Here is a 576,716-nt window from a genome sequence, read left to right as displayed (position 1 = left end):
TCAAGTTACTTCCTGAGATTTGCAAATCACTTTCTACAAACTTACAAAACTTTCTACGAGTTTTTAAATATCTTGGTAATGTGACAACAGCGACAGAACCTTGAGCGCGCACAGAAAAAAATCTGCACATGTATTTTTGATTCACAGCGGAGTATTCATAGTCGTAAATGTTTTAGTAATAATTCTGAAATGTGCTTGCATATCTTATTGAATATATTCAAATGTCTAGTTACACGTTTGGGACCATAGTTAAATATTTCACACATCATGGTACAAGTTTACGAAATTAAATGACACATTTCCAAATTGTCCTTACAACCACGAATCTCAATGTGTGACCACAAAATTCAAAATTACGTGGTTCTGTCATCCTTATTATCCCATAATCATGTAGGCTATACCCGCACTGTATCTGCGAGTTCGAGCTGTTGGCTATGTACCAAGACCAGAGTGGACATATTTGCTATATATAACGCAACATTTTAAGTCCCAAACCATCAGTTGAGCTGAAAATGCGATGTAAACCCTTTTAACTAGTATTTATTATTTGGTACACGGGAAATTAACTGCAACAGTTATTTTTATGTGCAAGCACAGCCATTTACCTGCAACAAGCAATTTGATGAAAACACGCCACTGGGTACAAACTGGTTGAATCAACGTTGTCTCAACGTAATTTGTCAACGTATTCTGAGGGGGAATCCTTGTGGAAAATAGATTGGATTTGAAAAAAGTAATCAACATAAACTGTTGTTTTGAGGGTGAAAGTTCAACCACAGGATTATGTCATCATGGTAACCAATTTTTACATAAACAAACCTTGTATAAAATATGTTGAGTTTGTATGTTTGAAACAACATGAGATTTTCAACGTTATATCCACTATCAGAAAAAGAAGAAGTTTGTGCAGCATCTCATACTGGAGAGTTTTGATCTACAGCTATCCCTTTGGTCTCCCATCCAGGATTTTAGCCAAGCCAACCACTTAGCTTTGATATTTGTCATTGAATATTACACATGTGCTATCCTGAGAATAATTATTGAGCGATCTCTACTGAAAAACTAAATATATTCACTATTGCTATTGAAGTCATTGCAAATGACAAATAATCTACAACTTAATAATCAATATGTTGGATTCACATCTCCTTCTCAACCAAAGATCTATGTTAAAGAATAGGACTAGATCAAATCAAACTTTATTTAAAGTCCATTTAAAGTTTGATTTGATTTAGTCCTATTCTTTAACAATATTATATTTTATATTTGTTTGAGATGAAGACATGAATCAAACATATCAATTATTAATTTGTAGACAAACTGGATATTCAATTGTGTTTGGTTGTAAATGCAACCAAATATCAACACTTGAAGGAGATGTATCTTCTGATTGGATAGTTCCATCTGTGCCACTGACTTAGTCTGGCTTTAATTCCAGTTTGTCTGCAAATTAATAATTGACATGTTGGATTCATGTCTCATTAATCTAGGTTAAAGAATAGGACAAAATCAAATCAAACTTGAAATGCACCTTAAATAAAGTTTGATCTGATTTTAGTACGTCACTAAAGTGACATGGACACATTTTGATTGGACTGTATTTGTCTTCTAATGTAATCACAGAAAGCGTGTATGTTCAAGATAGCATGCAAATGTCACCACTCTGTGGAGATCTTTACATTTGCTATAATAATCTGCGTTGAATCTTCAACAGCATTGTTCACTTACACTATGTATTTTTAATGTAATCACAAATGCATTAGGTTGTGTTAATAGATGAAGCACAGATATTGTAAGTTGTTGTATAAATACGCAATAGGCCCTATCTGATACAAAGTATTCCATGAATGTTGTTGTGCTTTTAAATGGTTGAAAGCGTAGTGATAACACATTGAGAATTCAACAAACTTCTGGCTGTCTTTTTGAATGGGTGAATAAAGGTTGAAGTCTCATTGATCAACATCTCAACCCAATATAATCCAAATATCCACGTTGAAATGACATGGTGTGCGCAATGGGACATCTCTGGTAGGAAAATGCGCATATTGTTTTTATGCGGATTTTAGAATATGAAAATCGCATGAAAATCGCATGAAAATCTGTCACATATTGGATGGAGACCTAGCTGGTGATTGCAATGGGTTTAGGCGAGGTAGCCAGAGAATGTGCATGGATTTTCATTAAAGGCTGGCCTGGTACAACTTGATCAACGTGTTCCGCTCCCTTGGTGTCAACTTTTACGCATTCAAATTGTCAGAGGGAATATGATGTTGCAAGCAATGGAATACTAAGGAGAGCTCCTGTGTCCAATGACATCTTAAAGAGTAGAATACCTTTTGAATATTAACTACTTTGATGTTCTGGGCAACCAATGGACCCTCGGAAAAGGCCGGGCATGCTAATGTCAAATTGACAGCTGCGGAATTGGAATCCAGCAACAGCATTGAGCCAGCAGGAGGAATGGGTTCGGTTCTGGCTACAATGTTGCGCAGCTGTAACCTAACGCTTGCTGTGGCTACTTCGAATATCATGAATATCAAAGACTGAAGTAACTTTGAAATTAAAGAATATATACAGAACATTTAGCCGTACTTGGATACTAAATAGGAAGGAACGGCTGAAAAACGATCGAAGAAGAGTCAAAGAGCAAGGAGAACGATGTACGGAGCGTTTTCTTTCCCAATGACAGCGGAGCGCAGACGGAATAAGGAGCGCCTTGAGGCGAGTTTGGCCGGTATATGTGAGTTGGAGCTACTGAAACAGAGCCAGGAATGCCTAGTGCTCAGCGCCCTCTCCATCCGGGACTCTGTCCCTGGACGCCCGGCATGGGGCAACCTCCAGCCGACCCGGCCTTCTCCCGACACAGCCAACCGTGCGCTGGAGGACTTGAGTTATAGGCGCCAGCCGGTAAGACTTTCGTATTTTACTTAAAATTGCATATTAAATCGATAAGAAAACATTTTCGTATCGATCTAATTCATAGTTTCTTGTTGGACATTTTAAAAATTAATTTGCTATTAGTGCGTGGTTATGCTTTTCGTGCTATTTTAATGAAATTGGCTCATAGCCTAGTGTATCTGTGCTGAATAACAGTACCATCACAAATGTTGACCCGACACCCACATAGAGTGTGCTCAGAGCGCGCGAGACCATTTAAGGCAAACTTGGTGTATTCTACGCTTGTGTTTTTTCATTCCATTGTCTATTAACGCTGTTTCGAAAAATATGTTCACCTGGCTATATTTTCGATATCAAGTCTTGTTTTGAAAAGGTCGGACCGTGCCCACCATCATACTGTAGCATCGACCCTGAAGGTTGTTCATAGTTTCGGGGATAATCTTAGTGTCCACCATTGGTTGGGACACCTGTCAATTATTTATCTAGCCTACTCGGTAATAATCCTATAATGAACTCTAGTATCTCCATATGTTTTATTGTGTTTTACAATTCGTATTTATCTTTCTGATTATTATTTATTTAGGCCTATTGCAGGTTATCTCCTGGCTGCTTTTTTAAGAGACATTGGCCGAATTCTATGAATTACCTCGGCTTAATTAGGTATGCCTAAAACACATGTTAAAATATTTTTAGAAGTTACGATATTTGTGCAGTCAATGCGCAGGCAGTTGTTCATTGACCAAGTAATGTTGCCCGGCTACCCAGACTCCTTGCTCTGGAAATACACTGCCATGCCCATGGATATTAGTTTATTCTCAGCAATAAGTCTTGATCTGACTACCTTCCCTACCCTTCACCAAATGAGAACACATTCGGGGCCATCTGATTGGTCCAGAAACCGATGGGTTGGGCCAGAGCCAGAATACATGTAGGCCATTTGAAAATGATCCTTGCTATCAAGGATCCTTGGGACATCCCTACCCCATTGAAGTTGAAATGTAAAATGGTATGGGTTAAGGTTTCGAGTTTGGTTCTCTGTGGCTCAGTTGGTAGAGCATTGCACATACAACTCCAGGATCGTAGGTTTCGCGACCCACTGAGGCCATCAATATGGAAAATGTATACATTCATGACTGTTAATCGTTTTGGCTAATAGTGTCAGCTAAATAGCATATATTATAGGTAAGGGTTATAGTTAAGGTCAGGGTGAGGGTAGGGGTTAATGTTAGGGTTTAGGGAATAAATCTTTCGACTCATTTAGTTCATTTGTGTCAGTAATGCCCAGAGCACACAGGACCCCCTACCGGCCAACGATGAACTGAAAACTCGAAAAACCGAAAGAGTGTACAAGCCTCTCGCTCACATGTCCTTCACCATAGGGGGCTTATTGGAGCCGTCATTTGTGATGAAGACTTGTAAACGTGGGCTTTAATAAACTATTTACATTTGATTGCTAGTCATACAACAAACATACTTTTTTTTAGACATTTGAAACAAGGTCTGGTTGTGGCCGCAACCGGTCTAGATGTTGAACGACTCTTGGCGGAGTGCATCGCTTGTCTGCCGTGAGGGTGATGAGCACAATATTGTCCGTGGACTTCAGCCACCCAAATGGTTCGTTCTCGAGTTCCAGTTTGTTGAGCAGAGGCCGTCTATGTTTTGCTTCTACAAAGCTGTGTCTATAATAACATTCAATATTCAATTCATTGCATTCATTCTTGCACCACGCGATCAACTCTCAAGTCTGTTTCTTCTGTCTGCTGCTGGCAGCATGATCTATTTTCCCATCGTGAAATGAACAACTTAAATGAAACGGGTCACTCAGAAAAACAAATCATGACTCTCGAATCAGTAAAAAGAGTAGTTAAAAAAGAACAGATCGTTCATGAACTGCACATCAATTACATCACAAACGACTTCAATGGATTGCAGTCTCAGACTAAAGTATGTTGCAAATGACAGAGCAGGGGAAGAATGTGCTGTGAGTTGTCAGGCTACAAGTGCTGTACTTGATGAAAGTGTTGCTATCGACCTCATCATGGTCTTGGGTGGTCTCCATAAAGCATGGATTACAATAGCATTGGTAAACAAACAAGACAGGACATATTTTCTCCATTGATTAAATTGGTGATATGGGCATAACCTGGACATGGCTTAGAAAATCTGCCACGGGCTGCTAAAATAAGAACCATAAATATATATATATTTATATATATATATATATATTTACCCCCTTTTTCTCCCCAACTTCGTGGTATCCAATTGTTAGTAGCTACTATCTTGTCTCATCGCTACAACTCCCGTACGGGCTCGGGAGAGACAAAGGTCGAAAGTCATGCGCCCTCCGAGACACAACCCAACCAAGCCGCCGCACTGCTCCTTAACACAGCGCGCATCCAACCAGGAAGCCAGCCACACCAATGTGTCGGAGGAAACACCGTGCACCTGGCGACATTGGTTAGCATGCACTGCGTCCAGCCCTCCACAGGAGTCACTGGTGCACGATATCCCTACCGGCCAAACCCTCCCTAACCCGGACGACGCTAGGCCAATTGTGCATCGCCCCACGGACCTCCTTGTCGCGCCGGTTAGGGTGCAGCTAGCGCTGCAGTGCCCTTAAATTAACCACTGCGCCACCCGGGAGGCCCCTGAACCATATATTTTATGTTAAATACAATTTACTTGCCCCGGCAATGAACTATCTCGCTGCCTATAAATAGCATCTTAAAAATTGCCTCCAGCATCAAGCGAGAAATTGTATGTGAATGTAATCTAAATGGTTTCCTTGCCTTTTAGCTTTCCATCTAATATAGACTGAAAAACGACACGCATGACTTGCACACAACCCCTATATAGAGGTCACTTTAAATCTCTGTCTCTTTCTCAGTTGCTTCGGGCCACTGTGTGAAGAATAGCCACAGATTAACTGGAATATTGATAGGCTATTGCTCTTGTGTTGTTCATTTTGCATCATTCGGTGCCCCGGGTGGTCGAGGTTTGCGCGCTTTAGACCATTCCATTGGTCCACATAGTGAATCATGCAAAACAAACTCGCTCAATGATCACCTTGTGGGCAATTTGGTTAGGCGCTAATGCTTGAAATATTTTTGAAGGATTGTCTTTGTGGGTTTTAAACAATAAATTCTTCAAAATGTTCATTATGTGGACTATCCAGTATGACTATCTGATGATTTTATATGACTATTTCTACATAAAAGAAAGATATTGGGCCATGCCGTTTCGGGGCCCAGATTAAGCCTAATCCTAAAAAGCATGTTCACCGGAGATTCTCAATTTTAAGTCATTTTTGTCCAATGCTTAATCAGCGCAGCACAAGTTATTCCTGGCCCACAATATATGCACCAAGCAAAATATCGGCAATCACTATTTCTCCAAATGCTTTCCTACATGTTACAAATCCATCATTGGGAGCAGATCTCCAATGGAGGAGCTATTCATTAAGTTACGTATAGGTCAATCAATAGGGAATAAGGATTTTGCCATTTGACCTCCTCCCCACCCAAAGGGCTGTGCATCCCAAATGGCACCTTATTCGCTATATAGTGCACTAATTATGACCAGAACATATGGGGTTCTTGTCAAGAGTAGAATGTAAGGCATAGGGTGTTATTTGGGACACATCCTCGCTGACCCATTGCAGATAGCCTGCTCTTAGACCAGATCTCACATCTATCTGATTCATAACCAAAGTGCTTGATTCTCCTTCTGTAGTGTGATAAAGATAAGGCAATAACCAGGGCCAGGTGTAAGGGACTGCTGTGTGTTTGTTTGTGTGACTGTGTGTGTGGGCATGTGTCTGTGTGTGTCACAGGAGAAAGTTGAGTGTGTGTGAGGAAGATGCTGTCATGTGGTTAAGGTTGGAGGTGTGTGTGTGTGCGTGCCATGTGCGTATGAGTTTGTGTGTGTGTGTGAGTGTGTATTTGTGCGTGAGCAGACCCTCCAGGTTTATTCCTGAGGCAGTGGTGCTGACAGCCATCTTAAAACAGACAACAGCTGGGAAATCACATATGGTCCCCATTTCAGAGGAGAAGTGTGTGTTTGTGTGTGTGCTTAAAAGAGAAACCGGATGAATGTGTTTGTGTGTGTATATGGAGGGGGGATTGGAGGACAGATTGTGTGTATTGTATTTGTGATATCTAATCAGTGCTGCTATGTGATATCAATGTATGTGTGGGAATGTTATTCAAATAATATGGTTGTGTGTGTGTGTGGGCGCACGCGTGTGTGTGAATGTGCATGTGTTTGTCCTCCCATTAGCAGGCTGTACTGTAAGCCCCCCCACGGAGCCTCTTGCAGCTGTGTGGCCATGTGTCACCGGAGCTTCTCATATTGTGACACTCACACTCTACTCTAATGTTTAATGTGTGTGTGTGTGGGTGGGTGTGTGTGTTTGCGTAGCCTGTGTGTGTTGTGTGTTTCATGCCTAGCTGTGTTGGGTAAACATTGTGGAGTGTCAGGCGAGTGTGTGTACAGAATCAAAGCAGTAGAGCGAGAGAGAGAGAGAGAGAGAGAGAGAGAGAGAGAAGGGGGGTTGTTGTCACTTCTCTCTTGTTGTGGGGTCTCTAGACACACTCTGGGGTGAAGTTTCCCCTAGGTACACATCTAGGATCAGATTCCCCTCCCCAATCCTAAACATAACCATTGGTGTCTATGGACAACTTCACCCTACTCCCTCTACACATAGTTCCAGGGATGAGGGGAATGGGTAGAAGCACCAAACCACTGACGTAGGGTCAGATCTTTTTCCATTCCCCTAATGGTTTGTATAAGGGAGTAATCTGATCCCAGATCTATGGCTAATGACAACCTTGACCTCGAACCCTCCACCATCTCCAACCTCCTGAAAAGAACCCCCATGTCGGCTTGAGGTGAAAATACGTGCAACACAATTATGGATCTCCTCTATCACCACCACCACCACCCCCCAGCTCCACGGAGGCCGACTACCAACCTCAGTACCCAGCTTCAGGGCTCCCTGCTAGGCTTCGCTGAGCAGCAGGCTGCCTTCCCTCCCTGCTGGGAGTTGGAGGATAAAGCAGGGGCATAATTAGCCGTACTCAGTGCTGAGAGAAGCTGTTAGCGGTTGTTAGCAGTGAGCCGCGATGCAGGCTGTTAATAATTGATGGGAACAAAAGGTTTAATTGCACAGGAATCCTGCCTGAAGAGAGACATAAGTGGAAGCCGGGATGAGGAGTGTGTGTGGACTCGAATGGATTATGCTTGTGGGTGTATTGTAGCTGGGTAGAAAGGGATAGGAAGTTGTAATGTATTGTAGTGCTGGTGTTTGTCTGTTAGGGTGAGTGTTTTTGGGGGTAGTGTGAAAGGGAGAAAAAAGGATAGGAGAGGGCTGAATAATTGATTAAGGGAGATGGAGATGCTTGTGGAGATTGATTTAGTGTTGCTCTAAGGGGATTGCTGTGTGACTTGCCTTCAATCTCTCTCACTCAGTCGCTCCTCCGAACTCTCTCTTTCTCTCCTTCTTTCTCTCAATTCAATTTCAATTTAAGGGGCTTTATTGGCATGGGAAACATATCTCCTTTTTTCTCTCCTGTCCTTTTCCCCTCATTTTCTTTTTCTCTTTTTCTCTCCCTCTCTATCCCACTTATGGAGAAGGCATCTTACTTTGTTGCCGTGACAACGCTAGAGGTGTTACGTCATTGGGTTTACCTAACAAGCTTAAGGCTGTGTCCCAAATGGCATCCTATTCCCTTTATAGTGCACTACTTTTGACCAGGGCCTATGGGGAATATGGTGCCATTTGGGATGCACAGTTAGAGTTGATTTTACTTTGGGTGCTTCCAGCAGGCCCTCTGGGGGCCCCCGTCATCAGCAAACACAAACACACCACTGTGATTTGACCTGTCAGAGGGCCCTGCACAAAGACAGCGTGGCCTCCCGCGTACTCACACACACTACACTGCTCCACACCGCACCACACCACAGCACACTGCACAGTGTGGGGGCTTCTGTTTGAGCTGGATGGTTTTGTGCCCTCCAGTGTGGTCTGTATGCACGTGCGTGTGATTGAGCGAGAGTGTGTGAATGCGGGTGTGTGCACACTATTGAACAACTCACAAAGCAAAAAAGTCTATACAGTTAAGCACAATGTGACTTCATTCAGCTGCACCACTCTGGAAACTCTGTGTGCACGCCCCCAATGGTACCATATTCCCTATATAGTCCACTCCTTTTGACCAGGGCCCATAGTAACCCAGCAATATAATACTTTATTAAAGGATAAACCCACTCCAAAACGATATTTTGGTATTTTGTTCATTAATCCACACACTGTTGATACAATCCCAAAATGTTTTGATTGTCAGCAGTCAAGTTTTCAAGATATTTTACATTCAAGAAGCAATGTGAAGCAACTTGCCAAATCATCAAGATGATGCCGAACTAGAGGAAATATGGGAAGGTCCGAGGCCCTCAGGAGAGGTACTAGGAGTTAGGCTAGACTCCCAGAACTTGCAGGAAGAATGCATCTAGGTTTAATCACTTTTTAAAGATGCCTTGAATCATTTAGACTAGTGAGATGAAATGTGTGGGAGGTAGGGGAGGGGGAGAGAAAGATGCTTTACTGTAACTCAAGGCAATTGCTGTTTATTAATATGTTTTAGATTATGAGCCTTTTCAGCGTTAATAATGATGGTATTGGGAAACAAAGGTTCTAACGCTGAATTTAGCTTTAAGATTATTTTGGGAAACCGGTCCCAAAGCTACTTACAGGCGCAATTAGGGTTAAGTGCTTTGCTCAAGGGCACAGTGACTGATTTTTCACACAGTCAGCTAAGGGATTTGAACCAGTGACTTTTCAGTTTTAAACTAACGCTCTTAACCGCAAGACTACCACAGCCTTGTGCGTGTGGGGTGCGTGCGTGCGAGAATTACCTGAGTTAATGTCATGCATGCGCTGGATAAAAGGACCTGTGTGTGGGTTTAGGAGCAACTCATGTGAGACCGCATCGGTTCAATAGGCACTTGCTTCCTTTATACACACATACACCTCACAGCCTCTGTGTGTAATCCCTAAGATCAAACCTCTGTAAACCTTACACAGGTCAAACTACAAAGGCTCTGGTCCTACGTATGTCCTCGGATTAACACTCCAAGTGCACCAGTCAACTCCACGTACAATCCATTTAGTTCACATGGAGAATAGGGAAGTGTTCCCCTGCTCTAGCAGGCTTTTGTTCCAGCCCAGAACTATCTGTCGTAGTACTAAATCAAATCAAATTGTACTTGTCACATGTGCCAAATTCTTTCCTACATGTTACAAATCCATCATTGGGTGCCCTCTTCACGACTGTCATGGTGTGCTTGGACCGTGTTAGTTTGTTGGTGATGTGGAACTTGAAGCTCTCAAGCTGCTCCACTGCAGCCCCATCGATGAGAATGGGGGTGTGCTCCGTCCTCTATTTCCTGTAGTCCACAATCATCTCCTTTGACTTGATCACGTTGAGGGAGAGTTGTTCCTTCTATGCAGGTGGGAAAGGGCAGTGTGGAGTGCAATAGAGACTTCATCATCTGTGGATCTGTTGGGGCGGTATGCAAATTGGAGTGGGTCTAGGGTTTCTGGGATGATCGTGTTGATGTGAGCCATGACCAGCCTTTCAAAGCACTTCATGGCTACAAACATGAGTGCTACGGGTCGGTAGTCATTTAGGCAGGTTACCTTAGTGTTCTTGGTCACAGGGACTATGATGGTCTGCTTAAAACATGCTTGTATTATAGACTCGGACAGAGAGAGGTTGAAATTGTCAGTGAAGGCACTTGCTAGTTGGCCAGCGCATGCTCTCAGTACACGTCCTGGTAATCCGTCTGGCCCTGCAGCCTTGTGAATGTTGACCTGTCTAAAGGTCTTACTCACATCGGCTGCGGAGAGTGTGATCACACAGTCTTCCGGTACAGCTGGTGCTCTTATACCATGTTTCAGTGTTATTTGCCTCGAAGCTAGCATAGAAGTAGTTTAGCTCATCCGGTAGGCTTGTGTCACTGGGCAGCTCTCGGCTGTGCTTCCCTTTGTAGTCTGTAATGGTTTGCAGGCCCTGCCACATCCGACGAGCGTCAGAGCCGGTGTAGTACTTTAAAAAACATTTTTATTTCACCTTTATTTAACCAGGTAGGCAAGTTGAGAACAAGTTCTCATTTACAATTGCGACCTGGCCAAGATAAAGCAAAGCAGTTCGACACATACAACGACACAGAGTTACACATGGAGTAAAACAAACATACAGTCAATAATACAGTATAAACAAGTCTATATACGATGTGAGCAAATGAGGTGAGATAAGGGAGGTAAAGGCAAAAAAAGGACATGGTGGCAAAGTAAATACAATATAGCAAGTAAAACACTGGAATGGTAGATTTTCAGTGGAAGAATGTGCAAAGTAGAAATAAAAATAATGGGGTGCAAAGGAGCAAAATAAATAAATGAATAAAATATATACAGTAGGGAAAGAGGTAGTTGTTTGGGCTAAATTATAGGTGGGCTATGTACAGGTGCAGTAATCTGTGGGCTGCTCTGACAGTTGGTGCTTAAAGCTAGTGAGGGAGATAAGTGTTTCCAGTTTCAGAGATTTTTGTAGTTCGTTGCAGTCATTGGCTGCAGAGATCTGGAAGGAGAGGCGGCCAAAGAAAGATTTGGTTTTGGGGGTGACCAGAGAGATATACCTGCTGGAGCGCGTGCTACAGGTGGGTGATGCTATGGTGACTAGCAAGCTGAGATAAGGGGGGACTTTACCTAGCAGGGCCTTGTAGATGACATGGAGCCAGTGGGTTTGGCGACAAGTATGAAGCGAGGGCCAGCCAACGAGAGCGTACAGGTCGCAATGGTGGGTAGTATATGGGGCTTTGGTGACAAAACGGATTGCACTGTGATAGACTGCATCCAATTTGTTGAGTAGGGTATTGGAGGCTATTTTGTAAATGACATCGCCGAAGTCGAGGATTGGTAGGATGGTCAGTTTTACAAGGGTATGTTTGGCAGCATGAGTGAAGGATGCTTTGTTGCGAAATAGGAAGCCAATTCTCGATTTAACTTTGGATTGGAGATGTTTGATGTGGATCTGGAAGGAGAGGTTACAGTCTAACCAGACACCTAGGTATTTGTAGTTGTCCTCGTATTCTAAGTCAGAGCCATCCAGAGTAGTGATGTTGGACAGGCGGGCAGGTGCAGGCAGCGATCGGTTGAAGAGCATGAATTTAGTTTTACTTGTATTTAAGAGCAATTGGAGGCCACGGAAGCAGAGTTGTATTGCATTGAAGCTTGCCTGGAGGGTTGTTAACACAGTGTCCAAAGTACGACTCGATCTAAGTCCTGTATTGATGCTTTGCCTGTTTGATGGTTCGTCGGAGGGCATAGCGGGATTTCTTAGAAGCTTCCGGGCTAGAGACCCTCTCCTTGAAAGTGGCCGCTCTAGCCTTTAGCTAATTTTTTGATTGTAAGCAGGAATTAGGATGGAATTATGGTCAGATTTGCCAAAAGGAGGGCAAGTGAGAGCTTTGTATGCATCTCTGTGTGTTGAGTATAGGTGGTTCAGAGTTATTTACCCTCTGGTTGCACATTTAACATGTTGATAGAAATTAGGTCAAATTGATTTAAGTTTCCCTGCATTTAAGTCCCCGGCTACTCGGAGCACCACCTGTGGGTGAGCGTTTTCTTTTTTTGCTTATGGCGGAATACAGCTCATTCAATACTTTCTTGGTGCCAGCCTCTGACTGTGATGGTATGTAAACAGCTACAAAGAATATAGATGAGAACTCTCTCGATAGGTAATGTGGTCTGCAGCTTATCACGAGAAACTCAGGCGAGCAATGGCTCGAAACTTCCTTAGATATCGTGCACCACCTGTTGTTTACAAAAATACATATACCGCCTCCCCTTGTCTTACCAGAAGCCACTGTTCTATCCTGCCAGTACATCGTATAACCAGCCAGCTGTATGTTGATATTGTCGTCGTTCAGCCACGACTCTGTGAAGCATAAGATGTTACAGTTTTTAATGTCCCGTTGGTAGTTTAATCTTCCCAATACCTCATCCATTTTATTGTCCAAAGATTGCATGTTTGCTAGCAGAATTGAGTAGTGTGGGGGTTTATTTGATCGTTGCCTCCTACTCCTCAGAAGGCAGCCCGCCCTCCAGCCTCTCTTTCTCCGCCGCCTCTTCACGCAAATAACTTGAGTCGGGGCCTGTTCCCGAGGGAGTTGTATGTCCTCCGCCTCGGTCTCGTCGAAGTCGTGAAAAAAGAAAAAGGATTCCGCTAGTCTGTGGTGAGTAATCAAAGCCCTCATGTCCAGAAGTTATTATCGGTTATAAGTGACGGTAGTTGCAAAATTATGCACAAAAATAGTACAAAGTTAAGTTACAAACAACGCAGATAAACAAACAAAAAAACACAATCGGTTGGGGGCACGTAAAACATCTGCCTTCTGCTCCGGCGTCATTATTACCCTGATAACCCTCAAATTAGTTAGTGTTCATCAATCACCCTCTCTAACTCTTGTGTTCATCAATCACCCACTCTAACATCTTTACCCTCCCACTTATTTTCCCTCCTCCTCCTCGTCCTCCTCCACTTCAGCAGTTAGAGTTCCTCTGAGCACAAAACCTGACTCAGTCTTACCAGAGAGAGAAATGGTGGAGGGGGTAGTGAGAGACTGACATCCCAGGGTGGTATGTTTACATCCCTTGTCCCCCCCCCTCTTCCCTGAGGTTGTTGGACCACCCCTGCCCCTGACTGGAGTGGCGGGGCCTGCTCCTTGTCCGATGAATCGCTGCACTGTGGAACCCTGGAGGGGAGAGAGGAAGGGGGAAAGGACAGGCCACTAGGGTTATAGGAAGGGGGTGTTTAGCTGGATGGATCAGCATGCCTGTGTTTTCACCCCACAGCTCAAACAGGGATGCCCAGTTCATTCTCAGCTGCACTGTGGAAACCTTCCCCACTCCATCAGATGTTTGGCTCCCCTGGCGAGTCTAACACCTGTGTGTGTGTGTCGTGTGTGTTGGGATGTAAAATGTGTTTGCATTTGACATGTACAATGTGTGCAGGTGTGTGTTGTCAGTGTCAGCTTGTATGCCCACATACACCTGACATCGGCATAATTACCCCTCTCTTTCTCCTCTGTGTAAAATACGGCACATTATTTCTGCCATATTACCCAGAAGGCTTTTCTGCCTTCTCAGCTGGTGGAACCATGCCGATGTTATGAGCCAGCAGTGTGTGTGTGTGTGTGTGTGTGTGTGTGTGTGTGTGTGTGTGTGTGTGTGTGTGTGTGTGTGTGTGTGTGTGTGTGTGTGTGTGTGTGTGTGTGTGTGTGTGTGTGTGTGTGTGTGTGTGTGTGTGTGTGTGTGATTCAGCAGTGATTAAAACCTTGATCCCACTATCTCCTCTCGGACATTCCTAGAAAAAGTAAGTCATCTCCCAATGCTGAATTTGTATTTTTATCCCTCACCTGAACCAACAAGATGTGTATAAGCTGTTTTTCAGAACAATCCTAATGGTTGAAAAGCGATATATTAGCTGATTAGAACAAGTTAAGTGCTAGAAATCAGCTCTTTACTGTTCAATGTGTATATGGAAACTTTTAGATTTGGTCTCAGATCATGGTAAGCATGTAAGGTTGGAAAAATCAGCTTACTCTGTACACATATAGGGTTGAGTTGTGTCCCTCATTTGCCCTCTCTCACTCTGTCTACCCCCTCTCTCTTTTTCTCTCTTGCTTCCCTGCTGTGAGAATTTCGGTAAATGGACTCTCGATTGGTTGATTGATTATGCAATTTATTTATTGATTGAGTAAGAGATGCTCAAGGTTTGCCCCCTACAATGCTTCACTAAGAGATTTGAGACTGGTTGTCTTGTATTTTACTCCCCCCTCTCTCCCTTTCCCTCTTCTCTCTCTCTCTGGTTCTCCTTCTGTCTGTAATATATTCGGTACTGCTGTGCCGCTCAGGGGGGAAGGCTGAGGCCTGTTGTTTTGACAGTTTTAACCTCCTCCAAAGCCGATGCTGTTTCCATCCTTCACCAACCATTTGTTTGAGATATTTGGCAGAGGCTTTGTGTGTGTGTGTGTGCCCGTGTGTGTGTGCATGCGCAACCGTGTATGTATATCCTTGTATCTCAGTGTACATCTGCCTGTGGGGGGAATGACGTGTTACTATTCCACTGTTTTGTTCATTAAAAAATATATTGTCACATAGGTGCAGGGAAATGTTGTTTTACAGGGTCAGCCATAGTAGTACAGCACCCCTGGAGCAAATTATGGTTAGGTGCCTTGCTCAAGGGCCCATCAACAGATCTTTTCACCTGTAACGTCGTTCTTCGTTTGTCGAAAGATAGTCGGACCGAAATGCAGCGCGGTTGTTACTCATGTTCTTTAATGAATGAAATGACGATACGTGAAACCTATTACAGCCTATCTGGTGAACACTACACAGAGACAGGAACAATCACCCACGAAATACAAAGCGAAACTCAGGCTACCTAAATACGGTTCCCAATCAGAGACAACGAGAATCACCTGACTCTGATTGAGAACCGCCTCAGGCAGCCAAGCCTATACAACACCCCTAATCAGCCGCGATCCCAAATACTACAAACCCCAATACGAAAATACAATAACATAAACCCATGTCACACCCTGGCCTGACCAAATAATATAACGAAAACACAAAATACAATGACCAAGGCGTGACATCACCTTGTCGGCTCGGGTATTCAAACCAGCTACCTTTCGGTTACTGGCCCAACACTCTATCCGCTAGGCTACCTGCCGCGTGTTGTAATAGCAGTCATCAAATGTGAAGGTTGTTTGCGATCTGGCATTGTCTCTGGCTTTGTTTCTGACCCTGGGATATGAGACCGTGTGTGTGTGTGTGTGTGTGTGTGTGTGTGTGTGTGTGTGTGTGTGTGTGTGTGTGTGTGTGTGTGTGTGTGTGTGTGTGTGTGTGTGTGTGTGTGTGTGTGTGTGTGTGTGTGTGTGTGTGTGTGTGTGTGTGTGTGTGTGTGTGTGTGTGTGTGTGTGTGTGTGTGTGTGTGTGTGTGTAGAACATCCAAATACAGTCTCTAACCCTGATTCTATTTCTCTCTTTGTGTTCCAGAACAGTCTACAGTGTAGTCCTTGGGGTCTGATGGCATCTCTGGAGCAGCAGGTTGGAGAGATGAGGGTTAATACAGCAGATAACGCAGTGGAGCCTCCGACTGACGTGGTGGACAATCGGCCCCGCTCAGGTAACATAACACTACACAAATTGGACCCTTGAGTATGGTTGCAAAATTCCCAGGTTTTCCAGATATCACGGTTTCAAGATTCCTGGGACAGGGAATAAGCAGGAAATCTGGGAATCCTCCAACTGGGATTTCTGGAAAAACTGTGATGGTAAAGTTACCAGAATTTTGCAAACTTTTCCGTAAGCCATTTGTTCAATCTATCATCTTTCTGCTAAACAAAACCTAGCCATTGTCGGTAGTATGACAGAAAGTGTAAATTATGTGATCTACTATGTGTAACGGGGGTGGTTGTGTGATGAGGATCCTTACCCAAGACGAGAATACTTGTGTTAGCTCCTATAAGCTAAACTACAGGACTGTTTTGATAACACAGACTGGAACATGTTCCAGGATTCTTCCGATTGCATTGAGGAGTATACCACATCAGTCACTGGCTTTAAGTGCATCAATAAGTGCATTGAGAACGTTGTCCACAGTGTCTGTACGTACGTACCCAAACCAGAAGCCATGGATTACAGGCAACATTCACACTGAGCTGAAGGGCAGAGTGTTAGAGCCGATTTGGACATATTTGTATAAAAGACCGAACATATGGAGCTCCATGTATATTTGTGTAAATATATTAAATATGAATGTAAATGATGAAATATTAGGTACGTACCTTTATGATTTATATTTACCTGATTGAGATATATTCATTTGTTGTTAGTGTAACTTAGTTTTTGGCCCCCCTCTTGCCTATTCGTTGTATTGTGGTAAGTGTGTTAGGATAAAGGCAGGTAGTTGGGCCTTCGGGAGAGAGAGTCCTTGCTAGATGCGGGAGCGGTATAGTTTTTTGACCATACAGACATACAGACATACAAACAGGTCATAATATGTATTTTCCATATAAAATATTCTATGCTTTAAGTTGATTGAAGAATCATTTATTTGTTAGATATAAGAAGAATAAACATTTTTGTTGTACCATATCCCTGGATGTCATTGAATGTTTGGCCGTTTGGAAACCTTGACTGTGGACTGTATGCGTACCAAACAACCCCGCTTCAGGCTTGGGCAGTGGCTATGGTAAAGAGGAAAGGAAGCCACTACAATCAAGTCAAAAAACTCAGCAAGGATTACTATCGGAAGGAAATCTCCGGTTCTGACACACGCTGGATATTGTTCTATTTGTAATTGCATCTGGATCGTAAGGACAGCTCGCTTGGAAGGATTTGAACTCCTAGAATTCGCCAGCCGTGAGTAACCACTGCGAATGAATGAGCTGCCCTGTTCAATGCGGTCATTTGATCATGCATATTATGGAAGCGCAAATGTGCTTTTAATTGGAATGTTTGATAAACTTGGGAATGGAATTCAAAACACAGCGTTGTGAAAACAATTAAGAAGTTTAAGTTTGGGAAACACTGAGATCCTACGCACAATGTAGCCTAATCTTATGTCTAATATTTGGCCTAACGTGGAAATGCAATGCATCAACGCAACAAATTGCAATCTAAGGATCTAAAGATACTGCGTGTTTAAACTTCATTAAAGGGGCAACTTATAATGGGATGAAATGTTTAAAACGCATCTAAAATGCCGAACTTGCACATGTTCAATTCAAATGGGTCAATATGCTGAAATGGAGGACTGTGTTTTAAAGCATTAAAGGAGGTCTAAAGGGGCATTACGTTTAACAATCAAAAACCAACAACTGTGTCATTGTAAATTGAGTGAACTAAAAGTGAATGATGGAGGATGAAATCCCAAATAAGACTCCACTGGAGAGGGCAGAGGAGCATCTAAATTCACTCTATGCAGCCCGGAGAGGCAAACTTGGAGTATGTACACGCAAAATGAATGAAATAAAAGCCCTTCTTGTTGATGGAGGAAACATTGAAACTGTGGATGAGAGTCTTGAAGCATTCCATGCTGTTCTCAATGACTTTAAGAATGTTCATAATTCTGTGCTAGTGCTGGTCACAGAGGAGGAACACGAACAGGAGAACATTAACTATTATCAACCAAGAATGAGAACTTATGAACATTTCCTGAAAGAGGTGGAAATATGGAAAAAAGCTGAAATCGAGCCACAAACGCTCATTGAACCACACGACAGCATTTCCAATGTGTCAAAAACATCAAGTAAAACGAAGTCTTCTAAAACTGCTTCCTCGGTGTCCTCTGCACGCCTAAAAGCTGAGGCAGAACGAGCAGCTCTACTAGCTCGCCAAGCATCATTACAGGACAAGCATGCATTGGAACTGGAGAAAGCTCAACTGGAACAACAGAAAGCTCAACTGAATGTTAGGATGTAAAAAATGGCACTGGAAACGGACATAGCAGCCTATAATGCCAAACTGAAGGTTCTGGAGAGTGTTGAGTCAACTTCTCAATCCCATTCTGTGGCAGCCCATTTTCTAAGCCAAGAAGATGGAATGAACTCTTATTTTGAGAACCAGGAACCCGAGGTCTATAAGGAACCTGAACCATCACCTGTTGCATTTGCTGCATTAGGTGCAGTTCCAAAGACCCCACTACAAAGAGTTTTACAACAACCGACCACAAAGCCATCAAAACCTATTCAGAAAACAGGTATAAACCCACACCCATCAGCATCCAAAATCAAGGTCTACCAATCAACACAGAATCAACACTGTGGGTATCAGCCATAATACCAGCCATGATAACCTCTCTACAGTCATGCAAAGGCAGAATGAAATTGCTGACCTCCTTGTACTACAGCACAAACAGGCCACACTCCCTGTTAGGGAGATACCTATGTTTGACGGTGATCCTCTAAACTTTAGGCCATTTATGCGTGCATTTGAGCATGGAATAGAAGATAAGACAAGCAGTCACCAGGATAGGCTCTATTGCCTGGAACAGTACACCTCTGGTCAGCCCAAGGATCTGGTCCGTAGTTGTCTGCATATGGAAGCCAGAAGAGGCTATGCAGAGGCTAAGAGGTTGTTAAAGGAACACTTTGGCAATGAAATCAAAGTCACCACTACTTACATGGAAAAAGCTTGGAACTGGATAAACATCAAACCGGATGATGGAAGGGGACTGGGTGGCTATGCACTCTATCTTAGAGGATGCTGTAAGGCTATGCAAGACCTACAGAACATGGAAGAGCTTAATCTTCCCTCCAACATAAAGTTGATCATGTCAAAACTTCCCTACAAACTAAGGGAAAAATGGAGGTCTACGGCATGTGATATTTTAGAGAGAAGCCACCTGAGGGCCCAGTTCAGTGACCTTGTGACGTTCATGGAAAAACAGGCCAAAATACTGCAGGATCCGTTGTACGGAGATATCCAAGATCCCCTGACCAACAAAAAGTTTTTTAAAACCAAAACAGAAGCTGACCTTAAACAGCAGTTCAAATCCAAGAGTAGGGGAAGCAGCTTTGCCACTGCAGTAGATGTAGTGGCAGATTGTGACTCTGAAAAACCTCTAAAAGAACAAACATTCAAAGTCAAGAAACCAGGCGCCTACCCTTCTGATGCTCCCAGTATCTCATGTGTATTTTGCGCTGGTGAGCATTTCCTGGTCGACTGCCAACAGGTGAAGGCACAGCCACACGAAGCCAAGGTTGAGTTTCTGAGATCAAAAGGCCTTTGTTTTGGCTGTTTGATGAGAGGACACTTAAGCAAATAATGTAAAAGAAGGATGACCTGTCAGAAATGTCAAAGAAAGCACCCCACTATCCTGCACATTGAAGGAAGAGAGAGATTTAGATCTCTGAAGGCAGATACGAGGGGTGTAGCAGTAAAGCGGGAGGAGACTGTCAGCAGTGCTCTTGTTTCACTGGAAGCTGGTGAAGATACCGGGGCCGGTACAGATTGTGCACTTGTGATTGTGCCAGTTCAAGTAAAGATGGCAAATGGAAGCAAGTCTACGTTAACCTATGCATTTCTCGATTCTGGTAGCTCAGCAACATTTTGTACGGAGAGACTCATGAGGCAGTTGCAAGCTAAAGGCAGTGAGACTGAAATTCTGCTACGCACTATGGGGCAGGAGAGTCCTACCCAAGAGCTTTGAGATAACTGGATTAGAGATTGGCAATGTGGAAGGTGACACATTTCTTGCATTACCAAAGGTCTACACCAAAAATAAGATCCCAGTGACAAGAGAGAACATTCCCACTCAGAAGGATCTCAAAAGTTGGCCATACCTGAAAGAAGTTCAGTTGAAGGAAATTGACGCCGACGTCGAACTCCTGATTGGCGTAAATGCTCCAAAGGCAATGGAACCCTGGAAAATCATAAATAGTCAAGGCAATGGAGCGTATGCAGTGAAAACTGTCTTTGGATGGGTGAAGAACAGTCCTCTTAACAATTGTACCATGGCAGAAGAATCTGGGCATCCTACGGTGATGGCCAATCGTATCTCAATTGCCGACCTGGGGGTTCTTCTTCTAAATCAGTACAACCATGACTTCCCTGAGAGCGGGTATGAAGAGAAAAGTGAGATGTCAGCTGAGGATCGTAGGTTTATGGAGATCGTATCAAGTTCCATAACCCTCAAAGACCATCACTACTACTTACCGTTGCCCTTTCTCAAAACAGATGTAGTCTTGCCAAACAATCGTGACATGGCAAAGCAGCGGGCTCTAAATATTATCAGGAAATTCAAGAAGGACAAAGGTTACGCTGCAGAGTACAAAGGCTTCATGGAAGAGATGATAACAAAAGGTTACGCCAAGAAGGTACCACAAGAACAGCTCCTCAGAGAGAAAGGCAAGGTATGGTACATACCACACCATGGCGTTCACCATAAGCGCAAAGGAACGATACGAGTAGTGTTTGACTGTTCATCATCGTATAAAGGTATATCTCTTAACAGTGAACTCCTTCAAGGCCCTGACCTGGCAAACACGCTTATAGGAGTCTTGCTAAGATTTCGGCAAGAGCACATTGCCATGATGGCAGACATCGAAGGAATGTTCCATCAAGTACGTGTCCATGAAGATTACTTAGACTTCCTGCGATTCCTATGGTCGCCGGATGGTGATACTAACAAAAGATTGGAGGAGTACAGAATGACGGTACATCTTTTTGGTGCTATATCCTCTCCAAGTTGTGCAAACTTTGCACTGCGAAAGACTGCAGAAGACAACTGTGAGAGGTACGATGAAGAGGTAATTCAAACAGTCAAGTCCAACTTCTATGTTGATGACTGCCTCAAGTCAGTGGCCACAGAAGAACAAGCCATAGCTCTCCCGAAAAACCTCAGGGATGTGTGCTCTCGGGGTGGGTTCAAATTGACCAAGTGGGTCAGCAACAGCCGCACTGTGCTGGCTTCTATCCCCGATGAACACAAAGCCAAGCAGATAAAAGAACTGGACCTGGACAGAGAAAAGCTGCCTGTTGAAAGAGCACTTGGAATCCGATGGAACATTGAAAGTGATGCATTTACCTTCTGAGTCACTGTCAAGAACAGACCCCTTACAAGAAGAGGTATTCTCTCAACTGTCAGCTCTATTTATGATCCATTAGGTTTCATCGCCCCATTTGTATTAAAGGCAAAGCAAATTCTTCAAGTGCTTTGCAAGCTAAAGTGTGGATGGGACGAAGTCATCCCTGAAGAACACTCTATTTCATGGCAGAGATGGCTCTCAGAGCTGGACCAGCTCTCCAGATTCCAGATAGACAGGTGTCTGATGCCTGAGAACTTTGGTCAGGTCAAGACGGCACAGCTGCATCACTTCGGTGATGCAAGTGAACAAGGTTATGGCACGGCAAGTTACCTTAGGTTCACAAACTGTATGGAAAAGGTTCACATTGCATTCATACTGGGGAAATCCAGGGTGACTCCACTCAAGCAGATGACAATCCCCAGACTGGAACTTGCTGCAGCAACATTGGCAGTGCGAGTGGACAGGATGTTAAAGTTGGAGCTCCAGATTGAACTTGAGGAGTCAACTTTTTGGACGGACAGCCAGTCTGTGCTAAAATACATCCGCAATGATACCAAGAGATTCCATACCTTTGTGGCTAATAGGGTTGCTATGATCCGTGACCTATCGAAAGCAAAACAGTGGAGGTATTTGAACTCAAAACACAACCCAGTCGATGATGCCTCAAGGATTACATGTTGAAATGTTCCTGAACTCAAAGAGATGGCGCAAAGGACCAGAATTCCTGGAGAAACCAGAAACTCAATAGCCGAAAGTCCCCGAGGAGCTTGGCTCCATCCCTCCGGATGATCCAGAGGTGAGAAAAGACGTAATCATAAACCATACAAGTGTGGAAGAAAAGAGTCCAACCAGCAAACTGATTGAGTACTATTCAACATGGAACAGCTTGAAGAAAGCAGTTGCCTGGATGCTGAAACTGAAGAAACGTCTTCTACAGTTAAGCCAGAAAAGGAAAATTATCTCTCAAACTGATACAAGATCAGATCAGAGTCTGACAAACTCACTGAAGGAACAAATTGACAAGTTCAAACTGACGTTTGGAAAAGAAAGTCTGTCTGTGGATGACCTAGATGAAGCAGAAAAGGTCATCATTCGATTTGAACAACGGCAGCACTTTTAAACAAGAAATTGCACTAGTTGTGAAAGGAAAACAATGTGCCAAGAGAAGTGGCTCAATCTGTAAGCTTGATCCAATTATTGACAATGGCATTCTGAGAGTAGGAGGAAGGTTAAGCAAAGCTGCTATGCCTACGGAACTAAAGAATCCTATGATCCTGCCAAAAGACTCCTACATCTCTAGACTGATCTTACTCCACATCCATGAGCAGGTTGGCCACTCTGGGAGAGGTCACATGCTTTCTCGACTTCGCCAGTGATATTGGATACCCTGTGCCAACTCTTTAACAAGGAAGATCCTTAAGAGCTGTGTCTTTTGCAGGCGGATGCAAGCTAGAGCTGGAGAACAGAAGATGGCCGACCTTCCACAAGATCGGGTGTCACCTGATTTTCCGCCTTTCAACCATGTGGGTATAGATTACCTCAGCCCCATAGAGGTGAAGCGAGGCTGCGTTCATGTGAAGCATTACGGTGTGATCTTTACTGGCCTTGTGAGTCGAGCTGTCCATCTAGAAGTTGCTAGTTATCTGGATACTGATTCCTGCATCAATGCCCTGCGCAGGTTCATCTGTCGAAGGGGCCCAGTAACAAGTATCAGAACAGACGATGGCACCAACTTTGTTGGAACACACAGAGAGCTAGGAGAAGCTATGAAAGAGCTGGATCACAACAAGATTCAAAATGAATTACTGAAGAAAGGAGTGACATGGTCATTCAACCCTCCCTCTGGAGCCCACCATGGGGGGTATGGGAGAGGTTGATCCGACTGGTGAAAAAGATCCTCTATTCAGTCCTTAAAGAGCAAGTACTGGATGATGAGGCTTTGCAGACAGCCTTGTGTGAAGTTGAGGCGATTATGAACGACAGACCAATCACTACTGTAACAAATGACCCTAATGATCTAGAACCCCTGACTCCGAACCATCTGCTTCATCTGAAAGCTAAGCCAGTCCTGTCACCAGGACTATTCCAGAGAAGCGACCTATACTCACGAAGGAGATGGAAGCAAGTACAATATATCACTGACCTCTTCTGGAAGAGATGGATCAGGGAGTATCTTCCACTTATGCAGGAGCGGAACAAGTGGAACAAAACTAAGAGAAACTTCAGTCCTGGTGACCTCGTGGTCATCGTCGATGACACCGCCCCAAGGAACTCTTGGCTAATGGGGCGTGTGGTGGAGGCTTTGCCAGGGGCCAAAGGTCTTGTCCGGAGCGTCATGGTTAAGACGAAGACCAATATCTTACAGAGACCTATCAATAAACTCTGTCTGCTCCTTGAGGCGATCGGAGTGACACACACACACACACACACACACAGTGCTCCATCTTAGAATCACGTGCACCTCTGATTCGTTGATGTCGTACTCTTACATTCGTTGATGTCGTACTCTTACATTCTTTGATGTCATACATTTTTGGACGTCAAACTCTTGACATTTTTCAAAGTTGAACACCTTTACACTTCAACTCAGACTGAGATCTATGGACTATTTTCCTATATAGCACCTTGTATATTTGTATATAGCTATGAACTGTAATAGTGCTCTGGTATAGAATGTTTTGTGTATTGGCTCTACGTTTACATTTACATTTCATTTACATTTAAGTCATTTAGCAGACGCTCTTATCCAGAGCGACTTACAAATTGGTGCATTCACCTTATGACATCCAGTGGAACAGTCACTTTACAATAGTGCATCTAAATCTTAAGGGGGGATGAGAGGGATTACTTATCCTATCCTAGGTATTCCTTAAAGAGGTGGGGTTTCAGGTGTCTCCGGAAGGTGGTGATTGACTCCGCTGTCCTGGCGTCGTGAGGAAGTTTGTTCCACCATTGGGGGGCCAGGGCAGCGAACAGTCTTGACTGGACTGAGCGGGAGCTGTACTTCCTCAGTGGTAGGGAGGCGAGCAGGCCAGAGGTGGATGAACGCAGTGCCCTTGTTTGGGTGTAGGGCCTGATCAGAGCCTGGAGGTACTGAGGTGCCGTTCCCCTCACAGCTCCGTAGGCAAGCACCATGGTCTTGTAGCGGATGCGAGCTTCAACTGGAAGCCAGTGGAGAGAACGGAGGAGCGGGGTGACGTGAGAGAACTTGGGAAGGTTGAACACCAGACGGGCTGCGGCGTTCTGGATGAGTTGAAGGGTTTAATGGCACAGGCAGGGAGCCCAGCCAACAGCGAGTTGCAGTAATCCAGACGGGAGATGACAAGTGCCTGGATTAGGACCTGCGCCGCTTCCTGTGTGAGGCAGGGTCGTACTCTGCGGATGTTGTAGAGCATGAACCTACAGGAACGGGCCACCGCCTTGATGTTGGTTGAGAACGACAGGGTGTTGTCCAGGATCACGCCAAGGTTCTTGGCGCTCTGGGATGAGGACACAATGGAGTTGTCAACCGTGATGGCGAGATCATGGAACGGGCAGTCCTTCCCCGGGAGGAAGAGCAGCTCCGTCTTGCCGAGGTTCAGCTTGAGGTGGTGATCCGTCATCCACACTGATATGTCTGCCAGACATGCAGAGATGCGATTCGCCACCTGGTCATCAGAAGGGGGAAAGGAGAAGATTAATTGTGTGTCGTCTGCATAGCAATGATAAGAGAGACCATGTGAGGTTATGACAGAGCCAAGTGACTTGGTGTATAGCGAGAATAGGAGAGGGCCAAGAACAGAGCCCTGGGGGACACCAGTGGTGAGAGCGCGTGGTGAGGAGACAGATTCTCGCCACGCCACCTGGTAGGAGCGACCTGTCAGGTAGGACGCAATCCAAGCGTGGGCCGCGCCGGAGATGCCCAACTCGGAGAGGGTGGAGAGGAGGATCTGATGGTTCACAGTATCGAAGGCAGCCGATAGATCTAGAAGGATGAGAGCAGAGGAGAGAGAGTTAGCTTTAGCAGTGCGGAGCGCCTCCGTGATACAGAGGAGAGCAGTCTCAGTTGAATGACTAGTCTTGAAACCTGACTGATTTGGATCAAGAAGGTCATTCAGAGAGAGATAGCGGGAGAGCTGGCCAAGGACGGCACGTTCAAGAGTTTTGGAGAGAAAAGAAAGAAGGGATACTGGTCTGTAATTGTTGACATCGGAGGGATCGAGTGTAGGTTTTTCAGAAGGGGTGCAACTCTCGCTCTCTTGAAGACGGAAGGGACGTAGCCAGCGGTCAGGGATGAGTTGATGAGCGAGGTGAGGTAAGGGAGAAGGTCTCCGGAAATGGTCTGGAGAAGAGGGGAGGGATAGGGTCAAGCGGGCAGGTTGTTGGGCGGCCGGCCGTCACAAGACGCGAGATTTCATCTGGAGAGAGAGGGGAGAAAGAGGTCAGAGCACAGGGTAGGGCAGTGTGAGCAGAACCAGCGGTGTCGTTTGACTTAGCAAACGAGGATCGGATGTCGTCGACCTTCTTTTCAAAATGGTTGACGAAGTCATCTGCAGAGAGGGAGGAGGGGGGAGGGGAGGAGGATTCAGGAGGGAGGAGAAGGTGGCAAAGAGCTTCCTAGGGTTAGAGGCAGATGCTTGGAATTTAGCGTGGTAGAAAGTGGCTTTAGCAGCAGAGACAGAGGAGGAAAATGTAGAGAGGAGGGAATGAAAGGATGCCAGGTCCGCAGGGAGGCGAGTTTTCCTCCATTTCCGCTCGGCTGCCCGGAGCCCTGTTCTGTGAGCTCGCAATGAGTCATCGAGCCACGGAGCGGGAGGGGAGGACCGAGCTGGCCTGGAGGATAGGGGACATAGAGAGTCAAGGGATGCAGAGAGGGAGGAGAGGAGGGTTGAGGAGGCAGAATCATGAGATAGGTGGGAGAAGGTTTGAGCGGAGGGAAGAGATGATAGGATGGAAGAGGAGAGAGTAGCGGGGGAGAGAGAGCGAAGGTTGGGACGGCGCGATACCATCCGAGTAGGGGCAGTGTGGGAGGTGTTGGATGAGAGCGAGAGGGAAAAGGATACAAGGTAGTGGTCGGAGACTTGGAGGGGAGTTGCAATGAGGTTAGTGGAAGAACAGCATCTAGTAAAGATGAGGTCGAGCGTATTGCCTGCCTTGTGAGTAGGGGGGGAAGGTGAGAGGGTGAGGTCAAAAGAGGAGAGGAGTAGAAAGAAGGAGGCAGAGAGGAAAGAGTCAAAGGTAGACGTGGGGAGGTTAAAGTCGCCCAGAACTGTGAGAGGTGAGCCGTCCTCAGGAAAAGAGCTTATCAAGGCATCAAGCTCATTGATGAACTCTCCGAGGGAACCTGGAGGGCGATAAATGATAAGGATGTTAAGCTTGAAAGGGCTAGTAACTGTGACAGCATGGAATTCAAAGGAGGCGATAGACAGATGGGTAAGGGGAGAAAGAGAGAATGACCACTTGGGAGAGATGAGGATCCCGGTGCCACCACCCCGCTGACCAGAAGCTCTCGGGGTGTGCGAGAACACGTGGGCGGACGAAGAGAGAGCAGTAGGAGTAGCAGTGTTGTCTGTGGTGATCCATGTTTCCGTCAGTGCCAAGAAGTCGAGGGACTGGAGGGAGGCATAGGCTGAGATGAACTCTGCCTTGTTGACCGCAGATTGGCAGTTCCAGAGGCTACCGGAGACCTGGAACTCCACGTGGGTCGTGCGCGCTGGGACCACCAGAGTGGGGTGGCCGCGGCCACGCGGTGTGGAGCGTTTGTATGGTCTGTGCAGAGAGGAGAGAACAGGGATAAACAGACACATAGTTGACAGGCTACAGAAGAGGCTACGCTAATGCAAAGGAGATTGGAATGACAAGTGGACTACACGTCTCGAATGTTCAGAAAGTTAAGCTACGTAGCAAGAATCTTATTGACTAAAATGATTAAAATGATACAGTACTGCTGAAGTAGGCCAGCTGGCAGTGGGTGCGTTGTTGACACTACACTAATCAAGTCGTTCCGTTGAGTGTAATAGTTTCTGCAGTGTTGCTATTCGGGGGCTAGCTGGCTAGCAAGCAGTGTTGTTTACGTTACGTTGCGTTAAAAGAACGACAATAGCTGGCTAGCGAACCTATAAAATCGCTCTAGACTACACAATTATCTTTGATACAAAGACGGCTATGTAGCTAGCTATGTAGCTAGCTACGATCAAACAAATCAAACCGTTGTACTGTAATGAAATGAAGTGAAAATGTGATACTACCTGTGAATGCGACCGGGTTGTTGAGTTCTATTCAGAAGACGTTGGCTAGCGTTGGCTAGCTAGCAGAGTCTCCTACCTTAAGGACGACAAATAGCTGGCTAGCTAACCTCGGTAAATTAAGATAATCACTCTAAGACTACACACTCTACACACACTACACACTCTAAACCTAAACAACACAATTATCTTGGATACGATGATACGAAGACAGCAAAGACAGCTATGTAGCTAGCTAACACTACACTAATCAAGTCGTTCAGTTGAGTGTAATAGTTTCTCCAGTGCAGCTAATCAGTGGACGTTAGCTAGCTGGCTAGTGAAGACTACGTTAGGACGGCGAAATACGATAATTACGCAATTATCTTTGATATCTTTGATACAAAGACGGCTATGTAGCTAGCTGAGAAGAAATTGCTAAGATTAGACAAATCAAATCGTTGTGCTATAATGAAATATAATGAAAAAGTTATACTACCCGCGGGAGCGAAGTGCAGATGCGACCACTCGCTCCAACCGGAAGTTGGAGCGAGTGTAAAGGGAGTAAAGTAATTGTTGTGCATTCAGTGCTGTCAACAATTAGGGGCCGGTATGTTAGAGCCGATTTGGACATATTTATATAAAAGACCGAACATATGGAGCTCCATGTATATTTGTGTAAATATATTAAATATGAATGTAAATGATGAAATATTAGGTGCGTACCTTTATGATTTATATTTACCTGATTGAGATATATTCATTTGTTGTTAGTGTAACTTAGTTTTTGCCCCCCCCTCTTGCCTATTCATTGTATTGTGGTAAGTGTGTTAGGATAAAGGCAGGAAATTGGGCCTTCGGGAGAGAGAGTCCTTGCTAGATGCGGGAGCGGTATAGTTTTTTGACCATACAGACATACAGACATACAGACAGGTCATAATATGTATTTTCCATATAAAGTATTCTATGCTTTAAGTTGATTGAAGAATCATTTATTTGTTAGATATAAGAAGAATAAACATTTTTGTTGCACCATATCCCTGGATGTCATTGAATGTTTGGCCGTTTGGAAACCTTGACTGTGGACTGTATGCGTACCAAACAACCCCGCTTCAGGCTTGGGCAGTGGCTATGGTAAAGACGAAAGGAAGCCACTACACAGAGCTTCCACTTTCAAGGTGCGGGACTCTAACCTGGAAGCTTACAAGAAATCCTACCATGCCCTGCGACGAACCATCAAACAGGCAAAGCGTCAATATAGGGCTGAGATTGAATCATACTACACCGGCTCCAACGCTCGTCTTATGTGGCAGGGCTTGCAAACTACTACAGACTACAAAGGGAAGCACAGCCGGGAGCTGCCCAGTGACACGAGCCTACCAGACGAGCTAAATGAATTCTATGCACACTTCGAGGCAAGCAACACTGAGGCATGCATGAGAGCATCAGCTGTTCCAGACGACTGTGTGATCACGCTCTCCGTAGCCGACGTGAGTAAGACCTTTAAACAGGTCAACATACACAAGGCTGGGGGGCCAGATGGATTACCAGGACGTGTGTTCCGGGCATGTGCTGACCAACTAGCAGGTGTCTTCACTGATATTTTCAACATGTCCCTGATTGAGTTTGTAATACCTACATGTAACAAGCAGACCACCATAGTCCCTCTGCCCAATAACACAAAGGCAACCTGCCTAAATGACTACAGACCCGTAGCACTCACATCTGTAGCCATGAAGTGCTTTGAAAGGATGGTAATGACTCACATCAACACCATTATCCCAGAAACCCTAGACCCACTCCAATTTGCATACCGCCCAAACAGATCCACAGATTATGCCATCTCTACTGCACTCCACACTGCCGTTTCCCACCTGGACAAAAGGAACACTTATGTGAGAATGCTATTCATTGACTACAGCTCAGCGTTCAACACCATAGTACCCTCAAAGCTCATCACTAAGCTAAGGATCCTGGGACTAAACACCTCCCTCTGCAACTGGATCTTGGACATCCTGACAGGCCGCCCCCAGGTGGTAAGGGTAGGTAGCAACACATCTGCCACGCTGATCCTCAACACTGGAGCTCCCCATGGGTGCATGCTCAGTCCCATCCTGTACTCCCTGTTCACCCATGACTGCATGGCCAGGCACGACTCCAACGCCATCATTAACTTTGCAGATGACACAACAGGGGTAGGCCTGATCACTGACAATGATGAGACAGCCTATAGGGAGGAGGTCAGAGACCTAGCCGGGAGGTGCCAGGAAACTACACTGGACAACAGGAAAAGGAGGACCGAGTATGCACCCATTCTCATCGACGAGGCTGTAGTGGAGTAGGTTGAGAGCATTAAGTTCCTTGGTGTCCACATCACCAACAAACTAGAATGGTCCAAACACACCAAGACAGTCGTGAAGAGGGCACGACAAAGCCTATTCCCCTTCAGGAAACTAAAAAGATTTGTCATGGGTCCTGAGATCATCAAAAGGTTTTAGAGCTGCAACATCGAGAGCATCCTGACTGGTTGCATCACTGTCTGGTACGGCAATTGCTCGGCCTCCGACCGCAAGGCACTACAGAGGGTAGTGCGTACGGCCCAGTACATCACTGGGGCTAAGCCGCCTTCCATCCAGGAACTCTACACCAGGCGGTTTCAGAGGAAGGCCCTAAAAATTGTCAAAGACCCCAGTCATAGACTTTTCTCTCTACTACCGCATGGCAAGCGGTACCGGAGTGCCAAGTCTAGGACAAAAAGGCTTCTCAACAGTTTTTACCCCCAAGCCATAAGACTCCTGAACAGGTATCAAATGGCTACCCGGACTATCTGCATTGTGTGCCCCCCTAACCCCCCCTAACCCCTCTTTACACTGCTGCTACTCTCTGTTTATCATATATACACAGTCACTTTAACTATACATTCATGTACATATGTACATACTTCCTCAATTGGCCCGACCACCCAGTGCTCCGCACATTGGCTAACCGGGCTATCTGCACCATCTGATGCTGAGGCAGAGAGAGAGATTACCAAGGCCCATTTAGTTTCTCTCCTCGGCTCAGAGGCTGACATCATTATATGAGGTGGTTTGGTAGCCTGGCAGCAACAAAAGCAGGCAGACACGTCTGCTCTATTTTAGAATGGTAACTTAAATTACCCCACAGTGGGCCTATTACTGCTCCATATAGCTTTCTCACCCCTATCTCACCTCTAACTCACCTCACTCTTACTGTATAGTACTGTATATTTCACAATAGGTCGGTGTCGTTTAAGATGAGAGAGGACGATAATAATTTTTCTGACCATGGCCTTATTTCTATTACAGCATATTGGTTGACTGTCATTCATATTCCATTCACCCAGCTCAATGTAACATTGATTGGTTTTAGCTACTACATGAAACTCAAATTTTCCATTTACCCATCCTGTGGGTACTACAGCCTAGCCTATGAATGACATGTTGCAACTTAGGTGCACAGGTAGCGAGAAATTTGAGTAATCAAGGTGACAGACAGTGAGTGACACATTCAATACCGCCTTGCACACTCTTGCCTGCATCTAGCTGATCTAGGGTGTGATAATTCGTCAAAAGTTTCAAACTAGAGTTTCTATTGGAAAAATGCAGGTATGTTTATCCCCGTTTCGTTCTGTTTGCTTCCGTGTAAGAAGGTTTTTCAACAGAATTGGCGGTATGAATACACCCATGATCAAACGCAAACACAATTCACTGTCACAGTGGCCACATACAAACATCATGATCACTTTGATCATTGTAGCTATAATCTTTCTCGCATTTATGCGCTTCCCTCCTCTCATCTTTTCCCTGGCTTGGACTTCAGTGCACAACACATCAGCTGTCTGTAACCAGGCGAAAAAACCTTTCCAAGCCAAACCTTCATATCATAGCCGCTAACTGCTACACAGCCTACATCATTATCACCATTATTAGCTAAAGTCATAGTCAACATAGCTACTCGTAGTAAACCCGCTACAGTCATGCAGTACAGTCAGTAAGCAGTGTTAGCAGTTACATGGGTGAGCCGCGGGTGGCAATAAATTAATAAAACCAAAAGCTTACCTTGACTTGGAAGAGTTCCAGTGTTGGATAGCCATAGCGATCTAGCTAGCATCCCTCTCTGTTTGAGACGGGTGTTTGAGTAGGCTAAACTAGCTAGCTGTTTTCGCTAGTGAAGTGAAAGTGAAAAAAATACAACAAAATATCTCTCTCCCTCTCTCTTTTGAAGAAATTCATTTGTTCAAAACTGTTCAACTATTGTCTTTCTCTCTCTTTGAGTCAGCTATTCACCACATTTTATGCACTGCGGTGCTAGCTAATGGTAGCTTATGCTTTCAGCACTAGATTCATTCTCTTATCCTTTGATTGGGTGTACATCATAATCAGTTCATGCTGCAAGAGCTCTGATAGGTTGGAGGGCGTCCTCTGGAAGTTGTCATAATTACTGTGTAAGTCTATGGAAGGGCGTGAGAACTATGAGCCTCCTAGGTTTTGTATTGAAGTCAATGTAGCCAGAGGATGACGGAAACTAGCTGTCCTCCGGCTACACCATGGTGCTACCCTACAGAATGCTGCTGAAGGCTACTGTAGACCTTCATTGCAAAACAATGTGTTTCAATCTATTATTTGGTGATGTGAGTGTATTTAGTATAGTTTTATCTATAAAGGATAACTTTTTAAATGTTTCACTATTTTTATTTTTATGAAATTCACTGAGGACGATGGTTCTCCCCTTCCTCCTCTGAGAAGCATCCACTGATATTGAGGGACTGTCTAGGGCTGCGCTGCTTGTGTTCTTTGTGAGTCAAAGCAGGAAACAGTTCCAAAGCCCACATTAAGTTGATAAATGCATTCAGTTTTCCGAGGGAGCATTTTTGCTGAGAGTTTAAAATGACTTGGCTTGAAGAGCTGTAAGCCGTCCAACAAAAATTTACTTTCAGCCGAAGATGCCAGCAGTATAAAATCCACGGCTAATATTGGGTCAATTACCTCAAAGAATGCACAGCCAGCTGGCGATTTTGAAGATTGAGGATGGCACATTGAAAAACACTTTGAGAAGCCTTGAGAGTTTAAAAAAGGAAACATTGAGAGGCATCAAATGCCTTGAGGAATGCGTAAATGACTAACCTGCCGTTCACTTTCAACATGGAAAAACATTGGGATACAAGGCCGCAGTATATCTGCTAACAGTCCTGTCTTCATAACGGAATGTTCGTCAGCTACAGTCACACACAAATAAATGCTGTGTGAGTCTTTTGAGTGGGGTTAATCTTTTGATCCAGACCTGACTACCAGCTCAACTTTCTGTTGTCGTTATTTTCGGGACCCACATTTTTATCTTGAGAAAGACAATAATAAACAAAAAAGGAAAAGCTCACTAAAAAGATTACAATTCAATCTATAGAGAGGCCAATATAAGAGGGACCCACCCGCCTACAGCTGACAAAGTTTCAAAAGTGGTAGATACAAATGAAAATGGCAGATTCTTTCTTTTCAAATCAGTGTTCCGGTTCATAAGAAAAGTAAACAATACAATGTATGCATACCCAATAACTGTAGAAACAACCATCCACAGGAACTACAGACTGTTGCACTTGCATATCAGTACTCCCAAATCGTCATTTGGCTGAGGCGTGACTGTTATTGGCCCTGTGTGGCTCAGTTGGTAAGAGCATGGAGGTAGCAAAGTTAAGGTTGTGTTGGTTAATTTCCCGCAGGGACCACATACACATACGAAAAATGTATGCATTCACTGTACTGTAAGTCGCTTCAGATAAAAACATCTGTTAAATTGTATGCATGTGTTTGCAGGATTCTATGAGCTGAGTGAGCACCTGTCCCCTATGGGTCTGTCTGATTCCTCTGGGTTTGGAGAGCCCTCCCCCAGCACTGCCCGAGCCATCCGCATGGTTTACGCCAACGACAGGCCCAAATCAGCCGGTAAGTGACGACACACGCAGACACACACACACACACACACACACACACACACACACACACACACACACACACACACACACACACACACACACACACACACACACACACACACACACACACACACACACACACACACACACACACACACACACACACACACACACCAGTGGGGGCTGCTGAGGGGAGGACGGCTCATAATAATGGCTGGAATGGAGCAAATGGAATAGCATCAAACACATGTTTGATATCGTTGATACTGTTCCGCGTCTGCCATTACCACGAGCCCGTCCTCCCCAATTAAGGTGGCACCAACCTCCTGTGACAAACACACCATGCAAATGCAGTACAATCAATATAGCCTACAGGCATACCTAAGCGAAGAATTCAATGGATTTTATTTGTGTTTTTTATTCAGTTTCAATAACGTCACAGTTGCTCAGCAAATGCATTTACCCAGATATAGAGCAATATCCATTTATATTCTTGGGAATCTGTTTGATTAGGTCAGACCGCATAGTTACTAAATGTATATTAGTCCACATAGACAGTGCAAGATGGCAACAATGATGCCAAGCTGGCACTAAGTCCCCCACAGAGCAGCGGCCAGCAGAAGCACATTAGAGCCAGACGCCATCAGACTCAATCAGTGCTCTCAAATAGCCCAGACTATAACGAGTTCTGGACGCGCGGCAAAACAAACACAAACCCATTTCTTTGGGTTGCATTAAAGCGAAGGACCTATACTAATGGATTCTCTTCTACTTGAGTTCTCCTCCGTAATTGGCTTCTAGCTATTAGATTAGGAAGATGTGCTCTTAAAGGTACACATGTTTAAGTTGTATAGTATTGCATTGTACTTTTATTTTCTGGACAATGCACTTCAATATCAAAGTTTGGCAGATGTTTTGTCAAGAAACCAGGCATGGGATGTGGACATATCTGTATCTTGGCATGAGACTACTTTTGAGGTCTGAACAAACTTTAGTTTTGGAGTGTAATGTCCATTTAAAATCAGTGGCCCACATGGCATCCTATTTCCAATATAGTACATTAAACAGGGAATAGGGAACTATTTGGGACACAATGTTTTGTGTAAGGGACATCTTGTGCCCAGTGACATAGATAAATGAGGGGACTGGTTGTGCTGGTGGAGGGGTGAAAGGAGAGTCTGCTTGTTCTGGCTTTGATGTGTAATTGCATCAGTGGACTGTCCTGCCGTGATTATGTAGAGGCCTTGATTATAGTCATGGGATTTAGACATGGCTGCCGTGTGCATACTCAGTCGGAGAGAGAAAACAGAAAGAGAAAAAGACCCACTGTACCATGTTAGAGACACACGCACACACGCACGCACACACACACACAATGCCAGACATAAATCAGGATACAGGAGACAGTAATATGTTAAAGTGCAGGTTAGTTGGTCTGGCCTTGACTGTGGCTAGCTGATGTTACTTAAAGGAATGCTTCCCAGTGGGAAACAGGCAGACCAGCTTAGGGAAGACAGAGGTTGTGTCCCAAAATGGCACCCAATACCCTTTTATAGTGCATTACTTTAGTTTGACATAGAGTTGAGTAGAGCCCCGGTGTCCTACCTCAAATCAAAATCAAAATCAAATTTATTTGTATAGCCCTTCGTACATCAGCTGATATCCCAAAGTACTGTACAGAAACCCAGCCTAAAACCCCAAACAGCAAGCAATGCAGGTGTAGAAGCACGGTGGCTAGGAAAAACTCCCTAGAAAGGCCAAAACCTAGGAAGAAACCTAGAGAGGAACCAGGCTATGTGGGGTGGCCAGTCCTCTTCTGGCTGTGCCGGGTGGAGATTATAACAGAACATGGCCAAGATGTTCAAATGTTCATAAATGACCAGCATGGTCGAATAATAATAAGGCAGAACAGTTGAAACTGGAGAAGCAGCATGGCCAGGTGGACTGGGGACAGCAAGGAGTCATCATGTCAGGTAGTCCTGGGGCATTGTCCTAGGGCTCAGGTCCTCCAAGAGAGAGAAAGAAAGAGAGAAGGAGAGAATTAGAGAACGCACACTTAGATTCACACAGGACACCGAATAGGACAGGAGAAGTACTTCAGATATAACAAACTGACCCTAGCCCCCCCGACACAAACTACTGCAGCATAAATACTGGAGGCTGAGACAGGAGGGGTCAGGAGACACTGTGGCCCCATCCGAGGACACCCCCGGACAGGGCCAAACAGGAAGGATATAACCCCACCCACTTTGCCAAAGCACAGCCCCCACACCACTAGAGGGATATCTTCAACCACCAACTTACCATCCTGAGACAATGCTGAGTATAGCCCACAAAGACCTCCGCCACGGCACAACCCAAGGGGGGGGGGGGGGGGGGGGGGGGGGGGTGCCAACCCAGACAGGATGACCACAACAGTGAATCAACCGACTCAGGTGACGCACCCCTTCCAGGGACGGCATGAGAGAGCCCCAGTAAGCCAGTGACTCAGCCCCTGTAATAGGGTTAGAGGCAGAGAATCCCAGTGGAAAGAGGGGAACCAGCCAGGCAGGGACAGCAAGGTCGGTTCATTACTCCAGAGCCTTTACGTTCACCTTCCCACTCCTGGGAAGAAACCTCAGCTGTTTATTCTGTCTGTGTGTAAGGATGATTCAACACTGTGTCTGCGCTGCTACACGCTCTGTTGAAAGTAGTGCACTCATTAAGTTATAATGCCCTAGAAGCCGTGGTTTGGAGGATATATTAGCACAGGTGTTGTTAGACCCGGGATGAAGTCGAGGGCATTTTATACAACAGTACACCAACATATTAAAATAATGATTGACATATTTTCATTAAAATTTTTATTTTTATTAATTTATTCATGGTATTTTCTTCCTTCCATGAAACCAACACAATTTAGGGTTGCTACCCAAGGCGGCTGGTCATTTTGGTTCAATTGGCATTGCTGCCAGCCAAGCCATCTGGTTGTTCATTCTATTGGCATTGTTGCCAGCCAAGCCGACTGCTCATTAGTTCTATGCGTTCAATGCCAAGCTAGCCTAGGCCCTAGCTATCTAAGCTAAATGGCTGTAGCAGATATTTAAAAAATACTTTCATTTGAAGAAAAAAAAAAACTTTCATTTGAACTGATTTTACTCAATGAAACAATACCTTCACGTTGTTATCCCCGCAGCTGAGCGAGCTAGCTAGTTAATGTATGTTACTATGACAACCAGACCAACTTGTTGTTTTTCTTGTCCGTACACTTCCTATGATGAGGTGGAAATCAAAATGTTAACAATGTTGCAAAGGTCAGAGAGGCAGTCAGCAAGTTTTGTGCGCATTTCCGCTGTTGAAAAACAAATGTTAGGCTTAAGGAAATGGGAAATAATGTCCAGATGCTTTTATTATTATTTTTTTACAGTGGATGAGCTCATAGGACAGTAGATTCTCATCATTTCCCCCCCACCAACATTAACCAACATTAAGGCTATTGTCTATATGTGTATTTCACCAATCAACTGCATTACAGTTACAAACGACTTTGACTACCAACACCAATTTATGTATGCTAGCTATGCTACCAGCTTATTCGAACAGGAGTTAGCATAGCAGTCACTTCTTCTAAACCTGAAAAGGTTATTCTAAACGTTAGGCAGCGAAAACAGCCAAATATTATATCCAAATCGGACTTGAGTTACCACATTGTGGACCTGCTACGATACATCAATCATGACTGATATCCATATTTGTTGAATGTGCGCCAATCCAGTGTCCTTCTTCTATACCCCACAGGTCTGCGTTCCATCGGCCTCTTTACCGCATCTATAGGGTGCCTTTTAGAACACAGCCTGTATTCCGTCTGTAGCCGTTGGCCACAATAAGCAGTGTCCGGTGTTCCTGTAGCTGTGTGTATTGTACTCACAGCTAGGGCTACGTCCATGGTCCGTGGTGTATGTTTGCTCATTCACATTAGTGGGTTTATTTACCTACTTCCCACGACCTACACCGTTTAAAATAAAAAGGTTCCAAAAAGGTAATTCAGCAGTCCACATTGGAGAACCCTTTTTTGGTTCCAGGTAGAACCCTTTTTGGTTCTAGGGAGATCACAATTGACCGGTTGGTGACGACTATGAGGACACTCGAAGAACCCTTTTAGGTTCTAGATAGCACCTTCTTTCTCCGAAGAGTGTACATTGAATTGAATTAAATACATTTTCTTAATCCCACGTGGGGAAATTGGATTTGTCACCAGCAAGACACATACAGCAACAACATACACATGCATACATTGGATACACATGGATGCACTGATGGCTGGTGAAACAAGCACAACCCTTGACATCCTTGTATAATTGTATTAGTCCCTTGGCTTAGCCAGCACCCGTGTTTTACAAATAGTGACAAATTTGGTCAAATTCATCTGGGATAAGGGTTAAGTCTCAGTTGTGGTTAGAAACATTTGTTTACCTGCAGGGTTACAATAACATTTTAAGGGGTTTAGGTGGATCAGGTGACACAACTGTTTTTTTTTTACAGATGCTCTCGTTCCTTTCCATAGTGCGCCAACAACCATTGATTGTGCGTTTTTGACAGTGATTACAAAATCACGCTTTAGCCTATGTCTGTGGGGTTCTCTCTATTGCTGTGTCACAATCCAAAATCTTTTTGTGTCTGATTATAACCGTGTTACTGGTTCTGTTTTCCAGGGGAATTCTTCGGGGCCAATCGGGACAGACAGCCAGAATCTGGGTCCCGCCCCACAGTCCCCCGCTCGTTCTCAGCCCCCTACCCCACCCTGGAGGGCATCGCCGAAGGGGCTAGTGAAGGGGAGGGGGAAGATGAGGCCTGGCCCTTGGACACCAGCAAGGGATCTGGAGGAGTGCTGGAGCTGGGGGGAGATACGGTGGAGGGGGAGCCCACGGAGGAGGACTACCGCCAGGCCCAGCGTGTGGAGACCTACATCCTGGGTTTGATCCAGCGCCGTGCCCTGCCCCTCCGGCCCTGTAAGCCCCGCACCAGCCTGGGTCTGCACGAGGCCCGCACCGCCATCACCGTGGCCCGCCAAAGCAGCGTTTGCCGCAAGGAACCCGATCCTCGGCCAGCCACTGACTCCATCCCTGACCACCACCCCCACTCCAATCCCCACCACGCCACTGCTGCGGTTTCCCCCAGCAGTTACGAGCATCCCCCCTCCATCCTGGGCCTGCCGCAGCCTGGACCAGGAGCCTTTTGCAGTCATGGCCCTGGTCCCTGAGGACCCCCCTCACCACCACCACCAGCACCCCCACCCCCACTACCCCCAATCCAGGCAGACCCCCCCTGGCCAACACCTGCTCTGCCTCCCTGGACTACCCCTGCGGCGAAGCTCCATCCCAGGAACCTAGCAGCAGTGAGCCCGACTCACCCCAGCAATTCCACAATGGCTACCCGGCCCTGCCCCCATTGCGCTTGCCTCCTCCGCCAGACGAGCAGTTGGTCAACGCCCAGTATATCCCTGCCCAACCATTCCGGGCCACCACCACCAGGGCCTCTGCACACTCCCACAAGGGGCCCAAACCCAGCCGGGGCACCTATTATCCAGAGAGAGGCTCCCAACAGCAGCTGGCCCCACAGCAGCTGCAGCAGACCAAGTCTAGAACCGCTGCCAAGAAGTGTCGCTTCAGTGAAGAGAGGGAGAGGGAAAGGGAGAAGGAGAGAGAGAAAGAAAGAGACAGGGAGAGAGAGAGGGACAGGGAGCGAGAGATGGAGCGGCCGGGAGGCTCCAAGAAGCCAGGAAGACGGGCCTGCAGGTCCCAGTCAGAGAACAGTCTCAATGGGCAGAGGGGGGTCCCTGAACGCAAGTATAACACGGTGGAGAGAGACGGGGGAGGGTCAGGGAGCAGCCGCGGGAGCCAGTCCAAGGGGAAGAGGCCCCAGCCGGGCAGCGCCGGCTACCGCCGCTGGCGCTCCACCCTGGATCTCAGCCAGGATGAAGCTGAGCAGCCTCCACAGCCAACCCCAATGCCCCTAGCCGACCATGGCTCCAGGCGCATCCGCAAACCCAGGCCCCCACCTTACACCTATGTCAACCCCCTGCCCCATCATCATCCCCACCACCCCCATCTGGAGTACCTGGACCGGGATCGTACGTACCTGTGTCGGCCCGAGGAGGGCTACACGCACCCGGGGCAGGGTGAGTCTGAGTCGAGTCTGAGTGAAGCCGACACGCCAGCTTCCAGCTCGCTGTCCAGCGATTCAGACGAGAGCGGCGGTCTGGTGTGGCCCCAGCAGCTGCCCCCTCAGCTCTCCTCCCCCACGTTGCCCTCTGCCCCAGCTGGGGCCCCCCTGCAGCCCAAAGCCTTCGTCAAGATCAAGGCCTCACATGCGCTTAAAAAGAAGATCCTGCGCTTCCGCACGGGCTCCCTCAAAATCATGACCACCGTTTAGAGCGCTACTCTGCACCAGTGTGGAGAATCAGCAGTGGGGATTAAGACACTTTAGTGACTCTCGCTATACATGGTTTCCTTTGAGGAGTAGCACTGTCGTTTTTGGAGAACAGCGGATATATAAGACAGCAAACACAACTCAATGCACTGCCTAACTGTACATGCATACATAGATTCTTTAGCTTTCAGTGCAGCCTACACAGGCCTCAGATCTGCCAACAACTCTCCTGAACACAGAGCTGAGCCTGAGCTCTAAACTCTGATCTCTGATCAGTGCAGCTTTTTGCTGTTGCCTGAGCCCAGCCATTTGAGGTCTGAGATAATATGATTTGTGGCTTGATTTGGTGCTTGTGGTCATTTGAGTGACTGAAGTGGACACAAAACTGGGATCCAGAGATTAAGCACCCCCATCCCCCCCCTTCTAAAAAGACCTTGCACCCTTTCCAAAAAAAGCTTTCCCTCCCGACTAACAGAGAGTACTGTGAACATGATATGAGCCCTGTGATGTGACCTGTGTCTCAGCATCAACGTGTCTGTAGCCTAGGTTGCATTCCAAGCTGACTACATGGCAGACATTGCATTGCATCAACCAATGGATACATGCCATGTCATCAACTGCGTAACGCAGTCAGGCATCAGATTGCTAAATCATAACATATGGTTAGCTGATATGTTACACACCTACAGTATCCAGGTGTTGTGAGATCAGGCACATGTCTGCAATGTAGCCTGGAAAGTGGCCCTCCTCTGCACATGCTCACCTGTGTGGTGTGGCGGACACACTCCTGTATTTATGAATGTAGTCTGTAAATAAAATGAGCTGGGACCATGGAACCTTTAGGGTCCACAGCGGTCTTGTCTCTCGACCATCCGCAGTCAATGTGTGTTTTATTACATTTACATTTACATTTTACCAACTGTTTCCATGTCATTTCAACCCCAAAAAATCTATGTGATGACATTGATTCAACGTGGAAAACTGATTGGAATTGCAAAAAGTAATCAACTTAAGGGCATTTAAACTTTTAACCTAAATCCAATGGCATGTGAAATTTTTTGTTGAATTCACGTTAGTTGAAAACTCAACTAGACGTTGAACTGATGTCAGGTCAAGTTGGTAGTCATTTAGCAGACACTCTTATCCAGAGCGATTTCTAATTAGTGCATTCATCTTAAGATACCTAGGGGGTGGGAGGTGCCATGGGATTTATTTAAAGACCAACTTTTTTTCTGTAGTAAAAGTGTAAATGCCCGTGGTAAATTTGGTTTGACTTTGGATATCCCTATGGGGCTAGTTAGGGAGCATTAGTAAATTACACAATGTATATGGGACAATATGTAAAAATTTCAATAACTCCAAATTTCAATGACTTAAAAATGTCAAACCTGTATAAATGTATATACAAATATTGAAAGCAGTTAATGAGAAAACGAATAGTTGTGCAACATGAACATATTGTCTCATTTACATTGTAAATGTGAGCTGGGTTTAGACCGTCGTGAGACAGGTTAGTTTTACCCTACTGATGATGTGTTGTTGCAATAGTAATAGTGTGTAATTTATTGAAGGCCCCTAACTAGCCCCGGAGATAGGCTATCCAAAGTCAAACCAATGTTGCTATGGTCGCACCAGCTGGCTGAAGCTAATTGCTGAAATAATTTGGTTAACTCTTCCCATCTGCAAACACACACATGGGTCATCCACATCAAACCACATCCCAATACAAACTCATGTTTGAGTTCAATCATTGCCACTAGCGTTTCTTGATTAACCAATCTAAAATGATGCCAAATCAGGAACTGCAGTCATCCTTTAAGATACACTAAAGAGGCACGGTTTTGAATGTTTTTGGAAGATGGGCAGCGACTCCTCTGTTCTGACATTAAGGGGAAGCTTGTTCCATAATGATGATGACCAATGTTGAATGCTACTGTCTGTGGGGTTATTCATATTTTTGTGCAAGCACAGAGAAGAGATTTTATTAGGCGAAGAGAGAGAGAGAGAGAGACAGTGTTGGTATATATGCCTCTCTAGCTTGTTAAAGCTGTGGTGCATAGTTAGTGTTATATCTTGATTTGCCCCAAGGTCTACCGCACAAAAGACATGGGCAATCACAGAAAGTTGTGACACAGCCTAGGAAAGAACCAGGGTCTGTAGTGACGCCTCTAGCACTGCACTGCCTTAGACCCCTGCACCACTCGGGAGGCCAGATGCAAGGAATCAAAGAAAAACTTTTGAGGAAGAGCCATGCTGACCGATTTGAGGGGAAGAAACGAGAACCAAGATGTACATCCATCGTTTATTTTTTATTTTATTTAACATTTTATTTAACTAGGCAAGTCAGTTAAGAACAAATTCTTATTTACAATGAACCAAGATGAACATCCATTTCAGAGCCGGGATAAAGCTACGATGGGATGAAAGACAAGCTTGCCATAATGGCTACCGATAACATGATGAATGATAATAGAGATACATGATACACATTTAACTTCTGACAATTGAAACCATGTGGCACTTCCCTCTGACATTGTAGCCAGTCCAGTTCCTCTATCTCAAATGGCATCCTATTCCCTACATAGTGTTCTACATTTGACCACAGCCATTTGGACTCTTGTCAAAAGTATTGCTTAAGGTCAATCTCCTCAATAGGTTGCCATTTGGAAAGGAAACAGTATCTTCTGTGCTGGGTGGTACCAATGGAGCCAACCACGCTAATAACCTTTCACTTGAGTAGGTGGAAGAACACACACAGCTCAGGGAACACACACATTTAGCAATAAAAAGTGGGTGATGTAAGTGTTAAGTGAAAGAAAAGGGGGAGGTGGAGGGGAGTAAGGAGGTAAGCGAATGGGTAAAGGGAGCGACAGAGGGAGAAAGGAGGGAAAGCAGGGTAGATGGAGTTGGAAAGGCAGAGGGAGAGCAGTAGAGAGAGGAGGGGAGGAATTGGTTTCTGGGTAGAGATGGTATCTTGTTTTTGTTGTTGTCATGCAGGTCTCGCCTGCTGTGTCACCAATGCGGCTGCAGGCTGCAAGGCACTGGACAGGAATTCACTTGAATATAAACACTTAATCAATTTCTCCCCCCGGAGAACTAACAAGATAATTATCCCCATATGTGGCGGAGTAACATCCTACACACACAGGCATACACACACGTGCACTGGCATACACGTTACACTCACTAACATGCACTACCATAGGCACACACACACGTATTGAAGTCAATGTACACAGAGGAGGACGGATGCTAGCTGTCCTCCGGCAACACCATGGAGCAAACCCTACAGAGTGCTGTTGAGGCTACTGTAGACCTTCATTGCAAAGCAGTGCATTTGAATCTATTATTTGGTGACATGAATATATTTAGTATTGTTTTATCTAAAAATGATTTTTTTTAAAAATGTTTTACTTTTTTATATGACATTCACTGAGGATAAGCCTCCACTGAATTATACACACACACACTTGCTCTGACACACTCATGTCCCCTCACATGCAGACAGTCACACACACACACACACACACACACACACACACACACACACACACACACACACACACACACACACACACACACACACACACACACACACACACACACACACACACACACACACACACACACACACACACACACACACACACACACACACACATGTCTTGGTGCAGCTGTAGAACAGACCACTATTGAGTGAATTAACAGTAGGGCGTGTGTGTGAGGCTGGGGGAAGAGAAGAGGACAAGGAGATTTCTGGGATATGGCTGGGTTCTGCAATCTTGTCTGACATTATGACACCGTTGTAGTTGTGTTGGAGAAAAGAGAGGGAAGGAGAGGAATGAAAGACTGAAGAAAAGAAGATGAGAAATTGAGAGAAACTAGCTGAAACTACTCAGCCCCTCACGCTAAGCAGTCCTGCAGAAAGGAAAGAGGGGGAGAGATTGAGGGACGGAGAGAGAGATTGAGAGAGAGGGAACTCAAGCAAAAGAAAGAAGCCTCTGTCGCCTGTTCTCCCTCTCTTCACTAGTTCAATAATTTGCTCTCATGCATTCCCCCACCCACCCACCACTCCTCTCTCCCTCCCTCTCCCTCTCTCCATCCCTTCATCTGGATATGGTTAGAGAGGCATGCTCCCTTCAGGGCCAGGAACCTGGGGTATTTCCTGAGAGCAAGCAGGGAGAGACAGAAGAGGAAGGGGGCAGTCAGCCAGAACTGGGCCCGAGGAGGAAACCAAAACCCAGAAAGAGAAACAGAGGGTGGAAGGGAGGGGGAAAAGAAAGGAGAGTCAAACTCAACTGAATGGAGGCCCGGCCGAGGCCACATCTGGCTTTGATTTGAAAGGGAGAGAGAGAGGAAGGGGGGGGGGGTGATGGTGTATACAACGTGAAGGAGGAGAGGATAGAGGAGAAGACTTTATTTCTGGCACTTGTTTGGTTCTAGAGTGATTGACCTATTTTTTTCCTCTTTCTCTCTCGTTTTTTATTGCTTTCTTTATCTCTTTGCGCTCTGACTTTAATGAGTTGGTCGAGGTCTCAGGAGACAAAGCAGAAGCAGCAGCAGTCTGAGCAGCCTTTTGCTCATTTTCTCATTTTTACTCTGTCTGTGTGCTTCTTCTGTCTCTCCTATCTCTGCTCTGTCCCACTCCTACTCCCTCTACATACTGTACATGCGCACGCACGCACACACGCACACACACACACACACACACACACACACACACACACACACACACACACACACACACACACACACACACACACACACACACACACACACACACACACACACACACACACACACACACACACACACACACACACACACACACACACCTCTACACATACTTAGACACACACGAGTGCAATCATACCCACAAATTGAAACACATACTCAAACACACTCAAACCTCATACTTCATGTCTGCCATTTCCATATCATACCCTACATAGAGAGGTCTCACACACGGGAAGTAGGTGTGCTGTCGGGCTGCAGTTATGCATACCACAGTCTGGTAGCCCAGCCAACAATGTTGCAGGGGCAAAGAGGGGAGGAGGAGGGTAGTGAGGGTATGAAGGAGGAGAGGGGGGTGAAAGTGGCTTGTTTGGTGGGGAGGGGGCAAGGTTGGTTGTGGATGGACTTGGATAACTCAACCCCCCCATCTCCCATGACAGACATCTCCCCCCAGGGTTCAGCCTATAGCTGGCCCCCAAACCCTCTTCCCTCCAGTCCAGGCGGTAGGAAAGACAGACAGAAACACAGCAGACCAGCACAGCAGACATAGAAAGCAGAAATACAGAGGCGCACGTGCGTCTGACACGTAACAGCCGCTGTGACGCCATGCCAACTTTGGGTTATGTGTGTGTGCACGTGTGTCTATAAACACAGCGCCAGTATGCATGGAGAATAGACACAAATCAATGTACATCTAACACTTCACACTTACTTCTCCTGGCATGTTCAGTGCAGGAACTTCGGCTCTAATATACACTGTCTGGAACAGTTGATCTCTCCACTTGGTTTTCAATGGAGCCTCACTTCTTCCTGCTGTTCTCTTTCTTATTTCTCCCTCTCTCTGTCTTTTATCTTTTATTTATTTATCTTTCTTGCTCTCACGCTCTCTCTCTTTGTCACGCCTTGATCTGTTTCACCTGTCCATGTGATTGTCTCCACCCCCCTCCAGGTGTCGCCCATCTTCCCCATTATCCCCTGTGTATTTATACCGGTGTTCTCTGTTTGTCTGTTGCCAGTTCGTCTTGTTTGTCAAGTCAACCAGCGTTTTTGTTTCAGCTCCTGCTTTTCCCGTCTCTCTTTTTTCGACTTCCTGGTTTTGACCCTTGCCTGTCCTGACCCTGAGCCCGCCCGCCTGACCACTCTGCCTGCCCCTGATCCTGCCTGCCGTCCTGTACCTTTGCCCCACCTCTGGATTACCAACCTCTGCCTGACCTGACCCTGAGCCTCCCTGCCGTCCTGTACCTTTCCCCTTGTTGCTGTTAGAAAAATTGTTACTTCGAAATGGTCTGCATCTGGGTCTTACCTTTATCCTGATAGTACGAACTGGCCATGACTGACCTAGCAGACCCGGGCCCGCTGCGCAACGCCATCTCCTCCCAAAGAGTCATTATCGGGAGGCACGAGGAACTGCTTTGTGTCCTCACGGAGGGGGTCCAAACGTTGGCTGAACGCCATGACCGGGCATTGGACAGTTTGCTGGAGCAATTCCGTGGGATGTCTGGGAGGAAGCCTATCCCCCCCTTCCCCCTCTGAACGCTTCAATGGAGAGTCAAACATTTGTTGGACATTTCTTGCAGTGGGCCTTCATTTTCGAGCTTCAGCCCTCCTCCTTCCCCTCAGATCACTTCAAGATAGCCTATCTCATCACGCTGATGTCCAGGAGGGCTCTCACCTGGGCTACTGCTGTATGGGAACAGCAGCTGGCCATATGCGTTAGTCTGGAGGGGTTTGTGAGATAGGTGAAGAAGGTTTTTTATGCCCCGTTCTCCAGGAGAGAAGCTGCCCAGAAGCTAATCCAGCTTCGGCAGGACTCTTGCAATGTGGCCGACTATGCAGTGGATTTCCGCACATTGGCAGCGGAGAGGACTTGGAAACAGGAAGCACGGATCTCGATTCCCTCATCGCTTTGACCATCCGAATCGATGGGGGACTATGGGAACAACGGAGGGAGAGGAAATTCGACTTCGCTCGCACGTCCTAGTCATCCCGGAAGTCCCCAAAGATCCCTTTGCCGAGAGAATCCGAGGCTTCCCAACCTTCCCAGAGAGTCGCCGAAGACGTCTGAGTCACCGCTTCCTGAGCCTATGCAACTAGACTATCGCCAGCGGAACAGCAGGGTGGCAGGTAGCGTAGTGGTTAGGGCGTTGGGCCAGTATCAAAAGGTTGATAGGTTGAATCCCTGGGCTGACAAGGTGAAAATCTGTCATTCCCTCATTGTAAATAACAATTTGTTCTTAACTAACTTGTCAGGTTAAGTTTAAAAAAAATACAGGATCAACACAAAGAGTTATCTGTATTGTGGCCTCTTGTCCTTTAAAGAGATCAGGCTCACTAGTAGGAGCGAGTACTCTGGTGTCAGGGAATCATAGCGAGACTATTCAAGTGTCCTCAGATTCCCGTGGTATTGGGATTCTCCTGGTTCCAGCTGCACAATCCCCTCATCAACTGGTCTACTGGTGCCATCATGGGCTGGAGTCCATTCTGCCACGCCCAGCGTCTGAAGTCAGCGCAACCTGCCCCAGGACGTCTTTCTGGGAGCTCGGAAGGTGCCCGGACCTCTCCGCCATTCCCAGGGAGTACCAGGACCTTGTGGACTGCGTAATTTACCTTCTCCCTAGCACCACTCTGCCTGGGGACGACTGTACTCGATATCAGAACTGGAGATCTTTTCAACAGCAGCAACAGTTAGTCAGACACCTCGGTAGCTTGATAGACAAATAGCTGAACCAATAAAAATCTTTAGACGCTTTAGTGTATATTAGCCACTGTGTTTTAAACCCACTTCTATCGTCTAGTTAGTTACCCGATTTAATTTCATATTTACGGTGTAGTTATTAGTCAGCTAGCGGGCTGGATAAGTTAGCATTAGCCTAGCTAGCTAACATCTCCGACCATGCGGCCACTAAGCTACTCCCCTGCTAAAGAAGAGCAGAATGTCACAGTAAAACAAGAAGTAGAGGGTGAGGCTGTTGCCGTGAAAGTAGAAGAGGAAGACGTTTCAGTGAAAGAAGAGGAAGACGTGTTCAGAGTGCAAAAGGAGGAGGACAGCACTTTGAGATATCAGCTGATGTACGAAGGGCTATATAAATAAATTTGATTTGATTTGATTTGATGTTACAGTAAAAGAAGAGGAAGGGAAAGAGGAGAATGCAGTTTTTGGAGTGGAGAAGGAAGGGGAGATTACTGTCACATTGAAAGATGAAGAGATGGAGGTAGGAGATCTGATTAACACCAGCAAGTACCGCCTTAAATTTGTTTTTAGTTTTGGATATTCGCAGTTGGCTGGTCAATACCTCTTCAACGGAGGGCCCTGGGAGGATGACTGATGTCTAGAATCAGACGACGTAGAGAGCAAGCTACCCCTTGTTTTCTTCGTTCCGTTTCCAAAAAGTGACTTAACATATATATTTGAGAATTGCTGGGGAGCACTGCATCTAGTGATTTTCGTGTAGTGATGTTTTACTACACACCGTGCCCACCAATAGTGCCATGTGAGATTTGGGTTGGCTACACCAAAGATTATGGATATAATAACAAGATGTCTCTCTGCCATAACAAGGGGAGTTGATGTCCACAAAGCGGCACTGCGGGTTGTCAAGCTCCTCCTATCCTGTCTTTGGATTGGTGGATTCATCTTTTTATTGTAATCTATTGTTTATATTCTATGAGGGTTCTTGTGGTCAACCGCCTGTATTCAATGGAGAGAGATGCTAAGCTACTAGCATGAATATGCATATCGATCTGGAGACAACTCATATAGTGTTTTAATCAAAGTTGTCGGTATGTCACGTGTCCACATAACAACTTAAGCATTACGAAACTTCTGTTGGTTCAAGTAATCTTCAAGTAGCAAATAAGACATTCATTTTGTTGTTGACCAAATTCAACACTTTCCAAATTAAATTGATAATTGTTTCCACTTGGATACAACCTACTGTAGCCTACTGGCATGACCTAGAGAGATACAACCTACTGTAACCTACTGGCATTACCTAGAGAGATACAACCTACTGTAGTCTACTGGCATGACCTAGAGAGATACAACCTACTGGCATGACCTAGAGAGTTACAACCTACTGTAAGCCTACTGGCATGACCTAGAGAGATACAACCTACTGTACAAACTCCCTCACGACGCCAGGACAGCGGAGTCAATCACCACCTTCCGGAGACACCTGAAACCCCACCTCTTTAAGGAATACCTAGGATAGGATAAAGTAATCCTTCTCACCCCCCCCCCCTTAAAAGATTTAGATGCACTATTGTAAAGTGGCTGTTCCACTGGATGTCATAAGGTGAATGCACCAATTTGTAAGTCGCTCTGGATAAGAGCGTCTGCTAAATGACTTAAATGTAAAATGTAAATGTGAGATATTTTTGTGGAGAAGAAGAACAAGACCCTGCACCCATGCATCGACAACCGGGGACTAAATTATATAAACACGGTCCACCATGTTTTCCAAGCTGGATCTACGGAACGCCTACCACCTAGTGCGTATACAGCAGGGGGATGAGGGGAAGACTGCCTTCAACATGGCCAGCGGCCACTACGAGAATTTGGTCATGCCATTTGGCATTACCAACGCCCCTGCCGTGTCCCAGGCACTGATTAATTATGTTCTCCGCAACATGTTGACCCGTGCCGTCATCAATCATCAATCTACGTTGATGACATCTTTGTCTTCTCCCACTCCCCTCAAGAACATGTGCTCCACATCCGACAGGTTCTTCAACGCTTCCTGGAAACCAGCTGTTTGTTAAGGCAGAGAAGTGCAAGTTCCATTGATCCACCATCTCCTTTCTGGGGTACATCATCTCCACTGGGAGTGTCCAGATGGATCCCGGGAAGGTGTGAGCGGTGGTGGATTGGCCCCAGTCTTCGTCCAGGGTGCAGCTGCAATGTTTCCTGGGGTTTGCCAACTTCTATCACCTCTTCATGTGGGGTTACAGCATCCTTGCTTCCTACCTGTCAGCACTCACCTCCCCAAGGTTCCATTCACGTGGTCCCTTGCTGTGGACCGGGTGTTCTGGGACCTCAAACACCGCCTCACCACTGCTCCCATCTTGGTTTATCCTGACCCTTCCCATCAGTTCATGGTGGAGGCCGATGCATCTAATATAGGAGTGGGGCGGTCCTGTCCCAGCGTTCTGCCCTGGACCTGAAGCTACATTCCTGTGCCTTCTTCTCCCATTGCCTCAAAGCCACAGAGAGAAACTATGATGTGGGAAATCGTGAGCTCCTCTCAGTTAAGATGGTGTTGGAGGATTGGAGGCACTGGCTGGAAGGGGCGGAATACCCGTTCATTGTATAGACCGACCACAAAAATCTGGAGTATCTCTGCACCGCCAAATGCCTCAACTCCAGGCAAGCTAGATGGGTCCTGCTGTTCACACAGTTCAACTTCTCCCTCTCATATCGGCCAGAATCCAAGAATGTTAAGCCAGATGCACTGTCTCGCCATTATAGCCCCACCGCTGTTACCCTGGAGCCCGAGACCATCCTTCCCACCTTGTGCGTGGCCACGGCACTCAGCTGGTGTATAGGGAAACAGGTCCGGGAGGCAAAGCGGTCCCAGCTGAACCCCAGGGGGGGGTCCTGATAACTGGATGTTCATGCCTGACTCCTATAGAATGGCCAGCCACCCGGGCTCCCGCCGGACCCTGGCTTTTGTCCGACGACTGTTTTGGTGGCCCACCATGGTCTCTGACGTCTCCACATTCATCACCGCTTTCAAAGTGTCTGCACAAAACAAGACTCCTCGACAAGATCCGGCTGGTCTCCTCCAACCTCTGCCTGTCCCTTACCGTCCCTGGTCCCGCATCTCCCTGGACTTTGTCATGTGTCTTCCCCCATCTGATGGCATCACCGTCATCCTGACTATGGTGGATCGCTTTTCCAAGGCCGCCCATTTCATTCCTCTCCCCAAACTACCCTCTGCCAAGGAGACGGCCCAGCTCATGGTGCAGCACGTCTTCCGGATCCATGGACTGCCGGTCAACATGGTCTCTGAGCGGGGCTCTCAGCTCTCGTCTCAGTTCTGGAAGGCGTTCTGCAACCTAATTGGGTCGTCAGCCAGCCTGTCCTCCGGATTCCACCCCCAGTCCAACAGCCAGTTGGAGAGAGCCAACCAGAATCTGGAGACTACTCTTCGCAGCCTAGTCTCCGCCAATCCAACCACGTGGAGTCAGGAACTGGTGTGGGTTGAGTACACCCACAACACCCTTCCTTGCTCTGCCACAGGTCTCTCGTCCTTCGAGTGTTCCTTAGGATATCAGCCTCTGTTCTTCACCAAACAAGAGGAGGAAGTCAGCAATCCCTCTGCCCAGATGTTCATCCGCCGCTGTCACTGTACCTGGAAGAGAGCCCGGGCCACTCTGTTGAAGACCACATCCAGGTATTGGCGACAAGTGGATCACCACCGGACCCCTGCTCCGCGCTATTGGCTCGGGCAGAGGGTATGCTCTCCACCCGGGACCTGCCTCTCCAGTTGGAGTCACATAAACTTCCCCCGTTTCATTGGCCGTTCCCCATCTCTAGAGTCATTAGCCCCCCTGCTGTTCATCTTCTGTTACCCAGTACCCTCTGTATTTACCCTACTTTCCATGTGTCTAGGATTAAGCCCTTGTCTCACAGCCCTTTGTCTTCTGTTTCCAGACCCCTCCTCCCCGTGTCATCGATGGCCATCCGGCGTACATGGTGAGACGCGTTTTACTAAGAAAAGGCTGTATGCTTTTTATTTAAGTAATATGTGTTCAGGAAGTGTAAATGTGTCTAATAAGCTATAAGTTTGTTAATGAATATTTATTTTTTGTGTTTTTAAGTTATCATTTCAGTTTTACTTGGTGTTATCACTGTTACACACAGTACCACGGGATAGGGGTTTCTAGTACCTGGTTGACTGGGAGGGTTATGGCCTGGAGGAGAGATGCTGGGCCCCTGCTAAAGACATCCTAAATGAATGGTTTAGTAATAGGACATTTTTTATAATTTCATAATTATTAGGCTGACACAGTACCTTTAGCTATACAGAATATCTCACCACCCTGTGTTTCCTTCTCCTCCCCTCTCTCCGTCATTCCTTTCTCAAGCACACAGAGTAATGGGCTGTTAGCAGTTTAATGAAGTATGTTTCGTTGTGAAAACACTTTACTATCTATGTTCCCAAACAGATTTCACTTGGTTTCCCAAATGAAGTCCTGGGAAGCTGCTGGAAAAGGGTTGGCGAGCCCATGACATACAGTTTGGGCGAAATACCACCTGTTCTGTGGAGAGAGGCATGCAGCTCCTCAAACAGTGGTTGATGCATGGAATAAAATAACCGAACTAGCCTACTACCCAAAATGAGTGAAAAACTAACTGGCCTCGAATTACTATTGGAGTGCATACTAATGACTTGTGTTTTTTCCTACTCTGTTTCTAACCATTGTGATAATGGGCCATTCTAAACAAATTGTACATATTAGTAAAGACAAGATTAAATTGAGAATAGTATGATATGATCAGTAGAAGAGATCTTTTGATTTCTTTTGAATTTCTTTGGACTTCTAAGGCATTCTTAGGTTTGTCGTCCAAAAATGTTGACTCAAGTTTGCCAAAAAGCACCTGGATGATCATCAATACTTCTGGAAGAATGTTCTATGGACAGATGAGTCCCATTATGCCTGGCGAAAACCAAACACTGCTTTCCACAGTAAAAACCTCATACCAGCAGTCAAGCATGGTGGGGGTAGTGTGATGATTTGGGGATGCTTTATTGCTTCAGTACCTGGACAACTTGCCTTAATAGAAGGCACCATGAATTCTGCTTTGTATCAGAGAATTCTACAGGAGAATGTCAGGCCATCCATCTGTGAGCTGAAGCTGAAGCGCAGCTGGGTCATGCAGCAAGACAATGATCCAAAACACACAATCAATTCTACATGAAAATGGCTTAAAAGCAACAAGGGTAACGTTTTGGAATAGCCTTGTAAAAGTCCAGAACTAATCCCAATTGAGGTGTTGTGGCAGGACTTGAAACGAGCAGTTCATGCTTGAAAACCCACAAATGTTGCTGAGCTAAAGCAGTTCTGTATGGAAGAGTGGGCCAAAATTCCTCCACAGTGCAGTTAGAGACTGATCAACAACTACAGGAAGCATTTTGTTGCAGTCATTGCAGCTAAAGCTGGCACAACCAGTTATTGAGTGTAAGGGGGCAATTACTTTTTCACACAGGGACATTGGGTGTTGCATAACTTTGTTTATGAAATAAATTAAATAAGTATATAATTGTTGTGTTATTTGTTCACTGAGGTGCCCATTATCTAATAATCGAATCTAATGATTTTGGTTGATAACATTCAGTATTGAAAAATATGCAGCAGTATAGAAATTACAAAGGGGGCAATACTTTTTCACAGCACTGTAGATGTTCCAAAGGCACGCCTCAGCAGCTTGTATGCAGCTTGTATGCAGCTTGTATGCTGCTTGTATGCTGCTTGTATGCAGCTTGTATGCTGCTTGTATGCAGCTTGTATACAGCTTGTATGCTGCTTGTATGCAGCTTGTATGCTGCTTGTATGCTGCTTGTATGCAGCTTGTATGCTGCTTGTATGCTGCCTCATCTCATCCAAGATGGCGTAGCAGTCAGACGTCTTGTCGTGTCGTGTCCCTTGTATATATCGTTTTTTTACATATTTTTCTTCGCATATCTTTTAAAACATTTTGCTATACCTCAACATCTAAATACTCTCCTGCAACCCGTCTCACCCAATGTAGCGTGGATCTGCTTTTCTTTCTAAAGTATTTATATTTACTTCGGATCCGGAACCCCTCAACTGAAGCTAGCCAGCTAACTACCAGCTATCAGTCAGCAAACCATTGCTAGCGGTCATCAGCTAACCGGTCATCAGCTAACCTTTAGCTCTGAAAGCTCTCGCCAGTTCGAACAACGCGACTCTAACCAGAGCATAACGGACCTATTATTTTTTATCCCCAGATTCCCACTGCAAACGGAACATTTTCAGCTGGATAGCTAACTAGCTAACCGCAACCCCGGATGATTACTCCTGGCTAGCGTTTCCATCCACTTAGCTTGAAGCTAGCCCGGCCAGAGCTCCTGTGCTACCACCGAAGCATACTCCTGGGCTACAATATCCAGACCCACGACCGGTCTATCGATGTTACCGCATGAAGAGGCATAAACAGACTCACCCCATCGCGACGTCCCCCAAAGGCTAACTTTCTAGCCCTTGCTATCTGCTTGCTTGCTAATTCGGCCTGCTAACTGATAGTTTGTTTAGCCCCGGTCCGATGACTGCTAGCTTGTTTAGCCCCAGCCTACTAACTGCTAGCTTGTTAGCACATGCTTGCTAACTGTCTGAATTGCCTGTATCCGCTACGAAGCCGCAGTAAAACGACCACCCCTCATCACTGTCAAACGCTCCCTAAAACATTTCTGTGAGCAGGCCTTTCCAATCGACCTGGCCCGGGTATCCTGGTAGGACATTGACCTCATTCCGTCAGTTGAGGATGCCTGGTCATTCTTTAAAAGTAACTTCCTCACCATTTTAGATAAGCATGCTCCGTTCAGAAAATGCAGAACTAAGAACAGATATAGCCCTTGGTTCACTCCAGACCTGACTGCCTTCGACCAGCGCAAAAACATCCTGTGGCGGACTGCAATAGCATCGAATAGTCCCCGTGATATGCAACTGTTCAGGGAAGTCAGGAACCAATACACGCAGTCAGTCAGGAAAGCTAAGGCCAGCTTCTTCAGGCAGAAATGTGCATCCTGTAGCTCCAACTCCAAAAAGTTCTGGGGCACTGTGAAGTCCATGGAGAACAAGAGCACCTCCTCCCAGCTGCCCACTGCACTGAGGCTAGGTAACACGGTCACCACCGATAAATCCATGATTATCGAAAACTTCAACAAGCATTTCTCAACGGCGGACCATGCCTTCCGCCTGGCTACTCCAACCTCGGCTAACAGCCCCCCCGCAGCTACTCGCCCAAGCCTCTCCAGGTTCTCCTTTACCCAAATCCAGATAGCAGAGGTTCTGAAAGAGCTGCAAAACCTGTACCCGTACAAATCAGCTGGGCTTGACAATCTGGACCCTCTATTTCTGAAACTATCCGCCGCCATTGTCGCAACCCCTATTACCAGCCTGTTCAAGCTCTCTTTCATATCGTCTGAGATCCCCAAGGATTGGAAAGCTGCCGCAGTCATCCCCCTCTTCAAAGGGGGAGACACCCTGGACTCAAACTGTTACAGACCTATATTCATCCTGCCCTGCCTATCTAAGGTCTTCGAAAGCCAAGTCAACAAACAGGTCACTGACCATCTCGAATCCCACCGTACCTTCTCCGCTGTTCAATCTGGTTTCCGAGCCGGTCACGGGTGCACCTCAGCCACGCTCAAGGTACTAAACGATATCATAACCGCCATCGATAAAAGACAGTACTGTGCAGCCATCTTCATCGACCTTGCCAATGCTTTCGACTCTGTCAATCACCATATTCTTATCGGCAGACTCAGTAGCCTCGGTTTTTCTGATGACTGCCGTGCCTGGTTCACCAACTACTTTGCAGACAGAGTTCAGTGCGTCAAATCGGAGGGCATGCTGTCCGGTCCTCTGGCAGTCCCTATGGGGGTGCCACAGGGTTCAATTCTCTGGCCGACTCTTTTCTCTGTATATATCAATGATGTTGCTCTTGCTGCGGGCGATTCCCTGATCCACCTCTACGCAGACGACACCATTCTATATACTTCCGGCCCGTCCTTGGACACTGTGCTATCTAACCTCCAAACGAGCTTCAATGCCATACAACACTCCTTCCGTGGCCTCCAACTGCTCTTAAACGCTAGTAAAACCAAATGCATGCTTTTCAACCGTTCGCTGCCTGCACCCGCACGCCTGACTAGCATCACCACCCTGGATGGTTCCGACCTTGAATATGTGGCCCTCGGCTGGCCCTCGCTACATATTCGTCGCCAGACCCACTGGCTCCAGGTCATCTACAAGTCCATGCTAGGTAAAGCTCCGCCTTATCTCAGTTCACTGGTCACGATGGCAACACCCACCCGTAGCACGCACTCCAGCAGGTGTATCTCACTGATCATCCCTAAAGCCAACACCTCATTTGGCCGCCTTTCGTTCCAGTTCTCTGCTGTCTGTGACTGGAACTAATTGCAAAAATCGCTGAAGTTGGAGACTTTTATCTCCCTCACCAACTTCAAACATCTGCTATCTGAGCAGCTAACCGATTGCTGCAGCTGAACATAGTCTATCGGTAAATAGCCCACCCATTTTTACCTACCTCATCCCCATAATGTTTTTATTTATTTACTTCTCTGCTCTTTTGCACACCAATATCTCTACCTGTACATGACCATCTGATCATTTATCACTCCAGTGTTAATCTGCAAAATTGTAATTATTCGCCTACCTCCTCATGCCTTTTGCACACAATGTATATAGACTCTCTTTTTTTCTACTGTGTTATTGACTTGTTAATCCATGTGTAACTCTGTGTTGTCTGTTCACACTGCTATGCTTTATCTTGGCCAGGTCACAGTTGCAAATGAGAACTTGTTCTCAACTAGCCTACCTGGTTAAATAAAGGTGAAAGAAAATGCTGCTTGTATGCTGCTTGTATGCTGCTTGTATGCTGTTTGTATGCTGTTTGTATGCTGCTTGTATGCTGCTTGTATGCTGCTTGTATGCTGCTTGTATGCAGTTTGTATGCTGCTAGTATGCTGTTTGTATGCTGTTTGTATGCTGTTTGTATGCTGCTTGTATGCAGCTTGTATGCATGGAGGCCAGGAGTTACTAAACATTTTATCTTAATTAACGGTCAGCTACCGTGAGACCGGCAGGCTTTTGCATGACAATAACCAGCTGACGAAATGTAATTGACTGCGACAGCCCCATGTCATGTGATATCTGGATTTCTGTCAGTAGTACAGCATGTTCCAACAACTGAGGGGGTTTTGTCTGACAACTGACAGATTGGTCTGTTGGTAACAATGTAGTTGTTCCTTCAAGGTCCAAGTTTCAAGATTATTTGACACTTAGTTCCATCATGAATATGAAATGTCACGTTTGTTTTGACATGAAGCCCGCTAATTAGGCTTAATATACAAGAGAAGAGTTGTGTTGCTACTCTTTGTACATGTCAATGACCACTCTAAGTAAACGTAAGAGTAAAGAGTTGTGTTGCTACTCTTTGTACATGTCAATGACCACTCTAAGTAAACGTAAGAGTAAAGAGTTGCGTTGCTACTCTTGCCTTCTTAAAATGTCAGTTATGCGATTCTACTCCTTTTTGTGCCTCTCAGCAAAGTTGTTTTGTTTCAGATATAAACATCTGGGAGGTCTATACTCAATAATATCTAGGAGATGCTTGAACCTTTGTGGTGCTTTCGTTGTTTAAACTGTAAGCCCGCTGCCTACAACACCTGCCTTCTGAATAATGAACTCGGATGCAGTTTAATACCACACACTCAAAGGCAGCTCTATCCCAAAGGCAGCTCTATCCCATTGCAGGGCGGAGTAGAGAAGACCAGCAGTTATGCTGCCCCCGGGAAGTCTGATGGTGTAACTGCACCCTCGCAGCCTTTGTAAACTTGATCTGCCGTCTCCTTGCCTTTTATGACCCCTTTTTTTCCACCCCTCACAAAAACCAATAGCCAGGGCCATGTTTCAGTACTGAAGGCATCAATCACCATAGCAAGCTGAGGTTAACCAATGCAATGATCATGCAAAGTAGCCTATGACAATTGGGAATTCTAACAGTACAATGTTGTTTACACCAATTAGTAAGTTGTAGACAAGCCCACTGCACTTGACTTCAATTTTTCTGAGAAAGCATTCGCAGGTAAACGGTGTGGACGTCGTTCAAGCATAAATTTCCTTCAAAAGTCATGCGCTTGTCGACAATGCGTCTTTGACTGAATCCCGGGCCTATGTCTTGGTTTAAGCCCTACTCTTTTCCTTATGATTTCTATCAACACATATATGCGACAACCTCCCGATAAGCTGGAATTTGACACTTTGAGGATGAGTAGCATGGGACACACACTTCCTCCTCCAACTGATGAGCTCTAACATCCTCATCAGTATAGAGCTCCAGGCTCTGGTAAACATCTGCCTGTGTGTGTTAATTGTGTACTTCCTCTAGACTAAGCAGTCAGTACAATGCTGCGATAGAAATGTAGAGGTTGGCAGGTAAACATTCCCCTGTGATACTACTGGGATATATATTTGAGGGATCTAATATGTCGATAGTGTTACTGACACAGGCACCTCTTAAGTTGTTGTTGAGGTACATATCTTTGTTATTAGATCGTTTTTATACTTTTGTTCTTACATTTCCCATTCTATTGTTCATTTCTGATTTCCTATCTTATTGCGTATGATATTCGCTGAAAAACTAATGGGAATAACGAGATGAAAAAGCATGTGTCCGGAATAAGATTCTCCTCAGATAGTCTTGAGCTAGTTTACTTTCACTGAGGTCAGTGGGATGCAGGGTTGGGGTCGGTTCCATTTCAATCCATGTCAATTCAGGAAGTAAACTCATATTCAGATTTTTTCTAATTAAATCTCATAGAGAAGCAATTGGAATTAGAAGATCTGATTACTTCCTGAATTGACAGGGAATTGACCCCAACCCTTGTGGGAGGTTTGGGGAAAAAAAACTGAACCAGCTAACCAGCTCTATTAGGTCAAATGGCTTTGAGGTAACATGTCATAGTCATGCTGAAGAAAGCTTTAACCAAAACATCAAAAAGCTTTTTCCCGCCTGCTGCTGGCTACTGCATGTAGTAAATATATCAAATCAGGTAAGGAAGGTATTGGATTCAACTTTGTGTGTGACTTTCTAACCCTGAACTACTCTTTTTTTCTCTCCAAGTAACATGTCTTTATTTCCTCAGTCATTCTCCATATGACAGCGACATGACATGAGAAACACCGGAGATGGTGTAATAAAGATCCAGATGTCATCCAAATACGCCACGATCTGGATGGGATAAAGCGACACAGTTAGAAATGCTGTGTTTTCTTGAGTTTCGGAGCTCTTGTCTCACAAAGGGAAAGACTGTGCCAGACCAGTATTCAATTAAGTGTTCTTTATTCATACTGTGGATGGAATATTAAACATCAATGCAGAGTAATTTGCGATTGCTCACACTCATACCGTTTGATGGTGCCTGGCCTGCAAAATATTCAAAAACCCTTCAAGGAATTTCCACCCAATGAGAAAGACATAGGAGCACATCTATGGTGCCACAATTACAAGATAACATTTTGTGATTAATCAAAATGATGAGGTGAATATTAATGAGCTACTTTATTCATTTGTTTTCCTTTCTGTGCCACATCCTTATGTGAATGTCCGAAGTAATGGCATGTGCTCACAAAAAAACATACTTATAGTAAGCTATCAAAAGAGTATAGTAGGTCAAAATATGACTACGTAAAATCAATCAATAATTGCTCCAAACAAGTGGTTTCTACGTTTTACCTTCACAGTCCAGCGTTTTGCGTCTCAATAAAATCCTAACACGTGTCTCCCATATTATCACCAGGGAGATGCAGGGGCAACTGTGACAAAAATCTGTTTGCACAAACTGAAATACAACCAATTTGATAAAAGTGTTACACAACTGTTGCGGAGACAGCACAATGGTCGTATGAACATTTGTGTGCAGACAAACTCCTTTGGACCACAAAAATAGCAATTGTATCACATCCATACCACAGCCATTGTGTAAAATACTTTGTACCTCACACTTTAGTGTTCGTATGGAGCCTATTTGTTTTAGGTAGCGAATAACGCTGTGACCTGCTTGTTCCATGACGGCAATAGAGAACACCATTGCTACAGTAACAGTCATAACAACAGCTTTGCTGGGTAGACGCCAGAGTCGCAAGCTGCTGGTTTGTAAATCTATGTTGATTAGTCTTTAACTGAACAATAGTATTTGCCGCGGGGAGAGGTGTGGGTCAGATTGGAAAATATTCACCCTGAACAGCCTATTGCACTCTGTATTAGTATCTCTCAGACCTAGGATGTGTCTCAAATGGCACCCTATTCCCTATATAGCGCATTCCTTTTGACCGGGACCCATAGGGCTCTGGATACTATATAGGGAACAGGATGCCATTCCAACCCCAGCCACTTGCTTGTTTCCATATTGTCACATAGCAACAGAGCTGTTTCTTGAATACAGTCTGAAAACTACGGGTATGTACACATTCTTTCTAGTTTCCCAAAAGGGAGAGGAACTACCGTTTCGATAATATATGGCATTTTAAATCTTTATTTTAACAGTAAACAATTATTAAACACATTAAATGATAAGAACACATTCCAGTCATCTTGAAACATGTCATTTTTGGTTACATATCAGAGAGGTAAAAATCCACAGGGTGTGTGTCCAGAGAGAGTTCTGATGATGATGATGTCAGAAAGAGTTCTGTAGATAGGTCACTTTTTGTGCTCTGCTCCTATTGGCTCATCTCCTCAGGCTTGGGTGGGGCAGTCTCGTGGATTGTCGAGTGGGGAGGAGTCAAACGGGCGACACTGAGGGATTGAGCTGCAATGGAACTCTTTCTTCTTCTGCGAGAGAGAGAGAGAGAGGTGCTTTGAGGGCAAGCATCCACACTAGCACTTGTGCTGATCTGAAATAATTGGATAGGTTCTAGCAATAATTATGGTGGTAGCTCAACCTGCCGTTGTGCTTACACCAACAGTATCTGGTCCTCTCAGATTAACACATGTGCCTATGCCTTGCGGCTTTCCCTCATTGGGCCTTCATCACTCTTAGTTTTAGCTCTGGTTCTTACCCCTGCGGCACCACTATATCCTCTTGGTTGTCCCCACTGATGCAGCTCTCTGTCTGGGAGCTCTGCTTGTTGTAGGGGTCCTCCTTCTCCTCGTCTGCTCCCTGGGAGCAGAGCAGCTCCCTGATCTCGCTTGCCTCGTCAGTCTGCACCACGATGGAGGGCAGCCGCCCCCTGCAGTGAATAGGATCCTCTGCAAAAGACTCCGACGCTATGGCCATCGGAGTCAGGGGGCAAGGGAAGATCTGGGGCAGAGAGGGTGTGAGAGGGGTGGCAGGGAGAAGAGGCAGGGGGGAGAGATAGGGGGGAGAGATAGGATGAGGGAAAGAGGAGGGAGAGAGCAGGCAGGAAGGGAGGGGAAAGAAAGAAAGAAAGAGAGCAGTATTTATACAGGTACTTTAAGTCAATTTAAAAAACAAATTCTTTTTACAGGGACAACCTGTCCAGAGGCGAAGATAGCAGCAATATAGAACAACACAAAAACGTCACCTGAACATATACATACAGTATACATAAAGCAGAAGTGATGACCTTGGTACACTCTAAAAATTAGGGGTTCATTAAGGGTTCTTCTAAGATCCTCAAAGTTCTTTGAAGAACCTTACGGTTTTTGGCACTGAAAATGACCCCCAAAAGGTCCTTTCAAGAACACCACAGGAGGTGGGGTTCATCGAGGAACCTCCTTAGTTGGTGGGGGTTCTTGCAGAAACCTAACTGCCCAACTGAAACATTTGGATTTGAAATTGAAAGGACAACAGGTGAAGGCACAACTGAAAAATGTAAAGATCTCAATTTAGGGTAAGGCTTGTCTAATATAATTTGGCTTGTATAATCTAAATTGATATTCTTTTAGGATGATACCATCTATCTTTTAATATTTATGCACATTTTTCCTAAACATAGACTGGACACAATTCAATGGATATCAGTCAACAAAGAGGTAAGAATTTGTACTGTAGGCTATAAGAATATGTTGAAGGCTGTATTGGGTGCAGATGACTGAACTGCTCACTTTTGTGTCTGTGTCTGCAGATATACATACAAGGAGGCATGCAAAGGTATGTCAATTGGTATTGGTATGTTACGCAGACCGCATTTACCTTCCTCCTTCCTTACCTCTTCAATGGATATCTCAATTGCCTCTACATTATGGACAAAGTACAGTGCTGTATTTTTTTGTGAAGAATCAACAACAAGTGGGACACAATCATGAAGTGGAACGACATTTATTGGATATTTCAAACTTTTTAACAAATCAAAAACTGAAAAATTGGGCGTGCAAAATTATTCAGCCCCTTTACTTTCAGTGCAGCAAACTCTCCAGAAGTTCAGTGAGGATCTCTGAATGATCCAATGTTGACCTAAATGACTAATGATGATAAATACAATCCACCTGTGTGTAATCAAGTCTCCGTATAAATGCACCTGCACTGTGATAGTCTCAGAGGTCCGTTAAAAGCGCAAAGAGCATCATGAAGAACAAGGAACACACCAGGCAGGTCCGAGATACTGTTGTGAAGAAGTTTAAAGCCAGATTTGGATACAAGCTTTAAACATCCCAAGGAGCGCTGTGCAAGCAATAATATTGAAATGGAAGGAGTATCAGACCACTGCAAATCTACCAAGACCTGGCCGTCCCTCTAAACTTTCAGCTCATACAAGGAGAAGACTGATCAGAGATGCAGCCAAGAGGCCCATGATCACTCTGGATGAACTGCAGATATCTACAGCTGAGGTGGGAGACTCTGTCCATAGGACAACAATCAGTCGTATATTGCACAGATCTGGCCTTTATGGAAGAGTGGCAAGAAGAAAGCCATTTCTTAAAGATGTCCATAAAAAGTGTTGTTTAAAGTTTGCCACAAGCCACCTCCAGACACACCAAACATGTGGAAGAAGGTGCTCTGGTCAATGAAACCAAAATTGAACTTTTTGGCAACAATGCAACACATTATGTTTGGCGTAAAAGCAACACAGCTCATCACCCTGAACACCCCATCCCCACTGTCAAACATGGTGGTGGCAGCATCATGGTTTGGGCCTGCTTTTCTTCAGCAGGGACAGGGAAGATGGTTAAAATTGATGGGAAGATGGATGGAGCCAAATACAGGACCATTCTGGAAGAAAACCTAATGGAGTCTGCAAAAGACCTGAGACTGGGATGGAGATTTGTCTTCCATTAAGACAATGGTCCAAAACATAAAGCAAAATCTACAATGGAATGGTTCAAAAATAAACATATCCAGGTGTTAGAATGGCCAAGTCAAAGTCCAGACCTGAATCCAATCGAGAATCTGTGGAAAGAACTGAAAACGGCTGTTCACAAATGCTCTCCATCCAACCTCACTGAGCTCGAGCTGTTTTGCAAGGAGGAATGGGAAAAAATGTCAGTCTCTCGATGTGCAAAACTGATAGAGACATACCCCAAGCGACTTACAGCTGGAATCGCAGCAAAAGGTGGCGCTACAAAGTATTAACTTAAGGGGGCTGAATAACTTTAGGTGAAAATGGTTCTTGGTAGAACCCTATCCATCTGCAAAGAACCCTTTTAAGTAAGTAAGTGTGTGTGTGTGTGTGTGTGTGTGTGTGTGTGTGTGTGTGTGTGTGTGTGTGTGTGTGTGTGTGTGTGTGTGTGTGTGTGTGTGTGTGTGTGTGTGTGTGTGTGTGTGTGTGTGTGTGTGTGTGTGTGTGTGTGTGTGTGTGTGTGTGTGTGTGTGTGTGTGTGTGTGCATTCATGCTTGTGTATCAGAGTAAGAAAATATTGCATAGAATTGCATGTGTGTGCGAGTGTACGTGAGTACCTGGTAGACTCTGCTCCCTCTCCTCTGATTTGGATCTGCTGAATCCCCTGGGGCAGTCACCACATTCACACTGGTGAAACACGGTAGAGCAAGATACATCCATATAGTGCACAGATATCATTTAACATGCTTACAAGTATACTGTACATACACACAGGAAAATACAGAAGTTGGGAGTCCATTTCATTGTGCTTGTTGACAACGTGCCTTTGATTGATTTTGTAATGGGAACAGCTAACATGTAGCCTTTGATCGCGTGAATATACATCAACAATTTGAATTGGCTCATGCTTAAACTTAACCTTGAATTTAAACTTTTCCTAATGTGCGCAAGTAGGCCTCTGACTGTTCAATCGGACAATATGTACAGTACCTTCAGAAATGATTCATACCCCTTGACTTATTCTACATTTTGTTGTGTTACAGCCTGAATTTCAAATAGATTAAATAGAGATGTTGTGTCACTGGCCTACACACAATACCCCATCATGTCAAAGTGTAATTGTGTTTTTAGAAATGTTTGCAAGTGAACTAAAAAAGAAAAGCTGAAATGTCTTGAGTCAATAAGTGTTCAACCCCTTTATTATGGCAAGCCTGTATAATGTGCGATAATGTTGAACATGATTTTTGAATGACTACCTCATCTCTGTACCCCACACATTCAATTATCTGTAAGGTCCCTCAGTCGAGCAGTGAATTTCAAACACAGATTCATGCACAAAGACCAAGGAGGTTTTACAATGCCTTGCATTGAAGGATACCTATTGGTAGATGGGGGGGAAAAAAGTAGACATTGAATATCCCTTTGAGCTTGATGAAGTTATTATCATACTTTGGATGGTGTTTCAATACACCCAGTCACTACAAAGATGCAGGCGTCCTTCCTAACTTAGTTGCCGGAGAGGAAGGACACCGCTCAGGGATTTCACCATGAGGCCAATGGTGACTTTAAAATGGTTACAGATAGGGCCTCCCAGGTGGCGCAGTGGTTAAGGGCGCTGTACTGCAGCGCTAGCCGTGCCATCAGAGTCCCTGGGTTCGCGCCCAGGCTCTGTCGTAACTGGCTGTGATCGGGACGTCCTAACTTTTTCATTATATTTCATTATAGCACAACGATTTGATTTGTCTAATCTTAGCCATTTCTTCTCAGCTAGCTACATAGCCGTCTTTGTATCAAAGATAATTGCGTAATTATCGTATTTCGCCGTCCTAACGTAGTCTTCACTAGCCAGCTAGCTAACGTCCACTGATTAGCTGCACTGGAGAAACTATTACACTCAACTGAACGACTTGATTAGTGTAGTGTTAGCTAGCTACATAGCTGTCTTTGCTGTCTTCGTATCTTCGTATCCAAGATAATTGTGTTGTTTAGGTTTAGAGTGTGTAGTCTTAGAGTGATTATCTTAATTTACCGAGGTTAGCTAGCCAGCTATTTGTCGTCCTTAACGTAGGAGACTCTGCTAGCTAGCAAACAGTTAGCCAACGTCTACCGAATAGACTCACAACCCGGTCGCATTCACAGGTAGTATCACATTTTCATTTCATTACAGTACAACGGTTTGATTTGTTTGATCGTAGCTAGCTACATAGCTAGCTACATAGCCGTCTTTGTATCAAATAACTGTGTAGTCTAGAGCGATTTTCTAGGTTAGCTAGCCAGCTATTGTCGTTCTTTTAACGTAACGTAAACAACACTACTAGCTAGCCAGCTAGCCCCCGAATAGCAGCACTGCAGAAACTATTACACTCAACGGAACGACTTGATTAGTGTAGTGTCAACAACGCACCCACTGCCAGCTAGCCTACTTCAGCAGTACTGTATCATTTTAATCATTTTAGTCAATAAGATTCTTGCTACGTAGCTTAACTTTCTGAACATTCGAGACGTGTAGTCCACTTGTCATTCCAATCTCCTTTGCATTAGCGTAGCCTCTTCTGTAGCCTGTCAACTATGTGTCTGTTTATCCCTGTTCTCTCCTCTCTGCACAGACCATACAAACGCTCCACACCGCGTGGCCGCGGCCACCCTAATCTGGTGGTCCCAGCGCGCACGACCCACGTGGAGTTCCAGGTCTCCGGTAGCCTCTGGAACTGCCAATCTGCGGTCAACAAGGCAGAGTTCATCTCAGCCTATGCCTCCCTCCAGTCCCTCGACTTCTTGGCACTGACGGAAACATGGATCACCACAGACAACACTGCTACTCCTACTGCTCTCTCTTCGTCCGCCCACGTGTTCTCGCACACCCCGAGAGCTTCTGGTCAGCGGGGTGGTGGCACCGGGATCCTCTTCTCTCCCAAGTGGTCATTCTCTCTTTCTCCCCTTACCCATCTGTCTATCGCCTCCTTTGAATTCCATGCTGTCACAGTTACCAGCCCTTTCAAGCTTAACATCCTTATCATTTATCGCCCTCCAGGTTCCCTCGGAGAGTTCATCAATGAGCTTGATGCCTTGATAAGCTCCTTTCCTGAGGACGGCTCACCTCTCACAGTTCTGGGCGACTTTAACCTCCCCACGTCTACCTTTGACTCATTCCTCTCTGCCTCCTTCTTTCCACTCCTCTCCTCTTTTGACCTCACCCTCTCACCTTCCCCCCTACTCACAAGGCAGGCAATACGCTCGACCTCATCTTTACTAGATGCTGTTCTTCCACTAACCTCATTGCAACTCCCCTCCAAGTCTCCGACCACTACCTTGTATCCTTTTCCCTCTCGCTCTCATCCAACACCTCCCACACTGCCCCTACTCGGATGGTATCGCGCCGTCCCAACCTTCGCTCTCTCTCCCCCGCTACTCTCTCCTCTTCCATCCTATCATCTCTTCCCTCCGCTCAAACCTTCTCCAACCTATCTCCTGATTCTGCCTCCTCAACCCTCCTCTCCTCCCTCTCTGCGTCCTTTGACTCTCTATGTCCCCTATCCTCCAGGCCGGCTCGGTCCTCCCCTCCCGCTCCGTGGCTCGATGACTCATTGCGAGCTCACAGAACAGGACTCCGGGCAGCCGAGCGGAAATGGAGGAAAACTCGCCTCCCTGCGGACCTGGCATCCTTTCACTCCCTCCTCTCTACATTTTCCTCCTCTGTCTCTGCTGCTAAAGCCACTTTCTACCACGCTAAATTCCAAGCATCTGCCTCTAACCCTAGGAAGCTCTTTGCCACCTTCTCCTCCCTCCTGAATCCTCCTCCCCCTCCCCCCCTCCTCCCTCTTTGCAGATGACTTTGTCAACCATTTTGAAAAGAAGGTTGACGACATCCGATCCTCGTTTGCTAAGTCAAACGACACCGCTGGTTCTGCTCACACTGCCCTACCCTGTGCTCTGACCTCTTTCTCCCCTCTCTCTCCAGATGAAATCTCGCGTCTTGTGACGGCCGGCCGCCCAACAACCTGCCCGCTTGACCCTATCCCCTCCTCTCTTCTCCAGACCATTTCCGGAGACCTTCTCCCTTACCTCACCTCGCTCATCAACTCATCCCTGACCGCTGGCTACGTCCCTTCCGTCTTCAAGAGAGCGAGAGTTGCACCCCTTCTGAAAAAACCTACACTCGATCCCTCCGATGTCAACAATTACAGACCAGTATCCCTTCTTTCTTTTCTCTCCAAAACTCTTGAACGTGCCGTCCTTGGCCAGCTCTCCCGCTATCTCTCTCTGAATGACCTTCTTGATCCAAATCAGTCAGGTTTCAAGATTATGTCATTCAACTGAGACTGCTCTCCTCTGTATCACGGAGGTGCTCCGCACTGCTAAAGCTAACTCTCTCTCCTCTGCTCTCATCCTTCTAGATCTATCGGCTGCCTTCGATACTGTGAACCATCAGATCCTCCTCTCCACCCTCTCCGAGTTGGGCATCTCCGGCGCGGCCCACGCTTGGATTGCGTCCTACCTGACAGGTCGCTCCTACCAGGTGGCGTGGCGAGAATCTGTCTCCTCACCACGCGCTCTCACCACTGGTGTCCCCCAGGGCTCTGTTCTAGGCCCTCTCCTATTCTCGCTATACACCAAGTCACTTGGCTCTGTCATAACCTCACATGGTCTCTCCTATCATTGCTATGCAGACGACACACAACTAATCTTCTCCTTTCCCCCTTCTGATGACCAGGTGGCGAATCGCATCTCTGCATGTCTGACAGACATATCAGTGTGGATGACGGATCACCACCTCAAGCTGAACCTCGGCAAGACGGAGCTGCTCTTCCTCCCGGGGAAGGACTGCCCGTTCCATGATCTCTCCATCACGGTTGACAACTCCATTGTGTCCTCCTCCCAGAGCGCTAAGAACCTTGGCGTGATCCTGGACAACACCCTGTCGTTCTCAACCAACATCAAGGTGGTGGCCCGTTCCTGTAGGTTCATGCTCTACAACATCCGCAGAGTACGACCCTGCCTCACACAGGAAGCGGCGCAGGTCCTAATCCAGGCACTTGTCATCTCCCGTCTGGATTACTGCAACTCGCTGTTGGCTGGGCTCCCTGCCTGTGCCATTAAACCCCTTCAACTCATCCAGAACGCCGCAGCCCGTCTGATGTTCAACCTTCCCAAGTTCTCTCACGTCACCCCGCTCCTCCGTTCTCTCCACTGGCTTCCAGTTGAAGCTCGCATCCGCTATAAGACCATGGTGCTTGCCTACGGAGCTGTGAGGGGAACGGCACCTCAGTACCTCCAGGCTCTGATCAGGCCCTACACCCAAACAAGGGCACTGCGTTCATCCACCTCTGGCCTGCTCGCCTCCCTACCACTGAGGAAGTACAGCTCCCGCTCAGCCCAGTCAAAACTGTTCGCTGCTCTGGCCCCCCAATGGTGGAACAAACTCCCTCACGACGCCAGGACAGCGGAGTCAATCACCACCTTCCGGAGACACCTGAAACCCCACCTCTTTAAGGAATACCTAGGATAGGATAAGTAATCCCTCTCACCCCCCCCTTTAAGATTTAGATGCACTATTGTAAAGTGACTGTTCCACTGGATGTCATAAGGTGAATGAACCTATTTGTAAGTCGCTCTGGATAAGAGCGTCTGCTAAATGACTTAAATGTAAATGTAAATGTAATTCACGTGTGTTTATGATTAGTCCCATAGGCCCTGTACAACTGATGTACAACACATTTGTCACAACTGATATGTTTGTGAAGCTACAGAATTGTTCAGCACAAAAATGTATACATAATTATTTTATGCTGTCTCCGCAACCCTGTAGTCATTTTTGTACAGAAAGGCTCTCCATTGTATCACAACCGTTATGCCAAATTTGTTGTACATTATTAAATGTCTATGGGGCCACATAGCCTAGGGACTACAGACAAAAAGTCACTGGGACTGAAATGTGTGTCTGATAGCACAGTCTCTATTGAACAGGCTACATAGATTAAATGAAATAAGACACAGCACCTCAGTCTATTCTTATACAGACACTCCACTGCACTGATAAGCAACATGTTAATCATGGCAAGCCAGATTATAGCCAGAAGTCAGAGGGAACAGGTGAGAGTCAAGCTGAAGTGTTGACAGACACTCCAATGGCAGCTCAGCTCAGCTCTGCAGTTGCCGGCGGCGATCTGGGATTGGTACATACATTTTTTGTGCTTTTAAATATAACATTGATTCTTGGAGAATGAATCTTAGTACGACATGTCTTTTACTCCATTGTTTGTAAAAATGTATTCTAAACAAATAATCGCTTCAAAACATGGATAAAACTATCATGTAGATGTCATGGACTGTCAGAGCATCTAGAGCACTGTCTATGAGTTTGAGAGTGGTTACATTTCCCAGCCCCATCCCTCAACTATACAAAAATAACTAGTGGGGCGGCCGGTTTCACAGACTGTAGCTTTAATGAGAGGGAGGAAGTCTCTCCTTCTCCTCGTTAGCTAATCCTCCACAGTAAGACCTTAACGAGGTAACGGGCTTGCACACCCAGTACCTGCTCACCCCTCAGAGGGATAGAGGAAGTGAAGGGCAGGAGGGGAGGGAGGGAGGGAGGGGGAGGGGACAGGCAAGGAAAGGGGGGTGAGGCAGAAATGGACAGAAAACAAGGACACGAAGTCTAACAACACAGATGCTGTTTACATTGTCAGTGCTAATCTGAGGATGGGTTCAATGGGGGGCGATTTCTTTTCCAGCGACGGTCGACCGACCGCTATCCTGGACACCAGAAATAGGGACCCTAGGTTAGGGTCAATTTTATTTTCGATTGATTATCAGGCCTGAGGAACCAAGCAAACATCTATTTGAATTGATCTGCATGTCCAGCCCTTTTAGCATCACCACGAAGTGTTTTACCATTTGCTTTTCAGAACAACCAGAGCTACAAGTAGAATTCAAAACCATTTGACATAAACAGTAGCATTCATGAGCTTTATTGACAAAATGAATGTAAATAACAAGAAATAGGCCAGCCAAGCAAAAACCTGATATGAATTTATGAAAATACTGTACAGAAATTCCACTCCCCAATCCTGACCTTATCCTAACCTTAACCATTAGTGGGGAAAATGCTAAGCTGACCCAAAATCATCGCCTAAGGGCAACTTCACCTTACTTCGGCTCTTACCTGTGGGGAGGGGGTAACCGGCTGGCGGGAGTGCAGCTCATTTCCAATGGAGAGTCCTGGCAATGGTTGTACTGAGACCAAGTCAATCAGAACGTCACCCAAATACCGAACCCAAGTCTGATGCTCTTTTCCGTTTTATTTATGCCTTTTCTCCTGTTCAGTTCTTTTACTTATCCCTCTCTCTTTGGACCTCGATCCCTCTCTCTTCTCTGTCTCTCATAGACTGACACACGCACACAGTATGTGCATACACCCTCATGCACGCACACAATCCCAAACCAGCTTTACCGACTGGCCGGCTTAACGTCAGCTTCAATTAAAAAAGAGCCAGTTACATCATGGCGACTGTATGGTTGCACGGGGTTGGACACATAGAGACCACGGGGCAAATGGCCACCGCAGACAGACAGTCCAGGGTAGTATTTATTAGTGCACAACATAGCAAAATGTTTTTGCAAATGAAAATTAAAACGTGTTTCCTATTGAACAAGTTCAGGTAGTCCCTCCCTGTTTCAGCTTGTTTCCCTCTGTTTTGGGTACTAGTGAATACGACCCAGCTAATTAAACTCTCTCCTTATATTTTACATCATACGATTGACACAGGGTCTCCCCAAGCTAACTGTGTTTGAAATGGCACTCTATTCCCTTTATAGTGCACTAATATCCACTGAGTGTACAAAACAGCTCTTTCTATGACATACTGTAGACTGACCAGGTGAATCCAGGTAAAAGCTATGATCCCTTATTGATGTCACCTGTTATTAAATTCACTTCAATCAGTGTAGATGAAGAGGAGACAGGTTCAAGAAATATTTTCGAGCCTTGAGACAATTAAGACATTGTGTATGTGTGTGTCATCTAGAGGGTGAATGGGCAAGACAAAATATTTTGGTGCCTTTGAACGGGGTATGACAGTAAGTGCCAGGTGCACCTGTTTGAGTGTGTCAAGAACTGCAGTGCTGCTGGGTTTTTCACGCTCAACAGTTTCCCGTGTGGATCAACAATGGTCCACCACTCAAAGCACATACAACTTGACACAATTGTGGGACGCTTTTGAGAACTTGTAGTCCATGCCCCGACAAGTTTAGGCTGTTTTGAGGGCAAAAGGGGGTGTTCCTAATGTTTTATATACTCAGTATGTATATACATTTCTTAATTTCTTTCTTTTTACTTTGTTGATTATGTGCGTATTGTTTTTTATTGCTAGGTATTATTACTGCATTGTTGGAGCTAGACACACAAGCATTTCGCTGCACCTGAGATAAAATCTGCAAATCTGTGTACGCAACAAATAAACTTTGATTTCATTTAGATTTGATTTCATTTAGAGTTTCTCAGCCCAATACAGCTCAATTCATGGGTCATTCTTACTTTTGGCCACATGGGGGCACTAGTACATGTGACTGAATTGTCACACTTGTTGCAATGTACAGTTGTGGCCAAAAGTTTTGAGAATGACACAAATATTAATTTTCACAAAGTCTGCTGCCTCAGTTTGTATGATAGCAATTTGCATATACTCCAGAATGTTATGAAGAGTGATCAGATGAATTTCAATTAATTGCAAAGTCCCTCTTTACCATGCAAATGAACTGAATCCCCAAAAAACATTTCCACTGCATTTCAGCCCTGCCACAAAAGAACCAGCTGACATCATGTCAGTGATTATCTCGTTAACACAGGTGTGAGTGTTGACGAGGACAAGGCTGGAGATCATGCTGATTGAGTTCGAACAGACTGGAAGCTTCTAAAGGAGGGTGGTGCTTGGAATCATTGTTCTTCCTCTGTCAAACACGGTTACCTGCAAGGAAACACGTGCCGTCATCATTGCTTTGCACAAAACAGGCTTCACAGGCAAGGACATTGCTGCAATTAAGATTGCACCTAAATCAATCATTTATCGGATCATCAAGAACATCAAGAACTTTCCAGCATGATGGAGCACCTTGCCACAAGGCAAAAGTGATTACTAAGTGGCTCGGGAAACAAAACATCAACATTTTTGGTCCATGGTCAGGAAACTCCCCAGACCTTAATCCCATTGAGAACTTGTGGTCAATCCTCAAGAGACAGGTGGGCAAACAAAAACCCACAAATTCTGACAAACTCCAAGCATTGATTATGCAGGAATGGGCTGCCATCAGTCAGGATGTGGCCCAGACGTTAATTGACAGCATGCCAGGGCAGATTGCAGAGGTCTTGAAAAAGAAGGGTCAACACTGCAAATATTGACTCTTTGCATCAACTTTTGTCATTAAAAGTCTTTGACACTTATGAAATGCTTGTAATTCTACTTCACTATTCCATAGTAACATCTGACTAAAATATCTAAAGACACTGAAGCAGCAAACTTTGTGGAAATTAATATTTGTTTCATTCTCAAAACTTTGTAACATGACTATAGAGGTTAGAGAGGTTAGGAGGTTGCAGGTTTGAATCCCAGGACTGACAAGATTTCAAAATCTGACCAGATTTCAGGTGCCAATTAGTACCTATGTGTCCTTGAGCAAGACATTGAACACCAAACCCACCCCAGGGGCATTGCACTGCACAGCTAACTGTGTACTACTCCCAGCCTGCCATGTGTGTACAGTATGTTTGTGATTGGTGCTGTGTCAGCCAAATGTCACGTTTCTGTTGTACTGGACATGAAGATATATTCTATTTTATTCTAAATATCTATTCTCTTTTCTTATGTTTTCTTCTATTCTGTGTGTGGGGGGGCTCTATAGTGACTGAACAGCACTGCTGTCTCCTGTTATACATTAGACATAGACACAATGTTTCACAGTTTGTGCTTGATAATGGATGCATCGTAAATGACACCCTATTCCCTTTATATAGTCATATAGAGTGCACCCTGGTTAAAAGGAGTGAACAATGTAGGGAATAGAGTGCCACTTGGGACACCTCCAATAACTCATCGGCTCTACCGTCCCAGCTACATACTGTACTGTGGCAACCAAGGCTGGGCTCAATTCCATTTTAATTCAACTATCCCAGGTGGTAAAGTGACAAAGTGACATTTTGTCAGCTGAAAACATTGGGATTAGAATTGGAATTTCAGTTTACTTTCTGAGATCACTGAATTGAAATGGAAATGCTAAAACTGACCGTAGATCAGAATTGGGTCTGACCAGGGTGAAGCTAGCTGCCCAGCCTTCTGTGCTGTGCCCTGGCGTGTCCCAGAGTGCCACTTCCTTAGGAAAACATTCCACTTACACTGTCTGCACCACACTACCATGTTGTTATGCTGTGGCCCCCATACACAAACACAGACACTCACATGGACACCACACACACATTCCCTAAGTCTAAGAAATGCTATGCACACATCAGTGGAGGCTACTGAGGGGAACCACATAATACAAACACGCTGTGCACACACCGACATGCTAGATGTGCACCAGCAAAAGACACAAATGTACGTAGACATAGGAACGTACGTAGGCACACGTGTGCTCTACATGCACACACGCCTAAGTGCATGAGCAAATACGGATGTACATCAGGGCAAACGCACATAGACAAGAAACACACTGTCATATGTGTGCACAACATGCCGGCTTGCACCCACACAAGCTCCACACTGTCACAAACACAATTCAAACACACATATCAATATGGTGTTGAATTGAAACATACATCTGTATAAATCACGCGTTCGGTAGAATTTGCTGTGAAAACAATGAAATATTGCAATAAAATGGAGAACAAGTTCAAGGCAATGAGAGGCCGATTTGAGGCAAGGGAGGGAGCGGTGGTGCATCAACAGAAGAAGAGAGGAAGGGGGCAGTTCAGTGGAGAAGTCAAAACAGAAAGGTTGTGAGGAGAGAGAGAGAGAGAGAGAGAGAGAGAGAGAGAGAGAGAGAGAGAGAGAGAGAGAGAGAGAGAGAGAGAGAGAGAGAGAGAGAGAGAGAGAGAGAGAGAGAGGAAAGAGGGAGCAAAGCTTACAGGCACACATTGAGCGACAGACAGCGGGGAAGAAGAGACGGACAGACAGACAAAGAGAATAAACGTATGGACAGACGGAGAGTGGAGGATTCTCAGAACAAGTGAGCCTGACAAGAAAAGTGGACAACCACTGTGCCCCTGAAAAGAGTGAGTGAAGGAGGGAGAGAAAAAGGGAGCGAGGAGGGCTGTGCAGACAGAAGATGAGCGAGAGGTGAGATGGAGGGATCTGCAAAAGTTGAGGGACCAAAATAGCTCATGGACCGTGGACAGTTTTGTAACAGTCGTGTGAGAATTGTGGAGACAATAAAGCATGTACTGTACCTGCAGTACAGAGTAGTGTAGGTTTTGGTTTGGCCACATACAGTTCTAGAACATGGAGCTACAATTCTGTGAAAGAGGTGAACGATTTTGAACTTTGAAGTTTTGGGAGGCAAGTACTGACGAATGAGAAGGATGAGAGAAAGACAGATAGACTGAAAGAGAAAAATTAAGAAGTGGTAGAAGTGAGACAAAAACAGAAACCAAGAGAGGGGGCCAAAGGGTAAGAGAGAGAGAGAGACACACACACACACACACACACACACACTGTACAGCGTGACGAACGAACAGATGAGAGTGGAGTAGCGAGTGGAACAGAGGAAAGAGAGAGGGATCAAGAGAGAGAGAAAGAGGGAGGGAGAAAGAGAGTGACAGACAGGGAGTAAGAGAGAAAAGGACGGGGCACTGTAAACTACAGGAAGCCACCGTGTCAAACAAACAGGGGACTAGAAGACCTCCAGTCCAGAACCAGCCACCAGCCTCCAGTCTCCATTGACTTCAGGGAGTCGCAACGCCTGCTGGACAGCATGTCGGCGAGCCCTGGGCCTCGTGACTCAGACCTACTGCTGTTGGAACTCCAGGCCCCAGGGCCGGTGGGACTGCAGACACTGTTGGACCTGCTAGTGGGGGTGTACCAAGAGTTCCGCTTCTCACCCCTTGCCAGGGAGAAGTACGTTGCGGGCTTCCTGCAGTGGGGTCAGTCCCTTACTTCCAAAGCCTTAACTTAACACTGTGTGTGTGTGTGTGTGTGTGTGTGTGTGTGTGTGTGTGTGTGTGTGTGTGTGTGTGTGTGTGTGTGTGTGTGTGTGTGTGTGTGTGTGTGTGTGTGTGTGTGTGTGTGTGTGTGTGTGTGTGTGTGTGTGTGTGTGTGTGTGCAGATGTAACCTTACATGTGTACTTACTGATTTAAAACCTGCCTGTGTTTCAATTTGCTTACATGTATGCCGGGTGGGCCGAGTTTGCCCTTTTGGGATTATCCATAGGTTCTATTGCCCCGGGGTAAACTAAATTAAGCACAAAGTATTTGAAAGAAAACGATTACACTCCCCTGCGTATTTATTTGTAGAGTGAAGCTAAAACTTTTTATTTAATACTCTATCATTTTGGATTTGAGATCAAATGTTTTATATGAGGTGACAGTACAGAATGTCAATTTTATTTGAGGGTATTATACATATGTGTTTTACTGTTTAAAAATGAAAGGACTTTATGTATTTAGTCGCCCCATTAGAAGGTGTTATAAGAGCCATGGACAAATTGACTTATAGTGTATTAAATGAAGTCAAAAGTTTAGTATTTGGTCTCATATTGCTAGCACGCAACGAGTCACTTTTATTGTAAATAAGAATATAATATTTCTGAAAATGTCTACATTAAATTGGATGCTACCTACCATCACTCTGGATAATCATGAATGAATGGTGAATGTACAAAGATCATACCCCTCAAAAAATGTGCATGTTTTGGAGACATGATCTTTGTGTATCTGAAACCTTTTGTGGGATATGGTTTCATCTTGACATTAGACTACTTTAGAAGTCTGGAAACATTGGACAAACTTTGATTAGAAAGTGTAAAGTCCCTAAAATGGACAGCATTATGACTAGTTCTATGTTTATAGAAGCAGTCAACCCTTGGTTGTGGTGAGTGCATGTGATGTGTTCCCCAGAGTAGCATACTGAGTCATGTTGTGTTCTACTAAGGGCAGGAGAATAAAGTGTCCTTACAGTGTAAAGACAGCAGTGAAAACACAAGGTCATGTAAGCCAACACCCCTCTGTTAACCTTCTTCCAGCCCTCGTGAGCCCCCATGATATTTCAGCTGGTGTCAGCCTGTTAAACCCACCAGCAGTCGCAAACACGCACACGCACACACACACTTTACAGCAGGAAATCACAGGACTATTTGCTGATTGTCCCCCACCCCCCGGCTACTAAAACTGAGTACTGTTTTATTGGGAACATTGGCATCACTGTTGGACATAGAGTATGTGAAAAGAACTCCTCACATCTTCACACTTTTCTTTTCAACCTTACATCGTTTATCCTCCAATTCTGAAATGATTCATTGACTACAAAATCTGTCTCCGGATTTCAACCCTGTTGAAAACCTATGGTTTGAATTGAAGAAGGCCGTCCATAAGACCGGACGAAGGATATCAAGGATCTGGAAAGATTCTTTATGGAGGAATTGTCTAAGATCCCTCCCAATGTGTACTCCAATCTCATAAAACATTTTAGAAAAAGGCTCAGTGCCGTTATCCCTTCAAGGTGAGGTATTGAAAGATATTGAAAACAGAGGTGGCAATAATTTTGACCCTTAAGTTTTAGCTATATTTTTTATTACAAAATCTCTTTATTTCTTAAATTGTATTAGTACATAATAATATGTTCAAATTGTTTTGGGGCACACAATACAGCTCAGTATTTGTATTATTTATTTATAGTATTTTTTTTGGACCAGACTGTATATTCCATGATATTTCAATCAAAAAGATGTGTATACATGTATGCTGTAACATATATGGTGAATGGTTCCACATGTCCCAGTATATACTGTACAATGCAGTGGCGGTGAGTGCCGTTTAAGATGAGGGAGGAAGATTTTTTCCTCTGGCCTTATTTCTATTACAGCATATTGGATGAAACTCATTCATGTTCCATTCACCCAGTTCAATGTAACATCGATAGGTTTTGGCTACTACATGATACTGACATTTTCCCTATACCCATCATGATGTGGCTACAACCTAGCCTAGGTTGAGGTGGCTACAACCTAGCCTGGGTTGAGGTGGCTACAACCTAGCCTAGGTTGAGGTGGCTACAACCTAGCCTGGGTTGAGGTGGCTACAACCTAGCCTAGGTTGAGGTGGCTACAACCTAGCCTGGGTTGAGGTGGCTACAACCTAGCCTAGGTTGAGGTGGCTACAACCTAACCTAGGTTGAGGTGGCTACAACCTAGCATGGGTTGAGGTGGCTACAACCTAGCCTAGGTTGAGGTGGCTACAACCTAGCCTGGGTTGAGGTGGCTACAACCTAGCCTAGGTTGAGGTGGCTACAACCTAGCCTGGGTTGAGGAGGCTACAACCTAGCCTGGGTTGAGGTGGCTACAACCTAGCCTAGGGTTGAGGTGGCTACAACCTAGCCTGGGTTGAGCTGGCTACAACCTAGCCTAGGGTTGAGGTGGCTACAACCTAGCCTGGGTTGAGGTGGCTACAACCTAGCCTAGGTTGAGGTGGCTACAACCTAGCCTAAGTTAAGGTGGCTACAACCTAGCCTAGGTTGAGCTGGCTACAACCTAGCCTAGGTTGAGGTGGCTACAACCTAGCCTGGGTTGAGGTGGCTACAACCTAGCCTAGGTTGAGGTGGCTACAACCTAGCCTAGGTTGAGGTGTCTATAACCTAGCCTAGGTTGAGGTGGGTACAACCTAGCCATAAGGGTGTTTCAGTAGGCTAAACTAGCTTGCTGCATTTGCTAGCTAAGTAAGTGATACTGAAAGTCCAAAATAATGCAGAAATCTCTGTATCATTTTTTCTCTAGCTTCTCCTTTTTTGGGGGGGGGGAGAAATTAATTTGTTAAAAGCTGTTCAACAATTGTCTTTCTCTCTCTTTGAGTCAACTACTCACTACATTTTATGTGCTGCAGTGTTAGCTAGCTATAGCTTATGCTGTCAGTACTAGATTAATTCTCTGATACTTTGATTGGTGGACAACATGTCAGTTCATGCTGCATGAGCTCTGATAGGCTGGAGGAAGTCCTCTGGAAGTTGTCATAATTACTGTTTAAGTCTATGGAAGGGGGCGAGAACCATGAGCCTCCTAGATTTTATATTGAAGTCAATGTACCCAGATGAGGATGGAGGCTCGCTGTCCTCCGGCTACACCATGGAGTGCTGTTGAGGCTACTCTAGACCTTCTTTGCGAAATAGTGTTTTAATTATTTTTTTGGTGTCAATTGATTATATTTAGTATAGTTTTATCTAAAAAAGGATTTTAAAAATTATGACATTCACTGAGGAGGATCACCAATCCACATCTTGTCAGATCTGTGCTCAAACTTACTTTCTCCTGTACTCGTTTGAATAAACTCTTTGTGTACAGTATTTCAAAATGCTTCGTAAATATGTGATGCGACTGAGTGAGTGTGTGTGTGCACAAAACGTTGTGCACGTGCGTGTGCATGCAATCGCTCGTGTCCTCCTGCTTCTGTGTTTGTGCAATTTAGTCCAGTGGCCGAGGGATATCATATGTCACAGAGATGGAGGTTCCTATTTTGGTCTTAGCATGTGTCCAGTCTTGCTCGGGGATGAGTGTACTGTAGAGTGTCAGATGTGGAACGTTGACCAGTTCATGGGATTAGTGTAGGCTGAGTGGGTTAGACCTCAGTTAATCTTTGCTTAACACAGTCAGCAAGGCAGAGAGTCAGGCAGAGAGTCAATGAGACCCTGGTTGGTTGTGGGGATATGAAATCCCCAAAAGTCCCCACAAATATAGTAAATCAAGGAAAATTCTCCCTCGTGTGGACATTTCCCATATCCCTCAGAGGATAAAGGCTATTTTAAATTTAGGGGTTAGGTTTAGGTTTAGGGTTACAATTGGGGTTATAGTTAGAATTAGGGTTCGGGTAAGGGGTTAGGTTCAGGGTTACGATTTAGGAGTTAGGTTTAGGGTTATGATTTAAGGTTAGGGTTATAGTTAGGGTGAGGGTTAGGTTTAGGGGTTAGGATTAGGATTTTGAATGGAAATACATTTTAAATCCCTATGAGGTTAGATTAACATAACATGTGTGTGTCAGTCTGTCTGTCTGCCTTTCTTTCTTTGTTTCTCTCACTGTGCATCTTTCTGTCTGGATCTGTGTGTATGCCCCCCCCCCTCTCTCTCTGTCTCTCTCTCCCTCGTTCGCACTCTCTCTCTCTCTCTCTCTCTCTGTCTCTCTCTCTCGCTCGCTCGCTTTCTCTCTCTTTCTCTCTCTCTCTCTCATTCTCTTTCTCTCTTTCTGGCAGGGTTCTGGTCTGGTCTGGTCACTCCCTACATGGCATTCATAACAGAATGAGTTTTCGATGGGGACATGGCCAAAGTCAACATGCACAGGAACAGGCTGTGGCTCAATCACCCTCCTTTTCAGCTTTCAGACTTTTTGGACCTGAAAAACGTCGTTTACAACAAGTGCCGGTCGTGTTGGCATGTACCTCAGGTGGACTAGAGCGATGCGTGTCTCAATATGGGTTTTGTGTCTTATTAATGACTTATTATTGGGTTTTCCTTCTTTTGAAGTTTCAATGTAGACACAGCATGCAACAAGGGGGTAAACATGTACCATCATTGCTCCTGCTTTGAGAATGCAATCTCATAGTTGCCGACAAGTGTATTACATGAATCATGTAACACTATATCTCTTGGAATGACTGTGTCAGCAGCTACAGAGGAGCTATATGAGTTTTCAACTTGGGATAGTTCCTTATCCTCTTCATGATATTAGTATTTTGCATCATTATTTTGGGTTATTATGTTATCTCTCAACAAATCAGGGTCTGTGTTTTATGGTGCCAAATAGAGGAGGGGTTGCGTAGATGCTGTGTAGATGCTGTAAAAAGTCACCTGACTTACCCATATGTCGCTCAGCCTTATCAAGGCAGCTCCTCCACATATTTTAAGTTATTAAGAATCTTTCTTTCCAAAAAATGTACACAAAAACATAGCAACAGGACTCCCACCCCTCCTCCCTCACGCTCTAATTTTTCTCTCACTTTCTCTCTCTGTCTCTCTTTCTCTTTTTCTGTCTCCCTTTCTCTCTCGCACTCTCACTTTCTCTCTCTGTCTCTCTTTCTCTCTCTCTCTCTCTCTTTCTCTCTTTCTCTCGCTTTGTCCCTCTCTTTTCGGCTCCCTGTCTCACTAATTTTTTCCTGTCTCTGTCCATCTCCCTGGAGGAAAGACATGTATATTTACAGATGTAGGATCTTTGAGCCAGTTTGCTACAGCAGAAATGTAATTCTGCAGCAGGAAATGTGAATTATTATGTGTATTATAATTCATGTACTTTTTTTCCAGGGGTTGATACATTTTCATTTAGGGCAAATAAAGTCTGAAATGTTGAAGTGGAAATTACTAACTTTTAGAAGCCTTTTTAAATATTGAATACACTACAAGTTAGCAGGAAAATGCTCATCAACAAGTGATACAATTAAGATCCTACATCTGTGTGAGACAGTTGGATGGCTTGGCACAATTTCACCAGGTAAACAACACAGACCGGAAGAGGAGAGGAAAGAATCTCATCCCACTCCATACCATACTTTCCATCAGGGCCCTGTTCTCTGTCAACGTGTGTGTGTGTGTGTGTGTGTGTGTGTGTGTGTGTGTGTGTGTGTGTGTGTGTGTGTGTGTGTGTGTGTGTGTGTGTGTGTGTGTGTGTGTGTGTGTGTGTGTGTGTGTGTGTGTGTGTGTGTGTGTGTGTGTGTGTGTGTGTGTGTGTGTGTGTGTGTGTGTGTGTGTGTGTGTGTCTAGGGTTTGTTTATCTGGTGTGTGTACCCTGTGATAATCTAATTTTAAGTAAGCTACTATGAGAAGCCAAATGAAACATTTTATTATATAAAAATGTTTCATTATTTTTTGTTTTATAATGTTTTGTCTCAAAGATTCTGGTAGTTTATATGCTAAAATGTTGTTGTTGTTGCTAAAACGACATCAAAACCTCAGGCAAGGCGGCAGGATATTCACGCCATCCTTTTCATCCATTCAAATCATTGACGCGTGCGGCCATTCCTGACTCCAATCAATGTTAATGGATAGAGTCAGCATAGGCGGGTCTCCTTTGCCTAGCTTGAAGTAGCTTTGTTCGTTGCATTGAGACAATTTCATATCTATTTGCACATGGGTATTGCCTGAACATGTTGTGTGGGAAATCTGGGGTAAGCTCTTTACATGTTGGCGTGTCTACATAATGTGCCACTCGCATCTGTTGAACAGAACGAAGGTGAAGCTAGCTAACCAGCTAGCAAAAACTACCTGACAAATGGACACTATACTGCACCTCAAACAATTTTCCAAGTTGGAAATATCGAACGCGCCATTTCGAGGGTTTGAAGAGTGGAACATCAACTATAATGAAAGATAAGACTAGACAGCGGCAGCATACACGAGCTCTACAAGACGTGACTTTATTCATGACAGGCAATCACCGTCTCCCTCACTGCTAGCTGTCGGGCAGTCGAACAGTGAGAACTGGATTGTCCACTCTGAAATGTCATTACCAATTAATACTATTTACCCGGACTTTTACACATCTTGGACATTTACTTTGGCTTTGTGGATGTAATGGAAATGGGGCTTCTCCTGCCACTATAAATGTGGGCCAGAGCCTTGGCTTCTACAAGATGGATATGGCTAGTGGGAAGATTCTGCTTCCCGACCAGTTGGATGCCCTAATGGATGGAGCTGCCTACATGTGTGCAGTATGGGAGAACTGTGCGACCAGCTACTGTGTGTGTGTGTGTGTGTGTGTGTGTGTGTGTGTGTGTGTGTGTGTGTGTGTGTGTGTGTGTGTGTGTGTGTGTGTGTGTGTGTGTGTGTGTGTGTGTGTGTGTGTGTGTGTGTGTGTGTGTGTGTGTGTGTGTGTGTGTGTGTGTGTGTGTGTGGTGGTGGGGTGGTGTGTGTGTAACTTTTTGTGTCAGTGTGTAAATGGAACCAAAGGAGGCCTTGGACATGTCTCCCAAACGAGCATAGGCCTGCTGTGTGCATGCAGAATAAAATGATAGCAGAGCCATGTCCGTTACTTCTACAATGCCATCATCGAGAGGTTCACCCTGAATGACAGATGAATGGAATCCATTTGCAAGTAAAGGTAGGCCTAAATGGATTTTCCTAGGCTACTGTTGAATGAACATGGGAATAGACAACATCCCTTTGATGCGTTTGATTTATCAAGCTCGAATTTCATTTTGATGAGTCACTTTTGCAACGTTTTGAACTGTTAATTGTAGATATGGACATTCGTTTGAACCTTATTTATTATGTACAGTATGTGTGTATAATAACATTTTACATAATAATATTATTGTGTGTGCGGTGCATTGACGGAATTGTAAATCCATTGTGAATGGAGTTTGCTTTGCCACCTATTTGGATGAAATGTGTCCATGTATTGGTCTTTTAGTGCCAACTATTGGTTGTAACTTTGGATGCTACATCGGTCTACAGCTGAGCTGAGTTGAGCAGTGTGTCATTTTGTTGGATGATATGAAATATGCAACCATCAGAGACGATTGCTTGAGTATCTTTGCTAAATTGGTATTTACATTGGTTGGGAATTGTTTGTCAATTTGTATGGTTGTATGGTTAACTTGGGCTTCATCAAGGTTTATTGTGAGTAAATCTGGCTTTGATAATAGCCAGTTCCTACCCAGCCCCGACCTCACCGTGTGTGTGTGTGTGTGTGTGTGTGTGTGTGTGTGTGTGTGTGTGTGTGTGTGTGTGTGTGTGTGTGTGTGTGTGTGTGTGTGTGTGTGTGTGTGTGTGTGTGTGTGTGTGTGTGTGTGTGTGTGTGTGGAGGAGGATACAGCTGATCAGGATGGGTGGAAATCGAGAAGGATGATTTCTGACCTCACATCCCCTCCTGTGGCATTACAGTCATCATCTCTTTAAACCAAGCATGTCCTGCTGACAGGGACACATTCTCTGACACTCCAGAGTGAAGTTTCCCATAGGAACAGATCTAAGATCAGCTTCCTCTCCGCCAATCTTAACCTGAACCATTATTGCAGAAAATGCTAAACTGACCCAAGATCAGCCTCCAGGGTATACTTCACCCATAGCCATTCTCTGAGAGGTAGTTAGAGGCTAGTGGGTTCCTACACTGTGATTGATGAGCTTGCCTGGCACAATGGAACATTTGCAAACACAGCACATCTGACACTCCATGCTGGCTAAATCAAATGCTGGTGGGTTCAGGATGTTGGAACCCCTATGGGCTGTTAGTAAGGTTAGAAACTCTATCATTGACCACATTTACATGCACACCAATATCCTGTTATCATATCCCGTTTACAATAACCCGAATAAGATGCCTGAGATACGTTGATCTTAGAGGGGATACTGTGGCATGTAAACATCTGATCCCGTTTACTGTTGTTTTTCGCGATATGCGTAGGCTCAGTTTCGCATAGCAATCAATGTAAACTGTTGTGTTGAGGGTGGAATTTCAACCACAAGATGATGTCACCATTATAATGAATTCTCAACATATAAAAACCTTGTAAAAATATGTTTTAGTTGTACCTCTGAAACAATGTCAGATCTTCAACACTATATCCACTATCAGAAGATTTTTTTTTTAAAACAATAGGCTGGGCAGCACCTCCTGGGGCAGGGAACAATAACCAGCATTCAGGGCTAGAACCACTCAGTTTATAATTGCAAATATTTTGTAGACCACAAATTGACTGCAAGAAGCCCAAACAGATATAATGTTTGACTTTAACGTAATCATTTCAAACCTTGCTTACATTTGTATACTATCACGTGTCTCTCTATTATGCGTGGGAATACTTGGGAACAGACTTCTTAAATTAAAATCACTTGGAGCTTATTTGGAGCTCATAAATTAGAATAATTATAATAACAAAAAAATTATTACAAAAATGTTTTTGTTCAGAAAACTTGGGGTGCCAAATAAAACCACCCGCGGGCCGCCATGCTGAATAGAAATGGCGCACATAGAACATATCTACCACTTCTTAGACTTGCTTACAATGTGAGTAACAGATCTATAACTCCCATGTGAATTTGGTCAGGTCGCCCAAAAAAGATACGCTGCAGCTTTAATAAGTAAACATTAGTCACTGTTGCTATAATTTTTCTCCCTAAAGGGTAGGTTTAACAGATACAAATTAAATGTAACCATGCTTTATAAGTCATATATCATAAATTTGACTATTTAGGCCTATATATATACATATATACAGACCATTTCCGGAGACCTTCTCCCTTACCTCACCTCGCTCATCAACTTATCCCTGACCGCTGGCTACGTCCCTTCCGTCTTCAAGAGAGCGAGAGTTGCACCCCTTCTAAAAACCTACACTCGATCCCTCCGATGTCAATAACTACAGACCAGTATCCCTTCTTTCTTTTCTCTCCAAAACTCTTGAACGTGCCGTCCTTGGTCAGCTCTCCCGCTATCTCTCTCAGAATGACCTTCTTGATCCAAATCAGTCAGGTTTCAAGACTAGTCATTCAACTGAGACTGCTCTTCTCTGTATCACGGAGGCGCTCCGCACCGCTAAAGCTAACTCTCTCTCCTCTGCTCTCATCCTTCTAGACCTATCGGCTGCCTTCGATACTGTGAACCATCAGATCCTCCTCTCCACCCTCTCCGAGTTGGGCATCTCCGGCGCGGCCCACGCTTGGATTGCGTCCTACCTGACAGGTCGCTCCTACCAGGTGGCGTGGCGAGAATCTGTCTCCTCACCACGCGCTCTCACCACTGGTGTCCCCCAGGGCTCTGTTCTAGGCCCTCTCCTATTCTCGCTATACACCAAGTCACTTGGCTCTGTCATAACCTCACATGGTCTCTCCTATCATTGCTATGCAGACGACACACAATTAATCTTCTCCTTTCCCCCTTCTGATGACCAGGTGGTGAATCGCATCTCTGCATGTCTGGCAGACATATCAGTGTGGATGACGGATCACCACCTCAAGCTGAACTTCGGCAAGACGGGGTGCTCTTCCTCCCGGGGAAGGACTGCCCGTTCCATGATCTCGCCATCACGGTTGACAACTCCATTGTGTCCTCCTCCCAGAGCGCTAAGAACCTTGGCGTGATCCTGGACAACACCCTGTCGTTCTCAACTAACATCAAGGTGGTGGCCCGTTCCTGTAGGTTCATGCTCTACAACATCCGCACGAGTACGACCCTGCCTCACACAGGAAGCGGCACAGGTCCTAATCCAGGCACTTGTCATCTCCCGTCTGGATTACTGCAACTCGCTGTTGGCTGGGCTCCCTGCCTGTGCCATTAAACCCCTACAACTCATCCAGAACGCCGCAGCCCGTCTAGTGTTCAACCTTCCCAAGTTCTCTCACGTCACCCCGCTCCTCCGCTCTCTCCACTGGCTTCCAGTTGAAGCTCGCATCCGCTACAAGACCATGGTGCTTGCCTACGGAGCTGTGAGGGGAACGGCACCTCAGTACCTCCAGGCTCTGATCAGGCCCTACACCCAAATAAGGGCACTGCGTTCATCCACCTCTGGCCTGCTCGCCTCCCTACCACTGAGGAAGTACACTTCCCGCTCAGCCCAGTCAAAACTGTTCGCTGCTCTGGCTCCCCAATGGTGGAACAAACTCCCTCACGACGCCAGGACAGCGGAGTCAATCACCACCTTCCGGAGACACCTGAAACCCCACCTCTTTAAGGAATACCTAGGATAGGATAAAGTAATCCTTCTCACCCCCCCCCTTAAAATATTTAGATGCACTATTGTAAAGTGGCTGTTCCACTGGATGTCATAAGGTGAATGCACCAATTTGTAAGTCGCTCTGGATAAGAGCGTCTGCTAAATGACTTAAATGTAATGTAAAATGTAAATATATATTTAGGCCTCATCAACAGCTATTGTTTCAATTCAAGCCAACACTACTAACACTACTGACTAAAATAGGCCTATGGTTTTAAGCGTTGGTTAATTTAAAATGTAATCTTCAAGTTAATCATTAATATGTTGGATTCACATCTCCTTATCAACAAAAAAAATCTAAGTAAAAAATAGAACTACATCAAATCAAACTTGAAATAAAATAACATTTTATTAACAGGTATTCATTCACCTTATACAGTGAAATGCTTACAGGGGTACTGGTACAGAGTCAATGTGTGGGGGCACTGGAGTCTAGGTAATTGAGGTAATATATACATGTAGGTAGAGTTATTAAAGTGACTATGCATAGATAATAACACAGAGTAGCAGCAGCATAGAATAGGGGAGGGGGGGGCAATACAAATAGTCTGGGTAGCCATTTGATTAGATGTTCAGGAGTCTTATGGCTTGAGGGTAGAAGCTGTTTAGAAGAATCATGGACCTAGACTTGGCGCTCCGGTACCGCTTGCTGTGCGGTAGCAGAGAGAACAGTTTATGACTAGGGTGACTGGAGTCTTTGACAATTTAAGGGCTTCCTCTGACTCCGCCTGGTATAGAGGTCCTGGATGGCAGGAAGCTTGGCCCCGGTGATGTACTGGTGCAGCTGTAAAACCTTTCGTGGATTGAGGACCCATGTCAAATCTTTTTGGTCTCCTGAGGGTGAATAGGTTTTGTCGTGCCCTCTTCATGACTGTCTTGGTGTGCTTGGACCTGTCTTGGTGTGCTTTGTTGGTGATGTGGACGCCAAAGAACTTGAAGCTCTCAACCTGCTCCACTACAGCCCCGTCGATGAGAATGTAGTCCACAATCATCTCCTTTGTCTTGATCACGTTGAGGGAGAGGTTGTTGTCCTTGTACCACACGGCCAGGTGACTGACCTACTCCCTATAGGCTGTCTCATCGCTGTTGGTGATCAGGCCTAACACTGTTGTGTCATCGACAAACTTAATGATGGTGTTGGAGTCATGCCTGGCCGTGCAGTCATAGGTGAACAGGGAGTACAGGAGGGGACTGAGCAGGCACCCTTAAGGGGCCCCTGTGTTAAGGATCAGCATGGCGGATGTGTTGTTGCCTACCCTTACTACCTGGGGGTGGCCCATCAGGAAGTCCAGGATCCAGTTGCAGAGGGAGGTGTTTAGTCCCACGTCCTTAGCTTAGTGATGAGCTTTGTGCGCTCTATGGTGTTGAACGCTGAGCTGTAGTCAATGGACAGCATTCTCACATAGGTGTTCCTTTTGTCCAGGTGGGAAAGGGCAGTGTGGAATGCGATTGAGATTGTGTCATCTGTGGATCTGTTGTGAAGGTATGCAAATTTGGGGTGGGTCTAGGGTTTCCGGGATGATGATGTTGATGTGAGCCATGACCAGCCTTTCAAATCACTTCATGGCTACCGACGTGGGTGCTATGGGGCGGTAGTCATTGGGGCGGTAGTCATTTAGGCACGTTACCTTCATTTTCTTGGGCACAGAGACTATGGTGTTCTGCTTAAAACATGTAGGTATTACAGACTCGTTCAGGGAGAGGTTGAAAATGGCAGTGAAGACACTTGCCAGTTGGTCCACGCAGGCTCTGAGTACACGTCCTGGTAATCTGTATGGCCCTGCGGCCTTGTGAATGTTGACCTGTTTAATGGTCTTGCTCACATCGGCTACAGAGAGTGTGATCATACAGTCGTCCCAAACAGTTGGTGCTCTCACGCATACTTCAGTGTTGTTTGACTAGAAGCGAGCATAAAAGGAATATAGCTTGTCTGGTAGGCTCGTGTCACTGCGCAGCTCACGGCTGGGTTTCCCTTCGTAGGCCATATTAGTTTGCAAGCCCTGTCACATCCGATGAGCGGGATGTGGGATTCAATCGTAGTGCTTTTGTGGGGTATTGTCTGTAAATTGTTGAGATTTTTAGAATAAGGCTGTAACATCACAAAACTCAAGAGGTCTGAATACTTTCCTAAGGCACTGTATAGGGAATAGGGGGCCATTTGGGATCCAATCAAGGAAGTAACAGGACTCTGCAGGATTATGTTGTTTCCACAAGAATCTCTCTCTCTCTCTCTCTCTCTCTCTCGAAAGGGTTTACAATGTTGCCCTGGTCTTGCACGCATTCCTCCCCACACAAGAAGGCATGGGAGGAAAAAAAGGAAAAATGATGGGGCTGAAAAACCTGCCTTAAAAAAGTATTAAATGGTGGTGGCTATTCTTAGACACACTCTTAGACTATTTCAGAACACCAGTGTCTTAAAGGGGAAGTGGGGGCTTGTTACCGTCATAAGTGCAAACATTTTTCGGATGGTGGCCCCAGCAAGAATTAAACCCACAATTCTGGCATTGCACGCTCCATGCACTACCAACTAAGTCACAGAAATACACGTGCATGTGTTTGTATGAAAGGTAAAAGGAAATGGACGATTCTTCTCAGCATGCCCGGGGGCCTTCTTGTTAACAGTGTGTGTGTCAGGCTTGCTTTTAAAGGACATGTGATGTATAAAACATTTTCTCCGTACAAAACACCATCAACAAAAAAATGCTGGCCCTGATTAGCATGACATTTTTTCCCCCAACACCCTCTTTCCTCTCTTGTCCAATAACAACTCTCTATCCTCTAATCACAGTGGAGCCCCTGGTGAGGCAGGTGAAGAAGACACGCATCAAGAGGGATGACTTCCACATCTTGAAGGTGATTGGTCGAGGGACCTTCAGTGAGGTGAGAGGACACCGCACAAGGTCACGGTGCACATTGGACAATTGAATCTTGTCTCCGTTGTGACATGTTTGTGGCGCCGTATTTATAGGTGGCTGTGGCAAGGATGCGTAGCACACAGCAAGTGTACGCCCTGAAGATTATGAATAAGTGGGACATGCTGAAGCGAGGAGAGGTAAACATAAACACACATACACAGGAACTTTTCAGTACACTGTATTCTCACTATTCACGTAACGGACACGTTTTGTGTCAGCACTGACTTCCTCCCTTTGTTGCTTCTGGCTTCTACTGTAAAACAGCATGTGACGTCATCCTTCTTTCTGTGTTGCGTCTGTGTGTGTCTGTGTGTATGTCCTGTAGACAGCTTGTTACCAAGAGGAGAGAGAGGTTCTGCTGAAGGGCGATCGACGCTGGATCACTGAGCTGCACTACGCCTTCCAGGATGACAATTACTTGGTGGGTATCAGTAACAAGCACTCAGTTACGAGGGTCACGTCAGTGGCAGATTCTTGGGAAAACCCTGTGGACTTTGACTGAAGCTACACGGTCTTTTCAGTGTAAATGTAGCTGCCCTCAGTTTCTTTCCCTCTTTCCCTCCCTCTATCTCTCCCCTTGCACAATATCTCTCTCTCTCTCCCTCTCAGTACCTGGTGATGGACTACTACGTGGGTGGTGACCTGTTGACCCTGCTCAGTAAGTTTGGCGACCGTATCCCTGAGGACATGGCGCAGTTCTACCTGGCTGAGATGGTCATGGCCATTGACTCCATCCACAGGATGGGCTATGTGCACAGGTTAGTTAGAGACACCCGAAAAGACGACACCATTCAGCAAATAATTTGTGGTGTTCCTAGAATGCCCCCCCCCTAAAGTTCTGAAAAAAGTCATGTTTCTGGAAGGAATGTTCGAAAGAACACTCAGAAAACAGGGAACATACTGCGAGTTGGTATTCATGTCATAACAAGGAATTCCTCTTGACCACGCCCACAAATTGGGGAAAACAATCATTATTTCGCAAAACTCCCACGTAGGGAAACCCTGTGGCTTCAGGGTATTCAGTGTGTAAGAGTGGGAAATTGTGGGGACCCGGTTTTCAAGTAGGCTAGACGTAGCTATGTGTGTGGAAAACATTTTACACAAGAAAATGGTGTTTGAAAAAGGTTACATTTTTGATTGTAGGACAATGGGGTAAACAAGGCAACCACAGGTTGTTTTCCCCACAGGTGGGCGTCGCCGCACGTCTATTTAAAACAGACTGGGACAATTGTACCTTACTTTAGAACACCTACAAGGGAAGTTCAGAGAACATTGTTGACTATAGAATGGATGAATATATCAGCATACAATAACTTGAAACACAATTTGTTTTGAGTGTGGACGGTGGTTTGTTTTTGGTCCATGCACCTCAAATGAGTGCAGGATTCCAAGAACCATTGCAACATTAGTTATGCAATCCCATATAAATGGCCTGGGAACGGGAAGACCTTGAAAGCATATAGACAGATTGGCATCTTTTACTCCCTTCTGCAGGGACATCAAACCTGACAACATCCTGCTGACGGCAAAGGGCCACATCAGGCTGGGGGACTTTGGTTCCTGTCTGAGGGTCCAGGAGGATGGCATGGTGAGAGGCCCCAAAGGGCTGCAAAACACTCACAATTCACTCCACTGTTAACAATATTGCTGTGCAAAAATTACATACTGGGTATCGAACCTGGGTCTACTGTCACAACCCACTGGGCACACCACATCATTTCAATGTGGATAATTGGGCATTTCCTTGAGACGTTGATTCATGATATTACAACCTATATTCACCCACTCAAAAAGACAACTAATAGTTTTTTGAATTTCTAATGCGTTATCACTATGCTTTCAACCATCTAAAAGCACAACCTAATTCCAATGGAAAAACAATGTCACATTTTTGGTGTAGTTGTCACCTACATGTTTACCACTGCGCTTTTACCTATTTGAAAGCACAGCAACGTTCAAATGGAAATACGATGTCAAATTGTTTATTTATACAACAGATTGTGTTGTCACTGTGCTTCATTTAATAGCAGAACCAAAATGACCTGGATTGCAGTTGAGATTACATTAAAAGTACACGATCAATGCCAGCGATCAATGCCGTTTGAGATTCTGTGCAGATTATTACAGCAATTGTGAAGATCTCTACAGACCTGCAACGACCTATGCATGCTATGTAGAACATGCACGCTTCATATGATTACATAAGAAGACAAGTATAGTTACAGTAACCTCAAAATCTGGCCATGGATGTGTTAAATAACATGGTGTTGTGGTATAGATACAGATAATGTGCCTATCGGCATCTTGTCTGTTGGTTAAAGGGGTTACCTTGGCAAACATGTCAGAGCGGTCATACCTTCCTGTGTGGTGTCTCATATACAACAGGATTTTCCTCCCCATATTGACTGATACCTGATCCTGTGCAGAATACACAGGGTTTCTCCCTCCCCATATTGACTGATACCTGATCCTGGTGCAGAATACACAGGGTTTCTCCCTCCCCATATTGACTGATACCTGATCCTGGTGCAGAATACACAGGGTTTCTCCCTCCCCATATTGACTGATACATATTGACTGATACCTGATCCTGGTGCAGAATACACAGGGTTTCTCCCTCCCCATATTGACTGATACCTGATCCTGGTGCAGAATACACAGGGTTTCTCCCTCCCCATATTGACTGATACCTGATCCTGGTGCAGAATACACAGGGTTTCTCCCTCCCCATATTGACTGATACCTGATCCTGGTGCAGAATACACAGGGTTTCTCCCTCCCCATATTGACTGATACCATTCAATTCAATCATTTCAAAAATAAGAATACAAGTAAAAGTTGTGTCTAGTCAGTGCCAGGTCTCTCTCCATTTTGAGACATCAGTATCAAGCCCGTCTGTCAGCCTGGACGTCTTGCGAGTATCCATTTGTTGGCTCCATAAATGTGTCTGTGAACACATACACATATAGTCACTTTTCTATATTACCAATTACAGTTAGGATTGGTAACGTCTGACACACAAACAGGTATTATGTTGAAGTTTGAACAGGTCAGATAAAACTTTTATGGTTTCCCAATCAAACGGCCAAAGCTAGCATCTGGAAAAAAGCATCTACGGTCCTCTCCATCTGTAGAAATAGTTTGAGTAGAGGCAGAGTTCATCAGTGACACAGCCCGGCGCTTGAGCCCGGCACTTGAGGGCACCAGGCTCTCCTATCATCCATTACGCAAACCTGACTTCCCTCATTACGCGCATCAGTGATATTGGACTCACCTGGGCTCACTCATCACCTGTTATTACCTCCCCTATATTTGTCAGTTCCCCTGCTCTGTTCCCCGCTTCTGCATTGATTGTTTTTGTCTTTGTTTTCTTTTATGCTGACGCTGTTCCTGTCTCGTTCCCTGCCCGTTATATATTAAAAGTCTCGTTCCCTGCCCGTTATATATCAAAAGTCTCGTTCCATGCCCGTTATATATCAAAAGTCTCGTTCCCTGCCCGTTATATATTAAAAGTCTCGTTCCCTGCCCGTTATATATCAAAAGTCTCGTTCCCTGCCCGTTATATATCAAAAGTCTCGTTCCCTGCCCGTTATATATCAAAAGTCTCGTTCCCTGCCCGTTATATATTAAAAGTCTCGTTCCCTGCCAGTTATATATCAAAAGTCTCGTTCCCTGCCCGTTATATATCAAAAGTCTCGTTCCCTGCCCGTTATATATCAAGTCTCGTTCCCTGCCCGTTATATATCAAAAGTCTCGTTCCCTGCCCGTTATATATCAAAAGTCTCGTTCCCTGCCCGTTATATATCAAAAGTCTCGTTCCCTGCCCGTTATATATTAAAAGTCTCGTTCCCTGCCCGTTATATATTAAAAGTCTCGTTCCCTGCCCGTTATATATTAAAAGTCTCGTTCCCTGCCCGTTATATATTAAAAGTCTCGTTCCCTGCCCGTTATATATTAAAAGTCTCGTTCCCTGCCCGTTATATATTAAAAGTCTCGTTCCCTGCCCGTTATATATTAAAAGTCTCGTTCCCTGCCCGTTATATATTAAAAGTCTCGTTCCCTGCCCGTTATATATCAAAAGTCTCGTTCCCTGCCCGTTATATATCAAAAGTCTCGTTCCATGCCCGTTATATATCAAAAGTCTCGTTCCATGCCCGTTATATATCAAAAGTCTCGTTCCCTGCCCGTTATATATCAAAAGTCTCGTTCCATGCCCGTTATATATCAAAAGTCTCGTTCCCTGCCCGTTATATATCAAAAGTCTCGTTCCCTGCCCGTTATATATCAAAAGTCTCGTTCCCTGCCCGTTATATATCAAAAGTCTCGTTCCTGCCCGTTATATATCAAAAGTCTCGTTCCCTGCCCGTTATATATCAAAAGTCTCGTTCCCTGCCCGTTATATATCAAAAGTCTCGTTCCCTGCCCGTTATATATCAAAAGTCTCGTTCCCTGCCCGTTATATATCAAAAGTCTCGTTCCCTGCCCGTTATATATCAAAAGTCTCGTTCCCTGCCCGTTATATATCAAAAGTCTCGTTCCCTGCCCGTTATATATCAAAAGTCTCGTTCCTGCCCGTTATATATCAAAAGTCTCGTTCCCTGCCCGTTATATATCAAAAGTCTCGTTCCCTGCCCGTTATATATCAAAAGTCTCGTTCCCTGCCCGTTATATATCAAAAGTCTCGTTCCCTGCCCGTTATATATCAAAAGTCTCGTTCCCTGCCCGTTATATATCAAAAGTCTCGTTCCCTGCCCGTTATATATCAAAAGTCTCGTTCCCTGCCCGTTATATATCAAAAGTCTCGTTCCCTGCCCGTTATATATCAAAAGTCTCGTTCCCTGCCCGTTATATATCAAAAGTCTCGTTCCCTGCCCGTTATATATCAAAAGTCTCGTTCCCTGCCCGTTATATATCAAAAGTCTCGTTCCATGCCCGTTATATATCAAAAGTCTCGTTCCCTGCCCGTTATATATCAAAAGTCTCGTTCCCTGCCCGTTATATATCAAAAGTCTCGTTCCCTGCCCGTTATATATCAAAAGTCTCGTTCCCTGCCCGTTATATATTAAAAGTCTCGTTCCCTGCCCGTTATATATTAAAAGTCTCGTTCCCTGCCCGTTATATATTAAAAGTCTCGTTCCCTGCCCGTTATATATTAAAAGTCTCGTTCCATGCCCGTTTTATATATTAAGTCTCGTTCCCTGCCCGTTATATATTAAGTAATAATAATAATAATAATATATGCCATTTAGCAGACGCTTTTATCCAAAGCGACTTACAGTCATGTGTGCATACATTCTACGTATGGGTGGTCCCGGGGATCGAACCCACTACCCTGGCGTTACAAGCGCCATGCTCTACCAACTGAGCTACACAGTCTCGTTCCATGCCCATACACAGTCTCGTTCCATGCCCGTTATATATTAAAGGTTTGACTCCCCGTACCTGCTTCGTCTCTCCAGTGTCAACTCATATGCTGGAAAGGATGTTGCAAATACTGGACATTTCTGCTGTACTGTGTTATTAGTAATCACCTTTAGTCCCACATTGTGAAAGTGCCTGGTCTTTCTCCATTCAGAGATGTCAGTATCAAGCCTGTCTGTTGGTCAGGACTCCATCACATCATCTTGCAAGTCTCCAAGTACTGGCTGATAGATGCATCTATGAACATTACATTTACATTTACATTTAAGTCATTTAGCAGACGCTCTTATCCAGAGCGACTTACAAATTGGACATACACACAGTCACTGTTCTATTACCAATGGCAGTCAGGATAGGTGAAATCTGACAAACATATGCTATGTTGAAGTTTGAACAGGTCAGTCTAAACAAACCTAATTCTGTTCTCACCATCGATCACCTTTAGTGAGCAGGCAGGAGGTGAGGCTGGAGGTAAGGTCTTTGCTAGTGCCCCATTAATGGGCATGGCAGCTCAGATCAGCTCCTGGCCCCTCATTATTTTAATTTAACAAAAACGTAACATTTAACTAGGCAAATTCTTATTTACAATGATGGCCTACACCTGCCAAACCCAAACGACGCTGGGCCAATTGTACGCAGCCCTTATGGGACTCCCAAATCACAGCCGGTTGTGATACAGCCTGGAATCAAACCAGTGTATCTGTAGTGACACCTCAAGCACTGAGATGCAGTGCCTTAGACCGCTGCGCCACTCGGGAGCCCGAGATTAAAGATACTGCTCGGTCACACAAACACACGCACAAAGCACTGATTGGATTATCAACGGTGGTTATGATTCAAATGGTGGAACCAACCTGATTGCTGAGCTCCCTTTCTATTTCACCTCAGATATCATTTGAAATAGAATGGTAAACGTAGCAATCGGGCTGGTTCACCAGGCTGAGTCATGAAGGTGAATTGGGACAAATCTCGGAACGATTTTGACCTTTGACCAAGTCAAATGTCACCAACCTGATTCAAGTGTCTGCCCTGCTTACAGCGAGGGCATGTCTGCACGATGCTGAGGGTCCCTTGCTGATCTTCTCTATGTTGCATGTTCGGCTGCAAAATTGACATCTCTCAAACAACTGCAGCAGGCATTCTTCATAAACAATTGACTTTCTCATCTTATGAGGTGGTGTTGACTGAGAGGTCCTGTGACAGGGGGATACAATAGACAGCCAAGTGGTAAATTGCATGGTACTATAAAGAAAGGACAATGCTTTTTGATAACACTTCACAACCAAAATGATTCTACCCACTATACATTTCACATCAGGGGACCCAGACCATCCTTGATTCAGCTCAAAAATAGATGTCTATAATTGGTTCAGATTTGGTCTGGTCTGGGACATCTATGTTCACAGGTTTGGACAGGACAGTACAGCTCAGTAGAGTAGAGCACAGTAGAGTACTCTGATTAGGTATAGAAGTAGGCCTAGGCTTCCTGGCCTGCGCATAGATGTAGAACTATAAATGTGCCCATTTGGGGATCTGATACAATTTCTGATTGTCTTGACTCATCATCACTGTGTTTTTTAATATATTATTTCACCTTTATTTAACCAGGTAGGCCAGTTGAGAACAAGTTCTCATTTACAACTGCGACCTGGCCAAGATAAAGCAAAGCAGTGCGACAACAACACAGGAGTAACACAAACAAACGTACAGTCAATAACACAATAGAAAAAATCTTCTCAAAGTCGTTTTCTATTCGCCTCAAACAGCAAGTAAACAACGTCTGTTTCTACATCCATTGAGAATGAAAATAGTTTGCCTACTAGCTTTCTCCCTTTCGATAACCACTCAGCATGTAATGCTCTGCTCTGGTGGAAACACCATAAAATAGGCCTACCTGATTACTTCTTATACCTTGCACAAATATCCTACAGCTGTCTCTGTCTGTCTGGAGCTCACTGGTGCAGGACACTGAGGGCCCAGAATATTTTATACAATGTTGCAAGTTTGCTGGCACGGTCAGGCTGGACCAAGTTCATAGTTGATATAATGTTTTAAGTTCCTTGCAGACTGGCCATGCGTAGCCAGTGTGATTCATAGGATATTTATTTTTCATCTGGATATTTTCGACCTGCAGGCTGCAATGTTTTTATTTGTTGGTTAATGAAGGCTATTTTTAAATATTGGCAATGGCAATAGAAGTTACTTTTAGATGTGTCACTTTCATTTAGGTAGCGTTTTGTTTCACCACATTACATTGATTTTGAGATATGAAGACTTTATTAGAAATAAAAATGAAACTGTTCCACAAACATGTGCATATGAAAATCATAACTGGCATGCAGATCAGTAGAAATGGTATGATAACTTGGCACTCCAAATGGAAAAGCTTGCTCACAGCTGGTGTAGTCTATTACCGGCAACTTTTAGGAGCCTAATGGCGGAATCTGCGAAACTGGGAGGAGGTGGGTTGGAACAGGTTTTTTTTCTTCTGGATAGGCTATATTAATCACTGTCTCCCTCTTTAGTCATTTTTAATATCAGTGCTTAAAGCATCAGACAAGTTCAGTAGCCTACATATAGTTGATTTTATTCAAACATAGGGTGTTTATATTATAGAAAAATACACATTTAAAAATGTCAACCAATCATTGGTCGAAAGAACAGATGACTCTCGGTTGACCAAGATTTTTTGGGGGTCATTCAGCAGCTCTTATCCAGAGTGACTTACACTCAGTGCATTCAACTAAGGTAGATAAACAACAACATATCACAGTCAAAGCAAGAAAACAAAAAGCATCTGTAACCATTACTTAGAATGTTATTGTAGCTGAAGTGGTCTGTTGGTTTATTCTGTATGTTGGAGTACTTTGAACATCATCACTGCACCGGGGCCTCCCACTCCTCTGTTCTGTGAGGGGAGTAGTACATAGCGTTGTACGAGATCTTCAGTTTCTTGCATGGAATAGCCTTCATTTCTCAAAACAAGAATAAATTGACAAGTTCAGAAGAAATGTCTTTTTTTCTGGCCATTTTGAGCCTGAAATCAAATGCTGATGCTCCAGATACTCAACTCGTCTAAAGAAGGCCAGTTTTATTGCTTCTTTTATTTAGGACAACAGTTTCAGCTGTGCTAACATAATTGTAAAAAGGGTTTTCTAATAATCAATTAGCCTTTTAAAATTCTAAACTTGGATTAGCTAACACAACGTGCCATTGGAACACAGGAGTGATGGTTGCTGATAATGGGCCTCTGTACGCCTATGTAGATATTCCAGCTACAAAAGTCATTTACAACATTAACAATGTCTACACTGTATTTCTGAAAAATTGTATGTTATTTTAATGGACCAAAAATGTACTTTTCTTTCAAAAGAAAGACATTTCTAAGTGACCCCAAAACATTTATATATATATATATATATATTTTTTTTTTTTTTTACAATTAAACAATCATGAAAATATGACACAGATAATGCCTTGTTATTCCTTCCACCTACACAAAACACAATGCTACATGGGGACACATTGTGCAAAACACTTCCCTCCCCATCACAGGAACACACCCCTCCCTCCCCTCTACCGGTATTAGCTTCCCTGACTAACAAAAAACAACAAACAGAATGACCTTCACATTCCATGCTAGAAAATAAATTATTCAACACAAAAACAAATAATAATAATACATTAATGAGGAAAGTAGTAATGAGGCAGGTAAGGTGACGTCTCTAGAAACTGCTGAAAGTCCCCCCAGACATCAGTAAATTCAAAGGGTTTATTACGTAAATTGTATGTTATTTTTTCAGATGGAATATAGGAAGATAGTTCTTTTAGCCACATCTGCTTGCTTGGCGGAGTGTCACTCTTCCATATAATAGCTGTGCATTTATTGGCTGCAGTGACTGCCAATTTAATGAATCTGGTTTGGCTACAAATATTAACTTGTAGAACACAATCATCTCCAAGAAGAATAAGGGAAGGATCTAGTGGTACCGTCATATTAGTGACCTGTGATAAGATCTGAATAATGTCTTTTCAATAATTGCTTAGTTCAGGGAAGGACAAAAACATCTGCATAATTATTCCCACTGCCGTTTTACACTTTGGGAAAAATGGTGAATATTTAGAATGAATCTTATACAGTCCCTCTATAAAGTAGACCCTATGTAAAATATTGAATTGCATCAACTTGTGACTTGTGTTAAATAAAAGATGATGAGCATCTAAAGAGAGCTTTCCCCATTTCTCATCTTCAAAAATGAGACCATGGTCATCATGCCACTTCATGCAAGCATTGAGGTTCATCGTTCCCCAACAGAGTTTGAAGACCAGAGTACATCTTGGAAATGAAACCCTTTACCCCTTTCCTTTCCAGCCACAGTTTATCAGTTTTAGGTTTACTCATGGGCTGAATCTTACCTCCCTGCTGAGTGGCAATGTAATGCCTAACCTGTAGGTACTTGAAGAAATGCGTTTGAGGTAACTGAAAATGAGATGCCAGTTGTTGAAAGGATAGTAGTTCACCTTCTCTGTAGAGATTGACAAATGGTTTAATTCCTTTGTTGAACCAAGAAAATGTAATACCATCTCTCAGGGCTTTGGGTAAGATGGTGACCCCTAACTTTTTTATGGTAGTGTATTTTCAACGTCAGGAAAAGACGTCTTCTAAACGTTCATTCAGCACCTGAAGTGTACTTGATGTCGACGTCTGAAAAATAACTTCTAAAAGACATATTTCTAACGTAATTTTTGGTACTACTTGTATCTGCTTGGCTGGTTAATGAACCTACTAGTTAATTTTTTAAATAAAACTTTTCACATAACCGTTGTTGATGAAGCCGTCTGTGCCATCAATGCAGTAACTCTGGTCAAGCTAATTCTTTGCTTTACATTGTACACTGACTGTAGCTCCAGATTGGATTAGATTCAGGCCGATGACACCGTTACGGTTCATTTTGTTGCTCCTAGTTCCCTGTATTTGTCATACATGAGTTAGCTACCACTATACAGTAGCTGCATCCATTATTTAGGTTTGCCCTAGACAATACAGAATACTTTAATGAGCTACAAAGTAACTTTCAAATCCGACTTGTAAGCTAACGTTAGCTAGCCTGTAGCTAGCTAGCCTGCCACACTAGCATTACCCAGTATAGATACTTTTTAGCTTGTGTTGCCTACCACTTCACGGTTGAGCCGTTGTTGCTCCTAGACGTTTCCACTTCACAATAACAGCACTTACAGTTGATCGGGGCAGCAAGGTTTATCTATTTGGACATAATTCTGTGGTTGAAATTCCATCCTCAAATATTTTTTTTTCAAATCAAATATATTTTCCACATGGAATCTACGTCACAGTACGTTAACAAAACACATTGAGATAATGTTTATTCAACCAGTTTGTGCCCAGTGGGAAGGCTGTGTTAGCCCTATGAACTAAAGCCAAGGCTCAGGGAGCTAAAGCAAGTCTTTAGGGCTCAGGTAGGGTTACTTACTCACTAAACCACGTCGGTGACACAAAGGTGTACTCCTCTGTGTGTTATAGTGTGACAGTGTGTGACTTCTGTTGCTACTAATGAGTTAGAACTACTACTTTCTGTGAGGGAAGTTTTCTCTCTTCTATAAGGTGAACGTATTGCATCCCAAGGATAGAATCCTACTTTTGTCAATGCATTTGTGTGTGTTGACATGTCACTGTGCATTTGCAGGTGCACTCGTCCTTGGCAGTAGGCACACCCGACTACCTGTCCCCAGAGATCCTGCGTGCGGTGGAGGGAGGGGGAGGCTATGGCCCTGAGTGTGACTGGTGGGCCCTGGGGGTCTGTGCCTACGAGATGCTGCAGGGGACCACGCCCTTCTACGCAGAGTCCATCTCGGAGACCTATGTCAAGATCATGAACTTCCAGGTATGATGGCGACTGAGAGAAGGTCACTTCACACATTGAACAGGAGAACATGTTGAAGAGTCATCAGAAAATGTACATATGTATCTGTACATATCGGTGCCAAGAGTGGTGGGAAATCAGAGGAGGGAGAGATGTTTAAAAATAGCTAATATTCAATAGGGCTCAATCCCAAATCGACCCCTAAGCCCTACACTCTATGCACTTGTGGAGATCTTAGATCATTTGATTAGTATAAGCAATATTGTGAAACTTCCACCTAGCTTCCACTTATCAGAGGACAAGGTAGATCTATTACGATATTGCTTACACCTGTCAATCCAATCAGGTGCGTAGAGGTCGATTTGGGATTTGGCCATAGTAATCTTTGTAACCATCTTCTTATACATCTGCAAAGACTGCAAAAATGTATATATTGAGCTCAAACCTAAAGAATTGTGAAGAAGAGCTGCAAGCTTGAATTACAGTATAAGGAACTAACCATTATGTCCCTCCAGGAGCACTTTGAGTTCCCACAGTCTGGCCCCGAGGTTTCAAACATGGCCCGTTCCCTCATCATGGGGCTGATCTGTGAGAGGGAGAATCGTATGGGGGCTGGGGGCTCTGGGGACTTCAGGGGCCATCCTTTCTTCTGTGGACTAGATTGGGGCTCCCTGCATGAACTTCCAGCACCCTTCGAACCTGAAGTCTCCAACGCCACTGACACCTCCAACTTTGATGTGTTGGACGACTGCCTCAGTGAAATGGTATTAATCCGAAAAGCCAGTATACAATCTATATACAATCCATTCAAACGTAAAGGGGCCTAATATAGAGCAACTTCCATAGAGTTACGTAAGACATTTTTTTCCAAGTAGACTAAAACAAAAAGTAATAATAAAAACATAACACAATAAGAATAACGAGGCTATATACAACTAAGGCACCGGTACCTAGTCAATGTGAGCGGGTACAGGTTAGTTGAGGTAATTTGTAAACAGCGAGTAGCAGCAGTGTACAAAAGGTCAATGTAAATTGTCCAGTGGCAATTTTATTAATTGTTCAGCAGTCTTAAGGCTTGGGGGTAGAAGCTGTTGAGGAGCCTCTTGGTCCTAGACTTGGCGCTCCTGTATAGCTTGCTGTGCAGTAGCAGAGAAAACAGTCTACAACGTGGGTGACTGGAATCGCTGACAATTTTATGGACTTGCCTCTGACACCGCCTATTATCTAGGTCCTGGATGGAAGGAAGCTTGGCCCAAATGATGTACTGGGCTGTTCGCACTACCCTCTATAGCGCCTTACTGTCAGATGCCGAGCAGTTGCCATACAAGGGGTGATGCAACCGGTCAGAATGCTCTCGATGGTGCAGCTGTAAAACCTTTTGTGGATCTGGGGACCCATGCCAAATCTTTTCAGTCTCCTGAGGGGGAAAAGGTTTTGTCGTGCCTTCTTCATGGCTGTCTTTGTATGTTTGGACGATGATAGTTCATTGGTGGGAAGGAACTTGAAGCTCTCAATCCGCTCCACTACAGCCCCGCCGATGTTAATGGCGGCCTGTTCGGCCCGCCTTTTCCTGTAGTCCATGATCATCTCCTTAGTCTTCTCCACATTGAGGGAGAGGATGTTGTCCTGGCACCACACTTCCAGTTCTCTGACCTCGTCCTTGTAGTCGTCTCATCGTTGTCGGTGATCAGGCCTAACACTGTTGTGTCGTCAGCAAACTTAATGATGGTGTTGGAGTCGTGTTTGGCCATCCAGTCGTGAGGAGCAGGGAGTACATGAGGGGACTAAATGCATACCAGAGGAGCCCCATTGTTAAGGATCAGCGTGACAGACGTGTTGTTGCCTACTCTTACCACCTGGGGGTGTCCCGTCAGGAAGTCCAAGATCCAGTTGCAGAGGGAGGTGTTTAGTCCCAGAGTCCTTAGCTTAGTGATGAACTTTGTGGGCACTCTGGTATTGAACGCTGAGCGTAGTCAATGAACAGCATTCTCACATAGGTGTTCCTTTTGTTCAGGTGAGAAAGGGCAGTGTGGAGTGCAATTAAGATTGCATCATCTGTGTATCTGTTTGGGCGGTACGCAAATTGGAGTGGGTCTAGGGTGTCCGGGAGGATACTGTGGTGCCTTTCAAAGCATTTAGGCAGGTTACCTTTGCTTCCTTGGGCACAGAGACTGTGGTGGTCTGCTTGAAAGAGGTAGGTATTACAGACTTGGTCAGGGAGAGGTTGAAAATGTCAGTGAAGACACTTGCCAGTTCTTCTGCGCATGCTTTGAGTACACGTCCTGGTAATCTGTCTGGCCCAGCGGCTTTGTGAATGTTGACCGGTTTAAAGGGTTTGTTCAAATCGGTTACTAATAGCGTTACCACACAGTCATCCAGAACAACTGGTACTCTCATGCATGCTTCAGTGTTGCTTGCCTAGAAGCAAGCATAAAAGGCATTTAGCACGTCTGGTAGGCTTACGTCACTGGGCAGCTCGCGTCTGGGTTTCCCTTTGTAGTCCGTAATAGTTTTCAAGCCCTGCAACATCTGTTGAGCGTCAAAGCCGGTGTAGTAGGATTCAATCTTAGTCCTATATTGACGCCTTTCTTGTTTGGTGGTTTATCTGCGGGCATAGCGGCATTTCTTATAAGCATCCGGATTAGTATCCCACTCCTTGAATGTGGCAGCTCTAGCCTTTCGCTTGATGCAGATGTTGCCTGTAATCCATGGCTTCTGGTTGGGATATGTATGTACAGTCAGTGTGGGGACGACGTCGTCGATGCACTTATTGATGAAGCCGATGACTGAGGTGGTGTACTCCTCTATGCCATTTGATGAATCCCAGAACATATTCTAGTCTGTGCTAGCAAAACAGCCCTGTAGTGTAGCATCTGTGTCATCTGACCACTTCCACATTGAGCGAGTCACAGATACTTCCTGCTTTAGATTTTGCTCATAAGCAAGAGTCAAGAGGATAGAATTATGGTCAGATTTGCCAAATAGAGGGCGGGGGAGCTTTGTACGCGTCTCTGTGTGTGGAGTAAAGGTGGTCTAGGATTTGTTTTCCTCTGCTTGCACATATGACATGCTAGTAAAATTTAGTAAAACTCATTTAAGTTTGCTGCATTACAGTCCCCGGCCACTAAGAGCGCCGCACCTGGGTGAGCATTTTCTTCTTTGATTATGGCCTTATAGAGTTGGTTTAGAGTTGGTTTAGTGCCAGCTACGTTCTGTGGTGGTAAATAGACAGCCAGGAATAATATAGATGAGAAATCTCTTGGTAGATAGTGTGGTCTGGCTCCAATATGACATGGCTCCAGAAGCAAGCCTAAGAAGGGACCTTAGACAACGTATAATGTTAATTCCATGCCAGCATAGGTGGAAAATATTTGACATGATTTTTACATTTGTATCACAAAGCTGTCATCAAGGCAAAGTGTGACTACTTTGAAGAATCTCCCATATAAAATATATTTTGATTTGTTTAACACTTTTTTTGGTTACTACATGATTCCATGTGTTATTTCATATTTGTGATGTCTTCACTATTATTCTACAATGTAGAAAATAGTAAAAATAAAGAAAAACCCTAGAATGAGTAGGTGTGCCCAAACTTTTGCCTGGTACTGTACATAGGAATAGACATTATACAGTAGGTCATTAACCAATCACAGCACTCCTTTAGAATTTCACATTCAGCTAAACATTCAGCTATTTGAATCAGCTGTGTAATGCTAAGGCAAAAACCAAAATATACACCCGGGGAGGAAGGTGGGGGGGGCAGGACTGAATTTGATCACACTATAAAGAGTGTAATGACACCAAGATAATGTCTGTATCATGTAGTTTACGGATCATAACGTCTTACAGGAGGTGTGTATACGCCTTAAAAGTGCCTTAAATGGTTTGTGATACAAATGTATAAGAGCATGTCAAACATCCTTCCCCCCAATGAAGTTTCTATGTGAGAATTGCCATAACAATCTGAGATGCCAAGAATATTATCCGTCTGCGCTGGCATGGAATTGACCATACCTGACATGCATATAAAGCACACTAGATGTAATGCTGTCTTTTGTCCTGCAGGAAACACTGAGTGACGTGATGGACAGGGCCCCTATCGGTGTTCACCTGGCTTTCGTTGGCTACTCCTACACAGCTACAAGGTCACATTCATATCATATACTGTCTCAGTATAAACGGCCCTCAAATTAATGGGGTATCATACAAAACTGTGTCAAAACAGTTTTGTTTGTTTCCACCAATTTCTCAATCTCTTACAGACAGACAGGTGCCTTGGACCGCAGTTGTGACATCATGATGGAGATTGACCACCAGCGGCATCAAGGGTTGCCAAGCCTCAATTTCCAGGACAAGCTGGTAGGTTGACTATCCACACTAGAGACTAGCTGAGATGAGTTGTAATAGTCAAAACTAAACTAAATACTAACCACTAGCTAGGCTAGTTAAGTCAATTTGAGTGGTCTCATGTAGCCAATACAGAATCGCTAGCTAGTTAGCTGTAGCTCTGTTACACATGTAGATGTCAGTTTGTTTATTCAGGAATACTAACTGTTATAGTTAACCTCATCTCAAGTGTGCCAGTCAGTTGTGACTAAATGCTTAGTGCTTCTTGAGCTAGCTGCATCTTGAATGTCTGATGTGTTCTGTGGCATGCATCAGAGTTAGGCATGTAAGAGATATTAACGGCTACGTTCTTTTCGGGGAACTGATATGTTTACCTTTACCATGTCGTGTATTTCTGACACTGAGTGGGGTGGTGTGGGCTTTCAGAGTCAGATGTGGCAGCTCAGAGATGCTCTGACATCAACTGACAGCCTGCCTGCCCTTCTTGAGCTCCCCCTAGCCTTGGAGCAGGGTACTGCAGAGTCCACTCACACCACGATAGAGGAGGACGAGGAGGAGACAGACCAGAATTCAGGACTTGATGAGGACCTGCACAGGTTAGATGAACCCTGAGTGCAGACAGACAGACAGACAGACAGACAGACAGACAGACAGACAGACAGACAGACAGACAGACAGACAGACAGACAGACAGACAGACAGACAGACAGACAGACAGACAGACAGACAGACAGACAGACAGACAGACAGACAGACAGACAGACAGACAGACAGACAGACAGACAGACAGACAGACAGACAGACAGACAGACAGACACGTTGATAAGGGGCATTTATTGCAGTATTGCTCTACTGCTAAAAATGGGCCTCCCTCATCTAGGTAATGTACATGTATGTTATAGAGGTATCCATAATGTCATGATGTAATTTGATATTTAGGTAAATATTCATAGCCAATACCAGAGCTGACCGTATCCACATATCTCTATAGACGGCTACATGAGGCAGAGAAGAGGAATGGAGATCTGGAGAAAGAGATGGAGAGTCTAAGGGTGGAGATCGGGGGCCTGAAGTCCTCCAAGGAGACAGGCAAGAGACCCAGCACTCATCCCTCCTCATCTCTTCTTTAAAAAAAAAATACCTGAATCATTGCCTGTTCTATCATCCTTCCTTGGGTTTCTGTTCCATCCATTTAACAGATCATTTTGAACTGTGGCCTCTCTCGTCAAGTTCAGTAAGATAAGGTCTGGCTTGTGTTTAAGGCACACAACTGAAAAAGTTTTAAATCGTTTTGCAACGGAAACTAAAATGAACATTTATTTTCCAACTAGTCCCCCCCTTTTTCAGTAAGTTCTCTTACATTTGATGTGTACAGCATTAACTCCTCCTATAGAACATCTATTGGATATAGCATCTCTTCACAAGCAGCAGTGTCAAATATCAAGACAAATGTGAGATGGTTTGGAATTCCAGACCATATGAGCCACATACTGTGAAAAAAGAGTGTTGCATCGCAGGAGCAGCATCTGCTTATGTTGGAACCTTTGGCCAGAACAAAACGATAAATATCCCCTCTAAAAATAGGTCTGGTATGCAGTCATTGACCCTCCCTGACAATAAATCAATACAGCATTGTGAGCTTTTATAAAGAAGCAGTGTTAGGGGGTCTTCCTCCTCTCCGGGGAAGGTTTCTAATGGATGGATGGCTGGTGGGGCAGACCTTTGGTGGGGCAGGTGTTCAATGTGGAAAAAGCCCCCCCCCCCCCCCCACACACACACACACACACACGAAGAGGTGACATAATTCCATTCATAAAAAATAGTTTTCTTCTGCTCCTGTAGCCAAGTTCTCCAATATTTTTAACCCATCACATATTGTAGGCTAAGCAAGCTAGAACCACCACAGTAGCTCTCGAAAACTAGCTCTCGAAAACTCTAGGTGGTATTCTGCCTTCTCCTTACAGTTTTCAGCAATTAGCTTCGCCCAAGACTGCCTCGTGTGAACTACAATCCCAACGCTGTATAGAAACGTCAAATAATAATCACTTGCGATGTGGCTTTCGAAACATATGGCCCTTATCTTTCATCAGCATGAAATAATCCTGCAAATAAAACAGAGGTGTTCAAAGTGTAGTATCTGGGATCGACATCTGTTTATATTAGTTACTGTGCTGTTACTAAGCAGTAATGTATTACGGCAGTGTTACGTTACTACACCTAATAGGAAATGCACATGCACACTATTTTGCCGGGAACTGTAGAGCACGAGTGGTTTTGACTAAACGAAAACTAACTGTACTCCCGTCTCCTGCCTGGCCATTTCTCCACAACACACATATTACAGTGGTGACGAGGTGATTGAACTTATTAAACGGACATTGCTTGAAGGGATGAATGTTGCGTGAGTAATGAATGTTGCGTGAGTAATGAAACTCAAAATAATTATGTAATTTGTCAGTTATTTTTTTATTTTCTTTCGCCAGTGGAAAAGGCTAAGCACTGCTAGCAGGTTCTCCCACTTAAAAAGATGAGAGGCCTGTAATTTTCATCATAGGTACAGTTCAACTATGACAGACAAAATGAGAAAAAAAAATCCAGAAAATCACATTGTAGGATTTTTTTATGAATTTATTTGCAAATTATGGTGGAAAATAAGTATTTGGTCAATAACAAAAGATTATATCAATACTTTGTTATATACCCTTTGTTGGCAATGACAGAGGTCAAACATTTTCTGTAAGTCTTCACAAGGTTTTCACACACTGTTGCTGGTATTTTGGCCCATTCCTCCACCAAACTTTACAGTTGGCACTATGCATTGGGGCAGGTAGCGTTTTCCTGGCATCCACCAAACCCAGATTCGTCCGTCGGACTGCCAGATGAAGCATGATTCATCACTCCAGAGAACGCATTTCCACTGCTCCAGAATCTAATGGCGGCAAGCTTTTAACCACTCCAGCCTACGCTGGGCATTACGCATTGTGATCTTAGACTTGTGTGCCACTCGGCCATTGAAACCCAATTTCATGAAGCTCCTGACGAAAGGTTATTGTGTTTTCAGAGACAGTTTGGAACTGGGTAGTGAGTGCTGCAACCAAGGACAGACAATTTTATGCGCAACGCGCTTCAGCACCCGGCTGCCCTGTTCTGTGAGCTTGTGTGACCTACCACTTCGCGGCTGAGCCATTGTTGCTCCTAAACGTTTCCACATCACAACAACAGCACTTACAGCCCGATCAATCAATATTTATAAGGAGCCATATGTCGGTGTTCGTAGGGTGAAACTAAACCAGCATTTCCGCACTAGGAATTAAGTCAAAAGTGTGACAGCAACTTCCTCTGCAGGGGCCCTTTAAGGTTTTCAAGAAATATGTACGGTACCTTTTTAAGGTTTTCAAGAAATACTGGCAATCCCTCTCACCCTTTCCAATCCCTTCATTTTCATCACTGTCTCTCTCTCCCGCTCACTTTCACACACCGATTCACTCACGCAATCACTCCTGCTGAAATGGTTATTGTTGTCTTTTTCACATGGATGGCAAAGTCAGCTGGCTCATCAGCCGTGCTCCCACCCAAAACAGTCACCTGCAGCAGTGGCGCTACATAGTCCTTTGCCGCCATGTCCAGTAGGCAAACGTTGTGGAATGTTGCAGATAGAAATGTCATGAATAGAGCTGACACGATACAGCTAATCCCCAATTCTGGGTGACAGACAACCATATCTGTTCTATAACGTTCCTGTAACGTTTCATCATCCTGAACAGGCCCCTGCTGTCTTGCGCTGTTCTAATATACCTCTCTCTTCTCCAATCACAGAACCGCGTGTCTGCCCGTCGTCTCTTTCTCTGCCTGCCCACTGTCTGGACAATGTAAGCCTTACTTACGCTGTCACTCTTTCTCTCTCTCTCTCTCTCTCTCTCTCTCTCTCTCTCTCTCTCTCTCTCTCTCTCACTCTCTCTCTCTCTCTCTCTCTCTCTCCCCTCTGAGATTATCAAAGGCTTTATGAGGGCATACAAAACACATGTTTGGCTCTCTGCTCTGTCAGTTTGGAAACGTCTTGTTTTATCAAGTAATATTAGCCTTGTTTTCCGGTATATACAGAGAATGTGTGTACATTTTCATGAGGATATAGAGGTAAAGTAAAGAGAAGAAAACAAGCTCTTTCCTCCCTCACAATCGACACCAACCCCTATTTATGCTCCTGCAATGTATCCCACTTTATTTGGATGGTCCTCTATAGATGGTTGATACAATTTTCTGGTCTGTAACCCTTTGATGGTGTTCGGGGTAGGGTGAGATTGGATAAATGTGGCCTGTAAACCATCTGTAGGGTACTATCCAAATAAAATGTTACAAATGCAGTCTTATTTGCGCGCGTCACAGCACAGCATGCCACACTCGCCTGGGGAAAAATATTTTGCTGCATTCAATTGAATTTACCAATGCCACGTGTCTTCATCATCCCCAGGGAAATAACCATTTATTTTGTGTCTGCTTTCCTTTCACGGATTTTGTCCCAGACGAGTGCGGCATGCTGTGCTGTGCTGTGCTGTGACTCGCACACAAAAAAAGGCTGCATCTATACCACGGCCTGCAATCCTGTTCAGTGGCTGACTGTGAGTGTGTTTCAGGGAAAAAGATCACCCCCTGCCTGTCACTACCCGCTGGTGATCCCTCTCCACCGCCACCTGCTGCTCTTCCACAGGGTAGGAAATGGCAACATCTACATGGGGACTAGAAACAATGCTTCCATCCTAAATTATACCCTATTCCCTATTTAGTGTGCTACTTTTGACCAGGACCAATAGGGGTCTGGTCAAATGTAGTGCACTATATAGGAAATAGGGTGCCATTTGGGACACACCTGGTGTAAATCTTTAGAGTGATATATGCTTGATGAAAAAATGACTTATTTTCTCTTGTTTCCTCTTCATGTTCTCTATCCCTCCCTTACTGACTGCATCTTTCCTTCTCTGCGCTCACTTGCACTCTCTCCCCATCCTTACCACAATGTCTCCACCTTTCTCTCTCCCTCTCTTCTCCCTTGCCCTTATGTTTCTCCCCTTGTATGCCTCCCTCTCTCCCTCTCCTTTCCCTCTCTCGCCTCCTCTCTCTTCATCTCATTGTCTCTCTCAGGTGCGCTGGCCACAGGAGAGGACTGAGTCCTACCTGTTAGTGTGTGCGGAGGGGGGAGAGCCCCAAGCCTGGGACAGACACTGCTGTGCTGAAATCTCCTGAACTCCCCCCACCCCCACCCTCACTATAGTTGGGAATGACAGACTTCTCTATTCCACCGAGGAGTCCTATTACAGTATCTTGGAATGAGAGAGTTTTGAGTATGGTGGGTGGGTGGGTGCTAAAGACAATGCTACTCATGGCACTGAGCAGAGTACTGGGGCATAAATAAGCTGAGAGCAATGGGGACAGCAGAACTGGAAACTTGCAGGAAGTTGGACAGACACGGGAAAGCTAATGACTGTCACTAGAAGGAATGAGGAGATGTAAATAATCAAATGAAGGACATCTCCTAAACTACCAATGGGACAGAGTGAACACTGAAAACAAAGAAGACACCATAGAAAAAAGACATTGCTGGTTTGAGTGACAGCCAGGGGGGCCAATCAGCATCCTCCTCCATAAGCCAACACTCTCCAGCCCACCTGGACATTGATGCATTTTACCCAATATTAGTGGCATGACTTATTAACAGCACCATCTAATGGTTATTTACTGTTTGAGTTCTCCATTGTACTTTGTATCTATGCTTCTAAGAGTGGATTGTGTTGAGTCGTCTGAGAGATATTTGTTGCACTAGACTAGAGGCTCTGATTTAAAGGCATTTTAGATAAGCCTGTTTGGAGTACATAAATCACCAGTACAGTACAATATTGAGCGAGCGCTGACTGAAGGTTAAGGATAGAGTAACCTTGTCCCCAGGCTATTGGGAACAGCGCATATAAGCCTGGGATATCAACGAGACTTAAACATCACGAGACTTCCGGGAATGCTTGCGAAATAGACCAAACAGACCAGGCCGGGGGTTGGTGTTTGAGAAGAAAATGATTCCTTAGTTGTTCATTTTCTCAAAATCTAAAGGCACAACCTAGATTTGAGCCAATGTCTTAAGTAGTTGAACATGTTACTAATCCAACCTTGTGAAATTGACAACTTATATTGAAGGGGTGGCTTTGATTTGACAGCCTGCACATGCAGTTCGGCCCGAGACGACCGTTAGATCTGGGCTGCGGTCCAAACACTTAAAAGACATACCCTCGTCCACTTGCCCTCGTCTTAAGCCCTTGGGGAAATCCCCGTCACCATCTTGGAGGGTGGTCCAAATGTTTAGCCAAGCAAGGGAAATTTGCAACATAAGCCCGCCAGCTCTCGTTTTAAGTCGGCTTTGCGAGTGTACAATTATGCTCACTCCAGGGCCTGAAACTCCCCATAATTCAATTTGCGACAATTTATACACCCGCTAAGAAAAGTCAGCGAAAACTTAAACAACATCAATGGAGAAGTCAACATAAAAGTGGAAGTAAAAACGAATGCAAATAAGTTAGAAATTGTGCTATTAATGCACTTTTGGAAATTGTAGAAATAAAACATTCTCCTTCAGAAGTTCCAGCTAGACAGGCTAACGTTAGTTAGGTCATTCATTTGCTAGCTAATATACAGTAGGCGTATATTAATAATGAATATTTAATATACACTACCGTTGAAAAGTTTGCCGTCACTTGGAAATGTCCTTGTTTTTGAAAGAAAAGCAAAAAAAAATTGTCCATTAAAACATCAAATTGTTCAGAAATACAGTGTAGACATTGTTAATGTTGTAAATGACTTGTTGCTGGAAACGACAGATTTTTTATGGAATATCTACATAGGCGTACAGAGGCCCATTATCAGCAACCATCACTCCTGTGTTCCAATGGCACGTTGTGTTAGATAATCCCAGTTTGTCATTTTAAAAGTCGAATTGATCATTAGAAAACCCTTTTGCAATTATGTTAGCATAGCTGAAAACGGTTCTGATTAAAGAAGCAATACAATGTCTAACCAGAATAGAAAGAGGAGTGGGAGGCCCCGGTGCACAACTGAGCAAGAGGACAAGTACAATAGTGTCTAGTTTGAAAAACAGACGCCTCACAAGTGCTCAACTGGTAGCTTCATTAAATAGTACCTGCAAAACACCAGTCTCAACGTCAACAGTGAAGAGGAGACTCTGGGATGCTGACCTTCTAGGCAGAGTTCCTCTGTCCAGTGTCTGATCTTTTTCCCATCTTAATATTTTCTTTTTATTGGCCAGTCTGAGATATGGCTTTTTCTTTGCAACTCTTCCTTTTGGGTGGAAGTGTCTGGGAACGAGATTAAGGATAGAGAGATCTGAGGCATGTGTGTCTGTTAACGTTTTCTGGCGTTGTAAAGTTAGAATTAGGTCTGGTTCAGGGTGTTACATGCAGCTTGCTGACAGTGAGCCTTCCTACAAACAGGAAGGCTAAGCGCCATAATGACCTTGACCAGAGATAGGTTACACTATAGATGATGTGCACTAAGGATATATGTTGGAGAGCTATGGGACATAAGTCCAGTATAGCCAAGTAACCAACACAAGGCTATTGGTTTGAATCCCAAACTATGTGTCCTGTGCTAGCTATTATGCTGTCAACATGCTTTTGTATATACTCCTTGCTGTTTGGTAAGACATTTTAAATCATATAGGCTTAAAATGTTCCTATGGACATTGAGGCATGTAAGAGAATTATACTGGATTTTGAGATAAACTGTATAGAGTACCACAGTATGAGTCATAATACCCACAAAACCTAGCCGTCAAATAGGGAAATGGTTCAAATCGTTTTTTCCACCATTCATTTTTCACGTAGGGGATTTTAGAAACACTTATTATAAGGGCTGTGTTTTGTGCAGGCTTACCCTGGCGTGATGTTTTGGTAGATGTGTAAATCTCTCTAGGACAAAGTGACTTAAATCAATATATTTACCTGTTTGACCTCTAGGGTTATGGGTATCATGACACCTTCATCGTGGGGCTGTATACTACAATATATGCACTGTGTACTGTAGGTTGCAAGGCCTTTTGTATTTGAGCAATACTTGAGATGTGCATGAGGAAGAGCACGATTGTCACTCACTGGGTACTATAAAATGTCATACATTTGTGACTTCATTTTGTTTAAAAGAGGTGGTATTATACATGGAGTATACAAAAGATTAAGAACACCTGCACTTTCCATGACAGACTGACCAGGTGAATCCAGGTGAAGGCTATGATCCCTTATTGATGTAACTTGTTAAATCCACTTCAATCTGTGTAGATGAAGGGGAGGAGACAGGTTAAAGAAGGATTTTTAAACCTTGAGACAATTGACACATAGATTGTGTATGTGTGCCACTCGGAGGGTGAATGGGCAAGACAAAGCATTTAAGTGCTTTTGAACGGGGTATGGTAGTAGGTGCCAAGCGTACCGATTTATGTCAAGAACTGAAACGCTGCTGGGTTTTTCATGCTCAACAGTTTGCTGTGTGTTTCAAGAATGGTCCACCACCCAAAGGACATCCAGCAAACTTGACACAACTGTGGGAAGTATTGGACTCAACATGGGCCAGCGTCCCTGTGGACCGCTTTCGACATGTTGAAGAGTCCATGCCGCAAGGCGGGGTGCAACTCAGTATTAGGAAGGTGTTCCTAATGTTTGGTATACTCAGTTTATATATATATATTGTATTACTGAGATGCCTTAATGTTTAATTGCACATATTTAATAATATTTTGGAAACCATAGGAATTATACTAATAAAATCTTTATTATGGATCTATCTCGATTGGCTCATGAATGAAGTACGACATAGCCTATAGTGCCCCTATGTGGTCGAAAATTATGAAACGCATCGTCAAACATGCATATTTTTAAGGGAATAATTACTTTTTGCTGTGACAACTATAATACATGACCTAAAGTATGTGCAAAAGCACCCCTTCAAATTAGTGGATTCAGCTATTTCCGCCACACCCGTTGCTGACAGATGTATAAAACCAAGCACACAGGCATGCAATCTCCATAGACAAACATTGGCAGGAGAATGGCCTTACTGAAGAGCTCAATGACTTTCAATGATGCCACCTTTCCAACAAGTCAGTTTGTAAAAATGTATGCCTTAGTATAGCCTCCCCGGTCAACTGTGAGTGCTGTTATTGGGGAGTGGAAACCTCTAGAAGCAACAACGGCTCACCCAAAAAGTGGTAGGCCACACAAGCTCACAGAATGGGAACGCAGAGTGCTGAAGCACGTAGTGAGTAAGAATTGTCTGTCCTTGGTTGCAACACTCTCTACTGAGTTCCAAACTGCCTCTGGAAGAGCAGTTTGGCTACGTGGCTCTGAGACCACCATCCATGGGGATGCACAACCCGAACATGCACCTCCCCATAATAACCAACCAATGCGCCTCCAGTATGCGTCCTTGATTCATTTGAATGTGTTGACAGTTGAAAAAATTGCTTCAGCTTTACTGAGAATTTGAAAAGTAGGAAAGTCAATTGTACAATATTCTAGAACACTGCTAGTCGGCCCGCCTTTTCCTGTAGTCCACGATTAGCTCCTTAGTCTTGCTCACATTGAGGAACAGGTTGTTGTCCTGGCACCACACCTCCAGTTCTCTGACCTCCTCCCTAGAGGCCGTCTCATCATCATTGTCGGTGATCAGGCCTACCACTACTGTGTCGTCAGCAAACTTAATGATGTTGTTGGAGTCGTGTTTGGCCACGTAGTCATGGGTGAACCGGGAATACAGGAGGGGACAAAGTACCCACCCCTGGGGGGCCCCAAGGTTAAGGATTAGCCTGGCAGACATGTTACTGCCTACTCTTACCACCTGGGGGCGGCCCGTCAGGAAGTCCAGGATCCAGTTGCAGAGGGAGGTGTTTAGTCCCAGAGTCCTTAGCTTAGTGATGAACTTCGTGGGCACTATGGTGTTGAACGTTGAGCTGTAGTCAATGAACAGCATTCTCACATAGGTGTTCCTTTTGTTCAGGTGAAAAAAGGCAGTGTGGAGTGTGATTGAGATTGCGTCATCTGTGGATCTGTTGGGGCGGTATGCGAATTGGAGTGGGTCTAGGGTGTCCGGGAGGATGCTGTTGATGTGAGCCATGTAGGTATTACAGACTCAGTCAGGGAGAGGTTGAAAATGTCATTGAAGACACTTGACAGTTGGTCCGTGCATGTTTTGAGTACACGTCCTGGTAATACGTCTGGCCCAGCAGCTTTGTGAATGTTGACCTGTTTAAAGGTGCTGTTCAGATCGGCTACCGAGAGCATTATCACACGGTCATCCAGAACAGCTGGTGCTCTTGTGCATACGTCAGTGTTGGTTGCATCGAAGCGAGCATGAAAGGCATTTAGCTCGTCTGGTAGGCTCGCGTCACTTGGCAGCTCGCATCTGGGTTTCCAGTTGTAGTCCGTAATAGTTTTCAAGCCCTGCCACATCCAACGAGCATCAGAGCAGTGTGGTAGGATTCAGTCTGAATCCTGTATTGACGCTTTGCTTGTTTGATGGTTCGTCTGAGGGCATAGTGAGATTTCTTATAAGCGTCCGGATCAGTCTCCGGCTCCTTGAAAGTGGTAGCTCTAGCCTTTAGCTCGATGCGATGAAGCCGAGGACTGAGGTGGTGTATTCCTCAATGCCATTGGATGAATCCTGGAACATATTCCAGCCACGTCTCGGTGAAACACCCTGTCGGTGAAACGCCATGTTGTAAATCAAGGGAGAAGATTCAGTTCTGCGCTCTCAAGATTCAGCAAAGGAATGGTCTTTGTTTCAACAGAAGTTTTTTCTTTGAAACTAACACTGTAACTGTGCTCCTGGCAACAATTTAATTACACTATTTTGTCCACGTTTACTGACACCAGCAATATTCAACGGGTGTTGAGCGTTCATAAATTCATCATTTATTCTGCGCTCTGGCACGCTCAGATAAGAGTACTCTGAAACAGTTGTTGCAGTGAAATGGATACTTGCATAGTGGAGTCTTTTGTTAAGTTTTACTACGCAATACAGTTTTAAAGCTGTGTTAGATAGGATTACCTACACATACTGACCAGCTCAAATAGACAGAAGCATCAATATGGCAAACCAATCCAAACTCGCCTGTTGGCATGTCCAGCCCACTTTTTATCTCAGCCAATCATGGCGAGCGGGAAGGTTGCTGTATTTTTCTGTGGCTAAACCGACTAGGCTCGTAATTTAACCATTTTATTCATATTTACAGATGGCATACAAGTTTGTTGTTAGGGCACAGGAAAATTCACATGTTCGAGAAGGCATTTCTGACAGAAAAGGCATTAATATATATTAAGTTTACGTTCAAACAGCTCTCCTGTGAAGTAGTGGCCTGTGACATATGCCCAGTTTCCTGAAGCATTACGAACATTACATGTACCTGAGCAGAATCAAGACGTACTCATCGACTATATCACCTTTAACGTGGGCTACCACAAGGAGCACCAAGACTTTCCCAGCATGAAATGTAGGATAATCTGACTGATTTTGTAGGATGTAGTTGATGTAGGATATGAACTGGCCTGGGTTCAAATACTTAATATACTTTTTGGGACTTTTCTATTGGTTTATTAAGCCAGGCAAGCTCAAACAAGCACATATAAAGTATTTGAAAGTGATTCCCCAAGTATTAAAACCCAGCTCTGGACGTGAATGATGGTGACGTACAATGTGGGTGATATAGGAGGTGAACTCATGTAGGATATCACTGGTGATATGTAGCCACAGTTGCTTTCTGTTGGCTAATGTGCACGCAATATCACTAAGGCCAGGAGTTTTTCTTGGCCATTTAGGTCAGGACAAACTCCTTGCCACAATGATAGGTGTTTCATATCAGTCACATTGCATGCAACGCTAAACCTTGATGGTATTCCAAGTGGAAAATTGTGAAAGATGAGTGATGTGGCCCCCACCTGTCCATTTAATCTTATTTATTATGATCTAAAAGGCAAAACTGATCACAGATCAGAACTCCTACGTTTTTAAGAGCATGCGTTGGCCAGCTGGCAAGTGTCTTCAGTGACAATTTAAACTTCTCCCTGACAGTCTGTATTACCTACATGTTTCAAGCCGACCACCATAGTCACTGTGTCCAAGAATACCAAGGTAACCTTTCTAAATGACTATCGACCCATAACACTTACACGAAATGCTTTGAAAGGCTGGTCATTGCTTACATCAACACCATCATCCCAGACACCCTGGACCCACTCTAATTTGCATACCGCCCCAACAGATCCACAGAATCAGTGGTCACTTTAATAATGTATACATAGTGCTTTACTCATTTCATATGTATGTACTGTATACTATTCGACTGTATTTTTGTCAATGCCACTCCGACATTGCTAGTCCTAATATTCATATATCTCTTAATTCCATTATTTTACTTTTAGATATATATGTAATGTTGTAGATATTACTGCACTGTTGGAGCTAGGAACACAAGCATTTCGCTACACCCGCAATAACATCTGCAAAAAATGTGATTTGATTTGACATGATGCAATCTCTATTGCACTCTACAATGCCCTTTCCCACCTGGACAAAATAAACACCTACGTGAGAATGCTATTCATTGACTACAGCTCAGCATTCAACACCATAGTGCCATCAACTCATCACTGAGATAAGTTCCCTGGGACTGAACACCTCCCCCTGCAACTGGATCTTGGACTTTCTGAAGGGCCACCCTTCGGAAGGGTAGGCAACAACCCATCTGGCCCCTCAGGGGAGCGTGCTAAGTCCCCTCCTGGACTCCCTATTCACCCACGACCGCGTGGCCACGCACGACTCCAACACCATCACTAAGTTTGCAGACGACCCGTCTATGAGACAGCCTATATGGAGAAGGTCAGAGACCTGACAGTGTGGTGCCAGGCCAACAACCTCATCGTTAGTAAGATAAAGGAACTGATCGGGGACTACAGGAAACGGAGGGCTGAGCATGCCCCCATTCACGTTGACGGGGCTGTAGTGGATCGGGTCGAGAACTTCCAAGTTCCTCTGTGTCCACATCACTAAGGATTTATCATGGTCCAAACACACCAACACAGTTGTGAAGCGGGCATGACAATGCCTCTCCCCCCTCAGGAGGCTGAAAAGATTTGGCATGGGCCCCCAGATCCTCAAAAAGTTCTAGGGCTGCATCATCGAGAGTATCTTGACTGGCTGCATCACCTCTTGGTATGGCAACTGCTTGGCATCCAACCGCAAGGCGCTACAGAGGGTAGTGCGTACGGTCCAGTACATCACTGGGGCCGAACTCCTTGCCATCCAGGACCTCTATACCAGGCTGTGTCAGAGGAAGGCCCGTGTGTCAAATGTCAAATGTGTCAAAAACTCCAGCCATTCAAGCCACAGACTGTTCTCTCTGCTACAGCACAGCAATCAGTACCAGTGCTTCAAGTCTGGAGCCAACAAGGCCCTGAACAGCTTCTAACCCCAAGCCACAAGACTGCTAAATAGCTAATCAAATGACTACCTGCATGTTTTTTTATTGAACCTTTATTTAAGTAGGCAAGTCAGTTAAGAACAAATTCATATTTACAATGATGGCCTACCCCGGGCGACGCTGGGCCAATTGTGCACCGCCCTATGGGACTCCCAGTCCCGGCCAGATGTCATGCAGCCTGGATTCAAACCAGGGACTGTAGTGACGCCTCTTGCACTGAGATGCAGTACGTTAGACCGCTGCGTCACTCTGGAGCATTGACCTGTTTTTTCCACTCACTGCCTTTTTTTGCACATACGCTGCTGCTACTATGTATTATCTATCCTGTTGCCTAGTCACTTTACCCCTACCTATATTACAGTACATAACTAACTCAATTGCCTCGTACCACTGCACATCGCCTCAGTACTAGTACTCACTGTATATAGCCATGTTATTTAACTGTGATTAATGTTTGTTATACACTGTGTATTATCTCTCTCATATATATATATATATATAGTACCAGTCAAAGTTTGGACACATACTCATTCAAGGGTTTTTCTTTATTTTTACTAGAATAATAGGGAAGACATCAAACTATGAAATAACTCATATGGAATAATGTAGTAACCAAAAAAGTGATAAACAAATCTCGGGAGAGACAACTCGGGAGAGACGAAGGTCGAAAGCCATACGTCCTCCGAAACACAACCCAATCAAGCCACACTGCTTCTTAACACAGCGCGCATCCAACCCGGAAACCAGCCACACCAATGTGTCGGAGGAAACACCGTGCACCTGGCGACCTGGTTGGCGCGCACTGCTCCCTGCCCGCCACAGGAGTCGCTGGTGCGTGATGAGACGAGGATATCCCTATGCGGCCAAACCCTCCCTAACCCGGACGATGCTAGGTCAATTGTGCGTCTCCCCTCGGACCTCCCGGTCGCAGCCAGCTGCGACAGAGCCTGGGCGCGAACCCAGAGTCTCTGGTAGCACAGCTACCAGTGCCCTAGACCACTGCGAAATCCGGGAGGCACACATATACATATTTAGCAGATGATATTGCGGGTGTAGTGGATGTCATTGCGGGTGTAGCGAAATGCTTGTGACGCATTTAGCCTTGGTGCTAGACTTTATCTACTTTGTGACAAGGTAACAAAGGAATTGGCTAAGGTAGAAACAAGTAAAGTTGCCTGTAGACGCTCATCTAAATGTTGCATCTTCCCCACTAATGGTTAAGGGTTGGGAATGGGAAGCTGATCCTATATCTGTACCTAGGTGAAACTTCACTCCGGAGTATTAATCAACCCATATTATACCCAGCCGTAGTATAAATAAAAAATGGTCTGGGTTTGTGTTGAGAGAGCATGTTGTTGGCGCCCTCATGTGCCTGGTGGCGGTAGTAGCGGCGCAGGGCTTGGCTGCCCGGGTGGCACTGGCACATGTGGAGGAAGTACTCGTCGGGCTCGTTGGATGTGTAGCCGCAGTCCTCGCACACGAAGATCTTGGAGCGACGCTGGCGGTAGGCATACTGCTGGAAAACGCCATGGATCTTCCTCAGGTGGGATTCGAGGGAGCAGCGCTGGGTGAAGGCCTTGTCACACAGCTCACAGCGGTACGGACGGATACCTGGCGGGAGGGGAGCGAGGGTGAGGAGGGTGTGTGCGGGGGCAGGTGCTCATAATAAACTCACCCCTGTTTGAACATGTTTTATTTCATAATGCATATCTTGAAATTCATAACATTCCAAATGCCTCTGTTGCAAACATTTTTTACATTTTCTTCCATGGGCAGGCTGGGTCATTCCTGTTATGCGGTGCCTTTTCTGTCCCCAGGAAATAACACCTCTTATTTAGATTAAAATGTTTCGTTCCAAAGGGCTTAAAATATCAAGTTTAGGTGTCTTTTACCATAAAAAACAAAGATATGACTCTCAAAAGGGGATTTTATGCATTTTGACCATTTTGTTTTCAGTGGATGTAGGTGTTTTTGCCATGTCCCTGCATGCTATGTATCCACTTCTACGATATTTTTAAGTCATAAAATATTCAACATATGTATTCATTATTTTATATAGTCCTACTTTTTAAAATATCTGTCATCCATTTTTCACGATTACTGTATTTATTGTTACTGTATTTAATATTTTGTGTCCCTGATTTCTACTCATTCCAGGGTTTTTCTTTGTTTGTACTACTTCCTATTTCCTCCTAAAAGTGATAAACAAATCAGAATATGTTTTAGATTTGAGATTCTTCAAAGTAACAACCCTTTGCCTTGATGACAGCTTTGAAGATAGCCCTATTTGGTAAAGGACCAAGTCCATATTATGGCAAGAACAGCTCAAATAAGCAAAGAGAAACGACAGTCCATCATTACGTTAAGTCAAGGTCAATTACGTTAAGTCAAGTCAGTCATGGTTTTTCAAGTGTAGTCGCAAAAACCATCAAGCGCTATGATGAAACTAGCTCTCGTGAGGACCGCCACAGGAAAGAAAGACCCAGGGTTATCTATGCTGCAGAGGGTAACTTCATTAGAGTTACCGATTTCAAATATAAATTATAAACTGGGTGGTTCGAGCCCTGAATGCTGATTTGCTGACAGCTGTGGTATATCAGACCGTATACCACGTGTATGACATTTATTTTTACTGCTCTAATTAAATTGGAAAACCAGTTTATAATAGCAATAAGGCCCCTCAGGGTGTCACGTTCTGACCTTTATTTCCTTTGTTTTGTCGTTATTTAGTATGGTCAGGGCATGAGTAGGGGTGGGCAGTCTGTTTGTTTTTCTATGATTTTGGGATTTCTATGCTTCGGCCAAGTATGGTTCTCAATCAGAGGCAGGTGTCATTAGTTGTCTCTGAGAATCATACTTAGGTAGCCTGGATTTCACTGTTTGTTTGTGGGTGATTGTCTATGTTAGTTGCTTGTCAGCACAGTTCTTATGATAGCATCACGGTTGTTATTTGTTTTTGTACAGTTTACTTCGTGTTTTTCGTCATCTATTAAATGATGGATTCACACCACGCTGCGCTTTGATCCGCTTCTTACGACGATCGTGACACAGGGTTTGTGATACATGGCCAATATACCACACCACCTCGGGCCTTATTGCTTAAATATATGTTGAGTTGTTTAACACTTTTTTGGTTCCTACATTGATTCATATGTGATTCCATTTTGATGTCTTCACTATTATTCTGCAATGTAGAAAATAGTAAAAATAAAGAAAAACCTTGGAATGAGTGTGTCCAAACTTTTGACTGGTACTGTATATAAAATAAATATATTAAAAATGGTTACATGCATTTTGTTAGGGAATGGCACCATGACTCCAGAAATGCAGCAGAATTACCGATCATGCCGTGATACAGACCCAGAAAGAAGACAAAAGTACCTTGAGAAAAAGAGACCGAGATGACAGAGAGACAGGGAGATGGAAAAAGAAGAGGGTAGTGGATGTCAGTGAGAGAGAGAAGCGTGTTCTAAGGGAACAATGGAGAGAGACGAAGAAAAGGCCAGAGCAACAGGTAGGGCATCTTTTACCCCTCCCCCCACACCTCCCCCACTTCCTGAACATGACCCAATGTCAGGGCTCTCAAGGTTAGAGCAAGCTTGCTGCTGGGCACTTTAATGCTTTACTATTCAGGATATACTTGAGTTGTGTTCACAAAAGTTCCTTATATTTATGCTCTATTCTATATTACTAAACCAAGCCCATGCTATTATTATGTTTTTTCTGTGTTTTTTTTTATTGGTTTGCTGATTGATTCATTGAATAACTGATTGATTAACTGATTGGTCGATTGATTACAATACTAATAGTGCTTACTGTGTTTTAGGCAAAGACATCAAGGTCAAAGAAAGACCAACAATACAAAGACAGAGATCAAGAAACATCAAGCCACCTTGGAAAAAGAGAAAGAGAAAAGGAAAATGTAAAAATAAAAGATTCCAACGCATTGGAAGTTCCAAATCTCCTCGCTCAAAAGTGAATGCCATACTGAGACATCCCGTCCATCCAACCATTAGAAGAACCTTTCTGTCTACTTGGAGGTACATAAAAGACACTTTGGAAACCATTGAGCTACAACTGGAGCATAGGGACTTGCAGTATGTGAAGGGGAGTGAAGAAAAGGTGAGAGAAGGGTGGAGCGGGTAGAGTTTGGGAAGGGAGTGAAGTGGAGGAGAGGCAAGGAGGTGAGAGGAAATAAGGGGAGGGGGTGGCACTTTTTAAAGTTTCACGTATCCTTATACTGTATGTATGACATTTTATAAATGCTGTTTAAAACTTTTTTGAATAACCATTTTAGTAAGCTTGAACCGTGAGCCCAGAATTGTTAGGAGCAAAATGAGTTGGGCTGTTTATCATAAAATGCCTGATTAGTGTAACTAATCTTGAACTAATAGTGAATTTCAAATACAATCCAATTGTTTTAGATCTAGCTATGTTGTTCTAATGCAATACTTGTTTTAATAATCCGTTTTTATATGCTTGTTTAACACTTTTTTGGTTACTACATTATTCCATATGTGTTATTTCATAGTGTATGTCTTCACTATTATTCTACAATGTAGAAAATAGTGCAAATAAAGAAACCCTGGAATGAGTGTGTCCAAACGTCTCTTTCTTTCCACTTTACCTACAGTCCCAGTCAATCTCTCTCGCTCTCTATTTCTCTCTTGCTTCTCCTTCATTTTGGAAGAAATGAATTTGCTCGAAACTGTTCAACTATTGTCTTTCTCTCTCTATGAGTCATCTACTCACAATATTTTATGTACTGCAGTGCTAGCTAGCTGTAGCTAATCCTTTCAGTGCTAGATTCATTATATGGTCCTTTGATTGGGTGGACAACATGTCAGTTCATGCTGCAAGAGCTCTGACAGGTTGGAGGACATCTTCCGGAAGTTGTCATAATTACTGTGTAAGTCTATGGAAGTGGGGGACAACCATGAGCCTCCTAGGTTTTGTATTTAAGTCAATGCATCCAGAGGAGGATGGAAGCAAGCTGTCCTCCAGGTGCTACCCTGTCAAGGCTTCTGTAGACCTTCTTTGCAAAATAGTGTGTGTGTTTTAATCCATTTTTGGGTGACGTGAATATATTTGGTATAGTTCTAAATGTTTTCACATTTAAAAGCCTCCACTAGTGTGTGTGTGTACAGTGCTGTGAAAAACATATTTACCCCTTCCTGATTTAAAAAAATATATATTTATTTTTTGCACGTCACACTTAAATGTTTCAGAGCATCAAATAAATGTGAATATTAAACAAAGATAACCCAAGTAAACACAAAATGCATTTAAGTGATGATTTTATTTATTAAGGGAAAAAAGCTATCCGGACCTTCATGGCCCTATGTGAAAAAGTACTTGCCCCCGAAACCTAATAACTGGTTGTGCCACCCTCAGCAGTAAAAACTGCAATCAAGCGTTTGCGATAACTAGCAGTGAGTCTTTCACATCGCTGTGGAGGAATTTTGGCCCCCTCTTCTTTGCAGAATTTTTTTAATTCAGCCACATTGGAGGGTTTTCGAGCATGAACCACCTTTTTAAGGTCACGCCATAGCATCTCAATCAGATTCAAATCCGGACTTTGGCTAGGCCACTCCAAAACCTTCATTTTGTTTTCTTCAAGCCATTCGGAGGTGGACTTGCGTTTTGGATCATTGTCCTGCTCTAGAACCTACGTGCGCTTCAACTTGAGGTCACGAACTGATGGCCGGACATTCTCCTTCAAGATTTTTTGGTAGCGAGCAAAATCCATGGTTCCATAAATCACAGCAAGTCATCCAGATCCTGAAGCAGCAAAGCAGCCCCAGACCATCACACTACCACCACCATATTTGACTGTTGGTATGATGTTCTTTTTTAAAATGCTGTGTTACTTTTACACCAGATGTAACGGGACGCACACCTTCCAAAAAGTTTTGTCTCACCAGTCCACAGAATATTTTCCCAGAAGTCTTGGGGATCATCAAGATGTTTTTTGGAAAAAGTGAGACGAGCCTTTATTTTCTTTTTGGTCAGCAGTGGTTTTTGCGTTGAAAACTTTGCCCAGTCTCTTTCTTATGGTTTTGTCATGAACACTGACCTTAACTGAGGCAAGTGAGGCCTGCAGTTCTTTAGATGTTGTTGTGGGTTCTTTTGTGACCTCTTGGATGAGTCGTCGCTTGGGGTAGTTTTGGTAGGCCGGCCACTCCTGGGAAGGTTCACCACTGTTCCAAATTTTCTCCATTTGTGGATAATGTCTCTCACCGTGGTTTGCTGGAGTCCCAAAGCTTTAGAAATGGCTTTGTAACCCTTTCCAGAATGATAGATGTCAATTACTTTGTTTCTCATCTGTTCCTGAATTTCTTTAGATCGTGGCATGATGTCTTGCTTTTTAAGATCTTTTGGCCTACTTCACTTTGTCAGACAGGTTCTATTTAAGTGATTTCTTGATTCAACAGGTCTGGCAGTAATCAGGCCTGGGTGTGGCTAGTGAAATTGAACTCAGCTTTTCAAACAATGTTATTAACCACAGTAAATTCATGATTTAACAAGGTGGGGTAATTACTTTGTCACATAGGGCCATGAAGGTTTGGATAGCATTATTCCCTTAATAAATAAATTGATCACTTAAAAACTGCATTTTGTGTTTACTTGGGTTATCTTTGTGTAATATTACAATTTGTTTGATGATCTGAAACATTTAAATGTGACAAATGTGCAAAAGAATAAGAAGTATTGCATGCCTCACCTGTGTGTGTCTGTGAGTATTGCATGCCTCACCTGTGTGTCTGTGTCTGTGAGTATTACATGCCTCACCTGTGTGTGTCTGTGTCTGTGAGTATTGCATGTCACACCGGTGTGCGTCTGTGTCTGTGAGTATTGCATGCCTCACCTGTGTGAGTGCGCATGTGCCTCTTTAGGTCAAAGGTGTCGTGGAAGCCCTTGCCACAGCAGTGGCAGGGGTGTCTCTTCACCATGCTGTGGCACTTGAGGTGGCGCGTCAACATGCACTGCAGGGGGAACACCTTGTCACATTCAGAACACATGAAGTCACCCGAGCTGGGGGGGACACGTGGCCGGGGCTGAGAGAGAAGAAAGGGACTTGGAAGTTATGACACAGACACTGCCTCCGACACTGCTTCAATGTACCGTAGGGGACCTTGGACACATTCACTCAAGCATGATAACTCTAAAACTCTTCACATACATAAGTTGTAAGTTGCGTACTCTCCTTTTACAGTATATCACACAGAAAGAAATCATATTTCTAATCAACAGGTAACTTCCAAAATAAAGGAAATAACCAACATAAAGCGTAGATACTGACTGGTTTTCTGTTTCACACCCCTACCTTGGTGACCAACAGATGCATATCTGTATTCCCAGTCATGTGAAATCCATAGTTTTGGGCCTAATGAATTGATTTCAATTGACTGACGTCCTTATATGAACTACAACTAAGCCTAAAACATCTGATTCTTGATGGTTGCAAAGTCAGCTACAGGTTCCACTATAGTTCTAAACTCTGCCAGGCATGCCACTTGAATCACCCATCTCTTTGCATAGCCCAGCCACAACATGCATTTTTGTTAATCGATCCATAAACAATTTCATGAATATCTCTGGATGATTTTGAAATAAAGTAGGCTAATGCAATTGAACGGCCAAAACGATTGCTTTTTGAACCTCCCAAAGCCATTCAATTATAATAAAACATTTGAAGCAATAGCCTACACGCGTGTGGTCAAACATTTAAGCATCATTTCGCACTGCTTTGAGACAAGCGTGGGGTCTCTTGATGAATCAATATTTGTCCGATGTTTCTTTTCACTGAATCTCCATTTCGATATTGGTTAGGCTACAATTAGGCAGTAGTGTAAACTACTTTAGTAAAAAATACTTTAAAGTACTACTTAACCTTTTCACCCGTGAGTTCCAAATATCTCTAACCGTCGCCCTGCGTGAGTTTCTTCATGCATGTGATGTCAGAATGCTCTCACTGCTCCAAAATGTGATTGTTACGCAACAGGAGAGTTACCAGCGCTGCCCTTAAAACAAGGCACGCTGCCTGCTAAATATCTGTAGGCTGTTTCAACATTTACATTTACATTACATTACATTTAAGTCATTTAGCAGACGCTCTTATCCAGAGCGACTTACAAATTGGTGCATTCACCTTATGACATCCAGTGGAACAGCCACTTTACAATAGTGCATCTACATATTTTAAGGGGGGGGTGAGAAAGATTACTTTATCCTATCCTAGGTATTCCTTAAAGAGGTGGGGTTTCAGGTGTCTCCGGAAGGTGGTGATTGATTCCGCTGTCCTGGCGTCGTGAGGGAGTTTGTTCCACCATTGGGGAGCCAGAGCAGCGAACAGTTTTGACTGGGCTGAGCGGGAACTGTACTTCCTCAGTGGTAGGGAGGCGAGCAGGCCAGAGGTGGATGAACGCAGTGCCCTTATTTGGGTGTAGGGCCTGATCAGAGCCTGGAGGTACTGAGGTGCCGTTCCCCTCACAGCTCCGTAGGCAAGCACCATGGTCTTGTAGCGGATGCGAGCTTCAACTGGAAGCCAGTGGAGAGAGTGGAGGAGCGGGGTGACGTGAGAGAACTTGGGAAGGTTGAACACCAGACGGGCTGCGGCGTTCTGGATGAGTTGTAGGGGTTTAATGGCACAGGCAGGGAGCCCAGCCAACAGCGAGTTGCAGTAATCCAGACGGGAGATGACAAGTGCCTGGATTAGGACCTGTGCCGCTTCCTGTGTGAGGCAGGGTCGTACTCTGCGGATGTTGTAGAGCATGAACCTACAGGAACGGGCCACCGCCTTGATGTTAGTTGAGAACGACAGGGTGTTGTCCAGGATCACGCCAAGGTTCTTAGCGCTCTGGGAGGAGGACACAATGGAGTTGTCAACCGTGATGGCGAGATCATGGAACGGGCAGTCCTTCCCCGGGAGGAAGAGCAGCTCCGTCTTGCCGAAGTTCAGCTTGAGGTGGTGATCCGTCATCCACACTGATATGTCTGCCAGACATGCAGAGATGCGATTCGCCACCTGGTCATCAGAAGGGGGAAAGGAGAAGATTAATTGTGTGTCGTCTGCATAGCAATGATAGGAGAGACCATGTGAGGTTATGACAGAGCCAAGTGACTTGGTGTATAGCGAGAATAGGAGAGGGCCTAGAACAGAGCCCTGGGGGACACCAGTGGTGAGAGCGCATGGTGAGGAGACAGATTCTCGCCACGCCACCTGGTAGGAGCGACCTGTCAGGTAGGACGCAATCCAAGCGTGGGCCACGCCGGAGATGCCCAACTCGGAGAGGGTGGAGAGGAGGATCTGATGGTTCACAGTATCGAAGGCAGCCGATAGGTCTAGAAGGATGAGAGCAGAGGAGAGAGAGTTAGCTTTAGCGGTGCGGAGCGCCTCCGTGATACAGAGAAGAGCAGTCTCAGTTGAATGACTAGTCTTGAAACCTGACTGATTTGGATCAAGAAGGTCATTCTGAGAGAGATAGCGGGAGAGCTGACCAAGGACGGCACGTTCAAGAGTTTTGGAGAGAAAAGAAAGAAGGGATACTGGTCTGTAGTTGTTGACATCGGAGGGATCGAGTGTAGGTTTTTTCAGAAGGGGTGCAACTCTCGCTCTCTTGAAGACGGAAGGGAAGTAGCCAGCGGTCAGGGATAAGTTGATGAGCGAGGTGAGGTAAGGGAGAAGGTCTCCGGAAATGGTCTGGAGAAGAGAGGAGGGGATAGGGTCAAGCGGGCAGGTTGTTGGGCGGCCGGCCGTCACAAGACGCGAGATTTCATCTGGAGAGAGAGGGGAGAAAGAGGTCAGAGCACAGGGTAGGGCACTGTGAGCAGAACCAGCGGTGTCGTTTGACTTAGCAAACGAGGATCGGATGTCGTCGACCTTCTTTTCAAAATGGTTGACGAAGTCATCTGCAGAGAGGGAGGAGGGGGGGGGAGGAGGAGGATTCAGGAGGGAGGAGAAGGTGGCAAAGAGCTTCCTAGGGTTAGAGGCAGATGCTTGGAATTTAGAGTGGTAGAAAGTGGCTTTAGCAGCAGAGACAGAGGAGGAAAATGTAGAGAGGAGGGAGTGAAAGGATGCCAGGTCCGCAGGGAGGCGAGTTTTCCTCCATTTCCGCTCGGCTGCCCGGAGCCCTGTTCTGTGAGCTCGCAATGAGTCGTCAAGCCACGGAGCGGGAGGGGAGGACCGAGCCGGCCTGGAAGATAGGGGACATAGAGAGTCAAAGGATGCAGAAAGGGAGGAGAGGAGGGTTGAGGAGGCAGAATCAGGAGATAGGTTGGAGAAGGTTTGAGCAGAGGGAAGAGATGATAGGATGGAAGAGGAGAGAGTAGCGGGGGAGAGAGAGCGAAGGTTGGGACGGCGCGATACCATCCGAGTAGGGGCAGTGTGGGAAGTGTTGGATGAGAGCGAGAGGGAAAAGGATACAAGGTAGTGGTCGGAGACTTGGAGGGGAGTTGCAATGAGGTTAGTGGAAAAACAGCATCTAGTAAAGATGAGGTCGAGCGTATTGCCTGCCTTGTGAGTAGGGGGGAAGGTGAGAGGGTGAGGTCAAAAGAGGAGAGGAGTGGAAAGAAGGAGGCAGAGAGGAATGAGTCAAAGGTAGACGTGGGAGGTTAAAGTCGCCCAGAACTGTGAGAGGTGAGCCATCCTCAGGAAAGGAGCTTATCAAGGCATCAAGCTCATTGATGAACTCTCCGAGGGGACCTGGAGGGCGATAAATGATAAGGATGTTAAGCTTGAAAGGGCTGGTAACTGTGACAGCATGAAATTCAAAGGAGGCGATAGACAGATGGGTAAGGGGAGAAAGAGAGAATGACCACTTGGGAGAGATAAGGATCCCGATGCCACCACCCCGCTGACCAGAAGCTCTCGGGGTGTGCGAGAACACGTGGGCGGACGAAGAGAGAGCAGTAGGAGTAGAGCAGTGTTATCTGTGGTGATCCATGTTTCAACTTGGTAATATCCCCCCATGATATCGTCCGTCATTTTTCCACCCCCCATGGACTTGAAAACCCCCCACAAATGAAATGACCCCCCCAAACACCCCCTAAAATGGTTTCATCCCTATTTAGATTTTGCGCTACGGTTAGGCTAGGCAGTAGGCTTGTAGTATTTGGTGTGATAATCTGTGAAGTGAAAACATTTTATTTGCTTTGTGATTTGTCAAAAATGGTAAACAACTTGTCAAGTCATGTGCACTGGTCCTTGTATACACTGTAACAAGTACATCGACCATTTTTAATATGCTGAAAAGTTATAGTGAATTGCATTCTGGGATTAGGAAGTTTTCGCCAAGTCAACATGGCTGCCATCATAAAGATTTTAGCTGCTGTTTTCTAAACAACATTACATTAGTCTCTTGCGCTAACCAGAGATGTGGTACATTGTAAACTAGTCTAGCTGTTAGGTCGCAAACTTATGTTTAGTTCTTTGTCAGCGAAACCTGTTGTTTAGACTGGTTCATGGAATGAGTTGGCCAGAGGATGTGTTCGGTGTGATGCTTGAATGATGAAGTTCGCATTTATCTTTTAAGATGTTCTGTTCCAAATGTATAAAAAAAATATAAAAAACGGCAATATCACATTTACATAACTATTCAGACCCTTTACTCAGCACTTTGTTGAAGCACCTTTGGCAGTGATTACAGCGTAGAGTTTTCTTGAGTATGACACTACAAGCTTGGCACACCTGTATTTGGGGAGTTCCTCCCATTCTTCTCTGCAGATCCTCTCAAGCTCTGTCAGATTCGATGGGGAGCATCACTGCACATCTATCTTTAGGTCTCTCCAGAGATGTTCAATCGGGTTCAAGTCTGGGCTCAGGCTGGGTCACTCAAGGACATTTAGAGAGTTGTCCCAAAACCACTCCTGAGTTGTCTTGGCTGTTGTGCTTAGGGTCGATGTCCTGTTGGAAGGTGAACCTTCGCCCCCCATCTGAGGTCCTGAGTGCTCTGGAGGTTTTCATCAAGGATCTCTCTATACTTTGATCTGTTCATCTTTGCCTCAATCCTGACTAGTCTCCCAGTCCCTGCTGCTGAAAATCATCCCCACAGTACGATGCTGCCACCACCATGTTTCAACATAGGGATGGTGCCAGGTTTCATTGATGTCCTTCTGAAAGGTTCGCCCATCTCCACACAGGAATTCTGGAGCTCTGTCAGAGTGACCATCGGGTTCTTGGTCACCTCCTTGACCAAGGTCCTTTTCCCTCGATTTCTCAGTTTGGCCGGGCGCCCAGCTCTTGGTAGTTCCAAACTTCTTCCATTTAAGAATGATGGAGGCCATTATGTTCTTGGGGACCTTCAATGCTGCAGACATTTTTGGTACCCTTCGCCAGATCTGTGCCTCAACACAATCCTTTCTCGGAGCTCTACGGACAATTCCTTCAACATCATGACTTGGTTTTTGCTCTGACATGCACTGTCAACTGTGGGACCTTATATAGACAGCCTTTCCAATTTATGTGCAATCAATTGAATTTGCCACAGGTGGACTCCAATCAGGTAGTAGAAACATCTCAAGGATGATCATTGGAAACAGGATGTACCTGAGCTCAATTTCGAGTCTCATAGCAAAGGGTCTGAATACTTATGTAAATAAAGTATTTCTGTAGTTTCTTTTAAAGCCTGTTTTCACTTTGTCATGTGGGGTATTGTGTGTAGTAGATTGATTTTAAAAAACACATCTATTTAATCAATTTTAAAATAAGGCTGTAACTAACAAAATGTGGAAAAAGTCAAGGGGTCTGAATACTTTCCAAAGGCACTGTGTATATATCTGTTTCTCACCGATACCTTAGGGGAGTGGATCAGAAAACCAGTCAGTATCTAGTATGACCACCATTTGCCTCATGCAGCACGACACATTTTGTTCTCATAGAGTTGATCAGGCTGTTGATTGTGGCCTGTGAAATGTTGACGCACTCCTCTTCAATGGGTTCTATATGGACCCCAAAAGGGTTCTATCTGAAACCCCAAAATGATATCCTATGGGGACAGCCGAGGAACCCTTCTTTAACCCTTTTTTCCAAAGAGTGTATCATTGTTGATTTGGCATTCCAAAACTCTCTACCTATGTACGGTAACCATACAACTGTGGTTTTACAGCAATTTTTTGGTAAGATTGTATTTTTCAAACAATGTAAACATACACAGACAAAATATAGCGTACAGACGCACACAAACATCAACGACATATCACCTGCCCAGACCCACATGCTCCCACTGTCTCCATCTCCAGCGTCTGCAAGCCTCGATGTCACATGACCTCAAACTGAGCCACTCTGCCATTCTATGTTGCCCACACCCTTTCAATATTCAAATATAATGCATTTGATTCTTGCACCATCCCAATGATGGAGGATCACTTGATTTCCAGTTTTCAAGTAAACGTTTAACAGACATATCATGCATAGCTCTTAAACGTTTACCTTGGCTCGGGAGACCAGAGCCAGTGCAGCAGGGTGATAAAAATGATTCTGGCCCATGGTCCGAGAGAGGAGATTAGACCAACCATGGCCCCTGCCTGGCCCTAACCCTGGTTCTTCCCCTGGTACTGGTCCTTGTCCACTTATTGGCCCTGCCTCATGTGTTGAAGTCAAGGAGGGGGTATCTGGCTCTGACAGAGCCACAGGTTTGGGTTGGTCAAGGCAGTTGAATGTTGCAGACTGTACCTCAGCATTCTCACTCACTGAAGAGGTAGGGAGACAGACTCAGAACATGCACAGACATATTATTCATGAGAAATAACCAGCATATGAGGCAACGTCAGTATCAAACTGCCTGTGAGGCCATTCTATAATATTCTATCCTCTGATTAAACAAACCTGTAACTTTCCTAAAAAATACAAGACTACAATTCAAACTAAATAAAATACAAATCATCTTACTTATAAATATGAATTGATCAAAGTGATATTGAAATAAATACATTGTAATAAATATAGTAATTATAGAGCAAAACAATTCACACACACTGTTTGCCTCAACACGGCAGTATCTATTTTCTCTTTCTCCCTTTTTTTGTTGTTGCATTTTTACTATTTTCTCAGATACTGCTATTTACAAAATAATAAGAATACTGGTCTTCTTGAACAATATGAATAAACATAAACATATCCAGAACTGACCTGGTCTGTTGTCCTCTTTCCAGTCTGTCTGAACTGGGTCTCTCCACCTCCATCCTCCACAGGCCCCCTGTTTCTTCTTTTTCTTATACAATAGGAATGACCGTGGCATCCCCTCTCTCTCTCTTTATTTTTCTCTCTCTCGTCTCTGTATGAATCTTCAACTTTCTGATCCTGAGTCTACTGTTAAACGCTCCTGCATCCCACCACTTTTGGTTTTGTGTTCAGCTACAGGACCTGGTATCACCTTACACCCCCCCACCCCCACACACACCTGCCCTTAGTCCTTCCATCACCACCCTTCCTATACCTTCCAACCAATGTCCGTTGTCCAGGTAGCTCAAGAAAATCACAATGCTCATTTCCATAGCACTCATTGCGATGGTAGGAGCGGGGAGGAGAGGGACGTTTTTTTACTGGTGCGCACCTGCGTTGACTGTGCGCCTGAGCCTCTTTTAACTGGTCCCGCAATTGTTTTTACATCCCAGGGAGCGAGAATCTAGCTTACACATTCAAGCCATGCAAATGTGGGCCGGCAGTGCGTGGACAGAGGGCATGGTCGGAGTAAGAGGAGCATGCATAGAATAGCCACAGCCTGAACTGTTAGGAAAATCTGCCTTTTCTTTTCCACCCTGCTTGAATTGTCTGGCAGATTTAGGTCGCTCAAAAAACAAAGACAATGATCATTCAAATGCAATAGAAAGGGTTAATTAGTCTACTGTATGCCCTCCCGTTGACTGCTTGGTTTAGAGAAACGGATAACACTTGTTTGCTTTACATCCCCACTCATGTCTGTTGATTTCTTGAGTGATTCTGCTTTTGGAAACAGACAGTAGAATGTGGCATGTGAACGCACTGAGATTTCTCCATTCAAACCACCTCCATTCAAACTCCCATAACTTTTCCAATGACACCCAAAAGTACTCAGTACTCGTAACACTCGTTACGCGCCTATCAATATAAGGCTTTGTCAACCCTACTGCCTCTTAACTGGCGGACACACTAAACACAAATACTATTAAGGTATCTTTACTTTTACTCAAGTTTGACAATTAAGTAATTTTTCCACAACTGGTCCTTCACTCCTAGAAAAAAAGTTTCCAAAAGGGTTCTTCGGCTGTCCTCATAGGAGAACCCTTTTGGGACCCATGTGGAAGGGGTTCGACATGGACCCCTAAATTGTTCTACTTGGAACCAAACGGGTTCTACCTTGAACCAAAAAGGGTTATTCAAAGGGTTCTCCTATGGGTAATGCCGAAAAAGATAACACCTTTTTTTTTTTACATAAGAGTGTATAGGACAGACACACACAGAGAGAGAGAGAGAGAGAGAGAGAGAGAGAGAGAGAGAGAGAGAGAGAGAGAGAGAGAGAGAGAGAGAGAGAGAGAGAGAGAGAGACAGAGAGACAGAGACAGAGACAGAGACAGAGACAGAGACAGAGACAGAGAGAGAGAGAGAGAGAGAGAGAGAGAGAGAGAGAGAGAGAGAGAGAGAGAGAGAGAGAGACAGAGACAGAGACAGAGAGAGAGAGAGAGAGAGAGAGAGAGAGACAGAGAGAGAGACAGAGAGAGACAGAGAGAGAGAGAGAGAGAGAGAGAGAGAGAGAGAGAGAGAGAGAGAGAGAGAGAGACAGAGAGAGAGACAGAGAGAGAGACAGAGACAGAGACAGAGAGAGAGAGAGAGAGACAGAGAGACAGAGAGAGAGAGAGAGAGAGAGAGAGAGAGAGAGAGAGAGAGAGAGAGAGAGAGAGAGAGACTCATGGCTCATTTCACTGGATTCTGAATGGCAAATACAGCTGCAGCAGCAAGACATGAACAACATGCAAATGCCATAGAGGTCAACAGAAGAACATCCCAACACAACAGCAAGAGAATATTTACATAGCTAAGAATGGTTTTCAATTGTCCTCAGGAAACTGTCAGCATGGATGGTACTAAAGAAAAAGTGTAAGCCTCAGAGGTTATTGCTATAAGGTAAAAGCTAAAAAGGGGAATCATGGGCAAGGGGGTAGGATGTTGTTGTTGTTTTTTTTGCCCTTCGTTGTAATGTGCATACAATTTATGAATAATACATAATAATAATACATCATAATAATATTTAAATCACACACAAAATAACAAAAAGTTATCAATTCATTTCAATAGCTGAGTCTCCCTCCCTATTCTTCAGACTTACTGAAGGGGAGAATCTATTGAAAGTATTGTAGCGAAAGGGAAGTGAACCCAAGTCACTGGCATGAAAGGCAAACACCCTACACATCCCACCAATAGGGTTAAAACACTTACTGGGAAGTGTAGCTCATAGAGCTAGTATGGCTACAGTATGTTGTTTGAAACGTTCACATAATGGTCGTAGAGTTTATGTTTGTGTGTCACGTTCTGACCATAGTTCTTATGTGTTTTCCTTGTTTTAGTGTTGGTCAGGACGTGAGCTGGGTGGGCATTCTATGTTGTGTGTCTAGTTTGTCTATTTCTATGTTTGGCCTGATATGGTTCTCAATCAGAGGCAGGTGTTAGTCATTGTCTCTGATTGGGAACCATATTTAGGTAGCCTGTTTTGTGTTGGGTTTTGTGGGTGGTTGTTTCCTGTCTTTGTGTTTGCTGCACAAGATAGGACTGTTTCGGTTTTGCCACATTTTGTATTTGTGTTCATGTTTAGTTTTCTGATTAAAAAACATGAACTCTAACGACGCTGCATTTTGGTCCTCCTCTCCTTTGACGGAAGAAAGCCGCTACATTGTGTGAAAATATGTAGTTCTATATAATGGAATATTCGTTTGTCTGTTGAATGAAGAGAGTCAGACCGAAATGCAGCGTGTAGGTTACTCATGACTTTTAATGAAAGTATCGTGGTACATGAAATAACTGAATAAATGAAAACAACAAACGAAACGTGAAACTAATTACAGCCTATCTGGTGACTACTACACAGAGACAGGTACAAACACCCACAAAATACAACGCGAAAGTCAGGCTGTCTAAATACGGTTCTCAATCAGAGACAACGACAAGCACCTGACTCTGATTGAGGATCGCCCCAGGCAGCCAAGCCTAACTAGACACACCCCTAATCAGCCGCAATCCCAAATAATACAAACCCCAACACGAAATACAACATATAAACCCATGTCACACCCTGGCCTACCCAAACATATACCAAAAACACAAAATACAATGACCAAGGTGTGACAGAGACAGGTTTGACAGACATCCCACTGGGCACAGATGTCATTTCAAGGTCTAATTTTGATTTGTCAACTAATGTGAATTCAAAGTGAAATGAACAAAAATGGAACCGTGTCATTGGATTAAGGTTAAATGTTTTGTGGATAAAAGGAATTCATGAATCGTCTTTACGTTGATGACTTCTTTCAAATCCAATCAGTTTTCCATGTTGATTTAACATGATCGGAAGGATTAACATAGATTTATTTTGATGAAATTACTTAGAAACAACGTTGATTTATCCAGTGTATGGGAATGGCTTCCTCATTTGGACAACCAGGATACTGTTGACTGTACTGTGCCCTAATGTCCTCCGGAACTGCCCTGTAACTGTATGCAAATGTATGCTGCAGCATGGAAATCAGAGAGAGAGGGAGAGAGAGAGAAATTATAAAATATACAGACAACAAATTCTAATTGGCTATACTAAAACTCTTTAACATCATCCTTAGCTCTGGCATATTCCCCAATATTTGGAACCAAGGACTGATCACCCCAATCCACAAAAGTGGAGACAAATTTGACCCCAATAAATACAGTGGAATATGCGTCAACAGTAATCTTGGGAAAATCCTCTGCACTATCGTACAACAGACCATGTATTCACCCTGCACACCCTAATTGACAACCAAACAAACCAAAACAAAGGCAAAGTCTTCTCATGCTTTGTTGATTTCAAAAAAGCCTTCGACTCAATTTGGCATGAGGGTCTGCTATACACATTGATGGAAAGTGGTGTTGGGGGTAAAACATACGACATTATGAAATCCATGTACAGAAACAAGTGTGCGGTTAAAATTGGCAAAAAACACACACATTTCTTCACACAGGGTCGTGGGGTGAGACAGGGATGCAGCTTAAGCCCCACCCTCTTCAACATATACATCAACGAATTGGCGCGGGCACTAGAAAAGTCTGCAGCACCCGGCCTCACCCTACTATAATCTGAAGTCAAATGTCTACTGTTTGCTGAGGATCTGGTGCTTCTGTCACCAACCAAGGAGGGCCTACAGCAGCACCTAGATCTTCTGCACAGATTCTGTCAGACCTGGGCAGTAAATCTCAGTAAGATCAAAATAATGGTGTTCCAAAAAAGGTCCAGTCGCCAGGACCACAAATACAAATTCCATCTAGACACTGTTGCCCTAGAGCACACAAAAAACTATACATACCTTGGCCTAAACATCAGTGCCACAGGTAACTGATCATTTATCACTCCAGTGTTAATCTGCAAAATTGAAATTATTCGCCTACCTCCTCATGCCTTTTGCTCACAATGTATATAGACTCTTTTTTTCATTTTTCTCTACTGTGTTATTGACTTGTGAATTGTTTACTCCATGTGTAACTCTGTGTTGTCTGTTCACACTGCTATGCTTTATCTTGGCCAGGTCGCAGTTGTAAATGAGAACTTGTTCTCAACTAGCCTACCTGGTTCAATAAAGGTGAAATAAAAAAAATAAAAACTTCCACAAAGCTGTGAACGATCTGAAAGACAAGGGAAGAAGGGCATTCTATGCTAACAAAAAGAACATACAATTCAACATACCAATTAGGATCTGGCTAAAAATACTTGAATCAGTCATAGAGCCCATTGCCCTTTATGGTTGTGAGGTCTGGGGTCTGCTCACCAAGACTTCACAAAATGGGACAAACACCAAATTGAGACTCTGCTTGCAGAATTCTGCAAAAATATCCTTTGTGTACAACGTAGAACACCAAATAATGCATTCAGAGCAGAATTAGACCAATACCCACTAATTATCAAAATCCAGAAAAGAGACGTTAAATTCTACAACCACCTAAATGGAAGCGATTCCCAAACCTTCCATAACAAAGCCATCACCTACAGAGAGATGAACCTGGAGAAAAGTCCCCTAAGCAAGCTGGTCATGGGGCTCTGTACACAAACACAAACACACCCCACAAAGCCCCAGGACAGCAGCACAATTAGACCAAACCAAATCATTTGAAAGTAAAAAGATAACTACTTGACACATTGGAAAGAATTAACAAAAAAACAGAGCAAACTAGAATGCTATTAAACAGAGAGAGTACACAGTGGCAGAATACCTGACCACTGTGACTGACCCAAACTTAAGGAAAGCTTTGACTATGTACAGACTTAGTGAGCATAGCCTTGCTATTGAGAAAGGCTGCCGTAGACAGACATGGCTCTCAAGAGTCATGGCTCAGTTTACAATTGGCTCATTCATCCCCCTCCTCTCCCCTGTAACTATTCCCCAGGTCTTTGCTGTAAATGAGAACGTGTTCTCAGTCAATTTACCTGGTAAAATAAAGGATAAATAAATAAATAAGAGAAGACAGGCTATGTTCTCACTGCCTACAAAATTGAAGTGGGAACTGAGCTGCACTTCCTAACCTCCTGCCCAATGTATGACCAGATACATATTTCCCTCAGATTACACAGATCCACAAATAATTCGAAACAAATCCAATTTCATCCCATATCTACTGGGTGAAATTCCACAGTGTGCCATCACAACAGCAAGATTTGTGACCTGTTGCCACAAGAAAAGGGCAACCAGGGAAGAACAAACACCATTGTAAATACAACCCATATTTATGCTTATTTACCCTTGTGTACTTTAACAATTTGTACATTGTTACAAAACTATATATATATAAAAAGATAACTACTTATATATATATAATATGACATTTGCAATGTCTTTATTGTTTTGAAACTTCTGTATGTGTAATGTTTACCGTTCATTTGTATTGTTTATTTCACTTTTGCATATTACCTACCTCACTTGCTTTGGCAATGTTAACACATGTTTCCCATGCCAATAAAGCCCCTTGATTTGATTTGAATTGAGAGACTGGCTGGAAGATGGAATTCCAAGTGGTTTACAGTGAATCTCCAGTTCCATTGCTGGGAAGGAGGGATATTTCCTAATTCAATTATTAATAATCTGACCACTCCCCTGAATTAGCTAACAATTCAAACAAGGCATGAAATGCTTCCCAATCTTCTTGGGAACCACTATGTCTGATTATATCCTGAACCCGAACCTTCCCGTCATCCGAAGGCACACGTTCAGCCCATCCAGAAGCATAGAAGCAGGACACGACCCCCCCCCCCCCCACCTTGGGAAAAATATGATGTGTCCCCCCAAATATATCACTGTAAACATAACTATGTAATTTCAATAATATGAATAATACGCAATGAAAGCACTTGTGCTGATTATAGACACTCACAATGGTTTAATCCACTGCCAGTTCCTTATCTGGTAGGTAACAGAGGGTTCGTATCTACTGTCCGAAAGGCACTCAATGTACGTAACTGACGTGAGGTTAATCCAGTCAATCGCGCCATAGCAATGTTTTTATTTTTTATTTTTTATGTTGGCAGGGTTCACACACTAGCTGAATTTGCAGAGCTAGTGCGCAAACTAAAGCAAACATTAACTATCAAGCTAGCTAGTACCTAAGTAAAAAGACGGACATCAGAGTATTTTTCTGTACACCAAAACGCAAAGTAAGAACTCTAGTAGCCTAATATCTCAAAGACTAGCTAATAAAATTTTCATTAGAAAGAAGAGAAATGCTAATGCTCACAATGATGTCATTAGGCAGAGCAGGCAACAGGTGGCACACAGACAGCAGAGCTGGGGACAGATGGGCAGGGACAGACTGGCAGAGACAGGGAGTCTCAGGTAAGATTGTTGAGCCTTTGACAACATTATGAAAGGTTCTCAATTTTTTTAACTTGTAAAATGGGGACATAATTGGAAAATGCCATGGATACCCCACTCTCAACTTAAACTGGTGACTAAACTAAGATTTGTTTAAGGCAATGGTATTGCTGTTGTGATGTATTGTGTAGTTTTGGGTACTGGTAGTTAGGAGTATGGCAAACACCTTATTTCTTTTCTAGGAGACAGACTGTGAGCCAGGTGTCACCGTTGTTGCCAGCAGCACCAGTATAGGGGACAGTGTCACAGCCACGGCAGGACCAGGTGTCAACCTTGTTGCCAGCAGCACCAGTATAGGGGACAGTGGCACAGCCACGGCAGGACCAGGTGTCAACCTTGTTGCCAGCAGCACCAGTATAGGGGACAGTGGCACAGCCACGGCAGGACCAGGTGTCAACATTTTTGCCATCAGCACCAGTATAGGGGACAGTGGCACAGCCACGGCAGGACCAGGTGTCAACCTTTTTGCCAGCAGCACCAGTATAGGGGACAGTGGCACAGCATTGTCCAGTTACCTCAGTGATGGCACAAAACCATATCAGTCACACCCACTATTTATAGAACGTTTCAAGAGAAATGGTTTCACGATTTCCCCTGGCTACATGATAATTGTGTTTTCACTGTAGCCAAGGGTTTTCAAGCCAGCCATCTTTTGGCCAAAGTGCAGATACTGCCTTCATTAGTGCAGGATTTAGGAACTGTAGAAAAGCCATTGTAAAATTCACAGCACATCAAAAGTGCCAAACCCACCGCCACTTTGTAACTGTAACAGCACACCAGCTAAATCCAATCAGTGCCCAGTTATCCAGCGTGTGGGGTAAACAGCAGGGGGACACAAGGTGTTGCTTGATGAAAATTGTTAGTTCGGTGCGGCATGTAGTAAGACAGGGACAAGCCTTTAGAGGCCACACGGATGACAGTGAGAATTTATACCTGCTTTTGAAACTTAGGGCAGAAGAGGATGATCCCATTTTACTGAAGTGGTTAACAGAGCGTATCACAATGTACACAGGCCCCAAAGCACAGAAAGAAATTCTGAACATCATGGCCAATACAGTCATTCGAGGCATTGCAGCTGAGATTAGGTCTCTTCCGATTGTACACTTTTCATTAATTGTTGATGGTACTCAAGATGTCTCTGGTGCTGAACAGGAGAGTGTCTGCCTGTGTTATGTTGACCATGACCTTGTCCCTCACGAGGAGTTTATTGGGCTATACAGGGTGTCGGAGACAACAGGCGAGGGCATTGCGAAAGTGGCAACTGATGTATTGTTGAGGCTCAATTTGCCCATGTCTGGCTTACGTGGGCAGAGTTACGATGGTGCCTCAAACATGGCAGGAAAATACACAGGTGCACAGGCAATTGTGAGGAGGCAGCAGCCATTAGCCCTCTATGTCCATTGTGGAGCACACTGTGTAAATCTGATTACACAGGCTGCCTGCTCAGCCTCCCCACTGATCCGGGATTCCCTTTCCTGGGTCCATCAGTTAGGTATCCTCTATATCCAGTCAGGAAAGTTTAAGAGCAGGTTTGAATTAATTGCCACGTCCAAAGACACAAATCTGACCACCCTGAAACCCCCATGTCCAACAGTTGGACTGTACGGGATTCTGCTATTAGAGCTGGATTAGGGCAGTATGAGAGGGTACTAAGCAGCCTAGAGGAGATGGAAAGAACTGCATCCAAAACAGCTTCAAATGCAAGTAGCTTATTTGAGCACTTCAGAAAAGGCAAGACTGTGTTGGGCCTCACACTTGCCTCTGCTGTTCTTGGAGAGCTTGAATGTCTAAACATTTCACTGCAGAAGAAAACTCAGACTGTCTCTGGTATGCAGGCTGCAGTCGACTGTGTGCGGCCATCTCTCAGGGGCAAGACAAATGACGAAAGCTACCTTGCACTGTATGAGAAAGCAACAACACTGATTGACTCCATTGAGACGCACTCAAGACGATTTGCTGGCAATGCAGTGGATCAATATAGGGCAGAATTTTGGATGGTGTGGAGGTTCAGTTTGGCGACCGTTTTGACCAGGACAGTCTAAACGTCCTGCAAAAGTTGTAAAGAGCGCTTCTCACGGGGGAGTTGGATGAGTCTCTAGATCGGTACCCAGAACTGAACATAGATTCTCCTTCAGTGCAGCTCCCGCTCTTTCACAACAAATACCCCTGTAGCAGCAGTGGAGAGGCAGCAGAGGTCCTCAGGAGGCTTCCAGTGGAGGTGCGGGGGTTGACCAAGTTGAGGTGCTGATCAGAATTTTGTTTGTGGTGCCAGTGTCTTCATGTGAGGCTGAGAGGAGTTTCAGTTCACTCCGCAGGTTAAAGACTTGGCTACGGGCCAGCATGGGCCAAGAGAGACTGAACGGTGTAGTTGTCTGTAATGTACATAAAGACAGGCTGGACAGTCTCAAGAGGGACAATATCTGCCAGCAATTTGTTGGATCCATTGAAACCCGCAAACATATGTCGGTTCTTTTGTTCAGTAGTGTGTATAGCGGTGGTTCTCAACCTCCACCCCGTCTATATTATATGTAAACTTACTGGAAACCTTGTGGTACTGACTACATTCATTGCACTTTTTTATTTCACGGACCCCTTGCAATTAGACCATGGGCCCCTGTGTGAGAACCCCTGGTGTAATTGATATTTGTTTTTTTGTTTAGTACATGACAGTACACTTACAAATGATTTATTTCATGTTATTTTATTTAAAATTACATACTTTGTGTGACATGCTTGTCCATAGCTGCTGTTTGAAGAGTTGAGACACTGACTGAAGGATATTTTGTTTGATTTATTTGGGTTTTTCATTGAAATAGTTATTAGAACTAGAACTGTACTAGAACTAGAACTGTACTTATTTTGAGCTTTTTGTTCTTGTAAAGCTATTGCCGAAGACTCAGGCCAGTGGCACATATTTAATGACTATGTAAATGTATCAGAAAAAGTTCAATGAAAAGGTCAATTCAATACGGAGACCAACTTTGTGATGGTTCTCAATGGAGATGATTTTAGATGTGATCACAACATGTTCATTGTATTTATGAAAACTACACCCATACAGTGTACAGTACCATTGCCACCTACTGGCCTTTCTTGATATTGCTGGTTGTAAGTACAAATACCTGCATACAGACTGGACTGGTAAGGAGCACTGCTATCACTATTATTATTATTATTATTATGATTTAAACATTTGAACAAGTTGGGAAACCCTTCAGTTAACTACTGTACCTATCAATTATCCAGCTGTAGGAATTATGGTTCCTCAATATACATTTAACATATTACAACGTAGGCTATGTGTTACAGCACTACATTTGGTGTCCCCCTCAGGAATTGCTCGAGAAAATGTAATGTAATTGGTTGATATCAGATTTTTGCCCCTGTCCAGAAGAAGCAGCCATTCGTCTTTGCTCCCCGATGCCCTCACAAACACTTCAGTCAGATCCTCGACGTCCAAGCACATGCACCTGCTTCACTCTCGGACTACAACAAAGCATTTCCAGTCCCTTTTCTCTGCTCGGCTGATCCACGTAGCTAGCCACCGTAACGTTAGTCAGCGAGCTAGCTCAAGTGAAGTTTTGACTTCTGACACCAATGTACTGATCTCGATAGATCATTAATAAAAGAATGTCCATGACAGTGGATTATGTTCATGAATCAAATGGTTTATTATACAACTCGAACAGGCTACTACTGTATGGCCGTAGTCTACTCCAAATAAATCGTTATACACAAATAACAGACCACCTTCTCTGAGAGCTCACTGATCCAGGATGTAAGAGAGAGAACAATGTCAGCATGGAAATATGACAGAACCTGTGCTCAGCCCCCCTGTCCAGCCCACCTCTGTTCCACCAACCACAACAATGCCTGGCACCAAAACATTCCAGGGAATTCCTTTGATTGTCAGACAACAGGTGGACTGGCTTGCTGGACCCCGCAAAATACTACCTGGTAAACGTGCCGCGATAACCACACAACAACAGCACGTCAGAACACAGGCACACATAACTGTTCAAGCGGTTACTACAATATGTTTGGTAAAGTAATAAAGGCGGCGAAATCTTTTTTGGGGGGACAATACTTAATTATTCAGAATTTGCCCTCTTGCTAGATTGATGAATACAGCCATAGTGAAATAGTGTAAATGTGGTGTGGGCCAGGCGCTTCACTAATTATTTAAGTGAAAGGGATTAGAAACTGAAAAAGATAGGTGGTGTGTGTGTGTGTGTGTGTGTGTGTGTGTGTGTGTGTGTGTGTGTGTGTGTGTGTGTGTGTGTGTGTGTGTGTGTGTGTGTGTGTGTGTGTGTGTGTGTGTGTGTGTGTGTGTGTGTGTGTGTGTGTGTGTGTGTGTGTGTGTGTGAACGCTGTTTGAAAAGACATGCTAAAGAATGATCTTCCTATGTTGTCAACTTTGTGTCTGTAGAAGTGTCGAGGAAGGTGTTTTTTTGTTATAGAAGTTCCCAATACTTCTTATATGTTATTTTTCGGTTAACCATGATCAGTCATACCAATTATCACAAGATGAGTAGTCACAATGCTAACCATAGGGCAAGAAACGACTGCAAAATAAGTTATGCTAGACATCCAGGCTGTATCACATCCGGCCGTGATTGGGAGTCCCATAGGGTGGCGCACAATTGGCCCAGCGTCGTCCGGGTTTGGCCAGGGTAGGCCGTCATTGTAAATAAGAATTTGTTCTTAACGGACTTGCCTAGTAAAATAAAGGTTAGATTTTTTTTTTAAACATTAAAAAAAATATTGTTCCTGTTTTGAGATCACGACAAAACCTACATTGATATTTATATCTCAATCAATGACTGAAAAATATTCGGAAAACATTTATGAATGAGCTCTAACGGTATGTAGTGTAGTTTACGTTCCTTGTCAGTAGATGGCACTGCATTTTGTCCATTGTTAGAACTGCTTAGGAGCCCTTTTGTTAACCCGGAAGTAGTTGGGATTTTTCGGTTTCCACGAGATAACACAGCCACAAAATTGCATTATTGTAAACATTCATGGAACAAACATTTGCTTTTTATTCTTAATTGAAAGTTAGGGTTAGGCTTAAGGTTAGCAGTGTGGTTACAGTTAGGTTTAAGTTTAGGGTTAAAACTAAATTTGAAGAAGATAAATTAAATCGATTTGGTCCTGCCGTACATACCTACACGTACGCTACGGTCACAAGACGCAGGCCTCCTTACTGTCCCTAGAAGTTCTAAGCAAACAGCTGGAGGCAGGGCTTTCTCCTATAGAGCTCCATTTTTATGGAATGGTCTGCCTATCCATGTGAGAGATCCGGACTCGGTCTCAACCTTTAAGTCTTTATTGAAGACTCATCTCTTTAGTGGGTCCTATGACTGAGTTTAGTCTGGCCCAGGAGTGTGCAGGTGGAATGGAAAGGTACTGGAGCAACGGACCGCCCTTGCTGTCTCTGCCTGGCCGGTCCCCTCTCTCCACTGGGATTCTCTGCCTCTAACCCTATTATAGGGGCTGAGTCACTGGCTTACTGGTGCTCTTCCATGACGTCCCTAGGAGGGGTGCGTCACTTGAGTGGGTTGAGTCACTCACGTGATCTTCCTGTCCGGGTTGACGCCCCTTGGGTTGTGCCGTGGCGGAGATCTTTGTGGGCTATACTCGGCCTTGTCTCAGGATGGTAAGTTGGTGGTTGAAGATATACCTCTAGTGGTGTGGGGGCTGTGCTTTGGTAAAGTGGGTGGGATTATATTCTGCCTGTTTGGCCCTGTCCGGGGGTATTGTCGGATGGGGCCACAGTGTCTCCCGACCCCTCCTGTCTCAGCCTCCAGTATTTATGCTGCAGTAGTTTGTGTCGGGGGGGTGTTAGTCTGTTATATCTGGAGTATTTCTCCTGTCTTATCCGGTGTCCTGTGTGAATTTAAGTTTGCTCTCTCTAATTATCTCTTTCTTTCTCTCTTTCTCTTTCTTTCTCTCTCTCGGGGGACCTGAGCACTCGGACCATGCCTCAGGACTACCTGGCCTGATGACTCCTTGTTGTCCCCAGTCCACCTGGCTGTGCTGCTGCTCCAGTTTCAACTGTCCTGCATGCGGCTATGGAACCCTGACCTGTTCACCAGACGTGCTACCTGTCCCAGACCTGCTGTTTTCAACTCTCTAGAGACAGCAGGAGCGGTAGAGAGACTCTGAATGATTGGCTATGAAAAGCCAACTGACATTTACTCCTGAGGTGCAGACCTGTTGCACCCTTAACAACCACTCTGATTATTATTATTTGACCCTGCTGGTCATCTATGAACATTTGAAGATCTTGGCCATGTTCTGTTATAATCTCCACCCGGCACAGCTAAAAGAGGACTGGCCACCCCTCATAGCCTGGTTCCTTTCTAGGTTTCTTCCTAGGTTCTGGCCTATCCAGGGAGTTTTTCCTAGCTATGGTCCTTCTACACCTGCATTGCTTGCTGTTTGAGGTTTTAGGCTGGGTTTCTGTGCAGAACTTTGTGGCATCAACTGATGTAAGAAGGGCTTTATAAATACATTTGATTGATTGATTGATTGATTGGTAAATTGTAGAAATAGAGGGGCTGACTGCAGCCTGACCTAAGAAAATGACGGAAGCGGATGTTCTGTTTGAATCTGATGGCATTGGAGTGTCGAGTGAAGATGAGTGAGAAGAACTGATTACAGTGGAGCATGCAAAAATAAATAAGATAAGTAAAGTGGTACAGGAATCTAGTAAATCCAAGCCTAGTTCTGATTCTTTTTTTGGTCAGAGTAAGGGATTTGCCAGCTACCTAATAAGCGATGTTGTTATCTCGGAGATCTATAAAATTGAGAATGCGTTTGATTAGAATAATGAGAAGTGGGCTTTTTTTGTGTATCTATGGAACAGAAGGAGCATGCTCTGGCCCTCAAGAAGATGTTGGATTGGAATGTGTCGTGTGTGGATCTTCGAAGCAAGGCGCCTATCAAGGGTGTTATCTCTGGGGTGGTGCTAGAAGTAAATACAAAGGATATATGTGAAGAATTGTATCAACTGGTTGGTGCACACCCACTGACCCACATGGTGGATGGAGTGAGGAAGCCCACTCCATCCATTCTATTGTTTTCGATAAATAGCCTCTCCCTTTTGACATGTTTTGGGGGTTTTATGAGCTACCCTGTGATCGCCTTCGTGCCCAAACCCATGCAGTGTGATGAATGTAAATAATTTGGTCATGTGTCAAGTGTATGTAGACGGGAAGGGTATTGTATGCCAGCTGAGCCTAAATGCTGCAATTGTGGCAGTGAACATGCACGTGCCAAGAGTAAGGGCTGTCCAGCATGTCTCCTATGCAGAGGCAGTTAGAAGAGTGGAATAAATAATGGTAGTAGGAGTAAAGACACCAGATAATATTGTGTGTCAGAGGGAACCTGATATGTTGCATGTTAAGAAGGTGGACTTTAACATGTATTGCATTGGTTATCAACTGCACATCACAAACAGAGAGGACATCTGAGAAAATAGGCCTCATTGTGAGTGTGGCTGAGCGTTTTGGGGTTTCTTACAGCAAAGGCATTACAAGGAATCCTGTCGATGAGTACTCCGTCCTCACAGGCGCCTGAGGCTGTTTAGGGATGGGATTGAATTGTGACTGAAGGACTGGGATGTTATTATTTTATACATTTGTTGTATTTTGGATGTGTAGTATCTGGGATGTACATCTGTTTATATTAGTTACTGTGCTGTTACTAAGCAGTAATGTATTACGGCAGTGTTACATTACTACACCTAATAGGAAATGCACATGCGCACTGGGGTGCCGGGAACTGTAGAGCACGAGGGGTTTTGACGAAATGAAAACTAACTGTACTCCCGTCTCCTGCCTGGTCATTTCTACACAACACAAATATTACAGTGGCGACGAGGTGATTAAACTACATAAACGGACATTGCTTGATGGGAAGAATGTTGCGTGAGTAATGAAACTCAAAATAATTATGTAATTCGTCAGTTTTTTTCTTTTTTTCTTTCGCCAGTATAGAAGGCTAACCACTGCTCGCACTGCTAGTACAGTATTCAGGAGCTGCCAAGTAGCAAGACTGTTGGAGTCCAGAATAGCGACACTGCCCTCTGGTGGTTAAATAAATAAAAATGTCATTGAACCCATTGAAATTAGGCGATCTCAGTGGAGAAATATTGACAAGGGAAAAAAAGGAAGAAGGAACGTAACACGGTGTGTACATTAATACAAATGAGTGCAGTGAATGAGGTAATTGCAGAAACTTCTGAAGTGAAGAATTAGATGAAAATTCAGAATATTAAGGAATACAAGGAAACTGAACAATTAACTGTGAAAATGGCAACCATTGGTCGAGTCCCAGAGTTTGAGGCTACAAAAGAGGATTTTGATTCCTATTTGGAGCGTTTTGAGCATTGGCTGGCTGCAAATGAAATCAAAGATGAAAAGAGGGCAGACGTATGTCTCAGTGTTTTAGGTCCAACTGAGTATGGATTGCTGAAAGGTCTCATTGAACCAATGAAAGCAGTGGAGTTGAACTATGCAGAACTGACTGAAACTCTTTCAAGGTATTTCAAGCCTAAGCCAATTCTCATTGCAGAACGTTTCAGATTTTACCAACGTCACCAGAGTCAAGGGGAAACCGTGGCTGACTACATCCTTGCTTTGAAAAGGCTGGCAAGTACATGTGAGTTTGCACGATTTCATGATGATGCTCTCCGAGACAAGTTTGTATGTGGTCTCACAGGTGAAGCATATCACAGAAGGCTCCTGTCAGAGAAGGACCTGACCTTTAAGAAAGCCTGTGATATAGCACTTGGACTCGAGCTTGCCCACAGGGATACTATTGAGCTATCGGGACATGCAGAACATCAGAAAGGTGTTCACAAGGTCAGTGATGCACGTGGTGAAAAAAACTCACAAAAGTCACACTTTTCTCAGTCCCGTCCTCAAGGTTACACAAAAACAAAGCAGCCCGCATCTCAAAGGTCTAAGCCAAGTTGCTACAGATGTGGGGGAGATAATCATCAGCACAGTGAATGTCGATTCCAAAAGGAAAAGTGACACAATTGTGGAAAGGTTGGACATTTACAGAGAGTGTGTAAAGCCTCGAAACGCACGGCAAGAGCGCACAAAGTGTCAGACGCAGCACAAGATGAGGAAGGTACAACTGAAACAGTATTGGAACTGTTCACAATGTACACGGCTCAACAACTAAAAGATGGAATCTATCTCAACATGGAGTTAGTGGGAAAACCAGTAAAAATGCAGCTGGACACCGGAGCGTCTGTATCCCTGGTTCCAGAGAGACTATACAAAGACAAAGTGCCCTCTTCAGCCCGCGTCCATCCGCCTTTCTTCATACACTGGTGACACTATTCCTGTGTGAGGGCAGATCCAGGTACCAGTCCGGTATGAAGGGAAGGAGTGGACGCTGCCGCTTGGCATTGTTAAAGGAGAAAAATCAGCCTTGCGAGGCAGAAACTGGCTACAAAAGGTCAAGTTGAACTGGGGAGAAATCTTCAGTCTCAGAAATGATAAACCAGTGAGTCAGGCTACACATGCTGGAGAAGCACAAATAACTTTTCAAAGATGACTACGGTGAAATACAAGACTTCACAGCAAAAGTCAGAGTGCAAGAAGGAACCAAGCCTATCTTTCACAAACCACGTCCGGTTCCCTATGCTCCTAAGGAAGCAGTAGAGAAGGAACTGGAACGCCTACAGAAGAATAACATAATCATGAAAGTAGTGAGGAGTGACTGGGCCGCTCCGATTGTTGTAGTCCCAAAGAAAGACAAGACCGTCAGAATGTGTGGTGACTAAAAGTTCACAGTAAATCGCTGCATACTACCAGAGGAATATCCACTACCAAACGCTGAAGATCTGTTTGCCACTAGCTGGTGGGAAGGTTTTCAGTAAGCTGGACCTGGCATTCGCTTATCAGCAACTGAAGCTGGATCCAGAGTCAGAACAGTATATGACCATCAATACACACAAGGGGCTATTCAGATTCAATTGCTTGGCCTATGGAATCTCGACAGCTCCAGCGATATTCCAACACACAATGGATCAGATCTTAGACGGTATAGACCATGTTGTGTGCTTCATGGACGACATCCCTCCTGAGTCACCATAGCAACAGCAGCCACTACCTCAAAAGTCACTTTCTTAAAATACAATTTGTAATTAAAACATTTTTGCTGAGGAGATCATAGTTGCGTAATTTTACATCCAGCTAAGGTGTTTGGTGACGTATTTCTCAAGTAAAAAAATCTGAATTAAAATCTAGTCAGTGCACTTCATACAGCCTATCTAGTCGGGAAAGTCTGGCTGCAAGCTCAGGACTGATTTCTAAAAACAATAACATGTCTACAAATTCATCTTCAAGCTGTCAAATTATTATAAATAAAGCACAAGCTACATGCTGTTTCAGGGCCCAAAATCACTTTCTAGCTAAGTCCCAACTCTGTTTTTGTCAATGAAGTAGCTAGACAAGTGCGCTCTGAAAATCTCAAATACATTTTGGTTTTAAGGCCTCCTTGCTCACACACGCCTTTTTTCAGTTCTGCCCACAAATTGTCTATAGGATTGAGTTCATGGCTTTGTTATGGCCACTCCAATACCTTGACTTTGTTGTCCTTAAGCCATTTTGACACAACTTTGGAAGTATGCTTGGGGTCATTGTCCATTTGGAAGACCCATTTGCGACCAAGCTTTAACATCCTGACTGATGTCTTGAGATGTTGCGTCAATATATCCACATCATTTTAATTCCTGATGAAGCCATCTATTTTGTGAAGTTCACCAGTCTTCCCTGCAGCAAAGCACCCCCACAACATGAAGCCTTCCCCTTTTTCCTTCAAACATAACGATGGTCATTATGGACAAACAATTCTATTTTTCTTTCATCAGACCAGAGGACATTTCTCCAAAAAGTATGAACTTTGTCCCGATGTGCAGTTGCAAACCATAGTCTGGCTTTTTCAAGGTGGTTTTGGAGCAGTGGCTTCTTCCTTGCTGAGCGGCCTTTCAGGTTATGTCGATATAGGACTCGTTTTACTGTGGATATAGATACTTTTGTACCAGGTTCCTCCAGCATCTTCAGAAGGTCCTTTGATGTTGTTCTGGGATTGATTTGCACTTTTCGCAAATACGTTCATCTGTTGGAGACAACTCTTTCCTGAGCAGTATGACGTCTGCATGGTCCCATGGTGTTTTATACTTGCATACTATTTTTGTACAGGTGAACGTGGTGCCTTCAGGGTTTGGACATTGCTCCCAAGGATGAACCAGACTTGTGGAGGTCTACAATTTTTTTCGGTCTTGGCTGATTTCTTATGATTCTCCCATAATGTCAAGCAAAGAGGCACTGTGTTTGAAGGTAGGCCTTGAAATACATACACAGGTACACCTCCAATTGACTCAAATGATGTCAAGTAGCCTATCAGAAGCTTCTATAGACATGACTTAATTTTCTGGAATTTTCCAAGCTGTTTAAAGGCACAGTCAATTTAGTGTATGTAAACTTCTGACCCATTGGTGATAGTGAATTATAAATTAAATAATCTGTCTGTAAACAATTGTTGTCCTAGCCGACTTGCCAAAACTATAGTTTGTTAAAATCTCTTGGGGATCGGATCCCGCTAGCGGGATCAAAATCGACGACATCCGGTGAAGTTGGGGCGCGCCAAATTCAAATGATAAAATTGTAATATTAAACATTCATGAACATACAAGTGTCTTACATCATTTAAAAACTTAATGTCTTGTTAATCTGACTTTGTTGTCCTTAAGCCTGAGGACAGCGCCCCACATCAAAATACTTTTTCAACCAGTACCGGCTTTACCAAACTCACAAATAGCGATAAAATAAATCACTTACATTAGAAGATCTTCCTCTGTTTGCAATCCCAAGGGTCCCAGCTACACAATTAAAGTTCGATAAAGTCCTTCTTTATATCCAAAAATCTGTTTAGTTGGTGCCATTGATTTCAGTAATCCACTCCTTCAACCTGCATACAAAGGAATCCAAAAAGCTATTGGTAAACTTCGTCCAAACAAGTCAAACAATGTTTCTAATCAATCCTCAGGTACTCTAATATGTAAATAAACAATAATATTTCAGAAGAACGGTGTTCAATAGAAAAGGAAAATAACAAAGAGCGCATCCTCGTTCACGCGTGCCAAAAGTCTACATTTCCTGATGAGAACACCTTGGATAAACTACTACTTGTTCGTTTTCAAGAAACAAGCCTGAAACCCTGTCTAAAGATGTTGACATCTAGTGTAAACCATAGGAACTGCAATCTGGAAGCAATTTTTTAAAAATATATCCCATAGGCTAGCATTGAAACGGCCTGTGAATGGATTTACCTCTAGTTTTTGCCTGCCGTATTATACTCACAGACATTATTTTAACAGTTTTATAAATTTCAGAGTGTTTTCTATCCAATTCTACCAATCATATGCATATCATAGCTTTTGGGCCTGAGTAACAGGCAGTTTACTTTGGGTACGTCAGTCATACGGAAAGTCAGGATACTGCCCCCTAGCCTAAAGAAGTTTAACAAGGAATTTGTGGAGTGGTTGAAAAACGAGTTTTAATGACTCCAACCTAAATGTATGTAAACTTCCGACTTCAACTGTAGGTATTCCAGGTGGGATAGAACTGTGTGCAGTGCGATGGTGATTGCATCGTCTGTGGATCTATTGGGGCGGTATGCAAACTGAAGTGGGTCTAGGGTGTCAGGTAAAGTAGAGGTGATATGATCCTTAACATGCCTCTCAAAACTTCTGCGGGAACGGGGGCTGGGATTTTAAAAATTATAATTAAATAAGATATAAATATAGGACAAAACACGCATCACGACGAGAGACAACACAACACTATATAAAGAAAGACCTAAGACAACAACATAGCAAGGCAGCAACACATGACAACACAGCATGGTAGCAACACAACATGGTAGCAGCACAAAACATGGTACAAACATTATTGGGCACAGACAACAGTACAAAGGGCAATAGGTAGACCTTAGCACGGGTTCTTCCTGTTTGAGTTTCTGCCTATATTAAGGGAGGAGCAAAATGGAGTTGTGATCTGATTTGCCGAAGGGAGGGTGGAGGGCCTTGTAGGCATCCTGGAAGGGGGAGTGTAGCAGTGGTTGAGCGATTTCCAGCACAAGTACAGTCAGTGTGTTGATAGAACTTCGCTAGCCTTTTCCTCAAACTTGCTTTGCTAAAGTCCCCAACTACAATAAATGCGGCCTCAGGATATGTGGTTTCCAGTCTGCACAAAGTCCAGTGTAGTTCCTTGAGGGCCGTCGTGGTATCGGCTTGAGGGGGAATATTCACACCTGTGACCATAACCGAAGAGAATTCTCTTTGGAGATAATACGTTCGGCATTTGATTATGAGGTATTCTAGGTCGGGAGAATGAAAGGACTTGAGTTCCTGTATGTTATTACAATCACACCATGAGTAGTTAATCATGAAACATACACCACCGTCTTTCTACTTCCCGGAGAGTTCTTTCTTCTTGTCTGTATGATGTACTGAGAACCCAGCTGCATGTATGGATGGGGAAAGTATATCCGGAGAGAGCCGTGATGGTCTCACCAGTAGGCCTATGGTCTCACGAGTCTTCTCAAGGACACCCTGTGGATAGGCCAAATACTCCCATGAGTCCTAGTACCTCTTGCTGGGAACCACTGGGCTACAGCACTCCTACTGTATGTACAGAATGATATTTCAATGCCCTCTAGTGGTAGGCTCCTCTGCATGATTTCACTGAGGATGTTGGGTTTCCTACTATTGTTAGGCTTGGTGAGCAGTGCAGCAAAAGGTTGTTTTGAAAATGTCTCATATCCACGTATTACTCATAGCTACATGTTAAGTGATTTTAGTCAACCTAAAATCACTTGACCATCAACTTCAAGGTCACTGACTCCATTAGGTATGTCAAGTAATATTACATTTACAACTTATCTTTTACACTGTCAATATATTGCCCAATCATTGGGTGAATGTAATTTATTTCCCATTTTTGAAGCACCCATGCATACAATACAATTTCTCAGTAAACAGGAAGTAGAACAATGACGTGAAGGTGTCCGGGGAAGGATGTGAAAGCCTCAAATGTCAAAACTGGAACCATTGTTGTTACAATAGATTTGACACTGTTGCAGAGCATAGTCATAGGCAGTTACTAGAACAATCTCATTCATGGCTACACAGTCTTCCGTCTCTTTTGCCCATATGTGACTCCAGGCTTGGAAATTGTATTTTGATTTGATTTTGGGCCAGAAAGTGTGAAATGTTCACTTCCCAATCGGAAAATGCTTAGGCCTACATGATAGATACAGGAAGGGAATGTCTTCATGGAACGGTTTTCATCTGTGCAAAGTACACACTGCATTTATGGAAAGCATATGCATGTAAAGTTGTGTAACATTCAATGCAAGTCAGATCTACATGGGAAATAGTAAGATTAACACAATGCATATCTTCAATTATTGTAAAGTATTCATGCTTGCAGAATGTCAAGGGAATTGAATATCCTCCCTAACATTGCAATTGTAAATGAGAACTTGTTCTCAACTTGCCTACCTGGTTAAATAAAGGTGAAATAAATCAAATAAAAAATACATTGCACACCAATATGCATGTGTCGATTGAAATGCAAGGCACATTTTCACATAATACATGTACGAGTTAATACATGACTGATACTGCTACATACATGGTGAATAAAGCTATAGACTGGAACCGAAAATAAACTACTGTCCATTAGCATGCTTACGTTACTATACTGTACTACTGTAGCCTGCATCACATGCACACGATTTTACAATTATACAGACGTGTAGAAAAGGCCCATGGAGTTGGTGGAATACTCCTTTAATTCATTGCCATTTACTCAGCTGGGCCAGGGGCGCTTTAATTAGGTCAGGTGGAAATGTCCTACAGATCTCAACTCCATAAAAGGAGGAAATTGCCATCGCCTGATCTCGCTGCTTTCTCTTCCCTAAATCCATCTGATCCAGAAGTTCTGTGCGTCCATGAATCCACGTAAGTCCACCGACTCTTACCTTTCATCTGAATGATCTGTGGTGATCGGGAGAGTGGGCCATTCAGTTATTGTTTATAGTTATCACCGCGGAGCGCGGCTTGGAGCGCACGCTTCAAACATATTGTGTAATGTGAATTGTCAATGATCACGGCCCTACAGATCCTCATAGGCCAATTACACAATCTATATGGTTCATGTGTATTGAAATTAATTATATGTACACATGAAGACTATTGAAAGCGTGAAATGAGAAACGTCATTGTTTGCTAACTGATTGACTTTGATCATGGGGATTATAGATTGTATAACCATTCACTGTTTGTATTCTTTCATGATTTATGATAAATAGTTATGAGCCTAAATGACTCTCGGATGATTACTATTGACATCTTCATGAACTGGACTGTTGAATTCCTTAACTTATGTTAATAATCACTGTTATGATTTGATCTTTGATTATGAATTTGATTGTATACATGTTATTTGTTTCCTTTGTGATGCAGCACAGACTACTCAGTAAATATACCACTTTATGGTTAAAGGAATTCCTGCCTCAGTCTCATACATTCCTCTGTCACCTGACACGTGACCACCTGTTCACCTTCACTGTCAGTCATCCTACCTGTCCAGCAACCCACACAGATTCCAATAATCTTTCAGACGTGTTATACCATACAACAAAGCACATATTTAAGTGGTAGTATTCATTAAAATAGCTACGATTGTACAAATATTATTGAAAATACAGACACATGGTGGCTGATTCTACCGGTAGCTAACGATTTCAAAACCAATGCTAGTATGTGCATCAATGGTAAACATTATTATACTGTGTGATCTCTGGTGTCTTTTGATTTTACCTTTTTTTAACTAGGCAAGTCACTTAACACACAACACTCAACTCAACAAATTGGATGCAGTCTATCACAGTGTCGTCCGTTTTGTCACCAAAGCCCCATATATTACCCAACACTGCGACCTGTACAATTTCGTTGGCTGGCCCTCGCTTCATACTTGTCTCCAAACCCACTGGCTCCAGGTCATCTACAATTCTCTACTTGGTAAAGCCCTGCCTTATCTCAGCTCACTGGTCACCATAGCAGCACCCACCCGTAGCACGTGCTCCAGCAGCTTTATCTCACTGGTCACCCCCAAAGCCAATTCTTCCTTTGGCCGCCTCTCCTTCCAGTTCTCTGCTACCAATGACTGGAACGAACTGCACAAATCACTAAAGCTGGAGACTCTTACCTCCCTCACTAGCTTTAAGCACCAGCTGTCAGAGGAGCCCACAGATCACTGTACCTGTACATAGCCCATCTGTAGCCCAGCCAATCTACCTCATCCCCATACTATATTTATTTATTTATCTTGCTCCTTTGCACCCCAGTATTTCTATTTGCACATTCATCTTCTGCACATCTACCATTTCAGTGTTTAATTGCTATATTGTAAATACTTCGCCACCATGGCCTATTTATTGCCTTTACCTCCCTTTATCCTACCTCATTTGCACATGCTGTTTATAGACTTTTCTACTGTATTATTGATTGTATGTTTGTTTATTCCATGTGTAACTCTGTGTTGTTTGTGTCGAACTGCTTTGCTTTATCTTGGCCAGGTCGCAGTTGCAAATGAGACCTTGTTCTCAACTAGCCTACCTGATTAAATAAAGGTGAAATAGAATACATTTAAACTCAAGAACACATTATTATTTACAATGACGGCCTACCAAAAGGCCTCCTGCGGGGACGGGTGCTGGGATTAAAAATAAAGGACAAAACACAAATCACGACAAGAGCGACACCACTACATAAAGAGACCAAAGACAGCAACATAGCATGGCAGCAGCACATGACAACACAGCATGGGAGCAACACAACATGACAACAACATGGTAGTGGCACAAAACATGGTACAAACATTATTGTGCACAGACAACAGCCCAAAGGGCAAGAATGGAGAGACAACAATACATCAAGTGAAGCAGCCATGATTGAGCCTTTGAATGAAGAGATGGAGATAAAACTGTCCAGTTTGAGTGTTTTTTGCAGCTCATTCCAGTCTCTAGCTGCAGCGAACTGAAAAAAAGGAGCGACCCAGGGATGTGTGTGCTTTGAGGACCTTTAACAGCATGTGACTGACAGAACGGGTGGAGGATGAGGGCCGCAGTAGGTATCTCAGATAGGGGGGAGTGAGGCCTAAGAGGGTTTTATAAATAAGCATCAACCAGTGGGTCATGCGATGGGTATACAGAGATGACCAGATTACAGAGGAGTATAGAGGGCAGTGATATGTCCTATAAGGAGCATTGGTGCCAAATCTTATGGCCGAATGGTAAAGATCATGTAGCCACTCGAGAGCAACCTTATCTGCCGATCTATAAATTACGCGTCTGTAATCTAGCATGGTTAGGAGGGTCATCTGAATCACGGTTAATTTGGCAGCTGGGGTGAAAGAGGAGCGATTACAATAGAGGAAACCAACTCTATATTTAACCTTAGCCTGCAGGTTTGATATGTGTTGAGAGAAGGACAGTGTACTGTCTAGCCATACTCCCAAGTACATGTATGAGGTGACTACCTCAAGCTCTAAACCCTCAGAGGTAGTAATCACATCGGAGGGGCATTCTTCTTACCAAACCACATGACATTTGTTTTGGAAGTGTTCAGAACAAGGTTTAAGGGCAAAGAAAGCTTGTTGGACACTAAGTAAGCTTTGTTGTAGTGCGTTTAACACAAAATCCAGAGAGGGGCCAGCTGAGTATAAGACTGTAATATCTGCGTATAAATGGATGAGAGAGCTTTCCTACTGCCTGAGCAATGTTGTTGATGTTGATGTAAATTGAGAAGAGCGTGGGGCCTAGGATCGAGCCTTGGGGTACTCCCTTGGTGACAGCCAGTGGCTGAGACAGTAGATGTTCTGACTTTATACCATGCAGTCTTTGAGAGAAGTTGTTAGCAAACAAGTCCAAAGACCCCTCAGAGACACCAATACTCCTTTGCTGACCCATAAGAATGGTATGGTCTACCGTATCAAAAGCTTTGGCCAAGTCAATAAAAATATCAGCACAACATTGCTTAGAATCAAGGGCATTGGTACATCATTTAGGACGCTTAAGGTTGCAGTGAGACATCCGTAACTTGAGCGGAAACCAGATTGCATACCAGAGAGAATACTATAGACAGTTGATAAATAGGACAAAATTGTAACGGCTGTTGGATGAAGGAGAATAAGGTGAGGACCAATGCGCAGTGTGGTACGTGTTCATCTTTTTAATATAGTAAACTGAACACTGAATAACAAAGAAACAACCCGGAACAGTTCTGTCTGGTGTTGACACACAAAGACTGAATACAACCACCCACAAAACACAATTGAAAACAGGCTACCTAAATATGGTTATCAATCGGGGACAACGATTGACAGCTGCCTCTGATTGAGAACCATACCAGGCCAAACACAGAAATAGAAAATCATGGAAAACCATACTAAAACAAAAGACCATACTAAAACAAAAGACAAAACAAAGGAACTAAAGTCCGAACGTGACAAAAATAGGAATTGGCCCATAACAGTTGGGATCAGCTTGATCTCCCCCTTTAAATTTGGGGCGGCAGGTAGACTAGTGGTTAGAGGCCAGTAACTGTAAGGTTGGGCCAGTAACTGAAAGGTTGCTGGATTGAATCCCCGAGCTAATAAGGTAAAAATCTGTTTGTTTTGCCCCTGAACAAGGCAGTTAACCCACTGTTCCATGATAGGTCGTCATTGTAAATAAGAATTTGTTCTTTACTGAATTGTCTAGTTAAATAAAGGTTAAATAAAATAAAAAATAAAGGACGCACCGTGGCTGCCTTCCAAGCAATGGGAAGCTCCCCAGAGAGACAGGTTAAAAAGGTCAGAGATAAGCTTGGCGGTGATAGAGACAGCAACCTTAAAGAAGAAAGGAGGAATCCTGACTTAATGAAGTGGTGATTAAAGAGCTCAGTCATGTGCTCCTTGTCAGTAACTACCACATCATCAACATTAAGGGACATGAGCAGATGTGAGGAGGAGGGTTTATTCTCCAGGTCTTTATCCATTTTCCAGAACTTCTTGGGATTGGACCCACAGAGAGAGAACTGCTCCTTAAAGTAACTAACTTTGGTCTTCCGGATAGCCTGAGTGCACTTATTTCTCATTTACATAAACGAGAGCAGTCAGCCTGAGTATCCGTGTGCCGAGCCTTTCGCCAAATGGAATTCTTGAGGTGGAGTAACTCTGGCAGATCAACGGTTGACCCAGGGGCTGAACCTGTCTTTAATTATAATTTCTTTATGGGGGCGTGTTTGTTAACAATACCACAGAAAATATTTAAAAAGAAGGTCCGAGTGACTTCGACAGAGGGGATAAAGCTGATTCTATACCAATTTACAGAGGCCAGGTCATGAAGGAAATCTTGCTCATTCAAGTTTTTTTAGCAAGCATCTATGACAATCAGGACAGGTCATTTCACTGAGCAGCCATTACGAACACAGACTGTAAAACAGTCGTCACTAAGGTCATTACAGAAAACACCAGACTGATACCACTCAGAATTATTTGTGAGAATAACGTCAAGGAGAGTAGCCTTTTCTGGGTGTTTATTAGTCATACCTTGTGGGATTGGTAATAATCTGAAAGATTTAGGGAGTCCCATTGCTTTAGGACTTGGTCTGGTAGTTTAAGCATGTCCCAGTTTAGGTCACCTACCAGGACATATTCAGGCTTAGTGTGAGGGCCCAGGAGAGGGATTGGGCATTTAGGAGACAGGCTGGTGCTGATGATGGACGACAACCCCCAGTAACAGTCAACAAAGAGTTATTTGAAAGTCTAATGCTTAAAACCAGAAAATCTAGTTGTTTGGGGAGAGACTTGGTGGAGACAACCGAGCACCGAATGTGTTCTTTGGTAAAGATTGCCACTCCACCACCTTTAGAAGATCTGTCTTGCTGAAAAATGTTATAACCAGAAAGGTTAACATCAGTGTTCAACAGTGCGTTTGTGCTGGAAGCGAGTGAAAGCTCGGGAGAGAGGGGGGAGTGTGTCGAGGGTACCTGTACTAGACAGAGGAGATAGGCCAGGGCAGACGGTGAACAGATCACCAGGTAGAATCCAAGCAGCAGTGCAACAGGCAACGGGAGTAACACCCACTTGAGAGAAGCTCTTTTTTTCGGGAGGCAGATTTCTTGTAGAAAATCTCAGCTAGCTAGCAAACATAGCTAGCAAGTCTCTGTCCACTGTTTTTTTCCACATGGAAAAGGAGGTCGTTATCTAGCTATATCTCTTCGGTTTTTGCGAATGGTCCTTTGCGATGTCCAAAAAAAGTTGTCTGTGGCTGTTGTATTTTGGAGACTGCGAGGAGGATATCTGTTATGCAGGTGAATGAGGACCCAAAAGCGACTTAACAGAAACAGAGTTTATTCCAGTCTTAACAGAAAACGACTAATCCTGAATTCTTTCACAGGTAATGTCCAAACAGGAATAACAGAAATCCTCTAGTCTGTAGAGGGGAACAACAGGAGAAGCGGCCACAGACTGCAGGTCGCTTCGGGTAGGCGCAGGCCCTAGCTGATAGAGACACCTGCTCACTCGCAGCATCTGATGAAGGCAAAAACACGACGGAACAAGAACACAGCACAGCAAACATCAAACAAGGATCCGACAGGGACAGAAGCGGAAACAGAGGGATAAATAGGGACTCTAATCAGAGGGCAAAATAGGGGACAGGTGTGAAAGAGTAAACGAGGTAGTTAGGAGAATGAGGAACAGCTGGGAGCAGGAACGGAACGAGAGAGAGAGAGAGAGAGAGAGAGAGAGAGAGAGAGAGAGAGAGAGAGAGAGAGAGAGAGAGAGAGAGAGAGAGAGAGAGAGAGAGAGAGAGAGAGAGAGAGAGAGAGAGAGAGAGAGAGAGAGAGAGAGAGAGAGAGAGAGAGAGAGAGAGAGAGAGAGAGAGAGAGAGAGAGAGAGAGAATAAGACCAGCAGGGGAAACGAATAGAAGAGAAAGCACAGGGACAAGACATGACAATCTATGACAAAACATGACAATATCTTCTGATGTGATCAAAGCAACAATATTGTTTCTAATTGGGGTAATTTACAATTGAATTGAGTCCTGGCTGTATATCAGTTAAAAATATAGATGAATCCAGGAGGTACTGTATTTTAATGACCTCTGCACCAATGGAGGGGGCTTCAAAGGCCTCTGCATTAGGGTGGGGGACGCTGTGAAACTCTCCTGCCATTGTTGGGTTCAAGGGCTTTGACACCTCTCACTTCACACCTCAGTGCTAACTGATCTGATCTGATCTGTTCTGTCATATGATCATAAGGTAGTGACACCAGGGGTCGCACAGTATAATAATGTTTACAATTCACTTTTCCATTCTAACAACTTCACACATGTAGCAATAACGTTACAATCGATTACATGCAAGCTTATAATAGATACTTACTCTGTAACTCTCTCTCCGTGTGACGTAAACAATGATCCGATGTGGGGAAAGTGTCTTGGTCGCTGTTTTTATTTTTATTTTATTCGAGTTGGGTAAGTCAAAGGGTGAATACGATTGGACCACACGTCAAACTGCCGATGGTGGTTGGATACAGTTAGTTGAGACTGTCTCGCATTCCCATTGGTGGCTTTTAGTGGATTTTCGCTAGTTGCGCCTGGCTAGCTGAGACTGGCTGGACATAGGATTGGCTTACAATGTTGTCAGTCATGTCACTTAGTTGAGACAATTGAGACAGAGAAGAATACGCTCCAGAGGCAGAGGGCACAAAATAAAGCAGGAAAAGTGTGCAGTAAGAGCATTTGTCCACAAACCACTACAATGCAGAAACTGTGAAGGACTTGGCCTTGTTGCAAATGTTAAAGAAAATCTTAGCCAGGGTGTCGATGGAGATAGAGATTGAATACTTCAAGAGAATCCAAGATGTGGTTGGTGCCCGTTGCCTAAACCGCATGGTGAATGGAGAAAAGGAAGAACGTTGAAGATCGGCATAAAGAAGCTCAGTTGCAACTGTGGTGGGGATCATGATCCAGAGTTCTTGGAGTGCCCTGTAAGGGTGAAGGAGGTCAAGGTTGCAAAAGTAAGGGCGGTTCATAAGCTCCTACGTGGAGGCAATCAAAATAATTATAAAAGCAAGTGACGCTAGTGTTGATGTTATGGTAGTGGCAACACCCCAGCCATCAGTGAATGTTTGTCAGGCAAGAGGTCTGGACACGCTTAGTGTGGAAAAAGGTGGATTTTGTGGCATTTATTGTGGCGCTGTTATTAATTGTACTGCTAAGCTGCTGCAGAAAAGTTTCTGGGTCTGAAAGAATTCATGGCGATGGAAGAAGTGCCACCATCCGAGGCTCCTGAGCCTGTGTAGGGATCAGATTTAACTTCTTGCGTTGAGCCATCCCGGATCCGGGATCGTGAATACAGCCTCAAACTCATTACCATAACGCAACGTTAACTATTCATGAAAATCGCAAATGAAATGAAATTAATCTATTTGCTCTCAAGCTTAGCCTTTTGTTAACAACACTGTCCTCTCAGATTTTCAAAATATGCTTCTCAACCATTGCAAAACAAGCATTTGTGTAACAGTATTGATAGCTAACATAGCATTTAGCGTTAGCATTCAGCAGGCAACATTTTCACAAAAACCAGAAAAGCATTCAAATAAAATCATTTACCTTTGAAGAACTTCAGATGTTTTCAATGAGGAGACTCTCAGATAGCAAACGTTCAGTTTTTCCTGAAAGATTATTTGTTTAGGACAAATTGCTCCGTTTTCTGCGTCACGTTTAGCTACGAAAAAAAACCTGTATCCAGGATTGTGTAAATCTATCCGCAAGCTCATTAGCATAACACAACGTTAACTATTCATGAAAATCGCAAATGAAATGAAATTAATCTATTTGCTCTCAAGCTTAGCCTTTTGTTAACAACACTGTCATCTCAGATTTTCAAAATATGCTTTTGAACCATAGCTAAACAAGCATTTGTGTAACAGTATTGATAGCCTAGCATAGGATTATACCTCTATTTCAGCATGCAACATTTTCCACAAAAACCAGAAAAGAATTCAAATAAAATCATTTACCTTTGAAGAACTTCAGATGTTTTCAATGAGGAGACTCTGTTAGATAGCAAATGTTCCGTTTTTACAAAAAATATTATTTGTGTCGAATAATCGCTCCGTTTTGTTCATCACGTTTGGGTAAGGAAAAAATATATATATATATTAAGTCATTAAAACGCATTTTTTTCCTAATTAACTCCATAATATCGACAGAATCATGGCAAACCGATGTTTAGAATCAATCCTCAAGGTGTTTTTCACATATCTATCGACGATAAAATCCATCGTGGCAGTTGACTTTCTCTTCTGAAGAAATGGAACGCGCATGGACCTACAGATTACGCAATAATTTCGACACAGGACACCGGGCGGGACACCAGGTAAATGTAGTCTCTTATGGTCAATCTTCCAATGATATGCCTACAAACACGTCACAATGCTGCAGACACCTTGGGGAAACGACAGAAAGCGCAGGCTCATTCCTGGCGCATTCACAGCCATATAAGGAGACATTGGAACACAGCGCCTTCAGAATCTGGGGCATTTCCTGTATGAAACTTCATCTTGGTTTCGCCTGTAGCATTAGTTCTGGGGCACTCACAGATAATATCTTTGCAGTTTTAGAGACGTCAGAGTTTTGTATTTCCAAGGATGTCAATTCCATGCATAGTCGAGCATCTTTTCGTGACAAAATATTGCGCTTAAAACGGACACGTCTTTTTATCCAATAATGACATAGCGCCCCCATAGGTTGAAGAGGTTAACTTTGTGATTTTAAAATAAGTAGTGTAGTATAAGGTAGTATACATTTTACTACCCCATAGAGAAGGTTGCAGCAATACACCTTATGCGTTGTAGTCTGCCAATAAACCTTTAAAGAAATAGTCTGCATAATGAATACGTCCCAGTAGTCGGGTCGTCACTAGTTACCACATCCACAAAGTCAGAATTCTAGCTACATTTCACCTAAATTCATATATAAAAAATGTATTCTTAAAATCTTATTTTAAACCTTACCTTAATCGCCCTGCTAACCTTATGCTTAAGCCTTAACCCTTCTCCTACAATTTCCGCTATTTTTTACAATATAACCAATTTTTCCTTTTGTAGATGTGGTAACTAGTGGAAACTCAGTTGTCGAGTAGAGCGGTGTGGACAGAGGAGGGATGGTGATGGGGATTTAAAAAGCTTGCCCCACTACCCCATTCAGTCTTCAATAGACCCCCACAGTGGACATGTTATAATACCCATAAAATCTAGCAGTCAAACACACAAATACCTCCAATCATTTTTTTCACCATTCATTTTTCACATTTTAGAACCACTTCAAACAAGGTCTGTCTTTCATGTAGGCTTTCCCTGCCATGAGGTTTTGATTTCTGTTTAAATCTCTCTCGGACAAGGTGATTTCTATTAATATATTGGCTCTATTTATTACTCTGATTAGAAAATACTAATTAGCATCAAGGTAGACACATCATCTCTAGATGACAACTTTCAGGGCAAACTATTTTCACCCATTTCATCCGGTGGGCGAAGCTATAAGTCACGGTGGGCATGGGGTTCAAAGTGCAAGGACTGTCCAATGAAAGTCCACGTTCAACCAATAACTCTCTGTCTGCCACAGAATTCATAGATGAGGACTTTATTCATAGCTTCTTTACCGACATCACTATGGTGGGTTTATACTTTATATAGCTTACAATTGCACCTTCATATTAGTGCATCATTTTGCTTTATTTGAACTAACGATAGCTAGCTATCAAGTGGCTGGACCAGTTTTCCCAAAAGTGAACAATGTGTAATGACAAATTTTGCTTGCTAGCCAACCAACAACGTCAATGCCGCTATCAAGCCAATCTACTAAGTGTACCTGAGTGAAATGTATGAAACTGATCATGATGACTAAATTTCATCTAATTTCACTGTGATTGGTTAGTCAACATGCAATAATACCTTTGTTGTGTTTAAATGAACAAGATCAGAACTGAGCCGGGTATAGGGTAAATTGTGCCATGGGACAGGGTAAATTAAGCCACCTACTAATGTCTTTACTAAATGAAGTATTACCACTACCATTTTAAAACCTTGTCTACCAGTCAAAGATTTGGACACGCCTACTCAAAGATTTGGACACGCCTACTCAAAGATTTGGACACGCCTACTCATTCAAGGTTTTCTTAATTCTTTACTATTTTCTACAATTGTAGAATAATAGTGAAGACATAAAAACTATAAAATAACACATATAAAATCATGTAGTAACTAAAAAATGTGAAACAAATCTGTGCCACCAGAGACTCTGGATTCGAGCCCAGGCTTGGTCGAAGCCGGCCGTCACCGGGGGGTCCATGGGGTGATGCACAATTGGCCTAGCGTCCTCCGGGTAGGGAGGGTTTGGCCGGTAGGGATACCCTTGTCTCATCGTGCACCAGTGACACCTGTGGCGGGCCGGTCACAGTGCACACTGACCGGGTTGCTAGGTGCACAGTGTTTCCTCCGACACGTTGGTGCGGCTGGCGTCCGGGTTGGATGCGCGCTGTGTCAAAGAAGCAGTGCGGCTTGGTTGGGTTGTGTTTCGGAGGGTGCATGGCTCTCGACCTTTGTCTCTCTTGTACGAGAGTTGTAGAGATGAGACAAGATAGTAACTACTAACAATTGGATACCATGAAAAAGAGGATAAAAACAATATCTTAGATTCTTCAAAGTAGCCACTGCTTTGCACACTCTTAGCATTCTCTCAACCAAATTCACTGGGAATGCTTTTCCAACAGTCTTGAAGGAGTTCATGAAGGCCTGATTCATGCAAGTCTGAAGAGTTGTGTTGATTTCTGTTACTTGAACTCTGTGAAGCATTTATTAGGGCTGCAATTTCTGAGGTTGGTAACTCTAATGAACTTATTCTCTGCAGCAGAGGTAACTCTGGGTCTTTCTGTCCTGTGGCGGTCCTCATGAGAGCCAGTTTCATCACAGCGCTTGATGGTTTTTGCTACTGCACTTGAAGCAACTTTAAAAGTTCTTCAAATGTTCCGGATTGACTGACCTTCATGTCTTAACCTGTAGTGACACCCCATCCCGTGAACGGGACCGTTGTCATCATCTGACACTAATTAGCATAGCGCAACAGACATAAATCTCCCTAGTAAATATTCCTATTCATGAAAATCACGTGAAATATATTGGACCACTGCTTAGGCTTTTGTTAATCACCCTGTCATTTCAGATTTTCAAGATATGCTTTACAGCCAACGCTAGATAAGCATTTCTGTAAGTTTATCATAGCCTAGCATAGCATTATGTCTTGATAGCAGCAGGCAACCTTGTCACGGAAATCAGAAAAGCAATCAAATTAAATCGTTTACCTTTGATGAACTTCGGATGTTTTCACTCACGAGACTCCCAGGTAGACAGCCAAAGTTCATTTTTTCCCAAAATAGTATTTATGTAGGCGAAATAGCTCCGTTTGTTCTTCACGTTTGGCTGAGAAATCGCCCGGAAATTGTGGTCACCACAACACCGAAAAATATTCCAAATTAGCTCCATAATATACAGAAACATGACAAACGTTGTTTAGAATCTTTTTATAATATCTATTCGATAATATATCCGTTGGGACAATTCGTTTTTCACTAGGACCGATTGGAGTAATGGCTACCTCTGTATTTTATGCGAGAATCTCTCTCGGAGCCACCATGTGACAACTTACGCAATGTGGCCACCAACGGCTATTCTTCAACAGAAATGCGTAGAACTACGTCACAATGCTGTAGACACCTTGGGGAATACGTAGAAAGTGTAAGCTCGTTGATGGTACATTCACAGCCGAATAGGGAGTCATTGGAACGCAGCGCTTTCAAAACCTGGGGCACTTCCGGATTGGATTTTTCTCAGGCTTTCGCCTGCAACATCAGTTGTTATACTCACGGACGATATATTTACAGTTTTGGAAATGTTAGAGTGTTTTCTATCCAAAGCTGTCAATTATATACATATTATAGCATCTTTTCCTATAGCATCTTTTCCTGACAAAATATCCTGTTTAAAACATTTTTTTTCCAAAAATGAAAATGCTGCCCCCTAACACCAAGATGTTTTAAAGTGATGATGAACTGTCATTTCTCTTTGCTTATTTGAGCCCTTCTTGCCATAATATGAACTTGGTATTTTACCAGGTTGGGCTATCTTTTGTATACCACCCCTACCTTGTCACAGCAGAAGTGATTGGCTCAAATGCATTAAGAAGGAAAGAAATTCCACAAATGAACTTTTAATTGAAATGCATTCCAGGTGACTACCTCATGAAGCTGGTTGAGAGAATGCCAAGAGTGTGCAAAGCTATCATCAAGGCAAAGGGTGGCTACTTTGAAGAATCTCAAATATAACATTTATTTTGATTTGTTTAACATCTTTTTGGTTACTGCATGATATGTGTTATTTCATAGTTTTAATGTCTTCACTATTATTATACGTTGTAGAAAATAGTAAAAATAAAGAACAACCCTTGAATGAGTCCAAACTTTTACTGGTACTGTATTCATGAATTCAGTTACTGTCCCATCATATTCCCCCATTAATTTAGAATGTTTGGTTATGAAAATGTTTATAATTCATTAAATATAATATACATTCATATCATTCTCACTCCAAGTGGAAATGTTGTTTGGAGAACTCACCAGTAGTGGTGCATGGGTAAAATCATTGGGGAAGCCAAGCCCCCACCTAACACCAAGCCATTTTACAGCCTATGTGTTGTGATAATTACATTGTTTGCTCTATAACCTGTTGATTCATATGCCTTGTGACCATGACATATAGTCCTAAAGGCCGAGATAATAAGAAGACACAGTGGCTCCTAACCAATTGTGCTATTTTGTGTGTAACTTATTTTTGTACATAATGTTTCTGACACAGTCTCTTATGACCGAAAAGTGCTTCTGGATATCAGAAAAGCATTTACTCACCTCGAAATGGACAAATATTTTTTCTTTAACGAGTCGGACGCAAAGGATTTACTGCTAATACTGGACCAGGCCCAAATCCCCGACATTCTCATGAAGAATAGACGCCAATACAAGGGACGCAGGTCCAGGTGCCTTTGTTGGTGAGTGGGTGAGTGGGTAACCCGTCTCTTACGTTTCACCGGGCTGTGGCTGAACGATAGTGGTGGAAAAAGCACATAACTGTTATACATGAGTAAAAGTAAAAATACCTTAATAGAAAATGACTCAAGTAAAAGTGAAAGTGACCCAGTAGAATCCTACTTGAGTAAAAGTTTTTAAAAGTATTTCATTTTTCATTTTGTATATTTAAGTATCAAAAGTAAATGTAATTGCTAAAATTGACTTAAGTATTAAATGTATTAATCATTTCAAATTCCTTACATTAATTCAAATCAAATTGTATTTGTCACATGCACCGAATACAACAGGTGTAGACCTTAGAGTGAAATGCTTACTTACAAGCCCTTAACCGACAATACAGTTTTAAGAAAATACCTAAAAAAGTAAGAGATAAAAGTAACAAATAATTAAAGAGCAGCAGTAATATAACAATAGGTGAGGCTATATACAGGGTGTACCGGTACAGAGTCAATTTGCGGGGGCAGCGGTGTCATGGTAATTGAGGTAATATGTATATATAGGTAGAGATATTAAAGTGACTACGCATAGATAATAACAGAGAGTAGCAGCAGTGTAGAAGGGGGGGGGGCAATGCAAATAGTCTGGGTAGCCATTTGATTAGATTAAGCAAACCAGACGGCATGATTTCTTGTTTTTTAAATTTACGGATAGCCAGGGGGCACACTCCAACACTCAGACAATTTACAAATGAAGTATTTGTGTTTTGTGAGTCCACCAGATCAGAGACAGTAGGGATGATCTGGGATGGTATATTGATAAGTGCGGGAATTGGACCATTTTCCTGTCCTGCTAAGCATAAAACAGTACTTTTGGGTGTCAGGGAAAACGTATGGAATAAAAAGTACATTCTTTTCTTTAGGAATGGAGTGTAGTAAAAGTAAAAGTTGTCCAAAAATATAAATAGTAAAGTACAAATACCCAAAAAATTGTTGAAGTAGTAGGCCTGCTTTAAAGTATATTTGAAGATGTAGAATGTGTCCCATATTCCTGGTTTTCACCCAGGCAGCCTGGGTTCGACTCCTGGTATGGGAACAAGTGTTTTGAGCTCCGGAGTGGCGCAGCGGTCAAAGGCACTGCATCTCAGTGCAAGTGGCGACACCACAGTATCTCGTTCGAATCCAGGCTGAATCACATCCAGTCGTAATTGGGAGTCCCATAGTTCAGCGCACAATTGACCCAGCGTCGTCTGTGTTTGGCCGGGGTAGGCAGTCGTTGTAAATACGATTTTTTCATAACTTACTTTAAAAAATCATATATTTCATAAGTACTTTACACCACTGCCTGCAAATCACTGACGTCTTGATTTCGTCCGAGTTCCCCATTATCTTGAAAGCACCAACAATTATATTCAACCTCCTCCTCCCTTGAACCAGGAAATTGTCGTGGTGTGCCGGTGTCTATTTCGCCTATTTGTGCAGTCATAGGGTGGCTAGATTGATATATGTGTGTATCACATTTTTACCATCGTTATATCGTATGTCTTCTATTTTCTACTCCGGCTACTCATCCAAAACCAAATATCTAGCTTGGGAGAGAGGATTTGCAGTCCCGCCAAACAATGAGGTAAATTAAGTCCGTGGAAAATCTGTTTTGTCTAATTGCTTGTTTTTGTTTCAATATGCTACGTTACAATGTCGCGCTTTAAACATTGGTGTTAATTGTCCTGATTCTTTATTTAAATTGGAACAGGGGTAGATTAACGTTTGTCAGTTTTTTTTCTCTCGAAATAACGAAATTCACGACAAAGAGCCTACGAAAATGATTTATGGTTGGGCTATGCACTTGTGTGTAAAATAGTGCGAATGTAGACTACCGGTGTTTTTTATAGCTGTCGATAAAACATGGCCATACTCAATGGATTTACCATATTCAGATGACTAGTTTTTGAATGTAGACATGGAATATAATTTCGTTTATATATAAGTAGATTTCTCCGAACCTTTTTTATAATTTGGTTTATTCTACTGGCTAGGATAGAACTGCTCTGCTGTTCAGAATTCAAATACACTACAATTGCCAAAACCCGATTGTTCAGACTATTTATAGACCTAATAGAGTAGTGTAGCAATATTGGCAAATTTAGAGGTTTCGAGTAAACATTTTCCAACACCAATTAGTTACAGTAGACCCATGCAGTTTTGTTTTAATTGCAAAATAGTGGCCTACATTCCCTCTTCCAGGCTAGGTATGGGCCAAAATAAATCTTTTAAATTTAAAGCTTTTTAATTCTGATTAAAAATAACTGAAGTTCTTGACACTGAGAAGGTATTAGGACACATGGGGGTACTTGGCCTATCCACAAGGGGTACCTGAGAAGACTTCAGGGATACTCTGGGCAGAGCAAAATTCAGTTAGTGGTACAGTAACTGAAAAAGGTTGGGAACCATTTATGTAGCAAAAACACAATATAACGGTGTAGTAGGCCTACTGCAGGTTAGGTGTAATTGCTTTTCTTATTTTTTATTTGTTTCATTTATTTAACCTTTATTTAACTAGGCGAGTCAGTTAAGAACAAATTCTTATTTATAATGACTGCCTACCAAAAGGGACAGGGGCTGGGATAAAAAAAAAAATATATATATATGTATATGTATATATATATACATACACTACCGATCAAAAGTTTTTAAAACACTTACTCATTCAAGGGTTTTTCTTTTTACTATTATTCTACATTGTAGAATAATAGTGAAGACATAAACAATGAAATAACACATATGGAATCATGTAGTAACCAAAAAAGTTTAAAAACAAATCCAAATATGTTTTATATTCTTCAAATAGCCACGCTTTGCCTTGATGACAGCTTTGCACACTCTTGGCATTCTCTCAACCGGCTTCACCTGGAATGCTTTTCCAACAGTCTTGAAGGAGTTCCCACATATGCTGAGTACTTGTTGGCTGCTTTTCCTTCACTCTGCGGTCCAACTCATCCCAAACCATCTCAATTGGGTTGAGGTCAGGGGATTGTGGAGAATAGGTCATCTGATGCAGCACTCAATCACTGTCCTTCTTGGTTAAATAGACCTTACACAGCCTGGAGGTGCGTTGGGTCATTGTCCTGTTGAAAAACAAATGATAGTCCCACTAAGCCCAAACCAGATGGGATGGCGTATTGCTGCAGAATGCTGTGGTAGTGATGATGGTTAAGTGTACCTTGAATTCTAAATAAATCACTGACAGTGTTACCAGCAAAGCACCATCACACCACTCCCTCCATGCTTCATGTTGGGAACCACACATGAGGAGATCATCTGTTAACCTACTCTGTATCTCAAAGTCATGGCGGTTGGAAACAAACATATCAAATTCGGACTAATTTATTTTTGTTTTTCCTCTAACTTACTCTGAACCTCTATGGTACAGTTTTTATTGCTATGTATCTGTACTGTTAATATGGACTCTTGACCTAAATTGCTTTTGTTTTATAGATGAGTACTGAATTGCATGGCCTCTAAAGGCACATTTAAGTGTCCCATACAATAAGGGGATCTGCTGTACCTATGTTATGTCGGAAAAAGTCAGTTATACATTTTTCTGTCCTAGTTAAGAACAAGTTATCATCTAGTAGGCTTTGATTACATTTCCAATATCCTCGCCCATGTGGAAATTATGTAAAAGTACTATAAACTCAGCAAAAAAAAGAACAATCCTCTCACTGTCAACTGCGTTTATTATCAGCAAACTTAACATGTGTAAATATGTGTATGAACATAACAAGATTCAACAACTGAGACATAAACTGAGCAAATTCCACAGACCTGTAACTAACAGAAATTGAATAATGTGGCCCTGAACAAAGGGGGGGTCAAAATCAAAAGTAACAGTCAGGTGCATTAAGTACTGCAGTGCATCTCCTCCTCTTGGACTGCACCAGATTTGCCCATTCTTGCTGTGAGATGTTACCTCACTCTTCAACCAAGGCACCTGCAAGTTCCCGGACATTTCTGGGAGGAATAGCCCAAGCCCTCACCATCCGATCTAACAGGTCCCTGACGTGCTCAATGGGAATGAGATGTGGGCTCTTCGGTGGCCATGGCAGAATACAGAACGAGCAGTATGGCTGGTGGCATTGTCATGCTGGAGGGTCATGTCAGGATGAGCCTGCAGGAAGGGTACCACATGAGAGAGGAGGACGTCTTCCCTGTAACGCACAGTGTTGAGATTGCCTGCAATGACAACAAGCTCAGTCCGATGATGCTGTGACACACCGGCCCAGACCATGACGGACCCTCCAACTCCAAATCGATCCCGCTCCAGAGTACAGGCCTCGGTATAACACTCATTCCTTTGAAGATAAATGCAAATCCGACCATCACCCCTGGTGAGTCAAAACCGTGACTCGTCAGTGAAGAGCACTTTTTGCCAGTCCTTTCTTGTCCAGCGACGGTGGGTTTGTGCCCATAGGTGACATATGTTGCCGGTGATGTGGACCTGCCTTACAACAGGCCTACAAGCCCTCAGTCCAGCCTATTGCGGACAGTCTGAGCACTGATGGAGGGATTGTGTGTTCCTGGTGTAACTCGGGCAGTTGTTGTTTGCATCCTGTACCTGTCCCGCAGGTGTGATGTTCGGATGTACCGATCCTGTGCAGGTGTTGTTACACGTGGTCTGCCACTGCGAGGATGATCAGCTGTCCATCCTGTCTCCCGCGGTCTTAGGCGTCTCACAGTACGGACATTGCAATTTATTGCCCTGGCCACATCTGCAGTCCTCATGCCTCCTTGCAGCATGCCTAAAGCACGTTCACACAGATGAGCAGGGCATCTTTCTTTTGGTGTTTTCAGTAGGAAGGCCTCTTTAATGTCCTAAGTTTTCATAACTGTGACCTTAATTGCCGACCGTCTGTAAGCTGTTAGTGTCTTAATGACAGTTCCACAGGTGCGTCTTCATTAATTGTTTATGGTTCATTGAACAAGCATGGGAAACAGTGTTTAAACCCATTACAATGAAGATCTGTGAAGTTATTTTACAAATTATCTTTGAAAGACAGGGTCCTGCAAAGGGGAAGTTTTTTTTTATTTTTTAGTTTATATATGCCAATTATGTGATGGTCCTACCGCATTCTGTCCCCTATCACAACTTTTGGTGCCAGAGAGAATGACATAAGAAAGTAATGAAGACTAGCTTGATTAAGCATCTAAAATTGTTCAATGAGTTTCCTTGAAACAATAGATATTATATTCCTTCTCTTTCAACCAGGTAAGTCTGATCATCTTTTCCTAATTATCTGCTAAGCCATTATAATTATAACTGGCTATACTTATTACACCAATTACCATAATGAGACACAAGTTTAAATTATATTTATCATAATATGTTTGTAAAGGTAACATGATTGAGTGTCTATTGGTACTAAGTAAACCTCCAATTGGTCCCCACTATTCCACCCACTAAAACCCCTCCCCATCCCGATTTGGGTTGCCATCCCAATGACTGGCAGACCCCCGGATCCCAAGGCCCCTGAGACACTGGGACCCATCCTTCGAAAAGAGCACACAATGACACCCGCAGAACAACCACCAAAAGCATTTTCATCAACCTCACCTCGATTTGTGTTATTTATATACATTTATTAGAGGTCGACCGATTTAATCGGAATGGCCGATTTTAATTAGGGACGATTTCAAGTTTTCATAACAATCGGAAATCGGTATTTTTGGACACCGATTTGGCCAATAAAAAAAATAATAATAATAATATTACACCATTATTTAATCTTTATTTAATTAGGCAGGTCAGTTAAGAACACATTCTTATTTTCAATGACGGCCTAGGAATGGTGGGTTAACTGCCTCGTTCAGGGGCAGAACGACAGATTTTTACCTTGTCAGCTCGGGGATTCAATCTTGCAACCTTACAGTTAACTTGTCCAATGCTCTAACCACCTGCCTCACGAGGAGCCTGCCTGTTAATTGAATGCAGTAAGCCAAGGTAAGTTGCTAGCTAGCATTAAACTTATCTTATCAAAAACAATCAATCAATCATAATCACTAGTTAACTACACATGGTTGAAGATATTACTAGCTTATCTAGCGTGTCCTGCGTTGCATATAATCGATGCGGTGCGTATATGCGAAAAAGGACTGTCGTTGCTCCGATCTGTACCTAACCATAAACATCAACGCCTTTCTTAAAATCAATACACAGAAGTATACATTTTTCAAATGCATATTTAGCTAAAAGAAATCCAGGTTAGCAGGCAATATTAACCAGGTGAAATTGTCTTTTCTCTTGCGTTCATTGGTATATGCAACAGTTTGGGCCACCTAATTTGCCAGAATGTTACATCATTATGACATATCATTGAAGGTTGTGCAATGTAACAGGAATATTTAGACTTATTGATGCCACCCGAATGGTTCCGTATTTCAATGAAAGAATAAACGTCTTGTTTTCGAGATGATAGTTTCCAGATTCAACCATGTTAATGGCTCGTATTTCTGTGTGTTATTATGTTATAATTAAGTCCATGATTTGATAGAGCAGTCTGACTGAGCGATGGTGGGCACCAGCAGGCTCGTAAGCATTCATTCAAACAGCACTTTAGTGCGTTTTGCCGGCAGTCCTTCGCAATGCTTCAAGCATTGAGCTGTTTATGACTTCAAGCCTATCAACTCCCGAGATTAGGCTGGTGTGAAATGGCTAGCTATTTAGCATGGTGCGTGCTAATAGCGTTTCAAACGTCACTCGCTCTGAGACTTGGAGTGTTTGTTCCCCTTGCTCTGCATGGGTAATGCTGCTTCGAGGGTGGCTGGTGTCGATGTGTTCCTTGTTCGAGCCCAGGTAGGGACGAGGAGAGGGACGGAAGCTATACTGTTACACTGGCAATACAAAAGTGCCTATAAGAACATCCAATAGTCAAAGGTATATGAAATACAAATGGTATAGAGCGAAATAGTCCTATAATAACTACAACCTAAAACTTCTTAAGTGGGAATATTGAAGACTCATGTTAAAAAGAACCACCAGCTTTCATATGTTCTCATGTTCTGAGCAAGGAACGTAAACGTTAGGTTTCTTACATGGCACATATTGCACTTTTACTTTCTTCTTCAACACTTTCTTTTTGCATTAATTTATACCAAATTGAATGTTTCATTATTTAACTTATTATATTAAGTTAAAATAAGTGTTCATTCACTATTGTTGGAATTGTCATTATTACAAAAACATTTTTTTTAAATCAGCCGATTTTTAATTGGTATCGGCTGTTTTTGGTCTTCCAATTATTGGTATCGGTGTTGAAAAATCATAATCGGTCAACCTCTAATATTTATATCTTAATGAGCAATTTAATATTTGTAGTAATGTAGGCAGTTTATGCAAAGGATTGTTACCTCTTACCAATATTGCCATTACAAAAATTACATTTTGGCAAGCAATTATTATTTTAGAAAACAATTGCGATTCATCCTACATTGTTCCTAACATGATTTACTCCCTCGCAGCAGTTGTGGGACACACACACACACACACACACACACACACACACACACACACACACACACACACACACACACACACACACACACACACACACACACACACACACACACACACACACACACACACACTCAACCCCTATACACTCAGATGCTCAACAGTTGCACCATTCCAGAGCCCAACTCAAGAAAGGTCTTGATTCACGAATGCATATACAGTTGCAGCTGTATGAGAAGGCCTGCAAAAATGGGCAGAAATGGGGAGATTTGATTAACCATTGGGTGATTAACTTCCCCTGAATCACCCACACATGGTCCCCGTTGTAACCATATTCCCAAGCATCTCTGTGCAGTCAAACCTTTGATGATTTTGTGCCACCGAGGCCACAATAATATGCCCCCTCTCTGGATGTCGAAGCCAGCACTGCCACTTCCTAGGTGCCGGAATCTTCACCGGCTAGGTACAAGATTGTCAAGGTTCTCATTAGCAGCTTTGAGAATTTCCTGGTATATTATGCTCTCCCATGTAGGACCAACCCTGCCAGGCAGGTTCAGAATCTTGAGGGGGCGGTGCTGCTCTAGAAGGTCTCTGACTGCATTTTGGCTGCGTACAGGCACCTTACCGCAGGCCCATAAAACAGATGGGGACTTCTCTTTAGTGTTTGGGTTGTTCAGGTGGGTGTCTAGGGTATAGGGTTGTGGACCGTTCCATCAAGATAGGACCATAAATTGTATGTATAATTCATTATAAAATGTATATCCCTCATCAGCACAAAATTGAAAGCTCTTTCACAACCCCTGCTCACAGACACACATTGGTTCTGGGATATGCAACCATTACCTTTCTCACTTAACGCCACACTTTCCCAAACACCAAAAGCACACACCACACCTTCCATCACAATACATCCACACATACCAACATAATGTGCCTTCTATGTCTTCTGTCTGCTATGTTTTTATCTCCACAATGTTGAATTAGCACCTTCTTGTGTTCCAATTAGTTATATTTGAAGATAGATAGAAAAGCTATAGTATTTGTGTGTTTCATTATTTGCCTCCTCTATGAGAACTTTGTAATTTTTAGAATAGCGATGGAGTAGTCTTTGTGTCTCTGAACATTGGTTATCAATATACAGTTTATCGACTACGAGAGCTACGCGTTTCCCTTTCGATCTATTTTCCTTGAAGATTGGATACAGAACTTTGCGCCGTTCTTCAATTTCCATTGGGAACTAATCATTCTTGCCTGTTTTTGTGCCAGCCTTTTGCAAGTCTTTTCCCCGGGCTTTTAACCATTATTTCATCATTAAAGCAAGCAAATTTGGCAACGATTGGGCGTTCATACCTCTGCCCTCTCTGTCCGAAACGGTGTACACGTTCAAAGTTGGATTTTTAACGACAGCTTTGCGTGGGATCTGAAGCACTGTGATACCAGATTCTCTCTCATGGACCTAGTCTCTGTATGTCAAGTAAGTCTTCTCTCAGAACGGTGTTCTCCTTTTTTAAGTTAATTAACTTCGGTTTCAATCTTATTGGCTGTCAATTTGAACTTGTTTGTCTTTCTCCAATGTCGCAGCTTTTTCGTCACTCATCTCGAGGCCTTCAACTCTTTTTTTTTTTTTTATCTTTACTGACTAGTTAAAGTATGCCCAGTTTGTCATTTATTGATTTTAACAGATCGGTTTAGACCTTTATCATTCCCGGTGGTGAAAATATTAAATTGTGTCTGTAGAAGAGTCACGTTTTCGTTTTTGAGATTGGTTCCCCTGTTTTACTCTCCATCATGCTTGGGTGTTGCTTGTTTTTTAAATATTTGTTGCTAAATTTCTCTGTTTTGTGGTGTTTTCCAGATTGAAGGTAATTACACACCAGTTTGAAGTGCTAATATTTAGTCTAACTTACCGACATTGAATATTATGTTTTTATCTTGAGGTGATCTACACTGCTGTGTTCCGTCCTCCATCTTGGTTGTACTTTTTTTTAAATCTTCAAAGCAATCTAGTTTTTCAAAAGTATCTGTAATTTGATTACAATATTTTTTCTGGTAAGGGATTAGTTTGTTTTTTTTGTAATGGATTACATGTACTCCCCAGCCCTGGACAACTAAAATAAATATCCCAGACGAGACTGAAGAATAGGACAAATAGGCTGCATTTAGACAGGCAGCCCATGTCAGATTTTTTTTCTTTCTCAGTAATTGAACATTCTGCCAGTAAATGAAACTCAACTGATGGAGTTGTCAATTGATAAAATGGTGAATGGATGATAACATCATGATCAACTCTGTCTGAGAAGTGGGTATCCTCGCATAGGGACTGTTTCCTGGACACAGATTAAGCCTAGTTCTGGGGGGGACTTAAAAGGAAAAAAAGTACAAAGGGGAAACAGAGGTTGAGAGACTTATGACTTGAAACGATCACTTTACCGTTTTTAGTAAAGGCTTCATAAACTGAAGTAGCTGTATGTGTGGAGAACAGACAGATGGGGAAGGATTAGGAATGTGAGGCTGATTGTGAGAGATGTCAACACATTAACGTTACTTATAGCTGTCTTTCAGTATGTGGCTGTCAAAGAGCGGTGACCGTGTCTAGTTGTCTTTCAGTATGTGACTGTCAAAGAGCGGTGACCGTGTCTAGTTGTCTTTCAGTATGTGACGGTGGTTATTAAGCATTAGTTGTCACTCATGCCTCCTCAGGACTGGTGTCTCTCTCATACACACCAGCAGTACTACAGACAGACAGTCACTAATACCACTATACAGTATCATGGACACACATTTACATTGACATTTTAGTCATTTAGCAGACGCTCTAATCAAGGTACTCTTTGAAGAGGCAGGTTTTCAGATGTTTTTCGTGATCTATTAAGGGACTCAGCTGTCACACACCCGACCGCAAGGGGACATTTTTATTTACACCCATGTTTCCTGTAGCCACTAGCAAGGGCATGATGGTGTGAGGCGCTTGCATTCACACAAAGTCTATTTCTAAATTTTGCCTTTGTTCTTTGCTTCTGCTTATTTTGATGTCTTCACTTTGTGTGTGTCTGTGCGATTGCGCCGTGTTAGCCACTGACCTGTAGGGCAAGACTATCACAAATAGCTCTCGTCTGTATCAGGGTTCATTAGCTCTGAGAGCCACCTGCAGCCGACAGGTCTTGGTCGCCTTCCCCTGCTCAGACATCAACCAATGATTGCGTGTCATGTCAATTGCGTGTGTTTTTTTGTTTTTATAGCGATAGTCTTTAAACTGGTAGCTAGCAAGGTGAACTAGCAACTGTATTACTCGCTATACATTTATAGTTGTATACAGAAAGAATGTCTTGGTTGAAGGTGGGAGTTTTTTTAATTACGCTCTGCATGTATTTGTGTCTGTTTTCAAAGTGAGTGAGAGTCTGTGGCTGGAACACTGTCACCCAGGTCACATTCATAGTTGACTATAGGAGTTGGCTATGCAGCACAAACCGTTCAGGGACCTGTCTAGAGTGAGTCAGGGTGTGAGTCAGCTAATTCGATGCCTTTTCTGGTTAATTTTTCTGGGGTGAGCCTCAATAATTTCAAGTGGATTCATTTCCTCGTCTCCTCTCCGTCAGCACTGAAAGTATTGGAGAGACGTAAACGCAATATGATGGATGCCCTACCAGGGTCAACTTGTTAATTAGGGTACGCAACGGAATACATTTTAAAACGTCTTGCAGCAGATAACTAAAATGAGTCCATTCTCTTCCGTTTCAGTGCATAACAAACTCAAACTAGGTATTTCTAATCCAGCTTTCTGAAATGCAAACGAAAGGAAGGAAATCATGAAAGGAAACCTTCAGATTAATGAAACACACCCCTGGGAACCTCTACAAAGGGTCATGTCCATGTAAAAAGACCCATGAGCACCAACATGAAGTTTACAGGGTCATATCAAATTTTGTGTACTTTTTTTGTTTGTTTTGACTGCGTTGACTGAGAACACATTCTCATTTACAGCAACAACCTGGGGAATAGTTACAGGGAAGAGGGAAGAGGAAAGAGCCAATTGGAAGCTGGGGATGATTCTGTGGCCATGATGGTCAGACTGGGAATTTAGCCAGGACACCTGGGTTAACACTCCTACTCTTACAATAAGTGCCATTGGATCTTTAGTGGCCACAGAGCATCAGGACACCCATTTAACGTCCCATCCAAAAGATGGAACCCTACACAGGGCAATGGGATATTATTATTATTTTTTAGATCAGAGGAAAGAGTGCCTCCTACACCACTTCCAGCAGCATCTGGTCTCCCATCTAGGGACCAACCAGGACCAACCCTGCTTAGCTTCAGAGGAAAGCCAGTCGTGGGATCCAGAGTGGTATGCTGCTGGAGTCTATAACATACTTTGGACTGGGACCAAATGTTTTGTGGCAAAGTAACATTTTCTTAAATTAAAGTTAAATTAACTGTCCTTTTACTGTGCACACACAGAGGGAGTCTGTGAACTGCAGTGAGAGAACACAGTCCGGGGGCACTATGGGTTCTGTAAACAAACTCAACCCCAGATAAGGCTCAACTCCTAGAAACAAAGAGGGAGAGGGAGAGAGAGCGAAAAGTTGGGAGAGGTGAGAGTGAAAGGAGAGAGGGGGAGGTGTGAACATTTTGAAATGGAGGAGGAAACTGACTGTGGGAGTGGAAACAATGATAACACCTAAGAACTGAGAGCGACTGAGGTGAGCAGGTTGCTGTGAAACAATGTAGAGATGTAGACGGATGTGGGGAGTGGTGACAGAAAGAGAGCGGGTGCATAAAGCAATTGAAAGTGATAGCAAGTAACAGATGGAGGGAATGTTCTAGAGTAAGAGTTGGTGAAGAAAGGGAAAATGGGGTGAGTAGAGGCAGACACACACATAGGCAGATCTGAGCATCAAATACTGCTTCTAGTCTTCAACCCTTGTATATCAGTTGCATACGTCACCTTGTTGTTTTTCATGAAGCCTTTTAGGGAAAAGGGTGACTTTGAAACAGTTATGCTGTCATGATTTATTTTTGTTAAAGAACATGGCAGAATTTGGGTTTGTCATGATTTGTTTTTGATCTCTGAACTCACCAAAATGCTTGTCAGATAAAGTAGATTAGTAGACGACAGAAAGGCTCTCCTAATTGAGGTGGATTTAAATGCACACAAGATTAAATCCCAAAATCTCGGGATAACACCTCTTATGTGTGTGCCTGTTTGCATGCTTTTTATGTGTGTGATTTGGGGCGTATGTCCATGTGTGTGTGTGTCCGTGCGAAGCGTGCATGTTACGCCTACACCCGTGTGTGTAAACTTGCACTCAGTTAGCCATATTAGGCAGCAGTTTGTGAGAGCAGGAAGTGGTCAGGGCTCAGATGCCCCGGGTAAGGAACTCGGAGAATGTTTCACTTGTCACACCACCGACACCGCAGAGGATGCGGAAGCGTCTGAGACTTACCGTCTCAAGTGTTACCTGGCAACGCCGCATGCGACACCTTTGAATCAAATCAAGGTTTATTGGTTGCGTACACAAATTTGCCGATATCGCAGGTGCAGCGAAAATGCTCCAACAGTGCAATAATATTGTGTCAAGGCACAGATCTGGGGAAGGGTACCAAAACATTTCTGCAGCATTGAAGTTCCCCAAGAAGACAGTGGCCTCCATCATTCTTAAATGGAAGAAGTTTGGAACTACCAAGACTTTTCTTACAGCTGGCCGCCCGGCCAAACTGCGCAATCGGGGGAGAAGACCCATGGTCAGAGAGGTGACCAAGAACCCAATGGTCACTCTGATGGAGCTCCAGAGTTCCTCTCTGGAGATGGGAGAAACTTCCAGAAGGACGTCCATCTCTGCAGCACTCCACCAATCAGGCCTTTATGGTAGAGTGGCCAGACGGAAACCACTCTTCAGTACAAGGCACATGACAGCCCACTTGGAGTTTGCCACTTGGAAACTCCACGTTTCCAAACTCCACTTGGAGTTTGCCTGGCACTATCCCTACGGTGAAGCATGGTGGTGGCAGCATCATGCTGTGGGGATGTTTTTCAGCAGAAGGCCTGGGATACAAGTCAGGATCGAGGGAAAGATGAACGGAGCGACCTACACTGAGATCCTTGATGAAAACCTGCTCCAGAGCGCTCAGGACCTCAGACTGGGGCGAAGATTCACCTTCCAACAGAACAACAACCCTAAGCACACAGCCAAGACAACGCAGGAATGGCTTCGGGACAAGTCCTTGAGTGGCCAAGCCAGAGCCCGGATTTGAACCCAATCTAACATCTGGAGAGACCTGAAAATAACTGCAGCGACGCTCCCCATCCAACCTGGCAGAGCTTGAAAGGATCTGCAGAGAGAGAAATGGGAAACTCACCAAATACTGGTGTGCCAAGCTTGTAGTCTCACCCAAGAATACTCAAGGCTCCAATCTCTGCAAAAGTGCTTCAACAAAGTACTGAGTAAAAGCTCTGAATACTTATGTAAATGTGATATTTCCGTTTTATTTGTAATGCATGTTTCAACATTTTCAAAAACATTGTTTTTGCTTTGTCATTATTGGGTATTGTGTGTAGATATAGTTGAAGTAACATTTCTTGTTAACTAACTATAGTTTTGGCAAGTCGGTTAGGACATCTACTTTGTGCATGACTCAAGTCATTTTTCCAACAATTGTTTACAGACTGATTAAGTCACTATCACAAAATTCCAGAAAATGTGATGGCTTTAGAAGCTTCTGATAGGCTAATTGACATAATTTGAGTCAATTGGAGGTTTACCAGTGGATGTATTTCAAGGTTTACCTTCAAACTCAGTGCCTCTCAAAAGAAATCAGACCTCAGAAAAAAAATTGTAGACCTCCACAAGTCTGGTTCATCCTTGGGAGAAGTTTCCAAACGCCTGAAAGTACCACATTCATCTGTACAAACAATAGTACGCAAGTATAAACACCTTGTGTAGCTGCTGGAGGAAACGGGTACAAAAGTATCTATTTCCACAGTAAAACAAGTTCACAAGCTTCCCAACAATTTAAAGGCAATGCTACCAAATACTAATTGAGTGTATGTAAATTTCTGACCCACTGGGAATGTGATGAAAGAAATAAAAGCTGAAAAAATAATTATTTCTACTATTATTCTGACATTTCACAATCTTAAAATAAAGTGGTGATCCTAACTGACTTAAGACAAGGAATTTGTACTAGGATTAAATGTCAGGAATTGTGAAACGGAGTTGTATTTGGCTAAGGTGTATGTAAACTTCAACTGTAGATGAGGGAAAAATAAAATGTAATCAATTTTAGAATAAGGCTGTAATGTAACAAAATTTGGGGAAAGTCAAATTGTCTGAATACTTTGTGGAAAACAGGGCTGGGCTAGGAGTGTAAACATATTTTCCTTCTGGGATATCTTTGTACAGTTGAACTGACTGGCTTGAACAATTTTAGACTGACTGATCTGAGGGGTCTGAATACTTTCCAAATGTGTTGCCGTGAAAAAGTATTTGCCTTTTGGATTTCTCTATTTTTGCAAATGTTTGATACGGGAAGTTATCAGATCTTGAACCAAACACTAATGTTTGATAAAAGGAACCTGAGTTTGCAAATAACAGAAAAAATGATGCTTTTATTGATAGAATTACCAAAGTTACACAACACCCAATTCCCCCTGTGTGAAAAAGTAATTGCACACATACTCTCAAAATGATTGTGCCACCTTTTAGCTGCAAGGACTGCAACCAAATGCTTCATGTAGTTGATTTATAAGTCCCTCACATCACTGTGGAGGAATGTTGGCCCACTCTTGCACGCAGAACTGCTTTAACTCAGCGACATTTGTGGGCTTTCAAGCATGAAAACTGCATAATTCAAGTCCTGCTACAACATCTCAATTGGGATTAGGTCTGGACTTTGACTGAACCATTTCAAAACGTCACATTTGTTACCTTTTAGACATTTTCATGTAGAATTGATTGTGTGTTTTTGGATTATTGTCTTGCTGCATGACCCAGCTGTGCTTCAGCTCACAGACGGATGGCCTGACATTGTCCTGTAGAATTCTCTGATACAGAGCAGAATTCATGGTTCCTTCTATTAAGGCAAGTCATCCAGGTCTTGAGGCAGCAAAGCATCCCCAAACCATCACACTACCACCACCATGCTTGTCCGTTTGGTATGAGATTTTTTTACTGTGAAATGCAGTGTTTGGATATTTTCCCCAAACGATTTCCGAGGGAGTGCGGTGTTGAGCTGTTAACAAAGTGATCATTTGAGAGGTCCTTCTATATGCTTTAATTTAGTTGCAACTTTAGTTGTGATACAAACCTTAGGGTTCTGAGGCTGCATGATGCAACTCGAATGATGATTTGAAAAAAAAGTTGCATGTAAGGCATGAGCTCTGATCGGTTTCTTGTGCAGGCTGCACACACTTCATCAGTGTCTCATTCACAATTTGACAAGCACGTGATAATATTTTCAGAATATTCTCAATTGAATCTGATCTTTACATATAGCCTAAGATAATACAGTTTGTGTGGAATTATCTTTCAGTCTGCACTCATAGTGAATGGAGGTTACCTGCAGTTACATTTTTAATATGCCAGGAAGGCTGCACCAGTTGTAAAGCAGAATGTGGTTAATTGTAAGAATATACAAATATAGCAGAACTAGAAAGCTGGGATCCTCTTTTAAATAGTGGCCAGTCAACTCTGTTTTCGATTGAGCAATGACTCGGCTAATAAGAACAAGTTTCACTCTGTAGGCTATGGGCTCTCGTACCCTGTTTCAGGGGCCCTAGGCCTGTAGATTGCGCTTAGAATTAACCGGCCACTAGTTTTATTAAGAACCTTATCAAAACATTGGGCTAGGCTCCACGATGCATGTGACCGAGTGGGGGGGGGGGGGGTTATACAGGGGATGGGGGTAAATACCTGTCATTCGGAAGCACTTGAATAGAGCATGGATGATTTATTTTCCTGCGGTTCATTTTCATGCCAGCCAGGCCATCTACTCCGGTTGTAACAGGAAGCAATGTGCTTAATTTGAAGAAAGTAGAGAATTAAATATAGTAGGCCTAGCCTGGGGAACATGGGGAACCAGCTATGAGGAGCCGGCTCTCGCTGCACAGCAGGTGGTCCTATTCCGCCTGAATGCCAGGACTCTCATGAAGTGTTTGATTTGATTTTTGATTCCATTTGTGTTGCTGTCAGAGTGATTCGAGGGACAATAGATCACTGAGTACATTAGCGACTGGCCGTTAGCAAGTACTACTAATGACCATCAGTGGCATCAGAGTGCAGTTTTGGAGAGGCCTAGTTACGGTGACTCAGCGGTCACGTTGAATTTGACTGCGGCCATGACTGGTGACTGTCGATGTAATAGACCTAGTGGTGTCCCGTTTGACTTGAGCTCATCCCACTCAACTAATTTCACTCAACTTCAGTTATTTGGGTAACGTGTTACTGCTGGTCACATTTATTTGTTATAGAAAAAAAGTGTGCTAAAAAGGCAGAAGTGACCATATCTCTGTTTTTAAAATGATTGCATTGTGTAATGCATATCTCTTTTAGCCATCTCGAATTTCCTCATCTCTGTGCCATAAAACAATGTGAACAACAAAGCAATGTCCACAGTTGTGCATTTCACTCCTCATGGGGTAATGGGGACTATCTTGTTAGTGTTAATTCAATCATCTCAAACAGGGAATTAACTCTCCTCATCTGCCTCCTCATCTCTTTTGAACTTCCCGGGCCCTCTTTCTTCCCCTTCTCACTCTCCCTGTTTCTCTCTCAACTCCCTCCCTCTCTCTTGCTTTCTCAGTGAGTCCAGTATCTGCCAGGTGCGAGCCACGGTCATGCAGTATGATGATGGTAACAAGCGCTGGGTGCCGGCGGGTGAGGGGGGCCAGGCCTTCAGCAGGGTCCAGATCTACCACAATCCCGTAGCCAACACATTCCGAGTGGTGGGACGCAAGATGCAGGGTGACCAGCAGGTAACTAGTGTACACACACACACCATGAACAGAGAAATTCCTAAGATGCACTGTCTAATAATAGACAGAGCAAAATATAAACACATGTATTGTTGGTCTCATTTTTCATGAGCTGAAATAAAGTATTCCAGAAATGTACGCATACGCACAAAAAACACATTTCTTTAAAATGTTGTGCACAAATTTGTTTACATCCCTGTTAGTGAGCATTTCTCCTTTGCCAAGATAATCCATCCACCTGATAGGTATGGCATATCAATAAGCTCATTAAACAGCATGATCATTACACAGGTGCACCGAGTGCTGGGGACTAAAAAAGGCCACTCAAAAATGTGCAGTTTTGTCACACAACACAATGCCACAGATGACTCATGTTTTGAGGGAGCGTGCAATTGGCATGCTGACTGCAGGAATGTCCACCAGAGATGTTGCCAGAAGATTTAATGTTAATTTCTCTTCCATAAGCTACCTCAAACATCGTTTTAGAGAATTTGGCAGTACATCCAACCGGCCTCACAATCGCAGACCACGTTTAACCACGCTGCAACAACTACGGTGTCTCATCAAGATCAGTCACGACCCGACCAATATGTTGGCTAATGAAGATCAAACGCATTTTACAATTCACGTCACAGAAAGGGGTACATTGCCATATCATATCAAATGGAAAAATGCAACTGATATCGATATGGACATTCCATATTGGTGACCACCACTAATACAGAAGTTTGGACACACCTACTCATTCCAGAGTTTCTTTATTTTGACTATTTTCTACATTGATTTATTCACTATTATTCTACAAACTATGAAATAACACATATGGAGTCATTTAGTAACCCATAAAGTGTTAAACAAATCCAAATATATTTTTCAAAGCAGCCCCCCTAGCCTTGATGACAGCTTTGCACACGCTTGACATTCTCTCAACCAGCTTCAGCTGGAATGATTTTCCAACAGTCTTGAAGGAGTTCCCACATATGCTGGGCACTTGTTGACTGCTTTTCGTTCACTCTGCGGTCCAACTCATCGTGAAACTTCTCAATTTGGTTAAGGTCGGGGGATTGTAGAGACCAGGTCATCTGATGCAGCGCTCCATCACTCTCCTTCTTGGTCAAATAGCCCTTACACAGTCTGGAGGTGTTTTAGGTCATTGTCCTCTTGGAAAAACAAATGATAGTCCAACTAAGTGCAAACCAGATGGGATGGCATATCGCTGCAGAATGCTGTGGTAGCAATGCTGGTTAAATATGCCTTGAATTCTAACTAAATCACTGGCCATGTCACCAGCAAAGCACCATCACACCACCTCCTCCATGCTTCACGGTGGGAACCACACATGCGAAAATAACCTTGTCACCTTCTCTGTGTCTCACTAAGACATGGCAGTTGGAACCCCCAAAAAATCTCAAATTTGGACTCATCAGACCAAAGGACAGATTTCCACTGGTCTAATGTCCATTGCTCGTGTTTCGTGAACCAAGCAAGTCTCTTCTTATTATTGGTGTCCTTTAGTATTGGGTTTTTATTGGTGTCCATTTATTTTGGCTGCAATTTCTTATCCTCTGCAGAAGAGGTAAATCTGGGTCTTCCTTTCCTGTAGCGGTCCTCATGAGTGCCAGTTTCATCATATTTCATCTTGAAATTTTCCGCATTGACTGACCTTCATGTTTTAGAGTAATGATGGACTGTCGTTTCTCTTTGCTTATTTGAGCTGTTCTTGCCATAATATGGACTTGGTCTTTCACCAAATAAGGCTGTCTTCAGTATACCACCCCTACCTTGTCACAAGACAACTGATTGGCTCAAACTCATTAAGGAAAATAATTCCACAAATTAACTTTTAACAAGGAACACCTGTTAATTGAAATGCATTCCAGGTGACTACCTCATGAAGCTGGTTGAGAGAATGCCAAAAGTGTGCAAAGATGTCAAGGCAAAGGGTCTGTACTTTGAAGAATCTCAAATATAAAATATATTTTGATTTGTTTAACACTTTTTGTGTTGCTACATGATTCCATATGTGTTATTTCATAGGTTGATGTCTTCACTATTATTCTAACTCTTGAATGAGTAGGTTTGTCCAAACCTTTCACTGGTACTATATACCGTGCCTTTGAAAAGTATTCAGACCCCTTGACTATCAGAAATAACTTATTTATATAAGTAACCTTCATTATGGGTTATTGTGTTTAGATTGATGAGGGACAACAATTTGGAAGATATCAAGGGGTAGGAATACTTTCCGAAGGCACTGTATATTGTGTAGAGAACGATGCTGGGCTAGGAGGGTAAACATTTTGGTTTGAACAATTTTAGACTGACTCCTCTGTAAATCTTGTGAGAGTTAGTACGGGCGTGCTATAACACCATATGGGAACCAGTCCCCTGTGCGTTTCCTTGCTATCACACTCTGAGATTGTGGGTTAGGCTTTGTCCTTTTTCTGTTGCTGCAGAATGTCAACATGCAGCCAGCAACCTCTGCTCATCAAGATTAGTCTCATTAGTATTGTTGGGGCTTTATGTGTCAGCTGTCTTCCTCTTTCTTTCAGTGTTCCCTATCTCACTTCTGTTTACTGTCTGCCACTACCTCTGCTCTCGAGCTAATTCCTTCCTCTCACACTAGGGTAGTGGAAGACCCACACTAGCACTAGAGAGCCCTAACAAAGCCTAGCCTACAGTGTTGGAAAAAGAACTCCATTGTCATAGTTGAGTAAAAGTAAAGATGCTTTAATAGGGAAAATGTATTATTACAAATGTACATATTGTCTTTAGAAATGTAAGAGGAATTAAAGTTGTCAGAAATATACATTGTAAATTACAGATACCCCAAAAAACGACTTAAGTAGTACTTCCAAATGATTTTTTAAAATTCATTACTTTACACCACTGCTAACCTAAAGGCTACTTTAGTTAAACTTATCCTAGCGTAGCATCTTTTTCAAAATATCTGTTGCTTTGGAAAGGCAATGGAGGGTCCACACTAGTAGCACAAGACTTCGCCTTGCCTAACATAGTAGCTCAGTTTCACTAAAGGCTCTTGTTTTTTTTTTATGCACCTTTCACTGGTTCCACAGAGAGGGGATTTATACACGTATTGCACCCACATGTATAATCTGATAAATAGCAATAGATGAACATAAAGGGATGTGAGGGGAACGATCTTGAAATTCAAAGACTATAAAGACCAATCTAGGTTACACACACACACATTCTCACAGTGAACGCATACTGTCATTCCACTTGTAGTTTCTCATTGCCTTTTGACTTCCTGCTTGACACTCCTAGGTGGTGATCAACTGTCCAATCGACAAGAGGCTGAAGTACAACCAGGCTACACCCAACTTCCACCAGTGGCGGGAAGCCCGGCAGGTGTGGGGGCTGAACTTCGGCAGCAAGGAGGAAGCCGTTCTCTTCGCCAACGGCATGATGCATGCCCTGGAGGTGCTGAGTGCACTCACTGACTCAGGTAGGATCTATAATATAGGATCAAATATTGAAGAAGAAAAAAACATTTTGCAAAAGAAATTGTACTTTTTGTCCTAGTTCCTTTTTTGTCTTTTGTTTCTCGCTGCAATCACGGATTGGATTGGATTTCTTAAAGATTTAATCTGCAGTAGGTGAAACAGCGCCATTGTCTGCCCCACCGCTTTTGTCGATGGTAAAACAAATTGCAGTATATATTCTGCTGTTCTATAGCGCATGCAATGATGTCAGAGAAGAGGAACAAAAGTTGATGTTTGCAATAACTTCTTTATAATATCGCAAATGGACTTGGCAGTTTCACCATTAAGGATTCCAGCTTTAATCTATCTAATGGTGTTAGTTATTGCCAGAAGGAGAAGGGAAGGATGCATTTTGTAAATTATTTTAACAGGACTGCTAAAATACTCACTCACTCAGTTTCTCTCCTCAGGCTACTCCTCTCTTCCTGTCCAGAATGGACCCTCCCCAGAGGAGCTGGAGCAACAGAGGAGGTACCATTCACATGATTTTAGTTGGGGGGGGGGGGTTTACTAAGACTGGTGAAAGGGAACTTGGCTATTGCCTATCTGACTGTTGTTTAGTAGATAGTTAGTGTATTTTAAGTATAAGTCTCTATACTTATTTAAGTTTTGCTAGGGTAAATGAAGTTCACAACGTTTTTACTCTCACAATGCTCAGTATAGATAGACTGTTCTAAAACGCTGCCCTCTAGAATTCCAGCAACAAGTACAGAATATTGGACTAGACTGTAGACTGAATCCATCCCAATCAGTTCACATGCCTACAATTCTGAGCATTACAGATAGGAGAGTAATGAACCGAATAAACATCCCTTCAGAAAGTATTCCTACCCTTGACTTAATCCACATTTTGTTGTTACACCCTGAATTCAAAATGGATTAAATAAATAAAAAAATGCACGCATCTACACACAGTACCCCATAATGACATGAAAACATGCTTTTAGAAATGTTTGCTAATTTTTTCAATTATAATTATTTTACACAGGAGTGATTGTTGCTGATAATGGGCCTCTGTACGCCTATGTAGATATTCCACTAAAAATATTCAGTTTCCAGCTACAATAGTCATTTACAACATTAGCAATGTCTACACTGTATTTCTGATCAATTTGATGTCATTCTAATGGACAAGGAATGGGCTTTTCTTTCAAAAACAAGGACATTTCTAAGTGACCCCAAACTTTTTGAAAGGTAGTGTACATATGAGATGAGTAAAGCAGTATGTATACATCAGTAAAGTGACTGTTGTTCCATTATTAAAGTGGCCAGTGATTTCATGTCTATGTACACAGGGCAGCAGCCTCTAAGGTGCAGGGTGGAGTAGCTGGGGGTAGCCGACTAGTAATGGCTATTTAACAGTCTGATGGTTGTGTGATAGAAGCTGTTTTTCAGTCTCGGTCCCGGCTTTGATGCACCTGTACTGACCTCGCCTTTCGGATGATAGGGGGGTGAACAGGCTGGGGCTCAGGTGGTTGATGTCCTTGACATCGGATGCTGTAGGTGTCCTGGAGGGAAGGCAGTGTGCCTCCGGTGATGTTGGGCAGACCGCACCACCCTCGGGTTAGCCCTGCGGTAGCAGGGGGTGCAGTTGCCGTACCAAGCGGTGATGGGGCGGCAGGTAGCCTAGTGATAAGAGCGTTGGACTAGTAACCGAAAGGTTGCAAGATCGGATCCCCGAGCTGACATGGTGGACATCTATCGTTCTTCCCCTGAACAAGGCAGTTAACCCACTGTTCCTAGGCCCTCATTGAAAGTAAGGATTTGTTGTTAGTTGACATGCCAAGTTAAGTAAAGGTAAAAACATTTTTTTAAATACAGCCCAACAGGATGTTCTTAATTGTGCATCTCAAATCAAATCGAATCCAATTTATTTGTCACATACACATGGTTAGCAGATGTTAATGTGAGTGTAGCGAAATGCTTGTGCTTCTAGTTCCGACAATGCCGTAATAACCAACAAGTAATCTAACTAACAATTCCAAAACTACTGTCTTATAGTGTAAGGGGATAAAGAATATGTACATAAAGATATATGAATGAATGAATGATGGTACAGTGCAGCATAGGCAAGATACAGTAGATGGTATCGAGTACAGTATATACATATGGGATGAGTATGTAAACAAAGTGGCATAGTTAAAGTGGCTAGTGATACATGTATTACATAAGGATGCAGTAGATGATATAGAGTACAGTATATACGTATGCATATGAGATGAATAATGTAGGGTATGTAAACATTATATTAGGTAGCATTGTTTAAAGTGGCTAGTGATATATTTTACATCATTTCCCATCAATTCCCATTATTAAAGTGGCTGGAGTTGAGTCAGTGTCAGTGTGTTGGCAGCAGCCACTCAATATTAGTGGTGGCTGTTTAACAGTCTGATGGCCTTGAGATAGAAGCTGTTTTTCAGTCTCTCGGTCCCAGCTTTGATGCACCTGTACTGACCTCGCCTTCTGGATGATAGCGGGGTGAACAGGCAGTGGTTCTCGGGTGGTTGTTGTCCTTGATGATCTTTATGGCCTTCCTGTAACATCGGGTGGTGTAGGTGTCCTGGATGGCAGGTAGTTTGCCCCCGGTGATGCGTTGTGCAGACCTCACTACCCTCTGGAGAGCCTTACGGTTGTGGGCGGAGCAGTTGCCGTACCAGGCGGTGATACAGCCCGCCAGGATGCTCTTGATTGAGCATCTGTAGAAGTTTGTGAGTGCTTTTGGTGACAAGCCAAATTTCTTCAGCCTCCTGAGGTTGAAGAGGCGCTGCTGCGCCTCCTTCACGATGCTGTCTGTGTGAGTGGACCAATTCAGTTTGTCTGTGATGTGTATGCCGAGGAACTTAAAACTTACTACCCTCTCCACTACTGTTCCATCGATGGGTGAACAGGGAGTACAGGAGAGGGCTCAGAACGCACCCTTGTGGGGCCCCAGTGTTGAGGATCAGCGGGGTGGAGATGTTGTTGCCTACCCTCACCACCTGGGGGCAGCCCGTCAGGAAGTCCAGTACCCAGTTGCACAAGGCGGGGTCGAGACCCATTGTTAGTAATCAGGCCTACCGCTGTTGTGTTGTCTGCAATCTTGATGATTTGAGTTGGAGGAATGCATGGCCACGCTGTCATGGGTGAACAGGGAGTACAGGAGAGGGCTGAGCATGCACCCTTGTGGGGCCCCTGTGTTGAGGATCAGTGAAGTGGAGGTGTTGTTTCCTACCTTCATCATTTGAGGGCTTCCTGTCAGGAAGTCCAGGACCCAGTTGCACAGGACGGGTTTCAGACCCAGGGCCCCGAACTTAATAATGAGTTTGGAGGGTACTATGGTGTTGAAGGCTGAGCTATAGTCAATGAACAGAATTCTGACGTAGATATTTCTTGTTCAGATGGGGTAGGTCAATGCGATGGCGATTTCATCGTCTGTGGATCTATTATGACTAAGCAAATTGAAGTGGGTCTAGGGTGTCAGGTAAGGTGGAAGTGATATAATCCTTAACTAGCCTCTCGAAGCACTGTATGATGACAGAAGTGAGTGCTATGGGGCAATAGTCATTTAGTTAAGTTACCTTTGTTCCTGTACCCAAGAAAGAAATGGTGGTCATCTTGAAGCAAGTGGGGACAGCAGGCTGGGATAGGGAGAGATTGAATATGTCTGTAAACACTCCAGCCAGCTGGTCTGTACATGCTCTAAGGACGCGGCTAGGGATGCCGTCTGGGCCAGCAGCCACGCGAGGGTTAACACGCTTAAATGTCTTACTCGCGTCGGCCATGGAGAATGAGAGCCCACAGTCCTTGGGAGCAGGCCTCGTCGGTGGCACCGTGTTATCCTCAAAACTGGCAAAGGTGTTTAGCTTGTCTGGACTTCGGTGTCCGTGACGTGGCTGGTTTTCTCTTTCTCATCTGTGATTGTCTGTAGACCTTGCCACATGTCTGAGCTGTTGAATTGCGACTCATATTTACTTCTTACATCTATTTACATTTGGTTCCACAGGGGATTACACTTTATGTAGTCACTGAAGGGATGGTGTTAGAGCTATTAACATAAAGAAGATGTATTGAAATGAGAAATGTGTTCGAAACATGTCTGTATATTGGCATCTAAATGGTATTTTTAACAAAGCCATTACAGGACAAGCGAGGTAGGAAAACACAGGCAAACCGGCGTTAACCAATATAAGAGACTCTGACAATATTCCAGCTGAAAGCTAGCCATTCAAGAGACATAGCAATAGACTTGAGAATCCTCCTCACTGCAAGGAACCAGAAGAGAACTGCTTAACCTATGACATGAGCCAGCCAGGTATAGCTGACCATTTGAGATGACGCTGTGTCCACCATTTGAGGTGTCCTCTACCTTGAATATACAGGTTTACTGGGGAGTGTCGCCTGGTCATTGATAATGGGATAGACCAGACTGGTATAAACTGGTGTCTGAACAAACATGTTCGGTGTCACTAAAACCTAATACAGACGCTAACACAATCAGGTCCTGTGTGGCTCAGTTGGTAGAGCATGGGCGCTTGCAACACCAGGGTAGGGGGTTAAATTCCTGCTGATGCCATCCAAATGAAAATTAATGCATGCGCTACTGTTAGTCACTTTGGAATAAAGTGTTTGCTAAATAACATATTATTCTAATCTACTATACTGTATACACACTAATCTACAGTAACACACTCTAACCTACAATAGACTGATCTCACATTGTGTCTCACCTTTTGTGTGTCCCTGTGTTTATACTTGTTTGTGAACATGATTTTATAAAGAACTCTGTCTCCCCCCTCGCAGACTGGAGCTGCAGAGGCAGGAGCAGCAGGAGAGAGAGCGGCTGGAGAACGAGAGACCGGCCGCACCCATCCCCCCTGCAGCCCCGCCTGCTCCTCCCTCTGCCCCCGGTGGCCCCCCAGCTCCCCCAGGACCGCCTCCACCCCCAGGCCCCCCACCCCCACCTGGCCCCCCACCCCCACCTGGCCCCCCACCACCCCCTGGACCCGGGGCCCCACCTGCCCCACCTCAGTCTGGTGGAGGGGGGGGGGAGGGGGCGATGGAGGAGGTCTTGGAGGGCCCGGGGGACTAGCTGCAGCCCTAGCAGGAACCAAACTACGCAAATCGACCAAGGTTAGACCAGTGTCATGGCCATTTTCCAGGTTACGTTTATTTAAGAGGGTTACAGGTTACATTTATTTAAGATTATACCAACTTTGCACAACTCTTAGGGCAACATATATCTATTGTTTTTGTCTAAATCTAGCTACAATTGTTTGGGAATCATTGATGGACAACAATATTCAAGAAAAATAAGACTGTACTGGACCACTCAAGAACACTCCATCCATTCTGGTGTGACGGACGCATTAAAATGTGTGTAATTGTCCCACTGAAAAATACAAATCTGTCCCACGTTTAGGTATTCAGAAGTCTTGAGGCAGGTTTTCCTGTCACTTTTTACCTGGGCTTTCATTCTTTCATATTTTTGATCCTGACATGCATTACTCCCCAGTCCCTGCCTGTGACAAGCATACCCATAACACGATGCTGCCACCACAATACTCGGCAATACAGAGTTTCACTCGTGTTGTATTGCATTTGACCCAAACCTCTAGTTTTTAACTCGGGTCAAAATAAATATGAAAGGAGCAAAGTCCAGGTAAAAAGGTTTGAGGAAAACCTGTCATAGTCTTCTGAAACCTAATCCAGCGATAGTTTCATATTTCAGTGGGACAATTACACAAAGACAAAGACATACTTGAACGGCTTTCCAAGAGGTGTTGAGTGTTCATGAATGGTTTACTCTCAGTCCTGAATTAAATCTGCTTGAAAATCAGTTATATCAGATTCCCAACCAAATTTGCTGAGTAATTTTGACAAAAACGGTTGGAGGAATCTTAGTTGTAATGGCTTCAAACAAGTATTAACTTGGGTGTGAAGACAAACAATCAATACATTTTCCTTTCTTATCGTTTATTAATTTGGAAACCATTTGTGAGGTGTCTGTATTTCTGATCAATTTTATGTTACATCTTCCAAGCTTTGGAGACCAGGAATACTTATTTCCTAAATAGCCGTTCAAGTTTTTCTTAATCACTAATCCAGAATAGTTCCTGTTTTCGATACAACATTGTTGTATACTCAGTGAGTTGGACACCTTTCAAATGCTTCATTCCTTCCTCCCTTTCTTGAGGTAATCACTGGTCTGTAAGTGAGTGGAGATAGGTGAAGGCATGGTTTCCATCTTTCACAAATCTGTGTGTCACATCAGTGATTTCCTTAAAGAAGGAAGGGAAAAATTAATCTTGAAGGAGCCTGTTTATCTCTGTAGGAGGATGGTGGTGCGGCAGCACCCCCTCCATCGGGGGAGGTGGTGGTGGTGGTGGGGGAGGAAATCTGATGGGGGAGATGAGTGCCATCCTGGCCCGACGGTGAGCCACTGCCTTAGTCTTTGTTACACACTCTTCCAGCCCCACGTGTGTGTGTGTGTGTGTGTGTGTGTGTGTGTGTGTGTGTGTGTGTGTGTGTGTGTGTGTGTGTGTGTGTGTGTGTGTGTGTGTGTGTGTGTGTGTGTGTGTGTGTGTGTGTGTGTGTGTGTGTGTGTGTGTGTGTGTGTGTGTGCTTACGATCATATGGCTTTGCGTGTGTAAGATTGCAGAGGCTAAGCTGTTCTCTTCATTGTCTTTTTGTACAGGAAGAAAATGTCAGATAATCCAGGCGCAAAGAAGGATGTGCCCAGCAATGTAGGTCTATTGTAAATCATTTCATAATAAATCTGTGTGTGTGTGTGTGTGTGTGTGTGTGTGTGTGTGTGTAAGCTGCAAGTCAAGTCACACTGTGCTAAAGAGATGAACCAATGCAATTTTATGCTTTTAGGAAGACTCCTCAAAGTCCTCAGGCCAAGGTGGTGAGTAGATCCGCTGAAGTCTTCATTCACTCTTTCTGTATTTGAGTGGGCGTGCACATGGAGGCTATTCCAGAAAGCATATGTTTTCAAGAAATATTCATTAGGCACCACCAAATGAACAAAAACACACTGAAATGGGGAGGGACTAGCTGAACTTGTCCAACAAGAAACAGCTCCCATGTGCATACCCATTTTTGTTTTCTGTTGCAATTTTTTCTTTTTTTCTGCGGTGTGCACTAATGAATACAACTCAGATCTCTTGTCTCATGTGAATGTTCTCCTCTCCTTTGTCTGATTTGAGCTGTGAAGCATTTGTTGGCCTTTTATGGACTAAAATATCATATATATTCTTTGTTTCATAATTCTCATGATTTCCTTTTGCCGTGACAGACAGCCTCAGGAGACCATGGGAGAAATCAGCCACCATTCCAAGGTACGGAACTCCCTGGTCAGTTGAATTAACACCACCACACTCTCGTACCTGTGGTGCAGGAAATCACAGCCCAGTTCACCTCCCTCCCTGTTTATTACTTTTCTACAATTGTTTTTATGTTTACTATGGGAGGACAAAACTAGACGGGCACAAATTCAATCTTTTTCTATCTCACCTCTGTAAAGAAAGCGTGTTTTGTGTTTTGAGAGAATCATGCATGTCTCAAACAGGACTAACTCAACCACCAAGACCCAGCTGCAGGAGAGCAGCCCCACCTCCACCACCCCTGCTCTTCCTCCTGCCCCCCCTTCTCCATCCTCTGCCCCATTGCCCAGGTACACCCTATTTGCCCCACCCTACCCTTATCCCTAGACCCTAATGCTGGCGCTCCATGTCTGTCTGCAGCTTCTCCGCAGCTACTCCACTGGTGTAGGGTGAAGTTGCCCCTAGACGCTGGTCTTGGGTCAGTTTTGCATTTCCCCAACTAATGGTTGAAGTTAGGATTGGGGAGAGGAAGTTGATATTAGATCTGTACCAAGGGGAAACTTCACCCTGGAGTGTCCCTCTAGGGAACTACCAATAGCCCTGTGTGCTACGTGTGGCCTCTTGTGCCAAGGGATTAAGCAACACAATGCTTTGAACATTTTAGTTTTTGCCCTAGCACTAACACATCTGATTCTATTCAAAGGCTTGATGATGATGATGATTGATTGAATCCAGTATGTATTTTAGTGCAAGGGCAAAATCTAAAATATGCACCTCTCCAGGACCAGGATTGAGAAACACTCTGCTTTAGGTCCTAGCAATCCTCAAGGCCTGGTCATGTATTTGGTACTCTTTGTTTTTGTCTTTTTCCATCTTGTTAAGATTTTAAAAAGGGTCACAAAAATAGCGCAAGAGATGGTTTCAGTCAACAGTGTCTTTTGCCATGGCTTTGCACTGTAAGTGCCTTTACAATGACCTCTGACTAAGCATGTTTGTCCTGCTCCTGCTAATGACAAGGCCCAGCCCAGAAACAACCCTCTATACACCTTAGACCAGGGGTCGGCAACAGGCCCGCAAGTTATTTATTTTGCCCCCTCCCAAACACACACACACAAAAAATATGTTTTTAATTTAAAAATTATATGTATTGTTTTTGGTATAAAAAATAAAATCCCCAAAAATCACAGAGTTTTATTTAGAAAATCTGTTCCCAAGTATTCCCACAATTACTAAAAGAGATGTGATTGTGTCTCAATGTAATCAAGGTATGAAATTGTTATTTTCAAATACAATCTCTTTTTGGGCTTGGTTGTGGTGAATTTGTAATGTACACATTATAATTATTTTCCGGCTCCCAAAGATTTGCCCAACAAAAATCTAGTTGCCTACACCTGCCCTAGGCATTGGTGTCGATTTGAAGGGATTGGATAAGCAATATGGTAAATTTAAAAATCCACTCAACCTATCAGAGGGTAAGGTAGGGCAACTACCATATTGTTTATAATTCTTTCATATCAACATCAAGTGCCAAGAGGTTAGGGTCTGTTTCTGGAATGGGGCTTCTCTCAAGTCAAACAATTGTCTCACCCCCTCAGATTTAGAAACAAAATTGAGTAACTCAAGATCAGTGGCTATGATAAGTTAAATCTGGTGTACTAGTACATAGTTGGAAAAAAACTATTGTAAGTAATGTAGCCAAAGTCGCACCACACTGACGATTTGAAAATACTTCAGTTTCTATGTCTGTACAACACCAGCAGAGGGGTGTTATCCACTCCTCATTGGTCTGCTATGGCTGTTACCACAGTGACAAGATGGCTGGATAGCAGCCGTGGCAGCCTTTATATAACTAGGCAAGTCGGTTAAGAACAAATTCTTATTTACTGCCTACACCGGCCAAACCTGAACGACGCTGGGCCAATTGTGCACCGCCCCATAGGACTGCCAATCACGGCCGGATGTGATACAGCCTTGACTCGAACTAAGGTGTGACGCCCCTAGAACTGAGATGCAGTGCCTTAGACCACCGCGCCACTCGGGAGCGTAACAGACCGCCACTTTTGGCCAAACCGAGCTTCCATATCCTCGGTCTTTGTTGTTGACCTCCCGCTCTCTGCCCATCTTGTCCCACGATTCAATTCCCCCCCCCAATTCTCTACCTGTTTCTCTCTCATCTCTCTCCTCCTCCCATCGCTCTCACTCCCTTCTCGCCCCTCTCTCTTGCTCTCTCGCTCTCCTTCTCCCATCGCTCTCACTCCCTTCTCGCCCCTCTCTCTTGCTCTCTCTCGCTCTCCTTCTCCCATCGCTCTCACTCCCTTCTCGCCCCTCTCTCCTTCTCGCTTCCCTCTCCTCCTCCCATCGCTCTCACTCCCTTCTCGTCCCTCTCTCTTGCTCTCTTTCTCTCCTCTCTCGCTCTCGCTTCCCTCTCCTCCTCCCATCGCTCTCGCTTCCCTCTCCTCCTCCCATCGCTCTCGCTTCCCTCTCCTCCTCCCATCGCTCTCGCTTCCCTCTCCTCCTCCCATCGCTCTCGCTTCCCTCTCCTCCTCCCATCGCTCTCTCCTCCTCCCATCGCTTCCCTCCTCCCATCCTCCCATCGCTCTCGCTTCCTCTCCTCCTCCCATCGCTCTCGCTTCCCTCTCCTCCTCCCATCGCTCTCGCTTCCCTCTCCTCCTCCCATCGCTCTCTCTCCCTTCGTGCCCCTCTCTTTCTCTCTCTCTCTTGCTCTCTTTCCCTCTCGCTCCTCTCTCTCGTTCCTCTCTGTCTATATCTGTTTCTAACAGGATGAAGGCAGTGAACAACACCACGGCCAGCACAGGCAGTGAAGGCACAGAGATGGAGAGAATCAAACAGGTAAGCTCCACCTCTGACCTGTTAATGTTGTGTTTAAAGGATTACTGTCATGTAGACTAGACATAACAGGAGGCCATTGCTCCTCGACTAATGGTGGATAAAGACAATCTATTGGCATCATTCTCAGATAATACTATTTTGATTTGTGTGTTTAGGACATCCTTGAGGAAGTGAGAAAAGAGCTCCATAAAGTGAAAGATGAAATTATCGGGGGTGAGTTCCTGATTTGGCCCATCCCATTCAAGGAGCACTCCCTAGCTTTTTCTTTTTTTTTTGTTACTAACAGTACAGTCAATAAGAATCACAATACATTTTTGCTCCAGCCACTGCAGTATATTTATATACCTTTTACACACATTATTTATTTGGTTTAATATTATTTTCTCAATTGTCATTATTGCAAATCGTATCTCAGAATAAGTCATACTGATATATATGATTTGTAATGATGACAATTGAGAAAAAAAATATTAATCCATGAGGTATTTAAAATAAATAATTTGTAGGTTCGGACAATGTGAGGATTTTTGGAGCCTCTCTCTTTCTCGCTAATTCCCCCTCCTTTCTCTTTCAGCATTTATCCAGGAGCTGCAGAGGAGAGACCCAGTATAGTCTCTCAACATGTATCCACTGGTACTTGGACAGAAGATGGTGGGGAGGGGTGGATGGATCATGGTGGGGAGGGGTGGATGGATCATACATTTCCTGCACTGTTCAGGCTGCTCTCCCTCAGTGTTCTACTCACCACATACCTAGACGTTTAGGATTGTACCAATCGGCACTCTTCCGAAATTCTGTTTGCCGTTATTTTTCTCGTTTCAAGAGCTTTGCTGTGCCTCTCTTGCTCCGCCATCACTGCCTACCTTACTCTATTCTACTCACCTCCCAAGTCAACTCCCATATCTTACCTGTGTCCATTTCTGGCCTTACTTTTCACTAGAGAAAACAATTCAGGGAATATCATCGGTCACACCATCGAAACGCAGTACATTTCCAACAGTTGCACATTTAAAAGTCAACCTAACTTTGGTCGCTGCAGCAGAAGTACATTTTTTTGTATATTTTTGTAATGAACTGCAGTAGTTGACCACAGGGGGGCACTGTGAATCAGGATAATCGCACATGAAGCCTATCTCTGTAGTTTCTGTACAACCCAGGAGCAGTCAGGGAACTACAAATCCCAGCTCGCAACAGTAAGGGAGTTCTCCTGGTTAAATTTCTGTCTGTCTGTCTGTCAGCTATTAAAAGTAAGGTGCTGATCTTGGGTCAGTTTTGCATTTTCCCAACTAATGGTTAAGTTAGGATTAGAGGCGGGGAACCTGTTCCTTGATCTCTACCAAGGGGAAACTTCACCCCAGAGCCACTTTATACTGGTTGTCCTCTGAGCTCTGGCTACACCTCACATCAACTGTTTTTTTTTTCTTCACCTCAGTGATTAGCGGAAGCATATCAGCTAGGACCGTCTGCACCGGGTCCTATTCCAGTTACCATGCCCACTTTTCCATGTAGCACAGACAACCCCAGCAGACCACCTATAGATGACAAAAGGGCCCAATCCCAAAACAACCCCTAGCCCCTGCAACCTCTGCCTCTCTAGTGGAGATGTGAGAAGATTGGTGTAAGCAATATGGAAAAATGTAATTCAGCCAATCGGTGCAAGTTGGAGCTATTACCATATTACTTACGACAGTCTCATCCATTCAGATCTCCACAAGTACATAGGGCTAGGGGTCGATATGGGATATGATGACAGTTTGCCACCTGGACACAGAAACATAATTATTAGAATGGGCATTGTCCTCTAAAAGCAATGAACAATTGTTGATTGGATGTTAGATGAACAATTGTATCTATTTAAAGAATGACTAAATATTTTCTATGCACTTTAATGCCTGACATTTCCTATCTCCCTGTGAAGCACATCCAATAAGTAGCCAACCATATCCATTTCCCAATGACATGGAGACCTATGCCTGTTCTGTCCATTCTATTTCTACGCTGCCTACTCTTCTAGTCGCCACATAAGAAAAGAGTGGAGCAGGTTGGGGACTGTACCTGGTATGATTCTGCTGCAGTTCAGGCAACTGCAACGTATCACTGTGCAGTCCAGGGACTTGTACTTGACTGTGTAGGATCTTCTAAAGATACAGTGCCTTCAGAAAGTATTCACACCCCCTTGACTTTTTCCACATTTTGTTGTGTTACAGACTGAATTTCAAATGGATAAAATGTAGATATGTCACTGATCCACATACAATATCCCATAATGTAAAAAGTGGAATTTTGCTTTTAGAATTTTTCTTTACAAATTAATACAAAATGAAAAACGAAAATGTCTTGAGTCAATAAGTATTCAACCACTTATGTCAAGCTAAATAAGTTCAGGAGAAAAACATTTGCTTATCAAGTCATGTAAGTTGCATAGACTCACTCTGTGCAATAATAGTGTTTAACGTGATTTTTGAATGACAGATCTCTGCGCAGCGGTCTAAGACACTGCATCTCAGTGCAAGAGGTGTCACTACAGTCCCTGGTTCGAATCCAGGCTGTATCACATCCGGCCGTGATTGGGAGTCCCATATAGCAGGGCACAATTGGCCCAGCGTCATCCAGGTGATGGCCGGTGTAGGTCGTCATTGTAAATAAGAATTTGTTCTAAACAGACTTGCCTAGTTTAAATAAAGGTTAAATATGCTGCCACAGCCGCTATCCAGCCATTGTGTCACTGTGGTAACAGCCATAGCACCACAGAAAGTTGCAGACCAATGTAACTAACTTGCCAAGTTAAATAAAGGTAAAATAAACATACAATTATCTGTAAGGTCCTTCAGTTGAGTAGTGAATTTCAAGCACAGATTCAACCACAAAAACGGAGGTTTTCCAATGCCTCACAAAGAAGGGTACCTATTGGTAGATGGTATAATAAAATATACCATTGAGCATGGTGAAGTTATTAATTACACTTTGGATAGTGTACCCAGTCACTACAAAAAGACAGGCATCCTTCCTAACTCAGTTGGCGGAGAGGAAGAAAACCACTCAGAGATTTCACCATGAGGCCAATGGTGATTTTAAATGACGGTTATGGGAGGGGAACTGAGGATGGATCAATGACTGTGTTACTCCACAATATTAACCTAAATGACAGAGTGAAAAGAAGGAAGCCTGTACAGAATAAATGTTCCAAAACATACATCCTGTTTGCAGTGAGGCACTCAAATAATAATGCAAAGAAATTAACTTTTAGTCTTGAATACAAGGTGTTATGTTTGGGGCAAATCCAACATCACTGAGTACCACTCTTCATATGTCCGAGAATGGTTTTGGCTGCATCATGTTATGGGTATGCTTGTATCGGTAAAGACTAGTTTTTTTAGGATAAAAATCAACTTAATCCAGCTAGGTACAGGCAATCTGGTTCAGTTTGCTTTCCAACAGACACTGGGAGACAAATTCACCTTCCAGCAGGACAATTACCTAAAACACAAAATGTGAAGAAAAAAAGTTACGGGTTGTGAATACTTTGAAGGTACTGTACTTAATAATACTTCGGTGGCAGCTAACATGAGACGCCAATCTTAGCTAATGCAACTCTGCCTCGTCACCTGAACGCACTTACAATCGTATAGATTTGTTATTAAGCAAAAAAATAATAGTACTTAAATTGCATATGGTTTTCTATTTCCATTGGAAATACTGTGGTAATGACAATGGAACATATTATGGATGTATTTTTTTGATATATTGTAATTGTTATGTTGGATTTATTAAGGGTGATTTTCTATTGGAAAGAATGATATTTACACTGAAATTTGTGAATGCCTTTTTGTTTGGAGTTGCCTTTCTGGTCAAATACAGCTCTTGTATTAAACTATTGTCTGTCTCATCTATTGTTTTGGGTGGGTGGAGAGACTAGGGATGCATTTAACAGTTTTCATAGTGGCAGTGATATTTACTTGAATGCCCACCATTTATATACCGCAGGATTATGCAGTGTTTTGTGTGAGTGTATGCATCACCTAGTAGAGGGCTAGTGATTTCTGTTCAATGGTCTGATGGCCTGGTAATAGGAGCAGTTTTTTTAGTCTCTCTGTCTTAGCTCTGATGCACCTGGACGGTAGCTGAGTGAACAGTCTGTGGCTCGGGTAGCTGAGTGAACAGTCTGTGACTCGGGTAGCTGAGGTCCTTAATGATCTTCTTGGCCTTCCTTTGACACTGGATGCTGTAATGTCCTGGAGCGCAGGCAACGTGCCCCCGGTGATTTGTTGGGGTGCCCGCACCACCCTCTGGAGAGCCGTGCGGTTGAGGGCGGAGCAGTTGCTGTACCAGGCAGTGACGCAGCCCAACAGAATGCTCTCAATGGTGCATCTGTAGAAGTGTGCGAGGGTCTTAGAGGCCATGCCAAATTTCTTCAGCCGCCTGAGGTTGAAGAGGCACTGTTGTGCCTTCTTCACCACAATGTTGATGTGGCGAGACTATGTCTGTGGCGGTCATTACATTTTGTCAGCCGGTTGTCATGCGAAAGACTGCCGGTGTTGCGGTAATTGGCCATTCATTAACATAAAGGCGTTTACCATCGCCAGGCCTCCATGCACACCACCCCCTGATGCGCGCCTTTGGAACATCTACATTTAAAAAGTTGAACAATCAATTTATTATACACCATCACAATGAATACCATTTTTGGCCATTCTAGGGAGTTTTTCCTAGCCAACGTGCTTCAACACCTGCATCGCTTGCTGTTTGTAGTTTTAGGCTGGGTTCCTGTACAGCACTTTGAGATATCAGCTGATGTACGAAGGGCTATATAAATACATTTGATTTGAATACATTATTCATTTTAGGTAGGTCTAAAGAAACATTTTTGATATGAAGAAAATGTTTTTCAGAAGAGCAGAATATGAGTTGGCCTACTGTATGTTATCTGGCTATGCCCCATGCTGTAGGCTTGTTCATTTAGCAGGGAAGTGCCATTATTTTATATGATTGTATAGTAAGAAGAATATCATTGCACTTGACTGAATGAAATAGATAGGATATTTTGCCCATCCCCACGCAAGTGTGCGAAGAAAGTGGTTATGTTGAGCGTAAAAGTGATCATTTGAAACAGGTCCTATATGCTAGATCGAGTTATTTAGCAACTTTAGCTGTGACTGATATACGCGGTTCTCTCATCAGCTGATCATATTTTCACTATTCTAAATGTAATCTTGTCTTTACCAATATGTAACATTTGTTTAGGTTTAGAATGGTACATTGTCAAATGGGCAGGGACATGGAGGAAAAAAACATCTATATGCAAGTTCTTCAGGCTACTCCGGTTATTTCACTCCATGCAACAACCACTGTTTGAGGAGCATGCAGCCTCGCTGTGTGACAGGTGATGATCCGTCCAAACTCTGTATTTCCTCCAACCCAGTGCCTGCACTTACCCAGTGCTTAGTTCTTTAGTCTAAGATGTGTGCGGAGGGGGATGCTAAACTGACCTATGGAATTATTTTAAGATATTACGGATCATTTGAGCTATTTGTTTTAGAATTTTAGAACCCCTTTATGTATAACAAAAGAATACTACTAAAGGCCATAGAAACGCACACAGAAAATAAATCATAACAAACAAGGTTTTGAAGTGTTTGCCCTAAATTTAGGAGATATTACAATTTTTAAAAAACATGCAGTACCAGTCAAAAGTCTGGACACACCGACTCATTCCAGGGTTTTTATTGAATGAGTAGGTGTCCAAACTTTTGACTGGTACTGTGTATATATACACTGTGCTAGAATCATAGTAAAGACATCAAAACTATGACAGAGTTCCTCTGTCCAGTGTCTGTGTTCTTTTGCCCATCATCTTTTCTTTTTTATTGGCCAGTCTGAGATATGGCTTTTTCTTTGCAACTCTGCCTAGAAGGCCAGCATCCCGGAGTCGCCTCTTCAATGTTGACGTTGAGACTGGTGTATTGGGGGTACTATTTAATGAAGCTGCCAGTTGCGGACTTGTGAGGCATCTGCTTCTGAAACTAGACACTAGTTTGGGGTCACATTTCTAAGTGACCCCAAACTTTTGAATGGTAGTGTATAAAGTCGTGGCCAAAAGTTTATAGAATGACACAAATATTAATTTCCACAAAGTTTGCTGCTTCAGTGTCTTTAGATATTTTTGTCAGATGTTACTATGGAATACTCAAGTATAATTACAAGCATTTCAAAAGTGTCAAAGGTTTTTATTGACAATTATATGAAGTTGATGCAAAGAGTCAATATTTGCAGTGTTGATCCTTCTTTTTCAAGACCTCTGCAATCTGCCCTGGCATGCTGTCAATTAACTTCTGACTAACTTCTGACTGATGGCAGCCCATTCTTGCATAATCAATGCTTGGAGCTTGTCAGAATTTGTGGGGTTTTGTTTGTCCACCTGCCTCTTGAGGATTGACCACAAGTTCTCAATGGGATTAAGGTCTGGGGCGTTTCCTAGCCATGGACCCAAAATATCAATGTTTTGTTCCCCGAGCCACTTAGTTATCACTTTTGCCTTATGGCAAGGTGCTCCATCATGCTGGAAACGGCACTGTTCGTCACCAAACTGTTCCTGGATGGTTGGGAGAAGTTGCTCTCGGAGGATGTGTTGGTACCATTCTTTATTCATGGCTGTGTTCTTAGGCCAAATTGTGAGTGAGCCCCACTCCCTTGGCTGAGAAGGAACCCCACACATGAATGATCTCAGGATGCTTTAATGTTGGCATGACACAGGACTGATGGTAACGCTCACCTTGTCTTCTCCGGACAAGCTTTTTTCTGGATGCCCCAAACAATCGGAAATGGGATTCATCAGAGAAAATGACTTTACCCCAGTCCTCAGCAGTCCAATCCCTGTACCTTTTGCAGAATAGCAGTCTGTCTCTGATGTTTTTCCTGGAGAGAAGTGGCTTCTTTGCTTCCCTTCTTGACACCGGGCCATCCTCAAAAAGTCCTCGCCTGTGTGTGTAGATGAACTCACACCTGCCTGCTGCCATTCCTGAGAAAGCTCTGTACTGGTGGTGCCCCGATCCCGCAGCTGAATCAACTTTAGGAGAAGGTCCTGGTGCTTTCTGGACTTTCTTGGGCGCACTAAAGCCTTCTTCACAACAGTTGAACCGCTCTCCTTGCAGTTCTTGATGATCCGATAAATGGTTGATTTAGGTGAAATCTTACTGGCAGCAATATCCTTGCCTGTGAAGCCCTTTTTGTGCAAAGCAATGATGATGGCACGTGTTTCCTTGCAGGTAACCATGGTTGACAGAGGAAGGACAATGATTCCAAGCACCACCCTCCTTTTGAAGCTTCCAGTCTTTTATTTGAACTCAATCAGCATGACAGAGTGATCTCCAGCCTTGTCCTTGTCAACACTCACATCTGTGTTAACGAGAGAATCACCGACATGATGTCAGCTGGTCCCTTTGTGGCAAAGCTGAAATGCAGTGGAAATGTTTTGGGGGGATTCAGTTCATTTGCATGGCAAAGAGGGACTTTGCAATTCATCTGATCTTCATAACATTCTGGAGTATATGCAAATTGCCATCATACAAAGGCAGCAGACTTTGAAAATTAATATTTGTGTCATTCTCAAAACTTTTGGCCACGACTTAATACAGTAGAAGGCTGGTCCAGTTGGATAAATTAAAGAGCGAGTTCACCCAAATTCCAAAATGACAATGGTTTCCTTAACCTGTAACAGTCTATGGACAAGGTATGATGGCATTACACAACTAATGAGCCACCCATATTCAAGATAGATTGTTCCTTTGTTAGTGAATGTAATGGACCCCAAACTGTATCAGAAAGCAGGCAAAACTAAGTTGGTTGCAGCTAAACTCAGCAAAAAAAGAAACGTCCCTTTTTCAGGACCCTGTCTTACAAAGATATTTCATAAAAATCCAAATAACTTCACAAATCTTCATTGTAGTGGGTTTAAACACTGTTTATCATGCTTGTTCAATGAAACATAAACAATTAATGAACATGCACCTGTGGAACAGTCATTAAGATACTAACAGCTTACAGATGGTAGGCAATTAAAACCACCGTTATGAAAACTTAGGACACTAAAGAGGCCTTTTCTACTGACTTTGAAAAACACCAAAAGCAACATGCCCAGGGTCCCTGCTCATCTGCGTGAACGTGCCTTACGCATGCTGCAAGGAGGCAGATATGGCAATAAATTGCAATGTCAGTACGAAGACAGGACGGACAGCCGATCGTCCTCGCAGTGGCAGACCACGTAACAACACCTGCACAGGATCGGTACATCCGAACATCAACTGCCCGAGTTACACCAGGAACGCACAATCCCTCCATCAGTGCTCAGACTGTCCGCAATAGGCTGAGGGAGGCAGGACTGAGGGCTTGTAGGCCTGATGTCAGGCAGGTCCTCACCAGACATCACCGGCAACAATGTCGCCTATGGGCACAAACCCACCGTCACTGGACCAGACAGGACTGGCAAAAAGTGCTATTTTCTTGGTCGGATTTGCCTTTATTGTCGAAGGAATGAGCGTTACACTGAGGTCTGTACTCTGGAGCGGGATCGATTTGGAGGTGGATAATCTGTCATGGTCTGGGGTGGAGTGTCACAGCATCATCCATCTGAGCTTGTCATTGCAGGCGATCTCAAACTCTGTGTTACAGGTGAGACATCCTCCTCCTTAATGTGGTACCCTTCCTGCAGCCTCGCATGACATGACATGATAATTGCCACCAGCCATACTGCTTGTTCTGTGCGTGATTTCCTGCAAGACAGGAACGTCAGTGTTCTGCCATGGTCAGTGAAGAGCCCGGATCTCAATCTTATTGAGCACGTCTGGGACCTGTTGGATTGGAGGGTGAGGGCTAGGGCCATTCCCCCCCAGAAATGTCTGGGAACTTCCAGGTGCCTTGGGGGAAGAGTGGGGTAACATCTCACAGTGAGAACTGGCAAATCTGGTGCAGTTCATGAGGAGGAGATGCACTGCAGTACTTAACGCAGCTGGTGGCCACACCAGATACTGACTGTTACTTTTGAGTTTGACCCCCACTTTGTTTAGGGACACATTATTCAATTTCTGTTAGTCACATGTCTGTGGAACGTGTTCAGTTTATGGCTCAGTTGTTGAATCTTATGTTCATACAAATATTTACACATGTTAAGTTTGCTGAAAATAAAATAGTTGACAGTGAGAGAACGTTTATTTTACATAACTTGTTTATCTATCTTAACCAATGTTGTACCTGGTCTGATATTGTTGTACCTGTCCTTTTAGGAATAGATTCAATCCGGACCGTGGAAAATCTCCGTTCAGGGTTGGGTAGGTTACTTTCTAAATGTAATCAGTTACAGTTACTAGATACCTGTCCAAATTTTTAACCAGTAAAATAACTTTTGGATTACCCAAATTTAGTAACGTAATCTGATTACATTCAGTTATTTTTCGATTATTTTCCCTTTAAGAGGTAAAATACAAAAATATATGTTACCAATTGTACAACATCTATTGCAGGATAAATCAATGTTAAAGTTTAAATTTCTGGCTATATATATAGATGTAAAGTTTTACTTTATGGGTTGGTTATGTAAGCTTCTTCTAACCTATTGCTTTCTACTATGTTAAATTATCTTTACATTAATATATATAGTTTATACATTACAAAATAGATAGACTTAAAAGGGGCAATCTGTAGTTGCTATCAAAAGTGTGCGAGTTTGAGCATGTGTCCATTAGGCCTATGGATGAAAAACATTTTTTTTTTATCTTCATGAATTAGATTGAGCAATAAAAGCCCCACTTTTATTCAGTAGGCTGGGATACACACTATGCAGATGTTGCAAGAGCGCATTTTTCACTAGCTTTCCACTGGTTTCAAAAACGATGAAGAAAATGTTATCAATCTACAAGCAATATCCCATAATGACAAAGCAAAAACAGGTTTTAATTTTAATGAATTAATTCATTGGAAAGGAACACACCTGTCTATATAAGGTCCCACAGTTGACAGTGCATGACAGAGCAAAAACCAAGACATGAGGTCGAAGGACTTGTCCGATACAGGATTGTGTCGAGGCGCAGATCTGGGGAAGGGTATCAAAAAATGTCTACAGCTTTGAAGAGCCCCAAGAACACAGTGGCCTCCATCATTCTTAAATGGAAGAAGTTAGCAACCACCAAAACTCTTCCAAGAGCTGGCCGCCCGACCAAACGGAGCAATCGGGGAGAAAAGCCTTGATCAGGGATGTGACCAAGAACTCGATGGTCACTCTGACAGAGCTCCAGAGTTCATCTGTGGGTATGGGAGAACCTTCCAGAAGGACAACCATCTCTGCAGCACTCCACCAATCAGGTCTATATGGTAGAGTGGCCAGAAGGAAGCCACTCCTAAATAAAAGGCACCTGACAGCCCGCTTGGAGTTTGCCAAAAGGCACCAAGAGGACTCAGACCATGAGAAACAAGATTCTCTGGTCTGATGAAACCAAGATTGAACTCCTTGGCCTGAATGCCAAGTGTCACGTCTGGAGGCAACCTGGCACCATCCCCACGGTGAGACATGGTCAAAGCATCATGCTTTGGGGATGTTTTTCAGCAGCAGGTAATGGGAGACCAGTCAGGATCGAGGGAATGATGAACGGAGCAAAGTACAGAGATATCCTTGATGAAAACTTGCTCCAGAGCGATCAGGACCTCAGACTGGGGCGAAGGTTCACCTTGGACCAGTCTCTGAATGTCCTTGAGTTGCCCAGCCAGAACCCGGACTTAAACCCAATCTGTAACAATTGTCTACTTCTTCAGACGAGGAATAGGAAAGATCGGACCAAAATGCAGCGAGGTACATGTCCATGCTACATTTATTACAACTGAACACTGAATACAAAATAACAAAAGTGAAACAACGAAAATCGAAACAGTCCTGCAAGGTTACACAACACAAAACAGGAAACAACTACCCACAAAACCCATGTGGGCAAGAGCTACCCAAGTATGGTTCTCAGAGACAACGATAGACAGCTGCCTCTGATTGGGAACCATACCAGGCCAAACACAGAAATACAAAACATATAACAAAACTGAATGCTCACGCCCTGACCAAACCAAAAGAGAGACCTAAAAAATGAACTAAGGTCAGGACGTGACACAATCAAACATCTCTGAAGAGACCTGAAAATAGCTGTGCAGCGACGCTCCCCATCCAACCTGACAGAGCTTGAGGGGGTCTGCAGAGAAGAATGGGAGAAACTCCCCAAATACAGGAGTGCCAACGGTGCTTAAACAAAGTACTGAGCAAAGGGTCTGAATACTTATGTAAATGTGATATTTCCATTTTTTATTTGTAAATCATTTGCAAAATGTACTAAAAACCTGTTTTTTCTTTGTCATTATGGGGTATTGTGTGCAGATTGATGAGGGGAAAAAAACGATTTTAATCCATTTTAAAATAAGGCTGTGAAGTAACAAAATGTGGAAAAGTAAAGGGGTCTGAATTCTTTCCGAATGCATTGTAGGTATTACAGACTGGGTCAGGGAGAGGTTGAAAATGTTGGTTAATACATCTGGTAATCCATCTGGCCCTGTGGGCTTGTGAATGTTAACCTGTTTAAAGGTATTACACACATCGGCTACGGAGAGAGTGATCACACAGTCGTCTGGAACAGCTGGTGCTCTCATGTGCATAGTTCAGTGTTGCTTGCATAAAAGCGTGCATAGCTCGTGGGTGGGTTCCCTTTGTAATCTGTGATAGTTTGCAAGCCCTGCCACATCCGACGAGCATCAGAGCCAGTGTAGCGTCCAGATTACGGATTCGATATTGGGCCTGTATTGACGCTTTGCCTGTTTGATGGTTCGTCGGAGGGTGTGACGGGATTTCTTATAAGCGTCTGGATTAGTGTCTCGCTTCTTGAAAGTGGCAGCTCTAGCCATTAGCTCATTGCAGATATTGCCTGTAATCCATGGCTTCTGGTTTGGATATGTACGTATGGTCACTGTGGGGACAACGGCAGCGATGCACTTACCAACGAAGCAGGAGACTGATGTGGTAAACTCCTCAATGCCATCGGATGAATCCCAGAACATATTCCATTCTTTGTTACCAAAACAGTCCTGTATTGAGTGCGTCCCTAGAACTTTCTGTTTGAGTTTTTGCATGTAAGCAAGAGTTATGGTCAGATTTGCCAAATAGAGGATGAGGGAAAGCTTTTTATGTGTCTCTGTGTGTGGAGTAACGGTGATGTAGACTTTTCTTTCCCTCTGGTGGCACATGTGAGATGCTGGTGGAAATGAGGTAAAACAGGTTTCAGTTTTCTTGCATTAAAGTCAATGCCAGGAGCACCGCCTCTGGGTGAGCATTTTGTTTTTGCTTATGACCCCATGCATCTCGTTGAGAGTGGTCTTAGTGCCAGCATCAGTTTGTGATGGTAAATAGACAGTTACTAAAAATATAGATAAACTCTCTTGGTAAATAGTGCGGTCTACAGTTTCTCATGAGGTATTCTTGCTCGGGCGAGCAGAACTTCGAGTCTTCCTTAATTTTAGAGATTAAGCAAACAGTTGTTGTTAACAAAGAGACACACACTCGCTTCTGAGCTTTCCCGACGCAGCCGTTCTGTCCTGTATAGATTTGTATTTACCATGTCCTTGTTCAGCCTCGACTCTGAGAAACAGGATATTACAGGTCTTCAGATCAAGTTCATACAGTAGTCTTGAAGGGAGCTCATCCAGTTTATTCTTCAGCACATTCACCAATAGATTGGAGGGTAGAGGCATTTATTCACTCTCCGACGTAGTCTGGTCAGTTATCCTGCACACCGGCCTCTATAGCGCCGTCTCCTCCTCCGAGTGTCGGGGATTTAGGCCTGGTCCGACTCATTCTTATTCTGATGTCCAGAAGCTCTTTTCGGTCAAACATTATTTTCAAAAAAGTTAAGTGAAGTTAAGCCCCCCAAAAATACACAAAATAGTAAAATTGGTCAGGTGCCCATAAAACGTCCATCATTTCCTCTGGTCGCCATCCTATTATAAATCTTAGTAAAATAGCCAGTGGTGAATAGTCAAGGTCATATACAACCAAAATAAACTTTATTTCAATTCACAAGATAGAATGAATGCGTTAGCTTGGACACTGGCCATTGGACGTGACGCTACGCAAGCTCTACACGGGCAGTGAAGCAGCTTTCACGGATTTCAATGGGAGCATTTCCACAATGGCTGATGGCAATAACGGACGTCCCATGGCTATAGTGTAGCAGGGCCGTTAGGGGCATATTCTCATTTCACTGCGCACCACATCATCTGGTTCTGCACTACAAGTGTGTGCGTATCTCCAAAGTCACCCCAGTCCGTGCCATTGAGCAATCAGTATCTTCATAGGTGGTGATTATTGCAATGTGATACCTTAATATTCCGCAAATTATAACAGTATAAAACACATTAAATAATGTAAGGACCATTGTTGAACATTGAACTTGTGGACCTTAATACAGTATCAAACTCATGAGAAGCCTGAAAGTTGGTGGAGAAAATATGCTTTAAAACCGTGTAATTTCTGAACTATGCCACATAGGTGTTTACACAGGCAGCCCAATTCTGATAATTTCTCACTTATTGGTCTGAAAAAGAGCTGCTGTGATTGGTGGAAAAGGACTTGGGACTCTAAGGTTCGATCTGCAAAAATATGAGTCTGTGATAATTGGCTTCAATGTTACGAACCCTAAGTGGTTTGAATGGTGTCAGCAATTTACATAGTATTCTTTTGAATTTAAAATTAATTGTGCTATATAGGTAGATAATTGAACAGAACAAGGCTGTCAATAATTTTGACAAAAATGCAGATAGAACCTTATTTCCCAAGTTCTTGAGTAGTTTTCCATTTGCCCAACATCACCAAATATACATTGCACTGTCAAACAAGATACCATTTTCAAATAAAATGTTTAATCAAAGTTATACATCTTTATAATAAATATTTTCTGTGCTGTTGTGCCCTCTCAAAGCATCTCAACAATGAATGAAAGAATCCGCAAAATAAACAAAGTTGAAATTCTTATTCAAATTTAAAATGTCCAACAAATCTGGATTCACAACATAATAAAATGAATACAAAATAACAATGTAAAAATAGCAGGAGTATGATGAACTGTGTCCAAGGGCCATGTGAGTGCATAGATGCCAGTCACACAAAATGTCAACTATTGATGTGAGGTGAGCGTCAGAGGACACAAAGTGCTAGCTGTTGGGTGGAGAAAAGCAAAAGAAGCTGATATTATTTCCTTCCCCTCCTTTGTTGGTGTGGCAATGACTTGTATCTGCCATCTTCTAAAATTCATTTGAAATTCCACGCAGTCGAGGTGAACACATGCCCATGTTTATTTAATTTCCTTAACATTTTCTTAAAAATAAAAATCATTAAATATACAAACAGTAACATTTTTTAGGCCAAAAATGTTTTTTTGAACTTTGTGGTGTACATTCAGGAACATTCATATTGAAAGTGAAAAAAATAATAAACAATAAACAAAAAAATCATATTAATTGGCTAGAATTAGGAACAATATAAATTGCCATTACAATTGATCATAAGTTACAAAGTATTTTGTTTCTAGCAGTCCAATCTCCCTGCCAAAGTGGTGTGTTCTCATAATTTCTCCTTTGACGGGATCCAAATGTAGGGTCCTGAATGCTCCTCTACCACCATTTTGCAGTGGTTATACATTTCCTCTAAGGTGTCCCCTTGAACAAGGGCTGCAAAACATAGGGAGACATTCAGTACAGACAGACCTAGAAATGATTTTCTTACAGAATAAAATTGCTCATTGTCCACTGAGAAGGACATTATTTTTTAGTAATGTACATACTGTTCGGGAGAACAATACATCGCACCCATATAACATATTGTGGTGACATTTACTACCACAGGTTAGGTTGAAATAGTCAATTCAAAAGACAAACATTCTGCTGACGCTTAAAAAAAAATCCTAAATGTAGTTTATCAAATGTACTAGTGGCTTAGTTCCAATTGTTCCTTGTCATACAGCAAATAAGGGTGTTATTTGTCACCATAAAAGTTGAATAAAGGGCATTATCCAGGCAGGGTTGTAATGCTCGTTCACATGCGCAGAATTACAGTATGGATCTGCTTTATAATTTGGGGCGTACAGTATGCAATGTTCCCACTAATTGTAGGATCTCGATGTGCACCAAAATTGTGTGAAATCTATAGAAGGTTAAGAAATGAGGCCTCATAACTGTAAACATCGGCACGGGTGGCACTGAAATCGACACGACTACAACTCTTTTGTCTAAAAAGAGCAACAACGTTCATCTTTAACTCATGGATACTGTACCTGTGAAAAACTCGGCAAACTCCTGCTCCAGTTTCATGGCCCGGTCAAATGTCTTCCTGGCCTGCTCTTCCGTTAGCCTCTTATTCATCTCCCTGGGGACAGATGTTTGTTGTGAGGCATCAGACTCCATGGGGAGGTTTCCCAGACACAGATTAAGCCTAGTCCTGGACTATAAAGCAAGCTCAATGGAGAATCTCCATTGAAAGTGCCTTTTAGTCCAGGAATAGGTTTAGGGCTGGATTTAATCCGTAGTGCTGAAGAGCTGCGCTACAGGGCGATATCAATTTAAAGGCAATGTTCGGTCATTAGCAGAGACTGCATCCATTCTAATCGCTTGTATATGTCGGCTAAATCGGAAATGACCTTATTTAAATCGCTGATCTTCAGCCCTTAATCTGTGTCTGGGAAACCGGAACCATAAATTCTACTGTCTGCAGCTGTTGTATTTGTCAATTCAACTCCCATGTTCACTTAATTGCCTGATTTGCCCCCTGCCCACTTAAAATACATTCTGCACTCACTTGATGTCAGCGCCTTCTACTGTATTGCATATCCGTTAAACACATTTGCTATGTAATAATATGTTCATGAGTTGGGAGATGAGAACTCACATTAATGAATCGATGGATCTGGGCTTTATAAAGATGGCAATGGGATAGAGTTGTGCTACTTGTAGTCGTTTAATGGCATTCCCCGACACATCAAGTATGCAGTGTTTACCCTGCTGAAAGAAGAAAGAAACAGTTTATGTACAGTGCCTTCAGAAAGTATTCATTCCCCTTGACTTATTCCACATGTTGTTGGGTTACATAAAAGCGAAAACATGTTTTTAGAAAATGCTGCAATATATTTTGCAATATTTCTCATTTAAATAAGTATTCACACCCCTGAGTCGATACATGTTAGAGTCACCTCTGGCAGTGATGCTGTGTCTTTCTGGGTAAGTCTCTAAGCGCTTTGCACACCTGGATTATAACATATTTGAACATTATTCTCATTTTAATTCTTCAAGCTCTGTCAAGTTGGTTGCTGATCATTGCTAGACAGCTATTTTCATGTCTTGCCATTGATTATCAAGCCAATTTAAGTCAAAACTGTAACTAGGCAAACTCAGGAACATTTAATGTTGTCTTGGTAAGCAACTCCAGTGTATATTTGGCCTTGTGCTTTAGGTTACTGTCCTGCTGAAAAGTGAATTTGTCTCCCAATGTCTGTTGGAAAGCAGACTGAACCAGGTTTTCCTCTAGGATTTTGCCTGTGCTTAGCTCTATTCTGTTTCTTTTAACAAAAAAATACTTTCTTGTCGATGACATGCATACCCATAACATGATGCAGCCACCACTATGCTTGAAAATATGAAGAGTGGTACTCAGTGATGTGTTTAATTGGATTTGCCCCAATCATAATGCTTTGTATTCAGGACATTGCTTTTCCACATTTTTGGCAGTGTTACTTTAGTGCCTTATTGTAAACAGGATGCATATTTTGGAATATTTGTATTCTGTACAGGCTCTCTTCTTTTCACTCTATCACTTAGGTTAGTATTGTGAAGTAACTACAATGTTGATGATCCATCCTCATTTTTCTCCAATCACAGCCATTCAACTCTAACAGTTTTAAAGTCATCATGAAATCCCTGAGCAGTTTCCTTCCTCTCCGGCAACTGAGTTAGGAAGGAAACCTGTATCTTTGCAGTGACTGGGTGTATTGATATACCATCCAAAGTGTAATTTATAGCTTCACCATGCTCAAAGGGATATTCAATGTCTGCTTTAAAAAAAAGTTTTACATTTACATTACATTTACATTACATTTAAGTCATTTAGCAGACGCTCTTATCCAGAGCAACTTACAAATTGGTGCATTCACCTTATGACATCCAGTGGAACAGTCACTTTACAATAGTGCATCTAAATCTTAAAGGGGGGGGGAATACTTATCCTATCCTAGGTATTCCTTAAAGAGGTGGGGTTTCAGGTGTCTCCGGAAGGAGACCAATAGGAGGAGACCATCTACCAATAGGTGCCCTTTTGTGCGAGGCATTGGAAAACCTCCATGGTCTTTGTGGTTACATAGTGTGTGATGAGGTAGTCATTCAAAAATTATGTTAACACTATTATTGCACACAGACTGAGTCCATGCAACTTGTTAAGCACATTTTTACTCCTGAACTTATTTAGGCTTGCCATAACAAAGGGGTTGAAACTTATTGACTCAAAACAATTCTGCTTTTCATTTTTTATTAATTTGTAAAAATGTTTAAAAACACAATTCCACTTTGACATTATGGGGTATTATGTGTAGGCCAGTGACACAAAATCTCTTACTCAGGCTGTAACAACAAATCACAAGGCACTGTACATGATCATTGAATTCACATGATGTTCTTGATTCAGTGAAATTACTGTTTCTGACAAAGAATCTGGTAATACTTTACTAGAAGGGGTAAACAGTACAAACTGTATAAAGGGATAATTATGCTTGAAGACAAATAACAGACTTTAAAAAATAAAACATCTTTGTGTGGTTGCAACATACAGGAAACTACATTTTGTATTTCTCAGCCAATTAAAATCGTTGACGTAGTTGCACGTGATTAAAGGCGACATGTTAGCTATACTAATTACATAACCTGCAACATTTAGCCATATGCTAACCTTAACAGGTGGCTGTGATTATATCCTGTTCAAATTCATGATTATATCCGGTTCCTAACAGCCAATTAAAATCGTCAACATAGTTGGACGTGATCCAACACTTGTTCATGGAAGTGTCCTTAACAGAAGTCTAACGGTTCTGATAATTAAAGCAACTACATCAAATGTAGTTGACTGACTGGTAAAATATCTCTCTGTGTAGTGCCTTGCTCCACGTAATTGTCAGATTTTGGCATGGGTTAGAATTTCACGAGTCCCCCCCCCATTTTTAAATGTAGAATACCATTTACTGTGTTAGTGTGTTGAGAAGGGGACAGTGTTGAAAAGTAGTGAACTACATGTATTTCAACTATTAATATAATTACATTTTGCAGTAGCTTTGTGGTAGTTGAACTAAATTAAAATCTTGGTAGTTCAGAAGTTAATAACTTTTTCCCCATGTAGTGGTGTAGCTAACTACTTGAACGCCACACAGTGGTGTAAAGTAATTAAGTAAAAAATACTTTAAATTACTACACAAGTATTTTTTGTGGGGTATCTATACCTCACTATTTACATTTTTTGACAACTTTTACTTCACTACATTTCTTAGGAAAATAATGTACTTTTTTTACCCCATACATACAAAAGTACTCATTACATTTTGAATGCTTAGCAGGACAGGAAAATGGTCCAATTAATTCACTTATCTTTGGTCATCCCTTCTGCCTCTGATCTGCCGGACTTATTAATAAACACACATGCTTCGTTTGTAATGATGTCCGAGTGTTGGAGTGTGCCCCTGGCTATCCATAAATTAACCCCCCAAAAAATGGTGCAGTCTGGTTTGCTTAATATAAGGAATTAGAAATTATTTATACTTTTTTTACTTTTGATACTTAAGTATATTTAAAACCAAATATTTTTTATTCAATTTTACTGGGTGACTTTCACTTGAGTCATTTTCAATTAAGGTACTGAATCTTTACTTTTACACAAGTATGACAAATTTTACCACCACTGACTACACACAATTATTGCAAAAAAAAAAAAAAAAAAAAAAATATATATATATATATATATATATATATATAGGTGAAGTAGGCAAGAATGTCCTTTTTCAGAAATAGACCTGACTAATTATCACATGAAACATATTGTGTGTTTAATGGGCCAAAATTACACATTCTGTTAACATCTGACTCGAGTAATATGTTCTTGCAATTTGTAACAAAATACTATAAAATAAATACAAATACTAAGCTATATTATATGCTCAAAGAAATTGGAAAATTATATTTGTTTATACTAATACAATTGCTCAGAGAAAGAGATTTTGTTTAAAAAGTCATACAAATCTACGCACACCATTGGGCCAAAGAGCGCTAATTTCCAGGTTGTGTGACCACAGCACTACCTGGAATTCACTAAATGGCATTGACACTTGGATCGGAACCGGTGCTATGGTCATATGACACGAAATTAGAGGTCTTTGACCATGCACACCAGCGGTGGGTTCGGCCTTCAAAATAACAATGCGTATGCAGGAAATACCTCGTCCCTACTGTAAAATATGGTGGTGGATCTTTGATGTTATAGGGCTATTTTGCTTCCACTGGTCCTGGGGACTTTACCAAGTGGCAGGATATTTTAGCCAAAAACCTGGTTGCCTTTGCCAGGCTGAAACTAGCCCTCAAGAGGATCTTCCAGCAAGACATTAACCCCAAGGCCACATCAAAATCCACAAATAAATTGTTAATTGACCACAACATTTAAATTATCCACCCTTGAACCCCATTTAAAACCTGTGATTTGAATTGAAAAGGGCAGTCTAAGCAAAGGATATCAAGGATCTGGAAATAATCTGAATGGATGAATGGTCTATGATCCCTCCCAATGTGTTGTCCAATCGCTTTATCTGAGCAATTGTGTTAGTATAAAATAATACAACCTTTTTAAAGTATTTATTTTAGTCTTTTTTGCTCATCTTTATCAAGGGTACCAATAATTATGGACCCCACTGTTTGCGTTATTTGACTCGAGGATGAGCATTACAAAGTGTAATAGAGTACGGGTTTGGCTGTCATTGTAAATAAGAAAAAATAAAGGTTAAATAAAATAAAAATGCATTACAGGTTGCACTCTCATTGTCATCCATCAGATGGCAGTATTACAGTAATTTTAAATGTGTTTATAGCGAGTCCAGACACAATCCCACACTTAGCCTACTCCATGTAAAAGATTCCAAATCAACAGTCTTAAATGTATGAAGACACTTGGCTGTATCTGTATCAGATGGAGAATGACTTCCATTTGACAAAGTCATCCAACTCTCCGATTGGCCTTTTCTGTACTATAGGAACTCCGATCAACAATATAGCCTACATTCATTCACATCAGATTGTGTCCTATAACCTACCGCTATAACCTATTACTGCATATGGGACTTTGTATGATACACTTCAATTCACTTCGACAATGTGCAAGATAGGCTATAGGCCTACAGAAATAGAAATGAATCACTCCTGGAACCCTCTCGTGAAATCCATGAATTCAACGTAAAAATGCAAACCTACACATAGGCTACTGCCACATACATAATCGTTGCTACTATAGTATAGGATATATTACATAGACGTGTAGGCCTATGTACAACGTTTTATATGCATTATTATATTCATCCACTTTGTCCCATATATGTGGACGAGCAGTGGACAGTGTTTCCCTTAACAAAAATGCTTGAAGGGAGGGGGGCTCGAACTCACGGTTAATGAACACTGTTGTTACGAGTAACTCGCTTTAGTGGTGTTTGCCACGAGGAAAGCAATGATGGTTATCGTACCTGACAGCTATTTGACAAGTCCATGAGGCTCTTTGACTTTTTTTTTTTTACAGTGTACGATAAAACTTGTGTACAGAACTCCTTCATATTTTCTCTGTAAAAGTACATGGGTGGATGTGAAACGGATAAGCAAAAAAGTGGGACTTTGTTATCTACCAAGTCAAGGATGCAATGATCATGCAATGTTGTCACTCTACACTTGAGACAGACCAAGTGAAGGGGAACAAAAGTAAACCTTGGCTGCATTCCAAACACATAAAAAGACACCCTCTCCCCTCAGCCCTCAATTTTAGGGAACACTTCTTTTGACGTATCATGGCGTATGATGCGGGTGGAATAAATTCATTTGAAATGGATCGCCCTTGCCCGGAAATATGACACTTTCGTTCATCCAACGGTTGTGTTCCCAGTTATCATGGAACCACCGCTAGCTGTTGTGTGTGGTTTATAAGCGCTACAGTCAATTGTGATAGCATGTCATATCTTGGCTGGAAGACGAAGCATCTGCAGACATTGAAGCTAGCCATCCGATGATATCAGGTAAATCGAACATTACAATGTGTGATGTCAGGGAAAGTTGTATGAGCTAGCTAACGTTTCCAAAAGCTAACCAAACAAAAACATCATGACTTTTACGATCCGTGTTTGGGGCGTCATGTACATTAGTACCACAATTTCTAACTTATTTACATTTGTTTTTACTTACACTTGAATGTTGACTTCTCCATATTGATGTTGGTTTTAAGTATTGGCAGACTTTTCTTAGAGGATGTACAATCATCGCGATTTGAATGATGTGGAGTGTCAGGCCCCAGAGTGAACAAAATTGTACACTCGCAAACTTGATCACAAACACGGGCCGAGGGAATTACGTTGTCAACTTCCCTTGCTTGGCTAATCGTTTGAACCGATAGCAAAGATGGCCACGGGGATTCCCCCAAGGACATAAGGCGAGGGTAAGTGGAGGAGGGTGTGTCTTGCAGGTGTTTGAAGTTTAAATATACCTCTCCTCTCGGGTGTCCAAGTTGACCTATTTCAAGAAATGCTATTGGTTTGTGTATAAAAAGTTAAGGATCTTTGATAAGCGGATGCAGAATTTGTTACAGGAAACAATCACTCCCACCTGGTTAGGTTAGCATAGGACTAAATGTGTGAGGTTATATAATGGGAAGTGCATACACATAGTCAACATTGGGTTTGTGTACTGCTGTCTGTCACCATTCATTTTCTGCCTGTGGAATATATATATATATATAAATCTCAATTGCAACAACATTGACACTTACCCTCTCAGCCACATATTTGACTGACTGAACACTGGTTCCGTATAGATTGTCGTTGTATTGGCCCGCCTCAATGAACTTGTGCTCTTGGATGTCCTGCTCCATCTGCTCTCTGGACATTACAAAATGGTAGTCCCGCCCATCGACCTCGTAGTCCCTCCTTGATCGAGTGGTATCTTTGGTACAAGAGAAGGAGGCAAAGAGGTAAAAGAGAGTGCAATGTAAAAGGAGGAAATTGTTTAACTGAATGTGCAAATTATTGAAGGGGGAGTTAGAGGGGGCAGTGTTTAGAGTGATTGGTTTAACAACATAAGTGTAATTGTGTCCTTGAAACAAATTCAATATGATTCTAGATAAACGTCAAGGACATATTTAATCCCAAATTATAGGGAGATGTGTCTTAAAATCAGACGACATCTACAGCCGTCCATTGGATGACATTTATTTTAAATACATTGTCATTTAGCAGATGCTCTTATCCAGAGCGACTTACCGGAGCAATTGGGGTTGAGTGCTTTGCTTAAGGGAACATCGACAGATAATTCTCCGAGTCGAAACCGCGACCTTTCAAATGTTTTATTTGTATCAAACGTTATCTATTTGTTAGTGTTACGGATACCAGTATCCTGTGTGTGTGTGTGTGTGTATCCTGTGTTCTTTTCTCTCCTTCTCCCCTCACAGGTGAAAATCATCACTCCCCAATCAGTCACCAATCATCAATCAGAAGACACACCTCCTCCTGTTTCCTACCCTATGACAGGTCCTTTCCCTTGGTTTAAAAACCCTGTCAGTTGTTTGCTCTAGAGCTCAATCTCTCTGTAAATGCCATGTCTGTAGGTCTCTGTGTTTCACTCTCTCTTTGTGTATTAACTTCTCTTGTTTGAGCACCTCCATAGCACTTTGTCCTCACCTGTGAGTATTGTTTTGGTTATGGTGTTTGTTTGTTTGCTGGTGGGAAAGGGGAAACCAAGACAAGTCGCCCATGGGCATACACTACCCGTAGGTAGACTTTGTTAAATACACTAGGCCCACTGTATTTTTGGTTAGTTAGTTAGCTGTTGTTAAAGTAGGTTAGTCTAGCTTAGGGGTGTTTTTGAATACGTATTGTTTCTTTCCTTGGATCCAGCTCAGCCCCTTTGCCTGCTCCCCCCCTCCCCCCATTACCGTGTGTTTTCAAATAAACCTTGAGTTTGACGGTAGATTTAGGTTGTCGTGGTTATTTCGTTCACACTTTTACTTTGTCACTATTATAATTTGCCTGAGTTATGTTACGGGTCTCATTACCATCCCCCCTAGACTGTTGGGCCAAAAGGGATTCGTAACAGTTAGAAAAAGACAAACTTTTTCCAACCACTTTGAAATCAAGGTCTTTCAACAATCAGGGGAAAAAAGGTTGTTCGCAAGACAACATTTAAAGATAGAGTCCTTAATTGAAACAATAAAGCGGTCCCCCGCCTCGGTTTTGGTAGAAAGCTGAGGGATGGGCCTGGAGAAATGTAACCCCTCTCAAATTCACAGACAGAGCTAAGGATGCAAGGACTGACCATCCATTATATAAAAAATATTGTTTTAAGGCTATATACGATTTGTTTAAACATTGCAGTGAAATAAGCTTATATTAAGGGGTTCTGATGTGGTACGACAGGTGAACTAAGCATATGAGCCATTTATAAAGTTATATTCTTCAACAATCAATGAGTATTGATATTTAGTTTTCAGTCCACAAATGGCTGTAGCAACTAAAGATTCTAGCCTTAATGTCATTTGTTAGTATGGTCCCACTTTACAATAAGTGACTGATACATTTTTATTTACAATATAGTTACAAAAGGCAGGCACAGTGGGATCACAGTGCAGATACACAAACAACTGCCTGTTTGTGTGTGTAAACAAACTAATTCATTGTTCACTGTTATAACATGATCGTTTTGAACCGATTATAACTAGTACACCTAAGCGGAAATCTGGAGGGTGTAGGGTTTTCAGTGTGATAGAATGTAAACCCAGTGTAAGTGTTATGATACTCTAAGGGCTCGATTCAATCTGTTTGGCTGAAGTTCAGTGCAATAACACAGTTGAAATTTAAATTAAAGGCATTGTCCGCGCTTTCGCAGAGACTACATTCACGATAAACGCTGCAGATGTCAGCTCAATTGGAAATTACTTTACACTTGAAATTGCCCTGGAGCACTGAACTTCTGCGATAGGGATAGAAATCAGGCCCTGTATGTGTTTTTTGTTCAATCTGAATTTTTGGTATATGTGTTAATGTAAATGTGTATAATAGGGAAATCTATAGATTCTCTATCGCATTGGTTAAAAAAAATTCGGTTTTTCCGGGGAATATATAGATTTACCAGTGAGAACAGAAATCTACACATTCCCCACGGTGAATCTATAGATCTCCTGGTAACTGTGCATAGAGGCATTTTTGTATCTTTACATTTCAATACCTCTACAAACACATTTTGAATCAAATACTTACAACAGAGTGGAACCTATTCTACTACCTTTCACTACATTGACTTTACCAACAACTTTGTTATACTACATATATTCTGTATACCAGCAACGACATGGCTTACTTACCTCGATGCCCTGAACTGTTAGCTGCTTTATTTGGTTTTAAAGATAGAAAGATAAGTAAATGAAAACAAACAAAATGAAAACAAAAAATATGACATCAAGTACACAGTGATGGGAAATATACAATAGTATTTAATACTCATTTAGTTTAGTCCAATTTTGATAGTCCCAAAAATGCAAGTTTTCATGATCACCTTCATTACATGACTTTGTCTCCTGATTCTCAAAATCAAATAGGAGCAAAAAAGTTCCAAAACTTTTCTCCGGGCCTACTATTAAGACAACCATGAGGCGTGTATGTGAAAAATAATTGGATTGTGAGACCACATTCGTTTTGTACAGACAAGAAATGTGTGAAAAATGATTTGAGTAAAATGCTCCTTTAAGCCAGAAACACTACTGTCCACAAACCTCTGAACTTAGTAGTATAGCCTCACTATCTTTCATACTGGTCTACAACAGTCATAAAGCTTTTAAACAAAAAATTACCAAAACACACAATCCTGTTGTCCGTAAATCTATATCCAAATCTATATACAAAAATAGTTTGTTTCAAGAAAAACCTAACCATGGATTTCAGTGTCTCCTGGCCCATAGACTACATTCAGTGTGAGGAACCATTTAACATCAAGTTCTAAAACCCTGAACGTCCCTTTAATGGTTCAATTAAATTGCACATGTGAATAGAAGGGAATAATAAGATCCTACATTATTATTGTCGTCAAGAAATCATCTCTGGATAATTTAACCAAGTATGTAATATACAAAACAAAGAACCCCAAAAAACATGTAAGGGGAAAAAATGAAATGCCTTTTGATGACAAATTAGGAAAAATAATGAATCAAACACTATAATGACATAACAAATGAAAGAGATGGATATACCCACTACCACAATGGTGTATTGGCAGCACAGTGGAATTTATAAGGGCAATGGTGTTATATATTGTTTATAGGGGGAGCTAATCACAAGGGCACATGATCACACAATTCATTTGTGATGCAGCAACAAACACCCTAAGACGGCGTGGAAGACTGACTCCTGGGTCCGTATGTATCAAGCATCTCGGCGTAGGAGTTCTGCTCTAGGATCAGGTCCTCTCTGTCCATGAAACATTATCCATTTTGATATAAGTGGCAAAACTGATCCTAAAATCAGCGCTCCTACTCCGAGATGCTTGATACCCAAGGCCCCTGGTTTCCTTGCGAATGTACAGGTACTTACGCGGCACGCAGGAGCCAAATTTGTCCGGGTATTCTGATATCAGGTCGTCGTTGATTCTGTCCTTCATCGGTCCAAGGATTATGACGGGTCTGGTGTAATTAACTGAAAGATCAAATGGTGTCGATTGACTAATTTACAGACGTTTGAGGCTATAACTCTCCCCCTAGCGTTACTCTCTGCAGTAATTTTGGGCATGCAATTCTACTACAATAGCCACTTACCCATTGTCAAGCTATACCCGAGCAAGACAATGCATGCTAGTGCCAGAACGGGCTTGATGTCTCGACTCAACAAGTGATTACTTCCTGTAAATAACTAGTATGGAAGAACTTGTTGAATCTTGCTTGAGTCTTCCTGCAGGAGTTAACAGGAAGTCATCAATTGTTTTATATCTGGATTTTAAAACCTTGTGGCACTAGTACACATTGGCTTGCATGGATATAGCCTGACAATGTGTAAGTGGCTAATGTTTCACTGACTGAAAAAGTGCTGAGGCATTAGCAAGGAGCGCTTTGATGAAAGATTGGAGTACTCACTCTCATGTCGAATGACAGGCTCATAAGAGAGAATCATGTCCTCTTGACTCCCTGGTGACATGAAACAATAAGAAAACGGTTACTAAAATAGCTACTATGAAACAGAAAACGGTTACTAAAACAAACATGACATACACGTTCATGCTTATTCTCATGATCAAGTGTCTCACGACAGGAGAAATGTCAATCTGGATGAGTAAAGAAGTGATTAGACACTTGCAATGAAAAGACTCTTGGTGTAAATTGTGACTTCGCCACACTACAAATAGGGATTGAGAGAGTTTATAATGCTTTCGAAGTGAATTGTGACTGTTGCCAAGGGAGTTCAACTCCTCTGCTGCACTATGCAAACAGGCTTTTCAAGTATACATTTTACAACAAACAAACAAACTCGGAGGTTCTTTTCTCTCGTCTGAAATTACGACCAGTGGATGTGTTTTGATTTACAGCTTTGGCCCCAAATGAGTGTACTGAGTGGATAATCAAACTACAGCTGGTAGGGACTGCCATATGGACCTCAAAAGGAACCCTTGACCACGGGTCAAGTTATGACTATGGTGATATATTGGTCGCTTCATTGCATTACTTGTCCATACACTTAAATAATATGACATCAAATCAGTTTCTTTTGTCAATATAGGCCTAATTTAATTTAGGTCACGACTATAGCTCTCAGGAGGATGATCACATTGTGCGCTTGTTTCAAAACCTATAAAAAAAAACTCTTTGCCACGATTGATTTAACCTTCTACTATTACACACCCAAGTGCCCTGCTTCACTTTGAAGGCTTCAGCATAACACCTAGAAAACCTATATGAACTGTTATCTGGCAACTCACAGTTGTATTTAATTGGTGCTTCTCGGAGATGGCAAGTTAAGTTATTTAGTTAGTATGCGCAAAACACAGCCACATCAAACCCCCCCCCCCCCCCATACTAGCCATAGTTCTGCTGTAATTATAAAGTGTCAATCTACTTCACATAATTTTTGCTTTTTTATTTAATTCATATGAAACTCAAGACAGTACCAACATGATTTTGTTCTGCATCTATTTGTACTCTGATCCCGGGATATGGACTCAACATAACATCAATAATACTATATAAGAGAAAGCAAACGTTAAAGCAAATGGGTGGGTGTCCATCATTGTCGCAGTAAAATAAAATGTTGTGACAGAAAAAGAAATGGGAGACAAGAACACCTTTCTTTTTCATGGGATTCAACAATGTGTCAAACTCATTCCATGGAGAAACATTCAAAATGGACTATAAGTGAGATAATTAAAAAGCACAAATATACATAGCATTGACAGTAAGAACCCCTTAGCATGCCAGCCTAAAAAGAGCTGATCCCATTCAGATGATCTGTGTATATCCAAACAGACAACACCTGTCTGTTATAGAAAGAGACAGAGATTTACTATAAACAGAATAGCTGCATTCAAAAAAAGTACATTTATTTCCAGACTTAAACACTCCGTTTCCGTCTTTCTTTTTTTGTGGCATGCAAACAATCTTAATGTTAGGAGGTGACAGAAATCAAGACAATCAGGTCCCAAAGTGAGTCGTGATACTACAGCATGCAAACAGGCTATCAATAAGAGTTAATAAGGTAGCCAAAAACAAAGACGGGGGGAAACGAGCCCAAACTCAAAAGGGAAATGTTTTTGGGGGGGATGGGAATTTTGTTTGACTGAACAGACGGGACCATTCCTAAACCAACTTACTCAGCGTCTTTGTCCCATACCCGTCATCACCTATTCCTGGGATGTCCTACATGGCCGTCCCAAGAGCGCAAAGACAAGGAGAGAAGGCAAGGAAAGCCGGAAAGGAGGAAGGAAGATGGTAAGTGGCATTAAAGAGGTGAAACGGTGAAATCCTGAAAGGCAAGATTGGTTAGTCCAGCTCAGATCATCGGTCTCAGTTCAGACACTGTGCAGACACCAGACGACCAGCCTAAACCGGTCCTAACTAGCTCAGCACCAGTACAGTTTCAGTTCTCTTATATCACCCCTTTCAGTAATCCTCACATGCTGTAATTAAAAATACATTATTTATTTATTTTTTAGGTCATACATGATAGATGAGCCCTGGGGGGAAGTTGAGGAACCACTGGTGACTGCTCAGTGCTTGACACAGGCAGATCCTGACTTGAGCTCCCAGATGCCATCACTCCACCAGAGCCAAAAGAGAGAGAGAAAAAAGGAGGGAGACCGGCGCACGTTTCGACAGCGCACCTATGTATCACCTATATGTACCTGTGTCAGTGTTTGTACCTGTATGTGTGAGCATGTTCGAGCCTACAGTACTTACGTTCGGAATCACTGCCATCCTGCTCACCCAGCTCGTTCTTGTAGAATGGGAACTTTCGTGTAAAGATGATGTTCTTTTTACGCTTGTCATTGAATGACTGTGGAGGAAAGAAAGCATGGGGTGGGGCAAACAGGGAGCTCTAATTGTTGCCACATTCATGCTGACAAACCAACTAGCTGCAATATGTGGGACATGAAGAATTGATGGCGTGGTCACCAGAAATGTTACACATGACGGACTGTACTGACGCTACACTAGCGGATTCATCCCTCAAAGCAGGGTTGAACTATAATAGCCTAATCATTTTGAATGTTGCTGATTTTGCAAAGAAAATATTCAATGAATGAATCAAGACATTTGACAAAACTCTCATTTTGTTTTACAAATTCGAATTGCAACAACAAAGATGCGGTTTGACAAAGACACCGTCAAAATGACTCAGTTTGTGATGGAGAAGAATTACACAGCAACATCTGCCATCAGTTACTTCATGTGCCATAATTGCACCCGAAACATTCTGAAAACACTTGAGAATGAAACCAAAACTAAAACAGAACAGGTGTTGAAAAGGAAACACACATAATTGCCGATATGTGGTATGCCATGCAGCAAACACGTTACCAGGATCATGCTATGAAATAAGGAACATGGCTGAGACACAAATGACTGTCCAACAATCATGCAGGTTCGAACTTCGGGAGGTGGAGGGATGAGATCCCATGCCATGGCGGTTGGGAGTTCTAGGAGCTAAAATGTGAGTAGCGCTGTTTGAGAAGCTTGGAGGAGACTGAAGGAATAGCAGTTGTCGTGTTTATCTGCGGCAGACACTCATTTGCAGACATGTACTTCGTGAACCCATTCTAAAAGGTATATTCTTTGAACCAGCAGTGACCACCGCAACTGGCTCAATAGCAACCTCAAACTGCATGTGTTTGATACATTTGGCTCTAACTGTCAGCTGAAATAAGTGTGTCCAATGGGTGGATTACAGTGTGCATAAAAGTTGAGAATTGTATCAAGTAGTGCGAGTAGTAAGCTGTATCATGTATCACAGTGGTTGTGATTCTTACACAGGGGTATCAGAAGGTTTGACATACTGGCATATTTGTTAACGTAGGTAACATCTGTGACAGACTAAGTATCGTGGTCATTTTCAATTGAGAAGGATACAGCAACGCTACTACTGCAATGTGTACATATATTACACACGTAGGGCTCTGGTCAAAAGTAGTGCGGTTATATATGGAATATGATGTCTTTTGGGATGCATACTTAGTGTCCTATTGCTATTAATCACAGCTGTAAAGGACATGCTGTAAACGATGCATACAGTCCTTCCCACACCTTCAGGGATTTAAACCTGATCAGTTATGCAAGTCACTGACTGTAAAATTATTCTTGTATTGACACAACTGCTTGAAAAATCCTGCTTCTTAGCCCATTCGTGCTGAAAGTTTGGCCCAGAGCCACATCAAAATACAGGGACCATTTCATGTTTCAAAAGTCTGCTTTACAAGAAACACATTCAGAGCTAGTTATGACATTGCCATGGATACTTGCCCAGCAGACAAGCTTATTCAGATGAAAAGGGTTCTGGGTAGACCCTAAGGCCATACAAATGTAATAAAATATTAAACATATCTTCTTTTTGAGGCATGCAAGCAAATAAAATAAATACAAAAGTGGACCTTCTTGTTCAAATACTATATTGACCTTAGTTCAACACCTAGTGACCAAATCAAGAGATTGTTGCCTCTTTGGGAGGCTAAAAGAGGCATACTTCAGCCATAAGAGGATGTTGTATCTCCTTACTGGAAGCTTGAGGACATTATTTTTTGCAATTTGTCAATAAAACTTTTACATTATTTTTTTTTTAAATAAAGAAGAGGGGCATCTGTTAAACATTTAAATGCATTTGTATCGCCTAACCCTCCAAAACCTATTGGAGCCCTTTTAAATAAGAGTGCAGCAAATACAAACAAAAATCTTCTCTTTACTTGTAACATAGGTAGGCAAAAACATTGATGAACATGGCTGAATGTCCTGCTGTTATGTCCAACATTGAATAAGAGTATAACGTATGGTAATTTGGCTTCTGCTTTTGCAGAGGCTGGGAGTTTCATGAAATTAAAAGAATATCCTCTAATGCTTCATTAAAACAAATCTAATTATCTAATGTGCAATGTTTATTTAGGGTCAGGGCTGTGAGGGAAAGCTGTCAGGGAGAGGGGACAGCCAGTAGAGATGTGTTGATGTCTTTTCCACTCAGGCAGAGAGACCTTAGGCTAATACTAGAGATGGCCATAAATGACTATCACAACCTCTCCTAATGTGAGGGTATTCTAATTAATTTCACATTAATTCAGATAAAAACTACGTTTAGAGGCTACTTTTTCTACTTAAATGAATTTATTTGATATACAGTATGTGGGTTTACAAGCGTTTCCAAGATGTAAAACGTCTTCAAAAGTTAAGTTGACTTGCCAGTCCTTAGTATAAGATCTTAGCACTTACCCCTTTTGAATCCATTCCAGGTTTGGCATTGAACTTCACTGTCTTTAGACGTGCTCGTTCTTTCCTCTCAACCCTGCCGGTGCAAGGAAAGACACACAAAAGAAGAAAAAAAGAAGTCATATTAGAGTGGATTTTCCATTTCTCCAATGCTCTCTCTGCTGCAATCGATTTGCTTGTCATTTTGTGGGGCTTCACACAGTCAACAATACGCCGTGTCACTGTTCGTCTTGCCAGGGAACATTTTCAAACAGCTCTTTCTTGTCGGGGCAAAGTATTGCTGCAGAGTCAATTAAACATTCTTTAAATTAAAATCGCACTCAGCGAATGGCTTTGCTATGTTTAGCAATTTTGTGGGACAGTACATACGGTAGCTAACGTTGGCTCTCGCAATTCCGTCGTTTGCTGAATGCCGTTTCGTGAAAAGTCCTTGCTGCTTTTGCAACTGAGAAAGCAACTCTGTCGATGCTCTTGCCTTCTGCTCAGAATACATATTCCTAATATTTCTCTGCATGCTTCGTCTGGAAGTGTCGGGACAAGTTGTAGTCTTTCAAGACTGCGACGCTTTCCACACTAAGCACACAGCTTTCCCTGATGCCTCAAATAAGGAGAGCATTTCGCTACACCTTGCACGAACATCTACTAATCACGTGCATGTGACAAATAAGATTTGAGAAGTAGTTCGATGTCCACCCTTGCTGGAACACCCTACATTCATTGTCTCCTTTCCTTTTCTTTTAAAAATTCATTTTTGCGCAATTTCTAGCTAGCTACTAATTGTAACTGTGAAGTGTGTCAGCCACTGTCTGTCCTCGTGTAGTTGTTATTTATACGTGCATTCAAAATAAATGTCCCACAGCGGTGGTAGTTAAACCATTACACAAAGGCGAGTATTCGTTGGGCTTTTCATTTGAATTAGAACGTATACGTTTTTACAAACTTTACTATCGCAAATTCTTCATGTGATTTGAGCATGATTCTGCGGGCCGTACTAAATCAGGTCACGGGCCGCATACGGCCCCCAGGTCGGCCTTTACCCAGGCCTGAACCAGCCAGTCACTTTTGCTGATGTGTGTGTGTCTGGTAGCGGGATCTATCCTACTATTTTCCTTTCGGTTGGGTTAATACCTGCCAGTCACCTGAACAAAAAGCTTTCTTTTGTTGAGTTTGAGTTTATATTTTTGTTCAGTATAGCTTGTGTAGAATGAAGTATTTATTGCAGTAAAATGATACACCCAATGTTATTTTTGTTGGGGAACATGTTTTTATTATAGCATCTCTCAAGCAAATGTGCGAACAGGTAGGGACGTAAAAAGTCCCCCCGGATCAGAAGCTAGCCTTTTGGTCAACCACGTTACGGTTTTGTTTAGCACATCCAACACTCACCTCCTCTTGCTGGGGATGACCCCCATCTCCTCGCTGTCCCCATCGGGGGTCACCCTTCGGGCCTGCCACCATTCATCGTCTGAGGCATTGATGACGTGGAGGATGTCCCCGTATCTAAAGCTGAGGCCTTGGCTAGGGAGGCCACTGTCTTTGGCCTTCTCATAGTCAAACTGTGCTCTGTGATGGTAACAGAAGGAGACATACTATTATATAATTATTAAGGTAAATGCTATCTATTTGGGATGACAGTCCAAAAGAGACCCACCTGACGTAAAGGGAGCGTTTCTGATTGGTTCGGAGGGATCCGGACCCAGAGCTCATGCTGTGGTTCATCATCTGTTCCCGCAGATCATGGATTTTGGCCTCGAAGCGCCCGTACTCTGCAAGGGAAAGACAACACCCAGGAGTACAATAACGTTCCGTTTTACACTCAATGTATACTGCCCTACACTGCAATGGAAAGAAGGGGGGAATCTGTTCAGAACAGTAACCTAGGTTGGCCCTGGTCAAAAGTAGTGCACTGTGTAGGGAATAGGGTGCCATTTGAGATGCATCCCTAAAGGATTGTTGTGACGTTTAGTGTAAAAACAAAGATATATATTTGTTTAAATGCTTACATTTCAATGGACAGAACCAATGTTTTCAACTGATTTATATTGATTGATGTATGTACAGTATTACTGTATACAAATATCACTGATATTGGCATGTATTTTTATGCATTTTTTGTTGTTGTAATGGCTGATTTTGTTTCCCCGATATATATTTGTGTCCAAAAGTTTTAAAACATTTTTTTTTGTTTCTTTAATGTAATAAGTTGAATGAAGATGTCAATATGCTTATCATAATTTTTTAATAATATTATATATCATATATCATAATATTTAAATGATTTGGTCAATATTAACGATCCTTGACTGTTGCTTAGAAAGTGCATTCCCAGTGATTTGCCTTGTCGAATTTGTCTCGTTTCAAAATACTAGGTTGCAAAGGCTGGTCATGAAGGTGGCTGTGGGACAGGACAGAGAACAGGTTCGATAATGGCAGTCCTATTGGCTCAGGGGGTAGAAATCCCCTACGTACAGATGAAGGATCAACTTATCCTCCCCCAATCCTAGCCATAGTGGAAAAAATGTCAAACTGACCCAAGATCAGCGTCTTGGGAAACTTCACCTTACACTGTCCTATTGAGTGAATTCTCTGTTTACAGATCTGAGAGTCTGCAAACTCCCCCTCCCTCCACCATACCCTACGCAAGGTAACATTCTCGACATACTGTGCAGAAAGCAGTCAATGTTAGAGACAGTGTCTGAAGGGCACATGCAGTACAGAAAGCTCAGATAGTCCTTTAAAATGTTGCTCTCAGGATAGTCGAAGCCCCATGCTTCTTCGCATCCAAACCAAACATCCACAAAAACCTAAAATCTTATTTAAATCAAATTTGATGTCACATGCTTCATAAAACAGGTGTAGACTAAGAGTGAAATGCTTACTTATGGGCCCCTTTTCAACAATGCAGAAAGAAAAATATAGAAATGCTCAGAAAAGCAGTAATGATATCTTCCAAGAAGAAATGGCAAACTGTGTTTCCATTGAACTCCATGCCACTTTGCTCCATCAATTTGAAAGTTGTCATGACACCACCTCGATATAAAGTTTGGGGATGATATATATATAAAAAACTTTGAAGTCAGCGGTTTAATTACATTTTGACCACAATATGCTAACATAATGCTAATACTATCTCATGAAACCTACTGTGATGACATTTGGGAGAAAGGTTCAAAGCCCCCGACCAGACCAAAAAAATAAATAATAATAATAATAAAAAATAATAATCACAAGGTCTCTGAAAGGGATTGTGTAGCTTTGAAGTTACTTAAATTATTTGGATGTGAGTCAGCGGTTGGTGACCGTGGCCAGGTAAACCAGCTCAAAAAGTATATATTTTTTTCCATAGACCGATTTGATTGTGAGGAAACTGAATGTGTAATTAAATGTGAGATAATATAGTGCTTGAACTATCCTTGTAATAAAACGCTGCTGCAGAAGTCGTATCTGAAGCCCTGGGCAGCCATTCAGCTAATGAGGCAGAAAGACTCACTTCAGCCTAAAGCCCACAACATACCTCGGTATAGCAGTCAGCTAAAGCAGGACTGAGAACGCATGACCCAGTCAATCAGACTAACGTTTGGACGGAGAGAGTTCATTATTCCGATTGGACAAAAAACATCTGGAACAGTTTACATCAGTAAGGTTCCATACAAAATACACGGACACAAACACAACAAGTCATCCAAAGAGGGAATCCGCGAGTCTTAAAGCCAATTTCTTCCCAGACACATGTAAAGTGCTTCCCCCTGAGAATGCAGTTTTGGGGAGAATAAGAACAGATTTGCCCAGGCTGTGCCTTCAATGAGAGAGATGAGGATGCGCATTACAACCAGCAGAAAGACCGTTCTCAGCGTTGACAAATTCTGGCATTGCAATACTGAGATGCAGAGAGAGAGAAAGAAAAAGAGAGAAAGATATTCAGTGATCTAACGAGATGTGAGGTCCTAAAACAGGTCTTGTAATGTGTCCGAGGAAAATCATGTCATCTGAAGAAAAGCCTTTTGAGTGTCGAAAGAGCCATTCCTTAATCTTTGTTTCGTTTGACAAAGATGTCAGGTCTACCGTTTTAATTTGAGATTTGTCTAATCTTGTTTTGCCCCACTTATAATATATAATAATAATTATGCCATATAGCATATCCTTTTCTCCAAAGCAACTTACATGCATATGTTTTAACTATGGGTGGTCCCAGGAATCAAAACCACCACCCTGGCAATAAAAGCACCATGCTCTACCAACTGAGCTACTAAGAAGCATAATGAAAAACAGTCGCATCTGCAAACCTGAGCAGTAATGCAGCTACAGTGCATTCGGAAAGCATTCAGACCCCTTATTATAAAATTGATTAAATTGTTTCCCCCCCTCCTCATCAATCTACACATAATACCTCATAATGACAAAGCAAAAACAAGTGTTTTTATTTTTATATTTTCAAATTTATTTAAAAAATTTTTAAATACAATATATACTTAAGTATTCAGACCCTCTACTCAGTACTTAGTTGAAGCACCTGTGGCAGCGATTACATCCTCGAGTCTTCTTGGGTGAGACGCAACAAGCTTGGCACACCTGTATTTGGGGAGTTTCTCCCATTTTTCTCTGCTGGTCTTCTCAAACTCTGTCAGGTTGGATGGGGAGTCTCGCAGCACAGCTATTTTCAGGTCTCTCCAGAGATGTTCAATTGGGTTCAAGTCCGGGCTCTGGTTGGGCCACTCAAGGACAGACTTGTCCTGAAGCCACTCCTGCGTTGTCTTTGTGTGTGCTTAGGATTGATGTCCTGTTGGAGAGTGAACCTCAACAACCTCAAGTTGTAGAAACATCTCAAGGATGATCAATGGAAACAGGATGCACCGGAGCTCAATTTCGAGTCTCATAGCAAAGGTCTGAATACTTAAGTAAATCTTTTTTACATTTTATTATACATTTGCTAAAATTTTGAAAAACCTGCTTTCACTTTGTCATTATGGGTTATTGTGTGTAGATCGATGAGGAAAATATAAATTTAATCAATTTCAGAATAAGGTTGTTATCTAACAAAATGTGGAAAAAGGGAAGGGGTTTGAATACTTCCCGAGTGCACTGTATTGGTTTCCTTACCCTTACCCATGCTTTCAGTGGTGTGCAGTTTCATAGCAACATTTCTGTAATTCTTTAACATTTTTTCCATGGCTTATGACATGTCTGTATGCTATTCACAATGCAAGTGAATATCCGTGATTTTCTATTTTCTATTGTGTTTTATGGGTAAATCATATTGTTACAACTTTATTGAGCTACACAATCAATTTTAGACACTTTGGGATAATTTGGACATGAAACTTAGCAATCAGAAAAATATATTTTTAAATAGTGTATTAACATATATTTTTTGATAGGAAACATTAATAGTATGTGCTACCTAAAAAAGAAATCCTCTCTGCATGTACTTGAATGTGTCATGAACCATGATTACTTTTTCTCTGTTACCAATATACTAAGTTTTTGCACCAATGCAATGTTGGTCTGTAATTTTTAGAAGGAATAAAACCAAACACAAAAAAGTATAAATAAATGAAGAATTGAACAGACAATTAAATGTTGGCCTTAAATGTATTTTCTTTTTTTCTCTCTCTCCGAACAAAGGTTTAGTACATCTGGTCATTATCAAGCACAATTTAGGAAGAAGAGTGACATATTTTGGTGGTAAGAAAATTCAGAAAGGAAACTGCATTCAGTGAGAAAAGGATGTGTGGATGGATGGAATAGGATGTGTGAATGGATGGAATAGGATGTGTTGATGGATGGAATAGGATGTGTTGATGGATGGAATAGGATGTGTTGATGGATGGAATAGGATGTGTGGATGGATGGAATAGGATGTGTGGATGGATGGAATAGGATGTGTGGATGGATGGAATAGGATGTGTTGATGGATGGAATAGGATGTGTGGATGGATGGAATAGGATGTGTGGATGGATGGAATGGATGTGTGGATGGATGGAATAGGATGTGTGGATGGAATAGGATGGATGGATGGAATAGGATGTGTGGATGGATGGAATAGGATGTGTTGATGGATGGAATAGGATGTGTGGATGGATGGAATAGGATGTGTGGATGGAATAGATGGATGGATGAATAGGATGTGTTGATGGATGGAATAGGATGTGTGGATGGATGGACTAGGATGTGTGGATGGATGGAATAGGATGTGTTGATGGATGGAATAGGATGTGTGGATGGATGGAAATAGGATGTGGATGGATGGTGGATGGATGGAATAGGATGTGTGGATGGATGGAATAGGATGTGTGGATGGATGTGTGATGAATAGGATGTGTTGATGGATGGAATAGGATGTGTGGATGGATGGAATAGGATGTGTGGATAGATGGAATAGGATGTGTGGATGGATGGAATAGGATGTGTGGATGGATGGAATAGGATGTGTTGATGGATGGAATAGGATGTGTGGATGGATGGAATAGGATGTGTGGATGGATGGAATAGGATGTGTTGATGGATGGAATAGGATGTGTGGATGGATTGAATAGGATGTGTTGATGGATGATGTGAGATCATGTCTTATACCAGGATAAAAAGCACAGTGGGCATTGGTTTAGGGCTCTGAGCTGGGGTATAGTAGCAAGACCTGAAAGACAGGCTGTGACTGAATTCTTGTCTCTATATTTACGACAGTTGATGCATTACAAAGAAACTAAGGAACACACAACTTTTGTTTTTATACAATATATTACATATTTTTTCTAACTATCTGCATTTAAAATAATCGTTTGATCTCTAAATCCCCAAAACATGTCATGACAACTCAACACATCATTACTGGGACAAGCCAATTTGCCTGCTCTAAACATTGCAAAGTTTGGCAGTATAAAGAACTTTATATATGATGTTTTATTATTTATAAACAGCTCAACATAAACAAAATAATACAAAAAAACATGTATGATGTGAAACTATATGTCGTGTTTTTCATCGTTGCAAAGGCAAGGCACACAAATGCCACGCAAATTCAAAAATGACCCAGGACATAATATAAGAATTCAGTCACAGCCATATAGGAAGGGGGTGAATGGAAATGAGGTATGCATCTGTGCATGCAGAGTGAAATACGTAATACAGTGTTCACCGCAGGCTGTGGAAGGGTAACGTGGTGGTGTGGAAGGAAGGATTCAAATGTTGTAAAGTGTGGATTGGGATTTGAGGTTCTGTTTACACTTCCATATCCAGCGATTCATCTTGCATCTTGATTTATTAGTTAGGCGGTTCTGAATTATCAAAAGCGGTATTTCAACTTTCAGTTAAATCTTCACTAAGTTTTGAGGTTTGATACACTGCCAAAAACTCTCAAATAGACATGCAATTACTCAGCAACAATTTATTTTATGGCACTGTACTGGTATTTCCTTTACATTTCCTGCAGTGAAGGTGACCTGCCATAATATGGAAGCAAGAGCAATTGCAAAGCTTGATGATTGTATTCAAGCAGTTATGTACCAACATCACAATATAGGCTAAAATGAAAGGATTGCTGTCAAATACTCCCACGTTTCTTCTTTGACCTGCTATTGCCAAAATCCTATGGAAAACAGAACTGACAGCTTTTAATTTGATTGTCATCAATTATATTGGCAGACAGTTCAGTGTGCTAGTGAAGGCAACAAGTACTTATCCGATAATACATTTCTATGAGCAAATGTGAGTTTGTATTGTTATTCACAATTACTTCAGGGGTGGGAAATATTTTTGTTGAGGGCCACATCAGGATTTAGAATTTCTCTATGATTTTAGACATTCAGGTGTAGACTGAAGTCGTTTATCCAAAATAATAATTGTATCATATTCGGGATACTGGATACTGCCCACCCCGATCTGCAGTATGTGTACTGTATGTGTTGGTGTGTGTGGGTGTGTAGGAGAGGGGGTGAGGTAAGATCTTGCAAGATGGGAAGATGAGGGACAAAAAGGGGGAGGAGGGGCTGTCTGATACAAGGAATAAGCCTGTGAATGAGCAGGGGTAAGTGGACTGCCCGTGACTGGCCACACTCCAGTAATCCTCCCCCCCAAGCCCCCCGTGAGGAACGTCCATGTTCAGAGCTGCCACTGGGGCCAGATTGCTCAACTTTGACCCTGGGCGCTGATCACATGGCACAAACCTGGTGCTGGCGAAGGGGCCCGGCTTGGGGAGCACAAAGCAAGTTCTGACGGGTGAGAAAAGAGAGCAGTCGTCAGTTTGGGGAGTGATCGTCAGCAGGGAGTCCTGTGTGCCAGTCTGTTTTATGGTCAAATCTCAACCACATGATTCAAGCAGGCACTCACATCCCCAGTGTCAAAACAGTCTCAAACTTCATACCCTTTACTGTTTCTGAGGACAACCTTCAGACAAACCAATTCAGAACATAACAATCTTCCCAGAATGCACCTTTACACAGTGATTCTGAAAGTCCAGGCCCATGACTCACTGTTACTGCAGTCATCCCCTGAAGTATCGCCAAATGCAATTGCTGACTTTAATCCAATATGGCATGTCTTGGCACACCAATCAAAGCAACCCAGTGTGAAATTATGTCAATATTTGTACACAGGATGTGGTCATCCTAGGGCAGTGATCATTCACTTCTTCTGAGCCAATTGCAACATTAAAAACAGTGCTGTATGAATGAGGGTTGGGTAGTGAAACATTTTTTATTTGATTTCACTGGACTCGCAGTGCCTGCATCTGAAGGTCAGTCTCTCAGCGAATGGAGGGAGAGAGCAACAGAGCGTCCACCTCTCACCACCCAGGTAGCTGAATTTGCACATTCAGACTAATGACATTTTTCAAAATGGGACCACTTCGCCTGCCCGGTGTACAAGGAAAGTTAATCAAGTATAAGTAGCCTTGCACTAGCCTTGGCTTGTGTGAGATGGAACGGCTCAGAGGAGTAGGTTTCTGTTTCTGTTGCTTGAGGCAGCTTGATGTACAAGTACACCACTGGGCAGGACGTTAGTCTATCGCAGGGCCTTACCCAGAATCTATCTCCTTAATGCGGAGTGCCAAGCTGAGATGCATTGGGTCTAATTTTACCAGTATTTGGTATGACTCGGCCTGGGATCGAACTTCCAACCTTCCAATCTCAGAGCGGGAACAAGGCCACTGAGTTGATCTTGTTAATCAAGTGTACCTATCGCTAATAGCGTGAAAGGAATTTAATAAACGGGAGTGCACTGCTTTATCGTTGGCTATTCAACAGAAAAGTTTGCTGATCGACTAGGAATGCCTTAAGATTGACCAGTCGATTTGCAATTGACGGGATGGCGACCACTGTTCTAGAGTGTGTGTTGTCATGTGCCTTTCGCCTTGATCATGAAGCTCAGTGATTGACCGTCACAGCTGATACTCACCCTCGGGACGGTACTGGGCAATGATGGTGACCGTTTGGCCCGCCCCCTTTAGTGCTGCAGCCGCTTGCTCGTGGGTGGCCCCGCGTAGGTCGATGCCATTAACCTGCATTGACAAAGACACATTGATCTGTACATACATTTTCCACTTTGTACAACTGCAAACAAAAAATAACAAGTCAAACAGGTCCCTCCCTCCTTCCCTCTCAACCCATTAATCTCAACCCCTGTGTGTGTGTGCCTGTGTGCTTACTATTCAATGCCTGTCTGACAGTGTGACGTGAAGAGACTGGGAAGTGGGAGGGAAAGTGAGAGACTGAGGGAAAGACTACGTGCCTGAGAGTACATGCCTGAGAGAAAGAGGGAACAAGTTATTCTTAGACATGTAAACCAGGCCAGAGCTGAAATGCACCTTAACTGCCTACTCTGATCAAGTTGCCAAGGCAGGGGCGTCAGAAAGGCTATTGTAGGGTATGTCTCAAGTTTTGAGGGAGCGTTCAATTGGCATGCTGACTGCAGGAATGTCCACCAGAGCTTTTGCCAGAGTTTCATTTTCATTTCTCTATTATACTACTACTACTTCATTTTTGAGAATTTGTCAGTACGTCCAACCGGCCTCACAACCGTAGGCCAGTGCATTGCGTCATGTGGGTGAGCAGTTTGCTGATGTCAACGTTGTGAACAGAGTGCCCCAGGGTGGCAGTGGGGTTATGATATGGGCAGGTATAAGCTACAGACAATGAACACAATTGCATTTTATTGATGACAATTTGAATGCACGGCGATGCCGTGACGAGATCCTGAAGCCCATTGTCGTGCCATTCATCCGTCACCATCACCTCATGTTTCAGCATGATAATGCACAGCCCCATGTCGCAAGCACCTGTACACAATTACTGGAAGCTGAAAATGTCCCAGTTCTTCCATGGCCTGCATACTCACCAGACATGTCACCCATTGAGCACGTTCGGGATGCTCTGGATCGATGTGTACGACATTGTGTTCCAGTTCCCGCCAATATCCAGACACTTCGCACAGCCATTGAAGAGGAGTGGGACAACATTCCACAGGCCACAATCAACAGCCTGATTAACTCTATGCGAAGGAGATGTGTCAAACTGCACGAGGCAAATAGTGGTCACATTGTCTGATACACGCCCTTTTTTTAAGGTATCGGTGACCAACAGATACATATCTGTCTTCTCAGTCACGTTAAATCCATAGATTAGGGGTTTAATGAATTGATATAAATTGACTGCTTTCCTTATTTGAGGTGTAACAGTAAAATCTTTGAAATTGTTGCATGTTGCATTTATATTTTTGTTCAGTATAAATGTATTTGAGTGTTTACCAGCTTTTGTAACTCGAGTCAGATAATTATCTGTACAAAAAAAGTGAATCTGATATTACTTGTGGACTATAAAAAAATACTCGCTTTACGTATATCTTCCAGTTTCTTGAAATACCTTGCAAATGAAACCTATTTCGTACTGGTCCCCCGTGGGAATCGAACCCACAACCATAGCATTGCAAGCACCATGCTCTACCAACTGAGCCACATCATCACCAACCACGTTATGTCTCAATGTACTCAATTACCGTATTGTGTCTTGTTTTTCTTCATGGTGATGGTAAGTCTACAGGTACAAACCAAGATGACCAGCCTATGTACAATACAGTAATGTACCTTTACATTAAGAGGTTTGTAAGAATGGCAAATTAATACTGCACAAAAAGTGGTTGTTTCCGTGTTATTTGACCAAGAAAAATATAAAATATGATGTGGATGTTTTATGTCTTTGCCCATAACTCTGCACCATGTGATGTAAAGTGGACAGGTTAAGGACAGGTTTTGTTCTATCTGGATTCTATTCGAATGACATCACAGAGAAAGGGACAGGGCAACACTGTTACAATTCCAACTATTGATTCTTGCAAGAGCAAAGCTGAGATGGTGAATTCCTTTTTTCCTTTTTTTTATACTAGTAAAGGCCCAGTACACTGCATTTGTGAAAAAATATCTATTTCAAAAAAGGGTGTCAAGAACTGCAACGTTTTTCAAAACATTAGGAACACCTTCCTAAAATTTAGTTGCAACCCCTTTTGCCCTCAGAACAGCCTCAATTTGTCAGGGCAGAGAATCTACAAGGTATTGAAAGTGTTTCCACAGGGATGCTGGCACATGTTGACTCCAATGTTTCCCACAGTTGTGTCAAGTTGGCTGGATATCATTTGGGTGTTGGACCATTCTTGATACACAAAGGAAACTGTTGAGTGTGAAAAACCCAGCAGCGTTGCAGTTCTTGACACACTCAAACTAGTGCGCCTGGCACCTATAACCAAACCCCGTTCAAATGTAATTATCTTTAGTCCTGCCCATTCACCCTCTGAATGGCACACATAAGCCATGTCGCAATTGTCTCAAGGCTGAACAATCCTTCTTCAACCTGTCTCCTCCCCTTCATCTACACTGATTTGAAGTGGATTTAACAAGTGACATCAATAAGGGATCATAGCTTTCAACTGGATTCACCTGGTCAGTTAGTCATGAAAAGAACAGATGTTCCTAATGTTTTGTACAATCAGTGAAAATAATCCAAAAATAGTGAAATTATCAAGGTAAAATAAATAAATAATGATGTTCTTTTTTTATACGTATGAGTAATGAGACAAACATTGGAATAGTTGATCAACATGTTGTTCATTTATAGCCTCAAAGGCTCCAGACATACGATGCCAGCATGTGTTTGCACCCACATATACTATACTGTACGTTTGTCCATAAAGTGCCTTCGGAAAGTATTCAGACTCTGACGTTTTCTACATTTTGTTACGTTATTATTCTAAAATGGATTAAATACAACATTTTCCTCATCAATCTACACACAATTGGCCATTTTTGCACATGTGCACAATCAACAAGTAGGCTATACGTTAATGACAGTAGGCCAAAAAGGTGTTAGAAGAGTTTAACGTTCGATTACAAGCATTCGATTTTGCAATGGCATAGGCCTACATTATTTGGGATTTGTGTACCCATGAGAACTGTTTTCACGGTGAAACATAATGAAGTGTTACGTCAGCATAGTTACACTTTCAGTGCCTCTTCCGAGATCTCCAAGATCCATGATTCATTGCATTCTTGGGCACAGGGACTATAGCGGTTTGCTTAAAAACATCTACAGTACATTTGACTTTCCACATTTTGTTATGTTACATACAGCCTTATTCGAAAATGAATTAAATCATTTTTTCCCACATCAATATTCAAGCACTGTCCGCTAACGACAAAGCGAAAACATTTTTACATTTTTGTTGGTGCAAATGTATTAAAAATAAAAAAGATACCTTACTTATATAAGTATTCAGACCCTTTGCTATGAGACTCGAAATTGAGCTCCGGTCTATCCTGTTTCGATTGATCATCCTTGAGATGTTTCAACAACTTGGAGTCCACCTGTGGTAAATTCAATTGATTGGACAGTTGACAGTGGATGTCAGAGCAAAAACCAAGCCATGAGGTCGAAGGAATTGTCCGTAGAGCTCCGAGACAGGATTGAAGGTCCCCAAGAACACAGTGGCCTCCATCATTCTTAAATGGAAGAAGTTTGGAACCACCAAGACTCTTCCAAGAGCTTGCCACCCGGCCAAACGGAGAAATTGAGGGAGCCTTGGTCAGGGAGGTAACCAAGAACCTGATGGTCATTGTGACACAGCTCTAGAGTTCCTCAGTGGATATGGTAGAACCTTCCAGAAGGACAACCATCTCTGCAGCACTTCACCAACCAGGCCTTTATGGTAGAGTGGCCAGACGGAAGCCTCTTCTCAGTTAAAGACACATGACAGCCCCCTTGGAGTTTGCCAAAAGACACCTAAAGGACTCTCAGACCATGAGAAACAAGATTATCTGGTCTGATAAAAGCAAGATTTAACTCTTTGGCCTGAATGCCAAGCGTCATGTCTGGAGGAAACCTGGCACCATCCCTATGGTGAAGCATGTTGGTGGCAGCATCATGCTGTGGGGATGTTTTTTCAGCAGCAGGGACTGGGAGACTAGTCAGGACTGAAGGAAAGCTGAACAGTGCAAAATACAGAGAGCCTTGATGAGAACCTGCTCCAAAGCGCTCAGGACCTCAGACTGAGACGAAGGTTCACCTTCCAATAGTACAATGACCCCAAGCACACAGCCAAGACAACGCAGGAGTGGCTTAGGGACCAGATCAAACATCTCTGGAGAGACCTGAAAATAGCCGTGCTGCGACACTCATCCACCCTGACAGAGCTTGAGAGGATCAGCAGAGAAGAATGGGAGAAACTCCCCAAACAAAGGTGTGCAAAGCTTGTAGCATCATATCCAAGAAGACTCAAAAATGTAATCGCTGCCAAAGGTGCTTCAACAAAGTACTGAGTAAAGCATCTGAATACTTATGTAAATGTAATATTTCAGTTTTTCGAATTTGCAAAAATGTCTAAAAACCTGTTTTGGTTTGTCATTATAGGGTATTGTGTGTAGATTGATGAGGGGGAAAAAAACTATTTAATAACATTTATAATAAGGTTGTAACGTAACAAAATGTGGAAAAAGTCAAGGGTTCTGAATACTTTCCGAATGCACCGTAAGTGTGTCAACAACAGTACTTCCGGCGCCGACAGAGATGGCCGCCTCGCTTCGCGTTCCTAGGAAACTATGCAGTATTTTACTTGCCAATGTCCAGTCTCTTGACAGCAAGGTTGATGAAATCCGAGCAAGGGTAGCATTCCAGAGGGACATCAGAGACTGTAACGTTCTTTGCTTCACGGAAACATGGCTCACTCAAGAGACGCTAACGGAATCGGTGCAGCCAGCTGGTTTCTTCACACATTTCGCCGACAGAAACAAACATCTTTCTGGTAAGAAGAGGGGCGGGGGCATATGCCTTATGATTAATGAGACGTGGTGTGGCCACAACAACATTCAGGAACTCAAGTCCTTCTGTTCACCTGACTTAGAATTCCTCACAATCAAATGTTGTCTGCATTATCTACCAAGGGAATTCTCTTCGATTATAATCACAGCCATATATATTCCCCCCCCAAGCAGACACATCGATGGCCCTAAACAAACTTTATTAGACTCTTTGCAAACTGGACACCACACATCCTGAGGATGCATTCATTGTAGCTGGGGATTTTAACAAGGCTAATCTGAAAACAAGACTCCCTAAATTGTATCAGCATATCGATTGCGCAACCAGGGCTGGTAAAACCTTGGATCATTGCTATTCTAACTTCCGCGAGCATATAAGGCCCTCCCCCGCCCTCCTTTCGGAAAAGCTGACCACGACTCCATTTTGTTGCTTCCTGCCTACAGACAGAAACTAAAACAAGAAGCTCCCACGCTCAGGTCTATTCAACGCTGGTCCGACCAATCTGATTCCACGTTTCAAGACTGCTTCGATCACGTGGATTGGGATATGTTCCGCATTGCGTCCAAAAACAACATTGACGAATACGCTGACATTGACGAATACGCTGACTCGATCGAACCGCTTCCGGCGCCGACTGAGATGGCCGCCTCGCTTCGCGTTCCTAGGAAACTATGCAGTTTTTTGTTTTTTTACGTGTTATTTCTTACATTAGTACCCCAGGTCATCTTAGGTTTCATTACATACAGTCGAGAAGAACTACTGAATATAAGATCAGCGTCAACTCACCATCAGTACGACCAAGAATATGTTTTCCGCGACGCGGATCCTGTGTTCTGCCTTACAAACAGGACAACGGAATGGATCGCATGCAGCGACCCAAGGAAACGACTCCGAAAAAGAGGGAAACGCGGCGGTGTTCTGGTCAGACTCCGAAAAAGGGCACATCGCGCACCACTTCCCAGTATTCTTCTTGCCAATGTCCAGTCTCTCGACAACAAGGTTGATGAAATCCGAGCAAGGGTGGCATTCCAGAGGGACATCAGAGACTGCAACGTTCTTTGCTTTACGGAGACATGGCTTACTGGGAAAACGCTATCCAGGGCGGTGCAGCCAACGGGTTTCTCCACGCATCGCGCCGACAGAAACAAACATCTCTCTGGTAAGAAGAGTGGCGGGGGCGTATGCCTCATGACTAACGGGACATGGTGTGATGAAGGAAACATACAGGAACTCAAATCCTTCTGTTCACCTGATTTAGAATTCCTCACAATCAAATGTAGACCGCATTATCTTCCAAGAGAATTCTCTTCGATTATAATCACAGCCGTATATATCCCCCCCCAAGCAGACACATCGATGGCTCTGAACGAACTTTATTTAACTCTTTGCAAACTGGAAAACATTTATCCGGAGGCTGCATTCATTGTAGCTGGGGATTTTAACAAATCAAATTTTATCAGCATATCGATTGCGCAACCAGGGGTGGTAAAACCTTGGATCATTGTTACTCTAACTTCCGCGACGCATATAAGGCCCTGCCCCGCCCCCCTTTCGGAAAAGCTGACCACGACTCCATTTTGCTGATCCCTGCCTACAGGCAGAAATTAAAACAAGAGGCTCCCACGCTGAGGTCTGTCCAACGCTGGTCAGACCAAGCTGACTCCACACTCCAAGACTGCTTCCATCACGTGGACTGGGATATGTTTCGTATTGCGTCAGATGGGAATATTGACGAATACGCTGATTCGGTGTGCGAGTTCATTAGAACGTGCGTCGAAGATGTCGTTCCCATAGCAACGATAAAAACATTCCCTAACCAGAAACCGTGGATTGATGGCAGCATTCGCGTGAAACTGAAAGCGCGAACCACTGCTTTTAATCAGGGCAAGGTGTCTGGCAACATGACTGAATACAAACAGTGCAGCTATTCCCTCCGTAAGGCTATCAAACAAGCTAAGCGTCAGTACAGAGACAAAGTGGAATCTCAATTCAATGGCTCAGACACAAGAGGCATGTGGCAGGGTCTACAGTCAATCACGGACTACAAGATGAAATCCAGCCCAGTCACGGACCAGGATGTCTTGCTCCCAGGCAGACTAAATAACTTTTTTGCCCGCTTTGAGGACAATACAGTGCCACTGACACGGCCTGCAACGGAAACATGCGGTCTCTCCTTCACTGCAGCCGAGGTGAGTAAGACATTTAAACGTGTTAACCCTCGCAAGGCTGCAGGCCCAGACGGCATCCCCAGCCGCGCCCTCAGAGCATGCGCAGACCAGCTGGCCGGTGTGTTTACGGACATATTCAATCAATCCCTATACCAGTCTGCTGTTCCCACATGCTTCAAGAGGGCCACCATTGTTCCTGTTCCCAAGAAAGCTAAGGTAACTGAGCTAAACGACTACCGCCCGTAGCACTCACTTCCGTCATCATGAAGTGCTTTGAGAGACTAGTCAAGGACCATATCACCTCCACCCTACCTGACACCCTAGACCCACTCCAATTTGCTTACCGCCCAAATAGGTCCACAGACGATGCAATCTCAACCACACTGCACACTGCCCTAACCCACCTGGACAAGAGGAATACCTATGTGAGAATGCTGTTCATCGACTACAGCTCGGCATTCAACACCATAGTACCCTCCAAGCTCGTCATCAAGCTCGAGACCCTGGGTCTCGACCCCGCCCTGTGCAACTGGGTACTGGACTTCCTGACGGGCCGCCCCCAGGTGGTGAGGGTAGGCAACAACATCTCCTCCCCGCTGATCCTCAACACGGGGCCCCACAAGGGTGCGTTCTGAGCCCTCTCCTGTACTCCCTGTTCACCCACGACTGCGTGGCCACGCACGCCTCCAACTCAATCATCAAGTTTGCGGACGACACAACAGTGGTAGGCTTGATTACCAACAACGACGAGACGGCCTACAGGGAGGAGGTGAGGGCCCTCGGAGTGTGGTGTCAGGAAAATAACCTCACACTCAACGTCAACAAAACTAAGGAGATGATTGTGGACTTCAGGAAACAGCAGAGGGAACACCCCCTATCCACATCGATGGAACAGTAGTGGAGAGGGTAGCTAGTTTTAAGTTCCTCGGCATACACATCACAGACAAACTGAATTGGTCCACTCACACTGACGGCGTCGTGAAGAAGGCGCAGCAGCGCCTATTCAACCTCAGGAGGCTGAAGAAATTCGGCTTGTCACCAAAAGCACTCACAAACTTCTACAGATGCACAATCGAGAGCATCCTGGCTGGCTGTATCACCGCCTGGTACGGCAACTGCTCCGCCCTCAACCGTAAGGCTCTCCAGAGGGTAGTGAGGACTGCACAACGCATCACTGGGGGCAAACTACCTGCCCTCCAGGACACCTACACCACCCGTTGTTACAGGAAGGCCATAAAGATCATCAAGGACATCAACCACCCGAACCACTGCCTGTTCACCCCGCTATCATCCAGAAGGCGAGGTCAGTACAGGTGCATCAAAGCTGGGACCGAGAGACTGAAAAACAGCTTCTATCTCAAGGCCATCAGACTGTTAAACAGCCACCACTAACACTGAGTGGCTGCTGCCAACACACTGTCATTGACACTGACCCAACTCCAGCCATTTTAATAATGGGAATTGATGGGAAATGATGTAAATATATCACTAGCCACTTTAAACAATGCTACCTTATGCTAAATGACTTAAATGTAAATGTAATGTAATAATGTTACTTACCCTACATTATTCATCTCATATGCATATGTATATACTGTACTCTACATCATCGACTGCATCCTTATGTAACACATGTATCACTAGCCACTTTAACTATGCCACTTTGTTTACTTTGTCTACACACTCATCTCATATGTATATACTGTACTCGATACCATCTACTGTATGCTGCTCTGTACCATCACTCATTCATATATCCTTATGTACATGTTCCTTATCCCCTTACACTGTGTATAAGACAGTAGTTTTGGAATTGTTAGTTAGATTACTTGTTGGTTATCACTGCATTGTCGGAACTAGAAGCACAAGCATTTCGCTACACTCGCATTAACATCTGCTAACCATGTGTATGTGACAAATAAAATTTGATTTGATTTGATTTGTTCATTAGAAAGTGCATTGATGATGTCGTTCCCATAGCAACGATTAAAACATTCCCAAACCAGAAACTGTGGATTGATGGCAGCATTCGCGTGAAACTGAGAGCCGAACCACTGCTTTTAACCAGAGAAATGTGACCGGAAACATGACCGAATACAAACAGTGTAGCTATTCCCTCCGCAAGGCAATCAAACAAGCTTAGCCTCAGTATAGAGACAAAGTAGAGTCACAATTCAACGGCTCAGACACAAGAGGTATGTGGTAGGATCTACAGTCAATCACGGATTACAAAAATAAAACCAGCCCTGTCACGGACCAGGATGTCTTGCTCCCAGGCAGACTAAATCACTTTTCTACCCGCTTTGAGGACAATACAGTGCCACTGACACGACCCGCAACCAAAACCTGCAGACTCTCCTTCACTGCAGCCCATGTGAGGAAAACATTTAAACGTGTTAACCTTTTGTAACTAGGGGGCAGTATTTTCATTTTTGGAACGGGATATATTGTCACGACAAGATGCTCGACTATGCATATAATTGACAGCTTTGGATAGAAAACACTCTAACGTTTCCAAAACTGCAAAGATATTGTCTGTGAGTGCAACAAAACTGATGTTACAGGCGAAACCCAGATAAAAATCCAATCAGGAAGTGCCCCATATTTTGAAAGCACTGCATGCCAATGACTCCTTATATGGCTGTGAATGGGCTACGAATGAGATTACGTTTTCTACGTATTCCCCAAGGTGTCTACAGCATTGTGACGTCTTTTTGCGCATTTATGTTGAAGAATAGCCGTAAGGGACCACATTGAGCGAGTGGTCACATGATGGCTCCTGCAGAAAATCTTGCGTAAAGTACTGGGGTAGCCATTATTCCAATCGCTTCTAATGAGAAACCAATTGTCCCGACGGATATATTATTGAATAGATATGTGAAAAACACCTTGAGGATTGATTCTAAACAACGTTTGCCATGTTTCTGTCGATATTATGAAGCTAATTTTGAAAACAGTTTGGCGTTGTAGTGACCATTTTCCGGCCGATTTCTCAGCCAAACGTGAAGAACAAACGGGAGCTATTTCGCCTACAAAAATGATCTTTTTGGAAAAAAGGAACATTTGCTATCTAACTGGGAGTCTCCTGAGTGAAAACATCCGAAGTTCTTCAAAGGTAAATTATTTAATTTGATTGCTTTTCTTATTTTCGTGAAAATGTTGCCTGCTGTTAGCAGGGCATAATGCTATGCTAGGCTATGATAAACTTACACAAATGCTTGTCTAGCGTTGGCTGTAAAGCATATTTTGAAAATCTGAGATGACAGTGTGATTAACAAAAGGCTAAGCTGTATCTCAATATATTTCATTTGTGATTTACATGAATAGGAACATTTTTCTAGGGATATTTATGTCCGCTGCGTTATGCTAATTAGTTTGAGGCGATGATTACGCTCCCGCATGCGGGATGGGTAGTATCAAGCAAGGCTGCAGGCCCAGACGGCATCCCCAGCCACGTCCTCAGAGCATGCACAGACCAGCTGGCTGGTGTGTTTACGGACATAATCAATCAATCCTTATCCCAGTCTGCTGTTCCCACATGCTTCAAGAGGGCCTGTTCCCAAGAAAGCTAAGGTAACTGAGCTAAACGACTACCGTCCCGTTGCACTCACTTCCGTCATCATGAAGTACTTTGAGAGACTAGTCAAGGACCATATCACCTCCCCCCTACCTGACACCCTAGACCCACTCCAATTTGCTTACCGCCCAAATAGGTCCACAGACGATGCAATCTCAACCACACTGGACACTGCCCTAACCCATCTGGACAAGAGGAATACCTATGTGAGAATGCTGTTCATCAACTACAGCTCAGCATTTAACACCATAGTACCCTCCAAACTCGTCATAAAGCTCGAGACCCTGGGTCTCGACCCCGCCCTGTGCAACTGGGTACTGGACTTCCTGACGGGTCGCCCCCAGGTGGTGAGGGTAGGTAACAACATCTCCACCCCGCTGATCCTCAACACTGGGGCCCCACAAGGGTGCGTTCTGAGCCCTCTCCTGTACTCCCTGTTCACCCATGACTGCGTGGCCATGCACGCCTCCAACTCAATCATCAAGTTTGCGGACAACACTACAGTGGTAGGCTTGATTACCAACAACGATGAGACGGCCTACAGGGAGGAGTTGAGGGCCCTCGGAGTGTGGTGTCAGGAAAATAACCTCACACTCAACGTCAACAAAACAAAGGAGATGATTGTGGACTTCAGGAAACAGCACCTCCGTACATTTTAAGTTCCTCTGCGTACACATCACGGACAAACTGAATTGGTCCACCCACACAGACAGCGTCATGAAGAAGGCGTAGAAGCGCCTCTTCAACCTCAGGAGGCTGAAGAAATTTGGCTCGTCACCAAAAGCACTCACAAACTTCTACAGATGCACAATCGAGAGCATCCTGTTGGGCTGTATCACCTCCTGGTACGGCAACTGCTCTGCACACACCCGTAATGCTCTCCAGAGGGTAATGAGGTCTGCACAACGCATCACCGGCGGCAAACTACCTGCCCTCCATGACACCTACACCACCCGATGTCACAGGAAGGCCATAAAGATCATCAAGGACAACAACCACCTGAGCCACTGCCTGTTCACCCTGCTATCATCCAGAAGGCGAGGTCAGTACAGGTGCATCAAAGCAGGGACCGAGAGACTGAAAAACATCTTCTATCTCAAGGCCATCAGACTATTAAAACAGCCACCACTAACATTGAGTGGCTGCTGCCAACACACCGACTCAACTCCAGCCACTTTAATAATGGGAATGGATGGAAATTGATGTAAAATATATCACTAGCCACTTTAAAGAATGCTACTTAATATAATGTTTATATACCCTACATTACTCATCTCATATGTATATGTATATACTGTACCCTATATCATCTACTGCATCTACTCTTTATGTAATACATGTATCACTCGCCACTTTAAAATATGCCACTTTGTTTACATACCCTACATTACTCATCTCATATGTATATACTGTACTTGATACCATCTACTGCATCTTGCCTATGCCGTTCTGTACCATCACTCATTCATATATCTTTATGTACATATTCTTTATCCCTTTACACTTGTGTGTATAAGGTAGTCGTTTTGGAATTGTATTGTAACTGTTTAACTATAACTGTTTCTCAGGACATTCTTGAAAATGGGACATCTCAGGAGTATAATCTTGTTCTCAAACCTTGTAGTACACTGCCAATTACAGTACATGTGCATATCTGTGTGTGTGTGTATATATGTAGAAACATTATCAGTATAAATATCATTATGTGCGTCTGTGGGGGTAAACTCACCGACAGGATCTGGTCTCCCCTCCGCAGCTCTCCGCTTAGGTCGGCGGGCCCTCCCGCCAGGATGAAGGAGACAAAGATGCCCTCTCCATCCTCCCCGCCCACGATGTTGAATCCCAGGCCTGTGGAGCCCTTGTGGAGGACCATCCTCCTGGGATCCCTGTACAAACAGGTCAGATAGTACATCAGCTCAGCATCCGAGTCCGAGGGGCTTAGCATCTTGACTGTCCGTCCGGCAGAGAAGAAAGAGAATCACACACACAAGCAGATAGAAGCGGGGGCACGTAGAGCGCGCCTAGGCACAGTACAGAGATGGCAGAGGCCCAAAGGAGCATTGTGCTCTACTTAAATCATTGTCCCATTTCTGACTGGTTTCCTGGAGACGAGGAGCCTGCACATGAGCGTGAGGTCACAAGTGTGCATGTATGCACGCACACACGCAGGCACACACACATAGCCATGTATGAAGACCGAGAGCTAGCATCTGCCACCAGCTCCCACTGGGCTAAAGTCAAATAGCAATCAGGACATTGAGGACACCTTCCTCAAGGACTCTTTGGAGAGATGAGACTTATTTTCCCTGTAGTGCCACCAATCTACTCTGAAGGGAGCGCTGTCACTGTCAAACCAATAAAATGATATAGTTAATAATGTATGTAAAGTAAGGCTAGAAGGTTCGGAGTCCCTTGCCATGTGTCTTTTTGAGTTGCTTGAGAACAGTAGGAGACTATGTCTAAAGACAGATGAAGTCTGGAAATCATGTTATAGGGATCGATAGCAATGAGTCTCAGAGTGAGAGCACTGATCTAGGACAAGGTCCCATGTAATCTTATGCATTGTGCTCTAATGGTTCAAACGGATCCTATATCAGCACTCCTATGCTGAGATGCTTGATACTGTACATATACATTGTCACTGACCTGGTTGCAAAGTGCTGCGCTGTGGGTTGTAAGATCCCACTTCGACAGACTGTTGTGACAGGCCTAACACTTGTTACATAACAATAGATTGCCATCTACTGGGGGGTTAAAGGAACACTTCACAGATTTAAAACATCATTCAGCACCATACCACACTATGTGTGAAAATGTCACCTTTGAATATGAAGTAAAAAAAATCTGTGAAATACTGCTTTAAAGTAATTGGGTAAAGCAGTGATAAAAACATTTAAGGTGTGTCTCAAACCATTTGTGAAATAAGGTTAGGGTACGACATTGTCCGAGCATAGTGATTAGTAAGTTTTCCTATAATACAAGGGGAGAGAAGTATGCTATTCTACTGATATCCATTGGCAAGTTCACACAAGAGTATTCTCCCACCTGCTAGCACGGAAGTGTTTTGAAATCTTTTGATGTCTCCTCGATTACGTTTGACCATTTTCAAAAGCAGGCGAGGAGAGTACGGAGGAGAGGACGCAAGTAGTCGAGCAAAACCAATTGATTCTCTCATTGCCTACCACAAATCTGAACTGTGAATAGAGCAGATACATTCTAATCTGGACCATTTTCATTCTTTCAATCTAATTAGGGCTGGCATGATAATTGGATAATCGATTAAGGATGAAGATAGTCATGAAATTCAAATAACCGTCAAAAACGCAAAAAAAAACACATATATATATATATATATATATATATATATATATATATATATATATATACAGTGGGGAGAACAAGTATTTGATACACTGCCGATTTTGCCGATTTTCCTACTTAAAGCACGTAGAGGTCTGTCATTTTTATCATAGGTACACTTCAACTGTGAGAGACGGAATCTAAAACAAAAATTCTGAAAATCACATTGTATGATTTTTAAGTAATTAATTTGCATTTTATTGCATGACATAAGTATTTGATCACCTACCAACCAGTAAAAATTCCAGCTCTCACAGACCTGTTAGTTTTTCTTTAAGAAGCCCTCCTGTTCTCCACTCATTACCTGTATTAACTGCAACTGTTTGAACTCGTTACCTGTATAAAAGACACCTGTCCACACACTCAATCAAACAGACTCCAACCTCTCCACAATGGCCAAGATCAGAGAGCTGTGTAAGGACATCAGAAATAAAATTGTAGACCTGCATAAGGCTGGGATGGGCTACAGGACAGTAGGCAAGCAGCTTGGTGAGAAGGCAACAACTGTTGGCGCAATTATTAGAAAATGAAAGAAGTTCAAGATGACGGTCAATCACCCTCGGTCTGGGGCTCCATGCAAGATCTCACCTCGTGGGGCATCAATGATCATGAGGAAGGTGAGGGATCAGCCCAGAACTACACGGCAGGACCTGGTCAATGACCTGAAGAGAGCTGGGACCACAGTCTCAAAGAAAACCATTAGTAACACACTACGCCATCATGGATTAAAATCCTGCAGCGCACGCAAGGTCCCCCTGCTCAAGCCAGCGCATATCCAGGCCCGTCTGAAGTTTGCCAATGACCATCTGGATGATCCAGAGGAGGAATGGGAGAAGGTCATGTGGTCTGATGAGACAAAAATAGAGCTTTTTGGTCTAAACTCCACTCGCCATGTTTGGTGGAAGAAGAAGAATGAGTCCAACCCCAAGAACACCATCCCAACCGTGAAGCATGGAGGTGGAAACATTATTCTTTGGGGATGCTTTTCTGCAAAGGGGACAGGACGACTGCAACGTATTGAGGGGAGGATGGATGGGGCCATGTATCGTGAGATCTTTGCCAACAACCTCCTTCCCTCAGTAAGAGCATTGAAGATGGGTTGTGGCTGGGTCTTCCAGCATGACAATGACCCGAAACACACAGCCAGGGCAACTAAGGAGTGGCTCCGTAAGAAGCATCTTAACGTCCTGGAGTGGCCTAGCCAGTCTCCAGACCTGAACCCAATAGAAAATATTTGGAGGGAGCTGAAAGTCATATTGCCCAGCGACAGCCCCGAAACCTGAAGGATCTGGAGAATGTCTGTATGGAGGAGTGGGACAAAATCCCTGCTGCAGTGTGTGCAAACAAAGGTTTCTGTACCAAATATTAAGTTCTGCTTTTCTGATGTATCAAATACTTATGTCATGCAATAAAATGCAAATGAATTACTTAAAATTCATACAATGTGATTTTCTGGATTTCTGTTTTAGATTCCGTCTCTCACAGTTGAAGTGTAACTATGATAAAAATGACAGACCTCTACATGCTTTGTAAGTTGAAAACCTGCAAAATTGGCAGTGTATCAAATACTTGTTCTCCCTACTGTATATATCATTATTTTTAGTTTAAAATTGTATTTATTTCAAAAAATGTCCTTCATCTTTATGTCAGAAACTTTACCCAAAAGCAGAAAAGTAAAAGTAAGCCTGATTTACATCCCACAAGGAGGAGGAGAGGAGACAAAAGTAGAGCCAGTTTTAGAATGTTGTGTCATGGAATAATCAGCTGACTGAAAAAGGGAAATCCAGGCATTCAAAAAGATGACGTGCGACTGAGTCGGTTTCTGTGGTAACGTGATGGAACTGTGTTGCTCCTTGCTGTAGCCAACTCAAACGATTAGAACGGCGACCGCTGTCATTTGGCTGGCAAATAACCTTGACCGTCACAGCCCTACCTCTAATCGGGGACTGCAGTACCAGCAGTAATCCGGACCCTCAGGCTCGGATTTGGAAACCCCTGCAATAGCGCATCTATAAAACAAAATACAGCACGTAAAGTAAAAGAACAAAGCGCGGTCTCCGCCACTTGTTTTGGTATACAGCTGAGGGCAGGACCAACCTGCATGGCGTATCCTGTGTCTGCATGGCGTATCCTGCCAGCACCCAACAGTGTAACACTAGATGGCAACCAAACTCCAGATGGCATCTGAATGTCCTTAATGTAGTACAAAAGCTTGAACTGAACTTGAAATGCAGCCATGTATTTGAAATCTTCTTAATGTAGCTAATAATATTGATTGGGATGTAATTATATCCATGGAAATGGGGATATATACATGTTCTGTGCTTAGACCAGCTTTGAGAATACGCTGAGTGGGAAAAACATTAATAACTAATATTAGGTTACATGGACTCTCCACGATGTTGAAAGCTTTCCACAAGGTTGCTGGCCCATGTTGATTCCAATCTTTCGCACAAGTTGGTTGGATATCCTTTTGGTGGTGGACCATTCTTGATACACACGGAAAATTGTTGACCGTGGAAAACCCTGGCAGCATTGCAGTTCTTGACACAAACCGGTGCGCCTGGCATCTACTACGCTACCCTGTTCAAAGGCACTTAAATATTTTGTATTTTCCCTTCACCCTCTGAATGGCACATGTACACAATCCATGTCTCTTAAATATCCTCCTTTAACCTTAACGTGTAGACGCACCCTTTTAAAAGGCGATTGAGATGCATTCAAATCAGAGATTGTCATTGGACAATTTCAGGTAGTCCTTCCTTTTTTCGGCTGTTTTCTTCCCATTTGGTTTCTAGTGAACACGACTCTGATTACATTATGCTTCTGTGAGAATACACATGGTACTTAAGCCAGGGTTGTTAATAAATCATTTGAGTGGGCCCTTGCCCTCCCAGTGTCCCCAAAGGCCCCCCTGTGACAACAACACAGACAGCTGAAAGACATTGATATGGAGAGAGGAACGGTCAGGTAGCTGGAAGCCCACCAGAGGCCATTCTAGGCTAGGACACGGGGAGGTGGCCCACAGTCAAAATGCTAATGCTAACATGGTTCTGTAAAATCTATTCAGCACACCAGCAATAGCTAATTTTGTGTTTGCGGCACCAAGGCAACCACAGGCATCTCACCGTAATCATGTGGGCGAATGAGAAAACAGAAAATTCGTTGTGAATTCCACCTCTCTCTGGGTAAGCTCAGACAACCAATTCCGCCTATGCATTAAGCATGCTCCATGAAATGCCTCTCTCTTCTTGCCTCATTATTTCATGTCACCTTTCGTTAGGCTCTCCCAGAATCTTTGTACTCATGCATCCCTTTGATATTTAAGTGTTAAAATCTGAAAATGTCGTAAGGAGAATGCTATGAAAGTGAGAAGCAAACCGCCATTTTGGATAGACTGCTGGGTAGGTTACAGAGCATATCTACTGCATATGTGCTTTGCTTCAACATTTCATATGTCCAGAAAACGTTTATATTCAACCTTCCTGCAAAAGTTAACGAATGTTAATTGGTCTGATATTCTGTATAACCTTTGTGCAACAAGTGAAAATAGAAATACGGACAGATATATAACTCAACTTACAGCAATCGCATAATGAGTGTGCACAACACAGTTTAGAAATTGAAATATTGCTATTGACTGTGGGTGGGCTTCCTCTATCAGCATCCACCCACAGCCACTCAATTTCTGTGAGCGAGAGTGCGAGAGAGCGAGAAATGGAAATACAACCCATGTTTATTTATTTTCCCTTTTGTACTTCTACTATTTGCATATTGTTATAAACACTGTAAACAGCCATAATATAGCGTTTGAAGTGTCTCTATTTTTTAGAAACTTTTGTGAGTGTAACGTTTACTGTTAATTTCTGATTGGTTATTTCACCTTTGTGTATTATGTATTTCACTTGCTTTGGCAATACAATACATTTCCCATGCCAATAATTCCCATTGAATTGAGAGAGTGAGAGCCACAGTCAGTAAGCATTAGGTAGTAATCAGTTATATTGTGGAGCAAGCTAGCACAAGGCATGAGGGGTTCAACTAGAATTTCGTTTTTTTATGTGGAGGTCCAAGAATCTGTTCAATGGTAATTTCAATTCTTCATATTTACACATTGTTTCTTGAAGAATATAACAAATTATGACCACGAGTGCCTTCCTGCTCTGCATAAGTGTGACTACTTTATACTGCAAAGCGATGTCAACGCTGGTCAAAACAACGCTGCGTGATTTCCATTCGAGTTGTTATAGCAAAAACAACACTGTACACAAAACATGACCATGTCCAGATGCTCTAAGTACTTGTGTTTTCTCACTCAACTTACTCAATTTACAGCAGAATGAGTGACGAAAACAAAATCCTTTGAGAAATGCTTGGGAACTGCACACACCCTTGCATTCTAGAGTAGGTTTTAAAGAGACAGTTTGATTATTCTCTGCTCCCTCTGAGAAGTCGCCTCACAATACCACAGCGTTCTTAGGTTGGAACTGGATTACGGGAATGGAAGAGGCAGTGCACTCGGCTCACAACAGAGGGAATGCAAATTGAAACGGAGATGAGGCAATCCGAAACGCAGCGTGCGTCGCAAACGCGCACCTTCTTTCCTACATAGGGTATTACTTTTGACCAGCGCCCTATAGGCCCTTGTCAAAAGTAGTGCACTGTATAGGGAATAGGGTGCGATTTGGGACTTAACCACTGGAAACACACTGCCTTCTAGTTAATTAGGGTCCAGACAAAGAAGTATTCATGCCTACCAATGAGTAATTAGACAAAACGTTCCCCTTTAACAAAATAAATTATTAAATACTAATATGGTCTAATATTCTAAGTCTTTGTAAAAGGAGACGGTAGCTAAGTTCCTTATTAAAACATAAAAATATCTCATAAAAACATTATTATTAAGGTCAAATGGACTAATAAATTCTGGGCTCCGGGGTGAAGTTTCCCCTAGTTAGAGATCTAGAATCAGGTTCCCTTCCCCTAACCCAAACTATATCTATTAGTGAGGAAAATGCTAAACTGACCCAAGGTCAGCATCTAAGGGCAGCTTCACCCTACAGTACATCGATACATTATGTCAGCTACACTTGAGCAATCAATAAAGGCTTATTGAATGCCACATTCAATGGCTCTCTAATGCATCTCAGTAACCAGTGTTTGACATGTCAGACACATCAAGCATAGGGAAAGTCATCGAAATGTATTCCATTTCAGTCGGCACATCCAGAGCGAATCTATGAAGATCATTCCATCCATATTTGTCATTTCAGGCCAAAAGCATTTGTGTGGTATGATACAAATGGCACAGACTGAAACCAAGTGAAGCAATATCCTGACAAATAGTTGAAAAAAAAACAATCACCCGATTTATAAAATCATATCTTTGTTTTATCCACATAACCAGACAGTGGTAAAGTCCTGCGGTAGTGTGCTTCAACTGGAAGACTCTCCAACAACAAATAAAACAGCAGACTACTCCATTTGAATTTAAACCATTGTCAAATAACTACATTGATTGTCTTCATAATTGTCAGCGCAGTTTGAAAGGTCCCTTGTAAGTTTGATTTTGCCCTAATACAAAACAAACCCTCCTCCACCTGTCCTTTGTGAAACTTCCCAGCATTGCTGCCACATGCACACAACACCATTTCCTTCATCCTGATCGAACAAGCTCTGCAATGACCTGCATAGTTAACAGCAGGCCAATTCATTCAAATATGAAAGTAGTCAAGGGACTCCACGTAATGATGCTGGAAGGCAGGGTTTGCCAAGTGCCCAGTCTCATGGCTGGTGCTGACCCACTCGCCAGAGCAACTTTGTCTGCCTTTCCTCTGTTAAGGAGCAACACGGCATCCCAAATGTAGCATCAGACTTAAATGATCACTTGACTCAAAAACATATATTTTTTTGTATTTTGTTCATTAATCCACTGTTGATATGGTCTCACAAATGTATTCTCGTCAGCAGTTACGTTTTTAAAACTTTCAGTAAAAAGCTACAAATGATGATGATGATGATAAATGCATTATATGATGCAAAACACATCACACTTGTTTACTAAAAGTGCTCTCTCTTAACTTTATTGCTGTGATGCACCATTTTTGGAGACCGTATCAACAGTGGACTAATGAACAAAATACTAAAGACGTTTTTTTGTTGTTGTTGAGCAAAGTGATCCTTTTAAATGCCTTATAATGTTCAACAGTTGAACTGATCTGGTCCGACTAGCACTTTAACACCTTCATGCCTTATTCATGGTTACCATCACACCCCAGCTCTGTTGATTGTATGCCCAGATACGTTGCTCATGCAGAAATGATAAACAAGCGGAAATAATAAATAAGCCCCGCACAAACGAGATAAAGATGGCAAAGTGCTGTTACTAGGAAAAAGAGCAAACAATCAATGAAAGACAAACTATTGTATGCTTACCACTAACGGAATCTTGATCGTTATCATATAAAATAGCACCTCAATACTTATTTTTCAATTGATGCAAAAAGAGTCTACTGCTGTTCTTGTTGATGTAATATCTATATTATTTTTTGTATTATTATTATTTGTATAATAACTCCCACGGAGGCCAATTAGGAACTACTTTAGTATTCATAACATAATGCAGATCATTGACATTCTAAACAAACAAGCAGAACTTAACGAAGGTGGAGGCCATCCTGATCCAGAAGGGAAATAGTGCTTGAGGGTTCAACTACAATGTGTTCAGGGAGAGCTAAGAAAGAGATATATTGTCAAGCAGTCTGAGATTTTGTGTATCTAATATATATGACCAGTGAAATCACATCTGGCCCCTTAACGTTGCGATCACACCGACCACCGGCTTCACAAAAAGTGTAAAAGCATCCGGTGCGTTAAGTGCGCTTGATTGTGTTTGAGTGTGTCTGAGTAGCTGCTATAGGCTTCAACATACCACTTTTAAAACCACATTTACCGAATACCCTGACGCTTTTAGAGAAAGCGGGGGGGGGGTCCAAATGTGTTTGCGAAAGATAAGGCCAGCAGGTTTGGACTAGATCAGACCCCCTGGAGTGAGAGGGAGCCAAAGGGAGGAGAGGCATGCAGGTTAAGAAGAGCGATACCCTCTGGAAACGAGTGAGAAAGTGAGGATAGGAAGAGAGTAGGGGGCATGGATAGAGAGGTAGGAGAGGCATGCAAGGCTTAGAAGAGTGAGATTCTTTTGGGAACGAGTGAGTGTGTGTGAGGATATTAAGAGAGTAGCGGGCATGGATAGACAGGTAGAAGAGGCATGCAAGGCTTAGAAGAGTGAGATCCTTTGGGAACGAGTGTGTGAGTGTGAGGATATGAAGAGAGTAGGGGGCATGGATAGACAGGTAGAAGAGGCATGCAAGGCTTAGAAGAGTGAGATCCTTTGGGAACGAGTGAGTGTGTGTGAGGATATGAAGAGAGTAAGGGGCATGCCATGCCGTGCAATGCAATGCAAAGCTATGCCATGCAGCGGGTAGAATACCTGGTGATCTCGGAGTCAGGGAGCAGGCCTAAGTGATAGTGAGGGAAGGGTATGGAGTGGAGGAGGCTTTTGTCACACTCCATGGGGGAATAGCAGCGGGGAGAAGGTGTTTTGTCACACAGTTTGTTCACAGTGCTGTAAACTGGCTCAGGAGGCCTGGGGGTAGGAGAATAGAGCAGAGAGAGTGGTTAGTACAGAGAGTAGGAGGAGACAGAGACAGAACAGAACAGAGGGACAGAGATAAACAGAACAGAATAAACAAATAACACCTATGTTATGGGAGTGGAAAAGGAAGAATTAAACCTTGGTTTATAAAGCATTTACATGTGCACTCAGGCTTTTGTTGTTTTACATGCAAAGCACCTACTGTTACATGTCTTTTTTATTTTTAGAATTTGGATTCCACAAAAATATCAGCACTCAATCACCCCCCTCCATGCTGTCGGCACAGAGAGCCCTCCTGCAGACTTCCACTTCACTAGTTTCAAGTTTAAACTTCACCACACGCCAAGCTAACATTACCGCTCCAGTGAGGTTTCCATCGCTTTATCTTTGACTATAAGCAAAAAAAGGTCAAACTTGTTTTTTAGTATGAAACAAAGTGATTTGCACCATGTACGTACCAGTAAAGGAAAGCCTACTACCATCAGTATGGGGTGGTAGCCGGTGACAACATATGCGGGAACTAAAATCTATATTCATTACTGAACAATCTGAAAATCTTTAAGCTTAATCAATTAATTAATTTTTATCAGCAATTTTGTCAATGTGCATTCCGAGTATGCACATCACTAAAGTGGCCTTGTGGTTAGTGTCCGCCCTGAGATTGGAAGGTTGGGAGTTCGATCCCCGGCCGAGTCATACCAAAGACAAAAAAATGGGACCCAAAGCATCTCTGCTTGGCACTCAGCATTAAGGATATAGGTTGAGGGAAAGGCCCTGCAATAGACTAGCGTCCTGTTCAGGGGGTATACCTATACATAAAGCTGCTACAGGAACAGGAGATGGGTGCAGGAGCCTATGAGCCACTCCGGCTCGCACAAGGCTACTTACTTACATCACTAAAACCCGCTCAGGGCAAAAAGAGGCCGCTTTGAAAGGAAACTGATATGAGAACTGTAACAGGGATCCATATTCAGACAGCACACATAAATTACTTTTTTTAAATATATCTGAGCTTAGGAAACTGAGCAAAACATAAATAATGCCTCTTAATGCTATAATCCCTATTTTTTAACTCAAATTAAATCACACTGACAGATTACAGTGAAGTTTATTGGTCATTTTTGCACTTTGCACAATTCTTTTGCACACGTATATGTATGTTACCCACTGCACACTCTGTCTTGCATTAGAGGATAAAATGAGGACAAAGATGTGTCACAGATGGAATGGGAGGACAAACATGAGGGTCAAACATGAGGGTCAGCGGTCATTTTGAAATGTCTCACCTCAACTGGAAGTGCTGCGAATCAAACCTGTGACCCTCTCCGTCATCTATTGAGGCATTTCTGATTGGGGAAGAGATGAGACCAACAAAGGAAGTGCAATAACAGAGTCAGAATCAGGGTGGCAATACGAAGGAAAACTGCAAAAAGGATCAGAATAGACATGGTTTTATTCATTAGAATTACGAATACTAATAGCTTTATATCTACAATATACTTTGTATGCATTCAGCACAAAAGCCAAACGAAGACAGAGCATGCATATGTGTTCTTTGTCTTTGACACAACAAACAGTTGGACGCATGCTACAGAGGATGACACAAAGTGTTTGATCAGGGAGAAATGTTTGATAATCAAATATATTCCTTCCAATAGAGACTACAAACGGGACCACCATAATGCATTTCTAAAATGACAAAGTCCTCATTGCCAAAGGTTCATTATTGATATGGTTCAATTACCCAACCTTGGGACAGACTAGGTTTGTTCCCACACTCGGGACTCGCTACATAGCTAGCTACATAGCCGTCTTTGTATCAAAGATAATTGTGTAGTCTAGAGCGATTTTCTAGGTTAGCTAGCCAGCTATTGTCGTTCTTTTAACGCAACGTAACTTAATCAACACTGCTAGCTAGCCAGCTAGCCCCCGAATAGCAGCACTGTCGAAACTATTACACTCGACGGAACGACTTGATTAGTGTAGTGTCAACAACGCACCCACTGCCAGCTAGCCTACTTCAGCAGTACTGTATCATTTTAATCATTTTAGTCAATAAGATTCTTGCTACGTAAGCTTAACTTTCTGAACATTCGAGACGTGTAGTCCACTTGTCATTCCAATCTCCTTTGCATTAGCGTAGCCTCATCTGTAGCCTGTCAACTATGTGTCTGTCTATCCCTGTTCTCTCCTCTCTGCACAGACCATACAAACGCTCCACACCGCGTGGCCGCGGCCACCCTAATCTGGTGGTCTCAGCGCGCACGACCCACGTGGAGTTCCAGGTCTCCGGTAGCCTCTGGAACTGCCGATCTGCGGCCAACAAGGCAGAGTTCATCTCAGCCTATGCCTCCCTCCAGTCCCTCGACTTCTTGGCACTGACGGAAACATGGATCACCACAGACAACACTGCTACTCCTACTGCTCTCTCTTCGTCCGCCCACGTGTTCTCGCACACCCCGAGAGTTTCTGGTCAGCGGGGTGGTGGCACCGGGATCCTCATCTCTCCCAAGTGGTCATTCTCTCTTTCTCCCCTTACCCATCTGTCTATCGCCTCCTTTGAATTCCATGCTGTCACAGTTACCAGCCCTTTCAAGCTTAACATCCTTATCATTTATCGCCCTCCAGGTCCCCTCGGAGAGTTCATCAATGAGCTTGATGCCTTGATAAGCTCCTTTCCTGAGGACGGCTCACCTCTCACAGTTCTGGGCGACTTTAACCTCCCCACGTCTACCTTTGACTCATTCCTCTCTGCCTCCTCCTTTCCACTCCTCTCCTCTTTTGACCTCACCCTGTCACCTTCCCCCCCTACTCACAAGGCAGGCAATACGCTCGACCTCATCTTTACTAGATGCTGTTCTTCCACTAACCTCATTGCAACTCCCCTCCAAGTCTCCGACCACTACCTTGTATCCTTTTCCCTCTCGCTCTCATCCAACACCTCCCACACTGCCCCTACTCGGATGGTATCGCGCCGTCCCAAACTTCGCTCTCTCTCCCCCGCTACTCTCTCCTCTTCCATCCTATCATCTCTTCCCTCTGCTCAAACCTTCTCCAACCTATCTCCTGATTCTGCCTCCTCAACCCTCCTCTCCTCCCTTTCTGCATCCTTTGACTCTCTATGTCCCCTATCCTCCAGGCCGGCTCGGTCCTCCCCTCCCGCTCCGTGGCTCGACAACTCATTGCGAGCTCACAGAACAGGGCTCCGGGCAGCCGAGCGGAAATGTAGGAAAACTCGCCTCCCTGCGGACCTGGCATCCTTTCACTCCCTCCTCTCTACATTTTCCTCCTCTGTCTCTGCTGCTAAAGCCACTTTCTACCACTCTAAATTCCAAGCATCTGCCTCTAACCCTAGGAAGCTCTTTGCCACCTTCTCCTCCCTCCTGAATCCTCCTCCCCCTCACCCCCCTCCTCCCTCTCTGCAGATGACTTCGTCAACCATTTTGAAAAGAAGGTCGACGACATCCGATCCTCGTTTGCTAAGTCAAACGACACCGCTGGTTCTGCTCACACTGCCCTACCCTGTGCTCTGACCTCTTTCTCCCCTCTCTCTCCAGATGAAATCTCGCGTCTTGTGACGGCCGGCCGCCCAACAACCTGCCCGCTTGACCCTATCCCCTCCTCTCTTCTCCAGACCATTTGCGGAGACCTTCTCCCTTACCTCACCTCGCTCATCAACTCATCCCTGACCGCTGGCTACGTCCCTTCCATCTTCAAGAGAGCGAGAGTTGCACCCCTTCTGAAAAAACCTACACTCGATCCCTCCGATGTCAACAACTACAGACCAGTATCCCTTCTTTATTTTCTCTCCAAAACTCTTGAACGTGCCGTCCTTGGCCAGCTTTCCCACTATCTCTCTCTGAATGACCTTCTTGATCCAAATCAGTCAGGTTTCAAGACCAGTCATTCAACTGAGACTGCTCTTCTCTGTATCACGGAGGCGCTCCGCACTGCTAAAGCTAACTCTCTCTCCTCTGCTCTCATCCTTCTAGACCTATCGGCTGCCTTCGATACTGTGAACCATCAGATCCTCCTCTCCACCCTCTCCGAGTTGGGCATCTCCGGCGCGGCCCACGCTTGGATTGCGTCCTACCTGACAGGTCGCTCCTACCAGGTGGCGTGGCGAGAATCTGTCTCCTCACCACGCGCTCTCACCACTGGTGTCCCCCAGGGCTCTGTTCTAGGCCCTCTCCTATTCTCGCTATACACCAAGTCACTTGGCTCTGTCATAACCTCACATGGTCTCTCCTATCATTGCTATGCAGACGACACACAATTAATCTTCTCCTTTCCCCCTTCTGATGACCAGGTGGCGAATCGCATCTCTGCATGTCTGGCAGACATATCAGTGTGGATGACGGATCACCACCTCAAGCTGAACCTTGGCAAGACGGAGCTGCTCTTCCTCCCGGGGAAGGACTGCCCGTTCCATGATCTCGCCATCACGGTTGACAACTCCATTGTGTCCTCCTCCCAGAGCGCTAAGAACCTTGGCGTGATCCTGGACAACACCCTGTCGTTCTCAACTAACATCAAGGCGGTGGCCCGTTCCTGTAGGTTCATGCTCTACAACATCCGCAGAGTACGACCCTGCCTCACACAGGAAGCGGAGCAGGTCCTAATCCAGGCACTTGTCATCTCCCGTCTGGATTACTGCAACTCGCTGTTGGCTGGGCTCCCTGCCTGTGCCATTAAACCCCTACAACTCATCCAGAACGCCGCAGCCCGACTGGTGTTCAACCTTCCCAAGTTCTCTCACGTCACCCCACTCCTCCGCTCTCTCCACTGGCTTCCAGTTGAAGCTCGCATCCGCTACAAGACCATGGTGCTTGCCTACGGAGCTGTGAGGGGAACGGCACCTCAGTACCTCCAGGCTCTGATCAGGCCCTACACCCAAACAAGGGCACTGCGTTCATCCACCTCTGGCCTGCTCGCCTCCCTACCACTGAGGAAGTACAGTTCCCGCTCAGCCCAGTCAAAACTGTTCGCTGCTCTGGCCCCCCAATGGCGGAACAAACTCCCTCACGACGCCAGGACAGCGGAGTCAATCACCACCTTCCGGAGACACCTGAAACCCCACCTCTTTAAGGAATACCTAGGATAGGATAAGTAATCCTTCTCACCCCCCTTTAAGATTTAGATGCACTATTGTAAAGTGACTGTTCCACTGGATGCCATAAGGTGAATGCACCAATTTGTAAGTCGCTCTGGATAAGAGCGAAACTAAATCCATGCTCTTCAACCGATCGCTACCTGCACCTACCCGCCTGTCCAACATCACTACTCTGGACGGCTCTGACTTAGAATACGTGGACAACTACAAATACTTAGGTGTCTGGTTAGACTGTAAACTCTCCTTCCAGACCCATATCAAACATCTCCTATCCAAAGTTAAATCTAGAATTGGCTTCCTATTTCGCAACAAAGCATCCTTCACTCATGCTGCCAAACATACCCTTGTAAAACTGACCATCCTACCAATCCTCGACTTTGGCGATGTCATTTACAAAATAGCCTCCAATACCCTACTCAACAAATTGGATGCAGTCTATCACAGTGCAATCCGTTTTGTCACCAAAGCCCCATATACTACCCACCATTGCGACCTGTACGCTCTCGTTGGCTGGCCCTCGCTTCATACTCGTCGCCAAACCCACTGGCTCCATGTCATCTACAAGACCCTGCTAGGTAAAGTCCCCCCTTATCTCAGCTCGCTGGTCACCATAGCATCTCCCACCTGTAACACACGCTCCAGCAGGTATATCTCTCTGGTTACCCCCAAAACCAATTCTGTCTTTGGCCGCCTCTCCTTCCAGTTCTCTGCTGCCAGTGACTGGAACGAACTGCAAAAATCTCTGAAACTGGAAACACTTATCTCCCTCACTAGCTTTAAGCACCAACTGTCAGAGCATCTTACAGATTACTGCACCTGTACATAGTCCACCTATAATTTAGCCCAAACAAACTACCTCTTTCCCAATTGTATTTAATTTATTTATTTATTTTGCTCCTTTGCACCCCATTATTTTTATGTCTACTTTGCACATTCTTCCATTGCAAAACTACCATTCCAGTGTTTTACTTGCTATATTGTATTTACTTTGCCACCATGGCCTTTTTTGCCTTTACCTCCCTTCTCACCTCATTTGCTCACATTGTATATAGACTTGTTTATACTGTATTATTGACTGTATGTTTGTTTTACTCCATGTGTAACTCTGTGTCGTTGTATCTGTCGAACTGCTTTGCTTTATCTTGGCCAGGTCGCAATTCTAAATGAGAACTTGTTCTCAACTTGCCTACCTGGTTAAATAAAGGTGAAATAAATAAATTAAATAAAGAGCGTCTGCTAAATGACTTAAATGTAAATGTAAATGTGGTAGGCCATCATTGTAAATAAGAATGTTCTTAACCGATTTGTCTAGTTAAATAAAGGTAAAATATTATTATTTTTTAAAAGCACCTTAAGTTGAAATAATGAACGATTTGTGCGCAGTATTTGTCCATTATGTGAGCATTTATATAATGGACAAATGTGTGTGCCGTTTATATTTTCTAATACACTTTATGTGCAGTACAATTAAGAAAGTTGTTGTGGAGTGTACAGACGTGCACGTATCATTCACAGTGTATAAGTGTGAACGTGTGTGATGCTCCATTGGTTGCAGGGCTGCATTAGCCATTCTTTTTGCTCCTGCCGATGAAACCAGTGTGGTTGGATATAAGCCATGTCCTGCTCAGTGGCCCACTTTCTATCTCTCCCCGTACTACGCTCCCTCACCACCCCACCCCCCTACTACCCCCACTTCGTGTCGCATGGCCCAGGCTCGTGATGCCTCTACTTGGCCACAGCTCTGAGTATGCCGCAGTACAGCACAGACCCAGATCTCACTCTCCTCCTGCTGCTACGCTCCTGCACTCTCTAAGCTCACTTCTCTGAGTCTAATTGATGAAATACGATCCGATCACAGCTCCCAGCTAGCTTCTTCTTGTATAATTCCTATCAAGACACTCAAGACACAATGAAGGGTGCCTTGATGGGAAAAGTAAGCCCCACTATAAACATTTTTTTTACATTTTCCATTTAGCGAATGGTGGCCATAATCCCCTTTTTTTTCAGTCCATAGACTACCCCTCTTATTAAAGAGCACCTTTATACCAAGTCTCCACAGCCTTATGGTTTTTACCCATTCAAGTGCAGCAGCTCATTGTTTTTAATTGCCTCATGTGTCATGAGTTCATATCCCCGAGCTGACAAGGTACAAATCTGTCGTTCTGCCCCTGAACAGGCAGTTAACCCACTGTTCCTAGGCCGTCATTGAAAATAAGAATTTGTTCTTAACTGACTTGCCTAGTTAAATAAAGCTTTAAAAAAATAGTAAGGTGCCTTAAAGTCACAGTTAAACTGACTACGACCACTCTTCAGCTGCTTCTGTAGCCAGCTTTAGTGAAATATTGAAATCAAACATCAACTTAAATGTCTAATGTATCACAGACCCATACATTTGAGGCCCATTCACCGTTTTTGTAGGCCACAAGTAGATTGCATGTTGTGCTTTACATTAACAAACTTTGATTTCAAGTATTGTTTGTCTAATCTAATTTAAACAGAGCAGAGATAGTGACACTGTCACGATCGTCTGAATGAATAGACCAAGGCGCAGCGTACTTAGAGTCCCACATGTTTAATAAATATGAAACTCACCAAAAACAATACAGGAGAAAATGAAACGTGACGTTCTGGGCTGCTCACAAGCAGCTACACAAAAACAAGATCCCACAAAAACCCAGTGGGAAAAGGCTGCCTAAATATGATCCCCAATCAGAGACAACTGCTGCATCTGATTGGGAACCATACCAGGCCAACATAGAAATGAAAAAACTAGACTACCCACCCATGTCACATCCTGACCTAACCAAAATAGAGAATAAAAAGGATCTCTAGGGTCAGGGAGTGACAGACACTGACTGTAGATGCAGTTGAGATCCGCTATCCCATGGCTGAGCCTGGTCTTGCGGGAATCTCCGCAGCCTGCAGCAAATACAGTAAGCTCCAAAAGTATTGGGACAAATGTTCTTGTTGCTTTGGCTCTGTATTCCACGTCTTTAGATTTCGAAATGATACAATGACTATGAGGTTAAACCCAGAGACCACCAAAGAAAACCATTATTTCCAATACAAACTGAAGAGATTAAATCAGAAGATCATACAAATGATTGTAAAATGAAATAGAAGAAAGAAAAAAGAAAAAATATATATATATTAATGTGTATATATATATATATATATATATATATATATATATATATATATATATATATATATATATATATATATATATATATATATATATATCCTTATGCTTTCATTGAAGGCCCAGAAGGCCCTCACACTTCCCCACAGCATATACAGTAAGTTAATTTGTTCCAATACTTTTAGTCCCTTAAAATGGGAGGGACTATGAAAAAAACTGGTGTAATTTCTAAATGGTTCACCTGATACGGATGAAATTACCCTCAATTTAAAGTTGACAGTCTGCACTTTAACATCATAGCAATTGTACTATTTCAAATGCAAAGTGCTGTAGTACAGAGCCAAAACATTTGTTACTGTCCTAATACTTTTGGAGCTCTCTGTATACACCACCCCAGCATGGCTATGAATCACAGCCCCAATGCTATTCTACATCTCCCTCTCTGTCTCCCCACTCATTTCATGCTATTCCTGTCTGAATAGATAGTCTGCCCTGAGGGGTGCTTTCTCCTGCTGGGGGCTCATTTAATTACGGCTGCATCCCACATCCCAAATGGCACCCTATTCCCGGGCTCTGGTCAAAAGTAGTGCCCTATGTAAGGAATAAGGTGCCATTTGGGACGCAGCCTACATTTGTTGAGCCGTGTCACAGTATCAAAGCCAGCCAAGCATGCTGTCAGCTGCAGAGGCACACAGACTGGCAGCCATTCAGGGCCAAACGCGTGCTCAGTTTCTGTCAGCTACACATCTCCCCAATTGGTCTGACAGAAACACAGAAGGATTTGGCAGACAGCAGGCGTGACCTGTCGTTACTATTTGCAGTGACTGAATCAGCAAGTCCTTGTGCGTCTACCTTACAGAGCGCCTACCTGGGCATTGGGGACAAACTTATAATAATAATAATAATACATCCCATTTAGCCAACGAGGCAATTTAGAGATTTATACTGCGATAACTTTGTCTGTGAGGTGTAAATGGACTTATTTGGATATTTTATAACACCTTTGTACAGTATGTGATGGTTAGTGCTGAGCTATTTTATCGAATTGTAGGCAGTGGTGGAAAAGGACTCAATGAAAGATACCTTAATAGAAAATGACTCAAGTAAAAGTGCAAGTCACCCAGTAAAATACTACCTGAGTAAAAGTTTTAAAAAATTGGTGTTACATATTCTTAAGTATAAAAAGTGAATGTAATTGCTAAAATATATCAAAAGTAAAAGTACGAATAATAAAACATTCCTTATATTAAGCAATTTTCTTGTTTTAGTTTTATTTACGGATAGCCAGGGTCACACTTCAACACACAGAAATCATTTAAAAACAAAGCATTTGTGTTTAGTGAGTCCGCCAGATGAGAGGCAGTAAGGATGACCAGGGATGTTCTCTTGATAAGTGTGCGACTTGGACCATTTTCTGTCCTGCTAAGCATTCAAAATGTAATGAGTACTTTTGGGTGTCAGGGAAAATGTATGGAGTAAAAAGTGCATAATTTTCTTTAGGAATGTAGTGAAGTAAAACATGTTAAAAATTTAAATGGTAAAGTACAGATACCCCCAAAAAATACTTAAGTTGTACTTTAATGTATTTTATTTTTCATTTTATTAAACAACTAATTGACAACTATTTCATTGCGCACATTACACAGTTTCTCTAGGTAAATTAGATCAAGCCCAAACTGTGCAATGTAGTAAGGAGTTGCAGTTTCCAACAGGCCAAAATTCTACATAACGCAGAAAGTGGTAATTGACTACAAAGACCACAATCCATTGCGCATCTACTTGTCCAGTCTGTGTGTTTTTTTCACCTGCTACATTAGGCTGATACAGAGAAGGTGACAGAAGAATGTGTGATTGAGTGGGAGAGAGCAGTTACTTTGCGAGATATCTCTACCTGAAAATTCATGATCTAAGTGATTGATAGCTGGTATTCAACAGGCATAAAAGTATGCCTTATTTACTCCGAAGAACTACTAAAATAGAGATTTTGTAATAAAATAAAACAAATACAATACACAACTGAAAAATGTTTTTAAAGTAAAGTAATGTGAATAAATGATGGTTGATAAGTGATAAGCACTACCATTCACTTTCATTGTTTTATTCTGTGTTCCAGCATTCAAACCACATAATGCATAGTGCTTTTAACGTAAAATAAATAAACCGAAATTGAAAACCGTGATTATTTTTTAAATGATCGAACTAAAACAAAACTAATTTCAAAAAGCACTAATCACTCACAACTAGTGATGGCACTACACGTGTCAGCAATGGAGGTTATCAAAATTGTTGTTGAATTAATTTCGCATTAATTTACAGATTCTGGTAATGCTATATTTCCCATGAACCTGTCAACAATTTTGGTGTTTAAAAAAGGTGTTCAAAACTCTGAACAAAAGATGACTTCATACACAAACAAAAAAAGTGGAGAAAAGCACTGCATTAGGCCCTTTATAGTACCAAGATCAATGAATCCCCAAGGGAGAGATCTCAAACATGAACCAAAACTGAAAATTGTGATTTCTTAATATGTTTTTAAATCTTAATTTCATCTAAGACAAAAACTATTTGGATGTTCCATATAGCTGAATTCTAGCTTGAATATATACTTATTCATGCTACTATACTAGAACTACTTTACATGTATAATGTTATTGTCAAATCTCATGGATCTTATGGAGTGGGCCAAAGGGTACCAGTCTGATTTCAGTCACTGATAAAGTTAGATTGCAGTGGATCAGGGAGGAGTGAGGAATGTGGGCCGAGGTCACGTCAGACGAAGTGACAAGGAGCAGTTATATTACACACTGTTGGATTCTGGGTTAAACTTTGAACGTTGCTACACTAGAGACACGATCGATCAGAAGTAATACTATAGTGTCTGAGGGGTGGTAGAGAATGGAGGTCACATCAGAAGTGAATGGTTATCTGTAGGAGACAGATGGTTTTGGAATGTGCTGGGTGGACGGGAGGAAGTCACAGGAGCGCTGTAAGTGAAACGGGTGGAGTGCTTTGGATTAGACATCAAGGGGGTTGAGGTCAGGTCAGGTCACCTGAAGGGAGACAGAACGGTTTAATACTGTATCACTTCGTCTTCCTGTCGAACAATAAGATGTAAGGAGAGAAGGAGGAGTGTCTAAAGTGGAGTATATATATATATGTATATACTCGTGGTGGTGGGAACATGTCTTTATCTGAATACAGCTGTGTTCTCTAGTGTCCGTGCGTTATTTACTCTGAAAATTAGAACCTAACAACACACACCGCCTGAGTTCCTGCCTAGCAACAGAGATGTATTGGCCGTCTAGATGTGGAAGGAGGACACGCCGACTAATAGAAGGGTATAAATACTTGTGCTGGTGGGAACATGTCTTTGTCTTTTCAGCTGTTTGACCCAGTGGGTGAATAAACTTGGTTTGAGCTTTGACTAGTCTGTTCGAAGCACAAAATGGCAAAGTTGGGTTTAAGCTTGCAAGAAGGCAGCCATTTCCAATGTTTAGCTAGTAAATTTGACTTCAATTAAAACTAACCCTGTAAATTCAGGAATTAAACTGAAATACCTATTCAATCATTTAAAAAAGGCTTAATTCAAATCACTTCCTGAATTGACTGACTTCAATTTTAATTGACCCCAACCCTGTTAACTATCAGGGCCACCCTCTGAATTAAAGAGCCACTGAACATGCTGATTGACACGTGGGTTTATCTGTTGCTCATTAGAAAAAATAGATTTCAGTCTTGGAGGTGTTTCTCCTGACCTATTCTTCACGTTTGGATAGTGTTTGCCCCCCATGAGACACTGTAGTTCCCACGCCCCAAGAAGTCTCGACCATTGTTACCCTCCCTTCCAGGATGGCTACAAGACACTCCCCCACCCTCCCTTCAACAAATCAGATCACAACTCTGCTCTGCATTCTGCTCCTCGCAGAAACTCAAATAGGAAGTACCCGTGCTAAGGTCTATTCAACGCTGATCTGACCAATCAGAATCCATGCTTCAAGATTGTTTTGATCACGTGGACAAGGAAATGCTCCGGGTAGCCTCTGAGAATGGCATTGACGTATACACGGACAGTAACTGAGTTCTGTGACTATACACGGACAGTGACTGAGACTGTGACTATTAAAACCTACCCAAACCAAAAAACGTGGATAGATGGCAGCATTCGCACAAAACTGAAAGTGTGAACCACCACATTTAACCACGGCAAAGTGACTGGGAATATGGTCAATACAAACAGTATAATTATTTATTCCATCTGTAAGGCAATCAAACAGGCAAAAGTTCAGTACAGAAACAGAGTGGAGTAGCAATTTAACGGCTCAGACATGAGAAGCATGTGGCAGGGTCTATAGACAATCCCGGATTGCAAAGGAAAAACCAGAAACGTCGTAGACACCGACGTCTTGCTCCCGGACAAGCTAAACACCTTCTTCGCCCACTTTGAGGATAACAGTGCCACCGACGTGGTCCGCTCCCAAGGACCGTTCTCTGTGGCCGACATGAGTAAGACATTTAAGCTTGTTAACCCTCGCAAGGCTACCGGTCAAGACAGTATCCCTAGCCGCGTCCTCAGAGCATGCGCAGACCAGCTGGCTGGAGTGTTTACGGACATATTCAATCTCTCCCTATCCCAGTCTCCACTTGCTTCAAGATGTCCAGCATTGTTCCTGTATTTAAATTATTTGGCACTCTAGTACTGATCTATTATGCATTCTGTTTCAGTTACGGAACACATCAAGACAAATTCGATTGATGTGGTCGGATACATTTGAATAAAGTGGCTTGCAGTTGGTCTTAGTTTCTCTTGTCGTGATGATCGTCTAGACTTTCTTGTCTTGGAAAGCTGATTACAGGTTTGAAACATCTCTTCTCCACATGGTCGGCTAAGTCATTTCTTGTTGCTCTGAATTTGCCTGGACATTGAGCCAATCAACTCGCAGCCCATGTAGGATATTGCTTGGAGTAACACGTATGCCATGTGTCAGAGTAAATGCAAATTCACTATATCAAACACTCTACTTCTCTCCTTTAGTAGAAGCTTTATTGGAAACTCCATCACCCCCCCCCACGTCGTAACAGCACTTGTCCTTCCACTCTGGGAGTTATAGAATATAGACAGTGGTTCAGTGCTACGACAAACTCCTCTTGAAGGGAGGCTCCTTCCTTTGGAAAGGGAGCGCCGGTTTAATGTGGATGTTAAGTGTGTGAGTGTGTGAGTGTGTGAGTGAGTGAGTGAGTGAGTGAGTGAGTGAGTGAGTGAGTGAGTGAGTGAGTGAGTGAGTGAGACAGAGATTTTCAGGTTAAGCACCCACTCAGAAAAATCAACTGCCTTGCAGAAAACATCTCACTGAAAAAACCCAGAATGAAAACCATCTGCAACCACTACTGATGTAAAACCACAGAAGGGATAGACCAACTTCCAAAATTAAAATAACTAGATCAAAGAATAAACCATTTTGTGAAACCCTGAAATAGCTAGTTTGTTGTCTTACGCTGAATTGATTGTTCAGAGCCGCGATAGTCTGGTCCATGAATTACATACATATAAGATTAAAGGACGAAGCGGAAAAACTACAAAGGTCGTAAAGGTACAAAACCTGACTATGCCATCCTTCAGTATATCTTCACATGCATCTCAAATATACCGCCAGATCAAACATAGTGCTTCAACACAACACAGTTGAAAGAATGGACTTGAGTGGAGGACAGAATTGGACCAAAACAGCTGGGTCAAAGGAATTAGGAAGGGAGGTGCAGGAGGGGGGGGGGCTTGTAATCCTCAAAGCAATCAATTCCATCAACTTGTAACGTCGTCTAGAAATGCTTTTGAGTTTCAATACAAAACGGGGTGGATTGAAGTGACGAGACTCTACTTGTAATACTACTGGCGTCTAGTAGGAAGGGATGTAATTACCGTAAGAAGGAAAAACCATCCAACCTGTTTATGTCCTCTTCCCCGAGTAGTTGGTTTGGGAGGGGGGAGTACCTTCCGGGGGAGATGGGCATGGGGGAAAGACTGCACTTGTATTCCAGAGTGCCGTTGTTTCCCACGGAAGAGATATGATTTTCCATTGCTGGAGAGAAAGCTTGAAAGAAACAAAAAGGGTGTACACAACACTTCAGACTTCAGCTTTCTGACATTAATAACCTATCAATCAATAAAATGAATGTCGTTTCGAGGCCCACACACTAATGCTTTGGAATTTAAGTTTACATGGCAAGGGAGAAAGGTAAGTACTACGTAGCAAACACAATGCACTCTAAAACAATCCCAACTCACATAACGTTCTTGTGAAGCCTCTGTATCTAAACTCAGGGATAGTGAACAAGCATACCGCATCAGTGTGAATGAAACATATTTGTTTGCGAAGTGAAAGAAGACTGTCCAGGTCTACAACAGCAGAGGTTGCTCACATCATTTGTAACTCAAATGCTGCCCTGTTGTACACAACTCGGACGACAGACTAAAGTTACGTCTCTGTAAGGCGGTTTCACAGACACAGACTAAGCCTAGTGCTGGACTAAGAACTTTTATTGAAGAACCTCCATTGAGCATGCATTTTAGTCCAGGTCTAAACGTCATCTGTGTCTGGGAAACTGGCCAAACGGGTGGGTAGAGGGGTGAAAAAGAGGTGACAAACTCACAGTGCGTGATATCAGGTGGCCCATAGGGATCTGATAAGTAAACACTGGTGGGCTTGCCCACCTTCAGGTAGACAACGTCAGACGTGTTCTTCAGTATGGCTACTGCCTCCTCGTGGGAGACCTCTTCCAGAGTGTAGTTGTTCACCTGTGTGCATGGAGAAAATCTCAGGCATAACGTAAGAAAGTTAAAGGGTGACTGCACTTCCCGATTTGGCCTCCTTTTAAGATTTGGTTCATTAAATCATCCACTTTTACAAAGTAATTCACTTAAAAAGGCCCAAATACATTAAATACCCTATCCATAACAGATTTAAATAGAACTTGAATCAAACAAATGAACACAATCTTATCCAATCCAACAGGGTGCTATTTTTATTGGACCAATATTAGTCCTGGCAGCTACTGTTTATTTGATCTGTACTGTGCTTGAGAGAGATTTCGGCCATGACTGAATTCAAAAGTGAGTTTGTTTTTGGGTGTGGTTTGATGTGAGAGTCCCTTGTGTCTGTTCGCAGGTGGGAAGATTTACCTAAATTATTTAGCCAATTAGCTACATCCGGCTGGTGTGCAACCCTGGCAAAGTTGTATACACTTTCGATAGACAATCTCAGGGACTAGTTAGGGACCGTCAATAAATTGCAGAGTGTAAATGGGACAATATTTTCATGTTGCATATCTTTTAGTTATCTCATTAAAGGCTTTCAATATTTGTAAATTCATATCTACAATTTATAGTTGGTTTGAAGTTAAGTCATTGAAATGTGGAGCTATTGACCTTTTAAAATATTGTCATATGTACATTGTAGTCAATCTATGTAGTCAATTATTTTTGTGACTCACAGCGATGCCACATAAGCCATTCTCAAAGCGAGAAGTTGCTTTTAAGGGGCAGTCGCTCTTTAAACCTTACGTTCCACTCCTTTAATGCCAGACTGACATGGTGCTGCCAAGTGCAGCCTGCCAAATGTAGATTATGATAGCCCAGGATCCTCCAGAGCTGGAGGCAGCAGGAAGGTAGCTAGTTGAATTTAACTGTGTTTAAGCAACTCACTTGCTACAACACTATAACAACACTACACAACAGATTTCTGTTGGCTTTTACCTCGTACACATCAAAAAGGTTTCATGAAGACAGGAACAATTTTACAAAACATTTTGAATTTATTTGAATAAATAGATAGATACAACAACAGGTTAAAATCAGACGAAGAGCTAACAGGCTAAAACTAGGATTAAAAGAAAAAAAAACAGGTAAAAGCATAACATCTAGAAAACATGCTCTCCTCTATCCTTGCTTCCAACTAAAAATACATTTATGCTTGATCCATAAATGCGTTCCAAAAGGTCCGTACGGAGGGTGTGATCCAATTGCGGAGGCCAAATCAAGCTTTATACTGCATCGCTGTGCACTTCCCAAATTGCGTAACAATGCAGAGTGCTCCGTATGGCTACGTATATCTCTTCATTGACATGATTGTTTGACGGTAGGTGGGGGCGGTACGTCCCCTATAAACATAAACTCACTTCCTTGACAACAGCTCTGCCGGGCGCTAGATGTAAGAATGCCCTGACTTAGAAAGATGCTGCATCGCAGTAAATGCTGTACGGCGAATGCAGACGCCGGGATGAGCATAAATCGTCTTTAACACGGCCACTCTCCTATTCACCTTAGTACACCTGAATGTAATCAACTCAAATTGGTGAGAAGGGCCTACAATTAAACTATCAGCCAGTCCTGAATTAACATACATATTCTTCACACATTCAATTGGCACACTTAACTATGGCAGGATATGCTATTACTGAAAACAGGGCCCTTTAACAAATAAACATTTACACATTCATACACACAATGGGCAATATATGGGTCTCTGTTTATACACTAAATTAGTGTGTGACTGTAAAATAATTATACCGCATAACCTTCATAACACATATATTTAACATCCTTCATAAGGAGTTTTCAAAATAAAAGTCCCATTGAATAGATTTATTTACAACATAAATCTATATTTTACTGTCACAGTACCCAACCTTCTTACACACTACTCACTATTTCGTTGCACAATGGATAAATAAAGCTACATTTTATTTTCAAAACTCCTTATGAATGATGTTTAATAAATGTGTTATGAAGATTGTTACGCAGTATAACACTTTGACAGTACAGTATGGTCCACCTATGGGGGATGAGGACAGGGCAAGGTATGGGTAGTGAAGCTGCAGTAACTTACCATAAGCAGCCTGTCTCCAACCTGCAAGCGCTGGTCCTTCTGTGCTGCACCGCCATCTATGATCTTAGTTACATAGATGCTGTTGTCCCCCGGGATGTGCTGGTTGCCCACCCCTCCTGCGATGCTAAAGCCCAGCCCTGAGGAGAAATAGATGTGGGGTGGAGGTTAAAAAAAAGGTATTGTGGCCTAGTGTGGTCTAGAAGTCTGGGCTGCGGCCTCTGGATCACAAGCACAAGCCACTTACACTCAGTAACAGTTTATTAGGTACAACACCACATTCACGAAAATGGATTGCTCCTACAGACAGTGAGTCACATGGCCGTGGCTTGTTAAATAAAGCAGGCAGACAGGCATTCAGATACTGTTCGACTGAACGTTGGAATGGGCAACACGAGGGACCTAAGCAACTTCGAATGCTGTATGGTCGTCGGTACCAGGCGCAACAGATCCCTCCTGGGCTTTTCATGACGACAGTGTCTAGTGTTTACCGAGAATGGTGTGGCAAACAAAAACATCCAGTCAGCGGTAGGACTGTGGGCGAAAACAGCTCGTTGATGAGGTCCAAGGAGAATGGCAAGAATCGTGCAAGCTACCAGGCGGACCAGAAACGGCATCTCAGAACGGCATCTCCAACACTGGACAATGACATCGAGTTCAGTTTACTTGAGTGGCCTGCCCAGTTCCCAGACCTCAACCCAATAGAGCATCTTTGAGATGAGATGGAACGGGCTGTTCACAGCATGAATATACTGCCGCCCAATCTGCAGCAACTGCATGATGCCATCACGTCAGCATGGACCAACATCCATGTGGAATGTATCCGACACAGATTTCAGACCGTTCTGGAGGCAAAGAGGGGTCCGACCTGGTACTAGATGGGTGTACCTAATAAACTGTCCAGTGAGTGTATATTAGTACACTTCACAGACACCTGAAGCACTGGAAAATAGACTTGAAGGATAGAAAGATCATTCAGCAAAGAGAGCCTTGTGTTTTTGCTGCTTCACGGATATGCTGCTTCTGCGGCAAGTATAGCATGTTTCATTGATTACAGTGGGTTTGTCTCAACTCCGGCCAACTGACATGTGAAAAACACATGGGACGCTTATAGTCAGGGTAAGAAAATAGCAGCATCAATTATAGACCACACAATGTCGCTTTCCAAATCTCCTCTCCTCCCTCATTAATCTCCCAATCTGGGGTATTCACTAGGAGACAAAAGTGCTCAAAATGGGGAGGGACTAACCTGAACTTAAGATTCCACATTTTTTGTTGGAAAACGTTTTCATTTGCAAAACGCTTTGCCACAGTGTGCCCTAATGAATACACCCATGGATTCACTGCAGCTTTTCCCCAGTGATGACTCATCTCTTTGATATAAATAATGCATCAAAGTTATTTCTTAGTGTGGGGGCTGGGGGGGTGGTACAACCCCCCACTGATAAAATACTAAATAAAACAAAGGATACTGGATGTGCATGGTTATCCGGTTTACCCTTAAAAATCACTGATACTTACTGAGCAAAAGAGAAAGAAATGAAGACAAGGCGAAAGGAAGTGAGTTGTAGATACAGACAGAGGGATATATTGAGAAAGTAATGATGATGATGGGGGGGATTGAGACATGGAGAGATGAAAATTGAGACAGAGAGAGATGAAAATTGAGACAGAGAGAGATGAAAATTGAGACAGAGAGAGATGAAAATTGAGAAAAGAGAGAGACGAAAATTGAGACGGAAAGGGAAAGGGAATGGGAAGTTGTCCAACATGGTGTAATGTAAAAACCTTTCACATTTTACCTGAGGGTTCAATCCCCAAAATATGAGATAGATAGAAAGATGAGAGGGAGTGTAAAACAACCTTTTGGTCCTTTGATGAGTTTGATCTCAATGACAGTTTCCAGCATGGGTCTCCTCCGGCGAACGTAGAGGCTGACGATGGAGCCGGCCACCTTCAGTGCCTCCACAGCCTTACTGTGGGACACCTCGGACACGTCGGCATCATTCACCCGCAGGATGCAGTCATTCACTCTGCAAGGGAAAAAAGAGGATGGGAACATGAGCCTTAACCTGGATAGTATTTGTGCGTGCATGTACGTGTACGTGTGGCAGGGGGAGTAGAAGGCCCCTGCTGCAGTGTGACCCTTTAACCCCTTCAGGAGCCCCACAAACATCCATGCCCCCACGTTCAAGAACAGAACTCTCCTGAGGCGCATTGTAAGGGACCAGCTGGGACCCCATGCACACACACACTCAAGCAGAGCGAGAGATTCTGCCTATTTACACACATAAAAGCTGTGTTTCTATGCTTGTGCTCAGCATGATGCCTTGGTCTGCAGTGAGTTCTGTTCATTTGTTGTACACTATATACATTTACAGCACAACGTCCAAAGTTGAATGGATACTGCAAATTGGCCAGTGTTGATTTATCAGAGTTATATTTCTAGTGTTGATTGAGGTTGAGTCAGTGGTGTCAAATATCCCAAATTGTTGGTGTTAATAACCAGAGCTATTGTTTTACACTGTGGAGAGCCCATCATTAACGTATTTTCCAGCATGCTCTACTGCAGGTAGCTTTTTTAGGATTGTTTTTAGTCTGTGTTTTTGCATGTTCATTGATTGATTGATTAAACTTGTGCTACACAAAGATAAATAACATATAGTTTTCTTAACTAATCCGATCAGTTAGTTAGATGTATTGCACCTTTACTGAAATGGTTGTTCCAGGTTAAATGGTTAAGGTAGTCTCCTTTACCCATTTCCATTATCCTGACAGTCATTCTGAATATCGGTTACAGGTGAAGAGTGTCTGCTAAATGACTTAAATGTAAATGTAATAAAAACTACAACTGCTTGATATCCTAACTCTGTCTGGATTCCAATAGGAATTACACATCACGTTGCAAGCCCTCATAATGTGACTTGCATGAGGAGTTTCCTTACACCGAGTTAAGTTCAAACTAGGCCATCAAAGTAAAGCCTTATGATATATGTAATGGAAATTGTCATAGTTTAATTTGAATACTTTTAATGATAATTCCACAACCATGTCTGGGTTACTAAAAAATACATGGTAACTCTACAAATCACTCAAAAAGAAAAGGCACCCTGGGAAATATACAAATTAGTCATTACACCATATACCATTTCATTATATTTCACTCCACTGTAAAATTAAATACTAATTAGTTCACTCCAATGTAGAGTGAAATGCCTATGAGTTAACTCTAGTAGTGTATAGTGTAATGCCTATTAGTTCACACTTTTGAAAGTGTGAAATTCATTCTGTTGAGTGTGGATGCATATACACCAGATTATGTGAGCGGAGTTGAGCAGTTAGAAATCCCACTCATCACTCAAATCCCACGCAATGTCCTTTCCTACCACTCTGACATTAAACATTCCACGCTCACAAAAAAATTAACTGCAGCTCCAAATTCGCTGTGTTCCAATGGCATGTTGTGTTAGCCAATCCAAGTTTAGAATTTTAAAAGGCTAATTGATCATTAGAAAACCCTTTTGCAGCAGCTGAAAACTGTTGTTCTGATTAAAGAAGCAATAGACTAGTTGAGCATCTGGAGCACCAGCATTTGTGGGATTGATTACAGGCTCAAAATGGCCAGAAACAAATACATTTCTTCTGAAACTCGTCAGTCTATTCTTGTTCTGAGAAATTAAGGCTATTCCATGCGAGAAATTGCCAAGAAACTGAAGGACAAAACACACATCACGACAAGAGAGACGACACTGCATAAAGAGAGACCTAAGACAACAACATAGTAAGGCGGCAAATTAGGCATGCTCCGCTCCGATACTCTGATATACCGTAAAAGTGTTCAAATTAACACTACAATGAGTTTAACACTTCTGATTTAGCTGGGTTGGTCTGATTTATGATTTACAGCTGGGTTGTATTCATTAGCGCACACCAAAACGTTTACACCATAAAAAGGGATTTTATGCTGAACTTAAAATATCATTGTCACTTTCATCGCCAAATCAACTGAAATCAACTCCATATGTGTTTTGATGATACTTCAAGGTGATTTGTCCATTAAAAAAGAGAGTGATTGCATCTACCACTTCCATTGATTGTTAGCTGGATGTGGCTAGTCACTCAATCAGTCTTGTTTATTTTAAAAAGCCCATTTTACATTAGCAGTTGTCACTAAGTGCTTTACAGATACCCAGCCTAAACCCCCGAAGAGAAAGCAATGCAATGCAGAAGCTAGCTGAAAAGTGGCTGTTTAAAGAAAACCAAACCTACTTTCAGGGTGAGGAACCATCTAACATCAAGTTGTAAAATCCTGAACTTCCCCTTTAATTTACCCTGTCATCCTACTAACTATGTGGTACTCTAAGCATCCCAAAAGCCCTGTGTTATGTAGAGTGCTCCCAGAGCAAAGCCTTAGAGTATTTCCTATTTACATTCAGCTAAAACGCAAGAGCAAGAAGATGCTTAGAATAAGTAATGTTAAGCTACAATCCCCCAGACGGTGAAGTGAATAAGTAACCACAAGAGGAGTGTGCCTAACTATAATACTTAAACGATGTCAAAACCCATCATGTCTTCTAGAGTAGGCCTTTTCCACTAATCTCTGTGCACATCTTAAAAACATAGCTCAGTTGGTAGAGCATGGCGCTTGTAACGCCAGGGTAGTGGGTTCGATCCCCGGGACCACCCATACGTAGAATGTATGCACACATGACTGTAAGTCGCTTTGGATAAAAGCGTCTGCTAAATGGCATATATTATATTATTATTATTATAATAATAAATTGTATTATGCAAATGAGAAAGTATGTGGAATTCTGGGAAAATATGCTCCTGCAAGAGAATCTCTAAATGTATTTTAAACGTAGAGTCAGTGGTGGACTTAACATCTAAGTGTGTGAAGGTAAACAGAAATTGTATATTTATGTTGGATGTAATTTTGGTTATATTGCTTAATTAACTCAGGAACCACACGTGTGGAAGCACCTGCTTTCAATATACTTTGTATCCCTCATTTACTGACTTTATTTTGCCAGTTACCTGTAGTCTGCTGTATGTAGTACCACATGTGAGATTTATATAGAGGTGTTTCGGGGTAGTTTCTGGAATGAATGCAATCCCATGGAGAGTTACCGTTGAACAAAGACAATGCGAACAGAGATCTCTGTAACAAATTGTCAAAGAACAGCCCTCGAAGTAAGATAACATTTCGGGAAAAATCTGAAAACAACCTTTCCAGCTTTTCTGTTATAGGATAAAGCCTTCAAAACATGGCACAAATATACTTAGATCCAATGATAGATGAGAGTCCTCGAGCCATCCATTCTGACAGCATTTATACCAGAGCATTTTGCCAACTCAATGTCTTCAGTGAAGATTTCAGTTGTAAAAGGGCTCGATCTATAGCACTCACCTTAACCTGCCATCCTCTGCTGCCGCGCCACCAGAGATGATCTTGGTGATGAAGATCCCTGGGTCATCGCCGACATGGGGGTTATCTGTCCCTCCAGCTATGCTGAAGCCCAACCCCGAGTTCCCCTGTAGAGCATGAGGAACAATGAATAATACATCTCGCAGTAATGTTACACTTCTATTCCTTATAAATGCTAACCTGTAAACTATCCTAAATTACATCCAACATAAAAAATACAATATCTGTTCAGCTTCGTGGGTCACACACTTAAAATGTTAAGTTCATAACTAACTCTACGTTTAAAAATTCCTTCGACAATTTAGCGATTGTCTTGCAGGAGCATGTTTTCCCAGAATTCAACAAACTATCTAATTTGCATAATACATTTCGTACGGATTAATTCGTATGGAATAATTTTCAAGTTTGTGCTTGACCGCAATGGAGTCCCCAGAAAATGACTTCATAACTATAATACAGAGGCGAAAGCAGAATTCTCAAAGACAATGTTTCTGTGTACAACAACAAAGCTCTATCATTTTTATGACCATATCCCCCTCGACGCGTTTACAAAATGAATGTGGATGCTTTGATTCAATTGCTAGTTGATGGGAGTAGGGTCTACGGTTGCAAAATTCCGGGAACTTTCAAGAAATTCACAGTTTCTTCCCAAATCCCAGTTGGCCGGAATTCGGTGGGAATAAGCAGGAAACCAAGATTAACCAGGATTTCTGGAAAATCAAGGAATTTATTGAAAGTTCATGGAATTCTGCAACCCTAGTAGGGGCATCTCTTGACTAAACATTCACCCTGTAGGCTGAGCTGACGGACACAGCTCAACCAGGCTGCGATGGAAGTAATGATAGCTAGCTCACTCAAGTGCACACATAATCAAAGCCCATTGGCTAGATAGGGCAATGGAAGTGGAGTGCATAGATAAAGGGTCCTGTGAGGTGAAGCCTGAATACACAGATGCAGAGTCAGCATGAGCCACTCTAAAGCCACCCTGTTTATTTCTGCTCTTGCCTGTCAAAGGGTGAGCTGTGCAGTGAAGCACCAAATGCTTCAGCCTCCGCTGTTGGATGAATTATCACTTCCTTTGGCTGAACGGACCTTTTCCTATTGTAGTTTATTGTTTCAGGTCACAAGGATCCTTTTTTTCTAGCTGTCAAAATGTAATTCAGCAGCCAAGCTAAGCCTCTTATTGGCCACTGAGCCTTGGGGATGTTAGCCCTGGCTTTTGTCATGCAAATGCTATGTCCCAATTAAGGGCTGGCCTGCTCAAAATACCCGCAGGACTTGGATGTTTGTGCTACTCTAGCTTGTCTGGCTAAGATCAATTAGCTTTAGTGGAAAGTAAAACGGGTTCCGGTTTAAGTTTGTCAAAGGCACAGTAACCCCAGGCTTTCCTCTTCATGCATCAATTTGAAATAAAAATGGTGACGCAATCACAGTTTGTTATTCTGTTATTCAGTTTGTGGAGTCATCTAGCTTCTCCAGCAGCTTCAAAATAGTATCAGTTAGCTTCTTGTTTTTCTATTCCTCCCGTAACAGGTGTATGGGGTCAATATCATTTGAAACATATTGGCCTATTAACTTATCCTGCCTGTCACATTCAACGATTACACTTCCTAGTTTATGAAGCCCTTTATGGGACATGTCTGAGATGAGCATGAGACAGGATATGGCATCCCTCGTTCAATTTAAATGACTGTAATGTCCTCTCCCAGTAATTTTAAATAGAGTATTTTCTGATCGTGTGTTTATCAACTCACCCGCTCTAGCGTGATTTCTTCAAACTCATATTCAATTTCTGTCCCGTTCACCTGTGGGAAAACAAAATCTAAAATCAATTATGTATACCCAGTACATTACTTAGTTTCCTATTTACAGACGTGTGAGCATAGTCAGGGTTGGGTAGTTTCTAAATGTAATCTGTTAGTTGCTCGTTACCTGTCCAAAATGTATCAGTAACGTATCTTTGGGATTACCCAAACTCAGTAATGTAATTTGATTGATTTTAGTTACTTTTAGATTACTTTGATCTTAAGAGGTATTACGAAAATAAATATTCCCAATTGATGGACATCTATAGCAGGATAAATCAATGTTAGAGTTTGCATAGCTGGCCATAAATGGATGTTGCATTTGACTTTATGGGTTATGTGGGCTTCTTCTAACCCATTGCTTTCTACTTCAAATAAAATTAAAATACAATTTGGCTATATCTTTACAAAACTAAGTCTGTCAGATCTCCAGTTATTCCCATTAATTGAATACCCCTTGGTCTTCAAGAATATGAATGCCACCTGCTGTATTATAAGCCTAATGGACACTTTGATATCTAGATCATTTGCAGCTGTTTAAGAGTTTTAAAAGTGTATGAGTTTGAGCATGTGTCCGTTAGTACTATGGACAATATTTTTGTATCCACGCAAATTCGATTGAGAAATAAAACCACCACTCATGGTCTTTTTAAAATGAAACTCGTTTTTGACAGTATGTGGAGCACAATCCCACAGAGGAGTTGAGAAGGGACGAATTCCCTCAAAATGTATTCCATACGCTGGGATCCACACTATGCACTGGCTGTGTCCACAGGTCGAAAATCAATGATTTACAGGCAGTTCAAAACTTCTTCAATTCAACCATTATTGGGTTAAAATACACCAGCCTGGTCTCTAGACTAGACGTAACATAGTAAACGGAAATCCGGGAGACTCAAATTAGTATAATAAGTTACGTTGGGTACGGTTGCATAAGACAGAAGGTTACTTGCGGTTGTTTTGGGGTGATGGATGGGTGGGTGGGTGTTAAACTTAACCTGAATCTCCAACCCAACCCCTAGCCTAGTTAACGTTAGCCACCTAGCTAGCGTTAGCCAACTAGCCACATTAGTGGCACATTTAACGTTAGTAAATTGTAATTCGTAACATATAATACGAAATGGATGATGGACATCCACAAATTAACACATACCATACCAAAAGTAACATATCATACTAATTTGAGTATCCAGGGTTTTAGTTTACTATGTTACATCTACCCCTATTTAGATATCAATAATACGTGATCCATATCGCCCGTAGGCTACACCACTGCTGTCGTCCTTACCTCCAAGCGTATATTCAAATTGAATGTATAATCTTTGGATGCCGACAGCAGTCGCACCATTGGAAGACATAGCTATAGCCTACAAAAGCCTATTCCTGCATTTGGTGTGTCATCATAGTGGTCTCTGATTTGTGGTCAGACTCTCTCGGGTGGAACAAACTTAAACTCATGCCTTTTTTCAATGCTGATTTGAATGTCATTGAGAGAAAAAAATCTGCATAATCTTTCTGAATTTCTGATCACTATAAGTGATCATTTATAATCTGATTACAATCTTTTTGCTGGTAATTTAACGGATTACAGTCACAGTTTTTTTGTAATCAGTTACATGTAGCTTGTTACTCCCTAACCTTTGTCATGGTAGTCTTGTATTAGTGTCTTCCATTCCTTTATAATAATAATCACCCCCAACGTCTGTCTGGAACATAGGATATGAGGCTTACAAGACAATTCTTCTGACGAGCTGGTCTCTGCATCACTGATTATTTGGACAAATCGATTTCACAGGGACTATTCAAGTTTTAAGTTGATCCCGAACATACTGTATCTGCTTTCTTCAGCAGTGTAAATATGTAAAAACATCATGTAACAATTTACATAACACATGAACATACCCATAGGACTTGATTCATTTCTAGATCATAGGTCAATCTTATCCTGTCTTGTCCTAGAAAATTAAAGTCCAAGAATTTGCTCAAAGTCCAAGCCACAACATCAACTTCAATTTCCCCAAATCAAATTTCAAGTCAAGTTTTATTTGTCACATGTGCCGAATACAACACCTTACCGTGGAATGTTTACTTACAAGCCCTTAACAAACAATGCAGTTCAAGGTGAAGCTGTATACATTTTTGAGGATCTGGGGCCCCATGCCGAATCTTTTCAGTTTCCTGAAGAGGAAAAGGTGTTGTCGTGGCCTCTTCATGATTGTCTTGGTGTGTTTGGAACATGATAGTTTGTTAGTGATGTGGACACCAAGGAACTTGAAACTCTCGACCCACTCCACTAAAGCCCCGTTGATGTTAATGGGGGCCTGTTCGGCACACCTTTTCCTGTAGTCCACGATCAGCTCCTTTGTCTTGTACACGTTGAGGGAGAAGTTGTTGTCCTGGCATCTCTGAACTCCTCCCTATAGGCTGTCTCATCGTTGTTGGTGATCAGGCCAACCACTGTTGTGTCATTAGCAAACTTAATGATCGTGTTGGAGTTGTGCTTTGCCACGCAGTTGTGGGTGAACAAGAAGTACAGGAGGGGACTAAGCACGCACCCCTGTGTGACCCCATGTTGAGGATTAGCGTGGCAGATGTGTTATTGCCTACCCTTACCACCTGGGGGCAGCCCGTCAGGAAGTCCAGGATCCAGTTGCAGAGGGAGGTGTTTAGTCCCAGGGTCCTTAGCTTAGTGATGAGCTTTGTGGGCATTATGATGTTGAATGCTGAGCTGAAGTCAATGAACAGCATTCTAACATAGGTGTTTCTATTGTCCAGGTGGGAAAGGGCAGTGTGGAGTGTGATTGAATCATTTGTGGATCTGCTGGAGCGGTATGCGAATTGGAGTGGGTCTAGGGTTTTGGGATGATGGTGTTGATGTGAGCCATGACCAGCCTTTCAAAGCCCTTCATGGCTACCAGCATAAGTGCTACGAGTCGGTAGTCATTTAGGAATGTTACTTTAGCATTCTTGGGCATAGGGACTATGGTGGTCTATTTGAAACATGTAGGTATTACAGACTCGGTCAAGGAGAGGTTGAAAATGTCAGTGAAGACACTTGCCAGTTGGTCAGCGCATGCTGGTAATCCGTCTGGCCCTGCGGCCTTGTGAATGTTGACCCGTTAAAATGTCTTACTCACATCGGCTACGGAGGGAGTGACCACACAGTCGTCCAGAACAGCTGGTGCTCTCATGCATGCTTCAGTGTTGCTTGCCTTGAAGCGAGCATAGAAGTCATTTAGCTCATATGGTAGGCTTGTGTCACTGGGCAGCTCGCGGATGGGCTTCCGTAATCTGTAATAGTTTGCAAGTCCTGCCACATCCGATGAGCATCAGAGGAGCTGTAATATGATTCAATCTTAGTCCTGTACTGACCCTTGGCTTGTTTGATGGTTCGTCAGAGGGCATAGTGGGATTTCTTAAAAGCGTCCGGATTAGTGTCCAGCTCCTTGAAAGGGGCAGCTCTAGCCTTTAGCTCAGTGCGAATGTTGCCTGTTATCTATGGCTTCTTTTTATGTATTTTATTTTACCTTTATTTAACCAGGTAGGCAAGTTGAGAACAAGTTCTCATTTACAATTGCGACCTGGCCAAGATAAAGCAAAGCAGTTCGACACAGACAATAACACAGAGTTACACATGGAGTAAAACAAATATATAGTCAATAATACAGTAGAAAAATAAGTCTATATACAATGTGAGCAAATGAGGTGAGAAGGGAGGTAAAGGCAAAAAAAAGGCCATGGTGGCGAAGTAAATACAATATAGCAAGTAAAACACTGGAATGGTAGATTTGCAGTGGAAGAATGTGCAAAGTAGAGAATAGAAATAATGGGGTGCAAAGGAGCAAAATAAATACAGTAGGGGGAGAGGTAGTTGTTTGGGCTAAATTATAGATGGGCTATGTACAGGTGCAGTAATCAGTAATATTCTAGTTGGAATACTTTATTTTCACCCTAACTCTTACTCATTAATTTAGCATCTCACTCCAAATTGTGTCCAAATGGCTTTTTGAAGGACTTTTTGAGTCCCAGTGCCAACAAATAAAAACCATCAATAATAAATATCTGTTAAGAGAAATGTTCTGATGCCAAACCAAAATGCTGGCTTTTGGGCTGTACAAATCAGTGGTCCTGTGTAGGTGTTTTATTTATAACAACTATCAATAATTCACAATAGTGGCCTTATTTGTTTTTACCCATACACTGTATGTTGTGTTCCAGATAAATATTTAAGAATATAACGTTCAGCCATTGACAACCAGTGCTGAAAAGTCTTACCTGTAAATGCTACTTAAAGTGGGTATAGGGTTGCATGAAGTTGCATCTTGCACTCAAATCAATCCACATGGAAATATATGCCGTTCGTACTTAAACATAATAAAATCAATTGCCGAAAATTGAAAAAGGAACTCACGTAAGGTACAGACTCCAGAGTATCCGTGTTGACAATTATTGGGGCGGGACTCGCCTGAAAAAGAGAGAAAAGGGGGGAGAGAAAGATAAGAAAAAGCAAGAGAAGCCTGGACCCACCAGTGTCCTACTTTCTATAAATGGATCCAAAGGACAGCTTCTGGATCATGTGGTGACTTCACCCTGTATCATGAAGAATTCCAGAGCCTTCCTCTAGACGCTAGTGCCGTCGGAATGTATTCAGACCCCTTGAGTTTTTCCAAATGTTGTTACGTTACAGTTAAAATTGTACCCCCATTTTCTCCTCAATTTTGTTATTACGAACTTGTCTCATCGCTCCAATTCCCCAACGGGCTCAGAAGAGGCGTCCCCCGAAACATGACCCCCCCCCCAAACCGCGCTTCTTAACACCTGCTCGCTTAACCCGTAAGCCAGCCGCACCAAAGTGTCGGAGAATACACCGTTCAATTGACGACCCATGTCAGCCTGCAGGCACCCGGCCTGCCACAAGTAGTCGCTAGACCACGATGAGCCAAGTCAAGCCCCCCGGCCAAACCCTTACCTAACCCGGATGACGCTGGGCCAATTGTGCGCCGCCCTATGGGACTCCCGGGCAAGGACAGGCTGGGATCGAACTCCAAGCTGTAGTGAAGCCGCAACACTGCGATGTCGTGCCTTAGAACGCTGCGCAACTCTGGAGGCCGATTACAGCCTTATTCTAAAATGGATTTAATATATCGTTTTTTTTTACAAATCTACGCACAATACCCCATAATAACAAAATGAAAACAGGTTTTAGAAATGTTTGCAAATGTATTAAAATTAACAAACATAAATACCTTATTTACATACAGTGCCTTGCGAAAGTATTCGGCCCCCTTGAACATTGCGACCTTTTGCCACATTTCAGGCTTCAATCATAAAGATATAAAAGCCAAGAGGCCCATGATCACTCTGGATGAACTGCAGAGATCTACAGCTGAGGTGGGACACTCTGTCCATAGGACAACAATCAGTCGTATATTGCACAAATCTGGCCTTTATGGAAGAGTGGCAAGAAGAAGCCATTTCTTAAAGATATCCATAAAAAGTGTCGTTTAAAGTTTGCCACAAGCCACCTGGGAGACACACCAAACATGTGGAAGAAGGTGCTCTGGTCAGATGAAACCAAAATGTAACTTTTTGGCAACAATGCAAAACGTTATGTTTGGCGTAAAAGCAACAGAGCTCATCACCCTGAACACACCATCCCCACTGTCAAACATGGTGGTGGCAGCATCATGGTTTGGGCCTGCTTTTCTTCAGCAGGGACAGGGAAGATGGTTCAAATTGATGGGAAGATGGATGGAGCCAAATACAGGACCATTCTGGAAGAAAACCTGATGGAGTCTGCAAAAGACCTGAGACTGGGATGGAGATTTGTCTTCCAACAAGACAATGATCCAAAACATAAAGCAAAATCTACAATGGAATGGTTCAAAAATAAACATATCCAGGTGTTAGAATGGCCAAGTCAAAGTCCAGACCTGAATCCAATCGAGAATCTGTGGAAAGAACTGAAAACTGCTGTTCACAAATGCTCTCCATCCAACCTCACTGAGCTCGAGCTGTTTTGCAAGGAGGAATGGGAAAAAAATTCAGTCTCTCGATGTGCAAAACTGATAGAGACATACCCCAAGCAACTTACAGCTGTAATCGCAGCAAAAGGTGGCGCTACAAAGTATTAACTTAAGGGGGCTGAATAATTTTGCACGCCCAATTTTTCAGTTTTTGATTTGTTAAAAAAGTTTGAAATATCCAATAAATGTCGTTCCACTTCATGATTGTGTCCCACTTGTTGTTGATTCTTTACAAAAAAATACAGTTTTATATCTTTATGATTGAAGCCTGAAATGTGGCAAAAGGTCGCAAAGTTCAAGGGGGCCGAATACTTTCGCAAGGCACTGTAAGTATTCAGACCCTATACTATGAGACTCGAACTTGAGCTCAGGTGCATCCTGTTTCCATTAATCATCAATCAGATATTTCTACAACTTGATTGGAGTACACTTGTGGTAAATTTAATTGATTGGACATGATTTGGAAAGGCACACACCTGTTTATATAAAGGTCCCACAGTTGACAGTGCATGCCAGAGCAACACTGTGCCTTTCCAAATCACTCCAATCAAGTTGTAGAAATAGCTCAAAGATGATCAATGGAAACAGGACAAATCTTAGCTCAATTTCAAGTCTCAAAGCAAAGGGTCAGAATAGTTATGTAAACAAGGTATCTGTTTTTTATTTGTAATAAATTTGCAAAAAAAATCTAAAAACCTGTTTTTGCTTTGTCATTATGGGGATGAATGCTTGTAGATGAATGAGGAAAGCTTTTATTGAATTAATTTTAGTGAAGTGAAGGGGTCTGAATACTTTCTGAATGCACTGTATTTGCAGGTGTTTGACAGCCAGATACTTCTAAGCAATAAGATGACTCCACATTATCTTCCAATAGCCTTTCTGGTGCTCACTCTTACAGAATGCCCTGAAAGGGAAAGGCTGGCTCAGGCAAGTGATTCCAGTGTCTTTCAGCCTTTTCTACTAAACCTTTCGATGTTTCCATCAAACAAAGCTCCTTCATATTTTTTACAAATTGTTTGGAGCAGGTAGACTGATGTGTGTGTGTATGTTTGAGGCAGAATGGTGTTTGTTGGTAAATCAATATCTCTGATTGAGACACTTTCTGCTTACAATGCACTGCTGCTAATTGACTGCATAGATTCTCAACCACATAATCTCTCTCAATCAGGGAGAGGAAGGACGAGAGAGAGAGAGCATGTGTGTATGTGTGCATGCACGTGTGCAAAGAGAAAGGGAGAGGGGAAGATTGATTTGAGTGCATTTAAATGAGCAGCACTCAAAGAAATCAATTGAGGGGCTATTCAGGATTATGATTATTATTCAAAGGCAGTTTATATTTAACCCGCAGAAAATGAATGTAAACCTTTATGCCTTACCAGGAATACTAGACTCAATGTATGTTGTTAATTAGTTCACTGTTAATACAATCCCCCCCAAAATTGTGCAAGTCAGTCAAGCATTCACTGCAGACAACGAACTTATGATGCAGAATGCCTCATATGATGCAAAACACATGCATCATCGTAAGAGTTTTTGCTTTGTACTGCAAGTGCTCCATGTTGTAAACTTGAATGCTGACAATTTTTGGGGACTCCATAAAACCACACTGGTCTAGTTTACACTATGTGTAAGGGAGGAGTGAGGAGCTAGATTTTCCCCATGCAATATTCATCGTAATGACACACACACACACACACACACACACACACACACACACACGCACGCACACACACACACACTAGCTTGGTACTCAGCATGTGTGCAAGTATAAGTCATGTGCACACAGCTGAATACATGCAGTACATACCGGGTACAGACACTGTACTATTGCGTGACTGCATTTCCAACCAATTTTTGTCTTCCTCTCTTGACAATGGTGCATACTGACATCAGTTCTTTCAGAGAAGCATATTAAGTCTGAGGCCCTATCTAAATTTCCTGTGATTCCTTGCATCTCCTCACCTCCTCGTCAACCGTATTGGAGGATATGATCCAAAGTCCCTCCCTCCAATGTGTTTTGAGAAGGACACAAGGAGAGATGATGCGAGGAACAGAGGACAGACAAATTCAAAAAGAGCCTGAACCTGCAAGAAAGGGGACTGATCGGGATTCACTGTGGGGAGCCTGGTCTGATCTACATCTGGGGTTAATTAGGTGTTAATAACTACAATACACAGAGCATTGTTAATTACAAGTCTAATACCACGTCCCAAATGGCACCCTATTCCCTTTAAAGTGCACATATTATGAACAGGTTCCATCCGGGTCTATTTAAAAGTACTGCACTACATAGAGAATAGGGTACAATTTGTATTGCATAAGAACCCTTTTAGCTATCGGAATTCCACCTCAAATGTATAAAACATGCAATAACTTGGCAATGTCACCAAGCTACTGTCTGTGGATTACTGACGATTAGTTGGGGATGAAATGTGAAAATGTTTCTGCTGAAGATGGCTGCATCCCAAATGGCTCCCATAGGGCTCTGGTCAAAAGTTGTGCACTATATGGAATATGGTGCCATTTGGGATGCAGGCAACTTCTTATATTTGACTGCACAATGTAGCAGAATATATCAACAACTATTTCAACCACTTATGCTGCCAATGATTTAGCCTTTCACTCCTCGGCAAATAACGTACATGAACATTTACAATGCCTTCAGAAAGTACTCATACCTCTTGTAACACACATTTTGTTGTGTTACAGCATGAATTCCAAATGGCTTAAATTCTCACTCATCCACACACAATACCCCATAATGACAAAGTGAAAACACGTTTTTAGAAATGGGAGCGCATTTATTGTAAAAGAAAAACAGAAATATCTCATTTACATAAGTATTCACACCCCTGAGTCAATACTTTGTAGAAGCACCTTTGGCAGCAATTACAGTTCTGTCTTTCTGGGTAAGTCTCTAAGAGCTTTCCACAGCTGGATTGTGTAAATGTTCCATTATTCTATTCAAAGTTCTTCATGCTCCGTCAAGTTGGTTGTTGATCATTGCTAGACAACCATTTTCAGGTCTTGCCATAGATTTTCATGTCGATTTAAGTCAAAACTGTAACTCGACCACTCAATAACATTCACCGTCTTCTTGATAAGCAACTCCAGTGTAGATTTGGCCTTGTGCTTTAGGTTATTGTCATGCTAAAAGGTGAATTAATCTCCCAGTGTCTGGTGGAAAGCAGACTGAACCAGGTTTTCCTCTAGCATTTTGCCTGTGCTTAGCTCCATTCTGTTAATTTTTTTATCCTGAAAACTCCCCAGTCCTTAATAATTATACCCATAACATGATGCAGCCACCACTATGCTGATACATATGGAGAGTGGTACTCAGTAATGTGTTGTATTGGATTTGCCCCAAACATAGCGCATTGTATTCAGGACAAAAAGTGAATTGGTTTGTCACATTTCTTGCAGTATTACTTTAGAACCTTGTTGCAAACAGGATGCATGTTTTGGAATATTTTTTATTCTGTAAAGGCTTCCTTCTATTCTCTCTGTCAATTTAGGTTAGTATTGTGGAGTAACTACAATGTTGTTGATCCATCCTCAGTTTTCTCCTATCACAGCCATTGAACTCTGTAACTGTTTTACAGTCAGCATTGGCCTGGTGAAATCCCTAAGAGGTTTCCTTCCTCTCCAGCAACTGAGTTAGGAAGGACACCAATATCTTTGTAGCGAATGGGTGCATTGATACCCCATCCAAAGTGTAATTAATAACCACCATACTCAAAGGGATATTAAATGTCAGCTTTCTTTATTTGTACCCGTCTACCAATAAGTTCCCTTCTTTGCGAAGCATTAGAAAACCTCCCTGGTCTTTGTGGTTGAATCTGTGTTTGAAATTCACTGCTGGACTAAGGGACCTTACAGATAATTGTATGTGTGGGGTATAGAGATGAGGTAGTCATTCAAAAATCATGTTAAACACTATTACTCCTGAACTTATTTAGGCCATAACAAAGTTGTTCAACACTTATTGACTCAAGAAATGTCAGCTTTTCATTTTTAATTAATTTGTCAAAAATTCAGAAGACATAATTCCACGTTGACATTAGGCCAGTGACAAAATAAATCAAAATGGTATCTATTTTACATTTAGGCTGTAACACAACAAGATGTGTAAAAAGCCAAGTGATGTGAATACTTTCTGAAGGCACTGTAGCACCACTGGTGCTGATCAAAACATAACAAAGGGGAAACTTTTATCCTGTCAGACACATCTTAAGCTGTTACTTTAGTATGGGATGTTGAGAACCCTGTACTCCAATTTCTCAGTGCAGCCATCGTGCTCTAGTTCATTTTGCTCAATAATTTAAGGGCGAATCTATGTGTAGTGCACCATGCGTAGAAATAACACATCTATCATTTACAAGAATTTGTTCACATGTAAAAACAGTCAACAACAAAAGCAGATCAAGAGAAGGAGAACAAGAGAGAGATTATTAAGAGTGGGGGAAACATCAAGGTTGCGGCAAAGGAAAGAAAGTTGCGGTCGGTCTTGGAGAATGGTTTAAATGATGGTGGGAGGTAGATGAGGGGGAGAGAAAGGTAGTCCCAAATCAATGTAGTCCCTCCTGGATTTGACTTTTTTTCATGTTTTATTTAACTAAAGTCAGTTAAGAACGAATTCTTATTTACTATGACGGCCTAGGAGCAGAACGACAAATGTTTACCGTGTCAGCTTGGGGATTCGATCTAGCAACCTTTAGGTTACTGGCCCAACGCTCTATCCACTAGGCTACCTGCTGCCCCCCTGGATAGGGGTAAGCCCATCAGAAGACAAGGTGAAATAAGTACTATGTTGCTTACACCTATCCAATCCCTTCAGGAGTGCCCGGGGAGGAGAGTCTACCCAGCAAACAGGGAACCTTCCCAGAACATTAGCTAAGATTCCCAAGTTCTAGTTAGGGTTTTCTTACATTAGGATGGTAAACATCCCCAAAACATTCAAATAATGTTTTTGATGATTTTTTGTTGTTGTAGAAACTGATTTTAATGAAATATCCTTAGAATGTTCTTCTAACGTTCACAAACAATTTGTGCACAAAATGTGTAACAACCACCACAGAACATTCTCATTAGGTTTCCAGGTAAAGTAATAACACAATTTAACAGTAATGTTTTTAGGACACTGCCGCAACAAAATGTTGCCAAAATACAGCACACAAAAAGCCAAAATACAGCACACAAAAAGCCAAAATACAGCACACAAAAAGCCAAAATACAGCACACAAAGTTGTAGACACATTTACAACATAAAACACAAAGCACTACAGTTTAAAAAAAGACATACATTTACACATTGAACAGCAAGATGATTTGGGAACGTGTGGCGCCACTAGGGTTCAAAACATTGACAGGCCCCCCCACTTAATTTTCCATCATAGTGTTTAGGCTAGCTTTCAACTAATTTAAAGGGACAAGCCTGTGTCATTTCAGGACCTTTTGAAGCGCATTCCAACCAGAGAACTGGAAAGCTTTTTTCCCTAGCTTTGAACCGGCCTCAACAAAACACAATCATGTGAGCGGAGGCAATAGTTTTAATTGGAGCTGTCTCAATATGGCCTTGTAAATAAAAACGTACCACTGATTTAATCTCCGATGAACTAAGGAAGGCCAACCCACTCTCGGGTACAGTGATGTGTGAGCGCTTTGGAGTTAGTAACAACCCTCAGCGACCCAAACCTCAATCCCTGTACACAGGCATTTTCCCCACTGCACTAAAAACTGATATGGTGAATCCCCTTCTGGAGAAAAGTAATCTAGAATCTTCAGCTCTTAGCAATTTTCGGGCCAATCTCCAACCTATTCTTAAACAAAATTCTGGAGAAATTGGTTTTCAAACAGCTAAATAATTTAAGTGCCAACTGTATTTCTGTATTCCAATCTGGTTTTCGGGCCCACCACAGCAGAGACAGCTGGTGGTAAATTATCTTAGAGCCAACACAGATGCCAAATAGCATCCCAGAGTCGCCTCTTCACTGTTTATGTTGAGACTGGTGATTTGTGGGTACTATTTAATGAAGCTGCCAGTTGAGGACTTGTGAGGCATCTGTTTCTCAAACTAGATACTCTAATGTACTTGTCCTCTTGCTCAGTTGTTGCCCCGGGGCCTCCCACTCCTCTTTCTATTCTGGTTAGAGCCAGTTTGCGCTGTTCTGTGAAGGGAGTAGTACACGACGTTGTTCGAGATCTTCAGTTTCTTGGAAATTTCTCACATGGAATAGCCTCCATGTCTCAGAACAAGAATAGACTGACGAGTTTCAGTAGAAAGTCTTTGTTTCAAGCCATTTTGAGCCTGTAATCAAACCCACAAATGCTGATGCTCCAGATACTCAACTAGTCTAAAGGCCAGTTTCATTGCTTCTTTAATCAGCACTACAGTTTTAAGCTGTGCTAACAATTGCAAATGGGTTTTCTAATGATCAATTAGTCTTTTAAAATGATAAACTTGGATTAGCTAACACAATGTGCCATTGGAACACAGCAGTGATGGTTGCTGATAATGGGCCTCTGTACACCTATGTAGATATTCCATAAAAAATGCAGTTTCCAGCTACAATTTCCTTTACAACATAAACAATGTTTACATTGTATTTCTGATCAATTTGAGGTTATTTTAATGGATTAATTTTTTTAAATTTTCTTTCAAAAACAAGGACATTTCTAAGTGACCCCACTACTTTTGAACAGTAGTGTATGTACAATAAATGTCTAATACATTGTGATGTGATTGCAAATATTTGCCATAATGTCTTTCTACATGGATTGTTGTTACATTAAAGAAACATTAATGGGCTGTTCAACATGTAATTTTGTCATTCTGGGAGCATAGGAATAACATAGGAAGAAGAACTGGACAGATCTCGTGTCATATCTCCACAATGTTCCCACAACCTACAGAAATATTTTCGGAACTTTTAAATAACGTAAAATAGTGTGTTCTGGGAACGTTCTTACAACATCAGGTGTATGTTTTTTTCCAACCTAATAGAAACATTGTAATTATCAGCACAACTGGACAGGTTTGTGTTTTGGGAACAAACCGTATCTCGTCATATCACCACAAAGTTACTCCAACCTGAAGAAATGTGTCATAAAAAATATGGATGTCCCCACAATTTTCCCACCAGACTGTACCCACAACCTAATGAAATATTCTGGGTACCTTTCGAAAACTGACAGAATGTGTTCTGGAACGTTCCTGCAATGTCAGGCGAATGCTTTAAACATTGTATAATCATCAGCACAGCGAGACAGTTTTTGTGCTATGAGAACATTTGCCCGTAACCTAAGAAATGTTCTGGGAGCTTTCACAGAATCCATTTTTAGTTTGCTGGGTAGGGGGTGATTTGGGATTCAGGGGTAGAGAGAGGAGTAGAGATGAAATGAGAGTGGAGCACAGTAAAAGAGGAGAGGACGATATAGCAAATGAGACAGAAGTGATACAGAGAAAAAAAGGTCCCATTTGGGATGCAACTATTCTCTGTTCAGCCCCATGTATCAACGGGAAACTCTAGTGAAACCAGAGTGCTGCATTGCCTCATTGAAATCCTGTAGCCCTGTTGATGGATGTTCCAACATTATTTGCTCTTGGCACACATCCCCATGGCAATTTCAGTCGTGCTACGGTTGCACAAACATTATTCATCGGACCAATAAGCATGCATTGCATAACGGTTTAAAGCAAACCTTTACTAGACGTCACACATGATCCCATTGTAATTGCCAAGATTGGTTATGTATTTGGAATTGGGAAGTCATATTTTTTGATTATGGTCTGAATTTTTATGTTATGGCATAGTGCCTTATCTGTCAATGACAGATAGACAACCAAACAACCCAAAAACTGACTGTCAGATCTGACACTGTTTAAGGACAGATTTTTCCCATAGGCAACTCCAGCATTGACACTTTACTATACTGAACAAAAACATAAACACAACATGTAAAGTGTTGGTCCCATGTTTCATGAGCCAAAATCAAAGATCCCAGAAAAGTTCAATTTGCACAAAAATATCTCAAATTGAGCGTACATTTTCTTTTATTTATGTCAATGTCGCCAACAAAACAAAGAATGAGGGCACGACCGTGAAGCTTACTAGGGCTATAGTGCCACTAACAAAGTCAACTAACCACAAAATACAAAGGAAAAAAGGCTGCCTAAGTATGATTCCCAATCAGAGACAACGATAGACAGCTGTCCCTGATTGAGAACTATACCCGGCCAAACCATAAAAACAGAAAACATAGAAATAAAGAAGCTAGTATGCCCACCCTAGTCACACCCTGGCCTACCCAAAAAAGAGAATAAAAGCTTCTCTATGGCCAAGGCGTGACACTGTTAGTGAGCATTTCTCCTTTGCCAAGGCAATCCATCCACCTGACAGGTGTGGCATATCAATAAGCTCATTAAACAGCATGATCATTAAACAGGTGTACCTTGTGTTGGGGACAATAAAAGGCTACTCTGTAAAATGTGGAGTTTTATCACACAACACAATGCTACAGATGTCTCAAGTTTTGAGGGAGCGTGCAATTTGCATGCTGACTGCAAGAATGTCCAACAGAGCTGTTGCCAAATAATTCTATGTTAATTTCTCTACCATAAGCCGCCTCCAACGTCATTTTAGAGAATTTGGCAATATGCCCAAATGGCCACACCACCGCAGATCATTAGTAACCATGCCAGCCCAGGACCTCCACATCCAGCTTCTTCACCTGTGGGATCTTCTGAAACCAGCCACCCGGACAGCTGATGAAACTGAGTAGTATGAAAATAACAAGATTACAACAACTGAGACATAAACTGAACAAGTTCCACAGACATGTGACTAACAGAAATGGAATAATGTGTCCCTGAACGAAGGGGGGTTAAAATCAAAAGCAACAGTCAGTATCTGGTGTGGCCACCAGCTGCATTAAATACTGCAGTGCATCTCCTCCTCATGGACTGCACCAGATTTGCCAGTTCTTGCTGTGTGATATTACCCCACACTTCCACCAAGGCACCTGCAAGTTCCTGGACATATCTGGGGGGAATGGTCCTAGCCCTCACCCTCCAATCTAACAGGTCCCAGACGTGCTCAATGGGATTGAGATCCGGGCTCCATGCAGGCCATGACAGAACACTGACATTCCTCTCTTGCAGGAAATCACACACAGAACAAGCAGTATGGCTGGTGGCATTGTCATGCTGGAGGGTCATGTCAGGATGAGCCTGCAGGAAGGGTATCACATGAGGGAGGAGGATGTCTTCCCTGTAACGCACAGCGTTGAGATTGCCTGCAATGACAACAAGCTCAGTCCGTTGATGCTGTGACACACCGCCCCAGGCCATGACGGACCCTCCACCTCCAAACGATCCAGCTCCAGAGTACAGGCCTCGTTGTAACACTCATTCCTTCAACGATAAACCTTGACTCTTCAGAGAAGAGCACTTTTTGCCAGTGCTGTCTGGTCCAGCGACGGTGGGTTTGTGCCCATGTTGCCCGGTGATGTCTGGTGAGGACCTGCCTTACAACAGGCCTACAAGCCCTCAGTCCAGCCTCTCTCAGCCTATTGCGGACAGTCTGAGCACTGATGGAGGGATTGTGTGTTCCTGGTGTAACTCGGGCAGTTGTTGTTGCCATCCTGTACCTGTCCCGCAGGTGTGATGTCCAGATGTACCGATCCTGTTCAGGTGTGGTTACACATGGTCTGCCACTGCGAGGACAATCAGCTGTCAGTCCTGTCTCCCTGTAGCGCTGTCTTCGGCATCTCACAGTACGGACATTGCAATTTATTGCCCTGGCCACATCTGCAGTCCTCATGCCTCCTTGCAGCATGCCTAAGGCACGTTCATGCAGATGAGCAGGGACCCCGGGCATCTTTCTTTTGGTGTTTTTCAGAGTCAGTAGAAAGGCCTCTTGTGTCCTAAGTTTTCATAACTGTGACCTTAATTGCCTACCGTCTGTAAGCTTTTAGTGTCTTAATGACCGTTCCACAGGTGCATGTTCATTAATTGTTTAGGGTTCATTGAACAAGCATGGGAAGATCTGTGAAGCTATTTGCATTTTTACGAATTATCTTTGAAAGACAGGATCCTGAAAAGGGGACATTTCTTTTTTTGCTGAGTACAGCTATTCACTTTAACATCACCAAGCTAATGGACTGGGAGGAGAAAGCATTGCTACATTCACATATTATGCAAGAGTGCATCTTTTGAACAGCGCATCCTCAACTCACACATCATTTTAGATGTGACGCCTACTGGGTATCTGCCTGCTCTGGGGTGAAGTTTCCTCTAGGTACAGATCTAGGATCAGCTTCCCCTCCCCAAACTCTAGCCATTAGTGGGGAGAAACTAAACTGAACCAAGCTCAAGGTCAGCGACTTCACCCATCTATCTGCCTACAGCTTGTGTCACTCTCTGAGGCAAATCTCACAGAAGTCTCGTTTTTAGAAAACACAGTAAAACAGAGTAATGATTCAGATGAATGTCTGAATTAAAATGCATCCTAGCTGCATTTAGTTTAGGCTTTGTCCTCTTGTTAAGACAATGCCTGTTGGCATATTGGCATAGCTACTTAATATTGTAAAGTTCTCCAGCTCTATGCAGCTCCCAGCCGTCAACAAAGAACCCTGAAGATTACACACGAAAGCTATAATCCAAATTCAGCACCTCGGCTTTAGCCCGTGAGTGGGTTTGCTGAGACGGCAACTCATTCCCTCCCATACGGCGCCAAGTGGAACACAAACTCTTACACACATACGCGCGCGCGCACACACACACACACACACACACACACACACACACACACACACACACACACACACACACACACACACACACACACACACACACACACACACACACACACACACACACACACACACACACACACACACACACACACACACACACACACTAACCTAACCCTTGGTCCTATACAGCTATATAACAAAATCCCTTCTCAATCCTGTTACCCTAATGGTCCCCTTAGAGCTGCTCTGATCTGGACCAAAATGCATGAATGGTTGGTTACCTGGTAGTGGTCCTGCCAGCTCTGACTCTGCGGACAGCCGCATTCGGACCACAGGTCACAGCTGCCTCCTTTGGCGCGGACCACAGAGCGTCCTGGGCTTCTCCAAGAGCTTTCAGAGTGGGTAGCCATAAGACGGCCCCTCTGCCGGGGCAGAGTAGCACCCCCCGAGGCTGAGCCATAGTGGTATCCCTGGGGCGGTTGCTGCTGCCATCCACAATAGCACGGCACCTCTCCACAACCCCTTCGGTCCATCTCCACAAAGCAGCTCTGCTGTTTGTTCAGGTAGGCAGCAGTTATCCTGCCCCGTGCAATCCCTTGCTCCCTCTCTCTTTAAGGTTTCTTGTCTTCCGTGCTCTGTGAACAAGGGAGGTGATGCTCGACTCCTCTAACGATAAATTAACAAACGACACTGTTAAGTTGGCAGTGTGTGCGTGTGTGTGTTTCCCTGCTCTGAGAGAGAGTGCGTGTGCATGTGTGTGAGTGAGTGGTGACAGAGAGCCTATACTTCTGTTAGAGACCAGGCATGATAGGAAACTGAGAGGCAACAACAGCAGCAGCAGCCAAGCAGCAGCTGTGTGTGTGAGAGAGATATAGAAAGAGAGAGATAAGGGGTGGTCAGGGGCAGAGAGAGAAGGTGGAAGAATAACAAAGAGCAGAGATGAAACAGAGAGAGAGAGAGAGAGAGAGAGAGAGAGAGAGAGAGAGAGAGAGAGAGAGAGAGAGAGAGAGAGAGAGAGAGAGAGAGAGAGAGAGAGAGAGAGAGAGAGAGAGAAAAGCTGAATTAGAGAGAGAGAGAGAAAAGCTGAATTAGAGAGAGAAAAAGAGAGAGAGACAAGCAGAGATGAGCAAAGAGAAGGGGCTGGCCAGGATCTTTTGCGTTGCTGGCCATGGGCTGGCTGGTAGCTCTTTGTCAATAGATGACTCAACCTGCAGCACAACATGAGGGCATCCACGAATCCAGGCAGAAGCAATCTATGCTCCGCACAGCTGGGAATTTGAGACCAGAGCCTGCACTACAAATTGGTTCAGGTGGAGACAGCCTCTCTGTTTTCAATTACAGATGCTTCGGTCTTTCTCGCCACTTGAGTTTCTAACTGGGTTTGATAACATTCTTACCTCTAAACCGCCTCCACCAAGAAACACATGGACCGAATCAAACCCAGATTGAATCATTGTCACTTGTAGTTTTAATGATACATATTTCTCTGTGTATAACTGTAATTCATACGGTAGACAGCATTTGAAAATCCTACAATGCCATGCAATCTCATAAAATGGTAATAAAGAAAAATGTGTTCTTGTCATTGTGGAGATTGAAATGCGTCTCAGCACAAGGCATGTGGCCTATTAATCAATGACCAACCACAATACACACTCCATGATTGATAGAATTTAAGTAGGTGGCCAAATGATTCATGCATTGGCAAGAATAAGGTCACTGGCACTTTCTTATTCAATGAAATGTCTGTTTTTTAGTCCAGCGTCAGATTTAATCACAAGTGAAGGGCTTAGATGGAGTAATTGATGCTAAACCGCTCAGGCTAAAATATCCAGCTGCTTTTCGATAAGATTAATGCCTCACACTGACATCTACTACTGCACAACTGTTGAAAACCAGCCGACCACAAAAACCCTACTAGAAATTTCACAACAGATTAAAGATAGACTCCGCGATATGATGTAGATACAGAAAATAAACACATTGTGGGTCAATTTCCACAACAGCTAAGAGCATTGAAGTATGAGGCTCAACTTCCCAACTGTTTTGGTGCCCTGGCTACAACGCTGAAACAGAGTGACCCGAACCTGAGCACATCCACAGATACTGTGTGTGACTGTGATAGCAAAGTCATGCGAGACACATTTAGTATGATATGTTATGTTTCGTATGGAATGTATTAATTTGTGGCTGTCCATCACCCAATTCGTATTACATGTTACGAATTTGCAAACGTACAATATGTTACGAATGAGTAAAACGTACAATACGTTACGGTTTCCTTTTGTCCAGGTTTGAGATTGCGTCATCTGTGGCGCTGTTGGGGTGGTATGCGAAATGGAGTGGGTCTAGGGTTTCCGGCATGATGGTGTTGATGTGAGCCATGACCAGCCTTTCAAAGCATTTCATGGCTACCGACGTGAGTGCTATGGGCTGTAATCATTTAGGCAGGTTACCATCACTTTCTTGGGCAAAGGGACTATGGTGGTCTGTTTGAAACAGACTGGCTTCTGGCTTCTGGTTGGGATATGTACGTATGGCCACTGTGGGGACAACACCGTTGATGCACTTCTTGATGAAGCTGGTGACTGAGGTGGTACAGTATACTCCTCAATGCCATTGGATGAATCACAGAACATATTCCAGTCTGTAATACCAAAACTGTAGCGTAGCAACCGCGTCATCTGACCACTTCCATATTGAGCGAGTCACTGTACCTCCTGCTTTAGTTTTAGCTTGTAAGCAGGAATCAGGAAGATATAATTATGGGCTAACATGCTAAGTAGTTACAAAGTAGTTAAAAGTAATAATTAGTTGAACAGTTGCTAATCAGCTAAAATGCTGAAGTTGTCCCTGATGAGATTTTGAACTTACAACCTATACGCCCGACCGACCTCCCTGCTTTTGTTTTTGCCTTAAGTAACCATACCAACATATCATACTAATTTCTAGGGTTCCGGATTTACATTTACTATGTTGGTCTAGTCTATGAGACCAGGCTGTAATCAGACCCGGTGTCATTGGTGACATGCTTCTTTCCAGGCAGCCTTTGAGGCTCCGGAAATCCTAACCTTGCCCATTAGTAGTGAAAATGCTAACCTGACCCAAGATCAGTGTCTAAAGGCCACTTCACCATACTATTTGAGAGATAAGCACTACAATGAAGTACCCAGAGCCTACAGAATACTTGATAACAACACAGGACAGAAATACTTCCCCATGACAGAGGATACTCTGAATCCTGGATTTCATTGAGAGGTATCAGATATTCTGTTTCTACATTGATAGGATATTACGGATATCAGTATAACATACTGGTCTCAGACTACAATTATAAGGCAATCAAAGTGGCCAAGATTAGGTTTGGTGAATTACATGAACTACAGAGATGCCTTGATGGTATAACACTTCCATGGACCACCACATAATGAATGCATTTATAGTGTCTTCCCAATACAGGTCACCTACCACTCAACATACATGCATGCACATACACACACTTACTCACGCATGCATGCATGCACATACACACACTTACTCATGCATACATGCATGCACATACACACACTTACTCACGCATGCACATACACACACTTACTCACGCATGCATGCATGCACATACACACACTTACTCACGCATGCATGCATGCACATACACACACACTCACGCATGCATGCATGCACATACACACACTTACTCACGCATGCATGCATGCACATACACACACTTACTCACGCATACATGCATGCACATACACACACTCACGCATACATGCATGCACATACACACACTTACTCACGCATGCATGCATGCACATACACACACTTACTCACGCATACATGCATGCACACACACACGCACACATTTTTGCAGACCAACTCTAATCTCAATCTGCTGTTTACACTACTAATCCTTTGCACTCCGGATCTATGTCAGCTCGATTTCATCAGATATCCAGGGGCCTCCCACCAGTGACCTCTCCACCTTCTCTTGAAATGTAAACTCGTTCACTATTTCCCACAAATCTAAAATCCTTGGGCTGGTGGGAGATTTCACCATATTTCTTATACCAATCATTTACTTTCAAATCAGTGAAGGGATGTGAACAAGTGCACATTTATGAAGTAGTGATAAATAGGACATAGGACATTTTATATGTGCAAGACAAATTTACCTCTCAAGGGCAAAAAAAGTTCTGTCTAACTATAGATTTAGAAATAAAACTGAATGGACACATAATGGACCTTATCCACAAAGCAGCCGTTATGTTCTGAATCTAGGCTTGAAGGGTAAGAAGAAAAAGTGCTCCAGAAAATAGTGCAGAAATGTTCCTCATGTTCAACCTTTAATTCTGTTATGAAACTGTTATCTACCATATTACACTTTTTTTTCTTATGCTGAACAGTCCCAGCAATGTCAAGAAAACGTGACTTCACAATGTGACACATGGCAATGCCAAGGGTGAAAAAGTCAGCTTCCATAGCTGAGAAGCTTCTTTGGTTGCAGTTGACCATTAAAGATGTGGGAGTTACATCATTTCTGCAGGCATTGGTGTCGGTCTCTGCTAGTTCAATGTTTGTGGGGGCTTAATTACATTGCGGAAGGCATCCTCTCCCACTCTGAGGCTGACAGGAGTGTGAATGGATACTGACTGTGTCTGACAGCATCAGTACTGGGGAAGATCCTGTGGGGTTGACAGAAACGCAAGTCTCAAAACCGGGCCAGAGCTCAGCAATGCCCCCTGCAGGCCTTGTGGAGAATTTGTTTCACAGAGTAGAGTCACTGTTTTGGCAAGCCAACTTGTTGTGTGAAGAGTGACTAGGAGTGGGGTTAAGTTGCTCCTAGACAATGATCTTGGATCAGTTTCACATTCTCCCCATTAATGGTTAAGGCCCGGATTGGGGGAAGGGGATGCTGGTGCTCGATACACTACATGACCAAAGCATGTGGACACCTGCTCGTCGAACATCTCATTCCAAAATCATAGAATGAGATGTTTGACAGCCTCCACTTTTCTGGGAAGACTTTCCAGTAGATGCCACACAAACATTAGTGAGGTTGGGCACTGATGTTGGGCGATTAGGCCTGACTCGCAGTTGTCATTCCAATTCATCTCAAAGGTGTTCGATGTGGTTGAGGTCAGGGCTCTGTGCAGGCCAGTCACCTATCTTGACAATTTCTGTATGGACCTAGCTTTTGTGCATGAGGGCATTGTCATGTACAGAATTGTCTAGAATGCCTAGTATGCTAGTATGCTGTAGAGATAAGACTTCCTTTCACTTGAACCAAGAGGCCTAGCCCGAACCACGAAAAACAGCCCCAGACCATTATTCCTTCTCCACCAAACTTTACAGTTGCCACTATGCATTTGGCAGGTAGCGTTCTCCTGGCATCCGCCAAACCCAGATGCATCACTCCAGAGAACGCTTTTCCACTGCTCCAGAGTCCAATGTCGGCAAGGTTTACACCACTCCAGCAGACTCTTGGCATTGTGCATGGTGATCTTAGGCTTGTGTGTGGCTGCTCGGCCATGGAAACCCATTTCATCAAGCTCCCGACAAACAGTTATTGTGCTGACGTTGCTTCCAGTGGCAGTTCGGAACCCGGTAGTGAGTGTTGCAACCGAGAACATATATATATATTTGTTTTTATATGCTACACGCTTCAGCACTCGGCCGTTCTGTGAGCTTGTGTGGCCTATCACTTCGCGGATGAGCCATTATTGCTCCTAGAAGTGTCCACTTCACAATAACAGCACTTACAGTTGACCGGGGAAGCTCTAGCAGGGAATACATTTGACGAACGGACTTGTTGGAAAGGTGGCATCCTATGACAATGCCACGTTGAAAATCACTGAGCTCTTCAGTAAGGTCATTCTACTGCCAATGTTTGTCTATGGAGATTGCATGAATGTGTGCTTGATTCTATACACCTGTCAACAACAGGTGTGGCTGAAATAGCCAAATCCACTCATTTGAAGGGGTTTCCACAAACTTCTGTATATATAGTTTAAGTACCTAGGGAAAAGTTGGGATCAATTGACTAAGCTACATTGAGGTTCCTGTCTAGACTCCTAGAGTGCTTCAAAATGTAAGCCTGTCAGACCTGTCACTGTTCCATTAATGGCACAATCTATCATTTCCCACAGCCTGACTCTCAACTTTGTTTTGGAAGGTCTAAACTGAAGGATGGGGCTGGGGCGATGTAAACACTTATTCATAGATAGAGCTATGGATGCAATGATTGATAGTCTATGAGATTGGCACAATAGTTTTGAAGCTATACATAGTTTGTGAAAGACAAAAAAAAAAAAAAAAACATTGGACTAATACAGCCAGAATTTTGGGGTTGTCACAAGACTGTTCCCACATTTCACTTGTTGACTCATTGATCAGTAGCTGGTGTTGAATTATTTACAGATGATGCAATTGTATTTGACTTGCACAGTAGAGTCTACCCAATCGCCGTTGACATTATTAATGGAATTCCATTTAGAATAAAGATGAACAAAGGAGATGATAAAACAAGAAACAAAAGGTTTCAAAAGGTCTTCCATACAGCTTTCACCTCTCAGGTCCTTTTTATCACATGTAGGGCTGTTATGATGACCGCCACAATAGCAGTCATGAGTCATGACCGCTGTAAAATTCCACGTGACTGTTGAATCATGGTAACGAGGCTTCTCCAAAATTGCACCCTGATGTCGCCGATGGTCATTAGTAGCCTACCAAACTTGTTAATGGACAGTCGCTAATGGCCTGGTACTCAGCGCTCTATTGTCCCACTAATCATTCTGACATCAATGCAAATGCCATCGAAAAATCAAATGCCCTGGCATTCAGAGTTTGCGCTAATAGGATCACCAGCGAGAGCTAATATAAAGCAGAGTTTTGATGACCTCTATTAAAAAGAGAGACCCCCCCATCAGCTTTATATAGGCTAGGCCTACTATATTTATTTCTCAACTTACCTAATATTAAGCACATTGCTTCACGGAACTGGAGTAGCCAACCTGGTTGGCATGAAAAGGAACAGGAAACACGTCCTGTTTACTCCATGTGTAACTCTGTGTTGTTGTCTGTTCACACTGCTATGCTTTATCTTGGCCAGGTCGCAGTTGTAAATGAGAACTTGTTCTCAACTAGCCTACCTGGTTAAATACATGTCTAAAGACCCGATTACATTGAGAAGTGCTTGTCAAATTGTGAATGAGAGACTGATGAAGTGTGTGCATGCAGCCTGTGCAAGAAACAAAGCAGTGCCCTGCATTTCATGCAACTTATTTTCAACATCATCATTAGTTGCATCATGCAGCCTCAGAATGTAGGCCTATTAGATATCAAAACATACAGCCTAATGTTTGTATCACAACTAAAGTGTACAAATAACTCTAAATGAAGCATATAGGAGGACCTGTTTCAAAGGATCACTTTGTTAACCACTCAACACAGAATAGCCCTATGAAATATTCTGGGAAAAATATCCTTTCTATTTATTTCAGCTCTGTTCAATGGTATTCTTCTTACTATAAAATAATGTCACGGAATTTATAAGCAAATCTTGTCTGCTAAATGAACTAGTGTAGCCCACGGCCATTTGGCATAGTCAGATCAGGGCCGAACATAAAGACAACTCAGAATATGCTATTCTGTTCTTCTGAAATAGGCTACATTTTCTTCATATCATGTTTCTTTAGACCTGCCTACAATAAATAATGGATTTATTGTGCTGGTGTAGGCTATGGATGTATTAGACTTTAAAAAGTAAAATGTTCCAAAGGTCCACATCAGTGGCTTGTAGGCTTGTAGAGGCTCGTAGAGATGCTAAATGTGTTTATGTTAATTAGCGGTCAACTAGTCTACCACATGACAGTTTTCGTCTTGACAAAATTTCATGAGCACCACAGCCCTAATCGTTTTCCATTAGATCATGCGTTTCATTTATTAATTTATATAAATGTGCAAATTCATCTTGGACAGTATCATCCTGTTGAATATCTGGCGACTCACTCCACCCTTCCTTGGGTACTTTAGTACGTTTTTCCTTATACCATGCAGTAAAAGGCAATTATGAGCAGATCCCTAGTTCCATCTGCCTCAATGCCACTCCTTTCAAAAATAATTTGACCCCCTCTACAGTCACCCAGGTGTAAGAGCCTGTCAAATACTGACAGGTCATTTACTGAGGCCGTTCCATTCTGTTGAACAGTGCTGGGCCACTCGAACTGCAGTCACACGGAAGCAGAGCCTTGTCCTTAAGCCTCTGGACAAAGGGAGCATGTTAAGAGAAAGAAATTGAGATTAGATCTGAACAACTAAATGGCTGAATCTTTCTCTGCATTCCCTTCAAAGAGTATAATGTTCACAATAGATGCACAGAAGGAAACAGATATCGAGCTTAAGGTAGTATGATATCTGAGAAATTATATAAAAAAAAAAATCTTTGGCAGTACACTAAGCTTTAGTATGACACAGGGGACCCAGCGGCAGTCTGGCAGATCAAGCATGTCTTTATAGACCTATTGCTGCTATTTCTGTTAAGCAGAGCGTTGAGGGAGAAAGACACTTGTACTTCATTAGATGTCCACATGGAGGCACTGGTAGCTCAGTTTTTATGTTTTATAGACAAGTGATCACATTGAGTACTCCAGTTTAGAACCATCTTAAAGGGGCAATCCGCAATTAACAAAGGCCACTCCCCTGCCACTGTTTCGGTAAAAATTTGAGTGATGGGGTTGCAGAAAAGTAACCATTCTCAAATCAGAGCTATGGATACAAGGACCGACCACAAACGATATCCATATTATAGTTTTAACCATGTTTTGAGGCTATACAGTGTTTGTTTACATTTACTCTGTTTATAAACATTGGAGTAAAGCTCATATTTTAGGTTCTGATGAGGTATGACAGTTGAACTAAGCGCATGAGGCATTTATAAGTTATATTCTTCAAGAATCAGTGTGTATATATAATCAATTGAAAAGTTTTTAAAAAGAAGGTAGCAATCACAGATCTCCCCTTTAAAATGCTGCTATTTTCTCAATATGACTTTCGAGGTGAACAAAGTAAACGACACTTCCTATAGAGCTGAGAAAAATACAAATGTACTGCTGGGGATGGTAGAAGGACACAGCAACAGGACCTTTTGTGTGCATGATGATTAACTCTGAGATATCTGAATAGCTTGACCACATGTGAAGTAAATGGAGTGGAAATGTCATCCCAATCACAACCCTCTGCACACCAATACAACACAAGTAGTACTGTCAACACTTCTGCATTTCCTGGGTCCGTGATGACAGTACTCAGAGAGGGTGGCATCACTGTACAATGGCAGCTGCTACTAGTTTACACAAAGCTGACTAACTATCGATTCCACACATGAATGCACATACATAAAACCTCACACTTTCCCGAACAGGATACAAAGAGGGCAGTGGAGAATAATCATTCATTGAACCACACACGCATGCACACTCACATGCACACGCGCATGCACACTCGCATGCACACAGCGCCACTTAGCCAATTTAATGCAGCAAAAGCAGCCATTCCAGCTCCATTCCAGCTCTACGATTTGAAAGACCTTTCAGGGAGATATCAGAAGCTGTTGCAGAGGGTATACATAAAGAGCTACATGCAAAATGAAAAGCTGATGATTATTTAATGGCGGAAGGCAAGGGTGAGGTGCTGAGATATTCTAGATTATTCTACCGAGATGTGGCTGCGACTGATTAGAGACTTACCAGCGGGAGATACAGAGGAGGATGCTGACGCGGACCCCATAGTGGGTTTTCTTTTTCAAATTTTGGTTTAACTTTATTTAAAGGTCTAATATAGATTATCAGCTTAGTGCATATATTCCTGATGCAAAGATACAGTTTGGTCATGGCTAAGGTTGCAAAATCTTGGCAACTTTCCCAAAATTCTCTGGTTTTACAGAATTCCATGCTTGGAGGATTCTGGATTTCCTGCTTATTCCCTGTTAATTCCAGGAATCTTCCAACCAGGATTTGTGGAAAACCAGGGAATTTTGAGAATGTTAACAGAATTTTGTAACCCTAGCCATACCCACACATACAGTATATTTGCATCAGGCATATATGCACTAAACTGATAGTCACGGCATATAAGCGATATATCAACTGAATTATCAATATTGAATCTGGGGAGCGGTAGGTTGCCTGGCTAAAGCAACAGAATCTGGCTGAAACCAGAGGTCTCAAACCCCCAGGTGGAAAACAGTTTGGGATAACCAGTCAGAGCGACCCTAAAAAACACAGTTAACAAGGGACTCAATGAGAGTAAATAAAAACAGAATATCCTGACCAATGTGTGTTAACAGCTCGTGGTCTTTCAGCAACATGCAATGGCAACTAGCAGCTGCAGACACTGCCAGCAGAACTGTCATCAAGGCACCCGGGTAACCTTTTACCTGTCTGTGACATGCCATCCTTCCCAATGGGCAAAAACTGCTTGAATCAACGTGGAAAACGGATTGGATTTCAAAACATAAAGCCAGCTTTTTACCCAACTTTGAACCTAAATCCAATGACATGGTGAAATGTTTAGTTGATTTTTACATGTAATTCATGTTAGTTGACAGGGTTTAGCCGGCCATTTTCCTCTGTCACTTGCGAGATAATCATGTTTCTGTTATAATGTATGGTGTCCATAGAAGAACAGTTGCGCTGAGACTGAGGGTGTCCTAAAATGGACACTGTAGGCATGTGACAAGCAACCCATGCAACACACACAAATGCAGAAACTAATTAAGTGGAACATTGTATAAGGTTTTCCATTTTTTTACCGTTTGTAGCATGTGCTGCCAGTTGTCTAAAATATTTGAAATATCCACTTCATAAACATATTGACACATGTCAATGTCCTGTTAAATGGAGCAGCATGCTTCATTCCACCAAATATAAGACAAAAAAAAGCAAAAGAAAATGTTTTTTTTTCAAGCAGAATGAACAGTATTTCTTTAGCATGACCATGACGCAAATATTCTGCTCTACAATACTGCTGTCTCAAGGCCAGATACCCAAACCTTTCGTTGAATAATGAAACATGCTCGATAGGTCAATACAACAAAGAAAAGGGCACCGCTCCCTCTGAAAGGCCATAATAACACTGCTGTGACTGCATCCGATGTTGCACTATACGCAATGAGAGGAAAACTCCATTAGAAGGTCAAAGTGCACACTATCAATTAACCAAAATAAATAAATAAAGTATAAAAGTATAAAGTAATCCTTCTCACCCCCCCCCCCCCTTAAAAGATTTAGATGCACTATTGTAAAGTGGCTGTTCCACTGGATGTCATAAGGTGAATGCACCAATTTGTAAGTCGCTCTGGATAAGAGCGTCTGCTAAATGACTTAAATGTAAATGTAAACCAACGTACATTATGAGTTTGTAGGCAAAAAAATGTTTGTTGTTAAACTAACTGGTCACTGTGTCTCTCTACTGTACATTCCTCATTCATAAATATCACCTCATCAATTGTATTTACAGACACCATTTGCCTAGATGCACATCCATACATTGAGACATTTCTGCTTGTCATTTAATTTGGAAATACCAAGGGATATTATCACCACAAGCCATTTTCACCTCTATAAGTAATTTGGGTGATAAGTGGCCTGCTCTGTACATACTGAGCTCCGGTGTGATATTTCCCCTGGGAACCGATCTATGATCAGCTTCCGCTCACCCTATCATTACCTATACCATGAATGGGGAAAATGCTAAACTGACCCAAGATCTATGTCTACAGGCTTCTTCACCCTACTCAATATCCTGAAGGCTGACCTGAAGGTAGCTGACACTGCTGCGATGTCTCTTCAGTAGCCTCTCGGTCAGGGTCTGCTTCCACTTGCAGATGGTTACCAGCGAAGGCCACTTAAGGTCGGGCGTGCGGCAGGTCCTCAACAAATCTATAGACAGACGCTTCTGCAGGAGCCGGGGCCGCAGGCCGTCCATAGGAGGAGGCAGTAAGATAGGAACGCTGCACCTGTGGGTGTCTCCAAGGGGCACATTGTTCACCACCATATAGCTCATCTCGCCTCACTGGTTGTTCCACTTCCAACAGGCAATCCACGTTTACCAGAAAATAAAAATCAGCACACTGGTATGCTGCTCCCAAAGTGTTAAATTAAAAAATGAGGGTCTTCGTACAAACAAGTATTTCACCAAGTGCAATTCAGTATATACGTTTTGCTTCCTTGTTCCCACAACTCACGTTTACCAACCACACCACCTCTTCCGAAATCACAATAAGAAGAGGGGGAGCTGAAATCCCACACCTTAGGTCCTTCCTGGGAGGGAAACAACTTGGTCCGTGCTCCCCAGCTCGCCAGGATCTCTACTAATCTGTCAATCAAATGGAAAACCTCCTTATGGATGGCTGATAAAAGACAACATTCACTGCATCTTTATGAGCACTCATCTCACTTTGAAAGACAGTGTCTTTCCTTCCATCAGCTTTCCAACAGCACGTAGAGCAGAGAGGGAATCAGTGCAGGTCAGAGGGGTTGGCTAAGCTTCGCTAGGTGATCCTGCCTCTCTCTCTTGTACCCTGGCATTGGGTGGGCCTATACTGGGATCTTTGCATTCTGGACAGTTGGGCAAAACAGGGCAGGGAAAGCTGCCTGGACACAACTCTTGTGACACATACTCAATATATCTGATTGGGTGAGAGCAGCACACAGGCCACAGAAGTGGATCTGATTGGATTAGTCAAGGGAGGAGCTGAACGGGCCAATGATGTATGTCACAGATAAACATAATTAATGCCAGAGGGAGGCCAAACTAGATTAGAGGCGATCAATGGAGCATGAGAGAGGAGGAGCGCTCCACTCATACCACACACACACACACACACACACATAAAGTTCTCAACACAACACAGCTGCTAACAAGTAAAAACACAACAAAAGGGTAAAACAACAAAGCCTGCCTGGACCGCCAGAAGGCAAATCAAATCTAATTGGAAATTCTTAGAATAGACTGCCATTAACCTTTTCCCTCCATGTGATTGGTGAAATCAGAGGAACCAAGCATACCAGACCCATGGTGCTCTGGTCAAAAGTAGTGCATTAAATAGGGAATAGGGTGCCATTTGGGATGCAGCTGAAATCACTGAGGCTGAGAAAAAATGAGATGAGCAGTAGGAAGCAACTTCATTAATGTGCCCATAATTTCCTTCTGTTCCTCCTGTTCCAAAATGCACACTTGTGTTCTGCATTATCCCGTTCATTCAAGGCTGATCTTCCAAGAACACCTGAGAGAGCATACAGTCTCGTATGAGAGATTGCAGAGTGCTTAAAATCCGCTATATTTTTTCATGTAACTCGACGTGACCTCTAACCTAAACAGTACACTGCCTCCTCACACAGCATGCGTCAACAAAGCTAGCTTTCATGCTAGCTAGCTACATCTGTTCCCATTGTAGCCAATGTAGCAGCATGAGCAACTAGTGCTAGCAATCCAGTGAACAACTATCCCAGAATGGAAATATTTAACTTGAATAACAAGTAAACAACATAATCGATTTTCTCAGTCCCTGTTAGTGTTAGTGAATTAAGCTGACACCAACTCATGGCAAATTGCTTGGTCTGCTGCTACATGGTCATGGATGATTAACAGGCAAGCTTTCATGCACCTTGTGTATTGATACCTAATATTGATAGGCGATATGATGCAATACAATTAGAAGGCCACGATCACTTCATCCTAATGTAAGCTAAATGCATTGGAAACAACACAAACACTGACATATTACAAAGGTGGACATGTTCAATGTAATTATATGCATGCATATCAAACAGGAATATATATATATATATCTATATATTACATTAAATGAATACACCATTGTAATATTTTTAATTAATGCCTTTCTCTCTCCTTGCAGGGGATTAGACAGATGAACTGCAGCCCCCAGATGCCCAAGCCTCAAAACCAGCACAGTGGGGAGATAATACCGTGGGGAGAAAGACAATACAGCATAAAGTCAATAGCTAGAATGAACATTCAACATTCAGAAGCTTGTCCAATACACAAGGGCACATTTTGTCATGACAGCCGCAGGTTTTTATACACAGGACAGGAGTTTACAGGTTTTTGTTCCATCTCTTCACTTACACCTCATTCAACTAATTGTGGTCTAAATTGAAAACCATTAATATTTGAACATGGTGTTTGTGCTGGGCAGGAATCAAAACTGGGTTTTGTACCCTGGGGTAGAAATCACCCACGTCTGTATTTAAGAATGAGCTTAATATGTTACAATGAGCCGACCGTTCTGCGTGATTGAGAATAACGTGTGGATCTACTTCTAACGGTGATGTTGCACACTATTGACTAAACTCCTGGGATAATGTGATTTTACTGGTGGACGGGAGGTTCCCAAGTTCTTTAAATCTGTCTGGGAGATGGTGGGATGTGGTCCAACCTGAGGAGGACAGAGCAGAAACATACGGCTAAGGGGGGAGAAATTAACATTTCTGCTCAAATTTCAGTGCTGGTTCAAGTTGCTGAGAACCACGACAACCTTTGTTGATGTGCAATGGTTTTGTAAACAGTTTTAAATATTCATAGCCTTGAATTTTTTCAGTTAAGAACAAATTCTTATTTTCACTGACGGCCTAGGAACAGTGGGTCAACTGCCTTGTTCAGGGGCAGAACGACAGATTTGTACCTTGTCAGCTCGGGGATTCGATCTTACAACCTTTCGGGTTACAAATCCAATGCTCTAACCACTAGGCTACGATTTACTTTAAATTGATCATTGTATTTTTCAAAACATTTTCTTTATATGCAATGGTGAAACAAGGGGGGAAGGGAAAAAGTGACAAGAAGAAAGTTCGCAAACACTAAGGGAAATAGACACTGCATGCATGTATTGACTGATAATGTAAGCATGCACAAAATAACTTGGCTGGCTGGCAAGCCTAGATTGAACAGAACACAGCTAGCTGCATTTCCTACGTTTTAAATCAGATGCTAACATGTTTTGTCCTGACAAGTCAATGCCATGGACTGAAGTGAACGCACCAGTTACCCCTGTCTGTGAAAACAAATAGGAAAGAACTATTTGCTACATTTGTCATTAGCTGACTAGCAAGGTCACCAATTCAGGATTTTAAAGAACAACCAATTGAGATTTCTGATTTTACAATTAGTTTGTTTAACTGTTCATCCCTAAACAGCTGATAACCAGGACGAGATCGCCTGCTAGCTAGCCATCGGATCCAACGAGCTAACGGCCGGTGTTCACTAGCATGCGGTAAATTGCCGCATGTCACTTCGGCCGCTCAGAGTTGCTTGCTGGTGGGTGTGCTGGCAGCATACAACAGCAGTTTGGTTGTGCATCAACAATTCAGCATAGCAAGTTTGTATAAAGGTCTGGTTATCAAACGGTAAATCCATTTTCCATTTCATGAATTTTTTTCACAGGTAAATAGTAATATGCTCTAAACTGCTCTGGTGACAAACAAACTTTGCTGCCTTGTTTCCATTCGTCCACAAGGCTGGGAGAACCTATTCAAGTAGGTAAATATATTTAGAAAATGTTTTTTTTAAACGATGAATCATTAGCTATAGTTAGCTAACGCACTTTTGTACATCGCGCTGTAATGTACAATTGACATTATTTTAGCGCCCAAGAAAGCGCAATACTTCCAGGTCAACTGTAATATGATAACCATTGTAAAGCACAATTTCTCCCCTTTCCGGCAAAATCAATGACGTGGGGACACCCGATCTGTCCAACTTATCACCTCTAAAATGTCAATAAAAAACCATAAAGAGTTTATATAATGTGTCATTATACACCTATTTGAAGGTTTGTGTCGAATTTGAATCGGGTTTTTAGGGCAGCGCTAAAGTTATCATCAGAATTAAACAGCGGATGTCGTGGCTTTTGAGAGTCATGACGGCTTGCAGTGATGACGCAAAAAATGAATGCATTCAGTTGTACAATTGACTAGGTATCCCCCCTTACCCTGTCCCTGTCCCTTTCTTGTTTTTAATCTGCGAGAGAAGTGCTACACCTGGTGACACGTCACAATATAACGTACAGCGTCAGAGGGGTCCGTTTTTTAAACTTTTCTTCAATACTATCGGGCCATTACCATGTCAATCAACACGTGAATAGAAATGTAGTTCACACCCCAGATTTTGATGCCAACACAGTCACTACAGTCCCATTCGTTTTCATTGCAGTTTGAATGCAGTGGTTGCGCAAATCTGTACAGAATGGGGTTAGTCAACAGTAACTAGCTACAGTGCAAGCTGACTAAAATGAGCTGCTAACGTAGCTAGCAAGCTATCTGGCCAACTTCACATACTGTATAGCTAGCTAGCTAACTCAATTAAATATCACCAGCTACCTAACTTCATATTAGCTACAGTAGCTATCTTGATGTATTTATCATTGTAAAAAAACAAACTCCAAATGTATTTGTAGGTAGCTAGCTAGCTAACAGCCATGGAGGAGGGTGAAAGGATAGCAGCTCCAGCTGTCAAAGGGAGCGCGAATGCCATTCTGGATAGGGCAGATGCTTTTGTGCAGTTCCAGTCCCTAGAAGTGAGGACAGAGATAATAGTAACATAATATTCCGTGCTGTCTAATTTGAGTATAATGAAGTCTGTTTCTTGTGATGTTTTCTGTCCTTGGTTACAGAAAGCAATGAAAGCCTGTCTGCAAATGAAGAGCAGTGGTTGTCAAACCTGGCCCCGGGGACTCAAAGGGGTGCATATTTTTGTGTTTACCTTGGCACTACACAAATGATCAACTCATCATCCAGCTTCAAGTGGTATTTATGTATTCATTTGTGATGCTATCCTTGATATGATCCTGCTGTTGTCACATGCTACACATGCACATGTGTGTGCACATGCATTTATCTATCAGATGTTATCATTATTTGTTATAAGAGATATTATACTTTAATAATCCACAGTGACCTGGTGACCTAAAAGTGTAATACATGACATTATCTTCCATATTTCTACCTTCCAACTGGAGATTCCTTCAAAACGATTGTCTACAATTGGGTGACCATTGCCATCTGGGACTGCCTCGTGGGGGAATTTGGGCGTGTGGAGGCTACCTGTGTACCTGCATAACTTCATGAGGATGGACACAAGGACCAGGAGGGGATCTGCAGCTCGCCGCAGAGTGCCAGAGGAGAGGTCTGCTGCTCTGCAGGATGTTGCCAGGATGAGGGCTAACAACACAACACGGGAAGCAATCCGTGTGCGGGAGATCTTCACCTCCTACTTCTTTCGAAGAGGGTGCTCTTCCCTGGCAACACCATAGACTACAGCATGCACAACCAAAGAGTCATTCACATTGCAATAAGAGTATTTTTCCATTTACTTTGCCACTGTATGTCAACTGAAGTTATTCAATTCCCAGTTTCTCTCCCTTTGATTTCTACTTCTCAGGTGAGGGTGCTGTTCAGGTAAGGGTGATGTCTATACAAAAACAAAATAGGCTATATTGAACAATTAGGCACCCTATAACCCACATCTACACACTCGTATCAATCTGATTGATGGATTGTGTTTTGCAGTAAGCAAGCTCAAATGTATAACTGTGGCTCCTTCCAACTTCAAAGAATAGACAAGAGGACCAATCATGGAGAATAGTAAGACACTTCATTATTTCTATTTATATAACTATGCTATATTGTTTGTCATGTGTCTGTGCATGTTTTTCACCTGGACACCAGGTGAGGCCACACACACCGATTCCTGATGATTATGATGACTGACAGTGTAAGCATGATTAAGCCGTGTTTTTTTCACACTTTTATCTCTCTCTCCATCTGTCTCTGGTCTGCAGGTATGTTTTGATGTGAGAGAGAACGCCAACCCCCAGTCGTCATCGCCAAATCACCCGCTCTTAAGATAAACTTCGGGCCAACTGGGGGCCCAAGGCTGGTTAGGAGACACTGCTAGAGACAATATTATGCAATTGTGATGACCTGAGAGAATATGAAGTTTAGTAGCACTGTAATTCATGAATCATATGTTGTCTTCCCTGCTCCTCTGTTCTTACCTCTTTCCCTTTCTGTCTTACACTCTTTGTCACACCTCCCCACCACTTGTTTCCTCTATTTTTACAAGGCACACCAGATATGCATTTGAAAAACAAATGTATTTATAATATAATATTACAATTATAATATTTATAATGCATGTATTATGTATTTATAACACTTGGATAATGAACTTTCAATAAAGTGTTTCACATTCTCTACTGGTTGAAATTCTCCAAGTCATTAAGGTCATGTTTTGCAGAGGGGTCAAATACTTATTTCCCTCATTAAAATGCAAATCAATTTATAACATTTTTGACATGCGTTTTTCTATGTTGTTATTCTGTCTCACTGTTCAAATAAACCTACCATTCAAATTATAGACTGATCATGTCTTTGTCAGTGGACAAATGTACAAAATCAGCAGGGGATCAAATACTTTTTTCCCCTCACTGTATATACTACTTGCATACAAGGCACAATAAAGTTATATTATATTCTACTGAATCCAAAGGCTTCATTGATGCCATTCAGACTGTTTTGAAGTCGAAAAAAACGGCTATAATAGCTGAGGTTCATAGCTAGGTTAATAGCTAACTAGCTAATATTGACATGTAACAGTCATTTTCTGCAATTTCCTGGGGATTAATGATTAACTGGTGAACCAATTAAAACCCCTGTTCTGAACTAACATTTATACCAAATATTTTAGGGTCCATACACAGATCGGCTACATAGCTAGTTACACATCCATAGGCATACAGGTATTTTTATACTCCACTACGTAATAAGCAAGAAAATAGTTAGTTAGCTGCGTTACTTCAGCTGCACTGTATGGCAAATATCAGCAAGGTAAGCTTACAAAACTGTACGTTCAATTTGCAGTAGATGCTTTAGCGAGCTCGATACTTTACATCCACTGTTTCACATTACGACAGCCTGGATTGCTGTTTTTCTTAGGAGTGCCTAAAACATTAAACAACACAAACTATAATGTAATCCTCATGTCATTAACGCCCATAAAAATAGCTAGCTCGCTGGCTGATGTTAGCTCGTCAGCTAGCTTTATAAATAGCGATTTTCATACATTTACTTTATGACCAAAAAAAGGCATACATGTTTTTCTCTTTATTAACTAACATATTCCTCTCAAATGTACGTTGTTTTGGATGATTCATTCTGGTGTTATAATTACTTACATGCAGTGCTTTGTAAAAGTATTCATCCCCCTTGGCGTTTTCCTATTTTGATTCATTAAAATCTGTCATTTCTATTTGGATTTCATGTAATGGACACAACCAAAAAAATTGGTGAAGTGAAATGAAAAAAATAACTTGTATCAACAAAAAAAATATAAATTAAAAATGGAAAAGTGGTGAGTGCATTTGTATTCACCCCCTTTGCTATGAAGCCCCTAAAAAAGATATGGTGCAACCAATTACCTTCAGAAGTCACATAATTAGTTCAATAAGTCCACCTGTGTGCAATCTAAGTGCCACATGATCAGACACATGAGCTCAGTATATATACACCTGTTCTGAATTGTCCCAGAGTTTGCAACACCACTAAGCAAGGGGCACCACCAAGCAAGCTGTCACACCTTGGTCTTAGTATTTTGTGTTTTCTTTATTTATTTGGTCAGGCCAGGGTGTGACATGGGTTTATTTTGTGGTGTGTTTTTGTATTGGGGTTTTAGTAGGTATTGGGATTGTGGCTGAGTATGGTTGTCTAGGAAAGTCTATGGTTGCCTGAGGTGGTTCTTAATCAGAGGCAGGTGATTATCGTTGTCTCTGATTGGGAACCATATTTAGGCAGCCATATTCTTTGAGTGTTTTGTGGGTGATTGTTCCTGTCTTTGTGTTTGCACCAGATAGGGCCGTTTCGGTTTTCACATTTCATTATTTTGTAGTTTCTTCATGTATAGTTTTTTCCTTCATTAAAATATCATGAATCATCATCACGCTGCATTTTGGTCCGCTTCTCCTTCTACAGACGAACGCCGTTACACAAGCGGCACCATGAAGACCAAGGAGTTTTCCAAACACATCAGGGAGAAGTACAGATCAGGGTTGGTTTACAAAAAAATAACAGAATCTTTGAACATCCCACAGAGCACATTCAAATCCATTATTAAGATATGGAAAGAATGATGGCACCACAACAAACCTGCCAAGAGGGGACCGCCCACCAAAACTCACGGACCAGGCAAGGAGGGCATTAATCAAAGCTCCACAGCGGAGATTGGAGTATCTGTCCATAGGACCACTTTAAGCCATACACTGGGCTGGGCTGGGCTTTACAGAAGAGTGGCCAGAAAAAAGCCATTGATTAAAGAAAAAAAATAAGCAAACACATTTGGTGTTTGCCAAAAGGCATGTGGTAGAACATATAGAAGAAGGTACTCTGGTCAGATGACTAAAATTGAGCTTCTTGGCCATCAAGGAAAGCTCAATGTCTGGCGCAAACCCAACACCTCTCATCACCCCGAGAGCACCATGTTTTTCATAGGCAGGCACTGGGATTCTGGTCAGAATTGAAGGAATGATGGATGGTGCTAAATACAGGGAAATTCTTGAGGGAAACCTGTTTCAGTCTTCCAGAGATTTGAGACTGGGACGGAGGTTCACCTTCCAGCAGGACAATGACCCTAAGCATACTGCTAAAGCAACACTTGAGTGGTTTAAAGGGAAACATTTACATGTCTTGGATTGGCCTAGTCAAAGCCCAGACCTCAATCCAATTGAGAATCTTTGGTATGACTTAAATATTGCTGTACACAAGCAGAACCCATCCAACTTGAAGGAGCTGGAGCAGTTTTGCCTTGAAGAATGGACAAAAACCTTAGTGGGTAGATATGCCTTCAAGTTAAACTGTTAACTTCAGGTTAAACTGTTGTGAAGAAGGCTTTAGTGCGCCCAAGAAAGTCCAGCAAGCACCAGGACTGTTTCCTAAAGTTGATTCAGCAGCGGGATTGGGGCATCACCAGTACAGAGCTTGCTCAGGAATGGCAGCAGGCAGGTGTGAGTGCATCTGAACGCACAGTGACGCAAAGACTTTTGGAGGATGGCCTGGTGTCAACTAACACAGAACAAGGACATCAGGACAATCACCCACAACACAACCAAAGAATATGGCTGCCTAAATATGGTTCCCAATCAGAGACAACGATAAACACCTGACTCTGATTGAGAACCACTCCAGACAGCCATAGACTCTGCTAGACCACCCCACTAGCTACAATCCCACTATATACCAAAACCCCAAGACAAAACACACCACAATACAAAAACCCCATGCCACACCCTGGCCTGACCCAATACATAAAGATAAACACAAAATACTTCGACCAGGGCGTGACATTCTTCCAACCATCCAGGAACAGTTTGGTGACGAACAATGCCTTTTCCAGCATGATGGAGCACCTTGGCAAAAGTGATAACTTAGTGGCTTGGGGAACAAAACATCGATATTTTGGGTCCATGGCCAGGAAACTCCCCAGACCTTAAGAACTTGAACCATTGAGAACCATTGAAAACTTGTGGTCAATCCTCAAGAGGCGGGTGGACAAACAAAAACCCACAAATTCTGACAAACTCCAAGCTTTGATTATGCAAGAATGGGCTGCCATCAGTCAGGATGTGGCCCAGAAGTTAAATTGACAGCATGCCAGGGCAGATTGCAGAGGTCTTGAAAAAGAAGGATCAACATTGCAAATATTGACTCTTTGCATCAACTTCATGTAATTGTCGATAAAAGCCTTTGACACTTATGAAGTGCTTGTAATTATACTTCAGTATTCGAGTAACGTCTGACAAAAATATCTAAAGACACTGAAGCAACAAACTTTGTGGAAATTAATATTTGTGTCATTCTCAAAACTTCCGGCCACGACTGTACTTTGGAACATATTCATTGTCTCTCTTTTATTATCGCTAAGTCCCTCTCCCAAATTCTTTCTCCACTCCCATCCCTCACACTCAATTCCCTCAATCTAGATTTCACCTCATTATTCAAACATGCTCTTTCTCTCCCTCTCATGTCTGGGTATTTGTTGATGTTTTTTATTGATATGTCCCTTTATCGCTGTGGGCTGAGAGAAGCGTGTAGCTCGGAGATTCAGACGAGAGTTCTGATTGTCTGGAAGCTGCCATGCTCTCTCCCTCTCCGCCTCATTGTGGTGGGAGGATTATCAGACTCTGGCCCGGCACCGATAACACAGCCCCCCACATCTACCAACAACCCTGCCCACATCTGAGCACAGTGCAGCAGAGAGTAAGGGTGAGGATGAGAACCTCAGCATGCTTGGAATACAGAGCAGAGGAGGCTGGCGGGTGGAGATATTGGAGGGCGGGCTCATTATAATGGCTGAAATAGAATAAATGGCACGGTGTCAAACACATGGAAACCATGTCTTTGATACGAGTTCATCCATTACAATGAGCCTGTTCTCCTATATCTCCCAGCCATATATATAGATATAGATATAGATATAGAGAGAGAGAGAAAAATGAAAATTGAGACAGAAAGGGAAAGGGATGTTGTCTAATATGATGTAATGCCATAACTTTCTTAAAGCCCCCATGCAGTCTTTGTAATTGTATTTTTTTAATCATCATTGTATGTCTAATAAATCACTGTGTGTTTATTTAATGAAAATAACTCCAAAATATATGTTTAATCATTTATTTCTCTGAACTTCCTTTGGCCTTTGACATGCTCAGTCTGATTGTGTCGGAGTTATGAAACAGATTTGAAGAGATTTACATTCACAGCCCTGATTGGCTGAAAGGATGGTATAGAGCCCACCCCCTTACCCAGATGAACAGTCATTGGTCAGATCGCATTGTGATGTCATGATGTTGACACTAAGTTCCATCCCACCTGAACAGGCAGAAATTCCATGCATTTTTTTCAACCAACTTACACAAAAAGAGCATTATCATAATGTGTTATTTCGACCTCAGTTTGAAAATATCATAAAGAAACAGGTAAATCACATTTTTAACTGCACTGCCCCTTAAAAAAACTTTGCTTTGAGCTTTTTCATAAATTAATGTCTGAAAAACAACAGCACAATTACAGCCGCAATCACCATTCAGGCTCAATTCGGAATATAATGGAACCTAATCATATGGCCAACAACAGAGAGAGCTCTTGTGGTGTTCGAGTGGGCTCCGCTAATAAACAAAGTGATCTCGATGAGATGTTCAAAGCATTGCACCGCCCAGACGTATCCACATCAGTGCCAGCTGCCTCGGCAGAGGTGGGCCAATGAAACAAAAATTACATTCAGTAACAGTCTGAATGAACCAAATAAGGGCTCTGCAGTAGCTTTCTCTTTCCCTTAAGTAGCTTTCTGATGCCTCTTATGCCCATGTTGTTCTACCATTCGGCAGCTGTCTGCTAAATTGATCCTCGCAAAGCCCTTTGAAATAAAGAAAAGTTTGCAGAGCACAGCTGTGGAGACGTTTGATAATGTGGCCTTTGGAGGGACCGCCTGCCAGCCTGCCTTTTGAAGTGGAGAGTGCAGATAGCCCCTGATGGCTGCTGAAGGTAGGAGCCACCTTCCTCTTCCCATATAAATGTAAACAGACATGTTAACAAGTACTGCAGTGTGGCCTAGGCTTGGTGTAGGGCCGTACCCTCAGACAGATATATCTACACGGTCAGCATGAGTTTGAATCTGGCCTACTGCTCTTTGACACAACATCTCACTATCTTTCCCACGTATTATCTTCTAGAATTTCAAGAAAATCTTTAAAGAACTTACAATATTTTTTAAAGAGTTAACAGTGCCTGTGTCTCCCTACGTTGATGTAATAGCAATGCCTTGTTCGACAGCTGACAGTGAACAGTAATTCAAATCGTAATTGTCTCTATTAAGGCCATAATACCCATAATCAAAGCCCTTCATATTTTTATTTTAACAGACGCTCTTATACAGAGCAACTAGGGTCAAGTGCCTTGCTCATGGGCATATTAACATATTTCCCCCTACTCAACTCGGGGGATTCGAACCAGCAACCTTTTGATTACTGGTCCAATGCTCTTAACCGCTGGGCTACCTGCCACCCCAAAAATGACATCAGTTTGAAGTACTGTACAAACAAACCATTGAGCAGACCAATTCTCTGGACACTTAGCAGATTTCTTGGTATTCACTGTGCATGTCAAGAAGAATACGCCCCAAACACAGAATAGAATAAAATAGCTGATGTTATGCGCATCTACAAATGCATTTGGATCTTACGGACAGTTCATGAGCTATGAAAACACAACCAACCAATATATCATCCAGTGACAAGATTAAACCATTTCCCCTTGTTTTGACTTTGGACTTGCTCATTATGCTGTGCTCTATCCATTATAGTTAAAACTCAAATTACTGCTACGGAAGATACCCAGTGGTCTCAGTGCACAGTATCAACTATTAGGCTTATCTGTAACACCCATTTTCCTCACTCTCCAAGCCTGGGTTAATCTGTGTTAATCTCCAGGAACCCTTGAGATTCAAATCCTAACAGTAGAGCAAGGATAATAATGTTTGTTATACAGCCAATTTACACAATAGCATTACCGCTAATGCCAAGGACCAATTCAGTGTAAATCAGCTTATGGGACTGAACAGTGCTTACAGCTGCTTTCATTAAAACGATATAACTGCTCGTTTAAGTTGCCATGCCTAGGCATAAAGGTCAAAAGCCAACGGAGATATCATTAAATATTGATTGGTGCCAGGCAATCAGAAATGCAGTTTTGTCTAGTACTTTGTCTCTAGTTGGGTGCTCTTTCTCTTTGGTATGCTGGCAGTCTTCCAGGGTCCTGAATCTATTGGCTCTCTGGCCTCACCTTGCTGGTACCTGTCAGGTAATAATTAATAATGCGGGTGTATGCTAATAAGATTGGTGACCAGGCCGGCAAGGCTTTTTATAAACTGACAACATGTCTCCTAAATGGGCCACACTCTGATGGAGAGATGAGGTCCCACGGGAATAGTTTGGCATTTGTCATTTCAGCCCGGGTGGCAGGTAGAAGGATTTCGCTGTCAAGAGGTGCCTAAAATCATGACGCCCCACAACTACTTCACCCGTCTCTCCCTCTCCAGGTTCACCATCTGGCAGTCCGACAAAAGTTTGGTGGAGGAGGAATAATGGTCTGGGACTGTTTTTCATGGTTCGGCCTTGGCCTCTTAGTTCCAGAGAAGGGAAATCGTAGCGCTACAGCATACAATGACATTCTATACAATTTTGTGCTTCTAACTTTGTGGCAAAAGTTTGGGGAAGGCCTTTTCCTGTTTCAGCATGACAATGCCCCCGTGCACAAAGCGAGGTCCATACAAAAATGGTTTGCCAAGATTGGTGTGTAAGGACTTGACTGGCCTGCACAGAGCCCTGACCTCTAACCCATCAAACACTTTTGGGATGAATTGGAATGCCAATTGCGAACAAGGCCTCATCAGCAAAGTGGGAGGCAAACTCTATATTAATAACCATGATTTTAGAATGAGATGTTCGATGAGCAGGCCTCCAAATACTTTTGGTCATGTATCTTTTCAATAACCAAAAATATAGTATTAGAAGCTGGTGTACTAAGCCCGAAAGTAAAAGACACAAAAACAAAACTTATGCACGAGAAAATAGAGCACATTGAACAGATTTACCACTTCTTAGACTTGCTTCAATGAGAATGACAGATCGATAATTCACATTTCTATGTAAATTTGGTCAGGTCGCCCAAAAATGTACACATTGCAGATTTAATTTTAAAAGCAATTGTCATTCTGCTAACAGATTTATGGTGGCGTATGTGGCATAGGTTTTCATTAAATGTTGAGCTCTAAAAGTCACATACAGTATGAAACCCTTTAGGCATTATGATAAACCATTCAAGTTAAGTGTCACCGCACATTCTAGTGTAAGTAGTACTCTTTCGTGCTATTGAGCTGCCACACTAAGTGATGTTACAGAGAACTGTACAAGAGCAATTTAAGTTTGTATGGTTTCAAGTATCTAAAAGTCAATATTAAAGTCTTTCTGGGACAGTTCATGCTCTCCTTCAATTGGAGGCATTGTCTGAGCCTCTCCAAAGTACATCAAAGGAAATGATTTACTTTGGCGCTAATGCCTTTCTTAAAGACTGTACAACCACATCGGAGCACAGGGAAATTAAGATTTCGAGACTTGTTTAAATAGCAAAGCTAAAGCTGAAATAGGCTCATGATGCAATGGGGATCTATTGAGACTAACCAGTGGGCAAAACCCCATTCTGTTAGAAATAGAGAATGGCTCCAGGGACACCATGGAGTAAAGTTCAATTAGTTGATTCCTTTCAAATGTCGACTTTGATGCACTACATGACCAAAAGTTTGTGGACGCCGAATATCAGCTCGCCGAATATCTCATTCCAAAATCATGGGCATTAATATAAAGTTGGTCCCCACTTTGCTGCTATAACAGCCTCCACTTTGGGAAGGCGTTCCACTTGATGTTGGAACATTGCTGCGGGGACTTGCTTCCATTCAGCCACAAGAACATTAGTGAGGTCGGGCACTGATTTTGGGCAATTAGGCGTGGCTCGCAGTCGGCCATTCAATTCATCCCAAAGGTGTTTGATTGGGTTGAGGTCAGGGCTCAATGCAGGCCAGCCAAGTTCTTCTCCACCGTTCTCGATAAACCATTTCTGTATGGACCTGTGCACAGGGGCATTGTCATGCTGAAACAAGAAAGGGACTTCCCTAAACTTTTGCCACAAAGTTGGAAGCACAGAATTGTCTTGAATGTCATTGTATGCTGTAGCGTTAAGATGTTCCTTCACTGGAACTAAGGGGTCTGGCCCAAACCGTGGAAAACAGCCCCAGTCCATTATTCCTCCTCCACCAAACTTTAGAGTTGGCACTATACACTCGGGCTTTCTTCTGGCATCCGTCAAACCCAGATTAGTCCGTCGGACTGCCAGATGGTGACTTACCGGTGCATATATAGTCTCGCTATTGTTATTTTATAGCTGCTCATTAATTAGTTGTTACTTTTATCTCTTATTCTTATACATATTTTTTACTTATTTTTTAAACTGCATTGATGGTTAGGGGCTCGTAAGTTAGGATTTCAACTGTTGTATTTGGCACATGTGACTAATAAAATGTGATTTGAAGCGTGATTCATCACTCCAGAGAATGCGTTTCCACTGCTACAGAGTCCAACGGCGGCGAGCTTTGGACTCGCCACTTGGTATTGCGCATGGTGATCTTAGGCTTGTGTGCGACAGCTCGGCCAAACAGTTCTTGTGCTGACGTTGCTTCCAGAGGCAGTTTGGAACTCGGTAGTGATTGTTGCAACCGAGGACAGACGATTTTTATGTGCTACGCGGTCCAGAAATCAGCGGTTCCATTCTGTGAGCTTGTGTGGCCTACCACTTCGCGGCTTAGCCGTTGTTGTTCCTAGAGATTTCCACTTCACAATATCATCACTTACAGTTGACTGGGGCAGTTCTAGCAGGGCAGAAATTTTACATACTGATTTGTTGGAAAGGTGGCATCCTATGGTGGTGCCACATTGAAAGTCACTGAACTCTTTAGTAAGGCCATTCTACTGTAAGGCCTTTCTAATGTTTGTCTATGGAGCTTGCATGGCTGTGTGCCTGATTTTGTACACCTTTCAACACACGGTGTGGCTGAAATAGCCGAACCCACTAATATGGAGGGATGTTCACATACTTTTGTATATATAGTGGATGTGATGAAAAAACACAGCTTTTTTAAACATAATTTTTGACCTGAAAATACTTGTTTACCCAACTCCGATAGAAAGCCACATTGTAGTGTTCTTATATGGATGGACAAGTCTATATATTTAAGATACAGAGCATTCAGAAAGTTTTCTGACCCATTTACAATTTTCAAAATGTTGTTACTTTACAGCCTTATTCTAAAATAGATACAATTATTTTTTTCTCTCATCAAATCTACACCCAATACCCCATAATGACAAAGTGAAAACCGCTTTTTTGAAAATGTTGCAAATTCATAAAAAATGAAAAACAGAAATACCTTATTTACATAAGTATTCAGACCCTTTGCTATGAGACTCGAAATTCAGCTCAGGTACATCCTGTTTCTATTGATCATCCTTGAGATGTTTCTACAACTTGACTGGAGTCCATCTGTGGTAAATTCAATTGATTGGACATAATTTGGAAAGGCACACACCTACCAATACAAGGTCCTACAGTTGACAGTGCATGTCAGAGCAAAAACCAAGCCGGAGGTCCAAGGAATTGACCGTAGATCTCCGAGACAGGATTGTGTCAAGGCACAGATCTGGGGAATCTGATCTGGGGAATGGTACCAAAAATGACTGCAGCATTGAAAGTCCCCAAGAACACAGTGGCATCCATGATTATTAAATGGAAGACGTTTGGAACCGCCGCCAGGTCAAACTGAGCAATCAGAGGAGAAGGGCCCTGGTCAAGGAGGTGACCAAGAACCCGATGGTCACTCTGACAGAGCTCCAGAGAGCTCCAGAGTTACTCTGTGGATATCGGAGAACCTTCCCGAAGGACAACCATCTCTGCAGCACTCCACCAATCAGGCCTTTATGGTAGAGTGGCCAGACGGAAGCCACACCTCAGTAAAAGGCACATGACAGCCCACTTGGAGTTTGCCAAAAGGCATCTAAAGACTCTCAGACCATGAGAAACAAGATTCTCTGGAATGATGTAACCAAGATTGAAATCTTTGGCCTGAATGCCAAGCGTAACGTCTGGAGGAAACCTGGCACCATCCCTACGGGGAAGCATGGTGGTGGCAGCATCATGCTATGGAGATGTTTTTCAGGGACAGGGACTGGGAGAGTAGTCAGGATCGAGCGTAAAATGAATGGAGCAAAGTACAGATAGATCCTTGATGAAAACCTGCCCCAGAGTGCTCAGGACCTCAGAATGGAGGGGAAGGTTCACCTTCCAACAGGACAACAACCCTAAGCACACGGCAAAGGCAACGCTGAAGTGGCTTCGGGACAATCTCTGAATGTCCTTGAGAGGCCCAGCCAGAGCCTGGACTTGTACCCAATCAAACATCTCTAGAGAGACCTGAATATAGCTGTGCAGCAACGCTCCCCATCCAATCTGACAGAGCTTGAGAGGATCTGCAGAGAGAATGGGAGAAAGTCCCCAAATACAGATGTGCCAAGCTTGTAGTGCCATACCCAAGAAGACTCAAAAATGTATAAAACTTGTTTTTGCTTTGTCATGATGGGGTGTAGATGTGTGTAGATTGTAATGTAACAATGTGGAAATAGTTAAAGGGTCTGAATACTTTCCGAATGCTCTGTAAACGAAAAACACAAAAAGCTGTCTTGACAAATGCTGTCTAAGAGTCCATCTGAACAATGGCTAAAATGATATGCCAGCTTTGCAATTAACTTCATCAGTCACAGACACTGAATATCCTGCTGTACCTCACACAAAAGACAGTCTTCACTCTGTAATAACAGCATCAGTAGCCAGATAAGTGAAAGCCTAATTGGCTACATTTCTGTCACATCTCCACTGTGCAATACAAATCATAAACCAAACTCAAAATTGTATGCAATACGGCATTCTGTATTGAATAAATCGAACAATCAGAGCAACTCATTGGTCAATGCAATAGTTTATTAATAGATACAAAATCTGAATTAAGAGATGCAGGACACAGCAGGAGGGTCAATCAACAAAGGAAAACCAAATCTAATACATTCATCACTTCTTGATGATGACAAATCCTTATGTGAGAGAGTCCAGTAATTCTTTCTTTTTCCACCCCCTATTTCCCATTTAGGGGAATATTATGAGGAGTACACCTATGGGACTCCTAATGACCTGTGTAGCTCAGTTGGTAGAGCATGGTGTCTGCAACGCCATGGATTGTGGGTTTGATTCGTGCAAGATTCCATACGAAATACTGTATGAATGCCAGCATGACTGTAAGTCACTTGGTATAAAAGTGTCTGCTAAATAGCATATATTATGTACACACACCAGCTCACGTTTAGAATGAAAACGGTCTATTCCTTCCCGTATCCAATTAAGGAAATCAATTGTGAAGGGATATTACAAATCCTGTGCAAGGAATGAAAATCCTGCACTATGCACTCCTGTAATACATCTAAAAACTTTTGGCTTTGACAGATGGCAGTATCTCTTCCACTACACTACTGACTCAGTGTGCAGCCCAAATGGCACCCAATTATTCCCTATTTAGTACACTATATAGGGAATAGGTTGCCATTTAGGATTCAGCCCCAGACTGCTGTAAATACAAAATGGAGGCCTTGCAGAAAATCACAAAGGAAGGCAATGTCCTAAAATGAATATAGTTTTTTTGTTGTTGGCAGAAGTCCGACTGATCAAATCCTTTTCCAGAAACGTAGCTAAAAAGTTATTGCAACGTGATAAACCTGATGGAGGAAATGAGAAAGAAAAGTGAGTAAGACATTCAACAGTGTGAGATTATAATGACGTTACGATGGTCTCGTCTGAGAAGCCCGACAACACGGGGCAAGTGTTTGGGATGACAAGATGGTGTGGTATGCCCTTTGTTAATAATATTTGGAATAATATCACATACTCCTGGATAGTAAGAACAACAATGTGTCTGGCCGCCTGCTAATCAATAAATTCCTAGTCATCAGAGGGTTTGAGTTGTTTTAATTCATGTTAAAGTCCAGGAGATTTGTGTGTATTGTTGTGAAATTGTTAGATCTTACTTAGATAGTACTGCACTGTTGGAGCTAGAAGCACAAGCATTTCGCAACACCCGCAATAACATCTGCTAAACACGTGTATGTGACCAATAATTAAACAACGGCAAAAATAATGAGGAACAGCAATTGACTCTTGATGGGGACATTATTTCAGATTTTTCAAATTGAGGTTATGGCAAGGAGCACTTCTGACATAACCTTCTGTTTGTGTTTGGCAAATAAACTTCATTACACAAGTGATGCTTTTCCCAAAAATCATTCAGGAGTGAGTGACTTGATATCAATGGATCTTTATCATGAACTAACACCATAACAACGGAGAAACACGATGTCCAAGTGCCTCGTCAAAATGATGACCTTAGCTAGGCAAAATTATGACTACCGTAATTGCTAAATCATCTAGGGTTAAGTTCAGGTGAAACCCCGACGGCTATATCTTAAACCCAGACTGATCTTAAGGGAAAAGTAAGCTCCCGAAGACCACACTCTGCAACCGGGACAAAACCTTAAACATGCAACGTTCCACTCTACAAGCAGGTTGTTATGCCCAACCTTCCCCATCAACCAACCTCAGACAACCTTCTGGTGGACGATTCACCAGGTCCCGACTGTAAGTATAACCCAATTGGACACAGTCAAATAATGTAGTCGAAAGGCTTGCAACCTGGCTGGCTGGAGCTTTTTCCAAAATACCTTATTGATCAAACTTGAGAACCACACTGAAAGTGTGTAGGCTGGAGAATAAAAGATGAAATATTTAAGTGTGTCAACTGTAAATCAAGGTCTCTCTCTTCCGACTTTGCTTGTTGATAATGCTTCTTCACTACATCAATGTTCAAATTATTCAATAGAAAACAAAGTAGCCACTAAAGAACCTAAACCCCGAAAGGAATATTACACAAAGAGCAGCCCTTTTCCAGACTTCATGTCAGGGCTGCTTAGCAAACACGAGCACAACTCTATTTCTTCAAGTGGAAAATACATATTTTATATAATTCAAAAGTGTGAAAATTAAATGGGCTATTCCTGCTACGATTATGCATATGAGTATATCTGGCAGCAGTGGCTGCTCTGGTAATCGAATAACAAAACCAGTCCGCTTTCAATTTGATTTTATCGCACCGCTGCTTGGATTTGTTCTTGTGTTTCAGGTAAAATCACTATTTAATCCAGGTGGAATATCAAGGATTTAGAGAATTGGCTTGTCGGCCTAATTTGACACATATAAGAAGAAAGGTTACTTTAGTTTAGAGGATTTTTGTTCTGGCTTTATATTCAATTTACCTTTCAAAAGTTACATTTGTTTAGATAACAAACCCAAAACTAGACTATAAATTCAAATAGACTTAGCCAGTACTTTCACTGAAGCTCATGATGCTCAAAACATATTTTCTTCAAGAAACAATGGGTATATTTCAAATAATCATTGAACAGTTTCCCAAATCCCAGACAGTAGTTTAGGGTAAAGAGCTTAGGAGAAAGAAAACCTGAAAAGTATATTCCCCCCCCAATAACTCTGTGGTTTATTCTGTACAAGAGCTGACACAGAGGACCAATTAGTTGCTTCCCAACTGTGCTGAGGCCCACTCTCTTCTCCACTCTCCCTGTTGCTCATTCACGCTCAGCTTCACAAGCACCATATTCCCTCAGCTACAACCACAACTTATTCAGTTACAGGGCCGCAATACACTCCCACGCACACGCATGAGTGTGTGGCTGCGGACCTGTGTGCCAATGCCAATGTTCATTTGGCTGTGTTTAAGAGTGCTTGTACAATGCAATAAATGGGGTGAAGGTTATGGCCAAGTCATTTTGCCCATAACATACTGTAAAGTTAATGGTGAGTACAGTGACCTGGTTGGTAAACCATTCATTTCAAAATATCACACACTAAAACAACTACTTTCTTACTGACAACAAGCTAAAAAATAATAATAATATGTATTTTTATTTCATCTTCACTTAACCAGGTGGGCCAGTTGAAAACAAGTTCTCATTCACAACCGCGACCTGGCCAAGATAAAGCAAAGCAGTGCGACAAAAACAACAACACAGAGTTACACATAAACAAATGTACAGTCAATAACACAATTGAACAATGTATGTACAGTGTGTGTAAATGTAGAAGAGTAGGGAGGTAAGGCAATAAATATGCCATGGAAGCAAAACAATTACAATTTAGCATTAAAACTGGAGTGATAGATGTGAAGATGATGTGCAAGTAGAGACACTGGGGTGCAAACGAGCAAGAGGATAAATAACAATATGGGGATGAGGAAGTTGGGTGTGCTATTTACAGATTGGCTGTGTACAGGTACAGTGATCGGTAAGCTGCTCTGACAACTGATGCTTAAAGTTAGAGAGGGAGATATAAGACTCCAGCTTCAGTGATTTTTGCCATTTTTGCAAATAACATAAGATACAAAAAATGATGCTACTAAAACTTTTCTTGTCAGATTTGGTCGGCAGCCAGCGCTTCCATTCCAACACAAAATTCTAAACTAAAAACCTCAAGACTTCCAATAGTCGAGTCAACAAGACTAAAATTGGCAGGTTGGTCCTGCGAGACTACCTTGTCACTGACTCCTCTAGTCTCCAATCTGGATCAATACGTCCCAGCCTAGATTCTCCACATCCCCATTGCAAATCAGCTCTATTGTTGCTAGACATCATGGTGTTTAAGTGAACAAATCCACATCACAATATAAGCCACAGAGGACAACACATTTTTTGGTTTACTGTACAGCTTGCTTAGATTCCACCACCAGAGGCTTGTGCAGCATAAAGGGGCTTGGGAGTGAGTGACTTAGCCCTAGAGCAGAAACATGTTAAAAGCCAATTGAAAAGAGCTCCAAAAAAATATTTTAAAAATTTCCTCAATAACCCCTATTTAAGTTTCAACATGTTCTGGTTTATAGAATTTAGGGTCTAACCTATTCAACGATATTAAAGCCCAGGGTTGAAATTCAGAATTTCCAGGATAAAAACAACAGGTGGAAACTCTAGTGATCTAAAACTCATAGAAATCTGTAAAAGCATAAAAGCAAACCGTTAATCAAATACTATCAAAAATAGACTACTTACTTTCTACTTCACGCAAGTCACATTAATCACACACTATCCCAGGTGCAGGTACAGGTGCAGGTACATAACGCATACAATCCCAAACACTCATACGGTGTCCATATTAGGACAACCTCGATCTCAGCAATATCGGTAGGACTTCATACAGGACCAAAACACACTTTCCTATCTGTTAAACAGCATCTACTGGCAATGTACTGTAAGCAACTGCCCCTGGACTAATCTAAAGCGATGCTGATTTATCTTAAGACTCTGTTTGGGGAGGAAATCTGCTAGTGCAACTGACACACTGTCAAACTTGTATCGGGGACTTCAGAGATGTTTGAGGAGAAATGTAACCGGGGGACAGCTGATAAGAGGACAGTGTGCAGTTAATGAGAAAGCTACAGCATGCTTTAAGGTCTCTTACACTCGCTCTCAAATGAGGTAGAACAGATGCTTTTACGGAACAGATTGCATAGCCCACAAAACTGAGCCTTTCAAAATGATAATCAAGAAAGCTGCTTCTTACATCCAGATGGACACTTTCACTTTGTATTCTTCTTAAACTATGCCACTATTTGTTGACCAAAATAAATCAGAAAACATCTCACACCTACCGTCTCTTTCTGCATTTTGGCTTTCCTCGCATTCTGTACAAGTCTTCTCCCTAGCTTCTTAGCATAGAAAATCGAGGCAAACATACTCAGAGAAAATAAATAAAGCAAATGTTTTGTTTGCACAGCCGTTTATGTGCCTGAGAGATTATTCCTTGTCAGTATATTCCACAGCAAGAGAGAGCAGGAGAGGGAATGATGAGAGTGGGAAAGCAGAAATGGGACTCTTTCGCTCGCTTACCCTCTCTGCATCTCAGCACAGCAGAGGCAGGTCTCTCTCTCTCTCACCCATACACACACTCACGGTGAAAGAGAGAGAGAGAGAAGTGGGGGGGACCGTCTGCAGGTCTATTTACATATCACAGACAGAAGGGACGGACAGAGAGCATGTATTAGCATCCTTAACACCAATCTAGCCCCGAAAACTGCCTATCTAGATCCCTAGCACCCAGGGGAGGTTTGATATCACCCAGCCCAGTGCTGTACATCATCCTGGGGCCAGCCTGCGTCTCTGTCTCTCCCCCCCTCCGCCTTAGGCAGGAGGGTTGAGAGTGGAAGGGGGAAAGCTGCTGCTAAATCAATGGTGCCTTCCAGCTTGGCAGGTTTTACACACACACTTTCACACACCGCCATGGTGAGGAGGACCCTATGGGGAACACACAGAGTCTGTTTCCATGAGTCACACTAGTGCAATGCAACGTGGGTACTAAACCTGTAATTTTCATGACAAAGAAAACAACCCAATTACTCACTACCTCGGATGGGGGTACTACTGCAAAACCTAATTTTTCAAAATGTTATTTAACCTTTTTTTTTTATACAGGTTTTTCCTGATTGAGATTCAATCTATTTTTCAGAAAACGAATATGTATCGTTTTTGTGTACATGTACCAGTCCCTTAAACAATAAAATGCATATGAAATATAATAAATGGATACTCCAATATTTCCCTGCTCATTTTCTTTTCTCTGCTCATTATAAGCTATTTTCATTCTATTTACTTCTATTACTCATTTTTAGAGTGATTCAATCAGTACTTATGTGCGAACAAGGACCATCACTACAAGTCCTTCTTGGAATTCCCGACCACAAGATATTGTATGTGTGACATTCACATCTTTTAAATTTAAGAACCTTTTTCCTCTTCATCCATCTAACGTTAATCTATCAACGTATTCTGCCATATTAAGGTACAATAACTCAATGTTTTTTTGGTCTTTTCACTTTTTGCCATTCACTTTGTTTAACATGATGTACACTACAGTCCGACTCTAATGCAATCAGCCTTAGAACTACAAAATAAAGTGCATTTTACAGTTCGCATCATTGGGCAAAAATATCTTTGGATTCCCTCATAATTGTATTACACACTCTCCTTTCATCAGCTATCAAATGTTAAGCTCGTGATCATGTTCTGAATAGATATGTGGTTGTCTCCCCTACCTTGGTCGAATGCACTGACTAAGTGGCTCTGGAGAACAGCGGCTGCTGACCCAAATGTAAAATGTAATTCATTAAAAGCCTTAAGCATTACCCCCCATCTTATCGGATGGAAAATATGATGGCAGCAGTGAAGGATGTGCTTCATTAATGTAGTGTCGGCTCATGTCACACCTCACGGAGGGCTTATTAACACAACCACACCGTGCCTCGTTTTCACCCCCAATCAATAGCCCGACACACACATCAAACCGCTGGACCCCAGAGGAATACCATCCGCAGCTGAGGGAGGTTTAGACCTGATAACCCTCGAAACAGCGCCTGAACGTTACAATCACTTTAAGAGCACATTGTGAGCTGTAAAGAGTTCTCAGGGTCTTCAGTATTAAAGCAGACAACAAGATTTGTCTGGAAATTATAAGAACTAAGTATAGTAAAAAATACTATTGAATAGCTCAGTTTTGTTGTGACGATTTTAAGTGTCATTGCTTTGTGACAAAAACCAACACTCCTGCAGTTTACAGTGATGACAATGGATTTTTCTAGGTTAAATATATCACCTCAAAATGTCTGCCTAGTCCACACTATGAGATGCCATAATGTTGTAGCCCATTTAAAAACATTTGTCATCTGCTGGTTATCTGCTGGTGTGTTTTGCATATATTCATGTCCAAACCGTGAGAGGGAATTCCTGTTTTAGATTATGAGGGATATCTTGTCTGTAATAGACTAAATGGAGCTGCACGTGGAGGGAACAGAAGAAGAGGACTAAGGTGTTTTGGCACAACCACAGTGCAATTGCGTCCCAGAGGCAATCTATTCCCTATATATCCAGGCTGTATCCCAACCGGCCGTGATTAGTATTCCCGTAGGGCGGCCCAGCGTCATCCGGGTTTGACCAGGGTAGGCAGTCATTGTAAATAAGAATTTGTTCTTAACTGACTTGCCTAGTAAATTTTTATTTTTTTAAAGAAAATAAAATCAAGGGTTTTTCATTATTTTCTGTGGTAGCTCATAGGGCCATAGGGCTATGGTCAAAAGAAGTGCACTATGTAGGAAATGGGGTGCTATTTGGGAGACACTACAACTGCATCATGACTGTTAGTATAATGCCTTCAGAAAGTATTCACAAACCTTTTGTTAAGGCAAGCCTAAATAACTTAATTTGTAAAAATGTGCTTAACAAGTCACATAATAAGTTGCATGGTTTCACTCCGTGTGCAATAATAGTTAACATTATTTTTAAATAACCCATCTCGGTACCCCACACATATAATTATCAGTAAGGTTCCTAAGTCAAGCAGTGAATTTCAAGCACAGATACAACCACAAAGACCAGGAAGGTTTTCCTATGCCTCACAAAGAAGGGCACCTCTTGGTAGATGGGTAAAACAAAAGCAAACATCCCTTTGCGCATGGTGCAGTTATTATTTGTATGCTTCAGATGGTGTTTCAATACAGTCAGTCACTACAAAGATACAGGCTTCCTTCCTAACTCACTTGCCAGAGAGGAAGGAAACCGCTCAGGGATTTCACTGTGAGGTTACAGTGTTTAATGGCAGTGATAGGAGAAAACTGTGGATGGATCGATAACATTGTAGTTACTCCACAATACTAACCTAAATGACAGGGCGAACAGAAGGAAGCCTGAGCAGAATAAAATATTCCAAAACATGCATTCTGTTTGCAATAATGCACTAAAGTAATACTGCAAAAAATGTGCCTAAGAAATTAGCTTTTTTTCCTAAATACAAATCGTTATGTTTGGGGCAAATCCAGCATCACATCACTCTTCATATTTTGAAGAATGGTGGTGGCTGCATCATGTTATGGGTATGCTTGTGCTTATGGGTATGCTTGGAGTTTTTTTTTGCTAAAATGAAACATAATAGAGTTAAGCACCAGTAAAATCCAAGAGGAAAAACTGGTTTAGCCTAAAACAAGGCCAATTATTCACTGGAGTTGCTTACCAAGACGACATTGTATGTTCCTGAGTGCCCTATTTACCGTTTTAACTTAAATCAGCTTGAAAATCTATGGCAAGACTTAAAAATGGCTGTCTAGCAATGATCAATAACCAACTTGAAAGAGCTGGACAATTTTTTAAGAATAATTGGCAAATATTGTCCAATCCAAGTGTACAAAGCTCTTACAGACTTACCCAGAAAGACTCACAGCTGTAATCACTGTCAAAGGTAATTCTTACATGTATTTACTCAGGGGGTTGAGTACTTATCTAATCAAGATATATTAGTATTTTATTTTCCATTAATAAAAATAAAAATGTAATCTTCCACTGTGTATTTTGTGTAGATCATTGACAGAAAAAAATGACAAATCAATTTTAATCCCACTTTGTAACACAACACAATATGGAATAAATCAAGGAGTGTGTACGTCGCTCTGGATAAGAGCGTCTGCTAAATGACTTAAATGTAAATGTAAATGAATACTTTCTGAAGGCAGATCAGCCAAACTTCAATGATTGTTTTTGTTCATTATAGATAAGAGTGGGTCCAAGGGAATAACTTGCATTTGTAAATTCAGCAAATTAGGATTATGCAATAATAAGAATAGTTCGTATTAATGAACTTGTATAGCAATAATCAGATAAAGGCAAAATATGTCTGAACATCAGGAGGTGAACCGAAACCACATAATGCATGAGCGATGTCACACATTTACCACTGCAGGTACACATTTTTATGACACTATTTATCACTGAAAAAAAAATATTCAGCATTTCACCAACTGTATTCATGCTCATTCATATGCCATCATTCCCACTGCACTCTCATAACTGTGCTTTGCTTCTGTTACTTAAAAGTGGTCTATCATGCCTTTCATTTGTTGATTTCAATCTACCCGCCAAGGTAAACATTTCAATGTCCATATGAGTGATTGGGGGATTTTCAAACAGTGCTTTCAGACTTGACTCCGATTTTTCGGCTGGAGAGAGTTAATACTTGATTTAGAATTTGTATGTCTGGTTACATGCACTTAGTCAGGTTGCAGTTAGTCCTGAAAGGCTCACGACATAGGACTGCCGCTTTCTGAATATAGTTTCAACTCCCTTCATCTTGCATATGCCAGTGTGCATTTCAAACACACTTCTGAAAGTGCTATCCGGAAATCCACCATTGCCAATTGATTGAATATCAGCTTTAGATGCTGGTGAGGTTAAGAATGGCAGCAATGAAAAATACTTTCTGTAAATAATCTCCAAAAACAATTGCCTATTGCCTGCCGGAAAATATTAAACTTCGCATTCATGAAATCATTAATACAAAAGTGAACAACATGGCATTTTTTGGTGCTTATCTACTGGACTAATGCTACCTTTCAGTGGTGTAAAGTACTTAAGTAGTTTTGGGGGGTTTATGTACTTTACGTAACTACTGATATTTTAGTTTAGTTTTCTGCCCCTCCCAAAAGATAGAATTTGTAGATAATTGGCCCTCTTTCTGGGACTCACCCACAAACAGGACCAAGCCTGACCTCCTGAGGAGTGACAGCCTCCATCCTAGCTGGAAGGGTGATCTCATCTTATCTACCAACATAGACAGGGCTCTAACTCCTCTAGCTCCACAATGAAATAGGGTGCAGGCCAGGCAGCAGGCTGTTGGCCAGCCTGCCAGCATAGTGGAGTCTGCCACTAGCAGTGTCAGTGTAGTCAGCTCAGCTATCACCATTGAGACCGTGTCTGTGCCTCGACCGAGGTTGGGCAAAACTAAACATGGCGGTGTTTGCCTTAGCAATCTCACTAGGATAAAGACCTCCATTCCTGTCATTATTGAAATAGATCATGATACCTCACATCTCAAAATAGGGCTACTTAATGTTAGATCCCTTACTTCAAAGGTAATTATAGTCAATGAACTAATCACTGATCATAATCTTGATGTGATTGGCCTGACTGAAACATGGCTTAAGCCTGATTAATTTACTGTGTTAAATGAGGCCTCACCTCCTGGCTACACTAGTGACCATATCCCCCGTGCATCCCGCAAAGGCGGAAGTGTTGCTAACATTTACGATAGCAAATTTCAATTTACAAAAGAAAAATTATGTTTTCGTCTTTTGAGCTTCTAGTCATGAAATCTATGCAGCCTACTCAATCCCTTTTTATAGCTACCGTTTGCAGGCCTCCTGGGCCATATACAGCGTTCCTCATTGAGTTCCCTGAATTCCTATCGGACCTTGTAGTCATAGCAGATAATATTCTAATCTTTGGTGACTTTAATATTCACATGGAAAAGTCCACAGACCCACTCCAAAAGGCTTTCGGAGCCATCATCGACTCAGTGGGTTTTGTCCAACATGTCTCTGGACCCACTCACTGTCACAGTCATACTCTGGACCTAGTTTTGTCCCATGGAATAAATGTTGTGGATCTTAATGTTTTTCCTCATAATCCTGGACTATCGGACCACCATTTTATTACGTTTGCAATTGCAACAAATAATCTGCTCAGACCCCAACCAAGGAATATCAAAAGTCGTGCTATAAATTCACAGACAACACAAAGATTCCTTGATGTCCTTCCAGATTCCCTATGTCTACCCAAGGACGCCAGAGAACAAAAATCAGTTAACCACCTAACTGAGGAACTCAATTTAACCTTGCGCAATACCCTAGATGCAGTTGCACCCCTAAAAACGAAAAACATTTATCATAAGAAACTAGCTCCCTGGTACACAGAAAATACCCGAGCTCTGAAGCAAGCTTCCAGAAAATTGGAACGGAAATGGCGCCACACCAAACTGGAAGTCTTCCGACTAGCTTGGAAAGACAGTACCGTGCAGTACCGAAGAGCCCTTACTGCTGCTCGATCATCCTATTTTTCTAACTTAATTGAGGAAAATAAGAACAATCCAAAATTCCTTTTTGATACTGTCGCAAAGCTAACTAAAAAGCAGCATTCCCCAAGAGAGGATGGCTTTCACTTTAGCAGTGATAAATTCATGAACTTCTTTGAGGAAAAGATCATGATTTATTTTTAATTTTACCTTTATTTAACTAGGCAAGTCAGTTAAGAACAAATTCTTATTTTCAATGATGGCCTAGGAACAGTGGGTTAACTGCCTGTTCAGGGGCAGAACGACAGATTTGTACCTTGTCAGCTCGGGGGATTGAACTTGCAACCTTTCGGTTACTAGTCCAATGCTCTAACCACTAACTACCCTTTAAATCGGACTCCTCTTTAAATCTGCGTATTCCTTCAAAGCTCAGTTGTCCTGAGTCTGCACAACTCTGCCAGGACCTAGGATCAAGAGAGAAGCTCAAGTGTTTTAGTACTATATCTCTTGACACAATGATGAAAATAATCATGGCCTCTAAACCTTCAAGCTGCAAACTTGACCCTATTCCAACTAAACTACTGAAAGAGCTGCTTCCTGTGCTTGGCCCTCCTATGTTGAACATAATAAATGGCTCTCTATCCACCGGATGTGTACCAAACTCACTGAAAGTGGCAGTAATAAAGCCTCTCTTGAAAAATCCAAACCTTGACCCAGAAAATATAAAAAACTATTGGCCTATATCGAATCTTCCATTCCTCTAAAAACATTTTGAGAAGGTTGTTGCGCAGCAACTCACTAACTTCCTGAAGACAAACAATGTACACAAAATGCTTCAGTCTGGTTTTAGAACCCATCATAGCACTGAGACTGCATTTGTGAAGGTGGTAAATGACCTTTTAATGGCATCAGACGAAGGCTCTGCATCTGTCCTCATGCTCCTAGACCTTAGTGCTGCTTTTGATACCATCGATCACCACATTCTTTTGGAGAGATTGGAAACCCAAATTGGTCTACACGGACAAGTTCTGGCCTGGTTTAGATCTTATCTGTCGGAAAGATATCAGTTTGTCTCTGTGAATGGTTTGTCCTCTGACAAATCAACTGTAAATTTCGGTGTTCCTCAAGGTTCTGTTTTAGGACCACTATTGTTTTCACTATATATTTTACCTGGGGATGGGGATTGGGGATGTCATTTGAAAACATAATGTTAACTTTCCCTGCTATGCGGATGACACACAGCTGTACATTTCAATGAAACATGGTGAAGCCCCAAAACTGCCCTCGCTAGAAGCATGTGTTTCAGACATAAGGAAGTCGATGGCTTCAAACTTTCTACTTTTAAACTCGGACAAAACAGAGATGCTTAGACTAGAACCAAAACATTTGATCATATTACTCCAGTGCTAGCCTCCCTACACTGGCTTCCTGTCAAAGCAAGGGCTGATTTCAAGGTTTTACTGCTAACCTACAAAGCATTACATGGGCTTGCTCCTACCGATCTCTCTGATTTGGTCCTGCCGTACATACCTACACGAACGCTACGGTCACAAGACGCAGGCCTCCTAATTGTCCCTAGAATTTCTAAACAAACAGCTGGAGGCAGGGCTTCCTCCTATAGAGCTCAATTTTTATGGAACGGTCTGCCTACCCATGTCAGAGACGCAAACTCGGTCTCAACCTTTAAGTCTTTACTGAAGACTCATCTCTTCAGTGGGTCATATGATTGAGTGTAGTCTGGCCCAGGAGTGGGAAGGTGAACGGAAAGGCTCTGGAGCAACGAACCACCGTTGTTGTCTCTGCCTGGCCGGTTCCCCCCCGGGATTCTCTGCCTCTAACCCTATTACAGGGGCTGAGTCACTGGCTTACTGGGGCTCTCTCATACCGTCCCTGTGAGGGGTGCGTCACCTGAGTGGGTTGAGTCACTGATGTGATCATCCTGTCTGGGTTGGCGCCACCCCTTGGGTTGTGCCGTGGCGGAGATCTTTGCGGGCTATACTCAGTCTTGTCTCAGGATGGTAAGTTGGTGGTTGAAGATATCCCTCTAGTGGTGTGGGGGCTGTGCTTTGGCGAAGTGGGTGGGGTTATATCCTTCCTGTTTGGCCCTGTCCGGGGGTGTCCTCGGATGGGGCCACAGTGTCTCCTGACCCCTCCTGTCTCAGCCTCCAGTATTTATGCTGCAGTAGTTTATGTGTCGGGGGGCTAGGGTCAGTTTGTTATATCTGGAGTACTTCTCCTGTCCTATTCGGTGTCCTGTGTGAATTTAAGTGTGCTCCCTCTAATTCTCTTTCTTTCTCTCTCGGAGGACCTGAGCCCTAGGACCATGCCTCAGGACTACCTGACATGATGACTCCTTGCTGTCCCCAGTCCACCTGGCCGGGCTGCTGCTCCAGTTTCTGCCTTATTATTGGACCATGCTGGTCATTTATGAACATTTGAACATCTTGGCCATGTTCTGTTATAATCTCCACCCGGCACAGCCAGAAGAGGACTGGCCACCCCACATAGCCTGGTTCCTCTCTAGGTTTCTTCCTAGGTTTTGGCCTTTCTAGGGAGTTTTTCCTAGCCACCGTGCTTCTACACATGCATTGCGTGCTGTTTGGGGTTTTAGGCTGGGTTTCTGTACAGCACTTTGAGATATCAGCTGATGTACGAAGGGCTATATAAATACATTTGATTTGATATTTTCTACAACTTTTACTACATTCCTGAAGAAAATAGTGTACTTTTTACTCAATACATTTTCCCTGACATCCAAAAGTACTCGTTACATTTTGAATGCTTAGCAGTGCAGAAAAATTGTCCAATTCATGCACATCTCAAAAGAACATCTCTGGTCATCGCTACTGCCTCTGATCTGGCAGACTCAATAACACAAATGCTTCAATTGCAAATTATTACTGAGTGTTGGAGTGTGCCCTTGGCTATCCGTAAATAAATAACAATAAAAGAAATGGTGCCTGGTTTTCTTAATATAAGGAATGTGAAATGATTTATACTTTTTTGACACTTAAGTATATTTTAGCAATTACATTTACTTTTGATACTTATGTATATGTAAGAAAATAATAATAATAACTTTTACGCAAGTAGTATTTTACTGGGTGACTTTCACTTTTACTTGAGTAATTTTCCATTAAGGTATCTTTACTTTTGCTCAAGCATGACAATTGGGTACTTTTTCCACCATTGCTGCATTTGGTCAAATTTTTACAATGGCTACCACGGGCTAAAAGTCCCAGTCGGTGACTATAGCATGACAGTGAAAGTTTGAATCGTTACTTGTCATACAGGGTTGGATACAATGCCGTCTGCCATCTGGAGGGTCTGCCCTGGTCATGCCCGGGTTCTGTCTGGAGGACGTGCAGGTAAACAGTAAACAGCTCCAGAGGGGTCTGGGAGGGGGATGGGGCACTCAACATGGAGGACACAATGCGTCTTGTCATGCCACCCTTGGCCTTACCAAGAGGTTACCCTCCACATTTGCATAATCTGAAACACCCACTACTCTCCCGCCGTCCTTTAGTGCATTGTTCCCCTTTGACTGGATCTTAACTTGGGAGAATAAACTGGTAATATAATAATACAGTATGATAATAACTATAAAATAATGATAATATCTACACAACACACGGGCAAGACATGACACCTACACTACCGTTCAAAAGTTTGGGGTCACTTAGAGATGCCCTTGTTTTTGAAAGAAAAGCACATTTTTTTGTCCATTAAAATAACATCAAATTGATCAGAATTACAGTGTAGACATTGTTAATGTTGTAAATGGCTATTGTAGCTGGAAAGGGCAGATTTTGTTATGGAATATCTACATAGGTGTACAGCGGCCCATTATCAGCTACCATCACTCCTGTGTTCCAATGGCACGTTGTGTTAGCTAATCCAAAACACCAGTCTCAACGTCAACAGTGAAGAGGCGACTCCGGGATGCTGGTCTTCTAGGCAGAGTTGTAAAGAAAAAGCCATATCTCAGACTGGCCAATAAAAAGAAAAGATTAAGATGGGCAAAATAACACAGACAGAGGAACACTGCCCAGTAGGCCAGCATCCCGGAGTCGCCTCTGCACTGTGTTTTGCGGGTACTATTTAATGAAGCTGCCAGTTGAGGACCTGTGAGGCATCTGTTTCTCAAACTAGACACTGTCATGTACTTGTCCTCTTGCTCAGTTGTGCACCGGGGCCTCCCACTCCTATTTCTATTCTGGTTAGAGCCCGTCTGTACTGTTCTGTGAAGGGAGTAGTACACAGCGTTGTACGAGATCTTCAATTTCTTGGCAATTTCTCGCATGGAATAGCCTTCATTTCTCAGGACAAGAATAGACTGACGAGTTTCAGGAGAAAGTATTTTGTTTCTGGCCATTTTGAGTTTGTAATTGAACCCACAAATGCTGATGCTCCAGATACTCAACTTGTCTGAAGGAGGCCAGTTTTACTGCTTCTTTAACCAGAACAGCAGTTTCAGCTGTGCTAACATAATTGCTAAAGGGTTTTCTAACGATCAATTAGACTTTTAAAATTATAAATATGGATTAGCTAACACAACGTGCCATTGGAACACAGGAGTGATGGTTGCTGATAATGGGCCTCTGTATGCCTATGTAGATATTCCATTTAAAAAACAGCCATTTCCAGCTAGAATAGTCATTTACAACATTAACAATGTCTACACTGTATTTCTGATCAATTAGATGTAATTTTAATGGAAACAAAATGTGCTTTTCTTTCAAAAACAAGGACATTTCTAAGTAACCCCAAACTTTTGAATGATAGTGTATATGCTTATGTTTGGAACAGGTGTTTACCCTGACCAGGAAAAACTCTGGGCCTGAATTCGGAAAGAATTCAGACCTCTTGACTTTATCCACATTTTGTTATGTTACAGCCTTATTCTAAAATGGATTAAATTATCATTTTTCCTCATCGATCTACACACAATACCCCATAATGAAAAAGCAAAAACATATTTTCCGAAGAAAAGAAAGTGTATACAAAAATTAAAAACAGAAATACCTTATTTACATAAGTATTCAGACCCTTTGCTATGAGACTCGAAATTGAGCTCAGGTGTACCCTGTTTCAATTGATCATCCCACATCACGTCCTGTAAACTGCAATATCCACGCAGAGGGACCTAGGCAATAATCCTTTGCTAACGGATTGATTGTATCTATTTCCTACCCAGAGCAGAATCAACTATCTACAAATGATTGTGGATGAACAAGAACTTAGTTATAAATGTGATGTTTCATGTGTTATGTCCGACTGAGAGCGAAGTGACTATTACGCGATGATAGATTCAAATCGCAGCTGTTGTTACAGCACCTACATCATTCTCAGACAAACAATGGCCCTGTTTTGTGCTTTACCGCTTATAAGCTATGCTTTTTGAAATACATTTACATTTACATTTAAGTCATTTAGCAGACGCTCTTATCCAGAGCGACTTACAAATTGGATATAAATAAATAAGGCATGCATTTTCTGGGTGAAGCCTGTGTGTTATCTTTAATCGACATGTTGGTTAATGCTCCTGAATTGAAAACACATGTCTTGACCAACATTTGATCCACAGGGAATCTGTCAAAGATAATGCATACTGTACATAATACACAAAAATGCATTTAATCTTATAGTCTGTGTGATTCCCACCTGTAGTCACTACTTAGCTACGTTCTCCTGGGTCAGATCTTTAAAACAAGCCCTTGAGAATGCATCAACTCACAGATTTGACCCTTCTACACCAAAAAAGAAGCAGAGGACACCAATACAGGCACACGACTCATCAGAATGCTATGCCGTTAAATGCCTGTTGATGATGGCAAGATAGGCCATGATACTGTATCAGATAGTGTAGATAATTGGATAACATAGAATGCACATCAGTTAACATTGGACCCATTATTTTCAGTCATACCACATTAATGCTATTTCAGGTGATTCTTTTTTTGTTTAAGTAACATTTTAGCGGTTACACTGTTTCAACTTCGAAGGTAAACAGTTTACCTAATATTGTTTTGTTGTCTGAGGACAATCTGCAGGTTTTAATTGGCATAAATCATGTGCATATTGAGAGATCTTTACCAGGAAGTCCTAATATATCTGGTTAGTGTATTGTTTTCGTCCCTTCCTATAGAAATCATAATCCCAACAGTCAGATTTGGTATCTAGATTTGAAAGGTTGAAGTTGTCAGCATTGCAGTGATATACAGTGCCTTCAGAAAGTATTCACACCCCTTGACTTATTCCACATGTTGTGCTACAACCTGAATTTAAAATGGATTCAATTGAGATTTTGTATCACTGGCCTATACTTATTGAATTTTAAACACAGTTTCAACCACATGCACAGGTCAAATCCTAGAGGAAAACCTGGTTCAGTTTGCTTTCCAACGGATACCGGGAGACAAATTCACCTTTCAGCAGGACAATAACCTTAAACGCAAGGCCAAATATTCACTGGAATTGCTTACAAGATAACATTGAATGTTCATCAGTGGCCTAGTTACAGTTTTGACTTAAATCGTCTTGAAAACTTCAGAGTTTTAAGATTTAAAAAAAATAATAATGCAAATATTGTACAATCCAGGTATACAAAGCTCTTACAGACTTACCCAGAAAGACACTAATTGCTGCCAAATGTGATTTGAATGTGTGTTGACTCAGGGGCGGGAATACCTTTGTAGATTAGATATTTCTGTATTTTGTTTACAATACATTTCCAGCAATTTCTAAAAACATGTTCTCACTTGTCATTGTGGGGTATTGTGTGCAGATTGGGTGAGATTTAAAAAAATATATTATTAATTTAGAATTCAGGCTGTAACAACTAAATGTGGAATAAGTCAAGGGGTATGAATAATTTCTGAAGGTACTGTATAACATGTCTAACAAGACTCTATTATAAAACCATATTGAAACAAATTGAATCTTACACAGATTTTGGGATTCTTTTGGGTACCTGGTTGAGGGGTACTTTTGCGTTGTTTTGGGTTGTTTGGGGGTGATTAGTAGGACCCAAAATGAATCTTACCGTGACTTGCTTTTGTAGGCCAGCAGTGACAGCAGAATCCATAATAATCCATAGTTTACTTTTAGTAGTCAGCATGATTTAGCATCGTCCACAACAATTTATGTAATCCATGATGCTGAAGGGAAGACGGGTCGTTATGTCTGACATGGAGTGAATGGAATGGTATCAAACACATGGAAACCACGTATTTGATGTGTTCAATACCATTCCATTTAATCATCTCCAGCCATTACTATGAGCCTGTCCTCCACAATTAAGGTGCCACCAGTGATGTAATCTAATATCCCAATGTTAGGTAAGATAACTACAGGCTGTAACTTCATTAACAAAAAATACGTAGATTGGATGAACCGTGCCTTTTAACCTTTCGCTGCAGTGAGCTAAATCAGGGTAAAACAGTGTTTCTTTGTAGTCTGAAACAAATCTACAAATGTCAAAGTATATACTGTACCTCACACAATTTTAAGTTTGCAACCCAATATTACACTTTATATACATCACAGAAGACTGAAATATAAAAAGAAACATTTGACATAGAAACACCAGATTTCTGGCTGTTTTTTAAATGTTTATTCATGTTTTAATTATGAAAAATATGAATAACATTCCACCCATGAGGCCACTAGTCATTTGACTGCAGGAAAGGGTTACAGACAGTGGTAAAGCTTGGGTGTACGTACACGTGTTACATGACGCAGTTGCAGAGAGATGGGTTCACAGAGGTAACGTCCCTGGAGTGATCAACTAATACTTGTGTGTAATAGATATCCTGTTCAAGCTGTTACTCATACTCAGAAGTAGCTTGGTCTCTCTTAAACTAGAGATTAGATGTACCAGCAGAGTGAGGCACATTACACAACAGGTCAACCTGCATCCTCTCAAGCCAACCTGCATCCGCAAGCACAAGACAGATGAAGATTACCTTATGTCCAATTGTACACAAGATCCACTGGAAATTCGACATCCAGCACACGCACACACAGACAGACGCAAGTCTGGATTTAAAAGAGGGCGAGAAACTCCATTCTACCAACCCATGAGGAGGTAAAAACTCACACCAGGCTTGCCCTACGGCAACAACAACTGTCTGAACCCCTGCACACAGACAAAATAAACAACAATCATAAATAAGCGTATACTCACTCCATGGTTCACACACTGAGGCTGTCAAAATTGCAGGGCTGCCTATTGATTGAAGTGAAAAAAATATAGACCCGGCTGATGACCTTGACTTGTTGGTAGGGGGCACACAAACAAACACACACACACACATATCAGCGCCTGCCTTTAGTAGAGTAAAGGGGAAGGGCATAAATAAATACACAATTGACATATGATTAAATAGAATTACTGTAAAAGTACATGAATAAAAAGCTCATCAAAACACTTTTGTCTGCTTTTCGAGTGCCTTATTAACTGGAGAAAAAAACAGGTAGGAACCTAGAAAGTATTTGAAATATGAATTAAATATTATTTGAAGATTTACATGGGTAAATTAATTTTTCTTCCCTTACAAAGTTATGGACATTGGACTTCTAGTTGAATAATCAAGTACAAGGGAGGAGCGAAACCCAGCACTCAAGGAATACAGTTTGACATCCCTGCTCTAAAGCCTCATTTGGGACTCTTTGTAGCTCTCAGCTGTACGTACAGTTGTAACGGCTCTCGTGGGTTGAAGAAGGAGACCAAGGTGCAGCGTGGAAGGCGTTCATGATTTTTAATTAACTGAACACCGCAACAAAATAACAACGTAGAAAAAAACGAAAGAGCACATTTCTGTCAGACAACCAAAACAGCTAAACAGAAAATAACCCTCCACAAAACCCAAAATCACAACTTACAGTGGGGAGAACTTGATAGTATTTGTATTTGATACACTGCAGATTTTGCAGGTTTTCCTACTTACAAAGCATGTAGAGGTCTGTAATTTTTTATCATAGGTACACTTCAACTGTGAGAGACGGAATCTAAAACAAAAATCCAGAAAATCACATTGTATGATGAGAATAAATAAGGATCTCTAAGGTCAGGATGTGACAACAGTTGAAGTCAGAAGTTTACATACACCTTAGCCAAATATATTTAAACTCAGTTTTTCACAATTCCTGACATTTAATCCTAGTAAAAATGTCCTGTCTTAGGTCAGTGAAGATCCACACTTTATTTTAAGAATGTGAAATCTCAGAATAATAGTAGAGAGAATGATTCATTTAAACTTTTATCACATTCCCAGTGGGTCAGAAGTTTACATACACTCAATTAGTATTTAGTAGCATTGCCTTACAATTGTTTAACTTCGGTCAAACGTTTTGGGTAGCCTTCCACAAGCTTCCCACAATAAGTTGGGTCAATTTTGGCCCATTCCTCCTGACAGAGCGGGTTTAACTGAGTCAGGTTTCTCGGCCTCCTTGCTCGCACACACTTTTTCAGTTCTGCCCACACATTTTCTATTAGATTGAGGTCAGGGCTTTGTGATGGCCACTCCAATACCTTGACTTTGTTGTCCTTAAGCCATTTTGCCACAACTTTGGAAGTATGCTTGGGTTCATTGTCCATTCTGAGCGGTCTAAGGCACAGCGGTCTAAGGCACTGCATCGCAATGCAAGGGGCATCACTACAGTCCCTGGTTCGAATCCAGGCTGTATCACATCCGGCCGTGATTGGGAGTCCCATTCGGGTTTGGGTTTGGCCGGGGTAGGCTGTCATTGTAAATAAGAATTTGTTCTTAACTGACTTGCCTTGTTAAATAAGGGTTTTTCTTTATTTGCTGTGGTAGCCATGCTGGTTAAGTGTTCAATTCTAAATAAATCACCAGCACAGCACCCCTACACCACCTCCTCAATGCTTCATGGTGGGAACTACACATGCGGAGATCATCTGTTCACCTACTCTGCGTCTCACAAAGACACGGCGGTGGGACTCAGACATATTTTCACTGGTCTAATGTCCATGGCTCGTGTTTCTTGGCCAAAGCAAGTCTCTTCTTCTTATTGGTGTCCTTTAGTAGTGGTTTCTTTGCAGCAATTCGACCATGAAGGCCTGATTCACGCAGTCTCCCCTGAACAGTTGATGTTGAGATGTGTCTGCTATTTGAACTCTGTGAAGCATTTATTTGGGCTGCAATTTCTGAGGCGCTTGATGGTTTTTGCGACTGCACTTGAAGAAACTTTCAAAGATCTTGAAATGTTCCGGATTGACTGACCTTCATGTCTTAAAGTAATGATGGACTGTCGTTTCCCTTTGATTATTTGAGCTGTTCTTGCCATAATATGAACTTGGTCTTTTACCAAATAGGGCTATCTTCTGTATACCACCCTTACCTTGATACAACAGAACTGATCAATGCATTAAGAAGGAAATCAATTCCACAAATGTACTTTGAACACACCTGTTAATTGAAATGGATTCCAGGTGACTATCTCATGAAGCTGGTTGAGAGAATGCCGAGTGTATGCAAAGCTGTCATCAAGGCAAAGGTTGGCTACTTTGAAGAATCTCAAATATAAAACATATTTTGATTTGTTTAACACTTTTTTGGTTACTACATGATTTCATAAGTGTTATTTCATAGTTATTCCACAATGTACAAAATGTTAAAAATATAGAAAAACCCTGGAATGAGTAGGTGTTCTAAAACTTTTGCCTAGTACTGTACTATGTGTGAATAAGGTATTTCTGTATTGTGTGTAAATGGCTTTGTTTAAATTTAATCCATTTTAGAATAAGGTTGTAACGTAGCAATATTTGATAAAAGTCAAGGGGTCTGAATACTTTCCGTTTCCACCAATGGATTTCCATCAGAGGCAAACCAAAAAGTATTTTGAGTGAGTACTGGTAAAGCACAGAAAATTGACCACTTACAGGAGTGCTCCCCATCGCTACCGAGGCCAAGTACTTACCATCTAATAGCAAATCAATTTTGGCATATCCCTTCTTGTGTAAGGGCTTCAGACTGGGAGAGAAATTCTCAAATTCTCCAGTACCCTAGCACACAGTGGATGTTTCTGGGTGAAATCTACTTTGAAGGGGATGGAAAAGCAAGGGGGCATTAAATGAGAGGTCAGGGTTGCTTACTGTGGTGCTGATCTGCCAGTGTTGTACCACAGTTTTGCGAGCCCATTTCCTGCAATTCTACACATTTCACCATTGGTCAGCGAGAAAAATATGCAGCTTAAAAGCTAATCTTTTGCTATAATTATTGCCGTTTTAAAGCTAATTTCCTGTAATGCTAAACATTTTGCCTAAACAGTGCCTCTGTGGTGGAGAGCAAAAAACACCCATCGGGGTAGGGGCAATCCAAAACAATTTGCAGTCCCACTGTCATTGAATCATGCAGTCAATGCACACCTGCATGTATCCATCAACTGCCGGAAACTATTATAAAACCAAAAATACAGACTAAAGTACAACACAACTATTCATGCCAGGGATAATTATGATTTTGGAGTACCTTGTCTCCTCTATGGTCGTCCTCTGACATTCATTACATAAAACGGAGCCATTGATGGCGCTGGATGAATTCTCCAATTATACAGGTGTTTCCCGGGAGATAATGTCATTCTAGCGCTCAGAGACGCAAGTGCAAATCAGGAGACAGAAGAGCCTCCAGATAATAAGGCAGATTGATAAGAGCATCCTGGGCAAAATGGCTTACGATGGCGAGATGACATTTTTCCGTTCCCGCTTCCTAACCTGTGGTACAGAGCGAGGAGGCTAAACAGTTCTGTTCCAAATGGCACCATATTCCCTTTAAAGAGCACTACATTTTACCTATGGGCTCTGGTCAAAAGTACTGCAATATATAGGGAATAGGGTGCAAATTGGAATGCAACCAGTGAATCTTCAAAACTGTCAATCATACACAAAAGGCATACTCAGTAATCATCATCAGGAACTTCTGATTTAGCGATAACTACGTCCCCAAAGCTGTGCTTGCACAGTTCACCTCAAGAGGACTTTTTGGGGGGGGTTGATTAAGAATACTTTACTTTTCTACAGCAATGACCTTATCCATCCATCTGGGAAAATGCTACAGTATATAAAGGCCCTCCCTGTAGGCATAGAAGCAATAGCTCATGTTCAATGTGGCCACAGATACATTAGTGACAGACTGGTAACAAAGCCAGAGATAGAGGGAACCTCAGATCTGATTATCAAAATACTCTGGCTTGGTTCCAACTGTTACTAAGCAACTGCTGTCCAATGACATCTATTGTTTACAGTCTGATACTGGAGCATCGACAGATTTACAGGTATGAAGAGATTGTATTTAATTTCCACATCAATACAATCACAGTGCATCCCTACCGGAAATATACATGTTTAAAAAGTGTTGGAAATACAATAATTACACAATAATACATTTAATTTAAACACAAATGTAATTGTAACATGTTAAAATAACAGGCTAAAGCTTCTCAGCAAAATGTGCTTATCACTAATATCACTATTTGATTAATTGAACAGTAGCAGCTTACGTTTTCAGTTTTGTAATTATTATACAAAGTGACATGATGTTGAATCTGTGTAGAGGGATTAGAGAATGCTTCCAAGAGGTCTCCTGAGTGCTGCATTAGCAATACACTTGCCAAACTCGCTCACTCAAAATATTTATTTAGATTTGAAGACATTAGTGAGCTTCTGCCATTTCTGACACCGTCTTCTTGAGTCAACAAGTCTGGATGAGACAAATGTTCTCTCTTTCAGGCCTGACAGAGAACACATAATGCTTGGGCTTGCTTGATTGAGACAGATGCTACTTTGATAACAAATCTGTTGGCAAAAAGGAGTAGACAAACACATTTCAAAGAATCTCTATCGGATGATACCAACGAAGTCAGACATCACCCCCCCCACACACACACACACACACACACACACACACACACACACACACACACACACACACACACGCACACACACACACACACACTCTTATTAAAGCAACTAAAAGAAGGACTTGGGTGAAGGTGACCTTGAGAGCATATGGTGTTTAGAGAGATTTACTCTTAGAAAAAAAAGTCTCATAGAAGAAGCGTTTTTGGTTCCAACTAGAAAAGGTTCTGCATGGAACCCAAAACAATTCAACCTGGAATCAAAAAAAGGGGTTTTCAAAGGGGGACAGCCGAAGATCCCTTTTAGGTCCTAGATTGAAACTTGTGTAGTTACAGTGAATCATTTACTACTTCAAATGCTAACTTAAATGAATTTACAATATATCATATCTGCCATGAAACATACCGTATATTGATCATGCCTCTTCCACACATCACTCCAAATATGTTAATAGAGGGTTAAAGCTAATAAATAGGTCATACTTGCATGTACAGTGCCTTCAGAACATATTCACACCACTTGACTTGTTCCACATTTGTTGTTACAGCCTGAATATGAAATTGATTCAATTGAGATTTTGTGTCACTGGCGTGAACAATACCCCATAATGTCAACGTGGATTTATCTCTGTGAACATGGTGAAGATATTAAATACTTTGGATGGTGTATCAATACACCTCGTCACTACAAAGATACAGGTGTCCTTTATAACTCAGTTGCCGAAAAGGAAGGAAACCCTCAGGGATTTCACCATGAGGCCAATGGTGACTTTAAAACAGTGAAAATGGCTGTGATAGGAGAAAACTGAGAATATAGCAACAACATTGTAGTTACTCCACAATACTAACCTAAATGACAGAGTGAAAAGAAGGAAGCCTGTACAGAATGAAAATATTCAAAAACATACATCCTGTTTGCAATAAGGCCCTAACTTACACTACATGGCCAAAAGTATGTGGGCACCCTTTCAAATGAGTGGATTCAGCTATTTCAGACACACCTGCTGGTGACAGGTGTATACAATTGAGCACACAGCCATGCAATCTTCAGAGACAAACATTGGCAGTAGAATGGCCCATACTGAAGAGCTCAGTGACTTTCAACATGGCACCATCATAGGATGCCTTCTTTCCAACGAGTCAGTTCACCCTAATTTCTGCTCTGCTAGAGCTGCCCGGTCAACTTTAAATGCTGTTATTGTGAAGTGGAAACGTCTAGGAGCAATAACGGCTAAGCTGCGAAGTGGTAGGCACAGAGCCCTGACCTCATCCCCATCGAACACCTTTGGGATGAATTGGAACGCCGACTGCGAACCAGGCCTAATCGCCCAACATCAGTGCCCAACCTCACTTATGCTCTTGTGGCTGAATGGATCAAGTCCCCGCAGCAATGTTCCAACATCTAGTGGAAAACCTTCCCAGAGGAGTGGAAGCTATTATAGCAGCTAAGGGGAGACCAACTCCATATTAATGCCCATGATTTTGGAATGAGATGTTCGACAAGATAGAACTGCCAAATGGGGAGGAGTTGCAATCTACTCCAGAGATAGCCTGCAAAGTTCTGTCATTCTTTCCAGGTCTACGCCCAAACAGTTCAAGCTTCTAATTTTAAAAATGAATCTCCAGAAATAAGTCTCTCACTGTTTCCGGCAGTTATAGACCCCCCTCAGCTCCCTGCTGTGCCCTGGACACCCATCTTCAGAGTTCGTTCTGTTAGGTGACTTAAACTGGGATATGCTTAACACCCCGGCAGTCCTACAATCTAAGCTAGATGCCCTCAATCTCACACAAATCATCAAGGAACCCACCAGGTACAACCCTAAATCTGTAAACATGGGCACCCTCATAGATATTATCCTGACCAACTTGCCCTCCAAATACACCTCTGCTGTTTTCAATCAGGATTTTAGTGATCACTGCTTCATCGCCTGCATCCGCTATGGGTTCACGGTCAAACGACCACCCCTCATCACTGTCAAACGCTCCCTAAAACACTTCTGCAAGCAGGCCTTTCTAATCGACCTGGCCCGGGTATCCTGGAAGGATATTGACCTCATCCCGTCAATCGAGGATGCCTGGTTGTTCTTTAAAAGTAATTTCCTCACCATCTTAAATAAGCATGCCCCTTTCAAAAAAAATGTAGAACTAAGAACAGATATAGCCCTTGGATCGACCAGCACAAAAATATCCTGTGGCGGACTGCACTAGCATCGAATAGACCCCGCGATATGCATCTTTTCAGGGAAGTCAGGAACCAATACACGCAGTCAGCCAGGAAAGCAAAGGCTAGGCTTTTGAAACAGAAATTTGCATCCTGTAGTTCTCACGCCAAAAAGTTTTGGGACACTGTAAAGTCCATGGAGAATAAGAGCACCTCCTCCCAGCTGCCCACTGCGCTGAGGCTAGGTAACACTGTCAACACCGATAAATGTAAATAAATATTTCTCTACGGCTGGCCATGCTTTCCTCCTGGCTACCCCAACCAACAGCTCCGCACCCCCTGCAGCTACTTGCCCAAGCCTCCCCAACTTCTCCTTCACCCAAATCCAGATAGCAGATGTTCTGAAAGAGCTGCAAAACCTGGACCCATACAAATCAGCTAGGCTAGACAATCTGGACCCTATCTTTCTAAAATGATCTGCTGCCATTGTTGCAACCCCTATTTACCAGTCTGTTCAACCTCTCTCATATCGTCCGAGATCCCTAAAGATTGGAAAGCTGCCGCGGTCATTCCCCTCTTCAAAGGGGGTGACACTATAGACCCAAACTGTTATATACCTATATCCATCCTGCCCTGCCTTTCTAAAGTCATTGAAACAAAGTTAATAAACAGATCACTGACCATTTCGAATCCCACTGTAACCTTCTTCCCTGTGCAATACGGTTTTCGAGCTGGTCACGGGTGCACCTCAGCCACGCTCAAGGTACTAAACGATATCATAACCGCCATTGATAAAAGACAGTACTGTGCAGCCGTCTTCATCGACCTGGCCAAGGCTTTCGACTCTGTCAATCACCATATTCTTATCGGCAAACTCAACAGCCTTGGCTTCTCAAATGACTGCCTCGCCTGGTTCACCAACTACTTCTCAGACAGAGTTCAGTGTGTCAAATCGGAGGGCCTGTTGTCCGGACCTCTGACAGTCTCTAAGGGGGCCGACTCTTTTCTCTGTATATATCAACGATGTCGCTCTTGCTGTGGGTGATTCCCTGATACATTACATTTACATTTAAGTCATTTAGCAGACGCTCTTATCCAGAGCGACTTACAGATTGGTGCATTCACCTTATGACATCCAGTAGAACAGTCACTTTACAATAGTGCATCTAAATCTTAAAGGGGGGGGGGGGGGTGAGAATTACTTATCCTATCCTAGGTATTCCTTAAAGAGGTGGGGTTTCAGGTGTCTCCGGAAGGTGGTGATTGACTCCGCTGTCCTGGCGTCGTGAGGGAGTTTGTTCCACCATTGGGGGGCCAGAGCAGCGAACAGTTTTGACTGGGCTGAGCGGGAACTGTACTTCCTCAGTGGTAGGGAGGCGAGCAGGCCAGAGGTGGATGAACGCAGTGTCCTTGTTTGGGTGTAGGGCCTGATCAGAGCCTGGAGGTACTGAGGTGCCGTTCCCCTCACAGCTCCGTAGGCAAGCACCATGGTCTCTACGCAGACGACCATTCTGTATACATCTGGCTCTTCTTTGGACACTGTGTTAACTAAACTCCAAACGAGCTTCAATGCCATACAGCACTCCTTCCGTGGCCTCCAACTGCTCTTAAACGCTAGTAAAACCAAATGCATGCTTTTCAACCATTCGCTGCCCGCACCCGCCCACCCGACTAACATCACTACTTTGGACGGCTCCGACTTAGAATATGTGGACAACTACAAATACCTAGGTGTCTGGCTAGACTGTAAACTCTCCTTCCAGACTCATATCAAACATCTCCAATCCAAAAACAAATCTAGAATCGGCTTTCTATTTCGCAACCTCCTTCACTCACGCCAACCAACTTACCCTAGTGAAACTGATTATCCTACCGATCCTTGACTTCGGCGATGTCATTTACAAAATAGCTTCCAATACTCTACTCAGCAAACTGGATGCAGTCTATCACAGTGCCATCCGTTTTGTCACCAAAGCACCTTGTACCACCCACCAGTGCGACCTGTATGCTCTAGTCGGCTGGCCCTCGCTACATATTCGTCGCCAAATCCACTGGCTCCAGGTCATCTATAAGTCTATGCTAGGTAAAGCTCTGCCTTATCTCAGCTCACTGGTCACGATAACAACACCCACCCACGAGCTCCAGCAGGTATATCTCGCTGGTCGTCCCCAAAGCCAACACCTGCTTTGGCCGCCTTTCCTTCCAGTTCTCTGCTGCCAATGACTGGAACGAATTGCAAAAATCGCTGAAGCTGGAGACTTTCCCTCACTAACTTTAAACATCAACTATCTGAGTAGCTAACCGATCGCTGCAGCTGTACATAGCATATCTGTAAATAGCCCACCCAATACACCTACCTCATCCCCATACTGTTTTTATAACACTTTTCTGCTCTTTTGCACACCAGTATTTCTACTTGAACATCACCATTTGCTCATCTATCACTCCAGTGTGAATTTGCTAAATTGTAATTACTACACTACTACGGCCTATTTATTGCCTTACCTCCTCACGCCATTTTGCACACACTGTATATAGACTTTCTTTTTTTCTCTATTGTGTTATTAACAGTACGCTTGTTTATTCCATGTGTAACTCTGTGTTGTTGTTTGTGTTGCACTGCTTTGCTTTATCTTGGCCAGGTCGCAGCTGTAAAGGAGAAGTTGTTCTCAACTGCCCTACCTGGTTAAATAAAGGTGAAATAAAAATAATAATTTTAAAAAGCTGGTGTCCACATACTTTTGGTCAGATAGTGTAAAAATGCAAAAATAGTGGCAAAGAAATTAACTTTATGTCCAAAATATAAAGTGTTATGTTTGGGGCATATCCAACGCAATACATCGCTGAGTACCACTCTTCGTATTTTCAAGCATGGTTGGTGGTGGCTGCATCATGTTCTTAGTATGCTTGTCATCGGCAAGGACTATGGAGTTTTTAAGGATAAAAATAAACGGAATAGAACTAAGCACAGGCATAATCCTAGAGGAAAACCTGGTTCATTTTGCTTTCCAACAGACACAGACAAATGTACCTTTAAACAGGACAAAAACCTAAAACATAAGGCCAAATATACACTGTAGTTGCTTACCAAGACGACATTGAATGTTCCTGTGTGGCCTAGTTACAGTTTTGACATAAATCAGATTGAAAATCTATGGCAAGACTTGAAAATGTCTGTCTAGCAATGATCAACAATCAACTTGACAAAGCTTGAAGAATTTATATAATAATAAAGTGCAAATATTGTACAATCCATGTGTGTAAAGCTCTTAGAGACTTACCTAGAAAGACTCACAGCTGTAATCACTGACAAAGGTGATTCTAACATTGACTCAGGGCTGTGAATACCTATGTAAATGAGATACAGTATTTCTGTGTTTCATTTTCATTAAATTTGCTAATATTTCTAAAAACATGTTTTCACTTTGTCATTATGGGATATTGTGTGTAGATGTGTGATTAAAAAAAACGTATATTTAATCCATTTTGAATTCAGGCTGTAACACAACAAAATGTGGAATAGGTCAAGGGCTATGAATCCTTTCTGAAGGCACTGTAAATACTGTCTGTTTTCTGATTTAGCGCATATGAGCGTTGGAATTTGAGCATTGTGAGTACTTGTTATAAGAGCAATAAAACATTGACATTTCATATTAAATGTGATTTGTACACAAAGCAATTGTTGCTAAACCTCGCATAAAAATGTTTTAGACCACTCAATTATTTTCAAATCCTTCAAATTGTGTATCCTGCCACATACAGGTACAACATTAAGGAAAATACATGGTCGTCATTGGCACACATCTCAAGGGGAAACCATTGGTGCATCTATTTTTACTGTGGCAAGACGTGGAAACCAAAACACCTCTCCCCTCCCTTCAGGTTGTTTACTGTATGTGTCCTGAATGCACATGTGCCCTTGGCTTGTGTCCCAAATGACACCCTTTCCCCCAGATAGTGCACTACTTTTGACCAGAGCCCTATGATACCTGGTCAAAAGTAGTGCACTGTATAGGGAATAGGGTGCCATTTTGAGACATATCCTGGGTATGTTCACCATGACGTTTAAGACCCTTTCAAAAGACTCTGAATATATTAATGAGTTTATTTCCAAATACCCCACTCAGCCAATTCATTAAGCCTTCACTTCAATGATAAGAACTATGGTTGTATTTAAACCAATCTGAGGAGAAAAGAATGAGCATGCTAATGAAAAAATGAAAAGTCCTCCATTAGGGTTTGCAATGACTAATAGCAGCCTCGATATCTACTTGATGCTGTTAACCCTTGCTGACGGTAATACTTCAGAGGACCTTCTGTGGTACAATGTAAAACACTTGTGGTACTGTATGGCTCAAACGATAGAGCATGGCATTTGTACCACCAGGTTTGTGGGTTCGATTCCCGGGGCCACCCATGTGTAAAATGTATATACGCATGACGGTAAGTCGCTTTGGATAAAAGGTTCTGCTAAATGTGATACATTACTTGTGCATTGTGTTACGGTATGCTGGCATTAAGTATATGGAATGTTTCTTTATACAGTTCAAAAACACTATGCTCTGAGGTGCACAGTTTCAGCTGTGCTAACATAATTGTAAAAGGGTTTTCTAATGATCAATTAGCCTTTTAAAATGATAAACTTGGATTAGTTAACACAACGTGCCATTGGAACACAGGAGTGATGGTTGTTGATAATGGGCCTCTGTACACCTATATAGATATTCCATACAAAAATCTGACGTTTCCAGCTACAATAGTGATTTACAACATTAACAATGTCTACACTGTATTTCTGATCAATTGTATGTTATTTTAATGGACAGAAAATGTGCTTTTATTTCAAAAACAAGGACCTTTCTAAGTAACCCCAAACTTTTGAACGAGTGTAGTTTTTTTTTAGAAACTCAATCTCAATTTATAGAATACATAAGGTGCAATTTCGAAATTTGTTTGTGCATAAGCAGTCACTCAATTTGTCCATTTTTAGATTGGTAAGTCAGTATAGCGGCCAGCTATCTAAACGTGTAGGAAGCATTGCTGAATTACCAACCGGGATGGGGCATTGATCATCAGTTACCATATTAAAAACTGCACACATTTGCCTCCACCCTATGGCAACGTGTAGAATTGCTGGAAATTAGCTGTATAACTGCACATTTTTCTCTCTGCCCCACGGCAAAATTAGTAGAATTGCATGAAATGAGTAAAATAAATTGCTAAATATTGTTGCCAAACACTTGATCTACGCCGATTTCAGTGGTTTTAACAAGCGACATCAATAAGGGCTCATAGCTTTCACATGGTCAGACTGTGTCACAGAAAGAGCAGGTGTTCCTAATGTTTTGTACACTCAGTGTATATTCCTCTACCTATCCATCTCCCCCTCTCATTTATGACTTTCTATCTAAATAAAGAGAATTGACTCATAACTGTGGTCTAATAGCCAATCAGAGAAACCGCATGAGCCAATCAAGGCCTCCCATCCTGGGGATAACAAGTCTGTGGAGTAATTATGACAACAGGGAGTCAAAGATGGAGACCCAATCGGAGTGTGTTTCTTCCCCTGGAGGATCCACACACGTGCAAGAGCCTGCTACCTACCTACCAACCATTGACAGACACACACAGCAAGAGCCTGCTCTCTGAATTGGACTGATTACTCTGACAAACATCTGTCACCTACTGTGTCTGGGCATTCATTAAACCAACTTATTACTCTCAAAGTTCACACTGCTTGATTGACAGAGGGCTAATCGCTGCTGTAAGATTCATGCATTTTTACATGCAGATACCACGGAAAAAAGACTGAACAGTAGGTCGATAACGTGTCGGCATGAATCGATGAAGACATATTTTCCAAATCAGTCCATCCCGTACTAACGCCTTGCTCAGACAAACTCTTACACCCCTCTCTCTCCCTAGCCTAATGTCTCTGTCGTCGGCCGCTATAATCACCTTTGACAATCGTTGAGCAATTAAGCTGTGGTAGCATTTTATTTTGTAGTGCCCGACACTTTGAAAGTACCATTGAAAAACCATATTACTTAATTGCTGTTTTTTACTCAGTCATTTCATGTAATTAACGCACTAAATCGGTGTAATCCACATTTTTGTTTATCTAACCATCAAACACTTTGTTGATGGGGACAAATGATAGATTTTCATTTCATAATAGCCTTTTGATCATTCCTGTGACAATATCCCACTTTCCACACTGAGATGGACGTGCCAAATATGTCTTGAGCGTTTGCGAAAAACAAAGCATAAAAGACACTGAGGGGATATGCACCGAGTCATATTCATTAGTGTTAAGAAAAAAGGCCTAGAATTGTAGTACGCACAACAAACAATGATTGTTACTTTGCAACACTGATCAACCAAACTGAATGTCATATATGAATGACTGGCGGCACAAAAATATTCCTCTATACAATATTCCTCGAAATATTCCTATGAATGACTGGCGGCACATGGTATTCCTCAGGTAATTTATGGCGTTCAACCGCACAGCAATCCAGTGGAATCGCACAGAAATATGATCATTTAATCCAATTCTGCATGTTACCTTTCAAGTACAAAGAAAACATTTGAAAAGTGCCAAGTGAACTCCATGTGTGGCTCATCAACATTTGGGCACAGAAATGGAAACTGACCCCAAAAGCACAGGAAAGAAATAAAACAAAAAAACAAACTTTCAACAGCGATAAAAGGGGGAAAAAACTTGCCAGGTAGTTTGCTGCAGTCGGGTATGTAAGATCAAAACGGGTAACCAGTGCAGGCTGCAGGGTAAGATGTGAAAGACAACATCACTCGTAAGTCAGGAAGACAAAAGAGAGACGATTAATACATAAAGATAGAGAGCTGCAGGCTATTCTGGTACTTACAGTATACTGTCATACCTAGTCATACCCAGTCATACTGCATGCACCACAGAGGGCGAGAGAGAGAGAGAGAGAGAGAGAGAGAGAGAGAGAGAGAGAGAGAGAGAGAGAGAGAGAGAGAGAGAGAGAAAGAGAGAGAAAGAGAGAGAAAGAGAGAGCGAGGGCGAGGGCGAGAGAGAGAGAGAGCATGGCGCTTGTAGCGCCAGGGTAGTGGGTTCGATCCCCGGGACCACCCATACGTAGAATGTATGCACACATGACTGTAAGTCGCTTTGGATAAAAGCGTCTGCTAAATGGCATATATTTTTACATATATTTATATATTAGAGCGAGAGAGAGAGAGAGCGAGAGAGAGAGCGAGAGAGAGAGAGAGCGAGAGAGAGAGCGAGGGCGAGAGAGCGAGAGGGCGAGAGAGAGAGGGCGAGAGAGAGAGGGCGAGAGAGAGAGGGCGAGAGAGAGAGGGCGAGAGAGAGAGGGCGAGAGAGAGGGCGAGAGAGAGAGAGAGAGAGAGAGAGAGAGAGAGAGAGAGAGAGAGAGAGAGAGAGAGAAAAAAGAGGATGCAGGACAACAATGTTAGGTTTGAATGAGGATGAGAGGAAGTGATAGAGTCTTACTTCCTGCATATGAGCCAATAAGGAAGAGCCAAAAGGAAGCACCCTTTGGGGCCAGATATAGCCATGTCTAAAGTCTGCAAGTGTTTCATTCCCTTAATATTGTAACTGTTCCTAAGGGAATAGAAGACTGACAACAGATACAAACTTCTGGTTAACAAAATGCTCAGTAGACATTGCCTTCTGTTGCTATAGCACCAGTAGTGGTTGTCCTAATTTTAATTTGTATGTTGGTTTACAAAGTTATAATTTCCCAAAGAACACACAATAGAGTAATCCTAGACAACAACCCTAAACACCACCCAAATCAAGCTAGTGAGTTTTGTGCACTGCTAAAAGCTACTACTGTAAATCGTTGTAGCAACTTATCTTTCCTTGTCGGTGTCTGCAAAAATTGTATGATATTACCTGAATCAAAATTTGCTCAAAAAACACGGAGGTTTTCGTTCACAGCCTGTCAAAAAGATTCCATGCGGCTGTCATAGCAGCTACAGGGACGCTTGCGTTACAATGTTGTGTCGAATCCCAGACCTGCTGTGTCCATTAATATGTCGTTGCCATGTTTTGAGATCATTGGGCAGCATAAGACGGGCAGCATAAGACGGGCAGCATAAGACGGGCAGCATAAGACGGGCAGCATTTGCTGTCAGTATAGCTGTTAAGCTGTTATTATCCTGTTCTCACAAGGACACTGGGATGTCACATGTCGTTTTCAATAAAATAGATATAACTTTGCAAAAACATTGGTCAAATAACACCGCAGATTTCCAGCAACCCTAAGTTACGAAACTTGAATCGAATCCAGACTAAAATATTGAGTTTCTTTGTGAGCGTTGACTGCAACTGTTGAGGCAAAGGTATACACATACACACAGAGAACACAACAGTATGTGTGATTTCCCTTCCATCCCTCTCAGTTATGTGTCACAGTTTGGAAATTTGTGCCCCATGGGCCCTAGTCAAAAGTAGTACACAAAATTCACAGTGCACAAAGCATTAAGAACACGTTTCTAACATTGAGTTTTGCTTTGACTCCAATGGTTCCCACAGTTGTGTCAAGTCGACTGGATGTCCTTTGGTTGGTGGACCATTCTCGATACTCATGGGAAACTGTTGAACGTGAAAAATCCAGCAGAGTTGCAGTTCTTGACACAAACCGGTGCACCTGGCACTTACTACCACACCCCGTTCAAAGGCACTTAAATATGTTGTCTTTCCCATTCACCCTCTGAATGGTACACATACACAATCCTGCATCTCAGTGCTTGAGGCGCCACTGCAGACACCCTGGTCTGAATCCAGGCTGTATCACAACCGGCCTTGATTGGGAGTCCCATAGGACGGCGCAGAATTGGCACAGCATCGTCCGGGTTTGGCCGGTGTAGGCCGTCAATGTAAATAAGAATTTGTTCTTAACTGATTTGCCTAATTAAATGCAAAATGTAAATAACGTCTCAAGGCTCATCGACACTGATTGGAGTGGATTTAACAAGTTATGTCAATAAAGGATCATAGTGTTAGAATATTCTAAGATAAATACACAACGCAGGCGACTAAAGGTCAAGAGGGAATTTACGATCAATGGAAATAGTTGTTTTTCAGTTCAACATCTGTTTAGAATCCATGTTTGGGGTTCTCGTTGGAGCAAGTGGTCGACTGTGTTGGAGGCTCCTAACACCATCATACAACGTGGCACACCATGTAATCCAGCTACTCTGATGCTTCCTCCAGACACCACGTTACTTGAACACGACTGAGTTGGTTTCGGATCAGCTCTCTGATGGGTTTACTAAAGAGGCATCCGTTGGAAAACCCTGAGTTTATCTCATGAAACAGGTGGTTCAAGCATTGTGGAGGGGGGTGTGAGGAAGGCCGGCTGGGCAGTTACTACAATGGACAATGTGATAGTGACAGGCACGTTACCTGCAGGAACATCAGTACAGGTGGTGGAATTGGAGGCTTTGACAGAAGCATGCAAACAGGCTGAAGGAAAAACATCTAATATCTCCACAGACTCAAGGTATACTTTCGGCGTTAACCATGATTTTGAAAAAAATATGGAACAACAGAAGATTCATGACATCACTGGGAGCTCCTGTGAAGAATGGACCAGAGGTGATGGCTCCACTGAATGCTCTCCAGTTGCAATTTTGAAAATGAAAGCACATGGAAAAAAACCTTTACAGACGAGAGGAAAAGGTAATGACCTGGCTGACAGAGCTGCCAAGGCGGCTGCCAAGAGAAAACCTCTGTCACCTAAACTGATTAGGAAATACACTGTGGATACATTGCAACACAATAGACATGCAAAGCGATGCATCAAAAGATGAAGTGTGGGAACGGATGGCTGCAGGATGCAAACACATAAGGAAACCACAGGGTTGAGTCCGTTTGAGGTCGTCACAGGTCGACCCATTCACTACCAGGCCCGTTAGCTTTGACAAAGGCGACGTACACATTATGAGTGACACAATGTTTAACTATTGCATACAACTTGCTAATGCAGTAGGGGAAGCAGACAGATAAGTAAACTCCCGACGGGGGACATGCCAGGACGGGACATGCCAGGACAGGACATGCCAGGACATGCCAGGACGGAACATGCCAGGACGGGACATGCCAGGACAGGACATGCCAGGACAGGACATGCCAGGACAGTGGGTGATGGTAAAAATAAAATTAAATTAAAACTTAACACAAAGGAAGGTCCTTAAAGGAAGGTCCTTATCAAGTTTTGTTCATAACGAGGTCAGCGGTAAAAGTCCAGGGCAAATCACGATTGATACATGTTACTCATTGCAAAGTTGTCAGTTTAGTGTAGCCTGGAGAATAAAGAACTGATTGATTAGCAGTCGGGGGCCAATCTCAGGTGAAGAAGCATAGTAAGATGATCAGAACCTGATAAGCTTCTATGTTGTATACCGCAGTCGTCATATTAGGGATATCTAGATGAAATGTCCACTTTTTCCTGAAAATCGGGACATGCTTACATAGGGAAATCTAAGTGAAATATAAATTTATCTTCAAACCAGGACATGTTACTTTCACTTCTTGTTTCCTTCGTTACAGGTTATGAGAATCTACCGTCTGAAACTGCAGCAATATCCCCTGACCCAAGGTGAAATTATACAATGATACCTGAAATGATACAAGATCACTGGTAAGGTGTTCAATAGAGACGTCCTTATCAACCAGTGGAACGGAAGAACAATTCCTCACTACCAGCAGGCTGTCAGAACATACTCTCTAATAGCTATTTATGTGGGACTGATACCGGTGTGGAACAGCTGGTCACTTTTAAAGGACTCAGTGAATGATTACCTTGACAATAGGATGATTGAATATTATTGTTTTGAAGATGATCATTTTTTGGGTGAGTTTCATCCCAATACTGGATGAGGTAGGAATCGTAAGGGTCATCATCATCACACCGTCAATCTATTTCTTACTGCAACGGGAAATAAAATATACTCTTTGTGTTTTATAGAAATGCAAGGTGTTTACTGTGAATTATTTTATGATTACAGCTAATATTTTTTTCATACTGTCTATGTTTTCTAAAAATACAGTTTAAGTATATTTATTTTTTAAATGGTCTAGGGGGGAGTGTAAGAATATTGTAAGATAAATACACAACGCAGAGGACTAAAGGTCAAGAGGGAATTTACGATCAATGGAAATAGTTGTTTTTCAGTTCAACATCTGTATAGAATCTGTGTATGGGGTTCCAGTCCAGGACTACATGTGGCAAGATCTCATTGGTCCAAATTGTCTATACGTTGAGCCTGAAACGGGATACTTGGTATTTAGCCATTGGCCCAGTTTTACTGCAAGGAATTCTAATTGGTCAACCACAGGCTAGGCTTGGGTATTAACTACACCCCGTCTCTTTGTTCTGTGATGAAACATTGAGAACAGGGAAGAATAAACATCTACCATCTACTTTCTAGCATAACAACTATGATTTGTTCTCTTTGAATAAATATATTTTTCTCCCCCTGATTTGTTTGGGGTCTGTGTTATTGAAGATTAACATCAACTGCTAACAATAGATTTCACCTGGATTCACCTGGTCTGCCTATTTCATGGAAATAGCAGGTGTTCTTAATGTTTTGTACACTCAGTGTAGGTAATAGGGTGCCATTTCGGACGAAGCCACAGAGTTGATCTGTTGCCTTATCTCTTAACAATCCAACCCAAAGAAGGTTAATAAATGTCAGGGTGCTGCCAACTCTCATCAGATATTTCTTCATCTGAATTGGGGAAAGAGATGGGAAAAGCGAATACTAAAAAGTATTTCACAGTGAAATAATTCAATGTATGTGATACTATCCCACACAATCTCCAAATAATATTGAGGCATTTAAGCCCACAAAAGATTATATTACATCAGATACACAGGGTTCAAAAGTGCAGGCCTTAACAAGGAAAGTTACTATCTATCAGTCAGGCAAGTCTTCAATCACATAGTGTATACTACAGGCCGATGTGCTATTCAACGTCACCAAAGTACAGCACATTTAAGTTGAGTTTACAGGAAAAAGTATTTCTTTTTTTGGTACTATTTTATGGTAGGGGAGAGTTGGGTTAGTTGAACAGAAGGGGTAAGTTGAGCCACCCTTGTTTGTTGGAAACCATACACAAAATATATCATTTGGCCACATATTTAGGAAGAGGTCATCATTTCATGGAGTCTGTGAAGGAAGAAACCACATGGGAAAAAAAAGTGATAAGCAAGTTAGGTCCAAAAACAGATTTCCAACAAGTCTAATGAATGTATTGCGTTAGAGGTTTGATGATGCTTGTATCTAAACCAAATTCGATCATTTCAAGATTGTTCTATAGATCAGTTGAGTTCTCTATACAATTCCATTTAAGGTCCTAAACCTAACATGAAAGTGCATCCTTGTAGCTGTGTGGGCTAATATAGTCAAAATGGTTGCCTTTGGGTAAGTTGTGCCAATGGCTTCATGCAAGGCATTATCGCTGGGATACAAGGTAACAACAGGGCCTGGCCTATATAATTGTGTATTTCTTTATTAAGTACTAAGTGTTTGTTAGGTGTGTTAAAAGATGCTTAAAATTATTGAAAAATATATTTCAAAAATGATTGTGATTGTTTTGAATTGTGTTTGGGAAATAAATATTAACATGGTTTAAAAAAAGTTAGAGGTCATATTTAATTCAGAACAGAAATGTGTAGGAAGGCTAACTTACCCTGTCCTGTGGCTCAACTTATCCCAGAGAACCCTTTCTTTTGGACAAGATATGTTTTCAAAACTGTAATGTTAACATGAATTATGATTATTTCCAGCGATACACAGCATCCTGAAATATATGCAGATATACTGTAGTATCTTTGTTAGGAAGAATACTATATTTCCCTTGACAGAATGATGCTGAATGTAATAAATGGCTCAACTTACTCCACTCTCCCCTACCGTAATCTAGATAACTAAGTATAAATGTGAATCATATTAGTGGAATATGAATATTAGTTCTGAGCTGTTTTACCTTTGTTTCATTATTTTGTTAAACGAACAAGATTAGACTATTGCTAGAATCGGCCAATGAGAGTTTCCTATAAAAAAACATTTCATTATTCAATCACACTTTAAATGAACTACAATGAAATTACAGACAAATCCAAATATCTTGTCACTCAGCAATATAGCCCCTGCGATAGACTAACGTCCTGTCCAGGGGGTGTAACTTGTACATCAAGCTGCCTCATGCTACAGAAACAGGACATAGGTTTCTGCCCTATGGGCCGTTCTGGCTCAGACACGGCTGCCTACTTACAACAATCAAATTAGTCTGTGAATGCTGTCTTGTACTAATCAGTGTTGGTTACTATGTACACATTCTCCATTGATTCCAATTCTAGTCCCACATTGCCCCCAGCTGGCTTGTATTGTGTTCTGAGCTCAGGGGTGAAGTTTCCCCTAGGTACACATCAAGAATCAGCTTCTCCTCCCCCAATCCTAACCTTAACCACTAGGGGGGGGGAATTATAAATCGGACCCAAGACCAGCGTAGGGGAAACTTCACCCTGCAGTGTGTACTGAGCAACAATTGTTGTTTTAATTATGCTTATTTAAAACTGAACACTCAGCACCACCTGGTGTTCATTTACTTTATTACAGTCAGGAAACTGAATTCAAATGGTTGAGTAAAATCCAAGACAGTTGGCGTGCAAAGTATTCTCCTTGGTTGAGTGCCATAGCAACAACCCTATCAATTACTTTATTACATGAATCAATGAATGTGCAAATCCTGTTCCATGAAGTCAGACATTTATTCCCCTTCTTTTACATATAAGCAATGTTCTCCTGTATTTATGCTTATAAATGTTAAATACCTTTTTAAGTGCATTAACAAGAGCCTTATTTGGTATTAAATTCCTTAAAAAATGATTTCAATCATTAGCTTTCTCTAGAAAAGTTTCTCAAATAGTCAAATGCATCCAACACAGATATGAAACAGCCCGTGTCGCATTTAAGTAAAAACAGATTGCTTTCCATCCCGATCAGGACTTTTAGGCAGTGACCACATGGGCATGTAAGGGACAGATCGAAATTTACTGGGGGGAGGGGCTGGTCCAACTCTAGGTGTAATAAATAAAAATGCACTCCCTCGCCAAAGTAAAACATATTTTCACATGACCCTCCCCTTGCACTGTAAAATAAATTGAACACCCTCCCCCCCATATGATGAACTCAAAATAATAATAACAACTGGAGCGACCTTGTTTATAAACGTGGATACCGATTTTGCCACTTCAGCATGCTTTTTGTGGCACTGTCGATGCCACGGAGGGGTACGGGCCAGAATGTTGAGGGTTCACCGACCACCACAGACGCGCTCACTCTCCCTGCCTGTTTCACTACACTACAATCAGAGCCGGCTGCAGACAATGATCAGCTAGGGTAAAATCAGATTTTCTAATTATGTAAAACATATGCAAACTAATTTTCCACCAACAGGTGCTAATGCACCACACACACAACCAATAAACTAAGCATTTCCTGACTCCGGGCAGCTCAATATCACGGTTTGTGTTTTCAACACCACAATAAATAAACTAAGTCAATCTTGACAAACAGATAATGCATCCCTCTCTACCTTAGGCTTACCCAGTATCGAAGACTATCCGAATGTTATTCAACTTTTTGGTGTTTTGTAACAGATGTCTCTTTCCATTCATCAATTGGCCGCTGCACAATTTGGATTGAATGATTGATTGATTTGATTTGTCAGGTAAACAAATACAAAAATACTGTAAGTGACCAGGACTGCACAATAAAGTCAGAGCCTTGCCAGTCTTTAGGGTGTCTGTAGCTCGGTTTCAATCCAATTGGCAACATATTTTCATGTGAATATTCCCTCAACCTTCATAAAAACAATATGCATTTCAGAGTGTCAGTTAGGAACATGTGGCGCTGGACAACATGACAGGGAAGATTTTAATTTACCGGACATTAGAAATGTAACGGACATCTATTCGCATTCAGATTCAACCTGGTGCAGCCAGTACCATCAATAAACGAGGGATGTAGGCCAAATGAGACACATTTACATGTCCTTAAAAACAGTCCATTCCTTGTGTTTCAATGTGTGGCTTCTTTCCTAAAACAAGAATTGTCCACCTCACGGTTCAGCTATCAGAGATTTGAGCACTATCTGTATCTATAGGCAAAGGCCTATAGGCTTTGGTGTCCACTGTATGGTATTAATATTGAAATTAATAAACACACACACAGCCTTCAGAAAGTAATCAGAACCCTTGACTTTTTCCACATTTTGCTACGTTAAAGCCTTATTCTAAAATTGATTAAATAAAACATCTTCCCCAGCATTCTACGCACAAAATGGCATAATGATAAATCCAGGACAGGTTTTTTAAATTTTTTATTTACATAAGTATTCAGACCCTTTGCTGTAAGACTCCAAATTGAGCTCAGGTGCATCCTGTTTCCATTGATCATGTTTCTACAACTTGATTGGAGTCCACCTGTGGTAAATTCAATTAATTGGACATGATTTGGAAAACCACACACCTGTCTATATAAGGTCCCACAGTTGACAGTGCATGTCAGAGCAAAAACCAAGCCATGAGGTCGAAGGAATTGTCAGTAGAGCTCGACACAGGATTGTGTCAAGGCACAGATTTGGGAAAGGGTACCAAAACATTTCTGCATCATTAAATGGAAGATGTTTGGAACCACCAATTTCTCTTCCTAGAGTTGGCCACCCGGCCAAACTGAGCAATCGGGGGAGAAAGGCCTTTGTCAGGGAGGTGATCAAGAACCCGATGATTACTCTGACAGAGCTCTAGCGTTCCTCTGAGGAGATGGGAGAACCTTCCAGAAGGACAACCATCTCTGCAGCACTCCACCAATCAGGCCTTTATGGTAGATTGACCAGACGGAAGCCACTCCTCAGTAAAAGGGACATGACACCCGCTCTGAGTTTGACAGAAGGCACCTAAAGTCTTTCAAACCATGAGAAACAAGATTCTCTAGTCTGATGAAACCAAGATGGAACTCTTTGGCCTGAATGCCAAGTGTCACGTCTGAAGGAAACCTGGCACCATCAATAAGGTGAAGCATGGTGGTGGCAGCATCACAATGTGGGGATGTTTTTCAGCAGCAGGGACTGCAAAACAAGTCAGGATCGAAGCAAAGTACAGAGAGATACTTGATGAAAACCTGCTCAGGACCTCAGACTGGGGCGAAGGTCACCTTCCGACAGGACAACGACCCTAAGCACATAGCAAAGACAACGCAAGAATGGCTTCGGGAAAATACTTTGAATGTCCCTGAGTGGCCCAGCCAGACCCCGGACTTGAACCCGATCGAACATCTCTCGAGAGACCTGAAAAACGCTGTGCAGCAATCCTCCCCATCCAAACTGACAGATTTTGAGAGTATCTGCAGAGAAGAATGGCATTATGGCGCCGGAGGGGATGGCTGCCGTCTTATCGGCTCTTAACCAACCATGCTATTTTGTTAGTTTTTTCGCGTTGGTAACCTGTTTGTCCATAATGTTGCTGCTACGTTCTCTTATGACCGAAAAGAGCTTCTGGACATCAGTACTGCGATTACTCAACTCAGATTAGACGAAGAGTTTTTCTTCAATGAGTCAGACGAGAGGGATATACTACAGACACCCGACCAGGCCCGGATCCCCATGATTCGCTGGGAAAGGAAACGTAGGTTTCGTGGAAAAAGATCAGGGTGCCTTATGAGGATCAGGCGACGAGTGGCCAATATGCCTTTAACTTCAGTCCTGATAGCTAACGTTCAATCGCTGGAAAATAAATGAGACAAACTGAAAGCACGTACATCCTATCGACGGGACATTAAAAACTGTAATATCTTATGTTTCACAGAGTCATGGCTGAGCGACGACATTAAGAACATACAGCTGGCGGGTTATACACTCTATCGGCTGGATAGAACAGCAGCCTCTGGTAAGACACAGGTGGGGGCCTATGCATATTTGTAAACAATAGCTGGTGCACGATATCTAAAGAAGTCTCCCGAGTATCTCATGATAAACTGTAGACCACATTATCTACCAAGAGAGTTTATCTGTATTTTTCGTAGCTGTCTACATACCACCACAGACCGATGCTGGCAGAAAAACAACACTCAATGAGCTGTGTACCGCCATAAGAAAACAGGAAAACGCTCATCCAGATGTGGCGGTCCTAGTGGCCGGGGACATGAATGCAGCATGTTAAATGTGCAACCAGAGGGGGAAAAAAATTCTAGACCACCTTTACTCCACACACAGAGACGTGTACAAAGCTCTCCCTCACCCTCCATTTGGTGAATCTGACCATAATTCTATCCTCCTGATTCCTGCTTACAAGCAAAAATTAAAGCAGGAAAATCCATAAAATCTATAATAAAGTGGTTAGATGAAGCAGATGGTAAACTACAGGACTGTCTTGTGAGTACAGACTGGAACATGTTCCGGGATTCTTCCGATGGCATTGAGGAGTTCACTACATCAGCCACTGGCTTTATCAATAAGTGCCTTGAGGACGTCGTCCCCACAGTGACATCACGTACATACCCCAACCAGAAGCAATGGATCACAGGCAACATTCGCACTGAGCTAAAGGGTAGAGCTGCCACTTTCAAGGAGCAGGACTCTACACCGGAAGCTTAAAAGAAATCCCACTATGCCCTCGGACGAACCATCAAACAGGCAAACAGTCATTACAGGACTAAGATCGGATCATACTACACCGGCTCTGACGCTCATCAGATGTGGCAGGGCTTGCAAACTATTACAGACTACAAAGGGAAGCACAGCCGAGAGCTGCCCAGTGACACTAGCCTACTAGATGAGCTAAATAACTTCTATGCTTGCTTCAAGGCAAGTAACACTGAAACATGCATGGGAGCATCAGCTGTTCGGGACAACTGTGTGATCACGCTCTCCGTAGCAAAATGTGAGTAAGACCTTTAAACAGGCCGCAAGTCCAGAAGGATTACCAGAATGTGTACTGGCATGCGCTGACCAACTGACAAGTGTATTCACTGACATTTTCAACCTCTCCCTGTCTGAGTATGTAATAACAACATGCTTCAAGCAGACCACCATAGTCCCTGTGCTCAAGAACACTAAGGTAAACAGCCTAAATTACTACCGACACGTGGCACTCACGTCTGTAGCCATGAAATGCTTTGAAAGGCTGGTCATGGCTCACATCAACACCATTATCCAAGAAACCCTAGACCCACTCAAATTTGGCATCCCCATCACCAACAAACTAACATGGTCCAAGCACACCAAGACAGCTGTGAAGAGGGCATGACAAAACCTACTCCCCCTCAGGAGAGTGAAAAGATTTGGCATGGGTCCTCAGATTCTCAAAATGTTTTACAACTACACCATCGAGAGCATCCTGACGGGTTGCATCACTGCCTGGTATGGCAACTGCTCATCCTCCGATCGCAAGGCACTACAGAGGGAAATGCGTACGTCCCAGTACATCACCGGAGCCAAGCTTCCTGCCATCCAGGACCTCTATACCAAGCGGTGTCAGAGGAAGGCACTAAAAATTGTCAAAGACTCCAGCCACCCTAGTCATAGACTGTTCTATCTGCTCTGCTAACGCACGGCAAGCGGTATCGCAGCACCAAGTCTAGGTCCATAATGCTTCTAAACAGCTTCTTCCCCCAACCCATACGACTCCGGAACAGCAAATCAACTACTCCGGACTATTTGCATGTAAGAGAAGCTTAGGCCTAACCGAGAGATATGCCGATGGCATGCTACGACACCGGAATGCATTTCTTTATGTCAGATGGCTACTGCATCTGCTATACAGATAGACGTACAGAAGGTGTGTAATTCGTAAAAAAATGTTACCAAATATTTTGTATAAAGATAAGCATTACATTGTTAGATTATAGGAGTAACTCTGGTAGGCCTGAAAATGTCACCTCAAGTTCAACTGTTGGAGTCTGTTGGAGCGCCGGGGGCACTGCCTTCATATCAAAGGCCTGCAGTAGCTAAAGCTTAATAATAGCCACACCATACAAAACCTTCACAAACATTTCAAAAATGTATTAGGGTAATATCAAAAGTGTGTCAAGCCATTGTTTATAGGGAAAATGCAAGCAGAAGTGCAAATGTAAACCAGGGGGAAAAACGCACTACCCTCCCCTGTGCCCCTCCAAAATAACACAGAAAGTTTGACAACCCTCCCACATTTTGGACCACCCCTCCCCAGTACATTTTGATCTGTCCCTAATGGACAATTATTTAAAGGATCTCTTACTGGACAAGTTCAGGTAGTCCCTCCCTGTTTGTCAATTTTCCTACATTTGGTGCCTAATAAAATGACCACGGCGATGTTCTTGTGTTAGCTGTAGGGTACTGCACTTATGAGAGACTTATTGAAGACTCAGGGTAGGAATCACAATGGCTTTTGAATGACTCAAGAGATTAATAGAAGGAATGGCTAAGAGGAATGAGAGAAAGAGATGGTAAGAAATAAACAGAAAGAAACAGAAAGAACAAGAGAGAAAAGAAAGGAAACTTGAGGAGACAAAAGAAAGAGAGAGAGAGAGAGAGAGAGAGAGAGAGAGAGAGAGAGAGAGAGAGAGAGAGAGAGAGAGAGAGAGAGAGAGAGAGAGAGAGAGAGAGAGAGAGAGGGAGAGATAGGGAGAGAGATAGGGAGGAACATGGAGTCCACCATGTTGGCAGTCATGCATGGTGTGGTTTGGCGAGATCTCGCCAATGAGAAAAACACTGGTTGAAAATATGTAACTTTTGCAGTTGAAATTATGCATTTTCAGACAGTTTTGCTCACTGGATTGAGGGGTGCAGGAGAGGACGTTTGCTAACCTTGAGCGGGGAGATATGGGAGTGGGACACGTAGCCATGCACATTCTCAATCTCTGAGAGGTTCTTCTCCGACACGTGCACCAACTCAGGGGCGCGCACCTCGTTGGTCAGCCGCGGGAACCCGTGCTCAGGCGGAGAGTCTTCATCTTCATAACGATACTGCTTTAGAACGGAGGTAGAAGTGAAGGAGAAAAGGAGCACAGTGGAAAAGGGAAAAGAAACAGTAAAAAGTCAATCAGAACGACAACAATAATAGACAGACATATATTGAAGTTCCACTTTGTGAACCATGCTGTTTGTAGACACATGTTACAGAGTAACATAATACATTGACTAGGCTACACGTGTAGCCCAATTCTGTGGCCTAATGAAGTGAATGAGGAATCTTCTGTGATGGTTCATGTTACCCATATGATTTATACAGCACTTCACCACTACTAAACTCCCATTGGGGGCCTAGGGATAGAAGGGGAAGGGAGGTCTGAATCTATGACAGCGTATTTAAGTGTGAACATGTGGGCCCTACCAGATGATGTCAGAATGCAAAATGATGGGTGAACTGAAACATGGTAGCCTTGTTGAAATTGGAATGTAAAGTGAGAAAGTTGCACTTCTTTTCATAGGGCCTTTTTTGTGAAATAACTAGCGCTGGGATTCAATCAAAGCCGTGTTGTGGACAAATACATTTAAATACAATTTCACTCACCCTCGCGGATATGGCATTCACGGTAAAGCTGCAGGTGAGCTGCAGGCTCAAGCAATAATTACCTTTCAAATTCAAGTGCAGTGCGCTTGTCGACAACTCTCCTTGGATTCAATTCTGGCATAGGTGAACATTGCTACATTTAGTAGCAACAATACAAGAGACAATGGCGCTGCAATGGATAGCAGCTGTTTTACTGGCTCTTGTGATTTTGTGTGTTTTTTTTTGTACGTAATGTTTCCGCCATCTTTTCCTATGACCGAAAAGCGCTTCCGAACATCAGAACAGAACAGTGACCTCAATTTGGATTCTACTTTTCTACCAACAGGTCAGTAGCGGAGGACATACTTCTCACTCTGGACTAGGCCCTAATCCCGAGACTTGGAAAAGAAAGCGGCTGCGTATGAGGGGCCAACATGTGGGCACCCTGACAAAATTACGTTGGCTAGTACATAAACCATTTCTACCCTCTGTTCTATTGGTGAACGTACAATCTCTGGAGAACAAACTGGACTAGCTCCGTTCAAGACTATCCTATCAATGGGACCTGAAGAAATGTAATATCCTATGTTTCTCGAAGTCATGGCTGAAGAAGGACATAGATAATATACAGTGCCCTTGGAAAGTATTCAGACCCCTTGACTTATTCCACATTTTGTTAGTTTACAGACTTATAACATTAATTAAATTGTTTTTTCCTTTATCAATCTACAAACAATACCCTTTGACGACAAAGCAAAGGTATTTTTGCCAATTTATTACAAATAAAAAATGGAAATATCACAATTACAAAAATATTCAGACCCTTTACTCAGTACTTTGTTGAAGTACCTTTGGCAGCTACTACAGCCGTGAGTCTTCTTGGGTATGATGCTACAAGCTTGGCACACCTGTATTTGGGGAGTTTCTCAAATTCTTCTCTGCAGATCCTCTCAAGCTCTGTCAGGTAGGACGGGGAACATTGCTACACAGCTATTTTCAGGTCTCTCCAGAGATGTTCAATCTGGCTCATTTATTTATTTTTCTTGGCTGTGTGCTTAGGGCCATTGTCCTGTTGGAAGGTGAACCTTTGCCCCAGAGGTCCTGAGCATTCTGGAGCAGGTTTTCATTAAGGATCTCTTTGTACTTTGCTCATCTTTGCCTCGATCCTGACTAGTCTCACAGTCCCTGCCCTCTGAAAAGCATCCACATAGCATGATGCTGCCACCACCATGTTTCACCGTAGGGATGGTGCCAGGTTTCCTCCAGACTTCACACTTGGCATTCAGGCCAAAGAGTTCAGTCATGGTTCAACCTTTACTGAGGAGTGGCTTCTGTCTGGCCAATCTACCATAAAGGCCTGATTGGTGGAGTGCTGCAGAGATGGTTGTCCTTCTGGACAGTTCTCCCATCTCCACAGAGGAACTCTGGAGCTCTGTCAGAGTGACCATCGGGTTATTGGTTACCTTCCTGACCAAGGCCCTTCTCCCAGATTTCTCAGTTTGGCCAGGCGTCCAGCTCTAGGAAGTCTTGGTGGTTCTAACCCTCTTCCATTTAAGAATGAAGGAGGCCACTGTGTTCTTGTGGACCTTCAATGCTGCAGAAATGTTTTGGTACCCTTTCCCAGATCTGTGCCTCGACACAATCCTGTCTCGGAACTATGGACAATTCCTTTGACCTCATGGCTTGGTTTTTTCACTGACATACACTGTCAATGTGGAACCTTATGTAGACAGGTGTGTGTCTTTCCAAATCATGTCCAATCACTTGCATTTGCCACAGGTGGACTCCAATCAAGTTGTAGAAACATCAAGGATGATCAATAGAAAAAGGATGCACCTCAGCTCAATTTCTTGTCTCACAGCAAAGGGTCTGAATACTTATGTAAATAAGGTATTTCAGTTTTTATATATATACATTTGCAAACATTTCTAAAAAACCTTTTTTTTCTCGCTTTGTCATTATGGGGTATTGTGTTTTTTAAAATGTAATACATTTTATAATAAGGCTGTAAAGTAACAAAATGTGGAAAAAGTCAAGGGGTCTGAATACTTTCCAAAGGCACAGTATATCTAGCTGTTTTTTCTATGCATTAGCAGGACAGAATGGTAGCGGTGGGTAAGCTCTAAGGGGGAGGTGTGTGTCTCTTTGTTAACAACAGCTGATGCGCAATTTCTAATGTTAAGGAAGTCTCGAGGTTTGACTGAGTTAGAATACCTCATGATAAGCTGTAGACCATACTATTTACCAAGATAGTTTTCATCTATATTTTTTAGCTGTCTATTTACCACCACAAACCGAAAAATTAGCAAACCAAAAAATGCTCATCCAGATGCAGCGCTCCTAGTGGCCAGTGATTTTAATGCAGGGAAACTGACATCCATTTTACCTCATTTCTACCAGCATGTAACATTTAGAACTTGAGGTGAACAAACTCTAGATGACCTTTACTCCAAACACAAAAAAACACATAAAGCTCTCCCTCGACCTCCATTTGGCAAATCTGAACTCTATCATCCTAATTCCTGTTTACAAGCAAAAACTCAAATAGGAAGTACCAGTGACGTGCTCAATACAGAAGTGGTCAGATGAAGTGGATGCTAAGCTACAGGACTGTTTCGCTAACACAGACTGGAATATGTTCCGGGATTCATCTGATGGCATTGAGGAGTTTACCACATCAGTCTCCTGCTTCATTAATAAGTGCATCTACAATGTCGTCCCCACAGTGACCATACATACATATCCCAACTAGAAGCCATGGATTACAGGCAAAATCTGTACCGAACTAAAGGCTAGAGCTGCTGCTTTCAAGGAGCGGGACACCAATCCAGACGATTATAAGAAATCCAGCTACATCCTCTGACGAACCATCAAACAGGCAAATCATCAATACAGGGCTTAGATCGAATCCTACCACACCAGCTTGGACACTTGTCGGATGAGGCAGGGTTTGAAAACTATCATGGATTACAAAGGGAAACCCAGACGCTGAGCTGCCCAGTGATGTAAGTTTACCAGACATGCTAAATAGCTTCTATGTTCACTTCGAGGCAAGCAACACTGAACCATGCATGAGAGCACCAGCTATTCCGGACGACTCTATGATCACGTTCTCCATAGCCGATGTAAGACCTTTAAACAGGTTAACATTCACAAGGCCGCAGGGCCAGAAGGATTGCCAGGTAGCGTACTTAGAGCATGCGCTGACCAGCTGACGAGTGTCTTCACTGTCATTTTCAACCGCTCTTTGGCCCAGTCTGTAATAACTACATGTTTCAGACCACCATAGCCCTTTGCCCAAGAACACGAAGGTAATGTTTCTAACTATTGACCTGTAGCACTCACATCTGTAGCCATGAAATGCTTTGAAAGCCTGGTCATGGCTCACATCAAAAGCATCATCCCAGACACCCTGGACCCATTCCAATTCGCATACCGCCTCAACAGATCCAAAGAGGACACAATCTCAATCGCACTCCACACCGCCCTTTCTCACCTGGACAAAAGGAACACCTATGTGAGAATGCTGTTCTTTGACTACAACTCAGCTTTCAACACAATAGTGCCTTCCATGCTCATCACAAACTAAAGGTCCCTGGGAATAAACACCTCTCCACAGCTGGATCCTGGACTTCCAGATGGGCCATCCCACAGGTGGTGAGGGAATTAAACAACACATCCGCTATGCTGACCCTCAACAAAGGGCCCCTCAGGGTTGCGTGTCTAGTCCCCTCTTGTACGCCCTGTTCACCCATGACTGCAAGACTCAAACAACATCATTACATTTTCAGATGACACGGCGGTGGTAGGCCTGATCACAGACGACGATGAGACAGCCTATAAAGAGGTCAGAGAACTGGCAGTGTTGTACCACGACAACAACCTCTCCCTCAACGTCAGCAAGACAAAGAAGCTGATCGTGAACTACAGAAAACGGAGGGCCGAGCACACCCCCATTCACATCAACGAGGCTGTAGTGGAGCGGTTCGAGAGCTTCAAGTTTCTTGAAAACTGCTAAATAGTTAGTTAAATACTTCACCAATAGCTACCCAAACTATCTGCATGGACCCTTTTTTGACTCATCAGATACACTGCTGCTACTGTTAATTATCTGTCTCTTTATTCCTACTTATATGTACATATCTACCTCAATTTCCCCGTACCCCTGCACATCGACTAGGCACTCGTACCCTGTGTATATAGCCAAGTTATCGTTACTCATTGTGTATTTATTATTACGTGCTTTATTTTCTACAATTTCTCTATTTTCTTTCCCTCTGCATTGTTGGGAAGGGCCCGTAAGCATATTAATGTTATCTAAACCTGCTCTTAATTTTTTTACTTCACCTTTATTTAACCATGTAGGCCAGTTGAGAACAAGTTCTCATTTCCATCTGCGACCTGGCCAAGATCAAGCAAAGCAGTGTGACACAGACAACAACACAGAGTTACACATGGAATAAACAATAAAACAAGCCAATAACACAATAAACAAGTAAATGACACAGTAGAAAAAAATATATACAGTGTGTGCAAAAGGCATGAGGAGGTAGGCAATAAATAGGCCATAGGAGCGAATAATTACAATTTAGCAGAAAATACACTAAAATTAAATTACTGAAGCAGTGTCTTGTTTAACTGATCCTTTGAACTTGCCTTGGGATACAGTGGATACCATATATTTCTTGTCGCAGAAGTAGGCAATGCTTCAGATTACCTTTCTGAACGTCTTCCTTCCTGCCTTCACAGAAGTCATATCATGGCAAACAAATTCAGTTGATTTCTCGCATGAGGTGTTTGACAAATGACTTTTGCTTTTTGGATGTAACATTTTCTATATTCATACCTAGAGAAAGACAAGGCAAAGCTGTCTATTATAAGCCTGCTAAGATAACTCATCACTATATGCCCACATAACCCTAAAATGTTAAAACATATATATGCCCACAAAACAAATCAAATAAATACCTATATTTCCATCAAGCTAATCCTGTGTGTCCCTTAACCTATTTTATCCATGATAGAGTGAAAGGGGGCAATACCCCCAAGGCCTAAGTGCCTTATGATAGTGCCTTATGATATGAAAGCAGTGAAGTCCTCTCTGTGTACAGCACAAGAGTGGAAAGCGGGCATGAGAGTGGCATGGATGGGCAGTGCCCTGCCCGAAGCATGAGCAGAAGGATGGCATGAAGATGGGGCTCGGGGGACAGTGTAAAGTCCCCTCTCTCACCCAGGGAGCGTTCATCAAGTTGGGGTTCATGCATGCCGGGGGCTGGCCAGTGTGTGGGGACCCCTGCACCGCAGCCGGCCTGTTCTGTGGACAAGAGAGAGCAATCCAGCTTTGACCACAAGGGGGAAACCAAGAGAAGAGCAAAAGTCAAAATGTTCAGGGTAAAGTTTCTCATATGGGTACATATCTAAGATCAGCTTACCCTCCCTAAATCCTAACTGTGTGGTTAGGGGAGGGATGCAAAAAAAAGGCCTTAGATCAGAGTCTGGGAAACTTCATCCTGCTCAAAAGTAAACACTCATCCAAAAGCTCCAGTCGCCCGGGAAGAAGCTCGCCACACGCAAACACGCGTGTGAAACTCAAGACAAACACACCAGCCAGTGTAGCTGTGATAGGAACACATGGACAGGGTGACGAATGCCACCATGCTCTCCAACAATTAGACCCACCACACACACACAGTTTGGGCGGACGGTAATGGCTGGAAAATGACGGGTCAAAAGAACAAACATGATAATCAAGTTCCCATGTACCGCAGCAACATTGAATGGATACACTCAGATTCCATCCCAAATTACATTCTATTCCTTATACTTATACTACTATTAACCAGTGCCCATAATGCTCTGGTCAAAAGCAGTGCTCTATGGAGGGAATATGGTGTCATTTGGGATGTAACCGAAATAAGCAATTCACAACATTCAGCAGGCTCAGCATACAAAAATCCCAGTTCGTGATGAACCAAAACAATAGATGAGATATCTGCGACTGAGGGAACAGCATTATAAGTGGATCATGTCAGCTGCAATGCACCAGCAATCTTTGATAAGGGCCTCAAGGCAGGAAAATGGAAACTGAAGGCAACATTTTTAAGAGTTGAGGGAGAAGCCTATGTATAGGGCGGCAGGTAGCCTAGCGGTTAAGGGTGTTAGGCCAATAACCAAAAAGGTTGCTGGTTTGAATCCCAGAGCCGACTAGGTGAAAAATCTGCCGTTGTGCCCTTGAGCAAAGCCCTTAACCTTTATTGATCCTGTAAGTTTCTCTGGATATAATGTCAAATGTATCCTATAAACCTAATGGTATACCGCCCTGCCCCTCATCCTGTGCAAATAACATCAAAAGCAATAGGCCAGAGAGAACTATCCCAATATATATTAATCTGCAATAAGCTAGTTACACATATCAGATTTCCCTGATTCAAGCTGCAGTCATATTTTGAAGCACCTTTCCACACGTTCCTATGCAGAGGAACAATCTGATGCCTCAAACTCTCCAATTACCCCACATCCTGTGCTAATAATCTCGCTTTATGATTAGACACTAAGCACTGTGGCCGACTGTCTAATGCTTTATGATTAGACACTAAGCACTGTGGCCGACTGTCTAACGCTTTATGATTAGACACTAAGCACTGTGGCCGACTGTCTAACGCTTTATGATTAGACACTAAGCACTGTGGCCGACTGTCTAAGGCTTTATGATTAGACACTAAGCACTGTGGCCGACTGTCTAACGCTTTATGATTAGACACTAAGCACTGTGGCCGACTGTCTAAGGCTTTATGATTAGACACTAAGCACTGTGGCCGACTGTCTAAGGCTTTATGATTAGACACTAAGCACTGTGGCCGACTGTCTAAGGCTTTATGATTAGACACTAAGCACTGTGGCCGACTGTCTAAGGCTTTATGATTAGACACTAAGCACTGTGGCCGACTGTCTAACGCTTTATGATTAGACACTAAGCACTGTGGCCGACTGTCTAACGCTTTATGATTAGACACTAAGCACTGTGGCCGACTGTCTAACGCTTTATGATTAGACACTAAGCACTGTGGCCGACTGTCTAACGCTTTATGATTAGACACTAAGCACTGTGGCCGACTGTCTAATCCACTGTCCTATTTCCTCTTTTATCACTCCCTCGATCTTCCCTCAGTTTCTCTTTTTCCCTTTTCACACTACTAAGTCAAGCTAAGTTATACATCCACCATAGTTGCTGGAACCGTACTGGAAAGTCCAATTAAAAGGAAATATCAGACCCAGTACAGTTCGGGTTGACACACTAATCTGAAAGGTAATTACATTCTCAAACTATTGCATTCTAACTCTCTCTCTCTTTCGCTCTCCTCTAGTAGTCTGAGTAAGAACAGACAGACAGTGAACACTACAGCTGGTGCCCACAGGGCAAAGGTCATGCACTCTTCCTCTCTGACCACAATTCCCTTCCCAAACTAAGTGTATCTCAACCATCTGACCCCTATCAGACCACCACAGAGTTCTAACCCCAGTACTACACCAAATACAGAACACGGGTTTGATTCCCACGTCTGCCACACACTGAATATTAACACAACACACAAGTCGTTACGCCAAGAGATCCGATCCCCTTGACAAGGTCGCTAGGTTGTGGGTTAGGGTTGCTACAATATGCTTACTGTCTATTATGATTGGTTATTGAGGGACATACTGTAATTACTAACATTGGTCACTTAGGGAGTGGGATGTCACTGGCTTAAGGTAGAAATAATGGTGCTTGGCCTCTCGAGTGGCGCAGCGGTATATATGCTTGAGGCATCACTACAGACCCGGGTTCGAGCCCAGGCTGTTACACAGCCGGCAGTGACCGGGAGACCCATAAGGCGGCGCACAATTGGCCCAGCGTCTTCCGGGTTAGGGGAGGGTTTGGCCGGCCGGGATGTCCTTGTCCTATCGCGCTCTAGCAACCCCTTGTGACGGGACAGGCGCCTGCAAGCTGACTTCAGTCAGCAGCTGTACGGTGTTTCCTCCGACACATTGATGCGGGATAAGTCAGCAGTGCTGCTTGGCAGAGTCGTGTTTCGGGGAGAACCTTCGCCTCTCCCAAGTCAGTACGGGAGTCGCAGCGATGGTACAAGACGGGAGCTAACAATTGGATATCAATTGGGGAGAAAAAGGGGTAAAAGCACCAAGAAATATGAATATATGTTTATATAAGAAATGTAGAGCTGTAGAGTGATTTAGGCATAGATTTAATCAAATCAAGAGTTAACAAGCGATAGCCAACACCCGGATAGCTTGTGTTTTGGAGGGGTAACTGCGTTAGAACGGTCAAATCGGTGGGAAGTTGCTGGTGTGGTCATTGTCATGAAGCCACACCCATCCCACTCATGTCAGAAGTTCAGAATGAAAAAGTGTAGGCTATATACAGTAGATTTAATGGCACTCAAATTGAAAATAATTTAACTAAATAATGAGGATGTGTGTCAGCCAAATGGAGGTGTAGATTACATCTCACATTCCAGTGTTCCAACTTGTAAACAAGGCTGCATAGGATTTCTCTTGTGACTGTGTGTAGCCTTTATTTTCTCTATATAATTTATACAGTGCCTTGCGAAAGTATTCGGCCCCCTTGAACTTTGCGACCTTTTGCCACATTTCAGGCTTCAAACATAAAGATATAAAACTGTATTTTTTTGTGAAGAATCAACAAGTGGGACGCAATCATGAAGTGGAACGACATTTATTGGATATTTCAAACTTTTTTAACAAATCAAAAAGTGAAAAATTGGGCGAAAAATTCAGCCCCTTTACTTTCAGTGCAGCAAACTCTCTCCAGAAGTTCAGTGAGGATCTCTGAGTGATCCAATGTTGACCTAAATGACTAATGATGATAAATACAATCCACCTGTGTGTAATCAAGCCTCCGTATAAATGCACCTGCACTGTGATAGTCTCAGAGGTCTGTTAAAAGCGCAGAGAGCATCATGAAGAACAAGGAACACACCAGGCAGGTCCGAGATACTGTTGTGAAGAAGTTTAAAGCCGGATTTGCATACAAAAAGATTTCCCAAGCTTTAAACATCCCAAGGAGCACTGTGCAAGCGATAATATTGGAATGGAAGGAGTATCAGACCACTGCAAATATACCAAGATCAGGCCGTCCCTCTAAACTTTCAGCTCATACAAGGAAAAGACTGATCAGAGATGCAGCCAAGAGGCCCATGATCACTCTGGATGAACTGCAGAGATCTACAGCTGAGGTGGGAGACTCTGTCCATAGGACAACAATCAGTCGTATATTGCACAAATCTGACCTTTATGGAAGAGTGGCAAGAAGAAAGCCATTTCTTAAAGATATCCATAAAAAGTGTCGTTTAAAGTTTGCCACAAGCCACCTGGGAGACACACCAAACATGTGGAAGAAGGTGCTCTGGTCAGATTAAACCAAAATTGAACCTTTTGGCAACAATGTAAAACGTTATGTTTGGCGTAAAAGCAACACAGCTCATCACCCTGAACACAACATCCCCACTGTCAAACATGGTGGTGGCAGCATCATGGTTTGGGCCTGGATTTGTCTTCCAACAAGCCAATGATCCAAAACATAAAGCAAAATCTACAATGGAATGGTTCAAAAATAAACATATCAAGGTGTTAGAATGGCCAAGTCAAAGTCCAGACCTGAATCCAATCGAGAATCTGTGGAAAGAACTGAAAACTGCTGTTCACAAATGCTCTCCATCCAACCTCACTGAGCTCGAGCTGTTTTGCAAGGAGGAATGGGAAAAATGTCAGTCTCTCGATGTGCAAAACTGATAGAGACATACCCCAAGCGACTTACAGCTGTAATCGCAGCAAAAGGTGGCGCTACAAAGTATTAACTTAAGGGGGCTGAATAATTTTGCACGCCCAATTTTTCAGTTTTTGATTTGTTAAAAAAGTTTGAAATATCCAATAAATGTCGCTCCACTTCATGATTGTGTCCCACTTGTTGTTGATTCTTCACGAAAAAATACAGTTTTATATATTTATGTTTGAAGCCTGAAATGTGGCAAAAGGTTGCAAAGTTCAAGGGGGCCGAATACTTTCGCAAGGCACTGTATGTATCCATACTATAATGGATGTATCTGTATCCAGAGATAAATGTGTAATGATTCCATTTTAAGATGCCATTATACCTTGCGTTAGCACAGTTTCATTGAACCGGCACACTTATCTCACTGCACCCTGTAATTGAATAGAACTATTCAGACAGGGCAATCAGCAGACGTCATCCCACACTGGCACTTAGTGTCTGTGCCTAACGTACCATAGCAGTGCCCACTGAAAAGAGGAACCTGGCAGTGTCATTCCTTAACATAAAATGTCCTCTATGCATCTTCATTCTATACGTTATTAAGAAGCGGCTCAGTTGGTAAGCTCGGTAATTCCAAGCGTCCTGGGTTCAATTCCAGGGGGGGATCACATACACGACTATTGCTTTGATGAAAGCTTCTGACAAGTGGCATAAACTGCAAACGATTATATTGTGGCAACATTATCATAAGATCATAAATGACCTCTTCTCAAAGGAATGTACGTGTTTTTTATAGTTGTGTTTTTCGTGAGCTGATGATATCTTTTAATCTGTACACTGAGAGGACTTGAAATTGTACGGTGTCTCAAGTAAAAAAAAGTTTTAAAAACACTTCAGTTAAACTTTATACAGAGTAGAAAGGAAACCGTGAACGTAAAATAACTGGGATGCCCACTCTCACACACACAAACACCCAAACACAGGAGAGGGACACATGTGGGAAGCCAAGGGCAGTGCCCGGTTACTCTGTGCCAACATGGCCACTTCTGATGAACATCGAGAGCTGATGAACTTAGCTGCAAACACAGCGGCAGGTGTGTGTCACTATCGCTCCTGTCTGTCGCCCAAAATGGGATGTAGAGTACTGGACAGATGGTCATGGGAAAAAGACTAGGCCTAATACCACTCTGTTGCATTTCCATGACCATATGTAACACAAATTGGTTACACTTTCCATTACAGTGCCCTAATTACTGTGTAATTTCCTGTAATTGTAATTACTCATCGTTACACTGAACTTAAACTGTACTTAAGAGTTACTTAGGGTTATAGTTAGTGCCTAAGTAAGGGATAGGGTTTAATGAGTAATTACAATACTTACACGAGTAGTTACACAGTAATAATGGCACTGTAATGTAAAGTGTTACCCAGAAATCTCATTATCTCTCAATGTATTCTGTGAGCCATTCTATTCATATTTAGGGTCGAATGGCATTTCATTCAATCCCCTGTAGACCTATACAGATGCAGTGATATGAAAATGTGGGGTTGGCCCATAAGCGGGCATACTTTACTTGAAGTTGTAAAGATACCATGTGACGTATATAACACATATACTACCATGCAGTTACACAGGATTGCAATGTATTGGTAGTACATGTAACCACCACACTATTGCACCACAACTACTTTTGAATGAGAATTTGGCGAGTTGTGAAGCTACCGTCTAACTCGGTGTATCTCAATCCTGGTCCTTGGGACACAAAGGGTCGCAAATGGTTGTTTATGCCCTAGCATTCACACACTTCATTCAACTAATCATCAAGGTTTTGATTTGAATCAGGTGTGTTAGTGCTCTAGTGCAAAAATAAAAATGTGCACCCCTTAGTGTCCCTAAGTGTCCCGACGAAGTGTCCCGACGAAGAAACACTCCAAGTGCAACAATATTTTGGTTACCAAAGTAGTTATGGAATATCTATATCGGCATTAGGGCGAGGTCATGTGAAGTGTTACCCATTTACCTTGACTTTTTATAGTGTGTAGGCCTTCATGTTCAAGCTGCCAGAAGCTCTCCAAATCATTGAGACATTATCCAGAAAGAGCTGAGCTGTTCTTCTCTTTCAACATGAGTCATCCTGAGCTACCATTGACAGCAGTGAGTGTGCATTCAAAAATATGCTTGCCATAGTTCTTCAAAACGTTGAAACTGACACATAGTTAAAGGGATAGTTCACTCAAAAACAATACTTGAGCATGTTGTTCATCGGTCCTCTGTTAATACAATCCCAAACAATTGTGCATGTCAGCAGTCACGCTCCCAAGATGGATCACTTTCAGTACAGAGCAAAAACTGTGATGACTTTTACATCATATGTGTTAATAACTATAGCTACATTAATAAACTCAACAAACAAAGAAAAGTCCCTTTTTCAGGACCCTGTCTTTCAAAGATAATTCGTAAAAATCCAAATCACTTCACAGATCTTCATTGTAAAGGGTTTAAACACTGTTTCCCATGCGTGTTCAATGAACCATAAACAATTAATGAACATGAACCTGTGGAACAGTCGTTAAGACACTAACAGCTTACAGACGGTAGGCAATTAAGGTCACAGTTATGAAAACGTAGGACACTAAAGAGGCCTTTCTACTGACTCTGAAAAACACAAAAAGAAAGATGCCCAGGATCCCTGCTCATCTATGTGAACGTGCCTTAGGCATGCTGCAAGGAGGCATGAGGACTGCAGATGTGGCCAGGGCAATAAATTGCCATGTCCGTACTGTGAGAAGCCTAAGACCGTGGGAGACAGGACGGACAGCTGATCATCCTCGCAGTGGCACACCATATATAACAACACCCACACAGGATTGGTACATACAAACATCACATCTGTGGGACAGGTACAGGATGGCAACAACAACTGCCCGAGTTACACCAGGAACACACATTCCCCCATCAGTGCTCAGACTGTCTGCAATAGGCTGAGAGAGGCTGGACTGAGGGCTTGTAGGCCTGTTGTAAGGCAGGTCCTCACCAGACATCACCAGCAACAATGTCGCCTATGGGCACAAACCCAACGTTGCTGAACCAGACAGGACTGGCAAAAAGTGCTATTTTCTTGGTCGGATTTGCCTTTATCGTCGAAGGAATGAGTGTTACACCGAGGTCTGTACTCTGGAGCGGGATCAATTTGGAGGTGGATAATCTGTCATGGTCTGGGGCGGTGTGTCACAGCATCATCGGGCTGAGCTTGTTGTCATTGCAGGCAATCTCAACTCTGTGCGTTACAGAGCAGATATCCTCCTCCCTCATGTGTTAAGGGCTAGTGCCATTCCCCCCAGAAATGTCCAGGAACTTGCAAGTGCCTTGATTGAAGAGTGAGGTAACATCTCACAGTATGAACTGGCAAATACTGTCCATGAGGAGGAGATGCACTGCAGCACTTAATGCAGCTGGTGGCCACACCAGATACTGACTGTTACTTTTGATTTTAACCCCCCCCCCTTTGTTCAGGGACACATTATTCCATTTCTGTTAGCAACATGTCTGTGGAAGTTGTTCAGTTTATTTCTCAGTTGTTGAATTTTGTTATGTTCATACAAATATTTACACGTCAAGTTTGCTGAAAATAAATGCAGTTGACAGTAAGATTACGTTTCTTTTTTTGCTGAGGTTAGCAATTCGCCATATGGCACTATCTATAGTGTATGGCAGGATCAGTATTAAGAGGTTGTAGTGCAGAAGGTTATGTGCCACACGTACAAGGGGCCAACAAAGACCCAGCTGACTTGAACGCTTTTAAAATGACTAGAAGGCTAGGCATTTGCAGTTATAATATGGTTGCAGAAAGACTGCAAAATTATATTTGTCATTTTAAAAACTCATGCAATGGTTAACCGTTTGGTCTGAAATGATGAACCTTTGGTTGCATGGGGTTTGAAAATGAAAAATACATCGGGATGAGGTGTGGAAGGGATTCGTACTGAATGTACAGATTATACACTGTCAATACCTAACTGATACTAACTAATACAATTAAAAATACAGCAGTTTGTTAGCGTATATTTGTCATTTGGTATCAACATATTTGCCTCATAGCAGGTGTTTACCTCCTGGAAACTCTCATGATGTTGCCAGATTGATGGGCAAAACACATCATCATGAGGCCTATTAATGCTCTTGCTTAATTTTGGACATCGGGAGACAAAAAGCAATATATCTTAAAAAACTTGAAAATTGACATGCTCAATTTTGTGGGACTGTAGGCTATCAAAAGTGAAGAATAACTGGAAAAAAATTATGAGGTAAAATGACACATTATGATGGCTTTTAATTTACAGAGAAGAATCTAACATTATGGCACTGTATCTTGGCATATTGGTTACTGCCAACAGACAACCAACGCACAAAAACAACAACAACGGTTGATAGCCATCAGATCTGAAACTTTGACCAAAGGGCATGTTTGTACTCATTCCATATTGTTACCACAATCATAGCACTGAGACACAGTCCACGTAGCATGGTTTAGCACCGTAGCACGGTTCCCTCTGGGGTGATGTTTCCCCGAGGTACAGATTTAGGACCAGCTTCCCCTCCCCCAATCCTAACCTTAACATTAGTGGGGTGGATGCAACCTGATCCAAGATCAGCGTCTAGGGGCAATTTCACCCTACTCTGTTCAGCCCACTGAAGTATACAAAAGTAAATAGGTCATCTATGTCAATCTATGGTAACTTTGGCAATGTATACTTAAATAACTTTTAAAAACTGTATTAATATATAGTATTCATTTCTTATATGTGTCCATATTGTCCCTGAGTTCTAGTGGATAGACCATACAGTTTAAGAGAAAATAGCCTAATTAATGAAAAAAATTCTAATCAACAATGGCATTATTTTATATTAACTCTGCAACTCTTACAACTATTGACTTTTTTTCACAACTACCACCAGTTTGGCACCAAAACATTTCCAATAAAGATACAGTATACTGACATAGTAAACTATATAAATAAAACACCTCCAAAACAAAGTGTGATTTGGTAAGAAGAATGCCCCTCCCCCAACAGGTGTGATTACTACCTCTGAGGGTTTAGAGCTTGAGGAAGTCACCTCATACAAGTACTTGGGAGTATGACTAGACGGTACACTGTCCTTATCTCAGCACATATCAAAGCTGCAGTTTAAATCTAGACTTGGTTTCCCCTATCGTAATCGCTCCTCTTTCACACCAGCTGCCAAACTAACCCTGATTCAGATGACCATCCTAGACTACGGAGATGTCATTTATAGATCGGCAGATAAAGGTGCTCTCGAGCGGCTACATGTTCTTTACTATTCGGCCATCGGATTTGCCACCAATGCTACATATAGGACACATCACTGCACTTTACTCCTCTGTAAACTGGTCATCTCTGTACACCCGTCGCAAGACCCACTGGTTGATGCTTATTTATAAAATCCTCTTAGGCCTCACTCCCCCCTATCTGAGATATCTACTGCAGCCCTCATCCTCCACATACAACACCCGTTCTGCCAGTCACATTCTGTTAAATGTCGCCAAAGCACACACATCCCTGGGTCGCTCCTCTTTTCAGTTCGGCTGCAGCTAGCGACTGGAACGAGCTGCAACAAACACTCAAGCTGGACAGATTTATCTCAATCTTTTCATTCAAAGACTCAATCATGGACAATTGTGTCAGCATCGCGTAATGTATGGTTGTCTCTGCCTACTTGCCCTTTGTGCTGTTGTCTGTGCCCAATAATGCTTGTACCATGTTGTGCTGCTGCCATGTTGTGTTGCTACTATGTTGTTGTCATGTTGTGTTGCTACCATGCTTTGTTGTCATGTGTTGCTGCCAAGCTATGTTGTTGTCTTAGGTCTCTCTTTATCTAGTGTTGTGGTGTCTCTTGTTGTGATGGGTGTTTTGTCCTATATTTGTATTTTTAATCTCAGCCCCCGTCCCCGCAGGAGGCCTTTTACCTTTTGGTAGGCCGTCTTTGTAAATAAGAATGTGTTTTTTAAAATCATCTGAAGTAGCCAATACAGCCACTAGATGTCATCTGATAAAAAAAATATTTTTTTTAATCTAACTTTAAAATGACCAAAATTCTGGTAGTTTTCTGGGAAACTTACAAAGCTTTCCAGACATATACCCTCGCTGTGCAACCCTACATATACTACTATAACCCAGAGTGTGCTCGAGGGGTGAGAGAGAGGCCCATCTGACAGCTGGTTAAACTGTGAGGAAAATGTCCTTTTGCTTCGTAAAAAGAGGAACGCAAGACTGAATACGTAATGAGGTCCTCCGGGGAAAATGTGAGCCTATTTTTACACACACTTATAACTGTAACTCGTTATAGAGACCCAGCACATGCACAGCCTACTCTAGGCAGACAAATATGTGCTTCTCTTTGATCAATACAGCCAATTAAAAGGCCATCACTACCGAAATTCAAATTGAATGGCCGTGGAGCCCAGTCCAGGTAGGGATGGAACGAGATGTATAGATTTTCACAAGGCAGGGAAGGTTAGTGTAGAATGGATGGAGGGGTTGGGGGGATTCTTGAAACCAGTCTATCAGTTAATCTGACCACACTTTAATGGGTAGATTCTCTCTCTTTCTCTCAGAGATTGAGAGAGAGAGAGAGAGAGAGGTATTGTACTTTACAACGATGATGATGTTGTGGGACATGTGTGTACAGCATGTCAATGTGGAAAGTCAATAAACAAACATATACAACTGTTGACAAATTACATCAGACTTTAAATGTCCCTTGGTCCTACAGTATCTGACATCTTCACATGACTGGCTTGCTTTTGGCCACTTTTTCAGGTTTGCCTTGAAGCTTGCAAAGGTACTGCACTCTCTCACACTGGTTGGCAGGGTGTTCCGTAATCCAGACCCTTTGATTCAAAAAGCAGTCTGGACAAATTTGTCGGACCTAAACTGAGTTGAGCATTCCCCTCTGGTTGAGGCTCTTGTCGCCTTGGTACTGTCCTTGCAATATGTAAGGAACTGCTTCAGAGGTGGTGGGGCAAGGCCATGAGTGATCTTAAACAGCAGAGGTGTCAACAAGGCATACAAAGCTGTCCAAGCTCAGTATTGTATTTATTCATGCCATCGCAGTGACGATAAGTGTTTGTTTTGTTGTTCAGCACTTTCAGTTTGTTTACAGAGCTTTTGAAGTGGTTTCGTTGCTGTGATACTGGCTTGTGAGTGTGGTCAGGTTGTGACACTGTACGTTGTTACTCTTCGATGACGTCATACGAAAGGTCAAAAAGGTTTCCTATCTTTTGTATGTTATCGGTGACGTGGTTGTTAAGTCTTTTGAACATCGAGACATAATATTCGTAGAAAACGTGAAGGGATGGTGTCAACTACTGGGGCCAGTGGTGACATTGCAGCCTCTCCTGTGTGTCTAAAAGACTGAGGAGAACTGACAAGTATTAAACCTACTAACATGATCTCACATAATCCCATGACCAGGTAGGTTACGTCCCAAATGGCATCCTATTCTCTACATAGTGAACCACTTTTGAGCAGAGCCTCATTGTCTCAAAGTGGTCAAGGGAGACATCTATAAAGATGTCTAATCTCAAGGGATTTGTCCTGTTCACACATTTCTGAACAAAATCAAACAAATGTGCCAGTACTGTATGACATGTTAGGGCTCTTCACTCAAATGCACTACATTATGCAGAGGTTTAAGAATGTTCCATGGCTGGCTGTAGGGTTGCCTGATGAGCTGTGTGCTGCTCATGTATAGGGTAACGCTGTGCTGCCCTCAGTGCACGGAGGGTCCTTCCCCGGCGTTTGCTGCACTCAGAAAGGCTCAGCTCGTGGAGACGGGATGAGACGAGAATGTGAGGTGGCATGGCCGAGGGCTGATTCTGAGCTCTGTGCGGAATTGTTTGGAATCTCCTCGCAGTTGTGTGCACTGACCCCTTTTCCGTGGCTTTATATACCAACTCATCACTACGCTAGCCCTATTTCCCGTTCTCCAAGATGTGAAGGGCGGGAGGGAGAGCAGAGTTAGGGAGGAAAAGGGAAGCACCTGCCCTCTCCCCATACGTTTGGAGAGTACTACTTTCATTCCATTTAATAGATGCTGAATCCTGTACATAACAGCCTTCTACTGACTGTTTAATTATTCATTGACCCTTGCATGCCAATAAATCTCCCAATTTAATCTCCCAAGCGACAACCAATTAAATTGCCTAAAACCTGTCCCTCTATGCTGCTATTGCTCAGCAGTTGAGGCATGTTTGTTGGAATGTGTGCGTGTGTGTGTCCAAAATATGTCCAGGAGCCATTTTCTTACAAACAGCATTACAGTGAAATGGGACATTTCAAAGATACTCTACATGCGTCAATTTGGGGATTATTGAAGCTTGTAGAGACAAGGAATTTAGCTCTATAGTGAGAATGACTCTGGTCTCTCTCTCCCTCCCCCATCTCTGGTGCAGAGGGAGCATGGATCACTGACGCTGAGATCCGCTGTACCTTGTTAAGAGCAAATGCTCTTAGTCATGCCTCTGTGACAGGCAGCAAAAATAATAATTCAGTGACTGACATACTAGGCATCCTGCAGTCTTCCACTGTAGCAAATCATTCGCTTCAATTTGTCAGGATTTGTTCTGAATAAAAAGAAAAAGAAACATGAGAAATTTGAAAGAAGTGGTGTAAAACCGTCACTGAAACATGCCGATATTGGACTCCCTCAACAAATGTGGATCCCTATGCATTCTGCTTTACAAGAACCAATGGGAAGCTAAATTGATTCCTTGTTGCTTGACGTAAAGGCTGAAATACTGTTCTAGGTACAAACAAATGACATCTTTAGCAAGAACTCCCATCTAGGCACAAAGCCAGTCCTCATTACACTGCAAAGGCAGTAGTGGATAGTGGAATGGGTGGGGGGGTTCAGACTTTTTTCTGCAGGCATGATTCACTTTCTATGGGATCTGAATCAGCTGACGGAGCGGCCAAAGCTCTCGGGCTCGAACTGACGTGTTCTGAGCCCAGTTTTTGGGAAAGAGGAACGCGAACGGGAAAAAGCAAAAGGTTAAGCAGAGAGTAGAGCAACACATAAGAGATGTACCTGCATCACCGTGTCTCGAGTAAGGAGTAGCCATGACCTTCCCACTAAGATTAACAGGGAGCGACAGTAAGAGGATGCACAAACGGTGTTAAGCACTATGCACGAGCTATGCATATGCTGGAGATCTGGCTTCATTAGGTCCCAGGTAACATTAATATGGACTTTTGTTTTTGATGCTGGGCTAATCCCTCTAATGCGAAGGTTTCTTGGCTTTTGCATCCTACGAACTGTCCAATATTCTATACAAATATGTGTGAGTGGTGTACATCATTTAAACAACACACTCCTTTTGGGAAAATTCCATCTACTTATCCCAAATATAAAAAAACAACACTATAACACAACCAGAGCCCCGCGCATCAGCATCAACTCTACTTTAACGACAAAACAAGGCACTCAACAGCCGTCAGCTGCTTACCTTGCATCCGAACATCAACGACAAGGTGTTGTTGGTGCATGCAACTTTGCAATGACAGAGCATGGGCTTGCAGTCTGGGCTTTTGACAATGGGAGACATTCCTTCAGAGGTGCGAGGCGGCCGGAGTAGCTCCAGCTCCAAGGCAGTGGAGATAAGAGATGAGGAGAAGAGGAAAGTGCACGCGCAGCTTGAGAGAGCAGCTTTACTCCTGGCTAAGCGGGAGTCTATACCCTGCACCCTCACTCACACGCCTCCCCCCCGCTCTCTCTCACTTTCCCTCACATACACACACATTGTCTCTCCCGCTCACCCTCATATACATATACAGTATTCCCTCTCTCTCTGTCCCACCCACAGAGCCAGGGCGTGTTCCCATCGCTTCTCTATCACAGTCTTTTATGTTATCCCTTTGCTCTCCACTCGATCTCTGTGTTAAAGCTGACACTCCTTTCTCTCTCTATCCTTGCGCCACAATCTCTTTTGAAAACTACTACACTTTTGGAATAAACGTGGTTTCCTATCAGCTTTCCTGTCATTCATTGTTTGATTGTTTTTTTTAGCAGGGCTAGTTGGGTAACGAGCGCAATTGTACAATGCACTAATATGAACTGCATCCCATTTGCTGTAAGCTGCTGTGCCAGCTTATGACAAGCGATGTTATTAAGTATTAAAACACTTTCTTTACACATTGGTTTAGCCATGATGTGTGTGAGACATTGGTTTAGCCATGATGTGTGTGAGACATTGGTTTAGCCATGATGTGTGTGAGACATTGGTTTAGCCATGATGTGTGTGAGACATTGGTTTAGCCATGATGTGTGTGAGACATTGGTTTAGCCATGATGTGTGTGAGACATTGGTTTAGCCATGATGTGTGTGAGACATTGGTTTAGCCATGATGTGTGTGAGACTCAATGTGAACTAGCAAAATGACATACCGTTCACATCACTCTTCTGATAGTGGTGGAAAGGTACTGTGTCAGGCCACCGCAGGTAAACAGTAACCAAGTTAACTATGGTCTGAATCGGAGTAGGAGCTGATGAAAATAAGATTTTACAAAATGTAAATGAAATAGTAAAAAAAGAAAACAAACATTTTGGGTTAATGGGTTTGAATATTGATGACAGGTATGAAAACTGTGCATTTTCTGTGCTCTGGAAAGATTTGATTTTGACACAAATCAGGTGCATGATGCCATTCTCAAAACAAAGACGACAATAACAAACACTTTATTTCTTTTGATCACCCTAGGCAGTTTCAAGGACACCCGCATCAATCTCACAATCATGTAAACAGTTTTGTGTTTCGTCAGGAGACGTTAGCGCTATGATTTATCCTGCCATCGCTCATCACTACGGTATTTAAATGTGTGACAGTACAGGGGAGCTGAACACAATCCAAGCCCTGCCTGGCGGGATGCCCATGTGAGTGCGGAGGGCCAGGATTAGGGGAATTTAAGAGAGTGCTGGATCTTCTGAGGTCAAGGTGAGAATTGCAAGGTGACACTCCAGGAAGATCCCTTTGGAAATAAACAAGGAACCTCCTGCTTCCTAACCCAGACCACATATAATGACAAATGGAGGTTTATAATAACAATAATAATAATAATAATAACAACATACTGTAAATGCAGTCATGCATGCATACAATTCCATTTGGGTGGCCCCAGGGGTGAATCGAACCCACTATCCTGGTATTGCAAGTGCCATGCTACCCACTAAAGCCTGTGTGATGTTTTTGTTCATTTTGGCATTCGGCAATGGCTTTTTCCGGCTGTTCCCGGACACCTTTTTTCTTGAGGTAAAGTTGAAGTTCAGTAGCCGAAGTCCACGCGCCTTCGTCAGTGATTTGTCAACAGTAGGGGTGGGAACTATGGACGGGATTCTTCAATGAAATGCTTGCTGTCATTCAACGAGAGAAACGAGAGAGCACAGAAGCAGCTAGGCGCTACTGTCTGCAGCGCACTACTAGTTTTCATGCAGTTTTTCACTTGAGAACTACAGCACCAAATATCTTAGCTAGATGTAAAATTGCGTGACTAAGACCTCCTTGGCAAAAACCTCTAAATGAATTGCTTGATTTCTCTCATTTTAATTATGACTATTTTAATCAAGTGTTATGATTGTTGCTACGTTGGCTCAAGAGGGACAAGCAGTAATATTGCCGCTTATATTTAGCAAAGATATACACAGGATCCAATCTAAAGGAGTGCGTGTGTGTGTGTGGTCCTTAAAACCTTTTCCCTTTCAAGCTCTCTGTAACGAAGTAAACATGTGGCCCCCTCACTTCTGTGTATGTTACCAACAATGACCCATAGGGGGTGCAACAAGACTGAGTTTTTGTGCTGGGGCACAAGGTTGGTGCTGGATAAAGGTGTGGGCCAAGCAACTCATCAGACCTGATGCTTATGGAATTACAGCATCCCTGAATAACCAGAGTCTGCCATTATAATTAGGTTTGAGGTTTTATTTATTCGCACCAATGAAAATAAGTGAAAGACAAAACAGTATAGATAAAAGAAATCTGTTAAAGCATATTCATTAGAATTGTACATGACATATAAAATACCAGCGTTATAGTGTGGTAATATAAAACAAAACCACTTAATTGAATGCTTTCTGGCAGGCAAATTTTCCCTGTTGAGTGCTTCCTACTGAAATAACTGGTAAACTAGTGAATATGTAACGAGAAACTACTGATAAAAACTTGGCATAAAAGATTCCTAGTGGGGCTGAGAGACTATTCATTCTCTCAGCGAAATCTAGACTTTCCACTCACGGCATTTTGATACCGTATACAGGTTGAAAATGGCAGATCTTGTCATTGATAAGCCCCTAAATTGGAACGCAGTGGCTGTACAATAACATGCAATGCAATGGATACTCAGGTTGTCCGCTTCAATGCGTTGGTTTTGACTGACAGACATTATAAACGTGAGCACCGAGGCCCCCATTCCTCCCACTAATTGAGCTACTTTTGCACATTTGTTGTTTTCTGATTGGCTGAAAGGCTGTAAATCTGAAAGATGAGACGTTGAGGATTATAATAAAATAGCGCTTTGATGTCATACAAGCAAACCACACACACACACACACACACACACACACACACACACACACACACACACACACACACACACACACACACACACACACACACACACACACACACACACACACACACACACACACACACACGAGTCCAAAAGGAGCACTTCCCATTTCCATACTTGACAACTCGTGTAATTTACAGTATCAATGTTTATGATCGCTACGTTACAATGACGACATGCGTTATACCCTGGGGTGTCCTGAACACAATGAGCCTGTCGTATTGTGAAGAACCATGCTCATAAGGTTCTAAATGGAACTGTTATGATGCTATAAAGAACATTTTCTGAAGGTTCTACAAAGAACAATTACACAAAGGTTCTATAGTGGCCTATTTTGTTGCCTTACAACCTGAAATTAAAATAGATTTTGGGGGGGTTGGTATCATTTGATTTACACAACATGCCTACCACTTTGAAGATGCTAAATATTTTTTATTGTGAAACAAACAAGAACTAAGACAAAAAAAGAAAAGAAAACTTGAGCGTGCATAACTATTCACACACCTAAGGTAAAAACTTTGTAGAGCCACATTTTGCAGCAATTACAGCTGCAAGTCTCTTGGGGTATGTCTCTATAAGCTTGGCACATCTAGCCACTGGGATTTTTGCCCATTCTTCAAGGCAAAACTGCTCCAGCTCCTTCAAGTTGGATGAGTTTCCTGCTGGTGTACAGCAAACTAAGTCATATCACAGATTCTCAATTGGATTGAGGTCTGGTCTTTGACTAGGCCATTCCAAGACATTTAAACGTTCCCCCTTAAACCACTCGAGTGTCGCTTTAGCAATCTCAAATCTCCCAGTCTCAAATCTCTGGAAGACTGAAACAGGTTTCCACTCAAGAATTTCCCTGTATTTAGCGCAATCCATCATTCCTTCAATTCTGACCAGTTTCCCAGTCCCTGCCGATGAAAAAACATCCCCACAGCATGATGCTGCCACCACCATGATAGTGTTCTTGGGGTGATGAGAGGCGTTGGGTTTGCACCAGACATAGCGTTTCCTTGATGGCCAAAAAGCTCAATTTAATTCTCATCTGACCAGAGTACCTTCTTCCATATGTTTGGGTAGTCTCCCACATGCCTTTTGGCGAACATCAAACGTGCTTGCTTATCTTTTTCTGACTACTCTTCCGTAAAGCCCAGCTCTGTGGAGTGTACGGCTTAAAGTGGTCCTATGGACAGACACTCCAATCTCCGCTGTGGAGCTTTGCAGCTCTTTCAGGGTCTCTTGGTCTCTGTTTCCTCTCTGATTAATGCCCTCCTTGCCTGGTCCGTGAGTTTCTCCACAACTTTGTCCCTGACCTGTTTGGAGAGCTCCTTGGTCTTTATGGTGCCGCTTGCCTGGTGGTGCCCTTTGCTTAGCGGTGTTGCAGACTCTGGGGCATATCAAAACAGGTGTGTATATACTGAAATCATGTAACAGATCATATGACACTTAGATTGCACCCAGGTGGACTTTGTTTAACTAATTATGTGACTTCTGAAGGTGATTGGTTGCACCCGATCTTATTTAACTAATTATGTGACTTCTGAAGGTGATTGGTTGCACCAGATCTTATTTAGGGGCTTCATTGCAAAGGGGTGAATACAGATGCACGCACCACTTTAACATGGTTTTTTAAATAAGTTATTTATTTCCTTTCACTTCACCAATTTGAACTATTTTGTGTATGCCCATTACATAAAGTCCAAATAAAAATCCATTTAAATTACAGGTTGAAATGCACCAAAAAAGGAAAAACGCCCAGGGGGATGAATACTTTGGGTTCCGCTATGGTTACAACCCTTTTTGGTGCTATATATTACACTTAATGTTTCTACAAATGACAACAGACTGTTTCTACAAATGACCAAGAGACTGTTTCTACAAATGACCAACAGACTGTTTCTACAAATGACCAACAGACTGTTTCTACAAATGACCAACACACTGTTTCTACAAATGACCAACAGACTGTTTCTACAAATGACCAACAGACTGTTTCTACAAATGACCAACAGACTGTTTCTACAAATGACCAACAGACTGTTTCTACAAATGACCAACAGACTGTTTCTACAAATGACCAACACACTGTTTCTACAAATGACCAACAGACTGTTTCTACAAATGACCAACAGACTGTTTCTACAAATGACCAACAGACTGTTTCTACAAATGACAGATTTTTTGTTTATTCTGGTTAGCGATATCATATTGTTAAAATGTAATAGGTGTTATTATTGTGTCAATGCAGAAGTTGAATCAGGTATGCTAGATCTGGAACAGTTGGGGGTCCCTGAGAAGAGAATTGAGAACAACTGATTAAGTCAACAGTTCTCAATTGACACAAGGCCTTAAATGAGTCTTTCTCAAGACACCGTTAGTGGCTATGTAGTCATAATTAACATGTAATTACATACACAACAGATTGGAGCAACTGGAATGACACTCACTCATGGTTGCACAAGAAGAGCTGTGTGCAAACCACACCCCAAACTATTTTAATAATCACTAAAAGATTAAAGAACCCTTTTCTGAACTGCAAATACCCATTGAAGGGCTCAAAGGGTCATGACGGATCCAAATAATAAATCTGCTCTGGCTCCCCAATGGTGGAACAAACTCCCTCACGACGCCAGGACAGCGGAGTCAATCACCACCTTCCGGAGACACCTGAAACCCCACCTCTTTAAGGAATACCTAGGATAGGATAAAGTAATCCTTCTCACCCCCCCCCCCTTAAAATATTTAGATGCACTATTGTAAAGTGGCTGATCCACTGGATGTCATAAGGTGAATGCACCAATTTGTAAGTCGCTCTGGATAAGAGCGTCTGCTAAATGACTTAAATGTAAATGTAAATAAAACCATCTCGCTTACCAAAGAACCCTTGAGGAACCCTCTCTTCGAAGTGTGTAGGGTCCTAGGTTAACCTTCTCCAAGGAAGACTTGCTGTCAAGGTGAAATTCCTGGCTGGCATTATTACATTATTATTAATAATATTGATAGATTTGGTCGATAGTTTCCTATTTATTCGAACCTACACCATTGCTAATTCTAATTCTTCCATTCTACACCATGTGTAGATGTCCCCACACACAGATAATGTATTACAAGCGCTGCACTCTACCAGCTGAGCCACACAGGACCACAGCTAGCAAAGCATGTTCATCTTAAGATCTGTCTATACTAAATCAAATCAAATTGTATTTGTCACATGCGCCGAATAGAACAGGTGCATACCTTATCAAAATAGGCTGTCTCATCATTGTTGGTGATCAGGCCTACCATTGTTGTGTCATCGGCAAACATAATGATGGTTCTGGATTCGTGCAGTCATGAGTGAACATGGAGTACAGGAGGGGACTGAGCACGTACCCCTGAGGGGCCCCCATGTTGAGGATCAGCGTGGCAGATGTGTTGTTGCCTACCCTTACCACCTGGGGGTGTCAAGAAGTCCAGGATACAGTTGCAGAGGGAGGTGTTTAGTCCCAGGGCCATTAGCTTAGTGATGAGCTTTGAGGGCGCTATGGTGTTGAACGCTGAGCTGTAGTCAATGAATAGCATTCTCACATAGGTGTTCCTTTTGTCAAGGTGTGAAAGGGCAGTATGGAGTGCAATAGAGATTGCATCATCTGTGGATCTGTTGGGGCGATCTGCACATTGGAGTGGGTCTAGGGTTTCTTGGATAATGGTGTTGATGTGAGCCATGACCAGCCTTTCAAAGCATTTAATGGCTACAGACGTGAGTGCTATGGGGCAATAGTAATTTAGACAGGTTACCTTAGTGTTCTTGGTCACAGGGACTATGATGGTCTGCTTAAAACATGTTGGTATTACAGACTCGGACAGAGAGAGGTTGAAAATGTCAGTGAGGACACTTGCCAGTTGGTCAGTGCATGCTCGGAGTACACATCCTGGTAATCCGTCTGGCCCTGCGGCCTTGTGAATGTTGACCGATCTAAAGGTCTTACTCACATCGGCTGCGGAGAGCGTGATCACACAGTCGCCCGGAATAGCTGGTGCTCTCACTTTTCAGTGTTACTTGCCTCGAAGCGAGCATAGAAGTTATTTAGCTCGTCTGGTAGGCTTGTATCACTGGGCAGCTCCCAGGCTGTGCTTCTCATTGTCGTCTGTAATAGTTTGCAAGCCCTTCCACATCCGACGCGTGTCGGAGCCGGTTTAGTACAATTCGATCTTAGTATGAGTATAATGTCTACCTAGCACGCCTTTAACTAAACCTGAGGAGTCTTTGTTTCCTCTGCATGTACAGCAGTGTTACAGTTACACAGTGACACAGCTGATTCAGCTACATGAGTAGAACAGGCCTTGATGCTAAGGGAGATGGGCACCACACAGGAAACCATAAGGGGGTCAGTGACCGCAGCTCCCTCGCTGTCTGACGGTTCAATTCTCTTCTGATTTTCCTCACTCTGTAGTGCAGGTCGGCATACATTGGGGAGTGGAAAGGAGGAGAGGGCTGAATGAGTCTTCAGTGCAGTCAATAAGCAGCATCTAAGCCCGAATCATCATATCAGAAAATCTCTTCCGATACTGCCAATATACCAGCCACCTCCTCATTATCAACCCCTGGAAAAGCAGTGCACATTAAAATGCCTTCAGTGGTGGAGTCTTGGGCAACTGAAAAAAAAAAGTATTTTACTCAGACACCACTTGAACTAGTCCAGTCATTTATTGATATAAGAAAGTTGCATCTGTCTCCTAATCATTCATATGTCTGTATATAAGACAGTTGGATCACAATGTTTAATCCGAAAAGTCTGGACGTTACAATTGCCCCTGTGACAGGGGCAATTGTAACAGTAACGGGGGTCAAATTTAACACCTAAAAAATAACCCAAATGAACTTCAAAAACATTAATGTTAATGAATTATCATATTATCATAGACACATGTAATGATTTTGCATATGCAAGTCTTGCTATGCACGTAACCAAGATTTACAGTAACGCCGTTTGACCATGGCCATTCGGTTCCTCTCAAAACTGTTTACAACTTCTTTGGTACTTTTAATAGGACCCCAAGGCTATTTAAAATTAGTATTTATATAATTCATAAGATCTTAAAGTTCAAATCAGTTGTTTTCATCATTTGGCTGCTTGGCTCAGGGTCATTTTAACACTGCGTTACAATTGCCTCTAACCCAGCAGCCATGACAAAACCTCATGTGCCAAGCAAGAGACAACAATAGTGACGCATGTCAATCATGTCAATGTTTAGCCAATATATAGTGATAAAAAGTATGCTAGTTTGAATTATTGAGCATTAATGCTCAGGACAATATAAGAAAAATGCAGCTGGTGGAAAAAACTCAATTTAACCCCTAAAAAACACACATTTACTAATATTTTGCTGACACTTTTCAAGCAGGGAGAGAACCTAAATGGGCATGTACTGTGTGAGTTCAATCACTCTAGCTTGTTTCTATTTGGGGAATTTCAAGCTGTTACAATTGCCACCTGTAACAATTTCTCCCAGTCTCCCCTACCTGCAACAAAAAAGCCCTAAAGCCGTTATTCATAATTTAGCATAACTTTCATTAGAGTATGACAGGAGAGTACTTTCTCCTGCTGTCTTCGGTCTTAGCAGGTGCAGATGCAGTGCAGCATATCAAAAAGAGAGCCAGGCAGCTCAGCTTTTTTTTTACCTTCTCTGATTTTCTTTCAGCACTCCCCCAAGCTACAGGAACCAGTGATGTACTGTACACGTGCGACACCGCACATGACTCTGAGATTGCCCTTTCACACTCCAAGATGAAATGTAGAGACCCATGTAATATACAATCATATGCCATTTAGCAGACTGCTTTATCCTTAAGTCATGCGTGCATACATTTTTCCTATGGGTGGCCTCAGCGAAAAACAATCCCACTATCCTGCCGTTACAAGCAGAACAGACGTAAAAGATTAATACAAGTTTTCAAAGCCACACTAACAGAAATTTCAAATCAAAGAACATATAAAAGTTCTGGATGTTCCAAAAGCATCTGTGTCCGAGCTAAGGCGGTAGCCTTACAGAATTCCTAAGAACCTGCCGCAGGAGCCATCCGTTCCTCGCTGCAGGGCATAAAGACGACGGCACAGTGGAAATTAATTTAGAGTTTGATTGCATTTACATCAGAATTAATTACAGCATGATAGAGGTGATTAAGCTTGTAGCTGAGTGGCAGCATCAAAGACGAACACGAAAAGTACTCGTTACATTTTGAATGCTTAGCAGGACAGAAAATGGTCCAATTCTCACACTTATCAAGAGAACATCCCTGGTCATCCCTACTACCTCTGATCTGGCAGACTCACTAAACACTAATGCTTTGCTTGTAAATGATGTCTGAGTGTTAGATTGTGACCCTGGCTATCCGTAAAGAAAAGATAAAAAAGAAAATGTTACTTTTACTTTTGATGCTTAAGTATATTTAAAACCAAATACCTTTAGACTTTTACTCAAGTAGTATTTTATTGGGTGACTTTCATTTTCTATTAAGGTATCTTTACTTTTTGAATTTAGTACCTTTTCCCACCACTGGTAAAAATGGTCTTCAAAAATGAAACTAGTAGATGCTACACACAACACTGGTACAGAAGAAACAACCACTAGATTGAGGGGAATAATGTATTTTTATCTGTCATACATTATTCCGATAATGGAACTAAAAACACAACCATGACAAACTGTGGCATCGTAATTCACAACAAGAAAATATTGTTCTGTTTGCTAATTGTATATGATGCTGGTGATATAATAAGCAATCCCAGTGCTTTCTGGGTAAAGCCATGCCTCCTAGGTAACCAAGACAACCTACAGTAATTGTAAGTCAATGAACCAGAGAAAGAAGGGCAAATATTTGGGGTCCAAAAATGGTTTGTCAATATTTCTCTTCACACCAGCCCTAACTAATCCAAATAGAATCATGCTATTCACATAAATGAATGATGCAACAGTGAGTAATATCCCTAACTCAATGATTCTCAACCACTTATGAATCTCCATTCACGTTCCAATGAGGGTCTTGACGTGTTCACACGCATAATACAATCTTTGTTGTGTTGTGTTTTTAAAGCTGGGAATTTAGAACACAGAAGTCATACGTTTTGAATATCTTCAAGATATTTGCCATACAATGTAGTCAATTAGCTTGAACAAAACATCGCATTCTACCCAAGTATATTTTCCAACCGACTAACAGAAAATGAAATGCACACAATCCCTTACCCCTCAGGCATAGTCCATAATGTATTCATGACGTCACACATGCACACTAATTCAATTGTAAAAACAAACATATTGTTGTGTTACCCACAATAGGGTGCACATGCAGGATTACTGCAAAAACAGTTATTTCGTGGCATATTATGTGCATAACAAACGAAGGCATCGACTTCCAAGCATTTCGCTGCACATGAACTCGAGTTCTTGGCCTGCTCTGTATCTTGTATGTGAGTTATGTCTGCAGACAAGGCTTAACCAAAGATGAGATTAGTGCAGTAGTGAGGTAGGCCCCTAAACGGCAGGCAATCCAGGAAAGAAAACAAGGAAGCGGCCAAAACAATACATCAGGTCAGCCTATAGTTAACATCAGAATGCACAACAGGTGGTTTCTTCTGTTAATAATTGTACGCTGATCTGCTCCTGTATGTATTGTTTTGTATACATTTTCTGTAAATCGTTCACAAAAGTTTATTGCATCACCTACTTGTTTTCATTCTTGTAGAAAATAGCTCTCATGGCAGGAAGTGACAAAGCCAGTGAGGTTTGCTGTGATCTCTGGACACTGCTGTGATTACTTGTCCTCTACTGATGTTGTCTTTGTGATTTACCATCTCTTAAATCATACGCTCAGCAGTGTCAGAGGCCATTCAGCTCTCAAAGAAACGAAAGTGCTCAGTGTACATTTTCCTCTTCAAGAGAAATTCTCTTTCACCAGCAACATCTACATCAATGCATGTTCCCGCTGAGATATCAATAAATTAATTAGATGGACTAATTGAGGTTATTGAGGTTAAATCTAAGACTTGGTTGTGGTCACAGTGTGTATAGAAAAGCCTGATATGCGTAGTCATTCACACCACCACACAATCTCGTCATATTTTCCATGAATACAACCCAGTAAGCATAATTACGTTGAAAATATCTTTCAGATATCTTTTCCAGACGTTGACCTCGCATACATTTTAGGTGCTGAATGAAAGGTTAGAAGATGTATTTTGTGATGTCAAAAATACATATTTCGGACATAAAAAAAGTATTATTTGGACGTTGAAAATACGTAATTTACAGAAAATATGTATTTTCAAAAGACGTCGCCGTCAAGTAAATTCTTAGTGGGAATTGGAGGCCTAAACTCTTTCACTACAGCTCTTCCCTCAAATTTAAAGGCAGGATCAGGGGGATTCTAGGCTAGTAAAATGAGATTCCACCATTGCTTAGGCTACCAGTCATGATGTTTCACGATCATGGACACCATCCCATTTCTGACACCAATGTTGCAAACAACATACCCGGGTCATGGCGTGAAAGGAAAACCCCTTACTGAACCAATAATATATGTTTATTTTTGGCCCAAATCATGGCCAGTCTGGATCAAATCTGAACCAATTATAAGAGTATTTTTGGGGGTCAAATCAAGGCCGATCCGGACCAGACCAAAGCTGAACCAAAAATAGACGTCTACGATTGGTTCAGATTTGGTCTGGACGTTGAAATCAAGGCTGGTCCGGAGAGCACCAAAAAAAAGACATCCAAAAGACATCGCCTGACGGTAAATGCTTAGTGGGAACATAGCAGTATCACATCAAGGCATGCTTGACAAAGATGAACGCAATGCTTCCCCTCAAAATAACTTCCTGTCTGTTGACAATTCAGGAAAGGGAGCTTAGTTAGCTTGCACTTACAAAGCATTCAACCTCTTACATGTCATGTCACGGCTTCCTCAAGACCCAACCGGGGGTTGCCAAACTACGTTAGCGGTGAAGGAGGACTTTGCCGTTGTAATCTAGTAAGGGCGTTGAATGTCATCACTAACTAAACAGAACACAAGTCAAGAAAAACAATGTTTAAATCTGCCTAGACTGACACTATTGCCTATTCACACTATGGAGGAGCCAGTAGTGGTAGAGTCATTTGAATGAAGTTGTTTTTGTCAGTAACCGGGAAGTCACCCTGTGTATTATGATGTCATATTGCTGAGTCTACCTTTAAATGGATTGTTCAATCAAAAACTATATTGTAGTATTTTGTTCATTAGACCACAGGTAATTTTTAAAAAATGTGTCTGTGTCAGCAATCAAGTTTTCTAGATAAAACACTTTCAGAACAGAGCAAAAAGTGTGATGATGATGATGCATTTTGAGTGATGGTTGAGTGAACTCCTGCACCCTCCTACCGCATAGATTCTGAATTGCATTCGGGTAGCGGTTGAGGCTAGAGAGAGAGCAGGGTGGGTCAGTCACTGGGTGAGTGCCAGGCCTCCCATCTGTTAACGGCCCATGTTTACTTATCTCCCTTAACCCATGAAAAAGGAACTCCCTCTCCACCTCCCACCCCTCCCTCCATCCCATTACCCCGCACCAGGCCAAAACATGAGAGGGCTTCCCCAAACAATGGCTGCATTCTGGACGAGTGAAAGTGGGCGATACAGGGGGAGGAGAAAGAAGGAGCAAAACAGAGAGACATGAAAAAGCTAAGACCAATTGGACGAGCTCGAAAAGGGAGCAGGGCCGAAGAGTCAACACTCTCTCTCTCTCAAACCACCTTCTTTCTCCAGGAATGTGTCTCTTTCCCTGAGTTTATGTCCCAAATTCCACTGTCCTCCAAGAGTTGCTGAAATGCCTCTACGCCAAATATAATCTCCCCTCTCTTTTTCTCACTCTTCAAAACACAGAGCAAACTTATTTCATCTTGCCACACACCACTTCATTGCAGGACTCTCTCTATAGCTCTCTCAAACATGCAAGTCACTATGGGTGGAAGGACTGTACAGAGCAGTGGTCCATCTCTACAAGCCAAAACAAACATGAAAGCTTCTGTTGGTGTGGGGGTGGGGGGGTGCAATCTGACCACACAAGGCTCTCACAGTCTAACTGCAGAATTAGACATTTGTCCATGTTCTCTTTAGAAGTTGCTCCAAACATTTAAGTGTTTTTGTTGTTCCTGCTGCTCTTAAAAATATATATATATTTATTTAACTAGGCTAGTCAATTAAGAACAAATTCTTATTTACAATGACAGCCTACCCTGACCAAACCCTAACAACGCTGGGCCAATTGTGCGCCGCCCTATGGGACTCCCAATCACGCCCGTTTGTGATACAACCTGGAATCGAACCACGGTCTGTAATGACGCCTCTAGCACTAAGATGCAGTGCTTTAGACCACCGCACCACTCGGGAGCTGTATCGTTCAATTTAGCCAAACGTCAAATTAAGTTAAGGGTTAAGTTTAGCACACATTCCGGATGGTATGGGTTAAGGTTTGGGATAAGGTTAAAACCCATGTCCACGACAGGGAACAAACACTCAACCTTCTGATCCATTCATACTTGATGCTAATTGCACTCACTGTTGCCTCAAGTGATCTGTTTTGAAGGCATTGCCTGACATCTTCAGGACATGGATAATTTCGATGTCAATCTTGAACAATCTCACTGGACCTCAAGCCCCCACTCCGACATGTCAGCCTCAAATACACATTCCCCTCCCCTTTACATATTTTGTTGTTTGTTCGCGTGTATGTGTGTGGAGGGGGAGGAAGATAGATATAGAGGGAGGGAGAGGTGGTAAGCCAGAGTCACTTTGCTGCAGTTGTTTTCTAGAGAGTTCAGTCTGCATGTCTCCAGTTTTAAGCCTGCTGGTTGAGAAGGCAGCAAATACACACCCAATACACACACATACACACACACCCAACACACACACACACACACACACACACACTACTAAAGCCGCAGTAAGACAGGCTCTTTATTTTATCACTTTAACACTGCCAGCTCCCTAACTCAGCACTGAAGTTTAAAAACCCCCTCGTAATTTAGTGACTGTTTTCTTACCTCCAAGCTTTTTTTCTTCTTCTCCTGCATGCCCGTGTATGGAGTGCGTATGCTCGATGTCTGAGTTTCAGGAGCACTGGAAGGATTCAATCACTCACTCTGATACTGCTCGACTGGAAGGAGCTCTCCTGAAGCTACTGCTACTTCCCACTCTGGCAGCTCTTAGACTGGCTGCTGCTCATTTAGTGTCTCTCTCTGTGTGTGTGTGTGGTGTGTGTGTGTGTGTGTGTGTGCTTGCGTGCCAGCAATGCTGACGGGATGTGGGACAGCTAACAATTGCTTCCCCATCGCTGCACCTACCACTCTGCGGCAAAGAGTCCCCCCTCCCCACACGCCCAGTACAGGGAGTGAGCCTAGCCAAGAAGGAACTAAGAGGCTACAGGGGCCATGTTGTAGCCCAGGCACATTTAGCTGCTGCACCACATGCCGGTAAGGGAGCAAAAAGAGGAGCATATGCAGAGATGGGGAAATGTATTGTTTGACAAAAGAAAGGAAAATGTGGCGAGTGAGGAAGTAGGATGCCCTGTGTTAGAACACATTGCATGTTCCTCAGATTTGATGTGAAGGAGATGTACATGCATGTTGGTTGTTGTTGTTTTTTTCTTCAGAGAATCACATACTTTGAGGAGAGCTGTACAAGCATGGTCAACCAACCAATGGAGTTTCTGATTGGGTTGATCAGATTGATATCTAACCCAGGGTAGGGCTGTGACGGTCACAACATTTTGTCAGCTGGTGATTGTCAAGCAAATAACTGTCGGTCTCACTGGAATTAACCGTTAATTAACATAAACAAATTTAGCATCTCCTGGTTTCCACACCATTTTAAAAAGTCTAACATATCCATGTAATATATCCGACATCTTCACAATAAATCCACTGTTTATTTTAGACAGGTAAAAAGAAGCATGATATGAAGAAAATTTTGTCTACTTCAGAAGAAAATAATAGCATATTCTGATGTTAGGTCCTGGTGTGGCTATGCCAAATGGCTGTGGGCTACACTAGTTCATTTAGCAGACAATATTTGCTTATAATTCTGTGGCATTATTTTATATAATTTTATAGTATGACGAATATAATTGAACAAAGCTAAATAAAATATCAATATTTTCTTCAAAGAATTTGCGGGAGTGAGTACATGCGGCAATTCTGGATTAATTTAGAGTTATTAATGTAACTGTAGTTGTTCTACAAACGTTGGGCTATATGATTTGATTTTCAATACATTGTAAGGCTGTATGATGAGACTAATGACGATTTGAAAAAATGCATGAGCTTTTTGCGCAGGCTGTACACACTCCAATAGTCTCTCATAACACAATTTGACAAGCACTTGATAATGCCTCGAATTTCAAGGCGGCATCTCCTTTGTGGCCGTAATGCACTCTAAAAAAATCCATGCCTTTTGCGGCCCGGAGTGCTGCATTGTGCCCTTTTCCCAGAGTGCTGCACAATCCAAAGCATCTCTCACTCACACCACTTTCCGTCACGAGATCAGGTCTTTTTCACAGGCTACAAGTGAAGACAGACACGTCGGGGACACAACTGTGCGCGTCCTTATCAAATTACGAGGTGCGTATTGAAGATATTGGATGAACTGTCCACATTTACTTTTCGTCAGCCAACAAGATGAGTAGGCCTAACGAACAGCAAAAGTGGTGAAGCATGGTGGTGGCAGCATCATGCTGTGGGGATGTTTTTCAGGTGCAGGAACTAGGAGACTATTCAGGATCGAGGCAAAGATGAACGAAGCAAAGAACAGATATATTTTGATGAAAACCGTCTCCAGTGCGATCAGGACCTCAGACTGGGGCCAAGGTTCACCTTCCAACAGCACAACTACCCTAAACACACAGCCAAGACAATGCAGAAGTGGCTTCGGGAAGAGTCTCTGAATGTCCTTGAGTGGCCCAGCCAGAGCCCGGACTTGAACCCGATCAAACATCTCTGGAGAGACCTGAAAATAAATGTGCAGCAACGCTCCCCATCCAACCTGACAAAGCTTGAGAGGATCTGCAGAACATAATGGGAGAAACTCCCCAAATACAGATGTGCCAAGCTTGTAGCGTCATACCCAGGAAGACTTGAGGCTGTAATCGCTGTCAAAGGTGCTTCAACAAAGTCCTGAGTAAAGGGTATGAATACTTACTTATTTCTAAAAACCTCTTTCTGCTTTGTCATTATGGGTATTGTGTGTAGATAGATGAGGGGGAAAAAAAGATTTAATCAATTTTAGAATAAGGCTGGAAACTAACAAAATGTGGGGTCTGAAAACTTTCAGAAGGCACTGTATCTTCTGTCATGGCTTACTGGCATACACTGTTAGACATAAGCTTCAACTCAGGTAGACTATATTGTAGGTCTAGGTTTTAGATTATCACGTCACTCTCTCCGTGCAAACTGTGCATGCTGAAGATGTTCAGCTGCTGCTGAGCAGTATATGTAGTGACATTAGGCTTTGGATAGCACAGGTGGTGACATGTAGTTAACGTTTTATTTGCCGTTTTAGGGGTGGTTGTTAGTATACTCTGTTGTTTATGCTATGTGATGGTACGTCATGTCTGAGCTGCACACTCTGTAGCATTCATCGTCTGCTCTTCTCTCTGTGCGATGCCTTCTGTTCTTTAACCACGTATGCATTTTCTATTCCAAATTTCAGGTAGGCAAAGGCAGCCTTTTGTTTCATGGTCCGATAGCAGGGGTTCAGTTAATCTCAGCTGTCAGGACCCTTCGGCGTGTAGTTCTCTCAGGAATCCATCTGCCTACTCTTTATGTACTAGGGAAAGCAACCAACATGCATATTAGGAGTATCTCTCCTCTCTCAGTAGCACAAGTTCACTTAAGGCTATGGTGTTGGATTTACATTAACCTTTGCTAGAGGCAGTCTGTTTGATGACTTTTATGGGTTCTTAAGTCTGAGATGCACTAATGTTTCATGCCTTTAATCTTGCATGACTATCAAAATTACATTTTTTTATGGACTCTCACATGTTAACAGTACTTATACACTCAGCGATGAAGAATTAGCAAGAATTAGTCAGTCATCGTTAACAAGAACTAACACTACCTTATCCTCTCTTTCACGTTACACTACCTGCATGCTGAGCATGGGCAGCACCTGGCTAACCCCTGTTCAACACTGATGCTGGGAACCAATGAAAAGATCCTGGAACTCCTCACGGTTCTGATTCCTTTGTAAGCGTTGTGGGCCAGGTCTGAGCTATGGGCCGCCCACTCCTGCATCAGCACTGCTTCTCATCAGTCACGGCTTGACCCTCAAGATTATAGGCCATAATCCTCTGCTGCCTACAATGTTTCACTCTGAGGGTGTGGAGCCTACATGAGTTCCTGCTGTAACTGCAAATATGATTGTGATTGCATTAGCCCTATAATCCAGCATCTATGTTGCGTTTTTTTCTGCATTGCATCTCATACAGTATATAACCCTGTTACTTTAGGTGAGTGGCTGACACCTGGCGGTGCATGTATTTTGCCGGTGGTTCATAGGTAGAATATTCTCATGTACCAAGACGACAGCTCCTCTTGCTCAGCAAGGTCACCCAGCGGTGCATGTTTATTGCAGGTGGTTGGCTGTGTTCATAGTTATAATATTCTCATAATCCAACATGACAGCTCATCTTGCCTGGTCAAGGGCACCCGGCAGGGTGTCACTATGGCAGGCGGGTTCATACTACACTGAACAAAAATATAAATGGACCATGTAAAGTGTTGGTCCTATGTTTCATGAGCTGAAATAAAAGATTCCCACATTTTTTCATACACACAAAATGTATGCCCAAATTTGTTTACATCCCTGTTAGTGAGCATTTCTCCTTTGCCAAGATAATCCATCCACCTGAATGGCATATCAAGGAGGTGATTAAACAGCATGAACATTACAAAGGTGCACCTTGTGCTGAGGACAATAAAAGGCCACTAAAATGTGTAGTATTGTCACACAACACACTGCCACAGATGTCTCAAGTTTTGAGGCAGCATACAATTGACCAGAGCTTTTGCCAGATAATGTAATGTTAATTTCTCTACTATAAGCCACCAACATAATTTTAGAGAATTTGGCAGTACGTCCAACCCGGCCTCAGAACCGCAGACATGTATGGTGTCGTGTGGGTGAGCAGTTTGCTGACGTCAACATTGTGTATAGAGTGCCATGGTGGCAGTGGGGTTATGTTATGGGAAAGCATAAATAATACACAACGAACACATACCGTGACGAGAGCCTGATTCCCATTGCCGTGCGATTCATCCTCCTCCATCACCTCATGTTTCAGTATAATAATGCACAGCTCCATGTCGCAAGGATCTGTACACAATTTCTGGAAGCTGAAAATGTCCCAGTTCTTCTATGGCCTGCACACTCACCAGACATGTCACCCATTGAGCATTTTTGGGATGCTCTGGGTCGACGTGTACAACAGCGTGTTCCAGTTCCCGCCAATATCCAACAACTTCACACAGCCATTGAAGAGGTGTGGGACAACATTCCACAGGCCACAATCAACAGCCTGATCAACTCTATGCGAAGGAGATGTCATGTTGCATTAGGCAAATGCTGGTCACACCAGATACTGACTGGTTTTCTGATCCAGGCCCCTACCTTTTTTTTAAAGGTACCTGTGACCAACATACAGTGGGGCAAAAAAGTATTTAGTCAGCCACCAATTGTGCAAGTTCTCCCACTTAAAAAGATGAGAGAGGCCTGTAATTTTCATAATAGGTACACTTCAACTATGACAGACAAAATTAGAAAAAAAAAGAAAGTCACATTGTATGATTTTTAATTAATTATGGTGGAAAATAAGTATTTGGTCAATAACAAAAGTTTCTCAATACTTTGTTATATACCCTTTGTTGGCAATGACAAAGGTCAAACGTTTTCTGTAAGTCTTCACAAGGTTTTCACACACTGTTGCTGGTATTTTGGCCCATTCCTCCATGCAGATCTCCTCTAGAGCAGTGATGTTTTGGGGCTGTTGCTGGGCAACACGGACTTTCAACTCCCTCCAAAGATTTTCTATGGGGTTGAGATCTGGAGAGTGGCTAGGCCACTCCAGGACCTTGAAATGCTTCTTACGAAGCCACTCCTTCATTGCCCGGGTGGTGTGTTTGGGATCATTGTCATGCTGAAAGACCCAGCCACGTTTCATCTTCAATGCCCTTGCTGATCTCACGATACATGGCCCCATTCATTCATTCCTTTACATGGATCAGTAGTCTTGGTCCCTTTGCAGAAAAACAGCCCCAAAGCATGTTGTTTACACCCCCATGCTTCACAGTAGGTATGGTGTTCTTTGGATGAAACTCAGCATTCTTTGTCCTCCAAACACGACGAGTTGAGTTTTTACCAAAAAGTTCTATTTTGGTTTCATCTGACCATATGACATTCTCCCATTCTTCTTCTGGATCATCCAAATGCTCTCTAGCAAACTTCAGACGGGCCTGGACATGTACTGGCTTAAGCAGGGGGACACGTCTGGCACTGCAGGATTTGAGTCCCTGGCGGCGTAGTGTGTTACTGATGGTAGGCTTTGTTACATTGGTCCCAGCTCTCTGCAGGTCATTCACTAGGTCCCCCCGTGTGGTTCTGGGATTTTTGCTCACCGTTCTTGTGATCATTTTGACCCCACGGGGTGAGATCTTGCGTGGAGCCCCAGATCAGGGGAGATTATCAGTGGTCTTATATGTCTTCCATTTCCTAATAATTGCTCCCACAGTTGATTTCTTCAAACCAAGCTGCTTATCTATTGCAGATTCAGTCTTCCCAGCCTGGTGCAGGTCTACAATTTTGTTTCTGTTGTCATTTGACAGCTCTTTGGTCTTGGCCATAGTGGGGTTTGGAATGTGACTGTTTGAGGTTGTGGACAGGTGTCTTTTATACTGATAACAAGTTCAAACAGGTGCCATTAATACAGGTAACGAGTGGAGGACAGAGGAGCCTCTCAGAAGGTCTGTGAGAGCCAGAAATCTTGCTTGTTTGTAGGTGACCAAATACTTATTGTCCACCATAATTTGCAAATAAATTCATTAAAATTCCTACAATGTGATTTTCTGGATTCTTTTTCTCATTTTGTCTGTCATAGTTGAAGTGTACCTATGATGAAAATCACAGGCCTCTCTCATCAAGTGGGAGAACGTGCACAATTGGTGGCTGACTAAATACTTTTTTGCCCCACTGTATGTGTCACACCCTGACCATAGTTTGCTTTGTATGTTTCTATGTTTTGGTTGGTCAGGGTGTGATCTGAGTGGGCATTCTATGTTGGATGTCTTGTTTGTCTATTTCTATGTCTGGCCTGATATGGTTCTCAGAGGCAGGTGTTAGTCATTGTCTCTGATTGGGAACCATATTTAGGTAGCCTGGGTTCCACTGTGTGTTTGTGGGTGATTGTTCCTGTCTCTGTGTTTTGCACAAGATAGGGCTGTTTTTGGTTTTCCACGTTTATCGTTTTTGTTAGTTTATTAATGTTTAGTGTCTTTATTAAAGAACATGAATAACCACCACGCTGCGTTTTGGTCCGCCTCTACTTCACCTAAAGAAAGCCGTTACATTATGTCTTTATTCCCAGTCATGTGAAATCCATAGATTAGAGCCTAATGAATGTATTTAAATGTACTGATGTCCTTATATGAACTATAACTCAGTAAAATCTTTGAAATTGTTGCATGTTGCATTTATATTTTTGTTCAGTGTATATTATTTGTATACTTGTAATAAATTAAAATATTTTTTCCCACTTGGGTTGTGCCAGGCAAGCGCAATCAAGCACTGCTAAAGTATTTTAAATGGTTTCAAATGGTATTTGAACACAAGTCTGTTTTTAACTTCTTAGTTACTAGGTTAGTTAGATTGAATATGAGCTGTATGCAAATGGTTGTCAGACCAGATACTGACTGGGTTTCTGATCCATTATTAAAATAATTATGAATGCCATTTAGTTGATGCTGCTATCCAAAGTTACAAAAAAATGTATGTTATAAATATACAGTATATATAATTATTTGTATGAAACAATGAACCAATTACTGCATGATATATTTTTGGAAAGGTTTACACACACACACACACACACACATGGAATTGTGCCAGCTAGAAGGCACAAAAAAAAAACTCACCAAAGCAGCCACACACACACACGCAGAGAACCAAAATCAAACCTACGACTAAACACCCTATAGATGATAAATGTGTAGTCAATATACACAATCCGGCACCGTCCTCACACTCGAACAAATGCACACACACACAACACTGCAGCAGCAGCAGCTTGTCCTCTCCAATATTCACAGTGGCATCACTGTTCACTTCACTAGCATCAGTCTTTTTCTCCCTGCCCAATCCATTTTAGTCTGTATATCAGTGTTCACCAACCTTTTCTGAGTCAAGGTCATTCTTCGCAGTCAAAAAAAAAGCAAGCCATGATCTACCGCTCAGATTTTTTTAAACATGTCTTACATTTAAAAATAAATAAAAAACATGAACCTAATAAAAACAGATCTGTAGGAATGACGTTTGTTCACTAGGCCTAATACATTATCACAGTATATCTTAGCTATATGCCTGGCCTGCCAAAATTGATATTCTCAGACCATTTTATATTTCAAAACTTGATCTTTGATAACAAAAGAGATCAGCTGGTGTAGCACTTGCAAGACACAGCGGAGTATAAATGTAAATAACTTTCAAATCATTTGCTTTTTTATTTTACTGGACTGATGGTACCTGCACCTGATGGTCATTGTGCTTTCAAGACAACTGGAAACTCAGAAAGAAAACCAGCTCCAATCATCCTCGTCAGTGATTTTACAAGTCTGAAAGGAGCTCTGGAAGGTTTCCGACTTAAAATTCCAAGTTTTTCCCTGTCGGATCTCGTTTTTTCCTTGAATTCCCGGTTGTCTTGAAAGTACTGAAGTCCGAGATTTCCAGAGTTCCCCGTTGTTTTAGACACGGCATTAGTCTCAGCGGTACTGCTTTCTCTCCATCAGTCAGACTGACCAGAGAGAGGAGACACCGTCTTCCACCTAATGCCGAAACTCGTGTCGCACCGCATCTGCATCATGCACAAATTCATGTTGCTCCTATGACCGGAGAAAGTTAAATATTCCTCAATATTAAAATTGATACAACAAGCTGCTTCTAATAATACAAATGTATGATTCTTGATACACTTGGCGTTGGCTACTCATTCATTGCAGCGCAAGTGGAAGTATCGAGAAGTGCGTTTTATGTTTTGCAATAGTGTTAAATAAAATCAGCGTTGACAGTGCTGAATAAAAACTTTGCTATATTCTTTGACAGCCTCTGTCTGGTCATGGTTTTAAAAGCTATGAAACCTCACATAGGCTGGTATCAAACTTTGCTGTGGCCAGGGTCGCGGAAGCTGTAGGAACGGTAATTTAAACTATCCGATTGGCCAGCACAGCATGCAAACTCGATTTAGCCACAGATCTCCCGGTCAGCCGGGCAGACAGAGTTTATTTTTAGACAAATTAAATGGTTCAAAATGAGAACACATTGCTTAAATCGGTGATCAGGGCTTCTGATTCAAATGTCCCTACCCGCCAACAGCGCAGCACGAATAAATAAAAGGCACTGCAGAAGTCAAGGCGTTCATACTTCTTGCTCCGGATCAACTCAAGGGTGTTGAGCAGAGCTGTTGTGAAGGATGTTGTCAAGGAAGTGAGCTTGTGTTTATATAGGACCTCCTGCCCACACCTACCATCAACCAATCATGTCAATGCTGAGCTATACGTAGCTTTACAAAATTTGGGAGGCGCACCGAGCTCAATTTGGCCTCTGCTTGCCTCCGAAATTGCGTCACACCCTCCATACGGAGCCTCCGACCACCACCAGATCAAGCATAAGTTGACTTTTATTTAAGGAAAGCAAGCCATTATCGTTGGCTTTTCTACGGAAATGTTTGACGATCAACTAGGAATGCCTCGACCGGTTGGTGACCACTGCTGTATAACCTATAACATGCTGATGTTGGGAGAGCGCCGTGGGTCACTATTTTTTAACAAATCAAATGAGAGACTTGTATGAATCACCTGATACTCTCTATTTATTTCAAAACCTTTTATTTATATTAATATTCATCTTTATAGTGATGCACAACTATGCTGTTAAATTCAACATAAAATTCAACATAGTCTATTTCACTGCTGTGCCACATTTTGCATTGGAAAAATGTCAATATGAAAGTACCACTCAGTGAACTTGACCAATAAATAGCCTTGTTATCAAAAACGTAAATTAACGTGAGGTTCAATATTCAAGTCTGTACAACATGCCTCATGCCTGCATAGTTATTGGAGTTACTAATTCAAGGTGAAGTTACATCCACATAAAGTATAGTCCAGCATGCGTAGCAGACTTACATTCAAATACATGTGTATTTAAGTACTTGTATTTGAAATACTTATTTTCGGTGTATTTTAGTATTTTCAAATACACAGCCAAAAACAACTACTTCAAATAGAAGTATTATGTAGTACGTGTAGTATGTAGTACAAATGTATTTATGAATGATTAAAAAGACATAGCCCTGTGAATGTGGCATATGACATGTAAAGAGTTGCATGCTATTATAATCAGCTATAATAGGGGGGAAATAAGTGACAACTACATATTGTGATGAATCATCTATTACCATTTCTGCGGTATGTTAAGCTCTACCTTCAAAGTCGAGACTTAACCTAGAGATGGCAGGAGATGTTGCCACTATTAAAGTATATGTTTTTGGCAATGCCCATTGCAAGTGCTCAGCACAACTAGGAACTTGACTCTAGAAGGATGGGACCGATCCATCCATTAATTCATCAGTGTGCCATTGGTTATCGTCTGTGTAGTCCAGGTACAAAGACATTGCTGTTTGAATCATCGGTATGCATACATTACCCACAATTCCCATCCCACCCACTGATCCATTTCCATAACTGCTCTGAATTTGACTGTCATGAACAGTGTTGCAAAATAAGTGTAGCTGCTGGACATCAAGCGTGAAACCATTTTCATTTCAATAATAATCTCAGCATTCATTCAAATTAAGCAATCATTTATTAGAGCTTCCGAACAAACAATGGCAAGGACAGCACCCCAAAGAAACTGGTCCCTGTGCTTACGGCAAATATCTGTCCAAGGAATCTTCTTTGTCAGAAGTGGTGGGTAAGAGGGAGACACTCTCCGCATGAGAGAAATCTCCAGACCTGAATTGTGGCCACTCTTTTTTTGACCCCTCTATAATATATGGAAACAAAAAGACTCAGACCCTCAAAAGAGTGCACTGCGCTCAGCTAACCATGACAAACAGGCACTAATTGAAATAACATATCTGTGCATGCACAAGGCACAGGGAGCTGAGGGTGAGCAAGGCAAGGGGGAGAGAGGTGGAAAGCACCTTTTGTGGCTGAGAACGAAAACTCTAACCTCATAACAAATTATATTATGCACTATTATGCTTTGTATTGAAGCTGCCAGAGGGCATTAGGGAGAGTGTTTCTCAGCAGTTTCCGAATAAAAATGATTGTTGATACAACGGTAGTCTCCCTCTTCGTTTCATGAAGGACTGCAGCCTACATGGTAACATTCACACAATTGGTAAGAGGCGGGAAAAAAAATCCCAACCACCTGTGCAGCTGGCTGCACGTCTTCCAATGCTTTTGCAACCTCCCTTTTTCCCCCTCGCCCTCATTGTCTTACACACACACACACACACACACACACACACACACACACACACACACACACACACACACACACACACACACACACACACACACACACACACACACACACACACACACACACACACACACACACACACGTGGGAAACATAGATTCCTTACCTTAGAAGCATTTTGTCCCAGTGCACAGTAACATGCAAAAAGCATTGCAGTGCACAAGGAGCATAAGGCTGACGATGTGACGGGCTGAGCTTCTTTTAGGAAGGGAAAACAGAGGCAAAAGAGAGCACCGAAACATCAGATCAGAGAAACGTTACGTCACTGAGCGAGGTCTATGCTGCTTTAGTGTCGTGTGATACCATATTGATTCCTTGCTTGAGCGACTTTTTACATAGACAACTAGTGGGAAAGGAGGCAATGCTACATCTAACACTGCAGCTGACAGGCAGGCGGGATTCAGCTGCAGAGAGTAAGCGAGAGAGAGAGAGAGAGAGAGAGAGAGAGAGAGAGAGAGAGAGAGAGTACTGTATATGTGAGCTGTCTGTGTGGAGATTGTGGAAGCTGAAGGAAAGTCTGCTTCTTATGACGGAGAGTGATCACCTTATGCAAGATTCATCAAGAGCCATTGGATGCAGTTCATCATAGTGCACTCCGCCTTGTTACAGGCGATAGGTTCAGTACACATCACTGCATTCTGTATCAGAAAGTAGGCTGGTCCTCTTTGAAGTACTCATAGGTATTGCACTCTTTTTGTTTATAAATCCCTCCATCATAAACTTCCTCCGTATCTTACATCATTGTTAACTGAAAGATGTACGAGATACCAGACCCGGTCTCAGGGATGGGTAACTCTGGAGTTTCCTTAAGATCTCCACTGAGTTGGGCAGATATGCTTGAAAATAAATGTGCAACTTGTGTGGAATGATCTCCAAGGTACTTAAACATTTGAGGAATTGGTGCCTCAAGGACTGTTTTTACTGAATAATGTATTTTTTTATTATTGAGTTTTCCTTATCAAGTTTGAAAGTTTATTCACCATGTGCACATGATACAACAGGTGTAAAAGAGTACAGTACAATTCTGAAGTGGGTTTATAGACATAAAGTTACTTTTAGTAGGCATACATGTAAACAGGGCTGAAAAGTGTCTGGTAGCAGGCAGTGTTAATTTCGTCAACAAGTTTGACTGGCCTTCCGAGTGGCGCAGCAGTCTAACGCCGCGAACGTGCGCCATCGTGCGCAAATTGATTTCGTCCCACCACACCAAATGCGATAAAAACACGCAGGTTGAAATATCAAAACAAACTCTGAACCAATTATATGAATTTGGGGACAGGTCAAAAAGCATTAAACATTTATAGCAATTTAGCTAGCTAGCTTGCAGTTGCTAGCTAATTTGTTCTTTTTATCTAGCTTGCTGTTTCTAGCTAATGTCCTGGGATATAAACGTCCTGGGATATAAACGTTGAGTTGTTATTTTACCTGAAATGAACAAGGTCCTCTACTCCAATGATTAATCCACACATACAACAGTCAACCGAATCATTTCTAGTCATCTCTCCTTCTTACAGGGTTTTTCTTCTTTGGACTTTATATGGCGATTGGCATCTAACTTTCATAGTTACCACAACGACCAACCGAACTCAGTTCATCTTTCAATCACCCACGTTGGTATAACCAATGCGGCGATGGCACGTTGGTATCTGCTTCTATAAACCAATGAGGAGATGGGAGAAGCAGGACTTGTACAGCGTTCAGCGTCACAAGTAGAACTGACTTCTGCAGACCCGGGTTCGATCCCAAGGCTGTGTCACAGCCGGCCATGGCCCAGGATGTGGCACACAATTGGCCTAGCAATGTCCGGGTTAGGGTAGGGTTTGGCCGGATGGGATTTCCTTGTCCTACAAGCTTACCTCGGTCACCAGCTTGATGATGTTTCCTCTGACACATTGGTGAGGCTGGCTTCCGGGTTAAGCAAGCAATGTGTCAAGAAGCAGTGCGGCTCAGCAGGGTCGTGTTTCAGAGGACGTATGGCTGGCTCTCTACTTTCGCCTCTCCTGAGTCCGTAGGGAAGTGGCAGTGATGGGACAAGACTGTAACTACCAATTGGATATCACAAACTGGTGGGAAAAAGGGGTAAAAGTACAAACAAAAAAAGTGACTGAAATATTTGTCAAACACCTATTTTTCAATGGCAATTGATTAGACTGTAACTGAGCAAGTAGCCCCAGAAAAAACTATAACTAAACGAAAATGATTTTTTATTTCAGTTGACTGAAACCAGATTAGACAAAATTATCTCTGTGAATAAAATCTGACTAAGTGGACTGGACAAGAGTTTTGGGAGATAGAGAGTTTCTGTGAAAAGCACAATAAAAATTAGCAGCACAGATGTGCAGCACCGTTCTGTTCAGCAGGGGGAAGGATGGGCCACACCAGGCACACACAGCCTAACTTTCACCAGCTGGTGAGCTGCGGGGGAGCAAGTGATGTGGGCAGACAGCTGCAGACAGGCTCCCTTCCAGTGCCACCTCCAATTATACACATCCTGCAGGCGACTCTCTTGCTTCCCTGTAGCTAACCAGTCACCGCCAACCTTCTAATTAGATACCCTTTGCTTGGTTAAGAAACACAAGCTGCTTTACTACATTTTACTATAAGCATTAAGTTTAATAGTAAAACAATAGTACAGTTTCTCTCCCTTGAGTATAGAAATGTTGTTGAATTTGTTGAGTCTCACTCAACCCTCGCACATTCCACACTGCATTTCGTAGCCAGGTTGTGTAGTCTCAGAAAACAATGTCTTGATTCTTAGCCATTACTGTTCAAAAGATATGACCCATGACACCGGCGCAATTTATTTTCTTCTATAGTGCATTGGAGGACCGCATTCTACATAATTAAAGCATTACGCGGGCCTTCTAAAACTAGGCTACTTGCGGACCGGACCGTTAACCATTTGTTTAGGATACACCTTGTTCAGTTATGATACCTCATTAGCTAGCTATAGCTAACAACATTCAGCAGGACCTAACATTTAGGAATGTTCAGATATAAATATGCTACAGTGGCAAGAAAAAGTATGTGAACCCTTCGGAAATACCTGGATTTTTGCATAAATTGGTCAATAAATTTGATCTGATCTTCATCTAGGTCACAACAAACAGTCTGCTTAAACTAATAACACACCAACAATTATACATTTTCATGTCTTTATTGAACACACTGTGTAAACATTCACAGTGCAGGGTGGGAAAAGTATGTGAACCCTTGGAATTAATAACTGGTTGACCCTCCTTTGGCAGCAATAACCTCAACCAAATGTTTTCTGTTGTTGCGGATCAGACCTGCACAACAGTCAGGAGAATTTTGGACCATTCCTCTTTACAAAACTATTCCAGTTCAGCAACATTCTTGGGATGTTGGTTGTAAATTTCTCTCTTGAAGACATGCCACAGCATCTCAAATCGGATTGAGGTCAGGACTGGGCCACTCCAGAAGGCATATTTTCTTCTGTTGAAGCCATTCTGTTGTTGATTTACTTCTGTGTTTTGGGTCGTTGTCCTGTTGCATCACCCAACTTCTGTTGAAACTCAATTGGCAGACAGATAGCCTAACATTCTCCTGCAAAATATCTTGATAAACTTAATTTTGCATATAGAAAAAAGGGAATTCATTTTTCGTCAATGATAGCGAGCTGTCCAGGACTTGAGGCAGCAAAGCAGCCCCAAACCATGATGCTCCCTCCACCATACTTTACAGTTGGGATGAGGTTGATCTTAGTGTGTTGTGACTTTTTTTCTCTACACAGTGTTGTGTGTTCATTCCAAACAACTCAACTGTGGTTTCATCTATCCACAGATTTTTGGAACATCCAGATGCACTTTTGCAAACTTCAGATCAATGTTTTTTTTGGACAGCAGTGGCTTCTTCCGTGGTGTCTTCCCATGAACACCATTCTTGTTGAGTGTTTTACGCATTGTAAACCCGTCAACAGAGATGTTAGCATGTTCCAGACATTTCTGTAAGTCTTTAGCTGACACTAGGTTTCTTCTTAACCTCATTGAGCATACTTTTGTAACCCTTTCCAGCTTTATGCAAGTCAACAATTCTTAATCTTAGGTCTTCTGAGATCTCTATTGTTCGAGGCATAGTTCACAACAGGCAATGCTTCTTGTGAATAGCAAACTCAAATTATGTGAGGCTTCTTTTAAAATCGGGCAAGGCAGCTATAACCAACATCTCCAATCTCATCTCATTGATTGGACTCCAGGTTAGCTGACTCCTGACTACAATTAGCTTTTGGAGAAGTCATTAGCCTAAGGTTTCACATACTTTTTCCAACATACTCTGTGAATGTTTAAATTATGTATTCAATATAGACAAGAAAAATACAATAATTTGTGTGTTATTAGTTTAAGCACACTATGTTTGTCTATTGTTGTGACTTAGATGAAGATCAGATCAAATTTGATTACCATTTTATGTAGAAATCCAGGTAATTCCAAATGGTTCACATACTTTTTCTTGCCACTGTATGTATAACAAACATGCCACTGACATGTTGAATGAGGAATAACGTCAACTCTATTCATGGAAATTCTATCTGCAATGTTTAACATAGTTTTGCAAATGAACGTGGCCCTGCTAACATTACCAGTAGCCTATATGCAAATATTTGGTGGCACAGAAAGAAAGAAAAATGGATAGCAAACAATTTATTTCCTAATTCCCTCTCGCCACTATATCTGATTGGGTCAATAACTTTACTTTGAGTTAATGTGGAGCCAGTGATTCGGACTTGAGCACATGGACCAGGACTCGACCACGGGGACTCAGAATTCAGCCATAGGGACTCATGACTCGATTGTTGGTGACTCAAACTTGGACTTGAGCAAAGGGGACTTGAGACTCAGTTCGGACTCGAGGTTTAGTGACTCGACTACATCACTGGGCTAAACAGTCATTAGCTCCCGTTCTACGTTTGTACATCAATTTGGCTGCAGCGTCTGTGGAACGTTGATAACGACGGCAATGACGCAACCGAGTGACGGAGGTGCAATCCATAACGCGCTTAAACAAAATTATAAACGCAACATGTAAACTCTTGGTCCCATGTTTCATGGGCTGAAATAAAGATTCCAGAAATATTCCATATGCAAAAAAAAGTTATTTCTCTCAAATGTTTTTACATCCCTGTTTGTGAGCATTTCTCCTTTGCCAAAATAATGAATCGTAATGAGACAGGTTATAAAACTTTTCAAACACCCTCCTCTCCCTTCCTATATGCCTTGATGACAATATAACCTCCTGTTCCAAGGATGTGAGGACGACGGTCCGATGTCAGAATGGTTCAGATAATAACTACAGAACGAAGCCAACATCAGCGTGGCTTTGGTTGCAAATGGTATGAACTTTGAACTCTTATTCACTACAGAAGTGATATCTCCTAGTCGTTGAGTTAGCAACAGCAGCTGCAAACGAGGGTTAGGAAGGAACAGACAGAGTATCCCGTCTAACACACAATGACGTTACTACAACGTATTCAATTGACCACCAGAGACATTCTTCAAAGGATAAAGGACTCTGTTTGGCAACACGGCTTACCATCTAACACCAACCTACCGAAGCGCAGCTCAGAGTAAATATTTATTGCATTTTCCTTTTCCAAATGGGCGGTAATTTAAAATGCATAAGATACTGTATTTACGATAGCACAGCTTCGCCCTTTGTTCCTCAGTCATCCCGCTCTTTCACTCAAACCCAGCCCCTTTTCTTTTGTGTAACAAGCTGTCATATCTGTTCCGCCCGCTAGGGACGTTTTCCTTTATGACATAATTTGTAATCAAGTTATGATTAATTATGTGTATGTGTAATTCTGTGTGATTAGTTAGGTATTTAGTAAATACATAATTAAACACAAGTTTGTATTGCTGATTCAACTTGTTAGCCAGGGTTAGTGAAGATAACCAAGAATTTACAACTTTCAGATGAGACTGAATTAAGGTGACGATTAATATTGACTGCTATTGAAGTAAAATATTACTAGGTCTTTAAGAGTTTATTCGGAAGATAACAGCTCTATAAATATTATTTTGTGGTGCCCCGACTCTCTAGTTAATTACATTTACATGATTAGCTCAATCAGGTAATATTAATTACGCAGAAATTATTTTATAGAATAGCATGTCATATCACTTAATCCGGCATAGCCAAAGACACAACACTTATATATGTGTCATATTTCTGCTGTTTGGAAGAGAATAAGATGTTATTGTAACGCTCGTCCTCTTCTTCTGACGAGGAGTAAAAGATATCGGACCAATTTGCAGCGTGGTAAATGTCCATTTTAATATGTAAAACTGAACACGACAAAATACAAAATAACAAAGTGAAAGAACGAAACAGTCCGGTGTAGAACAAACACTGACACAGAAAATAATCACCCACAACTCAAAAGTGCAACCAGGCTACCTAAGTATGGTTCTCAATCAGGGACAACGATTGACAGCTGCCTCTGATTGAGAACCATACCAGGCCAAATACAGAAATCCCAAATCATAGAAAAAGGAACATAAGACAACCCACCCAACTCACGCCCTGACCATACTAAACAAAGATATAACAACAGAACTATGGTCAGAACGTGACAGTTATACAGAAAACTATGTATGTTTGTGCACATGGAAGTCAGTGATTTATGTTTACTATAGGTCATTGAGGCAATACTAATGTAATGTGACTAAAATGTGACTAAAATGAAAGGGCATTTAGTTTACTAAAATGGCCCACAGTTTTAATTTCAGCATTTTGACAATAACAAGACTACATCATTAGTCAAAATGACTAAGATTAGACTAAATCTAAAAAAAGAGTGCCAAAATGAACACTGGTAGCAGGAATATACACACTGAGTATACAAAACATTAAGAACACCTGCTCTTTCCATGACATAGACTGACCAGGTGAATCCAGGCAAAAGCTATGATCCCTTATTGATGGCACTTTTTAAATCCACTTCAAAATCAGTGGAGATGAAGGGGAGGAGACAGGTTAAATAATGATTTTTAAGCCTTGAGACAAGACAAAATATTTAAATGTCTTGAACGTGGTACGGTAGTAGCTGCCAGGCGCACCGGTTTGTGTCAAGAAATACAACGCTGCTGGATTCTTCACACTCAACAGTTTCCTGTAGGTATCAAGAATGGTCCACCACCCAAAGAACTTCCAGCCAACTTGACACAACTGTGGGTGGGAAGCATTGGAGTCTAATCAATAATCATTTTAGCAGTGGTGTAGGTTGCATCTGAGTGGGTAGAGACCTGTGGATGGGCACAGTCAGTGTGGATATTCTGTGGGAGAGGGAGTGCAGTAGTTGTTACACATTTAACAGTCTTATGGCCAGGGGATAGAAGCTGTTGAGGAGTCTGTCTGAGCCTTTATGCACTGGTACCGCCTGCCAGACGGGAGCATGGAGAACACTTTTCGGGCCTCTCTCATTCACCGCCTGGCATTTACGTGGATGGCTGCGAACTCATCCCCATTGATGCGCTGGGCTGTCCGCACCACCCTCTGTAGGGCCTTCCGGTTGAGGGCGGTGCAATTGCCATACCAGACTGTGATATAACTAGTCAGGATGTTCTCAATGGTGCAGCTGTAAAAGGTTCTTGAGGATCTGAGGGGCAATGCCAAATAGTTTCAGCCTCCTGAGGGAGAAGAGGAGTTGCCATGCCTTATTCACAACCGTTCTGGTGTGAGAGGACCATGTTAAGTCTCCAGTGATGTGGACACAGAGGAACTTGAAGCTCTTGGCCATCTCCACTGAGGCCCCGTTGATGTGGGTGAGACAAGTAGGGATTACAGACTGTGGTTGAACATGCAGGGGTGTAAACTAGTGAGGGCCCAAAAAAGGTGACACTTTTTTTTTTGCACTGAATCATGCAAAGAAATATCCCTGCTAGGGGGAAATATTGGTTTTAACTAATTAAACAACAAACAATATGATCTACATGATCAGTCTCTGTGTATAAAATAAAAAGTTGTTCATGTGAACCTAACTCACGCTAAAAAATGTAAAGAAAGCAATCCAATGTTATTTGTTGCAGAGACTTTACTGCAAATGACACTCAAATAATAGAATGCTTGTGAACACACACATCTAAATATTTCACTTAGGGAGTAGAAATAAGTAGAAATAGGTCGAAATAGAATGAAACAAACCGACATTCTATTTTTTCTCTATTATAGGGGCTGCTATAGTAGACATCGATGCACAAGGCCACATGTCTGCAAAAAAAACGTTAACTGAGTAAAAAATATTTAAAAAATGTAATCCCCCGTCACTCACACACAAGTGTTACTGTCAAGTTCAACACAACAGAAGCAATATCTCTAGGCTACACTACACATTATTACATTGTACACTTTCTGCCTGTGGACATCTGTTCTACAATGTGCCAACAGAGCATGATACCCTTTGTTGGCATAATTGATCTCTTTCAGGCAGAGAGTACACCTGGCATACCCCTTTTTATCCACTTTCACCTCTATAGTGAAATCCAGCTTAAGCCAGGCCCAGCTCCAATTAAACAAGCAATGCCTCATTTCACCTAATTCTCTCATTCTGAACATTAATCACATACTGTAGAGGGAAAACATTAGTTCACAGATAGTAGTTAGTTCATTAGCTAGTTAACATTTCACACAGATTTCCAGGGTCCAGTAAGCAACTAACGCGTTATAATTTGAGGAAAGGCAAGGAGTCGTATGCGTTACCAGTTAATACTTTAGCGAATTGGTTAGGTTACTAACATTAGCTCATCTGATCTTGTAGCGTTAGCTGTCTGACTTTGTTAGCCAGCTAATTTTCACACCATAAACTCAATTATTTGATCAGTTAAGTTGGCTAATGTTGCATTTTGCTGGCTAGCTAACGGATACTTCGATCCATCTAGCAAGATACTTAACAATGCTAACAATACTTGTTCTACCACACTTTCTCCCTCACCTCAAACTTTCCAAATGCCAGTTTTTTGGTTACAGCTCATGAAGTATGCTTCATCACCTTCTCACTGCCGTCTCCGTGGTCAGGCTTCTCACCTACCTCTTTGTTATCGTTCAGGGGACGCGCTGCTGTAAATTAACTGGCAAACTGCCTTTCCACTCTCTTTCCAGAGCCGGAGCTGATGCTGTAACTAGCAAATTAATTGTCTTTCTCTCGTCAGTCACGTGCTGCATTCTGTTATGTGAATGATTGGCTGAGCCTTGGATACAGCCAGTATTGCTCCAAACGTGTATCACTTGTTCGCACACAGCCAGTAGTCATCCAAAGCCCCCCCGCCCAAACCTTTCTCACAGAATCTACACGAATCACGTAGGTCACCCATTTTGGATTCAAAGTGGCAAATTCCGCCGAAAGTTGACTAGTTTGCATCCCTGAAAATGATTGTGAAGATGCCTACCAGCTGGTTTGCACATGTTCTGAGAACACACCCTGGAATACTGTCTGGCCCCGTGTAGAGTGTTGACCAGAGTAAAACCTTACTCACATCGGCCTCGGCGAGCGAGATCACCCAGTCATCTGGGACGGCAGGTAACCTCGTGCACGGCTCGGTGTTGTGTTTGTTGAAGCCTGCATAATGTCACACCTGATCGGTTTCACCTGTCTTTGTGCTTGTCTCCACCCCCCTCCAGGTGTCGCCTATCTTCCCCTTTATCCCCTGTGTATTTATACCTGTGTTCTCTGTCTGTTGCCAGTTCGTCTTATCTTGTCAGGTCTTACCAGCGTGCTTTCCCGTCTTGCTGCTTCTCAAGTTTCTGTTTCCTAGTTCCTCCGTTTCTGACCATTCTGCCTGCCCAGACCCCGAGCCTGCCTGCCATTCTGTACCTGCCTGACTCTGACACAATTACGAACATGGTTTTCATCTCGTCTGAAAGCTATGTTTCAGAAAAACAGATAATATTGCAGTTACAAGGCTATTGCAGTTAGGGCTCCTGAGTGGCGCTGCGATCTAAGGCACTGCATCTCGGTGCTAGAGGCGGCACTACAAACACCCTGGTTTGAATCCAGGCTGGGTGTCCCATAGAAAGGACAATTGGCCCAGTGTCGCCCAGGTTAGGCCGGTGTAGGCCGGCATTGTAAATAAGAATTTGTTCTTAATAATAATAATAATAATAATAATAATAATAAATATATATATATATATAAAATATAAATAATATATAAATAAATAATATAAAATCAAAACAAGAGTCCCGTTGATAGCAAATCTGCGATCGGAGGTCCTCCATCTTATCAAGTGAGTGTACATTGGCCAATAGAATGGAGGGAAGTGGTGGCCAGTTTTCACTTTGCCTTAGTCTCAACAGGATGCCTGATCACTTGCCTCTTTCGTAGGAATTTCCTCTTGGAAGATTGGATCGGAGGTACATAAAGAGCCCAGGGCAGATGAGTTGAAATTGAAGCCGAAATGTAGGTTAGTAACTGCCGGGGGAGCTCGGCAATCCCAGCACACTGCCCACCACCTCTGCTGAAAAAGTTATTCTCTCTTCATACAAACTGTTACATAACAGGCCTCTCTTCAGCTCCAAGCTCAGCTGCAGAAAGGTATTACAGTTGCTTCATAGTGATGAGGCGTAGGAAAACCATACTACTATACCACTACACGTTCCTGTTTGTCAGATTGGAAACCATTTTTAGTATGAACATGAGAGACTGCAAACATAACAGGACATAACGGGTACTGTGTACAGTTCATTTTAAAGTCTCTGTGCGACCGTACTCCTAACTTTCGGGCTGCGTTGTATACACACACAAAGGCACAGAACCTCTGTGTGGCGGTACTCAAAAACAGCCATCATAATTACAGTATAAACAGCTGACAGCCAACTGAGATTGTGCAGTACCTGTGATGACCAAACAGCCACACTAAGTAATTTACAAAAATTCCCAGGTTTTCCAGAAATCAAGTTGGAGGATTCCGGAATTCCAGCTTATTCACTTCTGATTCCAGGAATCTTCAGGAAAACATGGGAATTTTGGGAAAGTTAACAGTAAACAGCCATCACTGAATGTAGGAACACTAAACAAACAGCCATCATTGTAAGGAAAGCCGGCGTTATTACTACAGAGACAGCACATAATTATCCCTGCAAGAACAGCAATTTGAGGGCAATTGCAGTAGGTTACTGCCCGTAGAAGGTATATTTGTCACTATCATAGAGAGAACACTATGGGACCAGCCAACACTGTCACTCAACAAACAGCTAGGATATTTGTACTGTGGGAACTGACAATTTGACAGAATGGTATACTACATACCGGAACATGATTAACTGTCACTTTCTCATCTCTAACCCAACCAGTGTGTGGGCTTGGGATCCACTAGGGGGCGCAAAACAAGCTCTCACTCTAGCGTTCACAACAATTGATTCAACACTGTAAGGGACACTGGTAACAGCTAAAAAGCTGCTCTGTGTCAAATAACCGATTACAACAAAAGGTGAACACTTCTGAAAGAAAAACCCAGCAGATGTTATTTTCAGATGAAATGCATATAAATATGCAATGACTTAACACATTTTCTATGAAGTTAAGATCACATCCCCAAGTTTGGACACTGGACACTGAGTAAGTTTGAAAAAAAATGAAGACCTACTTAAGGCAGCCACCACTGGCTGAAATAAACTTTTTTACATCTACCTATCAATTTTGAGATATGTCAAACTTCATGAAAATGTATATCATACTACCGTCATTAAACAGTTTATGAATTTTAACCACTTCCAAATGGACATCCAATCATTTCAAAGCTCACTACATTCAATTACACGTTAGGGCTCTATTTTTGGCTGACATTAAGGCGGTGCTAGAGCCAACGCACGTGAGATTGCAATTTTGTCATGTAAAAACTGGAACACTGGCATTTTCCAGCCCTAACGCCAGGTTCAGCAATTTCTGTCTTATATCAGCTGGCTTGTGCTCCGATGGGTGGGGTTGAAATATTTGAGGTGCGTCCTTAAAAACATGATCAAAAGTGCTAATTTCAGGCAGCACTTAATAGGAATATTTAAGACCAACCAAAAACTGGTTTTTAGTGGTAACACAGTTGGTTATGGAATGTGATCCAGCTGTGACGCACACTGCCCATATACGCATAAAACAAGAGTAGCCTAATGTGCTTTTGGGGCCTTTATACTTCATATTTACAAACATTAAAAAACAAGCATAAAAAACAAGCATAACCTTCTCTCAATTAAGTACTTTTTTTGTCCTGCACAATGCAATCGCAAAAGTAGTCAAGACTAAAGGGTTTGGCTCCTGAGACCGCTTGGAATTACATCTTAATCACCAAAGCTTTATTAAAATATAAGGTGTGAATGCTATTGCAATTACTTAGAATAATTAGATACATCAGATACTCCTCTCCACCCTCTCCGAGTTGGGCATCTCCGGCGTGGCCCACGCTTGGATTGCGTCCTACCTGACAGGTCGCTCCTACCAGGTGGCGTGGCGAGAATCTGTCTCCTCACCATGCGCTCTCACCACTGGTGTCCCCCAGGGCTCTGTTCTAGGCCCTCTCCTATTCTCGCTATACACCAAGTCACTTGGCTCTGTCATAACCTCACATGGTCTCTCCTATCATTGCTATGCAGACGACACACAATTAATCTTCTCCTTTCCCCCTTCTGATGACCAGGTGGCGAATCGCATCTCTGCATGTCTGGCAGGCATATCAGTGTGGATGACGGATCACCACCTCAAGCTGAACTTCGGCAAGACGGAGCTGCTCTTCCTCCCGGGGAAGGACTGCCCGTTCCATGATCTCGCCATCACGGTTGACAACTCCATTGTGTCCTCCTCCCAGAGCGCTAAGAACCTTGGCGTGATCCTGGACAACACCCTGTCGTTCTCAACTAACATCAAGGCGGTGGCCCGTTCCTGTAGGTTCATGCTCTACAACATCCGCAGAGTACGACCCTGCCTCACATAGGAAGCGGCACAGGTCCTAATCCAGGCACTTGTCATCTCCCGTCTGGATTACTGCAACTCGCTGTTGGCTGGGCTCCCTGCCTGTGCCATTAAACCCCTACAACTCATCCAGAACGCCGCAGCCCGTCTGGTGTTCAACCTTCCCAAGTTCTCTCACGTCACCCCGCTCCTCCGCTCTCTCCACTGGCTTCCAGTTGAAGCTCGCATCCGCTACAAGACCATGGTGCTTGCCTACGGAGCTGTGAGGGGAACGGCACCTCAGTACCTCCAGGCTCTGATCAGGCCCTACACCCAAATAAGGGCACTGCGTTCATCCACCTCTGGCCTGCTCGCCTCCCTACCACTGAGGAAGTACAGTTCCTGCTCAGCCCAGTCAAAACTGTTCGCTGCTCTGGCTCCCCAATGGTGGAACAAACTCCCTCACGACGCCAGGACAGCGGAGTCAATCACCACCTTCCGGAGACACCTGAAACCCCACCTCTTTAAGGAATACCTAGGATAGGATAAAGTAATCCTTCTCACCCCCCCCCTTAAAATATGTAGATGCACTATTGTAAAGTGGCTGTTCCACTGGATGTCATAAGGTGAATGCACCAATTTGTAAGTCGCTCTGGATAAGAGCGTCTGCTAAATGACTTAAATGTAAATGTAAATGTAATAATGTGGACTGCAAAGATAGGTCAACATTTCATTATTTCGTTTCTGTAAGCCATTTAACAAACTATAACAGACTTTTTAATTGTTTTTATTTTGTCTAATGCATTCTGTAACCACTCCCTCTTCAAATCAGGGCTAATTGGAAAAGGCTGTTCAAAAGGGGACTTTGTATTATCATTTCATTGTACTCCCTGACGAAGACCATGCTGCCAAAACGCAGTGTCTAAAACGTCGTATCCATTGAACATTACATTTACATTACATTTAAGTCATTTAGCAGACGCTCTTATCCAGAGCGACTTACAGAACATGCCATACAAATAAAATAATTTTCATTAATTATATTTAGAGTGCCTTGGTCCTCCTTTCTTTCTGATGACCAATTTACACCTTTTACCAAAAAGCACCTTCTGTCTGCCAAAACCTACTATTGTGTACCTTAGCAGCGCTTCCCTTCCTCCTCTTTTTTTCTACAAGTATAACAGACTAACATTGGAACAGGAGTTGATTCCAAGGCAATACATAAAAGATCGTAAATACACAAATTGTAGCAACCACATATTTCGCCGTTCTGATTGGCCAGTGAGGGGCAAGCCTCAACACACCCACAACTGGTTTATTCATAAAAACCCAACCCTTTCACACCAACAAGTGTGCCGATAATTGTGACAGTGAACATTTCTGACACACTCCTGAACCTATAATGCTACTGCCTGCTCTTAGATTTACCATTACGTTAGATTTGTTCAAATAGAGGCCAGAATTTCAAAGCCCATTTATTTAATATTACCAAGTGGAACACCTTTAGTAACTTAATTTGAGAGATGGCGATCGGTCTAAATAGGCTTTTTGGCTCTTCCCACTCTTCCCACAGCTTCAGAAGCATCTTCATTCACCAAATGTTGTGTGTTTATCCTTAGATATAGTCTCCAGAGGGAATTGTTGATACCCTACATGACCAAAAGTATGTGGACACCTACTCGTCAAACATCTCATTCCAAAATCATGGGCATTAATATGGAGTTGGTCCCCTCTTTGCTGTTATAAACAGCCTCCACTCTTCTGGGAAGGCTTTCCACTAGATGTTGGAACATTGCTGCGGGGGCTTGCTTCCATTCAGCCACAAGAGCATTAGTGAGGTCGGGCACTGATGTTGGACGATTAGGCCTGGCTCGCATTCGCCATTCCAATTCATCCCAAAGGTGTTTGATGGGGTTGAGGTCAGGGCTCTGCACTGGCCAGTGAAGTTCTTCCACATCGATCTCAACAAAGCATTTCTGTATGTACCTTGCTTTGTGCACGGGGGCATTGTCATGCTGAAACAGGAAAGGGTCTTCCCCAAACTGTTGCCACAAAGTTGGAAACACAGAATTGTCTAGAATGTCATTGTATGCTGTAGCATTACGATTTCCCTTTACTGGAGCTAAGGAGCCCTGCCTGAACCATGAAAAACAGCCCCAGACCATTATTCCTCCTCCACCAAACTTTACAGTTGGCACGATGCATTGGGACAGGTAGCGTTTTCCTGGCATCGGTCAAACCCAGATTCGTCCGTCGGACTGCCAGATAGGGAGGCATGATTGATCACTCCAGAGAACGCGTTTCCACTGATCCTGAGTAATGGCGGCGAGCTTTACACCACTCCAGCTGATGCTTGGCATTGCTCATGGTGATATTAGGCTTGTGCGTGGCTGCTCGGCCATGGAAACCCATTTCAAGAAGCTCCTGACGAACAGTTATTTTGCTGACGCTGCTTCCAGAGGCAGTTTGGAACTTGGTAGTGAGTGCTGCAACCGAGGACAGACGTCCTGTTCTGTGAGCTTGTGTGGCCTACCACTTTGTGGCTGAGCTGTTGTTGCTCCTAGACATTTCCACTTCACAATAACAGAACTTTCAGTTAACCGGGGCAACTCTAGTAGGGCAGAAATTTGACAAACTGACTTGTTGGAAAGGTGGCATCCTATTACGGTGTGACATTGAAAGTCACTGAGCTCTTCAGGAAGGCCATTTTACTGACAATGTTTGTCGATGGAGACTGCATAGTGGTGTGCTCAATTATATACGCCTGTCAGCAACGGGTGTGGCTGAAAAAGCCAAAGCCACTGATTGGAAGAGGTGCCCACATACACTATATATACACAAAAGTATGTTGTACATTTTTTAGTCTATATAACATTTTATTTGGAAAAATTTGCCAAAAATGTGTTTTACATACAGTACATGTCTTTAGTATTTTACAGATAGAAAAATGAAAAGTACTTATTCAGAATCTGCTCTGGACAAGTCCGATACTGGAGTGTCTTAACAAAATGAAACAAAATTATTTAGGATGACTTCATCTAATGTCCAGAAAAAAATATTTGCATGGTAAGCAACAACCCATTTTTTAGGGACATATCACCTCATTTGCACATGAGCTGCTGCCCTCTGACTTCCAGAGGAATAATCCTGCAATGATACTTCTGCTTTCAAGCATACATGAGTTTATTTTCAGAAATCACATGGCATGTGTATTATCACTGCAAATAAACTCATGTATGCTTCAAAGCAGAAGTATCATCGCAGGACTATTCTTCTGGAAGTCAGAGGGCAGCAGCTCCAATCATCTGAATCTCCATATTTGGAGCTGTGGAGGACCAATTATGTGACAGTTTGATTTCCAGGCAGTTGTGTCATGTACAGTAAAATGCTTGATGAGCTGCTCTTCATTCGTATGCATCCTGCCTCAGAGTGTAGAAAGTGGCGGTATGTGAGCAGGCCCAAGGCAGAAGGCAGTGGGAGGTATCAAAGATGCTTTATAGAATATATTTTTGGTGCCAGACACCGTTACCGTGGTAACTTGCTGTTCGGCAGTCAGCTGCTTTACAGTGTACCGGATGAGAAAGATCTCCCTTAGTATTTCAATGCAATTGGAAACAAACTGAAATGAGTGGGAAGAGAGAGGGAGGGAGGGAAGGAGAGAGGGGGATGGAGGAGTGAGAGAGTGTGTGGGGGAGAAACGAGGAGGTTGCGAGAAAAGGAAGAGGAGGAAAACTGGGGGTGGTTGGTAGATGAAAGACAAGAGATGAAACTGCTGTGCAACAATGTTTTAACACCACAGAAAGAAAGGCTGTCTTGAAATTCATGTAGGCCCAGCGCATGCAATACTGTATGTGTTTTTCTGATTGTATACAATACAATTTATTTCCCTTTTGTATGGAAAGGAGAGAGGTAGACAGGTGGAAGGGGATCCACAGTGAAGAATGTGGCAGATTCTATGATCTGCCATACCCAGCAAACAGTTTCAGGTTTGTCGTGGCTGAATCAGAATTAGTTAGTTAACATAGATAAATAAGATGTATCATCTTATTTATTGTCATTAGAATGTCTTCTTTTGGACTATACTGTTGGCAGTTGCAGTTATCCCTTCTCAGCTCGGGCTTAGTCACTTGGGGCCCAGAGAGGGGAGAAGTCAGGCTTGTCTTCATATGTCAATGTATCTGTTAAACCATGTGGATGCTATGAAGAATATCAAGAAGGGGAGGAGGACAGAATGGAGACTTGTCTTCTTATGGGAATGTGTCTGTAGCTATTGTATGTCCCCTCTGAGGTTGCCCTTATCTTATCCTCGAATATGACCTAAGAGGCTCACTGTCTTTTCAGATCTTGTCCAGGAGGGGGTGTATTTGAGATGGGAGTATCTAGAATTGACCATTGATATATGCCATTGGCTGAGGTAATGTTTTGGTCCTGTTGTGTCCAAGAACGAGAAGTAGAACCTCGTCTAAGAGAGCAAAATGAACAATAATTTATAGCTAATGCTGTCTGGCTATGGGATACTCCTCTCTCAAGTAAAATTATTCATTTGTGCAGTTTTCCTAAGACCTGTGGTTTGTCATGTCGACTAGGGAGTCTTGGCTATAAATGATACTAAGAATAGTTTTGTAAGCACTCTCAGAGAATTAATTTATAGATACTGAATTGATCTGAGAGTCACAGGGCTATGGTGAATCTCATATAATTAAAAGACGGACTTCATAATATAACTCTCTGACTTGTGTGGTTTGCTCTCTCAATGTTTAGTAATACAGGAAATTACCACGACAGGTTACCTCTGCATCCCAGAGCATTAGTAGAGACAAATGGAAAAATCTTCTCCAAAACGTTCTTAAAATTATTACGGCATGTCCTATGTCTAACAAATTATCAAATTATCTAACAAATTGTTTACCTGGTACATTTTAAAAATTAATTTAAATTAATTGGATGTTATCATGCTATTAGCTAGAAACCAAATTGGGACATACACTGTTTGATGGGTAGGGGGTATGCATGGTCTGGAGGCAGCTGCGTTGACCACTACTCCAACCTCCAGCATAGGTATGGAACATTTATTTCTCTCAAACATGTATTTTTCTCGAATGGCACCCTGTTCCCTAAAATACACTACCTTTGGTCAGAGCCACACATACAGTATTGTATAGCTTTGACCAAAAGTAGTGCATTTTATGGAGAATTGGGGGACATTTCAGACAACCCCATAAGTGATGTGACAAACTGTGGTATTAGATACCGCAAAACATCTCAATGTTACACGACATGAAAATGTTGTGTGCAAGATAACTGATTGTGAGGAAGTAAGCCATCCACACATTGACACATTCATTTTATACTGAACAAAAATATAAACGCAACATGCAACAATTTTAAAGATTTTACTGAGTTACAGTTTAAATAAGGCAATCAGTCAATTTAAATTCATTAGGACCTAATCTATGGATTTCACATGATTAGGCCAGGGAGAGCATATAGTAGGCCCACACACTTGGCAGCCAAGCAGAACGAGTATTTCCTCACAAAAGGCCTTTATTTTATTTTGCCTTTATTTTATTTTACCTTCATTTTACTAGGCAAGTCAGTTAAATTCTTATTTTCAATGACGGCCTAGGAACAGTGGGTTAACTGCCTGTTCAGGGGCAGAACGACAGATGTCAGCTGGGGGATTTGAACATGCAACTTTTTGGTTACTAGTCCAACGCTCTAACCACTAGACTACCCTGCCGCCCCTCTCTTATTACAGAGAGGGATACCCCACCCCTCAGACGATCCTGCAGGTGAAGCAGCCGGATGTGGTCCTGGGTTGGTGTGCTAAATACACAATCCCTCAAAACTGGAGACATCTGTGGCATTATTTTGTGTGACACAACTGCACATTTGAAAGTGTCCTTTTATTGTCCCCAGCACCTGTGTAATGATCATGCTGTTTAGCCAGCTTCTTGATATGCCACACCCGTCAGGTGGATGGATTATCTTGGCAAAGGAGAAAGGCTCACCAACAGGAATGTAAACACATTTGTGCACACAATTTGAGAGAAATAAGCTTTTTGTGCACTTCTGGGATTTTTGTTTTCAGCTCATGAAGCATGGGACAAACACTTTACATGTTGTGTTTATATTTTTGTAATGTGTATTTGGGGAGGTGGAAAAGTATAATGAATGTAGCTCGTACACTCTGAGATCGCTTAAATGGTCTGCAACTGAGTGATAAACCTAACTGACCTTCTGTAACCTCTAAACCATGTGACACTTCAAATAGTGTTGTGCTTGCCCTGTTTGATACTTGATGAGGTGCAATGTTTGTCAATGAATGAATAGAGAGTGTAATAAAATCCTAATCTTCCCAAACAAACGTGCGACTGGATCCATGCTGGCAGCAGAGGAAGAACTGGCAAAGCTGCAGCAAAGCAAGTATAAATATATCTTCTCCCAGAGGCATCTCCCACTGAATGAATGAGTCACCCTCACACACACAGATACACACTCGCATGTGCATACACTGACACACACACACAACACACACACACACAGGTAGAATCAAAGATCAGAAGAAGGCTTGTTTTTTCTGCAGACTTAAACAATCTGCCCCCATATGGTGTAGGTAGAGTCTTGCCCTGAACCTCAATTACTATTGTATGCGTGGGTGTGTCCTGAGTATGCGTGGGTGTGTGTGTCCTGAGTATGCGTGGGTGTGTGTGTCCTGAGTATGCGTGGGTGTGTGTGTCCTGAGTATGCGTGGGTGTGTGTGTCCTGAGTATGCGTGGGTGTGTGTGTCCTGAGTATGCGTGGGTGTGTGTGTCCTGAGTATGCGTGGGTGTGTGTGTCCTGAGTATGCGTGGGTGTGTGTGTCCTCTGTATGCGTGGGTGTGTCCTCTGTATGCATGGGTGTGTCCTCTGTATGCATGGGTGTGTCCTCTGTATGCATGGGTGTGTCCTCTGTATGCATGGGTGTGTCCTCTGTATGCATGGGTGTGTCCTCTGTATGCATGGGTGTGTCCTCTGTATGCATGGGTGTGTCCTCTGTATGCATGGGTGTGTCCTCTGTATGCATGGGTGTGTCCTCTGTATGCATGGGTGTGTCCTCTGTATGCATGGGTGTGTCCTCTGTATGCATGGGTGTGTCCTCTGTATGCATGGGTGTGTCCTCTGTATGCATGGGTGTGTCCTCTGTATGCATGGGTGTGTCCTCTGTATGCATGGGTGTGTCCTCTGTATGCATGGGTGTGTCCTCTGTATACCCCGCATCGGCATTTAAAATATGAGTCTAAATACGTAATGTAATGCTATTATATAACACACCTATTTCTATTCCATTACGTACTATAACTAGAGGTCGACCAATTATGATTTTTCAACGCAGATACCGATACAGATTATTGGAGGACCAACAAAGCCGATACCGATTAATCGGGCAATTTTTTTGTTTTATTTATTTGTAATAATGACAATTACAACAAAACTGAATTAACACTTATTTTAACGTAATATAATACATCAATAAAATCAATTTAGCCTTAAGTAAATAATGAAAAATCAATTTGGTTTAAATAATGCAAAAGTGTTGGAGAAGAAAGTAAAAGTGCAATATGTGCTATGTAAGAAAGCTAACTTTTCAGTTCCTTGCTCAGAACATGAGAACATATGAAAGCTGGTAGTTCCTTTTAACATGAGTCTTCAATATTCCCAGGTAAGAAGTTTTAGGTTGTAGATATTATAGGAATTATAGGACTATTTCCCTCTATACCATTTGTATTTCATTAACCTTTGACTATTGGATGTTCTTATAAGCATTTTAGTATTGCCAGTGTGACAGTATAGCTTCCATCCCTCTCCTCGCTCCTCCCTGGGTTCGAACCAGCAACACAACGACAGCAGCCACCATCGAAGCAGTGTTACCCATGCAGAGCAAGGTGAACAACTACTAGAAGGCTCAGAGCGAGTGACGTTTGAAACACTACTAGCGCGTGCTAACTAGCTAGCCATTTCCCTTCGGTTACACCAGCCTCATCTCGGGAGTTGATAGGCTTGAAGTTGTAAACAGCGCAATGCTTGACGCACAACGAAGAGCTGCTGGCAAAACGCATGTAAGTGCTGTTTGAATGAATGTTTACGCGCCTGCTTCTGCCTACCACCACTCAGTCAGATACTTAGATGCGTGTATGCTCAGTCAGATTATATGCAACGCAGGACACGCTAGATAATAACTAGTAATATCATCAACCATGTGTAATTAACTTGTGATTATGATAGATTGTTTTTTATAAGATAAGTTTAATGCTAGCTAGCAACTTACCTTGGCTTACTGCATTCGCGTAACAGGAAGTCTCCTTGTGGAGTGCAACGAGAGAGAAGCAGGTCGTTATTGCGTTGGACTAGTTAACTGTAAGGTTGCAAAATTGGATCCCCGGAGCTGACCAGGTGAAAATCTGTCGTTCTGCCCCTGAACGAGGCAGTTAACCCACCGTTCCTAGGCCATCATTGAAAATAAGAATGTGTTCTTAAAAGACTTGCCTAGTTAAATAAAAGGTATACAAAAAAAATAATAAAATTAAATCGGCGGCCAAAAATACCGATTTCTGATTGTTATGAAAACTTGAAATCGGCCCTAATTAATTGGCCATTCAGAGTAATCGGTCGACCTCTAACTACAACAGCACTATAGTGAAGAGCCTAGGTACAGAACTGCAGTGCTCCCGTCCTCTAAGCCTTTACCATTCAATTAATGGTAACACTTTCTAGTATCTTTCATTGATACATCTTTAAAGATGCCTATAAATGCTTAAATGCTTAATAAACTATTGTAAATGCCCATGGAATCAAAAGCTTATACTATTTATACGCTTCTACATTTTCATCAATCAAATGTGTTTATTAATGCTTATTCATAACAGTTATTGTAAAGTGGTACCTAATAAATGAATCACTCGATTGGATCAAGCACTGTGTTCTCTTCCGCGTGAGACGGCTGAACCATTTTGGCTTGTTCATGTCGGAGGATATCTATGGACATGAAAACATGAGTCCAAGCTCAATGTGCTCTATTTTCACATCAAAACATGCACTAAGTGGGAAGTTATGACAAATCATTTGACAGCACTAAACTGATACCCAGGTTCAAAATGTTATACTTGTCAGTTATATGACAATAGATTGAATATTTTAGACATATTTGGTCATTAAATATTGAATATTTGAGGAAGGTTCTGCTTGCAATGTAGCGTTGCTCATATCTGTACCATGGATTACACATTCATAAATTTGGACGATGCTAATTATGCTAACTCATGGCTGTGGCAAAAGTAAACAATGGATTATTAGGAATGTGATCCCTATGGGTCTTTAGACACAACTCAAGGTAAGGGGAATTTGACCCAACATACATTTTCTCTTTAATACTTTGCAGTGTGTGGATTAGTTTAAAAACGATTGGCTATCAAGCATAAGTAGCAATACACTACAGATGAGTCTAAAGTTCATATTTAGCTGACAACCCTAAGGAGCTCCAACACTCTGGAAGGCCAATGAAGTCAGGGGACCGGTCAGTTTTTACCAGGAAAGAATGGGCTTGTTGGACATTACAGCTGACTGCCATCTGACTGACCTACAAATCGCCTTGCATCATAAATAACGACTCATTATTATTTTTAGAGCAGCAATGCGAGCTAACCAAGGTCGCCAGGTGCATGGTGTTTCCTCCGACACAGTGGTGTGGCTGGCTTCCGGGTTGGATGTGCGGTGTGTTAAAAAGCAGTGCGGCTTGGTTGGGTTGTGTTTCGGATGGCTTTCGACCTTCGTCTCTCCCGAGCCCGTACGGGAGTTGTAGCGATGAGACAAGATGGTAATTACTAACAACTGGATACCACGAAATTGTGGAGAAACGGGGTAAAATAAAATAAAAACATTTTTAAAAAGTAGACAGGATCCTCGTCTATTGCAGGGTTTTAAAAACTGTTTACCACAGTTCAGAGGAAAGTATAGAGATGGCCATGTTGATCCTTGGATCAAATAGAAGTTCTCTCCCCCTCTCCCCCTTGCTCCCTCTCTCTATGCTCTCATCTTTTCTTCTCCTTCCACTAGCAATGATGTAACAGGCTGCGATTTGCCAAGCTCTGCTTTTAACCGTTCGTAGGCATGGTGTGTTTTGTCATTAACTTTAAGTCCGGAATTCAATCCGATCGCAGATTTGGCAATGCGCCCTTTAAAAGGTCACTTCTGATTGAGCCAACATAGCCAGCGTGACCGTGAATGTGGTCTCTGCCAGCATGGGAACATTGCATTTAAAATGTGCATTGCAGACAAACTTCGATCGGATTGAATCCTGGTCGCTTTCAATAAAAGCGCTTGCTAAATCCACAATGACCATCTATTCAGCCACTGGTCTAAAGACGGTGGGGAAACACAGACCCACAAAGCAGGAGGGACTCTCTCAGAATTGTCATTCAGTCTTGAGTATTGACTTATTCAAGATTGCTTCAACCTAAAGCAAGACTCTAAAAGCAGATGTGTGGCGAACACATCCTTTATCAACTACTGTGTTAATTTGATTTGTTCCCATCCAAGTTGCTAATTGCTAGAACAACAGTCTACCTTGATCCGTTGAGAGCACACAATGACACTCCTGCGCTGAGCAATTTGCTATGCTAATTGTTTATTTTCAAATCTGTCAGAACATGTCCTCCTCGAACACTCCGGGAACATCAATGCTCTGGGCAGTTTGAGCTTCCCCGCTGACCTGACTAAATTTCTCTCCATGAGGGAGACAAAAAGCATCAGCCACATGGAAAGAAATGGCCTGGTTATTCTCCAGCGCTCATTGGATTTAGAGGACTACATGGGCTACTATATAGGCTTAGCCATCCCTCAAATGAAAGTACAAGAGGAATGTTGGGAAGGTTTCTCATAACCTGGATAACAGAGAGCGAATCCACTCGCAAGGTTTCCAAGGGCTTAGTCAGTCACTGATTAAAAGGTCAGGATCAAAAGAAGCAGACTCTGTGGCCCTTGAGGGCAGACGGATGAGAACACCTGCCCTAGAGGGATAGAGGCCGTGTGCACTATGACTGGCATGATGAATCAGGGTGATTAGTGGGTGACACTTTATAATCACGAATAAGCATTCATAAAAAATGTATAAACTATTAACACATATTTGAAATGTTCAAATGCTACACTGAACTCACAGAATGACTATGTATCAAACCTGTAATTAATTTTAACTTAAAGTTGAGGCATTCCCCAAAGATAAAGCAAAGAGATTGAGAAGATACTTGGTTGCTTAAAGCAACTTACAATATAAATAATTGTTTGTCTATTTTTGAATTTGAGTGGAATTACACCCTGGGGTATTTGTTGTAGTTGCTTTATTGAGACTGCATTTAAATAGATGCGGGGTACAGGGTAGAAGGGGGGGAAAGCAGGAAGGCCAGAGGTGGGGATCAAACCCACAACCATAGGCGCAACAACAAGTGGGGGGGGTGTTGGAGGGGGGGTGATTGACAGCAATAAAGAGATTGAGGATGACACATTTTCATTTTGACTAGGTCCATTATTGGTAAAAAAGAAAAATACAAATCTAACACATCATTTGAATGTTAGATCGTCCAGGTGCAAATCAATTAGGTATAGTAGTAAGTAAATTGGAGTTCACTACAAAGTCTTGCTGCAATTCCCCACGCTGAATCAGGATTCTAATCTGGATTCATCATTGGCCCAACCATCTATCACGCTACGTTTGCACAGGCAATCAGGACAATTACATCACACTGATCTAAATGGTTAGTCTGGGGATTTCATCCCGTCTCGTATGTATATAAATACACTTTCACATCTTGGCATTACTGACAAATGTTACATCGAGCCAGTCCCTGCTATACAAAAAAAAAGCAGTCTGTAAGTCACGTCTACCACAAGCCTTGCTTAGGCATTAGAACAGAACATTCAAATAAAGTATAGCAGGGGGGGGGGAATCTATATCAGCTCCTGTTCCTACACACATGACCTGTAGTTGCTACGATATGTTCCAACGGGCCCCCTTGTGTGTAGGAACCCTCGCATGGAGATGCGTCCTCGGCATTGCATCACCACCTAGAGAATGGGTGTAAAAAAAGAAACGTCCGTGGAGTATCAACACACTATAGTGTAGGAGTGCTCTCTTCCTCCCCCTCTTTCTCTGTTACAGCGCTGCACTCAACGTGCCTCACTATCGTTACATAATATGCCGGTGGAATGAAAAATGCATATCATTACGCTGCGTATGCTTAAAACTGGGAAGGGGGTTGTGGCCGATGTTGAATCCCTAGCGGTGTGTGCTAGTAGCAACCATTACTTACTTTGGGGTTAGCTTAATAACCAGACACGCAGAGCACACAGAAGCCAATATTGTCTGAATTTGCATTTTGTCCATGCCTGATGGAAAGCTAAAGCAGCTTCTTCCTACCCCTAGTCAATACATAAGTCAATGTCATGCAATTGATTCCTACACAACACGTCGGATAACATTGGCAATAGCCAAATTAATAGCATTTTCAATAGTTAGGGAATCTCATCACATTGTGAGGACACAAATTTGTTATTTGTGTGTGGGCCGAAGTTGAACTGCCTCCCCACACAATCAGTCATCAGATTCGATTAGTAGTCACTCGCACTCACCTTCACATGATAAACCAAATGCCAACCCATCTCTGCCATGGTCACAAGCAGCACAGTAAGCTAATGCCATTAGTGAATTAAATCCCAAATGTAACTTTCCAAAAGGAGTCACCGTAACAGAAAACAATGAATAGTGAATAAGACCAGATGCAGGAACTGCCCACGACAAACCAAAAGGCTAGTGGTAGAGCTAGCTAGCAAAACTGACAGCAGAACTATGGGGCTTGGAATCTAATAACTTAATAGCGGAGGTGAACTGGGGGGGGGGGGGGGGGTGGCTTCTGTTGCTTCGATCTGGGACTCCCAGAGGTTCCCCAGGCCTCACTGTCTCAGACCCAAGATAAACATCAGACTCTCCATTTCCCAGAGACAGAGTTCACTGTCTGAGGCCATGCCAGGCTGCACAGTGAGCTACAAATCAGCCTGTGGCCTGTCATCAAAATAATTACACTTTGTAATTCAATGAAATGGGGTAACCCCCCTTTCCTGACTACAGTAAGGGTCCAACTCAAAACCACAAAGTAAATCAGAAATCTTCCCTTGTAGCATGAAAGACTACATTTAAATGTATGTTTCACACTATTCTTTAAACCTGTTTTGTACCCGATGCCATTAAGGGGTGGCAGGTAGTCAGTCTAGAGTTAAGAGAGAATTCAGCTGCAGGGTTGCCAATTCCAATCCCGGGACCGACAACAGAAATCTGGAGGGAAATGAGCTGGTACCCGGAGGGCTGCTGGTATCAAATCCTAGATGACATTGCCTGCTGTTGTGTCATTGAGCAAGGCACTTAACCCGCCACAACAGCTCCCTGGGCGCCCAGTGTGGCAGCCCCTGCACCTATCCAAATTTTGGTTGGATCTTATATGCAATTGACAAATAAAGTGATTTTAATTCAACTGAGGGGTATAGTACAAAATAGGATCAATTGGTTAGCCAGCTTACTTTGAATAGCAACCAGAAATAGCTATTGATTTTCTTGTTCATTAAAAAAGCTCAATTTAGATATGTGTTTTCATGTGTTGAATCAATTAGACCATTTGAAGCTTATCTTTCTAAAAAAGTTATATCAGAATATTTAGGTATTTTAACTGTCTAACTCCATCCTGCTTTGTATTATACCCCTCTGGTCAATGAGAACTGATAAACACTGCTTTGCACAAAATGAGCTCTTACCAAGTCACTTAATATTTATACTTGCTTACATCCATTTTTACATTCCTCAAGGAACCACTGGCTGGACTTTAATCATGTTTCTTTATAATTTACCCCATTGTTTTTGTGGTCATGGCTTAAGTAAATTGTTATTGGTTGTTGCACTGCTGCATGCACAATTACCCCTTGTGGGAAAAATAAAGTATTTTGAAAGGAATTTGAATTGTGTAGTATATGAATGTCAATGCCGTTGGAAAAAGAGGACCAAGGTGCAGCGTTGTGAGCGTACATACTTTTAATAGTAGATGTTGCCGACAAAACAATACACAATACAGAACCAAACCGTGGCGCTTAAGGCTATGTGCCATCAAACAAAGTTAACCTCCCACAAACACAGGTGGGGAAAAGGGTACCTAAGTATGGTTCCCAATCAGAGACTACGATAGACAGCTGTCCCTGATTGAGAACCATACCCGGCCAAAACATAGAAAATCATAGAAACACAAAACATAGAACGCCCACCCCAACTCACGCCCTGACCAAACCAAAATAGAGACATAAAAAGGATCTCTAAGGTCAGGGCATGACAATGAAACCAAACTACGCAATTGATGTTTAGTTTATGAAGTAAAATCTCCCTTCTGAAAGCAACACAAATAGCTTTACACAACCAAAGTCACAATCACAGCACTGTTCTATCCTGCATGAGACAGATGCTATTTCTAGCATCGCAGCTGAATAGAATTAGAATGTCAACTCCTCAGACCAGGGAGAGCTCGATACTTCAGCATCTAGAATGAGACAGCTAATAAGCTCCACACTGCAGGCCGGAGTCTGACATGTGAGAGGACACACATGAAAATTCCTACAGTTTCCTATGGAATACTACAGTACAAAATTATAATAAACTGTAGTATACTGTAGAATACTATACTACACACTTTAGTATCTGTAGTATCCCTCGATCATGTGTTGTACTTACTATAGAATGCTGTATTATACTGCAAAATACTTTCCACCCACTTAAAAACACCGTAGTAAATACTACAATATTGTCTGCAAAAACACTGCAGTCCGCAAAAACACCACTTTTTTAAACTAAAGTAAGTACTACAGAGCTCATTTGCATATACCCTGCCCATTCCCCTCCCTTTTTCATGTGGGGCCAGACAGTAACAGTAAAACTATTCAGCCAGCAGCAAGTCATCTGCTGACTACCACATCTCTCTCTATCTCTCTTCGTGTGAAATGTCATTATCTTTAGGATGTGTAAACCTGACAATGCAATCTCTCCCAGCTATGCTCACTTGTCCAGGCTAGGAATGTTAGGCATTTTTTTTTAGGTCAGCTGGGCAGTCCAGGTGAATGCATGCACCTCCAGCCAGTTTAGGGAATCATGTGCACCAGCTGGGAGGGTAGTGACTCCAGTGGCTTGATCAGCATTTTCTGCGTGGTGTGAACCAGGTGCAAAGGCAGTCTGTGGCCTCCACCCACCCACCCACCCACCCAATCACAGAAAGAAGGTGATGGCCTTACATGACCCAATGTGGTAACACAGTCTAATGTCCCAATAACCCTTTGACACAGACTTCACATGCCATCAAAATGCCTTCTGGGAGGCTAATTAAGGTATCATTCTGTGGCCACGTGTCGACAAGCACAGTCCTTCTGTAGCTCAGTTGGTAGAGCATGGCGCTTGTAACGCCAGGGTAGTGGGTTCGATTCCCGGGACCACCCTTATGTAGAATGTATGCACACATGACTGTAAGTCGCTTTGGATAAAAGCGTCTGCTAAATGGCATATAGTAGTAGTAGTATACTTTCAAAGACCACCTCAACAACCAACAATGCATAGTGTCAGTGTTGACACTACTGGGATATTTTAAGTGTTATAATATTTTTATAAAGCGCACATTTTCTCCTCCACTTCGCTACTGACTGCATGTGCTGCCATAGAAATATAATGAATAGAGCATTCAAGTCAATGACGGCATGATAAGTGGACTGGCGCCCACTGCGAGTGTACCTATAGGAGCGAGGTAGACGATGACAAAGGTTAAAACAACGGGATTCTAATATCTCATAACTCTTCGCTACGCTAGTTAGCAACGGCGCTGGTAGTTAGCAATGGCATTGGTCCCAGATTTGTGACGACATTGTCTTAACCTGTATATTTTCAACCTAGCATAGGAGGAAGTAAAAGCAGGAAGTGTAACCATCAATATGCTGTGATTTGTTGATTCAACTCAACTGGCGTTACAAAACATACATTCCATTGCATGAGCCACATCAGTTAACATCAACTTAAATGAACATTCTACATTGCAATGGAAATTGCGTCACAATACCCGGCAGCCATTGCAAGTGTACCAATGAGTTTACGTGTCAAATTGCAAGGGTTAGAGGGTCGAAGCCCAGTCTATTCATTCTATATCTATGTAATCTGTTTCAATCTCCATCTGTCTTACACACAAACACGCACCCTCCTTACAAAACATAAAGACCCACACAGCTGAGGGTCCTATTCAACCAAAGCCGGTAACTAGTGAAAAATGTCATTCTTCATGAGCTCCACCTGCTTTCTGACTGCACAGGAGGATTTTTTAAGTTTTTGCTTTGCCTAACTCAGAAACCTGATTACTGTAATGGTTTTGAGGGAATGAGGGAACTGTTCACTTAACAACATTTTCCCAATGAGTACATTGCAATGAAAACATGGTTCTCCATCATGGATTTAACATGGCATGGAAACAACCAAATATTTAACCAGGCTTTTAGAAAGGGAATTAACATGATCATCATCTATTCTAGAAGTTGCTGCGTCGTGTTCATTAAGGCACACAACGGAAAACATTTTGAAACACTTTGCAATGGGAAAAAAAACATTTGCATTTTATATTATACAAGCCAAGGTAGACCGTCGCTGTTTCAGTCTTTTCTATCTTTTGGTACCCAATGAACAATACCTTGATGTTATGTGTGTCATCCCAGATGGAGGGAATAGCTCTAGTAATGACAGAGTTTAAGGGTCTTATGAGGCTTCCTTGGATTCCAAGATTAGTCAATACAATTCAGTCAAAACATAACTTTATGAGAATGACTGCAAAGCAGGTGCTCTGGAATGACCTTTTCCCCTGGATCTCGGCTCTCATAATCATAACCTTAAACATTAGTGGGAAAAATGCTAAACTGACCCAAGATCAGCATCTAGGGGATTACTTCCCCCTACACCAAAGCAGGTCTTACACCTGGTATTCTTTCCTGCCCAAAAACAAACCTTGAATACCGCTTTCACACCTCTGCCAAGACAAAATTATAAAAAGATAAAAACCATTAACACAGTCAAAATTGTTCTCATTTGTCAGATTGACTACTTGGTCAGTCTGCTGGTCTCTTACAAACATAAATCAGAGAGGATGTGCATGTCCTCAATAAACTGCTGCATTCAAATAACCACAGTGATACTTTACTCTACTGCTAATTGTAGACAGCTGGGAAAGAGGCTTCCCCTTAATTGATTCCAGATGCAGCCCAGCCAAGCTCTGCTATAAGCTATTGTTTAGCCCCTGATCAAAAAGGATGTTCCGGACCTCACAACAAAGAGGCTCATTATCTCTCTGAAGGCAGCAGCGGAGGACTGACTGAAGTTTACTACAAGTTCTGGTAGTGTGACATTTCAATAGAGGTGCTGTCGCTCCCCAGCGGGGCTTTAAGCCTGTTAAGACCGTTGTGGATAGATGGACACACACAACATGAAATGTGAACCACTGGCCATAACACACACACAGATGCGCACACACACACACACACACACATTCCTTGAGCAGGCAGCTAAAATACGCAGATCAACCAACACTGGAGAACAGACACAGACAGAGCTTCTTCCCTTCTGTTCTCACTGCATCCCTCTCTCGCTCTCTCTTGTTACGTCTCTATCAAAGGCACTAATGCTCTTACCTTAGTTGTGACAATGCAAAGACAATCCATTGCGGGCAGAAAAGCTCAACCTGTGCTTGAATTCATCGCCGCCACAAAATTAGTGAGATGGAAAAGAGGGGGAGAAGGAGAAAAAGAAAGAGGGGGGTGGGGGAGAAGAGGAGTAAGTCGCCACAGGAGAGAAGGCACGCGGATAGCTGCTATCGGAAGTGGGGCCCCTCTGAGAAACTAGATTCCTCCTCCACAATGCTGAAGGCATTCATAATCCTAACGCAATCTTAAAGTCCAGCACACATACAAATGCATGGTCTTGCTCGCCAGCGAGCCACAGGCTTGGCCCCCTCCAACCTGAGAACCTGCTCCCTCTCCTCTCCTCCTCTGCTTTCCCAGACGATGACTGAGCGACAGTGTGGAGAGGGAAAAGCGCGGAGGAAGAGAGACGTGGTGATGCTGATGCTGAGACGGAGCAGCAGCATTTCAGTGTGTGTGTGTAGGCTGCAAGACTATGATGAGTAACCTTGAACACACCTGTGTAGGCCTAGGCTTTAGCTCAGTGGGCTAACGTGATTTTTAAAACATACACAATAGGCAAGTTTATAGAAACCGGACAGCAATGTTTGACTTTGTTTAGTTTGTTGCAGAGACAAATCTTTACACTATAAGTAGTCGTGTGCCCATTATGGACAAAGTGGAATTTATTGTGAAATTCCATGAGAACATTTGGTTGAATCACCAATACAAAAAATAATGATTGCTTCGCCGTTTAGTCGTTTTACTGTAAAATATAACATTACTTGTTTTACTGTAAAATATAAAAGTCTACTATATTTACTGTAATATAAAACTCTACTTACAAGCCCTGATATCTATATTTAACCAAGATCATTAAATTGTTCTGGAAATCCAGCTGAAAGTGTATGAAATGTCCAACAGAGAGAAGCAGCTCATAGCTCACAGAATTTGTCTTTCTTAATTTGCAGCAACATGGCCTTTCAGAGGAGGCTGCCCATAACACACAATGGACACCAGGGACGGACTGGGACCAGAAATCGTCCCGGACATTTAAACACACAGGACCATTTGTTTCCCTTGAAGCCCATACACTGGCTGTCCCCGATGAAGACCAATAACTCTTGTTATGAAACACTTCTGTCATAAAAACAGGAGAAGAATCCCTGGTTGTTCATCTTGACTCATTATTTCAACTCTTATAAGATATTCATGTTAATTAGCCAGAAAGTCACCCAGAAAATGCATTAACTATACATGCATTACCCTACTATGGGCTGTGTCTAAAACTAAAATACATTTATGAAAGGATTTAAGAGGAAATGCAGCTCCTAAAATGCTATAATCAACATGCTATAAGGCCCAAAATAGCTTAGCTAACAAGCCCAATGCAGACAAATGAGGAAACTATTCCTACTCCTAGATAGAAATAATTGGAATCATTGGATTACTGTACTTAAAACAAGCGACACATTTGCAAACTAACAACACTCTAAAATTACATCTGGCAGTTCTCTTCGAAACATGATTCAGAAATTAAGAGGAGCCAGTTCAGAAAGGAAACCCGAGTGCCCCGCCTCAGCTGACGCATCAGCTGAGATGGTATGAATTAGAGGCAAGAATCATTCATGCCTACGTTATTGGGTGGTTATTTAAGCTTTACGGGTCTGCTCTCTCACTCTGCTGCCACTAGATGGAGGCAGTGTATGTGCAAAGTTCAATACTGATCCAATGAACCATTGTATTTATGTTCAAAATGTTGTATCAAGACTGCCCAAATGTGCCAAATTGGTTTATTAATACAGTTAAGTTCCTAACTGTACACTCAAACAATAGCATGGTATTCATTCACTGACATAGTGTAACTACTGTACATTGGACAGTTAGATTGACAAGAATTTGAATCTTATGCCAATATCAGATAGGTCTATGTCCTGGGACATTTTCTTGTTACTTACAGCCTCATACTAACCTCATGAGCCTACGTTGGCTCAACCATCCTACGGGGGACCCACCGATCCTGTAGAGGTTAGATCTACTGAACAAAAATAGAAGCGCTATATGCAACAATTTTGGGGATTTTACTGAGTTACAGTTTATATAAGGAAGTCAGTCAATTCAAATAAATTCATTAGGCCCTAATCTATGGATTACACATGGCCGGGAATACAGATATGCATCCGTTGGTCACAGATACCTTTAAAAAAAAAATAGGGGTGTGGATCAGAAAACCTGTCAGTATCTGGTGTGACCACCACTTGTCTCAAGCAGCGCGACACATCTCCTTTGCATAGAGTTGATCAGGCTGTTGACTGTGGCCTGCGGAATGTTGTCCCACTCCTCTTTAATTGCTGTGCGAAGTTGATGGATATTGGTGGGAACTGGAACACGCTGTCGTACACGTCAATCCAGAGCATCCAAAACATGCTCAGCGGGTGACATTTCTGGTGAGTATGCAGACCATGGGACATTTCTGGGACATTTCTAGCATCCAGGAATTGTGTACAGATCCTTGCGACATGGGGCCGTGCATGATCATGCTGACACATGAGATGATGGCGGCGGATGAATGTCATGACAATGGGCCTCAGGATCTCGTCACGGTATCGCTGTGCATTCAAATTGCCATGGATGAAATACAATTATGTTTGTTGCCTGTAGCTTATGCCTGCCCAATCCGTAACCCAACAGTCACCATCCACTTGCCCATACGACGCTATACATGTGTTCTGCGGTTGTGAGGCCGGTTGGACGTACTGTCAAATTCTCTAAAACGCATACCATAACCCAACTGTCACCATGGGGCACTCTGTTCACAACGTTGACATCAGCACACCGCTCGACCACACATAGCCATACACATGGTCTGCGGTTGTGAGGCAGGTTGGACGTACCGTCCAATTCTCTACAACGCAGTTGGAGCCGGCTTAAGGTAGAGAAATTAACATTAAATTCTCTGGCAACTGATCTGGTGGACATTCCTGCAGTAAGCAAGCCAATTGCAAGTGCCCTCAAAACTTAAGACACCTGTGGCATTGTGTTGTGTTAACCCAAACTGAGCAATCGGGGGAGAAGGTCCTTGGTCAGGGAGGTGACCAAGAACCCGATGGTCAATCTGACAGAGCTCCAGAGTTCCTTTGTGGAGATGGAGAAACTTCACTCTCCCTACGGTGAAGCATGGTGGTGGCAGCATCATGTTGTGGGGATGTTTTTCAGCGGCAGGGGCTGGGAGACTAGTCAGGGTCGTACAAAAGATGAACAGAGCAAAGTACAGAGAGATCCTTGACGGAAACCTGCTCCAGAGCGCTCAGGACCTCAGACTTGGGCAAAGGTTCACCTTCCAACAGGACAACGACCCTAAGCACACAGCAAAGACAAAGCAGGAGTGGCTTCGGGACAAGTCTCAGAATGTCCCCGAGTGGCCCAGCCAGAGCCCGGACTTGAACCCAATCGAATATCTCTGGAGATACCTGAAAATAGCTGTACAGCAACTCTCCCCATCCAACCTGACAGAGCTTGAGAGGATCTGCAGAGAAGAATGGGAGAAACTCTCCAAATACAGGTGTGCCAAGCTTGCAGCATCCTACACAAGAAAACTTGAGGCTGTAATCACTGCCAAAGGTGCTTCAACAAAGTACTGAGTAAAGTAAATGTATTTTTATTTATTTAAATCAAATTAGCAAAAATGCCTAAACCTGTTCTTGCTTTGTCATTATGGGGTATTGTGTGTAGATTGATGAGAGAACAAAACTATTTAATCAATTTTAGAATAAGGCTGTATCTTAACAAAATGTGGGGAAAAAGTCAAGGGGTCTGAATACTTTACAAATGCACTGTAAGCCTGCGTGTAAGAGTGTCTGAATGAGCTCTAACAGGCTTTCCCATAAGAGGCAATGGATGCTTGATCGCCAACACTGATTACCTTGTGGGTGTTTAGCAAGCCCAACACATGCCAGGTAATGCTAGTATCAACAGCTCATCCAAAAGGCTGAAACTATAGCAAATCTCGATTAGTCATCGCACAGGCGTACATGTCAGCTTCCCCACTAAGGTCCAAGATAATCACTTACAATCCGAGGAAGAGAGGTTAGGGTTAGGCAGGAGGATCAACTTGATAATGAGGCTGTAGTCCTGTGAATATAACTAGTGATGAAAAGACCCAGTAATGGTTTTGCCGACGACAGACTAACGCCATTCGAGTAGCAAAAGATATCACGCTGCTTGACTGCTGAACAGTGTTAGCATGTAGCACCCACACATTTGGAACAGCACAGGTTGGTAGATATGAGTCACGCTCAGTGAGCTGCATCAGGGTAGAAGATGCCTTCATATGCACTATGTAGAAACATGCATGATAATGCACATAAACGTTTTTACTATTCTCATACAAATCATGCGCCATCATACTGCAATGCTCCAGCAGATGCTGTGTAAGGGATAGCTAGTGCTGCCCTCTATGTAACCACAACCTCCCTGTGTGCTTTTGTAATAACAGGAACCATGCCATAACACTATGTGCAGATAATACAGAACATACAGCCATGCATGAATAACACAACATCCACCTAGGTGATGTATTCGGAGTCTAACCAGCCTTTGCTTCCACGTTGTGATGTTGGCAGCCATGGCATATGCATACTGTGTGTAGAAAAGGAAGAATATCAACTTACACCTGAATGTGCGAGCATTTTTCACAGCATTAAGAGTGGCAGCCGAAATGCATAATATAACTATTATGTAAGACATGAAAAGAACAAAATGCACAGAAAATATCATTAATACCAGTACTAATACACAATGACTAGAATGAAGTGATTGCTACAGCATATGATACAATAGCATAAGATAAGAATAACACCAGTCCTTAGAAAAGTACTACTAGAACGCAAGGTGGACTGACCGGGAGGAGCACATGCTAATAAACTAAATCTAATGATGCAAGTCAGAAAAAAAGTCTATATAACTACACAGCTCTAGGACGAGTCTCCAAACTTCTTCCATTTAAGAATGATGGAGGCCACTGTATTCTTGGAGACCTTCAATGCTGCATACATGTTTTTGTACCATTCCCCAGATCTGCGCCTGGACACAATTCTGTCTCGGAGCTCTACAGATGATTCCTTCCACCTCAAGGCTTGGTTTTTGCTCTGACATACACTGTCAACTGTGGGACCTTGTATAGACAGGTGTGAGCTTTCCAAATCATGTCCAATCAATTTTTTATTTACGACAGGTGGACTCCAATCAAGTTGTAGAAACATCAAGGATGATCAATGAAAACAGGATGCACCGAAGCTCAATTTCGAGTCTCATAGCAAAGGGTCTGAATACTCACACTACCGTTCAGGTTTGGGGTCACTTAGAAATGTCCTTGTTGAAAAATAAGCAATTTTTTTGTCCATTCAAATAACATAAAATTGATCAGAAATACAGTGTAGACATTGACAATGTTGTAATTGACTATTGTAGCTGGAAACAGATTTTATATGGAATATCTACATAGGCGTATAGAGGTCCATTATCAGCAACCATCAATCCTGTGTTCCAATGGCATGTTGTGTTAGCTAATCCAGGTTTATCATTTTCAAAGGCTAATTGATTATTAGAAAACACTTTTGCAATTAAGTTAGTATAGCTGAAAACTGTTGTGATTAAAGAACCAATAAAACGGTCCTTCTTTAGACTAGTTGAGTATCTGGAGCATCAGCATTTGTGGGTTGGATTACAGCCTCAAAATGGCTGGAAACAAACAACTTGCTTCTGAAACTCAGTCTATTCTTGTTCTGAGAAATGAAGAAATTATGCTGGCCTTCTAGGCAGAGTGGCAAAGAAAAGGCCATATCTCAGACCGGCCAATAAAAATAAAAGATGGGCAAAAGAACACAGACACTGGACAGAGGAAGATTGGAAAAAAGTGTTATGGACAGACACATCTAAGTTTGAGGTGTTCGGATAACAAATAAGAACATTCGTGAGTTGCAGAAAAAAATGAAAATATGCTGGAGGAGTGCTTGACGCCATCTGTCAAGCATGGTGGAAGCAATGTGATGGTCTGGGGGTGCTTTGGTGGTGGTAAAGTGGGAGATTTGTACAGGGTAAAAGGGATCTTGAAGAAGGAAGGCTAATCACTCCATTTTGCAACGCCATGCATAGCCTGTGGACGGCGCTTAATTGGAGCCAATTTCCTCCTAAAACAGGACAATGGCCCAAAACACAGCTCCAAACTACGCAATAACTATTTAGGGAAGAAGTAGTCAGCTGGTATTCTGTCTATAATGGAGTGGTCAGCACAGTCACCGGATCTCAACCCTATTGAGCTGTTGTGGGAGCAGCTTGACCGTATGGTACGTAAGAAGTGCCCATCAAGCCAATCCAACTTGTGGGAGGTGCTTCAGTAAGCATGGGATAAAATCTCTTCAGATTACCTCAACAAATTGACGACTAGAATGCCAAAGGTCTGCAAGACTGTAATAGCTACAAATGGAGGATTCTTTGACGAAAGCAAAGTTTGAAGGACACAATTATTATTTCAATTAAAATTAATGATTTATAACCTTGTCAAAGTTGACTATATTTCCTATTCATTTTGCAACTAATTTAAAATATATTTTCATGGAAAACAAGGACATTTCTAACTGACCCCAAACTTTTGAACGGTAGTTATGTAAATAAGGTATTTAAAAATAAAAATACATTAAAAACCTGTTTTTACTTTGTCATTAAAGGGTATTGTGTGTAGATTGATGATGAAAACAAATATTTAATCAATTTTAGAATAAGGCTGTAATGTAACAAAATGTGGAAAAAGTCAAGGGGTCTGAAAACTTTCCAAGCGCACTGTAAGTCTGAATGACCTGATAAAAATCTATGGAAATTGACTAGATAGGGCCTGTGAGAAGACGCTCTCTGTATCATGCTTGTGAAATTCCAAAGCAAAAGTTCAGGGCCGAGTGTGTTTTCCAGGAGGGATTGGCTCAGTGAAAGCCTTGGTGTTGGCTGTGTGGGCGAGAGGTGGCAATTACTGCTAGTGTCACTGCCTTACATACAGGGAGAGAGAGAGAAAATAGGGGGAGATAGGAAGATAGAGATTGGGGCGAGTAACGATGTAGAATGGTGCATGAAAGCGACAAAGAATGAGCAAGAGAGCACAAGAGAGAAAGAAAGAGAAATAAAAAGTGAAGGAAGGCCTTGAGAAAGAGGTTGTAATAATATGCTAAGCTCCCCCATCTCCACCAAGCTTTTTATATGTCATCTGTTCAGGACCCACAAAACAGGACTCAGACTTCTCATGCTACAGCAAACACCTGCACTCCACTGACTACCTCTCCCTGTTCGGTGTTTTCTATCCCTCTATTTTAGGGCTTCCAATTTCGATGAAAATGAGGAATATCATATTGCAATATGAATCTACTGTAATTCGATTTTTGTTTTGCCAATTCTCCTTAAATTGTGTGTACTGTAGATCAATGTTTGTGAATCATGGATCCAATAACCACATCTGCTGTATTTTGTCCCAACAGTTTGATGAGGTAATTATACTGAACAAAAACACAGTACCAGTCAAAAGTTTGGACACACCTACTCATTCAAGAGTTTCTTTATTTTTACTATTTTCTACATTGTAGAATAATATTGAAGACATTAAAACGAAATAACACATATGGAATAATGTAATAACCAAATAAGCATTAAACAAATTCTTCAAAGTAGCCAATCAGTGCTGTGGCAAGGTACGGGTGTTATACAGAAGATAGCCCTATTTGGTAATAGACCAAGTCCATGTTATGACAAGAACAGCACAAATAAACAAAGAGAAACGACAGTTCGTCATTACTTTAAGACATGAAGCATTTCAATAACTTTGAAAGCTTCTTCAAGTGCACTGGCAAAACCCATTAAGCACGATGATAAAACTGTCTCTCATGAGGACCACGACAGGAAAGGAAGACTTAGAGTGACCTCTGCTGCCGAGGATCAGTTCATTAGAGTTAACTGTAACTCAGATTGCAGGCCAAAAAAATGCTTCAGAGTTCAAGTAGCAGACACATCTCAACATGAAATGTTCAAAGGAGACTGTGTGAATCAGGTCTTCATGGTAGAATTCCTGCAAAGAAACCACTACTAAAGGACACCAATAATAAGAAGAGACTTGCTTGGGCCAAGAAACACAAACAATGGACATTATATCAGTGGAAATCTGTCTTTTGGTTTGATGAGTCAAAATTTGAGATTTTTGGTTCTAACCGCCATGTCTGAGAGACGCAGAGTAGGTAAACAGATGATCTCCGCATCTGTGGTTCCCACCATGAAGCATGGAGGAGGTGTGATGGTGTGGGGATGCTTTGCTGGTGACACTGTCTGATTTATTTAGAATCCAATGCACACGTATAACCAGCATGGCTACCACATAATTCTGCAGTGATATGCTATCCCATCTGGTTTGCGCTTAGTGGGACTATCATTTGTTTTTCAGCAGGACAATGACCCAACACACCTCCAGGCTGTGTAATGGCTATTTGACCAAGAAGGAGAGGGATGGAGTGCTGCATCAGATGACCTGGCCTCCACAATCACCCACTTGAAATGATTTGGGATGAGTTGGACTGCAGAGTGAAGGAAAATCAGCCAACAAGTGCTCAGCATATGTGGGAACTCCTTCAAGACTGTTGGAAAAGCATTCCAGGTGAAGCTGGTTGAGAGAATGTCAAGAGTGTGCAAAGCTGTCATGAAGAATCTCAAATATAAAATATATTTTGATTTGTTGAATCACTTACTACATGATTCCATATGTGTTATTTGATCATTTTGAGGTCTTCATTATTATTCTATAATGTAGAAAATTAAAAGAAATATAGAAAAACCCTCGAATGAGTAGGTGTGTCCAACCTTTTGACAGGTACTGTATAAACGCACATGTAAAGTGTTCGTCCCATGTTTCAAGAGCTGAAATAAAAGATCCCAGAGAATTTTTCATATGGACAAAAGGATTCTCTCTCCAATTTTGTGCACACATTTGTTTACATCCCTGTTAGTGAGAATTTCTCCTTTGCCAAGGTAATCCATCCACCTGACAGGTGTGGCATATCAAGAAGCTGATTAAACAGCATGATCATTACACAAGTGCACCTTGTGCTGGGGACAATAAAGGTTCACTTTAAAATGTGCAGTTCTGTCAAACAACACAATGCCACAGATGTCAAAAATGTGAGGGAGCGTGCAATTAGTATATTGACTGCAGGAATGTCCACCAGAGCTGTTGCCAGAGGATTAATGTTAATTTCTCTACCATAAGCCGCCTCCAACATCGTTTTAGAGAACTTGGCAGTACGTCCAACCAAGCCTCACAACCGCAGACCACGTGTAACCTCGCCACATCCGGCTTCTTCACCTGCGGGACCATCTGACCATCTTGAGACCAGGTGACCATCTGAGAACAGCTGAGGAAACTGAGGACTATTTATGTCTGTAATAAAGTCCTTTTGTGGGGAAAAACTGATTCTGATTGACTGGGCCTGGCTTCCCAATGGGTGGGCCTAGCTCCCAAATGAGTGGGCCTACAGTATGCCCTCCCAGTCCCACCCCTGGCTGTGACCCTGCCCAGTCATCTGAAATCCATAGACTAGGGCCTAATACATTTATTTCAGTTCACTGATTTCCTTATATGAACTGTAACTCAGTAAAATCGTTGAAATTGTTGCATTTATATTTTTGTTCAGTATACTTGAATCAAGTGTGTGCTAGGCTAGAACAGCAATTTTCACACCATGGCTTCGCTGCCAATTAATTCAATTAAACTTGGACATAGGGTAAATTTCACTCCGATTCTAATTTCAAGAATTCAATGTGCTGCTCACATCAGAAAATACTTCAAATCAGGTGGCTTGTGCCCTGCTTACTCATGCAAAAAGCTATGCGTCCAGTATATCAGCTAACAACTGTTTTCCTGTAGCCCCAGTGTAGCTCTCCCGTAACTAGCAGCCAGCCAGTGCTAAAAGCTCTGTGCCTTAAATTAAGCCTAATAAACAAGCAAGTGTGTTTTCCCACAGCGGGGGTATCAAAACCCATCTATAACACTGCCTCTTGGTACTGCCTGGAAAGCCATCAACAGTTTAAGTCAACATTCGGTGTATTCTCTTATGCTGTAAATAACCCCTCTGGCCCCGAAGTTTTGAAGCCGCCGATGTCGAACCCTACAGGTCTCCAAAACATTGCTGTTGACCGGCCATTTATTTTTTTTATACGTGTGTGTTTAACCCTTGCTGTTGACCTGAGAGATGGGTGATTAGATTCTGGATCACTCTTGCATCGCCAGCTCATACCAAAACAACTGCACAAGCTTGCATGCACCAGCCATCACACAACGAGGAACATCTTCACTTTAACAAAAAGAGGCCAGTAGCGTAGTACCACATAACTAAATAGAGCATACTGTATATGGCCCAGTATCTTCTGTGACTTATTTTACTGGTAGTTCCATCCTCCAGCATCGAGGTATACCTTCTCAAACAATCGTCAAGTTCTGGCACTTCAATCATCTTAAGCATCAAATTACCACAGAATTACGCTTCTAAGCAGGCGGATTGACTTGAGTATACTTAAGTCATTCTAGTGAGGTGCATCTGTGGTGCAGATGAGATGGACAATGTGATGCTCTAAATACACACACACACAGACTACAGTAGGTAGAGTGGGGCTTCCACATGGTACTCACTTCAGAGACTTTTACACTGATCTCGGTCTGCACCTTCCTACTGGGCTCCGAGCTGCTCCGCTCCCTCATCTGAGGACACACACACATTAAGTATCATTGTATTATGTTAATAGAATAGGCTTCATTGGGACGACAGAAAAACAAACTATTTCCTGAAGGTACACTGTTTCTTTGACCCGTGAGTGCCAAAACAATTGTCATAATACTATATCAGGGTATAAAATACCATCTCCACAATACAGACATTCGGCCATTAAACCTTGAAGCTGAGCAGTATCTCACTATTTGTTTGACTTTTGGCCAAGGTGATTCTTTAATAAGTACCCCATGTATTCTTGTGTACATGTCCAAGACAAAGACAAATAAATGCTTAAACCTGGCACACAAACACAGATGTACGCATATGTACACACACAGCGCTTGCATAGTGGACACAGATACAGTGGCTTGCAAAAGTATTCATTTTTCCTATTTTGTTGCCTTACACACTGGAATTAAAATGGATTTTGGGGGTTTAGTAACATTTGATTTACAAAGCATGCCTACCACATTGAAGATGCTAAATCATTTTTATTGGGAAACAAACAAGGAATAAGACACAACAAAAAAAACCAGAAAACTTGAGCGTGCATAACTATTCACCCCACAAAGTCAATACCTTGTAGAGCCACATTTTTCAGCAATTACAGCTGCAAGTCTCTTGGGGTATGTCTCTATACGCTTGGCACATGGGATTTTTGCCCATTCTTCAAAGCAAAATTGCTCCAGCTCCATCAAGTTGGATGGGTTCCGCTGGTGTACAGCAATCTTTAAGTCATACCACAGATTCTCAATTGGATTGAGGTCTGGGCTTTCACTAGGCCATTCCAAGACATTTAAATGTTTCCCCTTAAACCACTCAAGTGTTGCTTTAGCAGTATGCTTAAGGTTATTGTCCTGCTGGAAGGTGAATCTCCATCCCAGGCTCAAATCTCTGGAAGACTGAAACAGGTTTCCCTCAAGAATTTCCCTGTATTTAGCGCCATCCATCATTCTTTCAATTCTGACCAGTTTCCCAGTCCCTGCCTATGAAAAACATTCCCACAGCATGATGCTGCCACCACCATGCTTCACTGTGGGGATAGTGTTCTCGGGGTGATGAGAGGTGTTGGGTTTGTGCCAGACATAGCGTTTTCCCTGATGGCCAAAAAGCTAAATTTTAGTCTCATCTGACCAGAGTACCGTGTTCCATATGTTTGGGGAGTCTCCCACATGCCTTTTGGTGAACACCAAACATGTTTGCTTACTTTTTTCTGGCCACTCTTCTGTAAAGCCCAGCTCTGTGGAGTGTACGGCTTAAAGTGGTCCTATGGACAGATACTCCAATCTCCACTGTGGAGCTTTGCAGCTCTTTCAGGGTTATCTTTGGTCTCTTTTTTGCCTCTCTGATTAATGCCCTCCTTGCCTGGTCCGTGGGTTTTGGTGAGCGGCCCTCTCTTGGCAGGTTTGTTGTGGTGCCATATTCTTAACAATTTCTTATAATAGTGCTCTGTGGGATGTTCAAAGTTTCAGATATTTTTTTATTGCCCAACCCTGATCGGTACTTCTCCACAACTTTGTCCTTGACCTGTTTGGAAAGCTCCTCGGTCTTCACAGTGCCGCTTGCTTGGTGGTGCACCTTGCTTAGTGGTGTGGCAGACTCTGGGGCCTTTCAGAACAGGTGTAGATATACTGAGATCATGTGACACTTAGATTGCACACATGTGGACTTTATTAAACTAATCGTGTGACTTCTGAAGGTAATTGGTTGCTCCAGATCTTATTTCGGGGCTTCATAGTAAAGGGGGTGACTACATATGCACGCACCACTTTTACATTTGGAATGTTTTGGAATTTTTTGAAACAAGTCATTTTTTTCATTTCACTTCACCAATTTGGACTATTTTGTGTATGTCCATTACATGAAAGCAAATAAAAATGGCAGGTTGTAATGCAACAAAATAGAAAAAACGCCAAGGGGGGTGAATACTTCCGCAAGGCACTGTCTTATACCAACCCTAAATCCCCACTCCAATCAGTCTCTCTCTGTTCACTCACCATCGATGCTCTCATTCTTGCATTTAAAATGTGTCCAAGGAAACTGTGCTCACTTCAAATGAATTCAAGCAAAATATTTTTTTAAAGACTGCATCTTGTGTGGCAAAAAAACAAATAGTGGGATCAAAAACACTGTACCAGATTGCATCAAAAACACTTTACTATGAATTTTGATAAGCCTTCAATTTATTTAGCATGGCTTAATATACTTGCCATGTGTTTCGGAACACGGAACAAAATAACAACACGGACATCACATTATTGTTGTGAGATTTCTGACCCAAATGAGACGGAGTGAAGACATGGGACATAATGTAGCCAGCTTCCCCTAGATGCTGATCTGAGATCATTTTAGCAATTTTCCCTTGGTTAAGGTTAGGATTGGGGGAGGGAAAGCTGATTCTAGATCTGGACCCGGGAGAAACTTCACCCCAGAGCGTTAGGTAAACCAACTCAATGCAGAAAAGACAGTGTTGGCCAGTGGACAGAAAGCTTGCAGAGGCCACAACCTGCTTTGTGTCACTTTCTACGTAGGGATCCTGTTGTAGAATTAAGCAATAAGGCCCGATGGGGTGTGAAATAAGGCCAAAACAATACAGCTGCGGGCTCTTAAGCACGATGCAACGAGGAGTGCCTGGATACAGCCCTTAGCCGTGGCATATTGGCCAAATACCATAAACCCCTGAGGTGCCTTATTCCTATTATAAACTAGTTACCAATGTAATTAGAACATTAAACAGGTAAGTCTTACCCCCAGTATACAGTCTGATATACAGTGCCTTGCGAAAGTATTCGGCCCCCTTGAACTTTGCGACCTTTTGCCACATTTCAGGCTTCAAACATAAAGATATAAAACTGTATTTTTTGTGAAGAATCAACTACAAGTGGGACACAATCATGAAGTGGAACAACATTTATTGGATATTTCAAACTTTTTTAACAAATCAAAAACTGAAAAATTGGGCGTGCAAAATTATTCAGCCCCTTTACTTTCAGTGCAGCAAACGCTCTCCAGAAGTTCAGTGAGGATCTCTGAATGATCCAATGTTGACCTAAATGACTAATGATGATAAATACAATCCATCTGTGTGTAATCAAGTCTCCGTATAAATGCACCTGCACTGTGATAGTCTCAGAGCTCCGTTAAAAGCGCAGAGAGCATCATGAAGAACAAGGAACACACCAGGCAGGTCCGAGATACTGTTGTGAAGAAGTTTAAAACTGGATTTGGATACAAAATGATTTCCCAAGCTTTAAACATCCCAAGGAGCACTGTGCAAGCGATAATATTGAAATGGAAGGAGTATCATACCACTGCAAATCTACCAAGACCTGGCCGTCCCTCTAAACTTTCAGCTCATACAAGGAGAAGACTGATCAGAGATGCAGCCAAGAGGCCCATGATCACTCTGGATGAACTGCAGAGATCTACAGCTGAGGTGGGACACTCTGTCCATAGGACAACAATCAGTCGTATATGGCACAAATCTGGCCTTTATGGAAGAGTGGCAAGAAGAAAGCCATTTCTTAAAGATATCCATAAAAAGTGTCGTTTAAAGTTTGCCACAAGCCACCTGGGAGACACACCAAACATGTGGAAGAAGGTACTCTGGTCAGATGAAACCAAAATTGAATTTTTTGGAAACAATGCAAAACGTTATGTTTGGCGTAAAAGCAACACAGCTCATCACCCAGAACACACCATCCTCACTGTCAAACATGGTGGTGGCAGCATCATGGTTTGGGCCTGCTTTTCTTCAGCAGGGACAGGGAAGATGATTAAAATTGATGGGAAGATGGATGGAACCAAATACAGGACCATTCTGGAAGAAAACCTGATTGAGTCTGCAAAAGACCTGAGACTGGGACGGAGATTTGTCTTCCAACAAGACAATGATCCAAAACATAAAGCAAAATCTACAATGGAATGGTTCAAAAATAAACATATCCAGGTGTTAGAATGGCCAAGTCAAAGTCCAGACCTGATTCAAATCGAGAATCTGTGGAAAGAACTGAAAACTGCTGTTCACAAATGCTCTCCATCCAACCTCACTGAGCTCGAGCTGTTTTGCAAGGAGGAATGGGAAAAAATTTCAGTCTCTCGATGTGCAAAACTGATAGACATACCCCAAGCGACTTACAGCTGTAATCGCAGCAAAAGGTGGCGCTGGTGAGAGCCAGTTTCATCATAACGCTTGATGGTTTTTGCAAATGCACTTGAAGAAACTTCCAAAGTTCTTGACATTTACCAGATTGACTGACCATCATGTCTTAAAGTAATAATGGACTGTCGTTTCTCTTTGCTTATTTGAGCTGTTCTTGCCATAATATGGACCATCTTCTGTCACAACACAACTGATTGGCTCAAACGCATTAAGAAAGAAAGCAGTTCCACAAATTAACCTTTAACAAGTCACACCTGTTAATTGAAATGCATTCCAGGTGACTATCTCTATGCTTGTATGGATGTCAACCCCGGATTTGGCAAATATCCACTTTGTTAGATCAGATTTATTTGAATGTGCACCAATCTGGCATCTTTCTTCTAAATTAAGTACACTGTTGTACAGGAGTGACAATCGCTTCCTAATTTGTCAATTCTTAAAGATCCTATTACAGGCAAGATCCCCTGCATGGCTTAAACTTGCCTTTACAGTATTGAAGTAGCAGCGGCACAATTATTCCAAAAGATTGCCTTTCTCAAATGAGTGTTCATTCAGGACTGCAGGGTATGCCTCAGTACTCAAGAGTATTCAGGTAAAAAAGATCAAATGATCTAGAAATGATCTACCTCCAGCTCCAATTCGAGGACTTATTAAAAGAAGTCTGACTCATTGTGGAAACTCTTGCTTTCATCAAATGGCAAGCATTTATAACACTCACCCCTTCAGTTCTCTCCATTCATTGATTTTAATTATAATGTCACAGGCCTGGCCCCATCACACAAAATGACTCTGCTGACAAAGACAGGCTTTCATGCTATTCTTTTCTGAAGCTTTTCCAAACAAGGAAATAACAGGAGAGCAACAGAGCGGTGTCGGCAACAGAGTGCTGGACTGTGTAGCACTAGCTAATTGGCCTTTGAGAGAGAAAGGCCAATAATGTTGCAAGAGAGAGGTAGGCATTCTCATTTTGACGCCAAACCCTCCAATGGTGTGGGTGGCCACAGAGCTCTATTTTGAACATTTGCTATTTTGCGGAACGGTTTGTACCGAACGACACATTTCCCCAAAACGTTGTACATTCTTGAACAGACGTGAGGTGCATTTGCATCCGTTTAGTGGGTGCGGCGAGACGTGGCATTAAGCAATGAATAACGTATTTAAAAAAGGGCAGTGGCCATGCTGACAGCATTCCCCAACGACTCCCAGTTTTTTCAAATGGTTGTTCAAGTACAGCACCATTTCCGTTTAATTCAAATCAATCAAATAAAATTGTATTAGTCACATGCGCCAAATACAACAGGTGTAGACCTTACAGTGAAATTATTACTTACGAGTCCCTAACCAACAATGCAGTTCAAAAAAATATGGGTAAGAATAAGAATTAAAAGTAACAAGTAAATAAAGAGCAGCAGTAAAGTAACAATAGCGATACTATATTCAGGGGGGTACCGGTACAGAGTCAATGTGTTGAGGCAACGGTTAGTTGAGGTAATTATGTACATGTAAGTAGAGTTATTAAAGTGACTATGCACAGATGATAACAGAGTAGCAGCGGTGTAAAAGAGGGGGATGGGGACAAATACTCTGGATTGCCATTTGATTAGATGTTCAGGAGTCGTATGGCTTGGGGGTAGAAGCTGTTTAGAAGCCTCTTGGACCTAGACTTGGTGCTCTGGTACCGCTTGCCGTGCGGTAGCAGAGTGAATAGTTTATGACTAGGGTGGCTGGAGTCTTTGATAACTTTTAGGGCCTTCCTCTGACACCCCCTGGTATAGAGGTCCTGGATGGCAGGAAGCTTGGCACCAGTGATGTACTGGGCCATTCGCACTACCCTCTGTAGTGCCTTGTGGTCAGAGGCCGAGCAGTTGCCATACCAGGCAGTGACGCAACAAGTCAGGATGCTCTCGATGGTCCAGCTGTAGAACCTTTTGGGGATGTGAGGACCCATGCCAAATCTTTTCAGTCTCCTGAGGGGGAATAGGTTTTGTTGTGCCCTCTTCAAGACTGTCTTGGTGTGCTTGGACCATGTTAGTTTGTTGGTTATGTGGACTCCAAGGAACTTGAAGCTCTCGTCTGATAGGTCTGTGTCACTGTCACTGGACAGCTCTCGGCTGCTTTGTATTCTGTAATGGTTCGCAAGCCCTGCCACATATCTGATGAGCTTCAGAGCCGGTGTAGTACGATTCGTCCTTAATCCCGTATTAACGCTTTGCCTGTTTGATGGTTTGTCGGGGGGCATAGTGGGATTTCTTATAAGCTTCCAGGTTAGAGTCCCACTCCTTGAAAGCAGCAGCTTTGGCCTTTAGCTCAATGCGAATGTTGCCTGTAATCCATGGCTTCTGGTTGTGGCATGTACGTACGGTTACTGTGGGGACTACGTCATTGATGCACTTATTGATGAAGCTAATGACTTATGTGGTGTACTCTTCAATGTCGGAGGAATCCCGGAAACATTTTCTAGTCTGTGCTAGCAAAACAGTCCTGTAGCTTAGCATCTGCTTCATCTGACCACTTTTTTTTATTGATCTAGTCACTGGTGCTTCCTGCTTTAATTTTTATTTTTTTTGCTTGTAAGCAGGAATCAGGAGGGAGGGCTTTGTACACGTCTCTGTATGTGGAGTATAGGTGGTAGAGTTTTTTTCCCCCTCTGGTTGCACATTTAACGTGCTGATAGAAATGATGTAAGACGGATTTAAGCTTCTCTGCATTAAAGTCCCAGGCTACTAGGCGTAATAGAGCTCATTCAATGCTGTCTTAGTGCCAGCCTCTGACTGTGGAGGTATGTAAACAGATTCGAAAAATACAGATGAAAACTCTAGGTAGATAGTGTGGTCTGCATCTTATCATGAGATACTCTACCTCAGGCGAGCAATACCTCGAGACTTCCTTAGATATCGTGCACCAGCTGTTATTTACAAAAATACATCTTACCAGACGCTGCTGTTCTATCCTGCCGATAAAACGTATAACCAGCCAGCTGTATGTTGATAGTGTCGTCGTTCAGCCACGACTCCGTGAAGCATAAGATATTACAGTTTTGAATGTCCCATTGGTAGTTTAATCTTCCGCGTAGGTCATCTATTTCATTCAAATCAAATGTTATTTTATTCTCCAAAGATAGCACGTTTGCTAGCAGAATGGAAGGAAGTGGGAGTTTATTCGATCACCTACGAATTCTCAGAAGGCAGCCCACCCTCTGGGATTCTGCCAGTCCGTGGTGAGTAATCACAGTCCTGATGTCCAGAAGTGATTTTCAGTCATAAGAGACGGTAGCAGCAACATTATGTACAAAATAAGTTAAACACAAATAAACAAACAAAAAAACACAATCAATTGGGGACACGTAAAACATCAGCCTTCTTCTCCGCCACCATTGTTACTAATTGAACGTTCCATAATGTAAAAACGTACACAACGCAGCCCTGGTGATGTTTGTAGGGGTGTGGCTTAAGACACACATTGTACAGTGTGTGCTTCAGTGGTGACATCGAAAGGTGGGACAGCATCCTTTTTTTTAAAGTTTAAAAATAAAATAAACTACTAATTAGATCAGTATCTTTCTATTTAATAATAGAACAACTCAAGCTGTTCTATTGAAATAATAATGTTGAAAACATTAAAAATCATAATTTGCTTTATTTTCAAACATGAATTTTAGGAGTCAGGGTGTGGGACAGCCACCTGTCATGCCTTGATCTTAGTATTTTGTGTTTTCGTTAATTATTTGGTCAGGCCAGGGTGTGACATGGGTTTATTTTGTTGTATTTCGTATTGGGGTTTTGTAGTTATTGGGATTGCGGCTGAGTAGGGGTGTTGCATAGGCTTGGCTGCCTGAGGCGGTTCTCAATCAGAGTCAGGTGATTCTCGTTGTCTCTGATTGGGAACCGTATTTAGGTAGCCGGGGTTTCACTGTGTATTTCGTGGGGTGATTGTTCCTGTCTCTGTGTGTGTTCACCAGATAGGCTGTAATTAGGTTTCACGTTCCGTTTGTTGTTTTTGTATTTCTTTAGTTATTTCATGTATCGTCATTTCTCTTCATTAGAGACATGAGTAACCACCACGCTGCATTTCGGTCCGACTCTCTTTCAACAAACGAAGAACGCCGTTACACCACCTCTCAATAGAAACAGGTATATGGAGTGGTGGAATAAGTTCTCAATTCTCATACTTTAGTAAAAGTAACGATACCTTAAAATAAAATGACTCAAGTTAAAGTTAAAATACTACTAGAGAAAAAGTATCATAAGTAAATGTAGTTGCTAAAATATAATTAACATTTTTTTTGTGGCATCCAATTGTTTTTAGTAGCTACTATCTAGTCTCATCGCTACAGAGACGAAGGATGAAAGTCATGCGTCCTCCGATATGGAGGAAACACCGTGCACCTGGCAACCTTGATTAGCGCGCACTGCGCCCAGCCCGCTATCACTGCCGGGATATCCCTCCCGTCTTACCATTTGTTTGTTATTGCCTTGAAATTAATTAGAATATGTTATGATGTAATTAAATGTTCTAAGTTTGGAGACTTAACTGTTTTTTTATCGTTTTGTCACAACACAACTGATTGGCTCAAACGCATTAAGAAGGAAATTTTAACAAGGCACACCTGTTAAAATGTATTCCAGGTGACTACCTCGAAGCTGGTTAAGAGAATGCCAAGAGTGTGCAAAGCTGTCATCAAGGCAAAAGGTGGCTGCTTTGAAGAATCTCAAATCTAAAATATATTTTGATTTGTTTAACACTTTAGTTACTACATGATTCCATGTGTGTTATTTCATAGTTTTAATGTATTCACTATTATTCCACAATGTAGAAAATAGTACAAAATAAAGAAAAACCCTGAAATGAGCAGATGTGTCCAAACTTTTGACTGGTACTGTATTTATAATTTACAAGTACAAAAATAGAAGTAGCAACTACAGATTGCCCCTTTAAGTCTATCAAAAGTGTGTGAGTTTGAGCATGTGTCCATTAAGCCTATGGATTTATATTTTTTAAATCAGCATGAATTAGATTGAGCAATAAAAGCCCCACTTTTATTCCATAGGCTGGGATCCGCACTATGCAGCTATTGCAAGAACGCATTTTTCACTGGCTGTCCACTGGTTTCAAAAACAATGATTGGTAGGCAGATTAAACTTCCTGAATTCATCCATTGGGTTCAAATACACATTCAGATTTGTGAACAGCCATCCACAACAACAATTTGTAAGACTCAAATAGCTAAATGAGAGAGCAGCAGTGTGATTCACATCAATGTGCTATGCTGATAAGTGATATCCGTATCACCATAGACTACACCACTGCGGTCATCCTTACCTCCAAGTTGTTTATTCAAATTGGATCATCTTTGGATGCCGACAGCAGTCGCACCATTGGAAGACATAGCTTGGACTGTAGCCTTCAAAAGCCTATTCCTGCTCTTTTCCTGTGATCCATCAAACACATTTGGTGTGTCATCATGGTGGTCTCTGATTTGTGGTCAGACTCTCTCGGGTGGAACAAACGTAAACATCTGCCTTTTTTCAATGCTGATTTGAATGTCATTGAGAAAACAAAAAAAAGTGTCAGATTTTTTTTTGCAAACATACATTCAAAATTTAAAAGTAATCCTCAAAGTAGTTTTCCAAAAGTATCTGATTACAATATTTTTGCTGGTAACGTAATGGATTACAGTTACTGGTTTTTGCAATCGCTTACATGTAATGGATTACATGTAATCAAATCTAAAATATACATGTATATTACATGTAATCCGTTACTCCCCAATCCTGGGAGTAACAACTAGGGCTGTGGCGGTCACGAAATGTAGTCAGCCGGTGATTGTCAAGCAAATAAGTGTCGGTCTTATGGTAATTGACCTTTAATTAACAAACACATTCAGCATCTCCTGGCTTCCACACATAGCCTATACAAGCCATTTTTTTAAAAGTATCTAATAAATCCATGTAATATAGCCTACACCTTAATAAATTCATTATTTATTTTAGACATGTCTAAAGAAGCATGATATGAAGAAAATGTAGTCCATTTCAGAAGAAAATAATAGCTTACTCTGATACTCTGAGTTGTCCTGATGTGGCTATGCCAAATGGCTGTGGGCTACTCTAGGTCATTTAGCAGACAAGATATCCTTATAATTCCATGGTACTATTTTATATTATTTTACAGTATGAAGAATACAATTGAACAACGCTGAATAAAATATAAATATTTTCACACATGCGGCTATTCTGGTGGTTAACAAAGAAATAGGTCCTCATATATGCTTCATTTAGAGTTATTTATGTAACTACATTTGTTATACAAACGTTGGGCTATATGTTTTGATTTTTAATACATTGTAAGGCTGCATGATGACACTAACGATAATGCTTGAAAGGCATGAGCTCTGCTGTTTTTTTTGCGCAGGCTGTACACACTCCAATAGTCGCTCACTCACAATTTGACAAGCACTTGATAATGCCTCGAATTTCACGTTGATAAACTATTCAACTTTTTCTTTACATTATAAGCGCAGCAATACGCACAAGGCAGGAGGCTATAAGCACAAATGTTCCATTAGCGGGAAAACACCATTATCAAAAGTGACTGCAAATGCGATTATGCATGTAATGCTTTTATTATAAAGGTGCATTCATATGGGACAATTATCTTCCCAAACTTGAAACTCACGAGCTGCTTATATATGCCAGTTAGGCTCTATTAATGGGCTTCATTTTAAGAAATTATTTGGCCACTTTAGTTGTGATACAAACCTTACAAAACATATAGGCCTATGGGCTAGGCTATATGAGGTGTGCGACTATGATTCAAACAAGTCACACACAAAAAGGCATTGTTTCTTATGCTGGGGCATCATTCACAAGTGATAATGTCTAACTTACAAGTGATAGGCTAATAGTGTCACCCATCAGACTATTCTTGATTTAATCTTGTCTTTACATATAGTTGTGACATTTGTTTTGATTTCGAATGGACCATTATCATGCACCTGCATCAAAACGGGGGCATCGGGAAAAAATATAACTAATCTAAGCAGATAAATAGTGAATGGACAACGTTTTTCACTGTGGTTTATTTTCATACCAGCCAGGTAGGCTACACTCCTGTTGTAAATATAAGCAATGTTCTAAAATATTAGGAAAGTTGAGAAATAAATAGTCAGCCTTGTTCCCCGGGCGCCGAAGACGTGGATGTCGATTATGGCAGCCCCCCGCATCTCTGATTCAGAGGGGTTGAGAAAATGCAGAAGACACAATTTCATTTGAATGCATTCAGTTGTACAACTGACTAGGTAACCCCCTTTCCCTTTCGAAAGCTGATGGGATCCTCCTCTTTTTATTAGCAGCCATCACTCAGTTTTCTCCCGCAATCGCATAGCCTATAGAAATGTTGCGCAACATGAGCTCATGGATTTTCGTGAAGTGTTTCATTAGATTTTCGAATACATTTGCATTGATGTGAGAGTGATTCGTGGAACAATACTGCTGAGTACCAGGCAGTTATCAAGTTTGGCTTCGAGAAGCTTGGCTTTGAGAAGCAGAATTACCGTGACTAAAGAGTCATGTGGAAATTGACTGCCTTCATGACTCGTGACCATAATATGGTCACCGCAACAGCCCCAGTAACAACATGAATTTGTGCATAAGGCAGAAATGTGACTCGAGTTTCACCAACAGCTCGAAGACGGTGTCTTAGAAGAGGGGAGAGAGCTGAGGGACGGTCCGACTGCGAGATGCAGACCCTCTGATGCCCTTCCTCCACTGAGACTGGCCATCAGATGCAGGCACCATCAGTCTAGTAAAATAAAGAAAGCAAATTATTTAAATGTATGCTCACTCAGCTGTGCCTCACATGTAATACAACAAATTATGATATATTAAAAGTGTGATCATGTACCTCAAGTTTTGAAATATACACTTTTGAATAGTCTGAGATTGGCAGGGAAATTCAAGCATATCCAATATTCAGTGATAATGTATTGGGCCTATAGCCTACTGCACAAATATGTGTTTTTAATATGTTCATGTTGCCAAGGCTTTTGTTTTTTAAGTTAAAAAAAATAAAATCTGAGTGGCCTGCATTTTGAATCCGAGTGACCATTGCCATAGTAGAATAGTTGACCTGTTCAATTGTTCAGCCTGTCACATTCTATGCAAGACAATAATATTCCTCGAGGGTGCATTCAAATTGGGAGTGGCGCACAGGGAGAGAAATAGGAATGCCCAGCCGTTGTAGCCTACAACATTCTTAATGCAGTCGCGGGAAAACGCACCCTTGAAAGCAGTTTGATGGCCACTTAAAAGAAGATCACTGAGCATTTTAGTGTTACTAAGCTACACTTATTTCTCAAAGCCAAGAAATGAGTCAAATGCAACATTTTAGAACCTGAGTTTTTAGCAGCGGGTTGGATTATGCACATTAGCAGGCGCCAATGGCGTTAAATGCATAGGGAAAACCGGGGCTAAATGTAACAAGGGTCAAGTGTAACAGGTCGGCCAACATTATATTCACAGTACATGATCATTGGTTGGCTAAGTGCAAGTGGAACGTTTTTTGGGGGAGACGTTGAAGTCATCAATATGTAGCCTAATGTTTAGACAGAGTGTGTGACATAGCTAATGATTACTCCAATGGTGTAAATGGGCAATACTCAGCCTATTTATTTTATTTTTTGTATTTTTTATTTCACCTTTATTTAACCAGGTAGGCTAGTTGAGAACAAGTTCTCATTTGCAACTGCGACCTGGCCAAGATAAAGCATAGAAGTGTGAACAGACAACACAGAGTTACACATGGAATAAACAATTAACAAGTCAATAACACAGTAGAAAAAATGGGCAGTCTATATACAATGTGTGCAAAAGGCATGAGGAGGTAGGCGAATAATACACTTTTGCAGATTAACACTGGAGTGATAAATGATCAGATGGTCATGTACAGGTAGAGATATTGGTGTGCAAAAGAGCAGAAAAATAAATAAATAAAAACAGTATAAAAACAGTATGGGAATGAGGTAGGTGAAAATGGGTGGGCTATTTTCCTATAGACTATGTACAGCTGCAGCGATCGGTTAGCTGCTCGGATAGCTGATGTTTGAAGTTGGTGAGGGAGATAAAAGTCTCCAACTTCAGCGATTTTTGCAATTCGTTCCAGTCACAGGCTGCAGAGTACTGGAACGAAAGGCGGCCAAATGATGTGTTGGCTTTAGGGATGATCAGTGAGATACACCTGCTGGAGCGCGTGCTACGGATGGGTGTTGCCATCGTGACCAGTGAACTGAGATAAGGCGGAGCTTTACCTAGCATGGACTTGTAGATGACCTGGAGCCAGTGGGTCTGGCGACGAATATGTAGTGAGGGCCAGCCGACTAGAGCATACAAGTCGCAGTGGTGGGTGGTATAAGGTACTTTAGTGACAAAATGGATGGCACTGTGATAGACTACATCCAGTTTGCTGAGTAGAGTGTTGGAAGCCATTTTGTAGATGACATCGCCGAAGTCGAGGATCGGTAGGATAGTCAGTTTTACTAGGGTAAGCTTGGCAGCGTGAGTGAAGGAGGCTTTGTTGCGGAATAGAAAGCCGACTCTTGATTTGATTTTCGATTGGAGATGTTTGATGTGGGTCTGGAAGGAGAGTTTGCAGTCTAGCCAGACACCTAGGTACTTATAGATGTCCACATGTTCAAGGTCGGAACCATCCAGGGTGGTGATGCTAGTCGGGCATGCGGGTGCAGGCAGCGATCGGTTGAAAAGCATGCATTTGGTTTTACTCGCGTTTAAGAGCAGTTGGAGGCCACGGAAGGAGTGCTGTATGGCATTGAAGCTCGTTTGGAGGTTAGATAGCACAGTGTCCAATGACGGGCCGAAAGTATATAGAATGGTGTCGTCTGCGTAGAGGTGGATCAGGGAATCGCCCGCAGCAAGAGCAACATCATTGATATATACAGAGAAAAGAGTCGGCCCGAGAATTGAACCCTGTGGCACCCCCATAGAGACTGCCAGAGGACCGGACAGCATGCCCTCCGATTTTACACACTGAACACTGTCTGCAAAGTAATTGGTGAACCAGGCAAGGCAGTCATCCGAAAAACCGAGGCTGTTGAGTCTGCCGATAAGAATATGGTGATTGACAGAGTCGAAAGCCTTGGCGAGGTCGATGAAGACGGCTGCACAGTACTGTCTTTTATCGATGGCGGTTATGATATCGTTTAGTACCTTGAGTGTGGCTGAGGTGCACCCGTGACCGGCTCGGAAACCAGATTGCACAGCGGAGAAGGTACGGTGGGATTCGAGATGGTCAGTGACCTGTTTGTTGACTTGGCTTTCGAAGACCTTAGATAGGCAGGGCAGGATGGATATAGGTCTGTAACAGTTTGGGTCCAGGGTGTCTCCCCCTTTGAAGAGGGGATGACTGCGGCAGCTTTCCAATCCTTGGGGATCTCAGACGATATGAAAGAGAGGTTGAACAGGCTGGTAATAGGGGTTGCGACAATGGCGGCAGATAGTTTCAGAAATAGCGGGTCCAGATTGTCAAGCCCAGCTGATTTGTACGGGTCCAGGTTTTGCAGCTCTTTCAGAACATCTGCTATCTGGATTTGGGTAAATGAGAACCTGGAGAGGCTTGGGTGAGGAGCTACGGGGGGGGCGGAGCTGTTGGTCGAGGTTGGATTAGCCAGGCGGAAGGCATGGCCAGCCGTTGAGAAGTGCTTATTGAAGTTTTCGATAATCATGGATTTATCGGTGGAGACCGTGTTTCCTAGCCTCAGTGCAGTGGGCAGCTGGGAGGAGGTGCTCTTGTTCTCCATGGACTTCAGTGTCCCAGAACTTTTTGGAGTTGGAGCTACAGGATGCAAACTTCTGCCTGAAGAAGCTGGCCTTAGCTTTCCTGACTGACTGCGTGTATTGGTTCCTGACTTCCCTGAACAGTTGCATATCACGGGGCTATTCGATGCTATTGCAGTCCGCCACAGGATGTTTTTGTGCTGGTCGAGGGCAGTCAGGTCTGGAGTGAACCAAGGGCTGTATCTGTTCTTGGTTCTGCATTTTTTGAACGGAGCATGCTTATCTAAAATGGTGAGGAAGTTACTTTTAAAGAATGACCATGCATCCTCAACTGACGGGATGAGGTCAATGTCCTTCCAGGATACCCGGGCCAGGTCGATTAGAAAGGCCTGCTCACAGAAGTGTTTTAGGGAGCGTTTGACAGTGATGAGGGGTGGTCGTTTGACTGCGGCTCCGTGGCGGATACAGGCGATGAGGCAGTGATCGCTGAGATCCTGGTTGAAGACAGCAGAGGTATATTTGGAGGGCCAGTTGGTCAGGATGACGTCTATGAGGGTGCCCTTGTTTACAGAGTTAGGGTTGTACCTGGTGGGTTCCTTGATGATTTGAGTGAGATTGAGGGCATCTAGCTTAGATTGTAGGACTGCCGGGGTGGTGTTAAGCATATCCCAGTTTAGGTCACCTAACAGAACGAACTCTGAAGCTAGATGGGGGGCGATCAATTCACAAATGGTGTCCAGGGCACAGCTGGGAGCTGAGGGGGGTCGGTAGCAGGCGGCAACAGTGAGAGACTTGTTTCTGGAGAGAGTAATTTTCAAAATTAGTAGTTCAAACTGTTTGGGTATGGACCTGGAAAGTATGACATTACTTTGCAGGCTATCTCTGCAGTAGACTGCGACTCCGCCCCCTTTGGCAGTTCTATCTTGAGGGAAGATGTTATAGTTGGGTATGGAAATCTCTGAATTTTTGGTGGCCTTCCTGAGCCAGGATTCAGACACGGCAAGGACATCAGGGTTAGCAGAGTGTGCTAAAGCAGTGAGTAAAACAAACTTAGGGAGGAGGCTTCTGATGTTGACATGCATAAAACCAAGACTTTTTCGATCACAGAAGTCAACAAATGAGGGTACCTGGGGACATGCGGGGCCTGGGTTTACCTCCACATCACCCGCGGAACAGAGAAGGAGTAGTATGAGGGTGCGGCTAAAGGCTATCAAAACTGGTCGCCTAGAGCGTTGGGGGCAGAGGATAAGAGGAGCAGGTTTCTGGGCATGGTAGAATATATTCAGGGCATAATGCGCAGACAGGGGTATGGTGGGGTGCGGGTACAGCGGAGGTAAGCCCAGGCACTGGGTGATGATGAGAGAGGTTGTATCTCTGGACATGCTGGTTGTAATGGGTGATGTCACCGCATGTGTGGGGGTGGGACAAGGGAGGTAACAGGGGTATGCAGAGTGGATCTAGGGGCTCCATTGTGAACTAAAACAATGATAACTAACCTGAACAACAGTATACAAGGCATATTGACATTTGAGAGAGACATACAGCGAGGCATACAGTAATCACAGGTGTTGAATTGAGAAAGCTAGCTAAAAACAGTGGGCGAGGCTAATCAGCTAGCACAACAAACAGCAGGTAAAATGGCGTTGACTAGGCAACTGGGCCGACAGATAAACAAACAAGCAGAATGGAGTACCGTGATTAATGGGCAGTCCAGCGTGCGTCAGCTATGTAGCCAAGAGATCAGTGTCCAGGGGGCAGCGGTGGATGGGGCAGGGGGGCTGGGCTGGCGAGTGTTATCCAGGTTTTAAAAAAAACTAACAATGACTAAATAGCTTGTAGATAGTTAGCTGGTTAGCGTCTGGAGGTTCTTGAGTGTGTCATAAAAATACAATTTAAATTAAAAGTAACAGCGATTCCGTACCACAGTGGGTGAGGCAGGTTTCCGGAAGGTATAAACAAAATAAAAATAAAAAAGAGATAGAAAGTAAATGGGTTCAGAGTGTTTGGGATGCGGTTATTCAGATGGTTAGCAGGCCTGTGCTAACAAGCTAACAGTTCGTAGGCCCGGGCTAGACAAGCTAGCCGTTAGCAGGCCGAATTAGCAAGCAGGGAGATAGCGAGGGCTAGAGAGTTAACCTTTGGGGGGACGTCGAGATGGGGTGAGTCTGTTTATTCCTCTTCATGCGGTGACATCGACAGACCGGTCGTGGGCCCGGGTAATTGTAGCCCAGGAGTATGCTACAGGTGCTCTAGTACGCTAGGTGAGCTGGAGACACAGCGTTTCAGAAAGCTCGCGGGCCTTGGCCGGCAGATGGATCTTTGGCGATGTCGCAAGGAAAAAGCCTGTTGAAACCACCTCGGACGATTATGTCGGCGGACCAGTCGTGATGGATCGGCGGGGCTCCGTGTCGGCAGTAAAGGGTCCAGGCCAATTGGCAAAAGAGGTATTGTTGGGCCTCTTCGGCTAGTCGGGAGATGGGCTTAGCTCGAGGCTAGCTCAAGGCTAATTGGTGCTTGTTTTGGGACAGAGACGTTAGCCAGGAGTAGCCACTCGGATTGCAGCTAGCTAGTTGCGATGATCCGGTGTAGTTCAGAGCTTGCGGTAGGAATCCGGAGAAAAAGCAGTCTGATATGCTCTGGGTTGATGTCGCGCTGGTGTCCTAGTTAGCTTTGAAGACCGCTAGCAATGGCTAACTGAGTACTAGCTAGTAGCTAGTTAGCTGGCTAGCTTCTGATGGGGGTTCCGGTTCTAAAGTAAAGTATAGAAAAAGCAGATCCGTACCACATTGGGCGATGCGGGTTGCAGGAGAGTATATTCAGCTCTAGTTGGAAAGTGAGATTAAAATATGTACGAAATATATACAGAAAAAAAACGAAGAAAACTATATTTACACTAGACAGGACAAGACTAAACACACGTCCGACTGCTACGCCATCTTGGAACGGATATATAGACCCTACGCAGTTGAGCTACAGGTGATAATAATTGTTGCTAAATAGCACACCTACCTGATAATATGGACTAATACGTTATATTGGACTCATTTCTGGAGTGGAAAATTATATTTTTGATGTCAGCATCATTTTATTTTCATTCAGTTTGGAGTAGGATGTCCTTTTAAAAAGTCACCAGAACTGAAAATACAGCAGTCAATATCCCTCTGCAACCTGTTGTATACGGTGATATACACTTTTGTCTGTATATATTTAGGCTAGTATATCTCTCCCGCCCCGGAACTTGGGACCTCCCACATCCCAATTTAACCACTGTATGTAAATATGTCAACATTTTGTATGATTGAATGTATGGCACAAGAGTGCCCATGTCACTGGTGTTTACTCTGCAGCCCTTGCCTACCAGATATTGTTTCGTGTATAAAATCCTCTGCAATTTTGGTAGAGGTTTCTGTTGCCCAGTGAAACATTTTTATATATATAAAAAGTCAAATAAAATAAAATCAAGCATTCATCAATGGCTGGCAGGATAACAAAGGATATACAGTCAAGACCTACAATTATTGGCACCCTTGATAAATATGAACAAAAAAGACTGTATAAAATACAAATACTAAGCTATATTTTATACTAAAAAAAATGGGGAACTTATATTATTTTCTACTAATAAAATAGCTTAAAGAAAGATTGTTTAACAAGTAATACTTTTTTCCACTCCAAAAGATGGGCGTCAAAATGATTTACCACCCCTGTTATTGGCACTGAGCCTTTTCCTAAAAAGTTTTATGCACATTGGAGAACAGATTGTGAGGGAATTTAGACCATTCCTCCATACATAATCTTTACAGATCCTTGATATCCTAGTCTGCCATTATGGACTGCCCTCTTCAATTCAAACCACAGGTTTTAAATAGGGTTCAAGTCCGGAGACTAAATTTGGATTTTATGGTCAATTAACCATTTCTTTGTGGATTTTTAGGTGTGCTTGGGGTTATTGTCTCACTGGAAGATCCACTTGCGGTCAAGTATCAGCCTCCTGGCAGAGGCAACAGGTTTTTGGCTAAAATGTCCTGAAATCAGCCAGCAGAAAATATGGAGCGTTGCGCAGTGATTGGCTCAGTGTTCTGTCACTAATGGGAACAGAAATTAGATAAAACGTATCGGTGCTCATCGGCCATTGGACATTAACATTACACAACAAGTTGTAAATCGCAAACTCAACAATGAGTGGTTTGGAAGGAATCAGTGACAGTGGTTAACTCTGCAAGTATTGCAAAGCAATCACTAACATGCTATTTAGTGGAGTGGCTGTGTGTCCCAAATCTGGGATTAAGGGGCTCTTTTCCAAGTTTAAAATTATAAACATTCAACATTGGCCATGCTGTCAATGAAGCATGAATTGTGCCGCGCTCAAAACAACTGTTAACTCTGAACTGTGAAAACTTGACTACAGTGAGTTTGTGACAATTGAGAAGTCGGGAATAAACGAGTTCCGAATGAGAAAATACGTTTTGAAAGGTCATCCAACTCTGAATTGTAAATCCGGCCTCTTTCTGTAGCTACGACCTGAAGATCAATGACGTCATCATGATTCAACCTTGTTTTTTTCGAAGTTCCCAGTTGTATTGAAAGCACCATAAATCCAGAGAATGCCAGACTTTGATGGCAAAATTTGCCCATAAAAGGACTGCCGCAACACCTTCCTGTTCAAGTGAGCACAGCACAACAAGGTGAGTCCAAAAAATGTATTGTGTGCTGCTGTATAAATGCTGTAATATGCCAGGGAGATATGTATACTGTAGCTGAGAATGTAATACTAAGTGTATGTTGGGTAGGAAGATGTTAGTAGCCCTAATAATTTGGTATATTCATATTATATTGACAACGTCCGTCCTACCTTGCTCATTAATGTCTTAATCGAAATTACGGATTGCCTCTTATCTGCTTGTCGTCCCCTTATGCCAGAGTTTGTACATCTCAATTGTCAGTAGAAACCACATTTGTTAAAGCAAGTCAGCCATATCAGCTATGATTTTTTAAAGTCAGTAAATGAGGATGAATAAACAGTTTCTCTGCCAGACAAGGCTCTGCTGATAGTCAGGTATGACAGCTTTATGTAGGCCCTAACAGGGCACCATTTGTCACCGTGATAGTGCAATTAATGTATTGTATTGTGTAGTGGCTTTGCTGGCATGTATCACACTTTTTTTTTGCCCCACCAAGATTTACATGCTAAAATCGCCACTGAGTAGGCCAATGTTAACTAGCTGGCTCATCGTTGCCCATGAAAGTTAAGCTAGCGAGCATTTTAGCCAGGTAGCCTAGCACAACTAAAACTAAAAGCGTGTACTGTATGACAGAGTCACAGACTGTTTCAGCAACATGAAAGAGATGAGGGTGGCAATGGCTTTTTTTAACTTACACACACACACACACACACACACACAGAAATCAGTAGCATGGACAACCACATCATATTAAGCTTACGTTGATTAGACGAGTTATTCACAATTTTTGATAAACAAATAAGGTTTTATATGTAAGATTGTTAAATAAAGAGCAAAAGTATTGATTATTATTATATTATTATTTGTGCCCTGGTCCTATTAGAGCTCTTTGTCACTTCCCACGAGCCGGGTTGTGACAAACTCACACTCATTTTTATGTTTAATAAATGTATCGTAAAGTGTGTGTGTGGCAGGCTTCAGTGATGGCAACAAATCAACATTTGAGAGTGTGCTGACCCTGTTGCTAGAGGGGGTACGCAGCTGGAGGTTGAATGTTTTGAAGGGGTACTATAAAATGTTTGGGAACCACTGATCTAGGTCATGTAACTGTTTGTTACATGCAATATTCTTTGTGGACTTCACTGGGCAGATGTTGCTCTCCGGGTTTTATGATGAAACAAACATTATGCCACTGTGTTGCTGTTGTGTTCTTCTAGTCTCAGCCTTAGGCCTATACAGTATATCCCAGTGGCATATGAACTAACAGGTTATAGAGCCAACATCACAACACATATGTTGTAATGTGGCTTTTTTACTCCCTGGCTTGGCTTCTCAAGTGAATTTACCCACATACCGCTACTGCTTAAACTATGATACAGAAAAACTTATCTTATTGTGATATTATATCATAGTGTTTTAAAAAAAAAAGTAATCTAGCTTCCTCTTTGGTAAAATAGGACCACTGCCACAGAACTACAAGGAGAAGAAACGGCCTTCCTATTCAAGTCAATTATTCCTTATTGGGTGGACTGGCAGGATTCATTATGTTTCTATGCCCATCAGGCTCACCTCTGTTGGGCAGGAATGTTGTAGCACCGTGGTGGGGAAGCCGGTGCCTGTTTGCTCCCACTTGTCAGCCATGTGGTTGATCTCTTCCAGCTTCTGCTCGCAGCTCTTTTGGGTGTTCAATAGCGTCACCTCATAAATCTCCTGGATGTCTGTGAAACACATGACGGATACACATTTGATCATATACAATACTTAGAAGTGTCTCTTGAGAGGAAATATGGATGAAAACAGCCACATGACACGCCTTTCGCTAATTCCGGTGTAAATCAGCAGACGTTCATTTACTGCAGGTCAACATACTGCGTTTCATTTGTACATGCAAATAGAGGTCTTGGATTAAACCGACGATCACAGCCTTATTGGTCAAAATAAATGGGGGCAATTTGTGAAATTAAATCACTGGTACTGATATTAGATGCCATAGCAGGAGAACATCATTGACATATCGCCAAATGCCCTTGTCAGGTATATCTGGGAAACATTTTAAGGGAAAGAAGCGGAGTAATTCTAAACTCTGTAATAGTACAATGCAGTTAACTTTCTCTGGATATTTGCATTGCATATGTCGGGAATTCACTCTCACTGAATGCTATTAAACTGATTTATAAAGTACAAACAACATTATTCTATAGGGTTGTATCAGTGCTAGGCAGGTTCTCAAGGTAAAGAAACCAAACAAACAAAAAGCAAATAGCTGTAAGCACTAAATAGATGTTCAGCTCTGCTCCCAGTCCTTAGCCTTAGTGAAGACTGGCAGCTGATAGATGCTAGGTATTAGATGCTTCTTGATCGAGCAGTTGACAATATCTTTGACAAGGAGTCCAAGCTAGACCCATTTGAACAGCTGGTGCCACCAGCAGTCTGGTGTGCGCTGAAGAAGCTTGGTCAAAGCCGTTTTTCATTAAGTCTCAATTATACGGTGAAAATGCAGTTACGAAACTAATTTATTTCATTATTTTATCATTTCATTATTCATTATGCTAACTAACTTTCCAATTATTTGGTTACCAAAATGTAGTAATAATGATTTTAAAATTATTCATGTCTTAAATGAAGTTATTATAAAGTGTTACACCAAAATACTTGATGAACCAGTTTTGCATAACGTATTAACTGTGCATTGCATTGTAGGCAATATGCATTGAACAGACTTTCAATCTGTACATACCTAGAGACAGAGGCTACTTACTCACTTGCATAAAACATTGCATTTGAAGTGGGTCTTTAGCCAAAAATCCCCTCCTTGTCAAAGAGACTGGCCTTTAGGCAATCTCAACTTTCAACATGTGTCACGACTCTGACCGAAGGTGAGCCTCCCCTTCCCTTCCCTTCCCTTCCCTTCCCTTCCCTTCCCTTCCCTTCCCTTCCCTTCCCTTCCCTTCCCTTCCCTTCCCTTCCCTTCCCTTCCCTTCCCTTCCCTTCCCGTTCGCTCGGGGCTCGGGGCTCGGGGCTCGGGGCTCGGGGCTCGGGGCTCGGGGCTCGGGGCTCGGGGCTCGGGGCTCGGGGGTGGTGGTGGTGGTGGTGGTCGTCGTCGTCGTCGTCGCCGGCCTACTAGCTGCCACTGATTATTTTCTGCCCCTCCTTATGTGTTTATTGAGTACACCTGTTTTGAGTTGGTTATAATTAGTGAGGCTTTATTAGTCAGCCGGCCCGCCTGGTTCTTTGTGCGGGATTGATTATTGTTGGTGTTTGCAGTAAATGTACATGTTCGTGTAGTTAGTGCGAGACTGTTTTCGTTTCCCTGTGTCTGGGGCATTTGGTTTGAGCACCCGTAATTGGGTTGACCGTAGTTCACCGCATTAAAGAAGCACTTTATTGAACTCTGCGCCTGATTTCACCCTCACGACACTCAGGACCTTACAACATGCTGCTGGATTCACCGCGGAGTTGCTCATTGGTTGTGGAAAATAGCATTCATATTTTGTGTGGAGCCTTGAAAATAGAATTACAATTATAACAAAGTAAAAAACAAACATTTAGCTGTGAAGTAGGCAAGTTGTATTTGGAAGCTTAAAATCAAAGCTACGAAGTTTCGTGGTTGGAATTGGGGTATGTATTTTAGTTTGATAATTTAGTTGTGAGCTATCAACTTTCCACAGATTGGTTTCATCTCGACTAACAAAAAAATCGTTGTTCAGCAATCGAAAACCAACGAGTTAAGAGGGGAGAAAAAAGTGAGTGTTCCAATATTTGCATAATCGTTGTGATTGAAGGATAGCTGTGAGGGTTATCGAATCAGGATCAAATCCTCTGTTCTCCGAGAGCTCATTAATGATAGAATGTTCATATTTGAAGATACTCCGAGTCAGTATTCATGTCATAAGAAGGAAACCCCCTCGACCACATCCAGAAATTTTGGGGGAAAAAACGTACTCTCCTATTGATCCCCATTGTAAAATAAACAACTTTTTCATGACAAATTCTGCCCTACGGTCCCACGTAGGTAAATAGAGCCTGCGAAAAGAACCCTGTGGCTTCAGGCTATTCAGCTTGGGAGAGTGGGAAATGTGGGAACCCGGTGTCCAAGTAGACGACACAAAGCTACACTATACAGTTCCAGTCAAAAGTTTGGACACCTACACATTCATGGATTTAAAAAAACAAAACAAAAATCTACATTTTAGAATAATAGTTAAGATATAAAAACTATATAGTAGACAAAAAAAAATTACGGGTATGCCTTGTTAAAAGGGGAATTTGGGGAATTTATTTCCTTAATGCATTTGAGCCAATCAGTTGTTGTGACAAGGTAGGGGTGGTATACAGAACACAGCCCTATTTGGTAAAAGACCAAGTCCATATTATGGCAAGAACAGCTCAAATAAGCAAAGAGAAATGACAGTCCATTACTTTAAGACATGAAGGTCAGTCAAGGAGGAACATTTCAAGAACTTTGAACGTTTATTCAAGCGCAGTCACAAAAACCAAGTGTTATGATGAAACTGGCTCTCATGAGGCAGTCTCAAAGGAAAGAAAAAACCCAGAGTTACCTCTGCTGCAGTGGGTAAGTTCATTAGAGTTAACTGTGCCTCAGATTGCAGCCCAAATGACACCAATAAAAAGAAAATACTTGTTTGGGCCAAGAAACGCGTTCATTGGAAATTAGACCGGTAGAAATCTGTCCTTTGAACTTTTTGGTTCCAACCGTCGCGTCTTTGTGAATTGATGATCTCCGCATGTGTGGTTCCCACCGTGAAGCATGGAGGAGGTGTGAGAGTGGTTTACTGGTGACACTGTCAGTGATTTATTTAGAATTCAAGACACACTTAACCAGTATGGCTACCACAGCATTCTGCAGCAATACACCATCTCATCTGGTTTGCGCTTAATGGGATTATCATTTTGTTTTTCAACAAGATAATGACCCAATACACCTCCAGGCTGTGTAAGAGCTATTTGACCAAGAAGGATAGTGATGGAGTGCTGCATCAGATGACCTGGCCTCCACAATCACCTGACCTCAACCCAATTGAGATGGTTTGGTTTGGGATGAGTTGGACTGCAGAGTGAAGGAAAAATAGCCAACATGTGCTCAGCATATGTGGGAACTCCTTCAAGACTGTTGGAAAAGCATTCCAGGTGAAGCTGTTTGAGAGAATGCCAAGAGTGTGCAAAGCTGTCATGGCAAAGGGTGGTTACTTTGAAGAATGTAATATATTCACTACCGTGTATATTTAATGGACAAAATAATTAGCCTCTATTTCAAAAACAAGGACATTTCTAAGTGACCCCAAACCTTTGAACGGTAGTGTATTTTGATTTGTTTAACAGTTTTTGGGTTACTACATTATTCCATATGTGTTATTTTATAGTTTATGTCTTCACTATTATTCTACAATGTAGAAAAACCCTTGAATGGGTAGCTGTGCCCTAACCTTTGACTGGCACTGTATGTACAAAAGTATGTGGACACCCCTTCAAATAGTTGCTGACAGGTGTATAAAATCGAGCACACAGCCATGCAATCTCTATAGACAAACACTGGCAATATAATTGCCTTACTGAAGAGCTCAGCGACTTTCAATGTGGCACTGTCATAGGATGCCACTTTTCCAACACGTCATATGTCAAATTTCTGCTCTGCTAGAGCTGCTCCAGTCAACTGTAAATGCTGTTATTGTGAAGTGGAAATGTCTGGTAGCAACAACGGCTCAGTCGCGAAGTGGTTGGCCACACAAACCCACAGAACGGGATGGCCAAGTGCTGAAGCACGTAGAGTTTAAAAATGGTCTGTCCTCAGTTGCAACACTCACTGTGGAGTTCTAAACTGCATCTGAAAGCAACGTCAGCACAATAACTGTTTGTCGAGAGATTCATGCAATGGTTTTCCATGACCGTGTAGCCACACACAAGCCTGAAATCACCATGCACAATGCCAAGCGCTGGCTGGAGTGATATAAAGCTAACCGCCATTGGACTCTGGAGCAGTGGAAATGAGTTCTCTGGAGTGATGAATCACATGTCACCATCTGGCAGTCCGGCAGACGAATCTGGGTTTGGCAGAAGCCAGGAGAAAGCTACCTGCCCCAGATGACAGGACAATGCTTGTGCCAACTGTAAAGTTTGGTGGATGAGGAATATTGGTCTGGGGCTGTTTTTCATGGTTCGGGCTAGGCCTCTTAGTTCCAGTGAAGGGAAATCTTAATGCTACAGCATACAATGACATTCTAGACAATTCTATGCTTACAACTTTGTGGCAACAGTTTGGGGAAGACCCTTTCCTGTTTCAGCATGACAATGCACCTGTGCACAAAGCGAAGTCCATACGGAAATGGTTTGTCGAGATTGGTGTGGAAGAACTTGCCTGGCTTGCACAGAGCCCTGACCTCAACCCCATTGAACACCTTTGGGATAAATTAGAACACCAAATGCGAGCCAGGCCTAATTGCCCAACCTCACTAATGCTCTTGTGGCTGAATGGAAGCAAGTCCCCACAGCAATGTTCCAACATCTTGTGGACAGCCTTCCCAGAAGAGTGGAGGCTGTTATAGCAGCAAAGGGGGACCAACTCCATATTAAATGCCCATGATTTTGGAATGAGATGTTCAATGGGCAGGTGTCCACATACTTTTGGTCATGTAGTGAATGTGTGTGAAACATTTAATCACAGGTAAGACATTTAACAATTTTAGCATAAAATTAGTATACTCTAACTCCGTTCACTACTTGTAGCAGTATAGTCCGTTTGTTTGCGTTGCTGGTCTTAGCAAAAGCTTAATGTACCGGTTGGGAAGCCCTACAATATTCTGTTTTTCTAAATAGTGAGAACACTCAGGAGCAGGTAATGTTGAAATTAAATTTTTAGACATGTTGAACTTTTCTTAAATATAGTTTTTAATTGTCTAAAACAAGCAGACAAGAAAAATGTATTTGAAAAAGGTCATGCTTTTGCTGTGAGCCAATTTTTTTATTTATTTTTTATTTTACCTTTATTTAACTAGGCAAGTCAGTTAAGAACAAATTCTTATTTTCAATTACAGCCTAGGAACAGTGGGTTAACTGCCTGTTCAGGGGCAGAATGACAGATTTGTACCTTGTCAGCTCAGGGGTTTGAACTTGCAACCTTCCGGTTACTAGTCCAACTCTAACCACTAGGCAACCCTGCCTGGGGTAACCTAGGTAACCACAGGTCGTTTCCCCACATGTGGAAGGGGCCACAATGTTCTAATGCCGACAGACTATGGCAAAAAGGCCCGTCTCTTTGGCAATGGCATGAAGTGGCTAGCAGAGGAATGTTAGCTCAAGAGAATGGTAACCAGACTAGGTATCCACAGCCAAGAGGTGACATTCACTGCAATACAGAGAAATAAAGCTATTCAATTTAACCCTAATCTTTTTTTTAACAAATTCCACCCAGGATGATACCTCATTCAAACCCCAAATGTCCTACTTTGAAAAAGTTTGATACAAAACACTCTAGTTTAACACTGATTGGCAAACACCATGTTTATCTACGTACGACAAAACTTGAAGTAATTCCCCTCCAGTCTTGTGTGTAATTTAATCCAAGAGTAGAGGTTGATGTCTTGCACGTATGTGTATCTTTGTTGTTATAGCAGCTTCATCTTAAGACACTCACTTTGCCAGAAGGCTATAGCAGGATTCACTTGAGTGGCGGATCCTTGAAATAGAACAGCTTTAGCACTGCTCAGAGACAGTAGGCTGGCATGCAGCCATGCATGACGTGTCCTCTTTCTTTGGCACAGTACGATCAGATGTCAGGACACTGGATGCATTTTCTGCTTCATTTTGTCACATATGGGAGAAAATATTAATTAATTAATTACACAAAAGTTTTTTACATTTTTTATCAAAAAATAATAAGACTTCAAGACGACTGAGTCACAAATAACCCTTTCACCATCAAACGGGCAGCAGGTAGCCTAGTGGTTAGAGAGTTGGGATAGTAACCGAAAAGTCACTGGTTCAAACATCTGAGCCGACAAGGTGAAACATCTGTCAATGTGCCTTTGAGCAAGGCCTTTAGCATACATTTTCTCTGGGGGCACCATCAATTGCAATCTTCAATGCATTCCTAGTCATTCACCAAACATTTCTGTAGAAAAGGCAACAATATAGGTTTGCACTTAAATGTATTCGTGTTGCACTGTTGCCGGTAGGTGCAATTCATTCAGAAGCCCTGTGCACCAGGTAGGCAAAGTGTTCCCATTTTGAACCTTTTCATTTGTCTTTAGAGACAAACTCCACCTACACGCCAGACCTGGGGATCTGTGGCTAAATCGAGTGTGCCTACTGAGCTGGCCAATCGGAGAGCTCAAATCACCGTGCATACAGCTTCCAGCAAAGTTCGATACTAGCCTACATAAGATTTCATAAAACTTTTTTTAAATTATGGCCAGAGAGAGACTGTCAAACCAAAAAAATATTCAGCACTGTCAACACTGTACAAAATCATGTACATGTAGATGTTTGTAATTCGTTCATGGTGAGATCTCTAACACGTGGCACATAAGTGTCGCATGCACACAGATGTAAGGCGTTCATGGTGAAATATTTCATAATAAACTTACAAGCAAACTGACATATGACGTGTACGTGTCGTGAACATGGCATCAGTTTGATGCCTTTGAAAAAAACTTGTCTCCATTGACAGTCCATGTTAATTAATTGAGGAATAGTATGGCGCTAGGAAGACATTAGGTGTCTTGGTGAGAGGTTTCAGTAGCTTCATGAGGCTTAATTCTGGCATGAATCACCCCCCATAAACTGGAGGAAATTAAGGTGAGAGGAGGGAGCGTGAGAGGCAGACCCTCTGCTGTACTCTTCCTCCCTCTGCTGAAACTAATGCTGCGTTCAAGACAACTGGGAACTATGAAGAAAACTAGATCCGACTGGGAAATATTGTTGTGAACGGTCGGTCTCCCAAGTCGGAATTCCAAGTCAGAAATATGGGCTTCTTCCTAGAGCTCCGACTTTCAGGCCTTAAGATCACTGACGTCATGATTTTAACTTGGTTTTTCCCCCGAGTTCTTAGTTGTCTTGAAAGTACCATGACCATCAGATGCAGGTACCATCAGTCCAGTAAAATATGCTGAACAAAAATATAAATGTAACATGTAAAGCGTTGGTCCCATGTTTCATGAGCTGAAATAAAAGTTCCCAGAAATTGTCCATATCCACAAAAATATTTGTGCACAAATTTGTTTACATCCCTGTGAGTGAGCATTTCTCCTTCTCTAAGACAATCCATCCACCTAACTGGTGTGGCATATAGTAGCTGATTAATCAACATGATCATTACACAGGTGCACCTTATGCTGGGGTAAATATACCACAGATGTCTCAAGTTTTAGGGAGCATGCAATTGGAAGGCTGACTGCAGCAATGTCCACCAGAGCTGTTGCCAGAAGATTGAATGTTAATTTCTCCACCATAAGCCGCCTCCAATGTGATTTTAGAGAATTTGTCAGTACGTCCAACCAGCCTCACAACCGCAGACCTCACAACTGCAGAACCCGGATCTCCACATCTGACGTCTTCACCAGTGGGATTGTCTGAGACGAGCCACCCGGACAGCTGATGAAACTGAGGACTATTTATGTCTGTAATAAAGCCCTTTTGTGGGGAAAAAACTATTTCTGATTGGCTGGGCCTGGCTCTTCACCCATGGCTGCACCCCTGTCCAGTCATGTGAAATCCATAGATGAGGTCCTAATGAATTTATTTAAAATTGACAGATTTTCTTATATGAACTGTAACTCAGTAAAATCGTAGATATATATATTTTTTTACATGTTGCGTTTAGATTTTTGTTCAGTATAAAAAAGCTAATTATTTGCATATTATTTCAATTTATGCTCAACTTTGCCTTGCAAGTGCTACACCAACTGATCTATTTTTTTTTAGCAAAGCTTGAGCTTGGTCTGAGAAGAGCTGTATTTTCAGGCCTTGCATGTAACCAATATGCTGTGATAATGTATTAGGCCGACTACGCAAACCTCATTCCTATAGAACTGTTTTTATTAGGTCAATGTTACATTTTTTAAGAAACGTTGGAAAAAAATATTAGCAGTAAATCTTGGCTTGCATTTTGATTGTGAGAGTGGTTGGTGGCCACTTCTATAAAGCAACACATTTCACTGCACCCATCTGGTGTATTTGACAATAAAACCTTTTTTTTTTTACAAATAATAATTTTTAAAAAACAGGAGGACCTGTCCCAGGATGGAATCAAGCCATCGACATTGCGGTCAGGAAACTGACGCGGCATGCTACCAACTACTCCAAATAAGTCACTTGGGGAAGTCCGTATACTTGCTTACCAGTGCCAGGATCACGTCACTACTCCCTCCTTTTTAAGATACAATATTAGGTTTCATGTAACCATGTGACCGTGAAGCCACCCAAACATTCACTATCAGGGATGCCACCTCTTAACTGCCGGTCCTTTCACTTCTGACATCATAGTAATGAAACAAGAGGGAGAGTGAGCTTTCCAAGGGTGGAATCGAACCCTAACGTTGCAGTCCTGAGACCTGCACGCTACCAACGACTCCAAGAAAGCATGCTCCCTTGGAGGAGGAGTCAGTAAATGTACTCATCAGCGTCAAGAGTCACTACAATATTAGGTTTCATGTAACCGTGTGACTGAGAAGCCACCAAAACATTTACCTCTGCCAGAGAACATAGACATCTGGACTCCACTAGCCATATCCTGCTACATTACCTGAGCCATAAAGTAAGTAACTGAAATTCCAAGTCCATTTCTTTTCTCAGAGAAGCATTGAGGAAAATTGGAATTTAATGAATTGAAATAGAATTGGCACCAATGGTACGTGCTTCACTCAACCAATGGTTGGGTATTTAACCCTCATTGAAAATTGTTATGAAACTGGGAAAATGGAAATGGAATTGACCCCAATCCTGACAAATGTATTACTCTAGAACAGGGATGGGCAACTGGAACACAGCCGAATTCACTACTTTTAAGGGATGTCCACATACTTTTAGTGTATATTATAGTATATAAATGGTTTTGTGGACAAAATACCCCTAGTTCTACACTCTTAGAATTAAGGGTGACCTGAGAAACCCTGGGGATATTTGTACGTTTGGGTAGTTGAGAGTTCTTCGAGGAAACTTTGATGTTTCAATGGAACAAAGGGTTCCTGGAGGAACCTTTTGCTGGTACGTGCAGAGCACTTTGAATTTATTTTGCCGTTGGATTTGTTGCGCTCTCAGATTCAGAAGAAGATGAAATACAAGTACTATTTTAATATCAATATTGAATAATACAACATTGACCATCAACGCCATTATATTATGACTGTAGCCTCCAGTTTTTAGTTGAAGTGTACCTATGAAGAAAATTACAGGCCTCTCTCATCTTTCTAAGTGGGAGAACTTGCACAATTGGTGGCTGACTAAATACTTTTTTGCCCCACTGTATGAGTTCCTCAAAACCTATGCAAATCCCAATGTTGGAAAAGTTACCACTTTATTTCTACATGTAATCAGAAATGTTAATATTATTACTATAATATTAGATGATGTAATATGCATAAATATTCAAGGAAAATGTATATTTGCAGTGTACCAACTGAACATGATGAACAGGAATGACATTTACTTTCACGGATGGCCAAAAATAACGATCTGAAAGTCACGCCTCCAATCTTCTGATAGGCTACCGCTGCTACAATATGTTAATGTGAGCCCCTCCCATCAGAAAAAGGTTCCAGTTTGAACATTTACATAGGGGTTCCTCTAAGAATCTTTTCCTCTAAGAATCTGAAAAGGTTCCCCCATAGTGCCAATCTTTTGAACCCCAAAATGTTCTTCGAGGCTCCTTCACATCTAGATCGTAGACTAAAAAGCACAGTGAAGTGATCAGTGAGCTACACATATACAAACCGCATGAAGTCATGGCCAACAACGCATCATACAAAGCATTTCCAAACACCACGGAGCATCCCATAGAATTGATTAGTTCATATCAACAAGCTAAAAATGTACAATAACGTAGGTGGACTATTACTTGTAATGCAATCGAAGAAAAGTTAACAATGTAGACTTTTCAAAAGAATGGCTACTGCATGTTCTACAAAAGAAACTGAACCCATGACAAGTTATCTGCTGCAGCAGTCCAGAGGTACCCGCGGACAAAACCCACATTTACATTTAAACGGAGGTTAATGACAACAAGCAATTTTCATTCATCACAAGACGCTAGGAGTACAATGGTTCAGTCCTCAACACGGACAACTGTTCGAGCAAGTCCTTAGTACACTGCTAAGAATGAGTATTTTAGTATTTTGTTTTGAGTTAGCTGAGAAACTTTGTCAAGTTTGAAAGTCACTACATATTTGTGTAACAAACCATTGGCACAAATGCCTCTTTTTTTAGGCACAAATGCCTCTTTTTTTTAGGCACATACAAACACACACTTCATTGAACCAAAATGTATGCAAATCCCCTGAACTCATTAAGCGCCAAGTAAATACAGAATTCTCTTCGTCACAGCCATCTTAAGATTCAATGTGATATTCACATGTTCTACTAGCCAACAACACAACACGGCACCGTATTTAGTAATACTTGTAGGGGTACCATATTCAGCAACATGAACAGATTTAGACTATCTTTATTGTCCTACTGCAGGGACATTTGGTTGCAGCAGTTCAAAAACCTAAAAAAAAAACACATCAGAGACAACAAAACAGGATAAACACAGCATTAGAATTGTGTGACTTTGTGTTTCCCTGTTTTGCTGCTTTTAAGTGTAATTCATTTCAATTCAGATATATTATCATATCAGAAAATGTCAAATGGCCTACCGGTATATGCAACTTACTGTAAAATAGTGAACTGTACTCCAACAATCAAAATGTTTCAAACTAAAAGTAGCCCACGGGGTAACTTACAGTTTAGTAAAGCTTTGCTGGTCTCCATGGACATTCTGAGTGCTGCTGGTCCCTTGAAGCAGTGTGCTGTGGGAGCACCAGATGCCCCTGCAACCAAACAGCAAGCCTAATCCTCTGACAATCCGCCTGTTCAACTCCAATACAGACAATGACATTACACCCTGGGCAGCACACACACTCCGGCAGCTGATTTCTAATGCAGCCCTGCGTCTCAGAATGTGTTTAACGCTGACACGCTGACAAGCAATCCCCTCCACAACCTCTCTCATACACCCCCACCCAGTGTATACATATGGGTGTCCCCGAATTTCATAGACAGTTGAATCAACACGTGAATCTATCGGCAGGCACTGGCAGTGACATTGTTTGGCATGGGGAGGAGGTATGGGGAGTCCCTACCAGCCCTCATTCCTCTCTGTCCCTCTTTGTCTCAGCGTGCTGAGCTGTCTGAGGGATGGGAGGGGAGGTTAAGAGCACACTCACGCGTGAAGTGCACACTTGAGCCTGTGAGGACAGCTCAACAGGATATCACTTTAAGTGGTCACATATCACCAGGGTGGAGGGCCACTGGCATCCAGACAGGGAGACATCTTCCCTGGCTTTCGCACATGGGGACAAAACGGGGACAGAAAACAATCCCAAACTGAGGCCATCAGGATAGTCCCTACTCCAGGTGGATACATGCACTATGTAATCTAAACTCAAGAGCTTGAAACTCAACCACAAGCCTGCTGGGGTAGGCCTGATAAAGCAAGGGTGATATAATAGCCTTTCTGAGATGGCTACAAAATACCGCCTTGGGGAATCACATGTCAAACACGTCCATACATTTACATTACATTTAAGTCATTTAGCAGACGCTCTTATCCAGAGCGACTTCCATAGACTTGCTTTAGTCTCAGAGGAGTGTAGCATGTGAATATTCTGACCTGTAGGGTGTCTACCCACACAGCCCAGAGTAGATGAAAACGCACTCTGATGATGAAATCTCACTTCCTTATGTTATAAAATACATATGGTAACACTTTACTTAACACCGAGCATCAGAACACGGTGTAACGCGGACAGAATCATGTCAGAACAGTTGACATAACCTGTCATAATATGGTCATTACACATTTAGACCTGTCGTGACATATATTGCGTTATTTTATGGCTGGTTATGACATCTACAGTGCATAGTGTAAAAACCTGAGCGAGAGAGAGAGAGAGATCCCTTTTTCAGGACCCTGTCTTTCAAAGATAATTCGTAAAACTCCAAATAACTTCACAGATTTAAACATGGTTTCCCATGCTTGTTCAATGACCCATTATCAATTAATGAACATGCACCTGTGGAACAGTCGTTAAGACACTAACAGCTTACAGATGGTAGGCAATTAAGGACACAATTATGAAAACTTAGGACACTAAAGAGAACTTTCTACTGACTCTGAAAAACACCACAAGAAAGAAGACCAGGGTTCCTGCTCAGCTGCGTGAACGAGCCTCAGGCATGCTGCAAGGAGGCATGAGGACCGCAGATGTGGCCAGGGCAACACATTTCAATGTCTGTGCTGGGAGATGCCTAAGACAGCGCTACAGGATGGACAGCTGATCATCCTCGCAGTGGCAGACCACGTGTAACAACATCTGCACAGGATCAGTACATCCGAACATCACACCTGCTGGACATGTACAGGATGGCAACAACAACTGACAGAGTTACACCAGGAACGCACAATCCCTCCATCAGTGCTGAGATAGTCCGCAATAGGCTGAGAGTGGCTGGACATGTAGGCCTGTTGTAAGACAGGTCCTCACCAGACATCACCAGCAACAACGTCGCTTATGAGCACAAATCCATCGTCGCTGGACCAGACAAGACTGGCAAAAAGTGCTCTTCACTGACGAGTCGGGGTTTTGTCTCACGAGGGGTGATAGTCGGATTCTCATTTATCGTTGAAGGAATGAGCGTTACACCGAGGCCTGTACTCTGGAGCGGGATCAATTTGGAGGTGGAGGGTCCATCATGGTCTGGGGCGGTGTGTCACAGCATCATCGGACTGAGCTTGTCATTGCAGGCAATCTCAACGCTATGCGTTACAGAGAAGACATCCTCCTCCCTCATGTTAAACCCTTCCTGCAGGCTCATCCTGACATGACCCTGCAGCATGACAATGCCACCAGCCATACTGCTCATTCTGTGAGTGATTTCCTGCAAGACAGGAATTTCACTGCTCTGCCATGGCAAGCGAAGAGCCCGGATCTCAATCCCATTGAGCACGTCTGGGACCTGTTGGATCGGAGGGTTAGGGCTAGGGCCAATCCCCCCAGAAATGTCCGGGAAATGGCAGGTGCCTTGGTGGAAGTGTGGGGTAACATCTCACAGCAAGAACTGGCAAATCTGGTGCAGTCCATGAGGTGGAGATACACTGCAGTGCTTAATGCAGCTGGTGGCCACACCAGGTACTGACTGTTACTGTTGATTTTGACCCCACCTTTGTTCAGGGACACATTATTCTATTTCTGTTAGTCAGAAGGTCTGTGGAACTTGTTCAGTTTATGTTGTTGAATTGTGTTATGTTCATACAAGTATTTACAGATTTTACGTTGTTTGAAAATAAACACAGTTGACAGTGAGGAGACGTTTCTTTATATGCTGAGTTTATAGACACAGTACCAGTCAAAAGTTTGAACACACCTACTCATTCAAGGGTTTTTCTTATTTTTTTCTATATTGTAGAATAATAAATAGTGAAGACATCAAAACTATGAAATAACACATATGGAATCATGAAGTAAGCAACAAAAAGTGTTGAAACATGTTTTGATTTGTTTATATTTGAGATTCTTCAAAGTAGTCACCCTTTGCCTCGACAGTTTTGCACACGCTTGGCATTCTCTCAACCAGCTTCACCTGGAATGCTTTTTCAACAGTCTTGAAGGAGTTCACACATACGCTGAGCACTTGTTGGCTGCTTTTCCTTCACTCTGTGGTCAAACTCATCCCAAATCATCTCAATTGGGTTGAGCTCGGATGATTGTGGAGGCCAGGTCATCTGATGTAGCACTTCATCACTCTTCTTCTTGGTAAAACAGTCCTTACACAGCCTGGAGGCGTGTTGGGTCATTGTCCTGTTGACAAACAAATGATAGTGGGACTAAGCACAAACCAGATGGGCTGGTGTATCGCTGCAGAATGCTGTGACGGCCATGCTGGTTAAGTGTGCCTTAAATTCTAAATAAATCACAGATAGTGTCACCAGCAAAGCACCCCCACACCTCCTCCTCCATGCTTCACGGTGACAGTGGTGGAAAAAGTAGTCAATTTGTCATACTTGAGTAAAGATAATTTAATAGAAAATTACTCCAACACTCAGACATAATTTTAAAATGAAGCATATGTCTTCAGTGAGTCTGCCAGATCAGAGGCAGTAGGGATGACCAGGGAGGTTCTCTTGATCAGTGTGTAAATTGGACCATTTTCCCATCAAAATGTAAAGAGTATTTTTGGGTGTCAGGGAAAATGTATGGAGTAAAAAGTACATCATTTTCTTTAGGGATGTAGTGAAGTAAAAGTAAAAGTTGGCAAAAATATAAATAGCAAAGTACAGATAATTCAAAAAGCTACTTAAGTAGTAGTTTAAAATATATTTTTTAAGTACTTTACACCACTGCAAAGTGGGAACCACACATGCGGAGATCATCCGTTCACCTGGTTGGAACCAAAAATCTCAAATTTTGACTCATCAGACCAAAGGACAGATTTCCACTGGTTTAATGTCCATTGCTCGTGTTTCTTCCTCTTATTCGTGTCCTTTAGTAGTGGTTTCTTTGCAGCAATTCGACCATGAAAGCCTGATTCATGCAGTATCCTCTGAACAGTTGAGGTTGAGATGTGTCTGTTACTTGAACTCTGTGAAGCATTTATTTAGGCTGCAATTTCTGAGGCTGGTAATTGCAGCAGAGGTAACTCTGGGACTTCCTTTCCTGTGGCGGTCCTCATGAGAGCCAGTTTCATCATAGCACTTGATGGTTTTTGTGACTGCACTTGAAGAACCTTTGAAAGTTCTTGAAATGTTCCGGATTGACTGGCCTTCATTGTCATGTTTTGTCATAGATTGTCATGTCTTGTCCTTGTGCTTCCTCTTCTATTCGTTTCCCCCTGCTGGTCTTATTAGGTTCTTTCCCTCTTTCTATCCCTCTCTCTCCCCCCTCCCTCTCTCTCTCTCTCTCTCTCTCTCTCTCTCTATCGTTCCGTTCCTGCTCCCAGCTGTTCCTCATTCTCCTAACTACCTCATTTACTCTTTCACACCTGTTTCCTATTTTGCCCTCTGATTAAGTCCCTATTTCTCTCTCTGTTTTCGCTTCTGTCCTTGTCGGATCCTTGTTTGCTGTACTGTGTCTTTGTTCCGTCCTGTCGTGTTTTTGGTCCTCATTCACCTGCATAACAGAAGGATCCGACCAAGAATGGACCCAGCGACTACGGATTCTCGCAACTCAGCCGTCGAGATCCAGGGAGCGATGCTCGGCAGACACGAGCAGGAATTGTCTGCTGCTCGTCATGCCGTTGAGACCCTGGCCGCTCAGGTCTCCGACCTCTCAAGTCAGTTTCAGAGTCTCCGTCTCGAGCCACCAGCTACTTCCTGGTCTTCCGAGTCTCCGGAACCTAGGGTTAATAACCCACCATGTTACTCTGGGCAGCCCACTGAGTGCCGCTCCTTTCTCACCCAGTGTGATATTGTGTTCTCTCTCCAGCCCAACACATACTCAAGAGAGAGAGCTCGGATCGCCTACGTCATATCACTCCTTACTGGACGGGCTCGGGAGTGGGGCACAGCTATCTGGGAGGCAAGGGCTGAGTGTACTAACGAGTATCAAAACTTTAAAGAGGAGATGATACGGGTTTTTGATCGTTCAGTTTTTGGGAGGGAGGCTTCCAGGGCCCTGGCTTCCCTATGTCAAGGTGATCGATCCATAACGGATTACTCTATAGAGTTTCGCACTCTTGCTGCCTCCAGTGACTGGAACGAGCCGGGGTTGCTCGCTCGTTTTCTGGAGGGACTCCACGCTGAGGTTAAGGATGAGATTCTCTCCCGGGAGGTTCCTTCCAGCGTGGATTCTTTGATTGCACTCGCCATCCGCATAGAACGACGGGTAGATCTTCGTCACCGAGCTCGTGGAAGAGAGCTCGCGTTAACGGTGTTCCCCCTCTCCGCATCTCAACCTTCTCCTCCCACTGGCTCAGAGATTGAGCCCATGCAGCTGGGAGGTATTCGCATCTCGACTAAGGAGAGGGAACGGAGAATCACCAACCGCCTTTGCTTCTATTGCGGTTCTGCTGGACATTTTGTCATTTCATGTCCAGTAAAAGCCAGAGCTCATCAGTAAGCGGTCCAGCGTAGATGGACCGACAAGGTAGTACAGGATCTTGATGGAGAGACCTGAGTAGTAGCGCTCACCAGTAGCCCTCCGCTTACTGATGAGCGCTACTACTCAGGTCTCTCCATCAAGATCCTGTACTACCTTGTCGGTCCATCTACGCTGGACCGGTTCGGCAGCTTCCTGCAGTGCCTTGATAGACTCTGGGGCTGAGGGTTGTTTTATGGACGAAGCATGGGCTCGGAAACATGACATTCCTCTCAGACAGTTAGGGGAGCCCACGCCCATGTTCGCCTTAGATGGTAGTCTTCTCCCCAGTATCATATGTGAGACACTACCTTTAACCCTCACAGTATCTGGTAACCACAGTGAGACCATTTCCTTTTTGATTTTTCGTTCACCTTTTACACCTGTTGTTTTGGGTCATCCCTGGCTATTATGTCATAATCCTTCTATTAATTGGTCTAGTAATTCTATCCTATCCTGGAACGTTTCTTGTCATGTGAAGTGTTTAATGTCTGCTATCCCTCCTGTTTCTTCTGTCCCCTCTTCTCAGGAGGAACCTGGTGATTTGACAGGAGTGCCGGAGGAATATCATGATCTGCGCACGGTCTTCAGTCGGTCCAGAGCCAACTCCCTTCCTCCTCACCGGTCGTATGATTGTTGTATTAATCTCCTTCCGGGGACCACTCCCCCTCGGGGTAAACTATACTCTCTGTCGGCTCCCGAACGTAAAGCTCTCGAAGATTATCTGTCTGTTTCTCTCGACGCCGGTACCGTTGTGCCTTCTTCCTCTCCCGCCGGAGCGGGGTTTTTTTTTGTTAAGAAGAAGGACGGTACCCTGCGCCCCTGCGTGGATTATCGAGGGCTGAATGACATAACGGTTAAGAATCGTTATCCGCTTCCCCTTATGTCGTCAGCCTTCGAGATTCTGCAGGGAGCCAGGTTCTTTACTAAGTTGGACCTTCGTAACGCTTACCATCTCATGCGCATCAGAGAGGGGGACGAGTGGAAAACGGTGTTTAACACTCCGTTAGGGCATTTTGAATACCGAGTTCTGCCGTTCGGTCTCGCTAATGCTCCAGCTGTCTTTCAGGCATTAGTGAATGATGTACTGAGAGACATGCTGAACATCTTTGTTTTCGTTTACCTTGACGATATCCTGATTTTTTCACCGTCACTCCAGATTCATGTTCAGCACGTTCGACGTGTACTCCAGCGCCTTTTAGAGAATTGTCTCTATGTGAAGGCTGAGAAGTGCGCCTTTCATGTCTCCTCCGTCACATTTCTCGGTTCTGTTATTTCCGCTGAAGGCATTCAGATGGATCCCGCTAAGGTCCAGGCTGTCAGCGATTGGCCCGTCCCTAAGTCACGTGTCGAGTTGCAGCGCTTTCTCGGTTTCGCGAATTTCTATCGGCGTTTCATTCGTAATTTCGGTCAAGTGGCAGCCCCTCTCACAGCCCTTACTTCTGTCAAGTCGTGCTTTAAGTGGTCCGGTTCCGCCCAGGGAGCTTTTGATCTCCTCAAGAAGCGTTTTACATCCGCTCCTATCCTTGTTACTCCTGACGTCACTAAACAATTCATTGTCGAGGTTGACGCTTCAGAGGTGGGCATGGGAGCCATTCTGTCCCAGCGCTTCCATTCTGACGATAAGGTCCATCCTTGCGCGTATTTTTCTCATCGCCTGTCGCCATCGGAACGCAACTATGATGTGGGTAACCGCGAACTGCTCGCCATCCGCTTAGCCCTAGGCGAATGGCGACAGTGGTTGGAGGGGGCGACCGTTCCTTTTGTCGTTTGGACTGACCATAAGAACCTTGAGTACATCCGTTCTGCCAAACGACTCAATGCACGTCAAGCTCGTTGGGCGTTGTTTTTCGCTCGTTTCGAGTTCGTTATTTTTTATCGCCCGGGAAATAAGAACACCAAGCCTGATGCCTTATCCCGTCTCTTCAGTTCTTCTGTAGCTTCTACCGACCCCGAGGGGATTCTCCCTGAAGGGCGTGTTGTCGGGTTGACTGTCTGGGGAATTGAGAGACAGGTAAAGCAAGCACTCACTCACACTGCGTCGCCGCGCGCTTGTCCTAGTAACCTTCTTTTCATTCCTGTCTCTACTCGTCTGGCTGTTCTTCAGTGGGCTCACTCTGCCAAGTTAGCTGGCCACCCCGGCGTTCGGGGTACGCTTGCTTCTATTCGCCAGCGGTTTTGGTGGCCTACTCAGGAGCGTGACACGCACCGTTTCGTGGCTGCTTGTTCGGACTGCACGCAGACTAAGTCAGGTAACTCTCCTCCTGCCGGTCGTCTCAGACCGCTTCCCATTCCTTCTCGACCATGGTCTCACATCGCCTTAGACTTTATTACCGGTCTGCCTTCGTCTGCGGGGAAGACTGTGATTCTTACGGTTGTCGATAGGTTCTCTAAGGCGGCTCATTTTATTCCCCTCGCTAAGCTTCCTTCCGCTAAGGAGACGGCACAAATCATCATTGAGAATGTGTTCAGAATTCATGGCCTCCCGTTAGACGCCGTTTCGGACAGAGGTCCGCAATTCACGTCACAGTTTTGGAGGGAGTTCTGTCGTTTGATTGGTGCTTCCGTCAGTCTCTCTTCCGGTTTTCATCCCCAGTCTAACGGTCAAGCAGAACGGGCCAATCAGACGATTGGTCGCATATTACGCAGCCTTTCTTTTCGAAACCCTGCGTCTTGGGCAGAACAGCTCCCCTGGGCAGAATACGCTCACAACTCGCTTCCTTCGTCTGCTACCGGGCTATCTCCTTTTCAGAGTAGTCTTGGGTACCAGCCTCCTCTGTTCTCATCCCAGCTCGCCGAGTCCAGCGTTCCCTCCGCTCAGGCTTTTGTCCAACATTGTGAGCGCACCTGGAGGAGGGTCAGGTCTGCACTTTGCCGTTATAGGGCGCAGACTGTGAGAGCCGCCAATAAACGTAGGATTAAGAGTCCTAGGTATTGTCGTGGTCAGAGAGTGTGGCTTTCCACTCGTCACCTTCCCCTTACGACAGCTTCTCGCAAGTTGCCTCCGCGGTTCATTGGTTCGTTCCGTGTTTCTCAGGTCGTCAATCCTGTCGCAGTGCGACTGCTTCTTCCGCGACATCTTCGTCGCGTCCACCCAGTCTTCCATGTCTCCTGTGTCAAGCCTTTTCTTCGCGCCCCCGTTCGTCTTCCCTCCCCCCCCCCGTCCTTGTCGAGGGCGCACCTATTTACACGGTACGGAAGATCATGGACATGCGTTCTCGGGGACGTGGTCACCAGTACTTAGTGGATTGGGAGGGTTACGGTTCTGAGGAGAGGAGTTGGGTTCCATCTCGGGACGTGCTGGACCGTTCGTTGATTGATGATTTCCTCCGTTGCCGCCAGGGTTCCTCCTCGAGTGCGCCAGGAGGCGCTCGGTGAGTGGGGGGTACTGTCATGTTTTGTCATAGATTGTCATGTCTTGTCCTTGTGCTTCCTCTTCTATTCGTTTCCCCCCGCTGGTCTTATTAGGTTCTTTCCCTCTTTCTATCCCTCTCTCTCCCCCTCCCTCTCTCTCTCTCTCTCTCTCTCTCTCTCTCTCTCTCTCTCTCTCTCTCTCTCTCTCTCTCTCTCTCTCTCTCTCTCTCTCTCTCTCTCTCTATCGTTCCGTTCCTGCTCCCAGCTGTTCCTCATTCTCCTAACTACCTCATTTACTCTTTCACACCTGTTCCCTATTTTGCCCTCTGATTAAGTCCCTATTTCTCTCTCTGTTTTCGCTTCTGTCCTTGTCGGATCCTTGTTTGCTGTACTGTGTCCTTGTTCCGTCCTGTCGTGTTTTTGCCTTCTTCAGATGCTGCGTGTGAGCAGGTGTCTATACCAGCTACGGCCTGCGCCTTCCCGAAGCGACCTGCAGTCTGTGGTCGCATCTCCGGTTGTTCCCCTCTACTGACTAGAGGGTTTCAGTTTTCCTGTTTTGACTTTACCTGTGATAGTATCCAGGATTATCGTTTTTGTTAAAGACTGGAATAAACTCTGTTTCTGTTAAGTCGCTTTTGGGTCCTCATTCACCTGCATAACATTCATGTCTTAAAGTAATGATTGAATGTCGTTTCTCTTTGCTTATTTGAGCTGTTCTTGCCATAATATGGACTAGGGCTGTCTTCTGTTTACCATCCCTACCGTGTCACAACACAACTGATTGGCTCAAATCAAATTACATTTTACTTGTCACATACACATGGTTAGCAGATGTTAATGCGAGGGTAGCGAAATTCTTGTGCTTCCAGTTCCGACCATGCAGTAATATCTAACAACTAATCTAACCTAACAATTTCACAACAACTACCTTATACACACAAGTGTAAAGGAATGAATAAGAATATGTGCATAACAATATATGAATGAGCGATGGCCGGACGGCATAGGCAAGATGCAGTAGATGGTATAGAGTACAGTATATACATATGAGATGAAAATCGTATTCCTGGTCGTAATATTGGTGAGTTGACGCTGCTCTTATATCCAATAGTTCCTCCCGACTGTATGTAATAAAACCTAAGATTTCCTGGGGTAACAATGTAATAAATAACGCATAAAAAAACAGAATACTGCATAGTTTCCTAGGAACGTGAAGCAAGGCGGCCATCTCTGTCGGCGCCGGAAGTCACATTAAGGAAATAAATTCCACAAATTATGAAGGCACACCTGTTAATTGAAATGCATTCCAGGTGACTACCTCATGAAGCTGGTTGAGAGAATGCCAAGACTGTGCAAAGCTGTGAGCTGTTATGACACTGCCTGTCAAGTAAAATGTTGCCAATACATTTTACCAAGAGCAATATGATTCTTTACGTTCTTAATCGTTCAGTCAGGTCTTTGTCTAACATACCATTAACATTATATCCCCAAAAACTGATTTCATAACCTAATACATCTGATTATAAGCACTGAGCACTGACACTTTCTCATAGCATTTTTGAGGGATTTTACATGTTGTGGTGGTCGTCTGCAAAGTTGTTTCCGCGGGTCACAAAAAGCTAAATTAGCATGACACAAGCTGAACTGAAATGTTAAAGGCTTTGAAAATAAAAAGATTGCGGTACGCTCTGTATTTCACAGAGATACAGTGCCTTCAGAATGTATTAGCATACACCTCTTGACTTTTTCCACATTTTGCTGTGTTACATCTTGAATTTCAAATGGATTAAATAGAGATTTTGTGTCACAAAGACCAGGGAGGTTTTCCAATGCCTCGCAAAGAAAGGCACCATTTGGAAGACGGGTAAACATTTAAAAGCAGACATTGAATATCCTTTGAGCATGGTGAAGTTATTAATTACACGTTCAATGGTGTATCAATACAACCAATCACTACAACGATACAGGCGTCCTTCCTAACTCAGGTGCCGGAGAGGAAGGAAACAGCTCAGGGATTTCACCATGAGGCCAACGGTGACTTTAAAACGCTAACAGAGTTCAATCGAGTACAGGCTTAACTGAATGACAACATAGACAGAATACAATATGGAATTTTATTGAGTAGTTTGGGGTAGGCCTCGTCTCAGAAGAATGCTCCTCTGAGCCAGATGCTGATGACGACAAGTTACCTTATGCTGGGCAGCTGGCATCAAAACCCCCCGAAATAAACAAGTTACTCACCAGGGAGAAGGGACATAGTGGAGCGAAGGTTGGATCTAAATATTGAAGACAAGATAAATAGACGTAAAAGAGAATAATAGAACAAAAGTGCAATTATGCTGTAATGGAAAGTAATTATGTGGAACGTTTATTAATGCAAGCACGCTGAGTGCAAGATAAATAGTGTAACGTGTTGAGTCTAAACGAGGACTCTTCATGTATATCTACCCAGCCAAGCATAACGTAAAGGTATATGCACGAGTAACCTTAAAACACTGACGCTAATCCCATCCCTGACCTCCTGAACGCCTCAAATTGTTACGCCGATTTGTTGACAGGAAATGCTACATATACACGTGCATGATGGTACGTAGAACCCAACCGCACATGACGTAATGCAATTAGTAAGACGTGAAACGCTTGCTGCGTCGAAGCCAGTCGTGCATGTGGTACACGAGCGATTAGGGACACACGACAAACAGTGTCGGACCCAATAGCCAGGTGTAATATGAATTACCACCACATGCATGAGTGCCATTGGAAACTCGGCAACTAAAGTAGGGATTGATAGCTATGTAAGGAGCCATTGCTGAGAAGAGGTCAAAAAGATTAGGTCTAACGTGAGGTGTAGCAGAGCATAACCAGCGACCTAGTTGCTGGAAAGTGATGGTGAAATTATACCTAATGTAGCTGCCGTGGTTACGGCTTCAGATTAAGGGGAAGATAGCACCTTCATTTTTTTCCTCATCAATCTACACACAATACACAATAAAGCAAAAAACTGAAATATCACATTTACATAAGTATTCAGACACTTTACACAGTTCTTTGTTGAAGCATCTTTGGCAGCGATTACAACCTCAAGTCTTCTTGGATATGATGCTACAAGCTTGGCACACCTGTATTTGGGGAGTTTCTCCCATTCTTCTCTGCAGATCCTCTCAAGCGGCATCAAGTTTGATGGGGAGTTGCTGCACAGCTATTTTGAGACTTACATTTACATTACATTTAAGTCATTTAGCAGACGCTCTTATCCAGAGCGACTTACAAATTGGTGCATTCACCTTATGACATCCAGTGGAACAGCCACTTTACAATAGTGCATCTAAATCTTTTAAGGGGGGGGTGAGAAGGATTACTTTATCCTATCCTAGGTATTCCTTAAAGAGGTGGGGTTTCAGGTGTCTCCGGAAGGTGGTGATTGACTCCGCTGTCCTGGCGTCGTGAGGGAGTTTGTTCCACCATTGGGGACTTGTCCCGAAGCCACTCCTGCGTTGTCTTGGCTGTGTGCTTAGGGTCGTTGTCCTGTTGGAAGGTGAACCTTTGCCCCAGTCTGAGGTCCTGAGTGCTCTGGAGAAGGTTTTCATCAAGGATCTCTGTACCTTGCTCCTTTCCTCTTTCCCTCGATCCTGACTAGTCTCCCAGTCCCTGCTGGTGAAAACAACCTCACAGCATGTTGCTGCCACCACCATGCTTCACCGTAGGGATGGTGCCAGGTTTCCTCCAGACGTGACGCTGGGCATTCAGGCCAAAGAGTTTCATCTTGGTGTTATCAAACCAGAGAATATTGTTTCACATGGTCTGAGAGTCCTTTAGGTGCCTTTTGGCAAACTCCAAGCGGGCTGTTGTGCCTTTTACTGAGGAGTGGCTTCCGTCTGGCCACTCTACCATAAAGGCCTGATTGGAGGAGTGCTGCAGAGATGGTTGTACTTCTAGAAGGTTCTCCCATCTCCAGAGGAACTCTAGAGCTGTGTCAGAGTGACCATCGGGTTCTTGGTCAACTCCCTGACCAAGGCCCTTCTCCCCCTTTTTGCTCAGTTTGGTCAGGTGGGCAGCTCTAAGCAGATTATTGGTGGTTCCAAACTTCTTCCATTTACGAATGATGGAGGCTACTGTGTTCTTGGAGACCTTCAACTTCTGCAGAAATATTTTCCCCAGATCTGTGCCTCAACACAATCCTGTCTTGGAGCTCTAAGGACAATTCCTTTGACCCCATGAATGGGTGTTTGCTCTGACATGCACTGTCAACTGTGGGACCTTATATAGACAGGTGTGTGCCTTTCCAAATGATGTCCAATCAATTGAATTTACCACAGGTGGACTCCAATCAAGTTGTATAAATAATCTCAAGGATGATTAATGGAAACAGGACGCAATTTCAAGTCTCATAGCAAAGGGTTTGAATACTTACGTAAATAAGGTATGTTTTTTATTTTTAATACATTTGCAAAAATATCTAAACCTGTTTTTGCATTGTCATTATGGGTTATTGTGTGTAGATTGAGGAAAACAAATATTTTAATACATTTTAGAATAAGGTTGTAACGTAACAAAATGTGGAAAAAGTCAAGAGGCCTGAATACTTTCCGAATGCACTGTACTGACAACACTCATTCAATTTGTCATCAGCAGATAGACCATGAATCTTTCCATTTTACTGTCTTCATCACAGTCTTTGTCACAAGTCTCTATATCTGTTTCCTTCAACTAGGACCCACTACTGCTAATACACTCTCAATACTCTGCTTTTACCTCTATTGTAAGGTTTCAAAACGAACAATACAATAGGGGTAAAAGCAGAAAATTGAGAGTGATCCGTGTGTATATCCAGGAAAGATTCAAATTTGACAACAGCAGATAGACCATTAGTGTTGAAAGTATGTGAATGGTAATATGTTATCAGTGGCTTTCAGACAGCACTCTGATAATGCAATATCTTATTAATTTGAATAGCTAAGGTTTCAATACAAGGTCACATGACAAACAGAGGGATTGAGCCTTGGGACTGATATTAAATCAAAGGCTACCATCTAGTGTTTGGGTTAAAGCTAAGCTTCCTGTGGACCCATTGTCACACCCCGATTTGTTTCACCTATCCTTGTGCTCGTCTCCACCCCCTCCATTTTTCGCTTATTTTCCCTGTGTATTTATCCCTGTGTTTCCTGTCTCTCTGTGCCAGTTCGTCAAGTCAACAAGCGTTTTTGTTTCTCAGCTCCTGCTTTTCCGGTCTCTCTTTTCTCGCCCTCCTGGTTTTGACCCTTGCCTGTCCTGACTCTGAGCCCGCCTGCCTGACCACTCTGCCTGTCCTGACTCTGAGCCTGCCTGCCTGACCACTCTGCCTGCCCCTGAACTCGAGCCTGCCTATCGCCTGGTACTGTGTGGACTCTGACCTGGTTACTGAGCCCCTGCCTGCCCTGACCTCGAGCCTGCCTATCGCCTGGTACTGTGTGGACTCTGACCTGGTTACTGAGCCCCTGCCTGCCCTGACCTCGAGCCTGCCTATCGCCTGGTACTGTGTGGACTCTGACCTGGTTACTGAGCCCCTGCCTGCCCTGACCTCGAGCCTGCCTATCGCCTGGTACTGTGTGGACTCTGACCTGGTTTATGAACTCTCGTCTGTATCCGACCTGCCTTTTGCCATAATAAATAACAGAGCTCAACCACCTGCCTCCTGTGTCTTCATTTTGGATCTCGCCTTGTGCCCTTATACCCATAGATAAGCCACCAGTGAACGTGAGGGGTATTCAGGCTGTAAGAGACACAATGGTAAAATTTGGAACGGAGGTATGAATAATTGAATAAGATAAGTTTTTGATGATTTCCAATTTTTATTTCTCTATTCAATAGTGTGAATAACACCAATAATCTGTTTCCATTACATGGAACACTGTCCAAAACTGAAGTAGATGCAAATAAATATTTTTAGTACCAGGGCTGTAAAATAAATATTAGAAAGAGCTGATAAGCCAGCACCAACGTTTTAAAGGCCCGAGCAGCTTTGTTGAACAACAGGTTTTATATTTTGACCAGTTGATGTCCCAGGGACAGAAAGTGTCGAACAGAAGCCATAAGTCAATGCAACATGTGTAGATAAGATTACAAGAACGGGGCTCTGAGATGGTTTACGTCAGAAGGTGCCTACTCCGCTAAATGGGACCCTGTACCACCTGATGTGTCTCCAGTATGATTATGTAGACGCATTGTTATATCAATGTGTCTTGCACAAAATGCAGTGATTGATTGAGAAGGGAGGGTGGTACATATCGGCACAGTAGTACCGGATATTGCATTCTTAGAACTGATTAAGATTGATTTTTTTTTTGCACTGATTAAGATGTAGCATAGTGAAAACTAAGTACATGTTTATTTATTTTTCTTCCAGGGCTAATGGAATGTCCACTACCAAGTTCTCTGAGTTTAACAATGATTCTATATCTGAAATGCTTCCAGAGGCAGGTGCTTTGGGAGAGCAGTTAGTGGGACTTCTATAAGCCCTACGTTTTACCATATACAGACCCGCACACACACACACACACACACACACACACACACACACACACACACACACACACACACACACACACACACACACACACACACACACACCAACCCAACCATCTATACTTATATTTGTTAGTGGTGTTAATACCGTGTCTGATTATTGTGTGGGTTTTTCTATTTGGTTTTATTAGGTTCTTTACAGGTTAGAACAGATGCACTTTAAAGGGCACACAAATAATAATTTCAGAGATATCTATTGTCTGAATTTTGGTTGAAAACATGTAGGTTCTTCTGATGAGATATGTACTGAAAAACCCAATGTAAACCTGGTATAGAGAATGTTTAAAACATTTTGTTTTTTTAAACAATGAGTCTCAAGTACAGGGAGGGAACAAACTTACTGAATGGTGTTGAATGACCTCTGTTCTGACTTCTGGTGAACTCTTATCACCCTCGCTAGAAATATCAGTGAAATTGGTTGAAATTGAAATATAATATATAAATGCTGATAAGTAAACGCTGATAAGTATGAAGAAGTGTATTGTTGTTGATACGAATCTGAACAGATTTCTATTTATATCCTTAACATTTTCCCTTTACCCTTTAATTGATCAATGATTCTGATTCGGACGGGCGAGAAGGAGGGAGACAGAGCGCTGTCCATGAACTATGAAGAAAGCACAAAGGGAGGGCGAGCGACTTACACACGAGCCTGTCTAGTCTATTTGAGTGCTCCTTGAATTCCCTTAGGGTATAAAATGATTTCCTTACGGACTTTTATCAAGGCTTGTAATTCTAATTGTATGTTATTCTGATTTTGTAGATTTTTTATTTAAAACGGCTGTGTTTTTTTTTGGGGGGCGCATGAATCACAGTGTGAGTCATGCGTCCAAAGAGGGATTGATGGTAAGTATGTGCTTGTAGAATAGAACGGTACGCACCCAAATGTACTACGACCACCGCACAAATCTAGCCTAATGTCTAATTTGTCAAGAACACATTGCAGGAAAACAAAGTACCAACCTCTTTGTCAAGCCTACCAGTCCCCTGGGGCCCTTTTGTAGATTAGCAAACTGATTTTGTTCACATGCCTACCTGTAAAATACTCAAATATATGGTGGTAATGAATGAAAGATACTCCACATCTAATGAGGAAACAAACAAAAACGGTGGCTAAATGCCTGTTACATGATTTTGTTCCACGATTAGTTGTACCACAAAATGATGATAAAGGGGACACATTTCAACTTGAAGATAATGAAAGCACTGTGTGACACGATGCAAGATAAGAGACATTTTCATGTACCGTTTCACCCTGAAAGTTTTGTACTTGTAGAACGCTATAACGTCGTTCTGAAAAATAAACTGCCAAAAATACGTTCTCAAAACAGGACTCAACTAGGTGGATGCGCTACCCATAACCTTGTTTTCAATATGTTCCACCCCAGTCCGGAAATCTGTCCTCAGTCCACGGGGTACTGATGGCCCGTCCCATGAGGACCCCTGTGTCGCCACCAGCTGCAATCCCAGATCCTCATTTGTCTGATGACACTGATGAAGTACTGGACAGCTCTGACTTACTGTATTTGAGCTGTTCACGCACAGGTCTCTGTTGCCCAAACTTCCCCAGACGGCTGTTCCCATCACGATCTCCAGCCTGGAGATTGGGTAGTGGTCAGGAGGCACGACAGAGGTAAAGAACCTTTAAAACCCAGGTGGAAGGGACCACATCAGATCGCCCTCACCACCCCAACAGTGGTAAAATGCTTAGGGAAAGACACCTGGATCCACGCCTCCCACTGTAAGCTAGTAGCAGAGCCAGAATATGTTACTCCTTCACTCCTAATACCCAGAAGTAGATGACCCCGCTGACCTGAACCTGGTCTTTGATGACCCCACGGAGAAGAAAAAAAGGTCATATACATGATTGGGTTTTCCCCCGGGTCAAACACTTTCTTACAATTAGCTAGTAATGTCTCTGTACTGAAGAATGTATCAGATTGTTGGGGTTGTGGATTGTCACCAGACTATGCCATTACTAGCTACACACCTCTGTGATTATTAAATATTGATGTAGACCAAAACAGGTAACCTTAAAAGACAGAGAGCTTGATTGGATGGAGGATAAGGTGTTTTATATGAGGATAAAAAAATCTGCCCAAGCAACCTATCACCCTGGCCTACTCTTCCCCAGGTTATTTGTGTTATATAGCAAATGGAACCAGTCTCCAGTTGGGGGAAAGTCATTGTAAGTATAACCTTTTTATCAACAATAACATAACCCTGCCCTGACCGTTGAGAAATGGAACATTCCACCCTAACATGTCATTTGGGAATACGTTATACTCAACTTATAAACTCAGTGAATACGCTAAACCTACTTCCTCAGTAAATGGAACTATGTATGTGTGTGTGGGGGGGGGGCGTACTATGATCTGTCTACAAATTGGTCAGGGTCCTGCTATGCTGCCTGTTGTTCCTGCTCTGTATGCTACCCCAGTATACCCAACTCACCACCTCTCCCACTTGTATAGGAGGACCATTGTAGCTGGCCCTGCAAAAGCTTTTTCTCTGCATTAATTCCCAATTATGGCATAACAATTGTGTTCGATTCCATTAGAGAACTAGCCAATTAAGTAGAAAGAATGGGTAATGCTACTGTTCCTGCTATGGAATAATTAACAGCTGAATGTGTGGCTACACGTACCATGGTTCTACAAAATAGATTGGCTTTGGATATTCTCCTAGAGGATAAGGGAGGGGAGGGGTTTATGCGGTGGTGGGGGCAGAATTTTGTACCTACATTCCGGATTTCTCCATTGTGGTAGCGGAGTCTGTTGCCACTGTAAGACAGGTGGTAGCTACTGTAAACAAGTGAGATAACAAGTGGGATTGGAATATGTTTGCATGGGTGAAAACGAGGCAACATTGGAACTCTCATGTTGCAAGGTCTCCTCGCCTTGGTTGGAGGCCTTGTGCTCTCATTCTGCCTGTTCTCATGCCTGACAACCTTGGTGAGAAGGTTGTGTGAAACAGCAGTATCTCCTCCCCATCAGATGGTCATGACCACAGAAGTCAACTTAAATGACCTGACGGATCTCGCCAGATTGACCCTTTATTGGGGATCCAAAGAGAGGATAGTGCCTACTGCCATCGAAATGACCCCGATTCCCGTGAACCTTCCTTTTCCCTGGATTGTTATTATTAAATGTACCTTTTTAGGAGTTCATTCACACCACCGCTTTGTGTAAAATGTCAATATCCCAGAAAATAGAATTTTTCAATTCTGCCTGACAACAGCTCAGACATGTAATGTATGGAGATGCTTATGGTTTCCATGGCATCAAAGTGGGAATTGTGGTGGCGGAATTTGGGGTTGGGGAAAATTCGATCCAAAGATTAGGGCAGAGACTATTTAATTGTATAATAGCGAAATATTTAATACAAGCGGCTGTAGGACAGATCTAACTCTGATTTCAGAGGGAAGAACTCCAAGAGTGAATGGTTACATGTCTCTTATATAGTGGGAGGTGATAATACACTCATATTGTTTACACAATTACACAAGTTATTTTATACAAGCAACAGTTCCGGGTGACAATGGCCTTGCTAGGGTGCAGACATACCAGGAGTCTATGAAAGGTATAAATCACAGTCCAACACAGAACATATCTCTTGAAGTTACAACAGTTCAGGAGGAAGCATAGGAAGGAGGAAGCACAGGAGGAAGCACAGGAGGAAGCACTTTGTGTTCCTGTCAATTAATAGATCAATGGATGGATGCGCCATGAGTGTTTCTCTGATTCAGAGGGGTTGGGTTAAACGCGGAAGACATTTCGGTTGAATGCATTTAGTTGTGCAACTGACTAGATATCCCATTTCCCCTTCCCCTTCATATTCAAATGCTAATATGCGCTTAAGGCACTATTTATAGCTCTATTAAATTGACTTTTTGTTTGTTTTAATGCATTTTTGCCTAATGTATGTACAGTGCATTCGGAAAGTATTCAGGCCTCTTGACTTTTTCAAGAGTTTGGAACCACCAACACGCTTCCTAGGGCTGGCCACCTGGCCACATTGAGTGAAAAGGGCCTTGGTCAGAAACCCATGGTCACTCTGACAAAGCTTCAGAGTTCCTCTGTGTAGACAAGAGAACCTTCCAGAAGTACAACCATCTCTGCAGCACTCCACAAATCAGGCCTTCATGGTAGAGTGGCCAGACAGGAGCCACTCCTAAGTAAAAGGCACATGACTGCCCTCCTGGAGTTTGCCAAAAGTTACCTAAAGACTCTCAGAGACCATGAGAAACAATATTCTCTGGTGTGATGAAACTAAGATTGAACGGAGTAAAGTATAGAGATCCTTGATGAAAACCTGCTCCAGAGCGCTCAGGACCTCAGACTGGGTGAATGATCACCTAGCAAAAGGACAACGACCCAAAGCACACAGCCAAGACAACGCAGGAGTGGCTTCGGGACAAGTCTCTGAATGTCCTTGAGTGGCCCAGCCAGAGCCCAGACTTGAACACAATCAAACATCTCTGGAGAGACCTGAAAATAAATCTGCAGCCATCCAACCTGACAGAGCTTGAGAGGATTTGCAGAAACGAATGGGAGAAACTCCCCAAATACAGGTGTGCCAAGCTTGAAGTGTCAAAGGTGCTTCAAAAAAGTACTGAGTAAAGGGTCTGAATACTTATCTAAATGTGATTTTTCAGTTTATTTTTAATACATTTGTACAAATAAAAATGCTTTTGTTTTGTCATTATCGGGTATTGTGTGTAGATCGATGAGGGGGGGAAATAAAATGTAATCAATTTTATAATAGGTCTGAAACCGAACAAAATGTGGGAAAAGTCAAGGGGTCTGAATACTTTCCGAATGCACTGCATGTACTGTATTTGTTTTCCTTTAGTTCAACTACTGTTGCACATAAATCATAATATATTTGTACTATTAATACATAATAAAATACATTTGGTTCAAGCTGGGCTGAAGCGCATTCTAGTATGCTTTCATTCCATCACAATTTATTTGAAATACAAGTGTTACATTTTGGGGATTGTGAAAAGTGCTTTATGAATGAAATAGTCCTTAGTAGAGTGACCTTCAAACGTAATATATTGCACTTGTTCTCAGTGTAACGATGTTTCGACTCGACCGAAATGTAGACAATTACTGTATGGCAAAACAGCATGATGTGTGTGTGCTGTCAGCTAAAGACAGCTGAATGTGCTAATCTTTTGGTTAGCTCTGGCACTGTCTTACAGACAGATCTGTGTTAATACCACTTAAAACAGATTGTGTATCACGCACTCATGCTTAGTTTTTCTCAGATCGCTATCCGAGTGTGCACATCAAGCTCAGCTTTAGTCTGATGTTTGGACTGTTTGGGTCATTAAATAATATACATCAATTCTGTTTTATGAAATTGTATCTTATGAAATAACACCTACTTAGACAATAATGCTTTGTTTCAATTAGCTATTTAAAGAAGTGATATATTCTTGTACATTGTGGACAATTCTTTGACGTGCTGCGATGTATGTTCTGAAATGCAGACAATACAAATGAATTATTTGACATTCAACAATGTATCTTGGTTGTGTGTAGGAAAGGGAGGGGATTAGGATTACACTGAAAAAATGACCCAGCTACTGGGTCAATCCCCCAACCCAATGTGCTGGGTTTATATGTCACCACCCAACAATGTTTTAACCCAGCAATATAGTCTAATTTACCCAGAAGCTGGTTCAAGCGCTCAACCCAAGGCTGGCTTTCTGTTCAGCACTTTGTGACATCAGCTGATGTGAGAAGGGCTTTATAAATACATGTGATTGATTGAAGGCGCTGGGTTAGAAGCACAACCCAACCCTACTGGGTTGAATTAACCCAATGTGGTGTTTGGCCAATATCGACCCTGCACTAGGTTGTCGAAGTGACACAAATTTTGTTATTTTTAAACACAGAATTTTTAAAAAGCATAACAATTAATTTTGGAAAAATAATATGAATTGCCATATTAGGCATAACTAAATTTCTACCTTTCAAGATCCCAAAAGAAAATGCTTTCAGTAATTGTTTTGGGTATGCTACTGTTGTTATTGTTTTGTGCTTTCTGATTATTCCTGTGCATGCATTCAACAAGCTTTGGACAAAGGACTTCTACAGGGCTGCCATCTCTAAAGTTCAATCAGAAAGGCAATAGTTCTGAACCGGGTTTGATTTAGTTTTAATTATTGACATTTTGTTAATTATCTGTTAAAGTTCAGCTGGTTGAAATCCATTGCTCAGTTATCACTTGGCTCATGTAAATAATTCTGAAGTTGCCACTAAACATCCTAAGGTTAACATAGGATACACGTTTCTCTCATGTACAGTTGAAGTCGGAAGTTTACACACACACATACATTTAAAAACTCAGTTTTTCACAATTCCTGACATTTAATCCAAGTAAAAATTCCCTGTTTTAGGTCAGTTAGGATCACCACTTTATTTTAAGAATGTGAAATATCAGAATAATAGTAGAGAATTATTCATTTAATATTTTATTTATTTCATCACATTCCCAGTGGGTCATTACATCTACCAAATACTAATTGAGTGTCATTACCATTTAATTGTTTAACTTGGGTCAAACGTTTCAGGTAGCCTTCCATAAGCTTTCCACAATAAGTTGGGTGAATTTTGGCCCATTCCTCCTGACAGAGCTGTTGTAACTGAGTCAAGTTTGTAGGCCTCCTTGCTCGCACACACTTTTTCATTTCTGCCCACAAATTTCTATAGGATTGAGGTCAGGGCTTTGTGATGGCCACTCCAATACCTTGACTTTGTTGTCCTTAAGCCACAACGTTGGAAGTATGCTTGGGGTCATTGTCCATTTGGAAGACCCATTTGTGACCAAGCTTTAACTTCCTAACTGATGTCTTGAGATGTTGCTCCAATATATCCACATAATTATCCTTCCTCATGTAGCCATCTATTTTGTGAAGTGCAGGAGGTCCCTCCTGCAGCAAAGCACGCCCACAACATGATGCTGCCATCCTCGTTCTTCACGGTTGGGATGGTGATTTTTGGCTTGCAAGCCTCGCCCTTATTCCTCCAAACATAACGATGGTCATTATTGCCAAACAGTTCATCAGACCACAGGACATTTCTCCAAAAAAAGTCTGCATTGGAAACCGTAGTCTTGCTTTTTCATGGCGGTTTTGGAGCAGTGGCTTCTTCCTTGCTGAGCGGCCTTTCAGGTTATGTCGATATAGGACTAATTTTACTGTGGATATAGATACGTTTGTACCTATTTCCTTCAGCATCTTCACAAGGTCCTTTGCTGTTGTTCTGGGTTTGATTTGCACTTTTTGCACCAAAGTACATTCATCTCTAGGAGACAAAACATGTCTCCTTCCTGAGCAGTATGTTCGCTGCGAGGCCCCATTGTGTTTATACTTGCGTACTATTGTTTGTACAGATGAACTTGGTACCTTCATGCGTTTGGAAATTGCTCCCAAGGATGAACTAGACACGTGGAGGTCTCCAATTTTTTTCCTTCTTTTTCTGAGGTCTTGGCTGATTTAAAAAAAAGATTTTCCTATGATGTCAAGCAAAGAGGCACTGAGTTTGAAGGTAGGCCTTGAAATACATCCACAGGTACACCTCCAATTGACTCAAATATGATCAATTAGCCTATCAGAAGCTTCTACAGCCAAGACATACCTTTCTGGAACTTTCCAAGCTGTTTAAAGGCACAGTCAACTTAGTGTATGTAAACTTCTGACCCACTGGAATTGTGATACAGTAAATAATGAGTTAAATAATCTGTCTGTAATCAATTGTTGGAAAAATTACGTGTCATGCACAAAGTAGATGTCCTAACAGACTTGCCAAAACTATAATTTGTTAACAAGAAATTTGTGGAGTGGTTGAAAAACGAGTTTTGATGACTCCAACATAAGTGTGTGTAAACTTCCGACTTCAACTGTAAATATGAAATAATTGATTTGGGAAATATCCAGTCTTTGCTCTTTTCTTCATTACCATGCAGATGATTTCAAGTTGTATAGGATTTATTTGCATCTGTTAAGACATTGAATGTGTGTTTATAATATTTACTAGATGTAGAATGTTTCGTTTTTTCGCTGAGAAGTAAATTAATTTAAAGATGTGAGATTTGGATTATGTAGATACATTTCAATGTTGCACATTTGCGACAAATCGGCCAAAGGTTTATTTTTTTAGGGGGTTGATCAGCTTTAATATTGCGGTTTCTGTTGGCCAAAGGTTTACCACAACTGTTTGCCAGAAACCCGTTTTATCGGTAAGCCATTTAATTCACTATAGAAATAACACCCTTACTGATCCAGTTCTACTGTTTTGCCTGTGGCTGTGTGCTACCTTGTCTCGGACCAGCTGTTTTCCTCTCAACCTCTGAATGCGCGGCTATTTATATGTATTATGGATCCCCATAATAAATGCCCCTCTTCAATACGATACATTCACAGATTTCACAACATCCTGTGTGACCTCAGGCCCCTACCACATATCTACTTTACAAAATCCATGTGTGTATAGTGCACATGAAAAGCCAAGTGACATTTGTTCCTGAGGGGCTGACCTGTTGCACCCTCTACACTGTGATGATTATTTGACCATGCTGGTCATCTATGAACATCTTGAAGAACGGTCTGGCCTTAATGGCCATGTACTCTTATAATCTCCACCAAGCACAGCCAGAAGAGGACTGGCCACCTGTCAGAGCCTGGTTCCTCTCCAAGTTTCTTCCAAGGTTCCTGCCTTTCTAGGGAGCTTTACCAAGCCACCGTGCTTCTACACCTGCATTGCTTGCTCTTAGGAGTTTGACTGCGTTTCTGTATAATTACTTTGACATCTGCTGGTGTAAAAAGGGCTTTATAAATACATTTGATTGATTTATGTTCTGAAAAGGGTCGACATTTCCTGATATAAAAATGGGTATCATAAATACCCATCTTAATAACAAGACAATGAATACATGGTGAAATATTGTTGTTGGTTGATGTTGTCTTATGTAAGGATGAGACTGTTTCGCTATACTTTTCTGAGACAGCGTCATGATTTTTTTATTCTCCATCCTCCATTGTCCATCCTATCTTTCGGTTTATAATCTAATGCTAAATTAATATATTGTTGTCTGATAAGAGCGTCCCAGTGGGTAATTGACACACTTTTTTTTCAAGCGATATTTTGATATTGAATTTTGGATCTTTTCTGGTTGTATTCATTGTCTCTCCCCTTTAACGGTCCTAATTGCTCTATTTTTATAACCTCCTATGATCAATCTCTGGATTGAGTCTGTTGGAGAGAACCAGCTTGAGCAAAGAGAGGTGTAATCATCACTGATCTAAAAATAGTGTTCCCTCCCAAATAATAGTGTCGGGAAGAGTAGGCCAGAAAGCTAAACTGGAAAACCTAACCTCTACCAAATGAAACGATGGCGGAGCCGCAAAAGTACTTCTGTGTAAGGGTGTTTATTTACATTGTGGTCCCGGAAGAAAAACAGTACTGCCACCAAAAGTATACATTATGGAGACAGCTAAGTGCTGCGCCATCAACAGCTCAATCAAAACGCCCCCACCACCCCTTTAAACAAAAAGTGGGGTTCCTTTTGTAGGGAAGCCCCTCCCATCAGAACATATCAAACTCATGAATTAAGCCATTACAAACATCAAAGCCTATATTTTCCACTCAGCTAAACATATCATGAATTATCTTCATTGATCCTTTGCAACCAGTTTATCATAATACAATAACACATTTACAGAATCTCATCACTACGGACATGGTGACTTCCAATACACCCATTCGGGACAAGAACTACAAAGCCAGCCACGATTTCCGTAGTTCGCGTCCTTATTCCAGCACACCCGGAAGCTACAGAAACGGAGAGAGGGGAACAGAAACAAACAAACAGCGTGCTCATCATTGATAAGTACAATAAACGTCACTTAAAATTAAAACATGAAAACTTGTCTGCATATTCATTATACCATACTGTTACTGACGGGAAGTAAGAATGTGTGTAATGTATGAACTGAGATCGCTAAATTAACTTGTGGGTCGACCCACATTGCTAACGGAGTTTAAAACGGAGCAGGGAGGGAGAGATGTGTGTGTTACATGCAACAATCAGAGCCATCAATTATGAGAGTTGGGCCGGGTTTTAGAACGGCCGCCATGTTGGTGCCTTTATTCTCAAAGTGTAGGTAATGTAACAGTACGAGAATGGCTCAGACAATTAACTACGAAATTACACGCTGTAAACCAGCAAAACAGAGCAGCACATTTTTATTGATTAGCATTCAGGGTAATGTGTATCCAAGTCTGAACTGTGTTGTGGTGTCAACAAACAGCATATAGAGTATCTGCTTTCCTTGACATCTTCATAGATTTGGAAAAGTATCAGAAATAAACAGCACAACGTGGAAGCGTCACTTAGCAACGGCTATGGTTGAGAAAGTGGTGGTCTCAGAACATTGACATAAACCGCATTGGCTTAACTCTAAATAAACATCTGGAAAGGATCATAAGAGCACCATCTTAAAAATGTATTTAAGATGCTTTTAAATTAAAGAATAAAATTATATTACCAGCTTTTACAGCAGCTTATATAGCAGTAATACACTGAACCAAAATATAAACACTACATGCAACAATTTAAACAATTTTACAGTTCATATAAGGAAATCAATCAATTTAAATAAATTAGGCACTAATCTGTGAATTTTACATGACTGGACAGGGGCGCAGCCATGGGTGGGCATAGGCCCACCCACTTAGAAGCCAGCACAGTCAATCAAAATGAGTTTTTCCCCACAAAAGTGGTTTATTACAGAGATAAATACTCCACAGTTTCATCAGCTGTCCAGGTGGCTGGTCTCAGACGATCATGCAGGTAAAATAGCCGGTTGTAGAGGTCCTGGGCTGGCATGGTTACACAGTCTGCGGTTGTGAGGCCGGTTGGACGTACTGCCAAATTCTCAAAAATGACATTGGAGGCGGCTTATGGTATAGAAATGAACATTAAATTATCTGGCAACAGCTCTGGTGGTCATTCGTGCAGTCAGTATACCAATTGCACCCTCAAAAAAATTGAGGCATCTGTGGCATGGTGTTGTGGCCTTTGTCCCCAGTACAAGGTGCACCTGTGTAATGATCAGGGTTGGGGAGTACTGGATTCCATATAATCCGTTACAAGGGATTACAGAAAAACGTAACTGTAAACTGTTACATTACTATAAATATGGTAATCAAATTATACTTTTATAAAACTAGATTAGTTTGAGGATTACTTTTAAATTCAGAAAGGATGTTTGCAGAGTTTTTTGGGGGGGACACTTCTGTTCTCAATGACATTCAAATCAGCATTTAAAAAAGGTGTACATTTAAATTCTACCTGAGTGAGTCTGACCACAATTCAGAGACCACTATGATGACACACCAAATGCGTTTGATGGATCACAGGAAAAGAGCAGGAATAATTGAGTCCAAACTACAGTCCAAACTATGTCTTCCAATGGTGCGACTGCTGTCGGCATCCAAAGATGATCCAACTTGAATAAATAATTGGAGGTAAGGATGACAGCGGTGGTGTAGTCTATGGCGATACAGATCACTTATTATTGAAAACTACAGTGGGCTCCAAAATGACTGGCAATGCACAAACAATACTTTAAACAAATAAACAATATAATTATGGAGATAAATTCAAAATACCAACATGTGAGAAATTATGTACTTTATTAATGTTTCAATGGAACTCACCAAAATCATTTATTGATTTGATAAAAAAATATGCCCTACAAATTAAGGTTTCAATATTAATGGCACCCTTAACATTATTGTAAATAACTACAAAAATTAAACCCGGAATTAAATTCCACTTATTTAAGTTGATCTAAGTCTTAAGGAAGTATATTGAGTCATTACATCACTTCCTGTTTCACTGGGTATAAAGATTAGGTAACACACATGCAATACCCCTTTGTCATCCAACACCATGAATAAAATAAAATAACTGGCAGTTCAAAAAGAGACAGATGGTCATAAATCTGTTAATGGCAACAAGAAGATCCACAAACGATTGAATATACCACTGAACACTGTCAGGGCAGTTATTATTTTTTAATCCAAAGATATGGAACAGTTGAAACCCTCACGAGGACGCAAATGCATGTTGTCCCCCGGGATAGGGAGGAGGACCGTCAGAGAAGCAACAAAATCCCCAAGAATAATTGCAGGCCTTGGTGGCATCTTGGGGTCAACAGGTTTCAAAAAGCACCATCAGACGCCACATCCACAACCAAAGACTCTTTGGAAGGGTTGCCAGAAGAAAGCCCTTTCTGACCCCAAGACATAGACGTAAGTGCCACGTAAGTGCCAAAGTTTGCCAAATGTAATTTAAATTATGCCTGAAAGAAGGTTAGATGAGACCAAAATTGAAACATCGGCATGATTGGCATCGAAACAGAGATGCATACAAGGAGAGGCACCTCATACCCACAGTGAAATATGGTGGTGGGTCAGTGATGTTTTGGAGCTGTTTTAATTCCAGAGGTCCAGGGGTATTTATCTCTCTGGTTAAGATTGATGGCATAATGAATTCCAACAAGTATCAGGCAATTCTGGCTGAAAATTGGGTTGCCTCTGCCAGAAGGCTGGGACTTGGCCATCTGTGGACTTTCCAACAAGACAATGACCCAAAACATACCTCAAGATCCACACAGAAATGGATCTGTGACAACAAAATCAATGTTCTGTCATGGCTCTCTCAGTCGCCAGACCTCAATCCAATAGAAAACCTGTGGGCTGAGTTAGAGGGCAGTTGATAAGCGCAAACCCAAGAATGATCTTGAAAGGATCTGCATAGAGGAATGGTGCAAAATCCCTCCAAATGTGTTCCTGAACCTTGTCAAACATTGCTGTTATCCTTGCCAGAGATGGTTGCACTATGTCCAAAATTGGGAGTGCCAATAATTATGAAACTTTGATTTGTGAAATGTATTTTGCATTAAATAATTGTATGATTTTGGGTTCCATTGAAACATTAATAAAGTACTGTGGGTTCCATTGAAACATTAATAAAGTACAGTATTTCTCTATAATTATATTGTTTATATTTTTTAAAATATTGTTTGTGCATTGCCAGTCAGGGGTGCCTGTAATTTTGGAGCCCACTGTACATAGAGCATTAATGTGAATCACACTGTTGCTCTCTTATTTAGCTATTTGCGCCTTACGGATTGTGGTTGTTGTGGATGGCTGTTCACAAATCTAAATGTGTATTTGAACGCAACAATGGTTGAATTAAAAAAGTTCAAGCTGCCTCTCAATCATTGTTTTTGAAACCAATGGACAGTCATTGTGCAATTGCAACTAGGGTTAGTCATTTTTGGGGAATATTCGGAGGTGGAAATTTTCAGTGGGAATTAACGGGAATATATGCAAATTAATATGAATACCATTTTAATGTAGATGTGTTTTGCATTACCTTATCATAAGTAGAGATAATTCCAAATTATAATCCTTCTAATATAATTTTTTTTGAATACATTTTGCTAAGAATTTAACATTAATTAAACGAGTTGACGCTTCACATGGGATAATTTCACTGAACAACAAAAGGGTCTGTCCATATCGTCAGACTGATATGGCCATTTCTTGGAGAGACTCCTTCCCCTCCCAGGAGACTGTGGGTGTTGTTGGGCAGCTTCAATGTGGTGCTCTTATTCTTCTCACTTTGCTTGGTGAGGTAGATGGCTGCTATAACTTGATGACCCTTCACATACCTAACCATTTCCGTGGCTCTCATGTAGAGTGTATCCATTGTTTTCAGTGCCGTGATGTCCTTGAGGAGCAGATTCAATGCATAAGCAACACAGCCAATGGGTGTGATGTGAGGGTAGGACTCCTCCACTTTAGACCAAGCAGCCTTCATGTTCGCAGCATTGTCTGTCACCAGTGCAAATACCTTCTGTGGTCCAAGGTCATTGATGACTGCCTTCAGCTCATCTGCAATATAGAGACTGATGTGTCTGTTGTCCCTTGTGTCTGTGCTCTTGTAAAATACTGGGTTTAGGGGTGGAGATGATGTAATAAATTATTCCCCCCGTTAACATTCGACCACCCATCAGAGATGATTGCAATACAGTCTGCTTTCTCTATGATTTGCTTGACCTTCACTTGAACTCTGCATCCAGAAAATTAGTAGATAAAGCATGTCTGGTTGGAGGGGTGTATGCTGAGTGAAGAACATTCAGAAATCTCTTCCAATACACATTGCCTGTGAGCATCAGAGGTGAACCAGTTGCATACACAGCTAGGGCAAGACATTCATCAGCATTTCTCTGACTACGTTCCTCCATTGAGTCAAAAAAACTCCAGGAGGACCATGATCTCTTGCTATCAATAAGGTGTCCGTTTCATCATTTTCACCTTGAATAGAAGTAGAGGGACTTTTGTCAAGAGATTGCTTGTTGAGAGCGCTGAGGGAACTTTATGCACTTGGCCAGATGATTCTGCATCTTTGTTGCATTCTTCACATATGAATTTGCTTTTCCTTCTACATTAGCTGCAGTGAAATGTCTCCATACATCAGATAGTGTCCGTGGCATTTTCCTGTGGCATTTTAGAATACATTTTTTTATTTTATTAAAAAAACAATTCCATGTACAGATAAATAGCGAAGCTGTTAGATAAAAACAACTTCTGGGATGTCGTTCTGACCCTGAACAAGGCAGTTAACCCACTGTGGCGATTAAATAAATCACTTACTTTTGAAAATCTTCATCTGTTTGCAATCCCAAGAGTCCCAGCAACAACATGAATGGTCGTTTTGTGAGATAAAAATCCTTCTTTATATCCAAACAAGTCTGTTTAGTTGGCGCCATCAATTTCAGCAATCCACTCATTCAACATGCAGACAGGAGTCCAAAAAGCTTTCGCTAAACTTTGTTCAAACAAGTCAAACTACATTTCTATTAAATTATCAGGTATCCTAAAATGTAAATAAACTATAATATTTCATACGGGAAAAAAAGTATGTTCAATAGAAATGTAAAATTAGCAGGGGTGCCTCCTCTAAATCACGTGCAGACAGACTGATTTTCAACTGGGACTCGTACAAAAAAAAAATCTAAATTCTTGCTCCTTTTTGAAGGAACAAGCCTGGAACAATGAAAAGACTGACATCTAGTGGAAGCCATAGGAATTGCAATCTGGGAGCTGGAATTACATATAATAGAAAGCTATGGGTTCTAAGACCCTGGGAGCAACAAAAAAAATCAGTTAGATTTTTCTTTGGATTTTCGCCTGCCATATCAATTATGTTAGTTTCATACATTATTTTAACATTTCTACAAACTTCAAAGTGTTTTCTATCCAATGTTATTTATATGCATATCCTGGCTTCTGGGCCTGAGTAACAGGCTGTTTTCTTTGGGTACACCAGTCAGGCGTAAATTCAGGGAAATAGACAGCTATGCCTTGTTAAAGGTTCATTTGTGGAATTTCTTTCCTTCTTAATGTGTTTGAGCCAATCAGTTGTGCTGTGACAAGGAAGGGGTGTTATACAGAAGCTAGCCCTATTTGGTAAAAGACCAAGTCCATATTATGACAAGAACAGCTCAAATAAGCAAAGAGAACAGTACATTACTTTATGACATTACATTTTAAGGAACTTTGAAAGGTTCACCCGACCTCATGCCAACTGAGATGAGTTGGACCGCAGATTGAAGGAAAAGCAGCCAACAAGTGGAAAAGCATCCCTCATGAAGCTGGTTGAGAGAATACCATGAGTGTGCAAAGCTGTCATCAAGGCAAAGGGTGACTACTTTTAAGAATTTCAAATATATTTTGTTTTGTTTAACACTACACTACATTGGTTACTACATGATTCCATGTGTTATTTCATTGTATTGATCTCTTCACCATTATTCTACAATGTAGAAAACTGTAAAAATAAAGAAAATCCCTTGAATGAGTAGGTGTGTCCAAACTTTTGACTGGTACTGTATATAGCACAATGATGTGAATCACACTGCTGGTCTCTCAATTAGCTACTTGCCCCTTACAGATTGTGGTTTTTGTGAATGGCTGTTGACAAATGTAGGTGTATTTTAACCCAATAATGGTTGAATTGAAGGAGTTTAAGCTGTCTATAATCATTGTTTTTGCGACCAGCGATGTATTCATTATGGAGACCGTTTACTGTTTAAGAACCAAACGGAAGCGAACAGAGAAAAATTAGTTTGTATTGGACAAATTCAGGTAGGTCTCTCCCCGTTTCATTGGCTTTCATTTAAGAAACATTTTGCAACAGAATCAGCGTAATGAATATGCCCCAGTGGACAGCCAGTTAAAAATGTGCTCTTGCAACAGCTGCATAGTGTAGATCCCAGCCTATGGAATAAACGTTGAGTTCCTCCCTTCTAAACTCCATGGTATTGTGCTCAATACTGTCAAAAACAAGTTTAATTTCAGAAGAGACCACGAGTGGGGATTTTAGAGCTCAATAGAATACGTGCTGAAAAATATATCCATCGGCCTAACGGACACATGCTCAAACTCGCACAGCTGCAAATTATCGAGATATCAAAGTGTCACCAACAAAAACAAACAATAGGCCTGCAGCAAATGGAATATATTTTTCACATGCAAATAGCACTTTTCAGTAGTGCTCAAAGCACCCCATTTCGAGAACAGCATTTATTTTCAACTCGTATGCAATGAGCCTAATCAGTACTCCATGACAACAAAACCATAAACAGAGTAGGCTAATTAGTTTTTGTGTTAATGCTCAAGTAAAACAATTTGACTAATCTATATTTCCATATTTCTTCATCCTATTTTTGAAGATCAAAGGGTATTGAATTAATTGGATTGACAAAATCTGAGACAGTTGTTTTTTTTAATGTAAAGATATAGACTAATGATATTATTGTCTGTAGTACAAAGCAATGGGTTAGAAGAAGCCTACATTACCAACCCATAAAGTGAAATGCAACATCCATTTATGGTCAGCTATGTAAACTCAAACATTGATTTCTCCTGCTGTAGATGTTCAATTGGTAATATACATTTTTGTTTCTTCTAATTCCTCTTAAGCAGGTTTACGTTTATTGGGATGAGTCTTGTCCTTGAGGCAGAACTGAGTGATTTCCACTAGATGGGCCAGCTGCAAAGTCAAAATTACTGAACAAAAATATAAACGCAACATGTAGTGTTGGTCCCATTTTTCATGAGCTGAAACAAAAGATCCCATAAATGTTCCATATGCGCAAAAAGCTTATTTCTTTCCATTTCAATTGTTTTCCACCTGACTGGTGCGGCATATCAAGAAGCTGATTAAACAGCATGATCAGTACACAGGTGCACCTTGTGCTGGGGACAATAAAAGGCCACTCTAAAACGTGCAGGTTTGAGATGTCTCATGTTTTGAGGGAGTGTGCAATTGGCATGCTGACTCCAGGAATGTCCACCAGAGCAGCTGCCAGAGAATGTAATGTTAATTTCTCTACCATAAGCCGACATACGTCGTTTTAGAGAATTTGGCAGTACAACCGGTCTCAGAACCGTAGACCACGTGCAACCACGCCAGCCCAGGACCTCCACATCCGGCATCTGCACTTGCGGTATAATCGGAGACCAGCCAACCGGACAGCTGATGAAACTGGGTTTGCACAACTGAAGAATTTCTGCACAAACTGTCAGAAACTGTCTCATCCGTGTTCTCGTCGTCCTCACCAGGGTCTTGACTTGTCTGCAGTTCGACGTTGCAACCAAGCTCAGTGGGCAAATGCTCACCTTCGATGACCACTGGCTCACTAGAGAAGTGTGCTCTTTATAGATGAATGGTATGGGTAGGACTGCCGGAATCATGGTAATTGACCGTTAATTAACATAAACAAGTTCATAATCTCCACATTGAAGCCACTGATGCTGCCTTTGGAACATCTCAAAAAGTATAATAAATCAATTTAATAGACACCATTACAATAAATCCAGGATTTATTTTAGTCGGGTCTAAAGAGGCATAATATGAAGAAAATGTCTTTCAGAAGAACAGAATAGGCGTTGGCCTACTTAGTGGCTATACTCCATGCCATAGGCTGTAGGCTTGTTCAGTATAAGCTTATGAGATATGCTTATGAGTTCCATGACATTATCATTTTATAGAACGAAGAATATAATTGAACTCAGCTGAATAAAATAGAAAGGATATGTTTCCCATTACGGAGCGAGTTTGCATATGACGCGTCTCTATTGAGCGCAAAAGTGATAACTTTAAATCTAGCATATCGTACCCGTCTCAAGTTATTTGGCAACTTTAGATGTGAATGAAACAAACCTTAAAATGTGTTAGAAAACAAAACAAATGCTCTACGGTGCGACTATAGACTATTTATTGATGATTTAAGAAAGAACAAAATAAAAACATACGCCCTGTTCCTTGCCTCAGGCTGCACAGATGTTCTCTCATCAAGTGATTGTATTTTCACCCATCAGACTTTTCTCAATTTAATCTCATCCTTACCAATATTCCAAATGTATTTTGATTTACAAAATGGGCCATTATCAAATGGGAAGGAACAGGAGTAGGGGAGAAAAAACATGTCATCTGTCATCCAATAGGGACTGGAGGCAAGGAGCTTTCCCGCCAGTCCGTTTTGTTGTCTACTTCAGCTTTATAGCAGAGCATGTGCTTAACATGAGCAGCTGAGGAACAAATACAACACCACCTATTATACTCCACGGATCAACCACTGTTTCAGGAGCATGTGCTTAACATGAGCAGCTGAGGAACAACTACAACACTACCTATTATACTCCACGGATCAACCACTGTTTCAGGAGCATGCTCTCGCTGCCCGACAGTTGATATTCCACCCAAATGTTGTATGCCATGGGCTCTCCAACCTTGTCCCTGTAGCTACCCAGCGCTTAACTTGGGAAACCAAGTGAAATCTGTTCAGGACAGTGGCAACCCGTCATTCGGGGAAGGTGGAGCCCCACCTGTTTTGAGACCCACATTTTTAGCAAAAAATAAATAAATCTATCAATAAAATTGTACTTTTTTTTGGGGGGGGGGGGGCTTGCCTGTTTTGCATGTTATTTTGGCATTAATACATGTCACATATCAGTTCGTAAACAATGTAACAACTATTTATCATGGTGTTAAAAAAAAGCCTCATGCAAACGTGGTCTTTTTTTCTTTTCTTGAGTAAGGCAGCTCCAAAATGCAGGTGTTTCAGCCTAGCTCAGTGCTTTCTGTGGTGGAGGGGCAAGCCAGCAGAAAATACAGAGCTTTGTGCTGTGATTGGCTCAGTGTTCTGTCACACATGGGGACACTAGTCAACCGCCAACTAGATATAGAAAATTCTAGCCTTTTGAGTCCTGCCATGTAGTTACATTAGAAGTGCCTTTCCAAGAAGGCTCAAGGTTGTTGGCCACAGATAAAATTGTCAAATCACATTTTATGTACAGTAGCTTTGATTGGACTAATCATGTCAACATCATATTTTCAAAATCTTAGCTAGCAGTCATCATGAATCAAGTCGACAAGCTACTGGAAAATTGTTTTTAATCCTTGTAATATGACGTGAAATAATGAAGAGAAATTACAGATAAAACGTATCGGTGCTCATCGGCCATTGGACAAAGATTACACAACAAGTTGGAAATGGCAAATTCAACAAATGAGTGGTTTGGAAGGAATCGGTGAGTGGCAAACTGCAAGCATTGCAACTAGGAAGTCGGAAATAAATAAACTCAAACTGGGAAAATACGATTTCAACAGTCATCCCACTGGGAATTGTAAATCCGGCCTCTTTCGCTTTCTGAAAGTTTGCCCACGAAGGATCGCCGCACCACTTTCCTGTTCAAGTGAGGACATCACAACAAGGTAAGACTAAAAATGTCTTAAATGCTGCTTCATAAATTATGTAATATGTCAGGGAGATTTGTACACTGTAGCTAAGAAAGTAATACTAACTGTATGTTGTGTCGCAAGATGTTAGTAGCCCATGTGATTTGGTATATTTTCCCCTCTTAATTTCGCCTAATGTTCTGACTAGGTGATGCACATGTAGCCTATACCCTGTTTTTGAAAAATGTCATCATTGAATATTGTAAGAGCTTTCATTGTCTGATTGTATGCCCCCTTTATTCATCCTACTGTTCTAACTTGGTGTACTAGGAAAACACTAAGAACGGCCCATGTTCTGAATTCTGTCAGTGTACATTTCAAAAGTGCTGAACAAATATTTATATTGACGACGTCCGTCCTACCTTGCTCATTAATGTCTTAATCGAAATTACGGATTGCCTCTTATCTGCTTGTCGTCCCCTTATGCCAGAGTTTGTACATCTCAATTGTCAGTAGAAACCACATTTGTTTAAGCAAGTCAGCCATATCAGCTATGATTTTTTAAAGTCAGTAAATGAGGCTGAATAAACAGTTTCTCTGCCAGACAAGGCTCTGCTGATAGCCAGGTGTAGCAGTGTTAAGAAGTTGGGACAGCTTTATGTAGGCGCTAACAGTTTGTGGACACTGTTTGTCACCGTTATAGTGCAATTCATGTATTGTTTAGTGTTGTGTAGTGGCTATGCAGGCATGCATCCCACATATTTTATTTTGGGCCTCACCAAGATTTACATGCTAAAATCACCACTGGTTAGGGAACATTGATAGTAATATGTTCTTGCAACAAAACATATTTCACGAATCTGTTGACATCCAATCTGCGCACTCGAGAAAGGAATAAAAGGAGAGAGGGAGAGAAGAGATGGAAACACATGGGGGTGAGATATTCTGTGTAGCTAAAAAGGTCATCTGTCACCGAATTAATTATGAAAATACAAAACATTTCCTCCTACTAGGCTATTCAAATTCAAATACAAAATTCACTAAATGTAAGGAGCACTGCACAATCAATGAACCAACAGCATCGCCTAGGGCTATACGTTCTCACCCACACTCATGCATATACCTTTTGGAGTGTAGCATAAGGTAACCAGTCCATTCAGAATGCATATAATAATACAGTAAACACTCAAAGGCAAGACAAATTATATATCAAAGACATCTTAAATCAGTTTTGTTTTATGTTTTTCTCCCATGCGGTAGGTTATGTATTGTATGATGGCTCATAAGCTCTAATATGCATTTGCTTGTTTTAAATTAATCAACACCTTAGAAACTGCTGTCCATTTCGTTTACACTGTTTCAACCTGCAGTTTCACTTCTTTCTTCAAATTGATCATCACAGTGAGGTGAGTTTAAAAATATGATGTTGGCCGATGTAGGCTGTTTTGATTGTATTTGCATGGATGTCAGAGTGGTTAGAGGGACATTAAAAACTGGGTGGTTAGAGCCCTGAATGCTGATTGTCTGAAACCCGTGGTATATCTGACCCTGTTACCATGGGTATTACACAACATTTATTTTTACTGCTCTAATTAAGTTGGTAAAAAGTTTATAATAGCAATAGGGCACCTCGGAGGTTTATGATATGGCCAATGGATCACGGCTAAGGGATGTGTCCTAGCATGCCGCGTTGAGTCATACGTAAGAACAGTTTTTCACAAATCCTGAAATTTAATCCTAGTAAGAATTCCCTGTTTTAGGTCAGTTAGGATCATCACTTTAATTTATGAAATGTGAAATGTCAGTAGAGAATTATTTATTTCAGCTTTCATCACATTCCCAGTGGGTCAGAAAGTTTACATACACTCAATTAGTATTTGCCTTTAAATTGTTTAACTTGGGTCAAACGTTTCAGGTAGCCTTCCACAAGCTTCCCACAATAATTTGGGTGAATTCTGCTTTTGTCACTTCTAGGTTAGACTACTGCAATGCTCTATTTTCCAGCTACCCGGATAAAGCACTAAATAAACTTCAGTTAGTGCTAAATTACGGCTGCTAGAATCCTGACTAGAACCAAAAATTTTGATCATATTACTCCAGTGCTAGCCTCTCTACACTGGCTTCCTGTCAAAGCAAGGGCTGATTTCAAGGTTTTACTGCTAACCTACAAAGCATTACATGGGCTTGCTCCTACCTACCTCTTTGATTTGGTCCTGCCGTACATACCTACACGTACGCTACGGTCACAAGACGCAGGCCTCCTAATTGTCCCTAGAATTTCTAAGCAAACAGCTGGAGGCAGGGCTTTCTCCTATAGAGCTCCATTTTTATGGAACGGTCTGCCTACCCATGCCAGAGACGCAAACTCGGTCTCAACCTTTAAGTCTTTACTGAAGACTCATCTCTTCAGTGGGTCATATGATTGAGTGTAGTCTGGCCCAGGAGTGGGAAGGTGAACGGAAAGGCTCTGGAGCAACGAACCGCCCTTGCTGTCTCTGCCTGGCCGGTTCCCCTCTTTCCACTGGGATTCTCTGCCTCTAACCCTGTTACGGGGGCTGAGTCACTGGCTTGCTGGGGCCCTCTCATGCCGTCCCCGGGGGGGGTGCGTCACCTGGGTGGGTTGATTCACTGTTGTGGTCAGCCTGTCTGGGTTGGCACCCCCCCCCCCTTGGGTTGTGCCGTGGTGGAGATCTTTGTGGGCTATACTCAGCCTTGTCTCAGGATGGTAAGTTGGTGGTTGAAGATATCCCTCTAGTGGTGTGGGGGCTGTGCTTTGGCAAAGTGGGTGGGGTTATATCCTTCCTGTTTGGCCCTGTCCGGGGGTGTCCTCGGATGGGGCCACAGTGTCTCCTGACCCCTCCTGTCTCAGCCTCCAGTATTTATGCTGCAGTAGTTTGTGTCGGGGGGCTAGGGTCAGTTTGTTATATCTGGAGTACTTCTCCTGTCCTATTCGGTGTCCTGTGTGAATCTAAGTGTGCGTTCTCTAATTCTCTCCTTCTTTCTTTCTCTCTCTCGGAGGACCTGAGCCCTAGGACCATGCCCCAGGACTACCTGACATGATGACTCCTTGCTGTCCCCAGTCCACCTGGCCATGCTGCTGCTCCAGTTTCAACTGGCCTGGGCCCTCCATGTCCCAGGACTACCTGACATGATGACTCATTGCTGTCCCCAGTCCACCTGGCCATGCTGCTGCTCCAGTTTCAACTGTTCTGCCTTACTATTATTCAACCATGCTGGTCATTTATGAACATTTGAACATCTTGGCCACGTTCTGTTATAATCTCCACCCGGCACAGCCAGAAGAGGACTGGCCACCCCACATATGCTCTCTCTAATTCTCTCTTTCTTTCTGTCTCTCGGAGGACCTGAGCCCTAGGACCGTGCCCCAGGACTACCTGACATGATGGCTCCTTGCTGTCCCCAGACCACCTGACTGTGCTGCTGCTCCAGTTTCAACTGTTCTGCCTTATTATTATTCGACCATGCTGGTCATTTATGAACATTTGAACATCTTGGTCATGTTCCGTTATAATCTCTACCCGGCACAGCCAGAAGAGGACTGGCCACCCCACATATGCTCTCTCTAATTCTCTCTTTCTTTCTCTCTCTCGGAGGACCTGAGCCCTAGGACCGTGCCCCAGGACTACCTGACATGATGGCTCCTTGCTGTCCCCAGACCACCTGACTGTGCTGCTGCTCCAGTTTCAACTGTTCTGCCTTATTATTATTCGACCATGCTGGTCATTTATGAACATTTGAACATCTTGGTCATGTTCTGTTATAATCTCTACCCGGCACAGCCAGAAGAGGACTGGCCACCCCACATAGCCTGGTTCCTCTCTAGGTTTCTTCCTAGGTTTTGTCCTTTCTAGGAAGTTTTTCCTAGCCACCGTGCTTTTACACCTGCATTGTTTGCTGTTTGGGGTTTTAGGCTGGGTTTCTGTACAGCACTTTGAGATATCAGCTGATGTACGAAGGGCTATATAAATAAATTTGATTTGATTTGATTTGTTTCTGGCCCATTCCTCCTGACAGAGCTGGTGTAACTGAGTCAGGTTTGTAGGCCTCCTTGCTCGCACATGCTTTATCAGTTCTGCCTACAAATTTATATAGGATTGAGGTCAGGTCTTTGTGATGGCTACTCCAATACCTTGACTTTGTTGTCCTTAAGCCATTTTGCCGCAACTTTGGAAGTATGCTTGGGGTCATTGTCCAATTGGGAGACCCATTTGTGACCAAGCTTTAACTTCCTGACTGATGTCTTGAGATGTTGCTTCATTATATCCACATAACTGTCCTTCCTCATTTAGACATATATTTTGTGAAGTTCACCAGTCCCTCCTGCAGCAGAGCACCACCACAACATGATGCTGCCACCCCCGTGCTTCACGGTTGGGATGTGTTCTTCGGCGTGCAAGCCTCCCCATTTTCCTCCAAACATAACGATGGTCATTATGGCAGCCTTTCAGGTTGTCGATATAGGACTTGTTTTACTGTGGACATAGATACTTTTATACCAGTTTCCTCCAGCATCTTCACAAGGTCCTTTGGTGTTGTTCTAGGATTGATTTGCACTTTTCACACCAAAGTATGCTCATCTCTAGGAGGCAGAACGCGTCTCCTTCCTGAGCGGTATGATGGCTGCGTGGTCCCATGGTGTTTATACTTGTGTACTATTGTTTGTACAGATGAATGTGGTACCTTCGGGCATTTGGAAATTGTTCCCAAGGATGAACCAGACTTGTGGAGGTCTACACTTTTTTTCTGAGGTCTTGGCTGATTTCTTTTGATTTTCCCATGATGTCAAGCAAAGAGGCACTGAGTTTGAAGGTAGGCTTTGAAATACATCCACAGGTACACCTCCAACTGAGTTCTGCCCATTGACTCATTAGCCTATCAGAAGCTTCTAAAGCCATGACATCATTTTCTGGAATTTTCCAAGCTGTTTAAAGGCAGAGTCAACTTAGTGTACATAAACTTCTGACCCACTGGAATTGTGATACAGTGAATAAGTGAAATAATCTGTCTGTAAACAATTGTGCACAAAGTAGATGTCCTAACAAACTTGCCAAAACAATAGTTTGCTAACAAGAACTTTGTGGAGTGGTTGAAAAACGAGATTCATTGACACCAACCTAAGTGTATGTAAACTTAGACTTCCACTGTACCATACCCCCTCGGGCCTTATTGCTTAAATAGATCCCCGATTACCAGGCAATTAGAACCTGATGGTAGTTAGCAAGTTGGGTACTACCAAAACATGTCCAGTGTGCATAAAAGGAGATTACGTGACTCAACAGTCACGTGGAATTTTAATGCGGTCATGACTCATGACCGTCGGTCGGGTGGCTGTAATATGGTCACCGCAGCAGCCCAAGGTATGGGCAGGCATATGCTACAGACAACGAACACAATTGCATTTTATCAATGGCTATTTGAATGCACAGAGATACCGTGACGAGATCCTGAGGCCTACTGTCATGCCATTCATTTGCCGCCATCACCTCGGCCATGTCGCAAGGATCTGTACACAATTCTTGGAAGCTGAAAATGTCCCAGTTCTTTCATGGCCTGCATACTCAGACCCATTTAGCATGTTTGCGATGCTCATGATCGACATGTACTACAGCGTGTTCCAGGTCCCGCCAATATCCAGCAACTTTGCACAACCATTGAAGAGGAGTGGGACAACATTCCACAGGCCACAATCAACAGCCTGATCAACTCTATGCGAAGGAGATGTGTCACGCTGCATGAGGCAAATAGTGGTCACACCAGTATTCCCTGTCATGTGAAATCCATAGTTTCGGGCCGAATGAATTGATTTAAATTGACAGATTTCCTTGTGAACTGTAACTCAATAAAATCTTTGAAATTGTTGCATGTTGCATTTATATTTTTGTTCAGAGTAGCTACACTATATATACATAAAGTATGTGGACACCCCTTCAAATGAATGGATCCAGCTGACAGGCATTATACCGTGTCAAAAACTACATGTGAAGTGTTAACAATAGGAAGGTGGCAGCAACCTCTGTGGTAAGCAGAAATAGACCAAAAGGGGTGACCCGGATTGATTAAGAGGAGCCCAGGGCTAACTCAGCCTTGGGGAGGAAGACCGGTAGGCCCCCTCACCGGTGAAGAGGATCATACTGTGGGATAATCCAGGCCTACGGCACGTGGTGGGAGTTGACCCACCCGTGTGGTCAAGAGAATAGCCACTGGCAATGACTACCCGCGCATTAGTGAACCTAGAAGGACCGTCTGGGAGGAGGTCCATACTAGTCACCTCGACACCAGGCAATCTCCATAGACAAACATTGGCAGTAGAATGACAATACTGAAGAACTCAGGGACTTTCATCGTGGCACAGTCATATGATGCCACTTTTCTAACAAGTCCTTTGTCAAATTTCTGCCCTGCTAGAGTTGCCCGGTGAACTTTAAGTGCTGTTATTGTGAAGTGAAAACATCTAGGAGAAACAACTACTCAGTCGTGAAGTGATAGGCCACACAAGCTCACAGAACGGGCGAGTGCCGAAGCACATAGCGCGTAAAACATCATCTGCCCTTGTTTGCAACACTTACTACAGAGTTCCAAACGGTCTCTGGAAGCAATGTCCGCACAAAAAATATTTGTTGGGAGCTTCATTAAATGGCTGAGCAGCCACACACAAGCCTGAGATCACCATGCGCAATGCCAAGCGTCGGCTGGAGTGGTGTAAAGCTTGCCGCCATTGGAAATAACTTTGTGGCAACAGTTTGGCGAAGACTCTTTCCTGTTTTAGCATGACAATGCTCCCATGCACAAAGAGGTTCATAAAGAAATGTTTTTTCGAGATTGGTGTGGAAGAACTTGACTGCCCTGCACAGAGCCCTGACCTCATCAAACACCTTTGGGATGAATTGAAAGGACGAATGCCAGCCAGGCCTAATTGCCCAACATTAGTGGCAAACCTCACTAATGCTCGTGGCTAAATGGAAGCAAGTCTCTGCATAATCTTCCAACATTTAGTGGAAAGCCTTTTCAGAAGAGTGGAGGCTGCTTAAGCCGCAGGTGTCCACATACTTTTTGGTTAAGTAGTGTACATTGTACAAATGAATGAAAACAAAAATGTTAGGGTTAGGCATTAGAGTGCCAGTTAACCTGCGCCTCTTACATGCTGACCACACCATAAATGAACACATACATCTTATCCAATCATTTCATCCAAACTGCTTGCACGCCAACGAGTGTCTTGCTGCAAGTCCTGCCATTCCCATCTCCTCATGGCTTTTTAGGAGCATGTGTGAACCTCAGTTCCAGTCAAAGTTGGTTGCCAACCGCCATATAAAGTCCACAGAAGACGACTGGATGAGAGACTACTAGAAAATGAACTAGGTTTCCCCTTTTATACTTGGATTAATTGTTGGGAGTAAAGAACACACAATTTTGTGTGACTCAAAATGGGTCAAAATTCTACAAAGATCCAGAAAAAAAGGGCCTTGCGCATTTCAGGTAAAATAACAATCCCAGGGCAAATTAGCTAGCAACGGCAAGCTAGCTAGCTAAATGTCCATGAATGTTTAATGCATTTCGACCTGTCCCCAAATGAATACAGTTGGTTCAGAGTTCGTTTTGATATTTCAAACTGCGTGTGGTACAAACTCCCTCACGACGCCAGGACAGCGGAGTCAATCACCACCTTCCGGAGACACCTGAAACCCCACCTCTTTAAGGAATACCTAGGATAGGATAAGTATTCCCTCTCACCCCTCCCCTTTAAGATTTAGATGCACTATTGTAAAGTGACTGTTCCACTGGATGTCATAAGGTGAATGCAACAATTTGTAAGTCGCTCTGGATAAGAGCGTCTGCTAAATGACTTTAAATGTAATCGCATCTGGTGTGGACTGACACAAATCAAGATTGCACAAAGGCGTACACACATACCCGGTCAGGTAATCAAAAAGCAATTGAAGATAATCACGTTACTGTTTGAGTAATCCAACAGTTCCATTACTGATACATTTTGGACAGGTAACTAGTAACTAACGGATTACATTTAGAAAGTAACCTACCCAACTCTGGTAGTAGGGTACATATTAGAGGTCGACCGATTATTGGAGGACCAAAAAAGCCGATACCGATTAATCGGCAGATTTAAACCATTTAAAAAATGTATTTGTAATAATGACAATTACAACAATACTGAATTAACTCTTATTTTAACTCAATATAATACAGCAATAAAATTAATTTAGCCTCAAGTAGATAATGAAACATGTTCAATTTGGTTTAAATAATGCAAAAACAAAGTATTGGAGAAGAACGTAAAAGTGCAATATGTGCCATGTAAGAAAGCTAACGTTTAAGTTCCTTGCTTAGAACATGAGAACATATGAAAGCTGGTGGTTCCTATTAACATGAGTCTTCAATATTCCCAGGTAAGAAGTTTTAGGTTGTAGTTATTATAGGACTATTTCCCTCTATACCATTTGTATTTCATTAACCTTTGACTATTGGATGTTCTTATAGGCACTTTAGTATTGCCAGTGTAACAGTATAGCTCAGTCAGATTATATGCAACGCAGGACACTCTTGATAATATCTAGTAATATCATCAACCATGCGTAGTTAACTAGTGATTATGATTGATTGTTTTTTAAAAGATAAGTTTAATTCCAGCTAGCAATTTACCTTTGTTTACTGCATTTGCGTAACAGGCAGACTCCTTGTGGAGTGCAACGAGAGAGGCAGGTCGTTATTGCGTTGGACTAGTTAACTGTAAGTTTGCAAGATTGGATCCCCCGAGCTGACACGGTGAAAATCTGTCATTCTGCCCCAGAACAGGCAGTTAACCCACCATTTCTAGGCCGTTATTGAAAATAAGAATGTGTTAACTGACTTGCCTAGTTAAATAAAGATTAAATAAAGGTGTAAAAAAAATATATATATATAAAAATATATATATATAATATAAAAACGGCAAATCGGCGCTCAAAAATACAAATGTCTGATTGTTATGAAAACTTTAAATCGGCCCTAATTAATCGACATTTCCGATTAATCAGTCGACCTCTAGTACATATAGGATGCATGTGGACACAAGATGCAATTCTTTATTTTATTTTATTTTCACCGCTTTTTTGTCCCCTATTTCGTGGTATCCAATTGGTAGTAGTTAGTCTTGTCTCATCGCTGCAACTCCCACATCCATTGCAAAACTACCATTCCAGTGTTTTACTTGCTATATTGTATTTACTTTGCCACCATGGCCTTTTTTGCCTTTACCTCCCTTCTCACATCATTTGCTCACATTGTATATAGACCTGTTTATACTGTATTATTGACTGTATGTTTGTTTTACTCCATGTGTAACTCTGTGTCGTTGTATCTGTCGAACTGCTTTGCTTTATCTTGGCCAGGTCGCAATTGTAAATGAGAACTTGTTCTCAACTTGCCTACCTGGTTAAATAAAGGTGAAATAAAAATAAAACATGTTTAAAAAAATATGGACTCGGGAGAGGCAAAGGTCGAGAGCCATTGCATCCTCCGAAACACAACCCAACCAAGCCGCACTGCCTCTTGACACAATGCCCATCCAACCCGGAAGCCAGGAGCACCAATGTGTCGGAGGAAACACCATACACCTGGCGACAGTGTCAGCGTGCACTGCGCCCGGCCCGCCACAGGAGTCCGGCCCGCCCCGCCACACTAGTGTACAATGAGACAAGGATATCCCTGCCGGCCAAACCCTCCTCGAACCCGGACGACGCTGGACCAAATTGTGCTGCGACAGAGCCTGGACTCGAACCCAGAATCTCTAGTGGCACAACTAGCACTGCGCCAATCAGAATAGCATTTTGTGGCCTTCCATCTGAACTACAGTAGGCAATTTTATATATATATCTATATATCTCTCTAAAAACATAATAATAATAAAGTAGGCCCTACTATTTTATTAATCCACTGCATCGCCACACAAAACAGGCACAAAAACATAAGATCTCAATTTGGAAGTCAGTTGTGACCCAATTTGATTGTCACACAGATGGCTTCTTCGCTCAACCAAATGTATTAGTATTTTTCTGTAATCGTTTTACTACACTAATCATGACCTGCTGGCTGGTCTCCACCATGCTGTGTTGGCAAAGACATGCAAAGGCCTACTTTGATTTGGTTATAGCTTTAACAGACAACTGCCTCGCCTGGAGAGTCAGAGTATGAACTGTATTCTAAATGTCTTTCTGCCTGGCCAGCCAGAAGAGGGATCTGGTTCCAATCTGATGGTTTAATTTCTGAAATTAATGACAGGTTTATGTTGAGTTTGAAAGTTAAAGCATGTTTGTGTGTGTGTGTGTGTCAATCATAACAGTGGACATTGATTCCATAGTTGAGCATGATCCATGTGTATAGAGATTGAGAGGTAACTCAAAAGTCTAGTTTTAATACCGGGAATAATTCATATTTATCACGAGAGTCATTGGAAATACAGAAAAAATGTGCCTTTTTTAAAGCGTCTAAATACCAAGATATGGTCACTATGCCAGGGTTTTCCTAAATTAAGAGGGGAGCTGCACCACCTTGTTGGCTTGGCCACCATGTAAAGATATCAGAGCATATTAAACTGATGACAGTAACTATCTTTGATCGCCGATGACATTGTTGTGAATCGCAAAAACAGGCCATTCATAAATTCCGAGTGTTATCATGTTCCTTAATTAATTTAGCGCATTTCAGCGGTAGGCTCTCGACACAGCATGCTCAGAGCGCACCCAGAGTATAGAGTTGTCGAATCATACAAACTAACGGCAGTCAAACAAAAAAGTAGATAACTTGCTAGATAACCTCCAATAAATTACAGAATATATCCTATATTTGGCAAAAATTTAGTTGATGATTACAGAGTTGATGATTATTTTTGTCAGATGTTACTATGGAATACTGAAGTATAACTACGAGCATTTCATAAGTGTCAAAGGCTTTTATTGACAATTATATGAAGTTGATACAAAGAGTCAATATTTGCAGTGTTGACCCTTCTTTTTCAAGACCTCTGCAATCCGCCCTGGCATGCTGTCAATTAACTTCTGGGTCACATCCTGACTGATGGCAGCCCATTTTTGCATAATCAATGCTTGGAGTTTGTCAGAATTTGTGGGTTTTTGTTTCTCCACCCGCCTCTTGAGGATTGGCCACAAGTTCAATGGGATTAAGGTCTGGGGAGTTTCCTGGCCATGGACCCAAAGTATCGATGTTTTGTTCCCCGAGCCACTAAGTTATTACTTTTGCCTTGTGGCAAGGTGCTCCCTCATGCTGGAAAAGGCATTGTTCGTCACCAAACTGTTCCTGGATGGTTGGGAGAAGTTGCTCTCAGAGGATGTGTTGGTACCATTCTTTAATCATGGCTGTGTTCTTAGGCAAAATTGTGAGTGAGCTCACTCCCTTGGCTGAGAAGCAACACCACACATGAATGGTCTCAGGATGCTTTAATGTTGGCATGACACAGGACTGATAATAGCGCTCACCTTGTCCTCTCTGGACAAGCTTTTTTCCAGATGCCCCAAACAATCGGAAAGGGGATTCAGAGAAAATTACTTCACCCCAGTCCTCAGCAGTCCAATCCCTGTACTGTTTGCAGAATATCAGTCTGTCCCTGATGTTTTTCCTCCAAAAGTCTTCGCCTCACTGTGCGTGCAGATGCACTCACACCTGCCTGCTGCCATTCCTGAGCAAGCTCTGTACTGGTGGTGCCCCGATCCCGCAGCTGAATCAACTTTTGGAGACGGTCCAGGCGCTTGCTGGACTTTCTTGGGTGCCCTGGAGGCTTCTTCACAACAATTGAACAGCTCTCCTTGAAGTTCTTGATGATCTGATAAATGGTTGATGTAGGTGCAATCTTACTGGCAGCAATATCCTTGCCTGTGAAGCCCTTTTTGTGCAAAGCAATGATGATGGCACATGTTTCCTTGCAGGTAACCATGATTGACAGAGGAAGAACAATGATTCCAAGCACCACCCTCCTTTTAAAGCTTCCAGTCCATTATTCAAACTCAAATCAGCATGACAGAGTGATCTCCAACCTTGTCCTCATCGACACTCACACCTGTGTTAACGAGATAATCACTGACATGATGTCAGCTGGTCCTTTTGTGGCAGGGCTGAAATGCAGTGGAATATTTTAGGGGGGGATTCAGTCATTTGCATGGCAAAGAGAGACTTTGCAATTAATCTGATCACTCATCATAACATTCTGGAGTATTTGCAAATTGCCATAATACCACCTGAGGCAGCAGACTTTGTGAAAATTCATAATTGTGTCATTCTCAAACCTTTTGGCCACTACTGTATAATATACCATCTATTGCACCTTGCCTATGCAGCTTGGCCATCACTCATCCATATACTTACATGTACATATTCCCATTCACCCCTTTAGATGTGTGTGTATTAGGTAGTTCTTGGGGATTTGCACTGTCGGAACTAGAAGCACAAGCATTTTGCTATACTCACATTAACATCTGCTAACCATGTGTGTGACAAATACAATTTGATGACGAAACAGTGTATCACTCTGTCATACAGTACACACTTTTAATTTTTGTTGTCATAGGCTAACTGGTTAAAATTCTTGGTTGAAAGCTTAACTTCCTTTCATGGGCAACATTAGCTAGTTAACATTAGCCTTCTACATCTAGCTAGATATTGAACTTCCATCCTCTCAGGCCAGGGGCACAATATATGAATTTGTGGTTGCATTGCCGTTATAATCATTGGCCATGACGGAGAATTAAATAAAACCATAAGTACAACTCCTTATCTACATCCATTTCTAATTTAGGAAAGGGACTATTTTAGCTAGCTGGCCACCGGAGGACAACAACTTTGTCAATGATGTATACTCTTGATTCGATTGGAGTGAAGCCAAATCCAACCTGGCTTCCCTTGACACTTTTTTTTGGGTGCGCCAGGACCATTCACAGTTGAGCTCACTCAGATAAGCTCAACGCTGATTGGCAAATCTATATATATATATATATATATATATAATTATTACTATTTATTTTTTAATTGTGGGTGTTGCTATGGTGACCAGTGAGCTGACATAAGGAGGGGCTTTACCTAGCATAGACTTATAGATGACCTGGAGCCAGTGGGTTTGGCGATGGACATGTAGTGAGGGCCAGCCAACGAGAGCATCCAGGTCGCAGTGATGGGTAGTATATAGGGCTTTGGTGATAAAACAGATGGCACAGTGATAGCAAACTGGATGTAGTCTAAGTAGAGAGTTGGGGGATATTTTGTAAATGACATCGCGAAAGTCTAGGATCAGTAGGATAGTCAGTTTTACGAGGGTATGTTTGGCGGCATGAGTGAATGAAGCTGTTGCGAAATAGGAAGCCGATTCTTCATTTAATTTTGGATTGGAGGTGCTTAATGCGAGTTTGGATGGAGAGTTCACAGTCTAACCAGACACCTAGATATTTGTAGTTGTCCACATATTCTAGGTCAGAACCATCCAGAGCAGTGATGCTAGTCGGGCGGGAGGATGTGGGCAGCAATCAGTTGAAGAGCATGCACATAGTTATACTAGCATTTAAAAGCAATGAGGCCACAGAAGGAGTGTTGTATGGTATTTGGAGGTTTGTTACCAGTGTCCAAAGAAAGGCCAGATGTATACAGAATGGTGTCGTATGCGTAGAGGTGGATCAGAGAATCACCAGCAGCAAGAGCAACATCATTGGGAGAAAAGAGTCGGCCCGAGAATTGAACCCTGTGGCACCCCCATAGAGACTGCCAGAGGTCCGAAAAACAGGCCCTCCGATTTGACACACTGAACTCGGAGAAGTAGTTGGTGAACCAGTCATTTGAGAAGCCAAGGCTATTGAGTCTTCCAATAAGAATGTGGTGATTGACAGAGTCGAAAGCCTTGGCCAGGTCGATGAAGATGGCTGCACAGTACTGTCTTTTATCAATGGCGGTTATGATATCGTTTAGGACCTTGAGCATGGCTGAGGTGGACCCATTACCAGCTCGGAAACCACATTGCATAGTGGAGAAGGTACGGTGGGATTCGAAATGGTCGGTGATCTGTTTATTAACTTTACTTTCAAAGATTTTATAAAGGCAGGATGGATATAAGTCTATAACAGTTTGGGTCTAGAGTGTCTCCCCCTTTGAAGAGGTGGATGAAATGCATTCAACCCTTGCAAATTGAAGGAAAATTATGGAACAGAGACAAAAGCTAAATTATAATTTATAATTTTTTTCCTTGGTAAATTTTTGGGGTAAGCCTGGCTTCAATGAATACAGGCCACCGTTTCCGGTAGGGTTTACAAACTGCATTCAGGTTGCGAATGCAGTCCAGCAGTGTCAATTATGCGTGTGAATTTATGGCGACTTTATGTGAAGTAAATATGCATGTCTAAAAGCTTCCATGTGACAGCCTGATTGGATAATATGCTATTTTATTATTTGCTAAACTACGGCGTATTTTGTGAAATTGCATTAGTGCGACATTGGCGAAATGTGAAGTGTTCCTGGGACAGTCCTGGATCCCTGTTACCCATGTTAATCCCTATTGCAAGCATATCTGTTCCCAATCTGCTCATGGGTTTAAATAAACATTTTGTCTGTGTGGGGGGAGAATTCCCACCAGTTTATATTCATTAGGCTATCCCTTTGGATAAACTCTCATTGTAAGAAAAACTAATTAAAAAGAACCTTTTGATCATCACACTATAAAACACACAATAATAATGAGCCAAAGTTCTGTGCTGTTCACAACACTATCCTCACTGTTTTAATTCATTCAAAAAGGCCGACACATTTTTCCCTTTCGGTTATTCCCTCTCTTCTTGCCAGTAAAATATTTTTGCTTCCAGGTACATGACAGCAACTGTTTGCATGCAGCTTTACACCTTTGTTTCCATGGTAACCATGCAGTGGCTCCGGAAAGATTTTTGCATCTAAAATGGACAAACACTCATTCTGATTGACACACACACACACACACACACACACACACACACATTGCAAACCTGCTTTCTCTTCACTTACGTAATGGGTGGGTGGAGTGGGCTCTGGCTTGCAGTGCTCATCCCTGTAATAGCTTCTCCTCTCCAGGGAACGACAGCGATTATTCCGGCTGCCTCCACTTCCTACAACCAGCCCTCCTCCACTTCCTACAACCACCCCTTCTCCACAGTAGTGGTTTGTCACACCCATTATTTTAAAATCACCCATCAACACAGGACGTTTCACCCTTTCTCCCTCTCAGAAGAGACGTCACAATGTTACTTAGGGGGCAGATTCATGAATCCATTTTGGTTCCAAAGACGAAGAGAATTGAGTGTATATGAACATGGTGGATTTTGACCAAACAAAACAAACACGTACACTTCCAGGTTAAAACATGCAATAAATAAGTCATATATACAGTGCCAGTCAAAAGTTGACAACTACTCATTCAAGGGTTTTTCTGTACTTTTACAATTTTCTACATTGTAGAATAATAGTGAAGACATCAAAACTATGATATAACACATAGAATCATGTAGGAACCAAAAGTGTTAAACACATCAAAATATATTTTAAATCTGTCAAAATAGCCACCCTTTGCCTTGATGACAGCTCTTGGCATTCTCTCAACCAGCTTCAACTGGAATGCTTTTGCAACAGTCTTGAAGGAGATCCCACATATGCTGAACACTTTTTGGCTGCTTTCCCTTCACTCTGCAGTTCAACTCATCCTAAACCATCTCAACTGAGTTGAGGTCGGGTGATTGTGGAGGCCAGGTCATCTGATGCAGCACTCCATCACTCTCCTTCGTGGTCAAATAGCCCTTAACACACCTCCAGGCTGTGTAAGTCAAATCAAGATCAAACTTTACATTTGTCACATGGGCCAAATACGTGTAGACTTTACCGTGAAATAATTTCTTACAAGCCCTTAACCGACAGGGCCATAGACTCAGATTCTCAGTTTCACCATTCCAGAGTCCAACTCAAGAAAGGTCTTGATTTACAAACGCATATACAGTTGCAGCTGTATGAGAAGGCCTGCAAAACTGAGCAAGTGTTGCCAGCACTGCCACCGCCTGGGTGGGAGCACCCCACCGGCTAGGCACAAGGTTGTCAAGGTTCTCACCAGCAGCTTCGAGAACTTCCTTGTATATTATTCTCTCCCATCAGGGGGCTCTGGCCTTGCAGGACCAACCCTGCTAGGCAGGCTCAGAAGGTCAATGACCGCATTTTGGCTGCATACAGGCAGATTAAAGGAGGTCCATAAAACAGATAGGGACTTCTCTTTAGTATCTGGGTCATTCAGGTGGGTGTCTAGGGTATAGGTTGGTGAACCGTTCCATCAAGATAGGACTATACATAAATAAATGTATGTATAATTTATTTAAAACATGTTGTTCCCCATGATAGGAAAATAAATAAATTAGATATATAATTTGACAAAAACACAGTTTGAGCTGTTCTTGCCATAATATGGACTTGGTCTTTTACCAAATAGGTACTATCTTGTCACAACACAACTGATTGGCTCAAATGCATTAAGAAGGAAATAAATTCCATAGGCCCATAGGCTCATCTCTGCAACTCTTCAATGGTCTCGGGAGTGGCAAAGGTCGAGTCTAAACATGATAAAGGTGAATCTAAACATGATACACCTGACCACCTACTTCTTATCACACTGTTCGCTTAACCCGGATGTCAGCCGCACAGTGTCTGAGCAAACACATTTCAACTGACGACCGGAGTCAGCTTACAGGCGCCCAGCCTTGTCACAAGAGCACGTTGCGCCAAGGAAAGCCACACAGGCCAAACCCTCCCTTACCACGGACGGTGCTGGGCAAATTGTACTGCATCCTATGGGGCTCCTGGACATGGCCGGTCGTACCCCAGGCTGTAGTGGCACCTCAGCAGTGCTTTTGACCGCTGCGCCACCCAGGATCCCTCTTAACATTTTGTGTTAAGTATGACGCAAAATGCAGAGACCATCAGCTTCAGGTGTCCTTCCATTGAAATGAACTGACATCTGGTATTTTGACATCCATATTTTTACAATATTTTGTGTCACCCATTTCAATAGGCTTCAAAACATTTTCTTTTGTGCCTACTAGACACAACCCAGGCTTCCATTATGTGAACAAGAAATATCAATATTACACTGCAAGAACATCTGGGATAGAGGTCGACCGATTTCAAGTTTTCATAACAATCGATAAATCAGCATTTTTGGACACCGATTATGGCCGATTACTTTGCACTCCACGAGGAGACTGCATGGCAGGCTGACCACCTTTTACGCGAGTGCAGCAAGGAGCCAATGTAAATTGCTAGCTAGCATTAAACTTACCTTACAAAAAAAACTATCAATCTTAACATAATCACTAGCGAACTACACATGGTTGATGATATTACTAGTTTAACTAGCTTGTCCTGCGTTGCAAATAATCAATGCGGTGCCTGTTAATTTATCATCGAATCACAGCCTACTTCGCCAAACGAGTGATGATTTAACAAGCGCATTCGCGAAAAAAGCACTGTCATTGCACGAATGTACCTAACCATGAACATCAATGCCGTTCTTAAAATCAATAGACAAGTATATATTTTTAAACCTGCATATTTAGTTAAAATAAATTAATGTTAGCAGGCAATATTAACAAGGGAAATTGTGTCACTTCTCTTGCATTCAGCGCATGCAGAGTCAGGGTATATGCAGCAGTTTGGCCACCTGGCTCGTTGTGTACTGTGAAGACCATTTCTTCATAACAAAGACCGTAATTAATTTGCCAGAATTGTACATAATTATGACATAACATTGAATGTTGTGCATTATTCATAGAGTTATGGATGCTACCTGTTCGATAAAATACAGAACGGTTCCGTATTTCACTGAAATAATAAATGTTTTGTTTTCTAAATCATAGTTTCCGGATTTGACCATATTAATAACCAAAGGCTCCTATTTGTGTGTTTATTATATTATAATTAAATCTAGGATTTGATATAGCAGTCTGACTGAGCGGTGGTAGGCAGCTGCAGGCTCGTAATCATTCATTCAAACAGCACTTTCCTGCGTTTGCCAGCAGCTCTTCGTAATGCTTGCTTCACAGCGCTGGTTATGACTTCAAGCCTATCAACTCCCGAGATTAGGCTGGCAATACTATAGTGACTATAAGAACATCCAATAGTCAAAGGTATATGAAATACAAATGGTATAGAGAGAAATAGTCCTATAATTCCTATAATAACTACAACATAAAACGTCTTAACTGGGAATATTGAAGACATGTTAAAAAGGAACCACCAGCTTTCATATATTCTGAGCATGGAACTTAAAGCTTTTTTACATGGCAAATTTTGCACTTTAGTTTCTTCTCCAACATTGTGTTATTACATTATTTAAACCAAATTGAACATGTTTATTCATTATTTATTTGAGACTAAATAGATTATGTATTATATTATGTTCAAAAAAAAAAAAAGTTCATTCAGTATTGTCATTATTACAAATATATTCAAATAAATAAATACATGTAAAAAAATGTAAATGTAAAGAAAAATGTTTTGTCTGATTAAATCAGTATCGGCTTTTTTTTGGTCCTCCAATAATCGTTATCGGTATTGAAAAATCATAATCGGTCGACCTCTGATCTGGATTACAGTGTATTCGTGTGTGTGTGTGTGTGTGTAGGATGGGAGTTAGAGATAGTCAGTCCTTTGCATAACGTCTTTATTTCATGCTCTGCTGAGCCAGAGCCTTCAGAGCGGCTCTTCACCTACACAACCGCGAAACTACCGCTGATGGAGAAACACTAATGAATGGAGAGAGCGAGGGAAGTTCCGGATAAAGCAGAGCCAGAGTGAAGAGTGGGAGGAACATTACTCTTGAAGGGTAACACTGAATTGATGGGAGCTTAGAGACTATTTAACGCTCCTACAGTGGGTGAACTCTGACTTTAACCTTGACGTCACCACATACAGTCACTCAGCGTCATCGGAACTGTGCCATAAACGTGTGGAAGTAGAAGCACAACTATATTCTTAACATCGACATCAGAACAACAAAAACATACCTGCCAAAAAACAGAAGTAAGATTTCCCACTCTTGGTATTTTTGTGCATTCAATTGAACAGATAGGACAGTGAAGAGCAGATAGGAAAAGGTAGGAGAGCTGCTAGTCAGAAGGGTTGTAATCCAAGCCATGCCTACTCTGGTGTGTGCTGTATCTAAAACAAAAGCTATACTATAAAGGGTGTCAATACTAGAAGTGGTCAGGCTGTGTTGGGGCAGGAGAAATACAACCACTTTCAAATTCATAGATTGACTATCATGATATCAAAATGATTGTTGACACATTTTTTTAAGGCTATACAGCAAGGATTACAAACAATGGAGTAAAACAAGATTATATTTTGGGTTCTGGTGAGAAACGACAGATTAACTAAAGTCATTAGGAATTTAAAAGTTCACTCCACAAGAGTAAAACATACTTTTTATAACGCTGTGTGATGCTGTTAATTAGCATTTTGTACAGCTAATTAACATTTAGTAATTATAAGGTCTAGCTGTTGTTGTGTGTACAACCTCCTGAATTACAACTGGTTCTCGTTTGTGAGGTTGACAGCAATAGCAAAAACATTAGCAATACGAAAACCTCGACACATCCTGGTTTTTGTGATTATTATAAAGTAAGAAGCAGTACACTAAGCCATGTTAGGCATTTCTAAGCAGTATCCTTCCCCAAAAACATGGAGGGAAAAAACATCTAATATGGCTTAAATGCAGGGATTGTTCTGCAATTAAAATCATTGGGCAGGCCACCTCAACATTTTAAAGTGTTTTTTCTTTAAAAAAATAAAAATCAGGATGGCTAAACTCTTTCAGTGTAAATTTAAGACTAGAACCAGACAGTGTGTATAGAAAAGATAATGGACCTATATATTTTTACAATATAATATTTGAGAACTAACAATAACCAAAATAAAAGTTGGACAGACATGGAAAAATGAAAATTCCCAAAACAATGAATTTAGCACTATTGATTGTGTTATGTTTGAGAAAAATAACATTAGCCATGGCAAAATGTGTATAATTGCAGGAAATTATCTTTAAAAACGGAAACTCTCTCAGCTGCATGGAGAAATGTGTAGATTTGCAGTAAATTGGCTGAAATATATTTTAAATAAAAAAATGTTTTAAATTCTCTACACCACCAAGATGGGATCCTCTAAAACCCAGTCGCACCGACCACACCCATTGCCACGTCCCCACCACATAAGTCCCTTTTTGATCCCGAAAACTCCTTGAAATGTTACATGTAGCATCTTTAAAAAGACACAAATGGAATGGATGATAGAGACTTTATGGTTAGTTGGCTAGATGTCCTTTGGGTGGTGGACCATTCTTGATCCACACAGAAAACTGTTGAGCGTGAAATATCCAGCAGCGTCTTCTGTCTTGCCCATTCACCCTCTGAATAGAACACACACAATAATCCATGTCTCAATTGTCTCAAGGCTTAAAAATTAATTTAAAAAAAATCCTATCTCCTCCCCTTCATCTACACTTACTGAAGTGGATTTAACAGGTGACATCAATAAGGGATCATAGCTGTCAACCTGGATTCACCTGGTCAGTCTGTCATAAAAGAGCAGGCGTTCCAAATGTTTTGTACACTCAGTGTGTGATCTGAACTTAGGAGGACAATTCGGTCTTCCTCACACAGAGGCCAGGGCCAGTCTATACACACTGCCTCTTGTGCAGAGGACAGACGCCATACGAGCATACACACATCAGAACTGCCTCGTTTACAAACTCTCACAATACACACACACACACACACACACACACACACACACGTGCGAGAACAGACAGGCCAGCTGAGCAATGTAACTCCAATGGCATATGTGAGATGAGAAGTGGTGGTGATCAGAGTATAAGGGAGAAAGTGAGAATCAGAACTTCTGCAACATGGCAAAGATATTTACATTTTATTGATTACTTTTCTTAATTACTGTACGTAACAGTTGTGCTCAAATAACAATTTCGGACTAAACAAGCAGGAAACAAAATGATATGGTCTGCCTCATTTATCCAGGTGGCCATTGTGTGTAGTGAAGCGAAGCGTTCTGGGAAAATACACAAGGTCTCAAGAGCCCGCGGGCCTTCCCGGTGTCAATCAGCACAGCTCCCTCCTGCCATCTCCATGTAAACAAGCAAAAACCACACTTTCTCATCTGACATCAGCAATCTGAAGAGCTAATGCGGTTCACTCTTCTCCCCAATGCCAAACCAGTCCCTCACCCCTAGCAACTTGGGGTCCCTCTGTTGTCACATGTTGCGGACAAAACTGAGGGTCACTTACAGAGCAAAACATTTTGACGAGGAGATACGTAAACCCATCAACTTTGGGACACATGCATTCAGTGTCACTTCCTTGAAATCAAACGTGGGAAAAAAACAACCTTGCTTTATTGTTAAAATGGAGGCAATCGAGGGTGCTGTCCAGCTGAAGCACTAGGTCCTCTTCTAACTACTAACCCAACAACACTGATAGTCACACAATAACGTTAGGCAACATCTACACGTTTTGAATGAGACCTGTCATTTATTTGAACGAGGACCTAGGAAGGAAGTATTCACATAGCACTGCTTTTTCAAAGTGTGGCTAAGAGGATATAGGGGCTAATTAGACCCTCCGATTGCCACTTCTCCACAGTCAGCAATCCAGAGCACGCAAACACGTTTGCAGAATTTCATAAAAATATATACAATTTAAGTGCCTAAAGCTTGGTATCCACGAGATCAAGCAATATGGCAACAACAACAAAAAATCATTCAAAGTGTAGCTAACCTCTATTATTTTTTACTCCCTCAGCTTTGGGACATATCTGCATATGGTAGAGAAGTGTGCAACCACACAAATCGAGGGAAGGTACCAGCTTAATATGGAGCATGATCACTAAAGAAACTGTTTTGAGTTTTGGCCCACCATGGTGTGGGAGAGGGCACTCAGAGATGCAACACCCACCCCCAACCATACCACAAACAGTCATGTCCATTTATGACTCACATCCATCTGCTTTATGTAAATACATATTTCCCTACGCTGAGCTTAGAAGAGAAATATTCAACATACAGTGCATTCGGAAAGTATTCTGACCCTTTAGCTTTTTCCACATTTTGTTACATTACAGCCTTATTCAAAAATGTATTATATAAATATTTTTAATCTACACACAATATCCCATAATGACAAAACAAAAACAAGTTCAGAATTTTTTGTAAAAGACTTTAATCAAAAATAGAAATAACTTATTTACATAAGCATTCAGACCCTATGCTATGAGACATCCTTGAGATGTTTCTACAACTTTATTGGAGTCCACCTGTGATAAATTCAACTGATTAGACATGATTTGGAAAGGCACACACCTGTCTATAAGGTCCCACAGTTGACAGTGGATGTCAGAGCAAAAATCAAGCCATGGATGTCGAAGGAATTGTCCGTAGAGCTCCGGGACATGATTGTGTCGAGGCACAGATCTGGGGAAGGACACCAAAAAACATCTACAGCATTAAAAGGTCCCAAAGAACACTGTGGCCTCCATCATTCTTAACTGGAAGAAGTTTGGAACCACCAAGACTCTTCCAAGAGCTGGCTGCCTGGCCAGACTGAAAAAATCGGAGGAGAAGAGCCTTGGTCAGGGAGGTAACCAAGAACCCGATGATCACTCTGAAGGAGCTCCAGAGTTCCTCTGCAGAGACGGTTGTCTTTCTGGAAGATTCTCCCATCGCTGCAGCACTCCACCAATCAGGCCTTCATGGTAGAGTGGACAGCCGGAAGCTACTCCCCTGTAAAAAATAAATAAAAAAGGCACATGACAGCCCGCTTGGAGTTTGCCAAAAGGCACCTAAAGACTCTCAGACCACGAGAAACAAGATTATCTGGTCTGATGAAACCAAGATTGAACCCTTTGGCCTGAATGCCAAGCGTCAAATCTGGAGGAAACCTGGCACCATCCCTACGGTGAAGCATGGTGGTGGCAGCATCATGCTGTGGGGATGTTTTTCAGTGGCAGGGCCTGGGAGACTAGTCAGGATCAAGGGAAAGATGAACAGAGCAAAGTACAAAGAGATCCTTTATGAAAACCTTTTCCAGAGCGCTCAGGACCTCAGACTGGGGCAAATGTTCACCTTTCAACAGGACAAAGACCCTAAGCACACATCCAAAACAATGCAGGAGTAGCTTTGGGACAAGTCTCTGAATGTCCTTGAGTGGCCCAGCCAGAGCCCAGACTTGAACATCTCTGGAGAGACCTGAAAATAGCTGTGCAGCAACGCTCCTCATCCAACCCGACAGAGCTTGAGAGGATCTACAGAGAAGAATGGGAGAAACTCCCCAAATACATATGTGCCAAGCATGTAGTGTCAAATCCAAGAATACTCTAGGTTGTAATCGCTGCCAAAGGTGCTTCAACAAAGTACTGAGCAAAGGGTCTGAATACTTATGTAAATGTAATATTTCAGTTTTCCATTTTTTATAAATTTGCTGAAATAAAAACTGTTTTTGCTTTGTCATTATGGGGTATTGTGTGTAAATTGATGAGAAAAAAAACAAATGTAAATCAATTTTAGAATAAGGCTGAAATGTAACAAAATGTGGAAAAAGTCAAGGGGTCTGAATACTTTACGAATTAACTGTATAGGGACTCTGTGAATGCAATTTTCTGTTTAATAAAGAGTTAGGCTGTGCTTTTACAGTATAATTCAATCCAGAAGGTCAACTCTGTGTGTGTGTGCTCATGACCCTGAACAAAAAAAAAGGTGTACTGTTTTTCATAGAGACAAATTTGATCACATCAGAGACAGCCATTCGTCATTTCTGCGGATGAATCACGCATTCTCCAGACTCTTGAGTGGTAGGGCCATTAAGGCTGTGAAATGGTGCAGAGCATAATCCTGTGTGGTCTCTGCTGAACAGTGGTTGCACGGAGTCGAACAGACCTTTGGGCTACAGCCAAAGTTTGGACCTTTTGGCCATAAAAAAGGTCCAACCATACCAGATTACATCGGAACGGTACAAGAGGTGACTCATCCCTTACTTCTGCAATCTAATTAGTGAGGCATAAGCTCCTAGGCTACAATTATTTGTGCGTGAGTTGTTGATTGGTCCTTTAATAAATGGTATAAATATGAATTTAGATTTAGGCAATTTGAATGCTCATGGTATTCAGTTTGCATGGACTGATATGTGCCAATACATTAACTTGATGGGGCTCCTCTGGAAGTGCAGCTCGTTCAGACCATCTGGAAGTGCAGCTCGTTCAGACCATCTGGAAGTGCAGCTCGTTCAGACCATCTGGAAGTGCAGCTCGTTCAGACCATCTGGAAGTGCAGCTCGTTCAGACCATCTGGAAGTGGATGCTCCACTGTTGCTGTTCCCTTCATTCAGGAAGTGTGCCATCTTAGCAATGTCGGCCTAACACAGATATTACCTTTCAAATGACCTTTCTGCTGTTCCCACCTGTGGGCTCCAACAGAAATTCTTACATGGCAAGGACCACAGCGAGATATATGAAATGCACAAGACCCTTTGGTAGTAGTATTGTAGTGTGTATCTAATCCTTATGGTGCCCTCTATTGGACCTGTGGCAGCATTATCAGCAACATCGTATATAATAACAATATGTGCAAAATATACACAACGCTGCAAGGTCATGCTCAACAGTTTCCCGTGTGTATCAAGAATGGTCCACCACCCAAAGGACATCCAGCAAACTTGACAAAACTGTGAAAAGCTTTGGAGTCAACATCCCTGTGGAACGCTTTGACAACTTGTAAAGTCCATGACTCAAGGAATTGAGGATGTTCGGAGGGCATAAAAAGGAGTTCCTAATGTTTTGTACACTCAGTATTCATATATTATATATAATCTGCATTTATAAATCCAACTAACGTTATTTACATATTGTTTCAGTACATGTTGTTCATGGTTTACAAAAGGGTATGGATTCACAAGGCAATTGACATTTGCTACCTTTCCATATTCCACTGTTTTCTATTGTTAGTTTCTACAGATCCTGTGGCACTACCGATTTAGCTGCTGCCCCGAGTAACAATTGTCCTTTTCTGTCTGCCATACTTTAACAGATAAAAATGTCCACCAAAAATGGCTCCTACATCCTCTTGAAGGCATGGTTGCACAATGGTCAAATAACATACAGGCTACTAGAATTAAATAGTATACCCAATCCATAGGGAAATTGAGGAAATGACCTGATAGTTCCCACCATCATGGGGGTTACACGCACCAACACCGAGCTGTAATGCTCTTGGTATCCTCTTTAACATGTAATAGATTTCAGTGCGTGTCACGCAGACGACAGAAAAGGAGAGGACATTGCAAAATGTCATGTTTTCTGTCAAACCATAAATAAAACAGTGCTCCACCGTCTCGAGATAAAGTAGTGGGAAATGAACTGCTGCAAGTCTAACATGCCACAAGATGGCAGTATCCCTTCCTAATTTACTTAACCCCTTTTATTATCCATCAAGTTTGTAGTCTATAATAATGATCATTACACATCATTAGCATGTTTGCCTAGCTTATGTGTAGCATTGCTCCTATTCCCATCAAGAAACAGGTGATAAACACGCACCCACCCACCCACACATCCAATCAAGACCCCGGCGACTGATTCTGAGGGAGATGTGTCACCCCCCCCCCCTCCTACCAGTCAGGACAGTCATCCTGTGAGAGAAGATATTCAATTCAAGTTCAGCTTTGGGGTAGGGGGCCCCGGGTGCTACCAGAAAGAGGCTCTCCATGAGACAGGAGAGCAGTGAGATACCTTCCCTATTAAGGGAGGCTGGCATACAGCTTGTTTTCATCTGAATAACAAATAGAGCCCATTAAAAACTTCTATGGAGCAAATTGGCAGACTGTGGTCTGCTTTTGCGATTAGGCCACTGGAGCTAGTCTGTGTATCCCACTGATTCAGATGAATAGATGTGATAAGTCTAACTTAGATAATACATGTGCAGGCAAGATGGTTTTTAAAAGTCATACAAGCCTTGTGGTAGATGGATCTAAAGGGGGCAAAGGGCACATCTAATGGAACAATCATGCTAGGTGAAGTGAAGCTACTGAATGTGAAACATGATTGCTCTGCAGTGTTTGACATTCACAACAATGGACCTTATTCACACCAGTCTTGCCCTTTTTAAACAACAAGTTATTATATGTGTAAAACCACCAACATGTGAACTCTGGAAAGGCATTGAGCTTCAGGGACAAACTTAAAAATCAGCAGGAACATGGCCTTCCAAGACTGGCATGTGTAACAAGTGAATCTTTCCTTGCCCTCCATCTCTGTAGATGCGTAGCTGAGTGAGAGGCCTCCAACCTTACTCCTTTGCCTGGTCCTGAGATAAATTGGTAATGGTGAACAGGTTAAACCATCCACAGTTTCACTTTGCTGTGATGGGTTTCAGCAGGTTGCACATGCCCTGACCAGATTAGACAGCACCTAGGCTAATGCTTCATAAGATGATTACATCTATTTCAGGAGGCATTAGTTCCATAGCAGAGTTGGCAGAGAAATGGTGATTGATCAACAATTTACAAAGAGCAATAGATCTCATCCAGAGCGGCAGTGGTTAGAGCATTGGACTAGCAGCCGAAAGGTTGCAAGATCAAATCCCCGAGCTGACAAGGTACAAATCTGTCATTCTGCCCCTGAACAGGCAGTTAACCCACTGTTCCTAGGCAGTCATTGAAAATAAAATGTTCTTAACTGACTGTATTTAATTAATTAATTTATTTTGCTCCTTTGCACCCCATTATTTTTATTTCTACTTTGCACATTCTTCCATTGCAAAACTACCATTCCAGTGTTTTACTTGCTATATTGTATTTACTTTGCCACCATGGCCTTTTTTGCCTTTACCTCCCTTCTCACCTCATTTGCTCACATTGTATATAGACTTGTTTATACTGTATTATTGACTGTATGTTTGTTTTACTCCATGTGTAACTCTGTGTCGTTGTATCTGTCGAACTGCTTTGCTTTATCTTGGCCAGGTCGCAATTGTAAATGAGAACTTGTTCTCAACTTGCCTACCTGGTTAAATAAAGGTGAAATGAAAAATAAATAAATAAACTTGCCTAGTTAAATAATAAATCAAATAAAAATCCCCCAAACACACACTCCATAACAAAAGGTATATGGACACCTGATTGTCAAACATCTCATTCCAAAATCAAGGGCATTGATACAGAGCTGGTCCACTCTTTACTGCTATAACGATCTCCACTCTCCTGGGAAGGCTTTCCACTACGTTGGAACATTGCTGTGGGGACTTGATCCATTCAGCCACAACGGGGCGGTGTCATGCTGAAACGGTAAAGGGCCTTCCCCAAACTGTTGCAACAATGTTGGAAGCACAGAATTGTCTAGAATGTCATTGTATGCTGTAACATTAGCCCGAACCATATAAAACAGCCTCAGACCATTACTTCTCCTGACACCAAACTTTACAGTTGGCACTAGGCATTGGGGCAGGTAGCACTCTACTGGCATCTGCCAAACCCAGATTTGTCCGTCGGACTGCCAGAAGGTGAAGTGTGATTCATTACACCAGAGAACGAGTTTCCACTCTTTGCTGTGTTATTATTATCTCTTGTTATTGTTATTTTCTTACAACTGCATTGTTAGTTAAGGATTTCTAAGTACGCATTTCACTGTGAGGTCTACATGAGTTGTATTCGGCGCATGTGACAAATAAAATTAGATTTAGATTTGATTCCACTGCTCCAGAGTCCAATGGCGCCAGCTTTAAACCACTTCAGCCAACGATTTCCTGGTAATGTGGGAGAAAAAAACAACAACACTTGCAGTACCAATCATTAAATCATGCAAGTTGACTAATTTGTAAGACCAACAACACACACAAAATTCAAATGGCAAGGATTATAACCCTGTAGATAGTGGGTCATCCTTATAGTAACTGCAAGTCTATGCTACAAATAGGTCAAGTGAGGGATGAATCATACATCAACAGCCACTCACACCTTCTGACCAAACTACATCTCAAAACTATGGCCTATATGGTTGTGTTGTTCTTCTGTAGCTCAGCACATGAGAAACACTACAGTTAGAGTGCCCACACATTCTTAATTGTATTCCAATGATTATCCATGAATCAGTATTGCACAATCTTGACGCGTGGAAGCGGATCAGCGCAAGATATGGGTGTGCTCCTATATAGCCGAACATCTGTTGCGGGGGGGCATTACGCAGCAGTCGAAGAGCACATTGTAAAAGATTACATATAATCCCCCAATATTTTGTTTAAAGGCTCCTAGCCAAGCTTGGCAGTGTGGAAGCTTCACCATGTATTAAGAGTATTACAACTTCCCCCAGCACATTTCAGTATGAGGGCGTCCAATCCCCTTTAGATTTCATATTCCAAAAAAGAAGGCCACAAAATCATAACAATATACTCCCACTCGGCAGTTGGCCAACCTTTAAAAGCGTTGTATAAATACGGAGATAGTTAAGCAAATAGGCCTTGTTAATTACATTTCAAACTACTAGACCACGGCTGTGGTAGACAAATGTTAAATGTTTCTGACAGTGGCAGATACATTAATGTAGTTAATGACCATCATAAAAATTGTATTAGAACAAGGCCAAAAGAACAGGGTGACAAACCCTATTAGCAATGGACTCTTCATCATAATCGGTTACATCATCAACTTCCTAGACCCCAGGAAGAGTTTCAACTGCCTTGGAAGCAGCTAATAGGGATCCTAATAAAATACAAATTGTTTTACAATTTTGGTAATTTAGCAGATGATCTTAACCAGAGCGACTTACCTGGGCAATTAGGGTTGCTCAAGGGCACATCGACAGAACGTTCACCTCGTCAGCTTGGGGACTCGAACCAGCAACCTTTTAGTTAGTGGACCAACGCTCTTAACCACTAGGCTACCCGCATGAATACCTATTACCAAAGGCTCGAAATGAAAGGCCTTGAAATGAAGCATTTCATATTGGAGTTACCAGTCCCACAAAAACTCAATCTTGATCTGACAACCACAGGAGCCATTGTCATCTTATTAAAGGGATATGAATACAGTTGTGGGCAAAAGTTTTGAGAATGACACATACATTTCCAAAGTTTGCTTCTTCACTGTCTTTAGATATTTTAGTCAGGTGTTACTATGGAATACTGAAGGATAATTACGAGCATTTCATAAGTGTCAAAGGCTTTTATTGACAATTACATGAAGTTGATGCAAAGAGTCAATATTTGCAGTGTTGACCCTTCTTTTTCAAGACCTCTGCAATCCGCCCTGGCATGCTGTCAATTAACTTCTGGGCCACATCCTGGCTGATGGCAGCCTATTCTTGTATAATCAATGCTTGGAGATATTCAGAATTTGTGGGTTGTTTGTTGGTCCACCCGTCTCTTGAGGATTGACCACAAATTCTCAATTGGATTAAGGTCTGGGGAGTTTCCTGGCCATGGACCAAAAATATCTATGTTTTGTTCTCCGAGCCACTTAGTTATCACTTTTGCCTTATGGTAAAGTGCTAGCTCATGCTGGAAAAGGCATTGTTCGTCACCAAACTGTTCCTGGATGGTTGGGAGAAGTTGCTCTTGGAGGATGTGTTGGTACCATTCTTTATTCATGGCTGTGTTCTTCGGCAAAATTGTGAGTGAGCCCACTCCCTTGGCTGAGAAGCAACCACACACATGAATGGTCTCAGGATGCTTTACTGTTGGCATGATACAGGACTGATGGTAGCGCTCAACTTGTCTTCCGGATGCCCCAAACAATCGGAAAGGGGATTCATCGGAGAAAATGACTTTACCCTAGTCCTCAGCAGTCCAATCCCTGTACCTTTTGCAGAATATCAGTCTGTCCCTGACATTTTTCTTGGAGAGAAGTGGCTTCTTTGCTGCCCTTGACACCAGGCCATCCTTCAAAAGTCTTTGCCTCACTGTGTGTGCAGATGCACTCACACCTACCTGCTGCCATTCCTGAGCAAGCTCTGTACTGGTGGTGCCCCGATCCCGCAGCTGAATCAACTTTAGGAGACGGTCCTGGCGCTTGCTAGACTTTCTTTGGTGCCCTGAAGCCTTCATCACAAAAATTGAACCAGTTCTTGATGATCCAATAAATGGTTGATTTAGGTGCAATCTTACTGGCAGCAATATCCTTGCCTGTAAAGCCCTTTTTGTGCAAAGCAGTGATAACTGCACGTGTTTCCTTGCAGGCAACCATGATTGACAGAGGAAGAACAATGATTCCAAGCACCACCCTCCTTTTGAAGCTTCCAGCCCGTTATTCGAACTCAATCAGCACGACAGAGTGATCTCCAGCCTTGTCCTCGTCAACACTCACACCTGTGTTAACGAGAGAATCACTGACATGTCAGCTGGTCCTTTTGTGGCAGGGCTGAAATGCAGTGGAAATGTTTTTTTGGGGGGGATTCAGTTCATTTGCATGGCAAAGAGGGACTTTGCAATTAATTGCAATGCATCTGATCACTCTTCATAACATTCTGGAGTATATGCGAATTGCCATCATACAAACTGAGGCAGCAGACTTTGTGAAAATTAAGATTTGTGTCATTCTCAAAACCTCTGGCCATGACTGTACACCAATCTAGCTCCACTTAGTTACATTTTCTACTGATCACAACAAAAGTCAAAAACATCTGCATCGTCTTTCGAAACAGATACTTTTATTAGACAGTGTGATTTTTATTTTGACATCTTATTCTAGTTCATGGAACTGAAGGAAGAGAGAGGGTTGTTCGGTTCGGAGTGATTTGAGGAACCCCTTTACAAATGAAGATGCAGTGTCTATGGATCATTCTTATTAATTGTCCTTAGGCTATATGTTAGTGGAAGTGAGATTGGAACCCACGCCTGCAGGCAGTATGTAAGGCCGACTATGAGAAGAAAATAATAAAAAGGGAGCAGCAGAGAGTGTGGCACCTAACTATAAACCCCAATCAGCACTTACTCTAAACCCTAATCAGCACTTACTCTTCCTCCTAAAACCATAAAATAAATCCCAGTACGGTCTCCAAATAAATGTATCACATTGCCATAAACGTTTACTGCAACAGCTCATGTCAATGCAATGACTCTGGGGATCAATAAACATTGTCAGGTTTGTAAAATCTACATGAAACAAATTAGTTCATTATTCGTTTTACCAGTGACTGCTTAATCCTCAAGTTTCAAGCTTCTAAAGGAAACATGGCCAAAAGGCATTGAGAGTGCAATATTCATGTTCGACATATAATATCTCTACTTAGGTTTAGAGATCAATCTATTTAAATGCATGTTAAATGTAATTGATATTTCCGCTCTCCTTATCATTGTTGCCCTTTTTGATAACCAGTGGGGGCTTGTGCCAGAAAGATTGAAAGCCCATTCTCAGACAAGCTAAAATAGCATTTGGAGGATAGAGATTCCAGGTGGTCAAGTACAACAGGGTCTGATCGGTGTGTAAAAAGGCATGCCCAGCCTTTGAATGCCAACTCACAGGGAACTATGTATGATGAACTCCTCTCGTGTTACTTCGTTAAAGGTGCACTTACATTGCTCGGAATTTCATGTCACATATAATAATACAGATATTGTAGCGTGCCAACATTCTTTTCATCTCGGCTTTGCCACTGCTAACTGAGAAGGCTTTGGGAACAATAATGTGTGGCCCGAGCAATACATTTTACAATACATTTTCAAACTCAACCTGAGAGGTCAGATTGTAGGTTTTATCATTTGGAAAATGACCATGTCATGAACCTTTGAATGATGAATGAGAATCATGCATTATACCCATCTCCAATAATGCATTGACGAGATACTTGCATGCCCTTCAAATCATTGAAAGGTATCCAGGGGAATGATCAAAGATGCAAAAGTCCCACATCATTATGCTTCGTTTGAATCCTTACGAAGAGTGTGAGGAGCACCTTAAAAATACCACAGGCACTGAGAAGCATCGACTGCAATATCAGCAGAATTCAAAATAACTATATTTCAGAAAAAACACGGGCATAGCAAAATGCAGGTTGAGCAAATGTGACAATAGACAAATCTCTAGAGTTCTATTGTGAATCCCAAAAACTACTGACTAGATTATAAAAGAGGTATTACTTCACTGTGTCTATCAAAATCCATACTGTATGTATGAAATAGAATAAGGGTGAACATGGCTAGACAGTTGAGGGGAAAATTGTTTTTTTGTTATGCTATAACATTCATGACATTCCTCTGATTTATAATGACAGGTGAAGCATTTGACATATTGGAGTCAATTAAAAGAATGGATGGATTCCAATATCCAGCTTGACTTACCAAGCAGTGCTTGGAACAGGCTGCTTTTGAAGACCCCCATCACTCTCTGAATGGAAGTTTTGAGCTGTTGTTCCTCTGGCTTCCTCAGTTTAGCACAGTAGTCTTCCAAAAGGCCTAGGGCCCTAGCTGTATCTGCAGGAGGGTACGGATTGGAGACCAGTTAGAATGTTATTCAAAAGAGAAAAAGTCATTTTAGTTTATAGTTAAACATACAGTCGAGTGATAAAATGGCAAACATCAGACAAGCACCGCCAGGACTAATTTACAAAGCCAATTTGTTTGAATAAGGTTTACAGTAGCTTGAGCTTCTGCCCAGATTTTTGTCCCCATTTGTGAAAACAATTCTAAAAAATATGTAATCTTAAGCATGTAATGACAACTGCATGTGCAAAAGACGATATGGTCACTTGTATGGTTTATAATTTGCAACCATTTTCACTACTAATATGAGGCAGTTTTGTAACTGCACAGAAATGTGGAGCATGGATAGTGTCCCCGCTTGGCACGGGTGTCAGGGGGCGAGATACCACTCAGTCACACAGAGACATCATCCTTGGGCTCAGACCCTGTCACCAAGGGAGACCCCAGTACACTAAACTTTGACTTGTTTCAAAGAAACTCATGAGAACAGACTGTAAAATGGTCTTTACTTACTGCTATTGACTTATAATTCCTGCTAACTTGATGTGGCCGTCTGCTGTCTAGTTAAAGTTTCAAGGAATAAAAGTAAGTCTGGAAGGTTGAACGATCTTGTATGACTTTGTTAATTATTTTATGTTAACCCCCGTTTTCGCCCCAATTTTGTGGTATCCAATTGGAGGTTACAGTCCTGTCTCATCACTGCAACTCCCGTACGGACTCGGGAGAGGCGAAGGTCGAGAGCCGTGCGTCTTCCGAAGCACAAACCAACCAAGCGGCACTGCTTCTTGATGCAATGCCCACTTAACCCGGAAGCCAGCCGCACCAATGTGTAGGAGGAAACACTGTGCACCTGGTGACCGTGTCAGAGTACACTGCACCCGGCCCGCCACAGGAGTCGCTAGTTCGCGATGGGACTAGGACATCCCTGCTGGCCAAACCCTCCCCTAACCCTGACAACCCTGTGCCAATTATGCACCAACGCATGGGTCTCCCGGTTACTGCCGGCTGCGACAGAGCCTGGACTCGAACCCAGAATCTCTCGTGGCACAGCTAACACTGCGATGCAGTGCCTTAGACTACCACGCCAATTCGGGAGGCCTCTTCCATTACTTTCATTGTACAGTACAGTTGAACAACTCCGACAGCATTTCTTTTTTATTGCTGCACAATTACAGACCAGTGGATGAGACGATCTGAGGTCACGCCAGGACAAGCCTCATTACACCTTTATTTACACGGAGTTGCTTTGTGGACTGAACTTACACTACAATCACCATGTACAGAAATGATATAAAAATCCTTTACTGAATATGATCACACAATTCCCATAAACACTAGACATAGTTGGGATGGAAGTTATCTCCAGTATCCACGACATACATAAGTCCTAAGGCTATTCCCTGCAATATTCAATTAAAATAATGCCATCACTTAAATTAATAAGGCTTCATCAATTCTTACAAATAAGTATAAATGCTGTATAACTTATACATGATTTAGAAATAAGGAATTATTCGGGAAGTATTCAGACCCCTTGACTTTTTCCCCAAATTGTTACCTTACAGCCTAATTCTAAAATTGATTTTTTTTTTTATCCTCATCAATCTACACACAATACACCATAATGACAAAGTAAAAACAGGTTAAGAAATGTTTGCACATTTATTTAAAAAATACCTAACTTACGTAAGTATTCAGACCCTTTGCTATGATACAATTGAGTTCAGGTGCATCCTGTTTCCATTGATCATCTTTGAGATGTTTCTATAACTTGATTGGAGTCCACCTGTGGCAAACTCAACTGATGGGACAGGATTTGGAAAGGCACGCACCTGTCCCACAGCTGACAGAGCACGTTACAGCAAAAATCAAGCCATGGATGAATTGTCCGTAGAGCTCCAAGACAGGCTGGGTCAAAGCACATATCTGGGGAGGGTACCATTTTTATTTTAATTTTAATCCATTTACATAGGTATTCAGACCTTTTACTCAGTATTTTGTTGAAGCACTTTTGGCAGCGATTACAGGAATCTTCTTGTGTATGACGCCACAAGCATGGCACACGTGTATTTGGGGAGTTTCTTCCATTCTTCTCTGCAGATCCGCTCAAGCTCTGTCAGGTTGGATGGGGAGCGTCGATGCACAGCTATTTTCACGTTTCCCCAGAGATTGGGTTCAAGTCCGGGCTCTGGCTGGGCCACTCAAGGACATTGAGACTTGCGCTCTGGAGCAGGTTTTCGTCAAGGATCTCGCTGTACTTTGTGCCGTTCATCTTTCCTGACTAGTCTCCCAGGCCCTACCACTGAAAAACATCCCCACAGTATGATGCTGCCACCACCATGCTTCACCGTAGGGATAGTGCCAGGTTTCCTCCAGACGTGATGCTTGGCATTCAAGCCAAAGAGTTCAACCTTGTTTTCATCAGACCAGAGCATATTGTTTCTCATGGTCAGAGTCCTTTCTGTGCCTTTTTGACAAACTCCAAGTGGGCGTTCATGTGCCTTTTAATGAGGAGTGACTTCCGTCTGGCCATTCTACCATAAAGGCCTGATTGGTGGATTGCTGCGGAGATGGTTGTGCTTCTGGAAGGTTCTCCGATCTCCATAGAGGAACTCTGGAGCTCTGTCAGAGTGACCGTCAGGTTCTTGGTCACCTTACTGACCAAGGCCCTCCTCCTCAGATGTTTCAGTCTGACCGGGCGGACAGCTCTTGGAAGAGTCTTGGTGGATCCAAACTTCTTCCATTTAAGAATGATGGAGGCCACTGTGTCCTTGGGGACCTTCAATGCTGCAGAAATATTTTGGTACCCTTCCCCAGATTTGTGCATCGACGCAATCCTATCTCTGAGCTCTATAGACAATTCCTTCGACCTCATGGCTTGGTTTTTGCTCTGACATGCACTGTCAACTGTGGGCTCTTGAAAATACAAGTGTGTGTGTGCGCCTTTCCAAAACATGTCCAATCAATTGAATTTACCACAGGTGGACTCCAATGAAGTTGTAGAATCATCAAGTATGATCAATGGAAACAGGATGCACCGGAGCTCAATTTGAAGTCTCATAGCAAAGGTTCTTATGTAAATAAGGGTATGTAATACTTATGTAAATAAGTTATCGGTTTATTTTTAACACATATGCAACACATTTCTAAACCTGTTGTCGCTTTGTCATTATGGGGTATTGAGTGTAGATTGATGAGGGAAATAAATGTAATCAATTTTAGAATAAGGCTGTACTGTAACAAAACGCGGAAAAAGTGGTCTGAATACTTTCCGAATGCACTGTATTAGGCCTAGTACTTAAAATATTTATTAACGCTTATTCCTGAAAACAATAAAAAATAGTTTGTTACCCAATATTCCGATCTATAATAAACTACAGGTAACTGCCAAAATAAAGGAAATGCTTGACTAAATGAGATATTATATTACAAATATTTTGAAAGCAGGTGCTTCCACACAGGTGTGGGTCCTGAGTTAATTAAGCAATTAACATCATGCTTAGGGTCATGATTAAAAATGCCCAGTTGCCCATTATTTTGGCTACCACAGCTAGAAGAGATCTCAGTGATTTTGAAAGAGGGGTTTTCAAAGAAGCAGAGGGTTAAGTGTCACCAGATCGCCACCCAACTGAACACTTATGGGAGATTCCGGAGCAGCGCTTAAGACACTTTTTTCCCACCATTAACAAAACACCAAATTACAGATTTCTCATAGAAGAATGGTGTTGCTTCCCTCCAATAGAGTTCCAGACAATTGTATAATCTTTGCCACTCCTATAGAGTTCCAGACAAGTGTATAATCTTTGCCACTCCAATAGAGTTCCAGACAAGTGTATAATCTTTGCCACTCCAATAGAGTTCCAGACAAGTGTATAATCTTTGCCACTCCAATAGAGTTCCAGACAAGTGTATAATATTTGCCACTCTAATAGAGTTCCAGACAAGTGTATAATATTTGCCACTCCAATAGAGTTCCAGACAAGTGTATAATCTTTGCCACTCCAATAGAGTTCCAGACAAGTGTATAATCTTTGCCACTCCAATAGAGTTCCAGACAATTGTATAATCTTTGCCACTCCTATAGAGTTCCAGACAAGTGTATAATCTTTGCCACTCCAATAGAGTTCCAGACAAGTGTATAATCTTTGCCACTCCAATAGAGTTCCAGACAAGTGTATAATCTTTGCCACTCCAATAGAGTTCCAGACAAGTGTATAATATTTGCCACTCTAATAGAGTTCCAGACAAGTGTATAATCTTTGCCACTCCAATAGAGTTCCAGACAAGTGTATAATCTTTGCCACTCCAATAGAGTTCCAGACAAGTGTATAATCTTTGCCACTCCAATAGAGTTCCAGACAATTGTATAATCTTTGCCAAGGAGCATTGAAGCTGTTCTGGTGACTCAACTCCCTATTAAGACACTGTTGGTATTTCCTTTATTTTGTACATTATCAATGACTTCTGTTTCATAGGCCACATTAGGCTTACATTACAAGTCATGGGTATTTTTTTATTTAATTTGCCATTAGCTTACCTACAGGAACATAACCTAGAAAGGCTAAAGGCAAGCCTACACTCCGACATGGGTCTAAAAGTGCTGAATGACAAAGAGCCACTGGTGTTTTTTCACTTGTGGCTGCTTAGTGGCGAGACACCTGTTGTGCCAACGACGTTTCTGCTCACCTTTTTTTCTTACAGGCATAGTTGAATCCTGGATCCGTATTGGTGATTTACTCCATTAAAAACTGTTTCCGGCAGTTGTAACCGCTAGGTAGGAAACCACAATCATTGGCGAATTAGTTTTGCTATAGTGTGTGTGCCCTTAGGTTCAGTTTTGAAAGCTATAGGCTTTTGCTCCAACAGAATCAGTAGGCTAGTCTAAAATAATAGACTATAGCATAGGGCAAAACAGGCCACAAACAAAAACTATACTTGCCATGTAGTTCGGCATGCTTGTTCAATTAATCGTCAGCAAAGATGTAGCCTAACCAATGCTTCGCCGGGATGCATTCAGCCCGAAAGTGTTCAAGTAAATAAATACAATTCCAAATCCTCCTATTGTCGGTTGTCCTATGAAAAGTGTCTTGTCTGTAGAGTGTGTGGGCTATGGTTCCGATGAAGGCTTGCTGCTGTGCAGACAGGTGCAACGGCTGTAGCGGAGGCGTTCCGATGTTCTCATACAGACAGTTATCAGGGGATAATGTCACGGACATGAACAACAGCCTAGGCTAAGTAGTCGGTCGGTATATTCTCTCAATTGACAAACTTTTATTGAGCCCGGCTCAGCGAGATTTTCCGCGTTTCTATCACTGTCCTTGCAGTTTGATGCTGGCATTGAGTCAATGGCGCTCCCATGTGATGACCTGGAGATTAAAAAAAATAAAAACCAATGTCAGTCCAAAGAAACGTTAAAGGTGGGGTAACGCTAATCCGCAGTGAAATATGCAACCGTTGCTATTTTAGCGCGTGAAAAAACCCGCTAAATAATTAAATGAGTAGGGGTAGCCGCCTATTTATAGCCTAACACTAACATCACATCAAGTTTAATTAAGCTACCTTGCAGAAATTACCCAGCCTAATCTTTTTTTCTATGAATTTGGGGTGGCCCAATTAGTCAAACGAACCAGGTGTGCAGATATATATGGCAATCAAAATACATAACATTAGCTGGCCAAAATGTATTGCAAGTCATACCACCACGAATACAATTGATGGGCTCCATCCAATATCTCAGTTAGCTAAGGTTGTGTAGCTGGTATGATTCTCCGTCATCTTTCTTTGATTTAGGATATGACATCCTTTATAGCCCAAGTCTATTCAACCATTCACAAACTGAAATGAACCAGTGCTCGCAAACACATGCATCGTTGTTGCTCAACCAGCTAGGCTACCTAAAAACGAAAGACTGGACAGTGGAACTGGAAGTTGGCAAAGCGTTTGGTTAACGATAACCTTTCCTGATGGCAGTGCGCTCGCGCCTGTAGGAAATACCTGCCTGGCTGATCTTGCTGTAAAAGTAATGTCTCTGCAATAAACCCGTCTATTTTACACATTTCATATATTATTTGCGAAATATCTGGAACTTCCTCGTCCTCTTATTTGCTGTGTCACATCACCACGTTTTTATTTCCAAATCTAGAGCCACGGAGTGGAAAGCAGTATCAGTTTTAGCTAAGCAACCGAGAGATTTGTTACTAGCTACACCTTGATTGACAAAACTTTACATCCAATGGCATGGCGGTGCTTTTTGTCCAGGCTCGGGATTACGAACCAATACAATTTGTTGTGAACGGTTCAGAGTTCACTCTGGTGCACGTGGTTTAAAATGGCTGCGCCCTTCACTAAATAATGATACAGAAGAAAATATTGAAACAGCTAAACGTTAAACCCCACCAAAGAAGAAGAAACAGCTAAACATTTACAGAACATAGCTACATTAGAGCTGAAACATCGTCAAGGTAAGGAAGGAATACTCGACAGTACAGAAATACATAGACTGGCGTTATTCCAGTGTAATCGTGATTAATAATATAGACATGTTTTGCTCTCTGAACTAGGCTACATGGACGGGGTTTTATAAAATGTCATGTTGGCTAGGTAATGTTATCAGTCTTATCGAACGTGTTGCATACACGTTCACTCAGCCCTGTCAATGATAGCCAACATTATTGACAGACAGTGACATTTATTTTAAAAATGTGGTCATGCATTGCAGGGAATCTTGTTGAAGATGTCAGAAAACAGCAATGTCGTTGTACAGAAAGGCACCAGCCGCACAGTTTCCAGAGCCCTGATCATTCAAATGATGGCGGAAAATTTCGAACGGTTGCCTGAACTTGACAGGTACGTTTTTGTAGGCCTATGCCATAGAGAATGATAGAGGCCTCTAGTGGCCAAAATGTTTATTTTATTTTTTATTTGACCTTTATTTAACTAGGCAAGTCAGTTAAGAACAAACAACTTCACAAACTATGCGCACGCTTCAATGGCGCATAAGTCCATGTGTTGTTATTCTGGGTGGCCAGATTGCTCACAGTGATGGGGAAAGTAAGCTTCCTGAAGCATAGTTAAGCACGTCTGTTTTGTTGCTAAACAACCAACCCGTCTAATGGCACAGGTACAAAGATGAGTCATCCATCCATCTCTATAGCCTAGACATGTTTTCATTGCCTTGACAGCCCTAGCTCTACTTGTAATTGACAGCCTTTTGCATTTTGCTCTCATAACATTAACAACTTATGAAATATCACTGTTGTTCTACAGGAAAATCTTCACCTATGGCCCCATGTACCTGGGAGGTAATGGGGCATTTGCAGGACTGATTGCCAACAGCTTATACAGGAGAGCACTGAATGTCACTCAAGGGCGTTTTACATCAAATCTCCCAATGGCTGTCCTACCATTCTTGACAACAGTGGCCATGTATAATGTAGCTGTATCCAAACCATTATTGTCTGGTGAGTGTTTAATTGTTTCAGTTGCAGTTGAAGTTTGACAATATTTTAATTGTTTCTGATATTCTTAAACTAATTTCAGGTGACCTTAACTGTCCAACCTGTGTCCTGATAAGAGGTGCCCTTGTCGGCGCAGTTGCTGCTGGCGTATATCCTATTCTGTTGGCTTTGCCTGTGAATGCAGGCCTTGCAACCAGGTATGTGCAACTCTTTGCAGTCGAAGGTTTCATCAAGATGCTTGGCTGACTGAATTTGCATAATTATGCCACTGTAATTCCGACAGGTACAACACTACACCATTGCCAGAAAAGGGAAACGTCCTCCGTTTTTGGATGAACGTTACCCAACCCATCTTAAGGAAAATGGGTGTTGTGATAGTACTACAGGTGTTCTTTGGAACCTACCTAAGCTCCAGACACTTTGACAGCTACTTGAAGTTGATTCAGTTGTCCACCTCAAATGGCGAGGAGCTTCAGGATTAAAACAGTTTCAAACAAACCTAAATGTTCTGTATTTTTATTTTCTTCAGTCCTTGAGTTGTACAAACGTCTGGATAATCATAATGTAATGACTAAATTATTTCAACGCTATCGCTGGACTAAATTTATATGCAATGTCAAAGGGCAAAACAAAACCATGGGGGTACTGCAGATTGTAATTTTTCCCACTTTTCAATGAGGTCGTTTACGGCTGTATCGGAGTAGAGGCCCATTCAGAACTGTAATTCCAAATAGATGGCAGCGTTCACACTGCAACGATAACTGGCTGACATTTTTGCAAAAGTTATTAATTTTTTAAAATCGCATAAGTATTCAGACTCTTTACTCAGAACTTTGAAGCACCTTTTGGCAGCAACTACAGCCTCTAGTCGTCTTCGGTATGACGATACAAGTTGACACACCTGGATTTGGGGAGTTTCTCACACTCTTCTCTGTAGATCCTCTCAAGCGCTGTCAGGTTGGATGGGGAGCATCGCTGCACAGCTATTTTTCAGGCCTCTCCAGAGATGTTCGATTGGGTTCAAATCCAGACTCTGGCTGGGCCACTCAAGGACATTGAGACTTGTCCGGAAGCCCCCCGAGTCAAGTCCTGAGCACTCTGGATCAGGTTTTCAAAGATCGCTCTGTTCATCTTTGCCTTGATCCTGACCAATCTCCCAGTCCCTGCCGCTGAAAAACACCCCCACAGCATGTTACCACCACCATGCTTGCAGTAATATTTCGGTATCCTTCTCCACATCTGTGCCTCGTCACAATCCTGTCTGACATACACTGTCAACTGTGGGACCTTATTATATAGACAGGTGGGTGCCTTTCCAAATCATGTCCAATCAGTTGAATTTGCCACAGATGGACTCCAAGTTGCAGAAACATCAGATTGATCAATGGAAACAGGTTGCACCGGAACTCAATTTCGAGTCTCATAGCAAAGGGTCTGAATACTTATGTACATAAAAGGTATGTTTTTTTAAAAGTAAATTTGCAAATATTTCTAAATTGGTTTTTGCTTTGTCATTATGGGGTATTGTGTAGATTGAGGGTGAGGGAAAAATTGTCACCATTTTAGAATAAAGCTAACGTGAATGTGAGGAAGGGGTCTGAATACTTTCTGAATGTGCTATATATACATATACACACACACACCTCACTCAGAGCTAGTCTAAAAATCAACCTTGATTTTCAAGAATGTGCCTTATCTTAATGAGATGCACAACTGCCTTATCTCAGCAATTATCCTGTCAAATTATAAATCCCCTCATGTTGATATTCCTAGAGTACGACAAATATTATTTAAATCCCTAAATCACATTTAGCTCTGCCCAGAGTACCCCCTCCTGTGCATTTTACCAGTAGGCCTATGTTATGATTTTCCAAGTATCTGAGCTATTTGCATTGTGAAAACGTAATAGGATACATATGCTCCATTGTTTACATTTAGTCGGAGGCCCACTGGTGGTAGGAATAGCTGCCTTCATCAGAGCACTATGTAGTGGAACGCTCAGATATATCGTGTAGAATAAACAGGCCTGACAGAGCTGATGTGAATCCGTAACATTCGCCTGTTGAACAGGGAACACCTTACAGGGTTATTTATGGTATTACCATGTTTGTGTGTGGTTATAAACATATGAAAACTAGTTTAATAACCTCTAGGGAGAATGAGCATGATGTACTGACTAGAATTAGTAGACAGGATTCCAACCCACAGATTAATTTACCTGCAATCAACTTGGAAAATGTTGCATTGGAAGTGGAACCACAGCAAAGCACACACCTAGTTCAACAGTGCCTTCAGAAAGTATTCACACACCTTGACTTAATACACATTGTTGCATTAGCCTGAATTTAAAGTGGATTACTTGATGTGCATTGTCATACACACAATACCCCATAATATCAAAGTGGAATTATGTTTTTCAAAATGTTAAAATTAAATGAAAAGGCTGGACTGTATTAAATCAGTACATTGGCAAGCCTAAATACATTTGGGAGTACAAATTTTCTTAAAAGGTCACAGAAGTTACATGGACTCACTGTGTGGAATAGTGTTTAACAAAATTTCTGAATTACTACCTCATCCCTGTACACCACACATACAGATAATTATAAGGTCTCTCAGTCACCGGGAATTTCAAACAGATTCAACCAAAAAGACCAGGGAGGTTTTCCGATGCCTCGCAAAGAAGGGCACCTACTGGTAGAAGGGTAAAAATAAAGACATTGAATATCCCTGAGCTTGGTTAAGTTACAATTACACTTTGGATGGTGTATCAATACACCCAGTCACTACAAAGATGCAGGCGTCCTTCCGAACTCAGTTGCCGGAGAGGAAACACTCACGGATTTCACCATGAGGCCAATCGTGACTTGAAAAAGGTTTAATGGCTGTGATAGGCGAAAACCGAGGATGGATCAACAACATTGTAGTTACTGCACAATACTAACTTTAAAAAAAGGAACACTTGTGACTAATGTTTGCATTACTCATCTCATATGTATATACACAGTAGAATAGTATAGAATACAGTATCTTAGTCTATGCTGCTCTGACATTGCTCAACCATATACTTAATAACATTCCTTCCTTAGATGTGTGTGTATTGGGTATATGTTGTGAAATTGTTAGATATTGCTGCACTGTTGAACTAGACACCAACAATATATGCTAAACATGTGACTAATAAAATGTTATTTGATTTAAATGACAGAGTGGAAAAGGAAGCCTGTACAGAATTTAAAAATATTCCAAAACATGCATCCTGTTCGCAACAAGGCACTAAAGCAATACTGCACAAAATGTGACAAAACAATTCACTTTCTCATGAGTACAGTTATGTTTTGGGCAAGTCCAATATAACTGACTACCACTCTGTATTTAAGCATAGTGGTGGCTGCATCATGTTATAGGTATGCTTGTAATTGTTATGGACTGCAGAGTTCTGCCAGGATAAAAAAAAGAAACTCCATTCCATTTCTAAGCACAGACAAAATGCTAGAGAAAAACTTGGTTCAATCTGCTTTCCTGGGAGACGAATTCACATTCAGAAGGACAACCTAAAAATATTTAAAAAACTGGTCAAATCTACACGAGTTGCTTAGCGAGAAGACATTGAATGTTCCGTGGCTGAGTGAAATCTAAGTCAAAACTACAGCAAAACCTGAAGATGGTTGTCTAGCAATGATCAACAACCAATTTGAAGGTACTTGGAGAATTTAAAAGAATATATATATATATTTTTAAAATGGGAAAATGTTGCACAATCCAGGTGTGGAAGGCTCTTAGAGACTTACCCAGAAAGGCTCAGCTGTAATCGCTGCCAAAGGGTGCTTCTAAAGTATTGACTCAGGGATGTGAATTCTTAAGTAATTGAGAGTTCAGTATTTTATATATTTGCAAAAATGTCTAAAAACATGTTCACTTTGTCATTATGGGGTATTTTGTGTAGATGGTGAGAAATCTATTTAATCCAGGCTGTAACGCAAAGTGAAAAAGGGTATGAATACTTTAAACCACAGTACATATGTTATACCTTAATGCACACTTTAATTTCCATTAGAATTAAGTGATTATCAGCTTGTAAAACAGTTCTGCATTTTGAATGTTTTAACTTGGCATATCACACATTTGAAATCAAAAGGTATTTTGCCAATTTTAGTGATAGGAAGTTAAAACCTCCGAATCAGGGTCGCAATGAAATGGTTGTTTTTGTTTAAATACACAAATTAATATTGGGTCCTAAATTGGATGATCTTTTAAGACAGGACAACAACAAAAAAGCAGTCAATATGTGTATAAGACCATCAGGTGTGGAATATTATCTTTTTTTTGAGTGGCCCGACATGGGAAAATGTCCGAAAGTGCCATATCCTAGGGTAACGCAACTGATAAACATAGCAAATATGTTCCAATTGCAATCCAGTCAAAATAGCGTAACATTTAGTTATCAATGTCAAGCAATATACACTTAAACACCACAATGTAACTCCAAGTCAATCACACTTCTGTGAAATCAAACTGTCTACTTAGGAAGCAACACTGATTGACAATAAATTTCACATGCTGTTGTGCAAATGGAATAGACAACAGGTGGAAATTATAGGCAATTAGCAAGACACCCCCAATAAAGGTGAAGGTGAATGCACCAATTTGTAAGTCGCTCTGGATAAGAGTGTCTGCTAAATGACTTAAATGTTAATGTTAAATGTAAAGGAGTGGTTCTGCAGGTGGGGACCACAGACCACTTCTCAGTTCCTTGAAAATGACCTCCAGCAGGCCACAAATGTGCATGTGTCTGCTCAAACGTTCAGAAAGACTCCATGAGGGTGGTATGAGGGCCCGACGTCCACAGGTGGGGGTTGTGCTTACAGCCCAACACCGTGCAGGACGTTTGGCATTTGCCAGAGAACACCAAGATTGGCAAATTCGCCACTGGCGCCCTGTGCTCTTCACAGATGAAAGCAGGTTCACACTGAGCACGTGACAGAGTCTGGAGATGCCGTGGAGAACGTTCTGCTGCCTGCAACATCCTCCAGCATGACCGGTTTGGCGGTGGGTCAGTCATGGTGTGGGGTAGCATTTCTTTGGGGGGGCCGCACAGCCCTCCATGTGCTCGCCAGAGGTAGCCTGACTGCCATTAGGTACCGAGATGAGATCCTCAGACCCCTTGTGACACCATATGCTGGTGCGGTTGGCCCTGGGTTCCTCCTAATGCAAGACAATGCTAGACCTCAATGTGGCTGGAGTGTGTCAGCAGTTCCTGCAAGAGGATGGCATTGATGCTATGG

The 576,716-nt window shown here is 42.6% G+C and overlaps 7 protein-coding genes across 41 annotated transcripts; 5 read left to right on the top strand and 2 right to left on the bottom strand.

Moving 5' to 3' along the window:
* Positions 1 to 2,262: 2,262 nt before the first annotated feature.
* Positions 2,263 to 38,954, top strand: LOC123999945 (dapper homolog 3-like). Its single transcript, XM_046305993.1, has 4 exons — positions 2,263 to 2,907; positions 16,019 to 16,148; positions 33,587 to 33,715; positions 38,397 to 38,954. Exons 1-4 carry the CDS (start codon positions 2,659 to 2,661, stop codon positions 38,942 to 38,944), a joined length of 1,056 nt encoding a protein of 351 aa, XP_046161949.1. The 5' UTR covers positions 2,263 to 2,658; the 3' UTR covers positions 38,945 to 38,954.
* LOC123999946 (dapper homolog 3-like) lies at positions 38,954 to 40,986 on the top strand. Its single transcript, XM_046305994.1, has one exon. The coding sequence runs from the start codon at positions 39,433 to 39,435 to the stop codon at positions 40,114 to 40,116; it is 684 nt and encodes a 227-aa protein (XP_046161950.1). The 5' UTR covers positions 38,954 to 39,432; the 3' UTR covers positions 40,117 to 40,986.
* A 32,933-nt stretch (positions 40,987 to 73,919) lies between these two features.
* On the top strand, positions 73,920 to 111,131 carry LOC124000459 (myotonin-protein kinase-like). 4 transcript variants are annotated; one of them, XM_046306818.1, is made up of 15 exons: positions 73,920 to 74,989; positions 88,535 to 88,626; positions 88,715 to 88,798; positions 88,987 to 89,082; positions 89,271 to 89,419; positions 90,156 to 90,249; positions 99,785 to 99,982; positions 100,477 to 100,725; positions 104,030 to 104,109; positions 104,227 to 104,323; positions 104,738 to 104,907; positions 105,303 to 105,400; positions 108,128 to 108,180; positions 108,832 to 109,017; positions 109,448 to 111,131. In XM_046306818.1, exons 1-15 carry the CDS (start codon positions 74,821 to 74,823, stop codon positions 109,547 to 109,549), a joined length of 1,917 nt encoding a protein of 638 aa, XP_046162774.1. In that variant the 5' UTR covers positions 73,920 to 74,820; the 3' UTR covers positions 109,550 to 111,131. The 4 variants fall into 4 exon arrangements, with proteins under 4 accessions (XP_046162774.1, XP_046162773.1, XP_046162776.1 ...); XM_046306817.1 differs by having other exon boundaries at positions 100,477 to 100,740; XM_046306819.1 differs by having other exon boundaries at positions 73,922 to 74,989; positions 100,477 to 100,740; positions 108,943 to 109,017.
* A 7,507-nt stretch (positions 111,132 to 118,638) lies between these two features.
* On the bottom strand, positions 118,639 to 125,826 carry LOC124000845 (transcription factor Ovo-like 2). Its single transcript, XM_046307508.1, has 3 exons — positions 125,728 to 125,826; positions 124,702 to 124,891; positions 118,639 to 119,444 (listed from the first exon to the last, which is right to left on the bottom strand). Exons 2-3 carry the CDS (start codon positions 124,853 to 124,855, stop codon positions 119,119 to 119,121), a joined length of 480 nt encoding a protein of 159 aa, XP_046163464.1. The 5' UTR covers positions 124,856 to 124,891; positions 125,728 to 125,826; the 3' UTR covers positions 118,639 to 119,118.
* Positions 125,827 to 168,549: 42,723 nt separating this feature from the next.
* On the top strand, positions 168,550 to 200,831 carry LOC124000465 (vasodilator-stimulated phosphoprotein-like). 4 transcript variants are annotated; one of them, XM_046306829.1, is made up of 11 exons: positions 187,938 to 188,076; positions 188,524 to 188,584; positions 192,893 to 193,222; positions 194,424 to 194,523; positions 194,787 to 194,835; positions 194,969 to 194,999; positions 195,390 to 195,432; positions 195,663 to 195,767; positions 198,198 to 198,267; positions 198,423 to 198,480; positions 198,842 to 200,831. In XM_046306829.1, the coding sequence occupies exons 2-11, from the start codon at positions 188,548 to 188,550 to the stop codon at positions 198,877 to 198,879; spliced, it is 861 nt and encodes a 286-aa protein (XP_046162785.1). In that variant the 5' UTR covers positions 187,938 to 188,076; positions 188,524 to 188,547; the 3' UTR covers positions 198,880 to 200,831. The 4 variants fall into 4 exon arrangements, with proteins under 4 accessions (XP_046162786.1, XP_046162787.1, XP_046162785.1 ...); XM_046306828.1 differs by having other exon boundaries at positions 195,390 to 195,447; XM_046306830.1 differs by lacking the exons at positions 194,787 to 194,835; positions 194,969 to 194,999; positions 195,390 to 195,432; ... (2 more) ...; positions 198,423 to 198,480; positions 198,842 to 200,831 and adding exons at positions 168,550 to 168,757; positions 184,436 to 184,607 and having other exon boundaries at positions 187,896 to 188,076; positions 194,424 to 194,524.
* Positions 200,832 to 212,179: 11,348 nt separating this feature from the next.
* dlg2 (discs, large homolog 2 (Drosophila)) lies at positions 212,180 to 570,202 on the bottom strand. Of its 29 annotated transcripts, none has more exons than XM_046306951.1 (31): positions 569,672 to 570,198; positions 568,914 to 569,340; positions 568,661 to 568,744; positions 563,834 to 563,965; positions 484,913 to 485,061; positions 463,634 to 463,702; positions 383,268 to 383,351; positions 377,353 to 377,514; positions 289,364 to 289,417; positions 284,902 to 284,952; positions 283,130 to 283,254; positions 279,583 to 279,752; positions 277,723 to 277,859; positions 275,489 to 275,633; positions 274,758 to 274,929; positions 261,875 to 261,934; positions 260,424 to 260,579; positions 251,304 to 251,460; positions 238,926 to 239,028; positions 237,698 to 237,742; positions 231,192 to 231,306; positions 230,927 to 231,103; positions 229,544 to 229,616; positions 227,030 to 227,126; positions 224,717 to 224,767; positions 224,181 to 224,282; positions 222,959 to 222,982; positions 220,373 to 220,545; positions 214,220 to 214,332; positions 213,609 to 213,700; positions 212,180 to 213,006 (listed from the first exon to the last, which is right to left on the bottom strand). In XM_046306951.1, exons 3-31 carry the CDS (start codon positions 568,677 to 568,679, stop codon positions 212,900 to 212,902), a joined length of 3,114 nt encoding a protein of 1,037 aa, XP_046162907.1. In that variant the 5' UTR covers positions 568,680 to 568,744; positions 568,914 to 569,340; positions 569,672 to 570,198; the 3' UTR covers positions 212,180 to 212,899. The 29 variants fall into 29 exon arrangements, 28 of the variants coding, with proteins under 28 accessions (XP_046162907.1, XP_046162908.1, XP_046162911.1 ...); XM_046306952.1 differs by having other exon boundaries at positions 569,969 to 570,198; XM_046306955.1 differs by having other exon boundaries at positions 214,220 to 214,329; positions 568,914 to 570,199.
* A 64-nt stretch (positions 570,203 to 570,266) lies between these two features.
* tmem126a (transmembrane protein 126A) lies at positions 570,267 to 571,929 on the top strand. The gene is made up of 5 exons (XM_046306981.1): positions 570,267 to 570,435; positions 570,693 to 570,820; positions 571,241 to 571,434; positions 571,514 to 571,628; positions 571,715 to 571,929. Exons 2-5 carry the CDS (start codon positions 570,708 to 570,710, stop codon positions 571,911 to 571,913), a joined length of 621 nt encoding a protein of 206 aa, XP_046162937.1. The 5' UTR covers positions 570,267 to 570,435; positions 570,693 to 570,707; the 3' UTR covers positions 571,914 to 571,929.
* The last annotated feature ends 4,787 nt before the right edge of the window (positions 571,930 to 576,716 follow it).

This window comes from Oncorhynchus gorbuscha, linkage group LG16, assembly GCF_021184085.1.
Source record: "Oncorhynchus gorbuscha isolate QuinsamMale2020 ecotype Even-year linkage group LG16, OgorEven_v1.0, whole genome shotgun sequence".
In the NCBI taxonomy this organism is placed as follows: domain Eukaryota; kingdom Metazoa; phylum Chordata; class Actinopteri; order Salmoniformes; family Salmonidae; genus Oncorhynchus; species Oncorhynchus gorbuscha.
Note: the sequence above shows the minus strand (reverse complement) of the source record. Positions and strands in the feature narration are given on the sequence as shown.

Excerpts from the sequence above, each read along its gene's own strand:
- LOC123999945 (XM_046305993.1), top strand. The coding sequence starts at position 2,659 with ATGTACGGAGCGTTTTCTTTCCCAATGACAGCGGAGCGCAGACGGAAT. Across the intron at positions 2,908-16,018 it reads TGAGTTATAGGCGCCAGCCG|AACAGTCTACAGTGTAGTCC; the intron begins GTAAGACTTTCG and ends TTTGTGTTCCAG. Across the intron at positions 16,149-33,586 it reads GGACAATCGGCCCCGCTCAG|GATTCTATGAGCTGAGTGAG; the intron begins GTAACATAACAC and ends ATGTGTTTGCAG.
- LOC123999946 (XM_046305994.1), top strand. The coding sequence starts at position 39,433 with ATGGAGCGGCCGGGAGGCTCCAAGAAGCCAGGAAGACGGGCCTGCAGG.
- LOC124000459 (XM_046306817.1), top strand. The coding sequence starts at position 74,821 with ATGTCGGCGAGCCCTGGGCCTCGTGACTCAGACCTACTGCTGTTGGAA. Across the intron at positions 105,401-108,127 it reads GAAGTCCTCCAAGGAGACAG|AACCGCGTGTCTGCCCGTCG; the intron begins GCAAGAGACCCA and ends CTCCAATCACAG. Across the intron at positions 109,018-109,447 it reads ACCTGCTGCTCTTCCACAGG|GTGCGCTGGCCACAGGAGAG; the intron begins GTAGGAAATGGC and ends TGTCTCTCTCAG.
- LOC124000845 (XM_046307508.1), bottom strand. The coding sequence starts at position 124,855 with ATGTGTTCTGAATGTGACAAGGTGTTCCCCCTGCAGTGCATGTTGACG. Across the intron at positions 119,445-124,701 it reads GCACATGCGCACTCACACAG|GTATCCGTCCGTACCGCTGT; the intron begins GTGAGGCATGCA and ends CCCTCCCGCCAG.
- LOC124000465 (XM_046306828.1), top strand. The coding sequence starts at position 188,548 with ATGGACCCTCCCCAGAGGAGCTGGAGCAACAGAGGAG. Across the intron at positions 188,585-192,892 it reads GAGCTGGAGCAACAGAGGAG|ACTGGAGCTGCAGAGGCAGG; the intron begins GTACCATTCACA and ends CCCCCCTCGCAG. Across the intron at positions 195,000-195,389 it reads AAAGTCCTCAGGCCAAGGTG|ACAGCCTCAGGAGACCATGG; the intron begins GTGAGTAGATCC and ends TTGCCGTGACAG.
- dlg2 (XM_046306950.1), bottom strand. Across the intron at positions 463,703-484,912 it reads AACATTCCTGCCCAACAGAG|ATGAGGGAGCGGAGCAGCTC; the intron begins GTGAGCCTGATG and ends GTGTGTCCTCAG. Across the intron at positions 224,768-227,029 it reads GGATGGCAGTGATTCCGAAC|GGAGTCAAGAGGACATGATT; the intron begins GTAAGTACTGTA and ends TCATGTCACCAG.
- tmem126a (XM_046306981.1), top strand. The coding sequence starts at position 570,708 with ATGTCAGAAAACAGCAATGTCGTTGTACAGAAAGGCACCAGCCGCACA. Across the intron at positions 570,821-571,240 it reads CGGTTGCCTGAACTTGACAG|GAAAATCTTCACCTATGGCC; the intron begins GTACGTTTTTGT and ends GTTGTTCTACAG. Across the intron at positions 571,629-571,714 it reads AATGCAGGCCTTGCAACCAG|GTACAACACTACACCATTGC; the intron begins GTATGTGCAACT and ends TAATTCCGACAG.